The sequence below is a fragment of the Hemitrygon akajei genome, chromosome 13 (assembly GCF_048418815.1).
Source record: "Hemitrygon akajei chromosome 13, sHemAka1.3, whole genome shotgun sequence".
NCBI lineage: Eukaryota > Metazoa > Chordata > Chondrichthyes > Myliobatiformes > Dasyatidae > Hemitrygon > Hemitrygon akajei.
The window spans coordinates 4,010,027-4,586,742 of NC_133136.1; the positions used below are offsets into that span (position 1 = coordinate 4,010,027).

The 576,716-nt window shown below is 43.9% G+C and overlaps 2 protein-coding genes and 1 pseudogene across 5 annotated transcripts in view; 1 reads left to right on the forward strand and 2 right to left on the reverse strand.

The window, feature by feature from the left end:
• Window positions 1-94,861, reverse strand: part of zbtb7c (zinc finger and BTB domain containing 7C) — a 320,643-nt gene extending 225,782 nt beyond the window's left edge. The window contains exon 1 of the mRNA XM_073064055.1: window positions 94,611-94,861. The gene's annotated coding sequence lies outside the window, so the exon portion shown is untranslated. The remainder of the gene's footprint in view (window positions 1-94,610) is intronic.
• Window positions 94,862-179,356: 84,495 nt separating this feature from the next.
• LOC140737461 (large ribosomal subunit protein eL33-like) lies at window positions 179,357-179,755 on the reverse strand (annotated as a pseudogene).
• A 10,631-nt stretch (window positions 179,756-190,386) lies between these two features.
• ctif (CBP80/20-dependent translation initiation factor) lies at window positions 190,387-426,002 on the forward strand. Of its 4 annotated transcripts, XM_073064057.1 has the most exons (14): window positions 190,387-190,549; window positions 261,410-261,606; window positions 268,787-268,867; window positions 299,105-299,178; window positions 327,433-327,540; window positions 335,146-335,221; window positions 363,143-363,157; window positions 372,941-373,017; window positions 379,209-379,659; window positions 396,026-396,082; window positions 397,694-397,993; window positions 412,197-412,352; window positions 417,030-417,083; window positions 423,270-426,002. In XM_073064057.1, exons 2-14 carry the CDS (start codon window positions 261,430-261,432, stop codon window positions 423,483-423,485), a joined length of 1,842 nt encoding a protein of 613 aa, XP_072920158.1. In that variant the 5' UTR covers window positions 190,387-190,549; window positions 261,410-261,429; the 3' UTR covers window positions 423,486-426,002. The 4 variants fall into 4 exon arrangements, with proteins under 4 accessions (XP_072920158.1, XP_072920159.1, XP_072920160.1 ...); XM_073064058.1 differs by lacking the exon at window positions 363,143-363,157; XM_073064059.1 differs by lacking the exons at window positions 363,143-363,157; window positions 396,026-396,082.
• Window positions 426,003-576,716: the final 150,714 nt, after the last annotated feature.

Genomic DNA, 576,716 nt, shown 5'->3' on the forward strand with positions numbered 1-576,716 from the left:
CATCCGTGGAGTGTACGAGGGGATCAAGAATGCCATCGGTCCAACCCAGAGCCTGCCTGTCATGGAGGAACTGGATGCTTTTCCGACTGCCGAAGAGCTGAGTAAAGCCATCGACAGCCTGCCCACTGGGAAGGCACCGGGATTGGATGGCATTCCACCAGAGGCCATCAAGTGCGCAAAGAGTGTCCTGCTGAAAACCTGCACCTGCACTATAATCAGATCCAATAGACTGGAATGACGGCATTTACCCACTATGTCCCTACAATGAGAACCCCTGTTTGCGTGATCCATGGGAGACTCATCTCTTACACCACCACTACCTCGGAAGAAGCACTGGAGATGAGGGAGAAGGGCTGGCATCCTGGTGAGGCTGAGACAGCGTGCTAATCGGCTGCCACTCCTTAGCATACTCCTGGCTGAGCGGAGCGAACTGAGAGCCAGAATCTCCTACCAGCAGGAAACAAAGGAATGCAATGTTCTCTGCTTCGTGGAGACCTGGCTGATGGAGGAGATACCGGACCACGCTATTGAACCCTCTGGGTTCTCCCTGTTCCGGGCGGACAGGTCAAAAAACCTCTCTGGGAGGAGTAAAGGAAAAGAGGTATGCTTCATGGTCAATAATACTTGGTGCGACCACCGGAATGTGCATGCCCTCAGATCCTTTTGTGCCCCAGACCTGGAAAGTCTGGTGCTGCTGTGCAGACCCTACTGGCTGCTCACGGCTGTTATCATCACAGTGGTGTACATTCTGCTGCAGGCTGATACTGACCGGGCTCTCAAGGAACTGAACGAGACCATCAACAATCTGGAGAATGCACACCGGGAGGCTTCCTTCATCGTCGCCAGTGACCTTAATCGAGTGTCACTGACGAAAGTATCTTGGTAGTTTTGTCAGCACATCCAGGTGAACACTCATGGAGATAACACACTTGACCACTGTTACACTCCCTTCTGCAACGCTTACAAAGCTCTCCTTCGCCCAGCTTCTGGAAAATCAGATCGCTCTGTGATCCTGCTTTTGCCGACATACAGGAAGAAGCTGAAATAAGAGGCGGCCATAGTTGAAACCGTTCTTTATTGATCTGACCAATCGGTCTCCATGCAGCAGGATTGCTTCGATGACGTCGACTGGAATGTCTTCCAGGATGAGGATGTCTCTGAATTCACAGATGGAGTCACGTGCTTCATCTGGAAGTGCATCAATGATGTCATTCCCCAGAAGTCGGTCAGGGTCTCCCTGAACCAGAATCTCTGGATCAATAGTTCCGTGTGAGCAGCACTTACCGCGCGACATAGAGTTTACACTGTCAGCAATCAGCAGAAGCTCATGAAAAGCAGCTACGATCTGTGCAAAGCTATCAAGGCTACGAAACAATACAGGGACAAGATTGAGTCAAGATTCACAACAAATAACACACGTGACTTGTGGCGAGGGTTGCATACCATCACAGACTTCAAGCCAAACGTGGTGCCACCAACTTCGCCACCTCTCTCCCACATGAGCTCAATCGGTTTTACACTCGGTTCGATGTCACTAACTCTGAGCCTCCGAGGAAAACCTCTGCTACAACCTGCAACCTGGTCATCTCTGAGGCTGAGGTATGCAGATGTTTCCAACAAGTGGACAGTCGCAAGGCTGCAGGATCAGACGGCATCCCAGGGCGAGTACTCAGGATGTGCACAACTGGCAGCTGTGTTTACAGACATTTTTAATCTCTCCCTCTCCCAGTGTAGAGTGCCCTCCTGCTTCAAAACATCCACCATAGTCCCTGTATCTAAAAAGACCAAGGTAACATGCCTGAATGACTGGCGTCCTGTCACACTCACCTCAATAATAAGCAAATGCTTTGAGAGGCTGGTCAAGGGCTACATCTGCAGCTTGCTACCACCCAAACTGGACCCCCTACAATTTGCCTACTGACACAACCGATCTACCGACGACGCAATAACCACAGCTCTACACATCGTCCTTACACATCTGGAGAAGGATGCTGATGTGAGAATGCTGTTCTTGGACGACAGTTCAGCATTCAACACCATAATTCCCTCCAGGCTCAACAGGAAGCTCAGACATCTTGACCTTGACCCAATTGTGCAGCCGGATCCTGGACTTCCTGTCAGATCACCAGCAGGTGGTAAGAGTGGGCTCCCTCACCTCCACCCCTCTCTCAACACAGGAGCCCCTCAGGGCTCTGTACTAAGTCCCCTCCTTTACTCCCTGTATACCCATGACTGTGTCATCACCCACAGCTCTAATCTGCTAATTAACTTTGCTGACGACACCACATTGACTGGCCTTATGTCAAACAGTAACAAGGTGGCCTACAGGGAAGAAGACATTTCTCTGATACAGTGGTGTCAAGAAAACAACCTCTCCCTCAATGTCGCAAAAACAAAGGAGCTGATTGTGAATTATGGGAGGAATGGATATGGGTTAATCACTATTGATATCAATGGATCTGGGGTTGAGAGGGTAAACAGCTTTAAGTTCCTCAGCATCCACATCACCGAGGACCTCACGTGGTCTGTACACACCGGCTGTGTGGTGAAAAAGGCACAACAGCACCTCTTTCTCCTCTGACAATGAGGAAGTTTGGTATGGGCCCCCAAATCCTCAGAACTTTCTACAGGGGCAGATTTGATTGCATCCTGACTGGCTACATCACACCTGGCATGGGAATTGTATATCCCTTAATCGCAAGACTCTGCAGAGAGTGGTGCAGACAGCCCAGTGCATCCGTAGTTGTCAGCTTCCCATGATTCAGAATATTTACAAAGACAGGTGTAAAAAAAAGGGCCCGAAGGATCATTGAGGACCCAAGTCACCCTAACGACAAACTGTTCCAGCTGCTCCCATCCAGGAAACGGTAAACGCCAGGATTAACAGGCTCCGGGCCAGCTTCTTCCAACAGGCCAACAGACTGATTAACTCACACTGATTCGAATGCATTTCTATGTTACATTGACTGTTCCATTTATTATAAATTACTATGATTGCACATTGCACATTTAGACAGAGACGTGATGTAAAGATTTGTACTCTTCATATCTAAAGGATGTGAGAAATAAAGTCAATTCAATTCTCTCTCTCTCTCTCTCTCTCTCTCTCTCTATATATATATATATATATATATATATATATATATATACACACGTACACACACACATATACTGTTATTCAGTTTTTCTCTATTATTATGTATTGCATTGTACTGCTATCGCAAAGTTAACAAAATTTAGAAATTACGTTGGTGATATTAAACCTGATGCTGATTCTGTTCTTAAAACTTTGAGTGTTGACACTCCTGTACCTCCTTCCTGACGGTAGTAATGAGAAATGGGCATGTCCTGAGCAGACAATGCAAATGATTCTTTTTAGTAATATCTTTTGAGCAATGGCTTTAGGGCCATTATTTTTGCCCAACCAAAATGAAAAAGATTATGGAGTTGTTTATTGTTGGAAGTGCCTCGAGAAAGAGGGCAAGTTGGGCAGCCTGGAACCTGTCTTATTGCTCAATATCATTCTACAGGCCTTGAAAGATAAGCAACAACAACAAGAAGAGAGAGATAAGACAGCTGCTGTGAGAAAACACACAAATCCACTCAAAAGATTTCGAAGGAGAAGGTATAAATCATACAGCTTATAATGATCTTTAGAGTAGAAATACCATTTGATGAAGATTTTTAATAAAAATCAAATCATCACAAGGACGAGGAAGACTCTGATCACTTTTGATTTTAAACTGTGTACTTTAGAAACAGTTTATTTTGCTTTGTGACATGTTTGAAGATCGGTAAAATTATTACAAGTATTTAAACTCTCCTGGAGTCTATTTTTTTTTAAAGAATCCAGAAAAGTGATAATGCATTTAGCCTTGGTATGTTGAAAACAAGAACACTGTTTCAGCCTGGGAAGTTCTTTTGTTGTCTAATCCCAATAATCAGCTGTTATACTGCAGGTTTGTAGGCTGCTGCATTCAAACCAATGTTAGAGGCAATGAGACAATTTCCACTCTTTGGGACAGGGTGCTTTCTAATCACTCCGGTGAACAAGACAACTTTTTGAGGTGAAGAGATTTCTCTCAAAATAACTGGTAGAGGATTAAATTAAGTCCACAACCTCATGGTTTTTGATCTTTCTGTGCCAACCTGTTTTTCTGCCTTGCCCTATCTACCTACACAAACATGAGAAGATCTGCAGATGCTGGAGATCCAGAGCAACACACACAAAATGCTGGAGAAACTCAGCAGGCCAGACAGCATCTATGGAAAAAAGAAAACAGTCACCATTTTGGGCCAAGACCCTTCATCAGGACTGGGGAAAAAAGGATGTGTTTGGGAGAGTTAAAGTGTTGGAGGAGTTACATACCGGGGATGGTGAAGGAGAGGGGAGGGGAAAATTACCAGACGTTAGACCCCAGCCCTCCATACCCCTCTTAACCAAGTACTTAGTCAAATTTCTCTTCAATGTTGCAACTGAAACTGCACCACCATTTCTGCTGGCAGCTTGTTCCACACTCACAATACCCTCTGAGTGAAGAAATTCCCCCTCAGATTCCCCTTAAATAAACCTATCATTTCTAGTTCTAGTCTCACCCAAAAGCCTGTATGTATTTACCCTGTTTATAATTTTGGCATACTTTGTATACCTCAGAAGATCACCCCTCATTTTCCTGTGCTCCATGGGATAAAGTCCTAACCTATTCAACCCTTCTCTATAACTCAGGTATACAAGTCCCAGAAACATACTTGTAAATTTTCTCTGTATTCTTTTCAAGCTTATTGATATCTTTCCTGTAGGTAGGTGACCAGAACTGCATACAATATTCCAAATTAGACCTTCTTATACAACTTCAACATAATATCCCAACACCTGTCTGCAGTACTTTGATTAATGAAGACCAGTGTGTCAAAAGTTTTTTCATGTCCCTTTCTACGTGTGGCACCACTTTTAAGGAATTATGGATCCGTAGTCTGCAAAAGAGACACCCTGATGGTATGTTGCCTCCCAGGTGCCAGGGTCAGAGATGTCTTGGAATGGGTCCATGGCATTCTCAAGGGGAGGGTAAGCAGCCAGAAGTTTTGGCATATATTTGTACCAGCAACATAGGTAGATGAGGTGAGGAGGTCTTGAAGAGGGATTTTAGGGATCTAGGTGGAAACCAGGACCTCAGGGGAGTGATTTCTGGATTGCTGTCTGTACCACATGCCAGTGAGGGTAAGATTAGGATGATTTGGCAGGGGAATGTGTGGCTGAGGAACTGGTGCAGGGAGCAGGTGTTCAGATTTATGGATCATTGGGATCTCTTCTGGGGAAGGTATGGCCTGTGCAAAAGTGATAGGTACACCTGAACCCAAGGGGGTCCAATATCCTTGTGGGCAGATTGGCTAGAATTGTTCGGGAGGGTTTAAACTAATTTGGCAGGGGTATGGGAACTGGAGTGATAGTGTCAGGATGAGCTAGTTGGTTTACAAACAGAGGCAATGTGTGGTGAGACTCCTAGCAAGGAAAGACTGACGACAGAGCAAAATTGCAGTCAACAGCTTGAGTTGCAATGTAAAAGGTGAACAGATTCAAAAAGGGTGAACACAGGACTGAAGGTGCTCTATCTGAATCTGCACAGTACACAGAATAAGGTAGATGAACTCGTAGCACAGTTACAGAATGGCATGTATGATGTTGTAGGCTCACTGAATCCTGGCTGAAAAGATTATAGCTGGAAGCTTAATGTCCAAGGATACACATTGTATTGAAAGGACAGGCAGGCAGGAAGGAAGAGGGGTGATGTTGCTCTGTTGGTAAAAATGAAATCAAAACATCAGAAGGAGGTGACATAGGGCTGGAAGGTATTGAATTGTTGTGGGTAGAGCCAAGGAACTGCAAGGGTAAAAAGACCCTGATGGAAGTTATACACAGACCCCATAACAGCGGCAAGGATGTGTTCTACAAATTACAACAGGAGATAGAAAATGGAAGCCAAAAGGGCAATGTTACAATAGTCATGTGTTAGATGGGGAAATTCAGGTTGTTGCTGGATTCCAAGAAGGGAGAATTTCTAGAATGCCTACAAGATGGCTTTTTAGAGCAGCTTGTGGTTGAGCCCACTAGGGAATCAGCCATTTTGGACTGTGTGCTGTGTAATGAATTGGAGTTGATTAGAGATTAAGGTAAAAGAACCCTTAGGGGCAAGTTGTCATAGTGTGATTGAATTCACTCTGAAATTTGAGGAGAAGCTATAGACAGATGTATCAGTATGACAGTGGATTAAAGGGAATTACAGGGGCATGAGAGGGGAGTGGTAAGAATTGACTGAAAACGAACACTGGCAAGGATGACAGCAGAGCAGCAATGGCTGGGATTTCTGGCAGCAATTCAGAAGGCTCAGGATATATACATCCCAAAGAGGAAGAAGTATTCTCAAGGAAAGATGATACAACCGTGGCTAACAAGAGAAGTCAAAGCCAACATAAAAGCCAAAGAGAGGGAAAATAATAGAGTAAAAATTGGAGGGAAGTTAGAGGATTGGGAAGCTTTTAAAAACCAACAGAAGGCAACTAAAAAAAGTAATTAAGAAGGAAAAGATGGAATACAAAAGTAAGCTAGCCATTAATATTAAAGAGGATACAAAAAGTTTCTTCAGATACATAAAGTGTAAAAGAGAGCCAAGAGTGGATATTGGACCACTAGAAGACCATGCTGCAGAGATAGTAATGGGGACAAGGAAATGGCAAATGAACTGAATAAGTATTTTGCATCAGTCTTCACTGTGGAAGACACAAGCAGTATGGTGGAAGTTCCAGAATGTCAGGGGTCAGAAGTGTGAAGTTGACAATCCTAGGGAGAAGGTTCTTGGGAAACTAAAAGGTCCAAAGGTAGATAAGTCACCGGGACCAGATTGTGTACACTCCAGGGTCCTGAAAGAGGTGAAAAGATTGTGGAGGCATTAGTAATGATCCTTCAAGAATCAATTGATTCTGGAATGGTTCTGGAAGATTAGAAATTTGCAAATGTCACTCCATTCTTCAAACAGGGTGTGAGACAGAAAAAAGGAAACTATAGGCCACTTAGTCTGACCTCATGGTCAGGGAGATGTTGGAGCTAATTGTTAAGGATGCAGCTTTAGGGTACTTGGAGACACATGACAAAATAGGCTGTAGTTAGCATGGTTTCCTCAGGGGAAAATCTTGCCTGACAAATTCAGGATTCTTTGAGGAAATTATTAGCAGAATAGATAAAAAGAGAATCAGATGAACTTGGATTTTCAGAAAGTCTTTGACAAGGTGCCACACATGAGGCTGCTGAACAAGTTAAGAACCCATGGTATTGCAGGAAAGACACTAGTATGGATAAAGCAGTGGCTAATTGGCAGGAGGCAAAGAGTGGGAATAAAAGGAGCTTTTTCTGGTTGGCTGCTGGTGATTAGTGGGGGTCTGTATTGGAACCACCTTTATTACATTATATGTCAGTGACTTTGATGATGGAATTGATAGCTTTGTTGCAATGTTACCAAAGATTGGTGGAGGGATGGGTAGCTTTTAGGAAGTAGAGAGGCTACAGAAGGACATTAGACAGACTAGGACAATGGGCAAAGAAATGGCAGATGGAATACCGTGTCCGGAAGTGTATGGCCATGCACTTTGGTAAGAAATCAAAGGGTTGACTACCTTCTTAAGGGAGAGAAAATTCAAAAATCTGAGGCATGAAGAGACTTGGAGGCCCTGGTGCAGGATTCCTTGAATGTTAATTTGCAGGTTGAGTATGTGGTAAGAAAGGCAAATGTGATGTTAGCATTCATTTCAAGAGGATTAGATATAAAAACAAGGAAGTAATGTTAACACTTGTGTGGCCTCACTGGGAATACTGTGAGCAGTTTTCAAGTCAAGTTTGTTGTATTTAACTATATACATGTATATAACCATATAACGTATATAGAAATGAGACAACGTTTCTCTGAACCAGGGTGTAAAGCAGAGTAGTACACAGAACACACAATAACTTATCAAGGTAAGGATAAAATCTACAGATGAATCACACATAAATAACAAACTAAAAGGCATCAATGTTAAATATTGTAAGGTACGGAACAGATTAACCAGCGACACTTAGAATACGATGTGGCAGGGAGTTTATAAGCCTAATGGCCTGGGGGAAGAAACTGTTTCTCACCCTGTCCATTCCTGTTTTCATGCATTGTAGTCCCCTGCCTGATCGTGGAAAGTCGAAGAGAATGCTAGATGCATAGGTGGGATCCCTAGAAAGACTAAGGGCCCTGCCTATGCAGTGCTCCAGTGGATGGTAGAGAGACCTCTATGGTCCTCTCAGCTGTTCTCACAGTCCTTTGTAGGGTTGCACGATTTCTCCCATACCAGATGGAGAGGCAACACGTCAGGACGCTCTCAAAGGTGGGGAGCCGTGCTTGCCTTAATCTTCAAGTGAGACACTGTTGTGCCTTCTTGTTCAGAGAGATGATATTAAGAGACCAGGCAAGATCACCCATAACATGCTCTCTCAGAAACTGGGTGCACTCAACTCTTTCTATGGTGGAGCGAGGTATTCGTAGCCCCTTATCTTAGAAAGGATGTGCTGACACTGGAGAAGATTCAACAGAGGTTCACGAAAATGAATACAGGATTAAACAGCTTGTCAAATGAAGAGTGTTTGATGGCTCTCAGAGTCTAAAACCACAGCCTCAGAATAGAAGGATGTCCTTTTAGAATGGAGATAAGAAGCCAGATCGTGGTGAATCTGTGGAATTTGTTGCCACAGGCAACAAATTTCATGACCAATGCCAGTAGTAATAAACTTGATTCTGAAGGTGAGAACAATATCATTCAGATTAGTTCATTGTCACATATAGAGAGAGAGAGAGAGAGGGAGAGGGAGAGGGAGAGGGAGAGGGAGAGAGAGAGAGAGAGGGAGAGAGAGAGAGAGAGAGAGAGAGAGAGAGAGAGAGAGAGAGAGAGAGAGAGAGAGAGAGAGAGAGAGAGAGAGAGAGAGAGAGAGAGAAGGATGGTGCTGGTGATGCATTGGGTAGTTTTGACTATCTGTTGTAGAGGCTTCCTGTCCATCACAGTGCAGTTTCCATACAACTTGTTGGGATGCTCTCTACTGTGCGTCTGCAGAATGACGTGAGTATAGATGTACATAGTCCAGCTCTATTCAGCCTCCCCAGGAAGTAGAGGTGTTAGTGAACTTTCCTGATTGTGCAGAAACTTGTGTACTGCAAATGTCATTAAACAATCTACAATGTTGAAACTACTCCCAAGATATGATATTCCCAAGCCTGACTAGGTCTGTGACCAGCTCGGTAGATAGTCCCCTGAATAAGGAACGCACCTAGCATTTCTCTTGTAAGGATTTCATGACTAATGTTGGTGTAGGGCAGAGAGGGACTGGGGTCTCCCTGACTTGTGGTGAATTTTCAAGGAGGGAGGATATTTGGCAGTTCTCCAAACCTCCATTTTGTGGAGAAGAAAGTTAATGTTTTAAGGGTAGGGACTATGGGCAAAGGATCATAGCAGAAATTGATTGGAGAGGGATTATTGCCTCAGTGTAGGCATAAGTGGAGTATTGTAATTATTCAATAGTGCAGAGCTATAGATTTAGATGAGAACTTCAGTTACTTGCAAGGGCCCCAGGTCAGTACTTCAGCAGTGGTGAAAAATGAGCCATTAATTGTCATTGTTATGTTCCACTTGTGCTCAGTTTAATTTTCAATAGAATAATTCTGAAAATTACAGCACCAGGCCATTGAGTTACTAGGCAAAATTCCCAAAGAGTTTGGTGATTGCTTTGTGGAGCATCAATATTGAGTCTGCAGGAGCGTCCATGGGCATTTGGCTTTTTCTGGCAAGCCAACTGAATCATGATTCATTCACAAGGGAGTGGTCACAGTTGGAGAGGACCAGTGTTAAGAGTGGAGAAGCTTTGGCTCAACAGGCTTGGACAAGGTAAGATTCTTCTTCATTTTTTGTCTGTTAGTGCAGTGAGAATAGCTCCAGGAGCTGTGTTGTGTTCTTTGTGTGAGATGTGGGAATTCTGGGGGTCCTCCAACCTCTCTGATAACTATATCTGCACCAGGTGCACTGAGCTGCAGCTCCTCAGAGAATGTTATAAGAACTGGAGCTACAGCTCAATGACCTTCGACTCATACAGGAGAATAAGGAAGTGGTAGATAGGAGCTACAGGGAGGTAGTCACCCCGAAGTTGCAGAAGGCAGGAGAAGGAGGGTAAATGCACAGCTAGTACAGAATACACATGGCCATTCCCTTCAATAATAAGGGAATAAGGGTAGCACTTTGGATACTGTTGAGGGGGGAATTCAACCCACCTGGGTGGAGGGGGAGCCACAGTGAACAGATCTCTTTAGCTGTGGCCCAACTCGTGTATAAGGACTGAGTCCAGAAGGCTGCAACATGTCCAATATCAAATACCCCAAGTGTCGAATGTACTTTTTTCTATAGATGCTGCCTGGCCTGCTGAGGGTGGTTGGGGGTGTGGAGGTGTTGATCAGCCTTACTGCTTGGGGAAAGTAACTGTTTTTGAGTTTGATGGTCCTGGCGTGAATGCTATGTGGCCTCCTCCCTGTTGGGAGTGGGACAAACATTTCATGAGCAGGGTGGGTGGGATCCTTCATTATGTTACTGACCCTTTTCCAGCACCTTTCCGTACTTATGTCCTTGATGGTGGGTAGGCTGCTGATGGTGATACTTTGGGCAGTTTTAACTACCCATTGTAGAGCTCTCTCCAAAAATATTACTATAAATTACGTACATACACAAACAAACAAACAAAGAAAAAGTGGATTGGCAAGGTCGAGCTTCTGCTATAAGCCTGTGCTATTGGCTCATTTATTACCCTTCAACCATCAGGCTCTTGAACCAGCCTTCACTCAACCCATCACTGAACTGTTCCCTCAATCAATGGACTCACTTTCAAGGCCTCTGCATCTCAAGTTCATGATATTTATTGCTTATTTATTTATTATTATTTTTTCTCTTTTGTATTTGCACAGTTTGTTGTCTTTTGTAAACTGGTTGGTTGTCCATCCTGTTGGCTCTGGTCTTTCATTGATTCTATTACAGTTCTTGGATTTGCTAAATATGCCCACAAGAAAATGAATCTCAGAGTTTTATATGGTGACATGTATATACTTTGATAATAAATTTACTTTGTACTTGTTCTCTCCATTAATATTGAATTTCAATAGACAATAGACAGTAGGTGCAGGAGTAGGCCATTTGGCCCTTCTAGCCAGTACCGCCGTTCACTGTGATCATGGCTGATCATACACAATCAGTACCCCGTTCCTGTCCTCTCCCCATATCCTTTGACCCCACTATCTATAAGAGCTCTATCTATTTCCTGTTGGAAATGTCCTACGGCTCTGCTTTTGGCAGCACATTACATTAGATTTTGTCTAATTATCACTCTCTAACTGCCCATTAAACCACTTAACTGGAAGACATTTTACAACTCAAACCCATGGAATAGTAGGCCTAATCCTTTCATAGATATTCCTTTAGTTCCACGTTTCCGTCAGCCATCTTCCCTGAAATTTAAATCTACCTATTTTTCTCTTTCCCAGTTCTAGTGAAGGGAACTTGACCTGAAAATTAGTTCTGTTTCTCTTTCCACAGATGCCCCCTGACCTATTGAGCATTTCCAGTAGGTTCTGTTTATAACTCCAAAACAATTCTGGAACTGGAGGGAGGGGGGAATTAGTTAATTACAATTTAATAGTCAAAGTGATTCTGCTGCAAGGTTCATTTCTTTTGTCATTTCGTTGCTAGACATTTAAATCTCAGTTTTCGGCATCAACAGGTCAAATTAGTGAGCAAATGGAGAATGAGTAGGAAGCCGTTCCAGCAATAAGCAGTGCCAGCTGATTTCGGAGAGCTTTTTCTCAAAATTAGATATTCTTCATTTCACTGACTTCTTGACCAAACTTGTATTTTTTGTAGATGATACTGAACTCAGAATGGGCATTTCAGTCAAGGAAGATTCATCAGTGGGCTACATCTGTTAGAATAATATTGGATGTTTTTTTTCATAAATCAGGATCAAGAAAGTCGAGGGTCACATTAACCACCACCCCTTTAGTGACTCAGAGGATGAGGAAAATATTCAGCAACACACACAAAATGCTGGAGGAAAATATTGAGTTATTCTATAGTGCTTGTTAGAACAGCTCTCTCCTTTCCTGCTTTGTAAAATCTGTAATCAAAGACATAACTTCTGGAGATTTATCAATTTCCCCTCCTCCTGCTTGACCCCTGATTTCTAGTTATGTCTTTAAACCTGTAATTTTATCTTAGCTAAATACAGAGAATGGAAGCTCGGATGAGCGGCCTATTTCTCACACAGCAAGACTTCAAAGAGGGTGTTGTCACTTTTAATATCCTCCTTTCTAACCACTGCATTTGAAAATACAGTGATTGTGCACAATTTGGCGTCCCACCCTCAGCTCAAAACCAGTTTGTCTCGATTGTGTCTGCAGTTTGGTGGTCCAAGCCCAAAAGCATAACAAAACATGAAACAAGTTTTCTCAGAACAGGGAGGGAAGAGGAGATTGAGAGGATTTTTTTCTCGCTTATCCTGCAAAATGGTCCCAGTGATCTCCCCTTGGGTGAAATCAGCCTTTCGCTGTGGATATTTCTGATGAGCTTCCAAATTGCCATATAGCCAGCACGTCCACAAACGTGGTAAAATCTAGTACTAACCCTACCATTGCATTGACTATGTGCACGAATCAAGTCCATGTAAGAGAGCTTGGTCTCCAGTGGTTTGGGACCTCCATCCATTAGATCAGGCCCACTCCTCTATTAGTATAGACCAGTACAGCCCCTTCAGCTCACAATGTTGTCCTGACCTTTTATTTTACTCTAAGATCAATCTAACCTTTCCTTCCTACATAGCTCTCCATTTCTCTACCATGCAAGTGTCTACCTAATATATGCACCTCTACCAGCACTCCTGGCATGTGAAAGATAATGCGCAACCTTTGGTTTATGTAAAAAAGAATTTATAAACAGGTACTTTTCACTTCTCAAAGATGAAGCAGAAGTGGGTCAGGCTTGGTCCACAGGGACTGGCTCAGAACATCATTCGAGCATCTCTGCTTGTAATGGTTGCTAAACATAACAGCAAGATGTAGGTAACACAATTTACGATCCAAGCAGACTAAATTTTGAATCAGTGAAATTAGTTTAACCATTGAAAGATCAGCTAATTGCATCAAAATTATGTTGGCCCAGAATTTAAATTGTATAATTGGGATGAAATTGCATAAGTCGCACAGGAGTGAGATAGATAGGCTGGTTGAATGGTGTTGCAAAAACAACCTTGCACTCAACATCAGAAGGATCAAAGAATTGTTTGCGGACTTTAGGAAGTGGAAGTCGAGGAACACACACCAGTTCTCATTGAGGGGTCAGCAGTGAAAAGGGTGAGCAGCTTCAAATTCTCAGATGTCAACAGCTCAGAGGAGCTATTCTAGCCAGGCACATTGACGCAATCATGAAGGCGGCACACCAGTGGCTCCACTTCATTAGGCGTTTGAAGAAACCAAAGACTCTTGCAAATGTCCACAGATGTGTCATGAGAACATTCTTACTGGTTGCATCACCATCTGCTATGAGGGGGCAGGGCAATGCACAGGATTGAAAGAACACTCAGAGGGTTGTAGACTCAGACTAGCACAAGGCTCCCCATCATCAAGGACATCTTCCAGAGGCAATGCCTCAAGAAGGCAAGATCCATCATTAAGGGCTCCCAACATCCAGGACATGCCCACTGCTCATTACTACTATCAGGGAGGAGGTAAAGGAGCCTGAAGCAACACACTCAATTTTTTAGGAATAGCTTCTTCTCCTCCACCATCAGATTTTTGAACAGTTTATGAACTCATGAACACTATCTCACTATTTCTTTTTGCACTAGTGTAAAGTTCAATGTTCAAAGTAAAGTTATTATCTACCTGCGTAAACTACCTGCGTCTCAATGTCACCAAGACCAAGGAGATGGTGGTGGACTTTAGGAGATCTAGGCCTCATATGGAGCCAGTGATCATTAATGGAGAATGTGTGGAGCAGGTTAAGACCTACAAGTATCTGGGAGTACAGTTGGACGAGAAGCTAGACTGGACTGCCAACACAGATGCCTTGTGCAGGAAGGCACAGAGTCGACTGTACTTCCTTAGAAGGTTGGCGTCATTCAATGTCTGCAGTGAGATGCTGAAGATGTTCTATAGGTCAGTTGTTGAGAGCGCCCTCTTCTTTGTGGTGGCGTGTTGGGGAGGAAGCATTAAGAAGAAGGACGCCTCACGTCTTAATAAGCTGATAAGGAAGGCGGGCTCTGTCGTGGGCAAAGTACTGGAGAGTTTAACATCGGTAGCTGAGCGAAGGGCGCTGAGTAGGCTACGGTCAATTATGGAAAACCCTGAACATCCTCTACATAGCACCATCCAGAGACAGAGAAGCAGTTTCAGCGACAGGTTACTGTCGATGCAATGCTCCTCAGACAGGATGAAGAGGTCAATACTCCCCAATGCCATTAGGCTTTACAATTCAACTGCCAGGACTTAAGAACTTTTTTTTAAAGCTATTATTAATGCTTTTTGAGTTAGTGATTTAGTTGCATATCATATTATTACTGAGTTAAGTATTGTATGTAATGAGTTTTTGCTACAACAAGTGTATGGGACATTGGAAAAAATGTTGAATTTCCCCATGGGGATGAATAAAGTATCTATCTATCTATCTATCTATCTATCTATCGAACTACAAGTATATATGTCACCATATACAAACATGAGATTCATTTTCTTACTCAGCAAGTCTAATAACCATTACAGAATCAATGAAAAGCTGCACCAAATGAATGTACAACCAGTGTGCAAATGACAATAATGTACAAGAACAATTAAATAATAAATAAATAAATAACAAATATCAACAACATGATATGAAGAATCTTGAAAGTGAGTCCTTGGGTTGTGGGAATAGTTCAATGCTGGAGTAAATGAAATTGAGTGAGGTTATCCCCTCTTGTTCAAGAGCCTGATGGTTGATAATTACTGTTCTTGAACATGGTGGTGTGAGTCCTGAGGCTCCTGTACCTTCTTCTGATGGCAGCAGTGAGAAGAGAGCGTGACATGGGTGGTCCCTGATGATGAAGGCTGCTTTCTTGTGATAATGCTCCATGTAGAGGTTCTCAATGGTGAGGAGGGCTTTACTGGTGATGGACTGGGCTGTATCCATTATTTTTAGTTGGACTTTTCTGTTCAAGGGCATTGGTGTTTCCATCCCGGGCTGTGATGCAGCCAATCGATATACTCTCCACCACACATCTTTAGAAGTTTGTTGAAGTTCTAGATGCTCTGCTGAATCTTCGCAAATTCGGGAGGAAGTAGAGGTGCTGCCATGCTTTCTTTGTAACTGCATTTACGTGCTGGGTCCAGGAATTTAAAGCTGCTAACCATTTCTATCTCTAAATATTCTTATGAGAACTGATCCATGGACCTCTGGTTTCCTCCTGAAGACACTGAATAAGGGATTGTTGATTACTGTTGTTGTGGCACCACTCAGCCAGATTGTCAAGCAACTTCCTATATCCTGATTTGTCACCACCTTTGATTCAATTCAGCCAATGACAGAGGTGTTTTCAGCAAACTTGACTATGGCTTTGGAGCTGTGCTTAGCCACACAGTCATAAATGCAAAGTGAGTAGAGCAGGGCACTAAACACACAGCCCTGTGGTGCAACCGTGCTGATGGAGATCATGGAGGAGTTTTTATTTGAAAAGGTGTATTTGGAAAGTGGGAAGCCTTCAAAAATGAAATTTGAGAGTAAAAGCTTGTGTGTACCTGTCAGAATAAAAGATAAAGATAACAAGTGTAGGAAACCTTAGTTTTCAAGAGATATTGTGACCCTGGTTAAGAGGGGGAAAAAAGAGTAGTTATAGACAAGTAGGAAAAAATGATGTGTTTATGAAGTACAAGAAATGCAAGGGAACACTTGAGAAAGAACTCAGAAAGGCTAAAAGAAAACATGAAGTTGCTCCAGCGACAAGGTGAAGAAAAATCTGAAAGGATTCTACAGATACGTTAAGAGCAAAACAATTGCAAGGGTCAAAATTGGTCCTCTAGAAGACAAGGATAGTAATCCTTGTGTAGAGCCAAAAACAGATAGGGAGATCTTAAATTAATTCTTTGTATTTGTGTTTACATTTCCAAGGAAGTTACCAGGAAAGAGGACAAAGTCAAAGCCATGGGTGTTGCTACATGGACTTTAGTAACACATCTGACAAAGTCCCGCATGAGAGGCTGGTCAAGAAGATTTGGTTACTCGGCATTCAATATAAGGTAGTAAATTGGATTAGATCTTGGCTTTGTGGGAGAAGCCAGAGAGAGGTAGTAGAAGGTTGTCCCTCTAACTGGAGGCTTGTGACTAGTGATAAGCCACAGGGATCGGAGCAGAGAGCTTTGTTGTTTGTGAACTATGATCCATGAACTAGATGATAATGTGGTTAACTGGATCAGCACATTTGTGGATGACACCAAGATTGGAGTGTAGTGGACAGTGCGGAAGGCAATCATGGCTTGAAGAGGGATTTGCACCAGTTGGAAAAATGGACTGAAAAATGGCATATGGAATTTAATGCAGACAAGTGCAAGGTTTTGGACTTTGTTAGGACCAACCAGGGTAGATCTTATACACATGATGGAAGGGCACTGAGAAGTGTGGTAGAGCAAAGGGATCTGGGAATACAGATAATAATTTGTTGAAAGTAGCGTCACAGGTAGGTTGGGTTGTAAAGAAAGCTTTTGCCACATTGACCTTGATAAATCAATGTACTGAGTAAAGGAGATGAGATTTTATGTTGAAGTTATGTAAGATGTTGGTGAGGCCTAATTTGTGTATTGTGTGCAGTTTTGATTACCTCCTTACACCAGAAGAGTATAAGGTATTCCAAATGTACTCTAACAAATGCTTGTTACATAGTTTCCCTACTTATAGTTTTATTTCTCAAATTAAGCAGTAGTGCATGTTTTATTTTGTGGCCATACTAACCTATGCTGCAAGTTTGCAGCTTGTGCTTCTCAAAGTCGAGAATTTCTACTCCAAAATTCTCCATGTTTAGTTCCACTCTCAAATCGTTCTCCACTCCAATCTTACATGCCATCTGTAAGGAATTGGCAGCATATCAACGGGAATCTGGTGACATATTGACTGATAACATAATGGGATTGGGAATGGGACCAGCAGCAGTTTTAGGGAATTCAGAGCAGAAACGATCGAAAGGCCATAAGACCGTAAGACATAGGAACAGAATTAGACCATCTGGCCCATCAAGTCTGCTCCATCATGAATGGAAGATCATCAAGTCAAAACATCAAATTCTTACTAAACGTTTATTCAGATTTACTAAACAACAAACTTATTTTCAGAATAAACTTTGGAAAAAGGGAGGGAAGCAGAAGAAAGGAAATTATCGGAGTGGTTGGGACGATGTTGGAGTCGATTGTTAAGGATGAGAGTGTAAGGTACTTGGAGGTACATGATCAAATAGGCCAAAGTCAACAAAGTTTCCTCAAGGGAAAATATTGCCCGTGGAAATAACAAGCAGGATAGACAAACGAAAATCTGTCAGAGTTGTGTACTTGGATTTTCAGAAAGCCTTTGACAGCGTGCTGCACGTGAGGCTGCTTAACAGTATTACAGGAAAGATCCTAGTATGGATACAGCACTGACTGACTGGCAGTAGGCAAAGAGTGGGAATAAAGGGAGACTTTTCTGATTGGTTGTCAGTGACTAGTGGTGTTCCACATGGGTTGGTGTTGGGACTGCTTCTTTTTATAACATGTCAATGATTTGGATGATGGAATTGATAGTTTTGTGGCTAAGTTTGCAAATGATATGAAAATTGGTGCAGGGGCAGATGGTGCTGAGGAAGTAGAGAGACTGCAGAAGGACCTGGGCAGATGAGGAGAATGGGCAGAGAAGTGGTATTTGGAATATAGTGTCTGGAAGTGTACGGTAATGTACCTTGGTAGAAGGAACAAAAGTGAAGGCTACTTTCTAAACAGAGAGGAAATTCAAAAATCCATTCTGCAAAGTGTCTTGGGAGTCCTTGTGCAGGATTCCCCAAAGGGTAACTTGCAGATTGTGTCGTTGGTGAGGAAGGCAAATGCAATGTTAGCGTTAATTTTGAGGACTAGAATATAAAAACAAGGATGTAATGTTGAGGTTATAGAAGGCACTGGTGGGGCCTCACTTGGAGTACTGTGAGCAGTTTTGGGTCCCTTATCTAAGAAAGGATGTACTGAAGTTAGAGAGGGCCCAAAGGAGGTTCACAAAATTGGTTTCAGGAATGAAAAACATCATATGAGGAATGTTTGATGACTCTGGGCCTCTACTTGCTACAATTTAGAAGAAAGAAGGAGGACCTTATTGAACCCTATTGAATATTGACAGAGTGGATGTGGACAGGATGCTTCTTATAATGGGGGAGTCTAGGACCTGAGGGCACAACCTCAGAATAGAGGGACGTCCTTTTAGAACAGAGATTCGGGTTTTAGATGTTTCAGAAAGGACAGGAAGGGAGGCAAAAGTGCAGGCACGGCACTGTTGATCAGAGATAGTGTCACGGCTGCAGAAAAAGTGGACGTCATGGAGGGATTGTCTACGGAGTCTCTGTGGGTGGAGGTTAGGAACAGGAAGGGGTCAATAACTCTACTGGGTGTTTTTTATAGGCCGCCCAATAGTAACAGGAATATCGAAGAGCAGATAGGGAAACAGATCATGGAAAGGTGTAATAATAACAGAGTTGTCGTGATTTTAATTTTCCAAATATCGATTGGCTTCTCCCTAGAGCGAGGGGTTTAGATGGAGTGGAGTTTGTTAGGCGTGTTCAGGGAGGTTTCTTGACACAATATGTAGATAAGCCTAAAAGAGGAGAGACTGTACTTGATTTGATATTGGGAAATTAATCTGGTCAGGTGTCAGATCTCACAGTGGGAAAGCATTTTGGAGATAGTGATCATAATTCTATCTCCTTTACAATAGCATTGGAGAGAGATAGGAACAGACAAGTTAGAAAAGTGTTTAATTGGAGTAAGGAGAATTATGAGGCTATCAGGCAGGAAATTGGAAGCTTAAATTAGGAACAGATGTTCTCAGGGAAAAGTACGGAAGAAATGTGGCAAATGTTCAGGGGATATTTATGTGGAGTTCTGCATAGGTATGTTCCAATGAGACGGGGAAGTTATGGTAGGGTACAAAGGCTGTAATAAACCTAGTCAAGAAGAAAAGAAAAGTTTACAAAAGGTTCAGAGAGCTAGGTAATGTTAGGGATCTAGAAGGTTATAAGGCTAACAGGAAGGAGTTAAATAAAGAAATTAGGAGAGCCAGAAGGGGCCATAAGAAAGCCTTGGCAGGCAGGATTAATGAAAACCCCAAGGCATTCTACAAGTATGTGAAGAGCAAGAGGATAAGACATGAAAGAATTGGACCTATCAAGTGTGTATGGAACCGGAGGAAATAGCAGGGAGCAGGGATACTTAATGAATACTTTACTTCAGTATTCACTACGGAAAAGGATCTTGGTGATTGTAGTGCAGACTTGCAGCAGACTGAAAAGCTTGAGCATGTAGATATTAAGAAAGAGGATGTACTGGAGCTTTTGGAAAGCATCAAGTCGGATAAGTCACGGGCTACTGTGGGAGGTGAGGGAGGAGATTGTTGAGCCTCTGGCGATGATCTTTGAATCATTGATACGGACGGGAGAGATTCCAGAGGATTGGAGGGTTGCAGATGTTGTTCCTTTATTCAAAAAAGGGAGTAGAGATAGCCCAAGAAATTACAGAGCAGTGAGTCTTACTTCAGTGGTTGGCAAGTTAATGGAGAAGATCCTGAGAGGCAGGATTTATGAACATTTGGAGAGGTATAATATGAATAGGAATAGTCAGCATGGCTTTGTCAAGGGCAGGTTGTGCCTTACGAGCCTGATTGAATTTTTTGAGGATGTGACTAAACACATTGATGAAGGAAGAGCAGTAGATGTAATGTATATGGATTTCAGCAAGGCATTTGATAAGGTACCCCATGCAAGGCTTATTGAGAAAGTAAGGAGGCATGGGATCCAAGGAGACATTGCTTTGTGGATCCAGAACTGGTTTGCCCACAGGAAGGCAAAGAGTGGCTGTAGACGGGTCATATTCTGAATGGAGTTCGGTGACCAGTGGGATGCCTCAGGATCTGTTCTGGGACCCCTACTCTTTGTGATTTTTATAAATGACCTGAATGAGGAAGTGGAGGAATGGGTTAGTAAGTTTGCTGATGACACAAAGGTTGGGGGTGTTGTGGATAGTGTGGAGGGTTGTCAGAGGTTATAGCGGGACATTGATAGGATGCAAAACTGGGCTGAGAAGTGGCAGATGGAGTTCAACCCAGATAAGTGTGAAGTGGTTCATTTTGGTAGGTCAAATATGATGGCAGAATGTAGAATTAATGTTAAGACTCCTGGCAGTGTGGAGGATCAGAGGGATCTTGGGGTCCGAGGTTGACTCTGTGTTAAGAAGGCGTATGGTGTATTGGCCTTCATCAATCGTGGAATTGAATTTAGGAGCCAAGAAGTAATGTTGCAGCTATATAGGACCCTGGACAGACCCCACTTGGAGCACTGTGCTCAGTTCTGGTCGCCACACTACAGAAAGGATGTGGAAGCCATAGAAAGGGTGCAGAGGAGATTTACAAGGATGTTGCCTGGATTGGGGAGCATGCCTTATGAAAACAGGTTGAGCGAACTCGGCCTTTTCTCCTTGGAGTGATGGAGGATGAGAGGTGACCTGGTAGAGGTGTATAAGATGATGAGAGGCATTGATTGCCTGGATATTCAGAGTCTTTTTCCCAGGGTTGAAATGGTTGCCACAAGAGGACACAGGTTTAAGATGCTGGGGAGTAGGTACAGAGGAGATGTCAGGGGTAAGTTTTTTACTCAGAGAGTGGTGAGCGCGTGGAATGGGCTGCTGGCAATGGTGGTGGAGGTGGATACGATAGGGTCTTTTAAGAGACTTTTGGATAGGTACATGGAGCTCAGAAAAATAGAGGGCTATGGGTAGGCCTAGTATTTTCTGGGGTAGGGACATGTTCGGCACAACTTTGTGCCGAAGGGCCTGTATTGTGCTGTAGGTTTTCTATGTTTCTATGTAACAGAGATGGTAGTGAATCTGTGGAAGTCATTGCCATAGGGTCATTGGGTGTATTTAAGGCAGAGGTTGATAGATTCTTGAAAGTCAGAGCGCAAAAGGCTATGAGGATAGATAAGCCATGATGAATTGGCAGAGCAGACTAATGGGTGAAATGGCTCAATTCTGTTCCAATGTCTTATCGTCTCACATTCTCATGCCTTCTCTCCATAACCTTTGACACCCTGACTAATCAAGAACCAATCAACTTCCACTTTAAATATACCCAATGACTTGAATAATGATTTTGATAGTCCAAAATTCTAAGTAAACTTTTAATGATGTGCTTAGAAAAGTGAATACTGATGCTAGTGCAATAAGTTTCTTACCATTTTAAAAGTATAGGAACATCAAATTCTTATGAAAGGTTTATTAAAATTTATTAAACAACTTGAACTTTCTTTCAGGAAAACTTTGGAAAAATATCTTATATGCTAATTTTTGGCAGAAAACCTTTTAGATGTTTCGTATTTTTATGGCCTTTGAAACCCAGATCCTATGAAGGTTCACAGAGTGGCCCTATTTGGAGTATTGTGCGCAGTTCTGGTCACCTACTACAGGAAAGATGTCAGTAAGTTTGAAAGAGTACAGAAAAACATATAAGGATGTTGCCAGTTCTTGAGGACCAGAGTGATAGGGAAAGGCTGAGTAGGTTAGGAGTTTATGCCCTGGAGCAGGAGAATGATGGAAAATTTAATAAAATTATGAGTTATATAGATAGGGTAAATGCAAGATGGCTTTTTCCACTGAGGTTGGATGAGACTAGAGCTAGAGGTTATGGGTTAAGGGAGAAAGGTGAAATATTTAAGGGGAAGATGAGGGTGAGCTTTGTCACTCAGGGGGTTGTGAGAGAGTGGAGTGAGCTGCCAGCAGAATTAGTGTACATGGGTTCAACACTGAAGGGGGTTTGGATAAGTACATAGATGGGAGGGATATGGAGGGCTACGGTCAAGGTGTGGATCGATGGGACTAGGTAGAGTAACAGTTTAGGATGGACTGGATTCAAAGTTCATAGTCAATTTCAGATTATTTAAATGATTCAATTTAATATTAGAGAATGTACGCAGTATACAAACTGAAATTCTTACTCTTCACAGACATCCATGAAACAAGAAACCCAATAGAATGAAAGATAGAAATATCAGAACCCCAAAGACCCTCCCCCTCCCACCGCAATATTAGTAGCAGAAACATCAACAGCACCTCCCAAGTACCAACACCCCCAACCTCACCCCCGCCATGCAAGCATTGCAAAGCACCCAGGGAGATGTTGACCCCGAGAGCATGAAAACTACAATCCATAAACCAGCACTTCGGTATCTTAGACAGGCTCTCGCCAGGCAGGGAAAGAGAAGTCACTCCTGCAATAATGAGAACAGAGACCAGCAACTTGCTGTTTCGATGTTACAATCTTCCATGTCACTTTCCAAGCTCCCGATTCGAGGACAGACAGGCTCTCACTCACCATTAAAGTATGTATATGTCACCATATACTACCCTGAGATTCATTTTCTTGCAGGCATTCACAGTGGATACAAAGAAATATAGTAGAATCAATGAAACACTACACACAGAGAGGACAAACAACTTGTGTGCAGAAGAATACAAACTGTGCAAATGCAAATACTAATACTACATACTAATAACAATAATAATAATAAACAAGGAATGAATAGTATTGAGAACACAAGTTGTCGATGGGCCAAGGGCTTGTTTCTGTGGTGTAATGCTCTATCACCTATGAATGATGAAGCTCAATGTTACACAAACCAAACTGAGGAATGGCTTCCAGTTATTACATATTCCAAAACAGGGATTTGCTGGATTTGAATAACTACATTCATAACTAAATAACTGTAGCAGACAATCTTAACAAATTACTTTTTCAATTACTGACATTTGTTTTGTATTACACTGTGACGTAGCTTTTGAACATGTTAAGCCTCCTCTTCTGCTACAACGAGGCCACTCATGTAGACCTGAGACACTGTGGGATCTTTTCTGGTTTCCCTGTAGATTTGCATTAGGGAGAATATGTCAAGCAGAGTGTCCTCTTTTTTAAATTTTTCAATTACTTCCTTTTCAAAGGGTAAGGAAACAATCCATCAGTATTTCCATGATTAGTTGTCCTCTCGAGTTCTATCTTGTGCTCCAAGAAAGAAAGCCCATCTCTGCATTCGTGCTGCTGCTGTTAGTGGAAATCCCCTCTGTGGATTGAAAATGGACACTAGCAGGTGATGATCAATCATTAGTGTAAATTCTCTCCCATGCAAGTACTGGTTGAAACGTTTTACACCCCAAACCAGATGACTCAAGGCTTTACTATTCAATTTGTGTGTAATTTTTCTCTGTAGCAGTAAGGGAACGTAAGGCAAAGGCTAAGGGGGCATTCACTTCCATTACTCATAACGTGTGACATGACTGCACCTATACCACAGGGCAAAGTGTAACAAGCAAGCTTCACCAGATGAAGTGGATCATACTGTGAGCACAGTGTCTGACATCACCATCTCCTTTATCTTTTGGAAAGCCATGTCTTCCCAATCTGTAGTCATGAGTTGAAGGGATGGAGCACACTAGCCAGATTTGGCACGAATCTATTACAGTAATCGACAAATCCTAAAAAGAACCATAACTGTGACACATCCTTTGGACTTGGGGCACCCACCACACATGTTCTCAGTTTACTTGTGTAATCCTTGTGAGTCAATGGTGAGTTAGTGATACTTGATTTGAAGAATTCACACTCTTTTTGTTGTGTTCTGAGCCCATAATCTAATCGTTTTAACTCTGCCTTGAGATTTTGGAGATGTCCCTTGTCATCCTCACTGGTAACAATGATGTCATTCAGGTAACAATGAGTGCCTGGGCAGCCTTGTAGTAGCTGGTCCATAGCTTTCTGTCAGAGTGCAGGGGCAGATACTACTCCAAAAATAAGCTTATTATAGTGATCATTCCATTTGTGAGTGTTTATGGTGAGAGACAGTTTGGACTCTTCTTCCATCTTCATCTGTAGATAGGCTTCAGCTGTCCACTTTGATGAAGTGTTTGCCTCCAGAAAGGTTTGCAAAAATATCCTCTATCCTGGGTAGAGGGTATTGATCTACTTTGATGGTAACCTTAAAATCATCACAGGTCCTGATAGACCCATTCTTCTGGGCAACTGGGACCACTGGAATTGCCCATCAGCTCCACTCAACCTTGGAAAGAATTCCTTCAGTTTCCATGCAATCTCACTGGCTATTTTTTCATGGATGGAATAAGGAAGCGGACCAGATTTGTAAAACTTGGGTGTGGCATTTCCATTTAACACTATTTTACCCTTGATATGTTTGAGTTTTCCAATGCCATCCTTGAACACTGCCGTGGCATCATCCAGTTCCTTCCTAAGTTCACTGTCAGTTCACTCTATTGCAGGGTATGTGGCATGCAATTGGTGGATGGATCTCCAATCAAGTTGTAGTTGTCTCAGCCAATCACGTCCTCACAAAGCTGGCCCTCCTGATTTCACCACATACAAGCTCAATGTGGCTCGTTGGTTGTTGTATTTCACTGTTGTGAATGTCATTCCCACAGGAGTTAACTTTTCTCCGGTATAAGTTCTGAATTGGATATCTACAGGCTTCAGTTCAGTATCTTTAAAATGGCATTCAAACTCATTTTCTGGAATGACTGAAACCGCTGAGCCAGTGTCCAATTCCATTTTAATTAATTTGCCATTCACTTCTGGTGTAAACCATAATGCTTGCCTCCTGTCACTTTTCACATTTCAATCTCAAAGCGACCCAGTCCTGTGTCACTCTCATCATTATCAGAGTTTTCATCAACAGCATGCAGATAAGTGCTCTTTGTAAAGTTTACCTTGTCTTTATATTTTTATCTCTTCCCTGTGCAGCCTATTTATTTTTGTCCGCATGTGACCGACTTTGTTGCATTTCCTGCGAGTTTCATCTTTAAACTGGCATTGGCCTGGTGTGTGTGAGCCCCATCCACAATGGTAACACAATCTGGTTCGCCAGGCCGGTTTCTGTTTAGATGTTCCAATCTTGTTCACACTCACTTTAATTCCCGATTGTAACTCAGTTGTTTCTCTGGCTTTGATTTCTATTGGTACAGCAATTTTAACTGCCCTTTTAATTGTGAGTTGTGCTTCAGTTAGGAGCCCATTTTTGATGCTTTCTTGTAAGATTCCATAAATTAAATGATCTCCTAGTGCATCATTAAGCCCATTAACAAACTGACAATGCTCAAACAATCTCTTCAATTCAGTCACATACACGGAAATGGACTCCACTTCCTTTTGATTCCACTTAAGAAACCAGCAATGGTTTCAGTTCTGAATGTACCTGCATTACTCTTACAACATCAGCAAAGTTCACTTTGCTGGTTTAGCTGGAACAGTTAAATTTCTAAGCAAGCTTTTCCACCAATTCCACTCAAGAAAATTGCCAGTCATTTCTTATTGGTTATTTCATTTCCTTTAAAATACTGCTTAATTCACTCAGTATACATCAGCCAGTTATCTTTTGTGGAAATGAATGCATTTAACTTTCCAACGCAACCATCCATTTCTGCTTCTGATTAATTAATTTATTATTGCTATCACCCGGTACTCACTGTTCATGAACCCATGAACTTCATCCGTTTCCAGTCTTTTATTTTACTCGACTGCCCCGTTCCTTCCCAAAGAACCAAGTGCTATACATTTTTTTAAAACACAAACTTCTAGTTGCGCATTTTTTAAACTCGAACTTTTCGCTATACTTCACCAGGTAGGTAGTTGTCTCAGGTTCATTTAAAACTTCCCCATGGGCACTGTTATCTTTTATAACTCTAAAACATAAAACTAATTGAAAGAAAAACACAGTGCCGAGAGATTATACGCATCTACTTTAGTTTCATCTTTACTTTATAAGACCATAAGATATAGGAGCAGAAGTAGGCTATTTGGCCCATTGAGTCTGCTCCGTCATTCAATCATGGGCTGTTCCAATTCTTCCAGTCATCCCCACTCCCCTGCCCTCACCCCATACTCGATGCCCTAGCCAATCAAGAACCCGTCTATCTCTGCCTTAAATACATCCAATGATTTGGCCTCTACAGCCACTCGTGGCAACAAATTCCACAGATTCTCTGCATCTCAGTTCTAAATGGACGTCCTTCAATCCTGAAGTTGTGCTCTTTTGTCCTAGAATCCCCTACCATGGGAATTAACTTTGCCATATCTAATCTGTTCAGGCCTTTTTAACATTTGGAATATTTCTATGAATAACCCCCTCATTCTCCTGAACTCCAGGGATTACAGCCCAAGAGCTGCCAGACGTTTCTCATATAGTAACCCTTTTATTCCTAAAATCATTCTTGTGAATCTTCTCTGAACCCTCAGAATATATCCTTTCTAAAATAAGGAGTCCAAAACTACACACAATACTCCTAGTGTGGTCTCATGAGTGCCTTATAGAGCCTCAACATCACATCCCTGCTCTTATATTCTGTACCTCTAGAAATGAATGCCAACATTACATTTGTCTTCATCACAACCAACTTATCCTGGAGGTTAACCTTTAGGTTATCTTGCACAAGGACTCCCCAGTCCCTTTGCATCTCTGCATTTTGAATTCTCTCCCCATCTAAATAATAGTCTGCCCATTTACCTCTTCCATCAAAGTGCATGTCCATATACTTTCCAACATTGTATTTCATTTGCCACTTCTTTGCCCATTCCCCTAAACTACCTAAGTCTCTCTGTTTCCTCAACACTTCCCGCTCCTCCACCTATCTTTGTATCATCAGCAAATTTAGCAACAAATCCATTAATCCCATAGTCCAAATCATTGACATACATTGTAAAAAGCAACAGTCCCAACACCGACCCCTGTGAAACTCCACTGGTAACTGGCAGCCAGCCAGAATAGGATCCCTTTATTTCCGCTCTCTGTGTTCTGTCGATCAGCCAATGCTCCACCCATGCTAGTAACTTCCCTGTAATTCCTGGCTCTTAACTTGCTAAGCAGTCTCATGCGGCACTTTGTCAAAGGCCTTCTGAAAATCCAAGTACACCACATCTACTGCATCTCCTTTGTCTACCCTGCTTGGAATTTCCTCAAAAAATTGCAGTAGGTTAATCAGGCAGGATTTTCCTTTCAGGAAACTATGTTGGCTTTGGCCTACCTTGTCATGTGCCTGCAGGTACTCCGTAATCTCATCCCTAACAATCGATTCCAACAACTTTCCAACCACTGATGTCAGGCAAATAGGTCTATTGTTTCCTTTCTGCTGCCTCCCACCCTTTTTAAATAGCAGAGTAACATTTGCAATTTTCCAGTCATCTGGTATAATGCCAGAATCTATTGATTCTTGAACAATCATTGTTAATGCCTCCACAATCTCTCCAGCTACTTCCTTCAGAACCCGAGGCTGCATTCCATCAGGCCCAGGAGATTTATCCACCCTCAGACCATTAAGCTTCCAGAGCACTTTCTCAGTCGTAATTTTCACTGCACATACTTCACTTCCCTGACACTCTTGAATGTCCGGTATACTACAGATGTCTTCCACTGTGAAGACCGATGCAAAATACTCATTCAGTTCCTCTGCCATCTCTGCATCTCTCATTACAATATCTCCAGTGTCATTTTGTATTGGTCCTATATCTACCCTCAACTCTCTTTTACCCTTTATATACTTAAAAAAAACTTTTAGTGGTAACTTCTTTGATATTAGTCTCCAGCTTCCTTTCATAATTCATCTTTTCCTTCCCAATGACCTTCTTAGTTTCCTTCTGCAAGTTTTTAAAAGCTTCCCAATCCTCTATCTTCACACTAGCTTTGGTTTCCTTGTATGCTCTTTCTTTTGTTTTTACTTTGGCTCTGACTTCACTTGTCAGCCATGGTAGTACCCTTCTTCCCTTTGAAAATTTCTTCTTATTTGGAATATATCTGTCTTGTACTCCCCTCATTTTTCACAGAAACTCCAGCTATTGCTGCTCTGCTGTCCTTCCTGCTGGTGTCCCTTTCCAGTCAACTTTGGCCAGTTCCCCTCTCATGCCACTGTAATTTCCTTTATTCCACTGAATACTGACACATTGGATTTTATTTTTTCCCTCTCAAATTTCAATGTGAACTCGATCATTAGTAAGACGTGCACAAATTACATGATGGCGTAATGATGTATGCCATTTATGTACTTTTATCAATAACCTACGATGAATTATTTAAACAAAGAATGTTTAATTAAACAATATAGTTGCAATATTACTCAAATATTGCTGAAATATTAAATACACAGGACTCCTCACCTGCCTATCAACTCCCACTCGTACCCCTCTTCCTTCCCTGTCTCCCATGGTCCACTCTGCTCACCTATCAGACTTCTTCTCCAGCCCTTTGACTTTTCCATGTATCACCCCCCAGCTTCTTACTTCATCCCCCTCCCTCACCCACCTGGCTTTACCTATCACCTTCCAGCTTCTTACTTCATCCCCCTCCCTCACCCACCTGGCTTTACCTATCACCTTCCAGCTTCTTACTTCATCCCCCTCCCTCACCCACCTGGCTTTACCTATCACCTTCCAGCTTCTTACTTCATCCCCCTCCCTCACCCACCAGGCTTTACCTATCACCTTCCAGCTTCTTACTTCATCCCCCTCCCTCACCCACCTGGTTTTACCTATCACCTTCCAGCTTCTTACTTCATCCCCCTCCCTCACCCACCTGGCTTTACCTATCACCTTCCAGCTTCTTACTTCATCCCCCTCCCTCACCCACCTGGCTTTACCTATCACCTTCCAGCTTCTTACTTCATCCCCCTCCCTCACCCACCTGGCTTTACCTATCACCTTCCAGCTTTTTACTTCATCCCCCTCCCTCACCCACCTGGCTTTACCTATCACCTTCCAGCTTCTTACTTCATCCCCCTCCCTCACCCACCTGGCTTTACCTATCACCTTCCAGCTTCTTACTTCATCCCCCTCCCTCACCCACCTGGCTTTACCTATCACCTTCCAGCTTCTTACTTCATCCCCCTCCCTCACCCACCTGGCTTTACCTATCACCTTCCAGCTTCTTACTTCATCCCCCTCCCTCACCCACCTGGCTTTACCTATCACCTTCCAGCTTCTTACTTCATCCCCCTCCCTCACCCACCTGGCTTTACCTATCACCTTCCAGCTTCTTACTTCATCCCCCTCCCTCACCCACCTGGCTTTACCTATCACCTTCCAGCTTTTTACTTCATCCCCCTCCCTCACCCACCTGGCTTTACCTATCACCTTCCAGCTTCTTACTTCATCCCCCTCCCTCACCCACCTGGCTTTACCTATCACCTTCCAGCTTCTTACTTCATCCCCCTCCCTCACCCACCTGGCTTTACCAGCTTGCACTCCTTCCCCTTTCCCCCACCTTCTTACTCTGGCAGCTTCCCCCTTCCTCTCCAATCCTGAGGAAGGGTCTCGGCCTGAAACATTGACTGCTTATTCACCGCCTTAGATGCTGCCTGACATACTGAGTTCCTCCAGCATTTTGTGTGCGTTGCTCTGGATTTCCAACATGTGCAGAATCTTTTATGTTTACGGCTGCTAAACATTATTGCTTAGAAGCTGCACTTCAGCAGGGTGCCAAAATGATTCAGGTCATTGTCTTTTAACAGTGTCATCTTGACATCAGCAAGCCTTCCTGAAAAGGAGCAGCTTGGTCCAGAACTCTAGATTAGATTAGTATATCCAGCATCTGCAGGATCTCTTGCATTTGTGTCAAGATTATATTTTCCAATTCTCACTTAAAAAAAAAACGAGGTTCTGACACCAATAGTGATTTCCTTCCCCTTGCCCTAATCTTTCCTTTCCCTTTTAAATTTTGTCATCCCTCAGCAGGAAGGGCAGGTCAGTTCCAAAACCACACACTTCTAAAGCACCACCCATGGTTTCCTGTTTGGAAGTTGCCATTCCCCCGACTATAAACAACAGTTTTTAGATTTGTCATCATCTGAAATACTTTTTTCATCATCCATAAATTGTACTTTTAAGTGTCTGGTAATAGACAAGTTCAGTTTTTAGCATCAGTGCTCTTAACCAACAGAAGCACATCAATGGAAACAAGATCCAAAACAGAAAAGTAGCATTGCATCCTACCTGACTAAATATTAGCAAAGAGACTAATTACGGTTTATCCAAACCGATAGCTACAATTCAGTTACCACACATACGTAACCTGATAATTAAAGAGTACATCACTCACAAATGCTGGAGGAACTCAGCAGGTCAAGCAGTCGAACATTGACTCTTCATTCATTTTCACAGATGCTGCCTGATCTGCTGAGTTCCTCCAGCATTTTGTTCAAGTTCAGTTTATTGTAATTTAACCGCACATGTATACCACCAAATGAAATAATGTCCTCTGGACCAAGGTGCACAATACAGTACATGTAACTTACATACAAAACCCTATTATCACTAGTGAATTCACAAATAATAAGGTGCATTTAAGGCACAAGTTAAAAAGTAAACAGTGTAACACTACTGGTGCTTCATACATGATGAGATCTGGATGCTGACAGGGAGCTCAGCAGTCTTACAGCCTGGGAGAAGAAGTCATTTCCCATCCTAACTATCCTTGTCCTAATGCTGTGGTACCTCCTGTCTGATGGGAGAAGGATCAAAGAGATTGTGGGACAGATGGGAGTGATCACTGAAAATTCTAAAGGCCCTGCATACACAGCGTTTCTGATAAATATATCTTATGCATGGAAGAGATACCCTGATGATCCTCTCAGCAGTCCTTGCAATCTTTGCTCTGGAGCTCTAGCATCTGCAGAATCTTTTGTGATAATATATAAAAAGCACATGTCATCTCAGGACATAGTCATTCATCTCGCAAGTTGATGCTCGGTTTTGGCGGTGAGTAAGACAGGCACACCTGATGGGTCATCTTAAACAAGAAGCAATTTTACCACATAAATTGCAGAAGTTGAAGAAGACAGCTCACTGCCATCTGATAAAAAGAAACCTCACCTAGGCTGGCCACTCAGACATATCAGCACTTTGTTCTGCAGCAGTGCAATTTCAAGGACCATCCCGCCCCACCTTCGACTTTTTGCTATGCTGCACTACAGTCCTTGTCTTTCTAAAGTTCAATCAAATTCATTGCCGAGACTTCTACCAACTTATGTCGTGTATTTAATATTAATGTTTGCATAATATTGGAAATATATTGGTTGATTAAGCATTATTGTTTGATTAAATAATTCATTATGGATTATATGTACAGAGTATGTGAATAGCATACGTTGTTACGCCACCATGTCATATGAGTGTGCCTCACTAAAAGAAAAACAAAACACACACATTCCCGCCTTTTTCTATAAATTAGGTTTACGTTTAAGTTTTGGAGTTCCAATCTGTTGAAGCACAGCAAGATGAAAAAATAAATGCAGCACATGCTTCTTCAGAAGGGGATAAGCTTTGGATTTGTTTAAAAAAGTAGAACATGGACAAAATTTATGTGTTCATAACCATAAATAAAAAAAAGCAGAAATGACTGGCTCCATTGGAAAGATACACACATTTAGTCACTCCTTCTCAAATTTCAAAGTGAACTAGATCATATTGTAATCAATGTTCCTTAAGGGTTCCTTAACCTTAAGCTCTCTTATCACCTCCGGATCATTGACAACACCCAATCCAGCACAGCTGATCCCCTAGTGGGCTCAACAACAAGCTGTTCTAAAAAGCCATCCCTTAGACATTCTACAAATTCCCTCTCTTGAGTTCCAGTACTGGCCTGGTTTTCCCAATCCACTTTCATGTTAAAATCCCCAATGATTATCATGACATTGCCCTTCTGACACACCTTTTCTATCTCCTGCTGTAATTTGTAATCCACATCCTGGCTGCTGTTTGAAGGCCTGTATACAACTGCCATTAGGGTTCTTTTACCCTTTCCATTTACGAGACTCTACGCCTTCCATTCCTATGTCATCCCTTTCTAATGATTTAATATTATTTCTTATACACAGAGCCGGACCACCCCCTCTACCTACTAACATTTCTTTCTGATACACCGTATATCCTCAGATGTTCAGCTCCCAATGGCAGCCATCCTTTAGCCAAGTTTCAGAGATGGCCACAACGTCATACTTGCCAAACTATAGCTGAATTTCAAGATAGTCCATTTTATTTCTTATGCATTCAAATCTAAAATTTTCAGTCCAGTATTTGTTGTTTTCTGTTTTAACTCATCCCACTGGCTGTGATTATGCCTCATCTCCTAACTGTCCCTTCTATCATTTCTGTTTTCCCCTTCCTCAGCCCTATTACTCTGGTTCCCATCCCCCTGCCAAATTAGTTTAAACCCTCCCGAACAGCTCTATTAAACCTGCCTGCTAGGATATTGGACCCCTTTAGGTTCAGGTGTAACCTGTCCACTTTGTACAGGTCGTACCTCCCCCAGAAGAGGTCCCAATAATCCAGGAACCCGAAGCCCTGCCCCCTTCACCAGCCTCTCAGCCACAGATTAATATGCCTGATCAGGCTATTCTTGCACTCGTTAGCACGTGGCACAGGCAGCAATCCTGAGATTACTACCCTGGAGGTCCTGCTTTTCAGCTTCCTACCCAACTCCCTGAATTCTCTCTTCAGGGCCTTTTCCCTTTTTTCTACCCATGTCATTGGTATCAACATATAGCAAGACTTTGCTGTTCACTCTCTCCCTTCAGAATACTCTGCACCTGATCCGAGAGATCCCGTACCCTGGCACCTGGGAGGCAACACACCATGCGGGTATCTCTATCAGGCTGACAGAACCTCCTGTCTGTTCCCCTCACTATGGAATCCCCTATGACTACCAAGTTCCTCATCTTCCTCTTTCTCTTCTGCACCACGGAACCAGGCTCAGTTCCAGAGACCCACTCACCATGGTCGTCCTCTGTCAGGTCACCTCCCTCAACCGCATCCAAAATGATTACTGAGGGGGATGGGATGGCCACAGGGGTGCTCTCTACTATCTGAGCTCTTCCTTTCCCTTTCCTGACAGTCACTCACTTATCTAACTCCTGCATCCTCAGGGTGACTAACTCCCTGTAGCTCCTCTCTATCTCCTGCTCACTGTCCCGAATAAGCTGTAGGTCATCAAGCCTCAGCTCCAGATCCCTAACACGGCCTCTCAGAAGCTGCATCTTGGTGCACCTGGTGCAGATGTGGCCATCTGGGAGACTGGAAGATTCCCACATCTGACACCTAGAGCCAAGTACTAACCCTACAGACATGTTCTTTATTCCTCAAAAAAAATGCAAGGGAGAAAAACGAAGCACACTTGCCCACTTACCTCACCAAAGCCCTACCACTCTGAGCCCTATTCCCGTCTAATGTTTAGTCCTTGGACAACAAGCTATGCGGACTGAGAGCCAGAATCTCCTATCAGTGGGAAACAAAGGAATGTAATGTTCTGTGCTTCGTGGAGACCGGCTGACGGAGGAGATACCGGACCACGCTATCGAACCCTCTGGGTTCTCCCTGTTCCGGGCGGATAGGTCAAAAAACCTCTCCGGGAAGAGTAAAGGAAAAGGGGTATGCTTCATGGTCAATGATGCTTGGTGCGACCACCGGAACATCCATGCCCTCAGATCCTTTTGTGCCCCAGACCTGGAAAGTCTGGTGCTGCTGTGCAGACCCTACTGGCTGCTCACGGCTGTTATCATCACAGTGGTGTACATTCCACTGCAGGCTGATACTGACCGGGCTCTCAAAGAACTGAACGAGACCATCAACAATCTGGAGACTGCACACCGGGAGGCTTCCTTCATCGTCGCCGGTGACGTTAATCGAGTGTCACTGACGAAAGTATCTTTGTAGTTTTGTCAGCATATCCAGGTGAGCACTCATGGAGATAACATACTTGACCACTGTTACACTCCCTTCCGCAACGCTTACAAAGCTCTCCTTCGCCCAGCTTCTAGAAAATCAATCACTCTTCGATCCTGCTCTTGCCGACGTACAGGCAGAAGCTGAAACAAGAGGTGGCCATGGTTAAAACTGTCCACTATTGATCTGACCAATCGGTCTCCATGCAGCAGGACTGCTTCGATGACGTTGACTGGAATGTCTTCCAGGATGAGGATGTCTCTGAGTTCACAGATGGAGTCACGTGCTTCATTCGGAAGTGCATCAACGACGTCGTCCCTCAGAAGTCGGTCAGGGTCTCCCTGAACCAGAATCTCTGGATCAATAGTTCCGTGTGAGCAGCACTTACCGCGCGACATAGAGTTTACACTGTCAGCAATCAGCAGGAGCTCATGAAAAGCAGCTACGATCTGTGCAAAGCTATCAAGGCTGTGAAAAAATACAGGGACAAGAATGAGTCAAGATTCACAACAAAAAGCACACGTGACTTGTGGCGAGGGCTGCACACCATCACAGACTTCAAGCCAAACGTGATGCCACCAACTTCGCCACCTCTCTCCCACATGAGCTCAATCGGTTTTACACTCGGTTCGATGTCACTAACTCTGAGCCTCCGAGGAAAACCTCTGCTACAACTTGCAACCTGGTCATCTCTGAGGCTGAGGTATGCAGATGTTTCCAACAAGTGGACAGTCACAAGGCTGCGGGATCAGACGGCATCCCAGGGCGAGTACTCAGGATGTGCACAACTGGCAGCTGTGTTTACAGACATTTTTAATCTCTCCCTCTCCCAGTGTAGAGTGCCCTCCTGCTTCAAAACATCCACCATAGTCCCTGTATCTAAAAAGACCAAGGTAACATGCCTGAACGACTGGCATCCTGTCACCCTCACCTCAATAGTAAGCAAATACTTTGAGAGGCTGGTCAAGGATTACATCTGCAGCATGCTACCACCCAAACTGGACCCCTACAATTCGCCTACCGACACAACCGATCTACCGACGACGCAATAGCCACAGCTCTACACACCGTCCTTACTCATCTGGAGAAGAAGGATGCTTATTGAGCATAGAACATAGAAACCCTACAGCACAATACAGCCCCTTCAGCCCACAAAGTTGTGCCGAACATGTCCCTACCTTAGAAATTACTCGGCTTAGTTATAGCCCTCTATTTTTCTAAGCTCCATGTACCTATCCAAAAGTCTCTTAAAAGACCCTAGCATATCCACCTCCACCACCGTTGACAGCAGCCCATTCCACACACTCACCACTCTCTGAGTAAAAAACTTACCCCTGACATCTCCTCTGTACCCGCTCCCCAGCACCTTAAACCTGTGTCCTCTTGTGGCAGCCATTTCAGCCCTGGGAAAAAGCCTCTGACTATCCACTTGATCAATGCCTCTCATCTTATGTGAGAATGCTGTTCTTGGGCTATAGTACAGCACTCAACACCATAATTCCCCCCAGGCTCAACAAGAAGCTCAGAGACCTCGACCTTCACCCTGCCTTGTGCAGCTGGATCCTGGACTTCCTGTCAGATCGTCAGCAGGTGGTAAGAGTGGGCTCCCTCACCTCCACCCCTCTGACTGTCAACACAGGAACCCCTCAGGCTGTGTACTAAGTCCCCTCCTTTACTCTCTGTATACCCATGACTGTGTCATCACCCACAGCTCTAATCTGCTAATTAACTTTGCCGATGACACTACATTGATTGGCCTCATCTCAAACAATAACGAGATGGCCTACAGAGAAGAAGTCATCTCTCTGACACAGTGGTGTCAAGAAAACAACCTCTCCCTCAACGTCACAAAAACAAAGGAGCTGGTTGTGAATTACGGGAGGAATGGAGATGGGCTGACCCCTATTAACATCAATGATCTGGGGTTGAGAGGGAAAACATCACTGTGGATCTCACGTGGTCTGTACACACCAGCTGTGTGGTGAAAAAGGCACAACAGCGCCTCTTTCACATCAGATGGTTGAGGAAGTTTGGTGTGGGCCCCCAAAGAACTTACTATAGGGGCACAATTGAGAGAATCCTGACTGGCTGCATCACTGCCTGGTATGGGAACTGTATCTCAAGTCAAGTCAAGTCAACTTTTATTGTCATTTTGACCATAACTGCTGGTACAGTGCATATAAAAATAAGCCAACGTTTTTCAGGACCATGGTGTTACATGACACAGTACAAAAACTAGACTGAACTACGTAAAAAAAACAACACAGAGAAAGCTATACTATACTAGACTACAGACCTACACTGGACTACATAAAGTGCACAAAAACAGAGCAGGCATTACAATAAATAATAAACAGGACAATAGTAAGGTGTCAGTCCAGGCTGCGGGTATTGAGGAGTCTGATGGCTTGGGGGAAGAAACTGTTACATAGTCTGGTCGTGAGAGTCCGAATGCTTCGGTGCCTTTTCCCAGATGGCAGGAGGGAGAAGAGTTTGTATGAGGGGTGCGTGGGGTCCTTCATAATGCTGTTTGCTTTGCGGATGCAGCGTGTAGTGTAAATGTCCGTGATGGTGGGAAGACAGACCCCGATGATCTTCTCAGCTGACCTCACTATCTGCTGCAGGGTCTTGCGATCCAAGATGGTGCAATTTCCGAACCAGGCAGTGATGCAGCTGCTTGGGATGGTCTCAATACAACCCCTGTAGAATGTGATCATTAATCACAGGGTTCTGCAGAGAGTGGTGCGGACAACCCAGCACGTCTGTAGTTGTGAACTTCCCATGATACAGGACATTTACAAAGTCAGGTCTGAAAAAGGGCCCAAAGGATCACTGGGGACCCGAGTCACCCCAACCACAGTCTATTCCAGTGCTACCATCTGGGAAATGGTACTGCAGCATAAAAGCCAGGATCAACAGTCTCTGGGACAGCTTCTTCCACCAGACCATCAGACTGATTAACTCACGCTGGTTTCAGTGTATTTCTATGTTACATTGACTGTTCTATTTATTATAAATTATTATAATTTACTCTGATTGCACATTGCACATTTAGACGGAGATGTAACGTAAAGATTTTTACTCCTCATGTATGTGAAGGATGTAAGAAATCAAGTTAGTTCAGTTCAATAAAAATCACTAAATTACAACTAATTAAATAAAGAATGTTGCAGGATCAGGCGATGTGCTGTAGCTGAATGATGTGGGAGCTGGTGACCACATCTGGAGCAAGTGTTGGCTGCTCGAGGAACTCAGGCTCAAAGTTGACGACCTGGAATCTGAGCTTCAAACACTGTGGCACATCAGGGAGGGGGAGAGTTACCTGGATTCTCTGTTTCAGGAGGTAGTCACACCCATTAGATTAGCTGCCTCAAATTCGGTCTGTGGTCAGGAACAAGAGGATGTGACTGAGTGAGGTGGGTAGTGGGATCCAAGAGACGGTGTTGGAGGAGCCTCTGTCCTTGAGCTTGTCCAACGGGTCTGAGATTCTTGCTCCCTGGGTGGATGAGAGTGGGGGCTGTAGGAAGGATGAGCAACCTAACTGTGGCACCGTAGTTCAGGGAGTCATTCAAGAGGAGGGAAAGAAGAGAAATGTAGTGGCAATTGGGGCTAGTATAGTCAGGGGAATAGACAGAGCATCCCGAAGGCTGCATTACCTGCCTGGTGCCCAGGTTGGGGACATCTCATCTGACCTGCAGAGGAATTTGCAGTGGGAGTGGAAAGATCCACTGGTCGTGGTCAATGTGATTACCAATGACATAGGTAGAACGAGGAAAGAAGTTCTGCTGAGGGAATTTGAGCAGTGAGGGACTAAATTAAAGAGTAGAACCAAAAAGGTAGTAATCTCTGGATTACTGTCTGAGCCATGTGCAAATTGGCACAGGGTCAAGAAGATTAGAGAGTTACATGTGTGGCTCAAGGATTGGGGTGGGAGAAGTGGGTTTGAATTCATGGGAAACTGGCACCAGTATTGGAGAAGGAGGGAGTTGTAGCAATGGGACGGGCTCCACCTGAACCGTGATGGGACCTGGATCCTAGCGAATCACATAACTAGGGCTGTGGATAGGACTTTAAACAAAATAGCAGAGGGGTGGGTTCAACAGATTGGAGAAGCGTGGATAAAGTAAAAAATGAAAAGTGTGGATAAAGATAAAGAAAAACAAAAGATAAAGAAGAGAAAAGTAAGAGTACAGTGAAGAGAAGTCGTGCAAGTGAGTAAAAGTTCACAAGATTTTAAAAGCACAATGAGTCTAAGGGGATTTTATCTGAACGCCCGTAGTATTCGAAACAAGGTCAGTGAACTTGTGTCTCAAGTCAGTACAAAGAGATATGATTTAGTGTTACAGAGACATGGTTGCAGGATGGAGAGAATTGGGAATTAAATATCCAAGGTTGTCAGGTAATACGGAAGGATAGGCAGGAAGGTAAGGGAGGTGGGGTAGCGCTCTTAATTAAAGATGAGATCAGGGCGATAGTGAGAGATGATAGAAGATCTCAGGAACAGAATGTTGAATCCATCTGGGTAGAGATTAGGAGTAGTAAAGGAAAAAAATCACTGGTGGGAGTTGTCTATCGGCCATCAAGTAATAACATTACAGTGGCACAGGCAATACACAGAGAAATATCTGAGGATGTAAGAATGGAACAGCAGTTATCATCGGGGACTTTAACTTGTACATAGATTGGGTGAATCAAGTTCGTCAAGGCAGTCTTGAGGAGGACTTCATAGAATGCATCCATGATGGTTTTCTTGTACAGCATGTCACTGAATCTACAAGGAAATGTGCTGTTTTCGATCTGGTCCTGTGCAGTGAGACTGGTAAAATTAGTGATCTTGCAGTTAGGGATCCTCTTGGAAAGTGTGAGCACAGTATGACTGAATTTCTCACATAAATGGAGGGTGCAATAATTCAATCTAAAACCATTGTATTATGCCTAAACAATGGACATTACAATGGGATGAGGAGGATTTGGCTAGCGTTGACTGGGAACACATTATTGTGGGACAGTTGAGGAACAGTGGAAGACTTTCATAGAGATTTTTCACAGAGCTCAACAAAAGTTTTTTCCACTTAAAAGCAAGGGCAGTAAGGGTGGGGAGAGCCAGCTTGGATAAATAAGGAAATGAAAGAAGACGTCAAACTAAAACCTCATACGTACAATGTCACCAAGAGTAATGGGAAGCTGGAAGATTGGGAGGACAGGGAAGGAGGCGAAAAGAAATGGGGACGTGGCACTGTTGATCAGAGATAGCGTCACAGCTGCAGAAAAGAAGGAAGTCATGGAGGGATTGTCTACTGAGTCTCTGTGGGTGGAAATTAGGAACAGAAAGGAGTCAAAAACTCGACTGGGTGTTTTTTATAGACCACCCAATAATAACGGGGACATTAAGGAGTGGTTAGGGAGGCAGATTCTGGAAAGGTGTAATAATAACAGGGTTGTCGTGGTGGGAGATTTTAATTTCCCCAATATTGAATGGCATCTTCCTAGAGAAAGGGGTTTAGATGGGGTGGAGTTTGTTAGGTGTGTTCAGGAAGGTTCCCTGACACAATGTGTCAATAATCCTACAAGAGGAGAGACTGTGCTTGATCTGGTATTGGGAAATGAACCTGGTCAGGTGTCAGGTCTCTCAGTGGGAGAGCATTTTGGAGATAGTGATCACAATTCTATCTCCTTTCCCATAGCATTGGAGAGGGATAGGAACAGACAAGTTAGGAAAGCATTTAATTGGAGTAAAGGGAAATATGAAACTATCAGGCAGGAATTTGGAAGCGTAAATTGGGAACAAATGTTCTCAGGGAAATGTACAGCAGAAATGTGGCAAATGTTCAGGGGATATGTGCATGACATTCTGCATAAATATGTTCCAATGAGACAAGGAAAGGATGATACAGTACAGGAACCGTGGTGTACAAAAGCTGTTGAAAATCAAGTCAAGAAGAAAAGAAAAGCTTTCAAAAGGTTCAAAAAATATGTAATGATAGAGATCTAAATAATTATGAGATTAGCAGCAAGGAGTTTAAGAATGAAATTAGGAGAGCCAGAAGGGGCCATGAGAAGGGCTTGGCGAGTAGCATTAAGGAAAACCCCAAAGCATTCTATAAGTATTTGAAGAGCAAGAGGATAAGATGTGAGAGAATAGTACAAAATCAAGTGTATCAGTGGAAAAGTGTGCATGGAACTGGAGAAGATAGCGGAGATACTTAATAAATCCTCTTTTATTTTATTCACTATGGAAAAGGACCTCGGTGATTGTAGGGATGACTTACAGCGGACTGAAAAGCTTGGGCATGTAGAAATTAAGAAAGAGGATGTACTAGAGCTTTTGGAAAGCATCAAGTTGGATAAGTCGCTGGGACCAGATGAGCTGTACCCCAGGCTACTGTGGGAGGCGAGGGAGGAGATTGCTGAGCATCTGGCGATGATCTTTGCATCGTCAATGGGGACAGGAGAGGTTCTGGAGGATTGGAGGGTAGCAGATGTTGTTCCCTTAGCCCAGGAAATAATAGACCAGTGAGTCTTACTTCAGTGGTTGGTAAGTTGATGGAGAAGATCCTGAGAGGCAGGATTTATGAACATTTGGAGAGGCATAATATGATTAGGAATAGACAGCATTGCTTTGTCAAAGGCCTTTTCGAATTTTTTGAGGATGTGACTAAAAACATTGATGAAGGTAGAGCAGTAGATGTAGTTTATATGGGTTTCAGCAAGGCATTTGATAAGGTACCCCATGCAAGGCTTATTGAGAAAGTAAGGAGGCATGGGATCCAAGGGGACCTTGCTTTGTGGATCCAGAATTGGCTTGCCCACAGAAGGCAAAGAGTTGTTGTAGACAGGTCATATTCTGCATGGAGGTCGGTGACCAGTGGTGTGCCTCAGGGATCTGTTCTAAGACCCCTCCCTTAATGATTTTTATAAATGACCTGGATGAGGAAGTGGAGGGATGGGTTAGTAAATTTGCTGATGACACAAAGGTTGGGGGTGTTGTGGATAGTGTGGAGGGCTGTCAGAGGGTACAGTGGGACATTGATAGGATGCAAAACTGGACTGAGAAGTGGCAGATGGAATCCAACCCAAATAAGTGTGAGGCAGTTCATTTTGGTAGGTCAAATATAATGGCAGAATATAGTATTAATGGTAAGGCTCTTGGCAGTGTGGAGGATCAGAGGGATCTTGGAGTCCGAGTCCATAGGAAACTCAAAGCTGCTGTGTAGGTTGACTCTGTGGTTAAGAAGGCATATGGTGCATTGGCCTTCATGAACCATGTGATTGAGTTTAAGAGCCGAGAGGTAATGTTACAAATATAAGGGACCCTGATTGGTCCCCACTTGGAGTACTGTGCTCAGTTCTGGTCACCTCACTATAGGAAGGATGTGGAAACTATAGAGAGAGTGCAGAGGAGATTTACAAGGATGTTGCCTGGATTGGGGAGCATGCCTTATGAGAATAGGTTGAGTGAACTTGGCCTTTTCTCCTTGGAGCGATGAAGGATGAGAGCTGACCTGATAGAGGTGTAAAGAGGATGAGAGGCATTGATCGAGTGGATAGCTAGAGGCTTTTTCCCAGGGCTGAAATGGCTAACACGAGAGTGCACAGGTTTCAGGTGCTTGGAAGAAGGTACAGAGGAGATGTCAGGGGTAAGTTTTTTACGCAGAGTGGTGAGTGCGTGAAATGGGCTGCTGGCAACGGTGGTGGAGGCAGATACGATAGGCTCTTTTAAGAGACTCCTGGATAGGTACATGGAGCTTAGAAAAATAGAGGACTATGGGTAACCCCGGGTAATTTCTAAAGTAAGTACATGTTCGGCAAAGCATTGTGGGTCGAAGGGTCCGTATTGTGCTGTAGGTTTTCTATGTTTCTCTGAAAACTTTAAAAAGCAGAAAAGTACCACTAAGTGAGCAATAAAGAAAGGGAAGCTGGATTATGAAAATAAATTAGCACAAAATATAAAAAAGGATATTAAAAGTTTTTATAATTACATAAAGCAGAAAAGGGTGGCTACAGTGAATGTAGGTCCCTTGGAGGATGAGAAGGGGGAATTGATATTGGGTAATGAGGAAATGGCAGAGGCTTTGAATGGCTATTTTGTGTCGGTCTTCACTGTGGGGGACATACCTAACATGCCAAAGAGAGATGTTATGGATGCGATGGGAGGTGAGGACCTCAATACGATAGAGATCACTAAAGAGGTAGTGCTGAGCAAACTTGTGGACCTGAAGATAGAAAAGTCCCCTGGTCCTGAAGATAGAAAAGTCCCCTGGTCCTGAAGATAGGTAAGTCCCCTGGTCCTGAAGATAGATAAGTCCCCTGGTCCTGAAGATAGATAAGTCCCCTGGTCCTGATGGAATGCATCCCAGGAAACTGAAATAAATGGCACAAGTTATAGTAGACACTTTGGTGATGATTTACCAAAATTCTCTGGACTCTGGGCAGGTCCCAGCAGATTGGAAGACTGCAGATGTCATGCTACTGTTCAAAAAGGATGAAAGCAAAGGCAGGTTACTATAGGCCAGATAGTTTGAAGCTATCAATAAAGAAGAAATAGCGAGTCATCTGGAAAGAAATGGATCCACCAGGCAGACGCAGCATGGATTCAGGAAAGGTAGGAGCTGTTTGACAAACTTACTGGAGTTCTTTGAGGATGTAATGAGTGCATTGGATAGAGGGGAACAGATGGACGTTACTTGTTTGGATTTCCAGAAGGCATTTGATAAGGTGCCACATAAAAGACTTATCCGTAAGATAAGGATGTATAGAGTTGGGGGTAATGTATTAGCATGGATAGAGGATTGGTTAACTAATAGAAAGCAGAGAGTTGGGATACATGGGTGTTTCTCTGGTTGACAATCAGTGATGAGTGTTGTGCCGCAGGGGTCGGTTCTGGGCCCACAACTGTTCACGATATACATTAACGATCTGGAAGAGGGGACCGAGTATAGTGTATCTAAGTTTGCTAACAATACTAAATTGAGAAATTGAGTGGAAAAGCAAATTGTGCAAAAGATACAGAGAGTCTGCAGAGAGCTATAGATAGGTTAAGTGAATGGGAAGGGTCTGGCAGATGGAATGCAATGTTGGAAAATGTGAGGTAATCCACTTTGGAAGGAAAAATGGAACATTAGATTATTATTTAAATGGCAAAAATTGCAGCATGCTGCTGTGCAGAGGGACTTGGGAGTGATTGTGCATGAATCACAAAAGGTTGGTTTACAGGTGCAGCAGGCTGTCAAGAAGGCAAATGGAATATTGGCCTTCATTGCTCGAGGGATTGAATTCAAGAGCAGGGAGGTTATGCTGCAACTCTACAGGGTACTAGTGAGGCCACATCTGGAGTACTGCGTGCAGTTCTGGTCTCCTTAATTGAGGAAGGATATACTGGCTTTGGAGGTGGTGCAGAGGAGGTTCATCAGGTTGATTCCAGAGATGAGGGGGTTAGACTATGAGGAGAGACTGAATTGCCTGGGATAGTACTTTCTGGAATTCAGAAGAATGGGAGGAGATCTTATAGAAACATATAAAATTATGAAAGGAATAGATCAGAGAGAGGAAGGAAAATTGTTTGCACTGGTAGGTGAGACTGGAACTAAGGGACATAGTCTCAAGATTCACGGGAGTAGATTTAGGACAGAGATAAGGAGGAACTGATTTTCCCAGAGAGTGCTGAATCTCTGGAATTCTATGGCCAATGAAGCAATGAAGGCTACCTCAGTAAATATATTTAAGAGAATGTTGGATAAATTTTTGCACAGTAGGGGAATTAAGGGTTATGGGGAAAAGGCAGGTAAGTGGAGATGAGTTATGGCCAGATCAGCCATGATCTTACTGAATGGTGGGGCAGGCTCAACGGGCCAGATGGCCGACTCCTGCTCCTATTTCTTATGATATGTTCTTACGTTATAAGACTTGGAAATATCATCACACTCAGATGTAGAAGGGTTCTTTATTGTTTTTTCCATAACAATTTTGTTTGACCAGTCAGGTTGTTAGCCCTGAGATGAACCCCCAGACCTGGTGACCAGTGGACCACTCTTAGTCTGTCCTCTACCCTTTGGTCTGTTTGGCCAGGGTGACCCTACCAAGAGCTAAAGCATAAATCCCCGACTCCAGACATGATACTGCTCTGCAAGTCTCCAAACCACATCAAGGTTGTGGTCTTCTTGGAAGTTATGGGCTTATGGTTTTATAATAAACTGCATCAGCATCATTCCTCGATCTCAGATGTCCAATCACCAAAACAACTAACCATCGCCTCATAATACCAAGACAATTTTGGAGCCCATTCGTTATTCTGCCTAACCTTTTGGATCAGTTTCCCATGCGGGACCTTTCCAATGACGACATCAGCTGAACTGTCCTCATCAATGGATTCTGTTACCTCTTAAAAAATCAAAATGGCCTCACAGAAACTCTGTAAAACAATGGCATAATGACTGCCTTTGATTACTCCCCAGCTTTTCAAGTCGAGATTAATTTTGTTCCTTGGATTTTTTTTCTAATAAGTTCCCTTTCACTGATATTAGACTTACAGCCTATAATTACCTGGCTTATCTCAGCAGCTGTTCTTGAATAAGGTTATTCAGGCCTAAAACAGTAATTTCAACTGTACCATATTTTTTAAAAATACAATATCTTGCAACTAATCATCAAGCACCTTTCCTGATTACCATTTACATTTGGACAAAAATACTAAGAGATATTCATGTAATGGCCAAGTAGATATTTTGAGTTTTGCAACCAAAATCTACATTTCCCCAATAAGATGAACAGCAGAGAAGAGTGAAGGTGTATTAGCACCATGGATTTCTGAAAAGCATCTTGAGAAATCATAGACCCAGAATTTCTGTAGTGAAATAATCTTGTTTATAACATAGCTGGCTCAGTTATTGGGCAAGACTTGTTCCCTTGTACTATGTGCAATTAAATAGCAATCCCATTCTTCATAAAATTCAACAAAAATCACAGAATCTAATACTTGTATCATTTGAATTGAATATTAATTTGCTGACACAGTAACATAATCTGTTTAACTGTGGTTAAATGCCAACATTATTGAGCAGCATGGTAGCAGAGGCTAACACAATACTTTACAATGCCAATGATCAGGTTCACTTCCTATTGCTATCTGTAAGATGTTTGTACATTCTCCCCAAGACTGTGTTCCTGTCTCCTCCCACACTCCAAAGTCATACAGTTAAGGTCAGTGAGCTGTACGCATGCTATGCTGGAAGCATGGCAATGTTTGCGGGCTGCCCCAGCACATCCTCTGACTGTGTTGGTCATTGACGCAAATGATGTATTTCACTGCATACCGTAAGTCAATGTACATATGATAGATAAAGATAATTTTAATCTTTAAAACTGAACAAAGGAATATAATCAGTCAGTTGAAACACTGGAATCAAACACAATTAGTTATTTTGGCTCCAACACCAGTATGAGAAAAGGATTTGAATTCCAAACCAGGAATGGTGGTTCAGTGTGGCCATTGGCCAAAACAAGGTTAAGAAAATGAGTGAGAGAGAATGAGAACACAGAAAGGTTTGTGTGTGTGAGAGAGAAATAGAAACTTTTCATAAGCTTGCTAAACAACTCCAAAGTTAATATAAAATTTTCCACATTAAATTTAAATGTTCCATTTAATATCATAGAATGTATACAACCTGAAATTCTTATTCTTCACAGACATCCATGAAAACAGAAGAAAACCCCAAAGAATGAATGACAGAAAAGGTTAGAACCCCAAAGACCCCTCCCTTTCTCACGCACAAGCAGCAGCAAAGCCCCCAGACAGAGGCCATGATCTGCAGTGTAACAAAACCATTGTTCACCCAGCATGTCACAAGCTCTCTCTCTCTCTCTCTCTCTCTCTCTCTCTCTCTCTCTCTCTCTCTCTCTCTCTCTCTCACACACACACACACACACACACACACACACACACTCTCACTAACAATGAGGGAGAGGAGTCACCCTTTCACAGTGAGAGAGAAGACGAACAGAACACTCTTTCGATGTTACTGTTTGAAGTGATGCTTCACACTCACCCAACCTGAAAACCAGCAGTAATTGGGACAGTAATGAGAAATATCTTGGGACATGCTAGTCTAGTCTAAGTGGAAATGGCATTTAGTGCTATTGTCAGAAAAATCAAGGTTTACTGGGACTACTGAACCTTCAAAGAAGTCAGGCCATACATAGCATAAGAAAAAACCAAAGGTCCTAGAAATAAATTCTCGTGTAGAGCATCAACTATAGGCCAGTAGTGCTTGTGATACCATCAAAACAATGTGCAAAATGGCTTGCCTTGCATCAGATATAATTCCCTACTGAACCATTAAATCATCCTCCCCTCCTTGCTTCACTGTTACAGCTTGGCATTAACTCTTCGTCTATTTTGGCTATCAAGTGTGCAGATGCATGGAAATTGGTAAAGTTGTGGATAGTGAAGAGTTTGCTTAAGCTTACAGCAGGATAAAGATCAGTTGAAAAGTTGGGTGGAGCATTGGCAAATGACATTTAATACTGACGCATTTTTGCAAGTTAAGGGTAGGACATATACAGTAAATAGTGGAGGCCTAAGGAATGTAGATGAACAGGGAGACTTTGCTGTACAAGTCCAGAGTTCTCCCAAAGCAATAATACAGATAGAAGGGTGGTGAAGTCATATATACCACCAGCTTTAATCAACCAAGACATAGAAATATAAGAAAAAAATGTTGCAACTCACAAAGCACTAATTAGGATACAGTTGGAGTGTTGTGTGCATTTCTGGTGGGATCTATGGGTAGGATGTGATTATGCTGGAGAAGGTGCAGACGTTGCCTGGATTGGAGGATTTCAGCTGTGCAGTAAGATTGGATAGGTTGAGCTTGTTATCCCAAGTGCAAAAAAATCCCTGAAAGCCGGCAGTACAGAGCAATACAAAAGAGACGCCGATAGGTACTTTTCCATGGTAGGAGTATTAAACAGCACTGGGAATGGTTAAGAGAGAGAAGATTTAAAGAGGTTCTGAGAGGAACATTTTTCTACAGAGAACAGTTGTTATCAGAAATACACTGCCAGAGGAGATAGTGAAATCAGATGTAATTACTGTTTCAGAGGTACTTGGACATGTGCTTGAATAGACAAGGCATAGTACGAAATAGACCTAATGCAGGCAAATGATATCAGCGTAGATAAACTTCAATGTTCAAATTTTAAAGGAAATTTACTATCAAAGTACATAAATATCACCATATAAACCATGAGATTCATTTTCTCATGGACATTCACCGTAAATACAAAGAAACACAATAGAATCAAGGAAAGACTGTGCACAACAAGATGGACAAACAATTAGTGCGCAAAAGAGAAAAAACAACTGTGTAAATACAGAAAGAAAACTAATAACGATGATGAATAAATAAGTAATATCAAGAACATGAGATAAAACATCCTTGAAAGTGAGTTTTAAAGGTTGTGGGGTCAGTGAAGTAGACTGAAGTTATCCCCTCTGGTTCAAGAAACTGATGGTTGAGGGGTAATAACTGTTCGTGAACGTAGTGGTGTGGGTTAAATGGACATAGGCCTGTTTCGATGTTGCATGTCTATATGATAGCTGAAGCAGAGAATATTAGAGTAAAAATGTAATTTTGCAAATTTACATCTCCATTTAGAGGTGGCATCCCACAATTCCCTTCCCTTCTTCTCTTGCCTGATATCTGGCTTTCTTCAATTGGTCTGGCATCTTGAAATATTAAAGATTCAAAAAATACATTTATCTTTAAGTTAAATGCTTTGTTAGGTTTATCTAACTGATAGACATTTTTCTGAGAAAATTGAGACTTATTGGAGCTTAAAATAATATTAATTAGTTCTGACGAAAGTTCATTGAGCTGAAACGTTAACTCTGTTACACTTTTGACACTGCTGCTTGACGTGGTGAATAGTTTTGCCAGATTTTGATTATATTTTACAGATGAGTGTATGCACAAACACAAACACACATAGTGGGCAGGCAATGTGTAAGACACATTAAACAGCAAACAACACACACAAAACTCTGGAGGAGCTCTGCAAGTCAGGCAGCTTCTATGGGAGGAAATAAACAGTTGATGTTTTGGGCTGAGACCCTTCAAGTTTTATTACTGTGCCACCTAGAGGTACTAAAAATTGTGTGGCTGAGACCATTAGACCATAGGGCCATAATACGTAGTAGCAGAATTGGGCCATTTGGCCTATCATGTCTGTGCTACAATTCCATCATGGCTGATTTATTACTCCTCTCAACCCCATTCTCCTGCTTTCTCCTCATAACCTTTGACACTCTCATTAATCAAGAAAATATCAACCTCTGCTTTAAATATACACAACCACAGATTCACCACCCTCTGGAAAAAGAAATTCCTCCACATCTCTGTTCTAAATGAATATCCCTCTATTCTGAGGCTGTGCCCTCTGGTCCTAGACCCCCCCACTATAGGAAACATCCTCTCCACATCCACTCTATCTGTGTCCTCTGGTCCTAGACTCCCCCACTATAGGAAACATCCTCTCCACATCCACTCTATCTGTGTCCTCTGGTCCTAGACTCCCCCACTATAGGAAACATCCTCTCCACATCCACTCTATCCAGACTCTTCAATATTCAATATGTTTCAATGAGATCATCCCCCCTCATTCATCTCACAAACAAGAAAAAATCTGCAGATGCTGCAAGTCCAAGCAACACACACTCAAAATGCTGGAGGAACTCAGCAGGCCAGGCAGCATCTGCGGGAAAAAGTACAGTCGATGTTTCAGGCCGAGACCTTTCGGCAGGACTGGAGAGAAAAAAATGAGCAGTAGATTTAAAAGGTGGGAGAGAGAAGAGAGAAACACAAGGTGATAGGTGAAATTAGGAGGGGGAGGGATGAAGTAAGAGCTGGGAAGTTGATTTTTGAAAGAGATACAGGGCCGGAGAAGGGGGAGTCTGATAGGAGAGGAGAGAAGGCCATGGAAGGAAGGGAAGGGGGAGGAGTACCAGAGGGAGGCGATGGGCAGGCAAGGAGATAAGGTGAGAGAAGGCAAAAAGGTGGGGAATGGTAAAGGAGAAGTTTGCCTTCAACATAACGGCACAAACATCAATTTCTCAAACTTCTGGTAATGCCCCCCACCCCCCTTCACCAAGAGTGGAGTGACATTTGCAATTTTCCAGTCCCCTGGCGACATGCCAGAGTCCAGTGATTCTTGAAACATCATTACCAATCTCTACCGCTACCTCTTTCAGAACCCTAGGGTGCTGTTCATCAGGTCTGGGCAACTTATGTACCCTTAGGTCCTTCAGCTTTTTAACTACCTTCTCCCTTGTAATAGTAACCACACTCACTTCTCTTGCCTCACACCCTTCAACACCTGGCACACTGCTAGTGTCTTCCACAGTGAAGACTGATGCAAAATACTCATTTAGTTCATCTACCATCTCCTTGTCCCCGTTATTATTTCTCTGGCCTCATTTTCTATTGATCCTATATTCACTCTCATATCTCTTTTATTTTTTTACATACTTGAAAAAGCTTTTATTATCTACTTTGATATTGTTTGCAAGCTTGTTTTCACATTTCAGCTTTTCCTTCTTGAAGATTCTTCTAGTTGCTTTCTGTAGCTTCCCAATCCTCTATCTTCCCGTTAATGTTTGCTTTGTTGTTGTATGCCCTCTCTTTTGTTTTTACATTAGTTTTGACTTCCCTTGTCAGCCACGGTTGTTCTACTTGCCCTAATGAGTATTTCTTCATTTTCAGAATACATCTATCCTGCATCTTCCTCATTTTTCCCAGAAACACACGCCATTGCTGCTCTGCTGACATCCCTGCCAGCAGCTCCTTCCAATTTACTTTGGTAACTACTCTCTCATACCACTGTAATTTCCCTTACTCCACTGAAATGCTGCTATGTCAGACTTTATTTTCTCCCTGTCAGATGTCAAGTTGAACACAATCATATTGTGATCACTGTCTCCTAAAGGTTCTTTTACCTTAAGCTCCCTAATCACCTCCGGTTCATTACATAACACCCAATCCAGTATAGCTGATCCCCTAGTAGACTCAACGACAAGCTGCTTTAAAAAACCATCACATATCATTCAACAAACCCACGCTCTCGAGATCCATGACCAACCTGATTTTCCCAATCGACCTGTATGTTGAAATCTCCCATGACTATCATAACATTGCCCTTTTGATGTGCCGTTTCTATTTCCCATTGTAATCTGTGGTTCACATTCCAGCTACTGTTGGGAGGCCTATATATAACTACCATCAATGTCCTTTTACCCTTGCAGTTTCTTAACTCAACCTACAAGGATTCAACATCTTCCAACATCTTTCTACTGATTTGATATCATTCTTTACCAGCAGAGCCACGCCAATCCTCTGCCTACCTTCCGATCCCTCAGATATGACATGTAACTATCCTTCAGCCACAATTCAGTAATGGCCACAACATCATACCTGACAATATATAATAGTGCAAAAGATTATCCACCTTATTTCTTATACTTCATGCATGGTGATATAACACTTTGAGTGCAGTATTTGATTCTGCATCCCTCTTGCACTGGTACTCACCCTGGCTGCAATTATCTGCCTGCCCTTACTGACAGTCTGACTGCATGCTGTCTTTGCTTTTTTACCATCTGTCCTATCCTGAGCCCTTTCACTCTGGTTCCCAACACCTATCAAATTACTTTAAACCCTCCCCAACAGCTCTACTGAACCTGCCCACGAGAATATTGGTCCCCCTCAGGCTCAGGTGCAACCTGTCTTTTCTGTACAGTAATGCCGCCCCCAGAAGAGATCCCAATGATCCAAGAACCTGAAGCCCCGCCCCCTGCACCGGCTCCTCAGCCACACATTAATCTGCCAAATCATCCTGTTTCTACCCTCACTGGCGCCTAGCATAGGCAGCAATCCAGAAATTACTACGCGGGAGGTCCTGCTTCTCAGCTTTCTACCTAGCTCTCTAAATTCTCTTTTCAGGACCTCTTTGCTTTTCCTTCCTACGTCAATGGTACCGATATGTACCACGACATCTGGCTGTTCTCCTTCCCCTTCAAAATGCTGTGGATGCAATCTTGACCCTCACACCTGGGAAGCAACATACCATTGGTGTGTCCCGTTCACATCCACAGGATCTCCTCTCTGTTCCCCTAACTACTGAGTCCCCTACCACTACCACTCCTCTCTTCTCCCTCTTTCCCTTCAGCACCATGAGCCCATGCTCATTGCCAGTAACCTGGACTCCCTGGCATCCCCCTAGGTCGTCATTCCCCACAACAGTATCCAAATTAGTATACTTATTATTGAGGGGAATGGCCACAGGGGTGCTCTGCTCTAACTGCATATTCATGTTTCCATTTCTCCTGACAGTCACCCAGCTGCCCGCTTCCTGCAACTTCGGGGTGACTACTTCCCTGTGACTCTGATCGATGATCTCCTCACTCTCCCGTACAAGCCGAAGATCCCCAACACGGTCTTCAAGGAGCTGCAGCTGGATGCACTTCACACAGATGTAGTTCCCAGGTTGACTCTGGGTCTCCCAGTACTCCAACATCCAGCATGAAGAACACACAACGGCCATTTAGTACACGAGGTACAGTAAAAGAAAAAGCCTCCTTTGAACCAAAGCCTGATACTCCTGCTCTTGCCACTGGCCTACTCCCAACAATGGCCGCCTGCTTCTCACTTTTGTACTTTTAAACGAGCATCATCTACATACGAGAAACCTCGTCACAGTGACTTGCTTCTGTCACTGATTGGGCCGCTGGAATGAGCCCGAATGCCCATGAGTATCGCCATGGCATCGCCAACCTGTGGGAAACCTCATCGCTGAGGCCTGTTTCTGCTACTGATTGGGCCGCCGGAATCCAGCCGCACACCCGGGCCAGCTGAACAAGCATCAGAACTTCTCTGCCTTGGCCCCAGCTTCTTTCAGCGCCAAAAGTGCTCCAGCCTCGCACCCAGGCCAGCTGTACGGGCATCGGATCTCCATCCGCGACAATTCTGCAGCACCCCACAAACTCATTATGACATCGCTCACCCCTTCACTGTTTGTGGTAATAATTTAACATACCTAACCATAGAAAAAGTATTTTCCATTATGTTTTTAGTTGGATTTCATATCTTTTTATCAACCAGAATCTGTTGCACACATTAAGTCACACTACCTTAAACGGAACGGGCTTTGTTATGATCACTGTCTCCTAAGGGTTCCTTATCTTAAACTCCCTCATCAAATTTGGTTGCTTGACAACACCCAATCAATAATTGCCTTTCTCTTGCTGGGGTCAACCATAAACTGCTCTAAATAGTCATCTTTGACCATAGTATCATACAACATATGAGCAGAATTAGGCTATTCAGCCCATCAAGTCTGCTCCGACAATCCACCATGGCTGATCCCGGATCCGACTCAACTCCATACACCTGCCTTCTTGTCATAACCTTTAATACACTGATTAATCAGGAAACTATCAACTTCCACTTTAAATATACCCACGGACTTGGCCTCCACTGCAATCTGTGGCAGAGCATTCCACAGATTCACTACTCTCTGGCTAAAGAATTCCTCCTTATCTATTTTCTAAAAGGTCATCCTCAATTTTTAGGCTGTGTCCTCTACTTCTGGATAACCGCATCATAGGAAACATCCTCTCCACATCCACACTATCTAGACCTTTCAACATTCGATAGTTTTCAATGAGATCACCCCCACATTCTTCTAAATTCCAGTGAGTACAGGCCTGAAGCTGCCAAACACCTGTTAAGCCCTTCATTCCCTGGAATCATCCTCATGAACCTCCTCTGGACTCTCTCCAATGACAACACATTCTCTCTGACATTGGGGCCCAAAACTGTGGACAATATTCCCAAGTGCAGCCTGACTAGTGTCTTATCAAGTGCCAGCAATATCTCCTTGATTTTAAATTCTATTCCCCTTAAAATAAATGCCAACATTGCATTTGCCTTCTTTACCACAGACTCAACCTGTGAATTAACTTTCTGGGAGTCCTGCACGATGACTCCTAAGTCCCTCTGCACCTCTGATGTTTGAATTCTCTTGTCACTTAGATAATAGTCTGCACTATTGTTCCTCTTACATTATCAGACATTTCCCAACACTGTATTCCATCTGCAACTTTTTGCCCATTCTTCCAATTTGTCTAAGGCCTGCTGTAATTGTATTGCTTCCTCAGCCATACCTACCTCTCTATCTGTCTTTGAATCATCCAAAAACTTTACCACAAAGCCATCAATTCCATTATCCAAATCATTCACAAACAATGAGAAAAACAGTAGTCCCAATACTGACCCCTGAGGAACACCACCAGTTACTGGCAGCCAACCAGAAAAGGCCCCCTTTATCCCCGCTCTCTGCCTCCTGCCTGTCAGCCATTCCTCTATCCATGCCTGTATCTTTCCTGTAATGCCGTGGGATCTTATCTTGTTATTCAGCCTCATGTGTGGCATCTTATCAAACGCCTTCTGAAAATCCAAGTAAATGACATTCACTGCCTCTCTTTTATCCACCCTGCTTGTTACTTCTTTGAAGAACTCTAACAGATCATGACCAATCATCTGCTATCTCTTCCGCAACTTCTCTCAGGATTCTGGGATGTAGTCCATCTGGCCTAGGTGACTTATCCACGTTCAGACCTTTCTGTTTGCCTGACACTCGTTCCTTTGTAATAGCAATGGCACTCAGTCCTGCTCCCTGACACTCACGGACCTCTGGCACATTGCTAGTGTCTTCCACGGTGAAGTCAGATGCAAAGTACCTATGAAGTTCATCTGCCAGTTCTTTGTCGCCTATTACTACCTCACCAGCATCATTTTCCAGTGATCCAATATCAACTCTCACCTCCATTTTACTCTTAATATAACTGAAAAAATGTTGGCATCCTGCTTTCTATTATTGGCTAGTCTGCCCTCATATTTCATCTTTTCCCTTCTTTTAGCTTTTTTAGTTTCCTTTTGTTGGATTTTAAAAGCTTCATACTGCATACATTCACAGAAAACTCCTTCAATCTTGTATTCCATAAGACCATAAGATATACAGTGGCATGCAAAAGTTTGGGCACCCCTGGTCAAAATTTCTGTTACTGTGAACAGCTAAGCGAGAAAAAGATGACCTGATTTCCAAAAGGCATAAAGTTAAAGATGACACGTTTCTTTAACATTTTAAGCAAGATTACCTTTTTTATTTCCATCTTTTACAGTTTCAAAATAACAAAAAAGGAAAAGGGCCCGAAGCAAAGGTTTGGGCACCCTGCATGGTCATTACTTAGTAACATCCCCTTTGGCAAGTATCACAGCTTGTAAATGCTTTCTGTAGCCAGCTAAGAGTCTTTCAATTCTTTCCCATTTTCGCCCATTCTTCCTTGCAAAAGGCTTCTAGCTCTGTGAGATTCTTGGGATGTCTTGCATGCACTGCTCTTTTGAGGTTTATCCACAGATTTTTGATGATGTTTAGGTTGGGGACTGTGAGGGCCATGGCAAAACCTTCAGCTTGTGCCTCTTGAGGTAGTCCATTATGGATTTTGAGGTGTGTTTAGGATCATTATCCTGTTGTAGAAGCCATCCTCTTTTCATCTTCAGCTTTTTTACAGACAGTGTGATGTTTGCTTCCAGAATTTGCTGGTATTTAATTGAATTCATTCTTCCCTCTACCAGTGAAATGTTCCCCGTGCCACTGGCTGCAACACAAGCCCAAAGCATGATCGATCCACCCCGTGCTTAACAGTTGGAGAGGTGTTCTTTTGATGAAATTCTGCACCCTTTTTTCTCCAAACATACTTTTGCTCATTGTGGCCAAAAACTTCTATTTTAACTTCATCAGTCCACAGGACTTGTTTCCAAAATGCATCAGGCTTGTTTAGATGTTCCATTGCAAACTTCTAATGTAGAATTTTGTGGTGAGGATGCAGGAAAGGTTTTCTTCTGATGACTCTTCCATGAAGGTCATATTTCTGCAGGTGTCGCTGCACAGTAGAACAGTGCACCACCACTCCAGAGTCTGCTAAATCTTCCTGAAGGTCTTTTGCAGTCAAACGGGGGTTTTGATTTGCTTTTCTAGCAATCCTACGAGCAGTTCTCTCGGAAAGTTTTCTTGGTCTTCCTGACCTCAACTTGACTTTCACTGTTTCTGTTAACTGCCATTTCTTAATTACATTACCAACTGAGGAAATGGCTACCTGAAAACGCTTTGCTATCTTCTTATAGCCTTCTCCTGCTTTGTGGGCATCATTTATTTTAATTTTCAGAGGCTTTTTTTTCTGTGTTGTTTTCACGTAATTCAGTGTAGTTTTTGTGCTGTTTCATGTAGCACCATGGTCCTGAAAAACGTTGTCTCGTTTTTACTGTACCAGCAGTTATGGTTGAAATGACAATAAAAAGTGACTTGACTTGACTTGACTTGAAGGAATTTTCAAATAAATGCAAGCACCATGCGTTCAACGTATTTATTTTTTTATAGATTTCTTGATTTGGTTGTGCTGCAGGTAACCAACATGACTAAAAGTGATCCCATATAAAGTGAAAGAAACTGATGTTTTCGACTTCATAGACAACTGTTTATTGTAACTTGTAAGTGCAACAAAGAACATCGAAGCTACGAAATATCATGAAATATTGTGTAAAAAAATACTGAATTCATTTGAAATTTACCACGTCTTCAAATGCATCTTCAGATTGAATTTAAATTTTGGAAAATCATTTCCTTCACCTGCCATGCCTATATCCTTCATCAGTCACAAATCTGTCACATTCCTGGAACAAAATAATTTTCTTTTTAATTTAAATTTCTAAAGAACAAAATTCTTGTTCACGATAACGTCTATGGGAAAAATGCTCTAAGAGTTCTAAGATAAACGTATACAAATATGACAAATGACAGGTTTATGGCCACCTCCCCCTTTAAGAGCATAGCATGTGGTTTGGTCATACATTCGTCCCCTTTCCCATGCCCTATAATGCCCCAAGCAGTCTCAAGATATTTTCAATCAGAAGCCAATCAAAACAGAAAGAGCTGCTCCTTCCAATGCAAACAAACTATCTTCCAAGATATATTATTTTATTTTTAAGATACAATATTCTCCTTTGAATTGCTGGCTAACCTAAGCTTCAACAATACCAGTAAACTGTTGGCCTTGCTTAATACTTCAAAGTTCAAAGTAAAGTTTATTATCAGAGTATATACATGTCACCATGTGACAACCCTGAGATTCTTATTCTGTGGGCACATTTAGCAAATCTATTCAACTGTAAATGAATTGAACAACAAACTGTGCCAATGCAGGTATAAATAAATATCAAAAGTAACTCATTCACTTTAAAGCAATTTATGATTATTAATTCAGTTTAAACATTTGGAGTCACAGAACAGCTCAGCACAGGAATAGGCCTTTTGGCCCATCTAGTCAATGCCAAACTATTCACCTTCCTAATCCCATTGTCCTGCACCTGGACCATAGCCCTCCACATCCCTCTCATCCATTTGAACTTTGCAAAAGATTTTATTTTATTCCATAGAGACCTCCTTAGCAATACACTGGGAGCCAAATATAACAGCCAAAAATCAGTGCAGGGACATCTGCCAACATCCTTGTTTTGTGGCTCACTGACTAGGCACAATAACAGCAAACCAATATCATCAACTTCAAATTCTAGTTAATGCTTACGTTTTAAGAGGCGAGTTGTAATATTGTTGGAACGGATGTAGTAGCTGTGCAGAAAATAAATCTGGCCTGGGAATGATACAGATAGGGTGCCAGCTGCATAGAGAGATTGGCAGAGAAGGTGAAAAATAGGATTGATGATTTGTATCTACAGAGGCAGAGAGAAGCCTTAATGCACATGGTTGCAAGGCAGTGGGGGAAGACAATCAGGCCAGAAGCACGTGGGAATTCAATAACCCCTCTCAAGATCAATTGTGTATCTCCCAACGTCATTTCATCTAACTGAATTTCTAAGACAATGCTCAATACACTTATCAATCTCTATCAACTAACACCTGGAATAGGCTTGCCATCCAAAAAGATTGAGTGTGCATTATTCACAGTCACTGACAGATTCCCTTCCTGCTGAAGGACATGACTGTGCCTAACCAGAAGATGTAAGAAGCTAACTGGAAGAGACGTGGCACCTGTATGCCCTAATACCCATGTAGTGTTCTAAACACTTTTGAGGGTCTGATCAACAGTGGAGTTGAAGCCACTAGAAATAATGCTCTCCTCATACTTAATTCCATTTGCAGGGGAGATTTGCAAGGATGTTGCCTGGTCAGAAGGACTATAGCTCTGGGAAGAGATTGAATAGGTTAGGCTTGTTTCCCTGGAGCGAAGCTGTGAGCTAATAAAGTATACAGAATTTAGACAGACATACACAAGGTCGATAGTCAAATTCAATTTCACATGGTAGGAACATCAAAAACAAGACAGCATAGGTTTAGGACATACAAAGTGCTGGAGGGATGCATCTATGGAGGGAAATGAACAGTAAAAAGGTAAGAAAAGTTTTGTGCTAAAGAGGACCTGAGGGATCATGTTTTGTTTTATCACATCTATATGAAATGCTGTCACAAGAAAGCAGTATCCATCATCAAGGACCCCCACCACCCTGGGCATGCTCTCTTCTTGCTGGTGCCATCAGGAAGGAATACAGGAGCCTCAGGATGCACACTTGGCTTGGGAACAGTTACTACCCCTCAACCATCAGGCGCTTGAACCAGAGGGGATAGCTTCACTCAATTTCACTCACTCCAACACTGAACTGTTCTCACAACCTATTGACTCACTTTCAAGGACTCTTCATCTCATGTTCTCAATATTTATTTATTTATTATTATTATTATTATTATTGTTATTATTATTATATTCCTCATTTTGCATTTCAACAGTTTGTTGTCTTTTGCACATTGGTTGTTTGCCCACCTTGCTGTCCACGGTCCTTCAGTGTTTCTTTGTATTTACAGTGAATGCGCACGAGAAAATGAATCTCAGTGTTGTTTATGGTGACACATATGTACTGTAATAATAAATTTACTCTGAACTTTGAGAGACACTGATATTTGAAACAGGCTGCATGGTGCATGGTGCTTTGGATTTCCAGCATCTGCAGAACTTCTTGTGTTTATGATTTGCCACGAGAAGTGGTGGGATCAGATACAATTGCTGCATTTCGGAGCCATTTAGCCAGACATTAAAACAGGCAAGACACAGAAGAATATAGTCCTAAATAGGCAAATAGAATTAGTATGGATAGGCAAAAAGATCAACATGAACAGGTGGGCCGAATGCCCAAGCAGCGCACTGTATAACTGTGCCTTCCAGAAGACCAGAAGACCATAAGACAGGAGCAAGATTAGCCCATCTGGCCCATTAAGTCTGCTCCACCATCCAATCATGGCTGATCCTTTTTTTTTCTCCTCCTCAACCCCATTTCCCAGCCTTCTTCCTGTAACCTTTGATGCCATGTCCAGTCAAGAATCTATCAATCTCTGCCTTAAACACACCCATCAACCTGGCCTCCACAGCTGTATGTGGGAACAAATTCCACAAATTCACTACCCTCTGGCTAAAGAAATTTCTCCGCATCTCTATTCTGAAAGGGCGGCGCCTCTCTCTTGAGGCTGTGCCCTCTCGTCCTAGACTCTCCCACCATGGGAAACATCCTTTCCACATTGAAACATCTACTTCAATGATGTAAGCATGTCACAAAGTGCAAGGCCCCTTTCAGATCAGATTACCAAGAACTGCAATGTAACCTAGCAGCAGTCCCACACTAATTCCATGGTTTATTTTAAAGTTAACATAAAGTCAGATTTGTGTAAGCCGACACATCAGTCAAAAAGGCCCTTAGAGCTGTAATGGGACAGTACAAGGAAAACTGGAGTTCAGGGAAATAAACGTAGCCTCCTCACCGGGCTCAAATGCAATCTTGGCCCATTAGCCGGCTCTGCTAACAGCCACATGACTCAGCAGTGGGAAGGCCACCGTTCTAAACAATATACATCCAGGGTCGGTATGATTTGGGGTTCAGCCAAACAGGAAAGTCGTGATGTTCCGATTAAAGAAACCTCAATTTGAGCGAATGCAGTGTACATATTGCCCATACACATGAAGTAACGGATTGTACACAGCATTAAATTATAAAGAAATTATATTTGCAAATGTCAGCTTTATGGAACAGTTAGTAGGAAGAAGAAAAGAAAAAAATAGAAAAGACACATGTCTAAATTGGAGCTCGTCTTGAAGATGTCCCTTTACTCATGTGCTGGACCCCAGTCTGTGTGAAAGCACACACCATATTCCAAACTTCACTCAAACTCATCTTGAACAAACTGGCTCTCTCTCAGGAGCATTGGTCCTTCCTCCTTGGAGTCATTCATCTGCACAAAGCTCTTTGTGCAATAGAGTTGCTCCTTCCCACGGCATTCTCAGCCATCTTCCCTCCTGTCTTCTCTGTAGCTCCCACCAAAAAGACCACAAACCCACCAGTGTCCATCACAAATCTTACCCTTCCAAGCTCTCTCTAGAACATTCTCCCAATTCCACCATCCTGAATGGCTGACACAATGTTCCAAACTGAACATCATAGCCCTATCTTTAGCCAAAACCAAATAATTCACCAGCAAGACACACTGCTTTTATAGTAAGCTACTAAAGAAACACCCTACAACATTAGCAGTAAAAATCTTAACCAAAGCATTACATAAGATGGATTGTCGAAACTGCCCAATGAATCACCAGCACCAGCCCACTCACCATCAAGGACATATATACAGAAAAGGGACAGTAAGACCCTGCTCATGTATGTTTGTCCCACTCCAATCAGGGAGGAGACTACGTAGCATCCACACCAGGACCACCAGACTCAAAAAGAGTTATTTCCCCCAAGCAGTAAGACTGATCAACACCTCCACCCACTAACCCACCCCTTCACACCCCCAACCACCACTACTTTATCATTTCCCATCAGTCACCTTATGTGCCTAGTGTCAACCTACGGACATACAATCAATCTATGTATATAAGCTATCTTATGTATTTGTACTTATTGTATTTTTACTATTATTGTGTTCTTTATCTTCCTATAATTTTGTGTACAGCATTGGATATGGAGTAACAATTATTTTGTTCCCCTTCATTCTTGTGAATAGGAAATGACATTAAACAATCTTGAATTTTGAATGATTCCTCTTGTGAAAGAATTCAGACCTCAGGGGCCATTGTATAAAAACAATAGGGTACCATGATTTCTGCCTCAGGGCCTGAGGAAAGAACAAATGCTGTGTGCTTCAGGGGGCAGTGAAAGTAAATACACAAAAACGCAACCATCATCAATGGAAATACAACAAATTAATATATCATGACAATGGAAAAGGTTAGGGATACAATATCACCTTGTGTACAGATAGTCCTGTACCTAGCGTCACTTCATGTACATACAATCAGTCCAAGTATATAAGCTCATCTACAGTACTGTACAAAAGTCTTAGGCACCCTAGCTATATATAAGTGCCTAAGACATTTGCATAGTACTGTAGTAATTTTATGTATTGCTCTGTACTGCTGCTGCTGTAAAAAAGAAACAAATTTCACAAAATGCAGCATCTATAAAAAGCATTCAACCCCCTTGTAAGTAGTCATGTTTTACTGTTTTACAACATTGAATCACAGTGAATTTAATTTGGCTTTTTTAACACTGCTCGACAGAAAAAGACTCTTTTGTGTCAAAGTGAAAACAGATCTCCAGAAAGTGATTTAAATTAATTACAAATGCAAAACACAAAATAATTGTTGCATAAGTATTTACCCCACCCCCCACATTAATATGACACACCAAATCATCATTGATGCAACCAATTGGTTTTAGATGTCACATAATTAGTTGAATGGAGATCACCTGTGTGTAGTCAAGGTGCTTCAATTGATTGTGGTGAAAATACACCTGTGTTTGGAAGGTCCCACTGCTAGCTTGGGTGTGGATTGGGGACAGAAGATAAGTTTTAGGAGGTGGAATTTTGGTAAAGCAAATTGGGAGATGTTTAAGGTTTTATGTAATGAATGTCTGTCAGGGCTGAATGTTGAGGATGCTGTGGATTTCTGCAATGAAAGGTTATGTCACATTATTCATCAAACTGTGGTGGAAGTCATTCCTATTAAAAATGGCATTAATAGAAGAAAGGATGTACCATGGTGGACTGAGGAATGTGCAGAGGCAATTAGAGAGAGAAATAAGGTGTCCAGGAAAGTTAAGAAGTATCACTCTCTGAGTGACCTTATTAAGTATAAAAGGGCCAGGCTGTGGTGAGGAAAGCAGTGAAGGTTGTGGAAAAAGGTTTACTGTAGTAGAGGTCATATTGTGATAGGATTGGAAGGGATATTAAACTTGGAGATGTTTGGGGAATGATTTAAAAAATGAGGGGGGTGGAATTCATAGGGCTAATAACATTCCAGTATTGAAGGAGGTAATATGATTGTTACTGAAATAGAGAAGGTTGAGTTACTGGCTTAGTCATTTGCTGCAGTTAAGATATTAAGATATCAAGATAGTAAGTGAAGAGGCTAAACAATGTAGGGGTAAGGTTCTAAGTGAATAACCTGATGTGTTGAAAGCTAGCTGTAGCAATGATAGAATTAGTCATGTATAGTTTTCTGTTTTGGTGTGAATTTAAGAAATAGTTCAGGTCAGATGGCTCCAGAAAAGGAGTTATTGTAAGTTTAACCATATGGCTGATGACTCTCAAGATAATACATTTTTTGAATCAAATTTGGAATTTAAGCCATCTTCCCTCCTCATGGAAAATGGCAGTAGCAGTGCCTATTCCAAAACCTGGAAAACCCCTGCTGGATCCTTCTAGTTATAGACCAATATCATTAGCGTCCCATTTGTGTAAACTTGTGGAACATATGGTAATAGTGGTTGATTTATTCTTTCGAAAAAAGAGGTGATATAGGTTTTATCAGAGTGGAAATTTCCAAGTCACTGAATATCCTTTGTCGATTATCATCTTGGCCATACTCCAATCGGAAAGGGATGTTTCAGATGGGGTCCACAACATTTTGGAGAGGGAGGGGGAGCAGCCAGATGTCTTGGTAGATATTGATACCAATGACATAGGAAGGAAAAGCAGAGGTCCTGAAAAGAGATTTTAGGGAGCTAGGTAGAAAGCTGATCAACAGGGCCTCCAGGGTAGTAATTTCTGGATTGCTGCCTGTGCCAAGCGCCAGTGAAACAGGATGATTTGGCAGATAAGTGCGAGGCTGAGAAGCTGGTGCAGGGGCCAGGGCTTCAGATTTTTGGATCATTGGGATCTTTTCTGGGGAAGGTGTGACCTGTTCAAAAGTGATGGGTTACACCTGAACCTGAGGGGGGACCAATATTATCACGGGCAGATTTGTTAGAGCTTTTTGGGAGGGTTTAAGCTAATCTGGCAGGGGGTTGGGTACCGGAGTGACGGGACTTAGAATAAGACGGATGGTAAAAAAGTAAAGATAGCGTGCAGTCAGGCTGTCAGTAAGGGTGGGCAGGTGATGGGACAAAGTCACAGCCAACAGGCTGAGTATTAAAACATTAGGGATGCAAAATCAAAAAGGGTAGCAGATACGGTACTCAAGGTGTTGTATCTCAATACACAGAGTATAAGAAATAAGGTGGATGATCTTGTTGCACTATTACAGATTGTCCAGTATGATGTTGTGGCCATCACTGAATCGTGGCTGAAGGATGGTTGTAGTTGAGAGCTGAATGTCCAAGGTTACACATTATATTGGAGGGATGGGAAGGTAGGCAGAGGGGGAGGCGTGCTCTACTGGTGAAGAATAGGATCAAGTACGTAGAAAGATGTGACATATGGTTGAAAAATGTTGTATCCTTGCGGGTTGAGTTAAGAAACTGTAAGGGTAAAAGAACCCTGATGGCAATTATATACAGGACCCCCAACAGTGGCTGTTATTGGGTGTTATGTAATGAACGAGAGGTGATTAGAAAGCTTAAGGTAAAAGAACCCTTAGGAACCAATGATCACGATGATTGAGTTCAAACTGAAATTTGATAGGGAGAAAGTATAGTCTTACGTAGCAGTATTTCAGTGGAGTAAGGGAAATTACAGTAATATGAGAGAGGAATTGGCCAAAGTAAATTGGAAGGAGATGCTGGCAGGGATGTCAGCAGAGCAGCAATGGTACGAGTTTCTGGGGGAAAATGAAGAAGATGCAGGATAGATGTATTCCAAAAATGAAGAAATACTCAAATGGCAAAATAGTACAACTATGGCTGACGAGGGAGGTCAAAGCTAATGTAAAAACAAAAGAATGGTCATACAACAAAGCAAAAATTAGTGGGAAGATAGAGGATTAGGAAGTTTTTAAGACAGTAAAAGCTTTTTCAAGTATGTATATATAAATAAATTAAACGAGATATGAGAGAGGATATAAGACCGCTGGAAAATGAGGCAGGAGAAATAATAGTGGGGGATAAGGAGATGGCAGATGAACTAAATGAGTGTTTTGCCTCAGTCTTCACTGTGGAAGATGCTAGCAGTGTGCCAGATGTTGTAGTGTGTGAAGGAAGAGAAGTGGGTGCAGTTACTATTACAAGGGAGAAGGTGCTCAAAAAGCTAAAAGACCTAAAATTACACAAGTCACCTGGACCAGATGAATTGCACCCTGGGATTCTGAAAGAGGTAGCATTAGAGATTGCGGTGGCATTAGAAATGATCTTTCAGAAATCATTGGACTATGGCATGGTGCCAGAGGACTGGAAAATTGCAAATGTCTCTCCATTCTTTAAGAAAGGAGGATGGCAGCAGAAAGGACCTCAGTGGCTGGGAACATGTTATAGTCAATTGTTAAGGACAAGGTGATGGAGTACTTGGTGACACAGGACAAGATAGGACAAAGTCATCATGGTTTCTTTCAGGGAAAATCCTGCCTGATGAACCTGTTGGAATTCTTTGAGGAGATTACAAGTAGGATAGATAAAAGTGATGCAGTAGATGTTGTATATTTGGATTTTCAGGAGACCTTTGACAAAGTGCCATGTGCCGACTATTTTCTAAACGGGGAGAAAATCCAAAAATCTGAGATGCAGAGGGACTTGGGAGTCCTTGTGCAGAACACCCTAAAGGTAAACTTGCAGGTTGAGTCGGTGGTGAGGAAGGCAAATGCCATGTTAGCATTCATTTCAAGAGGTCTAGAACACAAGAGCAGGGATGTGATGCTGAGGCTTTATAAGGCACTGGTGAGGCCTCACCTTGAGTATTGTGAATAGTTTTGGTCTCCTCATCTTAGAAAAGATGTGCTGGCATTGGAGAGAGTCCAAAGGATGTACACAAGGATGATTTCTGGAATGAAAGGGTTATCCATATGAAGAATGTTTGATGGCTCTGGGTCTGTAGTCGCTGGAATTTAGAAGGATGGGGGGGGGGAATCTCATTGAAACCTTTAAAATGTTGAAAGGCCTATACAGAGTAGATGTGGAAAGGATGTTTCCAATGGTGGGAGAGTCTAGGACAAGAGGGCACAGCCTCAGGATAGAGGGGTGTCCATTCAAAATAGAGATGCGATGAAATAACTTTAGCCAGAGGGTAGTAAATTTGTTGCCACATGCAGCTGTGGAGGCCCAGGTCATTGGGTGTATTTAAGGCAGAGATTGACAGGTTCTTGATTGGACATGGCATCAAAGGTTACGGGGAGAAGGCCGGGAACCGGGGTTGAGGAGGATTTTTTTTTTAAAAAGGATCAGCCATGATTGAATGGCGGAGCAGACTCAATGGGCCAGATGACCTGATTCTGCTCCTATGTCTTATGGCAGAGCTGTAAATCTACCTAGAGAAGACAGACCTCAAAGTGAGTGACTGTGCAAGAAGGGGACTAGTATGAGAGGCCCCCAAGAGACTTATGACAACTCTAGAGGAGCTGCAAGCTTCAGTGGCTGAGGTGGGAGAAACTGCATACCACAGTTGCCCAGGTGCTTCACCAGTCACAAGTTTATGGAACAGTGGCAAAGAGAAAGCCACATGAAATCTCAGCTAGAGTTTGCCAAGAGGCATGTGGGAGACTCTGAAGTCAGCTGGAAGAAGGTTCTATGGTTTGATTAAACCAAAGTTGAGTTTTTAGACCATCATATTAAATGCTATGTTTGTAACATCACACATCATCAAAAATACGCCATCCCTACCATGAAGCATGGTGGTGACTGCATCATGCTGTGGGGATGTTTCACTGCAGCAGGTCCTGGAAGGCTTGTGAAGGTAGAGGGTAAAATGAATGCAGCAAAATACTGGGAAATCCTGGAGGAAAACCTGATGCAGTCTGTAAGAGAACTGCGACTTGGGAGAAGATTTGTTTTCTACCTAGACAATGACCCCAAGCATAAAGCCAAAGCTACACAGGAATGGGTTAAAAACAACAAAGTTAATGTCCTGGAGTGGCCAAGTCAGAGTCCAGACCTGAATCCAACTGAGAATTTGTGGCTGGACTTGAAAAGGGCTGTTCAGTCATTATCCCCATGCAATCTGACAGAGCTTGAACAGTTTTGTATAGAAGAATGGGGAAAAATTGCAGTGTCCAGATGTGCAAAGCTGATAGAGACCTATCTACACAAAATTGATTATTGTCAAAGGTACATCTGCTAAATAGTGACTTGGAGGGAGTAAATACTTGTGCAATCAATTATTTGGTGTTTTCTATTTGTAATTAATTTAGATCACTTTTCAGTGACCTGTTTTCACTTTGACGTAAGAGTCTTTTTACATTGATCAGTGTCAAAAAAAGCTAAATCAAATCCACTGTGATTTAATGTTGTAAAACAATAAAACATGAAAACATCCAGCGGCAGAGGGAGAATTAGTACTTTTTATAGGCACCATATGTGGGGGGAGGGAAGCACCAGCGAGACATTCTGTAATGATCAATAAACCTACTGTTTAGAATCAAATGACCTTGCCTGGTGTCTCAGGGCTGGGTGTGTCTGCACCTGCGCCACCTCATACCCTTGGCATTCCTTCTCTGCCACCTGTCCCACACCACTCCCACAGCACTCCACCCTCACCCTCACGATATCCTTTTCTCCCAACAGACTTAGCTCACTCTCTGCTCCACTTTGACAAATGCAGTATTGTGTAAGAAGTGTCAGGCACCATAGCTATATACTGTATATGTGCATAAGGCTTTTAGACCTTTTAGCTCCATATATTAGCTTATATACATAGACAATAAGAGCAGAATTAGGCTATTCGGCCCAACAAATCTGCTCTGTCATTCCATCATGGCTGATTTATTATCCTTCTCAAACCCATTCTCTTGCTTACTACCTGTAATTTTTGATATCCTGATTAATCAAGAACCTATCAACCTACAGCTTAAATATAGCCAATGACTTGGCCAGCACAGCTGTCTGTGGCAATGAATTCCACAGGTTCACCACCCTTTGGCTAAATACACTTTTTTCTTTCTAAATGTTTATCCCTCAATTCTGAGGCTGTGCCCTCTGGTCCTAAACTCCCCCACTATATGAAAGATCCTCTCAATATTTACCCTATCTAGGCCTTTCAATATTCGATAGGTTCCAATGAGATCCTCCCTCAATCTTCTAAATTACAGTAAGTACAAGTCCGGAGTCATAAAATTCTCTTTATATGTTAACCCTTCCATTCCTGGGCTCATTCCTGTGAACACCCTCTGGACCCTTTCCAATGCAGCACATCATTTCTTAGATAACAGGCCCAAAACCGCTCATCATACTGCAAGTACAGTCTGACCAATGCATTAGAGAAGCTCAGCATTACATCCTTTCTTTTGTATTCAAGTTCTCTTGAAATGAATGCTAACATTGCATTTCCCTTCCTTACCAATGACTCAACCTGCACATTAACCTTTAGGGAATCCTGCACAAGGATTCCCAAGTCCCTTTGCACCCCTGAGTTTTGAATTTTCTCTCGATTTAAAAAATAGTTTACGTCTTTATTTCTTCTACCAAAGTGCATGATCGTACACTTCCTGACACTGTATTCCATCTGACACTTCTTTGCCCATTCTCCTAATTTGTTTAATTTCTTCTGTAGCCTCTCTGCATCCTCAGAACTACCTGCCCCTCCACCTATCGTTGTATCATCTGCAAACTTGGCCACAAAGGCATCAATTCTGTCATCCAAATCATTGCATAAAACGTGAAAGGAATCAGTCCCAACACTGACCCCTGCAGCACACCACTAGTCACTGACAGCCAACCATAAAAGGCTCCCTTTATTCTCACCCTTTGCCTTCTGACAGTCAGCCAATCTTCTATCCATGCTGGTGCCTTTTCTGTAATACCAGGGGCTCTAACATTGTTAAGCAATTCCTGTGGCACCTTGCAAAAGGCCTTCTGAAAATCTAAATAAACAATGTCAATTGACTCTCCTTTCTCTATCCTGCCTGTTATTTTAAATGATATTTAAATTTTTTTTTAAAGCTATTATTAATGCTTTTTGAGTTAGTGATTTAGATGCATATCATATTATTACTGAGTTAAGTATTGTATGTAATGAGTTTTTGCTACAACAAGTGTATGGGACATTGGAAAAAATGTTGAATTTCCCCATGGGGATGAATAAAGTATCTATCTATCTATCTATCTATCTATTTCTTCAAAGAATTCCAACAGATTTGTCAGGCAAGATTTCCCCTTTAGCAAACCATGCTGACTATGGCCTATTTTATCAGGTGCTCCAGGTACCCTGAAATCTCATTCTTATTAATCAACTCCAGCATCTTCCAACCACTGGCCTATAATTTCCTTTCCTCTGCCTCTCTCCCTCTTGAAGAGTGGAGTAGCATTTGTAATTTTCCAGTCCTCCAGAACCATTCCAGAATCTAGTGACTCTTCAAAGATCATTACTAATGCCTCCACAATCACGTCAGCTACCTCATTCAGAACCCTGGGATGTAGTGACTCATCTACCTTCAGACTTTTCAACTTCCTAATCACATTGGTAATAACAATGATACTCACTTCTGCCTCCTGACATTCTCAAATTTCTGGCATACTGCTAGTGTCTTCCACAGTGGAGACTGATGTAAAGTACTTCCTCAGTTCATCTGCAGTTTCATTGTCCCCCATCACTACCTTGCCAGAGTCATTTTCCAGCGCTCTAATATCCACTCCCATTTCTCTTTTACTCTTCATATATCTGAGAACACATGGCATCCTCTTTGATATTATTGGTTTGCTTCCCTTCATATATCATCTTTTCTTTCTTTATGGGTTTTTTAGTTGCCTTCTGTTGGTTTTTAAAAGCTTTCCAATCCTTTAACTTCCCACTAGTTTTTGCTCTATTCTATGTCCTTCCTCTCTTTGCCTTTTATGTAGGTTTTGACTTCTCTTATCACCCACTGTTTTCTCATAATCCCTTTAGAATATTTATTCCCTGATTTATTTATTCCCCCTTTTTTTTCTCCCTGCCCATCACTCTTTGCCTGTTTTCCATCTCCTTCTGGTGCTTCCCTCCCCCTTTCTTTCTCCCTAGGCCTCCCGTCCCAGGATCCTTTCCCTTCTCCAGCTCTGTATCCGTTTTGACAATCACCTTTCCAGCTCTTAGCTTCACCTCACCCTCTCCTGTCTATCATTTCGGATTTACCCCTCCCCATCTACTTTCAAATCTCTTACTATCTCTTCTTTCAGTTAGTCCTGACAAAGGGTCTCGGCCCGAAACGTCGACAGTGCTCCTTCCTATAGATGCTGCCTGGCCTGCTGCATTCCACCAGCATTTTGTGTGTGTTGCTAACAACCATTTTGTTCCTCTTTACACTTGTGTACTAATGAATTACAATAAACAATCTTGAATCTTGTATCATTGATAAGGTCTAACTGGTTCCCTCCCACAAATGCTGCATGGCATATTTCCATTATTTTTTATTTTTTTTAATAGAAACATAGAAAACCCAAAGCACAATACAGGCTCTTCGGCCCACAAAGTTGTGCCAAACATGTCCTTACCTTAGAAATTATCTAGGGTTACCTATAGCCCTCTATTTTTCTGAGCTCCATGTACCTGTCCAGGAGTCTCTTAAAAGACCCAATCCAGGCAACATCCTTGTAAATTTCCTCTGCACCCCTTCTATGGCTTCCACATCCTTCCTGTAGTGAGGCGACCAGAACTAAGCACAGTACTCCAAGTGGAGTCTGACCAGGGTCCTATATAGCTGCAACATTACCTCTCGGCTCTTAAACTCAATCCCATGATTGATGAAGGCCAATGCACCATATGCTTTCTTAACCACAGAGTCAATCTGCACAGCAGCTTTGAGTGTCCTACGGACTCGGACCCCAAGATCCCCCTGATCCTCCACACTGCCAAGAGTCTTACTTGTAGCTCAACATCATTGTAATGAAATATACTGTATGACAGAAAGCCCCAGTTTACTTGAAAAGAACATGAAGCACTAATATGTGTTGTAGCATCCAATCAGACTGGAGGAACTCAGCAGGTCAGGCAGCATTGGGCTGAGACCCTGAGGTCAGACACTCAGGGTCTCAGCCTGAAGTATTGACTACTTTTTTTTTTGCATGGATGCTGCATGACCTGCTGAGTTCCTCCAGCATTTTGTGCGTGTTGTTTTGAATTTCCAGCATCTGCAGATTTGCTTGTGTTCATGATTGAGTACTATCATACAAGGTCTGCTTCCTTGTTAGCAAGCTGGCACTGTCTAGAATCATGACCATAGATCATGTGCAAAGGACCATACAGGGTGTTGTAATTGTGAACTAAGTCACCTGCAAGACACCGAAGCTGGTGATATAGAAGTCTTTATTCAGCACTGCAAGCAGGCATTCTTCTGGACATGCTCACAAACTCAAAGTACATCATCTCTTTTATACTCTGAACATCAATGATAACAGCAAGTGATTCAACACAGTTTTAATAGCTACAATGACATCATTTACTGTAATACTTTAGGTTGAGAATGCTTCCATTGAATTGCATATCTACAGTGGGAGACACCTCTGAATGTTCAAACACCTTAGCAACATACAAAATGCTGGAGGAACTCCGCAGGCCGGGCTGCATCTATTGAAAAGAGTAAACAGTCTATGATTTGGCCCAAGACTCTTCATCAAAACTGGAAAGAAAGATGAGAAGTCAAAATAAGAAGGTGGAGCGGGGGAAGGGGAGGAAAAAGTACAATGTGGCAGATGATGGGTGGAACAGGGAGAGGGGTAAAGAGCTGGAAAGTTGATTGGTGAAAGATAAAGGGCTGGAGAAGGGGGAATCTGACAGGAAAGGATAGAAGATCATGGAAGAAAGGGAAGTGGTAGGAACACCAGAGGGAGGTGAGAGGGGGAAAAGGGAATGGGGAGTGGTGAAGAGGGGAGGGCAATTGCTGGAAGTTAGAGAAATCATTAGGTTGGAACTTACCCAGATGGAATACAAGGTGTTGCTCCTCCACCCTGAGTGTGGCTTCATCACGGCAGTAGAAGGGGCCATGAACCCACATGTCAGAATGGGAATGAGAGGTAGAATTGAAATGGGTGGCTCATATTTGTGATTCAAATACCCTGCCCGGGGCACTTCCCCGAACTAATGCACAGGTGCAAATCCCATAGTTGATGCAGGGCAATTAACTCAACCCATTGTCTAATGTGTGGCATATACATACACAATATCTTAATCTGTGGGCTTTTAACTTCAAATTGCTGCTTGCAAATTACACTAAAAACTGAAGATTGGTTCTTGTTTGAATTAATATTCAGAATTGAATCATTTCTGGTTCTTAATTGAATTTTTTCTATGACTCTAATATCTGTTCTATTGACATAACTCCAGACTACTCCTGATACACCATCAATAACTTTAGGAGACTGGAAGTAAATGATTGGTTTTTATTAACAGCAAAAAGGGAGCACAACATCTCGAAGACTGAGGGAGGAGCAGTGCCCCAATCGCCTTTATACAGGGGTCTGTGGGAGGAGCCACAGAACCAGTCAGCAGAGGGGCGTGTCCAGACAGGTATACATAGTTTACCACAATTCCCTAACACAGGACATCACACAAATCCAAGTTTCTCACTAGAACAGACGAGGCAGCACTGTACAGAAAATTTGGTCACATCTCGAGAGAGCACAAACTGTACACTCTTTACCATTTCACAAGTCTACTCAAACTACTAAGGCACTTTATGGCAGTAGAGCCTGAAGTCACCCCTTCTAATACCAGAGCTGCTGAAGGTCACTTTCCAAATCCATCTGCATTTCCCCCAATAACAGCAGGAGCTCTCACCAGGGACACTGCAGCCAGCAAGATAGCATGCAAAATCAATAGTAAGGGAATGCAAACAACTACTTATTGGCTTTTGTGTAACTGCTGGCATAAGACCAAAAGATATAGGAGCCAAATTAGGCCAATTGGCCTATCAAGTGTGCTGCCATTTCATCATGGCCGATCCATTTTCCCTCTCAGCCCCAATCTCCTGCTTTATCCCTTCTTGCTCTGACTAATCAAGAATCTATCAGCCTCTGCCTTAAATATACCCAATGACCTGACTTTCACAGCCACCTGTGCAAATGAATTCCACAGATTCACACTCTCTGGCTAAAGAAATTCTTCATAGAACATAGAATAATACAGCACATTACAGGCCCTTTGGCCCACAATGTTGTGCCAACCCTTAAACCCTGCCTCCCATATAAACCCACACCTTAAATTCCTCCATATACCTGTCTAGTAGTCTCTTAAACTTCACTAGTGTATCCGCCTCCACCACTGACTCAGGCAGTGCATTCCACACACCAACCACTCTCTGAGTAAAAAACCTTCCTCTAATATCCCCCTTGAACTTCCCACCCCTTACCTTAAAGCCATGTCCTCTTGTACTGAGCAGTGGTGCCCTGGGGAAGAGGTGCTGGCTGTCCACTCTGTCTATTCATCATCTCCATTCTAAAGGGTCACCCCTCTATTCTGAGACATTGTTCTCTGGTTCCAGAAATCCCCACGATAGGAAACATCCTCTCTACATCTACTCTACCAAGGCCTTTCAACATTTCAATTAGGTCACCCCTCATTCTTCGGAATTCCAGTGAATACAGGCCCCGAGCCATCAAATGCTCCTCATATGACAAACCTTTCAATCCTGGGTTCATTTTCATGACCCTCCTTTGAACCCTGTCCACTTTCAGCACACCTTTTATTAGATAAGGGGCCCAAAATTCCTCACAATACTCCAAGTGAGGCCTCACCAGTGCTTCATAAAGCCTCAATACCTTTGCTTTTATATTCTAGTCCTCTGAAAACCACTAATTCAACCTGTAGATTAGTGAATCCTGCACGAGAACTCCAAGTCTCTTTGCACCTCAGACTTTTGAATTGTCTCCATTTAGAAAATAGTCTACACTTTTATTTCTTAGACCACAAGACATAGGAGCATAATTGGCCATTCAGCTCATTGAGTCTGCTCCACCTTTCCATCATGGCTGATCTCAGACGCACGAACCCCATACACCTGCCTTGCCACTATAACCTTTGATACCCAGACCAATCAGGAAACTATCAACTTCTGTCTTCAATATACCCACGGATTTGGCTTCCACCACAATCTGTGGCAGAGCGTTCCACAGATTCACTACTCTCTGGCTAAACAAATTCCTCCTTACTTCTGTTCTAAAGGATCACCCCTTAACTTTAAGGCTGTGCCCTCTAGTTCTGGACACCCCCACCATAGGAAACATCCTCTCAACATCTACCTTATCTAGTCCTTTCAACATTCGGTAGTTTTCAATGAGATTCCCCTGCATTCTTCTAAGTTCCAGTGAGTGCAGGCCCAAAGCTGCCAAACTGTCCTCATATGTTAACTCCTTCATTCCCAGAATTATCCTCGTGAACCTCCTCTGGACTCTCTCCAATGATAACACATCCTTTCTGAGATATGGGACCCAAAACAGTTGACAATACTTCAAGTGCAGCCTGACTAGTGTCTTATAAAGGCTCAGCATTATCTCCTTGATTTTATATTCTGCTGAACGGTTTCAGCCTGAAATGTTGACTGTACTTTTTTCCATAGATGCTGCCTGGCCTGCTGAGTTCCTCCAGCATTTTGTGTGCATTCCATTGCCTCTCCGTTGTCCACCCTGCTTGTTACTTCCTTGACGAATTCTAACAGATTTGTTAGGCAAAACTTCCCTTCATAGAAACCATGTTGCCTTTAACTTATTTTATCATTAGTCTCCAAGTACCTCAAAACCTCATCCTTAATGATGGACTCCAACACTTTCCCAGCCACTGAGGTTAAGCTAACTGGCCTACAATTTCCTTTCTTTTGCTCTCCTCCCTTTTTAAAGAGTGGAGTGATATTTGCCATTTCCCAGTCCTCTAGGACCATCCCAGAATCAAGTGATTCTTGGAAGATTATAACCAAAGCATCTTCAGCAACCTCTCTCTGGACTCTGGGATGTAGTCCAACTGGTCCAGGTGATTTATCCACATTAAGACCTTTCAGTGTGCTTAACATTTTTTCCTTTGTAATAACAATGGCACTCACTCCTGCTCCCTGATACTCGCAGACCTCTGGCACCCTGCTAGTGTCTTCCACAGTGAAGACTGATGCAAAGTACTTATTAAGTTCATCTGCCACTTCTTTGTCCCCCATTACTACCTCACCAGCAACATTTTCCAGTGGTCCAATATCAATTCTCACCTCCCTTTTTATATAACTGAAAAAGCTTGTAGTATCCTGTTCATATTATCGGCTAGTTTGCCACTTCTACCAAAGTGGCAAAGTACCATACACTTCCCAACACTGAGCTGAATTGAATTTATTAAATGTATGAGGAGTAAAAATCTTTGTTACATCTCCATCTAAATGTGCAATCATAGTAATTTATAATAATTTATAATAAATAGAACAGTCAATGTAATATAGAGTACATTCAAATCAGCATGAGTTAATCAGTCTGATGGCCTGGTGGAAGAAGCTGTCCCGGAGACTGTTGATGCTGGCTTTTATGCTGTGGTACTGTTTCCCGGAAGGTAGCAGTTGAAATAGATTATGGTTGGGGTGACTCGGGTCCCCAATGATCCTTTTTACACACCTGTCCTTGTAAATGTCCTGAATCATGGGAAATTCACAACTACAGATGTGCTGGGCTGTCTGCACCACTCTCTGCAAAGTCCTGCGATTAAGGGAGGTACAGTTCCCATACTGGGCAGTGATGCAGCCAGGTAGGATGCTCTCAGTTGTGCCCCTGTAGAAAGTTCTTAGGATTTGGGGGCCCACACCAAACTTCCTCAACCGTCTAAGAGGCGCTGTTGTGCCTTTTTCACCACACAGCCGGTGTGTACAGACCACGTGAGATCCTCTGTGATGTGTATACCGAGGATCTTAAATCTATTTACCCTCTCAACCCCAGATCCATTGATGTCAATAGGGGTTAGCCCATCACCATTCCTCCTGTAATCCACAACCAGCTCCTTTGTTTTGCGACATTGAGGGAGAGGTTGTTTTCTTGACACCACTGTGTCAGAGAAATGACTTCTTCTCTGTAGGCCACCTCATTATTGTTTGAGATAAGGCCAATCAATGTAGTGTCGTCGGCAAATTTAATTAGCAGATTGGAGCTGTGGGTGGCGACACAGTCATGGGTATACAGGGAGTAAAGGAGGGGACTCAGTACACAGCCCTGAGGGGCTCCTGTGTTGAGAGTCAGAGGGGTGGAGGTGAGGGAGCCCACTCTTACCACCTGCCGGCGATCTGACAGGAAGTCCAGGATCCAGCTGCACAAGGCTGAGGTCCCTGAGCTTCTTGTCGAGCATGGATGGAACTATGCTGCATTCTATCTGCAACTTCTTTGCCCATTCTCCTAATCTATCTAAGTCCTTCTGCAACCTCTCTACTTCCTCAAAACTACCTGCCCCTCCACCTATTTCCGTATCATTCGCTAACTTGGCCATAAAGCTATCAATTTGATCATCCAAGTCATTGACATATAAAGTAAGAAGCATTCCCAACACAGAATCCTGTGGAACACTACTAGTCACAAGCAGTCAACCAGAAAAAGCTCCCTTTATTCCCACTCTTAGCCTCCTGCCAATAAGCCACTAGTATCTTTCCTGTTATACCATGGGCTTGTAGCTTGTTAAGCAGTCTTATGTGTAGCACCTTGTCAAAGGTCTTCTGAAAATCCAAGTACAGTACACAACATCCACCAATTCTCCATTGTCTATCCTGCTTTTTATTTCTTCAAATAATTCCAACAAATCTGTCAGGCAGAATTTCACCTTGAGGAAACCATATGGCCTATCCTATCATTTGCTTCCCAAGTACCCCAAGACCACATCCTTAACAATTGACTCCAACATCTTCCCAACTACTGAGGTCACACTAACTGGCCTATAATTTCCTTTCTTCTACCTCTTTCCCTTCTTGGATCGACACCTGTAATTTTCCATTCTTCTGGAACCACGCCCAAATCAACTGATTCTTGAAAAATCATTATTAGTGTCTTCACAATGTCTCCAGCCACCTCTTTCAGAACCCAAGGGTGTATACTGCCTGATCCAGGTGACATCTTTCTTCAGACCTTTAGGTTGCCCAAGGATCTTCTTCCTAGTAATGGCAACATTACACACTTCTGCCCTCTGACAGCCTCAAATTTCTGGCATGCAGCTAGTGTCTTCCACAGTGAAGACTGATGATAAATACTTACTCAGTTCATCTGCCAGTTCCTTGTCCTGCATTACTACCTCTCCAGCATTATTTTCCAGCAGTCCGATGTCCACTCTTGCCTCTCTTCTACACTTTATGTATCTGACTAAACTTTGGTCTTGTTTAATATTATTGGCTAGCTTACCTTCATATTCCACTCTTTCCTTCTTTAGTTGCCTTCTGTTGATCTTTAAAAGCCTCCCAATCCTCTAACTTCCCACTAATTTTTGCTCTATCATATGCTCTCTCTTTGGCTTCTATGTTGGCTTTGACTTCTCTTATCAGCCATGGTCGTGTCATCCTAACTATAGAGTAGTTCTCCTCTTTGGATGTACATATTCTGTGCCTTCAGAATTGCCCCCAGATACTGCTCTGCCATTATTCCTGCCAATGTCCTTTTCCAATCAATTTTGGCCAGTTCCTCTTTCATGCCTCTGTACTTACCTTTAATCCACTGTAACATTGATATGTCTTCCTTTAGCTTCCCCCTCTCAAATTGCAGGGTGAATTCGATATTATGATCACTGGCCCCTTAAGCTCTCCAATCAATTTTGTCTCATTGTACAGCACCCAATCCAGAATAGCTGATCCCATAGTGGTCTCAAGCACAAAATACTCTGAAAGGTTACCTCGTAGATATTCTAGAAATTCTCCCTCTTGGGATCCAGCACCAACCAGATTTTCCCAATCTACCTGCATATTGAAATACCTGTGAAAGGAAGTGGTAATTTCTGGTATCAGACAGATGAATAGAATAGAATCTTGAATCTAGCACTCGTGGACCATTCAGAAATATGATGACAGAGGGGAAGAAGCTGCTCCTATAATGTTGCAAGACCCTCCCTGGGTGGCTTTTGGTTAGATATATGCTTCCCTCGTGTGTGAACCGTGTGTTGGAATTATCAGTCATGTACTCAGTAGTCATAATTCAGAAGTCATCCTCTGATTTGCCCTGGGTTAGCTGTGTAGAATGAAGGGGACATGACAGATGCTATTAAACTGCATTATTTGCCATTTAGACTATGGACCATCTAGGTGATGGAGGCACTGTTAGTTTCACTACATAGAAAAGTTAACAAGCACCAGGTGTGCACCATCAATTGCACTCAATTGAGGAAGCTTACATATCTGGTTTCTGGAAAGACAAAATGAAATATAGACAGGTCCCCATTCAGAGCACTTCAGTGATTTCCATAATATTAGATGGTAAGTTGTGAGATATTGCAATTACTTTCAGCTTGGAAGAAGTTAAATGTAAAACAGGCCAAGGTTGTTAAAGAATATGGGGAGAAGGCAGGAGAATGGGAGTGAGTGGGATAACAAATCAGCCAGGAAGGTATCTCATCAGGGATATTTATCAGGAGCTTAGTATTGTCAATGATCCCTCCTAGACATCCAACAATCTCTTTGACCCCCTACCATCAGGCAGCAGATACTGTAGCATTAGTACAAGAACTGTTAGGATGGGAAACAGCTTCTTCCCCCAGACAGTAAGACGATGGAACTCCCTGCCACCACTCAGGTCATATCACATATAAATCACCAGTAGCATTATACTGTTTACTTTTTAAACTTGTATTGTAAACATGGATGAAACAAATATCTAACGAGGATGTCATGAACAGAGCAAGCACAAAAAGAGAAATGATGTATGAGATCATGAAAAGGCAACGTAACTTCATTGGACATGTGATTAGGAAAGAGGAGTTAGAATGCACGGTATTTCTGGGAAAGATTGAAGGGAAGAAAGCAAGAGGAAGGCAGAGACAAATGATGATGGAGACAGCAGCCAGAGAACTGGAAATGAATACCAATGAATTGATCCTCTTGATCTGAAACAGGAATGTGTGGGCCATGGCAGTCAAAGCTCAAACTGGGCATGGCACCTGATGATCATCATCATATATGCACCTTATTTGTTAATTTATTTGTGGTAATATTATTCTATGTAATTGTGTGTGAGTTATATGCACTGTGTTGTGCACCTTGGTCTGGAGGAACGTTGTTTCATTTAGCAGTGTACATGAGTACAACTGAATGACAATAAACTGAACTTGAACGGTGGAGCAGACTCGATGGGATGAATGGCCTAATTCTGTTTCTATGTCTTATGGTCATTGCCAGTGGCCCTCAGCTTAATCTGTGCAATGCATGCTCACCCTGCTCTGTAATTACAGCAAGTGTTGGATTTTAGAGAGGCAGTCATACAGAGTTGCTGCCATGCAACAGATTAGTCCATGCTGATGTTTAATGAAGACAATTCTTCTCTGTACAAATACTGCGAGCCATCTACCTCTGCATCCTTGGAAGTTAATCCACTCATTCTCAAGTCAGGCTGCAAAAGGTACTCCAGTGCTTCCCTGTCCACACCACTCCCTTTAAAATGACCACAGAAAGCATCATACAGTGGTACAATGAACATTTACAAAATGAATGAGAACTTACCATTATCTACCATTCAGTCAACTTGCAGTTGACCTTTTAGCCCAGCGCTAACTTCCTGAAGTAATTCAATTATTGACGACAACTAAATTAAGTAAACCAGTAATTAACCCAAATGTACTTGGTGACCCCTTTAAATAGCACTGGTGGGGACGCCTTCCTGTTATTGAATCTACGTTCAGCTTTGAGGTTAAAAGTAGGAGTTGCTGGGACTACAGAACTCCAAAATTGCAGAGTGCTTGAATTAATTGATACCACAACCTACGTACTTACTTTTACAACTCATGTTCACAATATTTAGTGCTTATTTATTTATTATGGTTTTATTTATTTTTGTATTTACACCGTTTGTTGTCTTTTGCACACGTGTGGTTTTTCAGTGATTGTTACGCTACTTTGTATTTACTGTGAATGGCTCCAAGAAAACGAGTCTCACGGTAGTATATGGTGACATACACAGTATGCTCTTTGATGATAAATTTACTTGAACTTTATTCTGCATACACCAGGTGGATTTTCACAGGCCTAGGCAGTGACATGCAGGCAATCTGGAGTTCAATTTCCATAAGCACTGTGGACAATATGCTGGGTACAGTAAAAACAGACAAAAACATAGTCTAACTCATCTGAACATCTTTTCCACCAACGAAGCTAAGATTACACTAAATGTACTTCAACATATCAAAAATGAGAGAAAATCTACAGATGCTGGAAATCCAAGCAACACACACAAAATGTTTGAGGAGCTCAGCAGGCCAGGCAGCATCTATGGAAAAGAGTACAGTTGACATTTCCGGCCGAGACCCTTCAGCAGGACTGGAGAGAAAAGGATGCCTCATGTTTTTTTCCTCCAGTCCTGTCGAAGAGTCTCGGCCTGAAACATTGACTGTACTCTTTTCCATAGGTGCTGCCTGGCCTGCTGAGCTCCTCAAACATTTTGTGTGCTTTGTTTCGACATATCAAATTCAACGGAGCTTCGTCGAACTGGTGGTCCTCAATCCAAGTTCAAGTTTATTGTCATTCAACCATATACACATATACTGCCAAACAAACAATGCCCCTCCATACCAAAGTGCTTAACACAGTCCATATAATTCACATACAACAAAAATTAATATTACCACAAATTTTAAAATATACTCCAAAAGATTGACATTTAGCATAAGGTGCATTTACAACAAGTTAAAAAGTAAACAGTATAATACGACTGGGGCTTCATACATGATGAGACCTGGGTGGTTGCAGGGCAAGGCCTGGGGAAGAAACTGCTTTCCATCCTAACAATTCTTGTCCTAATGCCATTGTACCTTTGCCTCAGTAAAGCGTCAAAGAAATTCTTAGACAGATGGGAGGGATCAGTATAAATGCTAAGGGCCTTGCATGTGCATTGTTTTTGATAAGTATCTCAGATGGGTGGAAGAGAGACCCTGATGATCTTCTCAGCAGTCCTTTCTACGGTCCTTGAATCTCATCAGGAAGTGGAGACACTGCTGTGCTTTCTTGACTAAAGAGGTGCTGTTGAGGGAACAGGTGAGATTGTCACCATGTACACTCTCATAAACTTTGTGCACATAACTCTCTCCACAGAGGACTGGGTATGTGCAGTGAAGAGTGATCAGCCCACACCTTCCCAAAGTCCACAGTCATCTCTTTGGTCCTGTCCAAGTTGAGAATGGTGCAAGCACAACTACCTCCCCTCTGCATGTCACCTCACTGTCATTGTTGAAAAGGACAACCTCTGTTGTGTCACCGGCAAACTTGATGACTCAGTCTGAGCTCGATCTAGCCCTGGGGGGCACTGGTGCTGCGTGATGGAGCTGAAGATGGTGCTGTGAGACGGAGTTGAAGATGGAGTTGAAGATGGTGCTCTGAGATGGAGTTGAACATGGTGCTGTGAGATGGAGTTGAAGATGGTGCTGCGTGATGGAGCTGAAGATGGTGCTGTGAGATGGAGCTGAAGATGGTGCTGTGAGATGGAGCTGAAGATGGTGCTGTGAGATGGAGTTGAAGATGGTGCTGTGTGATGGAGTTGAAGATGGTGCTGTGAGATGGAGTTGAAGATGGTGCTGTGAGACGGAGTTGAAGATGGTGCTGTGAGATGGAGTTGAAGATGGTGCTGTGAGATGGAGTTGAAGATGGTGCTGTGAGACGGAGTTGAAGATGGTGCTGTGAGATGGAGTTGAAGATGGTGCTGTGAGACAGAGCTGAAGATGGTGCTGTGAGATGGAGCTGAAGATGGTGCTGTGAGATGGAGTTGAAGATGGTGCTGTGAGACGGAGTTGAAGATGGAGTTGAAGATGGTGCTGTGAGATGGAGTTGAAGATGGCGCTGTGAGATGGAGTTGAAGATGGTGCTGTGAGATGGAGCTGAAGATGGTGCTGTGAGACGGAGTTGAAGATGGTGCTGTGAGATGGAGCTGAAGATGGTGCTGTGAGATGGAGTTGAAGATGGTGCTGTGAGACGGAGTTGAAGATGGTGCTGTGTGATGGAGTTGAACATGGTGCTGTGAGATGGAGTTGAAGATGGTGCTGCGTGATGGAGCTGAAGATGGTGCTGTGAGATGGAGCTGAAGATGGTGCTGTGAGATGGAGCTGAAGATGGTGCTGTGAGATGGAGTTGAAGATGGTGCTGTGTGATGGAGTTGAAGATGGTGCTGTGAGATGGAGTTGAAGATGGTGCTGTGAGACGGAGTTGAAGATGGTGCTGTGAGATGGAGTTGAAGATGGTGCTGTGAGATGGAGTTGAAGATGGTGCTGTGAGACGGAGTTGAAGATGGTGCTGTGAGATGGAGTTGAAGATGGTGCTGTGAGACAGAGCTGAAGATGGTGCTGTGAGATGGAGCTGAAGATGGTGCTGTGAGATGGAGTTGAAGATGGTGCTGTGAGACGGAGTTGAAGATGGAGTTGAAGATGGTGCTGTGAGATGGAGTTGAAGATGGCGCTGTGAGATGGAGTTGAAGATGGTGCTGTGAGATGGAGCTGAAGATGGTGCTGTGAGACGGAGTTGAAGATGGTGCTGTGAGATGGAGCTGAAGATGGTGCTGTGAGATGGAGTTGAAGATGGTGCTGTGAGACGGAGTTGAAGATGGTGCTGTGTGATGGAGTTGAAGATGGTGCTGTGAGATGGAGTTGAAGATGGTGCTGTGAGACGGAGCTGAAGATGGTGCTGTGAGATGGAGTTGAAGATGGTGCTGTGAGATGGAGCTGAAGATGGTGCTGTGAGATGGAGTTGAAGTTGGTGCTGTGTGATGGAGTTGAAGATGGTGCTGCGAGATGGAGTTGAAGATGGTGCTGCGTGATGGAGCTGAAGATGGTGCTGTGAGATGGAGTTGAAGATGGTGCTGTGAGATGGAGTTGAAGATGGTGCTGCGTGATGGAGCTGAAGATGGTGCTGTGAGATGGAGTTGAAGATGGTGCTGTGAGACGGAGTTGAAGATGGTGCTGTGAGACGGAGCTGAAGATGGTGCTGTGAGATGGAGTTGAAGATGGTGCTGTGAGATGGAGTTGAAGATGGTGCTGTGAGATGGAGCTGAAGATGGTGCTGTGAGATGGAGTTGAAGATGGAGTTGAAGATGGTGCTGTGAGATGGAGTTGAAGATGGCGCTGTGAGATGGAGTTGAAGATGGTGCTGTGAGATGGAGTTGAAGATGGTGCTGTGAGATGGAGTTGAAGATGGTGCTGCGTGATGGAGCTGAAGATGGTGCTGTGAGACGGAGTTGAAGATGGTGCTGTGAGATGGAGTTGAAGATGGTGCTGTGAGATGGAGCTGAAGATGGTGCTGTGAGATGGAGTTGAAGATGGTGCTGTGAGACGGAGCTGAAGATGGTGCTGTGAGACGGAGTTGAAGATGGTGCTGTGAGACGGAGCTGAAGATGGTGCTGTGAGATGGAGTTGAAGATGGTGCTGTGAGATGGAGTTGAAGGTGGTGCTGCGTGATGGAGCTGAAGATGGTGCTGTGAGACGGAGCTGAAGATGGTGCTGTGAGACGGAGTTGAAGATGGTGCTGTGAGACGGAGCTGAAGATGGTGCTGTGAGACGGAGCTGAAGATGGTGCTGTGAGATGGAGTTGAAGATGGTGCTGTGAGATGGAGTTGAAGATGGTGCTGTGAGACGGAGCTGAAGATGGTGCTGTGAGACGGAGTTGAAGATGGTGCTGTGAGATGGAGTTGAAGATGGTGCTGTGAGACGGAGCTGAAGATGGTGCTGTGAGATGGAGCTGAAGATGGTGCTGTGAGACGGAGTTGAAGATGGTGCTGTGAGACGGAGCTGAAGATGGTGCTGTGAGACGGAGTTGAAGATGGTGCTGTGAGGGAGTTGAAGATGGTGCTGTGAGACGGAGCTGAAGATGGTGCTGTGAGACGGAGTTGAAGATGGTGCTGTGAGATGGAGCTGAAGATGGTGCTGTGAGACGGAGTTGAAGATGGAGCTGCAGATGGTGCTGTGAGACGGAGCTGAAGATGGTGCTGTGAGATGGAGTTGAAGATGGTGCTGTGAGATGGAGCTGAAGATGGTGCTGTGAGACGGAGTTGAAGATGGAGCTGCAGATGGTGCTGTGAGACGGAGCTGAAGATGGTGCTGTGTGATGGAGTTGAAGATGGTGCTGTGAGACGGAGCTGAAGATGGTGCTGTGAGATGGAGCTGAAGATGGAGCTGTGAGATGGAGTTGAAGATGGTGCTGTGAGATGGAGCTGAAGATGGTGCTGTGAGATGGAGTTGAAGATGGTGCTGTGAGATGGAGCTGAAGATGGTGCTGTGAGACGGAGCTGAAGATGGTGCTGTGAGATGGAGTTGAAGATGGTGCTGTGAGACGGAGCTGCAGATGGTGCTGTGAGATGGAGTTGAAGATGGTGCTGTGAGACGGAGCTGCAGATGGTGCTGTGAGATGGAGTTGAAGATGGTGCTGTGAGACGGAGCTGCAGATGGTGCTGTGAGATGGAGCTGAAGATGGTGCTGTGAGATGGAGTTGAAGATGGTGCTGTGAGACGGAGTTGAAGATGGAGTTGAAGATGGTGCTGTGAGATGGAGTTGAAGATGGTGCTGTGAGACGGAGCTGAAGATGGTGCTGTGAGACGGAGCTGAAGATGGTGCTGTGAGATGGAGCTGAAGATGGTGCTGTGAGATGGAGCTGAAGATGGTGCTGTGAGACGGAGCTGCAGATGGTGCTGTGAGACGGAGCTGAAGATGGTGCTCTGAGATGGAGTTGAACATGGTGCTGTGAGACGGAGTTGAAGATGGTGCTGTGAGACGGAGTTGAAGATGGTGCTGTGAGATGGAGCTGAAGATGGTGCTGTGAGATGGAGCTGAAGATGGTGCTGTGAGACGGAGCTGCAGATGGTGCTGTGAGATGGAGCTGAAGATGGTGCTGTGAGATGGAGTTGAAGATGGTGCTGTGAGACGGAGTTGAAGATGGTGCTGTGAGACGGAGCTGAAGATGGTGCTGTGAGACGGAGCTGAAGATGGTGCTCTGAGATGGAGTTGAACATGGTGCTGTGAGACGGAGTTGAAGATGGTGCTGTGAGACGGAGTTGAAGATGGTGCTGTGAGACGGAGCTGAAGATGGTGCTGTGTGATGGAGTTGAAGATGGTGCTGTGAGACGGAGCTGAAGATGGTGCTGTGAGACGGAGTTGAAGATGGTGCTGTGTGATGGAGTTGAAGATGGTGCTGTGAGACGGAGTTGAAGATGGTGCTGTGAGATGGAGTTGAAGATGGTGCTGTGAGACGGAGTTGAAGATGGTGCTGTGTGATGGAGTTGAAGATGGTGCTGTGAGACGGAGTTGAAGATGGTGCTGTGTGATGGAGTTGAAGATGGTGCTGTGAGACGGAGCTGAAGATGGTGCTGTGAGACGGAGTTGAAGATGGTGCTGTGAGATGGAGTTGAAGATGGTGCTGTGAGACGGAGCTGAAGATGGTGCTGTGAGATGGAGTAGAAGATGGCGCTGTGAGACGGAGTTGAAGATGGTGCTGTGAGACGGAGTTGAAGATGGTGCTGTGAGATGGAGTTGAAGATGGTGCTGTGAGACGGAGTTGAAGATGGAGTTGAAGATGGTGCTGTGAGATGGAGTTGAAGATGGTGCTGTGAGACGGAGCTGAAGATGGTGCTGTGAGACGGAGCTGAAGATGGTGCTGTGAGACGGAGTTGAAGATGGTGCTGCGTGTTGGAGCTGAAGATGGTGCTGTGAGATGGAGCTGAAGATGGTGCTGTGAGATGGTGTTGAAGATGGTGCTGTGAGATGGAGCTGAAGATGGTGCTGTGAGATGGAGCTGAAGATGGTGCTGTGAGATGGAGCTGAAGATGGTGCTGTGAGATGGAGCTGAAGATGGTGCTGTGAGACGGAGTTGAAGACGGAGTTGAAGATGGTGCTGTGAGATGGAGCTGAAGATGGTGCTGTGAGATGGAGCTGAAGAGGGTGCTGTGAGATGGAGCTGAAGATGGTGCTGTGTGATGGAGCTGAAGAGGGTGCTGTGAGATGGAGCTGAAGATGGTGCTGTGAGACGGAGCTGAAGATGGTGCTGTGAGACGGAGTTGAAGATGGTGCTGTGAGATGGAGCTGAAGATGGTGCTGTGAGATGGAGTTGAAGATGGTGCTGTGAGATGGAGTTGAAGATGGTGCTGTGAGACGGAGCTGAAGATGGTGCTGTGTGATGGAGTTGAAGATGGTGCTGTGAGACGGAGCTGAAGATGGTGCTGTGAGACGGAGTTGAAGATGGAGCTGAAGATGGTGCTGTGAGACGGAGCTGAAGATGGTGCTGTGAGACGGAGTTGAAGATGGTGCTGTGTGATGGAGTTGAAGATGGTGCTGTGAGACGGAGCTGAAGATGGTGCTGTGTGATGGAGTTGAAGATGGTGCTGTGAGACGGAGCTGAAGATGGTGCTGTGAGATGGAGTTGAAGATGGTGCTGTGAGATGGAGTTGAAGATGGTGCTGTGAGACGGAGTTGAAGATGGTGCTGTGAGACAGAGCTGAAGATGGTGCTGTGAGATGGAGTTGAAGATGGTGCTGTGAGATGGAGTTGAAGATGGTGCTGTGAGACGGAGCTGAAGATGGTGCTGTGAGACGGAGTTGAAGATGGTGCTGTGAGACGGAGCTGAAGATGGTGCTGTGAGATGGAGTTGAAGATGGTGCTGTGAGACGGAGTTGAAGATGGAGTTGAAGATGGTGCTGTGAGATGGAGTTGAAGATGGTGCTGTGTGATGGAGCTGAAGATGGTGCTGTGAGATGGAGTTGAAGATGGTGCTGTGAGACGGAGCTGAAGATGGTGCTGCGTGATGGAGTTGAAGATGGTGCTGTGAGATGGAGCTGAAGATGGTGCTGTGAGACGGAGCTGAAGATGGTGCTGTGAGATGGAGTTGAAGATGGTGCTGTGAGACGGAGTTGAAGATGGTGCTGTGAGATGGAGCTGAAGATGGTGCTGTGAGACGGAGCTGAAGATGGTACTGTGTGATGGAGCTGAAGATGGTGCTGTGAGATGGAGTTGAAGATGGTGCTGTGAGATGGAGTTGAAGATGGTGCTGTGAGATGGAGCTGAAGATGGTGCTGTGAGATGGTGTTGAAGATGGTGCTGTGAGATGGAGTTGAAGATGGTGCTGTGAGATGGAGCTGAAGATGGTGCTGTGAGATGGAGCTGAAGATGGTGCTGTGAGATGGTGTTGAAGATGGTGCTGTGTGATGGAGTTGAAGATGGTGCTGTGAGATGGAGCTGAAGATGGTGCTGTGAGATGGAGCTGAAGATGGTGCTGTGAGATGGTGTTGAAGATGGTGCTGTGTGATGGAGTTGAAGATGGTGCTGTGAGATGGAGCTGAAGATGGTGCTGTGAGATGGAGCTGAAGATGGTGCTGTGAGATGGTGTTGAAGATGGTGCTGTGAGACGGAGTTGAAGATGGTGCTGTGAGATGGAGTTGAAGATGGTGCTGTGAGACGGAGCTGAAGATGGTGCTGTGAGATGGTGTTGAAGATGGTGCTGTGTGATGGAGTTGAAGATGGTGCTGTGTGATGGAGTTGAAGATGGTGCTGTGTGATGGAGCTGAAGATGGTGCTGTGAGATGGAGTTGAAGATGGTGCTGTGAGATGGTGTTGAAGATGGTGCTGTGTGATGGAGCTGAAGATGGTGCTGTGAGATGGAGTTGAAGATGGTGCTGTGTGATGGAGTTGAAGATGGTGCTGTGAGATGGAGTTGAAGATGGTGCTGTGTGATGGAGTTGAAGATGGTGCTGTGTGATGAAGTTGAAGATGGTGCTGTGAGATGGAGCTGAAGATGGTGCTGTGAGACAGAGCTGAAGATGGTGCTGTGAGATGGAGCTGAAGATGGTGCTGTGAGACAGAGTTGAAGATGGTGCTGTGTGATGGAGTTGAAGATGGTGCTGTGTGATGAAGTTGAAGATGGTGCTGTGAGATGGAGCTGAAGATGGTGCTGTGAGACAGAGCTGAAGATGGTGCTGTGAGATGGAGCTGAAGATGGTGCTGTGAGACAGAGCTGAAGATGGTGCTGTGAGACGGAGTTGAAGATGGTACTGTGAGATGGAGCTGAGGATCGAGCTGCCAACATGAACTGACTGTGCTTTTTTTGTCAAGAAGTCCACGATCACAGAGAGAGGTGCTGAGATCCATCAAGGACAGTTTCTGAGAGATGTTTGTATCTCTGAGCTGAAGTAAATACTCCATCAGTTCACCCTCATTGCAAAGTTGAAACCCCATTCAAGAGGGGTTGGGAATAACAAATTAGGGAGGAATAGGAGAAGATAAGTAACCTATAATTATTGCGTCTCAGTTTTGGATTTAATTATTAAGTGCAATCATGTGTTTTAATTAACTTCATTTTTCAAAACTACTATAATGGCTGGCAAATTCACAGCTGGCAACCCTCAGTATTCGCCCAACTGTTTTGACAGCTGTCAGGGCGTCTCTGCATTATGATGCCTGTAGTTTACTCAACGTCCAGGTAACACCACCAAGCCCCAGTGATGGAAGGCCTGTAGAATAAACCTCCTAAGGTGGGCCCAGGGTAAGTGTGGGGGACAGCAGTGTGGTGATTCAAGGCAGCTGTCTTGACTCAGTAAGACCAAACTTGTAGAACTAATTCCAACTATGCAAAGACTGTTTATTTTCATAACTGATGCATTTTTTTCTCCATTCCTTTCATATCAGCTAGTCCCATTGCACAGTTCCTCCTTCCATTTCAAATTCAAATTTATTTATCACGTGTACATCGAAAAATAATGAAATGTATTGACTGTGCCAGAGTGTAATCGACCTAGGCAAGTATCCTCCCACAGTCCAATGACGTCATTGTAACTTGTCCCGTCATTAGGTTTACCCTTAAATTGGGGTTGTCGGGGGGGGGAGGGGGTTGCTGGGCCCTTGACACAGTAGGAGATGCCAAACACAGACGAAATATCAATATAACACAAGTAAGGGCAATTGCTTTACTAACTTCAGAGTATCATCTGGTGTCAGCTTGTAGTCTCTATTGACTTCTACTGTGAATGGCAATTGAGCTTGCAAATAGGGAATTCAAACGTACACTGTTTACCAAATCGTCAATATCCGTAACTGATAAGCCAATTCTGTATATAAATTGCATTTTTCTGTCCTGGCTTCAGAACTGTGTGGTGATGCTGTTCTCCTTGCACACAAGTAAAATAAACAGTGTGCAAGTTGTAAGAGTGCACATGTTCTGAGTCTAGTCATGAATGATGTTAATAACCAACAGACCAAGGCAGTGCTAGGGGCAGCCCACAAGTGTCACCACATGTTCTGGAGCCAAAATAGCATGTTCACAGTGCTCAGGAGAGAGACACAGAACACAACAAGCAACAAAACAACATCAGGAAAATAAGCCCTGTACCTCCCACCCACAGGCAGACACACGCGAACATCTCCAACTCCAAGATAGGCCTCAAATATGGAAGCCACGGTGGTGCAGAGGCTTGTGCTTTGCTATTACAGCTCAGGGCATTCCAGAGTTCACAGCTGAGAGTTCAATCCCGGCATCCTCTGTCCTCCCTGTGGAATGCGTGGGTTTCCTCCGGATACTCCAGTTTCCTCCCACAGTCCAAAGAAGTAGCAGTTAGAAGGTTAATTGATCTTTGTGAATTGTCCTACGACTAGGCTAGGGTTCAATGGGGGTTGCTGGCGATTGGGCTAGAGTTAAATGGGGGTTGCTGGCGATTGGGCTAGGGTTAAATGGGGGTTGCTGGCGATTGGGCTAGAGTTAAATGGGGGTTGCTGGCGATTGGGCTAGGGTTAAATGGGGGTTGCTGGCGATTGGGCTAGGGTTAAATGGGAGTTGCTGGCGATTGGGCTAGAGTTAAATGGGGGTTGCTGGCGATTGGGCTAGCGTTAAATGGGGGTTGCTGGAGTTTGGGTTAGGGTTAAATGGGAGTTGCTGGCGATTAGGCTAGGGTTAAATGGGGGTTGCTGGCGATTAGGCTAGGGTTAAATGGGGGTTGCTGGCGATTGGGCTAGGGTTAAATGGGGGTTGCTGGCGATTGGGCTAGCGTTAAATGGGGGTTGCTGGCGATTGGGCTAGAGTTAAATGGGGGTTTCTGGCGATTGGGCTAGGGTTAAATGGGAGTTGCTGGCGATTGGGCTAGCATTAAATGGGGGTTGCTGGCGATTGGGCTAGCGTTAAATGGGGGTTGCTGGCGATTAGGCTAGGGTTAAATGGGGGTTGCTGGCGATTAGGCTAGGGTTAAATGGGGGTTGCTGGCGATTGGGCTAGGGTTCAATGGGGGTTGCTGGCGATTGGGCTAGCGTTAAATGGGGGTTGCTGGAGTTTGGGCTAGGGTTCAATGGGGGTTGCTGGAGTTTGGGTTAGAGTTAAATGGGGGTTGCTGGCGATTGGGCTAGAGTTAAATGGGGGTTGCTGGCGATTGGGCTAGGGTTAAATGGGGGTTGCTGGAGTTTGGGCTAGAGTTAAATGGGAGTTGCTGGCGATTGGGCTGGAGTTAAATGGGGGTTGCTGGCGATTGGGCTAGAGTTAAATGGGGGTTGCTGGCGATTGGGCTAGAGTTAAATGGGGGTTGCTGGAGTTTGGGCTAGGGTTCAATGGGGGTTGCTGGAGTTTGGGTTAGAGTTAAATGGGGGTTGCTGGCGATTGGGCTAGAGTTAAATGGGGGTTGCTGGCGATTGGGCTAGGGTTAAATGGGGGTTGCTGGCGATTGGGCTAGAGTTAAATGGGGGTTGCTGGCGATTGGGCTAGGGTTAAATGGGGGTTGCTGGCGATTGGGCTAGAGTTAAATGGGGGTTGCTGGCGATTGGGCTAGAGTTAAATGGGGGTTGCTGGCGATTGGGCTAGGGTTAAATGGGGGTTGCTGGCGATTGGGCTAGGGTTAAATGGGGGTTGCTGGCGATTAGGCTAGAGTTAAATGGGGGTTGCTGGCGATTGGGCTAGGGTTAAATGGGGGTTGCTGGCGATTGGGCTAGAGTTAAATGGGAGTTGCTGGCGATTGGGCTAGAGTTAAATGGGGGTTGCTGGAGTTTGGGTTAGGGTTAAATGGGGGTTGCTGGCGATTGGGCTAGAGTTAAATGGGGGTTGCTGGCGATTGGGCTAGGGTTAAATGGGGGTTGCTGGAGTTTGGGTTAGGGTTAAATGGGGGTTGCTGGAGTTTGGGCTAGGGTTAAATGGGGGTTGCTGGAGTTTGGGCTAGGGTTAAATGGGGGTTGCTGGAGTTTGGGTTAGGGTTAAATGGGGGTTGCTAGCGATTGGGCTAGAGTTAAATGGGGGTTGCTGGCGATTGGGCTAGAGTTAAATGGGAGTTGCTGGCGATTGGGTTAGGGTTAAATGGGGGTTGCTGGCGATTGGGCTAGGGTTAAATGGGGGTTGCTGGAGTTTGGGTTAGGGTTAAATGGGGGTTGCTGGAGTTTGGGTTAGGGTTAAATGGGGGTTGCTAGCGATTGGGCTGGGTTAAATGGGGGTTGCTGGCGATTGGGCTAGAGTTAAATGGGGGTTGCTGGAGTTTGGGCTAGCGTTAAATGGGGGTTGCTGGCGATTGGGCTAGCGTTAAATGGGGGTTGCTGGCGATTGGGCTAGCGTTAAATGGGGGTTGCTGGAGTTTGGGCTAGCGTTAAATGGGGGTTGCTGGCGATTGGGCTAGCGTTAAATGGGGGTTGCTGGAGTTTGGGTTAGAGTTAAATGGGCGTTGCTGGCGATTGGGCTAGAGTTAAATGAGGGTTGCTGGAGTTTGGGTTAGAGTTAAATGGGGGTTGCTGGCGATTGGGCTAGAGTTAAATGAGGGTTGCTGGAGTTTGGGTTAGAGTTAAATGGGGGTTGCTGGCGATTGGGCTGGGTTAAATGGGGGTTGCTGGCGATTGGGCTAGGGTTAAATGGGGGTTGCTGGAGTTTGGGTTAGAGTTAAATGGGAGTTGCTGGCGATTGGGCTAGAGTTAAATGGGGGTTGCTGGCGATTGGGCTAGGGTTAAATGGGGTTGTTGGCGATTGGGCTAGAGTTAAATGGGGGTTGCTGGCGATTGGGCTAGAGTTAAATGGGGGTTGCTGGCGATTGGGCTGGGTTAAATGGGGGTTGCTGGCGATTGGGCTAGAGTTAAATGGGGGTTGCTGGCGATTGGGCTGGGTTAAATGGGGGTTGCTGGCGATTGGGCTGGGTTAAATGGGGGTTGCTGGCGATTGGGTTAGGGTTAAATGGGGGTTGCTGGCGATTGGGCTAGAGTTAAATGGGGGTTGCTGGCGATTGGGCTAGGGTTAAATGGGGGTTGCTGGCGATTGGGCTAGGGTTAAATGGGGTTGCTGGCGATTGGGTTAGGGTTAAATGGGGGTTGCTGGCGATTGGGCTAGAGTTAAATGGGGGTTGCTGGCGATTGGGCTAGGGTTAAATGGGGGTTGCTGGCGATTGGGCTAGGGTTAAATGGGGTTGCTGGCGATTGGGCTAGGGTTAAATGGGGTTGCTGGCGATTGGGCTAGAGTTAAATGGGGGTTGCTGGCGATTGGGCTAGAGTTAAATGGGGGTTGCTGGCGATTGGGCTAGGGTTAAATGGGGGTTGCTGGCGATTGGGCTAGGGTTAAATGGGGGTTGCTGGCGATTGGGCTAGGGTTAAATGGGGTTGCTGGCGATTGGGCTAGAGTTAAATGGGGGTTGCTGGCGATTGGGCTAGGGTTAAATGGGGGTTGCTGGCGATTGGGCTAGGGTTAAATGGGGGTTGCTGGCGATTGGGCTAGGGTTAAATGGGGTTGCTGGCGATTGGGTTAGGGTTAAATGGGGGTTGCTGGCGATTGGGCTAGAGTTAAATGGGGGTTGCTGGCGATTGGGCTAGGGTTAAATGGGGGGTTGCTAGCAGTTGTGCAGCTCAAAGGGCTAGAAGGGCCTATTCCATGCTGTATCACTAAATAAAAATAAAAATCAAACTCCAGGACAGGCCAGAATTTCCATAATGTCAGATTTGCAGAAACTGTGCTGTTTTGTATCTCACCGTTACAATGCAATTTGCTTCTTCTCTCTACAGCTGTCATTCGTCTCCCTCTTACACCGCCTGCAATTAAAAAAGCCTTCACCACCCTCTTTCAGCCAGAACCAGTTTAGCTATCAATTTTACAAGCAATATGGGTGATACACTTAATATATGCAGTAAGTTTATGACTATCTACTATCATTCAGTCCTTCTGCAACGATTGAATATAACAGACAAAGCACATGTTGCTGGATGTCAACATTTGAGAGGAGCTATCTGGGCCCAACACGTTGATGCAATCACAGTGAAGGCAAGCCAGTGATTGGTACTTTATTTGGAGTACGATGAGATTTCATATGCCACCAAGAACTCTAGCACATTTTTACAGAAAGGAGTCTGACTGGTTGCATCATAAAAAAGGCTTCAGAAGGTTGTAGACTTAGCCAGCTCCATAAGGAACACTAGGCACTCCACCATTGAGGACATCTTCACAAAGCAATGACTCTAAAATGGGCATCCATCACTAAGAGCCCTCACCATCAGGTACGTGCCCTCTCCTCAGTACTACCATCAGAGAGGAGTTACAAGAGCCCGAGGACCGACACTCAATGCTTCAGTGACAGTTTCTTCCCCTCTGTGATCAGATTTCGGAATGGTTCATGAACACGGGCTCACTATTCTGCTTTTGCATTCTTTACTTATTTATTTTATTGTAATTTGCTGTGCCTGCACTGTACCACAGTGCCACAAAACAACAAGCTTCACAACTTATGACAGTAACAACAAACCTGATTCTGACATATTTATGCAAATTTCATTCTTTTTAAATCCAGCAATTTCAAGTGGTAGACAAAAGAAAGTGCAGGTGCTAGAATCTGGAGCAACAAACAACCTGCTGGAGAAACTCACAGATCGAGCAGCATCTGTGATGGTGGGGATTGTTAGCATTTCAGGTCAAGGCTCTGCATCAGCATGCAGTGGACTATGAACTTCAAGTGACTTCATTATAATGAGAACCTTTCCATGCACTGCAGTCAAATTCACCTGTCCCTCCTCAATATCCAGAAAGGAGATTGATGTTATTCACTCCCTTACCCTGGGACTGCCTCTTTTTGATTGAGACCACTTTCTCCTGTTGACATAGAATAATTACTCTGTGCTTAAATGGGTCATCTTCTTACATTCTTCCATAGGACTCAACTCTGGTGTTTTCAACCACGTTATACATACAGTCCGAGGCCACTTTATTATGTACATCTGCCCATTAAAAGAAAATACCCAAGCTAATCATTGGCCGCAACTCAATGCACAGAAGCATGCAGACATGGTCAAGACATTCAGACCAAACATCAAAATGGGGAAGAAATGTGATCAAAGTGACTTTGACCATGGAATGACTGTTGGTGCCAGATGGGGTGGTCTGAGTATCTTAGAAACTGCTGATGTCCTGAGATTTTCACACACAACAGTCTCTAAAGTTTACAGGGAAAGGTTCAAAAAACTAGAACAAAACATACAATGAGCAGCAGTTCTGTGGGCAAAAACACCTTGTTAATGAGGGAGGTCAGAGAAGATTGACCAGACTGGTTCAAGCTGACAGTAACTCAGATAACTATGCATTGTATCCATTGTGTGCAGAAGAGCATCTCTGAATGCTCATCATGTCAAACCTCCAAGTGGGTGGGCTACAGCCGTAGAAAACCACTATCTCATACACTCAGTGGCTACTTTCTTAGGTTCAGGAGGTAACTAATAAAGTGGACACTAAGTATACTTTAGCAAATAGTCATAAGAAAGTAGAGAATATATATTAAAAGTTAATAACAATTTTTTATAAAACGTTAAAAAAAACACAGGCTCATGCTGAAAACAGTGTCCATTTCTCACTTACCAAACAGAATATATCTGGATCTCCAAATGATCAATACTTATATTGGACAACCTTGATATATCTGATTATTACCATATCCAGTTAACTCAACAAACTTGAAAAATCTTTTTACCAGAACCCCAAAGAAAATAAATAGTTGCACTTTAATAGATGGTAAAAATAAACCAATCTCTTGGCTCACCCCTTTCACAACTCCCTTTATGTATAATGCAGTCTCAGGATAACCTTATGAAATATAATCAACTTCTCAAAACTGCCCAACACTTAACCATTCAGTTGACTAATAAAATTCCTGATGTTCCTCCAAATCTTTGCAATTAATCCCTGACAAAGTGCCAACATCACGTTATCCATCATGTACTATAAGATGCTGGAGAAGTTATTTCTGTTTGCAAGGTGATGAAATGGGGCACTGACAATACTGCAACTCAAGGTTACAAAAAGAGAGAAAGACATTTTTTCCTTGAAGGTGGTCAATGCAATTAATGAGATAGTGAGGGCTTTGAAGACTGGTGGATCCCACTACCAGCAAGCAGTGAGAGCAAAGAAGCTTAGCTCTCAGAAAAATGCAACTAATGAAATAAAGGCGCTATTTAGATTCTTAAATCAAATATTTCGCGTAGAATGTTTCCACATCTATATTACTGAAGAGTCCGATGACACACCCAGACCCGTGAATCTACCCCAATACCACCTCTGACCAGTTTATCCCACAAATCAAGATGGTCCATATCTAACATACTTAACACTGACAAACTCGTTTCCTCTGGATTAGCTGCTGAATTTACAATACATTTCCTATTTAGATGGAAAGTATAATGCGGGGCAAACTCCCTCAATCCTTTCTCAGATCACTGAGTGTCGTTTTCCTTGTGTGTGTTTTCCCCCGATACGCATGCCCTACTAAGAAGCCCCGGGAAAGAGTTCCTCCACCTCCAAATCATACCATTGAAAACCTCCCTGCACGCTTCGCTTTAATCTACCAAAAATAAAACCCTTTCCATCCTGACAAGAGAACTTTATCAACAAATAAAGCAGCAATTCTCGTACAGAAGAAGCACACACACAGATATGCAGACAGTACCTGTTGTGTCTTCTCCAGCCAGTGTTAACTACTGTTATTTATTTTTCCCTTCAGATTTTTGTTTAATTTCTCTTCCCTCCATCAGTCCACAATCGCTGTCAGTGGATCAGGAGCCCGGATGGATGTGTGTGCCTCCACTCCTCTCCTCTCCCCTCCCATCTCCCGCAATTATAAAAGATGTGGTTGCTAAGGGAGGTGGGAAGGACATCACCCAACCTTACAAAAAAAAGGAAAAAAATACATATATTGTCCTTCCACTCACGTAACAGCCTAACTTCACAGACAGAGGGGAGAGGGAGGCGGGCAGCAGTCTGGGGGCGTTATTGATTGTCAGCAATTACAGCCAATTACTGAGAGGCAGCGCCCTGGGCCGCCCTGTCACCAACCTTCTTCGGGAGGGTGGAGAGGTTTCAACCAATTGGAAAGAAGCATTCATGGCATCGCTGAAGTGATTGGCCATCCCCGCGCTCCCGAGTGTCGAATGAAGGCGGGATTTTAGTGTCATCCTGGACTCCATTGGACAATATGCCACTTTGATAGACACTGTCGATAACGAATGAAGCAAAGGAATGCAACCGCCCAAGCTCGTCGAGCATGAGCCAATGAGTGGGTGCGATGGTACTGTGATGTCGTGACCTGGTTGTCGGAGTCGCCTTTAGAATAAGGTCTGAAGAAATAGGTAACGGAAAATATAAACATCAGAAACAAAATGCTGGAAATCCTAATTAACAACAAAAATACCAGAAAACACTTGCGAAAAAATAGGTAGGATATGTACAAGATTTGTAGTTAAACTTTCTGGTCAGTGACTATCCATTACAACCGGGCACCGTTAGAGATTTAGTTTTTTCAAAGTAATAGGGTAATATTATAGTAGAGAAGAATCAAAAAGCAAGAGTCAGTGAAGACTGAAGGCACGTGTTATAAAATTATGATACAATATTGATGACATATTCAGCAGAATTTAATAGCCCAAGACACTTAAATAAAACAAAATGTGACCCCTTCCCCGATCCTGTGCATTGCCCTCCCCTATACCAGCCGGTGATGCATGAGGTTAGAATGCTCTCCACAGTACATCTGTAGAAATTTGCTAGGGTACAGTAAGAATATAGTGTTACAGGAACAGGGAAAGTGCAGTGCAGGTAGACAATAAAGTACAAGACCATGACAAAAAAAGAATGTGAGCTCAAGTCCATCTCATCATACACGATGCCTGTTCAGTAATTTTCTAACAACAGGATGGAAGCTGTCCTTGAGCCTGGTGGTCTATGCTTTTAGGATTTCATATTTTCTGCCTAACAGAAGGGAGGAATGAAGGGAGAGTGTATATGTTGGAAAGAGTCTTTGATTATGTTGGCTTAAAATGATCTGATCATAATTTGATTTGAGATTAAAGTTGGAGGAGTGCAAACATCTCAGGAGTTAGCAGACAGAGAAGACTGGAAAGAAAAAGAAGTAATTCCAAGGAGGGATTTGAAATTATTTTTTTAGATGAAGCTTTGGGTAGGGGTGACACAGTAGTGTTGCAGTAACGCTGCTGTTTCACAGCTCTGGCAACTCTGATCTCTGATACTATATGTGAGTTTATGTAGAATGTTACAGCACAGTACAGGTCCTTCAGCCCACGATGGTGTGCCGATCTTTTAACCTATTCAAAGATCAATCTAGCCCTTCCTTCCTGCATGCCCCTTCATTTTTCTATCATCCATGTGCCTATCTAAGTGACTGTTAAATGTCCCTAATATACCCTACTGTATCACGCAGCCAGCACTCTCTGTGTAAAGAACATTCTCCCTATACTTTCCTCCAATCAACTTCAAGTTTTGTCTCCTCGTATGAGCCACTTCCACCCTGGGAAAAAGTCTCTGGCTATCCACTCAATCTGTGCCTCTTATAATCTTCTCCATTCTTCCTTGGCCATGTGGGTTTCCTCCGCGTGTTCCAGTTTACTGGGTGTGTGAGTACTCATGGATTCTTGTTACTTAGCCAATTATCTATCCATGCTACTATGGCTCCTTTTATGACATGACCCCTCAGTCTTCAAGACAAGCCAATTTTGTAACACATAACTGGTGCCATTTGCAAGTTCACATCAATCACAACTTCCTCATTGACCTGCTCTGTAGAGGAGGTCAAATCACTAAACAGATTCAAGAAGTTCAAAGTAAATGTATTTATTATCAAAGCACATATATGTTCCATATTCTACCCCAAGATTCATTTTCTTCCAGACATTCACAGTGTTACGTACCCGTGACACGTGACAGTGGTACCCTTGTCACGTGACTGGGGTTGAAGTTATACTGGACTTGAGGTAATGGTCTTGTGATGGTGGAGTGACGTCATTTTCCCGCCAGTAGAGGTCATGTGACAGGTTTTTTTTACAGGTATAAAAGGAAGACCCACCCTGTCAGGTGGGGCAGTTCGTGGCGGGATTTGCCAAGCTGACTTCATGTCCCTGCGTGATTTAATGTGATGACGCAGTTTAGTTGAGAAATGAAGTTTTATATAATGCCTAAAGTTTAAAAGGTCACTGCCAGCGGTTTCTTTGCTGGTGGAGAGTGAAGATAAAAGTTTGGAAGATAAAAATCGAGGAGAATCGATTTTCGACGGTGGATTGGTTACGACCTTATTTGATCCTCATTCGGAAGGATTTCGTTGACTGTTCTCGTGTTAATCTCCGCTGGGATAGCGGGAGATTGAGGACAGAGTGTGGAAGAAGAGGTTAGTGCCATTAAACCATTACGTTTTATAAAATTCTTCGTGGGAAAGTTCGACACCGGGGAATCGAAGGACATCGACGTGGAAGAGAATTTAAATCGCTTTAAAAAGTCTCTCCTTTTAAAAGGACTGTGAGCTTTTGAACTTTCGGCATACCGCTTTAAAGAACTGTTTTTTTTCAATACCGCTTTAAGAACTGTTTGAACTGCAACGCTATTAAGAAGTGTGAATCTGCCGCACAGCAGCTGAATTCCGGTTGAGCTAGTGTTTGTTTACTTTTGGGGGGTTTGTTTTCAGTGTTTAATAAACGTGTTATTTGTTATAAAAACCCTTGCCTAACTCATATATATTTATTGTTGCCTGAATACGTACCCTAATTATGGGGGCTCGTCCGGGATTTGGATCGTTTGAGTTTAAAATGCTTTTTGAATTTTGAGTTGGTGTTTTGGTAACGGGGAATACTCAATTCTTTTGTTTGATTGGCTTGTGAGTGGTATTCGGCAACGATGAATATTGATGAGTTTCTGGATTCGCCAGCCGCGGATTTGTTAGCGAAGGCGAAAAAAACTGAAGTATCTGAGATTGCTAATAGATTGCAACTTAAAGGTATTTTGGCGACTACATCAAAAGCTGTAATACAGAGAAAAATCGCATCACATTTTGTGGCTTCGGGTGATTTTGATGAATCGATTTTAGAATCGTTTCCAATAAGTAATCTGGAGATGCAGTTGCAAATCGAACAAATGACGTTAGAGCGGTGTAAATTGGAAATTGAACAGAAGCAGAGAGATTTTGAATATGCAATGGCGAAATTAAGGTCTGGGAATCAGTCTTCTGATTCTAAAAAACCGTTTGTTGCTAGCCAAGAAATTAAATTGGTCCCTCCATTTAGTGAAACAGAAGTGGAAAGATATTTTCAACATTTTGAAACTATTGCTCGGATGTCAGACTGGCCGAAAGATAAATGGTCAGTGTTGTTACAGAGTGTGATTAAAGGCAAGGCACAGCAGGTTTACACAGCTTTAACTGCTGCGCAAGCATTAGATTATGATATTGTGAAAACAAATATTCTCAAATCATATGAATTGGTCCCAGAAGCATATAGGGAAAGATTCAGAAGTTTGAAAAACTCTGTGGAAAAGACTTATGTGGAATTTGCCTATGATAAAGCTATGTGTTTTGAAAGATGGGTTTCTTCTAAAAATGTAAATGAGGACTATGATACATTGAAAGAGCTGATTTTAATGGAGGAATTTAAAAGAAGCATTCCTGTTGAAGTAAGGACCTACTTAAATGAGAGGGATACTGATAAATTGCAGGACTGTGCTAGATTAGCTGATGAGTATGTTTTAATCCATAAGAATAAATTTCCTCAGGGTAGAATTTTTAAGAGGAAAAATAATATGGAGACTCTAGGTAAATCAGAAATTAAATCAGAGGTTAATGAGAGAGGTAAGGCGGAAGGAAAACCTGTGAAGGAAAGACAGTTTGGTCTTATTTGTAACTATTGTAAGAAGCCTGGCCATGTAATAGCTAACTGTTTCAAATTGAAAAAGAAAGAGAAGGAAGCAGTTCCAGATGCTTGTGTGCAACATACTGAAGCACTTGTAAAGTTACAGGGTTTGGTAAACACAAATGAGGATTTGTTAGAGTCTGACAAAGTTAGAAAGGGATATGATCATTTTATAACTGAAGGGTTTGTATCCTTGAAAGAAGGATCTACTTTGGTGCCAATAAAAATTCTTAGGGATACTGGAGCTTCTCAATCACTGATGTTAGATAGTGTGTTGAAGTTTAATGAAGAGAGTGATACTGGGGAGGTAAATTACATAAGAGGTGTTGGAAGTGATTTTATGCCTGTACATTTACATGAAGTAAATTTAAAGTCAGGGTTAGTTACAGGATTTGTTAAAGTAGGATTACAGCATAGCTTACCTGTGAAGGGTATTTCTTTATTGTTAGGTAATGACTTGGCAGGTGGACAAGTTTTTCCTGAAGTGCATTTGACAATGGAGTCAGAGGAACCAGAGGTGAATTCTAACACAGATTCTTCTTGTGTTGTGACTAGAGCTATGGCTAAAAAAATTGATGTGCAGAATGAGGTTGTTACTCATGACTGTTCAACTCAGGATTTGAGTTTTGAGGATGTGTCAGAGACTTTCCTACCTTCGTTGTTTGAACAAGGTTCTGGGAGTAAGTCTGACTATGAAGATTTATCTCTGTCTCGGAAGGAGATGATAGCAGAGCAGAATAGAGATCCTGAGATTATAAAATTACGGGAACAAGCTTTACTAGGTAGTGAAATTGAGAAGGTGTCAGTAGGATATTACTTGGAAAAAGGAGTGTTGATGAGGAAGTGGAGGTCGCCTACAATTCCTGCAAGTGAGGAATGGAATGTTGTTTATCAGGTAGTTGTTCCTAAAGTTTATCGGAATGAGATTTTGACTTTAGCTCATAGTGTGCCTTTAGGTGGACATCAAGGGGTAAGGAAAACTGTGGACAAGATTTTAAAACATTTTTCCTGGCCTGGTCTAAGAAAAGATGTGGCGATATTTTGTAAGACGTGCCATACTTGTCAAATTGTGGGTAAACCAAATCAGGTTACACCAGTAGCTCCATTACAACCTATTCCAGCATTCGGTGAACCGTTTTCTAAAGTTATTGTAGATTGTGTTGGTCCATTACCAAAGACAAAAAGTGGTTATCAGTATTTGTTGACTATCATGTGTACTTCGTCTAGGTTTCCAGAGGCAGTACCACTTAGGAATATAAAAGCTAAAACTGTGACGAAGGCTCTTATAAAATTCTTTACTTATTTTGGATTGCCTAAGGAAATACAAACTGATCAAGGCAGTAATTTTATGTCTGGATTGTTTCAACAGATAGTTTATAAATTGGGAGCTAAGCAAATCTCTTCATCTGCATACCATCCAGAATCGCAAGGTGCCTTGGAGAGGTTTCATTCTACTCTCAAGAATATGATTAGGACATATTGTGTGGAAAATGAAAGTGACTGGGATGAGAGTATAAACTTACTTTTATTTGCAGTAAGGGAATCGGTACAGGAATCTTTAGGTTTTAGTCCATTTGAACTTGTGTTTGGGCATAGAGTTAGAGGACCTTTAGCTTTATTGAAGGAACAGTGGATTAGTAAGGAAGTACACACTAATTTGTTGGACTATGTTTTGAAATTTAAGGACAGGTTACATAAAGCTTGTAGTTTAGCCAAGGAAAATTTAAAGTTGGTTCAGGAGAAAATGAAAACTTGGTATGATAAGGAAGCTAGGATGAGGATGTTTAAGCCTGGAGATAAGGTGTTGGTTCTTCTCCCAGTGCAGCCAAATCCTTTACAAGCTAGATTTCATGGTCCTTATGAAATTGTGTCTAGAATCAATGATGTGGATTACGTAATAAAAACTCCAGATCGCAGAAGGTCAACACAACTTTGCCACATAAATATGATTAAACCATATTTTGAGAAACAATCTGATACTGTGACTGTTGTGGTTAGTGAGAATGAGTTTGATTTAACTGGGAACATGATAGATGATTCATCTGACTTTCATTCTAAATCTAACATTGTTTCTGTTAGGTTACCTAATTCGACCATTCTGGAAAATATGGATGAGAAATTAGCACATTTACAGCTAGAGCAGAAACAACAGATGAAGGAATTGATTTTTAAATATAAGGATTTGTTTCCAGATGTTCCGAGAAGGACTACTATAGCTTCACATGATGTAGATGTTGGAGATGCCAAACCTATTAAACAACATCCATATAGGATGAACATGGAAAAATGTGAACTTGCTGAGAAAGAAATTGGATACATGTTAGAGAATGATATTATTAGACATTCTAACTTGAATTGGAGTTCGCCATGTGTTATGGTGCCAAAACCTGATGGTAGTATTAGGTTTTGTACGGACTACAGGAAGGTGAATGCTGTAACGAAAACAGATGCATATCCAATTCCTAGAGTAGATGATTGTGTAGATAAGGTTGGAAAAGCAAAGTTCCTTACAAAGATTGATTTATTGAAAGGGTATTGGTGTGTTCCATTAACGGACAGAGGTAGAGAGATTTCTGCATTTGTAACTCCATCTGGGTTATATGAGTATAATGTTCTTCCATTTGGGATGAAGAATGCCCCAGGTACTTTCCAGAGGATGATTAATTCTGTGATTCAGGAATTGAAAGATACTGATGCTTATATTGATGATTTAGTGACAGGAAATGATACTTGGGAAGCACACATAATTGCAGTGGAGAAATTGTTTGAAAAGCTTTCAAAAGCTAACTTGACTATTAATTTAGCCAAGAGTGAATATGGACATGCCACTGTGACTTACCTTGGTTATGTTGTAGGTCAAGGTAAGGTAGCACCTGTTCAGGCAAAAGTTCAGGCAATTTTAGAGATTCCCACTCCGACGGGGAAAAAAACTCTCAGAAGATTTTTGGGAATGGTAGGATATTATCGAAAATTTTGTAAGAATTTTGCTAATGTTGCCCTTCCATTAACTAACCTTCTGCAGAAGAATGTGAAGTTTGTGTGGACAGTGCCTTGTCAGGAAGCATTTGAAAAATTGAAAACAATGATATGTCAACAACCTGTGCTTAAGGCACCTGACTTTGAAAAACCTTTTTCATTAGCTGTAGATGCTAGTGATGAAGCTGCGGGAGCAGTATTGATGCAAAGGAATGAGGGTGATGAGGTTGATCATCCAGTAGCATACTTTTCTAAGAAATTTAATAAGCATCAAAGAAACTATTCAACAATAGAGAAAGAATTGTTATCTCTTGTTTTAGCTTTGGAATATTTTGAGGTATATGTTGGTACAACTCAAAAACCACTTATTGTTTACACTGATCATAATCCGTTAGTTTTTCTGAGTAAGATGAAAAACAAAAACAGAAGATTATTAAATTGGAGTTTGATGTTACAAGAGTACAATATTGTGATAACTCATATTAAAGGTAAAGATAATGTGGTTGCTGATTGTCTATCTCGATGTTGAATGTACAATGTAATTCTTTTTTGGAGTGGTTAGTTTTTTTTTAAATTGTAACACTCCTACTGTATTGTATGTTGTAAGATGTTATATGTTGGTATTGTATATTGTGTATGTTATATAATTTATACATTTGTTTTTCTTGTAAGTAATTGTTAAAATTTTTGTTCTTGTCAGACCAAAAATGTTTTTTTTGGAGGGAGGTGTTACGTACCCGTGACACGTGACCTTGTCACGTGACTGGGGTTGAAGCTATACTGGACTTGAGGTAATGGTCTTGTGATGGTGGAGTGACGTCATTTTCCCGCCAGTAGAGGTCATGTGACAGGTTTTTTTTACAGGTATAAAAGGAAGACCCACCCTGTCAGGTGGGGCAGTTCGTGGCGGGATTTGCCAAGCTGACTTCATGTCCCTGCGTAATTTAATGTGATGACGCAGTTTAGTTGAGAAATGAAGTTTTATATAATGCCTAAAGTTTAAAAGGTCACTGCCAGCGGTTTCTTTGCTGGTGGAGAGTGAAGATAAAAGTTTGGAAGATAAAAATCGAGGAGAATCGATTTTCGACGGTGGATTGGTTACGACCTTATTTGATCCTCATTCGGAAGGATTTCGTTGACTGTTCTCGTGTTAATCTCCGCTGGGATAGCGGGAGATTGAGGACAGAGTGTGGAAGAAGAGGTTAGTGCCATTAAACCATTACGTTTTATAAAATTCTTCGTGGGAAAGTTCGACGCTGGGGAATCGAAGGACATCGACGTGGAAGAGAATTTAAATCGCTTTAAAAAGTCTCTCCTTTTAAAAGGACTGTGAGCTTTTGAACTTTCGGCATACCGCTTTAAAGAACTGTTTTTTTTTCAATACCGCTTTAAGAACTGTTTGAACTGCAACGCTATTGAGAAGTGTGAATCTGCCGCACAGCAGCTGAATTCCAGTTGAGCTCGTGTTTGTTTACTTTTGGGGGGGTTTGTTTTCAGTGTTTAATAAACGTGTTATTTGTTATAAAAACCCTTGCCTAACTCATATATATTTATTGTTGCCTGAATACGTAACAACAGTAAATAAAAAGCACAATAGAATCATTGAAAAAACTGCACACAAAACTAAGACAATGAATGTGCAAATACATAAGACAACAAATTCTGCAAAAGCATAAAGAAAAAAACATGACTTGTAGAGTCCTTGAAAGTCAATCTATGTAATGTAGAAGCAGTTCAGTGTTGTGGTGAGTGAAGTTATCCACTCTGGTTCAAGAGTTTGATGGCCGAGGGTTACTAACTGTCCTGAACCTGGTGCTGTGGGACCTGAGGCTCCTGTACCTTCTACCCGATGGCAGCAGCAAGAAGAGAGCATAGCCTGAATGGTGGGGGCCCTTGATGAGTGCTGCTTTCCTGCAACAGCACTCCTTGTTAAAGTAATCAAGGTGCATGGTGAAAAAGCAGGAGCAGGTTACTCGAGTGGACGGTCGGCCATGATCATCTACAGAATGGCATCTTGCTCGTTCTATATTTCTCTGACACACATTAACAACATTCAAACAATTTAAGATGAAGATAAAGCAAAGATAAAGGAAATTAGTAGATCAGTCACCAAAAATACAATAAATAGCACAACAATCTATTAGTCTTTTTGACTTTGCAAAACAACAGTCTGTTCCATTCAGTTAGTCCATGCTGATACTTATAACCCATGATCCTCAATCGATTTTAATGATCTCTTCTCAACCCATCACTTTCAAGGACTCTACAACTCAGATTCCCAATATTTATTTTATATTCGCACAGTTTGTCTTGTTTTGTACATTGGTTGTTTGTCAGTCTTTGTTTATGTATAGTTTTTCATAAATTCTGTTGTATTTCTTTATATAGAACATAGAACAGTACAGCACAGTACAGTACAGGCCCTTTGGCCCACAATGTTGTGCCAAGCCTTAAACCCTGCCTCCTATATAACCCTCCACCTTAAATTCCTCCATATACCTGTCTAGTAGTCTCTTAAATTTCACTAGTGTATCTGCCTCCACCACTGACTCAGGCAGTGCATTCCACGCACCAACCACTCTCTGAGTAAAAAACCTTCCTCTAATATCCCCCTTGAACTTCCCACCCCTTACCTTAAAGCCATGTCCTCTTGTACTGAGCAGTGGTGCCCTGGGGAAGAGGTGCTGGCTGTCCACTCTATCGATTCCTGTTAATATTTTGTATACTTCTATCATGTCTCCTCTCATTCTCCTTCTTTCCAGAGAGTAAAGCCCTAGATCCCTTAATCTCTGATCATAATGCATACTCTCTAAACCAGGCAGCATCCTAGCAAATCTCCTCTGTACCCTTTCCAATGCTTCCACATCCTTCCTATAGTGAGACGACCAGAAATGGACAGTACTCCAAGTGTGGCCTAACCAGAGTTTTATAGAGCTGCATCATCACCCTGCGACTCTTAAACTCTATCCCTCAACTTACGAAAGCTAACACTCCATAAGCTTTCTTAACTACCCTATCTACCTGTGAGGCAACTTTCAGGGATCTGTGGACATGTACCCCCAGATCCCTCTGCTCCTCCACACTCCCGAGTATCCTGCCATTTAATTTGTACTCTGCCTTGGAGTTTGTCCTTCCAAAGTGTACCACCTCACACATCTCTGGGTTGAACTCCATCTGCCACTTCTCAGCCCACTTCTGTATCCTATCAATGTCTCTCTGCAACCTTTGACAATCCTCAACACTATCCACAACACCACCAATCTCAGAAAGTAGAGGTCCCAGAACCGATCCTTGTGGGATATCACTAGTCACAACCCTCCAATCCGAATGTACTCCCTCCACCATGACCCTTTGCTTTCTGCAGGCAAGCCAATTCTGAATCCACCTGGCCAAACTTCCCTGGATCCCATGCCTTCTGACTTTCTGAATAAGCCTGCTGTAAATATTCCTGTAAATGCCAGCAGGAAAAGGAACCTTGAGGTAGTATGTGGTGCCATACACTCAGCCGCCACCCTGTTAGGTACACTTGCTCGTTATTGTAAATAGATAATCAGCCAATTGTGTGGCAGCAAGATGTTCAGTTAGAAACATAGAAAACCTACAGCACAATACAGGCCCTTCAGCCCACAAAGCTGTGCCAAACATGTCCTTACTTTAGAAATTACCTAGGGTTACCCATAGCCCTCTATTTTTCTAAGCTCCATGTACCTGACCAGGAGTCCCTTAAAGACCCTATTGTATCCACCTCCACCACCATCGCTGGCAGCCCATTCCACGCACTCACCACTCTCTGCGTAAGAAACTTACTCCTGACATCTCCTCTGTACCTACTTCTAAGCACCATAAAACTGTGCCCGCTCATGTTAGCCATTTCAGCCCTGGGAAAAAGCCTCTGACTATCCACACGATCAATGCCTCTCATCATCTTATACACCTCTATCAGGTCACCTCTCATCCTCTGTCGCTCTAAGGAGAAAAGGCCGAGTTCACTCAACCTATTCTCATAAGGCATGCTCCCCAATCCAGGCAACATCCTCGTAAATCTCCTCTGCACCCTTTCTATAGTTTCCACATCCTTCCTGTAGTGAGGTGACCAGAACTGAACATAGTACTCCAAGTGGGGTCTGACCAGGGTCCTATATAGCTGCAACATTACCTCTCAGCTCCTGAACTCAATCCCACAGTTGATGAAGGCCAATGCACCGAATGCCTTCTTAACCACAGAGTCAACCTGCATAGCAGCTTTGAGTGTCCTATGGACTCGGACCCCAGGATCCCTCTGATCCTCCACACTGCCAAGAGTCTTACCATTAATACTATATTCTGCCATTATGTTTGACCTAACTAAATGAACCAGCTCACACTTATCTGGGTTGAACTTCATCTGCCTCTTCTCAGCCCAGTTTTGCATCCTATCGATGTCCTGCTGTAACCTGACAGCACTCCACACTATCCACAACACCCCCAAGTTGTTGTTCAGAATGGGAAAGAAATGTGATCTAAGTGACTTTGACCATGGAATGATTGTTGGTGCCAGAAACTCAGAAATTGCTGATCTCCAGGAATTTTTACACACAATGGTCTCCGGGGTTCACAGAGAATGGTGTGAAAACCAAAAAAAAAAAAAAAATCCAATGAGTGGCAGTTCTGTGACCAAAAATGTCTTGTTACTGGGAGAGGTCAGAGGAGAATGGCCAGACTAGTTCAAGCTGACAGGAAGGCAGCATTAACTCAGATAACCACACGTTACAACAGTGGTGTGCACAAGAGCATTTCTGAATGCACAACACGTCAAAGCTTGAGGCGGATGAGCTACAACTGTAGAAGACTACACCAGGTGCCACTCTTGTACCTAATAAAGTGGCCATTGACTGTATACATACTTTTAAAATAAATTTACTTTGACTTCGTCCACTTATCCTCTAACTTGTTTTTCTTATATAAGCATGAAGTGTGCCTGTAAATACAACACTGCCTGTTTCAACCATGAAAATTGGTAGAGAATTCCACAATATGTTGCATATATGTTCTAAATTATATTCTTGAATATCTTATATTTAGAAACCGTTGTTCAGTTTCTCCTCTATTACTCCATTGAGCCCAAATCAATGTCTTGAAAAATTCTGTTGTATTTTTCAAAAGAAAATAAACTGAATTTAATCAAAATATCCCATGGTATCTTTACAAACCTCTCCTGTATATTTTTAAGTTTTTATAACCCTTTTGAAGGATTTTGAGCATGAATATCTTTCTACACATAACAATTCAAAACCATTGCCTCCTTCCTTCCTTCTCAAAGATATGAACTTCAATGTTTTGTTTATTCTCTTCAAGGTCTCACCAAAATAAGCTGCTATTTTCTGAAGATATTTGCTCCTACACTCTATTCAGTTCAAGAAATGTGACATTCTCATTCAACCAATGGAATATCCCCATCTTTTCTCTTTTTCTGCTTGTTACAAAAGGAAAGCAGCAGACAGTTAGTCATTGGGGTTAAACTATACTTATATTAATTTCCAATATTAATCATTAAGAAACAAGGGATATTCAAGAAAGCAGCTGAAAATGAAGAAGACATTGGTATTTTATGAGGCAAAAGCATCAATATTTTCCCCTCATAACTGATGCTTGAGAGCAGATTAATTTAGAGACATATACAATTGTCAATGCTTTTAAAACTCAGACCTGACAGATGTTTTTTATGCATAATTGCATTATGAATTTGTAAGTAGCTTTCTTCAGGGGCAAAGTTGGGGAGGTCAAAAACTGACAGCTGGGTATATATGACAAAGGAGATGGGGAAGTAAGCAGGGAGGTTGCCCTGCTGGAGAATTCTCGAGATCACACGTGAAGGTCATGGATTGCAGCTACACTGTATAGTGCATTCTTATAAGTCTATTCTTGTTAGAGAGTTAAAATAGTCAGGAATCAGAATCAGATTTAATGTCACTGTGAAATATGTTGTTTTGCAGCAGCATTACTTTGCAATACATAATAAAAATGATAAGTTACAATAAGAAATGTATATTTCTAATATATATATACATACATACAAAAGTTTCTATATTTAAATTAAATAACTAATGCAAAATGAGACCAAAAACAGAAGAAATAATAATAATAATAATGTGTACAATCACAAACTAAAGCAAATCTGCAGATGCTGGAAATCCAAGCAAGACACACAGGATGCTGGAGGAACTCAGCAGGCCAGGCAGCTTCTATGGAAAAGGGTATAGTTGACATTTTGGGCCAAAATCCTTCATCAGGACTGGAGAAAAATAGATGAGGAGTCAGTGTTACAGTGTTAGAAGGTGGGGAGAGGGGAGGGAGAAACGCGAGGTGATAAGTGAAACCGGGGTGGGTGGAGGAGGGGTGAAGTAAAGAGCTGGGAGGTTGATTGGTGAAAGAGATACAGGGCCGGAGAAGGGAGAGTCTGATGGGAGAGGACAGAAGGCCATGAAAGAAAGAGAAGGGGGAGGAGCACCAGAGGGAGGTGATGGGCAGGTAAGGAGATAAAGTGAGAAAGGGTATGAGGAATGGTGAAGGAGGGGTGCGTTACTGGGCTTCAAGAGATCGATGTTCATGCCATCAGGTTGGAGGTCACCCAGATGGGATATAATGTGTTGCACCTCCAACCTGAGTGTGGCCTCATCATGACAGTAGAGAAGGCCATGGACTGATATGTCGGAATGGGAATGGTGAGTGGAATTAAAATGGGTGGCCACTGGGAGATTACACTTTATCTAGCATTTGAGAAATCGATGTTCACTCCAGCAAAGCAGGACCTCCCTGTAGCTACTCATTTTAATTCCACTCACCATTCCCATTCCGACATGTCAGTCCAGGGCCTCCTCTATTGTCATGATGAGACCACCCTCAGGCTGAGGAGCAACATATGTCTGTTGGTCATTTTGAAAGCTGGGTTTATGAATAATTTCTCAGTGTCTGCATTCGAGCTTATTGTTTATGTATGTAGACATTAATGTTCTTTTGTAAGTCCAAAGGAATGTTGTGTCCAAAACATTGGTGGACTAGTGGATGAGGAGTGATCATTACAATATCTAATTGAATTATGAGTGTAGGGGGTATGTTGAACACTGTGTAATGGACACAGGATGTGTTTGATAAAAGACAGGCTGTGTTGAGACAAAAGATCAAAGAGTTTGTCTGTCTCATGGTTGCCCTGTGCTTGTGAAACTTCTATTTATTGGGATACCTTTCCCGGTTTCATTGGACTTCAACTCAGGGCCAGAAATCACGATCAGTGCCAGGGACTAAGGGGTGGATTCACGACTGAGTCAGATTTTGCAGTTCTCTCAGCAACAGCAACAACCTGTCGGAGTATGGAGGGGCCAGGGTGCCGGAGGAGGACCCAAATGCAGGACACAAACTCGTTTCGTAAGGTTAACTAAATAGAGTTTATTACTATTTACAAGGAGAGCCGTGACGCAAGGATAGAACAGAGAGAAATCAAGGAGAGCAAAGAGGAAGTGGGAATAGGCATAATGGACGAGGACTCAGGCCCAGGACAAGGCTGGGACTCAGGGTCTGGGGGCTAGGACTTGGAGCTCGGGGATCAGAGCCAGGGCTCGGAACACGGACTTTGGAGCTTGATACTTGATACGTGGAACACCGGAGCCAGGACTTGACACTTGGAATGCTAGAGCTGAGGGAGAGACAGGAACATGGAACACCGAGCCAGGACCCTTCTTTGGATACAGGACGTAGGGCTAGGACTCATTACACAGAACACAGAACCAGGACCCCTCCTTGGATACAGGACGTAGGGCCGGGACTCATTACACAGTACGCTGAACATGATGAGACAGATCCCAATGCTAGGTAGTGGCAAAACGGCTGGACCTACCTAGCGAAGGCGTGGACACGGACAGACAGTTGCAAACAGGGTGAGACTCCAGACACAGGTAAGACGAGGCAAGGCACCAGGCAGAGGCAGGGCGAGGCAAGGCTCCTGCTAGATGACTTGGGCTCGCACTGGCTTCAGTGACTTCGTTAACGCTCCATAACGCTCTCGCCCCGAACAGCTAAAGCCGGAGACTTATAAACTGCCAGTTCAGTTGAGAGTAAATTGCCTTTAATCACCAAGCCTGAGGGACACGGGAAAACTGGGAATTAAAGGGAAACAAAGAGTCAACGGTCCGGATCGTAACACAACCTAGGTAAATTTAAAGGGAACCCAATCCGGTCCATGACAGTACCCCCTTCCAATATATAGCATTTCCTTCTTTGAGGTATTCTCTGCCTCATGTAAGGTGATTTTTTATGACTGCATTGTGGTAGTTGAACTTTGAAACAGCTGAACTCTGAAGGAAATAAGTGACTGCAGCACGAGTTGTCCTTTGAGTTCTCAGATCATTCTTCGGTGACACATCGTACTAAATGCTCTGAGCCACACAGACTCCTGTTGCTGATGGGAGTATCTAGCATGATGATGATTCAGATGGGGAGGAAAACAATGTACCTATTACCCTTTGGTGGTCAGATGGCAATAAGCAGCAGCGTATTGCCCTGGTGGACACTGGGGCTGTGAGGTTACCCTATTACATAGGAATCGGGATCTATATACAGGGAAACAAGTGTATATTCAGGGATATGAGAATTGGTTATGGATGCTGTATGAACAAAAGGAGATGAGCATAGATATCTCCTCGGTCTGTCCCTATGCTTATCTCTCAGGTACTTGAAAACACTTTGGGAATTGATTTCTTAATGGGAACTTCTATCTCAACATCTTTTGGCAAATGTATTTCTGGTGTTAGGAAAGTATCTATTCTGGTTGGAAAGGCAAAATGGGACCAGGAGGGCATAAAGAAATTGATGAGACAATCTAGTACCTTTTACACCTGGGGCATTTTCGTCCTGCCTCATTCCCTCATAATAGCCCAGTTTGGCCAGTTTGGAAACTCGATGGTTCATGCCGTATGACCATTGATTACACCAGTTATATCTGTCTGCCCATCAGCTGGCCACAGCTCTTCCACATGTTGTGATCCTGAATGAGGATCTTTCTAGGGGTTCTGACAGTTATTATGCTGTTATTGATTTGGCTAATGCTTTCTTCTCTATCCCTATTGCTGAGCAGTCCCAAGATCAGTTTACTTTCACATGGAACAGCCTTCAGTACATCTTTATACAGCTTCCACAGGGATACGTCCATAGTCTTACTATTTGCCATAGTGTACTGAAGGCTGGTCCATCTCAATGTGTCCTATCCCCCAGCTTTAAAATAGCTCACGATATAGATAATGTGTTATTGTGGAGATCCCATAAGCAGCAGGTTTCTGAAGCCTTTAATACTTTGATTGATTACATGCAATCAAGAGGATGGGAAATTAACCCCAATAAAGTACAGCTGTGACTGTTGCAGCCTTAGCCCTGTCTCCTCATTGAGAGGACCTACCCTTTGAACTGTTAAAGATAATGTGGCAGTCTGAACTCTGTGACAGGAGAATGGTGGAAGGAATATGCCTCTGGGTTTGCGGTCCCAAAAGCTTCCTGATGCTGCCGCCAGATACACTGCAACTGAGAAACAGCTTTTTGCCTATTACTAGGCTTTGATACTGAAACACAGATGGAATATTTTCTAGCCTCTCTCCACTCTGATCTTCCTATTATAAGAGCATAGGACTATGAGACAGAGGAGCAGCATTAGGCCATCTGGCCCATCGAGTCTGCTCTGCCATTCAGTCTTGGCTGATCCTTTTTTTTACCTCTTCAGCCTCAGTCCCTGGCCTTCTCCCTGTAATCTTTGATGTTATGTCCAATCAAGAATGTATCAAGCTCTGCCTTAAATACACCCAACAACCTGGCCTCCACAGATGCCTGTGGTAACAAATTCCACAAATTCACCACCCTCTGGTTAAAGGCATTCTCTGCATCTCTGTGTTAAATGGATGTCCCTCCATCCTGAGGCTGTGCCCTCTTGTCCTAGACGCCACAACCATGGGAAACAACTTTTCCATTTCTACTCTGTCTAGGCCTTTCAACATTCAAAAGGTTTTGATGAGACCCCTGCCCCCCATCCTTCTAAATTTCAGCAAGTACAGACCCTGAGCCATCAAATATTCCTTGTATGATAACACTTTAATTCTTGGAATCATCCTTGTGAATCTCCTCTGAATCCTTTCCAATACCAACACATCTTTTCTAAGATGAGGAGCCCAAAACTGTTCACAATACTCAAGGTGAGGCCTCACTAGTTCCCTATAAAGCCTCAGCATCACATCCCTGTCTTTGTATTCTGGACCTTTTTAATTGAATGCTAGCATTGCATTTGCCTTCCTCACCACCGTCATAACCTACAAGTTAACCTCTGGGGTGTTCTGTACAAGGACTCCCAAGTCCCTTTGCATCTCAGATTTTTGGATTTTCTCCCTGTTTAGAAAATAGTCTGCACATTTATTTCTTCTACCAAAGTGCATGACCATGCATTTTCCAACATTGTATTCATTTGCCATTTTCTTGCCCATTCTTCTATTCTGTCAAAGTCCTTCTGCAGCCTACCTGTTCCATCAACAGTACCTTCCTCTCCACCAACCTTCATATCATCTGCAAACTTGGCAACAAAGCCATCCATTCCATTATCTAAATCATTGATAAACAGCATAAAAAGAAGTTCCAATGCCAACCCTTGAGGAACACCACTAGTCACTGGCAGCCAACCACTCACTGCCTCTTGCCAATTAGCCAATGCTAAAACCATGCCAATAATTTCTCTATAATACAATGGGCTCTTAATTTGGTAAACAACCTGATGTGTGGTACTTTGTCAAAGGTCTTCTGGAAGTCCAAATATACAACATCCACTACATCCCCTTTATCTATCCTATTTGTAATCTCCTCAAAGAATTCCAACAGATTCATCAGACTGGATTTTCCCTTAAGGAAACCATGCTGACTTTGTCCTATCTTGTCCTGTGTCACTGAGTACTCCATAACTTCATCCATATCAATTGACTCCAACATCTTCCCAACTACTGAGGTCAGGCTAACTGGTCAATAATTTCCTTTCTGTGAAGGGTGAAGGGGGGAAAGTTTAAAGGGAACATTAGGAGGCTTCTTCACACAGAGAATGGTGAGAGTGTGGAATGAGCTGTCAGTTGAAGTGGTAAATGTGGGCTCACTTTTAACATTTAAGAAAAACTTGGACAGGTACATGGATGAGAGGTGTATGGAGGGATATGGTCCAGCTGTAGGTCAGTGGGACTAGGCAGAAAAATGTTTCGGCACAGCCAAGAAGGGCCAAAAGGCCTGTTTCTGCGCTGTAATGTTCTATGGTTCTATGTTGCCTTCCTCTTTGCCTAAAGAATGGAGTGCTATTTGCAATTTTCCAGCCCTCCGGCACCATGCCAGAGTCCAGTGATTTTTGAAAAATCTTTACTAATGCCTTCACAGTCTCTATTGTTACCACTTTCAGAACTCTAGGATGCAGTTCATTTGGTCCAGATGACCTATGTAGCCTTACGTCTTTCAGCTTTTTGAACACATCCTCTCTTGTAATGTAACTGCATTCATTTCTCTTCCCTCACACCTTTCAACATCTGGCACACTGCTAGTGTCTTCCACAGTGAAGACTGATGCAAAATATGTAGTTCATCTTCCATCTCTTTGTCCCCCGTTATTATTTTTCTGGCCTCATTTTCTAGGGAGCCTAATTTTGGTTTTGTTGTATGCCCTCTCTTTTGCTTTTACATTAGCTTTGCCTTCCCTTGTCAGCCATGGTTGTACTATTTTGCCATATAAGTATTTCTTTGTTTTTGAATACATCTATCCTGCACCTTCCTCATTTTTCCCAGAAACTCATACCATTGCTGCTCTGCTGTCATCCCTGCCAGCATCTCCTTCTTATTTAGTTTGGCTAATTCCTCTCTCATACCACTGTAATTTCCTCTACTTCATAGAAATACTGCTATGTCAGACTTTACTTTCTCCCTTTCAAATTTCGAGTTGAATTCAATCATATTGTGTTCACTGCCTCCTAAGGGTTCTTTTACCTTAAGCTCCTTAATTGCCTCATTCTTTACATAACACCCAATCCAGTATAGCTGAACCCCAAGTGGGCTCAATGACAAACTACTCTAAAGAGCAGACATTCATAGGCATTCAACAAACTCAGTCACTTGTGATCCATTTCCAACCTGATTTTCCCAATCGATCTCCATGTTAAAATCTCTCAGGACTATCATAAAATTGAACTTTTGACATGCCTTTGGGCAATGTTATGATAGTGATGGGAGATTTTAACATGCAGGTCACTTGGGAAAATTAGGTTGGTAATGGATCTGAAGAGAGAGATTATCGGATGGGTACTCTCTGACACATTCACCCATAACGTAGGATGTGCACAACAGAGTTCAATTGTTAAATGGAAGTGGTATACTGTATTTCTGAATGAGTATCAAAGGGGCCAGATGTAATTAATAAAATAAATGAACTGGTTGCTAAGTCCCCTCAGGTTATGTCACCCATACCTGAAGTTACTCCAGTTGAAGTCTCACCTGTTGTGTGGGGCATTCCCTTTGATCTTCTGACTCCTCCTCAGCAGCAGCACATCTTTCTAATGGCTCTGCAATATGGAAGAATGCTCACTGGAAAGCGACTACTAATCCTCTCACCCAACAAATTTTGAAGAAGGAAGGCTCTGGTGTTGTTGAGTCATGTGTAGAGCTTGTAGAAGTGAATGAAACTGAGGAACCCCATATTGATATCAATTCTTAGGCTGTTGCTAATGGACTTGCTATTTGGATGCCCTGGTGGAGCCAGGAGTCTTATGCTGCCATGGGGTGTCCCTTATGGGGAGCGGAGTTTTGGAAGAAAATTTCGAGCCGATCATCACATGGGGTTTTATCATTGCAGTTTACCATGTTGACGCCCATTGGAAAGATGATTCACCAATGACAAGAACAATAATGCTGACAAACTCGTTTGTGTTAACACAGTGACATCTAGCCCCAGCCTCACATTCCATTACTGCCACTTGCTCAGTGAACCCGTGAATCTTCTGGTCATCTGGGGTACAGAGTTCTAGGCAGCAGGGATTATTCCTTCCCACTGATATAGATCATATAATGGTAGGGAATTGTGGGCTATGTTTGAAGTTAAGGACCGACAGCTTTTAAAACAACTCTTGGCTGCAATTCGCCATGGGTGTGCCCCTGCTTAAATCTGGCAAATAGATTATGTCAATCTTCTTCCTTTACCAAAGGATGCTGTTAACGCCCTTTAGGGATGTCATAAGAATGCTGAGGTTAATCATTGAATTTGTATAATTTTTTTCATTTCAAGAATCATGATAATATTAGTTTCATTCATCTAGGGGATAGTAATAAGTATTCTTCATTTTACGTAGAAGAAAGAGTTCTATTTGTCTTTCAACTGCCAGATATCCAAAGGGTAAATTGTGTCGTATTACATTTGGTAAAACATCGGATGAGTGTCTGGAGGGTGGAAATGATGATTTAGCTCTTTCTGATCTTGTAGCATGTGGGGTCTATTTGTACAGCGGTTACTTAAAAGCAAACCAAAACCACTGAGAGACGGAGTACGGGAATAGACTCAGTATGACGAGCTTCCAAATAACTGAGTTCCAAGTCAAAAAAAGTACATTCGATCCTTTATTATGAAACCAGCAAAGATAAGTAATCTTATAGTGATAAAAAACTAACAAAACTAAAAGTAGTGATACAGCAGAATAAGAGTAAATAGCGTTGAAATTAGCGTAATACTGGTCAACAAAAAAATATTATTCCCAGCTCACTTCCATACAACTAAACTAAACTAACTAACTAGGACAAAGCATGAATTTGCTGACAGCACTACATTGATTGGCCTTATCTCAAACAGTGACAAGGTGGCCTCCAGAGAAGAAGTCAGCTCTCTGACACAGTGGTGTCAAGAAAACAACCTCTCTCTCAATGTCGCAAAAACAAAGGACCTGGTTGTGGATTACAGGAGGAATGGAGACGGACTAACCCCTATTGACATCAATAGATCTGGGGTTGAGAGAGTGAACAGCTTTAAGTTCCTCGGCATTCATATCACCGAGGACCTCACGTGGTCTGTACGTACTGGCTGTGTGGTGAAAAAGGCATAACACTGCCTCTTTCACCTCAGACGGTTGAGGAAGTTTGGCGTGGGCCCCAAAATCCTAAGAACTTTCTACAGAGGCACAATTGAGAGCATCCTGATCGGCTGCATCACTGCCTGGTATGGGAACTGTACCTCCCTCAATCGCAGGACTTTTACTCATCATGGATGTGAAAGACGTAAGAAATTGTCAATTCAATTCAATTCAACCCATGTGAATTTTCTAGAGCTGCAGTTTCTCAAACCTCTGCCTCCTGTAGAAGACAGATCTTAGTTATGGGCCTGTCCAACAGCTGGTCTTGGTCTTGTTGTGCACAAATCCTCTTGTCTGAAAAGATTTGAATGAGTCTTTCCGTGATCCATGAATTTTGAGGCACCAAGTCGTCAACTATAAACATAATGCCTCCTGGGTGGAAGTTGTGTTTTGTACCTGATTTGGATGTCTCTTACACCTACAATTTCTAAAACAAGTTTGACATGTGTTGGACCTGTTTCCATCTAGGATGAGCATAAGTATCCTGTTTTTGGAACTCTACTGGTGGTAAGGATGTGAGTTCTTCAGAAACAATTGCTTCAGTATCATTGGGATCAGTGGATCGTTTAGTAATTACATGACCACTGATAATAGCCTCTACTTCGCAAAGGACTCTTCGTCAAGATTCTCTACATTCATGGTGGAATTCTAGTTTAAGATGGTACTGGTGAATCTCAGTGACTTTTAGTTGGTGGCTAATGAAACAAGGAAAACAACTAAATACTTTGTTAATCACTTTTTCTGGTAAACAATCATCTCAAGCAGTAGCCTGTTACCTCCCTTGGACTTGGAGGCAATTCGATAAGGCAGAAACGAGGCAAGGCAGTGGCCTGTCTCTGAGAGAGAGGAAGACCCGAGGTGTGATCGATTTAAGCGCTGGGATGAATGGGAAAAGTTGGGTATAGGCCAAATTGAGGCAGCAGGGTCCAGGCCCCAGGGTGTATTTAAGCAACTGAACCCGATATTCAGATGACGATTTAGGCGTCGGGTCAAATATAAAAGGTCAGGGTGTCAGGGCCCGAGGTGAGTTTCAGCTCACTGCTCCACATATACTCTGCTCTACGCCAAATTAAGGGTCTGGAGACAGAATCTTTGTGGACTTCAGTTCAGAACACTACTTGCTTGCATGATTTTTTTCTGTACATTGGGTGTTCGATGATTGTTTTTTATGGTTTTTTTTGTTTCATGGCTGCCTGTTTGGAGATGAATCTCAAGGTAGTATACTATACATACTTTGATAATTAGACTTTGAACTTTGAATTGAACTTGAAAGTACAGTATGACTATTCCATTTCACATTTTCTCCCTTTTGTAAACTTGAGAATTCATCTGGAAATCTTTCTTTAGAAAAATCTAGTGATCTCCATTTCAGCCTTCTGAGCTCTTCCATTGAGAGACACCGTTAGCTGATCTGACCTATGGCCTCAATCTCCCTCTCCAAAGAATTCCTTGTTATTTTCCATCCAAGTCAGACTGAGCTTGAGTGATATTCTATTGCTTCCTCTTCTAAGAAACAAGAGAAGTTTTTTTAAATCCAGGCCACTGTCTTTCTGGAATGTATTCAAGATGATAAGTGATGGATGATACAGGTGTCATGTCCACCTCATCTACGATCTGCATGGCATTCTTTGTAACACTCCTCTTAACTTATGGATCATCTAGCAAAAGTTCTCCAGAACAACTAGAATTCAAAGGCCATTTGCTTTCAGGCTGAAGAATATACTGAGGCCCTGACACCCATGTCTCATTCTTCAAGAATGCTTTCTGCTTCAACCCTCTAGAGATCACATCTGGCAGATTCTTTTAAGTGTTTACACACACAGAGACACACACAGAATGCTCAGCAGGGCCAGGCAGCATCTGTGGAAAAGAGTAGACAGTCAACTTTTCGGGCAGTGACCCATCTTGAGCCCTGAAGAATGGTCTTGGCACGAAACGTCTACTACAGGGGTGGGCAAACTTTTTGACTGTGGGCCACAAAGGGTTCTAAAATTTGTCAGGGGGGCCGGACCAGGAGCAGATGGACGGAGTGTTTTGGTAATACACCTCATAAGAGAAAATAAAATATCATGGGATATGTAGAAAACATGTGCTTTAATTTCAATTGAAAATGAACAAATGCATTACAACAAAATATCTGTCTTTGAAGTCCCATGGTATTTAGCTATTTATTGAAATGACTTTTAAAACACTGAAAATTAAATGAATAAAATACAGCTTTTTTTAATAGTAACAGTTATTATTTTAAAGCACTGAAAATTTTGTTATCCTTCAAGATATTATCATCATCACTCTCCTCCTGACTGTCTTTATTTCAAAAATGGTAGGAGATGCAGGTCTTCTTGTCCTGCTCCTTCTTATTCAATTGTCCCCTGTGCCAAAACTCAACAATGACCAGCACAAGGACAGAACAGTGACAGCGCGCCAGTATGCGGAGCGCGTTATTTGATCTGGAGCGCATTTTTTATTTTGAGAACGTACGTGCACCTGCGCACTACTCATGTCCATCACTTAACAGAAATGACATGTAACATGTAAGGCTTATTGAAAAAAATATTTTCAAATGCATTTTTTACATAACACAACGAAGAAACTTATTTTTAATTTCAGTGGGAACAGTGTTGTTGGTCTCCCTTTTTAGCCAGCGCATCAAAGTCTGGATTTAGTTTTGTTGTGGCGATTCTCAGGATGGATCTGAGGTGTTGGTCAGTTAACCTGGATCTGTGGCTGGCTTTGTTGATGTTCATGACGCTGAACGCCTGTTCACACAAATAGGTCGAGCCGAACAACGCCAGCATCTTCTGTGCCGTCCTCCGGAGGTTTGGAAACACCTCTTTACCAAGTGAAGCATAAAAGTCATTCAGTTTAAGAGAGTTGAACTTCTCTTTTAAGACGGGGTCAGACTGAAGGTAAATCAGTTCCAGCTGTAGCTCCTCTGGTGCTGTTTCAGGATCTTGTGACAGGGGACAGGCCACCAACTGAAGTGACTTGTCAATTTTTTCAAAATCAGAAAAGCGACGGCAGAATTCTCTGTGCAGCGCATCCAGTGACTCGCTGTATTTTTTCACATTTGTGCCGGCCTCTTCCAGCATGGCTAGTGTGGGAAAATGAGTGAATAACTTATTCAAAATTTGCCTGGAGAAAAAAGTCAGCTTGGATTTAAAGGCTTTCACGTTTGTGTACATGTCATGCACAAACTGATCCTTCCCCTGTAGCTTCACGTTCAGTTCATTCATGTGTGAAAATATATCCACAGCAAACGCAAAGTCACAAAGCCAGCTCTTGTTGCTCAGCTCAGGAAATTCGCCGGCCTTCCTCAGTAACTCCAAAAATGCACCGATCTCCTCTTTGAGCTCCCATACTCGTTGAAACACTTTGCCCAAACTTAACCAGCGGACACGGGAGTGATAAAGTAGGTCCTGGTGATCCGCATCAGTTTCCTCCAGGAACGTGATGAACTGACGGTGCTGAAGTCCCCTTGCACGTATAAAGTTGACAAGTTTTACGACAGGATTCACAACATGATTCAGCTGTAATACCGATTTACATAGAGATTCCTGGTGGATGATGCAGTGAAGGAAAATAACATCCTGGTCAGGATTTTCATCTTTCACTTTATTCTGTATTCTCCTCAGCAAGCCGACATTTTTCCTTGTCAAATTAGGAGATCCATCTGTGGTGACGTTGATAAGTTTACTCCAAGGGAGCTTCATATTTTCGATGACAGCAGACACCCGGTCATACAAGTCCTCTCCCCGTGTTTTTCCTTTCAGAGACTCCATTGTCAAAAACTCCTCTGTTATTTCAAAAGTATTGTTAATTCCTCGGATAAAAATGAGGAGCTGAGCAGTGTCTTTTACATCGTTGCTTTCATCCAGTGCTAATGAATATAACGTGAATGACTCTGCCTTTTTATTTAAGTCGCTGGTTATATCTTCATCTATCAGTTCCACACGGCAAGTCACTGTCCTGCGTGATAAACTGATTTTTTCAAATTTGTCTTTGCTCTCCAGACACAATACACCTGCTGTCTCCACCATACATTCTTTTAAAAACTCGCCTTCAGACAGAGGCTTGCTGGCCTTTGCTAATTTGAATGACAGCATAAAACTCGCCTTGGTACTTGACTCATGAATGGCAGTTTGACGGTGAAAAAAATTTTGTTGAGCCTGTAAATTAGCTGCCAACCTCTGAGCATTAGCTTCCCGTTCTTTCGTTGACTGGTTGCTAGCATAGTTGGCATGTTTTGTGGCAAAGTGACGGCTGATATTATATTCTTTAAAAACCGCCACAGTCTCTTGGCATATCAGGCATACAGCAGTTGATCGGTGTTCGGTAAAAAGATAATTAGTTGTCCACTCCTTATTAAACACCCAACATTCTCTATCCACTTTTCTTTTCTTAGCTCCACTCATCTTTACAGAAGGGGTGAGAGGTCAAAGAGTAAAGCGCAAATGTGGAATAATACGCTGCACCTCAACAAAGGTCAATGTATATAGAGTGCGTCATCTATTGGGAAAACGCCAGAATTGCGGGGAAAAAACGTTAACAAGGTTTATTAATATAATTTCATCAAGTTCTGCGGGCCGGATTAAAAAGTTTAACTGGCCGCATATGGCCCCCGGGCCGTAGTTTGCCCATGCCTGGTCTACTATGTACTCTTTTCCATTGGATTTCCAGTATCTGCAGATTTTCTCGTGTTCATGCCCACTAGTTACTGGTAGCCAACCAGCAAAGGTTCCCTTTATAACAACACACACAAAATGCTGGAAGAACTCAGCAGGCCAGGCAACATCTATGGAAAAGAATAAACAATCAACATTTTGGGCCAAGACCCTTCTTTCAAAGGTTTCAAAGGTACATTTAATGTCAGAGAAATGTATACAATATGCATCCTGAAATGCTTTTTCTTCACAACATCCACAAAAAACAGAGGAATGACCCCGAAGAATAAATGACAGTTAAATGTTAGAACCGCAAACCCCACCAGCTCCCAAGCGTCAGCAAGCAACGATTCCCCCCTCCCCCCACCGGCAAAAAAAAGCATCAGCACCCGTCACCGAGCACTCAAGCACGAACAAAGACACAGACTTGGAGTACTCCAAAGTCTACTTGTTCACTCAGTATTCAACATACCACAGGCTCTCTCTCTCCCTAATAAGGGAGAAAGGGGTATCTCCGTTTCACAGCGAGAGGGGAGACATAATAAACAACTCGCTGGTTTACGATGTTAGAAGTCCATTGCGTCGCTTTTACTGAGCTCTGTGCTCAAAAATCTCGGGTCTCTGGTCACACAGCCTTAGATCTTACATCTCCCACAACACACCGATCTCCTGCCCGGACACCGACCTCCGATCCCCCATCTCCAGAGCCACGAAATCTTGGACCTCCTAAGGCAAGCGACATGACTAGGCCATGGACTGACATGCGTGCTGAATAATGACCAGTCATGAAACCCCGAGAGCGGGTCCCATTCAAACAAAGAATTACAGTCAGTGTGTGACTCCAGGTCAGGGTCTTCAAAAGAGCCCTGAAAGGGAAAGGTGGAGATATTAAAGATGGAAATAGAGCAGTTTTCAAAGATGCAAGCAAAGGAGTCGCCGTTAGGTACCATTAATCCTCCTAAGCTGTTCCTTCAGTCCTGAATAATTCTAAATCAATTGTGCTTCAGACCTGCCACCCCACTGGCCTCCGCTATCTCCAACAGGATCCCCCTTTCAAGCACATTTTTCCCTATCCCCCCCCCCCCACACTTATTGCTTTCCACAAGGATCGCTTCCTAAACAACTCCCTTGTCCACTTGTCCCTCCCCACTGATCTCTCTCCTGGCAATAATCCTTGCAAATGGAACAAGTCCATACCTACCCCTACACCTCCTCCCTCACTACCATTCAGGGCCCCAAACAGTCCTTTCAGATGAAGTGACACTTCACCTGTGAGTCTGTTGGGGTCATCTCCCAGTGTGGCCTCCTGTATATAGGTGAGACCAGGTGCTTCAAGTCCACCACCATCGTCCCTGTGCCAAAGAAGTCTTCAGTGTCCTGCCTAAATGACTACCGTCCCGTTGTACTCACATCCATCATCATGAAGTGTTTCGAGAGGCTCGTCATGAGGCATATCAAGACCCTGCTGCCCCCCTCACTGGACCCCTGCAGCTTGCGTACCATCCCAACCGCTCAACAGATGACGCCATTGCCACCACCCTCCACCTGGCCCTAACCCACCTGGACAAAAAAGACACGTACGTTTGAATGCTGTTCAGTTCAGCATTTAACACAATCATCCCTCAGAAACTGATTGGAAAGCTGGGCCTACTGGGCCTGAACACCTCCCTCTGCAACTGGATTCTAGACTTCCTGACTGGGAGACACCTCAGTTGGTCCGGATCACACTGAGCACGGGAGACCCCCCAGGGCTGTGTGCTCAGTCCACTGCTGTTCACTCTGCTGACCCACGACTGTGCAGCAACACACAGCTGGAACCACATCATCAAGTTCGCTGATGACACAGCCGTGGTGGGTCTCATCAGCAAGAACGACGAGTCAGTTTACAGAGAGGAGGTGCAGTGGCTAACGGACTGGTGCAGAGCCAACAACCTGTCTCTGAATGTGAACAAAACAAAAGAGATGGTTGTTGACTTCAGGAGGGCACAGAGCGACCACTCCCCGCTGAACATCGACAGCTCCTCGGTAGCGATCATTAAGAGCACCAAATTTCTTGGTGTTCACCTGGCAGAGAATCTCACCTGGTCCCTCAACACCAGCTCCATAGCAAAGAAAGCCCAGCAGCGTCTCTACTTTCTGCGAAGGCTGAGGAAAGTCCATCTCCCACCCCCATCCTCATCACATTCTACAGGGGTTGTATTGAGAGCATCCTGAGCAGCTGCATCACTGCCTGGTTCAGAAATTGCACCATCTCGGATCGCAAGACCCTGCAGCAGATTGTGAGGTCAGCTGAGAAGATCATCAGGGTCTCTCTTCCTGCCATCACGGACATTTACACTACACACTGCATCCGCAAAGGAAACAGCATTATGAAGAACCCCATGCACCCCTCATACTATCTCTTCTACCTCCTGCTGTCTGGGGAAAGGCTCCAAAACATTCGGGCTCTCACAACCAGACTATATAACAGTTTCTTCCTCCAAGCTATCAGACTCCTCAATACCCAGAGCCTGGACTGACACCTTGCCCTACTGTCCTGTTTATTATTTATTGTAATGCCTGCACTGTTTTGTGCACTTTATGCAGTCCAGTGTAGGTCTGTGGTCTAGTGTAGCTTTCTCTGTGTTGTTTTTTTACGTAGTTCAGTCTAGTTTTTGTACTGTGTCATGTAACACTATGGTCCTGAAAAATGTTGTCTCATTTTTACTATGCACTGTACCAGCAGTTATGGTCGAAATTACAATAAAAGTGACTTGACTTGACTTGAGACCTGATGTAGATTTGGATTGAAAGCAGGATTTCCCAATGGCCACCCATTTCAAATCTACTTCATATTCGGACATACCAGTCCATGGCCTCCTCTACAGCCAGGTTGTGGCTACAATCAGGGTAGAGGAGCAAAGCCTCATGTTCCATCTGGGTAGCTTCAAACCTGATAGTATGAACATCGATTTCTCAAACTTCTGGTATTTTCTTACCTGCCCATCAACTCCCCCTTCTCTTTCTTCCATGGTCTTCTGTCCTCTCCTATCAGATTCCCCCTTCTCCAGCCTTGTTCTTTTTCACCAATCAACTTCCCAGCTCTCTACTTCATCTCCTCCCCCTCTCAGTTTCACCTATCGCCTGCCATCTTGTACTTCTTCCTCCCTTCCCCCAACTTTCTTACTCTGACTTCTCATCTTTTTTTTTCCACTCCTGATGAAGGGTCTCGGCCTGATATGTTGACTGTTTACACTTTTCCATAGATGCTGCCTGACCTCCAGCATTTTGTGTGTGTTGTTTTGGATTTCCATCATCTGCAGATTTTCTTATGTTTGTGTACCTCCATTGAGATGCCAGTGAGACTTTAAGAATTTCTTAATCTCTGTTTGCAATGAAGCAACCTGAAAGTTTCATTCTTAATATGTTTCAATTGGGAAGTACTGTCAGTCCAAATAACCAAATCATGAATCTGCATGTCCCACTCTTCCTCCACAATGGGCCCATATGGCTCGCCATCGTAACAGCGATGAACACCAAGTGAGGGATGGAAATTGACGTCAACGAAGCTACCCTAGATTTTCCCACAGCAAAAGCCCTGTGCACCTGGGAATGCGTGCTATGCAATAATAAGTAGGCCACTGCTCCATAGCCATCTTCACTTGCATCTGTAAAGTGGTGTAATTGTGCAGCAGTAACTTCTCTAAAATACAAGGCTTTCAAACATCCAACACCTTGAAGTCTTCCAACTGGCAGAGTTCTTCCAGCCAGCTTGTCCACTCATGAGCAACTAATGTTGGTTTAGTTCATCCTAGCCAAGGTCTTTCTTACATAGATCTTGTGGGACTCTGTATTTTAAAAAAAGACAATATGACTCCTTTAAATGCTTTGCCTTTTACCTGAAAGCTCTCCCCTTTAGTATCTGATATTTTTACCCTGGGAAAAAGATTCTGTTTGTCTATCTGTCTGGCTCATAATTCTAGAAACTTCTGTCAGGTCTCCAGTGTTCCGGAGTTAACAATCCAATTTTGACCAACCTCTCCCTGTAGCTAAAATCCTCTAACCCTGGCGACATCCTGGTCTGGCAAATCTCTTCTGAATCTCTTCCAAACTTTTCACATCCTTCTTGCACTGGGGGCTACCACACACATGCAATACTAATCAATGTTTTATGCAACTGCAACATGACTTCCTGCCCCTAGTGACGAAGACAATCATGTTATACACCTTTACCATGCTTTGCTACTTTCAGGGAAATATGGAATGAATAATAGATAATAATACTACTTCCTACTAATGAAATATGTTTCCAAATTCTTAATTTGTTTTTTTAAATTTTCTTTCCAACTAAAAGAGGGATATCCTATTTACTCGCCTCTCTAAATATATCTTACTGACTTCTTCCAATTTGACATCTAAGCTAAAGTGATTACCAAAAACTTGTGGATTGAAGTAACCTCTCCTGCTTTTCTGCTTTAACTTTGTCTTCTTTGCAACCAAATGAGTTATGCCATTTATCATCTCTTAAAGATTCTTGCTGACTTCCTATAATATGCCGAACAAACAGGTACTGACCACTCTCTGTGTATTGCAACACCAAATTTGTGTCACCCATGTCAACCATGTCTTGGGCTTGAGTAAAGCCAGATTTACTACTGGAGCAGTTTCAGCTATGAAATATCCCTCTGTAATTGTATTGAAACCTCTTGCCGTCTTCCCAAGAATGATTTGGAATTTTAGTGAAGAGATACTTGCTAGTGAATCTCTGTTCGATTCACACTGAGGTGCGAGGAATGAAAGCATAAAGTACGAGTTCAGTAAATGAGTCCACTTTATGAAGAAGAGAGCATCACCTCCTTGGTGTAGGATAGATTTGGATCTAGGCTACAAGACTAAAAGATAGTAATCAAACCATGGCCTCTCACAGCCACTTTCACCAGTAATTATCCATGCTTATGATAAACCATAGAACATTACAGCACATAAACAGGCCTTTTGGCCATTCTTGGCTGTGCTGAACCATTTTTCTGCCTAGTCCCACTGACCTGCACCTGGACCACATCCCTCCATACACCTCCCATCCATGTACCTGTCCAAGATTTTCTTAAATGTTAAAAGTGAGCCCACATTTACCACTTCATCTGGCAGCTCATTCCACACTCCCACCGTTCTCTGTGTGAAGAAGCCACCCCCCCCCCAATGTTCCCTTTAAACTTTTCCCCCTTCACCCTTAACCCATGTCCTCTGGTTTTTTTTCTCCCCTAGCCTCAGTGGAAAAAGCCTGCTATCATTCACTCTATCTATACCCATCATAATTTTATACACCTCTATCAAATCTCCCCTCATTCTTCTACGCTCCAGGGAATAAATCCATCCTTTCTCTGTAAATGTAACTCTGTAACTCAGTTTCTCAAGTCCCAGCAACATCCTTGTAAACCTTCTCTGCAAACCCCTGTAAACCTTAGATATGAACAGCCATTTCTTTTTGCCATTAAGTGGAGCTAAGGTCCCATGAGTTCAAAGTTGTGGAATAGTTGAAATAATATTTTTGCAATAAAACCAGCAACTACGTCTATGGAGAACAAAGTAATCCAGACTATTACTGAGCCATGCATGACGCCTGGGGAAATCCCAGCAGTTCATTTGCTACAGGTATGTTGTGCATACGAACACACCTATGTGACCTCTAACAGGATGTATCAGATCACACATATTCAAAACATAAAATGCAGGAGATGTTAGGCATCTATGGCAAGAGAAACAGAGTTTCTGCTTTGAAATCCAGGACTAGGACAAGAGGGCATGACTTCAGGATTGAAGGACATCCATTTAGATCAGAGATGCAAAGAAATTTCTTTAGTCATAGGGTGGTAAATATGTGGAATTTTTTGCCATGAGCAGCTGTGGAGGCCAAGTCATTGGGTGCATTTAAGGCAGAAATATATGGGTTCCTGATTAGCCAGGGCATCAAAGGATATGGGGAGAAGGCAGGGGAGTGGGGATGACTGGAAGAATTGGATCAGCCCATGATTGAATGGTGTGGCAGACTCGATGGGCCAAATGGCCTACTTCTGCTCCTATATCTTATGGTCTTATGGATCTTTGTAGCAGATAGCACCACCAGACTTGAGATTCGTAAAGGATCACAGTTGGAATTAACTGTGGAGAGCATACCCCTTCCAGTGAGGGGTCTATCTTTGTCTGTGATCTTAAACTTGAAAGTATCAAACTGAATGCACCATTGTAGACCCAGTACTCTCTCCACCAAAGGTATATCTTGATCCAAATCCAAATCCTTCATGTAATTTGCTATTTGCTCTTCTGTTATCGCAGCTAGTACACTATATCTGTTGCTTATCTACTTTTGTGATTTAAAAGCCACCTTAACAAATGGATGCAACACACACAAAATGCTCCCTGACCTGCTGAGTTCCTCCAGCATTTTGTGAGTGTTGCTTGGATTTCCAGCATCTGCAGATTTTCTCTTGTTTGTGATTGGATTAGCAAATGGATGTAAGGTCATGATATAGAGGCACCACTTCTTCCTCGGAAGACTTTGACACAAAGCAGTAATCAACATAGAAGCAATGCAAAGCCTTATCCACTGTCTTGCTGCTGAACTGTTTATTATTTTCTGCCCATTTCCTAGGAGTGTAGTTGTCACAGCTAGGTGATGAAATTACTCCAAAGTGATGTACCACCATTCTAAAGTCCATCATATCTTGGCTGAGGTCACCATCAGACCAGCAGAGAAAGCTCAGCAGATCTGCATCTTCTGCCGGTACTTTAGCAGGTAAAACATTGATTCAATATATGCCATGATCACCTCTGGTTCTTTTCTAAATCTGGTTATGACTCCAATCAGTGAGCTAGTAAGATCTTGTCCCTGTAAAAGTTGAGCATTAAGTGATATTTCCTGAAATGTCGCTGCATAGTCAAAGACAACACAAAATTTCCCTTTTCTGAGGTGATAAACACCATGATGTGGAATATACCGGATTTTTTCATCACTGTTTTCCAGATCCTCTGTTGGCACTCTTTCAGCATGACCGTTGGAGATTGCATCCATTGAAAGCTGTGTAGTCAGTGTGAAATGATATATCCTTCTTAAACCTCTTCTGTAGACTTAGAGCACGCTGTTCAGCAATCTTCCTATTATTTGGCATGTTATCCTTCTTTCTCAAGAGTAAACTAATCTGGTAGTGGCGATCCACCAGTTTTGTACAATTTGTACCATCTCCATGAGAGTGTAGTCCAACAAGGTTCATTATTAGAAACATAGGAACATAGAAAACCTACAACACAATAAAGGCCCTTTGGCCCACAATGCTATGCCGAACATGTACTTAAATTTAGAAATTACCCAGGGTTACCCACAGCCCTCTAGTTTTCTAATCTCCACCTACCTACCCAGGAGCCTCTTAAAAGACCCTATCCACAACACCCCCAACATTTGTGTCATCCCCAAATTTACTAACCCATCCCTCCACTTCCTCATCCAGGTCATTAATAAAAATCATGACGAGAAGGGGTCCCAGATCAGATCCCTGAGGCATACCACTGGTCACCGACCTCCATGCAGAATATAACCGGTCTACAACCATTCTTTGCCTTCTGTGGGCAAGCCAGTTCTGGATCCACAAAGCAAGGTCTGCTTGGATCCTCTTTAATAACTTCTTTAATATTGCTCAGACAACATAGGTCAGGCTAGCTAACCTGTAAATTTTAAGACATCCAGAACTTGCTGTCTACCTGCTAATGCAAACCAATTCTTGTCCATTCATCACACCTGTATCAATTAGTTAAAAGTAAATTACGTTTAACCTTATAATCTTTTAAAGATTCACCACCCTGAGTGTGAAGACACATATGCTGAAGTCTGTCCTAAATGCATTTGGGTTCTGGTGCCAACATGGTATGCCCACAGCTGGTTAACCCTAACCTGTTCGTCTTTGGAATGTGGGGGAAATCCGAGGTCCCGGAGGAAACCCAGGCAGTCAAGGGGAGAACATTTAAACTCCTTCCAGACTGCATTGGTAATTGAATCTCAATTGGTGATCGCTGTTGCTGTGGTAGTGTTACGGTACTTGCAATGCTGCCATGCCAAAGTTGCTTTTAGGCTTTTTTATCTTCTGCCCAATAAGAAAGCTGAGGCATGGGAAGACGGAATGTCTGGACTGCATGGTGTCATTGATTCTGCTGGCTGTTTTACTCCGGCAGCAAGGAGTATAAACAAAGTCTGTGTAGAGGACTCTGGTTTCCGTGATTGCTGAGCTGTGTCCACAACATTCTGCAGTTTCTTATGGTCACATGCAGAGCAGTTGCCCTTCGAGCCATTGTGCATCCACATAGGATGCTTTCTGTGGTGTATCAATAAACAATTATCATCGTAAAGCCCTTCAGGAAGTCAAAGCAAAGGAGAAAATATACAGTCAATTGTAGACACCATTTATTGTCAAATTTAACAGTATTTTGCTAATTGTTGAATGTTGTTTTTTGTAGCAGCAAATTCCTAATAGATGTAAATAAATGTATATGGCGAATGAAGTAGTGGGATGCCTGGGTCCAGGTCCATAGTGCACTGAAAGTGGCTATCCAAGTGGCAAAGGTGGTAAGGAAGACATGTGGCATGCCCGCCTTCATTGCAAGTCAGGGTGCAACCATAGAAACCCCAATACATTAGCGATCCCTTTGCCTCCACAGTTATTGCCCGACATGTTGAGTTCAAACACCAGCTTTTTTTTGCTCCAGGTTCCAGCATTTTATTTTTATTTTATTTAGAGATACAGCACAGAAAAGGCCTTTCTGACTCAATGAACCACAGCGCCCAGAAACCCATTGATTTAACCCTAGTCTAATCACAGGACAATTTACAATGACCAATTAACCTACTAACTGGTATATCTTTGGGACATGGGAGGTAACCGGAGCACCAGGAGGAAACCTGGTGTGGATGATTGTGGTGTGAACTGAAATCTGGGGTATAGGACGGTTATGGTGTGAACTGAAATCTCGGGTATAGGACGGTTATGGTGTGAACTGAAATCTCAGGTATAGGACGGTTGTGGTGTGAACTGAAATCTCGGGTATAGGACGGTTATGGTGTGAACTGAAATCTGGGGTATAGGACGGTTATGGTGTGAACTGAAATCTCGGGTAAAGGACGGTTATGGTGTGAACTGAAATCTCGGGTATAGGACCATTATAGTGTGAACTGAAATCTTGGGTAAAGGACGGTTGTGGTGTGAACTGAAATCTCGGGTATAGGACGGCTATGGTGTGAACTGAAATCTCGGGTATATGACGGTTATGGTGTGAACTGAAATCTCGGGTAAAGGACGGTTGTGGTGTGAACTGAAATCTGGGCTATAGGACGGTTATGGTGTGAACTGAAATCTCGGGTATAGGACGGTTATGGTGTGAACTGAAATCTCGGGTATAGGACCGTTATAGCGTGAACTGAAATCTCGGGTAAAGGACGGTTGTGGTGTGAACTGAAATCTCGGGTATAGGACGGCTATGGTGTGAACTGAAATCTCGGGTAAAGGACGGTTGTGGTGTGAACTGAAATCTGGGCTATAGGGCGGTTATGGTGTGAACTGAAATCTCGGGTATAGGACGGCTATGGTGTGAACTGAAATCTCGGGTATATGACGGTTATGGTGTGAACTGAAATCTCGGGTATAGGACCATTATAGTGTGAACTGAAATCTTGGGTAAAGGACGGTTGTGGTGTGAACTGAAATCTGGGCTATAGGACGGTTATGGTGTGAACTGAAATCTCGGGTATAGGACGGTTATGGTGTGAACTGAAATCTCGGGTATAGGACGGTTATGGTGTGAACTGAAATCTCGGGTATAGGACCGTTATAGTGTGAACTGAAATCTCGGGTAAAGGACGGTTGTGGTGTGAACTGAAATCTCGGGTATAGGACGGCTATGGTGTGAACTGAAATCTCGGGTAAAGGACGGTTGTGGTGTGAACTGAAATCTGGGCTATAGGACGGTTATGGTGTGAACTGAAATCTCGGGTATAGGACGGCTATGGTGTGAACTGAAATCTCGGGTATATGACGGTTATGGTGTGAACTGAAATCTCGGGTAATGGACGGTTGTGGTGTGAACTGAAATCTGGGCTATAGGACGGTTATGGTGTGAACTGAAATCTCGGGTATAGGACGGTTATGGTGTGAACTGAAATCTTGGGTATAGGACCGTTATAGTGTGAACTGAAATCTCGGGTAAAGGACGGTTGTGATGTGAACTGAAATCTCGGGTATAGGATGGTTGTGGTGTGAACTGAAATCTCGGGTATAGGATAGTTATGGTGTGAACTAAGGAGAAGGATATTGAATTGTGTAAGGTAAGGGAAACAAGTAGGGAAGTTGTGGGAAGTATGACGATTAAAGAGGAGGAAGTACTGGCACTTTTAAGGAATATAAAAGTGGATAAATCTCCAGGTCCTGACAGGATATTCCCTAGGACCTTGAGGGAAGTTGGTGTAGAAATAGCAGGGGCTCTGACAGAAATATTTCAAATGTCATTCGAAACGGGGATGGTGCCGGAGGATATTGCTCATGTGGTTCCATTGTTTAAAAAGGGTTCTAAGAATAAACCTAACAATTATAGGCCTGTTAGTTTGACGTCAGAGGTGGGTAAATTAATGGAAAGTATTTTTAGAGATGGTATATATAATTATCTGGATAGACAGGGTCTGATTAGGAATAGTCCGCATGGATTTGTGCGTGGAAGGTCATGTTTGACAAATTTTATTGAATTTTTTTGAAGAGGTTACGAGGAAAGTTGACAAGCGTAAAGCAATGGATGTTGTCTATATGGACTTCAGTAAGGCTTTTGACAAGGTTCCGTGCAGAAGTTTAGTTAGGAAGGTTCAATCGTTAGGTATTAATATTGAAGTAGTAAAATGGATTCAACAGTGGCTGGATGGGAGATGCCAGAGAGTAGTGGTGGATAACTGTTTGTCAGGTTGGAGGCCGGTGACTAGTGGTGTGCCTCAGGGATCTGTATTGAGTCCAATGTTGTTTGTCATATACATTAATGATCTGGATGATGGGGTGGTAAATTGGATTAGTAAGTATGCAGATGATACTAAGGTAGTTGGCATTGTGGATAATGAAGTAGGTTTTCAAAGCTTGCAGAGAGATTTAGGCCAGTTAGAAGAATGGGCTGAAAGATGGCAGATGGAGTTTAATGCTGATAAGTGTGAGCTGCTACATTTTGGTAGGACTAATCAAAATAGGACATACATGGTAAATGGTAGGGCATTAAGAAATGCAGTAGAACAGAGTGATCTAGGAATAATGGTGCATCGTTCCCTGAAGGTGGAATTTCATGTGGATAGGGTGGTGAAGAAAGCTTTTGGTATGCTGGCCTTTGTAAATCAGAGCATTGAGTATAGGAGTTGGAATGTAATGTTAAAATTGTACAAGGCATTGGTAAGGCTGAATTTGGAGTATTGTGTACAGTTCTGGTCACCGAACTATAGGAAAGATATCAACAAAATAGAGAGAGTACAGAGAAGATTTACTAGAATGTTACCTGGGTTTCAGCACCTAAGTTACAGGGAAAGGCTGAACAAGTTAGTTCTTTATTCTTTGGAGCGTAGATGATTGAGTGGGGACTTGAAAGAGGTATTTAAAATAATGAGGGGGATAGATCGATTGACGTGGATAGGCTTTTTCCATTGAGAGTAGGGGAGATTCAAACAAAAGGACATGATTTGAGAGTTAGGGGGCAAAAGTTTAAGGGTAACACGAGGGGGAATTTCTTTACTCAGAGAGTGGTAGCTATGTGGAATGAGCTTCCAGTAGAAGTGGTAGAGGCAGGTTCGGTATTGTCATTTAAAGTAAAATTGGAAAGGTATATGGACAGGAAAGGAATGGAGGGTTATGGGCTGAGTGCGGGTCAGTGGGATTAGGTGAGTGTAAGCGTCAGCACGGATTAGAAGGGCTGAAATAGCCCGTTTCCGTGCTGTAATTGTTATATGGTTATATGAACTAAAATCTCGGGCATAGGATGGTAATGGTGTGAACTGAAATCTCGGGTATAGGACCATTATGGTGTGAACTGAAATCTCGGGTAAAGGACGGTTATGGTGTGAACTGAAATCTCGGGTATAGGACGGTTATGGTGTGAACTGAAATCTCGGGTAAAGGACGGTTATGGTGTGAACTGAAATCTCAGGTATAGGACGGTTATGGTGTGAACTGAAATCTCGGGTATAGGATGGTTATGGTGTGAACTGAAATCTCGGGTATAGGACGGTTATGGTGTGAACTGAAATTTCGGGTATAGGACCATTGTGGTGTGAACTGAAATCTCAGGTATAGGACGGTTATGGTGTGAACTGAAATCTCGGGTATAGGACGGTTATGGTGTGAACTGAAATCTCAGGTATATGACGGTTGTGATGTGAACTGAAATCTCGGGTATAGGACAGTTGTGTGAACTGAAATCTCGAGTATAGGACGGTTGTGGTGTGAACTGAAATCTCGGGTATAGGACGGTTATGGTGTGAACTGAAATCTTGGGTATATGACGGTTATGGTGTGAACTGAAATTTCGGGTATAGGACGGTTATGGTGTGAACTGAAATCTCAGGTATAGGACAGTTGTGGTGTGAACTGAAATCTCGGGTATATGACGGTTGTGATGTGAACTGAAATCTCGGGTATAGGACAGTTGTGGTGTGAACTGAAATCTCGAGTATAGGACGGTTGTGGTGTGAACTGAAATCTCGGGTATAGGACCATTGTGGTGTGAACTGAAATCTCGGGTGTAGGACGGTTATGGTGTGAACTGAAATCTCGGGTATAGGACAGTTATGGTGTGAACTGAAATCTCGGGTATAGGACGGTTGTGGTGTGAACTGAAATCTCGGGTATAGGACGGTTGTGATGTGAACTGAAATCTCAGAGGTGTAGGACGGTTGTGGCATGGTGTACTAAGGCTGCATCAAGGCAGCGAGGCTTGGGCCCAGGCCTGAGGGTGGGGATTGAGCCAGTATTTAGCCATTGCTGGAGCAGACTTGGAAGCAGAAGAACTGAGGCAAAGAATCAAGGCAGCAGGGCCCAGGCCTAAGAGTGTGGAACAATCCTAGGAATGAAAGTGTTGACATCTGAGGTGTGTTTGATGGCTCTGGGTTTGTACTCACTGGTGTTTAGAAGAATGAGGGGGATCTCATTGAAACAATGAATATTGAAAGGCCGGGATAGAATGGATGTAGAGACGATGTTTCCTATAGTGGGAGAGTTTCGGACCAGAGAGCACAGCCTCAGAATAGAGGAATGTTCCTTTAGAACAGAGATAAGGCAAATTTCTTTAGCCAGAGGGAATTCATTGTCACAGACCGTTGTGGAGGTCAAGTCATTGGGTATATTTAAAGCAGAGTTTGATAGGTTCTTGATTAGTCAGGAAGTCGAAGGTTACAGGGAGAAGGCAGGAGAATGGGATTGAAAGAATCAGAATTAGGTTTAATATCACTGACATGCAGTGGAGCTAGAATGTTGGAGAACCCTGTAGAATTTTCTCTATTTCTACATAAATTTGACCTAGAATGTGATCAGGTCTTCAACAAGTCCTAAAACTAGATAAAGAGAACCCAGTTCAATAAATAACACAAAAGCATTACACTTGTAAATTTATTTATGACAGAACTGATCCAATATTACATTTATTTGTTGGAAAAAGTATGTGAACCTTTGCTTTCAGTAACTGGTGTGACCCCCTTGTACAGCAATAACTTCAACCAAACATTTCCAGTAACCATTGATCAGTCCCACACTTCTGCTTGGAGGAATTTTAGGCCATTCCTCTTGACAAAACGGCTTCATCTCCAGGATGTTGGTCGGCTTCTGTGCATTAACTGCTTACATCAGTATAACATTTCTATAGGATTATAGTCAGGACTTTGACTTGGTCATTTCAAAACACAAGTTTTCTTTTGAAACCATTTTGTTGTTGATTTACTCTTGTCTTTCAGATCATTGTTTTGTTGTATTATAAGACCATAAGACATAGGAGCAGAATTGAGCCATTTGGCCCATCGAGTCTGCTCCACCATTCAATCATGGCTAATCCTTTTCTTCCCTCCTCAGCCCCACTCCCTGTCCTTCTTCCCATAACCTTTGAAGCCATGTCCAACTAGATACCTAAATCTCTGCCTTAAATACACCTAATGACCTGGCCTCTACTGCTTCCTGTGGTAACAAATTCCACAAATTCACCACCTTCTCACTAAAAAATTTTTTCTACATCTCTTTTAAATGGGCACCTCTCTATCCCGAAGCTGTGCTCTCTTGTCCTAGACTCCCCCACAATGGGAAATATCCTTTCTACATCTACAAAAGTTTTAATGAAATCCCCACTCTTTCTTCTAAATTCTAGTGAGTACAGATGACCCAGAGCTATCAAACGTTCCTCGTATGATAACCCTTTCATTCCCTGAATCATTCTTGGGAACTTCCTTGGAACCCTCTCCAATGCAAGCACATCTTTTCTAAGATGAGAAGTCCAGAACTGTTTACAATACTCAAGGTGAGGCTTCACCTATGTTTTATAAAGCCTCAGCATCACATCCCTGCACTTGTATTCAAGGCCTCTCGAAATGAATGCTGACATTGGATTTGCCTTCCTCAACACTGATTCAACCTGCAAGTTAACCTTTAGCGTGTTCTGCACAAGGACTCCCAAGTCCCTTTGCATCTCAGATTTTTGGATTTTCTCCCCATTTAGAAAATAGTCTGCACATTTATGTCTCCTACCAAAGTGCATGACTGTGCATTTTTCCAACATTGCATTTCATTTGCCACTTCTTGCCCATTCTCCTAATCTTTAAGTCCTTCTTCATCCTTCTTGTTTCCTCACCACTACCTGCCCCTCCACCAATCTTCTTATCATCTGCAAATTTGGCAATAAAGCCATCTATTTCATCATCTAAATCATTGATATACAGTATAAAAAGAAGCGGTTCCAACACCAAACCCTGCGGAACACCACTAGTCACTGGCAGCCAACCAGAAAAAGATCCTTTTATTCCCACTTGCTGCCTCCTACCGATCAGCCAATGCTCTAACCATGCTAGTAACTTTCCTGTAATATCATGGGCTCTTAACTTGGTAAGCGGACTCATCTGAAAATCCAAATATACAACATCCACTGCATCCTCTTTATCTATTCTACTTGTAATCTCCTCAAGGAATTCCGAGAGGTTCATCAGGCAAGATTTTCCCAACCACTGAGGTCAGGCTAACAGGTCAATAATTTCTTTTCTGCTGCCTTCCTCCTTTCTTAAAGAATGGAGAGGCACTTGCAATTTTCCAGTCCTCTGGCACCTTGCCAGAGTCCAATGATTTTTGAAGGATCATTGCTAATGCCTCCACAATCTCTAACACTATCTCTTTCAGAACCCTAGGGTGCTGCTCATTTCATCTGGATGACCTATGTACCCTTAGGTCTTTCAGCTTTTTAAGCACCTTCTCTCTTGTAATAGTAACTGCACTCCCTTCTCTTCCTTCACACATTATAACATCTGGCACATTATTAGTGTCTTCCACAGTGAAAGCTGACACAAAATGCTCATTTAGTTCATCTGTCATCTCTTTGTCCCCCATTATTATTTCTCCAGCCACATTTTCTAATGGTCCTATCTCCACTCTTTTCTCTCTTTTATTTTTTACATATTTGAAAAAGCTTTTACTATCCCTTTTGATATTGTTTGCTAGCTTGCTTACGTATTTCATCTTATCCCTTCTAATAATTCTTTTAGCTGCCCACTGTAGATTTTTTAAAAGCTTCCCTTTCCTCTATCTTCTCACTAATTTCTACATTGTTGTATGTCCTCTCTTTTGTTTTTACATTAGCTTTGACTTCTCTTGTCAGCTACAGTTGTACTATTTTGCCATTTGAACATTTCTTCAAATTTCAAATACATCTGTCCTTCATCTTCCTCAATTTTCCTAGAAACGCATGCCATTTCTGCTCTGATGACATTCCTGCCAGCAGCTCCTTCCAATTTACTCTGGTCAACTCTTCTCTCATACACTATAATTTTCTTTACTCCACTGAAATGCAGCTACATCAGACTTTACTTTCTCCTTATCAAATTTGAAGTTGAACTCAATCATATTGTGATCACTGGCTCCTAAGGGCTCTTTTACCTTAAGCTCCCTAATTGCCTCTGATTCATTACACAACACCCAGTCCAGTATAGCTGATCCCCTAGTAGGTTCAATGACAAACTGCTCTAAAAAGCCATCTTGTATTATCTCATATTAACTTCTATTAAGCTTCAGGTGATGGACTTCATCAGATAGCTTAATAGCACCCAGCCATTCTCCTGTAAAATGTCTTGATACAATTTTGAATTCTTTATTCCCTCAATGATTGCAAGCTCTTCAGGCCCTGAGGCAGCAAAGCAGCCCCAAACCATGATGTTCTTTCCACCATGCTTCACAGTTGGGATGAGGTTTTGGTATTGGTGTGCTGAGCCCTTTTCCCTCCAAACATAGCAATGTGCATTTCTACCAAAAAGTTCAACTTTTGTCTCATCTGTCCACAGAACTTTGTCTCAGAAGCATTGTAGAACATCCAGATGGTCTTTTGCAAATTTAAGACATGCAGCAATCTTTTTTTTTGAAGAGCTGTGGTTTCCTCTATGGTGTCCTTCCATGAGCACCATTCTTGTTCAGTGTTTTTCTTATAGTGGACACAAGAACACAGACTTTAGCAAGTTCCAGAGATTTCTGCAGGTCTTTTGCTGTTACCCTGGGTTCTTTTTCTCTTCTTCCAGCATTGCATGTTGTGCTCTTGCTGTGATCTTTGCAGGACACTCACTCCTATGAAGGGTATTTTCTGTATTTTCAAATCTCTTTGTTTTACGGTACTCCTCAGTGCCTTACCACTGATCAACCAGCCCTGGTTGGTCCTCCCAAACTGCAACACCTTGCCCTTGTCTGCTTTAAATTCCCTCTGCCCATTTCACCAGCTGGTCCAGATCCCACTGCAAGCTTTGATAGCCTTCCTCAGCATCACACACAAAATGTAGGAGGAACTCAGCAGGTCAGGCAGCATCTGCGGAAATGAATCAACAGTTAACATTAGAACAAACAGGTCCTGAAAAGGGTCTTGGTATGAAGCAGTGACTGTTTTTGCCCTGCAATTTGCCTATCACCACAATAGGTTGACGGCAGGTATAATCTCAATGGCTCTTCACACGGCCTGTGATCACTTGGACAACACAAACACCCGTGTCAGGATGCTGTTCATTGACTACACCTCAGCGTTTAACACCATCGTTCCCACATTCCTTTTCGATAAGCTACAGAACGTGGACCTCAGTACCTCCCTCTGCAATTGGATCCTTAATTTCCTAATTCAAAGACCACAACCTGTGTGGATTGGTGATAACTGGCGCGCCTCAGAGGTCTGTGCTTAGCCCACTGCGCTACTCTCTCTATACCCATGACTGTGTGGCTAGGTACAGCCAAATACTATCTGTGAATTTGCTGATGATACAACCATTGTTGGTAGAATCTCAGATGGCGATGAGAGGGCATACGGGAGTGAGATATACCAGCTAGTTGTGTGGTGATAGGGATCAACCTTGCACTCAATGTTAGCAAGACGAAAAAGCTTATTATTGACTTCAGGAAGAGTTGGACAAGGGAACACGAACCATTCCTCAGAAGGATCAAAAGTGGAGAGAATGAGCAATTTCAAGTTCCTGGGTGTCAAGATCTCTGAGGATCTAACCTGGTCCCAACATATCGATGCAGTTATAAAGAAGGCAAGACAGCGGCTATACTTTATTAGGAGTCTGAGAGACTTGACTTGTCAACTAAAACACTCAGAAACCTCTATAGATGTACCGTGGAGAGCATTCTGACAGGCTGCATCACTGTCTGGTATGGGGGGGGGCTACTGCACAGCACCGAAAAAAGAAGAAAAATTAGTCAGCTCCATCTTGGGTACTAACTTCTGTGATATAAACCATATAACAATTACAGCATGGAAACAGGCCATCTCGGCCCTTCTAGTCCGTACTGAACGCTTACTCTCACCTAGTCCTACCGACCTACACTCAGCCCATAACCCTCCATTCCTTTCCTGTCCATATACCTATCCAATTTTTTTTTAACGACAAAATCGAACCTGCCTCGACCACTTCTACTGGAAGCTCGTTCCACACAGCTACCACTCTCTGAGTAAAGAAGTTCCTCCTTGTGTTACCCTTAAACTTTTGCCCCCTAACTCTCAACTCATGTCCTCTTTTTTGAATCTCCCCTACTCTCAATGAAAAAAGTCTATCCACGTCAACTCTATCTATCCCCCTCATAATTTTAAATACCTCTATCAAGTCCCCCTTCAGCCTCCTATGCTCCAAAGAATAAAGACCTAACTTGTTCAACCTTTCTCTGTAACTTAGGTGCTGAAACCCAGGTAACATTCTAGTAAATCTCCTCTGTACTCTCTCTATTTTGTTGACATCTTTCCTATAATTCGGTGACCAGAACTGTACACAATACACCAAATTTGGCCTCACCAATGTCTTGTACAATTTTAACATTACATCCCAACTCCTATACTCAATGCCCTGATTTATAAAGGCCAGCATAGCAAAAGCTTTCTTCACCACCCTATCCACATGAGATTCCACCTTCAGGGAACTATGCACCATTATTCCTAGATCACTCTGTTCTATTGCATTCCTCAATGCCCTACCAATTACCATGTATGTCCTATTTTGATTAGTCCTACCAAAATGTAGCACCTCACACTTATTAGCATTAAACTCCATCTGCCATCTTTCAGCCCATTCTTCTAGCTGGCCTCTCTGCATTCAAGATCCAAGACATCTTCAAGGAGCGGTGCCTCAGAAAGGCGATTTCCATTATTAAGCACCCCCATCACCAAGGGCATGCCCTCTTCTCACTGTTACCATCAGGCAGGAGGTACAGAGCCTGAAGGCACACACTCAGTGATTCAGGGACAGATTCTTCCCCTCTACCATACGATTCCTAAATGGTCATTGAACCCATGAACACCATTTCACTTTTGTTAAAAGAAATATATTATTTCTGTTTCTGCATTATTTTTAATCTATTCAATATACATATATATATTTACTGTAATCGATTTACATATTTATTTTTTTCGTTCTATATTATCATTGTACTGCTGCTGCTAAGTTAACAGATTTCACGACACATGCTGGTGACAATAAACCTGATTCTGATTCTGTTTATTTCTTTGTGTTCTCTTGCGTATCTTATACTCAAATACCTCATTTGTTTCTGCCTGCCTAGACCTGCACCCCCCTGTTCATAACCAGAGCCTCAATATCTCTCAAACACCAAGGTTCTCCAAACCTGTTATCCTTTCCTTTTATTCTGACGGGAACGTGCAAACTCTGTACTCACAAATTTTCACTTTTGAAGGCCTCCCACTTGTCAAGTACACCTCTGCCAGAAAACTAATTTGGCAGGGGGATCAGAACTGGAGTTTAGTGCTCAGGATGAGGTAGCTGGTTTACAAACAAAGGCAATGTGTAGTGAGACACCTAGCAAGGAAAGGCTGACAATAGGGCAGAATTGCAGTCAGCAGTTACTTTGCAATGTAAAATCGAAAAGGATGAATACAGGACTGAAGGTGAATGTGAGCAGTATACAGAATAAGGTAAATTAACTTGTAGCACAATTACAAACTAGCATATATTATTTTTAGGCATCACTGAATCAGTGCTGAAAGAAAATGACAGCTGGGACCTTAATGTTCAAGGATACATATTGTATCAAAAGGACAAGCAGGAAGTTAGAGGGGCAGCTTTGCGTTGTTAGTAAAAATTGAAGTCAAATCTTCAGAAAGAGGTGTTGAATCATTGTGGGTAGAGCTAAGGAACTAGAAGGGTAAAAAGACCCTGATGGGAGTTGTATACAGACCCCCAAACAGTAGTAAGGACACGGTCTACAAATTACAACGGGAGATAGAAAATGCATGCCAAAAGGACAATGTTACAATACTTATGGGGGATTTCAATAGGCAGGTATACTGGGAAAATCAGATTGGTGCTTGATCTCAAGAGGGGGAATTTCTCAAATGCCTATCAGATAGCATTTTAGAACAGCTCATGGTTGAGACCAGTAGGGGATCAACTCTTCTGGATTGGGTGTTGTGCAATAATGTAGAATTCACCCTGCAATTTGAGAAGGAGCAACTAAAGTCAGATGTGTCAGTATTACAGTGGATTAAAGGGAATTATAGAGGCATGAGAGAGGAGTAGGCCAGAATTGATCGGGAAAGAACACTGACAGGGATGATGGCAGAGACACAGTGGCTGAAATTTCTGGGGACAATTTGGAAGGCACAAGATATATACATACCAATAAAGAAGTATTCTAAAGGCAAAATAACACAACCATGGCTAACAAGAGAAGTCAAAGCCAACATAAAAGCCAAAGAGAGGGCACATAATAGAGCAAAAACTAGTGGGAAGTTTTTAAAACCTGCAGAAGGCAACTAAAATAGTCATTAAGAAGGAAAAGATGGAATATAAAAATCAGCTCACCAATAATATTAAAGAAGATACCAAAAGTGTCTTCAGATACATAAAGTGTAAAAGAGAGGTGAGAGTGGATAATGGACTGCTGGAAAACAATGCTGGTGAGGTAGTAATGGAGGGTAATGAAATGGCAGACAAACTAAATAAGATGGTGTATGCCTCAGAGTTCTGATATAGCTGGCCGAGGAGATTGTGGCGGTGTTAGTAATGATCTTTCAAGCATCACTAGATTCTGGAATTGTTCTGGAAGACTGAAAAATTGCAAATGTCACTCCACTCTTCAAGAAGGGAGAGATAGAAGTGAAGAAACTATAGGCCAGTTAGTCTGACTTCAGTGGTTGGGAAGATGTTGGAATCGATTATTAAGGATGAGATCTCAGGGTACTTGGAGGCACATGATAAAATAGGCCATAGTCAGCATGGTTTCCTCAAGGGAAAATATTGCCTAACAAACCTGTTGGAATTCTTTGAAGAAGTAACAAGCAGGATAGGCAAAGGAGAATTGGTTGATGTTGTGCACTTGGATGTTTAGAAGAATCTTGACAAAGTGCCATGCATTAGACTGCTTCACAAGTTTAAGAGCCCGTGGTTTTATTGGAAAGATACTAGCATGGATAAAGCAATGACTGATTGGCAGGAGGCAAAGAGTGGGAATAAAGGGAACCTTGTGTGGTTGGCTGGAGGTGAGTAGTGGTGTTCCACAAGGATCTGTGTTAGGATTGCTTCTTTTTACATTATATGTCAATGACTTGGAAGACAGAATTGATGGCTTTGTTGCAAAGTTTGCAGACAATACAAAGATAGGTGGAGAAGCAGATAGTTTTGAGAAAGTGGAGAGGCTATAGAAGGACCTAGAAAACTTAGGAGATTGGGCAAAGAAGTGGCAGATGGAATACAGTGTCGGGAAGTGTATGGTCATTCACTTTGGTAGAAGAAATGAAAGGGTTGACTATTTTCTAAGTGGAGAGAAAATACAAAAAACTGAGACACAAAAGGATTTGGGAGTCTTTGTGCAGGATTTCCTTAATTTATAGGTTGAGTCGGTGGCGAGGAAGTCAAATGCGATGTTAGTATTCATTTTAAGAGGACTAGAATATAAAAGGAAGGATGTAATTTTGAGACTAAAGCACTGGTGAGGCCTCATTTGGAGTATTGTGAGCAGTTTTGAGCCTCTTATCTACAAAAGCATGTGTTGACATTGGAGAGCGTTCAAAGGAGACTCACAAAAATGATTTCAAGATTGAAAGGCTTGTCATATGAGTAGCCTTCGATGGCTATTGGCCTGTATTCACTGGAATTCAGAAGAATGAGGGTGACTTCATTGAAACCTATCAAATGGTGAAAGACCTCGATAGAGTGGATGTGGAGAATATATTTCCTAAGACCAAAGGACACAGCCTCAGGTTAGAGGTGCGTCCTTTTAGAACAGAGATGAGGAGGAATTTCTTTAGCCAGGGAATAGTGAATCTGTGGAATCCATTACCTCAGGCAACTGTGGAGGCCAAGTCTTTGGGTATATTTAAGCAGAGGTTGATAAATTTTTGGTTGGTCAGAGCATGAAAGGATATGGGGAGAAGGCAGGAGATTGGGGCTGAGAGGGAAATGGATCAGCCATGAATAAATGTTGGAGCAGACTCGATGGGCCAAATGGCCTAATTGTGCTCCTATATCTTATGGCCATCTGGTCTTGACTATCTGCATGCTTTTATGCATTGAGCTGCTGTCACAGGATTGGCTCATTGGATAATTGTGTCAATGGACAGTTGTTCATATCAAAGTGGCTGCACATTTTATGATTTGAAGATGCACACAAAATGCAAGAGGTACATTTCTTACAGTATACAAAACTGTGCATAATAGTGAGATGAGATCAGCTGCTACTGAGATTTGAATCCAGGAACCAAAGCATGAACAGCCTACAATATCAAATAAAAATTCATTACTGGAAGCCAATGCAATCTTCTTTTGTTTGGTAAAATTTTGTTAATTTTCTTTCAATTATGATGGGAAAGGCAAGTTTCAATTTCTATACATCTGTGTTCCACTATTATAATTGGCTTGCCAGATGGTGAAGACACATTTAATCAAATTTCACCCACTGTTTGTCCCATTTCCATCAGGAAGGAGCATTCATGCCAGAACTATCAGACTCAAACAGTTCCTTTCCCCAAGCAGTAAGGCTGATCAACACCTCCACCCACTAACCCACCCCTCCACACCCCCAACTACCACTACTTTACCGTTGGGCTCCATGTGGTGTAATTACCATCATTGATAGAGATGGGAATATTTTGGTTTAATGTGTATTGTCTATTTGTAATGGAGTAATTGTGTTGGTCACTGTTTTATATGTACTGTATAGCACCAAAATTGTAATAAAGAAAATTTTGTATTATAAAAACCACCACTACTTTATCATTTGCTGTCAAAGTCACCTTATGTACAGACACTCTGGTGCCTAGTGTCACTTTATGGACATGCAATCAATGTATACAAGCTATCTGACATTTATATTTATAGTGGGTTTTGTAATTGTGCAATTTATATTATTACATGTTTTTGTGCTGCATCAGATCCAGAGCAACAATTATTTTGTTCTCTTTACAGTTGTGTACTAGAAATAGCATTAAACAATCTTGAATCTGTATCCCTTTGTAACCATAACCACAACCATCTTGAACTTGTTTCTGGTTGCAGTTTGCTTCAGTTTCATTTATTTCTCACCATGAAATGTGTGTAGTTTGCATTAACAACCAATACAATGTAAGGATGTGATGGGTGCTGCCCGCAAATGTGACAACACATTCATAGCATAGCATGTCCACAATGTTCTGCAGAGTAAATCAAGCAACAACACCACCAACACAAAAACAGCAACAAAAACAAAACAAAACAAGCCTTTTTTCCTTCCCACTCATGCACACGAACACAACAGGCGTCCAACCTCAGACCTACCAACTCTGGGGTTCCCACCCTCACAATGGACTCTCAGATTTACACACATCAGGCCTCACTTTCTATAACTAATTTAGCATGCCTCTAGTTAGGGTGATCGCCAGCATGGATAAACGATCAGTTCTGGAAATTATCCGTGCACGCAATTGTAAGGTGCTGGATCCTGATGCTTTTGAAATCCAAATATTCATTGGAAGTCATGAATGAAGCACAAAATTTATTGTGAGCAATTTTTTAAAAAATGCTACAAAAACAAAACAAAAGAAAGAGAATCTGAGAGAACAAAGATAAAACGAAGGAAAATCCAGTTGTGGTAGTCTGACTGGAGATGACAAAAAAATCCAGTGATAATAACCTATAAAATCACCTATAAAAGTGGTGTGACATCTGCTGCTGAAAACTAATGAGCTTCTAGAAAAGTACAGAAGCAACTGTAGCGTTATTACTGGGAAATTCTACAATCAAGTATATCAGAAGCACTGTCAAAGGAAAGCAACATCCATCATCAGGGACACCTACCACCCAGGTCATGCTCTCTTCTTACTGCTACCATCACGAAGAAAGTACAGGAGCCTCAGGATGCATAGCACCAGGTTCAGGAACAGCTATTACCTCTCAACAAGCAGGCTCTTGATCCAAAGGAGAAAAATTCACTCAACTTTATTTCTCCCATCACTGAACTGTTCCCAAAAGTGAGAGACATGCTTCAAGAACTCTTCATATCATGTTCTTGATACTTATTGTTTATTTAATTACATTATGAAGTTATTTTTTGCTTTTGAACATTTTGTTGCCTGTTCCACAATGGTTATTTGTTCATCTTCATGTGTGCAGTCTTTCATTGATTCTGTTGTGTTCCTTGGTATTTATTGTGAATGCCTGCACAAGAATGGATTTCAGGATTGCACGTGGTGACATATATATCCACTGATAATACCTTTACTTTCAACTTTGACATTTGACTTTTCTAAAAATTACAAATACTGCATAAAGGTGAGTATCTAAAAATGACAGCAAGCAGACAAGAGTTGAACAACAAGAAAAATGAGAAAGTTAACAATTCTGCACAATGATCTGACAGTGCTAAAGAAATACAATAAAATGACGATTCCACACCCCAATCCAACGATGGTGTAGAATACAATATAATGACGATTCCATACCCGGATCTGGCGCCAGCGACGGAATACAGTATAACGATGATTCCTCGCTCTGATCCAACACCGAAATACTACATAATGACGATTACACGTCCCGATCCGACGCCAGTGACAGAATACAGTATAACGACGATTCCATGTCCCGATCCAATATCGGAATACAATATAATGATGATTCCACTTCCTGATCCAATGCCGGCAATGGAATACAATATAACGACGATTCCACATCCCGATCCGACGCCGGCAACGGAATACAATATAACGACGATTCCACATCCTGATCCGGCGATGAAATACAATATAATGATTCCACATCCCGATCCGGCGATGAAATACAATATAATGATTCCACATCCCGATCCGGCGATGAAATACAATATAATGATTCCACATCCCGATCCGGCGATGAAATACAATATAACGACGATTCCACATCCTGATCCGGCGATGAAATACAATATAACGACGATTCCACATCCCGATCCGGCGATGAAATACAATATAATGATTCCACATCCCGATCCGGCGATGAAATACAATATAATGATTCCACATCCCGATCCGGCGATGAAATACAATATAACGACGATTCCACATCCTGATCCGGCGATGAAATACAATATAATGATTCCACATCCCGATCCGGCGATGAAATACAATATAATGATTCCACATCCCGATCCGGCGATGAAATACAATATAATGATTCCACATCCCGATCCGGCGATGAAATACAATATAATGATTCCACATCCCGATCCGGCGATGAAATACAATATAACGACGATTCCACATCCCGATCCGGCGATGAAATACAATATAATGATTCCACATCCCGATCCGGCGATGAAATACAATATAATGATTCCACATCCCGATCCGGCGATGAAATACAATATAACGACGATTCCACATCCCGATCCGGCGATGAAATACAATATAATGATTCCACATCCCGATCCGGCGATGAAATACAATATAATGATTCCACATCCTGATCCGGCGATGAAATACAATATAACGACGATTCCACATCCTGATCCGGCGATGAAATACAATATAATGATTCCACATCCCGATCCGGCGATGAAATACAATATAATGATTCCACATCCCGATCCGGCGATGAAATACAATATAATGATTCCACATCCCGATCCGGCGATGAAATACAATATAATGATTCCACATCCCGATCCGGCGATGAAATACAATATAACGACGATTCCACATCCCGATCCGGCGATGAAATACAATATAATGATTCCACATCCCGATCCGGCGATGAAATACAATATAATGATTCCACATCCTGATCCGGCGATGAAATACAATATAACGACGATTCCACATCCCGATCCGGCGATGAAATACAATATAATGATTCCACATCCCGATCCGGCGATGAAATACAATATAATGATTCCACATCCCGATCCGGCGATGAAATACAATATAACGACGATTCCACATCCCGATCCGGCGATGAAATACAATATAATGATTCCACATCCCGATCCGGCGATGAAATACAATATAATGATTCCACATCCTGATCCGGCGATGAAATACAATATAATGATTCCACATCCTGATCCGGCGATGAAATACAATATAACGACGATTCCACATCCCGATCCGGCGATGAAATACAATATAATGATTCCACATCCCGATCCGGCGATGAAATACAATATAATGATTCCACATCCCGATCCGGCGATGAAATACAATATAATGATTCCACATCCCGATCCGGCAACGGAATACAATATAATGATTCCACATCCCGATCCGGCGATGAAATACAATATAACGACGATTCCACATCCTGATCCGGCGACAGAATACAATATAACGACGATTCCACATCCCGATCCGGCGATGAAATACAATATAATGATTCCACATCCCGATCCGGCGATGAAATACAATATAATGATTCCACATCCTGATCCGGCGATGAAATACAATATAACGACGATTCCACATCCCGATCCGGCGATGAAATACAATATAACGACGATTCCACATCCCGATCCGGCGATGAAATACAATATAACGACGATTCCACATCCCGATCCGGCGATGAAATACAATATAATGATTCCACATCCTGATCCGGCGATGAAATACAATATAATGATTCCACATCCCGATCCGGCGATGAAATACAATATAATGATTCCACATCCCGATCCGGCGATGAAATACAATATAATGATTCCACATCCCGATCCGGCAACGGAATACAATATAACGACGATTCCACATCCTGATCCGGCGATGAAATACAATATAATGATTCCACATCCCGATCCGGCGATGAAATACAATATAATGATTCCACATCCCGATCCGGCGATGAAATACAATATAATGATTCCACATCCTGATCCGGCGATGAAATACAATATAATGATTCCACATCCTGATCCGGCGATGAAATACAATATAACGACGATTCCACATCCCGATCCGGCGATGAAATACAATATAATGATTCCACATCCTGATCCGGCGATGAAATACAATATAACGACGATTCCACATCCCGATCCGGCGATGAAATACAATATAATGATTCCACATCCTGATCCGGCGATGAAATACAATATAATGATTCCACATCCTGATCCGGCGATGAAATACAATATAATGATTCCACATCCCGATCCGGCGATGAAATACAATATAATGATTCCACATCCCGATCCGGCGATGAAATACAATATAACGACGATTCCACATCCCGATCCGGCGATGAAATACAATATAATGATTCCACATCCTGATCCGGCGATGAAATACAATATAATGATTCCACATCCCGATCCGGCAACGGAATACAATATAACGACGATTCCACATCCTGATCCGGCGACGGAATACAATATAACGACGATTCCACATCCCGATCCGGCGATGAAATACAATATAATGATTCCACATCCCGATCCGGCGATGAAATACAATATAATGATTCCACATCCCGATCCGGCGATGAAATACAATATAATGATTCCACATCCCGATCCGGCAACGGAATACAATATAACGACGATTCCACATCCCGATCCGGCGACGGAATACAATATAACGACGATTCCACATCCTGATCCGGCGACGGAATACAATATAACGACGATTCCACATCCCGATCCGTCGACAGAATACAATATAATGATTCCACATCCCGATCCGGCAACGGAATACAATATAACGACGATTCCACATCCCGATCCGGCGACGGAATACAATATAACGACGATTCCACCTCCTGATCCGGCGACGGAATACAATATAACGACGATTCCACATCCCGATCCGTCGACAGAATACAATATAATGATTCCACATCCCGATCCGGCAACGGAATACAATATAACGACGATTCCACATCCCGATCCGGCGACGGAATACAATATAACGACGATTCCACATCCCGATCCGGCGATGAAATACAATATAATGATTCCACATCCCGATCCGGCGATGAAATACAATATAATGATTCCACATCCCGATCCGGCGATGAAATACAATATAATGATTCCACATCCCGATCCGGCAACGGAATACAATATAACGACGATTCCACATCCCGATCCGGCGACGGAATACAATATAACGACGATTCCACATCCTGATCCGGCGACGGAATACAATATAACGACGATTCCACATCCCGATCCGTCGACAGAATACAATATAACGACGATTCCACATCCCGATCCGGCGACAGAATACAATATAACGACGATTCCACATCCCGATCCGGCGACAGAATACAATATAATGATTCCACATCCCGATCCGGCGACAGAATACAATATAATGATTCCACATCCCGATCCGGCGATGAAATACAATATAATGATTCCACATCCCGATCCGGCGATGAAATACAATATAATGATTCCACATCCCGATCCGGCGACGGAATACAATATAACGATGATTCCACATCCCGATCCGGCGACGGAATACAATATAACGACGATTCCACATACTGATCCGGCGATGAAATACAATATAACGATGATTCCACATCCCGATCCGGCGACGGAATACAATATAATGATTCCACATCCCTATCCGGCGACAGAATACAATATAACAACGATTCCACATCCCGATCCGTCGACAGAATACAATATAACAACGATTCCACATCCCGATCCGGCGACAGAATACAATATAATGATTCCACATCCCGATCCGGCAACGGAATACAATATAACAACGATTCCACATCCCGATCCGGCGACGGAATACAATATAACGACGATTCCACATCCCGATCCGTCGACAGAATACAATATAATGATTCCACATCCTGATCCAGCGACGGAATACAATATAATGATTTCACATCCTGATCCGGTGACGGAATACAATATAATGATTTCACATCCTGATCCGGCGACGGAATACAATATAACGACGATTCCACATCCCGATCCGGCGACAGAATACAATATAACGACGATTCCACATCCTGATCCGGTGACGGAATACAATATAACGACGATTCCACATCCCGATCCGGCGACGGAATACAATATAATGATTCCACATCCTGATCCGGCGACGGAATACAATATAACGACGATTCCACATCCCGATCTGGCGCCGGTGACGGAATACAATATAACGACGATTCCACATCCCGATCCGGCGACGGAATACAATATAATGATTCCACATCCCGATCCGGCAACGGAATACAATATAACGACGATTCCACATCCTGATCCGGCGATGAAATACAATATAATGATTCCACATCCCGATCCGGCGATGAAATACAATATAATGATTCCACATCCCGATCCGGCGATGAAATACAATATAATGATTCCACATCCTGATCCGGCGATGAAATACAATATAATGATTCCACATCCTGATCCGGCGATGAAATACAATATAACGACGATTCCACATCCCGATCCGGCGATGAAATACAATATAATGATTCCACATCCTGATCCGGCGATGAAATACAATATAACGACGATTCCACATCCCGATCCGGCGATGAAATACAATATAATGATTCCACATCCTGATCCGGCGATGAAATACAATATAATGATTCCACATCCCGATCCGGCGATGAAATACAATATAATGATTCCACATCCCGATCCGGCGATGAAATACAATATAACGACGATTCCACATCCCGATCCGGCGATGAAATACAATATAATGATTCCACATCCTGATCCGGCGATGAAATACAATATAATGATTCCACATCCCGATCCGGCAACGGAATACAATATAACGACGATTCCACATCCTGATCCGGCGACGGAATACAATATAACGACGATTCCACATCCCGATCCGGCGATGAAATACAATATAATGATTCCACATCCCGATCCGGCGATGAAATACAATATAATGATTCCACATCCCGATCCGGCGATGAAATACAATATAATGATTCCACATCCCGATCCGGCAACGGAATACAATATAACGACGATTCCACATCCCGATCCGGCGACGGAATACAATATAACGACGATTCCACATCCTGATCCGGCGACGGAATACAATATAACGACGATTCCACATCCCGATCCGTCGACAGAATACAATATAATGATTCCACATCCCGATCCGGCAACGGAATACAATATAACGACGATTCCACATCCCGATCCGGCGACGGAATACAATATAACGACGATTCCACCTCCTGATCCGGCGACGGAATACAATATAACGACGATTCCACATCCCGATCCGTCGACAGAATACAATATAATGATTCCACATCCCGATCCGGCAACGGAATACAATATAACGACGATTCCACATCCCGATCCGGCGACGGAATACAATATAACGACGATTCCACATCCCGATCCGGCGATGAAATACAATATAATGATTCCACATCCCGATCCGGCGATGAAATACAATATAATGATTCCACATCCCGATCCGGCGATGAAATACAATATAATGATTCCACATCCCGATCCGGCAACGGAATACAATATAACGACGATTCCACATCCCGATCCGGCGACGGAATACAATATAACGACGATTCCACATCCTGATCCGGCGACGGAATACAATATAACGACGATTCCACATCCCGATCCGTCGACAGAATACAATATAACGACGATTCCACATCCCGATCCGGCGACAGAATACAATATAACGACGATTCCACATCCCGATCCGGCGACAGAATACAATATAATGATTCCACATCCCGATCCGGCGACAGAATACAATATAATGATTCCACATCCCGATCCGGCGATGAAATACAATATAATGATTCCACATCCCGATCCGGCGATGAAATACAATATAATGATTCCACATCCCGATCCGGCGACGGAATACAATATAACGATGATTCCACATCCCGATCCGGCGACGGAATACAATATAACGACGATTCCACATACTGATCCGGCGATGAAATACAATATAACGATGATTCCACATCCCGATCCGGCGACGGAATACAATATAATGATTCCACATCCCTATCCGGCGACAGAATACAATATAACAACGATTCCACATCCCGATCCGTCGACAGAATACAATATAACAACGATTCCACATCCCGATCCGGCGACAGAATACAATATAATGATTCCACATCCCGATCCGGCAACGGAATACAATATAACAACGATTCCACATCCCGATCCGGCGACGGAATACAATATAACGACGATTCCACATCCCGATCCGTCGACAGAATACAATATAATGATTCCACATCCTGATCCAGCGACGGAATACAATATAATGATTTCACATCCTGATCCGGTGACGGAATACAATATAATGATTTCACATCCTGATCCGGCGACGGAATACAATATAACGACGATTCCACATCCCGATCCGGCGACAGAATACAATATAACGACGATTCCACATCCTGATCCGGTGACGGAATACAATATAACGACGATTCCACATCCCGATCCGGCGACGGAATACAATATAATGATTCCACATCCTGATCCGGCGACGGAATACAATATAACGACGATTCCACATCCCGATCTGGCGCCGGTGACGGAATACAATATAACGACGATTCCACATCCTGATCCGGCGACAGAATACAATATAACGACGATTCCACATCCCGATCCGGCGACAGAATACAATATAACGACGATTCCACATCCTGATCCGGCGACGGAATACAATATAACGACGATTCCACATCCCGATCCGGCGACGGAATACAATATAATGATTCCACATCCTGATCCGGCGACGGAATACAATATAACGACGATTCCACATCCTGATCCGGCGATGAAATACAATATAATGATTCCACATCCCGATCCGGCGATGAAATACAATATAATGATTCCACATCCCGATCCGGCAACGGAATACAATATAACGACGATTCCACATCCTGATCCGGCGATGAAATACAATATAATGATTCCACATCCCGATCCGGCGATGAAATACAATATAATGATTCCACATCCCGATCCGGCGATGAAATACAATATAATGATTCCACATCCCGATCCGGCAACGGAATACAATATAACGACGATTCCACATCCTGATCCGGCGATGAAATACAATATAATGATTCCACATCCCGATCCGGCGATGAAATACAATATAATGATTCCACATCCCGATCCGGCAACGGAATACAATATAACGACGATTCCACATCCTGATCCGGCGATGAAATACAATATAATGATTCCACATCCCGATCCGGCGATGAAATACAATATAATGATTCCACATCCCGATCCGGCAACGGAATACAATATAACGACGATTCCACATCTCGATCCGACACCGGCAACGGAATACAATATAACGACGATTCCACATCCCGATCCGACACCGGCAACGGAATACAATATAACGACGATTCCACATCCCGATCCGGTGACGGAATACAATATAACGACGATTCCACATCCTGATCCGGCGACAGAATACAATATAACGACGATTCCACATCCCGATCCGGCGACAGAATACAATATAACGACGATTCCACATCCTGATCCGGCGACGGAATACAATATAACGACGATTCCACATCCCGATCCGGCGACGGAATACAATATAATGATTCCACATCCTGATCCAGCGACGGAATACAATATAACGACGATTCCACATCCCGATCCGGCGATGAAATACAATATAATGATTCCACATCCCGATCCGGCGATGAAATACAATATAATGATTCCACATCCCGATCCGGCAACGGAATACAATATAACGACGATTCCACATCTCGATCCGACACCGGCAACGGAATACAATATAACGACGATTCCACATCCGGATCCGACACCGGCAACGGAATACAATATAACGACGATTCCACATCCCGATCCAACACCGGCAACGGAATACAATATAACGACGATTCCACATCCCGATCCGGCGACGGAATACAATATAACGACGATTCCACATCCCGATCCGGCGACGGAATACAATATAACGACGATTCCACATCCCGATCCGGCGACGGAATACAATATAATGATTCCACATCCCGATCCGGCGATGAAGTACAATATAATGATTCCACATCCCGATCCGGCGACGGAATACAATATAACGACGATTCCACATCCCGATCTGGCGCCGGTGACGGAATACAGATGTTGTCTGGTGGTGCCCAAAATTCATAGTCTGTTTCAACACTTAACTATTGCACTCTCCAGTGGGTAGGTCTGCATTTGTGGCCAAGTCACTGCCCATCAGCTCCTGACTTCCAGCTCAACTCCTCTCGCCTGCTCCATATCCACTCAGAGGCTCTCTCTGCCTCCTCTCCCATCCTGTGAGCTGCTTGGATCTTGCTCTTTTCATCAAGGCCCAGTGCAGACAGCAATCTCCATGCCGACCTTGCCTGGAACCTTATACAGCCGATCTCCATGGGGAATAGCCATGTCTGTCATCATTTGTCCCTGCAGTCCTGGACTAAGGACTGGTACTTCAGGGCCTTCCTCTCATGAGCCTCCTCACATCCTTCCTCCCATGGTACTGTGAGCTCCACCAGGATGACCTTCTTGTCTTCGATGGACGATGTCTGGTTGAAGTGTGGTTTGCACCACTTCTGGGAACTGCAGCTTTCTCCCCACATCAACCCTCAGCTCCCATGTTTTGACAGCTTGCAGCAGATTGGATTTAGGCCTGTTTGATATGACTGATGTGGCCCTCTCCTTGATGAAAATGACTGCACTGTTTGTATCTCTGCCAGCTGGTCTCTTTTCACACCTCTCCCAATCCTGTGTGTCAGTATGGGACTGCAGGATCTTGTCGTGGAGCCACCTATCCCGTCCTTGAGTTAAAGCCGTTTTGCCTCCATGCACGTGGCTGTGATGGTGTAGGGAGAGCATCATCATGGGCCGCAGGAGCAAAGAAATGCGGAAGGGCTCCAGTTTCCAAAGCTCTGTCCAGGTGATCTTGTGCTTGGGAAGATCCCATTTTGTTCAGATGCCCTGTGATCCCAACTCCACTGCCTTTTGTCTTCACGGTTCTGAACCTCTGCCTGGACCATGTCACGCCTATCCCTTGCACTTGCTCTCCCCCATCATTGGAAGTTTGCAGAGCCGAGGCCTTGCCGACCCAGGCATGAGTTGTTGATGATGTCTCCCATTTGCAGGGAGCTCACTGAATTGATGGCCCGATCTTGTGATCTCTACTTGACTCATTAGATTGTCATGAGAGCACCTCAGTATTAACACAATTCTACACTTTGCCACCTTGAACTCCTCCACTGCTGATGACAACGGGAGCTGTAGCTGGCCTGATTTTATGTAGAGCTCCACTGAAGAAAACCTTCGGGGGGATCCCCAGCCACATCCACAGGTGTTTGTTGACTTTTCTCTCCATGCCTTCTACAGTTGTCATGGGGAACTCATACACCATTAAAAGCCAGAGCAGTCTTCATAGAGGACCATGTTGATACAGTCTTAAATTTACCAGGGAATCCAGTTTTGTCGATTTTCTTCGGCCACTCTTCAGTCTGCTTTACAGTGTCAGTGATGATGGTGCTGTCTGTCATTGCTGCATTAATCTACTTTCCAAGACACTTTACTGGGCTGTCCTCTATGGATAGAATGACTTCTCCCTGTACTTGAAGACTGGACTTGCTAGTAACCTTGCCCTTTTTGATCACCATGCATCTGGACTTTGTGGCCTTGAAGGTCATCCTAGCCCAGGTTATCCAGGCTTTCCAATACTCATCTTGCTTGGACATGGGTTCCAGTCATTACTGTGGTGTCATCCATGAACCCCCATTTTGCAGGTTGTTGGATGCCGGACTCCAACAACGGGCCTCAGGTTACGTCTGCTGCTGCTGATTTGAGGAGGTTCATACCCATGACAAGCAAGATGGGGGAGATGGTACAGATGGTTGGAATCCCTTTTTGGAGGTCTTGCAACCTGGTTGTAAGGTGGGCTGAAGTGAAGCGTAGCTTGGTTCCTCCTAGGTAGCTGGTGATCATGCCTCGCGATACTGGCAAGATATGGTAGTGGTCCAAGCCAGCCTGGATGGGGACATATGGAACTGATCCGTAGCTGTTAGTTACATCTAACCAGACGAATGTTAGGCTGCCTTTCTTTTGCCTGGCCTCGCGGATAAATTAGCTGATTTTTGAGGTGTGTTCAAAGCACCCAGAAAAACCCGGGAGGCCACCTTTCTGGATGGATGTGTGATATAGTGCTTCTCCAATAAGTAATAGGTCAGCCTTCTCGCAAGCACCAAGACAGATATCTTGCACTCCACGCTAAGGAGAGAGGTTGTCCAAAACTGGATGATTGTAGAGGAATCTTCTTCCTTGGGAATAAAGCATCCTTCAGCCATTTTCCAGCTTGGTGGGATAGAGCCTTTGGTCCAAATCTTCCTCATTATCTTCCATAACCTCTGGAGGAGTTTGGGCATTTCTTATATACCTTGTAGGCTACACCACTTGGTCCTGGGGCGGCCGATGTCTTTGCTGTCTTGATGATAGCTTGGATCTCCTACCATGTGGGCTCTGTCACATCTTCAGTTGCTGGGAGTCTTGATTGGGGGACTTTTGGACTGAATTCTTGTACCCAATTCCTGCGGGGATCACTGCGTGATTCCTGCAGAAATTCTTCCACCTCCTGCTTTAAGCTGGTTAAGGTGCCAGATTTTTGCTGATTGAACCACTAGATTCTCGAATGGTCCGGAAGACTGGAAAATTTCAATTGTCAAATATAACACCTTTAGTCTTGTATTCATTTGTTTCAATTTTGTCCACCTCTGACATTACAACTCATGCTGCTGACTGCAATTTTGCCCTATCAACAGCTTCTCCTTGCTTGGAGTCTCAGTACACCTTGTCTCTGTTTGTGAACCAGCTACCTCATCTTCAGTACTATCACTCTGGTTCCCATCCCCCTGCGAAATTAGTTTAAACTCACCCAAACAACTGTAGCCAAACTGCCCGTAAGGATATTGGACTATTTTGTACAGATTGTACCTTCCCCAGAAGAGATCCCAATGATCCATAAATCTGAACCCCTGCCCACTGCACCAGTTCCTTGGCCATACATTCACCTGCCAAATCATCCTATTCTTAGTGGCACGTGGCACAGCCAACAATCCAGAAGTTACTACCCTGGAGGTCCTGTTTCTCAGCTTTCTACCCAACTCCCTAAACTCTCTCTTCAGGACCTCGTCACTTTGTCTGCTTATGTCATTGGTGCCAATATGTACTGAGACCTCTGGCTGCTCAACTTCACCCTTGAGAATGCCATGGACACAATCAGAGACATCTCTGATCCTGGCACCAGGGAGGCAACACACCATCTGGATGTCTCTATTGCTAGCAGTCACTGTGGCTCCCCCCAGTAGGTCATCTCCTTCAATAGTGAGGTGGGGACCTCCTTCGGTCAGAGTTGGCCAAGGATATTGCGTCCTAGCTGTCTAGATAGGCAAGCCTGAGCAGTACAATGTGAGAACAAGCTGTTTCCCATGGAGCAAGCTCCCCTCTCCACACATCTCATGAAACCAAAGGAATGGCAGAGACCAATACAGTTTGGTACCAGCAGCATCACAGGAGTTGCCAGTCTGCACTGGACTCAATCTAGGATTACCTTAGGGACACCAGCTCTGGACTTTTCCCTCGGGGTTTAAAGCTGCAAAGCAGCGGAGGTTTGAGATCAGAGTTTTCCTTCTCCTGGATGAGCTGACAACCATGGTTAACGAGCCCCCTCTGCCTGGAGCAACTGGTTTTAAGGCACCAGTAACCTGCCTTTGCCCCTTCTCCTGTCAGTAGAAGTGGTTCCACCAAGCTTGGTAGTTAAGTCATGCATGAAGGCCAGGAGCTGGACTTGGCTATCAGAGGCTTTTTGTGGCACACGCTATATTGGGAGCATTTAATAGGTAGTGGGAGCTTGTCCCCATTACCACTCCCCATCTGGCTATAACAACCACAATAGTATCTAAGGTTATATACTTATTATTGAGGGGAATAGCCACAGGTGTACTCTGCATTTGCTGTGCATTTCCCCTCCTTCTCCAGACAGTCACCTGTCTCTTGCAACGTAGGGTTGACCACCTCCTTGTTGCTCCTGTCCAGCACCTACTCATTCTCCCATATGAGTCAAAGGTCATCAAGCTGCAGCTCCAGTTCCTTACTACGACCTCTCAGGACCTGTAGCTCACTACAATTGGTGCAAATATATTAATCTGGGAGACTGGACATCTCCCAGACTGCCCACATCCCACAAAGACAATAAAATTCTACCCTTGCAGCCATTCTCACTGTACTATGCACTAATAGATGAGGAATGAGCAAATAAAAACACAGCGAGAGCAACTTAGAAGACAGTCCACCTCACCCAAGCCATCTAACGACTGGCACACTTCAAAACAATGGTCATCAAAGAATGGCAGCTCCTTTTGCACCTGTGCTATTTTTATTTGCCCTTTCTAATGAATTACTCTTGTTGATTGGTCACTCCTCAATTCAGAGAAACTGCCACAAAACCCTCCCTTTGAAATCTCAAAAGCCGCCCTGATTAAAAAATAGCTCTTTTCACGCACCTCTGGTGTGGAGTATCCAACTCAGGAAACTAGCTTGAAGCTCTGCTTCTTAAATCTTGGACGTGGACCTGACTGAAAGGTAGCTCTTTTTACATGATACTTCTTGCTGATTGGTTGCTCTTCAACTCAGAGAAACTGGGTGAAGCTCTGCCTTTGAAAGCACGATAACCATTCTGATTACTGAGTAGCTCTTTTCTCGTAGCCCTGGTGTGGATTGTCCAACAGAAATCATCGTGGCAGTGAGGTGGGAACAGCACAAAAGCGAGAGTCTACAGTGGTGGAGATTCAGTGTGGAAAGGGCTGATGATACAAGAGAAAAGAAGATGGCAGAATCAGAATAGGAATAAAAATGATCAGAAGGATTGGTGTGTGAAACTGGGGCTCTGACGTTTTGAAGTTCAGTATTCATTAATGACTTGATCAATAATTTGCTTCATTTTCTTCTTTCATTATAAATGATTTTCCACAACTTGCCTGCTTTGCTTCTGTACTTCAGACCAATCTATCTTTTGTGCTACTCATCAGCCCAACCGATCATGACTTCCTTCTATTTCTTGTATGTTTGAAGCTATTTTTCAAATTTCAGAGAAACTCTTAGATAGGCACGTGGGTGAAAGAAAACCAGAGGGCCATGAGGGAGGAAAGGGTAGACTGATCACAGCACAATAACATGGGCCTGTGCGATGCTGTGATGTTCTATGTTCATGAAAAAATGCTGCTTTTTTTTGTCCAGGCTTTGGGTACTTCATCAGTAAAAGGACAGGTATTAATCCCTTGCAGTTCTTTGGGAAAGTGCCAGTGACACGGTATGATGGATGGGGGATGGAAGAATGTCCCAGGAAGCTGTGAAAGGAGGGTTTCTTTCAAAATGCTGAAAGCAAGGGAAAGTACATGTCTGTTGGTGGAATCGCAAGGAGGATTCAAGTCGGATGGGCAAATGACAGTGAACTCACCAGCAAATAAGTCAGGAGACTGGAATCTTTAGGACAACTCTACAAACAAGCAGACTCACTGTGCAGAATAGTTACCTTCTATATTGTGTATGTAAAATAGGAAATAAATTAATTTAGCATATTCTCTTAGATGAAATCATCATATAGGTTGCATGTAGTGAAGCATGTTTATCCATAGGATATCCCAGTACTTTTGTTTCAAACTGTTAGACCACTTTGACCTTTTACTTTCCTATTTGCCACATACACAGCGTTTAACTTGTGATCTCGGAATCAGAATCAGCTTTGTTATCATTGCCTTGTATACATTTTGCAGCAGCAGTATAGTGCAAAAACACAAAACTACTATAAATTACAAAATAAATTTGTAGTTTAAAAAAAGGAATATTGAGTTCATGGACCATTCAAAAATCTAATAGCGGAGGTGAAGAAACTGTCTCTGAATCATTGAGTTAGGGTATTCTGGCTCCTGTACCCCCTTCCTGATGGTAGTAACAAGATGAGGGCATGCCCGGTTGGTGAGGGTCCTTAATGATGGATGACATTGCCTTTTGAAGATTGCCTCACTGGTGGGAAGGGTTATGCCTGTGATGGAGTGGGCTGAGTCAGCAGCCCTTCCATACCAGACAGTGATGCAACCAGTCAAAATGTTCTCCAAAGTACGCCTGTAGAAATTTGCTAGAGCCTTTGGTGACATACCCCCAACTTCTGACACCCTTACTAATCAAGAACCTATCAACCTCCACTTTAATTATACCTAATGGACTGGCTTCCACAGCTGACTATAGCAATGAAATCCACAGATTCACCACCCTTTGGCTAAAGAAATTCCTCTATAGCTGTTCTAAACAGACATCCCTTTACTTTGAAGCTGTCCCCTCTGGTCCTAGACTCCCCACAATGAGAAATACGATTAGCAAACAAGAAATAGCCTACCCTGACACCTTTCAAGTAATTGTTGGGGACTTCAATCAGGCTTATTTGAAGAAAACTCTGTCCAATTATCATCAACAAATAACCTGCAGCACCAGGGGTCCCAACACACTCAGCCATTGTTACACTACGATTAGGAATGCCTACCATGCAATGCCTAGAGCATGTTTCAGGAAATCCGATCGCTTGGCTATCTTTCTCCTACCTGCAGACAGGCAGAGGCTAAAGAGCAAGGCTCGAGAGGTAAGGAAAACAATGAGATTGTTGGAGGAGGTTGAGGAGCAGCTATGGGATCACTTCGAGTCAATAGACCAGGGTGTGTTCAAGAAATCAGAGGATCTGAACGAATACACCATGCTTGCCACAAACTTTATAAAAATAGTGTTAGATGAATGTATCCCCACAGCATCATTCAGAGTCTACCTAAACCAGAAGTCCAGGATGAACCATCAAATTAATAATCTGCTGGGGGCCAGATCAGTTACATTTGGATCTGGCTAACAAGTTAAGTACAACTGGTCTGGGTATGCTCTCCAGAAGGCCGTCTCACGTGTGAAGTGGCAACTCCAGGTCGAACTTGAATCACTGAAGAATGCTCGACAGCTACGGTGGGGCTTGAGTGCTATCATCTGAGTTATAATTGAAGATTTAAAAGTTTAAGACTGTATTCTTTAGAATGTAGAAGTTTGAGATGAGATTTAATAGAGGTAGACAAAATTATGAGGGGTATAGGTGGGGTAAATGCAAACGGGCTTTTTCCACAGAGGTTGGGTGGAACTACAACTAGAAGACAAAGGGGAACACAAGGGGAAATTTCTTCTCTCAGAGGGTCATGAATGTGTGGAATGAACTGCCAGCACATGGTGTTGATTTCAACGTTTAAAAGATACTGATTTACGGTACATTGATACTAGGGATATGGAGGGCTTTAGTCCCGGTGCAGGTCGTTGGAAGTAGGCAGTTTAAATGGTTTCAGCATGGACTAGATGGGCTGAATGGCCTGTTTCTGTGGTGTACTTCTCAATTACACTATGACCTCCTACAGAATGAAACCAAATGAAATAGGTGATAACAAGGCTTCTCTCCCAGATGGGCTCAATGCCTTTTATACTCACTATGACCATCAAAACATGGAGACACCTTCACAAACTCCCACAGCCCCCAGTAATCCTGTGACATGAGAGCACCCTCCAGGAGGGTGAAGTTACAGAAAACATTGTGCCCAGACGGGTTACCTGGACGAATAGTGAAGACCTGTGCTGATCAACCGTTTGGGCGTACACTGATACCTTTAACCTCTCATTTCGGTGGTCTGAGGACCCACCTGCTTCATGTAGGTTTCTTTTATACCACATTCTTCAGAATTATACCATGTGCCTCAGAAGCATTTAGTAACCTGCCTCGGTGACCATCGTCCAGTCTCATTTACATCCATTCCAATCTGCCTTCAGTCACAACTGGTCAACAGCAGATGCCATCTCATCGGCTCTTCACTCAACTCTGAAACATCTGGACAGCAAAAATGTTACATCAGGATGTTTTTCATTAACCACAGCTTAGCATTCAATACTGTCTTCCCCTCAAAACTAATCAATGAGATTCAAGTCCTAGACTTCAGTACCTCCTTGTGCAAATGGATACTCCACTTCCTCACTTGCAGACCCCAGTCAGCTCAGATTGGCAATAACATCTCCACCACAACCTCCCTCAGCACTGGTGCTCCACAAGGCTGTGTGTTTAGCACCCTGCTCTATTTGCTTATGACTGTATGGCTAAGCACAGCTCCAATGCCAGCTTACTTCAACACCACTGTTATTAACTAAATCAAGGGTGGTGATGAATCAGCATATGGGAGGGAGATTGGAAATCTGGCTGAGATCATTGCCAGCAAGACCAGAGAGATGATTGTTGACTTCAGAAGGAGGAAACTAGAGGTCCATGAGCCAATCCTCACTGGAGGATCAGAGGTGGAAAGGGCCAGCAACTTTAAGTTCCTCGGCGTTATCTTTTCAGAAGATCTGTCCTGGGACCAGCACGTAAGTACAACTAGGAAGAAAGCATGACGGTGCCTCTAATTTTTTTGGTATTCTGGTTGTTTGTCCATCCTGTTGGGTTCAGTTCTCCATTGATTCTGTGATGTTTCTTGTATTTACTGTGATGGTCCACAAGAAAGGGAATCTCAGGGTTGTATCTGGAGACATATATGTACTTTGATAATGAATTTGCTTTGAACTTTGATATTTAACTCCCTTTGATCTTTCACTCATTCTGTATTTATTTGTTGACATACAGCCCTTCCAGCCCTTTGAGTCACACCACTCAGCAGCCCGTCGAGACATGGGACAATATACAATGATCAAATAACTTTAGACTGTGGGAGGAAACTGGAGCACCCAGAGGAAACCCATGTGCGTGGTCCTGGGCAGAATGATCAAGCTCCTCACAGGCAGCAATGGAAATTGAACCCGGGTCACTAGTACTGTAAAGCATTGTGCTAACCACTACATTACTGTGCTGCCCATTATGTCGATGGGCAACAGGATGTTAATCAATACTTCACAATACTGACACCCAGCGTGCTGGATGCTCCAGTTAGCTGTTCACATTTTGGTAGATCCATTTGGAAAATCAAGTTTTCATCTGGTGACTCATTCCTCATTACATGAGCAAAAGCAGAGATGGAGATGGATGGTACTGGAAAGGGCATGTCAGAGGGGATGAAACGTCTTAGATGGGTGGAATTATTGCATTTTGTGTCTTTCACTGTTGCTGGAGCAACAGGAGGAAGGTTGAACGTGTTGGCACATAATCAAAGGCCACTGCAGATTTCAGGCTGATTGGAATCCAAATCAAACATGAGAATAGAATGATTTGACAAGCATTTGTAATGATTTCTCCTTCCTCACACACTCACCTCTCACCGCTCACTCAGTGTCAGCAAAACCAAACAGCTGATTATTGACTACAGGAGGAAAAAATTGGGGTTTAGTGAGCTAGTGCTCATTAGGGGATCAAAGGTGGAAAGGGTTAGTAACTTTAAATTCCCAGGCGTTTTCATATTAAACAAACTGTCCTGGGTCCAGCACATAAATGCCATTTCAAAGAAAGCATGGCAGCCCTTCTACTTTCTCAGAAGTTTGTTCAGATTCCGTATGTCATCTAAAGCTTTGACTAACTTCTATAGATGCATATTGAAGAGTATCCTGACTAGTTGCATCAAACACCAGTGCTCAAGAATGGAAAAGCCTTCAAAAAGTGGTGGAAACTGCCCAGGTCATTACAAGAAAAGTCATAAGACCATAAGACATGGGAGCAGAATTACGCCATTTGGCCCATTGAGCCTGCTGCACCATTCAGTCATGGATGATCCTTTTTTCCCCTCCTCTGCCTCCTCTCCCTGTAACCTTCTCTCTGGAACCTTTGGTGCTATGTCCAATCAAGAAGCTATCAAGCTCTGCCTTAGATACACCCAACGACCTGGCCTCCATAGCCCCCTACTGCAACAAATTCCACAAACTCACCACCCTCTGGCTAAAAGAATTTCCCCGTATCTGTTTTAAATGGACACCCTTCTATCGTGAGACTGTACCCTCTTGTCCTAGAGTCCCGCACCACGGGAAACATCCTTTCCACATCTACTCTGTCTAGGCCTTTCAACATTCGAAAGGTTTCAATGAGATCCCCCCTCAGGCTTCTAAATTCCAGCAAGTATAGACCCAGAGCTATCAAACGTTCCTGGTATGATAACCTCTTCATTCCCGGTATCAGCCTTCTGAACCTCCTCTAACCCTCTCCAATGCTAACCCTCTCCAGTTTTGAGCTCAAAACTGCTCACTGTACTCAAGGTGAGGCCTCACCAGAGCCTTATAAAGCCTCAGCATCACATCCCTCCTCTCACCACACAGAGCATACCTACAAAGAATGCTGCCACAAAAAAAGCAGCATTGTTCATCACAGATCCGCACCGTCAATTCAAGGCCACACTCTCTTCTTGTTGCTGCCATTGGGCAGGAGGTACAGGGGCCTCAGAACTCACACCACCAGGTTCTGGAACAGTTATTATCCTTCAACCATTAGGCTCTTGAACCAACATGCACATCTTCACTTACTACAACACTGAACAGAACCTATGGAAACACCTTCAGTTTCTCAGTATTGTTTATTTACTCATTTATTATTTTTATTATTATTATTATTATCTGTTTCTTTTTTATATTTGCACAATCTGTTAGTCTTTGTTTGTGTGTAGTTTTCCAATAATACTATTGTGCTTGGAAGTAGGTACAGAGGAGATGTCAGGGGTAAGTTTTTTTTAAAAAACGCAGAGGGTGGTGAGTGCGTGGAATGGGCTGCCGATGGCGGTGGTAGAGGCGGATACGATAGGGTCTTTTAAGAGACTCCTGGATAGGTACGCGGAGCTTAGAAAAATAGAGGGCTATAGGTAAGCCTAGGTAATTTCTAAGGACATGTTCGGCACAACTTTGTGGGCCGAAGGGCCTGTATTATGCTGTAGGTTTCCTATGTTTCTATGTTCTATGTACTACTTTGTTCTACTGTGAAAGCCTGCAAGCAAATGAATCTCAAGAGAGTACTTGGTGATATATACAGACTTGGATGAAACTTTACTTTGAACTTTGATTTGACATCATATGCTGCATGCACATGTGTTGATGTGCACTAAGTTTAGCATCTTTGATGAGATATGTGATACTTCATCCCAGTTCAACAATGTTCTTAAGCTGAGTAGCAATTTGAGAGAGGCCGTAAGAGAGATGTTATGAAAGAAAGAAGGGGGGAAGAAATGTAAGCAGGAGTTCTGATTACCTCTTTAAAACTTACCTGCACCACAAGCCAGAACAATACATCCTAGCTCATATATCAGTGGCAAATCTTCCCCTGTGTAAAAACTGGTTAAACACACCATGTCCAAAACCAAAAGAATGCTAGCTGAGAGTATCTTAGTTGCTAGAAGAAGAATCTGTGGTCTATCTCTCCCTCTGCTGACAAAACTAAGATTGAACAACAAAAAATATGCAGAAAAAGCTTAGAAAGAAGCACTGGGATTGGAGTATAGGAAGGAGATAGAGAGCTTAGTGACATGGCACAACCTTTCCCTCAACGTTAACAAAAAGAAAGAGCTGGCCATTGACTTCAGGGAGGGGGCAGTGTATATGATCCTGTCCACATCAATGGAGCTTAAATTACCAATGAGTGAATATTACCAGTAGCCTGCCGAGGTCCAACCACATTGATATCACAGTCGAGAAAGCTCACCAGCACCTCTACTTCCTTAGGAGGCTAAAGAAATTCAGCATGTCCCCATCGACTCTTACCAATTTTCATCAATGCACTATAGAAAGCATTTTGGATGCAAAACACCTTGGTATGTCCACAGAACCATAGAACCACAGAACACTAAAGCACAGTACAGGCTCTTCAGCCCTCCATGTTGTGCCGACCGATATAATCCTTAAAAAAAAGTACTAAACCCACACTACCCCATAACCCTCCATTTTTCTTTCATCCATGTGCCTGTCCAAGAGGCTCTTAAATACCCCTAATGTTTTAGCCTCCACCTCCATTCCTGGCAAGTCATTCCAGGCACTCACAACCCTCTGTGTAAAAAACTTACCCCTGATGTCTCCCCTAAACTTCCCTCCCTTAATTTTGTACATATGCCCTCTAGCGTTTGCTATTGGTGCCCTGGGAAACAGGTACTGACTATCCACCCTATCTATGCCTCTCATAATCTTGTAGACCTCTATCAAGTCCCCTCTCATTCTTCTACACTCCAAAGAGAAAAGTCCCAGCTCTGCTAACCTTGCTTCATATGACTTGTTCTCCAAACCAGGCAACATCCTGGTAAATCTCCTCTGCATCCTATCCATAGCTTCCACATCCTTCCTATAATGAGGTGACCAGAATTGAACACAATACTCTAAGTGTGGTCTCACCAGAGATTTGTAGAGTTGCAACATGACCTCTCTGCTCTTGAACTCAATCCCCCTGTTAATGAAGCCTAGCATCCCATAGGCCTTCTTAACTACCCTATCAACCTGCGCAGCGACCTTGAGGGATGTATGGATTTGAACTCCAAGGTCCCTTTGTTCATCCACACTCTTATATAATTGACCATTAATCCTGTACTCAGTCTTCTGGTTTGTCCTTCCAAAATGCATCACCTCACACTTGTCCAGATTAAACTCCATCTGCTATTTTTCTGCCCAACTCTGCAGCCTGTCTATATCCTCTTGTAACCTTCGACAACCTACAGCTCCATCCACAACTCCTCCAATCTTCGTGTCATCCACAAACTTACTCACCCATCCTTCCGCCTCTACATCCAGGTCATTTATAAAAATCACAAATAGCAGGGGTCCCAGGACAGATCCCTGCAGCACTCCACTAGTCACCGACCTCCAGGCAGAATACTTTCCTTCCACAACTACCCTCTGCTTTCTTCCTTTAAGCCAATTTTTTATCCAAACAGCCAAGGTTCCACTTATCCCATGCCTCATGACTTTCTGGATGAGTCTCTCTTGAGGGACCTTGTCAAATGTTTTGCTAAAGTCCATGTAGACCACATCTACTGCCCTACCCTCATCAATTTCTTTTGTTACTTCTTCAAAAAACTCAATCAGGCTCGTGAGGCACGATCTTCCCTTCACAAAGCCATGTTGACTATCCATGAGTAGACTATACTTCTCCAAATGCTCATAGATCCTATCCTTAAGAATCCAACTGTCAATGTCAACTGATCTGTCTGTGACCACAAACAACTGTAGAGAATCGTGGACAAAGCTCAGCACATCACAGAAACCAGCCTCCCCTTCGTGGACTCTATCCGTACTTCTCGCTGCCTCAGTAAAGCATAATAAAGACCCCACCCACCCTGAAAATTCTCTCTTCTCCCCTCTCACATCAGGCAGAAGATACAAAAACCTAAAAGCGCGTACCACCAGTTTCCATTCTACTGTTGTGAGACTCTTGAACAGACTTCTTGGACCATAAGATGAACTCCTGACCTGACAATCTAATTAATTATGATCTTGCACCGTACTGTCTATCTGCACTGCACTTTCTCTGTAGCTGTTACACTTTATATGTTATTGTTATTCATTCTGTTACTGTTTTACTTTGTTCAGCCTCAATGTGCTGGGTAATGATTGGTATGAACAGTATGAACAGTATGCGTGAAAAGATCTTCACTGCATCCTGGTACAAGTGACAATAACAAACCAATTCCAAAGCTAAGAAATCTGTGGAAACAAGGATAGCAAGGGCTATGGGGAGTGAGGGGAAATGGCAAGGCAGTAAAAGGATCTCACTGAAGGGTTCCCCATGGGATCTAATGGCCTACTCCTATATCCTTGTGGCTCCAGGCTGCTGGGAGTGAGGTTTGGTGGAATGTGGAACTTGCAGAATGTGGAATGTAGAACTAGTTTCTGTTGAGTGACATTTGAGAAAGGATTTTCTGAGCCGCTGAGAAGGTTCTGGGAAAAAGCGGGGACACTGGCTAGTGGAGTGGTTGTCAGAGTAGCATGAGTCAGAGTAGTGTGGCTTTGGTTCATCGGGGCTTCAGCAAAGACAGGCCTAGGTGAGGTAAGGAGGTAAGTTACTTTCATATCTCTTTTTTCTTCTAATTTAAGAATAGTGGGTATGAATGCAAGGCCAGTTTCCTGCCCTGGTGTCAGAAGTGGGATATCCAGGAGACTTCCAGCCTCCCTGATGGCCACATCTGCACCAGGTGCATCGAGCTGCATCTCCTTAGAATCTGAGTTAGGGATCTGGAAATGCAGCTCGATGACCTTTGGCTTATTAGGGATAGTGAGGAGCTGATTGATAGGAGCTACAGGCAGGTAGTCACCCCGGGGCCACAGGAGACTGTCAAGGCAAGTGGGTGACTGTCAGGAGAGGGAAGGGAGAGTGTTAGGTAGTGGAGAGCACTCCTGTGGCCGTCCCCATTAACAATAGGTACTCCATTTTGAGTAGTTGGTGGGGAGGGGGGGGTGAAATAACCCACCTGCGGAAAATAACAGTGGCCGTGCCTCTGGCACAGTGTCTGGCCCTGTGGCTGAAAAGGGTAGGGAATGGAAAAGGATGGCAGCAATTAGGGGACTCTATAGTTAGGGTGTCAGATAGGTGATTCTGTAGGTGCAATAAAGAAATATGGATAGTAGTTTTCCTCCCAGGTGCCAGGGCTCATGATCTTTCTGAACACGTCCGCCATATCCTGAAAAAGGAAAGTGAGCAGCTAGAGGTCGTGGAACATATTGGTACCAGCAACATAGGTAGAAAAAGGGAGGAGGTCCTGAAAGCAGAATACAGGGATTTGGGAAGAAAGCTGAAATTTTAAGGGACTGCTGTCTGTGCCACATGACAGTGAGTATAGGAATAGAATGAGGTAAAGGATAAATGTGTGGCTGAAGGATTGGAGCAGGGAGCAAGAATTCATATTTCTGGATCATTGGGACCCCTTCTAGGGCAGGAGTAACCTATACAACAAGGACGGGTTGCACTTGAATTCGAAGCTGACCAATGTCCTGGCAGAGAGGTTTGCTAAAGCTATTGGGGAGGGTTTAAACTAGATTTGCAGGGGGGTGGGAACCAAACTGAAGAGGCAGAGGATGGGGTTGGTGCACAAGTAGAGACAGCTTGTAGGGAGTTTGTGAGGAAGGATAGGCAGATGTTAGAGGAAAGATGCACTCAGCCAGATGGTGTGCAATGTGTCTATTTTAATATAGGGAATATCATGAGCAAGGCAGATGAACTTAGAGTGTGGATCAATACATGGAAATATGATGTTGTGGACATTACAGAGAGTTGGATGACTGGGGCAGGACAAGGAGGGAGGCAAAAGAGGTGGGGCCGTGACATTTCTAATCAGGGATAGTATCACAGCTGCAAAAAAAGGAGGAAGTCATGAAGGGATTTTAGGAACAGGAAGGGGTCAATAACTCTACTGGCAGTTTTTATAGACCCGTTCCCCCATAGTAACAAGGACATCGAGGAGCAGACAGGGAGGCAGATTCTGGAATGCTGCAATAATAATAGGGTTGTTGTGATGGGAGATTTTAACTTTCCTAATATTGACTGGCATCTCCTTAGAGCAAGGGGTTTAGATGGGATGGAGTTTGTTAGGTGTGTTCAGGACACGTTATCTGGATAAGCCAACTAGAGGAGAGGCTGTACCTGACCTGGTATTGGGAAATGAACCTGGTCAGGTGTCAGATCTCTCAGTGGGAGAACATTTTAGATGTAGTAATCACAACTTTATCTCCTTTACCATAGCACTATGAGCAGATAATTTTGGAAGACATTTAATGTAAGGGGAAATAATATGCTATCAGGCAGGAACTTGGGAGCATAAATTGGGAGCAGATGTTCTCAGGGAAATGCACAGCAGAAATGTGGTAAATGTTCAGGGAACATTTGCATGGTGTTCTGCAAAGGTATGTTCCATTAAGGATGATAGGGTAAAAGGATCATGGTGTACAAATGATGTAGAAAATCTAGTTAAGAAGAAAAGAAAAGCTTATGAAAGGTTTAAGAAACTAGGGACTATTAGAGCTCTAGAAAATTACAAGATTGCCAGGAAGGAGTTTAAGAATGAAATTAGGAGAGCTTGAAGGGGCCATGAGAAGGCCTTGGTGAGCAGGATTAAGGAAAACCCTAAGGCATTCTACAAGTATGTGAAGAGCAAGAGGATGAGCCGTGTGAGAATTGAGCCAATCAGGTGTGATAGTAGAAATGTGTACGTGGAGTCAGAGGAGGTAGCGGAGGTACTTAATGAATATTTTGCTTCAGTATTCACCTGGAAAAAGCACCTTGTCAATTGTGGGGAAAATTTACAGCAGACTGAAATGCTTGAGCATTTTTACATTAATAAAGAGGATGTGCCTAATTCTGCTCCTAAGTAGTGCAAAAACAGAAATTAAAAAAGAATGTAGTGAGGTAGTGTTCATGGCTTCAGTGTCCATTTAGAAATCAGTTGACGGGGGGAAGAAGCTGTTCCTGAATCACTGAGTGTGTGCCTACAGGCTTCTGTACTTCCTTCCTGATGGTAACAATGGAAATAGGGCATGTCCTGAGTGGTGGGGGTCCTTGATAATCAAAGTCACTTTTCTGAGGCACTGCTGCTTGAAGATATTTTGGATACTATGGAGCTGACTGATTTAATAGCTCTCTACAGTAGACTTGCCCCCCCCCCCCCCCCCCATACCGGACGGTATTGGAACCAGTCAGAATGCTCTGCACGGTACATCTGCAGAGGTTTTCAAGTCTCCTCAAACTCCTGATAAATTATACGTACTGTCTTGCCTTCTTTATAGCTTCATCAATCTGTTGGGACCAGGTTAGATCCTCAGAGATATTGACACCCAGGAATTTGAAGCTGCTCACTCTCTGCACTTTTGATCCCTCTATAAGGATTGGTTTGTGTTCGCTCCTCTTAACCATGCTGAAGTCGAGAATCAGCTGTTTGGTCTTGCTGACATTGAGTGCAAGAGAAATGATCAACTTTAACCCTATTGAATGGTGAAGCCTGTGGGAATGGTTGAATTCAGCCAATTCTTCTCGGAATGGATCTACATAATTGTCCTATATCTTGTGGTGTTTATGGGACAACAGCAAAGGACCAATGAATGACTTTAGTTGAAGCAGATTCGTTATAATACCTAGAATTATTTTCATTATGAGAAATTCTGCAGATGCTAGAAATCCAAAACAACACACACAAAATGCTGGAGGAACTGAACAGGTCAGGCAGCATCCATGGACGTAAACAGTTGACTTTCCGGGCTGAGACCCTTCTTCAGGATTATCTAGCAGTCCAAGAATTAAACCTTCCTTTCAAACTCTAGCCTACAAGGATCAATTTTTCAATGTTTTAAAGCACACACCTCTCAATAAAGTAAAATAGAATGCATCCACTCAAATCATTTAGAAATATCCATTCATAGACAGCGACTGAAGTAATAACTGGGCTGAAAGAGGAAATGCTAAAATAAACTGCAATCTATTCAGCTAGTGCAGTTCATGGGTGCCGCCATGTGGCTATTCAACTTACATTCAGCATCAGGTTTACTATCACAGGCATATTTATCCATACCTCTCTCCCCCACCCTTCGAGCCACACCACCTTGCAAACCCCCAACGTATCCTAGCCTAATCACAGGACAATTTACAATGGTCAATTAACCTGCCAACTGGTACATCTTTGGACTGTGGGTGGAAACCAAAACACCAGAAGAAAATCACAGTCACGGGGAGAACATACAATCTTACAGACAGTGGGGGAATGAACCCCAGTCACTGGTATTTAAAGCATTGTGCTAACCACTATGCTACTGTGTCATTGTTGTGAAATTCATTGCTTTGCAGTATCAGTACAGTGTGATGCATAAAAAATTGCTATAAATGACAAAAAGAAATATATGTTAAAAATAATAAATAAGTTGTTTAAAACTTGTGAGATGGTATTCATGGGTTCATTGTCTGTTCAGAAATCTGATGATGAAGGGGAAGAAGCTGTTATAAAACATTGAGTGTGTTTCTTCAGGCTCCTGTACCTGCTCCTTAATAGTGGCAATGAGAAGAGGTCTTGCCCTGGGTGAAGAGGGTCCTTAATGATGCATGTCACCTTTTGAAGGTGTTCTGGATGCTGGGGAGGCTGGAGCCCATGGTGGAGCTGCCTGAATTTATAATCTTCTGTACTTTTTCTGATCCTGTAAGTGGTCCCTCCATACCAGAAGGTTATGCACCCAGTTAGAATGTTCTTCATGGTACATCTGTAGAAATTGGCTAGAGTATCTGGTGACATACCAACTCTCCTCGAACTCCTAATGCAATATAGCTGCTGTTGTGCCTTCTTCATAACTGCATCAATGTGTTGTGCCCAGGATAGATCCTCCAAGATGATGTCACACAGTAAGTTGAAACTACTCACTGTTTCCACTGCTGATCCCTCGATGAGTTCCTTCAACTTCCCCTTCATGAAGTCCACAGTTGGCCTTACAGATATTGAGTGAAAAGTTGTTGTTGCAACACTATTCAACCAGACGATCTACCTCACTACTGTACACCTCTTCATCATCATCTCAGGTTCTGCTGATAACAGTTGTGTTATTGTCGTGTTTATAGATGCTGCTTATGCTGCCCCTAGCGATGCAGTCATGGTTATAGGGGTGAGGCATATCTTCTTAATGTTTTTCCCATATGATCTACAACTCCACAGACATCAAAAGAACAGTTGTAACTCTTTTGGAAGAAAATTTATAAATCAAGACCTCAGATCCAGAGCAGATCTCTGCCCTCGTAAGTGCTAATGAGATTTAGATTACCTACAGTAGGCAACTCACAGTAATGAATAGAGCTACCTTAGATGCTGTCTCAGAAATCCTCCAAATTCATGGCAGAGTGCCAATCTCAGCCTCCTCCAAAACATCATCCCAATATTAAGGTCTTAAATTATTTTACTATCATCATTAGAGCATTGGCTGATTGGTAGGAGGCAGCGAGTGGAAATAAAAGGATCCTTTTCTGGTTGGCTGCTGGTGACTAGTGGTGTTCTGCAGGGGTCGGTGTTGGGACCACTTCTTTTTATGGGGTATATCAATGATTTAGATGATGGAATAGATGGCTTTGTTGCCAAGTTTGCAGATGATATGAAGATTGGTGGAGGGGCAGGTAGTGTTGAGGAAACAGGTAGGCTGCAGAAGGACAGACAGATTAGGAGAATGGGCAAGAAAGTAGAAAATGAAATACAGTGTTAGAAAATACATGATCATTCATTTTGGTAGTAGAAATAAATATGCGGACTATTTTCTAAATGGTCCCAATGAATTGGCTTCCACAGCCCTCTGCGGCAATAAATTCCACGGATTCACTACCCCCGGCGAAAGAAATTCCTCCTCACCTCTGTTCTAAATGGGTGTCACTTTATTCTGAGGTTGTGCCCTTTAGTCCTAGACCCCCCCCACTGTTAGAAACATCCTCTCCCTACCTACTCTATCTTGGCCTTTCAAAACTCAATATGTTTCAATGAGATCACTCTCATTCTTCTAAACTCCAGCAAGTACAGGCCCAGGGCCATCAAGTACTACTCATATGTTAATCCTTTCATTCTCAGAATCATTCTCATGAACCTCCTCTGGACCCTCTCCAATGATAGGAAGTCTTTTCTTTGATAAGGGCCCCAAAATTGCTCACAATACTCCAAGTGAGGCCTCCCCAATGCTGTTTAATGCCTTAGCATTCGTCCTTGCTTTTTTATACTAATCCACTTGAAATGAATGCTAACATTGCATTTGCCTTCCTCACCACAGACTCAACCTGTAAGTCAACCTTCAGGGTGTTCTGCACAGGGCTCCTGTTCCTTTGCACCTCTGAATTTTGAATTATCTGCCCATTTAACAGTAGTTTATAGCTTTATTCCATCTCCCAAGGTGCATCACCGATCATTTCCCGACACTATATTCCATCTGCTATTTCTTTGCTCATTCTCCATTATTGTCTAAGTCCTTCTGCAATTTCCTGTTTCCTCAACACTACCTGCCCCTCCACTTTTCTTCATATCATCTGCAACTTGGCCACAAAGCCATCAATTCAATCATCCATATCCATAATGTAAAAAGAAGTGAGCCCAACAGAGATCCTGGGAACACCACTAGCGCTGGACAACAAAGTTTTTGCTTCCTGATTACCTTCATGTGTGTCTTATGGATTTTGGGCTGATGATCATGAAAATCAACATGGAATTTCCCTATCGGGCACCATTTTTAAAAAAATCACCAACATTTGTTATTTCAATTCATAATTCAATTTAGAATAATCAATGCAAAGATTAAGGAAGGCATTTTTGTTGGTCCACAAATCAAACAAGTCATCAATGACAGGCAATACAAAGAATTTCTACTGGTACCAGAGAAAATCGCATGGAAAGCATTCAAGGATGTTGTTGAAAATTTTCTTGGCAACTACAGAGCACCAAACTACGTGCAAATGGGTGGCAACATGCTCCAAGCATACAAAAGCATGAAGTACAACATGTCAGTAATGATTCATTTTCTCCACAAATCTTGGCACTGTCAGTGATGAGCATGGTGAAAAGGTTCACTGGGACATTGCAGTCATGGAGAAACTGTGTCAGGGCAACTGGAATCCATCAATACTGGCTGATTATTGCTGGACACTTAAGCAAGAAGCCTCAGACACTGAATACAAATGAAAATCATCAGCAAAACATTTTTAGCTTAGTTGAACTATTGCAAAACCTTAGCACCATTATGCAATTTAACACATTATATTCAATAAAAGTTAATTTCTTGTTTCTCCAAATTACTACATAATACAAGTAATCTGAACTTATATTTGTGTTCAGTTTCATCCGGTCTAACATAAGCAAAAGAAAATATTCTGAGGAAGCAACAATTCTGTAGTTACCAGCAGCCAACCAGATTACCACTTTATTTCCTACCAGTCAGCTAATTCTCTATCCATGCTAGTATCTTTCCTGTAATACCACGAGCTCGTATCTTGTTAAGCAGCCTTGTGCGGCACCTTGTCAAAGGCCTTCTGAAAATCCTTTCTTTTTCAATCTTTTTATTAATATCAACATGATAAGATTAGTACATAGATAATGGGATTACAAACTTACAAAATTAAAATGAACATAAAAGGATACACAAGCAATAAGTACATGATAGTTCAGTCTTCCCAAATCACGAATGATACAAATGTCATATAAACGAAACAAAAAAACTAAGTAATTCATGTTGAAAAAAAACAGAAAAGAGAAAAAGAAAAAAAAATTAATACCCTAAGAAAAACTAAATTAACGAACTAACCACTAACTATTAAGAAAAAAGGAAAGGAAAAAAAAGGGCTGTTTATAGTATCTATAAAAAAAATTACAAAGTCATCAGTGTCCCCAACTCCGATCCTCTCAACATATATGTCCAAGGATAAATTGGCTCATTTTTATTCCCATATAAATCCTATATGTGACAGATGTCATTCTGAGATAGCTTCTTTAACTCATATGTTTTGGTCATGTCCGCTTTAGAAAAAATATTGGAAAGACATTTTTGATATTATTTCCATGGTATTGTACATTGATTTACAACCACATCCTATTACTGTAATCTTTGGTTTACCAATGATGGGGTCAATCCGTTTATCTTCTTCTGATTGTCGGATGATTGCATTTCTTACATTAATGGCTAGAAGATCTATTTTGTTGAATTGGAAAGAAGTTAATCCCCCTACCGTATTTTATTGGTTTTCTCAAACTATGTTATGTTTAAATTTGGAGAAAATTAGAAGTGTCGTATATGACCCTTCTATTAAATTTGAAAAGACTTGGAGGCCATTTATTCAATATTTTCACATGATGTAATTTGACCCTGTTCCAATCCTGTTTGTTTTTCCGGCCTTCTGAAAATCCAAGAACACAATATCCACCAAATGTCCTTTATCTATCATGCATTTTATTTCCTCAATGAATTCCAACAGGTTGGTCAGGTTGGATTTCACATAAGGAAACCATGCTGACTTTGGCCTATTTTGTCATGTACCCCCAAGTACCCCAAAACCCCATCCTTAATAGTGTATTCCAAACTACTGAAGCCAGGCTAACTGGCAGATTATTTCCTTTCTTCTGCCTCCCTCCCTTCTTAAAGGGTAGTGTGACATTGACAATTTTCCAGTCCTCTGGAAGCATTCCAACATCTGTTGACTCTTGAAATTTCATTGCTAATACCTCCAAAAATTCTTCAGCCACCTCTTTCAGAACCCTGGGTGTCGTCCATCTGGTCCAGGTGACTTATCTACCTTCTGACCTTTCAGTGTCCCAAGCACCTCCTCTTTAATAATTGCAAAAACAGTCATTTCTGCCCCCAACAGTCTCAAATTTTTGGCATATTGCTCGTCTTCCATAGTGAAGATTGACACAAAATACTTAATAAATTTGTCCTGCAAATCTGCAGGAGTCATCTATTGTGTCCGGTGTTCCCGATGCAGCCGCTTCTACATTGGTGAGACTCATCGTAAATTTCGAAACTGCTTCACTGTGTACCTCCACTCCATCCACTGTTAGATCTTTGTTTAGTTTCTGATCCTTAAGGTTCTTCCAAGAGTCAGGAATGATGAGTAGTCTTAATTCTAACAATAGTTTATTTTACAGTGCAAAGAATTCCAACAGGTTCATCAGGCAAGATTTTCCCTTTAGGAATTATTGCTGACTTTGTCCTATCTTGTCCTATCTTGTCCTGTGACACCAAGTACTCCATAACCTCATCCTTGGGCCGCTTCTTTTTACATTGTATATCAACGATTTGGATTATGGAATAGATGGCTTTGTGGCTAAGTTTGCTGATGATACAAAGATAGGTGGAGCGGCCAGTAGTGCTGAGGAAACAGAGTCTGCAGAGAGACTTGGATAGATTGGGGGAATGGGCAAAGAAGTGGCAAATGAATTACAATGTCAGAAAGTGTACGGTCATGCACTTTGGTAGAAGAAATAAATGGGCAGACTATTATTTAAATAGGGAGAAAATTCAAAGTTCTGAGATGCAACGGGACTTGGGAGTCCTCATGCAGGATACCCTTAAGGTTAACCTCCGGGTTGAGTCGGTGGTGAAGAAGGCAAATGCAATGTTGGCATTCATTTCTAGAGGAATAGAATATAGGAACAGGGATGTGATGTTGAGGCTCTATAAGGCACTGGTAAGACCTCACTTGGAGTACTGTGTGCAGTTTTGGGCTCCTTATTTAAGAAAGGATGTGCTGACATTGGAGAGGGTTCAGAGAAGATTCACTAGAATGATTCCGGGAATGAGAGGGTTAACATATGAGGAACGTTTGACCGCTCTTGGACTGTACTCCTTGGAGTTTAGAAGAATGAGGAGGGACCTCATAGAAACATTTCAAATGTTGAAAGGCATGGACAGAGTGAATGTGGCAAAGTTGTTTCCCATGGTGGGGGAGTCTAGTACGAGAGGACATGACTTGAGGATTGCAGGGCACCCATTCAGAACAGAGATGCGAAAAAAAAATTTTAGCCAGAGGGTGGTGAATCTATGAAATTTGTTGCCACGGGCAGCAGTGGAGGCCAAGTCATTGGGTGTATTTAAGGCAGAGACTGATAGGTATCTGAGTAGTCAGGGCATCAAAGGTTATGGTGAGAAGGGGGGGGGGGGCGAATGGGACTAAAGGGAAGATTGGATCAGCTCATGATGAAATGGCGGAGCAGACTCGATGGGCCGAATGGCCGACTTCCGCTCCTATGTCTTATGGTCTTATGGTCTTAACAACTGACTCAAAGATCTTTCCAACCACTGAGGTCACACTTACTGGTCTATAATTTCCTTTCTGCTGTCACCCTCCTTCTTGAAGAGTGGAGTGACATTTGCAATTTTCCAGTCCTCTGGCACCATGCCAGGGTCCAGAGATTTTTGAAAGATTATTACTAATGCCTCTACAACCTCTAACGCTAACTCTTTCAGAACGCTAGGGTGCAGTTCATCTAGTCCGGGTGACTTATGTACCTTTAGATCTTTCAGCTTTTTGAGCACCCTCTCCGTTATAATAGAAACTGCACTCATTTCCTCCACACACTACAACATCAGGCATACTGCTAGTGTCTTCCACAGTGAAGACTGAAGGAAAATATTCATTTAGTTCATCTACTATCTCCTTGTCCCTAGTTGTTATTTGTCCTGGCTCATTTGCTAGTAGACCTATATCCATTCTCATCTCTCTTTTATTTTTTACATAGACCAGTTACCCTGTCCTCAGTGGTTGGGAAGATGTTTGAGTCAATTGTTAAGGATGAAGTGATGGAGTACTTGGTGACACAGGACAAGATCGGACAAAGTCAGCATGGTTTCCTTAAAGGAAAATCCTGCCTGATGAACCTATTGGAATTCTTTGAGGAAATTACAAGTAAGGTAGATAAAGGGGATGCAGTGGATGCTGTGTATTTGGACTTTAAGAAGGCCTTTAACAAGGTGTCACACATAAAACACAGAAACATAGAAAACCTATAGCACAATACAGGCCTTTCAACTCACAGAGCTGTGCAGAACATGTCCTTACCTTAGAAATTACCTAGGGTTATCCATAGCCCTCTGTTTTTCTGAGCTCCATGTACCTGTCCAGGAGTCTCTTAAAAGACCCTATCGTATCCGCCTCCACCACCATTGCCAGCAGCCCGTTCCATGCACTCACTACTCGCTGTAAAAAAAAACTTACCCCGATATCTCCTCTGTACTTACTTCCAAACACATTAAAACTATGCCCTCTCATGCTAGCCTTTCGAATGTTGAAAGGCTAAACAGAGTAGATGAGGAAAGGATGTTTCTCATGGTGGGAGAGTCTAGGACAAGAGGGCACAGCCTTAGGATAGAGGGGTGTCCATTCATAACAGAGATGCGGAGAAAATTCTTTAGCCAGAGGGTAGTGAAATTGTGGAATTTGTTGCCACGTGCAGCTGTGGAGGCCAGGTCGTTGGGTGTATTTAAGGCAGAGATTGATAGGTTCTTGATTGGACATGGCATCAAAGGTTACAGGAAGAAGGCCAGGAAATGGGGTTGAGGAGGAGAAAAAAAAAGGATCAGCCGTGATTGAACAGCGGAGCAGACTCAATGGGCAAAATGGCCTAATTCTGCACCTATGTCTTATGGTCTTTACCATAATTTCAAGCTTTACATACTTGAAAAAGCTTTTACTATCCACTTTGATATTGTTTGCTAGCTTGCTTGTAGATTCCATCTTTTCCCTTTTAATTATTCTTTTAGTTCTTCTCTTTAGGTTCTTAGTTGCTGATCAACACACACAAAATGCTGGAGGAACTCAGCAGGTCAGGCAGCATCTGTGGAAAAAAGAACAGTTGATATTTCGGGTGAGACCCTTCGGCAGGACACAGTATAGCCAACTCCCCAGTAGGCTCAATGGCAAACTGCTCTAAAAACCCACCTTGTAAGCATACAATAAATTCACTCTCTGGACATCCATTACTAACCTGATTTTCCCAATCGACCTGCCTGTTGAAATTTCCCATGACTATCCCTTTTTTTTTAACCAGACAATTTAAACCACTTGGCTATTTATTTTCAATTTATGTACAGCTCTGTTTTAAGTTCTTGATGGATACAGCATCACCCGAATCCTGTGCCCAATAGCTTTTGCAGGTAGGTTACTTTTGAATTTAGCACGGACCATGCCACTGTTACCATGAGAATGAGTCACTTTACCCCAAATAACGTGAGTTTTATTTGGTTTACCACCAGGAGTGACAGTATTGTTCTTTGCCTTGTATACATAGGCACATCTTTTGCCCAGGTAAAATTCGGTTTCATCACGGGAGTAAACACCCTCGATCTTCAGCAGAGCTGTATGCTCCCTTTGGTTTCGAAGGCCTCGTTTATAGCTGGTTAAAAACAGCTTTGCACCACAATCTTCCAGGCATTGTGAGTGCGCGCCAGGCAGCTGGACCCTGTAAAACAGCGAGAGGCGTTTCATGACTATCCCTTTTGACACGTCTTTTCTATTTCCCATTGTAATCTGTGGTCCACATCCCAGCTACTGTTGGGAGGCCTGTATATCTAGCTGACATCAGAGTCCTCCAACCCTTGCAGTTTCTTAACTCAACCCACAAGGATTCAAAATCTTCTGATCCTATGTCACATCTTTCTACTGATTTGACGCCATTTTTTATCAGCAGAGTCACGCCCCCCCCCCCCCCCGCCCACTGCCTACCTCCTATCCCTCGAATACCTTGGACATTCAGCTCCCAAATACAGCCGTCCTTCAGCCACGATTCAGTGATGGCCACAACATCATACCTGACAATTTGTAATAGTGCAACAATATCATCCACCTTATTTCTTATAATCTGTGCATTGTGATATAACACTTTGAGTTCTGTGTTTGCTGCCCGTTTTGATACTGCATCCCTAATGCACTGATACTCACCCTGCTGGCTCTTGTCCTATCATCTGCCTGCCCTTCCTGACTGCAAGCTATCTTTGCTTTTTTACCATCTGTCCTATGCTGAGTCCCTTCACTCCAGTTCCCAACCCCTTGCCAAATTAGTTTAAACCTTCCCCAACAGCTCTAACAAACCTGCCCACGAGAATATTGGTCCCCCTTGGGTTTAGGTGCAACCCATCACTTTTATACAGGTCATACCTCCCCCAGAAGATATCTCAATGATCCAAGGACCTGAAGCCCTGCCCCCTGAACCAGCTTCTCAGCCATGCATTAATCTGCCAAATCATCCTGTTTCTACCTTCACTGGCATGTGGCACAGGCAGCAATCCAGAAATTACTACCCTGGAGGTCCTGCTTCTCAGCTTTCTACTTAGCTCTCTAAATTCTCTTTTCAGAACCTCTTTGCTTTTCCTTTTTGTGTCATGGTTACCAATATGTACCAAGACATCTAGCTGTTCTCCCACCTCCTCCAAAATGTTGTGGACGTGATGTGAGGCATCCCTGACTCTGACACCAGGGAGGCAACATACCATTTGTGTACGCCGTTCATGTCCACAGAATCTCCTATCTGTTCCTCTGACTATTGAGTTCCCTATCACAACCACTTCCCTCTTGTCCCTCTTTACCTTCTGCACCATGGACCCATGCTCAGTGCCAGTAACCCGGTCTCCGTGGCATTCTACTGGGAGGTCATCCCACAGCAATATCCAAAGTGGTATACTTACTGTTCCTCCTTCCAGTTTACACGCCCTGTCTCAAACAACATCAAGTCATGTGCAACACTTAATTTAGTACAACAACCCAAGGCATATAAACAAAATTTGACACCAAGGTACAAAAAACATATTTTAATTCAGACAAGCTGTAGAGACCAATTCTAACCAAACCAATTGCCACTGCTGGGTGATCCCCACAGATTTGATATACTTGTGTGATGCACCCTTAGCTCCAATAACTATTGTTCCAAATGTTGAACATATGTATTCAATCCTTTATTAGCAGTTGGAAAACATACAATCTTGAAGCGATGAAATTTAAGAGTACTTAATTGTAACTAAGCGAAATTAAGCATAATTGAGCAGTCAGCAAAAGATATGATATCCGTCGGCACCCAGCTGCAAACTGCACCGAAGAAAGCACAAATACATAACTTATTCCCTTCACTTTCTCCACACCACCATTCATATGATTAGTTACCATAATAAAAACACAATGCAAGATACAATGCAGGTAGAGAATCGATGAACGGCTCCTACACAAGCGAAGACGTAGGTTTTAAGGGATGTCTTTAAGAAAGGAAGTTTTAGGAAGTGAATGTGGAGGGTGGGAATTCTAGTCTTGAACACATAGCCATGAACAATAAATCATTAAAACGGGGGAAGCCAAAACTGGATGAGCACAAACATCTTATAACATTTTAAGGCTGCAAGAGATTACAAGATGCTGCTGAGAATACACGGAGTTTTGCATGTAGTTCCCGTCGCCGAACTATAGAAACTAGAAAGGATGCAGAAAAGATTCACAATGATGTTACTGGGACTAGAGGTCTAGGAGAACATAGAAGGAGAGACTAGATGGACTGCAGCCTTTTCCCAGGAGTCTGAGGGCTGCCCTTATGGAGGTATAAAAATCATGAGGTGATTTTTGAGGTTAATCAAAGTGAATGATTACCAGGGTAGGGGACTCTAAACCCAGAGGGCAGAGTTTGAGGTGAGAGGTGAAAGAATGAAAGGTGACCTGAGGAGGAAGTTTTTCGTAGAGAGGGTGATGAATATAGAATGAACTGCTACAGGAAGTGGAAGAGGCAGGTACAACTACAAAGATTAAAAGACATTTGGACAAGTAGGTGGGTAGGAAACAATTAGAAGCATATGGTCAGACACGGAGGGCAAATGACATCGTGGGAAAAATTTGAAAACCAGTCAATCTAGTTGTAGAGATGTTCTTCAGAGTGATTATTTATTGCTAAGTGAAACAGTTCAACAAGTTTATTTATCTGTTTGTGAGATCTTGCTATCTGCTGCTGTCCCTCTTTTACAACTGTACCTCTGAAGAAATTGGAGCAGGAATGTACAGAAACAAGGCTTTTGACAAGATCTTATGCCACAGGCTGATCCAGAAAGTTGAAGCACATTGGATCCATACTGATTTGGCAAAATGGATCGCATTTTGGTGACAGGAAGCAGGGGAAGCAGTGTAGGCTTGTTTCTTTTTTGACCAAAAGTCTGTAACTACCATTTGGGAGAAGGCAGGAGAATGGGATTGAGACAGATGGGAAATCAGCCATGATGAAATGGTGGAACAGACTCAATAGGATGAATGGCTTAATTCTGCTCCTATGTCTTATGGTTGTACTGCAGGAGTTGGTGTCGGCACCTTTACTTTTTGTCAGGTAAATGACTGGATGAGAATGTGTGTGGTCTGATAAGTAAGTTTGCTGACAACACGAAGATTAATGGAGTACAGTTGACATTTCGGGTAAAATAAGATAGTGTCCATGGGTTCAATGTCTATTTAGAAATTGGATGGCAGAGGGGAAGAAGCTGTTCCTGAATCATTGAGTGAGTGTCTTCAGGCTCCTGTACCTCCTCTCTGATGGTAGCAATGAGAAGCGGGCATGTCCTGGGTGATGGGTGTCCCTAATGATGATGCCATCTTCTTGAGCCATCAGCATGCGAAAATGTCCTTGATGCTGGCAAGCCTAGTGTCCTCATGATGGAGCTGGCTGAGTTTACAACTCCTAATTAAACCCTTGACCTCATGCTGAAAATCTGTGCGATTACTGTATTTATATTCCCACTGTGAATCTGAGTTAAAGTACTGTATTGTTGGGTCAGGAATCATATATGAACACGTAATCCAGACTTTCCGTGCAGTATTGAAAGAAAACCGCTCGGGCAAAATGCCATTATTTAGATGATATTAATTGAAGTTTACACTCAGCTGAACATGAAGGATCCCAGAACTATCCAAACAGAACAAAACGAGTCTTCCCTGGCTAATAATTAATACTTATTTACTTTTATTTATTAAGATATACAGTGCAGAACAAGCACTTACGGCCTAATGAGCCATTCTGCTCAGCACCCCCCCATTTAACCCTAGCCTAATAACAGGACAATTTATAATCACCCATTAACCTACTAACTGGTAAGTCTTTGGACTGTGGGAGGAAACCGGAGCACCTGGAGGAAACCCATGCACACACTGGAAGAACCTACAAACTTTCTCACAGAGGATGCCAGAATTGAACTTCTGACTCTGATGCTCCGAGCTATGATAGTGTTGAGCTAACCACTACAATACAGTGATGTCCTATTCCGTAACCAAAGTCATTAGACTGGCCATCTTACGCTGTGGTAATGTACAAGTTGTGTACATTGGGCAACACTGTAATGTAGTGGTTAGCATAGTGCTTTACCACTCCAGCTATAAGATCAGGATTCAATTTCCACCACTGTCTGTGAGTAAATTGTACATTCTTTCTATGACTGCATAGGTTTCCTCTGGTTCTCCAGTTCCCTTCCACCTTCCAGCCCAGTGCCCCTCCTTCCTTATCTCCCATGGTCCACTCTCCTCTCCTTGCAGATTCCTTCTTCTCCAACCCTTCATGTCCTCCACCTGTCACCTCCCAGCTTCTTACTTCATTCCACCCACCTAGTTTCATCTATCACCTTCTAGCTTGTACTCCTTCTCACAGCTTCTTACTCTAGCTTCTTCCCCCTTCCTTTCCAGTCTTGATAAAGGGTTTCAGCCCAAAAAGTCAACTACTTATTCATTTCCATAGATTCTGTCTGACTTGTTGAGTTCCTCCACCTTTTGTCTGTGAACAGGAAAAAAAAAGGATTGGAAAGGGAAAAGAAATATGTCTATGAAGGTTTGAGTCATCCAGGTCATTGTATATCAAGCAGTAGTAAATCAGCCAACTGGACTGGTTGTGTTGTCTAGAAGATGTTTCACTACTCATCCAAGTTCTTCAGTTTGAATCCATGGGGGGTAGGTTTTCAGTTTATAAACTCTGAGTTGTTTAAAGGTCTAGCAATCACATGAGGGTCATTAAGATTCATAGAGGTAATGAGAGGGGTCATTAGTCTTATCTTTGCATGAATGGAAGTGGGAACTGTTGTGGAGATGCCAGGTAGAGATGTTTGAAAGAAGGGTTAAAGAAGCCATTTGTCAAAGAGGAAACCCATCCCTGAACAGACGGGGTGGGGGTACCCCACTTATCAGCTACTTACAAGGCAGTCCTAACATCTCTACCACTTCTGCAGAAGGGTCTGTGCCCAAAATGTCAACTGTACTCTTTTCCATACATGCTGTCTGGCCTGCTGAGTTCCTCCAGCATTTTGTGTGTGTTACCTCACAAGTTTTGCTCTTTTTGCACTAACTTATTTATTTTTCTTTAGAGATAAAGTGTCAAACAGACCCTTCCAGCCCAACGAACCACTCCGCCCAGCTACCCACTTATTTAACACTACCCTTATCAAAGGACTATTTACAATGACTTTTAAATGGTATGTGTGGTAAACTATGTATACCTGTCTGGACACGCCCCTCTGCTGACTGCTCCTGTGGCTCCTCCCACAGACCCCTGTATAAAGGCGATTGTGAAACACTGCTCCCCACCTCAGTCTCCGAGATGTCGTGCTCCTTTTGCTGCTAATAACAGCCTATCATTCACTTCCAGTCTCCAAGAGTTATTGATGGTGCATCAATATGCCTTTGGATTGTGGGAAACTTGCGCAGTCTTGGGGAGAAGGTACAAACTCCTTACAAATGGTACCGGCATTGAACTCCAAAACATAACAGCAAAAGGCTGGCAGTGATGCTACCATTGTGCCACTCATGTATTAATCCTCTGCTCTTCCAGGGCTAAAGAATACTCTTTGGTCTGATATCTGTGGAATCATGTACAAGGACTCATGTAAAGGCTGTCTCCCGGGATTGAAGGTGACTCTCTTCTTCATCAGATCTGTGAATTCTGAGATGGCCATATAGTCCACGTGGGACCTGCGCATTTTGTCGCAAATGATGGGGGTTGCATTCCTTTGGCTGTTTATCATGGGCTTCTGTGTGCTCCTGATGATTCTCTGCATCACACTGAATGTTCCTTCTCCACTTCAAGAGGTTATAGACCAGATAGAGACCATTTCCTCCCATCCTCCGTTTTTCATTCCCCATTCTAGTTACCTTCTCCTCGCCTGCCCATCAACTCCCCCTGGATCTCCTTCCTTTTTTCATGGTTCACTCTCCTCTCCTATTGGATTCTTTATTCTTCTGCCTTTTTCTTTTTACACCTATCCCTTTTCACCCCCTCCACCCACCCAGCCCTCTTCCCCCTCACCAAATGGCAGAATAGTACAACAGTGTAAATTGGAAACAGATGTTCAAAGGGGAAAGCACAGAAGTAATGTGGGAGAAGTTTAGGGATCACTTGAGCTGGGTTCAGGATAGGTTTGTCCCACTGAGGCAAGGAAAAATTGGTAGGAAAAGGGAACTGTGGCAGACGAAACATGTGAGACAACTCGTCAAGAGGAAAAAGGAAGCATATGTTAGATATAAGAAACAGGAAGTAGGAGGGGCTCATGAGAAATATAGGGTAGCCAGGAAGGAGCTAAAGAAAGGACTTAGGAGAGCTCGAAGGGGGCATGAGAAGGCCTTGGCACGTAGGATTAAGGAGAACCCCAAGGCATTCTATGCATATGTGAAGAATAGGAGGATAACGAGAACAAAGGTGGGATCGCTAAAGGATAAAGAGGGCAACATGTGCTTGGAAGCGGAGGAGGTTGGGGAGGTCCTAAATGAATACTTTGCTTCAGTATTCACAAGTGAAAAGGATCTTGATCAGGATGAGGTCGAAGTAGAGCGGGCTTGTGTGCTGGACAATGTGGAGATTAAGGAAGAAGAAGTGCTGGATCTTCTTAAAAACATTAAGATTGATAAATCCCCGGGGCCAGATATGATACACCCCAGGTTGTTGTGGGAATTGAGAGAGGAGATGGCAGGAGCATTAGTTGTGATCTTTGAATCCTCTTTGTCTGCAGGGGAAGTGCCAGAGGACTGGAGAATGGCAAATGTAGTTCCCTTGTTTAAAAAAGGTAATGGGGAGAAACCTGGGAACTATAGACTGGTGAGTCTTACATCGGTGGTATGCAAACTACTGGAAAGGATTCTTAAGGATAGGATCTACGAGCATTTGGAGAAGTACAGTCTACTCATGGATAGTCAACATGGCTTTGTGAAGGGAAGATCGTGCCTCACGAGCCTGATTGAGTTTTTTGAAGAGGTAACAAAAAAAATTGATGAGGGTAGGGCAGTGGATGTGGTCTACATGGACTTTAGCAAAGCATTTGACAAGGTCCCTCAAGAGAGACTCATCCAGAAAGTCATGAGGCATGGGATAAATGGAACCTTGGCTGTTTGGATTAAAAATTGGCTTAAAGGAAGAAAGCAGAGGGTAGTTGTGGAAGGAAAGTATTCTGCCTGGAGGTCGGTGACTAGTGGAGTGCCGCAGGGATCTGTCCTGGGACCCCTGCTATTTGTGATTTTTTATAAATGACCTAGATGTAGAGGCGGAAGGATGGGTGAGTAAGTTTGCGGATGACACTAAGATTGGAGGAGTTGTGGATGGAGCTGTAGGTGGTTGAAGGTTACAAGAGGATATAGACAGGCTGCAGAGTTAGCAGAAAAATGGCAGATGGAGTTCAATCCAGACAAGTGTGAGGTGATGCATTTTGGAAGGACAAACCAGAAGACTGAGTACAGGATTAATGGTCAATTATATAAGAGTGTGGATGAACAAAGGGACCTTGGAGTTCAAATCCATACATCCCTCAAGGTCGCTGCGCAGGTTGATAGGGTAGTTAAGAAGGGATGCTAGGCTTCATTAACAGGGGGATTGAGTTCAAGAGTAGAGAGGTCATGTTGCAACTCTACAAATCTCTGGTGAGACCACACTTAGAGTATTGTGTTCAGTTCTGGTTACCTCATTATAGGAAGGATGTGGAAGCTATGGAGAGGGTGCAGAGGAGATTTACCAGGATGTTGCCTGGTTTGGAGAACAAGTCATATGAAGCAAGGTTAGCAGAGCTGGGACTTTTCTCTTTAGAGCGTAGAAAAATGAGGGGGGTCTTGATAGAGGTCTACAAGATTATGGGAAGCATAAATAGGGTGGATAGTCAGTACCTGTTTCCCAGGGCACCAATAGCAAACACCAGAGGGCGTATGTACAAAATTAAGGGAGGGAAGTTTAGGGGAGATATTAGGGGTAAGTTTTTTACACAGAGGGTTGTGAGTGCCTGGAATGACTTGCCAGGGATGGTGGTGGAGGCTAAAACATTAGGGGTATTTAAGAGCCTCTTGGACAGGCACATGGATGAAAGAAAAATGGAGAGTTATGGGGTAGTGTGGGTTTAGTACTTTTTTAAAGAATTATATGGGTCAGCACAACATGGAGGGCTGAAGGGCCTGTACTGTGCCGTAGTGTTCTGTAGTTCTATGGTTCTATAGTGGCTGACAAGGGAAGTCAAATCTAATGTAAAAGCAAAAGAGAGGGAATACAACAAAGCAAAAATTAGCAGGAAGATAGGGAAGCTTTTAAAAACCTACAGAAAGTAACTAAACAAATCATTAGGAGAGAAAAGATGGAAGCTAGCAAACAGTATCAATGTGGATAGAAAAAGCTTTATCAAGTATTTACAAAACAAAAGGGGATGAGAGTGGATATAGGACCACTAGAAAATGAGCCCAGAAAAATAATAATGGAGGGACAAGGAGATGGCAGATGAACTAAATGAGAATTTTGCATCAGTCTTCACTGTAGAAAACTCTAGTACTCTTTCAACACCAGGTGTTGAAGCATGTGAGGGAAGAGAAGTGAGTAGAGTTACATAAACATAGAACAATACAGCACAGTACAGGCCCTTCGGCCCACAATGTTGTGCCGACCCTCAAGCCCTGCCTCCCATGTAACCCCCCCACATTAAATTCCTCCATATACCTGTCTAGTAGTCTCTTAAATTTCACTATTGTATCTGCCTCCACCACTGACTCAGGCAGTGCATTCCACGCACCAACCACTCTCTGAGTGAAAAACCTTCCTCTAATATCCCCCTTGAACTTTCCACCCCTTACCTTAAAGCCATGTCCTCTTGTACTGAGCAGTGGTGCCCTGGGGAAGAGGCGCTGGCTGTCCACTCTGTCTGTTCCTCTTAATATCTTGTACACCTCTATCATGTCTCCTCTCATCCTCCTTCTCTCCAGAGAGTAAAGCCCTAGCTCCCTTACTATTACAAGGGAGAAGGTGCTCAAAAAGCTGAAAGACCTAAAGGTACATACCACCTGGACCAGATGAACTGCACCCTAGGGTTCTGAAAGAGGTAGCAGAAGGGATTGTGGAGACATTAGTAATGATCTTTCAAGAATCAATGGATTCTGGCATGGTTCAGAGGACTGGAAAGTTGCTAATGTCACTCCACTCTTTAAGAAAGGAATGAGGTAGCAAATGGAATATAAGGTGTTGTTCCTTATAGGGAAAGAGGCCATGGATGAACATAACGGAATGGGAATGGGGAAAGGAATTAAAATGGGTGACATTTCAGCCTCCAGCCTGATGGAATGAACATTGATTTCTCAAACTTCCAATAATACCTCCACCCCTCCCCCTTCACCATTCCCCAACCCCTAGTCCCTCGTCTCATGTTATCTCCTTGCCTGCCCATCACCACCCTCTGGTGCTCCTCCTCCCCCCCCCCCCCCTTCTTCTTTCTTCCATGGCCTTCTGTTTCTTTCACCAATCAATTTCCTAGCTCCTTGCTTCATCCCTCCCTCTCCAAGTTTTACCTATTGCTTGGCATTTCTCTCCCCCCCACCCTGCTCCACCTTTCAAATCTACTCCTCAGCTATTTTTCCCCAGTCCTGCCAAAGGGTTTCGGCCCAGAACATTGACTGTACTTTTTTTTCATCTTGTGTGTGTGTGTGTTGTTCTGGTTCTGAAGAAGTTTTGTTGATTAGGCTACACCCTGTTTTAGGACAGTGACGTGGTACTACCTGTTCAATAGATTAACTTGGGCAAGTCCTGGCAAGCTCCTGTCCTGTCCCACACAATCAGACAGGTGGATCTCCCTTTCAGTCCCTCATTTGCTAATTTATCATTCCTTCCACATCGTTGTGCCCCACCAGTGTGTCACATAATTTCAGTAAGGCATATTCACTCTCGTATTTATATCTTCTGTTAAAAGTAATTTTTTTTCTGTCCTAAAAGCTTGCTGAGGGGTTTACTAAGGGAGTACTAGAGCTTTGAGTTTTGATGGTTTATTGATATAGGTTATTGTAAAACATTAATTGTCATTCCAGAGGATCTGTCCTGCATCCAGCATGTAAATGCCAATACAAAGAAAGCACAGCAGCACCTCTACTTCCTTAGAGGTTTGTGTAGATCTGGCAAGTCATCTAAAACTATGGGTGTGTGCTGGAGTAACACTGGCTGGTTTGCAAACATCACTCCCCTTGTACGGAAAAGCCTACAAAAACTAGAGGATACGGTCCAGGTTAAGCCCTCCCCACCATTGTGCACATCTACATGGAGTGCTGTTACAGGAAAGCAGCATCCAATCCATCAATAAGAACTGTTTACCAGCCAGGCTATGCTTTCGTCTCGCTGCTGTATCAGGACCCACACCAATAGGTTCAGGAATAGTTATTACCCCTCAACCATCAGGCTCTTGAACCAGAGGGGATAACTTCACTCACCCCATCTCTGAACTGTTCCCACAACCTATGAATTCACTTCCAGTGACTCTTCATCTCATGTTCTTGGCATTTTTTGCTTATTTATTGTTGTTATTATTATTATTGTTGTTTTTGTATTTGCAGTTCGTTGTCTTTTGCGCATTGGTTGTTTGTCCATCTTGTGCACTGTCTTTTGTTGATTCTATTGAGTTTCTTAGTATTTAATGTGAATACCCACAATAAAATGGTGACATATATGTATTTTGATGATAAATTTCCTTTGAACTTTAACTAATTGGGCGTTTGACTATGAGTCAATGTCTGCATTGGACTACAAGTCCCAGAATGCCTGACTGCAGCAATGTCCGGGTCTACAAGAGAGTGCCGGGTCTGCGTCACATTCCCGCATCGTTGTGGCACCAGCCTCTCGGTGATAAACCCCTGAGCCCGGGCTTCAAGGAGGCTGGCACATTCCCTGCCAGTGTGGGGGGCAAAGAGAACGGATCGGCTCGGGCAGAAACCCAGCAAAGCCGCCTCGGAGGTTCGGTAACCATTCCTTGTGTTTTAAAGTTTTGGTGGTGTGACTCATATTGTCATTGTGGGAATGCTAAATACTGTACTTTCGATTTGTTAACGCAGGATTTAATTTGTTGCAGAAGTCGAGCAGGTTCTTCTATTTATTGTGATGTGTGTGTGTGTGTGCTGGGGGGTGGGGGTTGTACTTGCTGCCATGGGTGTCGTTATTCACAGTCCCAAATGAGCAGGCTCTGCCAATCCGGGCTACGTTGTTTGTCATTGCTACAATGGACGGGACTGTTGGCTGTTGAAACGCAGCAATTTCGGACAGCTGTACATCGCGTTAATGCAGTGATTTTTTTTTTGTAGTGTACCCATGCGTTTTAATACTGTCTTTGTAATTTCTAATTAATGGCACATTGTCTCAGCTTAACGCCCCGTTTTGACTGCATGTGTTTTGTTCAATTATAATGGTTTGAGAGCATCTACGACAAAGGAAATCCACCTCGTTGTTTATTAATACAATAGGTGGGTAAAAAAAGTCAGCTATCAGTAATATTTGTTTTGATTTCTCGATAGCAATCTTTGGGAAAGGTAGTAACGGCAGTGATGCAAGAAACTAGTGTCCTCGTTAAATGCACCGCTGACTAACTGTTACTGTCGACATATTGCATTCCCAGAATTTCCATAAAGATTGCTTCGCATCGGTCATTTTGTAAATAAGACTTGTTAGTGTGTTGTCGATGTATCTGTCGTTGTTGCAGTAATTTAAATTTAACATTACGATCCGCAATGACGAACGGCCCTTAAAAGGATTGGGCGCGGCTGTCTGTCTGAGCCTTTCACCCGGTCCACCTCCTCTCTCCCTATCCCCCCTCCCTTCCTCCCCCGAAATGATCGAGCCAGACAAGGGCTTCCTACGCCTTCTGCTTCCTTTGTCGGCCCGAGGAAGCCTGCGGATTGCGGACGGTCGGAGCTGGCCAAGGACAAACTGGGATCCGAGTGGCGTCTGGCTTCTTGACCAGTGGCAGCCACGTGATACCGTCTCATCCTTAAAGCCAGACCTTCCTTCCCCACGGTTCCGCAGCGCATTGAACACCGCCAGACTTGGATTGGTTGAGATTTGTTGACCACTTCGTCAGTAACCTTTTGGAGCGAAATTTAAACTAGAGTGGTTTCAGCGGGGTTTGTGTGTTGGAAAGGGCATTAAGCCTTAATTGCTTATGTGAGAATTGAGGGAATTACAGCTGAGTTTGTCTGTTTTCTCGTCCATTATTAGCACCTAGCTATTAGCCTGAAGACACACAACATTTTAGGGACAGCTTCTACCCTCGCCGTCCGATTTCTCAGTGGACAATGAAGCCATTAATGCCACCTCCCTGTTTTGATCTCCTTTTGCACCACATTTAATTCTTGTATATATTTCTTATTGTAATTTATAGTACATTTGTGTATGGCACTGCTGTCACATGTCGTTAATAATAAACCTGATTCTGATTCCTAGACGTGGCTCTGTAAGAACATGAGAGTAATGTTTGTTTATTGTGCCGTGGGCAATCATGATATTTCCAGGACCATGATTGTTCTTGGAAAAACTTTGGTTTGCGTTTGCCTTCTGGGCAGTGTCCTTACGAGATGGGTGACCCCAGCCGTTGTCAATACTCTTCAGAGATTGTCTGCCTGGTGTCAGTGGTCTCATAACCAGGACTTGTGATACTCACCAGCTGCTCATACAACCATCTGCCACCTGCTCCCCTGGTTTCATGTGACCCAGATCGGGGGATAAGCAGGTATTATACCTTGTCCAAGGGTGACCTGCAGGCTAGCTTAGAGACATATCTTCACCCCGACACCCTAGGAGCAATATTACTGGACATGTAGTCAAGCAAACTGGACTACAGATGCAGAGACTACAATTCAAATCTTGTTTAGTATTAACATTTTTATAGTTCTAATTCTATGATCTACCTAATTAAATCTGAAATAAACAGTCTTCTAGAAGCTGCTGGACTCCTGTGGGGTCCATTATATTACACACACTAATGTAATGTCTGATGAAGCCCGGACTCTGTCATGTGGTTGACTTCTAGCTCCCATCTCTAACAGTCCAGCAAGCTTTGTAATTGTAATGAATCACATCAAAAGCAATCAGAATAGCCGGCATCGAGCAGATCATTTGGCCAAGTAAGATAAAGCATTTCCCTTCAGCCCATCAACTCCATGGTGCCCACCCAGCTAGTCTCAATTTCCTTGGTTCAGTCCATATCCCGCTAAGCCCTGCCCTCCAACTACCTCTCCAAGGGCTTCTTGAGTGATACTATTGTACCTGCCTCAACCACTTCCTCTGGCAGCTCATTCCATATACTTGCCATCCTGTGTGCTGAGAATCCCCCACTCCCCAGTCTACTCTAGACCTTTCCCTCTCACTGTGAATCTATGTCTCCCCTACTCAGGGGAAAAGACCTTTGCCATCTAATCAATACCTCTCGTGATTTTAAGCAATTCTATAAGGTCACTACCCATTCTCTGATGTTCCAACAAGTAAGGACCTAGCCTGGCCAGCCTCAACCTATAACTCGGGCACTTTAGTTCTGTCAATCTTGTCTGCACTTTCCTACCTCACCTATAACACAGTGCTCTGAGTGTGTCTCAACCAGCAAATGCACCATCCCCCTATACTCTGTCCTCACTGATGAAGACCAGCGTGCTAACACCGTTTTCACCATCTTGTCTACCTTCAACTTGTTCTCACTACTCACTACCGTCAGGAAGGAGGTACAGGAGCATCAGGATGAGGACTGCCAGGCTGGGTAACAGCTTCTTCCCTCAGGCTGAGACCCCAATGAATAGCCTGCCACCACCAAGTTCTCAACCAGGACAGTCAGCTGATTACTGGTTACCTGTTTGTGCACTTCACGTGCATTATATTTTATTAACTTGATTGTGATATTTTCTTCTACTTGTGTGTGATATACGTACTGTCCTACAGACCAGTTGACCACTGGAAAGTGACATGAATGAGATTTCATCTTTCAGGCCAAGTCACCACACAAAAATCAGAGGAGCTGGTTGTGGATTACAGGAGGAATGGAGACGGGCTAATCCCTATTGACATCAATGGATCTGGGTTGAGAGGGTGAACAGCTTCAAGTTCCTCGGCATCCACATCACCGAGGATCTCACGTGGTCTGTACATACCGGCTGTGTGGTGAGAAAGGCACAACAACGCCTCTTTCACCTCAGATGGTTGAGGAAGTTTGGTGTGGGCCCCCAAATCCTAAGAGCTTTCTACCAAGCCACAATTGAGAGCATCCTAACTGGCTGCATCACTGCCTGGTATGGGAACTGTACCTCCCTTATCTGCAGGACTCTGCAGAGAGTGGTGCGGACAGCCCAGCTCATCAGTAGTTGTGAACTTCCCACTATTCAGGACACTTACAAAGATGTGTGTAAGAAGTGCCTGAAGGATCATTGGGGACCCGAGTCACCCCGACCACAAACTGTTCCAGCAGGGAAACGGTACCGCAGCATAAAAGCCAGGACCAACAGGCTCCGGGACAGCTTCTTCCACTGGGCCATCAGACTGATTAACTCATGCTGGTTTGAGTGTATTTCTATGTTACAATGATTGCACATTTAGACAGAGACATAACGTAAAGATTTTTACTCCTCATGTATGCGAAGGATGCAAGAAATAAAGGCAATTCAATTCAGATTGTGAATGTGGTCGGAAGTGACAGCACAGTGGTATTCAGTGACTGGGCTCAGTCCCCACCAGACAGTGATGGTATTAACAGAAGTGACCATGGTGTGGTTCCGTGTGAAGGAAGCAACAGTTTTTACTTGGGGACATCTTCCATCACATTGTGTGTAAATCTGTTTAAAATCTTAAGCTAGGTATGGAAGGGATGCTGTGGAGCAGCAGTACGGAGGGCCCGACCTGTCTGAGACCTCACTTTGCCATTACTGTCTTTTCCTGGTCTGGTGAGATGTTGAAGAGCAGCATCCGACCGATGGGAAGAGTGAAATGGCACTGTTATAACAGTTATATTTTCCCTTTCCCCTCTCAGCCCTTCTCTTATCACAGTCATGTAGTGGTTAGCACAGTGCTTTACAGCACCAGCAAACCGGGCTCAATTCCTGCTGCTGGCTGTACTTTCATCCTGTGATGACGAGGGTTTCCTCCCACTGTCCAAAGACGTACTGGTTAATTGGTCATTGTAAATTGTCCCGTGATTAGGCTAGGGTTAAATCAGTGTTTGCTGGGCATGGCTGGAACGGCCTACTCTGTGCTGTGTCCTAATAAATAAGCAGATCACCTCCTGGTGCCCCCCTCCTTTCTCCCATGGTCCACTCTTCTCTCTCATCAGATTCACTCTTCTTCAGCCTCTTACCCTTTTTACCTATCACCTCCCAGTTCCCCCTACCGCCCCCACCAACTTGGTCTTACTGTCATCCTCTAGCTTTTCCCCCTTTTTCAGTTCTGATGAAGGGTCTCAGCCTGAACCATTGGCTGTTTATCCCTTTTGTAGATGACCTGCTGAGTTCCTCCAGCATTTTGTGTGCATTGTTCTAGATTTCCAGCGACTGTGGCATCTCTTGTGTTACAGAATTCTATAATGTGCTCTTCAACAAAGGATGAAAAAATTGTGCAGCCCAGTTGTTTAAAGGAGCTTTAAATTCCTGGTATCACTATCTCAGAGGACCTGTCCTGGACCCATCATATAAATATAATTGCAATGAAAGGACAACAGTGCCTCTACTTCCTCAAGAGCCTGCAGAGATTCGCATGTCATCAAAAACCTTGACAAACATTTATAGACGTGTGGTGGAAAGTGTTCTGACTAGCTGCATTACGACCTGGTATTGGAATGCCTTTGAGCAAAAATCCTACAAGAAGTGGTGGATTTGGCCCAGTACATCACAGGTAAAACCCTTGCAACCATTGAGCACATCTACATGAAATATTGCTGCAGAATAGCAGCAACCAATCATCAGAGATCCTCACCACCCAGGCCACTGCTGCCATCCGGTAGAAGGTACAGGTGCCTCAGGACTCGCACCACCAGGTTCAGGAACAGTTACTGTACCTCAGCCATCAGGCTCATGGACAAAAGGGGATAACTGCTCATTTGATGGCTCTGTTGTTATTTCATGCTGTTTAGTTATATCTGCATTTGCAGTTTGTTTACAGTTAACAGTTTGTGATATTTACAGATACTGTTCTATAGATTTGCTAATTATACCTACAGAAAGAAGAACCTCAGGGTTGTATGTGTGAAATGTATGTACTCTGATAAATCTTTACTCTGAACATCACCATTAACACAATAAACTCATGGCAAAGGAGAAGTTTCTGTGACTTTGACTATTTGTTTTGTTTAACTTTTCAGTTTACTATTTCTTAATAAAGATGGAGGCCTTATCACTTGCTTCTTGGCTAGGATGAAGAAGAGTGTCTGTTCTTATCAGTTTTAACACCTGATCACTCCCCTACTGGGGATCTTGTGTTGAATTACAAATAAGAGAACCTGCAGAAGCTGGAAATCCGAGCAATGCACACAAAATGCTGGAGGAACTCAGCAGGCCAGGCAGCATCCATGGAAAAGAGTACAGTCGAAGCTTTGGGCTGAGACCATCATCAGGACTGTTGTGTTGAATTGGTTTTGGAGATGAGGAGCTGGAGAGAAGCTTGTCCCGTCAGCTCTGTGCATTGGCCTACTAATTGCAGTGTCTCCAGGAGGGTCACGTGAGTGCCAGCATTGCCATAGATGTGTAGGAATGGATTAGAACCGTATAGAAAGCATTGGCTTGAATGTGTATGGCAAGAATGAAAAAACTTCGGTGCATTCTTGTAAATGTTTTTATTAATGAAGTTTGAAAATAGATATACCCATCACAATTTGCATGGGAGATACCTGCAGATATCTCCTGATATGGTTACCCCATACCCATTTTTAATGGTTTTGAATGATTGATAATGAAGCAAAAACATTTTCTGGATTAACTTTTAATTGCTAGCCTTGAGTTATCAAAAGCAATATCCTATACTTTCTGTGCAGAAATAATAACATTGTATGTGGATGTTGTAATTGCTTTGTAGGTTAATTCAATTGTTCAAATGAAAGTAAGTTGCAATGCACATTACCGATTGTTAATGATACTGGATAAGAAGGACAGGCAGAGGAGAAATTCTCTATCTTTTTTTTTAAAAAAATCCCAAAAACTACTGGAACTATTCAGTCAACAAGCAAAGAGGAGCCAGATCTGATTGGCTGCCAGTAACTAGTGGTGTTCCACAGGGGCCGGTGTTGGGACAGCTTCATTTTACGTTGTGTGTTAATGATTTGGATGATGGAGTTGATAGCTTTGAGGCCAAGTTTGCAGACAATACGAAAATAGGTTGAGGAGCAGGTAGTGTTGAGGAGCAGGGTGTCTTTGGAAGGACTTGGATTGGGAGAATGGGCAAAGAAGTGGCAGACGGAATATAGTGTCAGGAAGTGTATTGTCATGCTATAAGGAATAAAGGTGTAGATTATTTTCTGAATGGGGAATAAATTCAGAAATTGGAGGTGCAAAAGAACATGCGATTCCTCATGCCGGATTCCCTAAAGTTTGAGTCGGTGGTGAGGAAAGAAAATGCAATGTTGGCATTCATTTTGAGAGGACTGGAATATAAAAGCAACAGTGAAATGCTGAGGCTCTGTAAGGTAGTGGTCAGGCTGAACTTGGAGTATTGTGAGCAGATTTAGACCCCTTATCTCAGAGAGGATGGGCTGGCATTCAAGAGGGGTGTGAGGAGAAAATGATCCTGCATATGAAAGGGTAAACTTCAGAGTTTTTGATGGTTTTAGGTCTTTGCTCACTGAAGTTTAGTAGAATGGGGGCTGGGAGGGGGAGGTCTTATTGAAAGTGGATGTTTCCTATTGTGTGTCAGTCTAGGATGAGAGGACCCAGCCTTAGAATAGAGGGATGTCCAGTTTGAACAGATGAGAAGGGATTTCTTTAGCAAGAGAGTGGTGACTGTGGAGGCCAAGTCATGGGCTATATCTATAGTGCAGGTTGATAGGCTCTTGATTAATCAGGACATCAGGGTTACAGGGAGAAGGCAGGAGAATAATGTTGAGAGGGGTAGTAAATCAGCCATTCTGGAATAGTGAAACATACTTGATGGGCTGACTGACCTGATTCTGTCCCTATGTCTTGTGGTTCAATGACATGTAAACATTCCTAAATTTTCACTTTGATCAAACCCTAAAATTGTACAGACATCAGATGCAGATCATCTCTGGCACAGTGCCGTGCTGTGGCAGTAAGCCCTGAGACCTCCATTCAGTCTTGGTCATGGGTGCTGTCTGTGGAGAGTTTGCATGTTCTCTGACTACACGGGTTTCCTTCCAAGTGTTCCTCTTGCCTTATACATCACAATATGTCATAGTCAAAGAACACTACAGCACAGAAACAGGCCCTTCAGCCCATCTATTCCATGCCAAACTGTTCATGACTAGTCCCACCAACCTGCATCCAGACCATACCCCTCCCATCCATGTACCCGTCCAGTTTCTCTTCATTGTTATAATTGAACCTGCATCCACATCTTCCACTGACAGTTCGTTTCACTCTCCATCCTCTGCATGAAGATGCTCCCCTCATGTTCTCCTTAAACATTGAACTTTCACCCTAACCTATGATCTCTAGTTGTAGTTTCACCCAAGCTCAGTGGAAAAGCCTGCTTGCGTTTACCCTATCTATACCCCTCATAATTTTGTATACCTCTATCAAATCTCCACTCATTCTCCTAAGCTCCAAAAAGTCCTGACCTATTCAACCTTTCCCTATAACTCGGGTCCTCAAGTCCTGGGTTGGGTCAATGTGTGTGCTGTTTGCTTAGTTGATTACTGTAAATTGGATTGACAGTGTAGGTAAGGGGAAGAATGTGTACGGGGGGGGGGGAATAGAAGGGGTGAAATAATCTCTCCATGACTCTTGACTCAAAGACTTGGGTTATAGCTGCTTAACAAGTCAACCCATTAATGGTTCAAGTGCATTCTTGCAATAAATTTCAAGAATGAATTAAATTAAAGAATTTGCTAATATTACATTGATATGAGAGAGGAGTTGGCCAAAGTAAATTGGAAGGAGCTGTTGGCAGGGATGTCAGCAGAGCAGCAATGGCGTGTGTTTCTGGGAAAAATAAGGAAGGTGCAGGACGTGTATTCCAAAAATGAAGAAATACTCTAGTGGTTAAGATAGTACAAACGTGGCTGACAAGGAACGTCAAAGCTAATGTAAAAATAAGAGAGGGCATACAACAAAGTTTTAAAAATTAGTGGGAAGGTAGAGGATTGGGAAGTTTTTAAAAATCTACAGGCAGCAATTAAAAGAATCATTAGAAGGGGAAAATATGAAAGCAAGCTAGCAAATAATATCAAAGTGGATAGTAAAAGCTTCAAGTATGTTTTTTAAAAAAAACAGATGAGAGTGGAAATAGGACTACTAGAAAATGAGCCAGGAAAAATAATAACGGGGGACAAAGAGATGGCTGATGAACTAAATGAGTAATTTGCATCAGTCTTTATTGTGGAAGACAGTAGCAATATGCCTGATGTTGTAGTGTGTGAAGGAAGAGAAGTGGGTGCAATTACTATTACAAGGGAGAAGGTGCTCAAAGCTGAAAGGCCTAGAGGTACACAAGTCACCTGGACCAGATGAACTGCACCCTAGGGTTCTGGAAGAGGTAGTGTTAGATTGTGTTGGCATTAGAAATGGTCTTTCAAAAATCATTGGACTCTGGTATGGTGCGAGAGGACTGGAAAATTGCAAATGTCACTCCACTCTTTAAGAAAGGAGGAGGGCAGTGGAAAGGAAACTATAGACCAGTTAGCCTGACCTCAGTGGTTGGAAAGGGGTTGGAGTCAATTGTTGAGGATGAGGTGATGGAGTACTTGGTAACACAGGACAAGATAGGACAAAGTCAGCATGGTTTTCTTCAAGGAAAATCTTGACTGATAAACCTGTTGGAATTCTTTGAGGAGATTACAAGTAGGATAGATAAGTGGGATGCATTGGATGTTGTATATTTGTACTTTCAGAAGACCTTTGACAAGGTGCCACACATGAGGCTGCTTACCAAGTTAAGAGCCCCTTGTATTACAGGAAAGTTACTAACGTGGTTAGAGCATTGGCTGATTGGTAGGAGGCAGCGAGTGGGAATAAAAGGATCCTTGTTTGGTTGGCTGCCAGTGACTAGTGGTCTGCAGCGGTCGGTGTTGGGAATGTTTCTTTTTATGCTGTAAATAAATGATTTAGATAATGGAATAGATGGCTTTGTTGCCAAGTTTGCAGATGATATGAAGATTGGTGGAGGGGCAGGTAGTGTTGAGGAAACAGGTGCAATGCAGAAGGACTTAAACAGATTAGGAGAATGGGCAAGAAAGTGGCAAATGAAATACAGTGTTGGAAAATACATGGTCATGCACTTTGGATGTAGAAATAAATGTGCAGACAATTTTCTAAACGGGGAGAAAACCCAAAAATCTGAGATGCAGAGGGACCTTGGAGGCCTCGTGCCGAACACCCTAAAGGTAGTGAGGAAGGCAAATGCCATGTTAGCATTCATTTCAAAAGGTCTAGAATACAAGAGCAGGGATGTGATGCTGAGGCTTTATAAGGCACTGGTGAGGCCTCACTTTGAGTATTGTGAACAGTTTTGGGCCCCTGATCTTAGAAAAGATGTGCTGACATTGGAGAGGGTCCAGAGGAGGTTCACAAGGATGATTCTGGGAATGAAAGTGTTAACAAATGAGGAATGTTTGATGGCTCTGGGTCTGTACTCGCTGGAATTTAGAAGGATGAGGGGGGATCTCATTGAAACCTTTCGAATGTTGAAAGGCCTAGACAGAGTAGATGTGGAAAGGATGTTTCCAATGGTGGGAGAGTCTAGGACAAGAGGGCACAGCCTCAGGATAGAGGGGCGTCCATTCAAAACAGAGATGCGGAGTAATTTCTTTAGTGGGGGGTGGTGAATTTGTGGAATTTGTAGTTATGTGCAGCTGTGGAGGCCAGGTTGTTGGTTGTATTTAAGGCAGAGATTGATAGGTTGTTGATTGGACGTGGCATCAAGGGTTCCAGGGAGAAGGCCGGGAGCTGAGTTTGAGGAGGGGGAGAAAAAAGGATCAGCCATGATCGAATGGCAGAGCAAACTCGATGGGCTAAATGGTCTAATTCAGCTCCTATATCTTATGGTCTTGTGCTATTGTGAGCTTCGTGGTACAGTAAACCTAGCTTCAACACACGTGTCACATTTTCTGATACTCTCCTTTTGTCCTGGAAATGAGGTCCAAAACTTTGCTTTGGCCTCTCTATTTTCTAACTTGTTCATGATGCAGCCATTCCTTACTTTAATGCTTTCTTCTCATGGCTGCACTGAGGAAGGAGTTAAGGAGCCTTAAGATCCACAGCACTAAATTTGATTCTGAGCCTAATATCACTGGCACTTGTTGTGAAATTTGTTAACTTTACAGAAGCAGTACAGTGAAATGCATGACAAATAATAGTGTTAAAAAAACTGAATTGCATTAAGTATATGTCTATTAAAAGTTAAGTTAAAATAAGTAGTGCAAAAATAATAGAAATAAAAAAAGGAACAGTTATTACCCCTCAACCATCAGTTTCTTGAACCATGGGGGATAACTTCAGTCAACACTTAATTGATTCCACAACTTATTGACCTATTTTTAGGACTCTACAACTTGTACTTTCAATTTATTTCTTCATTATTATTATTGTTATTATCATTTTCCTTTTGTATTTGCCCAGTTTATTTTCTTTTGCTCATTGGTAGTTTGTCTCTGTGGTTTTTCATTGATTCTATTGTTTCTTTCTATTGACTATGAATGCCCACAGTAAAATGAATCTCAGTGTAGTATTTATGGTGACATAATAAATGGACTTTGAACTTTTCTTGCATCTTTTAGTTCTTTTTCCTATATCACTCCTTATTGTTAAGTTTCTCATGGCCTGGCCATTTCTTCCAATATAACAATTCTTAACCTTCCAATCCCAGAGTCACTCTGCTTGTCTTCATTTCTGGCACTTTGGGTACTCCGTATTTGAATTGTTTACTATTCCTGATCTTGCCATTGCCTGTCTACATCCTCATTGGCTAAAAAATTACTTTGAAACAACATTTTGATCACCATACTTAAACCTTTTTAACTAAAGGATCAGTACATCATGGCCCCAAAGGTCTGTACTGTGCAATGTGGCTATGATCAATTTTTTTTGTGAAAATTCTTTTCAGGTGGTATATGAATTGATTTGAACATGAAATGTACTGGCATGTTATCCGATTGATATCCTAACATCAATCATCTGTTTCCACACTGATCTAATTGACAAAAGTAACGCAGAGCTCTGATTTATCATCCTTTGGAGTGATTTTGGAACCAGAACTCGGGTTATTTTCACTGATGTGCATGAAATATGTTCTTTTGTGACAGCAGTAAAGTGGAAGACAAAAGTTTGCTCTAAGTTACAATCAATAAATAGTGCAAAAGAGGATTAAGGAAATGGTGCTGTGGACCGTTCCGAAATGTGATGGCAGAGATAAAGAAACAATTGCTGAAATGTTGAGCTGGAGAAACTTTGTAAATGAGATCACTTAAGAAATCTTTTACGGTAACTAAAAGGCATCCTCCAACTATCTTCCATTTTAATGTAACCCGAAGAAATGTCCAATTTCAGTTAGTGATTCAATTACACTGACAAGATAGGATCGTGTTAGGCTGAAGACATTTGAAAAATGTTTGAATACACTGGCTACTGCTGTTAATTAGCTCCTGCAATTGGTCAGCACAACACAAGCAAATGCCTGGCATGGAACAGAAATGTACCAGAGGAATGAAGTATACAGTTAGTGGACAGCCAACGTGATACAATTGTCAGGAATGCGATGTCAGATCTGGCTGTTTGTGATGGTTTATCCTCACATCATTTCTTTGCTTTGTATTCCTATCCCCCATTACAATTCAAGAAGGATTTATTTCAATGATATTTCTTATCTCTTGAATATTTCAACATTTAGAAAGTACTGTACTTCATAGTTTATAACAAAACGTGTTCTGAAAATTAAAACTGGAAAGGTAACTTATTCATATGCTTGGGAGTTTTAAATTCAATTTTGGTTATGTTAATCAAGCTGTTTGAATTGTCATCTTTAAGTTTGTCAAAAATGAGTTTCATTTGAGATCTGGGCTGGTGAAGGGTGGTGAGAAATGTTTTGGAGTGATCTAGCACAGAAACCAACCTTTGCCCCAACTTACCTCTCTATGCAGAGTTGATGGATGCATTCTTAATTTGTGTCAAATATCAAATGTTCTCATTTTAAACGGTGTCCCTTTGCAAAGGCTATCTGCTGGGGTGGTTACAACAGGAGCAGGGTGTTGGCTTCACAGTGGTACGGATGATTATTGCAGTTTGCCAACATTCACTGTTTCTGTTTACACATGAAAAATGTCCATTTGAAGGAACTACCGTCGTGCTTGCCAACCTTCAGATATTTGGCAGGCTTCTGTTGTGTGAAGCCATGAGCTTTTACTGCAAAAGTTACATGCTTCAGTCATTTTCACCTTCCCAGAAATGAGGGAATGCGAGAGTAGCAGAGCTAATCGGATGGTTAAGGTAGCCAAGGACTTGATTAAAATTAAAGGTGTTTCGTATTTGTAGCGTCTTCACTGACACTGTTTCACTGGACAACAATTTATCCATGCAATTTTCTCCAGTCCGACTGGAAGCCCTTCAAATTACCTGTTGCTGATGATCTGTTTGAATTTGTAGACCCACCAAAAATGCCTTCCATAAACTTAACATCAGTTATTCTGACTTGCGTTGTGAATTGAAATAAGAAATAGAGATGATTTCAAAATGCGGTGCATGATAGGGAAATTTCACAGTGATTTTCATTATCATCAGACCAAAATCCATAAGGTACACCTAAAGGTAATCGGGAAGCAAGATCTTTGTCCAGTGTTATCTCTGCTTTTTTTTTCTCAGACAAGAGAATCTGTAGATGCTAGAAATTCAATCAACACACACAAAATGCTTTAGGAACTCAGCAGGTCAGGCAGCATCTATGGAAAAGAGTAAACAGTTGATGTTTCTGGCCAAGACCCTTCATCGGGAGCCTTCCTGCCTACAATCTGATGTCCCGATGAAAGATCTCGGCTGTTTACTCTTTTCCATAGATGTCGCCTAGCCTGCTGAGCTTGTGCTTTTTTCTGTAAACTTTATAATAATTAATTAATCTAAGGTCACTCATTTTGGAACAGACAGTTGTAGGGCTAGGGTGTTCGCTCTCTGGAGCGAAGGAGGATGAGAGGAGATTTGATAAAGGTGTAGAAAGTGATAAGAGGCATAGATCGAGTGGGTAGCCAGAGACTTTCTCCCAGGGGCATAGTTTTAAGAAGACTGGAGGAAGGCTCTTTATACAGAGAGTAATGGGTGCCTTGTGGCGCATCGGCTAACATTCTTTTACCATTCCCTTAAGCATTTTTTTACAAGGCCAAGTTGCTAGCTTGACTCTCAGTCTAGCATGGATGGAAAGCATGCAAGGACCATTGGCCTGGAACTCCGATGCTGATGGCACTACAGCAACGGCCAGTTAAATTCGTCTTATTAAACTCAGTTAAAACTTCTGCTGGTACAGTGAGACTTCTCAGGCTACTATAGGACTGAAGTCAATGTAATACTTTGTAGAAATTTGGTTTGTCATTCCATTTGGACTTGCTCCTCTTTTGCTTCAACTTCTCATCAGATGAAACTTTTTGTAAACTGGATGAGCCTGGGTCCAGCTATGGGGGGGTGGGAGGGGCTACTCAGTGTTTGAACAATTTAAACGCCGGGACAGATGGGCTGAAACGGCAGGGTGTCAGGACTGGAGGCGAGAGTTGGGGCAGGTTCTGCTCCAGGACGTTTTCTTTGCTCTCCTTGGCCCTGTGACTATGTCCTGCTCCGGGCTTGCAGCAATTTGCCCTGCTGTGGGATGAACTGAGACCAAGGCTGTGGGCCTGCTCTAGGCTTCAGCTCTGTGGACTCATTTTCATTCTGAATGCTGTTGCTTGCTTTTCTTGTTTGCATCATTAACATTTTCTCTTTCTCTGCGCACTGGGTGTTGGTCTTTGTTCAAATTGTGTTCTTTTGTGGCTGCCTGTAAATAGACAAATCCCAAGGTTGTATAATTTATACACACTTTGTTAATAAATGTACTTCAAATTTTTGATGACACCACGATTTGGGGCGTAGTGGACAGCAAGGAAGGCTATTAACGCTTGTAGTGGGGTCTGGACCAGCTGGAAAAATGGTAGTAGAAAGAATTTAATGCAGACAAGTGTGAGGTGTTGTACTTTGAGAAGACAGACCAGGTAAGGACATACACAGTGAGCAATAGGGCACTGAGGAGTGTGGTAGAACAAATGGATCTGAGAACACTGATCCTTAATTCCTTAAAAGTGGTGTCACCGGTAGATGGGGTAGTAAAGAAAGCTTTTGGCACATTGGCCACGATAAATCAACACTGAGTACAGGAGTTGGGATGTTATGTTGAAGTTATACAAGGCATTGGTGAGGCCTAACTTGAATTATTACTTGTAATTCTGGTCACCTACCTACAGAAAAGATGTCAATAAAATTGAAAGAGTTCAGAGGAAACTTACAAGGACGCTGCCAGGACTTGGGGCTTGAGTTATAGGGAAAGGCAGAATAGGTGAGGGCTTTATTCCCTGTAGCAGAGGAGAATGAGGGGAGATTTGATAGAGGTATACAAAATCACGACTATAGATAGGGTAAATGCAAACAGGCATTTTTTCAATGAGGTTTGGTGAGACGATCTGGAGGTCATGGGTTGAGGGTGGAAGGTGAAATGTTTAAGGGGAACTTGGGGGGGAACTTCACTCGGTGGTGTGAGTGTGGAACAAGTGGAAGTGGCAGATGTGGGTTTGATTTTAACATTTGAGAGAGGGGCAGTTGTGGTGCAAATCGATGGAACCAGACAGATTAATAAGTTCATGGACTAGATGTGCTGAAGAGCTTGATTCTGTGCTGTATTGTTCTGTGACTCCAAATATGTTTGAATGCTACATATCCTTTGTGTCCTCTATGTCCAGTCTTAAAAACTGGTCCTGAGGTAGTTATAACGAGAAGTGTTTGCTGCTAAACCAGGTATGATTTGAGGAGGGCTATTTCAAGGGCAAAGAGACAATTTCGAAAGAGGTTGGAGATGACATCGGATGTACAGCGTATCTGGCAGGGTTTGCAAGACGTTACTTCCTACAAAGCAAAACCCAATAGCATGAATGGCAGCGTTGCTTCACTACCAGATGAATTCAACGCCTTCTATGCCCGCTTTGAAAGGGAGAACACAACTCCAGTTGTGAAGATGCCTGCTGCACCTGATGACCCTGTGATCTCTGTCTGAGGCCGATGTTGGGCTGTCTTTAAAGAGAGTGAACCCTCACAAGGCGGAAGGTCCTGATGGAGTACCTGGTAAGACTCTGAAAACCTGTGCCAACCAACTGGCGTGAGTATTCATGGACATTTTCAACCTCTTACTGCTACGGGCAGAAGTCCCCACTTGCTTCAAAAAGGCAACAGTTATACCAGTGCATAAGAAGAATAATAAGGTGCCTTAACGACTATCGCCTGAGAAAACTCACATCGACAGTAATGAAATGCTTTGAGAGGTTGGTCATGACTAGACTGAACTCCTGCCTCAGCAAGGACCTGGACCCATTGCAATTTGCCTATCGCCACAATAGGTCAATGGCAGACGCAATCTCAATGGCTCTTCACACGACTTTAGACCACCCGGACAATACAAACACCTACGTCAGGATGCTGTTCATTGACCATAGCTCAGTATTTAACACCAGCATTCCCATAATCCTGGTTGAGAAGTTACAGAACCTGGGCCTCTGTACCTCCCTCTGCAATTGGATCCTCGACTTCCCAACCGGAAGACCACAGTCTGCACTGATTGGTGATAACATATCCTCCTCGCTGACGGTCAACACTGGCGCACCTTGGGTGTGTTCTTAGCCCACTGCTCTACTCTCTGTATACGCATGACTGTGTGGCTAGGCATAGCTCAAATACAATCTATAAATTTGCTGATACAACCATTGTTGGTAGAATCTCAGGTGGTGATGAGAGGGCGTATAGGAGTGAGATATGCCAACTAGTGGAGTGGTGCCACAGCAACAACCTTGCACTCAACGTCAGTAAGACGAAAGAGCTGATTGTGGACTTCAGGAAGGGTAAGACGGAAAAACACATACCAATCCTCGTAGAGGGATCAGAAGTGGAGAGAATGAGCAGTTTCAAGTTCCTGAGTGTCAAGATCTCTGAGGACCTAACTTGATCCCAAGATATCAATGTAGTTATAAAGAAGGCAAAAAAGCGACTGTACAGGTTTCCCCCACAATCCGAAGGTGGAGCGTTCCTATGAAACTGTTTGTAAACCGAAATGTCGTAAAGCAAAGAAGCAATTACCATTAATTTATATGGGAAAAATTTTTGAGAGTTCCCAGACCCAAAAAATAACCTACCAAATCCATACCAAGTAACACATAAAACCTAAAATAACACTTGGATATAGTAGAAGGAATGATATGATAAATATACACCCTATATAAAGTAGAAATATTGTAGATTCGGTGTAGTTTCACTTATCAAAATCAGGAAGACAGCGAGCCAAAATCGATTTGGAGAAGAAAAAAAATCGGCACATACACGCATACATAAGCACATGCGTACGCACGTACACGCATGCGCAAACAACTGCCCGCACAAGGCTTCACGGTCATTGTAGTCTTTCTTGGGGTAAACACATGTATAAAGCGGGCATCTTTTTTTCGTAAAAGCGAAAATCCTCTTTGGTTAGCGAAAACAGGTACTAATGTAGGTCTTTCGTAACAGCGAGTTGTCGTAAAACGAACGTTCGAAAAGCGGGGGACACCTGTACTTGATTAGGAATTTGAAGAGATTTGGCATGTCAACAAATAGACTCAAAAAAACTTCTATAGATGTACCATGGAAAGCATTCTGACAGGCTGCATCACTGTCTGGTATGGAGGGGCTACTGCACAGGATCGAAAGATGCCGCAGAAGGTTGTAAATTTAGTCGGCTCCATCTTGGGCACTAGCCTACAAAGTATCCAGGACATCTTCAGCGAGCAGTGTCTCAGAAAGGCAGCGTCCATTATTAAGGACCTCCAGCACCCAGGGCATGCCCTTTTCTCACTGTTACCATCAGGTAGGAGGTACAGAAGCCTGAAGGCACACACTCAGCGATTCAGGAACAGCTTCTTCCCCTCTGCCATCCAATTCCTAAATGGACATTGAACCCATGGACACTACCTCACTTTTTTAATATATATTGTTTCTGTTTTTTGCACGGTTCTTAATCTATTCAATATACGTATATGATAATTAATTTATTATTTTGTTTTTTCTCCTATATTATGTATTGCATTGAACTGCTGCTGCTAAGTTAACAAATTGTGCATCACATGCCAGTGATAATAAACCTGATTCTGATTCTAAATGTTCATATACTTGGTGATCTCCAGTTACCTTTCTTTTCCCATCACTAAATAATACAATAAAACTAGCTCAGATGCTTTATTGAAGGTTCAGTTATTAAATATCCACATCAGTAAGTATGCCAGATATGTTTGGCATTGGTGAGCTTTGTTGACCTTGATAGAAGTGGTTGGTCTGGACACTCATTCCTGATGTTTGGGCCAGTGAACATTTCTGTGTTCACGTGGGCTAATGGTTGCTAATTGGAAGCAGAATCAGGTTTAATATTACTGACATATGTTATGAAATTCGTTGTTTTGTGGAAGCAGTATAGTGCAATGCATAAAATTACTGTAAATTACAATAAATCATCAAAAACAAATAGTGCCAAAGAAGAGCAAAATGTGTTCATGAATCATTCAAAAAGCTGATGGTGGCAGGGAGAAGCTAAGACTTTGTGGGTGTTTTCATGCCTCTGTACCTCCTGTCCAATGGTAATAATGAGAAGAGGGCATGTCACCACTGCCTTCTTGAGGCATCAGCTTTTGAACATGTCCTTGATGTGAACTGTATTGGTGAACGCAGCCTCTGAACTCTGTTTGTACTGAAGGGACAGCTACTACACTGAAACACCAGTGCAGGGTTCTGCTTAACCACTTGTCACATGTGACACCTTTCATAGCTCCAGGTTGGCAGAAAGCTCTTGTGAAGTGTAGGAAAGCCAAGAACAGAAAGACCAGTTGGCACAGGAAGGGACCATGTTGTGCAGTGTTCAGCACAGTTCCCTCTAATCTGTGTGGGTGCACAGCCGTGCAGTAACTGAAATGCTCCCACACACATAATCTTTGTTGCCATGCAGCTGGAATTTCCTTTATATAATGTTACATTTTCAAGTTGTTAATAAATTTTGAAATTGTGCTAAAACAGGTGTAATTTTGAAATCTGTGTTAATAGATTAATTAATATAATCCATAACTTTTCTAAATAATAAACTTATCACAACCTTTGAAACATTTTAGAGCTTCAAGGTATTTACATTGTCAGTGTTTCAAGTTACAACGTTGTTATAAATTGTAACAATAAACACAGAAGGGAAGTTGGTAGGTCATTGTTAATAATGTACTGACCCCCCTGAGCACTGCTGTCATGTGCCTATTACAAAAAACATGTAAAGTGCCACACCATCTTCAGGCAGTGCTAAAATTTCCCACTCAGAGCAATGGTTGGTCCGTGCAGTTGTAAATTAAATTGGAGAGAACTTTGGCGGTTAGCACAATCACTTTACAGCATCAGTGAGCAACAGTTGGGGTTTAAAATGCATTGCTGTCTATACAGAGCTTGTACGTTCTCCCCGTGAATGCATGGGTTTCCTGTACTTGCTCAGATCTCCTCCTACATTGATACCAGAAGCATGGCGACACTTGTGGGCTGCCCCCAACATCTCCTTGCTGATTTTGATTTGACACAAACTACACATTTCACTGTATGTTTTGTTGTGCGGTATATGTAACATATAACGCTTGTCTTTCTCTATAGAATTTAAGAGACATTTTTAATAAAGATTCTAATTATTGTACTAATAGTCTAGAAACATACTGGAGAGGCTTTACAATATATCTATATTCTACATTATTTAAATATGTAGCACTGTGCATGATGTACTAGGCCAGTTTTTTAAATATATTCAATTCCCATTCCGTTATCAATCCAGGCCATGCCTCTCGTGGCACAGACAAAAGCCAGCCCAAAGTTTAAAGTTCAAAGTACATTCAGAATTGGGTTTAATATCACAGGCATATGCTATGAAATTTGTTTTGCTGCAGCAGAACACTGCAAAACATAGTAATATAAGCTCCTGTACCACTTCCTCAACAGTATCCATGAGAAGAGGGCATGTCCTGGGTAAAGGGGATCCTTAATGATGGATGCCACTTTTTGAGGCATCACCTTTTGAAAGGATGCTGGATGCTGGGGAGGTTGGTGCCCATGACGGAGCTGGTGGAGTTTACAACTTTCTGCAGCTCTCTCTGATCCTGTGCAATGGCCCCTCCACACCAGACAGTGATGTAACCAGTTAGAATGCTCTCATCAGAGTACACGTGTGATACCATATACAACCCTGAGATTCATTTTCTTGTGGACATTCCCAGTAAATACAGAAACAAAAAGAAACCTCCCAAAATAATAATTTAAAAATGCAATAAACATTGAGAACATGAGATGAATTGCCCTTGAAAGTGAGTCCATAGGTTGTGGGAGCATTTCAGTGATGGGGTGAGTGAAGTTATTCTCTCTGGTTCAGAAACCTGATGGTTGAGGGGTAATAGCATTTCCTGAACCTGGTGGTGTGGGTCCTGAGGCTCCTGTACCTCCTTCCTGATGGCAGAAGTGAGAAGAGAGCTTAGCCTGGATGGGGTTGGGGGCCCTTGTGATGGATGCTGATTTCATCCATAGTGCATGGAGCTTAGAAAAATAGAGGGCTATTACCCTGGGTAATTTCTAAAGTACATGTTGGGCACAGCATTGTGGGCTGAAGGGCCTGTGTGGTGCTGTAGGTTTTCTGTGTTTCATGTGACAGTGCTTCAGGAAGCACTCCTGACATCCAGTGCCTCGTAAAAGTATTCAGCCCCCAACACTTCGTTCATATAAATGAGTTATGGAGAATTATGCACTGGATGCAGAGGGTGCAGGTGAGGACAAGAGGAACCCTATCCCTGGTAGGGTGGCGGGAGGATGACATGAGCAGACGTGCGTGAAATGGAGGAGATGCGGTTGAGGGCGGCCTTGATGGTGGAGGAAGGGAAGCCCCTCTCTTTGAAGGAGGAGGATATCTCCTTCATTCTGGAATGAAAAGTCTCATCCTGAGAGCACATGTGGTGGAGACAGAGGAATGGGGATGGCATTTTTACAAGTAACAGGGTGGTAAGAGGTATAGTCCAGGTAGTTGTGAGAGTCCATGGGTTTTAATAGACATCAGTAGATAAACTGTCTCCAGAGATAGAGACAGTGAGATCACGGAAGGGGAGGGAGGTGTCGGAAATAGACCAGGTAAACGAGGGCAGGGTGGAAATGGAGGCAAAGTTGATGAGTTCAGCATGGGTGCAGGAAGCAGCACCATGGCAGTCATCGATATAGCGTAGGCTTGGAATGTAGACTGTTCCACGTAGTTGACAAACAGGTAGGCAGATGCTCATGGCTACCCCTTTTGTTTGAAGAAAGTGGGAGGTGCCAAAGAAGAAATTATTGAGAGTGAGGGCAAGTTCTGCTAGGCGAGTGGTGGCAGAGAAGAACTGGTTGGGTCTGATGTCCAGAAAAAGAACGGGGAGCTTTGAGGCCTTCCTGGTGGGAGATGGAGGTGTATAGGGACTGGACATCCATAGTGAAAATAAGGTAATGGCATCCAGGGAACCTGAAATCATTGAAATCCATCCAAGTGAGCCTCTTCTCCACTCTTACTAATGCAGGGAACTTGAAATCATTGACTACAACCAGGACCCTAAACAGTCCCACCAGGTGAGGGGACACTTCACCTGTGAGTCAGTTGGGGTCATATATGGTGTCTGGTGCTCCCAGTGTGGCATCCTGTGTCCAGCTTATGGCAAGGTCTGCACTCCATCGCAGACTCAAAGCTAAACTCAGTGGTGTTTCCAACATCGCTGCCTCTCGCCCAGATGAGCTAAATATTTTTTACGCTGGATTCGATGGTCACCAGTACTGAGCCTGAGGAGACCTGCAGATGATGTGACTGGCAGCTTGGTCATCGCTGAAGCCAAAGTACGCAAGTGTTTCCAACAGGTGGACAGTCGCAAAGCTGTGGGACTGCACGGCATCCCAGGGCGGGTACTCAGGATGTGCACGGCACAACTGGCAGGTGTGTTTACAGACATTTTTTTTATCTGTCCCTCGGTGTAGAGTGCCCTCCTGCTTCTAAACATCCACCATTGTCCCTGTACCTAAAAAGACCAAGGTAACATGCCTGAACAACTGGTGTCCTGTCACACTCACCTGAATAATAAGCAAATGCTTTGAGAGGGTGGTCATGGAGGAACCATCACAAACTCCCACAGCCCCGATGATCCTGTGATTTCAGTCTCTGAGGCTGACATGAGGAGGCTGAACCCACGAAAGCACCCAACTTACAAAGTAGATGGAGAACCTAGCCAAGTACTAAATATCTTTGCTGAACAACTGGCTGCAGTGTTCACTGAGATCTTCAACCTCTCGCTTTGGCAGTCTGAGGTACCCACCTGTTTCAAGCAGGTTCGAAGAAAATTGTGGTAATCTGCCTCCATAACTATCGTCCACTAACTCTTAGATCCACAGTAATGAAGTGTTTTGAGAAGTTGGTGATGAAACATCAACTCCTGTCTGAGAAGCAACTTGGATCCGCTCCAATTTAGCTAACGACACAACAGGTCAACAGCAGATGCTATTTCATCGGTTCTTCACACAACACTGGAGCATCTGGACAGCAAAGATGCCTACATCAGGATGTTCTTTATCAGCAACAACTTGGCATTCAATGCCATCATCCCCTCAGAACTAATCAATAAAATTCAAGACCTTGGCCTCAATACCCCGTTGTTCAATTGGATCCTCTATTTCTTGTAAATCCCAGTCAGTTTGGATTAGCAACAACATCTCCTCCAGAGGCCAAAAAAATTACACTAGTCTCATTTGACCACAAGACCTTTTCCACATCTTTGCAGTATCTTCTACGTGATGCTTTCCAAAGTCTTTACAGGAAAGGATATGCCTTTGTTTAGGTAGGGCTTCTTCCTTGCCACTCTTCCATAATGTCATTCTTCTGCAAGGGTTTAGAGATTGTGGAGCCATGAACTTCATCTCCACTTGCAGCCACTGACTTCTCCAGCTCACTTGGTTACTGTTGGCATCATAGTAGCTTCTCCAGTGACCTGGGGAATGTGGTTGTGGTTTCATATTTTTTCCATTTTTTTCTCGTAATGGACTGCACTAAACTCCGAGATATGTTTAGTGCCTTAGAGATGGCCCCTGAAGTACCCTATTTCAGATTTGTGCTTCTCTATTATCATTTCCCTCACTTGTCTTGAAAGCTCTTTTGTCTTCATTTTGGTTTGGACTGTTTAAAAATCTATTATTCTCTTGGACCTTGCAGAGAGAGGGGTTAATTATTCCCTGTGAATAGGTTGAAAAGAATGTGATCCTCCAATTTTCTACATCAACAAATTGGGTGAGTTGGCATGTTGTTGCAACTGAGATGGCATAGTAATTGCAAAGGGGATGAATACTTTTTCAGCCTCGATTTTGGTTTTTAATTTTTAGTAAAGTGCTGATGGGTTCTGGAAGTTTTCTTTTGATTTGACATGATGCACAATATTTTGTAGATTAGCTCAAAAATATCCTACTTCAGTATATTTAGAATTTAGAAAATGAGACAGTAAAATGTGATAATAGTTGTGGGGGCTGAGTAATTTTTCAAGGCACAGTAGAGTGAAGTAACCACAAGTAAATAATTTTTTTTCAAATCTACTAATCAGCAAGAACTTCCACTTGGCAAACGTGCATGTGAGTTCATAACCTGATGAAGGGTCGCGGCCCAAAACATCAACTGTACTCTTTTCCATGGATACTGGCTGGCCTTCTGATTTCTTCCAGCATTTTGTGTGTGTTGATATGTAAGGAAAGACTTTTTTTTAAATCTGTGAACAATAACCTTTGTGCAGGAAAAGAGTTGTAAATTTGCAGCTTTGATTGGTTCATGTGGGTAACTGGATGTTTCGTTTCATTTGCATGTGAAGTGAACAATTACACCTGCATGAATTGTGCTATTTGCATCTGACTTGATGACGTGCAGGTTTTCTTGCTCCCAGAGAGAATGCAACATGTGTCAAGAGATTCTGCAGATGCTGGAAATCCAGAGCAACGCACACAAAATGCTGGAGGAGTTCAGCAGGTCAGGCAGCATCTATGGAAATGAATAAACAGTCAGCATTTCAATCTGACATGCTTCATCAGGACTGGCAAGGAAGGGAGAAGAAGCCAGAATAGAAGGTGGAAAGGATGTAACTAATAGAGTGGATAGGGGAGAGCCAGTGGATGTGGTATATTTAGATTTTCAAAAGGCTTTTGACAAGGTCCCACACAGGAGATTAGTGTGCAAACTTAAAGCACACGGTATTGGGGGTATGGTATTGATGTGGATAGAGAATTGGTTGGCAGACAGGAAACAAAGAGTGGGAGTAAACGGGACCTTTTCAGAATGGCAGGCGGTGACTAGTGGGGTACCGCAAGGCTCAGTGCTGGGACCCCAGTTGTTTACAATATATATTACTGATTTAGACGAGGGAATTAAATGCAGCATCTACAAGTTTGCAGATGACACGAACTTGGGCGGTGGTGTTAGCTATGAGGAGGATGTTAAGAGGATGCAGGGTGACTTGGATAGGTTAGGTGAGTGGGCAAATTCATGGCAGATGCAATTTAATGTGGATAAATGTGACGTTATCCACTTTGGTTGCAAGAACAGGAAAACAGATTATTATCTGAACGGTGGCCGATTAGAAAAAGGGGAGATGCAACGAGACCTGGGTGTCGTTGTACACCAGTCATTGAAGGTGGGCATGCAGGTACAGCAGGCGGTGAAAAAGGCAAATGGTATGTTGGCATTCATAGCAAAAGGATTTGAGTACAGGAGCAGGGAGGTTCTACTACAGTTGTACAAGGCCTTGGTGAGACTGGACCTAGAATATTGTGTGCAGTTTTGGTCCCCTAATCTGAGGAAAGACATTCTTGCCATAGAGGGAGTACAGAGAAGGTTCACCAGATTGATTCCTGGGATGGCAGGACTTTCATATGAAGAAAGACTGGATCGACTAGGCTTATACTCACTGCAATTTAGGAAATTGAGGGGGGATCTTATTGAAACGTATAAAATTCTAAAGGGATTGGACAGGCTAGATGCAGGAAGATTGTTTCCGATGTTGGGGAAGTCCAGAATGAGGGGTCACAGTTTAAGGATAAAGGGGAAGCCTTTTAAGACCGAGATGAGGAAAATCATCTTCACACAGAGAGTGGAGAATCTGTGGAATTCTCTGCCACAGGAAACAGTTGAGGCCAGTTCATTGGCTATATTTAAGAGGAAGATATGGACCTTGTGGCTAAAGGGATCGGGGATATGGAGAGAAAGCAGATACAGGGTTCTGAGTTGGATGATCAGCCATGATCATACTGAATGGCGGTGCAGGCTCGAAAGGCCGAATGGCCTACTCCTGCACCTATTTTCTATGTTAAGGAGGAGGGGTACAAGCTGGAAGGTTAGGTGGATGGGGGAAAGGGATGACGTGAGAAGCTGGGAGGTGATTGGTGGAAAAGGTGAAGGGCTGAAGAAGAAGGAACCTGACAGGAGAGGAGAGTGGATCATGGGAGAAAGGGAAGGAGGAGAAGCTCCAGAGGGAAGTCACCCAGAATGTTGCCATTTCGGTGCCACCCCTCCTCCACCCTGGATAGCAGATAGTTTTTCCCTGCTTCAGGTTCCAGCATCTAGTAATTACTTAGGAGATGGACACAGAAGAGAGGCAAAGCAACATTAACTTCATGGAGTTTATAAAGATTATGGAGGAGGAGGAGAAGGTGTTTGCTGTCTTGAGACAAATTAGGGTGGATAATCTTCGAGGGTCTGCCAAGGTGTTCCTTTGGGCCTTGCAAGTACAGAAATTGCCAGGGCCCCAGCAGAAATATTTAAAACATCCTTTGCAACAGGAGAAGTGCCAGAGGATTGGATGATAGCCAGTGTTGTTCCACTGTTTAAGAAAGGCTCTAAAAATATAAACCAGGAAATTTTAAGCTGGTCACCCTGACATCTGTAGTGTGAAAGTTATTAGAAGGTATTCTAAGGGATGGGAAATGTGAGTATTTAGATAGATGTGGACTGATCAGGGATAGTCAGCATGGTTTTGTGTGTGCTGGGTCATGTCTAACCAATCTTGTACAGTTTTTCAAGGAAGTTACCAGGGAAGTTGATGAAGGCAAGGCAATGGATGTTGCCTACATGGACTTCACCAAGGCATTTGACAGTGCCCGCATGTGAGGTTGATGCACCATCACTAACTCTCGGAGACAGGAAGTGAACGATAGGCTTTTATTAGCAGCAAAAAGGGAGCACGACATCTCAGAGACTGAGGGAGGAGCAGTGCCCCAATTGCTTTTATACAGGGGTCTGTGGGAGGAGCCACAGGAGCAGTCAGCAGAGGGGCATGGCCAGACAGTTATACATAGTTTACCACAGGGGTTAGGAAGGTTCAGTCGCTCATATTCAGGAGAAGGTAGACAGACAGACAGACATACTTTATTGACCCCGAGGGAAATTGGGTTTCATTACAGTCGCAAATTTGATTAGACACTGGCTTTGTGGCAGAAGCCATAGTGTGGTAGTAGAGGGTTCTCTCTGACTGGAGGCCTGTGACTAGTAAAATGCCGCAGGGATCGATACGGAGTTCTTTGTAGTTTGTCACCTACAGGGTGTTAGAAAGTTTGTGAACCCTGTAGAATCTTCTCTATTTTTGTACACTTTGTGTGTCTTTATAGGGAAAGCATCTCTACAACCCATACCTCCAATCTGACTCCAAATAGCTTTTGTAGAAGGCATTATCCCAGAGGTTCACATACTTCTTCCAATAAATACATGTACTATTGGATACTTTTTCTCAATAAATGAACAAGTATAATTTTTGTTTATTTAATTGGGTTCCTTATCGAGTTTTAGGACTTGCATGAAAATCTGATCATGTTTTAGGTAATATATGTAAAGACTTGGCCTCCACAGCTGCCTGTGACAAAGAATTCCACAGATTCACCACTCTCTGGCTAAAAAAAAATTCCTCAACTCCATTCTAAAAAGATGCCCCTGTATTCTGAGGTTGTCCTCTGCTCTTAAACTCTCTCACTGTAGGAAACATCCTCTTCAATTCCTTTCACCATTCGATAGGTTTCAATGAGGTCACCCCTCATTCTTTTGAATTCTAGTGAATACAGGCCCAGAGACACCAAATACTCTTACAACAAACCATTCAATCCTGGAATCATTTTTGTGAACTGCCTATGAACTCTCTCCCAGTTTCAGCACATCCTTTCTAAGATAAGCGGCCCAAACCTGCTCACAATACTCCAGATGAGGCCTCACCAGAGCTTTATAAACTCTCAACGTTACATCCTTTTATATTCTAGTCCTCTTGAAATGAATGTTAATATTGCATTTGCCTTCCTCACCACAGACTCAACCTGCAAATTAACCTTTTGGGAATCTTGCACAGGGACTCCCAAGTCCCTTTGTGCCTCAGATATTTGTCCAGGTGCAGGTTGATGGGATTAGACAGTTTAAATGGTTCAGCATGGACTAGATGGGCCAAAGGGCCTGTTTCTGTGCTATACTTTTCTATGACTCTATCTTCACTCTGTAATGTCTCCGTGTCCTCTATATGTTCATGGAGTTGTTAAATTCTGGCACCTAGCTAATTTATTTGACACTGCAATTTGGCTGCTGATGTAACTGATATAAGTTGCATTAATATAGCATTGAATACACAGAATCTCTCCTAAAGATTTTGTACACGCAAAGTGAACAGTAGTTTGGATAAATGGGAAAATTAAATTTTGTTGGAGTTGGTCGGTAGAAGAGGCATCTGACCACAAGACTCTACAAAGTATTGCAAGGACTGCTGAGGGGATCATCAGGGAGGTGTGTACGCAGGTCCGTTAACATTGTCAATGATCCCTCCCATCCGTACAACGATCTCTTTGACCCTCTACCATCAGGCAGGGGGTACCGCAGCATTAGGACAAGAAATGCTAGGATGCACAACTGCTTCTGCTCCAGGCTGTAAGACTGCTGAACTCCCTGTCACCACCCAGGTCTCGACACATATGAAGCACCAGTAGTGTTATACTGTTTACTTGTGTCATGAATTGTGGTGTGAAGGTAGGAGAATGGGATTGACAGGGATAATAAATTGGCCATGATAGAATGACAGAGCAGATTTGATGGCCACATGGCCTAAGTCTGCTCCTGTGCCTTATGCCGATAAGACACAGGAGCAGAATTTAGACCATAAGATGTTGTGACTGTGGTCGCATCTTCCGGGGCGCCTGGGCGCGACTGGAGTAGCAGCAGTACTCTCAATGGATATGATAAAATAATTCTGTTTCAGCCTGATACCGCTTAAAAAGCACAACTGTTTCCAAAGTCAGTACAGTCAGCAAAGATGTCTTAATGCGTTTAAGTGAACTATCGCTGTTTAAAACCAATGGAAACAACACTGATTGTGGTCGGAAGTGCCCAAGGAGGACACCTTGGACGAAGTGCAGGTGTAGATCACGGTTATAAGTGCGGTTAAAGAAATGGGGTTTTAAACTCCCTGTACCGACGACAGTATCTTGCTGGCGAGTGTGCAGTCTCTGGTGAATAAAATCAATGATCTCAGAGCCAGGGTGTTAAATCAGAGGGACATTAGAAACCCGTGTGTCCTTTGTTTCACGGAATCCTGGTTAACCCCTTCCATAATGATTCAGATCGACAGGTTTACTATATACTGTCAGGATAGATCTATAGAGTCTCTAAAAAGCAGAGGTGGAGGAGTATGCCTCATGATCAGCCCTTCTTGGTGCACAAATATATCAGCGCTGTCCCAATTCTACTCACCAGACCTGGAATATATCAACAAATACACTCAAAAACTTGTATAGTTGTACCGTGGAGAATATTCTGACCGGCTGCATCAGTGTCTGGTAAGGCAGGGCTACTGCACAAGACCATAAAAGGTTGTAAATCTAGTCGGCTCCATCTTGGACACTAGCCTACAAAGTACCCAGGACATCTTTAGGGAGCAGTGTCTCAGAAAGGCAGCGTTCATTATCAAGGACTTTCAGCACCCAGGGCATGCCCTTTTCTCACTGTTACCATCAGGTAGGAAGTACAGAAGCCCGAAGGCACACACTCAGCGATTCAGGAACAGCTTCTTCCCCTCTGCCATCCGATTCCTAAATGGACATTGAAACTTTGGACACTACCTCGCATTTTTTTTAAACATGCGGTATTTCTGTTTTTGCACTTTTTTAAAAATCTATTCAGTTTCCATAATTGATTTGTTTGTTTATTGTTACTTTATTATTTTTCTCACTGCTAGATTATGTATTGTATTGAACTGCTGCTGCTAAGTTAACAAATTTCTTGTCACATGCCGGTGATAATAACCCTGATTCTGATTCTGAAGTCCCCGGAGACACACTGAAGCTGGTGATCTTTATTCATCACAACAGGCAGGAATCGTTCTCGCGATGCTCTCGGTAGAGGCTCAGACCCAAAAGTCCATCACATTATTATACCCTTAAAGATAAAAGGTATCAGCAGGTGATTCAATACAATCTCACTAGTTACAGTGACAGTGTTTACTTCAAAACTTTGGGTTGACAAGTGGTTCCTTTCCGATACACAGTGGAAGCACATTGTAATTGATAAGACCATAAGACAAAGGAACAGAAGTCGGCCATTTGGCCCATTGAGTCTGCTCCGCCACTTCATCATGAGCTGATCCAATCTCCCCTTTAGTCCCATTCCCCCGCTTTCTCACTATAACCTTTGATGCCCTGACTACTCAGATACCTATCAATCTCTGCCTTAAATACACCCAATGACTTGACCTCCACTGCTGCCCGTGGCAACAAATTCCACAGATTCACCACTCTCTGGCTAAAAAATTTTTTTGCATTTCTGTTCTGAATGGGCGCCCTGCAATCCTCAAGTCATGTCCTCTGGTACTAGACTCCCCCACCATGGGAAACAACTTTGCCACATCCACTCTGTCCATGCCTTTCAACATTCAAAATGTTTCTATGAGGTCCCCCCTCGTTCTTCTAAACTCCAAGGAGTACAGTCCAAGAGCAGTCAAATGTTCCTCATATGTTAACACTCTCATTCCTGGAATCATTCTAGTGAATCTTCTCTGAACCCACTCCAATGTCAGCACATCCTTTCTTAAATAAGGAGCCCAAAACTGCACACAGTATTCCAAGTGAAGTCTTACCAGTGCCTTATAGAGCCTCAACATCACATCCCTGCTCCTATACTCTATTCCTCTAGAAATGAATGCCAACATTGCATTCGCCTTCTTCACCACCGACTCAACCTGGAAGTTAACCTTAAGGGTATCCTGCACGAGGACTCCCAAGTCCTGTTGCATCTCAGAACTTTGAATTCTCTCTCCATTTAAATAATAGTCTGCCCGTTTATTTCTTCTACCAAAGTGCATGACCGTATACTTTCCAACATTGTAATTCATTTGCCACTTCTTTGCCTATTCCCCCAATCTATCCAAGTCTCTCTGCGGACTCTGTTTCCTCAGCACTACCGACCCCTCCACCTATCTTTGTATCATCAGCAAACTTAGCCACAAAGCCATCTATTCTATAATCCAAATCATCAATATACAACGTAAAAAGAAGCGACCCCAACACGGACCCCTGTGGAACACCACTGGTAACCGGCAGCCAACCAGAATGGGATCCCTTTATTCCTACTCTCTGTTTTCTGCCAGTCAACCAACGCTCTATCCACGTATGTAACTTTCCCGTAATTCCATGGGCTCTTGTCTTGTTTAGCAGCCTCATATGTGGCACCTTGTCAAAGGCCTTCTGAAAATCCAAATACACAACATCCACTGCATCTCCCTTGTCTAGCCTACTTGTAATTTCCTCAAAAAATTGCAATAGGTTTGTCAGGCAGGATTTTCCTTTAAGGAAACCATGCTGAGTTCTGCCTATCTTGTCATATGCCTCCAGGTACTCTGTAACCTCATCCTTGACAATCGACTCCCAACGACTTCACAACCACCAATGTCAAGCTAACAGGTCTATAATTTCCTTTTTGCTTCCTTGCCCCCTTCTTAAATAGTGGAGTGACATTTGCAATCTTCCAGTCCTCTGGAACCAGGCCAGAATCTATTGACTTTTGAAAGATCATTGCTAATGCCTCCGCAATCTCCACTGCTACTTCCTTCAGAACACGAGGGTGCATTCCATCTGGTCCAGGAGATTTATCTACTCATACACTATTCAGCTTCTTGAGTACTTTATCTGTCGTAATTGTGACCGTGCATTTTTCTCTTCCCTGACACCCTTGAATGTCCGGTATACTGCTGATGTCTTCCTCAGTGAAGACTGATGCAAAATACTCATTCAGTTTCTCCCCCATCTCCTTATCTCCCATTACAATTTCTCCAGCATCATTTTCTATTGGTCCTATATCTACTCTCACCTGTCTTTTACTCTTAATATACTTGAAAAAGCTTTTAGTATCCTCTTTGATATTATTTGCTAGCTTCCTTTCATAGTTCATCTTTTCCCTCTTAATGACCTCCTTAGTTTCCTTTTGTAAGCTTTTTAAAAACCCCTCTGTCTTCCCACTAGTTTTTGCTTCCTTGTATGCCCTCTGCTTTGCTTTTACTTTGGCTTTGACTTCTCTTGTCAGCCACGGTTGCATCCTTTTTCCATTCGAAAATCTCTTCTTCTTTGGAATATATCTGTCTTGCACCTTCCTCATTTCTCACATAAACTCCAGCTACTGCTGCTCTGCTATCCTTCCCGCTAGTGTCCTTTTCCAGTCAACCTTAGCCAGTTTCTCTCTCATGTCACTGTAATTTCCTTTACTCCACTGAAATACCGACACATCGGATTTCGGCTTCTCTTTCTCAAATTTCACAGTGAACTCAATCATGTTGTGATCACTGCTTCCTAAGGGTTCCTTCACCTCAATCTCTCTAATCACCTTTGGTTTATTACACAATACCCAGTCTAGTACAGCTGATCCCCTAGTGGGCTCAACACCAAGCTGTTCTAAAAAGCCATCTCGTAGACATTCTACAAAGTCTCTCTCTTGAGATCCAGTGCTGACCTGATCTTCCCAATCCACTCGCATGTTAAAATCCCCTACAATTATCATAACACTGCCCTTCTGGCAAGCCTTTTCTATTTCCTGTTGTAATCAGGACGTACAGGTTAGGGTTAGTCAGTTGTGGGCACACTATATTGGGGCCAGGAGTGGGGCAACACTTGTGGGCTGCCCAGCACAATCCTCACTGATTGGATTTGATGCAAACGATGCATTTTATTGTATGTTTCACTGTATAAGTGAGAATTAGAATCAGATTTTAATATCAATGGTTTCATTTAATATCAGGGAATGTATACTATCTGAAATTCTTACTGTCTGCAGACATCCAAAGAATGAATGAGAGAAAAAACATAGAAGAACCCCAAAGCCCCCTGCCACCTCCCCATGCACAATCAGCAGCATCAAACCTCCCTCCCACAACCCCTGCCAATCATCACCAGCATATGTCATGAAGTTTGTTGTCTTGGTGGCAACAGTACAGCTCAGTATGTAATAATACAGAAGAATTCAAGTACAGTAGTGGGCTTCATGGGTTCATTGTCCATTCAGAAATCAGGTGGCAGTGTGGATGAAGCTGTTCCTGAATCGCTGAGTGTGTATCTTCGGGCTTCTGTACCTCCCACCTGATGGTAACAATGAGAAGAGGGCATGTCTGGAGGCCTGTGACCAGTGGAGTGCCACGCAGATCAGTGCTGTGTTTGTTGTTTATCATCCAGTTCGTTGATGTAGATGACATTGTGGTTAGCTGGATCAGCAAATTTGCAGAAGAGTACAGAGAAAATTCACAAGGATGTTGCTGGGCCTGGAGGACCTGAGTTATAAGGAAAGATTGAATAGGTTAGGACTGTATTCCTTAGAACATAGAAGATTGAGAGGAGATTTGATAGAGGTATACATAACTATGAGGGGTATAGATAGAGTAAATGCAAGCAGGCTTTTTTCCACTGAGGTTGGGCAGGATGATGACTGAAGGTCATAGGTTAAGGGTGATAGGTGAGGAGTTCAAGGTGAACATGAGGGGAAACTTCACTCAGAGGGTTGTGAGAGTGCGGAACAAGCTGCCAACGCAAGTGGTTGGTGGCTGATAGAGATATGGAGTGCTATTGTCGCGGTGCAGGTCGATGAGGGGGCTGTTAAATGGTTTGGCATGGTCTAGATGGGCCAAAAGGTCTGTTTTTGTGCTGTAGTTTTCTATGACTTTTACATATACAATCTTAGTTTGTGGAGCGGCCTGTGCTTTTAATTTCAATTTACTGATTTCATTTTTCAAAAAAAATAAAGGCTAATTGTAAGTTTCCTGAAGAAGCTTGGTTCTTGTGTCAATCAAATAATTCCAGAATGTTCCCTGATAGACTTGACATATACACACACGCATTACTTTATATGCAGTGTGATGTGCACTTTGACCAGGAGGATGTTGTTTCACTTGGCGGTATACATGTTTATGGTTGAATGTTAATGAATTGACGTGATTAAAAGGACAGGTTTCATGGAGGGATAGAGAAGCTGAAAAGGAAGTTCTGAGGGCAAGTAGTTTTGGAGGAAGATGACCGAAACTGGACATAAATGGGACTTGTGTCAGTTTACATGAAGGTGTGAATCATCAGTGGTTCACTCAGGAGATCAGAGGCTGCTGGCTGTGGGCCTTTCTGGTGTTTCAGAAACATGCCCAAGAGATTTGCAATTGGACTTGCGATAGTATGTCAGAGCAGAGATGGTTATGTGAATTTTGTGAGGGGAAATGAAAACAGCTTATGTTTTCTGATTATTGTATTTTAAAATGAGTATGTTATTTTAACATGTTTCAAAGTAAATGTGATAAATGAAGCTAATCTTCAATTTAAAAACAGTCCATAAGTCCAAATGGAAATTCCTTTCTGCTGAGTTGAAGGCTTGATTAGGTGGTGTATGCAAAAGTAACAAAAGGGGGTCTCTATTGTTGTTGTGGATGGCCTCCCTCTGGAGTTATGTAGAAAGTGGATGGGAAACATCATGTATTTCACAAACAGTGAAACTGAAATTAGAAACAAAGTGTTTGTTTTGGATTCTGGTCTGATGAATATACTGAAGGATTTACAGCATATTTTGAGAGTTCTGGTTGCCCACACCCCTGTTGGGGAAAATGCCATCTTTCCATTTATTTTCTTAACCTGCTGTGAATTTTGTATGCTTCAATGAAAGTTTGTCATTCTTATAATTTGCAACGTAATTCCAGTCTGTTTAATCTCTTTTTAACAGATAATTTCACCATCCTAGGAATCTATCTGTAGTGAGAGCAAATTATTTGAATGTGTATACAAGTTTCCAGGTGTCATCTAGAGATGTGGTTTATTATCACATACATAACAGTTTGTTGTGAAGTCATTATGTGGCAGCAGTACAGTGTAAGACGGGTAAAATACTATAATTGCAATAGAACGACAAATAGAGTGAAAGAGGAATACTGAGCAAGTGTTCATAAACCGTTTAGAAATCTGATGCTCCTATAATGCTGAGTGTGGGGCTCCGGGCTCCTACCCGCATACCGTTTCTGTACTCCCATACTGAAATACTCTGGCACTGAAGACCAACACACTGTTGCTGTCCGACTTATTGTTCCACCTGCATGTCAACTTCCGATGATTAATTAGGGTGGGTATCCAGTCCCTTTGAACAATTTGGATAAGTACGAGGTTCAAGACGGCATATGAGGTGAGATATTCACAGTGAACGGTAGGGTCCTGGGGCGTGTTGAAGAAGAGAGGGAGCTACAAGTACATGGTGCTACGAGTAGACAAGGATGTTGAGCGGGTTGGAGCTTCATTCATTGGAGTGGAGCAGAATGAGGGATTAGCATTAAAGCTATTTAAAATAATAAGGGGCATAAATAGGGTCAGTAAATGTATGTTGTATTTTTAAGTGGAGAAATATACTAGGAGTCTGAGGGAGAACCTTTTCATCCAGAGAGTGATCAGTATATGGAATGATCTACCAGAGGAAGTGGGTTGATGTAAGTACATTAATAGTCAGTGACATGGATGGGAAAGGATAAGAGCAGGAGTTCTGAAGTGACTTGCAGACCAGTTTTGAAAATCACAATGGCCAACTATTCCTGTATTATTGCCAAGAAGCAAAGCTAAGTTATTCAGCAAAACCATAAACACAAACGATTCTCGTAAGATAATAAATCAGCCAGGATGGAATGGCAGAGCAGCGTCAATGGGCTGAATGGCCTAATTCTGCTCCTATCTCTAATGGTCTTGTAGATTCTGCGGATGCTGGGAATATTGAGCCACTCACTCACCAGGTCTGACAGCTGAAAGACTTTATTAGGCTCTCGCCCCGATGAAGGTTCTCGGTCTGGAATATCGACCATTTATTCCTCTCCATTGAAAAGATTGTTTATTGCAGGGATTAACTGACAGATGATAATTAAAATAGATGATAGTTTCAACATTCCTACATTCAGACCTTAATCTATTTGGTGTGTGCACTGTGGTCTGGAGGAACGTTGTTTCATTTGGTTTTATCTAGGTACGTGTTGGCGCGTGGCCTAGTGGGCAAGGTATCGGTCTAGTGATCTGAAGGTCATTGGTTCGAGCCTCAGCTGAGGCAGCGTGTTTGTGTCCTTGAGCAAGGCACTTAACAACACATTGCTCAGCGACGTCACCGGTGCCAAGCTGCATGGGTCCTAGTGCCCTTCCCTTGGACAACATCGGTGGCGTGGAGAGGGGAAGGCCTGCAGCTTGGGCAACTGCCGGTCTCCCATACAACCCTGCCCAGGCCTGCACCCTGGAAACTCCAGGCGCAGATCCATGGCCTCTCGAGACTGATGGATGCCACCTGATCTAGATACAGTCAGATGACAATAAACTTGAAAAACATTTCAAACTGCATCAAACCAGCTTGGCAATCCATCGTTAAAATTCAAACAAGTGATGGGTGCACAGCTGCAGCAGTGAATCAAGCAAAGAGGTTGGGGGGGTTAGGAGAGATGGTTAGGAGAACACTAACAAAAATAAATTAGTTAAAGGTGCTAGTACTGGAGATTCTGCAGATGCTGGAAATCCAGAGCAAACACACAAAATGCTGGCGGAACTTGACAGGCCAAGCAGCGTCGATGGAGAGGAGTAAACAGTTGATGTTGGGGCACCATCGAGGGTTATTGGCTGATGGACTTGGTTGAATTACCAAGTATCAAATGTGGTTTGAGCTTCTGGCATGTTGCTTCTGGCTGGTGAATCGTCACTTAAATTGTCTTAAAATGAGTGTGGTCGTCATGGATCTAATTATACAGATAGATGTGGTTATTTAATCTTATAATTAATAACAAATTGATTTACAAGGGAAACTATTTTTATTCTGTTTATCCTTGAGATGGGAAGCTTTTGCTTTTGAAAATATTTTTTAAACCATGATAATTAGATTTCACCCCGGGGATTGTGTGCCTGTTCAGAATATTCCTTTGGGCTGATGTAACATTTGACTTGTTCCTATGAAGGCAAGTGCTCTGGAAATAATTTTGAGATTATTATAGCACCGTTTTTCTCTTCTGGAGGAAGTGTGTGTGTGTGAACACAACTTGATCTCAGCCTCCACTTTGCTCTTGCAATAGCAATAACTGGTAAGGAAAGTTAGTGCCAATGAAATACAAAGTTCAAAGTAAATTTGTTATGAAAATACATATGTCACCATATCCAACACTGAGATTTGTTTTTCCTGCCGGCATTCACAGCAAATAGAAAGAAATAATAGAATCAATGAAAAATGCACACAGCAAAGGTGGAAAAAACAACCAATGTGCAAAAGACAACAAACTACAAGTGAAAAAAATAGAAATAAAATCTGAATAATATATTTTTGTCAGGATGGCCAATCTGTAGAGTTCATTTTCACAAATAGCTGTGGAACCCAGGTTACTGAGTATATTTAAAGCAGAGATTGATAGATTCTTTGATTAGTCATGATGCCAAAGATTACTGGGAAAAGGCAGGAGAGTGGGGTTGAGAGTGATTATAAATCAGCCATGATGGAATGGCAGAGCAGACTCAATAAGACATGGGAGGAGAATTAGGCCATTCAGCCCATTGAATCTGCTCGACCATTCCATTATGGTTGAACCCAGATCCCACTCAACTCCATACACCTGCTTTCTCGCCATATCCTTTGAAGTCCTGACCAATCAAGAAATGGCCAACTTCCACCTTAAATATATCCATGGATTTGGCCTGCACTGCAGTCTAAGGCAAAGCATTCTCTGATTTAAAAAAATTCCTCCTTACCTCTGTTCTAAAAGGTCACCCCTTAATTTTGAGACTGTGCCCTCTAGTTCTGAATACCCCCATCATGCGAAACATCCTCTCTATATCCACCCTATCTAGTTCTTTTAACATTCTGTAGGTTTCAATGAGATTCCACCCCCCAGCGTTCTTCTAGAGAGCACAGGCCCAAAGCTGCCAAACGCTTTCCTCAAATGTTAATCCCTTCTTTCCCAGAATCATCCCTGTAAAGCTCCTCTGGACTCTCTCCAATGACAACACATCCTTTCTGAGACATGGGGCCCAAAACTGTTGACAATACTCCAAGTGCAGCCAGATTAGTGTCTTATAAAGACAGCATATCTCCTTGCTTTTATCTTCTTGAAATAAATGTCAACATTGCATACGCCTTCTTTACCACAGACTTGTATGTAAATTAACCTTCAGGACGCCTTGTACGAGTCCTTCTGCACCTCTGATGCTTGAACCTTCTCCCTGTTTAGATAATGGTCCACACTATTGTTCCTTTTACCAAAACACATTATCATACATTTCCCAACACTGTATTCCATCTGCCACTTTTCTGCCCATTCTTCCAATTTGTCTTAAGTTCTGCTGCATCGGATTGCTTCCTCAGCACTACCTACCCCTCCACCTATCTTTGTATCATCCGCAAACTTTGCCACATAACTATCAATTCTATTATCCAAATTATTGACAAACAGTGTGAAAAGTAGCAGTCCCAATACAGACCCCTGAGGAACATCACTAGTCACCGGCAGCCAACCAGAAAAGGACCCCTTTTGTTCTCACTTGCTGCCTCCTGCCTGTCGGTCATTCATCTACCTGTAACGTCATAGGATTTTATCTTGTTAAGCAGCCTCATGTGTGGCATCTTGCCAAGTGCCTTCTGAAAAACAAGTAAATGACATCCACTGCCCCTCCTTTGTCCACTCTGCTTGTTACTCCTCGAAGAACTGTAACAGATTTGTCAGGCAAGGTTTCCCTTTACAGAAACCCATGCTGACTTTGACTTATTTATTATTGGTCTCCAAGTACCCCGAAACCTCATCCTTAGTAATAGACTCCAACACTTTCCCAACCACTGAGGTCAGGCTAACTGGCCTATAATTTCTTTTATTTTCCTGCCTTCTTAAAGAGTGGAGTGACATTTGAGATCTTCCAGTCTTCTGGGACCATGACAGAATCAAGTGATTCTTGAAAGATCATGACCAATTCATCCATTATCTCATCAGCAACCTCTCTCAGGACTCTGGGATGTAGTCCATCTGGTCCAGGTGACTTATCCACCTTAAGACTGAGTTTGCCTGGCACGTTTTCCTTTGCAATAGCAATGGCACTCCTGCTCCCTGACACTCACATTCGACTGGCACACTGCTAGTGTCTTCCACAGTGAAGACAGATACGAAGTACCCATTAAGTTCATCTGCTATTCCTTTGTTCCCCATTACTATCTCAGCATCGTCATTTTCCAGTGGTCCAATATCAACTCTCACTTCCCTTTTACTGTTATATAACTGGAAAAACTTTTGATGTCCTGCTTTATATTATTGGCTAGTCTGCCCTCCTATTTCATCTTTTCCCTTATAGCTTTTTCAGTTGCCGTTTGTTGGATTTTAAAAGTTTCCCAATCATCCAACTTCCCACTCACTTTTGCTACCTTTATATGCCCTTTCCTTGGCTTTTCTGCAGTCCTTAACTTGTCAGCCACAGTTGCCCCTGCTGTTTGAGAGCTTCTTTCTCTGTGTAACATATCTATCCTGTGCCTTGTAAACTATTCCTAGAAACTTCAGCCACCTCTGACTTGATGGGCTGAATGGCTCCTATATCTTAAGATCTTATAAATAAGCAATAACTATTGAGGACATGACATGAGCCCTTGAAAGTGGGTCTATAGGTTGTGGGAACAGTTCAGTGATGGGGTGAGTGAAGTTATCCCCTCCGGTTCAAGAGTCTGATGGTTGAGGGGTAATAACTGTTCCTGAACCTGGTGGTGTGTGTCCTGAGGCTCCTGTACCTCCTTCCTGATGGGTGAGGGGTAATAACTGTTCCTGAACCTGGTGGTGTGTGTCCTGAGGCTCCTGTACCTCCTCCCTGCTGGCAGCCATGAGAAGAGAGCATGTCCTGGGTGGTAGGAGTCCTTGGTGATGGGTGCTGCTTTCCTGCGACAGTGCTGTGCGTAGATGCACTCAGTGGTGGGGAGGGCTTTACCTGTGATGAACTGGGCCATATCCACTACTTTTTGTAGGATTTTTCCCATTCAAGGCAATATACTCTCCACCACACATCTTTAGAAGTTTGTCAAAGTTTTAGACATGCGGAATCTTCACAAGCTGCTGAGAAAGTACTTTCACTGATTTCACGGGTGCTCTGCAGAAATGTTTTCCATTTTTTATTTGAAAATGAGCACCGTTTTCCTTTGTTGTTCTTCTCTTTGGAGGGGGGGAATGGGTGCTTATCTTTTATCTGAAAAACCCCAAGATAACAATGCAATTGTAGAGCCTCCACCAGGAAATGATCTTGTTACTCTATCATATAGAAAACAGTTGAAGCAAGCATCCATTTAGTTTTTGGGCTGGCAATGACTCATACTTTTAGGTGTGGAGGGCTATTTTTGGGACACCAGTGAAGAAAATCGACTGAAATTATGTCTGGAATTTCCATGTCTGTAAACACAGTGGTTTTGTAACTACCGTAGATTCCGGATTATAAGCCGCTACTTTTTTCCCACATTTTGAACAGCTTTGAACTCTGCGGCCTATAATCCAAAGCGGCTAATACATGTTTTTTTTTCATGCCGCCTCGTAAACATTTTGCCTCGTAACAGTAGACCAATAAAATTGATGAGTAGTTCACAGAGGTCCAATGAAATTGTACGATAAATCAAGCGCACTTTCACAATTAAATTATTGTAAATCAGTCATTTGTACTCGCCCTCATCAACATGGAAAATACTCGAAGAAAAGCAAGACCCGAGTGCGTCAGACCCGATTAGACCCGATCGCATTGCGCAAGCGCGTCAGACCTGATTAGACCCGATCGCATTGCGCAAGCGCGTCAGACCCGATTAGACCCGATCGCAATGCGCAAGCGCGTCAGACCCGATTAGACCCGATCGCATTGCGCAAGCGCGTCAGACCCGATTAGACCCGATCGCATTGCGCAAGCGCGTCAGACCCGATTAGACCCGAGCGAAAACGCTGCTTTTAAGTTAAAGTCGATCAATAACTTTTCCTGGTAGGCTGCAGTATATATATTTTTACCAGTCGCTAGGAGATATTGGAATGTTGTTCGTGCTGTTCAGTAAAAAAGTATATGCAACGTAATTTGTGTTACCGATACGTATGTATATTTAAAAGTAGCGGTGCGGCCTAAAATCCGGTGCGGCCTTTACAATTAAAAAATTGATTTTATTTCTAAAATTAGAGCCTGCGGCTTTTAATCAGGTGCGCTCTGTAGTCCGGAATCTACGGTAGGTGCTGTAAGCTGTCTCTCTGACCTTGCCTGCAGATCTACTTTGCGTGCAAGGCCTCTGAAAGCACTTGGAGCAAGTCGAACCCACACAGCTATGCTTTTATGTGAATTGCAGTTATGTTTTCCTTTGCTGTTGGAGAATCAGAGTGATTTATCTTCAAGTAGAACAAAATATTACAGAACCGTACAGGCCATTTGGCCCACAATATTGTGCAAACCCCTTAATCTACTCCAAGGTCAATCTAACCCTTCCCTATCATATAGCCCTCCATTTTTCTATAATCTATGTGCCTACCTGCGTCTCTTAAATGTCCCTAATGTATCATCTCGAGCACTACTGCCAGTGCTTTCCATACACTCATCACTTTGAATTGAACAAAAGCTCCTATCTCTGACATTCCCCCCCCCCCCCCCATTCCAACATACTTTCCATCAATCACCTTAAAATCATACCCCTTGTATTAGCCATTTCCACCCTGGGAAAAGTCTCTGGCTGTCCACTCGATTTATGCCTCTTATCATCTTGTACACCTCTATCAAGTCACCTCTCAGTTACTGGCAACATTTAATTTTTGCATTCTTTGTAGTTTTACTCTGCCATCACCTCCATCAAATGCTGAAATAAATGCCTCTTGAACCCCATCCGATCTGCAAGATCCTTTCCTCATTTGAGAGATTTTTCCTTTCTTCCTCCTACATAGCGCCACGTTGCTCCTTCCAATATAATACCTACATCTGTCAATCATAGTTGGGTCTCAAAAGTCGAAATCTACTAATCATCTACAGTAGTTCTGGTAGGGTTAACGTCAAGTGTATAAAGTGGAAGGGGTGAGCAATTTCAAGTTCCTGCATGTCAACATCTCTGAGGTTCTAACGTGGGTCCAGCATGTCAAAGAAGGCACAACAGTGTCTATATTTCAGTAGCAGTTTGAGGAGATTTGGTGTGTCACCAAAGACCTTCTACAGATGTACTGTGGAGAGCATCCTAACTGGCTGCATCATCGTCTGGTTTGGGGGTGGGGTGCTGTAAGATGCAGAGAGTTGCAAACTCAGTCACCTCCATCGTGAGCACTAGCTTCAAGGAGTGATGCCTGAAAGAGCTGGCATCCATCATTAAGGACCCCATCATCCAGGACATGCTCTGTTCTCATTGTTACCATCAGGAAGGAGGTACCGAAGCCTGAAGACACACAGTCAATGATTCAGGAACAGCTTCATCCCCTCTGTCAACCGATTTCTGAATAGACATTGAAACCATGAACACTACCTCCCTAACATGAGGAAATCTGCAGATGCTGGAAATTCAAGCAACACACTCAAAATGCTGGTGGAACGCAGCAGGCCAGGCAGCATCTATAGGAAGAAGCACTGTCGACATTTCAGGCCGAGACCCTTCGTCAGGACTGACTGAAAGAAAAGACAGTAAGAGATAGGAAGGGGAGGGGGAAATCCGAAATGATAGAAGACCGGAGGGGGTGGGGTGAAGCTAAGAGCTGGAAAGGTGATTGGCAAAAGGGATACAGAGCTGGAGAAGAGAAAGGATCATGGGACGGGAGGCCTCAGGAGAAAGAAAGTGGGAGGCGAGCACCAGAGGGAGATGGAGAACAGGCAAGGAGTGATGGGCAGAGAGAGGGGGAAAAATAGGAGGGGAAGGGGGGAATAAATAAGGGATGGGCTAAGAAGGGGAGGAGGGGCATTAACGGAAGTTGGAGCAGTCAATGTTCATGCCATCAGGTTGGAGGCTACCCAGACAGAATATAAGGTGTTGTTCCTCCAATCTGAGTGTGGCTTCATCTTGACAGTAGAGGAGGCCATGGATAGACATATCAGAATGGGAATGGGACGTGGAATTAAAATGAGTGGCCACTGGGAGATCCTGCTTTCTCTGGCAGACAGAGCGTAGGTGTTCAGCGAAATGGTCTCCCAGTCTGCGTCGGGTCTCACCAATATATAAAAGGCTGCACCGGGAGCACCGGACACAGTATGCCACACTAGCCGACTCACAGGTGAAGTGTCGCCTCACCTGGAAGGACTGTCTAGGGCCCTGAATGGTGTTGAGGGAGGAAGTGTAAGGGCAGGTTTAGCACTTGTTCTGCTTACAAGGGTAAGTGCTGGGAGGGAGATTGGTGGGAAGGGATGGGGGGGACGAGTGGACAAGGGAGTCGCGTAAGGAGCGATCCCTGCGGAAAGCAGAAAGGTGGGGAGGGAAAGATATGCTTGGTAGTGGGATCCCGTTGGAGGTAGCGGAAGTTACAGAGAATTATACGTTGGACCTGGAGGCTAGTGGGTGGTAGGTGAGGACAAGGGGAACTCTACCCCCAGTGGGTGGCGGGAGGATGGGGTGAGAGCAGATGTGCGGGAAATGGGAGAGATGTGTTTGAGAGGAGAGTTGATGGTGGAGGAAGGGACTACTTGATTTTTGTTTTCTGTATTATTGTGTATTGTACTTCTGCCATTAAGATGACAAATTTCATGACCTATGCTGGTGATGGTGGCGGGGGGGGGGTGCGAGGGTTGATGCTGCTGTTTGTGCATGGGGAGGGGCAGGGGGCTTTGGGGTTCTTGTACTTTTTTAAAATTATTTTTTCTTTGGATGCCTGCGGAGAGTAAGAATTTCAGGTTGTACAAACCCCATTTCCAGAAGTTCTAAATTTGTGTATATTTACAAAATACAATTAAGTTGATCAGTAAAACTATTGAAAATCTTTTCTTTGTACTTTTGTCAGTTAAATAAGGGTTCACATAAATTAACATATCACAGATTTTTGTTTTTATTACATTTTGGAAAATATCCCAACTTTTCTGGAAATGGGGTTTGTATATTGTATACATTCTCTGATTTTAAATGGAACCATTGAACCGCTGATATTAAACTGATTCTAATTCTGTGTGTAATCTGAAGCCACATACCTATAATGTTGCCGTAAGCAATGTTTACACTGTACCTGTACCTCACTATAGTTATGCTTATGACAATAAACCTGAGGGTTGGGAATTGTACTTGTGCGAGTACGGAGCGATATTGCTGTGTAACCTCGTCCATCAGTGGTCGAGCTGCGGTTATTGCTCTGTGATTCTGCACATTTAAGTAATTCCAAGTTGATTTTGTTATTTATAATGTGTGAGGTTATCAAATGTGATAAGATGTGGTAAACCGTACTGATAAAGATGCATTGTGTTCAGGCATATTCAGTGTATCAGTGCATTATTTAAGCTGTAGGCAATCAAGGGTGGCGATAAGTGTCCATCAAATTATGGGTAAGGTGCTCCTTCCCTCCCCTCCAGTAGCCTGAAGGTCCCCCTTTTAGGGAGCAGGTGCTGGATGGTCCTATGAGCAGCTGGTGCATATCACAAGTCCTGGTTATGGGACTACTGATGCCAGACAGACGATCTCTGAAGAGTGTTGATAATGGCTGGGGTCACCTGTCTTGTACAGACACTGACCAGAAGAAGGGCGTGGCAAACCACTTCTTTGGAAAAATTTGCCAAGGACATCGATGGTCTTGGGATCATGATGGCCCAGGTCATGTGACATGGCACATAATGGAAATGATGGTGTGTACAATCAGGATTTTGTTTAAGGTAACAGCTGTTAGTATTTACTGGGGTACCAAGGAAATCACTGCCTACAAGTAGCATAAAGACTGTAGACATAGAACACCACAGCACAGTACAGGCCCTTCGGCCCATAATGTTATGCTGACCTTTTAACCTACTCTAAGATTGGTCTAACACTTCCCTCCCCCATAGCCCTCAATTTCTCTATCATCCATCTGCCTGTCTAAGAGTCTGTTAAATGTCCCCAATGTATCTGCCACTAACCACCATCCCCGACAGGGCGTTCCATGCACCCGTCTTGATTATTCACAACATATCTCAATGCTTTCTAAGTCCAAGTAAAATTTATTATCAAACTATGTATACATTATTTATTGAGGTACAGCGCGGAATGGGCCATTCCAGCCCTTCAAATTGCGTAACCTAGCGATTTCCCCTGATTTTAATCCTAGCCTACTCACGGGGCAATTTACAGTGCCCAATTAACCTACCAACTGGTATGTCTTTGGACTGTGGCCATATAGCACCTTGAGATTCATGTTCTTGCAGACACTTAAGTAGGGAATTCCATCTCCAGACCTGACACGTGACTGGGGTGGAATGGAAGCAACGAGGAACACTGAAAAATGCTCCGTTGGGTGAGTGGGCAAAACCTTGGTTCGTTGCAGTCCAATGTGCTGATTTATCCACCTTGATTTTAGAAGCAAGTGCTGATCATTACTGGAGTGGTGATAGATCAAGGAGAAGGAAGGTGTATTCTTGTACAGCAGTCACTTAAAAATGAGTGTTCAGGTGCAGCTGGAAAATTTGAGTGTGTGCAATTGTGAAAGGCATTGGTGAGAAGCTGGGCTAGAGTTTTATTGGCAGTCTCAATGTCCTTGTTTGAAGAAGGCTTTTTTTGTAGTGGAGGGAGTATATCAGATGGATATTTGAGGGTAGATTAGGGCATTTAGACTTCACTGATTCTCATAGAAATCTGTAAAGTTCTACCAAAACTAGACATTTCAGGAAGCTGGGAGTGAGTCCAGGGTCACAAGCCTTGAGTACTCAATCAATGGGTGGTGAATCTGTGAAATTCACCATATTAGGCAATAAAGGCCAAGTTATTAAATCTATTAAAGGAGGAGGTAAATATTCCTCAAGGCATTCAGTAAGGTGCAGCATAAAAGACTTACCCAAAAGAGAAGGATGCATGGAATTGGGGTAATGTATTAACATGGATGGAGGATTAGTTAACCAATAGAAGGCAGAGAGTCTGGATAAATTAATGTTTTAATGGTTGCAATCAGCAGTGAACAGAGGCCTGTAGGAGCTATTGCTGGACCTGCAAATTAATCACAACATACAATAATGATTTTGAGACAGTAGTGTATCTAAATTTGCTGATGGAGTAGAAAGGCAAATTGTGCAAAGGATACAGACAGTCTGCAGAGAGAGCAAAGGGCTGGCAGGTAGAGTACTGTGTTGGTACCTGTGAGGTCATCCACTTTGGAAGGAAAACTAGAAGATCAGATTATATTCAAATATGAAAGGTTACAGCATGCTGTTGTACAAAGGACTTGGGAGTCCTTATGCATGAATCACAAAAGGTTGGTTTGCATATAAGACCATATGATAGAATCCGACCACTCGGCCCATCGAGTCTGCTCCACCATTCCATCATGGCTGATTTATTATCCCTCTCAATCCCATTCACCTATCTTCTCCCCATAATCTTTGACACTCTTACTAATCAAGAACCTATCAACCTCTGCTTCAAATATACTTAATAACTTGGCTTCCACAGCCATATGTGAATTCCAAATTCACACCATCTTCCGCCCAAAGAAATTCCTCCTCATTTCTATTCTAATGGATGCCCCTCTCACTCCCCCACTATAGGAAACATCGCCTCCACATCCACTCTGTCTGTGGCTTTCAATATGGTAAGTTGCAGCAGGTTATCAAAAAGTCAAATGGAATATTGGCCTTCATTGCTAGAGAGAATGAATTTAAGAGTAGGGAGGTTATACTGCAACTGTATGAGGTACTGGTGAGGCCGCACCTGGAATATTGCATACAGTTCTGGTCTCCTTACTTGAGGAAGGAAATTGTGGCTTTGGAAGCGATGCAGAGAAGGTTTGAGGGGATTAACCTGGGAGGAAAGACTGAGTCACTGGGGATGATAGTTGCTGGAATTCGGAGGAATAAATGTGGATCTTTTACAAACATAGAAAATAATTAAAAGGATGGATAAGATGCAGGCAAGGAAGTTGTTTCCACCGGCAGGTGAGGCTGAACAAGCTGACAGAGCCTCGAGATTTGGGGAATAGATTTAGAATGGAGATGGGGGGAGAAACTGTTTTTCCCAGAGTGGTACATCTGTGGAATTCTCTGCCAGGGAAATAGGAGAGGCCTCCTTATTAAATAGATTTAATATTTTTGCATAGCAGGGGAATTGAGGATTATGGGGAAAAGGCAGGTAGGAGGAGCTGAGCCTGGTCAGATCAGCCATGATGGTCCAGATTGGCCGATTCCTGCTCCTATTTTTACATGCTTGTATATTCTTAAAATGGTTTCTGGATGCAGAACATAGTGTTACAGTTACAGAGAAAGTTCAGTGCAGGCAGACTGTGAGGTTTAAGGTCGTGATGAGATTGAGGTTGAAAGTTCATTGTATTGTACAAGAAGTCTATATGGGAATGGGATGAAGAATCAACCTGATAATGCAGCTCAAAGCTGAGCCACCTTTGCAGTGGTTCTCAGTGACTGGAGGAGCCAAGTTGAGAGGATGATGTGTTTGATGTTGCAATCAAGTTGAACAGGGTGGGGGGAAATGGCTAGAAAGGGGAAGACAGGGAGAAGCTTGCAGGGGCATGAGAAATAGGGGATGACAGCAGTGTGGTACGCACGGGTTTCAGAGTTTTGCCGACCGCAGCAAAGGGGAGTCCACGACTGAGTGAAAATGAGAGCCTGCTGGAAAATCTAGTTTTGAATACGTTATCATCTGAAGAGGTGAAAGAATTGGGTATAGATTCCTTGTGGAAGTAATGTGCTAAGATGTGTAGTCAGGGTAGCTATAGAAGGCTGCAGATTTGGAGGTAGTTGTATTGTCTCCAAAATTATTATTCAAAAGTCAAAGAAGCAAAGGTGAATGCACCATGGAATAAATGTGGGAAGGACATTGGTATCCAAGTATTAAAGCTTGCAGTTTTTAACTGAAAACTATTTAGTCTTTTGTGGGAATAAGCTGACTACTTACCGGATAAATATTGAAACATAAGGCAACACGAGTGATGCTGGAAATAAATAAAAACACATGAAATGCTGGCAGAACTCAGCAGGCCAGACAGCATCTATGGGAGGAGGTAATAATGACGTTTCGGGCCGAAACCCTTCATCAGGAGGGTTGAAACATGCCTGTTCTAGCATGTGAAGTTGGCTCCAGCGGACTGGGTAGAGGAGGTCAATGGTCAGATCCAACGACCAGGAAAGCAGTGCTGGAATGCTTTGTGGAGAGCAAAGACATGACGAGGCACAGGTGAAGTATTGGTCATCCACTGGCTCCTGAGATTGAGAGAGCAGAAGTGCTTTTCCACTTTTTAAAGACTTCCGCACAGGTCTCCTGTCGTTGTCGGATATGACGGCCAATCAAGTGTACCATATACAAACCCGTCAGTTTTCACCTGATGGTGAAAACTGTTTATTTCTCAATTCACTGATCTCCAGTTTTACACATGGCCTGCAGGAAACCACAAGTTCTTCATTTGAGCACTTTGTGAGTCATATTGAAGCAATCTGAAAATACTTTACCACATCACTCACATTGTTCAAAAACACCACAATCTGCCAACAAGCACTTGCTTTACAAGCACAAATCAAAGCTGCCCAATGCGCAGACAGTTTTACCCATTTCACCAGAGTGATTTCATTCAGACTCATTTAAGCATCGTATTTCATTGGATTGATTTTTAATTGATACAATCCAATTTTTATTTCTATTAGACACTGAGTTGCTGAAAGGGAAAGGACTTGTTCTGTACCTTACCTCTATCATATGTTTTGGCTAAGCTAAGAAAAGCCTAACTAAAAGGCTTTTGACAAGGTCCCACACAGGAAATTAGAAACTTAAAGCACACGGTATTGGGGGTATGGTATTGATGTGAATAGAGAATTGGTTGGCAGACAGGAAGCAAAGAGTGGGAGTAAACGGGACCTTTTCAGAATGGCAGGCAGTGACTAGTGAGGTACCACAAGGCTCAGTGCTGGGACCCCAGTTGTTTACAATATATATTAATGATTTAGACGAGGGAATTAAATGCAGCATCTCCAAATTTGCGGATGACACGAAGCTGGGCGGCGGTGTTAGCTGTGAGGGGGATGCTAAGAGGATGCAGGGTGACTTGGATAGGTTAGGTGAGTGGGCAAATTCATGGCAGATGCAATTTAATGTGGATAAATGTGACGTTATCCACTTTGGTTGCAAGAACAGGAAAACAGATTATTATCTGAACGGTGGCCGATTAGGAAAAGGGGAGGTGCAACGAGATCTGGGTGTCGTTGTACACCAGTCATTGAAGGTGGGCATGCAGGTACAGCAGGCGGTGAAAAAGGCAAATGGTATGTTGGCATTCATAGCAAAAGGATTTGAGTACAGGAGCAGGGAGGTTCTACTGCAGTTGTACAAGGCCTTGGTGAGACTGCACCTAGAATATTGTATGCAGTTTTGGTCCCCTAATCTGAGGAAAGACATTCTTGCCATAGAGGGAGTACAGAGAAGGTTCACCAGATTGATTCCTGGGATGGCAGGACTTTCATATGAAGAAAGACTGGATCGACTAGGCTTATACTCACTGGAATTTAGAAGATTGAGCGGGGATCTTATTGAAACGTATAAAATTCTAAAGGGATTGGACAGGCTAGATGCAGGAAGATTGTTTCCGATGTTGGGCAAGTCCAGAACGAGGGGTCACAGTTTAAGGATAAAGGGGAAGCCTTTTAGGACCGAGATGAGGAAAAACTTCTTCACACAGAGAGTGGTGAATCTGTGGAATTCTCTGCCACAGGAAACAGTTGAGGCCAGTTCATTGGCTATATTTAAGAGGAAGATATGGCCCTTGTGGCTAAAGGGATCGGGGTATGGAGAGAAAGCAGGTACAGTGTTCTGAGTTGGGTGATCAGCCATGATCATACTGAATGGCGGTGCAGGCTCGAAGGGCCGAATGGCCTACTCCTGCACCTAATTTCTATGTTTCTATAAATACAGTGGATTCCAGTTAATTTGGACACATCGGGATCAATACATTTTGGCCTAATTAAGTGGCTACCCCAATTAGCTGAAGTTTCATAGAAATAGTTTTTAAAAAAAGATTTAAAAAAGATAAACTACTGTTTAACTGACTAACAAATTAGGTGTTTAAATGAGATACAAAACAAATTAGAATACTATCAATACTACAGCAGTACCATAAAACTATAGTTATTAATGGTTTTTGATTAAGAAATTCATCCATAGCGCACCTAGTGCAGATAATAGCATTGTATGAAGGCTGTCTATAAAATCTTCATTTTCATTGTAACGTTCAAGATGATTATCGATACCTTCAAATTCTTTGAGGTTCCTAATTTGTTGAAGTAGAGAGATCACTTCACTTTTACTCCGAACCTGAAGGTTTGAAACTGAGGTGAGCAAAACAGTTCTGAATTGTTATTTCTCACCAATTATCAGTGCTAAATGTCGCTGCTTTATGAACACAAACACATGCAACTGAAGCTATTTTAAAACCTGTCGGCTTTAAGCATGGTGTAGTGTCTAACGCTACACAAATGCACCTGTCTGACACTAGTTAGAAAATGTTCAGCAACAGGTTTCTGCTCCAGTGTCCCAAATAAATGAAGGGAATCCCAGCAATTTTCTTGATTAGTTTTTGTTCTTTAATGGCTCTCCAAAATAAGCAGCTGCCCTGATTTAAATGATGGTTCAATTAACCAGAATCCACTATACAATCTAATTTTTATTTGTATTAGTTGAAAGTTGATGAAAGAGAAAGCACTTGCTCTCAGAAACACTACCAAAATACTAAGCTTTTGGACAGGACTGCAAGATCTTTTAATTTCCTCGCTGAGTTTGGGAACTGGGCTCAGTGACATTGTACAGTTGACCGATGCAACATTCTATTGTAGGGGTTGCTTGGAAACCATTGCGACAGGACAATGGATAAACTGTAACGGGGTTTGAAAGTCTGCTGTGTTGGGAACCAAAGACCATTTTGAAAGAGGCTTCCGGGCAGTGATGGACTAATATGCGAGAAGCCTGTGGTGTTGAGGCTGGTAGAATTGGCCTTCCATAAGGAAACTTGCTCTCCGTGGTAAGCTTGGCAAGTGAATGATTTGGATGCAGAACCAAATCAGAAGAAATGATTAGGTGGACTGGGTGGGAAAAGAGGATGACGTGCTGTGGACAGTTTGTGGGGGGAGTGACTAGGGTAAGGAGGCTGTTTGTGATAATGAGTGGATTACAAAAGTAGGGGAGGTCTGTTGAAGGGGTTTAGCCTGAAATTCGACTGTTTATTCCCATCCATCGATGCTACCTGACCAGCTGAGCTCCTCCAGCACATTGTGTGTGTTGCTCTAGATTTCTAGCATCTGCAGTATCCCTTTCTCTATGAGGTCTGTTGAATATTTTGTAAATTGCTGGTTATGATAGTCTGTTGAGCCCATGTCACAGGAATACAGCATCAATCATCAAGGAACCCCACCATCCAGGCCATGCTGTCTTCTTGCTGCTGCCATCAGGAAGGAGATACAGGGAACCTGAGGTCCCACACCACCAGGTTCAGGAACAGTTATTACCCTTCAACCATCAGGCTCTTGAACCAGAGGGAATAACTGGACAGCACAGTACCGCAACCTGGGTTCAATTACCACTGCTGCCTGTAAAGAGTTTATATGTCCTCCTCATGACCATGTGGGTTTCCTGTGGGTGCTCTGGTTTCCTCTCACAGTCCAAAGACATACCAGTTGCTAGGTCAGTTGGTCATTGGAAATTGTCCTAAGATTAGGCTAGAATTAAATCTGGGGATTGTTGGGTGGTGCAGCCCAAAGGGCTGGAAGGGCCTGTTTACTCTTCATGTGTGTGAAGGATGTAAGAAATAAAGTCAATTCAATACACACTGTACCTCAGTACATAACTTCACTCACCCCATCATTGAACCATTCCCACAACCTATGGACTCGCTTCCAAGGACTTTCATCTCATGTTGTGGATATTTATTGCTTGATTATTTATTTATTTATCTATTTATTCATTCATTCTTCCTTTTTGTTTCATTGCTAGAGGGATTGAATTTAAGAGCAGGGAGGTCATGCTGCAACTGTACAGGCTCTGGTGAGGCCGCACCTGGAGTACTGCATGCCGTTCTGGTCTCCTGACTTGAGGAGGGATATACTGGCTTTGGAGGCAGTACAGAGGAGGTTCACCAGGTTGATTCTAGGGATGAAGGGGTTAGATTATGAGGAACAATTGAGTCGTCTGAGACTGTACTTGCTGGAATTCAGAAGAATCAGAGGAGATCTTACAGTTACATAAAATTATGGAAGGGTTAGACCATAAGACAAAGGAGTAGAAGTCGGCCATTTGGCCCATCGAGTCTGCTCTGCTATTTTATCATGAGCTGATCCAATCTCCCCTTTAGTCCCACTCCCCCTCCTTCTCACCATAACCTTTGATGCCCTGACTACTCAGATACCTATCAGTCTCTGCCTTAAATACACCCAATGACTTGGCCTCCACCGCCGCCCGTGGCAACAAATTCCATAGATTCACCACCCTCTGGCTAAAAAAAATTTCTTCGCATCTCTGTTCTGAATGGGCGCCCTGCAATCCTCAAGTCATGTCCTCTGGTACTAGACTCCCCCACCATGGGAAACAGCTTTGCCCCATCCACTCTGTCCATGCCTTTCAACATTCGATTAGATATGTTTTTCAACATTAGATAAGATAGAGGCAGGGAAGTTGTTTCCACTGGGAGCTGAGACTAGAACAGGGACATAGGGACATAGTCTTAAGATTCAGGGGAGTAGATTTAGGATGGAGATGATGAAGAATTGCTTTTCCCAGACTGGTGAATCTTAAATATATTTAAGACAAGGTTGGATAGATTTTTGTATGGTAGGGGAATTAAGGGTTATGGGGAAAAGGCAGGTAGATGGAGATGAGTCCATGGCCAGATCAGCCATGATCTTATTGAATGGCGGAACAGGCTCGACCGGCCGGATGGCCTACTCCTGCTCCGATTTCTCGTGTTCTTATTTGCACAGCTTGTTGTTTTTTGCATTTGCTGTGAATGTGCACAAAAAATGAATCGTAAGGTTGTTTACTGTGACAGTTATGTACTTTATCCATTTACTGTGAGCTTTGAATCGTGTGTATGCTCCTGGACTGATGTAGAGGAGGTTGACTGGCAATGCTGAGCTGTTTTACATTGGCTGTTTAAAGTTGGTGTTCTGAAGGAGTAGAAGTGGTTGAAGGGGGTTTTGTGGGATGTAACCATCGATAGGAGCAGCTTCTCTTTGCGGACTGTATTAACTCCTGTTAGCTGATACTCCTAAGGTAAGGGGAACACACTGAAGGCTTTTTGCTTCTTGAAGTAAATTTGTTATGTGTTGGATACTGATGTTTTTGATCCAGGGTTCTTCAGAAGTCAAGAATGAGCCATAAAACTTTCTTACGATCACTTATTAAGCTGTTAGAGAGCAGATTGAGTGGGAAAGGAGAGTGGCAAGAACAGAGTCTAGTAGCGAGGTAAAGGGTGGAAAGATGTGGTCTGGCCTTGTACCAATTTGCCAGAGAGCAGTAAATTCCATTTGAATTCTGCTGCTTGAATCAACCAATGAATAGCCCCCAGTCAAATAATGTGGCATGCAAGAAGCTTCCGGAAAGATACAGAGAAACTGTAAGAAAATTCAAGTCCAAGGAAAATAACAGTTGTACAGTCTGATCCAACGTGTCATGAATGACAACGCCGGTGATAAAGACTGCCAGTAATTTAAAGGAGATCTGATGGGCTTCATCAACAGGAATAAACTGCAGGATCACAGGGATGGAACAGTTTACCAGGATGCTACTGTGAATTAATGGATTCAAAGGACCACGCATTAGGGCATATCTTTATGGCTAATGTTTTTGTTTGTTTAGGCTCATTTGCCTGTTTTTGATCTTGTAAGTCAAGTCACTTTTTATTGTCATTTTGACCATAACTGCTGGTACAGTACACAGTAAAAACGAGACAGTGTTTTTCAGGACCATGGTGCTACATGAAACAATACAAAAACTACACTGAACTACATGAAAACAACGCAGAAAAAAAGAAACTACACTAGACTACAGACCTACCCAGGACTGCATAAAGTGCACAAAACAGTGCAGGCATTACAATAAATAATAAACAAAGACAATAGGCACATTAGAGGGCAATAAGTTGGTGTCAGTCCAGGCTCTGGGTATTGAGGAGTCTGATGGCTTTGGGGAAGAAACTGTTACACAGTCTGGTTGTGAGAGCCTGAATGCTTCGGAGCCTTTTCCCAGATGGCAGGAGGGAGAAGAGTTTGTATGAGGGGTGTGTGGGATCCTTCATAATGCTGGTTGCTTTGCAGATGCAGCGTGTAGTGTAAATGTCCGTGATGGCAGGAAGAGAGACCCCGATGATCTTCTCAGCTGACCTCACTATCCGCTGCAGGGTCTTGCGATCTGAGATGGTGCAATTTCCGAACCAGGCAGTGATGCAGCTGCTCAGGATGCTCTCAATACAACCCCTGTAGAATGTGATAAGAATGGGGGGGGCGGTGTGGGAGATGGACTTTGCTTAGCCTTCACAGACAGTAGAGACGCTGCTGGGCTTTCTTTGTTATGGAGCTGGTGTTGAGGGACCAGGTGAGATCCTCCGCCAGGTGAACACCAAGAGATTTGGTGCTCTTAACGATCTCTACCAAGGAGCCGTTGATGTTCAGCAGGGAGTGGTCGCTCTTTGCCCTCCTGAAGTCAACAACCGTCTCTTTTGTTTTGTTCACATTCAGAGGCAGGTTGTTGGCTCTGCACCAGTCTGTTAGCCGCTGCACCTCCTCTCTGTAAGCTGACTCGTCGTTCTTGCTGATGAGACCCACCATGGTCGTGTCATTGGCGAACTTGATGATGTGGTTTGAGCTGTGTGTTGCTGCACAGTCGTGGGTCAGCAGAGTAAACAGCAGTGGACTGAGCACACAGCCCTGGGGGCCCCCGTGCTCAGTGTGATGGTGTTGGAGATGCTGCTCCTGATCCGGACTGACTGAGGTCTCCCAGTCAGGAAGTCTAGGATCCAGTTGCAGAGGGAGGTGTTCAGGCCCAGTAGTCTCAGCTTTCCAATCAGTTTCTGAGGGACAATTGTGTTGAATGCTGAACTGAAGTTTATGAACAGCATCTGAATTGTACGTGTAGCACTTATTGCTCTTTTTAGATGACTTGGAACAGGTTATTATGTTAAACCCACTATTGATAAGTACAGACAGTCATTGTCTTGATAGCTGGCCTTGCTTGGTTCCACTGTGCACCATGGTAGCATAGTGGCTAACATGACACGATTACAGCTCGGACTGTTCCAAAGTTCAATCCCAGCGACCTTTGTGAGGAGTGTCTGTACGTCCTCCGTGTGGAATGTGTGGGTTTTCCCAGGGTGCTCTGGTTTCCTCCCACAGTCCAAAGACCTACCGGGTGGATTAATTGGTCATAGTAAATTGTCCTGTGATTAGGTTAGGGTTAATCAGGGTTGTTGGGAAGGTGTGGCTCAAAGGGCTGGACTGGCCCACTCCACACTGTATCTCCAAATAAAAACTATTTTTACTGACTACACATCCATTGCCGTTTCCATCCAGAGAAAGCTTTATTTTATTCATTTTTAATTTTTTTGATTTCCTACAATACAATTACAGATATGGCCCTGGATATGACCCAGGTGCAGGTCCGTGGGACTAGGCAGAAAAATGGTTCGGCACAGCCAAGAAGGGCCAAAAGGCCTGTTTCTGTGCTGTAATGTTCTATGGTTCTATAACAATAAGGAAAAAGCACCCAAAATAAAATCATATAAGGTTAGTGTCCTCTCCACCCTCCCACTAGAAAACTCTAGGCCAACCATTACAATATGTAAAAGAAAAATTAATCGGAGTGTAAATATATAGAAAAGAGAATATAATGCAATTCACATTAAAACAAACCGTAAAACTTGCAAGAAAAAAGCTGAAAATAGGGATTATAGTACAAAAAAAGGATAAACTTAATCTAAAGAGGAGTTAGGAAAGTATTCAAGAAAAGGTCCCCACACCTTATGAAACTTTATGTCCGAACTGAGAAGTGAATAATGAATCTTTTCAAGGTCTAAACAGGACATAATATCACTAAGCCATTGAGCATGAGTGGGGGGACAACATCTCTCCACCTGAGAAGAACTAACCGTCCAGCCAAAAGAGAGGCAAAAAATAATGTTCGACGTTTAGTCAGAGTCAAATGCGTGTCTACTTCAGCCAAGGTGCCAAAAAGAGCAATCAGATGGTTAGGTTCTAAGTGGCAATTAAGAATATGGGATAAAGCTTTAAAAAGAGAGAAAGCCTTAAAAAAAAAGGATGCTGTGAACTTGGTCAATGAGTTTGTTTTTGTTTGATCGCAGTTTCAGCAAAATTTGTGATGACATTTAGGGCAAATGCTTGACTCCATAGTTGGTTTGCATTCTGTATCTCAGACCTTCTGAGTACCAGACGGTTTTTCTGTCTTCTACACGAGAGTCTACAGATGCTTGAGATCCAGACCAACACAATACAAAATGCTGGAGGAATTCAGCAGGTCAGGCAGCATTTATGGAAACAATAAAACAGTCAACGTTTTGGGCCGAGAGCCTTCATCGGGTCTCAGGTTATTATAACAGCTCATGACACTTTCCCCCTCATGCCTCCCTCTCCCTGTCTGTCACATATGTGTTTACAGAGGTGAAAATATTGCACATAATTTTCATGAGCCTGAGGTACCACTGATGTTGTGATTGCCGGTGCTTTGTGTGAAAACTGTCGTTCCACTGCAAGGCTGAAGCTGAAGGAATTTCAGTAACTCCCAGTGCAGTTTCCTCAAGTGTCTATTGTTCTGGATTTCCCCCACCCCAAGCATTGCACCCTGCATTTCAGCAGAAAGGAAGAGTAATTATGACACTTGTACAAAAAAAGAAAAAAAACTGATGCAGTTTGTCACCTCACCTCCTGATGAGTTTTCTTCTTGCCCCATTGCCCCAACTGGGGCAAAGGCCTCTAGCAGCAGCTCGCCAGAGCCCTCTGTCCTGGGCCGGTCTTTCACGTAGCCCCATCTTTGAAGATCCCTCCTGTCCCAGGTGTGAGGCCTCTGAAGCTTCTGTAGCTCTGGGTTTTTATGGGATGGCGTTGCTGGCCTCGTGCACAACCTCCTCCTTTCACAGCTGGGCTTGGGATTGTCCATACTGGAGATCGGTCAGGAGCACAAGTAGAATAAACCTGTGACAAAGGATTTAAAAGGAAGCTCCAAGCTCAAGGACACTACAGAGTATTTAATGTAAGTTTAATATCAAAGTAGTTAGATACATATACTGTGACATTTGCTTTCTTGCAGGCACTTACAGAAAAATATAGTACAATAGAATTCATAAACTATACATAAAGATGAACAAACCAATGTGCAAAAAAGACTTTGAACAAATAATAGAAAAAGTAAATAAGGAATCTGAAGCTTGGTATTATTTGAAAGTGACTACGTAGGTTGTAGTGTCACTTCAGCGTTGAGGTGAGTGAAGTCATCTACATTGGTTCAGGTGCCTTTTCCAAAGGCCTCTCATTTTAACATGTTAAATTTGGAAATTGCTATTGTTGCAATTTAATCTATATGCGCAGTTTTGGGCCCCTTATCTAAGGAAAGATTGGAGAGGATCCAGAGCAGATTTAAAAGGATGATCCCAGGAATTAAAGGGTTAACATATGAGAAGTGTTTGACGGCTGTGGGCCTGTACTCACTGGAGTTTAGAAGAATGAAGGGGAGCTCATTGAAACCTGTCAAATATTGAAAGACCTAGATAGAGTGGATATAGGGAGAATGTTTCCTATTGTGGGGGTGTCTAGGACCTGACGGCAGAGCCTCAGAATAGAGGGACGTCCATTTAGAACAGCGTTGAGAAGGAAATTCTGTAGCCAGAGAGTGGTGAATCTGTGGAATTCGTTGTCACAGACGGCTGTGGGGGCCGTCTTGATTAGTCTGGGCATCAAAGGTTAAAGGGAGAAGGCAGGAGTATGGGTTTGAGAGGGATAATAAATCAGCCATGATAGAATGGTGGAGGCAACTCAAGAGCTGAGTGGCCTCATTCTGCTCCAATGTCTCATGGTCTTGTGTGACCTAGTAAGGCGGATGTAACAATTAAATAATTAGTGAGGGTTCTGTCAGCGATGCAGTGATCGGCATCAGATTGAATCAGTGAGAATAATCAGATATTCCAGAACAAAGCAAATAATTTTCACAAAACTTGGTACAAATCCTTTTAATACTCTGAAATGGCAGCGGTTAGCACACCACTATTAGAGCTTGGGGCGTTCTGGAGTTCCAAGCTCAATTCCGGCATCATTTGTAAGGAGTTTGTATGTCCTTCCCATGAATGTGGGGATTTCCTCCCACAGACCAAAGATGTCTGAGTTAGTAGGTAAATTGCCCTGGGGTTAAATTGGTGTGTTGCTGGGTTATAGGCCCTGATTCCTGCTGTATCTTTAAATAAATAAAACTCGGAATGTCAAATTCCAGATCAACCCAAGACATTTACTTGGATTCTTTGTCATCAGCGTCAGGGAATCCCTTTGTCCACCATGCCATCTGGGGAGCTGATCACATCTATAAACTCTGCCAAATTTTCAGTTTCTGTTATAGGATTCAAATGTTTGTTCTTCTGGAAAATTAACATTTCAATAGGTAACATGAGATTCTACAGATTCTGGAAATCTGGAGTAACACGTGCATAATGCTGAAGGAACTCAGACTGTCCATAGACACTTCCTGACCTGCTGAGTTCCTCCAGCATTTTGTATGTGTTACTTTGCAAAATCAATACTTATTGAAATAGAGAGCAAGTTTCTAGGTTTAAGATTTAAAAACTTAAGAAGTTAACTTTTTAATTAATTGCACCATTTCTCCCTGTTTCTATTTGGCCAACATTCTGGCCGATCCGCAACTTTCTGCTAGTAGAGACCTGTAGTTGGAGTGGTTGGAAAAATATTCTGGAAATCCAACATGGCAGGAGCTACGATTGGGTGAGGATTAGTGGTGTTTATCATGTGATACTCCACCGCTGCCCTTGCGTGCAAAGTGATGTATGTGCTAATTGATTTTGTCGTCGGCTCACCGTCCCTTGAATAGCTATAACTGGTGGGATTAGCTGGAGCTTTGTGAGCACAAGGAGCCGGCTTCAGCGCAGAAACAGAAACAAAAGCTTCTCTTTCCAGAAGGGCCTCTCCTTTTGTTTAAAGGTGCTGCATGTTTGCCAAGATCATTTCACAAAGAACTCAGCCCAACGAGTGTGTTAAATCTTCCTCGAGCTGTTTCTTAAAGTGGGTGATCCTGATGTTGAAAAGGGCACATTAATTGAAAATTGATGTCAGTGATAATCCTTTGCTTCATATCTTCAGTGAAAGGTGGAGGAACAACACCTTATTCCATCTAGGTAGCCTCCAATCTGATGCCTCCTCCTTAATTTCTCTTTCCGGTAATCTTTAATTTTCTTTTTTTCTTTTCCCCTCACCCTTCCCTTTTCTTCTGTTACCCACTTTGGCCTCTTTATCTCTTCTCCTCACCTGCCTATCACACCGCCTTGGTGCCCTTCTTCCTTTTCTCCTGTTGTCCATTCTCCTTTCCTATCACATTCCTTCTCCAGCCCTTTACCTTTCTTACCCACCTGGCTTCACCTATCACCTTCTAACTTGTTCTCTTCCCCTTCCACCACCTCTTTTATTCTGGCAACTTCCCCCTTCCTTTCCAGTCCTGATGAAGGGTCTCGGTTCAAAACATCGACTGTCGACGCTGCCTGACCTGTTGGTTTCCTCCAGCATTTTGTGAGTGTTTTCCCCCTGTATCTACCATTCGTCCACATACAGTGGCCTGCACGCCCACCTTGTCACAGAGAACCTGCAGACTCACTGTCAAGGACAATACAACTCGTATTCTCTACTGTTAACACAAGAGATTCTGCAGATGTTGGAAATCCAGAGAAACACACACACAATGCTGGAGGAACTCAGCAGGTCAGACAACATCTACAGAGAGGAATAAAGAGCCAACACTTTGGGCAGAGACCCTTCATCAGTCTCATTTATTTATTTGCTTGATTTGTTATCTTTTGCACATTGTCAATTATTGTAACTATACACTATTGTGTATAGTGATAGCAATACAGTGCAATACATAAAAATACTATAAGTTACAATAAGAAATATATATTAAATAAGCAGCGCAAAAAGAGAGCAAAAGTAATGAGGTTCATGGGTTCATTGTCCATTCAGAAATCTGATGGTGGAGGGGAAGAAGCTGTTCTTGAAATGTTGAGTGTGTGTGTTCAGGCTCCCGTACCTCCTCCTGATTGTAACAATGAGAAGAGGGCATGCCCTTGGTGATGGGATCCTTAATGATGGATGCCACTTTTTTGAGGCATCTCCTTTTGAAGACGTCCTGGATGTTGGGGAAGCTCGTGCCCATGATGGAGCTGGCTGAGTTTGCAGCTTTTTCCTGATCCTGTGGAGTGGCCCCTCCATACCAGACGGTGATGTTAGAGTGCTCACCATGGTATTTGTCGTGGTTTATTTATTGTTAGTGAATTTTATGTCTCGCACTCTACTGCGGCTATGAAACAGTAAATTTCATGACATACATCAGTGACAATAAACGTGATTGTGGATTGGGCAGGATAAGTAGCATCTGTGGGAGGGGATGAATTGTCAATGCCAGTGTCCGGGCTCTGTTTGTTATGGTGCAGGCATCTTCAATAACACTGCTGGCAAGCACTCTCCTGAGTATCGTGTGACAAAAATGGATTCAGAGCAGTTCAAAATCATCTTTGTGTTAATGAAGAGGATCAGTTTGACAGACCTCATTCCAAAAACAAACTGGTAATCTTGTTTGTCCTGGATAATAAATCAATCTGAACGTGTACTAATCCACTGAACATGCCCAGGTGAAATGGTGTTTGCTTCCATTTGCATTTTCTCCAGTCTGTTAGAGTTGGTTTAAGTTCCTTAGAATTTGCTAAAAGGTGTAAATTCATTCTCTTGACTTTCCTCATAATTCATCTATCTTGGTTCATTAGTGTACATTTGATTTATTTACTCTGACCCATGAGGATAATTGTAGATTCTGACCTGGGTGATAGTTTGTACTGTTCTGCTGGTAGTCTGCTATGTTGATCTGCTGAGGTAATAGTCAATTACTAAGTCTCTCTAAAGGTTTGTACTTGGCTGTAGTTTACAGTAAAGCAACTTTCTTTCCATCGAAAGATTTCCGACTCAGATTGACTAACATGATGTGAAATTTGTTGCTTTGCAGCAGCAATACAGTGCCAAAACAAAGAATAACAAGTAGTGTTCATAAAGCCATTCAGAAATTACCGTAGATTTTGCACTACAGAGCGCACCTGATTAAAAGCCGCTGGCTCTAATTTTAGAAATAAAATCAATTTTTTAATTGTAAAGGCCGCACCGGATTTTAGGCCGCACCGGATTTTCGACCGCAGGTGTCCCACGTTGTAATATGAGATATTTACACAGAAAGATATTACACGTGAGGATTTTTTAACTTTTAATTAAATCCATATGGTAACATAAACAAATACATATTGCAAATGCTTTTTTTCGAACCGTGCCTGTAACGCGGCTACTTTTAAATATACATACGTATCGGTGACACAAATTACGTTGCGTATACTTTTTTACTGAATAACATTCCAATATCTCCTAACGACTGGTAAAAAATATATATACTGCAGCCTACCAGGAAAAGTTATTGATCGCCTTTAACTTAAAAGCAGCGTTCGCTCAGATCTAATGCCGCTCGCCCCCACCTTCCCGTTTATCGCAAACCGGTATTTCCCACAAGACGCGGCGAAACCGGGTGTGACGTCATAGCATCCCGGGATGTAGTACAGAAAACAAATATAGTTAAAACACTTCTAACTTTAACTAGAAATTACTAACAAATGAATTACTAAGCGAAAATATTATAAACTAAATAACTGCCATAAAGGCAGCACAATGCTTTTCTTCGAGTGTTTTCCATGTTGATGAGGGTGAGTACAAATGACTGATTTACAATAATTTAATTGTGAAAGTGCGCTTGATTTATCGTACAATTTCATTGGACCTCTGTGAACTACTCATCAATTTTATTGGTCTACTGTTACGAGGCAAAATGTTTTTGGCGGCATGAAAAAAAATCATGCATTAGCCGCACCGTAGTAAAGGCCGCAGTGTTCAAAGCTGTTCAAAATGTGGGAAAAAAGTAGCGGCTTATAATCAGACATCTACAGTAGATGGTAGAGGGAATGTAGCTGTTACTAAATCATTGAGGGTGGATTTTCAGGCTCCTATACCTCCTCCCTGATGGTAGTACTGAGAAGAGGGATGGGGAAGATCCTTCACGATGGACGTCATCTTCCTGTGGTTACATCCTCTTGAAGATGCACAGGGGTGCCGGAGGCTGCAGAGAGTTGTCCATGATGGAACTGACTGAGTCTGCACTCTCCTGCCGCTTATTTGAATATTGTGCTTTGAAGCCTCAGTACTAGACGGTGATGCCACCAGTCAGAAAGCACATCGATGGAAATTTGCAAGTGCCTTTGACATTGAGAATCTCTCCAAACTTCTATTGAAGTATAGCTGCTAGTGTGCATTCTTTGTGATTGTATCAATATGCTAGGCCCAGAGTAGACCTTCAGAGATGTTGATACCCAGGTACTTGAACCTGTTCACCATTTCCACTGCTGACCCCATGTTGAGGACTGGTGTGCTCTCTCCCGACTTTCCCCTTCCTAAAGTCCACAATCAATTCCTTGGTCTTGCAAGGTTGTTGTTGCAGATCTATTACCCTCCTGAATGACTCCTCGTCACCATCTGTCAATAGCAGTAAAGGTCATTGACAAATGTCTAGATGGCGTTTGAGCTGTGCTTAGCGACACACTCATTGAGTGTGGGCAGAGTGGACTAAGTACACATCCCTGTGCCGATTGTCAGTGAGGAGATGTTGTGACTGACGGACTGACTGCTGTCTCCTAGTAAGGAAGTCGAGGATTCAGTGGCAGAGGGCAGTACAGAGGTCCGGGTTTTGAAGCTTGGTGATTAACATTGAGGGAGTGATGATGTTGAACGCTGAGCTGTAAATGATAAACAGCAGCCTGATGCATGTTTGTTGTTGCCTAGGTTCTCTAAAGCAGAGTGTAGAGCCAGTGACATTGCATCTGCTGTAAACCTACACCTGCTTGGTGAATTGCAGTGGGTCCGGGTCTTTCCTCAGGCAGGAGTTAATTCTAACCATGACCAACCTAGTGAAGACCTCTGCTCGATTTTCTTTCAGACTAATCACCCTGCTCTTCTTTAGCACAGGTACTTTTGCTGCCATTTTGAAGAAGGTGGGAACCGCAGTCTGCAGGAGTGAGAGATTGGATATGCCAGCCAATTGGTTGGCATGTTTGTAAAGTGCTCTACCAAAAATACACCACTGTGGCCTCTCACCTTGCACACATTCACCCTCGTAAAGGATGTTCTGACGTTGGCCTCCCAAGACGGAGCCCACAGGGTCATCAGATACTGTGGGAATTCACACGGGTGTAGTGTTATTCTCCCTTTCAGAACCTGCATAAAAAGATTGGAGCTCATCAGTGACTGGGGCATCGCTGCCACTTATGCAGTTAGGTTTTGCCTTGGTGGAAAGTAATGGCATATAAACTCTGTCATGTACCTTTGCCTCTAATTTCACATGGAATAGCCTTGTCCCTCTCTCAGTGACCTTCCATAAGTTGTACCTGGAATTCTTGTAGGATTCTAGATTGCCAGTCTTGAATGCCAGAGATCTGGCCCTCAGCAGGGTAGAAATTTCTCTGCATCTCTGTTTTAAATGGACGTCCATTTACACAGAGGCTGTACCCTCTTGTTCTAGGCTTTCCAATCATGGGAAATATCCTTTCCACATCTACCCTGTCTAGGCCTTTCAACATTTGAAAGGTTTCAATGAGACCCCTCCCCATCCTTCTAAATTCCAGCAAGTACAGACTCAGAGCCATCAAATGTTCCTCATATGATAACTCTTTCATTCCCAGAATCATTCTTGTGAACCTCCACTGAACCCTGTCCAGTACCAGCTCATCTCCTCTTAGATGAGGAGCCCAAAATTGTTCACAATACTCAAGATGAGGCCTCCCAGTGTCTTATAAAGCCTCAGCATCACATCCTTGCTCTTGTATTCTAGACCTCTTGAAATGAATGCTAACATGGCATTTGCCCTCCTCACCACTGACCCAACCTGCAAGTTAACCTTTAGGGTGTTCTGCACAAAGACTCCAAAATCCCTTTGCATCTTAGATTTTTAGATTTTCTTCATGTTTAGAAAATAGTCTGCACATTTATTTCTTCTACCTAAGTGCATTTTCCAGTATTGTATTTCATTTGCCACTTTCTTGCCCATTCACCTAATCTGGCTAAGTCTTTCTTCAACCTTCCTGTTTCCTCAACACTACCTGTCCTTCCACCAGTCTTTCGTATCATCTGCAAATTTGGCAACAAAGCCATCTATTCCATCATCTAAATCATTGATATACCCCATAAAAAGAAGTGGTCCCAACACCAACCCCTGCGGAACACCACTAGTCACTGGCAGCCAACTAGACAAGGATCCTTTTATTCCCACTTGCTGCCTCCTACCAATCAGCCAATGCTCTAACCATGCTGGTAACTTTCCTGCAATACTATAGGCTCTGAACTTGGTAAGCAGCCTCATGTGTGGCACATTGTCAAAGGCCTTCTGAAAATCCAAATATACAACATCCATTGCATCCCTTTCATCAATCCTACTTGAAACCTCAAAAAGTTCTAACATGAAACCATGCTGACTTTGTCCTATCTTGTCTTGCGTCACCAAGTATTCCATAACCACATCCTTAACAATTGACTCCAACATCTTCCCAACTACTGAGGTCAGGCTAACTGGTCTATAAGTTCCTTCCTGATACCTTCCTCCTTTCTCAAAGAGTGGAGTGGCATTTGCAATTTTCCTGTCCTCTGGCACCATGCCGGAGTCCAGTGATTCTTGAAAGATCATTATTAATGCCTCTGCAATCTTTAATGCTCACTCTTTCAGAAACCTGCAGTGCAGTTCATCTGGTCCGGGTGACTTATGTACCTTTTAGGTCTTTCAGCTTTTTGAGCACCTTCTCCCTTGTAATGGTAACTGCACTCATTTCTCTTCCCTCACACCCTTCAACAACTGGCACACTGCTAGTGTCTTCCACAGTGAAGACTGATGCAAAATACTCATTTAGTTCATCAGCCATCTCCTTGTCCCCTGTTATTATTTCTCTGGCTTCACTTTCTAGCGGACATATCTCCACTCTCATCTCTCTTTTATTTTTTACATACTCGAAAAGCTTTTTTTTATCCACTTTTCTGCTCCTCTTTCTGCTTTCTGCAGTGATTGCTCCCTACGCAACTCTCTTGTTCATTCGTCCCCCATCCCTTCCCACTGATCTCCCTCCTGACACTTATCCTTGTAAGCGGAACAAGTGCTACACCTGCCCTTACACTTCCTCCCTCACCACCATTCAGGACCCCAGACAGTCCTTCCAGGTGAGGCGACACTTCACCTGTGAGTCGGCTGGTGTGGTATACTGCGTCCGGTGCTCCCGGTGTGGCCTTTTATATATTGGTGAGACCCGACACAGACTGGGAGACCGTTTCGCGGAACACCTACGCTCTGTTCACCAGAGAAAGCAGGATCTCCTAGTGGCCACACATTTTAATTCCATGTCCCATTCCCATTCTGATATGTCTATCCATGGCCTCCTCTACTGTCAAGATGAAGCTACACTCAGGTTGGAGGAACAACACCTTATCCGTCTGGGTAGCCTCCAACCTGATGGCATGAACATTGACTTCTCTAACTTCCATCAATGCCCCTCCTCCCCTTCTTACCCCATCCCTGATATATTTAATTTTCTCCCCCTCCCCGTTTTTCCTCTCTCTGCCCATCACTCTGCCTGTTCTCCATCTCCGTCTGGTGCTCCCCTCCCCCTTAGGCCTCCCACCCCATGATCCTTTCCCTTCTCCAGCTCTGTATCACTTTCGCCAATCACCTTTCCAGCTCTTAGCTTCATCTCACCCCCTCCGGTCTTCTCCTATCATTTTGCATTTCCTCCTCCCCCTCCTACTTTCAAATCTCTTACTATCTTTCCTTTCAGTTAGTCTTGACAAAGGGTCTCAGCCTGAAACATCGACAGTACTTCTTCCTATAGATGCTGCCTGGTCTGCTGCATTCCACCAGCATTTTTGTGTGTGTTGCTTGAATTTCCAGCATCTGCAGATTTCCTTGAGTTTATTTCTATCCACTTTTATATTGTTAGCTAGCTTGCTTTCATTTTTTTGCTTCTAATGATTTTTTAGTTATTTCTGTAGGTTTTTAAAAGCTTCCCAATCTTATATCTTCTTGCTAATTTTTGCTTTGTTGTATGCCCTCTCTTTCACTTTTACGTTAGATTTGCCTTCCCTTGTCAGCTACAGTTGCCAGTACTAGAGGGTGTGAATTATGGAGAGAGGTGTCAGGCTCGGACTTTTATTCCTTGGCATGTAAGAGAAAGAAATGTTTAAAATTTGAGAGGCATCTATATAATGAATGGCAACAGTCTTTTCCTCAGGATAGGGGAGTCTAAAACTAGGGGTTTAGGTTTACAGTGAGAAGGCAAAGATTTATAGCAGACTTGAGGGTGGGGCAACTTCTTCACGTAGACGGTGTGAGTATGTGGAACAAGTTGTCAGAGAAAGTGGTGAGGCAGGTACGTGGGGGGTGGGCCCTGGAGAGATGTGTGCTGATCATGGTAAATTGGGTCTAGCTGGGTGGGCACCATGCCTGGCGTGTACTGCTTGGGTGAAAGTTTGCTCTATGACTTTGTAGTTTACATGGACCAGAGTAAGGCCTTGGATGCAGTCCCAAATGGAGGATTGGTTCAAAACGTTAGGGCCCATAGGGTCCAGGACAAGTTGTGCTTCAGAACAACCCTTGCTGTTTCTAATCAACGTGAATTATATCAGATTTATCATCACTGATTGATGCATGCTGTGAAAATTGTTTTACAGCAGCAGTACAGTGTAAGATGCAATTGCTATAAACTATAAAAAATTAATAATAGTTAAAAAGATGAATAACAATGTAGTGATCATGGGTTCATTCAGTAGACCATTCAAAAACCTGATGGCAGAGGGGAAGAAGCTGTTCCTGAACCAGTGAGTGTGGGTCTTCAGGCTCCTGTCCACCTCGTCAATGAGAAGAGGACATGTCCTGGGTGATGGGGTCCTTAATGATGGATACTGCCTTCCTGAGGCATCGCCTCTTGGTTATTTTCTTTATGGCCAGAGGGACATGATTAGCAAGTTGGCAGATTACTGGAAGATGGGTGATTTGTTGACAGTATGGAGAGTAGTCTCGAACTGCAATAATATCTTGGAGTGTTGGTAAATGGGCTGAGACCTTGGCAGATGGACTTTAACCAAAGTAAATGTGAAATGATTCATTTTAGGAAATAGGTTGCCAGCCTTCTTTATGTCATGGACCAATACCATTAAGCAAGGGGTCTGTGGACCTCAGGTTGGGCCCAGCGAGGCTGAATGGTGGGTTACATGGGAATATTGAAGAACTGGAGGACTTTGCAGTGCAAATTCAAAGATCCTTGAAGGTGAGAATGTTGGTAGCCAACTTGGCTAAGGAGGCACCTGGAATACTGAACTTCATTATTTGGGGCATTGAGTACAAGAGCTGGGTGGTTATGATCTGACATCTGGAGTATTGCACACAGTTCTGGTTGCCACATTATAGGAATCTGATGGCAGAGAGGTTGAAGCTGTTTTTAAAACTGTTTTCAGCCTCTCGCATACCTCCTTTCTGATCAGAATCATGCATGGTGAGGGTCCTTCGTGATGGAAATGCGTTTGAAGATGTCCTCAATTGGGGAGGTTTGTATCCATGATGGAGCTGGCTGAGTCTACCTTCATAACAGATAGTGGTGCAGCCAGTCAGGATGCTGTCCATTGTACATATGCAGAAATTTGCTGGAGTGTTTGGTGTCAAACCAAATCTCCTCAATCTCCATCAACAACATTGTTAATTTTTATCATTTGCAAACTTAATAATCATACTGTATCCAAGTTGTTAGAAGTTTGGTGTCAGGGTGGGTGGGTCCCAGGAGAACAAGACCAATTCAATGTCTATTTCTGAAAAAAATTGGGTCCTGGTTTCCTGACGTGTTGTTGTCCCCATATTCCTGATGTGAAAGTCCTGGAAGTGGCCATCATTTTAGCACAGTCAATTAAAATTGTTCAGATGCACAAAACCTACATCCGGCTGCTTTTTGTTGATTACAGCTCAATGTTCCATGTCATTATAGCCTCAATACTAATCAACAAGCTCCAAAACCTGGGCCTCTGTACCTCCCTCTACAACTGGACCCTTGACTTCCTCACTGGGGGTCCACAGTTAGTACAGATCGGAAATACCATCTCCTTGCTAACGATCAGCAGTGGCACACCTCAAGGATGCGTGCTTAGCCCACAAATCTGCTCTCTGTACACTCATGACTGTATGGCTAGGCACAACTCAAATGTTATCTATGAATTTGTCAATGATACAACTTTATCTGACAGAACGTCTTCCTGGGCCCAATATATTGATGCAATTACCAAGAAGACGCAACAGTGGCTTTATTTCTTTAGGAGTTTGAGGTGTTACGAATGTGCCACAACTCTGAGGGGCCGAAGGGTACAACGTTAGCCCCCTCCTTTTTGAGAATCGCAAGATCACTATTAAGTCAGTTCAGGAGACCCAGGAAATGAGAGAAAGACATGCAGAATCCACAAAGAGTTTGGAATGTGTCCTGGCCTCCGAAAGGCGGAACCATTGATAACGGCCATTGTCTCTTGGAGACGGACTTGTGTATTGAATCCTGTACGATGCATCGAAGCCCCCAGGCAATGAACCGAGGGGGGGGGGTTTGGTGGAGGGATTGCATCATCCCACCCTGATTGACATCTGAGACCCTGTGAGTCAGGATAAAAGAGGGTCTGAGGAACAGCCCCTTCAGACGCACCAGAAGAAATGCTAGAACTCCTGTAACAGCGTAACAGCGAAAGCCAGTGGAACCAGCCCACGTGCGTCCTTTTCCATTTGCCTCAGAATTGGTGGGTCTTGCCACGGAAGCACGGCTTTAGCTAACCTCGAAGGGGAAATCAGTCCCCCAACGACTCTCGAAGGATTGACATCATAAAAGGAATGGGCAAGTTAAACCTCCGTCTTTCTCTCCAACCAAAAAGGCTGCAGCCTACAGCTTGACTGAACTAAAGTGACTTTTATATTTCCATCGGACAATACATTATCCCCTAGACAACGATAGAGCTATTTCTTATTGATTATTATTATACCCGCGCTTTTAGATTTAGTATTGACGACATATATTATCTGTATGTTTGCATTGATATTATTTTTGTGTATTTCTATCAATAAATACTGTTTAAAAATAGTACCATCAGACTTCAACGGACCTCTCTATCTTTGCTGGTAAGTGACCCAGTTATGGGGTACGTAACAGAGGAGAATTGATATTGACACCAAAGGCTCTTTGCAGATTTCTACAGATGTACAGGGGACAACGTTCTAACTGGTTGCATCACCATCTGGTATAGAAGGGCCAATGCACAGGATTAGAAAACTAGCTGCAGAACGTTGTAAACCCAGGAAGTTTCATCATGGGCACTAACCTCCCCGGCCTCAAAAAGGCAGCAGCATCCATCATTAAGACCCCTAACACTCAGGACCCATCCTCATCTGATTGCCTGAGATGCAGGAGCCTGAAGATACACTCAATATTTCAGGAGCAGCTGCTTCCCCTCCATCAGCCTTCTGAGTGGACACTGAACCCATGGACACTACCTCACTATTTGTTTGCACTCTTTTTGCACTACATAATTCTTTAAATATATACTTATTGTAATTTAGTATAGTGCATTGTAATGTACTGCTGCTGGTAAACAACAAATTCCATGGCACATGCCAGTGATATTAAACCCGATTCTGACAGTCAATAAAAATTTGATATGAAGTTGCAGATTGTTGAAGGTGGAGTTGCCAGTCCTGATGAAGGGTCTCAGCCTGAAACATTGACAGTTTACTCATTTCCATAGATGCTGCCTGACCTGCTGAGTTCCTGCAGCATTTTGTGTGTTGCTCAAGATTCCCAGCATCTGCAGAATCTCTTGGGTGTATGATTGACTTCAATGGCCATTTATGATGGAATGGCAGAGTTAGGTTGATGGGCAGAATGGCCTATTGCTAACAAGAGAAAATCTGTAGATGTTCAAACTCTAGAGCAACACACACAAAATGCTGAAAGGACTCAGCAGGCCAGGCAGCATCTATGGAAATGAGTAAACTGTCAATGTTTCAGGCACCATCTCTCAGGATCTGAAGTGGGAGCAGAACATCAGCTCCATCCTGAAGAAGGCCAGCAGCGGATGTATTTCCTGCGGCTCTTGAGGAAATACGGTCTGTCTCAGGAATTGCTGCTGCAGTTCTACACTGCAGTCATTGAGTCTGTCCTGTGCACCTGCATCATTGAGTGGTTTGGAGCCGCCACCAAGCAGGATAGAACCAGACTACAGCGCACAGTGAGGACTGCCGAGCGCATCATTGGAGCCACCCTGCCCTCTATTGTGGACCTGTACTCTTCCAGGTTGAAGAAGAGGGTGGGGAACATCATAAAGGACTCCTCCCATCCTGCGCACGGACTGTTTGATCTGCTTCCGTCCGGTAGGCACTTCAGATCCCTCCAGACTAAGACTAATAGGCACTGGAGAAGTTTTTTCCCTACTGCGGTCACTTTGCTGAACAGTTAACTGCCGGTTAACTGTTGGCTAACTATTATTTGGATTGCACTACCTGTATGTATAATCTATATTTTCATTTATATTTATCATTATTATTGTTATGAGCAGAGAGACAACATCTGCAGGAAGTAAATTCCTTGTATGTGCATAGGTACTTGGGGATTAAAGTCTGATTCTGATTCTGATCAGTGGAAATGATTTGGGCCAGAACCCTGCTTCTATGGTGTTGTGGTCTTAATTATTGTCGATTTAGTGTTGACATACTCCCCCTACTGTTCTATGTTTGGAATTGCACTATTAAGTGACCTAACTTGCAGAATATTTTGAGAGAATAGAAATCTTTAGGCAGGACAATAAAATTTAATCCTGATAAACATGGGGTGATGAATTTGAAGGGTCTAATAAGGGCTGGACATATAGCAGAAATGATAGAGTGCTCGGGAATATTATGACTAAAAAGGGAAATGTGGTTACATTGAAGTTCATGTACTCAAATTTCAGAAGTGTGGTTTGATGCCAGTAGACTGTGCAATTAGCACTTGCCACAAAAGATGAACTTTTATATTTATTCATTACTTGTTTGGGATGTTGATATTTATTGTCTCTCCCTCATTGCCCTTAAGACCATAAGACAGGCCACTCAGTCCATTGAGTCTGCTCCACCATTCCATCATGGCTGACTAATTCTCTCTCTCAACCCCATTCTCCAGCTTTCTCCCCATTACTGCAATTCATCTAAAAGCTAATTATATTGTGAGTCTGGGCTTGTGTGTACATCAGACCGGGTAATGATGGTAGCATTGTTTTCAAACCATGGGCTTTTGCAATAATTTGATGTTTCCAGAACTGAATTTTATTTCCCCAGTTTTGGTTGGCAGGATCTGTGAGCATTATTTAAATGACCACTTTGTTCTTTCCACAGAAACGTAACAGTAGACAAGCATGGAGAACTCCTCAGTAGCCTCAGCTTCCTCGGAAGCTGGAAGTAACCGATCTCAGGAAATAGAGGAGCTGGAAAGGTTCATTGATAGCTACGTCCTCGAATACCAGGTTCAGGGGTTGCTCACAGACAGACCTGAAAATGACGTAGATGGTGAAAAGACACCACCAAACTCACAGGTACGCAATGGCTTCTCAGCTAGGTTATTGTGGTTCTATTAGAGCAGGCCTGTATTAATACTCTGGATAACTGGGGAGAAAAATGCTTTGTCATAGAGTGAGAGTTACGGAGCATAGAAACAAGCTTTTTGAACCAACTCATCAATGGTGACCAAGATGTCTTCTTGAGCTGATCCAATTTGCTTGTCTTTGACCCCTATCCCTCCAAACCTTTCTTATTCAGGTCCTGCACAAATGCCTTTCAAGGATTGTCATATTTCCACCCCAACCTTTTTTCCTGTTCTGGCTCTCCTCTTACTCCTCTTTTTCCCTGGTTCCCCTTCTCCTTCCCTTTCTCAGATAGTCCACTGTCAACTCCCGTCAGATTCCTTCTTCTTCAGCCCTTTCCCTCTCCCTCCCCTCCCCTCGCAGTGTCTTGCTTCTTCCCCACCCACCTTCCCCCTCACCTGGTTTCACCCATCACCTGCCAGCTTGTACTCCTTCCCTCCCTACCCCGCCCACCCTCCATCTTGCCCCCTCCCTTTCCAGTCCTGTGAAGGTCTTGATCTGAAACGTTGACTATTTATTCACCTCCATGGATGCTGCCTGCCCTGTTGAGTTCCTCCAGCATTTTGTATGCGTTGTCGTCGTACCGGCTTCTGGCAGCTTGATCCATGTACCTGCCCACCTCTGTGTGCAGAAACCTGCCTCTCAGTTTAATTCATTCCCCCTTTCACCTTAAGCCACACTTCATAGTTCCCTTCTACCTTCACGTTCACCCTCACATTCAGGGTCAGATTTATTGATCACGTGTACATTGCAACATGCAGTGAACTATGTCGTTTGTTTTAAGACCGACACACCCAGTGATATGCTGGGGGCAACGTGCAAGTCTGGCGCCAACACAGCATGCCCACCACCTTCAGCAGAACAGCCCAGAACACAACAATTAGAACACGTCAAGTCACAAAGCAACAACAGCAAAACAGGCCCAGAAAAGATCAACAGTCTATTTTATCTGTGCCTCTCATGAGACCATAGTGCAATAGGAGGAGAATTAGGCCATTCAGCCAATCGGGTGTGCTCTGGCACTTCATCATGGCTGGTTTATTATTCCTCTCAACCACTAATAAATTCACCCTTCACTCTCCTTCGCTGCAGGGAAAACTGTCCCAACCTGTCCTGTCTCCCTTTGTATAATTCAAGTCTTCCAGTCCAGGCAACGTCATTGTGAATCTTTGTGGCACACCTCTCCACCTGGTCATTTCCTTCCTATTGCTAAGCAACCAGAAGTGTACACACTATTCCATGTACGGTCTCACCAACTTCCTGCACTGTTCAAACACGAAGTGCAACTCACTACCCTCTCTGACGAAGGCAAGCATGCCTCATCCTCCTCCTCCACCTTTTCAACACTTCGAAGGAACCTCGGCCTCTCTGCCTGATGAGATTCTTCATTCACTGTGTATGTCTTTCGCTGGCTTAACACCCACGTACGCTGCAGTACTTCAGCCTGTCTGAATTAAATTTCAGATGTCGTTCCTTGGCCCACTTCCCCAGCTGATCTAAATCCTGGAGCAACTTTCTTCATTGTCCACCACACCATCACTTTTGAGAACGAGCTGGGAAGACGGACGCACTAACTAATACCAGTGTACTGGACGATCCCAAACCCATCCTTCACTCCCAAATGAAGCACAGTCAGTGAGCAAAGGAAACACTTCGAAGATAACATCAAAATTAGCCTGAACAAATCCAACATTGCATATTTTGATAACAGAGCTGAAGAGGAATTTTTTTAGCCAGAGGGTAGTGAACCTGTGGAATTCATCGCCACAGGTGACTCAGGAGGCCAAGTCTTTGGGATTATTTAAAGCAGGGCATCAAAGGTGACCGGGAGATGACAGGAAAATGGGATTGAGAGGGATAATAAATCAGCCATGATAAAATGGCAAAGCAGACTCGATGGGCCAAATGGCCTAATGTGCTCTTGTGTCTTATGGTCTTGTAAATGACTGACAACAAGAGACCTAGCGTAAGGATATCCTGCTGGTCACCAAGAATTCTGGGTTTATAATTGTCACATGTAGCAGAATAGTGAAAATCTTGTCTTGTGTTGTTTTCCCTTGTACGTTATGGACGGTTTGTGAAGCAGATCTGGCTTTGTACCTAGGGACGTGAGACAGAAATATACAGGTTTACAAATTTACCTGTTTGTTTTAACTTCCTCACCTAATGAACTGCAGCACTGTGTGGCAGACCCCTGCCAGACTAGTTTAAACCATCCTGTGTAGCACAGGCAAACCTCCCTATGAGGACCTGGCTCCCTCTGCAGTTCAGATCCAGCATTTGCCTGTCAATGATCTCTCCCATCCATCTTTGACAGCCCCTACCACAGGCAGGAGGGACTGTAGCATTAGGACAGTAACTTTTAGGGTGGGAAACAGCTTCTTTCCCCGAACGTAGGACTACTGAGCATCCTGTCACGTGTACGTAGAGGCACTAAAACTTAGTGAAATGCGTCGTTTGCATCAACGGCCGTCAGAGTCTGAGGACGTGCTGCGGGGGCAGCCTGGGGCCATCATATTCAATGACCCTGACCTGTACATCTCTGGAATGTGGGAGGAAGCCCCCAGTGGAAACCTACACAGTCACGGGGAGAGCATACAGGCTCCTTACAAACAGTGGCAGGGAATGAACCACTATGACTGGCATTGCGCAAAGTTCACTGTGGGATAGTTCTCTCGGATCTCCGGCATTTCACAGGAGAAGCAAATCACTCGACTGACTGGCATTTGTATCTCTGAAGTGAGTCATAAGCAGGCCCTTCAGTCCACCTAGTCTCTGCTGAACTGTTACACTACCTACTCCCATCAACTTGCACTGGGAGCATAGCCCTCCATTCCCCTCCCATCCATGTACTTATCCAAATTTCTCCTAAATGTTGCAATTGAACCCACATTGTGCTGGCAGCTCATTCCACACTCTCACCACCCTCATGTGAAGACGTTCCCCTGAAACACTTCCCCTTTCTCTATTGGGTTAAAAGCAAGGACCAGGAGAGTGACTACCAGAAAGAGCTTTGACCAGTGGCCAGTCCGGACACTGAAAGTTTTGAGGAGAGGGGACTTCAATCTGGTCCACTGCCCATGTACAAAAGGCAGCAGCGGGTTGCTACACTGAAAAAGAGCTTTGATCAGTGACCAATTGGCATTTGGGACTGATTAGCAAGGGCAAATTAAAGGAAGGCAGCAGCAAGCACAGTGGTCATCGTCCGAGTGGAGTTAGTGGTGATCTTGAGGTTTTAGCGGAGAGAGAAAGAAAGAAAGAAATGAAAAGCTCTTAGCTAAGTTGTTCTTTTTTACCAGCAGTGTCCTTGATGACTACAACTGCGAGAAGTGCATCCAGCTGCAGCTTCCAACAGTGCGCATTAAGGAGTTGGAGCAGGAAATGAATAAACTCTGGATCATTCGGGAGGCTGAGGGGGTGATAGGACATGTAGAGAGGTAGTTACACCCAAGGTGTGTGACACTGGGTGACAGGCAGGAAGGGAAAGGGGTTAAGGAACCTGTGCAGAGTACCACTGTGCCATCCTCCTCAACAACAGGTACATCACTTTAGATATTATTGGGGGGGGGGGGTGCTGGGTGATGACCTAACAGGAAAGTCACAGTGATAGGGTCTCTGGCACTGAGTCTGCCTCTGAGACTCGGAAGGGAAGGGGGAAAAAGAGGCACACTGTGGTGATAGGAGACTCATTAGTTGGAGGAACAGACAGGAGGTTCTGTAGGTGAGAATGAGATTCCTGGATGGTATGTTGTCTCCCGGGCGCAAAGGTCCAAGATATCTTGGATTGAGTCCTCAGCATTCTTCAGTGGGAGTGTGAACAGTGAGAAATCATGGTCCATGTAGGTACCAATGACATGGGTAGGATGAGTGACAAGGTTCTGCGAGGGGAGTTGGGTACTAAGTTAAAGGGCAGGACTTCCAGGGTTGTGATCTCAGGCCAGAACTAAGAAGGTTATGCAGTTTAACATGTGGCTAAGGAGTTAGGGTAGGAGGGAGGGCGTAAGATTTTTGGATCATTGAGCTCTCTTCCAGGGAAGGTGGGACCTGTACAGAAGAGATGGTTTGCACTTGAACCGGAGGGGGACTAATATCCTAGCGGGAAGGTGGGGTTTAAACTGGAGATGCTGGGAGATGGGAGTTGACTCTACTCTTTTTTTTCAGTCCAGTCCTGCTGAAGAGACTCGGCCTGAAACATTGACTATAATCTTTTCTATAGATGCTGCCCAGCCTGCTGAGATCCTCCAGCAGTTTGGGTGTGTTGCTGAAGATGCGGTAGGCAATGTATAGTGAGGTGAGGCTATTGATAGGACAAAATTGCAGTCAATAGGATGATTTGCAGTGTAAAAGGTAGACAAAATCGAAAAGGGTGAATACAGGACTGAAGGTGTTGTATCTGAATGTGCACAGTATACAGAATAAGGTAGATGAACTTGCAGCACAGTTACAGATTGGCATGTCTGATGTTGTAGATGTCATGTAATCCTGGCTTAAAGATTATAGCTGGGAGCTTAATGTCCAAGGATACACATTGTATTGAAAGGATGGGCAGGAAGGCAGAAGGGGTGGTGTTACTTTGTTTGGGGGAAAAAAATGAAATCAAGTCATTAGAAAGGGGTGACGTAGGGTTGGAAGGTGTTGAATCATTGTGGATAGAGCCAAGGAACTGCAAGGATAAAAGGACCCTGATGGGAGTGTATACAGACCCCCAAACAGTAGTAAGAATGTGATCTACAAATTACAATGGGTGATAGAAAATGCATGCCAGAAGGGCAGTAGTCACAAGGAAGAGGATGTCTTCTAAAGACAAGATGAGAAGACTGTGACTAACAAGACAAGTCAAAGCCAACATAAAAGCCAAAGGGAGGGCATATAATCGAGCAAAAATTAGTGGGAAGTTAGAGGACTGGGAAGCTTTTTAAAAACCAACAGAAGGCAACTTTAAAAAGTCATGAAGAAGGTAAAGATGAATACAAAAGTAAGCTAACCAATAATATTCGAGAATACCAATTAGTTTCTTCAGATGCGTGAAGTGTAAAAGAGCAGTGAGAGTGAATATTGGCCCACAGGAAAACGATGTTGGAGACATGGGGACAAAGAAATGGCAGATGAACTGAATAAGTATTTTGCAACAGTCTTCTCTGTGGAAGACACTGGCAGTAAGTTAGAAGTTCCAGGTGTCAGGGGTAATGAAGTGAATGAAGTTACCATTACTAGGGCGAAGGTTCTTGGGAAACTGAAAGGTCTGAAAGTAGATCTGTCACCAGGACCAGATGGTCTACACGTCAGGGTTCTGAAAGAGGTGGCTGAAGAGATCATGGAGGCATTAGTAATGATTTTTCAGGAATCAGTAGTTTCTAGAATGATTCCAGAAGACTGGACAATTGGAAACGTCATTCCACTCTTTTGGGGGGGTGGGGGGGGAGTCAGAAGAAAGGAAACTATAAGCTAGTTAATCTGACTCAGTGGTTGGGAAGATGTTGGAGTTGATTATTAAGGATGAGGTGTCAGGGTACTTGGAGGTCCATGACAACATAGGTTGTAGTCAGCATGGTTTCCTCAAGGAAAAATCTTGCCTGACAAATCTGTTGGAATTCTTTGAGGAAATAACAAGCAGGATGGACAATGAAGAATCAGTTGGCGTTCTGTACTTGGATGATCAGAAGGCCTTTGACCAGGTGCCACAGATGAGGTTGGAATATAAAAGCAAGGATATAATATTGAGAATTTATAAAGCACTGGTGAGGCCTCACTTGGAGTATTGTAAGCATTTTTGACCCCTTATTTTAGAAAGGATGTGCTGAAACGGGAGAGGTTCAAAGGAGGTTCACGAAAGTGATTCCAGGATTGAATGGTTTGTCATTTGATGACCGTTTGATGGCTCTGGGCTTGTATTCACTAGAATTCAGAAGACTGAGGGGTGATCTCATTGAAACCTATTGAATGGTGAAAGGCCTTGATCAACTGGATGTGGAGAGGATGTTTCCTGTGGTGGGAGAGTCTAAGACCAGGGGACACGTCCTCAGGGTGTCCTTTTAGAACTGAGATGAGGAGGAATTTCTTTAGCCTGAAAGTGATGAATCTGTGAAATTTTGTCACAGGCAGCTATGGAGAACCAAGTATTTATGTATATTTAAGGTGGAGGTTGATACATTTTTAATTGGTCAGGGCATGAAGGGATTAGGGGAGAAGGTAGGAGATTCGGACTTGGAGGGAAAATGGATCAGCCATGATGAAGTGGTGGAGTAGACTCAATGGACCAAATGGCCTAATTCTGTGCCTATATCTTGTGGTCTTATACCTTGTCACCATTCATCTTCACTCATCAAAATCTGAGACCTTAAGAAAATACTTTGCCCTCAAAGCAGCCCTTCTCAAATTCTGCTAGCGGTTGCTCCATTTTTAACCACAAGAGATTCTGCAGATGCTGGAAATCCAGAGCAACACACACAAAATGCTTGAAGAACTCAGCAGGTCAGGCAGCTTCTGTGGAGAGGAATAAATAGTCGATGCTTCAGGCTGAGACCCTTCCTCAGGACTGGAAAGGAAGGCGTTGGATTCTGAAGTTTTTAATCCAAGGTTATTTCAGAAGGCTTCATGATTGTTTTATTTAGTGTTAATAGAACAATGAGAGAGTTGAAAATGATAGAGGTCTACTAATTGAAGAGAGGGAGAGTCGAAAGACAATAGATGGCGCCCAATGTGGAATAGCTGTTTTTGCACCCACATAGATGAGAAAAAATCCATTCAGCTTTGTAGATAAGTGCCAACCAACCAGAAAGTTTTAATTCAAATAATGCAATAGCAAGAGAAGTCTCCAGAGCTTTCCAGAATCGCACAAGTGTAATCATTAGGGGATGTACTAAACAGCTACATATACATACTGCGACTAATAGGAAACATACGAAGCAGTTACATTATATAAGTAGTTACATGAAATATAAACTAATTCTTAGATTAGACTGTTAATTTCTTTGCAGTTTAAAGTCTAATTGTTTGTTTGTATTTCATGCAACTACTTGTAACAGTCCAATCCAGCAGAGGGAATGCTGGACCTTGCTCTCCACACCTATCATAAGGAAAAGGTTCATCTGCATAGAGTCTTATGTTGAATTGTGCTGTGTTTTCTCTGCAGTGGAATGAGGATTTCACTGACACGCTAGGTGTACACTGGTCATCTCCGAAAGAGAAGAACTCCTGCAAACAAACAAACCAGGTAAATGTCCTATTGAGTACAGATACTTGTGTCCAATCGCTTTGAGGAAATGCTAATCAAAGTAGCAACTGGATATTGTGTGTAAAGTAATAAGAACAAAGTAACAAAATGAGGAAGAATAGTTAAAAGAAGTAGGTTACAATGTATTTATTGTGAGTCTACGTGTGAACTGGTGGGGCAGCTTTAAAATCACAGAGATACCGTGTGTCTATATAGAAAGGTGTTGGAAAAGGGTCAGTAACATCATGAAGGATCCCACCCCTCCTGCTCATGGACTGTTTGTCCCACTCCCACCAGGGAGGAGGCTACGTAGCATCCACACCAGGACCACCAGACTCAAAAACACTTACTTTCCCCAAGCAGTGAGGCTGATCAACACCTCCTCCCACTAACCCACCCCTCCACACCCCCAACCACCACTACTTTATCATTTCCTGTTAGTCGCCTTGTGTACAGACACTCCGGAGCCAAGAGTCACTTTATGGATGTACAGTCAATCTATGGTATATAAGCTGTCTTATGTATTTATATTTACTGTGTTTTTATTACTGTGTTATTTATCTTATTGCTTTGTTGTCTGGTGCATTGGATCTGGAGTAACAGTTATTTTGTTCTCCTTTACACTTGTGTACTGGAATAATCTTGAATCCTGAGATCAGATTTACATGAAAGGAGAAGCTTACAGTGACAACCTGAAATGTTGACTGTTTAGTCCTCTCCATAGATGCTGCCTGACCTGCTGTGTTCCTCCAGCATTTCGTGTGTGTTACTCTAGATTTCCAGCATCTCTTGTATTTGGGAAACAGTTTTTTAATTCATTTTCTTTGGGACTCTTAAATTGGGTATTTATGTTCATCCTGTATTGTCTGAGGATGTGTTGGTGAGTGTTGAACTGCTCCCAATCTGTTGCTGAGCAGCATGTCCCAGTATTTAGACCCAGCAACTATGAAGGGGCAAAATCTGTTCTCAGGTCACATTTGGCTGGTTAGAGGCCCTCTGTTAGTCTGGTCGACCACGGATGTAGCAGCCTATTATCCTTGCATGATATGCACGCTGTAGCAGTACAATGTGGTAAGCAAGCTGTCCCCATGTACGCAGCAGGCTCCCCTTCTCCACACAGCTGATGAACCCAAATGAACAGCAGAGACCCATGCAGTTTGGCACCAGCAGCATCACAGGATTTGCCAGTCAGCATTCAACTCAGCATAGGACTACCTTAAAGAATCAAACTCCAGATTTTTCCTCAGGGTTTACTCCCCTTGAGTGGTATAGTCGCAAGGCAGCGGAGGTTTGAAAATCAGCTGCCAGCCTTGGCTGATAAGCCGCATCTGCCCAAAGTGATTCATTGTAAGATGCCAGTAACCTGCCTTTGCCCTTCTCTTGTCAATAGAGACGGTTCTGTCCAGCTTAGGAGATGGACTTGGTTGTTAGAGGCTATTTGAGATGTATGCCATTGGGAGCATTTAACAGATAGTACGAACTCATCCCCACCCACCCCTTTTTAAAAAAACAGCAGGTAGTGTTTCCATATACCTGCTGCACTGTTGGACCATAGAACAGTACCGTAAGGAATAGGCTCCTTGGACAGTCTCTGAGCTAACCCTGATGCCAATTTAAACTGCTCAGCTGCTTCCCTCATTTCCCTTTGTCTTCCGGTGCCTGTCTGATATAGTTCGTGATTCATAATTCATAGCTCAAGTTTAACAGTCGTTCAATTATACATGAATACAACCAAACGAAGCTGTGTTACTCCAGGGCCAAAGTACAAAACACAAGAAATTTTCTAATCAGCCTTCGGATCAGTGAGCTGTCCTCCAGCTCACTGATCCGATTTAAATCACTGATTTAAGCCAAAGAAGAGGTGGTGGTGGTCTTGAGGCACAGAATGGTGGATTTATCCCTGGGGCTGATCAAAAGCAAGTTAAGTATGGAAAGATACTATAGAGACTCTGGTATCATTGTTACTAAACAATGAGGTTATTTGAAGCATGAATGCTGGCTAATATTATGCCTTTATGTCAGAAGAGCTCCAAGGACAAGCTGGTGAACCTAACATCAGTGGTAGGAAGGGGTTCTGAGAGCGGGGCAGTTGGGATATCCAGCAGGCTTGAGGTTACTCTTGTGCTGAATGAGCATGAGATTTTAAAAGTGAGTTAGTGGTTATAGGTTAAGGGTGAAAGGTGAATTATTTCAGGGCAACCTAACAGGAAGTTTCTTCTCTCAGAGAGTGGTAATTGTGTGCAAGTGATGGACGTGAGTTTGATTGCAACATTTAAGAGAAGTTTGGGTTGGTATGTGAATGGTAGGGGTATGGAGGGCTATGATCTGGGTGCAGGTCAATGGGACTAGGCAGAATAATAGTTCAGCACAGACTAGATGGGCCAAAGGGCCTGTTTCTGTGCTGTAGTGTTCTATAATTAGGGAGTCTGAGGGCCTATGATCAGGAGGTTGATAGGTTCTTGTTTAGAAAAATCAAAGATTATGGGAAGAGGAGAATGGGGTTGAGAGAAATGGCGGAGCAGACTCAATGGGCTGAATGGCCTAATTCTGATTCTTTGCCTCATGTTTTATAGAGTCATCATGTCTTTGTGCTCAAGGAAATCATGAATTTGATTGTTTTTTTTTGAAGAGTTGATCAAGATGATTGATGAGAGTAAGGCAGCAGATATTGTCTACATGAAGTTTAGCAAGGTTCTTGATGAGATTCCACATGGTAGACTAGTCTGGAAGGTAGGATCACATGGGATCCATTGTGAGCTAGTTAGCTTGACGGTAGGAACCAGAGTGTTGTGGTGGAGGGTGTTTTTCAGATTGGTGATCTGTAAGCTCTGCTACAGCACAGCCTGTTGGAGCTGAGCACCGTGTTGTTCGTCATGTTGAGATTTAGATCAACTGGGAAAATTGGCCTAAGCATGACAGCTGGGATTTATTTTTATTTTGGAGGTACAACTCGGTCAGAGGTCCTTCTAGCCCAGTGAACCCATTTAGACCCAGGTGTCCAATTAACCTACTAACCGGTACGTTTTTGGAATGTGGGAGGAAAACAAAGGATCTGGAGGAAACCCACATGGTCATGTGTCGAATATACAGACGGCGGTAGGAATTGAATCCAGGTCGCTGGCGCTGTGATACTGTTATGCTAATCATGCACAGTAATGGGGATAGCGTATAAACTCCTTACAGACAGTGGCGGGAATTGAACCGGGGACACTGGTGTTGTAATAGTGTTACGCTAACGACTGCGTTACCATATAACTCGGGCAGCTTTCAAATGTTGCATTTTGCCAGGAAGGACTTGTACCGCAAATGACGGGGCCTTGGGAAGTGTAGAACAGGGAGAATGAGAGGTTCCCTGAAAGTGGTGACACACTGAGGTGTACATTATGCTTGACTTCATTGGATGGACATTGAGTACGAGAGTTGGACATGTCACAGCTGTATAAGATGTTGGTGAGGCCACGCTGTGCAGTTCTGTTCACTGTACAGTAGGACAAATGTAATTATGCTTGGGAGGCTACAGAAAAGACTCATGAAGATATTAAACACAAGGGATTCTGCAGATCGATAACAACTGTTGCTGAACCTGGCGGTGTAGGACCTAAGGCTCCTGTACCTCATTCCCAACGTCAGCAGCGAGAGCGCACGGCCTAGAGGGTGGGGTCCTTGATGGGAGTGGCAGAGCTCCTCGTCGATATGCTCAATAGTGGGGACGACTTTTCCTTTTATTTGGACTGGGCTGCATCCACTACTTTTTGAAGACTTTTACATTAATCACCATTGGTGTTTCCATACCAGGGCATGATGCAACTAACCAGGATAATCCCCACTACATCTATACAAGACCGTCAAAGTTTTAGGTGACGTGCCAGTAGAGGCACCATCATGCCTTCTTTGTAATGGCACTGTATGCTGGCCCCAGGGCAGATCCTCTGAAATGCCAAGAACTTTAAAGTTAATGACCCTCTTCACCTCCAACCCCCCCCCCCCCCCAGTGGGGGCTGGCTCTTTGGTTTCGCTGATGTTGAGCGAGAGAGTGGTGTTGTGGTACCACTCAGCCAGATTTTCACTCTCCCTCCTCGATGCTGATTGTCACCACTTTTGATTCGGCCTGCGACAGTACTGTTGTCAGTGAACTTGAATATGGCATTGGAGCTGTACTTAGCCTCACAGTCATCAGTATAAAGCAAGTAGAGACATTTAAGGAACATCTGGACGTGTCCATGAATCGGATAGGGGTTCCCACCTGGCGTCCCAAGCATCCCTCGGTTAATGGTAGGAGTCTATGCTGGAACTGCACAACGCCAGAAAATTGGCTCTGGAAACTTCCTGCCCAGATTTGCGTTTAGCATCCATGAAGCCATATTTTGGGAGGAGAAGGGAAGTAATTTGAGGAGGAAACAAATGTGTTGGTGCTTTGTCTTAACACATCTGCTATGAAAACACTGAGAAGAGTGTAACAATATTGGGCATGCTTGGAATTCAGTTTGATGCCAGGCAGCCATGGTATTTAACTTTATCTGAAACAGACATCAATAACTTGAGGCTGTTCTTCTGACTGTAAGTAGTGTTGAGAGATGAGAAAAATGATTTGAATTCTTCTAGTAATCTCATAGAATGGAATCAGCTTCCTAATCAGATTGTACCGAAATAGACGTCAAGAATGTTTGTCATTTGTTATCCAGCTGGAAAGAGTACCGAGTAACGAAGGTCTCACATGGTGCTTGTCAAACTTTAGTTTCTGCCTTGAAACCTGTCAGGAAAAATTGATTAAAAAATAAATGGGCATTTGTTCATTAATTGATGGATCTTGTAGGAAATTCTGAGGTATTTCTATTTCTGGGTCACAGTTTCATTGTGTTGTTTTCTTTAAAAACAGAATCAGCATCAGGTTTATTATCACTGACGTAATGTTGTGAAATCTTGTTTTGTTGCAGCAGAACAGGACCGTACATAAAAATTGCTATGAAGTACAATAAGAAATTATATATTTTAAAAAGTGCACAAGGAGAAGAGCAAGGACTGTCATCATTTTCTCAGTCACTGTATTGACTCTCAGTAGAGGATGTTTCCTTTATTTTTAAACTTTCTGACCTTGGTAACATAGTGGTTGGCACAGCGCAATTACAGTTCTGTGCATCAAAGGTCAGAATTCAGTTCTGGCACTGTCTGTAAAGAATTTGTATATTCTCCCTGTGACAGTGTGGGTTTCCTTTGGGTGCTCCGGTTCCCTCCCACGTTCCAAAGTAAGTCAGTTGGCTCGTCAAGCCAGATGGTCCTACTTCAAAGTTCAAGGTACATTTATTATCAAAGCATGTATGTAGTATACAGTCCAGAAATCCATCTTCCCCACAGAGAGCCCAGAAAAAAGAACCATGGAAGCAACCTCATCCAAGAAAAACATCACAACCCACAACCCCCCACCTACACATAAAGAAATGCACAATTTGCAACAAAAGAATTAAAAGCCCGGACTATATAACGCAAAGTCACATTTCAGTTCAGCTCAGTGTTCATTATCTGCAGGCTGCCCAATTCAAAAGTAGTCCAATACTAGTAGCAGAAAAAGATCAACTAGGTCTAGAACACATCATAAAAACCAAATTAGTCTGCTGTATCGCTAAATAAATAAAATGAAAGCACTGAATAGAATGAAGCAAGTTTCAGCAAGTTCAGAATTTTAGAAAAGTTTTCGATGCAATTTCACGATAAAGGGGGATGTACCATATTTGGATTTTCGGAAGGCTGTGTCCCACAGAGAAGATTGGGCAACAAGATTAGAGCTCATGGACTGGGGTAATGTGTTTGTTAGGCAGAAAGCAGTGTTTGAATAAATCTGATTACTCTCTAGTAATGAATCGTACTTGAGCTACAGCTAAGTGTTGTATTTCCACGTTTCTTTATGGTACAAAACTACATGCGACTGAGTAGGGAGGAGGATGTAAGGGGAAATAGTTGAGTGACAGGTCAAAGTCAAAAGTAATTTTATTATCAAAGTACGCATATGTCACCATGTACAACCCTGACATTCATTTTCTTGTGGGCATACTCTGTAAATCTAATAAGCATAATAGAATCAGTAGAAGACGACGCCAACAGGGTGGACAGCCAGTGTGCAAAAGACAACAGAACACAAATGCAAAAAGAAAAGAAATAATAATAAATATTGAGAACATGACATGAAGCGTCCATGAAAGTGAGTCCATACTCTGTGGGAAAGTGTGCAAGTAAAAAAAATAACACTGAGGGTGTGAGTTGCAAAGAGTCCCTAAAAGTCTGTAAGTCATAGAATCAGTTCAAGTGAAGTTCCTCCAGCCGGTTCAGAAACCTGTTGGTTGAAGGGTAATAACTTCTGCTGAATTTGGTGGTGTGGGTCCTAAGGCTCCTGCACCTCCTGCCCAACGGTAGTAGGGAGACGAGAGTGTGACGTGGATGTGGGGGGGCTCCTTGATGATGGGTGCTGCTGTCCTGTGGCAGCACTCCCTGTAGATGTGGTGGGCAGGGTTTTGCCTGTGATGGACTGGGCTGTATCCATCACTCTCTGTGGCCGCCTCTGTATTTTCGTACCAGGCCATGATGCAGCCGGTTACAATGCATTACCACTGTGATGGACTGGGCTGTATCCATCACTCTCTATGGCCGCCTCTGTATTTTCGTACCAGGCCATGATGCAGCCGGTTACAATGCATACCACTATGATGGACTGGGCTGTATCCATCACTCTCTGTGGCCGCCTCTGTATTTCCGTACCAGGCCATGATGCAGCCGGTTACAATGCATTACCACTGTGATGGACTGGGCTGTATCCATCACTCTCTGTGGCCGCCTCTGTATTTCCGTACCAGGCCATGATGCAGCCGGTTACAATGCATTACCACTGTGATGGACTGGGCTGTATCCATCACTCTCTGTGGCCGCCTCTGTATTTCCGTACCAGGCCATGATGCAGCCGGTTACAATGCATACCACTATGATGGACTGGGCTGTATCCATCACTCTCTGTGGCCGCCTCTGTATTTTCGTACCAGGCCGTGATGCAGCCAGTTACAATGCATTACCACTGTGATGGACTGGGCTGTATCCATCACTCTCTGTGGCTGCCTCTGTTCTTGGGCGTTGATGCAGCCAGTTACAATGCATTACCACTGTGATGGACTGGGCTGTATCCACCTCTGTCTGTAGCCGCCTCTGTTCTTGGGCGTTGATGCAGCCAGTTACAATGCATACCACTGTGCATGTTTAGAAGTTTGTCCAGTTTTTGACGACATGCAAATCTATGCACAACTTCTAAGTAGAGGTGCTGTCGTGCCTTCTTTGTAACGACACTTGCGTTCTGGACTCAGCACGTATCCCTCTGATAGGTTAACACCCAAGACATTTAAAATTACCGATTGGAATGTGATGTGGAAAAAATGAGGAGTTATCCACTTTGGGGCACTAAACAGAAAAATAGCATTTTACTAAATAGTGAGAGATTGAACATCTGTGTTATCCAAAGCATCCTGGTTGTGCTTTACCGGACGGAGCTTGCCGAAACCAGCATGCAGGTACAACAGGCAAATGATATGCTGACCTTTTTTATGAGAGGGTTGAAGTACAAAAAAAATGTCTTGCTCTGAATCTAGAATATTGTGTATGCTTTTCATCTATGCCTGAAGAAGAACATATTTGCCAAAGAGGGTGTGTAGTAAAGATTCTTTAGACTAGTTTGACAGGTTTTTGTATGAGGAGAGAAGCCTGGATAGTCTAGATTTTGGAAAAATAAAAGCAGATTTCATTGAAACTTTACATTCTCCTCAAGTTCCCCCTATCTGATGCATCTAGAACTAGGCATCATTTCAGAATGGGGGAAGGCTACGTAGGGCTGAGATGGGGAATTAGCTTTAAGTCTTTATGGTCTTCTACTCTGCCCATTGAGATTCAACGGCAAAGTCAAGTTTATTGTTGGGTGCAATGAAAAAACTTACTTGCAGCCACAACATAACATAACATCATATAAGCAGCATTCACCAGAGAAATGTAAATTAAGCATAAATTATCAATGTTGTAGAGCACTAGATAGATAGATAGATAGATACTTTATTCATCCCCATGGGGAAATTCAACTTTTTTTCCAATGTCCCATACACTTGTTGTAGCAAAACTAATTACATACAATACTTAACTCAGTAAAAAATATGATATGCATCTAAATCACTATCTCAAAAAATATGATATGCATCTAAATCACTATCTCAAAAAGCATTAATAATAGCTTTTAAAAAGTTCTTAAGTCCTGGCGGTTGAATTGTAAAGCCTAATGGCATTGGGGAGTATTGACCTCTTCATCCTGTCTGAGGAGCATTGCATCGATAGTAACCTGTCGCTGAAACTGCTTCTCTGTCTCTGGATGGTGCTATGTAGAGGATGTTCAGAGTTATCCATAATTGACCGTAGCCTACTCAGCGCCCTTCGCTCAGCTACCGAAGTTAAACTCTCCAGTACTTTGCCCACGACAGAGCCCGCCTTCCTTACCAGCTTATTAAGACATGAGGCGTCCCTCTTCTTAATGCTTCCTCCCCAACACGCCACCACAAAGAAGAGGGCGCTCTCCACAACTGACCTATAGAACATCTTCAGCATCTCACTACAGACATTGAATGACGCCAACCTTCTAAGGAAGTACAGTCGACTCTGTGCCTTCCTGCACAGAAGGAGACACTTTGGTTCATCTGATCATTGCAGACTCTCCACCAACAACACACGCAGCTTATGGCAAGGTCCTCACACCATCACAGACTTCAAAGCTAAATGTAGTGGAGTTTCTAACATCACTGCCTCTCTCCCAGATGAGCGAAATCTTTTTTTTTTAAATGCTCGATTCGATGTTGCCAACACTGAGTCCCTGAGGAGAGCTGCCGAAGCGACCTGCAACTTGGTCATCTCTGAGGCTGAGGTACGCAGGTGTTTCCAATGGGTGGACAGTTGCAAGACTGTGGGACCAGACAACCTCCCAGGGCGGGTACTCGGAGTCCTTGCAAACAACTAACAGGTGTGTTTACAGACATTTTTAATCTCTCCCTCTCCCAGTGTAGAGTGCCCTCCTGCTTCAAAACATCCACCAATGTTCCTGTACCAAAAAAGACCAAGGTAACATGTCCGAACAACTGGCATCCTGTCGCACTCACCTCAATAATAAGCAAATGCTTTGAGAGGCTGGTCAAGGACTACCTCTGCAGCTTGCTACCACCCACACTGGAACCTCTACAATTCGCCTATCGGCACAACCAATCGACAGATAATGCAGTAGCCACTGGTCTACATACCTTACACATCTGGAGAAGAAGGATGCTTATGTGAGAATGCTGTTCTTGGACTACAGTTCAGCATTCAACACCATAATTCCCTCCAGGCTCAACAGGAAGCTCAGAGACCTTGGCCTTCATCCTGCCTTGTGCAGCTGGATCCTGGACTTCCTGGCGGATCACCAGCAGGTGGTAGGAGTGAGCTCCCTCACCTCTGCCTGTCTGACCCTCAACACAGGTGCCCCTCAGGGCTGTGTACTAAACCCCTTCCTTTACTCCCTGTATACCCATGACTGTGTCGCCACCCAGAACTCCAATCTGCTAATTAAATTTGCTGATGACACTACACTGATTGACCTAATCTCAAATAATAATGAGGGAGCCTATGAGGAGCCTTTAGGTCGGCTTGTGGCACAGCAACATCAACACTGGACTCCGGAATGGAGCTTCCCGGGTTTGAATCCAGTCGGACTGTTCCTGAGTACGCTTTCCATCTGTGCCGGGTTGAGTGTTGAGCTCGCAGCTCGACCTCGTAAAATAAAGAAAAATACCGCAAAATGTCTGTGTGTGGAGTGGCGTGCCACACAGTCTTTCGTTCTGCATCTTGTAAGGCATAAAAATGCCTGACACTGGCCTCTCAGTCCTGAGTTGACGTCATCATCATCAGCCTACAGGGAAGAAGTCATCACCCTGACACAGTGGTGTCAAGAAAACAACCTCCTTCTCAATGGCGCAAAATTTAACGAGCTGGTTGTGGACTACAGGAGGAATGGAGACAGGCTAACTCCTATTGACATCAATGGATCTGGGGTTGCGAGGGTGAATATTTTTAGGTTCCTCGGCATACACTTCACCGAGGATCTCACGTGGTCTGTACATACCAGCTGTGTGGTGAAAAAGGCACAACAATGCCTCTTTTACCTCAAGACGGTTGAGGAAGTTTGGTATGGGTCCCCAAATCCTGAGAACTTTCTACAGGGGCACAATTGAGAGCACCCTGACTGGCTGAATCACTGCCTGGTATGGGAACTGTACCTCCCTTAATCGCAGGACTCTGCAGAGAGTGGTGCGGACAGCCCAGCTCATCTGTAGATGTGAAGTTTTCACTATTCAGGACTTTTACAAAGACAGGTGTGTAAAAAGGGCCCATAGGATCATTGGGACCCGAGTCACCCCGATCACAAACTGTTCCAGCTGCTACCATCCGGGAAACGGTACCACAGCATAAAAGCCAGGACCAACAGTCTCTGGGACAACTTCTCCCAACAAGCTATCAGACTGATAAAATCATGCTGATACAGTTGTATTTTTATGTTACATTACCTGTCCTGTTGTACATACTATTTATTATAAATTACTATAAATTGTACATTTAGATGGAGATGTAATGTAAAGATTTTTTACTCGTGTATATAAAGGATGTAAGTAATAAAGTTAATGCAGTACTGACTTGTTTTTTGCCTATTCCCATCGACCCGTACTCAGACCATAGACGTCCAAAACCCTCCCGTTCACATACCTATCCAAACCTGCATCCACCACTGCGTTGGCAACAGTCACACCGCCCTCTAAGTCAAGAAGCTCCCCCTCTAATCTCCTTAAATATTTCATTTTTCATCCTAAACCCATGACCTCTAGTTCAAGTCTTGTATGACCACAGGGGAGAAAGTGCATGTATGTGCCCTATCTATACCCCTCCTTATTTTGTATAAGCCTGTTTCTTACAGACTTTTCTATAAGTCTTTTTGTGTCCTCATGTCCCAGCAACATCAATGTAAAACTCCTGGTAATTTAACACATTTTACCAAAAAAAAAAGCACAATTAAAACAAAACAAAACCGTAGATTTTTGTTCAGAGTGGTCATTGTGCTGATTAACTGTAGAGATTCGGGTTTTGTCGGTTGGTTCAAGACCACATGATTGAAGAGAAGTAGCTGTTTTTGAATTTGGCAATGTGGGATTTCAGGCTTATGTGTCTTCTGTCGGATGATAGCTGTGGCACGATGGCGTGGCCTGGGTGGTGGGGATCTTCGGTAAATATTGCCTTCTTGCCTTCAGTCATTGAAATCAATTTTCAGTGTCTCAAGGTTATGAGTGCCTTTTGAAATTGGGGCGCCGTGGTAGGGTAGCAGTTAGTGAGTGAGTCCTCTGTTTATACGGTCTTCCCCGGGTGCGCGTAGGCTTCCCCGGGTGCGCGTGGTCTTCCCCGGGTGCGTGTAGGCTTCCTTTGGGTGCCACAGTGTAAAGACGCACTCGTTGGTAAGTTAATTGGTCATTGTAAACTGGCCTGATGTGAGGTTAGGGTTAAATCGGTGGGTTTCTGGGCAGTGGGGTCCGTTGGGCCGGAAGGGCCTGCTCCGTGCTGTATCTCTAAATAAACAAATAAGATGGACTGCAACTGATGACCGGCAGAAGATGATCAAAAGGCCCACTCCTCTCTTCTTGGTATTCAGTGATTGGTTATAAGATATCAGAATTCTCTTTTGTGTGGTTTTCTGAAATCTATCCATTTTCCAACTATCCAATATTCAGTTTTGCCTCTCTTTTACACTTGATATACCTCTGTTATTTCTGACCAGCTTCCCTTCATATTTCATCTTTTACACTTGATATACCTCCTTGTTATTTCATCTTTTCTCTCCTTATGGTTTGTTTTTTTTAAGTTGCCTTCTGTTGGTTTTTAAAAGCTTCCCAGTCCTCTTAATTTCCCACTAATTTCTGCTTTATTCTGTGCCCTCTTTTTGCTTTTTTGATGTCTTTGACTTTCTTTATCACCCACAGTTGCCTCCTCCTCCCTTTAGAATACTTCATCTTTGGGATGTATCTATCCTGCATCTTCCGAAATTGCCCCCAAGAAACTCCAGACATTGCTGTCATCCCTGTTAGTGTCCCCTTCTAATCAACATTGGCCAGCTCCTCTCTCCCTGTACACTATAATACTGATACATCTGACTTTATCTTCTCCCCCTCAAACTGGAGGGTGATTTCTATCATAGGATCACTGTCTCGAGAGGGTTCCTTTACCTTAAGCTCCCTAATCAAATCTGGTCATTACACAATGCTCAATCCAGTGTAGTTGATCCCCTAGTGAGATCAAACACCAACATGATGTTCTCAATCTTCCTGCATTTCGAAATCCCCCATGACTGTTGTAATGTATCCCTTTTGGAATGCGTTTTCTATCACCCATTGTAATTTGTAGCCCACATCCTGGCTACTGTTAAGAGATCTGTATGTAACTCCTGTTAGGATCTTTTTACCTGAATGGGTTTCTTAACTCTACCCACAAGGATCCTACATCCTCCGATCCTATGTCACCTCTTTTCTAAGGATTTGATTTCATTTTTTAGCAACAGAGCCACACCACTCGCTCTGCCTACCTGCCTGTCCTATTGATACAATGTGAATGTTAAACTTCTAACTATAAACTTCTTTCTGCTACAACTCAGTGATGCCCACAGTCATACCTGCTGCCAATCTCTGACCGGCAATATTATACCTGCTGCCAATCTCTAACCGGCAATATTATACCTGCTGCCAATCTCTAACCGGCAATATTATACCTGCCGATCTCTAACCGGCAATATTATACCTGCTGCCGATCTCTGACCGGCAATATTATACCTGCCGCCAATCTCTAACCGGCAATATTATACCTGCCGATCTCTAACCGGCAATATTATACCTGCTGCTGATCTCTAACCGGCAATATTACACCTGCTGATCTCTAACCGGCAATATTATACCTGCCGATCATCTACCTTATGCCATATGCTGTGTGCATTCAAATATAACACCCTCAGTCCTGTATTCATCACCCTTTGCAATTTTGTCCCCCTGTTACACTGCAGCTTATCCCACTGACTGCAATTTTGTCCTAACATCTGCCTGTCCCTCCTGACAGTCTGACTCCACACTTCCTCTGCTTGTTTAACCAACTGCCCCATCCTTGGCCTCATCACTGTGGCTACCGTCCCCCTACCAACTTAGTTTAAACCCTTTTCAAAAGTTCTAGCAAACCTGCCCACATACAATACCGTTCTTATCTGCCTTTGATTGTATTTGTTCAAATAGAAATAATGCTTCTGTAATATTAACAAAATACAGTTACTCCCACCTTGGTTTTGAAATGTGAACATTGTCATTCAAAGAGTAGTTCACTTGACCAGCATCTGAGTTATACGGCTTATTAGCTTCCATGGCTCTGATATGTCGGCAGGTGCAGCAGAAGTTCCACAGCATCCATTAAAAACATCAGGAACACCAATGACAAAGTTCAAATTAAAGTGTGTATATACTACCCTGAGGTTCATTTTCTTGCAAGCCTTGAGAGGAAAACAAAGACATACCAGTGAGAAGCTACACACAACGACTGACAACCAATGTGCAAACAGAGGCAAACTGTGCAAATAAAATAAATAATTACTATAACTAATACTGAAAAATGCGATGACGAGTCCTTGAAAGTGAGTCGATAGGTTGTCAGAACAGTTCAGTGTCAAGGTAAGTGAAGTGATCCCCCTGGTCCAGTAGCCTGATGGTTGAGGGGTAATAATTGTGCCTGAACCTGGTGATGTGGGTCCTGCTGCTGTACCCTCTTCCTGATGGCAGCTCAGAATGCCTTCAGAGTGCTGTGATTTTTTTTTTAAATTTCAACTCCAAGCCACATATTATTATGAGTGTTTAATCTCTTATCATTGCTGGCTTAGAATGCAAAACTTTTCTCCCAGCACTATCAAGGAAATTAGTGATTAGCACAGTCACTTTATAGTGTCATCTGTAAAATTAGGGGTTGATTCCTGCCACTGTGTATACTCCCCATGACCAGGTGAGCTTCCTCTGGCTGCTGCAGTTTCTTCCCATGTTCCGAACATGTACAGGTTAGGGTTGGTGAGCTGTGAGCAGGTCGTGTTGGCTGCAGAAGTGTGGTGATACTTGTGGGCTGCCCGGCACAATCCTCACTGATTTGATTTGACACAACTGGCACATTTCACTGTACATGTGACAAATAAACTTAATCTGGTTTAGACATTTGAACACATCTACAAGGATGGAGCTTTATCACAGGAAAGCAGCGTCTGTCATCAGAGACCCCCACCATCCAGGTCATACTCTTCTTGCTGTTGCCATAAGGAAGGAGGTACAGGATTCACACCACCAGCTTCAGGAATAGTTATTGCCCCTCAACTATCTGGCTTCTGAACCAGAGAGGATAACTTCGCTCAACTTCACTCACCCCAACACTAAGCTGTTCCCACAACCAATGGACTCACTTTCAAAGACTCTTCATCTAATTTCCTCAATATTTATTGCTTGCTTGCTTATTTATTTAATTTAGTATTTTCAGTTTGTTGTTCGTTGCACGTTGGTTGTTTGTCCTGTTGGGTTGGGTCTTTCATTGATGCTGTTGTGGTTCTTGTATTTACTGTGAATGCCAGCAAGAAACAATTAATGCTGGCCTTATTGGCACTTTTGATGTCCCAAGTAGTTTTTTTAAGTTGCAGAACCTAGATGTTGCATTTTCAATGTGATTTAATGAAAGCTGGAGGTTTCCATGGTGGCAAACCAAGCCACAGCTGGAATGTCAGGATTATTTTACACTTGACTCAAAAATCACATTCTTCACAACATTCTTTCAGTCAACAACAATGTTTTTTGAAAGGAACAGCTGATAGGAAATATCTTACCGGTAGTTAAAAGATGTGAACTAGGTTGTGGTTATCTGATCAGTGCAGATGAAATACATTCTAGCTGTTTATACCAGTCCAACGTAAAGGCAAAGTTTCAATGGGCAGTAAGTAGGCGGCATTGGCGTCATCAGTGAAGAAACAAAAATAAAAAGAATTGTAATTTAGCCTTTAATAGCATCAACATAATTATTAAGGCAGTGGGCTCGTACGCAAGTGCTGGTAGGCCCTTGAAGGACTAGAGGAAACTAGAAGTAGAGGACACAGCCTCAGAATTGTGGGATGTCCCTTCAGAACAGAGATGGAGGAATTTCTTTAGCCAGAGAGTGGTGAATCTGTGAAATTCATTGCCACAAGCAGCTGTGGAGGCCATGTCATTGAGTATATTTAAAGCAGAGGTTGATAGGTTCTTGATTAGTCAGGGTGTTAAGGTTATGAGGAGAAGGCAGAAGAATGGGGTTGAGATGGATCATAAGTCAGCCATGATTGAACTGGGGAGCAGACTCGATGGGCCGAATGGCCGGATTCTGTTCCTCTGTCACATGGAAACAGGGAGCCGAGGGGATGCCCACAGGACAGTCACTTTACTGGATTAGTCAATCCAAGGACTGCACTGATGATTTGTGGATGTAAATTGAAGTTGAATCATAGCAGCTGGGGAATTTAAATGTAGCTAAATAAATAATCTGAAATAAAATACTAGAATCTGACAATAAACTGAAAATTAATTTATTAATCTTCAAGAGGGATGTACAGAAGTCTGAAGGCACGCTCTCAGTGTTTCCCCTCTGCCATCAGAGTTCTGGATGGACAATAAACCAACTACCTCAGTTTTTGCACTGCTTTTTATTTATTTTTTATTGCACCATGACATATTTCATTTATTGCATACTGCCACAAAATAACAATTTTTATGACATTCAGTTGTAATAAACCCATTCTGATTCAGCTATGCTGAACATAGATGTCAGTACCTTGTCTAATTCTTTGGCATTTAAACCTACATTGAAGGGTCTGAATAATTGATCACACAACTACTGAAACTTCTCAAAATCAAAGTATGTATACTATATACAACCTTAATTTGTTTACTTGTAGGCAGCCACAAAACAAAGAAACTCAATAGAAACCACTTTTAAAAAGGCAGTAAAACCCAAATTTGCAAAAAGTAAGCAAATTGTGCAAAGAATAAAAGCAACCAGACAACTGAGGTTCACAAAAGTCCCTGAAGCCAGTCATCACTGCGATCGGCCGTTAGCTACAGTCCACAGCTTCATTCCAGCGCAAAAACTGTGCAGAGCAGCAAGCTGAACAATCCCATCCCTCACCTCCAGTCTAGATATCCCAACCTTTTCAATTTGGCCCAGCGTAAAAATCGTTCCTTTCCTTTCTTCAAGCACTGACTCATTTATTTAATACTCATTCAGAGCCTCACTGCTTTTTAAAAGATATTTTATTGTAGTTCTACTTCCAACTCTCTGCTATGGCCATTTTCAGTCATTCGAGAACACGATGGTGAAGTGACTCTGAACTGAAGGGCCAATAGGTCCTCGATTCTGGGGAGGCTCGTGCCCATGATGGAGCTGACTGAGTTTACAACTTTCCGTAGCTTTTTCAGCAAAGATGTGAAATTTGTCTGTAGAGTTTGGTGACATGTCCAGGGAAGGAGGGTGGTGAAACCACTGCTCCCCACAACTAGTTATTATTTTTGTATATCACACTGAGAATCGGTGTTATTATGTATAAATCACAAATTAATTAGTAAGCAGATCCAGCAAGTGGTTAAGAAGCCAAATAGCAGATTGGCTTTTATTTCAAAGAGGTTCAAGTTTAGAAATAGGAAGGTTTTGTTTTAATTGTACAGGGTGTTAGTGAAGACACATCTGGACTATGTGCACTTAGAGAGGAGATAATGGCATTGGAAGCAGTCCAAGGAAATTCACTGTGCTAATTCCTAGCATGAGAGGGCGATCCTATTTAATGATGCTAAACAATTTCAATTGATATTCTTTGGAGCTGAGAGGACTAAGGGTGGTCTTATCACATAGGCCCTAAGGGGGCATGACAAGGGAAGAGCTCGTTCTAAAGTAAGTGTTTGTGCAAAGGAGTGATCTTGGGGGTGTTGGAAGAGGATGGGTAACTCTGGGAGTTAATGAATATGGGGTTAGTGCAGGAAAGTAGCATCATGGAAAATGTCAGCAGTGATTTTTGCTTTGAGTGAATGGTGTAGAATGGCCCACTCTTGCTTTCACTTGTTCTGAAATGTGTTGTGGTGAAGACCGATCTTCTAACAACATGGAAGAAGCTTCTAGCCAAATGCTTGAATTGCCACAAGCTTGGAAAGCTATACGCAAGACTAGTAAAGGGGATTAGTGTGAGAGCTAGAAAGTTTGTGAACCCTGTAGTATTTTCTCTATTTCTGCATAAATATGACCTAAAATATGATCAGATCTTCTTGTGTCCTAAAACTACATAAAGAGGACCCAATTAAATAAATAACACAAAAATAACAATTTTTCTATTGAGAAAAATGATCCAATATTACATGTATTTATTAGAAAAAGTATGTGAACCTTTCAGGTAATGCCTTTTACAAAAGCTATTTGGGGTCAGGTGTTCCAATCAATGAGAGGAGATTGGAGGTGTGGGTTATAGAGGTACCCTGCCCGATAAAAGAAAGACACAGAAAGTCAGGTTACTGACAGAATCTGCTCTTCTCAAGAAAGATCTGTTTATGTGCACCATGCCTCGATCAAAACAACTTTCAAAGGATCTTAGAAGAAGAATTGTAGAGATGCATGAGGCTGGGAAAGGCTACAAAAGCATTGAGTGTTCATCAGGCCACAGCAAGAGAGACTGTCTAGAAATGGAGGAAATTCGGTACTGTTGCTACTCTCCCTCGGAGTGGGCATCCTGCAAGGATCTCACAAAGAGCACTATGTGAAAAAGCACCCAAGGGTAACAGCAAAAGACCTGCAGGGGTCTCCAGAATTTGCTAAAGTCTCTGTTCATGTGTCCACTAAAGGAAAAGCACTGAACAAGAATGGTGTTCAGGGAGGAAACCACTGCTCTCCTTTTTGACTGAAACAGGAGGCTGTTTGTCCGTAGAAGAGCTGGGGAGTGCCAAGTGAAACACTGCAGAAGTTTCCTATAGTCTGGGTCTGCATTTCTGCAAATACAGTTGGTGATCTGGTCAGAATTAATGGGATCCTCAATGTTGACAAGTACAAGCAGATTCTCATCCACCATGGAATACCATCAGGGAGGCATCTGATTGGTCCCAACTTCATTCTGCAGAAGAACAATGAGCCCAAACATATGGCCAAGGTCACAAAGAACTATCTTCACCAAAAAGAAGAACAAGGAGTTTTACAGCAGATAGCTTGGCCTCCACAGAGCCACAAATCTCAGCATCGTCCAGGCTGAGCGACACACAAAAGTGCTGGAGGAACTCAGCAGGCCAGGGAACATCTACAGAAAAAGTACACTCAACGTTTCAGGTCAAAACCTTTAGCAGGACTGGAGGAAAATAGCTGAGGAGTCAATTTAAAAGGTGGGGGGAGGGGAGCAAGAAACACAAGGGGACGGGTGAAACCTGGAGGGGGAGGTGGTGAAGTAAAGGGCTGGGAAGTTGATTGGTGAAAGAGATAGAAGGCCATGGAAGAAAGGGAAAAAGGGTGGGAGGAATACCATAGGGAGTCGATGGGCAAGCAAGGGGATGAGGTGAGGGAGGGATAAGGGATGGGAAATAGTGAAGGAGGAGAGTGGAGAGCATTACCGGAAGCTTGAGAAATCAATGTTCATGCCGCCAGGTTGAAGGCTGCCCAAAAGGAAGATAAGGTGTTGGTCTTCCAACCTGAGTGTCACCCCATCACATCAGTAGAGGAGACCATGGATGGACATATGGGAATGGGAAGTGGAATTAAAATGGGTGGCCACTGGGAGATCCTGCTTGTCTGGTGGATGGAGCGTAGGTGCTCGGTGAAGCGGTCTTGGATAATTATGTGCTGGACGTGTGGTGGTAGGTGAGGACAAGAGAACCCTATCCCTGGTAGGGTGGGGGGAGGAAGGGGTAAGAGCAGACGTGCGTGAAATGGAAGAGATGCGGTTGAGGGCAGCCTTGATAGTGGAGGAAGGGAATCTCCTTCATTCTGGAATGAAAAGCCTCATCCTGAGAGCAGATGCGGCGGAGACGGAGGAATTGAGAGAAGATTCCTCTTGCCCTCACCTGCCACCCACCAGCCTCCACGGCTAGCACATAATTCTCTGAAACCTCCGCCACCTCCAATGGGTTCCCACAACCATACACATCTTTCCCTCCCCCCATCTTTCTGCTTCTAAGTCTCTGCTGCCTCTCACCCTTCTTAAATAGTAGAGTAACATTTCTGGACTCCCTTGTACATTCATTAGACCACAAGAAAAAGCAGCAGAAGTAGGCCATTTGGCCCATTGAGTCCGCTCCACCATTCAATCATGGACTGATACAATTCTTCATCCCCACTCCCCTGCCTTCTCCCCATATTCTTTGATGTCCTGGTTAATCAACAACCTATCTATCTTTGCCTTAAATACACCAAATGACTTGGCCTCCACAGTCGCTCGTGGCAAAAAATTCCACAGATTTACCATGCTCTGATTAAAGTAATTTCACCACATCTCAGTTCTAAATGGACGTCCTTCAATCCTGAAGTCATGCCCTCTGGTCCTAGACTCCCCTACCATGGGAAATAACTTCATCATATCTAATCTGATCAGGCCTTTTAACATCAGAATGTTTCTATAAGATCACCCCTCATTCTCCTGAACTCCAGGGAATACAGCCCAAGAGCTGCCAGACATTCCTCATACGGTAACCCTTTCATTCCTGGAATCAGTCTTGTGAATCTTCTCTGAACCCTCTCCAATGTCAGTGTATCCTTTCTAAAATAAGGAACCCAAAACTGCACACAATACTCCAAGTGTGGTCTCACGAGTGCCTTATAGAGCCTCAACATCACATCCCTGCTGTTATATTCTATACCTCTAGAAATGAATGCCAACATTGCATTTGCCTTCTTCACCACTGACTCAACCTGCAGGTTAACCTTTAGGGTATCCTGCACAAGGACTCCCAAGTCCCTTTGCATCTCTGCATTTTGAATTCTCTCCCCATCTAAATAATAGTCTGCCTGTTTATTTCTTCCACCAAAGTGCATGACCATACACTTTCCAACATAGTATTTCATTTGCCAGTTCTTTGTCCATTCCCCTAAACTATGTAAGTCTCTGCTGCCTCTCACCCTTCTTAAATAGTAGAGTAACATTTGCAATTTTCTAGTCATCGGGTACAATGCCAGAATTTATCGATTCTTGAAGGATTATTGTTAATGCCTCCACAATCTCTCCAGCTACTTCTTTTACAGCCCGAGGGTACATTCCATCAGGTCCAGGAGATTTATCCATCCTCAGACCATTAAGCTTCCTGAGCACCCACTCAGTCATAATTTTCACTGCACATTCTTCACTTCCCTGACACTTTTGAACATCCAGTATACTGCAGTTGTCTTTTTCGTCCCATTTCAACGCTTGAACTCGAATCATTTCTCCAGTAACAATGTATCCTGACGATCGCTGGTGATTCACCCACTCTAAAACTTTTTCTTCCAGTTCTGGCCACTGGCATGTTTTCCTGTGGTTTGCACATTTCGTCTTTGGCATTTCTCTCAGCGTGTCCTCTGCCTTTCTCCACTCTCTCACTCTCTCACGTTTACACTAAACTTCTTAGCAGCTGCAGAATTATTCATTCCTTTAGCAAAATCAACAACCTTCGGCTTGAAGCCAGCATCATATTGCATTTGTTTTAATCTTTTGTACATGGTGGTCGCAAACTCAATACTGAGTACACGTACTGATCCTGCCACCCTGTGTTATGTTTTAACGAGATTATGATGGGTATTAAATGGTTTCACCGGGGTTACATTTCAGAGGATTCTTTTCCATTGGAAACCTAATTGAAAATTTCTCTCCCTGATTTATTTATTAAGAATTCGCTTATAATGTGTAGGCCTGTTTTCTTAGCAGGTACTGGTTCACAAAATTTCCATGGTCCGGATCCGGCAAAGCTGAGTACCGGCACTTGAGATCTTGTGATCTTTTCTGGTTAAATCAAAAATCTCTACAAAAGGGGTCAGCTTATACAAAGGTAACATGAAAAAGTTACTTTTTTAACCTTGAAAATGGGGGTTGGCTTATACTCCGGAATATATGGTAAATCTCCTGGACCTGATGGAATGCACCCTCGGGTTCTGAAGGAAGTAGCTGGAGAGATTGCGGAGGTATTAACGATGATCTTTCAAGAATTGATAGATTTTGGCATTGTACCAGATGACTGGAAAATTACTCCACTATTTAAGAAGGGTGGGAGGCAGCAGAAAGGAAACTATAGACCTGTTAGCCTGACATCAGTGGTTGGGAAGTTGTTAGAATCAATTGTTAAGGATGAGATTACGGAGTATCTGGAGACACATGACAAGATAGGCCAAAGCCAGCGTGGTTTCCTGAAAGGAAAATCCTGCCTGACAAACCTACTGCAATTCTTTGAGGAAATTACAAGCAGGGTAGACAAAGGAGATGCAGTAGGTGTGGTGTACTTGGATTTTCAGAAGGCCCTTGACAAGGTTCTGCACATGAGGCTGCTTAGCAAAATAAGAGCCCGTGGAATTACAGGGGAGTTACTAGCATGGGCCGGAGCATTGGCTGATTAGCAAAAAACAGAGAGTGGGAATAAAGGGATCCTATTCTGGCTGGCTGCTGGTTACCAGTGAAGTTTGGTGGGGTTGGTGTTGGGACCGCTGCTTTTTACGAAATATGTCAATGATGTGGACTATGGGATTAATGAATTTGTGGCTAAGTTTACCAATGATACAAAGATAGGTGGAGGAGCAGGTAGTGTTGAGGAAACAGAGAGCCTGCAGATAGACTTAGATAGTTTAGGGGAATGGGCAAAGAAGTGGCAAATGAAATACAATGTTGGAAAGTGTATTGTCATGCACTTCTGTGGAAGAAATAAACAGGCAGACTATTATTTAGATGGGAAGAGAATACAAAATGCAGAGATGCAAAGGGACTTGGGAGTCCTTGTGCAGGATACCCTAAAGGTTAACCTGCAGGTTGAGTTGGTTAACCTCCAGGTTGAGAAGGTGAATGCAATGTTGGCATTCATTTCTAATGCAGGGATGTGATATTGAGGCTCTGTAAGGCACTTGTGAGACCACACTTGGAGTATTGTGTGCAGTTTTGGGCTCCTTATTTTAGAAAGGATATACTGATATTGTAGAGGGTTCAGAGAAGATTCACAAGAATGAAAGGGTTACTATATGAGGAATGTCTGGCAGCTCTTGGGCTGTATTCCCTGGAGTTCAGGAGAGTGAGGGGGGAATCTCATAGAAACATTCCGAATGTTAAAAGGCCTGAACAGAATATATATGGCAAAGTTATTTCCCATGGTAGGGATGTCTAGGACAAGAGGGTACGACTTAGGATTGAAGGACGTCCTTTTAGAACAGAGCTGCGGAGAAATTTCTTTAGTCAGAGGGTGGTAAATCTGTGGAACTTTTTGCCACAAGCGGCTGTGAAGGTCAAGTCATTGGGTGTATTTAAGGCAGAGATTGATTGGTTCTTGATTAACCAGGGCAACAAAGGGTATGGGGAGGAAGGCAGAGGGAGTGGGGATGACTGGAAGAATTGGATCAGCCCACGATTGAATGGCGGAGCAGACTCGATGGGCTGAATGGCCTACTTCTTCTCCTATATCTTATGGTCTTATTAAATGACAAATGCCTCAATTTTACCACTGTCCAGTAACCATAGCAGCTAAATGGATGGCAGGTTAAAAAAAATGAAAAGTTTTAATCTGAAAGTTGTAAAATATTACTCTCTAGAAGGTCCATCATATCCATGCTAACCAAAAGTCAAGTTCAAGTTTATTGTTAATCGACTACATATTTATAACCGACCAAAACATCAAACTTTACCATAAAATGTCAATAAAGTGTCATTCAAAATGCATGTAGTACATATTGAGCTTTGGTGTAATCCTGTTTCCCACATAGCGTCGCAGTTAGCGTGATGCTGTTACAGCTTGGGGTGTTCGGGAGTGTGGCACCATTTGTAAAGAGTTAGTATGTTCTCCCCATGACTACTTGGGTTTTCTCCAGGTGCTCCAGTTTCCTCCCACAGTCCAAAGACATACTGGTTAGTAGGTCAATTGGTCATCGTAAATAGGTGGGTTGCTGGGTGTGCGGCCCTTTGGGTCAGAAGGGCTCGTTCTGAGCTGAATACATAAATAAATGAATCAATCTAGGCCTATATCCTTGCAGGTTCGGAGTCTTCAAGTTAGCATCCAGGTGCTTTTTCATTGGATTGAAGGATTTCTGTTTCCATTCTCCCTATAGACTGAGTCCCAGATACTTACTACTTGAAAAGTGAAACAATATTTCTTCATTTTCCTTTTAGCAATTAACTTAAATTTAACCCCCAACATATTGGCTACTCTGCCAAGAGTTATAGGCCTCTTCCTGTTCATCCTTTTCGAACCGTCCAAAGAAAACCAGCCCTTTTTAGCCTCCTTCTCCTCCCCAACTACAACTTTCCATAGTTTTCCTCTACAGACTCTGGTACCTGGACAACACAGTTCTGAGTTTAGGAATGTGGAACTATATACCAAAATCCAGTCAAGAAGAAAAGAGCTTACAAAAGGTTCAAAAAAACTAGCTAATGATAGGGATCGAGAAGATTATAAGGCTGGCAGAAAGAAGCTTAAGAAGGGACCATGAGAAGTCCTTGACGGACAGGATTAAGGAAAACCCCAAGGCATTCTACAAGTATGTATAAGAGGATAAGACATGAGAGAATAGGACCAATCAGGTGTGACATTGGAAAAGTGTGTATGGAACTAGAGGAGATGGCAGAAGTGCTTAATGAATACTTTACTTCAGTATTCACTACAGAAAAGGATCTTAGCAATTGTAGGGATGACTTGCAGCAGACTGAAAAGCTTGAGTATGTAGATATTAAGGAAGAGGATGTGCTGAAGCTTTTGGAAAGCGTCAAGTTGGATAAGTCACCAGAACTGGACGGGATGTACCCCAGGCTACTGTGGGAAGCAAGGGAAGAGATCACTGAGCCTCTGACGATGATCTTTGCATCACCAATGAGGATGGGAGAGGTTCTGGAGGATTGGAGGGTTGTGGATGTTGTTGAAAGGGAGTAGAGATAGCCCAGGAAATTATAGACCAGTGAGTCTTACTTAAGTGGTTGGTAAATTGATGGAGAAGATCCTGAGAGGCAGGATTTATGAACATTTGGAGAGGCATAATATGATTAGGAATAGTCAGCATGGCTTTGTCAAAGGCAGGTCATGCTTTGCAAGCTTGATTGAATTTTTTCAGGATGTGACTAAACACATTGATGAAGGTAGAGCCATAGATATAGCATATATGTCAAACTCAAGGCCCACGGGCCAAATCCGGCCCGCGGTGGAATTATCTTTGGCCCGCGAGATAATATCTAATTACTATTAAAGCTGGCCCCAGTAATCGAAGCGCCTATGGCATATGATATGGCTAATGCTGAGTTTATTCAGGTACCAGGTTTTCAGGGTTTTTAGTGTTTATTCGGCAGTCTTGCTTGGTAGTCTTCTTCATAAGAAACGGAATTTGTAAAGTGAAACACTTTGTAGTTATAGCAGAGACTGAGACACATGAGAGCAGGCTGAAAAAATGGAGGCAACGAAAGCTGCGTTCGCACGCGTCCGACTGATCCGGCCCGCATGAAGCTGCATTTTGCTCAATCCAGCCCGTGACCTAAAATGAGTTTGACACCCCTGAGATATAGTGTACAATTGAAGTCAGAGGTTTACATACATCTTAGCCAAATACGTTTAACCTCAGTTTTTCACAATTCCTGACATTTAATCCTAGAAAACATTCCCTGTCTTAGGTCAGTTAGGATCACTACCTGATTTTAAGAATGTGAAGTGTCAGAATAATAGTAGAGAGAATGATTTATTTCAGCTTTTATTTCTTTCATCACATTCCCAGTGGGTCAGAAGTTTACATACACTTTGTTAGTATTTGGTAGCATTGCCTTTAAATTGTTTAACTTGGGGTCAAACGTTCTGGATAGCCTTCCACAAATTTCTCACAATAAGTTGCTGGAATTTTGTTCCATTCCTCCAGACAGAACTGGTATAACTGAGTCAGGTTTGTAGGCCTCCTTGCTCGCACACGCTTTTTCAGTTCTGCCCACGAATTTTCTATCGGATTGAGGTCAGGGCTTTGTGATGGCCACTCCAATACCGTGACTTTGTTGTCCTTAAGCAATTTTGCCACAGCTTTGGAGGTCATCGTCGATTTGGAAGACCCATTTGCGACCGAGCTTTAACTTCCTGGCTGATGTCTTGATATGTTGCTTCAATATATCCACATAATTTTCCTTCCTCATGATGCCATCTATTTTGTGAAGTGCACCAGTCCCTCCTGCAGCAAAGCACCCCCACAACATGACGCTGCCACCCCCATGCTACATTGTTGGGATGGTGTTCTTCAGCTTGCAAGCCTCATCCTTTTTCCTCCAAATGTAACGATGGTCATTATGGCCAAACAGTTCAATTTTTGTTTCATCAGACCAGAGGACATTTCTCCAAAAAGTAAGATCTTTGTCCCCACGTGCACTTGCAAACTGTAGTCTGGCTTTTTTATGGCGGTTTTGTAGCAGTGGCTTCTTCCTTGCTGAGAAGCCTTTCAGGTTATGTCGATATAGCATCTTCACAAGGTCCTTTGCTGTTGTTCTGGGATTGATTTGGACTTTTTGCACAAAAGTACGTTCATCTCTAGGTGACAGAATGCGTCTCCTTCCTGAGCGGTATGACGTCTGCATGGTCCCATGGTGTTTATACTTGCGTACGATTGTTTGTACAGATGAACGTGGTACCTTCAGGCGTTTGGAAATTGCTCCCAAGGATGAACCAGACTTGTGGATGTCCACTTTTTTTTTCTGAGGTCTCGGCTGATTTCTTTTGATTTTGTTTGTAATCTTCTGACCCACTGGAATTGTGATATAGTCAATTAAAAGTGAAATAATCTGTAAACAATTGTTGGAAAAATTACTCGTGTCATGCACAAAGTAGATGTCCTCAACATCTTGCCAAAACTATAGTTTGCTAATATGAAATCTGTGGAGTTGTTGAACAATGAGTTTTAATTACTTCAACCTAGGTCTATGTTATCTTCTGACTTCAACTGTATATGGATTTTAGCAAGGCATTTGATAAGGTACCCCATGCAAGGCTTATTGAGAAAGTAAGAAGGCATGGGATCCAAGGGGACATTGCTTTGTGGATCCAGAACTGGCTTGCCCACAGAAGGCAAAGAATGGTTGTAGACAGGTCATGTTCTGCATGGAGGTCGGTCATCAGTGGAGTGCCTCAGGGAACTGTTCTGGGGCCTCTAGTGATTTTTATAAATGACCTGGATGAGGAAGTGGAGGGATGGGTTAGTAAGTTTGCTGATGACACAAAGGTTGGAGGTGTTGTGGATAGTGTAGAGGGCTGTCAGAGCATACAGCGGGACATTGATAGGATGCAAAACTGGGCTGAGAAGTGGCAGATGGAGTTCAACCCAGATAAGTGAGAGGTGGTTCATTTTGGTAGGTCAAATATGATGGCAGAATATAGCATTAATGGTAAGACTCTTGGCAGTGTGGAGGGTCAGAGGGATCTTGGGGTTCGAGTCCATAGGACTCTCAAAGCTGCTACACAGGTTGACTCCGTGGCTAAGAAGGCATACGGTGCAATTGTGTGATTGAGTTTAAGAGCCAAGAGGTAATGTTGCAGCTATATAGGACCCTGGTCAGACGCCATTTGGAGTACTGCGCTCAGTTCTGGTCGCCTCACTACAGGAAGGACGTGGAAACCATAGAAAGGGTGTAGAGGAGATTTACAAGGATGTTGCCTGGATTAGGGAGCATGCTTTATGAGAATAGGTTGAGTGAACTCGGCCTTTTCTCCTTGGAGCGACAGAGGATAAGAGGTGACCTGACAGAGGTATACAAGATAATGAGAGGCATTGATTGTGTGGATAGTCAGAGGTTTTTTCCCAGGGCTGAAATGGCTAGCATGAGAGGGCATAGTTTTAAGGTGCTTGGAAGTAGGTACAGAGGAGATGTCAGGGGTAAGCTTTTTACTCAGAGAGTGGTGAGTGCGTGGAATGGGCTGCCGGCAGTTGTTGTGGAGGCGGAATCAATAGGGTCTTTTAAGAGACTCCTGGATGGATACTTGGAGCTTAGAAAAATAGAGGGCTAAGGGTAAGCCTAGGTAGTTCTAAGTTAAAGGCATGTTCAGTACAGCTTTCTGGGCTGAAGGGCTTGTATTGTACTGTAGGTTTTCTGTTTCTATCAGATCATAAATGGCAGGAGTAGAATGAGGCCATTTGGCCCATTGAGGCTGTGCTGACATTTCATCATGGCTGATCCATTTTCTATTTCAGCTGCTTTCCCTGTCTTTACTCAGTAACCTTTCACACCCTGACCAGTCAAGATCCTCTCAAGCTCTGCTTTAAATATACTCAGTGACTTGGCTCCCATAGCCACCTATGGCAATGAATTCCACAGATTCATCAGCCTCTCTAATGTCCTTGCGTAGATAAGGGGCCCACAGCTGCTCGCAGTACTGCATGAAATCTCTTTGCATCTCAGATTTTTGAATTTTCTGCTGGTTTAGAAAATAGTCTACACTTTTATTCCTTCTCCCAAAGTGCATGGCCATACACTTGCCAACATTATATTGCATCTGCCACTTCTTTGCTCATTCTATTAATCTGTCTAGCCCCTTCTGCAACATCCCTGCTTCCTCAGTATTACCTTCCCCTCCACCATTCTTCGTATTGTCCGCAAATGTGGCCACAAAACCATCAATTCCATCATCCAAATCATTGACATGTAATGTAAAATGAAATGGTCCCAACACAGACACCTGTGGAACACCAGTAGTCACCAGCACCCATCAAGAATAGGCTCCCTTGATTCCTTCTTTGCCTCCTGCCAATTAGTCAATGCTCTGTCCATGCCAGTATCTTTCCCGTAATACCATGGGCTTTTATCTTGTTAAGCAGCCTCATGTGCAGCTCATTGTCAAAGACCTTCTGAAAATCCAAGTACACAGCATCCACTGATTCTCCCTTGTCTATCCTGCTAGTTATTTCTTCAAAGAATTCCAACAGATTTGTCAGGCAAGATTTCCCCTTGGGGATACCATGCTGACTACGGCCGATTTTATCCTGTGCTTTTAAGAACCTTGAGATCTCATCCTTAACAATCAGCTCCAACATCTTCCGAATCATGAAGTCGGACTAACTGGCCTATAGTTTCCCTTCTTCTGCCTCTCTCCCTTCTTTAGAGCGGAGTGACGTTTGCAATTTTCCAGTCTTCCCGAACCATGCTAGAATCTAGTGTTCTTGAAAGATTATTTCTAAATCCTCCACATCTCTTCAGCCAGCTCTTTCAGTACCCTGGGGTGTAGTCCATCTGATCCAGCTGATTTATTTAGCTTCAGACTTTACAGCTTCCCAAGCACCTTCTCCCTAGTAATAGCAACTACACTCACTTTGCCTCCAACAGTCTTGAACTTGTGCCCTGTGCGAAAATATGTTCAAAGTAAATTTATTATCAAAGTATGTATATGTCACCATATACCACCTTGAGATTCATTTTCTTGTGGGCATTCAGAGTAGAACAAAGAGATACCATAGAAAAATGAAAAACTACACACACAGACAAACCGTCAACATCCAAAACAAGACAATCTAGCAACTATACTGTAAATAGAAACAAATAAATAGTTAATATTGAGAACATGGATTGTGGAGTCCTTGAACTGAGTTCATAGATTGTGGAATCATTTCAGTGCTGAGCTGAGTGAAATTAGTCACACGGTTCAGGAGCCTGATGATATTAAAAGTTCTAATAACGAAGGTCCCATTTTCAGACTTTTCTATTTGAGTAGAAAAATCATGCAAAGGTAATGCATAAAATGTATTTTAAAAGTTTCTACAGAGAAGTGAAGAATTATTAAGGAGTATTTACCCACATAGAGACCCCACTAAGCGTTATGTCAGAGATTAAATGAGACTGTTCTAACTCTGGTCTCATTCACAAACAAAAAAAACTGTAAAGCCGCAGAAATCTTTCTTGCTGTTCGATCGATTGTTTGTTTAAGCGCCATATCTCAAGAACTACACCTGATAAAAATGGTCAGATTTCAGTTTGAAATGTATATGAAGCACTCTGTTTCTGTCGCTGTGTAAAACAATCTCCAGCCCCGCCAAACGTGTGAGATTGAGATGTGAAACCCCCGTTTGTGTGGGTGCTCTGTGATCTGTTACCGTTACAAATGAGTACCACGAAATAACAGGCAGTACACCATATGCAATTAAACAATTTAGCTTTATGATTTTTAATTTGACTACAGGGTTAATGAAGAAAAAACAAAAAAGGAAAATGGCTCTTTTTAATGAAACAGTCTAATGTGCACAAGTTGGAGTTCACAGTTTCCCCTCTGCCGATCCTCCTTCAATTTCCCCGGGCTTCTTCGGATCATGGCTCTGCTCCGGGTCGAGTCCTACAATCTCTTCTCTCTCCATTTCCCGCTGAACAAAAGACCCAGATCACCCCGGTCGGTGTCAGGCACGCGGCACAAAAACACACTCCCTTCATTGGACAGCTCACATTCCAAAGCCCCCGTTATCTCTAACATAACCCAAACACGGCTTCTACAGAGAGACCATCACAATAGCAGTGAAAACTTTCCCAGGGTGTTACAGGTAATTAACATAGCGTTTTCTCACTGCTGTGCCAACCAAGATGATACGGTCAGGTCTTTGGTGTGCAATTTGATTCTGTGACTTTCTGTCACCACTGCATGAAACCTAGCATATGGATGACAGAAAACAATGGAGGGCTATGTGGGTGGGAAGGGTTAAAGGATTGGTACAACATTGTAGGCTGAAGGGCTTGTAGTGTGCTGTAACATAACGTTGCATGAAATGTGTAATAAACACAAGAGATTCTGCAGGTGTTGGATTTCGACAGCAAAATTCACCAAATGCTGGAGCATCTGTGGGGAGGAATAATCAGTTGATGTGTCAGGCCGAGACTCTTCATCAGATTATTATATAATAAACATCCAGAGTTTGTACTAATGCTGATTCTCTGCATCTCGTTTCTCTTGTTTCCAGATCTGTAACCAAGAAACATCTTATGACATTCTGGGGACAGACATCTGGGCAGTTAACTCCTTTGAAAACATTAGGTAGGTTCTTTTTCTTCTCCATGCATACTGTTAAGTGGTTATGTCCTTTCTCTGCAGCTTGCAGGACTTTCCACTGCCCACTTCCTTCCAAGATATTGGGGGACTGCAATATTACTTAACCTTTCTCTTCTCAGTGCTTTGATTATTTGAAACCTCGTGTGGTAGAGACACCAAGATAGATATTTCTGTGTCAGCCTGGTATAAATTGGGGCCTGTGTAATGAAGCTTTGGGATTAGCACGTACATTACAGATTCAAGGCTGACGAGCAGTGGGGGGGTCACTGATAAGGATACAGTGTTAGATAGATAGATAGATACTTTATTCATCCCCATGGGGAAATTCAACATTTTTTCCAATGTCCCATACACTTATTGTAGCAAAACTAATTACATACAATACTTAACTCAGTATAAATATGATATGCATCTAAAATCACCCTCTCAAAAAGCATTACTAAATAGCTTTTAAAAAGTTCTTAAATAGTTTACTAAAATACATTGAATGGTAACTTAAGCTCAGTCCTAACCCCGGCACTTTAACATATCTTGCCCCTGGCGGTTGAATTGTAAAGCCGAATGGCATTGGGGAGTAATGATCTCTTCATCCTGTCTGAGGAGCATTGCATCGATAGCAACCTGTCGCTGAAACTGCTTCTCTGTCTCTGGATGGTGCTATGTAGAGGATGTTCAGGGTTTTCCATAATTGACCGTAGCCTACTCAGCGCCCTTCGCTCTGCTACCGATGTCATACTCTCCAGTTCTGTGCCCACGACAGAGCCCGCCTTCCTTACCAGCTTATTAAGACGTGAGGCGTCCCTCTTCTTAATGCTGCCTCCCCAACACGCCACCACAAAGAAGAGGGCGCTCTCCACAACTGACCTATAGAACATCTTCAGCATCTCACTACAGACATTGAATGACGCCAACCTTCTAAGGAAGTACAGTCGACTCTGTGCCTTCCTGCACAATGCATCTGTGTTGGCAGTCCAGTCTAGCTTCTCATCTAACTGCACTCCCAGATACTTGTAGGTCTTAACCTGCTCCACACATTCTCCATTAATGATCACTGGCTCCATATGAGGCCTAGATCTCCTAAAGTCCACCACCATCTCCTTGGTCTTGGTGATATTGAGACGCAGGTAATTTGAGTTGCACCATATCACAAAGTCCTGTATCAGTTTCCTGTATCAGTGTTATAGGAGTGGAACGTACTCTATGTAATGCTTGGGTGGGGGGGTCACTGATAAGGATACAGTGTTATAGGAGTGGAATGTACTCTATGTAATGCTTGGGTGGGGGAGTCATTGATAAGGATACAGTGTTATAGGAGTGGAACGTATTCTATGTAATGCTTGGGTGCGCGGTCATTGATAAGGATACAGTGTTATAGGAGTGGAACATACTCTGTAATGCTTGGGTGGGGGGTTCATTGATAAGGATACATTGTTATAGGAGTGGAACGTATTCTATGTAATGTTTGGGTGGGGGGTCACTGATAAGGATACAGTGTTATAGGAGTGGAACGTATTCTATGTAATGCTTGGGTAGGGGGTCACTGATAAGGATACAGTGTTATAGGAGTGGAACGTACTCTATGTAATGCTTGGGTGGGGGGTTCATTGATAAGGATACAGTGTTATAGGAGTGGAACGTACTCTATGTAATGCTTGGGTGGGGGGGTCACTGATAAGGATACAGTGTTATAGGAGTGGAATGTATGTAATGCTTGGGTGGGGGTCACTGATAAGGATACAGTGTTATAGGCGTGGAATGTATGTAATGCTTGGGTGGGTGGTCACTGATAAGGATACAGTGTTATAGGAGTGGAACGTATTCAATGTAATGCTTGGGTGGGGGGGTCACTGATAAGGATACAGTGTTATAGGAGTGGAATGTACTCTATGTAATGCTTGGGTGGGGGGTCACTGATAAGGATACAGTGTTATAGGCGTGGAATGTATGTAATGCTTGGGTGGGGGGTTCATTGATAAGGATACAGTGTTATAGGAGTGGAATGTATGTAATGCTTGGGTGGGGGGTCATTGATAAGGATACAGTGTTATAGGAGTGGAACGTATTCTATGTAATGCTTGGGTGGGGGGTCATTGATAAGGATACAGTGTTATAGGAGTGGAATGTATGTAATGCTTGGGTAGGGGGTCACTGATAAGGATACAGTGTTATAGGAGTGGAATGTATGTAATGCTTGGGTGGGGGAGTCATTGATAAGGATACAGTGTTATTGGAGTGGAACGTATTCTATGTAATGCTTGGGTGGGGGGGTCACTGATAAGGATACAGTGTTATAGGAGTGGAATGTACTCTATGTAATGCTTGGGTGGGGGGTCATTGATAAGGATACAGTGTTATAGGCGTGGAATGTATGTAATGCTTGGGTGGGGGGTTCATTGATAAGGATACAGTGTTATAGGAGTGGAATGTATGTAATGCTTGGGTGGGGGGTCATTGATAAGGATACAGTGTTATAGGAGTGGAACTTATTCTATGTAATGCTTGGGTGGTGGGTCATTGATAAGGATACAGTGTTATAGGCGTGGAATGTATGTAATGCTTGGGTGGGGGGTCACTGATAAAGATACAGTGTTATAGGCGTGGAATGTATGTAATGCTTGGGTAGGGGGTCACTGATAAGGATACAGTGTTATAGGAGTGGAATGTACTCTATGTAATGCTTGGGTGGGGAGTCATTGATAAGGATACAGTGTTATAGGTGTGGAATGTATGTAATGCTTGGGTGGGGGGTCACTGATAAGGATACAGTGTTATAGGAGTGGAATGTATGTAATGCTTGGGTGGGGGGTCACTGATAAGGATACAGTGTTATAGGAGTGGAATGTACTCTATGTAATGCTTGGGTGGGGGGTCATTGATAAGGATACAGTGTTATAGGAGTGGAATGTATGTAATGCTTGGGTGGGGGGTCACTGATAAGGATACAGTGTTATAGGTGTGGAATGTATGTAATGCTTGGGTGGGGGGTCACTGATAAGGATACAGTGTTATAGGAGTGGAATGTATGTAATGCTTGGGTGGGGGGTCACTGATAAGGATACAGTGTTATAGGAGTGGAACGTATTCTATGTAATGCTTGGGTGGGGGGTCACTGATAAGGATACAGTGTTATAGGAGTGGAACGTATTCTATGTAATGCTTGGGTGGGGGGTCATTGATAATGATACAGTGTTATAGGCGTGGAATGTATGTAATGCTTGGGTGGGGGGTCACTGATAAGGATACAGTGTTATAGGAGTGCAATGTACTCTATGTAATGCTTGGGTGGGGGGTCATTGATAAGGATACAGTGTTATAGGAGTGGAATGTATGTAATGCTTGGGTGGGGGGTCACTGATAAGGATACAGTGTTATAGGAGTGGAACGTATTCTATGTAATGCTTGGGTGGGGGGGTCACTGATAAGGATACAGTGTTATAGGAGTGGAATGTACTCTATGTAATGCTTGGGTGGGGGGTCACTGATAAGGATACAGTGTTATAGGAGTGGAATGTATGTAATGCTTGGGTGGGGGGTCACTGATAAGGATACAGTGTTATAGGAGTGGAATGTATGTAATGCTTGGGTGGGGGGGTCACTGATAAGGATACAGTGTTATAGGAGTGGAATGTATGTAATGCTTGGATGGGGGGTCACTGATAAGGATACAGTGTTATAGGTGTGGAATGTATGTAATGCTTGGGTGGGGGGTCACTGATAAGGATACAGTGTTATAGGAGTGGAATGTATGTAATGCTTGTGTGGGGGGGTCACTGATAAGGATACAGTGTTATAGGAGTGGAACGTATTCTATGTAATGCTTGGGTGGGGGGTCACTGATAAGGATACAGTGTTATAGGAGTGGAATGTATATGTAATGCTTGGGTGGGGGGTCATTGATAAGGATACAGTGTTATAGGAGTGGAATGTATGTAATGCTTGGGTGGGGGGTCACTGATAAGGATACAGTGTTATAGGAGTGGAACGTATTCTATGTAATGCTTGGGTGGGGGGGTCACTGATAAGGATACAGTGTTATAGGAGTGGAATGTACTCTATGTAATGCTTGGGTGGGGGGTCACTGATAAGGATACAGTGTTATAGGAGTGGAACGTATTCTATGTAATGCTTGGGTGGGGGGTCACTGATAAGGATACAGTGTTATAGGAGCGGAATGTATGTAATGCTTGGGTGGGGGGGTCACTGATAAAGATACAGTGTTATAGGAGTGGAATGTACTCTATGTAATGCTTGGGTGGGGGGTCACTGATAAGGATACAGTGTTATAGGAGTGGAATGTATGTAATGCTTGGGTGGGGGGTTCATTGATAAGGATACAGTGTTATAGGAGTGGAATGTATGTAATGCTTGGGTGGGTGGTCATTGATAAGGATACAGTGTTATAGGAGTGGAACGTATTCTATGTAATGCTTGGGTGGGGGGTCATTGATAAGGATACAGTGTTATAGGCGTGGAATGTATGTAATGCTTGGGTAGGGGGTCACTGATAAGGATACAGTGTTATAGGAGTGGAATGTACTCTATGTAATGCTTGGGTGGGGAGTCATTGATAAGGATACAGTGTTATAGGAGTGGAACGTATTCTATGTAATGCTTGGGTGGGGGGGTCACTGATAAGGATACAGTGTTATAGGAGTGGAATGTATGTAATGCTTGGGTGGGTGGTCATTGATAAGGATACAGTGTTATAGGAGTGGAACGTATTCTATGTAATGCTTGGGTGGGGGGTCACTGATAAGGATACAGTGTTATAGGCGTGGAATGTATGTAATGCTTGGGTAGGGGGTCACTGATAAGGATACAGTGTTATAGGAGTGGAATGTACTCTATGTAATGCTTGGGTGGGGAGTCATTGATAAGGATACAGTGTTATAGGAGTGGAATGTACTCTATGTAATGCTTGGGTGGGGGGTCACTGATAAGGATACAGTGTTATAGGCGTGGAATGTATGTAATGCTTGGGTGGGGGGTCACTGATAAAGATACAGTGTTATAGGAGTGGAATGTATGTAATGCTTGGGTAGGGGGTCACTGATAAGGATACAGTGTTATAGGAGTGGAATGTACTCTATGTAATGCTTGGGTGGGGGGTCACTGATAAGGATACAGTGTTATAGGAGTGGAATGTATGTAATGCTTGGGTGGGGGGTCACTGATAAGGATACAGTGTTATAGGAGTGGAATGTATGTAATGCTTGGGTGGGGGGTCACTGATAAGGATACAGTGTTATAGGAGTGGAATGTACTCTATGTAATGCTTGGGTGGGGGGTCACTGATAAGGATACAGTGTTATAGGAGTGGAATGTACTCTATGTAATGCTTGGGTGGGGGGGGTCACTGATAAGGATACAGTGTTATAGGAGTGGAATGTACTCTATGTAATGCTTGGGTGGGGAGTCATTGATAAGGATACAGTGTTATAGGTGTGGAATGTATGTAATGCTTGGGTGGGGGGTCACTGATAAGGATACAGTGTTATAGGAGTGGAATGTATGTAATGCTTGGGTGGGGGGTCACTGATAAGGATACAGTGTTATAGGAGTGGAATGTACTCTATGTAATGCTTGGGTGGGGGGTCACTGATAAGGATACAATGTTATAGGAGTGGAATGTATGTAATGCTTGGGTGGGGGGTCACTGATAAGGATACAGTGTTATAGGAGTGGAATGTATGTAATGCTTGGGTGGGGGGTCACTGATAAGGATACAGTGTTATAGGAGTGGAATGTATGTAATGCTTGGGTGGGGGGTCACTGATAAGGATACAGTGTTATAGGAGTGGAATGTACTCTATGTAATGCTTGGGTGGGGGGACACTGATAAGGATACAGTGTTATAGGAGTGGAATGTACTCTATGTAATGCTTGGGTGGGGGGTCACTGATAAGGATACAGTGTTATAGGAGTGGAATGTACTCTATGTAATGCTTGGGTGGGGGGTCACTGATAAGGATACAGTGTTATAGGAGTGGAATGTACTCTATGTAATGCTTGGGTGGGGGGTCACTGATAAGGATACAGTGTTATAGGCGTGGAATGTATGTAATGCTTGGGTGGGGGGTCACTGATAAAGATACAGTGTTATAGGCGTGGAATGTACTCTATGTAATGCTTGGGTGGGGGGTCACTGATAAGGATACAGTGTTATAGGAGTGGAATGTATGTAATGCTTGGGTGGGGGGTCACTGATAAGGATACAGTGTTATAGGTGAGGAATGTATGTAATGCTTGGGTGGGGGGTCACTGATAAAGATACAGTGTTATAGGCGTGGAATGTATGTAATGCTTGGGTGGGGGGTCACTGATAAAGATACAGTGTTATAGGAGTGGAATGTACTCTATGTAATGCTTGGGTGGGGGGTCACTGATAAGGATACAGTGTTATAGGCGTGGAATGTATGTAATGCTTGGGTGGGGGGTCACTGATAAAGATACAGTGTTATAGGAGTGGAATGTACTCTATGTAATGCTTGGGTGGGGGGTCACTGATAAGGATACAGTGTTATAGGAGTGGAATGTATGTAATGCTTGGGTGGGGGGGTCACTGATAAGGATACAATGTTATAGGAGTGGAATGTATGTAATGCTTGGGTGGGGGGTCACTGATAAGGATACAGTGTTATAGGAGTGGAATGTATGTAATGCTTGGGTGGGGGGGGTCACTGATAAAGATACAGTGTTATAGGAGTGGAATGTACTCTATGTAATGCTTGGGTGGGGGGTCACTGATAAGGATACAGTGTTATAGGAGCGGAATGTATGTAATGCTTGGGTGGGGGGGTCACTGATAAAGATACAGTGTTATAGGAGTGGAATGTACTCTATGTAATGTTTGGGTGGGGGGTCACTGATAAAGATACAGTGTTATAGGAGTGGAATGTACTCTATGTAATGCTTGGGTGGGGGGTTCATTGATAAGGATACAGTGTTATAGGTGTGGAATGTATGTAATGCTTGGGTGGGGGGTCACTGATAAGGATACAGTGTTATAGGAGTGGAATGTATGTAATGCTTGGGTGGGGGGTCACTGATAAGGATACAGTGTTATAGGAGCGGAATGTATGTAATGCTTGGGTGGGGGGGTCACTGATAAAGATACAGTGTTATAGGAGTGGAATGTACTCTATGTAATGCTTGGGTGGGGGGTCACTGATAAGGATACAGTGTTATAGGAGTGGAACGTACTCTATGTAATGCTTGGGTGGGGGGTTCATTGATAAGGATACAGTGTTATAGGAGCGGAATGTATGTAATGCTTGGGTGGGGGGTCACTGATAAGGATACAGTGTTATAGGAGTGGAATGTATGTAATGCTTGGGTGGGGGGTTACTGATAAAGATACAGTGTTATAGGCGTGGAATGTACTCTATGTAATGCTTGGGTGGGGGGTCACTGATAAGGATACAGTGTTATAGGCGTGGAATGTATGTAATGCTTGGGTGGGGGGTCACTGATAAGGATACAGTGTTATAGGAGTGGAATGTACTCTATGTAATGCTTGGGTGGGGGGGTCATTGATAAGGATACAGTGTTATAGGCGTGGAATGTATGTAATGCTTGGTTGGGGGGGTCACTGATAAAGATACAGTGTTATAGGCGTGGAATGTATGTAATGCTTGGGTGGGGGGGTCACTGATAAAGATACAGTGTTATAGGCGTGGAATGTATGTAATGCTTGGGTGGGGGGTCACTGATAAGGATACAGTGTTATAGGAGTGGAACGTATTCTATGTAATGCTTGGGTGGGGGGGTCACTGATAAGGATACAGTGTTATAGGAGTGGAATGTATGTAATGCTTGGGTGGGTGGGTCACTGATAAGGATACAGTGTTATAGGAGTGGAATGTATGTAATGCTTGGGTGGGGGGTCACTGATAAAGATACAGTGTTATAGGAGTGGAATGTACTCTATGTAATGCTTGGGTGGGGGGTCATTGATAAGGATACAGTGTTATAGGAGTGGAACGTATTCTATGTAATGCTTGGGTGGGGGGGTCACTGATAAGGATACAGTGTTATAGGAGTGGAATGTACTCTATGTAATGCTTGGGTGGGGGGTCATTGATAAGGATACAGTGTTATAGGAGTGGAATGTATGTAATGCTTGGGTGGGGGGTCATTGATAAGGATACAGTGTTATAGGCGTGGAATGTATGTAATGCTTGGGTGGGGGGGGTCACTGATAAGGATACAGTGTTATAGGAGTGGAATGTATGTAATGCTTGGGTGGGGGGTCATTTATAAGGATACAGTGTTATAGGCGTGGAATGTATGTAATGCTTGGGTGGGGGGGGTCACTGATAAGGATACAGTGTTATAGGTGTGGAATGTATGTAATGCTTGGGTGGGGGGTCATTGATAAGGATACAGTGTTATAGGCGTGGAATGTATGTAATGCTTGGGTGGGGGGTCACTGATAAAGATACAGTGTTATAGGCGTGGAATGTACTCTATGTAATGCTTGGGTGGGGGGTCACTGATAAGGATACAGTGTTATAGGAGTGGAATGTATGTAATGCTTGGGTGGGGGGTTCATTGATAAGGATACAGTGTTATAGGAGTGGAATGTATGTAATGCTTGGGTGGGGGGTCATTGATAAGGATACAGTGTTATAGGAGTGGAACGTATTCTATGTAATGCTTGGGTGGGGGGTCATTGATAAGGATACAGTGTTATAGGAGTGGAATGTATGTAATGCTTGGGTAGGGGGTCACTGATAAGGATACAGTGTTATAGGAGTGGAATGTATGTAATGCTTGGGTGGGGGAGTCATTGATAAGGATACAGTGTTGGAGTGGAACGTATTCTATGTAATGCTTGGGTGGGGGGGTCACTGATAAGGATACAGTGTTATAGGAGTGGAATGTACTCTATGTAATGCTTGGGTGGGGGGTCATTGATAAGGATACAGTGTTATAGGCGTGGAATGTATGTAATGCTTGGGTGGGGGGTTCATTGATAAGGATACAGTGTTATAGGAGTGGAATGTATGTAATGCTTGGGTGGGGGGTCATTGATAAGGATACAGTGTTATAGGAGTGGAACTTATTCTATGTAATGCTTGGGTGGTGGGTCATTGATAAGGATACAGTGTTATAGGCGTGGAATGTATGTAATGCTTGGGTGGGGGGTCACTGATAAAGATACAGTGTTATAGGCGTGGAATGTATGTAATGCTTGGGTAGGGGGTCACTGATAAGGATACAGTGTTATAGGAGTGGAATGTACTCTATGTAATGCTTGGGTGGGGAGTCATTGATAAGGATACAGTGTTATAGGTGTGGAATGTATGTAATGCTTGGGTGGGGGGTCACTGATAAGGATACAGTGTTATAGGAGTGGAATGTATGTAATGCTTGGGTGGGGGGTCACTGATAAGGATACAGTGTTATAGGAGTGGAATGTACTCTATGTAATGCTTGGGTGGGGGGTCATTGATAAGGATACAGTGTTATAGGAGTGGAATGTATGTAATGCTTGGGTGGGGGGTCACTGATAAGGATACAGTGTTATAGGTGTGGAATGTATGTAATGCTTGGGTGGGGGGTCACTGATAAGGATACAGTGTTATAGGAGTGGAATGTATGTAATGCTTGGGTGGGGGGTCACTGATAAGGATACAGTGTTATAGGAGTGGAACGTATTCTATGTAATGCTTGGGTGGGGGGTCACTGATAAGGATACAGTGTTATAGGAGTGGAACGTATTCTATGTAATGCTTGGGTGGGGGGTCATTGATAATGATACAGTGTTATAGGCGTGGAATGTATGTAATGCTTGGGTGGGGGGTCACTGATAAGGATACAGTGTTATAGGAGTGCAATGTACTCTATGTAATGCTTGGGTGGGGGGTCATTGATAAGGATACAGTGTTATAGGAGTGGAATGTATGTAATGCTTGGGTGGGGGGTCACTGATAAGGATACAGTGTTATAGGAGTGGAACGTATTCTATGTAATGCTTGGGTGGGGGGGTCACTGATAAGGATACAGTGTTATAGGAGTGGAATGTACTCTATGTAATGCTTGGGTGGGGGGTCACTGATAAGGATACAGTGTTATAGGAGTGGAATGTATGTAATGCTTGGGTGGGGGGTCACTGATAAGGATACAGTGTTATAGGAGTGGAATGTATGTAATGCTTGGGTGGGGGGGTCACTGATAAGGATACAGTGTTATAGGAGTGGAATGTATGTAATGCTTGGATGGGGGGTCACTGATAAGGATACAGTGTTATAGGTGTGGAATGTATGTAATGCTTGGGTGGGGGGTCACTGATAAGGATACAGTGTTATAGGAGTGGAATGTATGTAATGCTTGTGTGGGGGGGTCACTGATAAGGATACAGTGTTATAGGAGTGGAACGTATTCTATGTAATGCTTGGGTGGGGGGTCACTGATAAGGATACAGTGTTATAGGAGTGGAATGTATATGTAATGCTTGGGTGGGGGGTCATTGATAAGGATACAGTGTTATAGGAGTGGAATGTATGTAATGCTTGGGTGGGGGGTCACTGATAAGGATACAGTGTTATAGGAGTGGAACGTATTCTATGTAATGCTTGGGTGGGGGGGTCACTGATAAGGATACAGTGTTATAGGAGTGGAATGTACTCTATGTAATGCTTGGGTGGGGGGTCACTGATAAGGATACAGTGTTATAGGAGTGGAACGTATTCTATGTAATGCTTGGGTGGGGGGTCACTGATAAGGATACAGTGTTATAGGAGCGGAATGTATGTAATGCTTGGGTGGGGGGGTCACTGATAAAGATACAGTGTTATAGGAGTGGAATGTACTCTATGTAATGCTTGGGTGGGGGGTCACTGATAAGGATACAGTGTTATAGGAGTGGAATGTATGTAATGCTTGGGTGGGGGGTTCATTGATAAGGATACAGTGTTATAGGAGTGGAATGTATGTAATGCTTGGGTGGGTGGTCATTGATAAGGATACAGTGTTATAGGAGTGGAACGTATTCTATGTAATGCTTGGGTGGGGGGTCATTGATAAGGATACAGTGTTATAGGCGTGGAATGTATGTAATGCTTGGGTAGGGGGTCACTGATAAGGATACAGTGTTATAGGAGTGGAATGTACTCTATGTAATGCTTGGGTGGGGAGTCATTGATAAGGATACAGTGTTATAGGAGTGGAACGTATTCTATGTAATGCTTGGGTGGGGGGGTCACTGATAAGGATACAGTGTTATAGGAGTGGAATGTATGTAATGCTTGGGTGGGGGGTTCATTGATAAGGATACAGTGTTATAGGAGTGGAATGTATGTAATGCTTGGGTGGGTGGTCATTGATAAGGATACAGTGTTATAGGAGTGGAACGTATTCTATGTAATGCTTGGGTGGGGGGTCACTGATAAGGATACAGTGTTATAGGCGTGGAATGTATGTAATGCTTGGGTAGGGGGTCACTGATAAGGATACAGTGTTATAGGAGTGGAATGTACTCTATGTAATGCTTGGGTGGGGAGTCATTGATAAGGATACAGTGTTATAGGAGTGGAATGTACTCTATGTAATGCTTGGGTGGGGGGTCACTGATAAGGATACAGTGTTATAGGCGTGGAATGTATGTAATGCTTGGGTGGGGGGTCACTGATAAAGATACAGTGTTATAGGAGTGGAATGTATGTAATGCTTGGGTAGGGGGTCACTGATAAGGATACAGTGTTATAGGAGTGGAATGTACTCTATGTAATGCTTGGGTGGGGGGTCACTGATAAGGATACAGTATTATAGGAGTGGAATGTATGTAATGCTTGGGTGGGGGGTCACTGATAAGGATACAGTGTTATAGGAGTGGAATGTATGTAATGCTTGGGTGGGGGGTCACTGATAAGGATACAGTGTTATAGGAGTGGAATGTACTCTATGTAATGCTTGGGTGGGGGGTCACTGATAAGGATACAGTGTTATAGGAGTGGAATGTACTCTATGTAATGCTTGGGTGGGGAGTCATTGATAAGGATACAGTGTTATAGGTGTGGAATGTATGTAATGCTTGGGTGGGGGGTCACTGATAAGGATACAGTGTTATAGGAGTGGAATGTATGTAATGCTTGGGTGGGGGGTCACTGATAAGGATACAGTGTTATAGGAGTGGAATGTACTCTATGTAATGCTTGGGTGGGGGGTCACTGATAAGGATACAATGTTATAGGAGTGGAATGTATGTAATGCTTGGGTGGGGGGTCACTGATAAGGATACAGTGTTATAGGAGTGGAATGTATGTAATGCTTGGGTGGGGGGTCACTGATAAGGATACAGTGTTATAGGAGTGGAATGTATGTAATGCTTGGGTGGGGGGTCACTGATAAGGATAGTGTTATAGGAGTGGAATGTACTCTATGTAATGCTTGGGTGGGGGGTCACTGATAAGGATACAGTGTTATAGGAGTGGAATGTACTCTATGTAATGCTTGGGTGGGGGGTCACTGATAAGGATACAGTGTTATAGGAGTGGAATGTACTCTATGTAATGCTTGGGTGGGGGGTCACTGATAAGGATACAGTGTTATAGGAGTGGAATGTACTCTATGTAATGCTTGGGTGGGGGGTCACTGATAAGGATACAGTGTTATAGGCGTGGAATGTATGTAATGCTTGGGTGGGGGGTCACTGATAAGGATACAGTGTTATAGGAGTGGAATGTACTCTATGTAATGCTTGGGTGGGGGGTCACTGATAAGGATACAGTGTTATAGGAGTGGAATGTATGTAATGCTTGGGTGGGGGGTCACTGATAAGGATACAGTGTTATAGGTGAGGAATGTATGTAATGCTTGGGTGGGGGGTCACTGATAAAGATACAGTGTTATAGGCGTGGAATGTATGTAATGCTTGGGTGGGGGGTCACTGATAAAGATACAGTGTTATAGGAGTGGAATGTACTCTATGTAATGCTTGGGTGGGGGGTCACTGATAAGGATACAGTGTTATAGGCGTGGAATGTATGTAATGCTTGGGTGGGGGGTCACTGATAAAGATACAGTGTTATAGGAGTGGAATGTACTCTATGTAATGCTTGGGTGGGGGGTCACTGATAAGGATACAGTGTTATAGGAGTGGAATGTACTCTATGTAATGCTTGGGTGGGGGGTTCATTGATAAGGATACAGTGTTATAGGTGTGGAATGTATGTAATGCTTGGGTGGGGGGTCACTGATAAGGATACAGTGTTATAGGAGTGGAATGTATGTAATGCTTGGGTGGGGGGTCACTGATAAGGATACAGTGTTATAGGAGTGGAATGTACTCTATGTAATGCTTGGGTGGGGGGTCACTGATAAGGATACAGTGTTATAGGAGCGGAATGTATGTAATGCTTGGGTGGGGGGGTCACTGATAAAGATACAGTGTTATAGGAGTGGAATGTACTCTATGTAATGCTTGGGTGGGGGGTCACTGATAAGGATACAGTGTTATAGGAGTGGAACGTACTCTATGTAATGCTTGGGTGGGGGGTTCATTGATAAGGATACAGTGTTATAGGAGCGGAATGTATGTAATGCTTGGGTGGGGGGTCACTGATAAGGATACAGTGTTATAGGAGTGGAATGTATGTAATGCTTGGGTGGGGGGTTACTGATAAAGATACAGTGTTATAGGCGTGGAATGTACTCTATGTAATGCTTGGGTGGGGGGTCACTGATAAGGATACAGTGTTATAGGCGTGGAATGTATGTAATGCTTGGGTGGGGGGTCACTGATAAGGATACAGTGTTATAGGAGTGGAATGTACTCTATGTAATGCTTGGGTGGGGGGTCATTGATAAGGATACAGTGTTATAGGCGTGGAATGTATGTAATGCTTGGGTGGGGGGTCACTGATAAGGATACAGTGTTATAGGAGTGGAATGTACTCTATGTAATGCTTGGGTGGGGGGGTCATTGATAAGGATACAGTGTTATAGGCGTGGAATGTATGTAATGCTTGGTTGGGGGGGTCACTGATAAAGATACAGTGTTATAGGCGTGGAATGTATGTAATGCTTGGGTGGGGGGGTCACTGATAAAGATACAGTGTTATAGGCGTGGAATGTATGTAATGCTTGGGTGGGGGGTCACTGATAAGGATACAGTGTTATAGGAGTGGAACGTATTCTATGTAATGCTTGGGTGGGGGGGTCACTGATAAGGATACAGTGTTATAGGAGTGGAATGTATGTAATGCTTGGGTGGGTGGGTCACTGATAAGGATACAGTGTTATAGGAGTGGAATGTATGTAATGCTTGGGTGGGGGGTCACTGATAAAGATACAGTGTTATAGGAGTGGAATGTACTCTATGTAATGCTTGGGTGGGGGGTCATTGATAAGGATACAGTGTTATAGGAGTGGAACGTATTCTATGTAATGCTTGGGTGGGGGGGTCACTGATAAGGATACAGTGTTATAGGAGTGGAATGTACTCTATGTAATGCTTGGGTGGGGGGTCATTGATAAGGATACAGTGTTATAGGAGTGAATGTATGTAATGCTTGGGTGGGGGGGGTCACTGATAAGGATACAGTGTTATAGGAGTGGAATGTATGTAATGCTTGGGTGGGGGGTCATTGATAAGGATACAGTGTTATAGGCGTGGAACTTATTCTATGTAATGCTTGGGTGGGGGGTCACTGATAAGGATACAGTGTTATAGGAGTGGAATGTATGTAATGCTTGGGTGGGGGGTCACTGATAAAGATACAGTGTTATAGGAGTGGAATGTACTCTATGTAATGCTTGGGTGGGGGGTCATTGATAAGGATACAGTGTTATAGGAGTGGAACGTATTCTATGTAATGCTTGGGTGGGGGGGTCACTGATAAGGATACAGTGTTATAGGAGTGGAATGTACTCTATGTAATGCTTGGGTGGGGGGTCATTGATAAGGATACAGTGTTATAGGAGTGGAATGTATGTAATGCTTGGGTGGGGGGGGTCACTGATAAGGATACAGTGTTATAGGAGTGGAATGTATGTAATGCTTGGGTGGGGGGTCATTGATAAGGATACAGTGTTATAGGCGTGGAATGTATGTAATGCTTGGGTGGGGGGGGTCACTGATAAGGATACAGTGTTATAGGTGTGGAATGTATGTAATGCTTGGGTGGGGGGTCATTGATAAGGATACAGTGTTATAGGCGTGGAATGTATGTAATGCTTGGGTGGGGGGTCACTGATAAAGATACAGTGTTATAGGCGTGGAATGTACTCTATGTAATGCTTGGGTGGGGGGTCACTGATAAGGATACAGTGTTATAGGAGTGGAATGTATGTAATGCTTGGGTGGGGGGTCACTGATAAGGATACAGTGTTATAGGCGTGGAATGTACTCTATGTAATGTTTGGGTGGGGGGTCACTGATAAAGATATAGTGTTATAGGAGTGGAATGTATGTAATGCTTGGGTGGGGGGTCACTGATAAGGATACAGTGTTATAGGCGTGGAATGTATGTAATGCTTGGGTGGGGGGTCACTGATAAGGATACAGTGTTATAGGCGTGGAATGTATGTAATGCTTGGGTGGGGGGTCACTGATAAGGATACAGTGTTATAGGAGTGGAATGTACTCTATGTAATGCTTGGGTGGGGGGTCACTGATAAGGATACAGTGTTATAGGAGTGGAATGTACTCTATGTAATGCTTGGGTGGGGGGGGTCACTGATAAGGATACAGTGTTATAGGTGTGGAATGTATGTAATGCTTGGGTGGGGGGGGTCACTGATAAGGATACAGTGTTATAGGAGTGGAATGTACTCTATGTAATGCTTGGGTGGGGGGTCACTGATAAGGATACAGTGTTATAGGAGTGGAATGTATGTAATGCTTGGGTGGGGGGTCATTGATAAGGATACAGTGTTATAGGAGTGGAATGTATGTAATGCTTGGGTGGGGGGTCACAGATAAGGATACAGTGTTATAGGCGTGGAATGTACTCTATGTAATGCTTGGGTGGGGGGTCACTGATAAAGATACAGTGTTATAGGAGTGGAATGTATGTAATGCTTGGGTGGGGGGTCACTGATAAGGATACAGTGTTATAGGAGTGGAATGTACTCTATGTAATGCTTGGGTGGGGGGTCACTGATAAGGATACAGTGTTATAGGAGTGGAACGTATTCTATGTAATGCTTGGGTGGGGGGTCACAGATAAGGATACAGTGTTATAGGCGTGGAATGTACTCTATGTAATGCTTGGGTGGGGGGTCACTGATAAGGATACAGTGTTATAGGAGTGGAATGTATGTAATGCTTGGGTGGGGGGTCACAGATAAGGATACAGTGTTATAGGCGTGGAATGTACTCTATGTAATGCTTGGATGGGGGGTCACTGATAAGGATACAGTGTTATAGGAGTGGAATGTACTCTATGTAATGCTTGGATGGGGGGTCACTGATAAGGATACAGTGTTATAGGAGCGGAATGTATGTAATGCTTGGGTGGGGGGTCATTGATAAGGATACAGTGTTATAGGAGTGGAATGTATGTAATGCTTGGGTGGGGGGTCACAGATAAGGATACAGTGTTATAGGCGTGGAATGTACTCTATGTAATGCTTGGGTGGGGGGTCACTGATAAAGATACAGTGTTATAGGAGTGGAATGTATGTAATGCTTGGGTGGGGGGTCACTGATAAGGATACAGTGTTATAGGAGTGGAATGTACTCTATGTAATGCTTGGGTGGGGGGTCACTGATAAGGATACAGTGTTATAGGAGTGGAACGTATTCTATGTAATGCTTGGGTGGGGGGTCACAGATAAGGATACAGTGTTATAGGCGTGGAATGTACTCTATGTAATGCTTGGGTGGGGGGTCACTGATAAGGATACAGTGTTATAGGAGTGGAATGTATGTAATGCTTGGGTGGGGGGTCACAGATAAGGATACAGTGTTATAGGCGTGGAATGTACTCTATGTAATGCTTGGATGGGGGGTCACTGATAAGGATACAGTGTTATAGGAGTGGAATGTACTCTATGTAATGCTTGGATGGGGGGTCACTGATAAAGATACAGTGTTATAGGAGTGGAACGTACTCTATGTAATGCTTGGGTGGGGGGTCACTGATAAGGATACAGTGTTATAGGAGTGGAACGTACTCTATGTAATGCTTGGGTGGGGGGTCACTGATAAGGATACAGTGTTATAGGAGTGGAACGTACTCTATGTAATGCTTGGGTGGGGGGTCATTGATAAGGATACAGTGTTATAGGAGTGGAACGTACTCTATGTAATGCTTGGGTGGGGGGGTCACTGATAAGTGCAGCTGGAGAAACTGAATGCAAAAATAAACCGATTGTACACCTACTGAATAAAAGACTTGAATTTCAAAAGAAGTTGCAGAGAGCTTGATTTCTCATTTGTCACATGGGTGCAGGGTAGCGGAACAGTATGACTGCGTCAGTGACCTGGGTTCAATTCCCACTGCAGTCTATAAGGAGTCTGTATGTTCTCTCCGTGACCCTTGGGTCTCCTCCGGGCACTCCAGCTGTTTCCCTCATTGCAAAGACATACGGGTTGGTCGGTTATTTCATCACAGCGCTGGCTCATGGGTTCCGACGGGCCTGTTACGGTGCTGTGTATCTCTAAAGAGAATAGGAACTGTTGTGATTTCCTGCATTCAGAACGTGGAATGCTTGGGAGGGGGTTCCAACATCCCCAGGGAACTCATTGCTTCCTAGGTTAGCTGGTTCTTAAAATAACTTCAGCTCCCCGAAATAAAGTCCCCTGATCCTTTAGGAATAGGAGATGAATTGAATGTCATTTTGCTTATGGTGTGTTATTTATTTAGAGGCTGTTCTGTATTTACTGTATGGAACCAGTTAATTGGATGAGTAAAGAAATGCTCTCCTGGATCCATGCTTGAGGAAATGGAGACATAACTCTGGGTTATTGAACCTCCTGGGATTTCTTGTTCTTCTTTTCATTCTCTCCACTCTCTTCTCTACTGCCAATGCATCCTGTGTGCTGTTAGCTTTGGGTGTCATTTTTTGATATTGGCGTATTGCAATCTGTAATGTAGCTCTGTTCCTCTGCCAATTCCTCTTTGTTCATAACTTCCGCTGTCTCTTCTGTCTGTCGTCAGTGCCAAATGTAGCAAGAACACTTGGCTAAGAATCGATGGTAGTGCAGGTGATGGGGAGCAGATTCTATCTTCTACCAGTTCATTCTCTTCCATTTTCTCTTTTTAGAATTTTGTGTCTTAAATACTTTGTGAAGATGGGGAGTAACACAGTAAACTGAACATCTTGTTGGTGGAAATACAATGAATTCTGGTTAATAGGAACTCATTGGGACCATTACATTTTGGCCCAATTAAGCAGCTGCTCCATTTAACCGAAGTTTCATGGAAGTTGTTGAAAAGGTATTTAAAAAAAGGCAGAGTATTTAAATGAAATACAGAACAAATTAGAGGACTACCAATATCACAACAATACTATAAAACTGAGTACTAGTTCATAATCATTACCAATGAAGGAATTAATCCAGTGTATTCTTTGATTGACTGTAAATAACAAAATCATTGCAGACTCTGAGTGCAGATAATGGACTGACTTTATTGAGATAACTGTCATTGCCTAGGTGAAGTAGCGTGGTTCAGAACACACACACTCTTACAACTCGAGCATTCTCTTTCTTTTTGTTTGTTTGTGCTCAAGGAGAACAGCATGGGCCGCTGTCACCCACACTCTTCTGAAGTCTGAACAGAAAACTGCCATTCTTGTACAGAATTAGAACATAGAAACATAGAAAACCTACAGCACAATACAGGCCCTTTGGCCCACAATGTTGTGCCGAACATGTCCCTACCTTAGAAATTACCTAGGCCTACCCGTAGCCCTCTATTTTTTTTGAGCTCCACGTACCTATCCAAAAGTCTCTTAAAAAACCCTATCGTACCCGCCTACACCACCTTTGCTGGCAGCCCATTCCATGCACTCACCACTCTCTGAATAAAAAACATACCCCTGACATCTCCTTTGTACCTACTCCCCAGCACCTTAAACCTGTGTCCTCTTGTGACAACCATTTCAGCCCTGGGAAAAATTTTGCCTCTGACTATCCACACGATCAATGCCTCTCGTCATCTTATACCCCTCTATCAGGTCACCTCTCATCCTCCGTTGCTCCAAAGAGAAAAGGCCGTGTTCACTCAACCTGTTTTCATAAGGCATGCTCCCCAATCCAGGCAACATCTTTGTAAGTCTCCTTTGCACCCTTTCTATGGCTTCCGCATCCTTTCTATAGTGAGGCGACCAGAACTGAGCACAGTACTCCAAGTGGGGTCTGTCCAGGGTCCTATATAGCTGCAACATTACTTTTTGGCTCCTAAATTCAATTCCACGATTGATGAAGGCTAATACACCGTACGCCTTCTTAACCACAGAGTCAACCTGCGCAGCTGCTTTGAGCGTCCTATGGACTCGGATCCCAAGATCCCTCTGATCCTCCACACTGCCAAGAGTCTTACCATTAATACTATATTCTGCCATCATATTTGACCTACCAAAATGAACCACTTCACACGTATCTGGGTTGAACTCCATCTGCCACTTCTCAGCCCAGTTTTGCATCCTGTCAATATCCCGCTGTAACCTGTGACAGCCCTCCACACTATCCACAACACCTCCAACCTTTGTGTTATCAGCAGACTTGCTAACCCATCCCTCCACTTCCTCATCCAGGTCATTTATAAAAATCACGAAGAGTAGGGGTCCCAGAACAGATCCCTGAGGCACTCCACCGGTCACTGACCTCCATGCAGAGCATGACCCATCTACAACCACTCTTTGCCTTCTGTGAGCAAACCAGTTCTGGATCCACAAAGCAATGTCCCCTTGGATCCCATGCCTCCTTACTTTCTCAATAAGCCTTGCATGGGGTAACTTATCAAATGCCTTGCTGAAATCCATATACACTACACCTACTGCTCTCCCTTCGTCAATGTATTTAGTCACATCCTCAAAAAATTCAATCAGGCTCGTAAGGCAGGACTTGCCCCTGACAGAGCCATGCTGACTATTCCTAATCATATTATACCTCTCCAAATATTTATAAATCTTGCCTCTCAGGAACTTCTCCATCAACTTACCAACCACTGAGGTAAGACTCACTGGTCTATAATTTCCTGGGCTATTTCTACTCCCTTTCTTGAATAAAGGAACAACATTTGCAACCTTCCAATCCTCCGGAACCTCTCCTATCCCCATTGATGATGCAAAAATCATCACCGGAGGGTCAGCAATCTCCTCCCTCGTCTCCCACAGTAGCTTGGGGTACATCTCATCCCGTCCCGGCGACTTATCCAACTTGATGCTTTCCAAAAGCTCCAGCACATCCTCTTTCTTAATACCTACATGCTCAAGCTTTTCAGTCTGCTGCAAGTCATCACTACTATTACCAAGATCCTTTTCCATAGTGAATACTGAAGTAAAGTATTCATTAAGTAGCTCTGCTGTTTTCTCCGGTTCCATACACACTTTCCCACTGTCACACTTGATAGGTCCTATTCTTTCACGTCTTATCCTCTTGCTCTTCACATACTTGTAGAATGCCTTAGGGTTTTCCTTAATCCTGCCCGCCAAGGCCTTCTCATGGCCCCTTCTGGCTCTCCTAATTTCCTTCTTGAGCTCCTTCCTGTTAGCCTTATAATCTTCTAGATCTCTTGCATTACCTAGCTCTCTGAACCTTTTGTAAGCTTTTCTTTTCTTCTTGACTAGACTTATTACAGCCTTTGTACACCATGGTTCTTGTACCCTACCATAACTTCCCTGTCTCATTGGAATGTACCTGTGCAGAACTCCACACATGTATCCCATATAACCATATAACAATTACAGCATGGAAACAGGCCATCTTGGCCCTTCTAGTCCGTGCTGAACGCTTACTCTCACCTAGTCCCACCGACTTGCACTCAGCCCATAACCCTCCATTCCTTTCCTGTCCATATACCTATCCAATTTTTTTTTTTAATGACAAAATCGAACCTGCCTCTACCACTTCTACTGGAAGCTCATTCCACACAGCTACCACTCTCTGAGTGTTACCCCTAAACTTTTGCCCCTTAACTCTCAACTCATGTCCTCTTGTTTGAATCTCCCCTACTCTCAATGGAAAAAGCCTATCCACATCAACTCTATCTATCCCCCTCCTAATTTTAAGTACCTCTATCAAGTCCCCCCTCAACCTTCTATGCTCCAAAAATAAAGGCCTAACTTGTTCAACCTTTCTCTGTAACTTAGGTGCTGAAACCCAGGTAACATTCTAGTAAATCTCCTCTGTACTCTCTCTAATCTGTTGACATCTTTCCTATAATTTGGTGACCAGAACTGTACACAATACTCCAAATTTGGCCTCACCAATACCTTGAACAATTTTAACATTACATCCCAACTCCTATACTCAATGCTCTGATTTATAAAGGCCAGCATACCAAAAGCTTTCTTCACCACCCTATCCACATGAGATTCCACCTTCAGAGAACTATGCACCATTATTCCTAGATCACTCTGTTCTACTGCATTCCTCAATGCCCTACCATTTACCATGTATGTCCTATTTTGATTATTCCTACCAAAATGTAGTACCTCACACTTAACAGCATTAAACTCCATCTGCCATCTTTCAGCCCACTCTTCTAACTGGCCTAAATCTCTCTGCAAGCTTTGAAAACCTACTTCATTATCCACAATGCAACCTACCTTAGTATCATCTGCATACTTACTAATCCAATTTACCACTCCATCATCCAGATCATTAATGTATATGACAAACAACATTGGACCCAGTACAGATCCCTGAGGCTCACCGCTAGTCACCGGTCTCCAACCTGATAAACAGTTATCCACCACTACTCTCTGGCATCTCCCATCCAGCCACTGTTGAATCCATTTTACTACTTCAATATTAATACCTAATGATTGAACCTCCCTAACTAACCTTCTGTGTGGAACCTTGTCAAAGGCCTTACTGAAGCCCATGAAGACAACATCCACTGCTTTACCCTCGTCAACTTTCCTAGTAACCTCTTCAAAAAATTCAATAAGATTTGTCAAACATGACCTTCCACACACAAATCCATGCTGACTGCTCCTGGTCAGACCCAGTCTATCCAGATAATTATATATACCATCTCTAAGAATACTTTCCATTAATTTACCCACCACTGACGTCAAACTTACGGGCCGATAATTGCTAGGTTTACTCTTAGAACCCTTTTTAAACAATCGAACTACATGAGCAATACGCCAATCCTTCGGCACCATCCCCGTTTCTAATGACATTTGAAATATTTCTATCAGAGCCCTTGCTATTTCTACACTAACTTCCCTCAAGGTCCTAGGGAATATCCTGACAGGACCTGGAGATTTATCCACTTTTATATTCCTTAAAAGCGCCAGTACTTCCTCTTCTTTAATCATCATAGTTTCCATAACTACCCTACTTGTTTACCTTACCTTACACAATTCAATATCCTTCTCCTTAGTGAATACCGATGAAAAGAAATTGTTCAAAATCTCCCCCATCTCTTTTGGCTCCACACATAGCTGTCCACTCTGATTCTCTAAGGGACCAATTTTATCCATCACTATCCTTTTGTTATTAATATAACTGTAGAAACCCTTTGGATTTATTTTCACCTTACTTGCCAAAGCAACCTCATATCTTCTTTTAGCTTTTCTAATATCTTTCTTAAGATTCTTTTTACATTCTTTATACTCCTCGAGCACCTCATTTACTCCATGCTGCCTATATTTATTGTAGATATCTCTCTTTTTCCAAACCGTTTCCAATATCCCTGAAAACCATGGCTCTCTCAAACTTCTAACCTTTCCTTTCAACCTAACAGGAACATAAAGATTCTGTACCCTCAAAATTTCACCTTTAAATGACCTCCATTTCTCTATTACATCCTTCTCATAAAACAAATTGTCCCAATCCACTCCTTCTAAATCCTTTTGCATCTCCTCAAAGTTAGCCTTTCTCCAATCAAAAATCTCAACCCTGGGTCCAGTCCTATCCTTCTCCATAATTGTATTGAAACTAATGGCATTGTGATCACTGGACCCGAAGTGCTCCCCAACACATACCTCCGTCACCTGACCTATTTTATTCCCTAACAGAAGATCCAACACTGCCCCTTCTCTAGTTGGTACCTCTATGTATTGCTGCAAGAAACTATCCTGCACACATTTTACAAACTCCAAACCATCCAGCCCTTTTACAGAATGGACTTCCCAGTCTATGTGTGGAAAATTAAAATCTCCCACAATCACAACCCTGTGCTTACTACAAATATCTACTAACTCCTTACAAATTTGCTCCTCCAATTCTCGCTCCCCATTAGGTGGTCTATAATACACCCCTATAAGTGTTACTACACCTTTCTCATTCCTCAATTCCACCCAAATAGTCTCCCTAGACGAGCCCTCTAATCTATCCTGCCAAAGCACCGCTGTAATATTTTTTCGGACAAGCAATGCAACACCTCTCCCTCTTGCCCCTCTGATTCTATCACACCTGAAGCAACGAAATCCAGGAATATTTAGTTACCAATCGCACCCCTCCTGCAACCATGTTTATAGCTATAACATCATATTTCCAGGTATCAATCCATGCTCTAAGCTCATCCACCTTTCTTACAATACTAGCATTGAAATAGATGCATTTAAGAAACTCTCCACCTCTTTCTCTCTGTTTATCCCTAACGGTACAAACAACTTTATTATCTTTTTCTTCCTTCTCCCCTACATCTTCGATCTGAGCGCTCCCCTTCTCTGTCACCTGCCTATCCTCCCTCACACACTGTTTATTAGCTTTCTCTATTTGTGAACTAACCTTCTCTCTCCTAGTCTCTTCAAATTGATTCCCACCACCCAAACAGTCTAGTTTAAAGTCTCCCCAGTAACCTTAGCAAATCTCCCCGCTAGGATATTGGTCCCCCTAGGATTCAAGTGTAACCTGTCCTTTTTGTACAGGTCACATCTGCCCCAAAAGAGGTCCCAATGATCCAGAAACTTGAATCCCTGCCCCCTGCTCCAATCCCTCAGCCACGCATTTATCCTCCACCTCATTCCATTATCCCCTGAACATATGCCACATTTCTTCCGTACTTTTCCCTGAGAACATCCGTTTCCAATTTAAGCAATTAAAGATTGGCTTATCCTTACGGATATTGATCATTGTATATATTTGAATTATTTACTCACAAGATCAATCGGCATTCACAATAGAGGTGTTAAAGTCAATTGAAACTTGAGGCGGACAGCTGACGCTATTTTGAAGTTCGTGAAGACAACAGAAGCTTAGTTTTTGAGTTTGTTTCACAACCTTCTGTTATCTTGTTGCCTCTGGCACCACCTATTGGTAAAGGGACACTATGGTTTAGGAAGACCTTTCTAGAAAAATCTCAGTACAAAGGCCTCACTCGTCTGGTTTAAGAACACATTGTCATCGTCTACCTGGTCTGTAGTAAGCAGAGGTGTCTCCAGCAGTCTCACCTCAAAGATCTTGCTTGACTACTACTACCCCAGGCTGTCCTTGGTTTAACCACAACTTCAACATGTTCATACAATGCTTTTGACAATTGCATCCTCCAAACTTTCATTTTCATTGTAACATTCAAAATGATTGTTGAAGCCTTCAAATTCTTCGTAGTTCCCAACCTGTTGAAGTAGTGAAATAGTTTCATTTTCACTCCCAGCACTTTCTGGCATCTCCAAGCCTGAATGCTTGAAACTGTGGTGAGCAAGAGAGTTCCAAGTTGTCTTGCTGCTTATTTCTTGCCAACTACCAGTGATAACAGTAACTAACACGCATGCGCGCGCACACACACACACACACACACACACACTCACGCACACACACACACACCTATTTAAAGACTGTTTGCACTAAGCACAGTGTAGTGTCTAATGGCCACACAAGTACACACAACTGATGCCAGTTAGAAACTGTTCAGCAACATAGTGTCCCAGATAAACAAGGAAATCCTGGCTATTTTCTTGATTAGTTTTGTTTTTTAAGAGTTGTTCCAAGTAAATGGCTGTCCTGATTCACCAATGGCCAAGTTAGACGGAATCCACATTACTTTGTGAAATAAATGTGTGCGTGTACGTATCAAGTCCGGGGTGGGGGTGGGGGTGGTTGGTGGGAAGATATTACATTATTGTACATCGTGGAGCTTGTAGCTGAACCTGGGAGAATGTCATCGATTCTTTCAGTCTGCTGTGGGGACTAAATGATATGATTCACATGTCACAATATTTTGATATATGTGTAATAGATAAATAAGTTAAAGCTGAATCTGCTGCAAAAAAAGAAGCAGATTAAAATCCTAAATCAGAAGGATGCAATGTTATCTCTCCCGTCGCCCCTATTGGGACATAGGCCGCTGAGAACAGCTCGTCAGAGTCCTCTGCCTTCAAGAATGAGGTCTTAGGACCTTATGTTAGAGTTTCTGAAGCTCTGAGTTTTTACGAGATGGGGTTGCTAGCCCCACGCCCAATCCTCCTCCTTTCACAGTCGGCCTTGGGTCTGTCCATGGTGGAGTTGTATATAACAGGAACATTAGAAATGTGGAACAGAGATATAAGAGAAGGCTTCAGTCTCTCAGCTCACTTTGCTGTTCAGTAAGTTTATAGTTGATTTCTCTTCTATCTTAATTTCCAAAGATTTATCAGTCTCAGCCTTGAATAAACACTGTAGATGAGGACAGAGCCCTTTTTGGAGAATTCCAAGTACTCATAATGCACTGATTTTAAATACTGTTTCCTCTGCTGGGTCCTGACTGGTAGCTGTTGTCTTCTGGCTCAGCACTCCCCACACGTCAGCAAGAGGAAGCTGTCTCTCAGCATCAAGCCTTTCACTTTTTCTCCAAATACTATAAGGTAACTTTTCTTTCAAGTCAAGTTCAAGTTTATTGTCATCTGACTGTACATCTAGGAGGCCCTCCATTGGTTGGGGTTGACCATGAAGGTTGCGCCCGAGCTGTTGCACGCAAGCCAGGGCAGTACAATATGGAGAGCCCCATGCAACAGGCATGCAGCTGATAAATCCCAAATAACGACAGAGACTGATACAGTTTGGCACCAGTGGAATCGCAAGAGTTGTCAGTCAGCATTGACCTCAACATAGGGACTCCAGCTCCATATTTTTCCTTGGGGTTTACTCCCGAAGCCTTCCTGTATGAGTGAGACAGCGGAGCTTTGAAATCAGTTTACCTTCTCCTAGCTGAGCTGCCCACCACAGCTGACGAGCCCCATCTGCCCAAAGCCACTGCTTTGAAGTTGCCAGTAACCCACCTTTGCCCATTTCTTCTGTCAATAGAAACAGTTCCACCTGACTTAGTACCTAAGCCACACATGAAAGCCAGGAGCTGGACTTGGTTGTCAGAGGCTTTTGAAATGTAGGCCATTGGGAGCTTATAAACCCAATTGGGTTCTCTTTATCTAGTTTTAAGACTTGTGTGAAGATCTGATCACATTTTAGGTCATATTTATTCAGAAATGGAGAAAATTCTAAAGCGTTCACCAACTCTCTAGCACCACTGTAGGCTTTTCCTGCATGACTTTCTTTCAGTCGCTAACTTTCTAATTTCAGCAGTGTACTAGATTCTCAGTGGACATCTCTGGGGGATGAATGGCCTTTCTTGGGTAATGGGGTTAAAACTGCACGTCATTCGAGTTACAGACTTGGCCAAGTACTGTATTGTTTCAGCAAAAAATGTTCTCAAAAGTATAAACAATACTCAATACTCTTGCCCTCCCCCCCCCCCCCACCTTCTTATTCCAGCTTCTTACCCCTTCCTTTCCTGTCCTGTCCTGGTGGAGGGTCTCGGCCTCAACTGTTTATCATTTGCATAGATGCTTGTCTGATCTGCTGAGTTCCTCCAGCATTTTGTGTGTGTTGCTCTGGATTTCCAGCATCTGCAGAATCTTTGTGTTTCTGGTCAGTTAACTTGGTTTTTGGATGAAATACAGCTGCTGAAAATGATTACCCTCCTGCTGTAATAATGACCAATCTACTTTTGTCTTCCCAATTGCTCATTGTACACAAATGTTAAATGTTTGTGTTCTAGGCCCCTCTGAACACCAACATTTCTTGCATATTGTATTTTCTTGCTAATGGGAATAACCTGAAATGCTGACTATTTACTTTTTTCCATAGATGCTGCCTGACCTGGGTTCCCCCAGCATTTTGAGTGTGTTGCTCTGATTTCCAGCACTTTCTTGGGTGCCTGTCCTTTATTCCTTTGCTTGACTAGCAATGTTCTATTTGTAGCCTTTCTTCCTAGCAGCTGTGTTCCAGAAACCTGCAAGTTTTTGAAAATTACTGCAGATGTATCTGCTCTCTGTCCAGCCTTTCTAGAACCCAACGATATTGGCCAGTTTCTCTAGCACTTGCTCTTCATTAGTACTGTCTGGTGTTTCTCACACTGTCATTAGTTCCCTTGTCGCCTGCATTTCCACTTAGATACTTCAATGAGGAAGAAGGAAGCAAAACTACTTGTTTGGACCATAAGACACAGGAGCTGAATTAGGCCATTCGGTTCATCGAGTCTGCTCTGCCATTTCATCATGGCTGAGTTATTATCCCTCTAAACTCATTTCTCCTGCCTTCTCCCTGTATTATTTGATCCCCTGACTATCAAGAACCTATCAACTTTTGCTTTCAATATACCTAGGGACTTGGCTTCCACAGTCATCTGTGGAAATGAATCCCACCACCCTCTAACTAAAGAAATTCCCCTTCATCTCTGTTCTAAAGGAACATTCCTTTATTCTGAGGCTGTGTCCTCTCATCCTAGACTCTCCCACATCTAAACATTCACTCTATCTAGGCTTTTCAATATTCAATAGATTTCAGTAAGATCCTGCCTCATTCTTTTAAACTCCAGTGAGTATAGGCCCAGGGCCATCAAATGCTCCTCATATATTAACCCTTTCATTCTTGGGATCATTCTCATGAACCTTCTCTGGACCCTCTCCATAATATCTTAGTCAATTCCTTACTCTTCTGCATCTTTCTCCTGAGAGGCACAGATTTTGCCGCTATATCATTTTGCACACCCCTGGGATATACGAACCCATTCTGAAAAGCAGAGTGAATAATGGAATTTCTCATGTCTAGGCCATTTCCTTTTGGATCCAGAGACAGCCAGACGCTGCTCTGTTTCCCGGTGGGTTATAATGTTTGCGGGTTTTCTCTTGCAGTGGAGCCACATGGGATCTACAACCTGAGAAATTACATTTCACCAGCTCGTTTCATCGAAGGCATTGCCAAAACGCTTCCAAGTCCCTCCCTCACATTGAGCGAGAAGGGTAAGTATCACTTCTCCACATGTGAAAAGGGGGATTATTGACATTTTTTCCAGTTGGACAACCTTCGCCTTGCCTCTTGGAAGGTATAAGTTGTGCATGGCTGAGGGAGCAGTCATGCAGACTGTGGTGGACCAGTCCCTTGACTCTTGGCAGTTCCCAGTGTCCCAGCACAAATGGGAGGTGCTACTGCCTGTGGTAAGTTCCAGCCTATGTTTATTCATTCTTGGATGTCAGGTTAGCTGGAGCGACCAGGGTTCAGAGGTACATGACAACGATTCCGGGAACAAAAGGGTTAACTTGAGCAGCAGTTGATGGCTCTGGGACCTGTATTCATTGGAGTTTAGAAGGGGAATCTCATTGAAACTTACTGAATATTGAAAGTCCTCGACAGAGTGGATCTGGAGAGGATGTTTCCTATAGTGGGGGAGTGTGGGACCAGAGGGCACTGTTGTTGAATAGAAGGATGTTGCAAGTCTTATGGACTATTTTTAAAAATCGTTATGCTGGTGATCTTGAGATGGTTGCCCATCAGTAACTGATAGATTTTGATGTCAGAGAGCAGCACTCTGGGCCATTTCTAAGGACTGATTCGTTCACAGGACTACCCCTCTTCTGATCTCCATCCTTTATCTACAGGAATTGGATTCAAATTTAACACAGGCACAGTTTGCTAACATTGAAGAAGGATTTGGTTGAATCCTTCAAGGATTTGAAGAAGGATTAGGCAGAGGTTGGGATCTGATGCATTCCCAGGATAGAGTCATAGGGCACAGAGACAACTCATCCACTGAACACCCGGACGTGCCCGCTTCTCATGGCTACTACCAAGGAGGAGGTACAGGAGCCTGAAGACACACACTCAACGTGTCAGGAACAGCTGCTTCTTCCATCAGATTTCTGCCAGTGATACTAAACTTGATTTTGATTCAAGTTGTCTTCCCGAGTCAGTCCATTTGCCGATATTTGGTCATATTACCCCCCCCCCCCCCCCCCCCGAACCCTGAATGAATCCATGTACCTGTCCAGGTGCCTTTTAAATGTTGCAGTGGTGCTTGTTTCTCTGGTTTCTTCTGGCAGCTTGCTCCACATATCCCCCCTCTAAATTGCCACATATCCTCTTTAAATTGCCCTCCCCTTTACTTATCCATCCAGTTTTAGACTCCCCCCACCTTAGGGAAAAGACTGTATATGTGGTGGGTGTATGGAACACCCTACAGAGATGCAGATACATTAGGGATATTTAAGAGACCCTTAGTCACATGGATGACAGAAAAATGGAGGGCTGTGTAGGAGGGAAGGGTTAGATTAATCTTACAGTAGGTTAAGGGGTCAGCTTATTCCATTTTAATATGTAAAATAAACATGATTTTGTGATCACTAAATATGTAGTAGTCTTACTCTGGGAGCTATACCGATCTCTCTGATATAGTTAATCATCCTCTGTGCTCGGAATTTTCAGTGAAGAAAATGGCATTCTATCCCTAATCTGATCATACTGAATGAACAGCTTTATTTCTGCGGCCCAGTAATACATTACCTGTTTGTTAATAAAAACTAATGGAGTGTGATGACCCACACAGATGCCGTCTCCCTTTTATCTACACAACTCTGTTGTGTCAAGCTTCTGTTTCTTCATGTCACCAGTTCTCTTCCTCGTGTTGGTATGCGCACAGGTACTCTTTCCAGTCGTGTAATGTTGTACATGCTGCAGTAAACCCATATGTAGGAAGAGAAGTTCTGCTCCATGTATATGGAGCACTACTGTCTGGTATGGAGAGACTACTGCGCAGGATCGAAAATAGCAGCAGAAAGTTGTAAGCTCTGCCTGCTCCATCATGGGAACTAGTCCAAGCCCGGCTGTGAAAGGAGGAGGGTTGGGCAATGGGCAGGCAAACCTGATCCCATAAAAACCCAGAGCTACCGAGAAAATAACGTGAACTCCAAAGTCCTCATCCCTGGCACCCCAGCTCTATCATCAGCACTAACCTCCTCAGCATCCAGAGCATCTTCAAACGATGATGCCTCAAAAAGGTGACTCCCATCACCCAGGACATGCCCTCTCACATTCCTACCATCAGAGATCAGATACACAGACACACAATTTCACACGCACACGCACAGACACACACACACACAATCACACACATGCACATACACACGCACACAATCACACACACACAATGACTCAGGAGCAACTTCTTTCTCACTAGTTTTTTGGTTTCATTCCTTACCCACACACACACACACACACACACACACACACACACACACACACACATATATATATATATATAGATATAGATATAATATAGATATATATATATATATATATGTAGTTACTATTGTGTATTGTAATGTACTGCTGCAGCAAAATAACATATTTCACAAATTATGTCGGTGATATTAAACCTGGTTCTGATTCAGCTGCTTTAGAGCAGGGGTCCCCAACCTGTTTTATGCCTTGGACCAACCAATACCATTAAGTAAGGGGTCTGCAGAGCCCAAGTTGGGAAGCCCTGCTTTAGACCATTGTACTGTACTTCCCAATCCACATTCAGCGATCTTCAATATAAGGAAGTGTTTACACTTTACAGTCTGGCCCTATACGTTACACTGAAAATGCTTTCAATTCCTAGACAAGTACAATGTGCTCACAGTGGTCACATTATTAGGTACAAGAATGGAACCTGGTGTGATCTTCTGCTGATGTGTGCTCAGAGATGTTCTGCTCACCACTGTTGTAAGGCATGGTTATTTGAGTTACTGTTACCTTTCTGTCAACTTGAACCAACCTGACCATTCTCTGACCTTATCAGTAACGAGGCATTTTCACCCACGGAACTGCTGCTCATTGAATGCTTTTTGTTTCTCATGCCATTCTCTGTAAACTCTAGAGACTATTGTGTGAAAATCCCAGAAGATCAGCAGTTTCTGAGATACTCAAACCACCCCGTCTGGCACCAACAATCATTCCACAGTCAAACTCACTCAGATCACATTTCTTCCCCAATCTGATGTTTGGTCTGAACAACAACTGAACCTCTTGACCACATCTGCATGCTTTTAGGCAATGAGTTGCTGCAACATGATTGGCTGATGATATTTGTAATAATGAGCAGGTGTGCTGGTGTACCTAATAAAGTGGTCACTGAGTGTATGTTTTGTTTTAATCTGGTGGAATTGAATATTAAAGGTGGCATCCATCAGTAAGGAGCCCCACCATACCAGACACCCCATTCTCATCATTATTACCATCTGGGAGGATTCAGATTCTGATTCATTCTCACACACAGTGAAATGTGTCATTTACATTAACAGCCAACACAACCTAAGGATGTGCTGGGGGCATGCCGCAAGTATGACCAACAGAGCATGTCCACATCACTCAGGAGAGCAACAAGCAACAAAACCAGCCTGTCTCCTCTCCCACCCACACACGGACATGCTTCCAAATCCACATAAAGACCGCTGGGCCAGCAGGCTTTGGCCTTCGAGGTGCAGGAGCTTGAAGAAAACTTGTAAACTCAGCCAGCACCATTGTGGCCACTAGGCTCTCAAGCATCAAGGAATTCTTCAAAAGGCGATGCCACAAGAAGGTGGCATTCATCATTAAGGACCCCCTTCACCCAGGATGTGCCCTCTTCTCATTGCTACCATCAGGGAGAAGGTACAGGAGCCTGAAGACCCACAATCAACTTTCTTTCCCACCGCCATCAGACAATGAACACATGACACTACCTCACTATTTTGCTTTCTATTTTTACGACTTAATCTTTTCTATATATATTATATTGTAATTCATAGTAATTATTTTGTATTGCACCGTACTGCTGTAAAACAACAAATTTCAGGACATGTGTCAGTGCTAATAAACCTGGTTCCGACTCTGATTGACAGGTTGCTGTGTAAGCGGGTTTGGAGGAGGAACTGTTGCTAAAGAAACATTTTGTAACAACTCAAATCGGTCACTACTTCTGATGTATATTGAAAGATTGCCTTCCAGTTTAGAAAACAGTTCCTGCCTGACACTCCTATTGGACAGCCCTATAGTCTACAGCTCCGCAGAGACCAAGCCAGAATTAAACATAATTGTCCATTTCCTAGAGTGTCAGTCAGATGTCCTGATACACTGCAGCAATGGAACTGAATAAACAGTGGAAGAAGGAATTAAATTGCAGAAGTTGAGGGAATTAAATGTGAGACAGTAGTATGGTGGATTCCTGTTAATGGGGGCACATTGGGATTGGTAGTTTGGCCTAATTAAATGGCTGCCCAGTCAGACCAAGTTTTATGGAAATAGTAAAAAGGTATACAAGGAAAGCTGCTATACGACTATAAAACCGGGTATTACTTCCTCATGTTTATTGACAGAGGAATTCATCGATTGTACACTGCCATGTTCTTTTGATTGACTGATGAACAAAATCAGTGCAGATAATAAATTGCCTTCATACCTTTTGTTTTATGATTGCATCTGCCAAACCTTCAAGATGATTGTCAATACCTTCAAATTCTTTGTAGTTCCTAACATTTTGAAGTAGTGAAATGGTTTAATTTTCACTCTGGCCATTTCTGGCATCTCCAAGCCTCAGAGAGCAAAACAGTTCTGAATTGTCTAACTGCTTATTTCTCGCCAACTTTGCCGTGTCACGTACTCCGAATTGGCATTGTGGATTTCTGCTTCTCTCTCTACTTCTTTCTGAACTTCTTATACAACAAGCTGAAAGTCACATCAGATATGATCGATTGACTCTTTTGAACATTGGAAAGGCCGCATTCAGTCATAATGTGCTGCCTTTCTACCACTGGGACCTCTGCTCGCATGAATGAGGGGGGGTTCATTCACCACACCGACGTTACCGAGGAAGAGCCGGCATGATTAGGTTAAGACGGTGCGCAAATCGGCCGCTGTTCCCTAGCAAACTTCTGGCCAACATACAGTCCCTGGACAACAAGCTGAGAGCCAGAATCTCCTACCAACGAGAAACAAAGCACTGTAACATCTTATGCTTTACCAAAACCTGGTTGTTGGAGGAGATACCAGACCAAGCATTGAACCCATCGGATTCTCTGTGTCCGGAGCAGACAAGTCTAAAGACCCCGCTGGGAGAAGTAAAGGTTCATGGTGAACAATGGTTGGTGCGACCCTGGTAGTGCGCGCACCCTCAAATCCCTTTGCTCCCTGGATCTGGAGTACCTTGTGCTGCTCTGTTGACCTTTTTGGCTGCCTAGAGAATTCACCTCTGTTATTATTACAGCTGTGTACATCCCACCACGGGCTGATACCAAACAAGCTGTAAATGAATTTTGCGAAACCATCGATATCCATGTAACCACACACCCAGAGGCTGCTTTCATCATGGCTGGAGACTTTAACCAAGCATTGCAGACCAGAGTTTACCTGACGTTCTGCCAACACATCGAGGTGAGCACACGGGGAAGAAGTGTACTCGACCACTGCTACTCTCCCTTCCATAACGCCTACAAAGCACTTCCTCGCCCACTGTTTGGAAAGTCTGACCATTCCTCCATCCTGCTGCTGCCTGCCTACAGGCAGAAATTGAAGCAAGAAGCGGCCATAGTGAAAACTATCCACTGCTGGTCCAACCAATCAGACTCAATGTTACAAGACTGCTTTGATAGCATCACTTGGGAGGTCACCTGGGGATAAAGCCTTTGCCTCCGGAGACCAACAGGAGGTCAAGAGATCCCACTATGACTTACGTAGAGCCATCAAGGTGGCAAATCAGCAACGTGGGTAAAATCCAGTCACAACTCTGCAACAATGACACATGCAGCGTGTGGCAAGGACTGCACACCATCGAGGGCTTCAAGAGGAAACGCAACAGTACAGCCAACATTGCCGCATCGCTCCCGGACAAGCTAAGTGTTTTTACGCTCAGTTCGAGCTTGATAAGACTGAATCCCCGAAGGGAATCGCCAATGAGACCTGCACCCTGGTCATCTCCGAGGCTGAGGTACGCAGAACGTTCCAAAGTGTCAACTCAGCCACAAGGCAGCGGGGCCGGACAGCATCCCAGGGTGCGTCCTCAAATTGTGTGCTGAACAGCTGCCTGGTGTTTTTACAGACATTTTTAATCTATCTTCACCAAGCGGGTAGTGCCCTCCTGTTTCAAATCACCCATCATTGTCCCTGTACCTAAGAAAACCAAGGTAGCATGCCTGAACGATCGGCACCCTGTCACACTCAACTCAACTGTAAACAAGTGCTTTGAGAAGCTGGTTAAAGGCTACATCTTTAGCATCCTACCACCCACACTGGGCCTCCTACAATTCACCTACTGACAGAACTGATGATGCCAAAGCCACAGCACTACACACCGTCCTCTCTCACCTGGAGAAGAGGGATGCATATGTTAGAATGCTGTTCCTGGACTACAGTTCAGCATTCAACATCATCATTCCCTCCAGACTCGACAGGAAACTCAGACCTCGGCCTGCACCCTGCCCTGTGCAGCTGGATCCTGGAATTCCTATTGGATCGATGACTGGTGGTAAGGACGGGCTCCCTCACCTCGGACCCTCAACACAGGTGCCCCCCAGGGTTGTGTCCTGAGTCCCCTCCTCTACTCCCTTTGCATCCATGACTATATTGCCACACACAGCTCCAATCTGCTGATCAAATTCACAGATGACATTACTTTGATCAGCCTTATTTCTAACAGTGACGAGACTGCCTACAGAGGAGAGATTGACACCCTGACACTGTGGTGTCACAACAGCAGCTCTTACACCTCAGGTGACTGAAGAAGTTTGGCGTGAGCCCCCAAATCATCAAGACCTTCTACAGAGGCACCATTGAGAGCATCCTGAATGGCTGTATCACTGTCTGTACGGGAACTGCACCAACTTGACTGCTGGGCACTGCAGAGAGTGGTGTGGACAGCCCAGCACATCTGTGGATATGAACTTCCCTCCATTGAGGACGTTTATAGCAGCAGGTGCAGAAGGAAGGTCTGAAAGATCATCGGGACCACCAGTCACCCCAACCATAAACTGTTTCAGCTGCTTCCATCTGGCAAATGGTGCCACAGCATTAAAGCCAGGACCAGCGGGCTACGGGACACCTTCTCTCTACAAACCACTAGACTTTTAAATTCACATGTCTGTACATTGCAATGGAGTCATAATGCAAAGAATTTTACTGCCTCATTGTGGGATGGATGTAAAATTTAAATAAATTCTAAACAGAAATCACTGCTTTTTGAACACAAATAAACACAACTGACACTATTAAAAAATTGTTTGGTCTAAGCATGGTGTAGTGTCTGGCAGCCACACAAGTGCACATGACCAAAGCTATTCAGCATAGAGTGCCAAGTAAACAAAGGGAATCCTGGCTATTTTTTGATTAGTTTCTGTTCTTTAAAAGTTGTCCCAAATAAGCAACTGACCCATTGGCCCAGTTGACTGAATCCACTGTATATCCTAGTGAGCAAACTTGGAGAGTTGTTTTGTTGTCAGTGTTGGGGTCTGCTAATCACCAGGTGAATACAGAGATGCACAGTCTTTTTCCTTGAATATTAGGCTTACCCTTGTACAGTGATGCTGCCTAATGCTGTTATTTATCTTTTATTTGTGCAGAATGGTAAGAGGGAAGTTTGAAGAGGAACGAAACATCACTTTGAATGATCTGGACAAAGTGCTTCCCGTGAGGACGGTAGGTTCTCAGTTCCTGGCTGCAAAACTGCTTTGCATTCGTCATTTCTGCTTTTGATTCAAGATTTCATGTACACAGAAACAAAACTAAATGGGTACTGGGGGCGGGGGGGGGGGAACTTCCAATCTTAAAGCGTTTTGTCACCTTCAGTAATTCCAAAACACTGCACACAGCCAGTGAAGGACCTTTAAAGGTCACTGTTATAATGGCAGAAATGCAGCTTCACACAGCCGGATATACTTCAGTTGTAGATAGAACGGAGAAATGGCTGATGGAGTTTAACCCGGCCAAATGTAAAGAGATAGTACAGTGTTAAGGGCAAGACCCTTAGGTGTTGATGAACAGAGGGATTTTGGAGTCCAAGCTCATATCCCTGAAAGGGACTACACCGGTTGGTAGGATGGTTAATGCATATGGCATGCTTGCCTTTATTTGTCGAGGTTTTGGGTTCAAGTGTCAGGAAGTTAAGTTGCAACTTTATAAAACTCTAGATTGGCTGCATCTGGAGCATCGCTTACAATTCTGGGGTTGCCCCAATATAGGAAAGTATTGAGGCTTTGGAGAGGGTGCAGAAGAGGTTTAAACATAGAAACAGAGTGAATATCATTGTGCTATATGGGAAGATGTCTAATATGCTAGTACTAAAAGGCGAAAAGTAATTTCACATTTTCCAGGGAGTCCCTCCAAGTCCAGGATAACTCACTTCCACCCTAGTTCAGTGGAGTGAAAAATGTTTGTGCATCGTGGTAACACTGTGTTAGCCCATTGCTTGCGGTGTTGGAGTTCAAACCCTGCATCTTCTGGAAGGTGTCTGTACATCCTCCCTGGGTGCTCGGGTTCCCTCCCACATTCCAAAGTGTACCAGGTGGTCATTGTCAATTGTCCCGTGACTGTGTTTGGGTGGCACGGTTCAAAGGGCCTGTCTGTAGAGACCGCACACAGGAACACACACAGAAGCCGCAAGCCTATGGTATTTTCATTGTCGAGCAGAGCGATCTGGGAACACAGATCCAAGTGGTGTCACGTGTAGATAGGGTCATAAAGAAAGCTTTTGCATTTTGGCCTTCAAAGATCAAAGTATTGAGTGCAAGAGTTGGGGATGTAAAAGTTGTGAAAAACGTTGTATAAAATGAGGCCTTATGGAGTATTATGTGCAGTTCTGGTCGATATGAAAGGGTGTGAAGACTTGAGGAACTGAGTTCTAGAGAAAGGTTGAATAGGTTAGCACTGGAGCGTCGGAGAATGAGGGGAATTTGATAAGAGGTGTACAGAAAGGATAAATACAAGCAGGCTATTTCTGCGGAGGTTAGGTGAGACTAGAACAAGAGGTCATAGATTAAGGGTGAAAGGAGAAATGTTTAAGGGGAACCTGAGGGGGAACTTCACTCAGGGGTGGTGAGAGTGGACAAGCTGCCAGCACAAGTGGTGGATGTGGGTTTGATTTATCAGAAATTTGGATCGGTACATGGATGGGAGCAGTATGGAGGGGCATGGTTTGGTTGCAGGTCGATGTGACTCGGCAGATCAGTAATTCAGCAAGGACTAGATGGGCCGAGGGGCCTGTTTCTATGCTGTAGTGTTCTATGACTCTATGATTCCTGATCTCTCCCATAAATCTCACCTGACAAACCTTTTCCCTCTCCCTGCACCTCCTCATCACTCAATCTCACTTTCACCTCTGTTTGCTGTCTCTCTTTCCCTTCATCCCACCCCTCTTACCCACGTTGGCATTCTCCCTGATCCTGTATCTCACGGGTTTATAATCATTCCAACCCTCTGTCCTGCATCTGCACTCTCCTGGAGTGCTTCTGTGAACCAGCTGAGCGTCACCGACACTTGCAGAGCAAACGTGATGCTGTGATAAGCGTTATGGATATGGGAACTGCCTTCAAGAAAGCTGATCCTCAGGAGGTCGTTAGTTTGAGAAGAGCTATAGAGATTGACACAGATATTGGTCAGTTTACAATTGCCTGCTCGCTCTCCTCACTTGCCCACTACCTGAGAGAATATCTCACTGCCTTGATTCACCTTATTCAGCTCCTAAATCCAACCCAATTCAACCCGCCATTTCCCTCGGCTGGTTGTTTCATGATGCAGATATTTCTTTGCCTCTGGATGGCAGTGTTGTGCTGTGGATATGACTGCTTATGACCTTTTTATTCATTTTATCCACAGAATCACAATCAGGTTTACTATCACTGGCATGTGTCTTGAAGTTTGTTAACTTATCAACAGCAGTACAATGCAATACATGAAAATATAGAAAGAAAAAATAAATAAGTAATCAAATTGAGTAGCTATATGTATGTTAAATAGATTAAAAATAGTGCAAAAACTGAAATGATATATATTTTAAAGAAGTAGTGTTCATGGGGTTCAATGTCCAATTAGTAATCAGATGGTAGAAGGGAAAAAGCTGTTCCTGAATCGCTGAGTGTGTGTCTTCAGGCTTCTGTACCTCCTTCCTGACGATAACAACGAGAAGAGGGTCCTTAATAATGAACGGCACCTTTCTCAGGCACGGCTCTTTGAAGGTGTCTTGGAAACTCCAGAGGCTCGTGCCCAAGATGGAGCTGACTAATTTTACAACTTTCTGTAGTTTATTTCGATCCTGTGCAGTAGCCCCCCACCCCGCCCCCGTTCTCCATACCAGACAGTGATGCAGCCTGTCAGAATGCTCTCCACGGTACATCTCTAGTAGTTTTTGAGTGTTTTAGGTGACAAACCAAATCTCGTCAAACTCCTAATAAAATATAGCTGCTGTCTTGCCTTCTTTATAGCTGCATCGATATGTTGGGACCAGGTTAGATCTTCAGAGATCTTGACACCCAGGAACTTGAAGCTGCTCACTCTCTCCACTTCTGTTGAGGATTGGTTCGTGTTCCCTCGTCCTACCCTTCCTGACGTCCACAATCAGCTCTTTGGTCTTACTGATGCTGAGTGCAAGGCTGCTGCTGTGACACCACCCAACTAGCTGGTATATTTCACTCCTGTACGCCCCCCCATCTGAGGTTCTACCACCAGTGGCTGTATCATCAGCAAATTTATAGACGGCAGAGAATGCTTTGCCTCTTTTTTATCATCATACAGCACAGAAACAGGCCCTTCAGCCCCTCTAGTTTGTGAGCAACTGTTACTCTGCATGGTCCCATCGACCATAGAAGTCCATAGCAGTATCGTTCATGTACTTCTGCAAGCTTCTTTTAAATGTTGAAATCAAGCCCACATCAAGAGTTTGGTAGTAGAGGAGACCGTGGACAGACATGTATGTGTGGGAATGGAAGTCGCATTAAATTGGCTATTTCCATAGCTGCTGAGTTGCTCCAGTGTTGAGTGTTTGCAACTCCAGCAGAATCTCTTGTAGCACTCATCACCATTTGTGCTGTGGCTTCAGGATGGCACTTTCTGGATAAGTTGCTTTCTGTAGGATTTTGTAGATTCTGGGTGGGCTAATGAAGTGACCGTGGGGACTACAGATTTTTCTATGGTTGGCAAAGAGGTTCCTGACAATCAATCGTTTCTGGTTGTCTTGTGCTTCTGTAAAGGGGGGGGGGGGGGGGTTCTTCTTTTTCTTTGTTACTGCATATGTTAATCAAAATGGCTTCTTTGTTTTGTTAAAAGTAGGAATGCTTCTTTGTTGCGAGAGAGTGCTGGAAGCTTGTTTGGGTTAAAATTTACTGATAATGAGAATTGTATTCCTTTGTAAACCAATTGGGATTAATGTTGTTCTTTCTTCTGAGTCTGTAAGCTATTGTTGGCGGGCTTTTGGGGAGATCGGCGCGAGGGGGTGAGAGAGAGAGGACGCAATGCTGTAAACTGGGCGAGGAACAGACCCCAAGCGGGGGTCCCAGGCCAGGAGGTACCCCGAGGAGAGGAGACGAAGATAGATGTGCTTGGTTGACCACTTCGGGTGGTCCTGAGCTGCGAGTCGAGGAGTTCGGAGGGTATCGAATGGTGGCTGTTGGTGCCCTGGAGGGCGTTGTTCGAGTTCCGACTAGCGTTGACGACATGGTGGTGGGGCCATGGGTTGTCCATGCTGTTAAGGGAGCAGGGAAGGACTGGTGGGTATGTTCCAGCTATGGTGGGCTCCGCCCGGTTGTGGGAATAATGTCCAGCCCTAAAGGGGCGGAGGCGTGGGTGGAGCGGACCTCTCAGTTGTTGGGTGAGTGGCAGTGCTTGGCTGAGGGAAAGCGACAGGGATTGGTTGTAAGTTTGAGTAGGCGGGCTGGTAGCGTTGTTAGAACTGTCGGGTACAATTACCTCGAAGTGACAGCTGCCAGTTCTGGGAAAGTGTGGGAAAATGCGTGTGGTTCGACTGGAAGTCAAATGCCGCAGCCGGGGGGCTTATCATATCCGTGGCAGGAGATTGGTGGAAAGTTTTTAGGGTATCCCTTTTGGCTAGAGGGGGAAGATAAATTGCTTGCAGTGCCAGGGGGATCTGTCAAGGGGATCAGCTCCTCCCTCAGTTGTTCAGTTGATCCGAGAGCTGTCGGGAAACTTAGAGGAGGCCCAGTGGGGGAACGGCTTGGGGTCTCTGGGGGAGCACGTTCCCAGCAATGTACCAAGGAACTCCCAAAAGGAACAGACCCTACTCCTGAAGGCTTAGAGGGACCAAGCGCACAGGTGTTGTTACGGATGGATGGAAGTCAAGTTAAAGCCATCCTCGGCACCGGGGCGCCGGTTAAGTTGCTGTACAGTTTGTTTTATAACCGTTATTGGAAGCATTTACCCTTGACGACATTGAGGGCACTGGAGATTTGGGGTACCAGTGCCGGTGATTATCCAGACGACGGTTGTTGGTCAGTGAAAATGGAGTTCTTAGAGGCCAATGTGGGGGTGCCTGAGGTTCGTGAATCGTTAATGCTGATGTGTCCGGACACTGTTGAGACGGGCAGCGTTTCGGTTCTGGAGAGAACCAATACCCTGCTGGTGCGCTTGGGGGCCTGCCCGGAGGAGGCGGGTGAGCGCTGTTTGGAGGCATTATCGATGCACCCAGAGTTTCGAGCTGCTTGTGCGGATGTGTGTAGCAGCATTGGGCCGGTACCGAATTCAAACAAGAGCCGGTGGTGGTACGGCCTGGGGGAAGTATCTGAGGGTGAGACCCTCTTAGTGACAAGAGCCGGTGGTGGTACAGCCTGGGGGAAGTATCTGAGGGTGAGACCCTCTTAGTGACAAGAGCCGGTGGTGGTACGGCCTGGGGGAAGTATCTGAGGGTGAGACCCTCTTAGTGACAAGAGCCGGTGGTGGTACGGCCTGGGGGAAGTATCTGAGGGTGAGACCCTCTTAGTGACAAGAGCCGGTGGTGGTACGGCCTGGGGGAAGTATCTGAGGGTGAGACCCTCTTAGTGACAAGAGCCGGTGGTGGTACGGCCTGGGGGAAGTATGTGAGGGTGAGACCCTCTTAGTGTTTTTAAAAAAAAAACCTTTACTCTTCTGAAACCCACCAGCAGGAAGGCAGAAAATTGGCACAGCTCAAGTGATCTGAAGCTGAGCCATCTCAGATTAAAGTTGTGGGCATGTTATGTTGGCATAGGAAGCATGGCAACACTTACAGGCAGACTCCAGCACGTCCTCAGACTATGTCAGTCATTGATGCAAATGGTACATTTCACTGTATTGTGACGTAAGTGTTCAAATTCAAGTTGTTATTCAACCATACATGAACACAACCAAACGGCACAGACTAGAAAGGCCGAGATGGCCTGTTTCCGTGCTGTAATTGTTATATGGAAACTGCATTCCTCCGAGGCCAAGATACAAAACATAGTACCAACAGTCACACACATCACAATTCACATATAGCACATATATGGTGGCAGTATGCATTCAGTCACAGTTAACAGATGTCGGCAAAAACAAGCCCGTAGCAGTCTACAAATGTAGTCCAGCTTGTCTTCCACTGAGCGAACACTGGAGGGCAGCACCAATGCCAGCTGGGACGGGGATCCTTAATGACGGATGCTGCCTTTCTGAGGCATCATCTTTTGAAGGTGTCTTCGATGTTGTGGAGTCTCGTTCCCATGATGAAGCTGATTGAGCTCCAAAAAATAAGAAATGAAATAATAGTACTGGGAACATTTAGATTTGTAGATTCTATAGGTTGTGGTCAGTGTGGTGTTGAGCTGGTACAAAGGCAGCTCCATCGTTAAGGATCCTCGTCATCCAGGTCGTGCCCTCTTCTCATTGCTTCCATCAGGGAGGAGGCACAGGAGCCTGGAGACACACACTCAATGATTCAGGAGCAGCTTCTTCCCCTCCACCATCAGATTTCCAAATTGACATTGAATCCATTAACACTACCTCACTACTTTTCCTCTCTTTTTACACTACTTATTTAATTTAGTTTTAATATGTGCTCATTGTAATTTATAGATTTTATTATTATGTATTACATTGTGCTGCCACAAAACAACAATTTTCATGAGAAATGCCGGTTATGTTAAACCTGATTGTGAACGCACAGAAATAGGAGTAATAGAGTGATTGACTAATGAGGCTTAAAGTTCATGATGAATGCACTGAAGGAAATAAGCCTCAAATAGAATGGTAATTAAGTGCAAGGTTTCTTCTGCGAGTAAGCAGATAATGATGGGGTTACTGCAGGATTTGTTTTTTGCCTGGCCAATTCTTTTATTGATGTTTTTTGTTGAGGTTTCATACCTGTGGAATTTCACTTAAACCCCCCCTCCCCCCCACTGTGCCACTTAGTCACAGGTATTCATGTTGTCTCAGATGTGCTTTTCCCAGGTGGGACCAGTGATCACTTACCAAGGTTTGATGAAGGGAGCTTATCGCTGTGTGTCCTGCTGTAGAAACGGCACCATTCTTTGCAGGGGGTAAATAGGCAAACTTGCTCATATTGACCCAGGTCTCCTTTTCACGATGGAGAAATTGTCAGGTGTTGGCTTTGTGCTGGAAAGGGAAGGGGCGGAGAACATCCGTCCACTCAGTGGCCACTTACTTATAGGAGTGGAACTTGGTGTGGTCTTCTGCTACTGTAGTCCATCTACTTCAACGTTCAACACGTTGTGCATTCAGAGATGCTTTTCCGCACACCACCGTTGCAACACCTGGTTATTTGAGTTACTGTCACCTTTCTGTCAATTTGAACCAGTTTGGCCATTCTCCTCTGATCTCTCAGTAACAAGGTGTTTTCACCCATAGAACTGCCACCCACTGGATGTTTTTTGTTCTACACACCATTCTCTGTAAACTGTAGAGACTGTTATGTGTGAAAATCCCAGGAGATCAGCAGTTTCTGAGATACTCAAACCACCCCATCTGGCACCAGCAATCATTCCACAGTCAAAGTCATTTAGATCACATTTCTTCCCCATTCTGATGTTTGGTCTGAACAACAACTGAACCTCTTGACCATGTCTGCATGTTTTTACACATTGAGTTGCTGCCACATGATTGGCTGTTTAGATATTTGCATTAACAAGCAAGTGTACTGGTGTATTTAATAAAGAGGCCATTTCACAGCTTTTACATAAGAACTGATGGTAGTTAGTGATTTTGCTGTATTCAGTCCCTGTTTGTTGAATAACCTGATAAACACAGCTCACTGTCTGTAAAACTTATTGTCCCTTTTAATTCACACAAATCTGTAAAACATTTTGACAAGAATTTTTCTGTTGATATAATTTATTTGGTACCAGGAATTGGGATGTTCAGGAACAGTTATTATCCCTCAACCATCAGGCTCCAGAACCAGAGTGGATTTGCTTTCAAAGACTCGACAACTCATGTTCTCAGTATTATTTATTTACCTATTTATTATTATTTGTTTGTCTTCTGCATGTTTGTTGTTTGTCAGTCTTTGTTAGTGTGTAGTTATTCATTGATTCTGTATTATTTCTTTATTCTACTGCAAGAAAATGAATCTGGGTAGTGTATGGTGTCACGTACAGCACGTACTTTGACAATCATTTCCTTTGAACGTTATCTGAAGACGTTTTTAAAATGTAAACTCCTTCCTGGGCTGATGGAGGTACCTCAAGCAGCACCTCCACACTGCAACACCAGCTTTGCAAACCACCAGTCTAGTCATTGCTATGCTTCAACGTGGCACAGCTTGGAAAATAGTGATGGCCAATAATGAATGAAATTGTCAGGTCACTCTCTAAATTACAATGATTTTGTGTTATGTGTTTATGGCCACCTGTAATTGATTTGTTCTCGTAAGACATCGGAGCTGAACGAGGCCGTTCCGCCTATTGAGACCACTCTGCCATTCTATCATGACTGATTTCCTTCTCAGCCCTATTCTCCTGTCTTCTCCCCGTAACCTTTGACACACTGACTAATCAAGAACCTATCAACTTGCACTTTAGATATACTCAATGACTTGACCTCCACAGCTGTCTGTGGCAATGAATTCTCCAGATTCACCAGCTTCTGGCTAAAGAAATCCATCATTTCTGTCCTAAATGAACACCCCTCTATTCTGAGTCTATGCCCTCCAGTCCTAGACTGGCCCACTGTAGAAAAAATCCTCTCCATATCCACTCTTCATAGGCTTCTCAATATTTGGTAGGTTTCACTCACCTCCCATTCTTCTGAACTCCAGCCAGTACAGGCCCAGAGCCATCAAACGTTAACCTTTCCATTCCTGAGATCATTCTTGGAAAACCTCCTATTGTGGAGATCACTCATCTATCTCGTTGGCCTGGACCCAGTGGAGATGAGCAACCAGTGCAGCAGCCAACGAATCACACCATCATAAACGCCAACACCTGGCGGAAGCAACACTCGATTAAGTACCACAGTGATGTCACCTCAACTGGTGCCGACCTAATCTCCCAGCTCAGCGAACAGCCCTACGAATGTATCTTCCTCTACCACCACTCCAGGCTCCTGTCTTTGAGTAAAGAAAACTTGTCTCTTACATCTCCATTGAAATTGGCTCCTCTTGCCTTAACTGCATGCTCTCAGGTATTAGGTGTTTTCGAGATGTTTGACTAAAATATTTTCAGAAATTTGTTTTCTATAAATAAACAAGAGTATGTTTTATAAGTGAAAGCTTGACTATTCTCTAAATGGAGAGAATACGAAAAGCTGAGGTGCAAGGGGACTTGGGAGTCCTTGTGCAGGATTCCATAAAGGTTAATTTGCTGCTGAGGAAGGCCAAACTGTACCAAACTATATGATCATTCACTTCCTGACAATGCATTCCATCTGCCATTTCTTTGCGCATTCACCTAATCTGTCCTTCTGTAACCATTCCACTTCCTCAAAACTCTCTGCCCCTCCACCTATTTTCATATCATCTGTAAACTTTGCAACAAAGTGTTACGTTCCCCAGTAACCGGGTAATTTACCTGCAAAGATAGATGGGTCCGCTGAGCCTGGTGCTACTATTTTCAAACGTTTTATTTATAAAGGGGCACAAACGTATGGTTAATACAAAACATTCAGATCATATACATCGTCAAAACTCAATCTAAAGCATAGGTGTAGTAATAATCAATCAAAAATGAGCTCTATCGTTGTCTAGGGGTTGAACGATTTGTCCAATTGAAATATAAAAGTCTCGCCAGTTCATGGAGGCTTTTTGCCGCTTGAGGGACCGCTGCGTGTTCACGGGTTGGAGAGAGAAAATAAACTTGCCAGCCTTCTGGACTCAAAGCGTGAGATCGAGAATGGGAGTTCCTCGTTGTCAGTCCGAAATCCTTTTCAGGGTTATTAGCCACTCGATTCCCTAGCTAGGGGATCCAAATCACACGTGGCTTCCGAGCAGCTTCCCGTTATTACGAGAGGAATGAGCGATGGTGTCTCCGTCTGGTGCGTCGCTGGAGTACCGCCTCCAGCAGTCTCCTTTTTATCATGGCTGGCAGATTTGTAAATGTCAATCAAGGTAGGGTGAGGCCATCCCCACACCACATTGCCCGAGGGTGTCCATGTCCCTGATATCTGGCAACTATAGAGTTGCAATTCACACAGGTGCCTCTAAGAACAATGGTCAACTCCGTGGCATTGTCTCTCATTTCCTGGGTCCAAGACCCGAATTAATAGCAATCTTGCGATTCTCTTGAAGGGAGGGGGCTGAGGTCATGACAAAAGCTAAAAATTCCTATCATCCAAATCATTGACTTGTAACATAAAAAGAATAATTCCCAACACAGACCCCTATGTCACTACTAGTCACCGGCAGCCAGCCAGAAAAAAGCTCCCTTTGTACTGTTCGCCTCCTGCCAATCAGCCACTGCTTTATCCATGCTGTATATTCTGTCTTGTAACTTGTAGCTTGCAAAGCAGCCTCAAGTATGGCACCTTATTAAAGGTCTTCTGAAAATCCTAATACAAAGCATCAACCAATTCTTTGTCTATCTTGCTTGTTCTTTCTTCAAAGGATCCTAACGGATCTGTCAAGCAAGATTTTCCCTTGAGGAAACAATGCTGACTATGGCCTATTTTATGTGCCTCGAAGTACCGTGAGATGTCATCCTTAATAATTGACTCCACCATCTTCCCAGCTGCTGATGTCAAACTAACTGGCCTATAGTTTCCTTTCTTCTGCCTCTCTCCCTTCTTGAAGAGTGGAATGACATTTGCAATTTTCCAGTCTTCCAGAACCATTTCAGAATCTAGTGCTTCTTGAAAGATCATTACTAATGGCTCCACAACCTCTTAAGTAACTTCTTTCAGAACCCTGGGGTGTACACCTTCTGGTCCAGGTGACTTATCTACCTTCAGACCTTACAGCCTCCCAAAAACCTCCCTAGTTATGGTAACCACACACTTCATGCCCCCTGACACCTGGAACTTCCACCACACTGCTAGTGTCTTCTATAGTGAAGACTGATGCAAAATACTTACTTAGTCCATCTGCTATTTCCTTGTCCCCCATTACTACCTCACCAGGTTTTCCATTGTATTCCAGTGCTCCAATATCTACTCTCGCCTCTCTTTTACACTTTATCTATCTGAAGAAACTTTTGGATCCTCTTTAATCTTATTGGCTAACTTGCTTTCATATTCCATCTTTACCTTAAAGACTTTTTTTTAGTTGCCTTCTGTTGGTTTTGAAAGGTTTTCCCATCCTCTAACTTCCCACTATTATATGTCCTCTCTTTGGCTTTTATGTTAGCTCTGACTTCTCTTGTTAGCCGCGGTTGTGTCATCTTGCCTTTAGGATATGTCTTCCTCTTTGGGATGTATATATATATTGTGCCTTCTGAATTGCTTCCAGAAATTCCAGCCATTGCTACTCTGCTGTCATCACTGTCAGTGTTCTTTTTCAATCAATTCTGGCCAACTCCTCTCTCATGCCTCTGAAATTCCCTTTACTCTATTGTAGTACTGATATATACGACTTTAGCTTCTCCTCATATTTCAGTGTGAATTTGATCATATGATCACTTTCACCTAGGGGTTCATTTACCTAAAGCTCTCTGATCAATTCTGGTTCACTGTATGTCTCAATGTACATGTGACAGGCAAGACTAATCTTTAAAAAGTCGGGGTTTGTCATTTTTGAGGAGGATGCAAAGATTCTGCAAGGAGAGAGCTGACTCACGGGACTGAATAGATGGATCCCAATTCATATAAGATTTTTTAAATTGTTTGAAGTTCAGATCAGCTATAACTGAAGTGATTTGCAGACCAGTTTTGAAAAGCACAACGGCCAACTATTCCTGTATTATTGCCAAGAATCAAAGCTAAGTTATTCAGCAAAATCATAAACACAAGAGATTTTCATAAGGTAATAAATCAGCCAGGATGGAATAGCAGAGAGTTGATGAGCTGAATGGCCTAATTCTACTCCTATCTCTAATGGTCTTGTAGATTCTGCCGATGCTGGAAATCTTGAGCAACACACACACACATAATGCTAGAGGAACTCAGCAATGGAAATTGATTTCCAGTCAATTCTAGGCAACTCCTCTCGTGGCTCTGTAATTCCCCTTACTCCATTGTTATACTGATGCTTCTGACTCAGCTTCTCCCCAAATTTCAGGATGAATTCTATCATATTATGACCACTCTCCCCTAAGGGTTCTTTTACCTTAAGCTCTCTAATCAATTCTGGTTCATTGCACAACACCCAATCCAGAATAGCTGATTCCCTAGTGGACTCAACCATGAGCTGCTCTAAGAAGCCATCACATCGGCACTGTAGAAACTCCCCCTCTTGGAATCCAGCAACAACCTTATTTTCCCAATCTAACAGCATATTGAAACCCCCCATGACTATTGTAACATTGCCCTTTTGGCATGCATTTTCCGTCTCCCGTTGTAATTTGTAGACCACTTCCTTACTGCTGTTTGGGGGTCTGTATACAACTCCCATAGAGGTCTTTTTACCCTTGCAGTTACTTAGCTTTAGAAACATAGAAAACCTACAGCACAATACAGGCCCTTCGGCACACAAAGTTGTGTCAAACATGTCCCGACCTTCTGAAGGACAGAAGCTTTTTGAAGAATGCCATTGCAGTGCAGTAGCCGAGAGATGTAGTACAGAAGACACCCACTTAATGTTTTAGGAACAGCTTCTTCCCCTCTGCCATGAAATTTCTGAATGGACCATGGACACCACCTCACTGTTTTGCTCTCTTTTTGCATTGGAGGAACAGTGCCTGATGTTCCATATAGGTAGCTGATGGCATGAACATTGATTTCTCGAATTTCCAGTAGTGGCGCTCCCCCTTCATTCCCCATTCCCTTTTCCCTTTCTTACCTTATCTCGTTGCCTGCCCATCACCTCCCTCTGGTGCTCCTCCACCCTTACCTTTCTTCCATGGCCTTCTGTCCTCTCCTATCAGACCATCCCTTCTCCAGCCCAGTATCTCTTTCACCAATCAACCTGCCAGCTCTTTACTTCATCTCTGCCCCTCCTGGCTTCACCTATCACCTTGTGTTTCTCCCTCCCCTCTCCCACCTTTTACCTCTATTGCTTGTCTTTTTTTCTCCAGGCCTGCTGAAGGGTCTTGGCCCGAAACATCAGCTGTACCCTTTTCCATAGACGCTTCCTGACCTGCAGAGTTCCTCCAGCATTCTGTGTGTGTCACTCAGATTTCCAGCATCGGCAGATTTTCTCTTGTTTGTTAATTTTTTTAAATATATTTCTTATTGTAAATGAGATTACAGTACAGCACAGAAACAGGCCCTTTGGTCCACAATGTTGTGCTGACCCAGTTAAATTAGTAATCAAATAGACAGCTTAACTAATCCCCTCTGCCTCCACAGTGTCCCTGTCCTGTGTTCCTCTCATCTACAAGATGTAGGAGCAGAATTAGGCCACTCAGCCTATGGAGTCTTCTCCACCATTCTGTTACGGCTGGTTAGTTATCACTCTCAACCCCAAAACATCTCTTAAACCTCGTGTGTCTATCTGAATGTATCTGCCTCTACCACCATCCCAGGCATCCACCACTTTCTATGTGTAAAAACAAAACAGCCCTTCACATCTCCTTTGAAATTACCCCCTCTCTCCTTAAATACATGCCCTCTGGTATTAGACATTTAAACTCCAGGAAAAAGGTACTGTCTGTGTACTCACTCCATTTATGCTTCTCATAATCTTATAAACCTCAATGACATCTCCCCTCAGCCTCCACTGCTGCAGCGAAAACAACCCAAGTTTGTCCAACCTCTTGTGATAGCACAGCCCCTCTAATCCAGGCAACGTCCTCGTAAACCTCTTCTGCATCCTCGACATCCTCCCTATAGTGAGGTGACTAAAACTGTGCAATACTCCAGATGTGGCCTAACCAGAGTTTTATAAAATTGCAGCTTAATGTATCGTACTATACTGCTGCTGCAAAACAGTAAGTTTCACAACCTACAGCACTGATAATAAATCTGATTGTGACTCTGAACTGTGAAATTTCAAATGGGCTAACTACTTGATTAGCTGAGTTACCTGAGTGGGGAGTGTGTGGAACAAGTTTTAGAGGTAGATACATTTTAGGCACATGGATGATAGAAAAACAGATAAAAAACAATTTCTGTTTTTATTAAAGGTTACATACCTGAAGCTCCCAGCATGTAGATTGCCATGTGACTTGTAACTCAGAATCCTTTGCTACCCGGCCATGCATTATGCAAGGGAAAAAAATTGACCACATGCCCAAGTTCATTTTTGCATGATTTATTTTTGTAATTTATGGATTTTGATGTCTTTCCACTGTGTTGCTGCCACAAAACAGCAAATTTCACATCTTATGTCGGTGATAATAAATAAAACTGAAAAAGTTCATGTTTCTAGAGTTGACCTAAGTCAATGCATGAGCAAACAAAATGCACCAAGTGCGAGATGTACTGGGCACCATTTCTGAACAAGGTAGACTCAGATTTTTTTTTCAAATACAAAGATTTTCAAATATTTTGATGTTTGTATTTGGACTTCTTTACTGAATTGATCAGTGTAGCAATAAGACATGTTTTCTATTATGCATCCCACAATATGGTTTCTCTTGAACCCAAACTCCTGAATTCCCGAGTACCTAAATACCTTTCTTTCCCTGAACTCTGGGAGTTAGTGGGGGGAGGAGAGAAATATTTGGGGTGAGAACCTCAATAGACAATAAGACAGGAGCAGAATTAGGCCATTCGGCCCATTGAGCCTGCTCCACCATTCCATCATGGCTGATTTATTATCCCTCTCAACCCCAGTCTCCTGTCTTCTCCCCGTAACCTTTGACACCCTGACTAATCAAGAATCTACCAACCTCTGATTTAAATACACCCAATGAATGGGTCTTCACAGCCATCTGTGGCAATGAGTTCCACAGATTCACCACCCTCTGGCTAAAGAAATTGATTCTCATCTTTGTTCTAAATGGATGTTCCTCTATTCTGAGATTGTGCCCTCTGGTCCTAGACTCGCCCACCATAGGAAACATCCTCTCCACATCCACTCTATACCTATGCCTTTCAATATGGGATAGGAATCAATGAGATCCCCCTTCATTCGTCTAAACTCCAGTGAGTACAGGCCATTAAACGTTCCTCCTGTGTTGCTCTTTTCCTTTCCAGAATTGTTCTCGTGAACCTCTTTTGGACCCTTGTCCTATGCCAGCTCTTTTTTTTTTGGCTAAAGGGGCCCAAAACTGTTGACAATACATCAAATGCAGTCTGACTGATGCTTTATAAAGCCCCAGCATCACATTCCTGCTTCTACACCGATAAACCTAATCATTGAATCAACTAACAGAAGTTGATGTAAGATCTGCTGAGACAATAACAGTTAACACCTCTGACGGTGACCTTTCAGATTTCCATCCCGTGAATAAATGACTCTTTTGAACAAAACTATTTAAATGTTCATATTCTGAACCACACAGTAAAATTAGGCATCTTCAGTCTTCCAATTCCTATTCCCTCACCCAACCCCACCCCATTTTCTTTCATTTAAAAAATATTGATTTAAAATTCTCTGTTTATTTTTGGGCTTTGAAAGTCTGACTAGAGTCAGACTGTGCTTCAGTGATTGCCTACGTGCAATGCCACAGGTAACTGTAAGTGAAGCCGCTTTCCCTGACTCTCTGTCTGCACACAACATGACACGGTCACTTAAGTGAGTCAAAAAAAAATTGTTAATGAAATAATTCTTGGCTGGAAGCATACTATTCTCTTGCCAAGCAACAATATAAAGGGTCAGCACACCGCAGCGCTCCTCCCACGCCCTCTTCCTTCCATTGTGAAAGGGATGTAGGCTGAGGTGCGTCACAGCCTCAGGCTCCACTAGCATTCCAAATGAACTCCACCGGGGTCATCCATCAGAGACAATGTTGTTCTTTCCCTTGGCATTCAGACCAGCCATTAACAACTGGCTTCTATGACTTGGAGAATTTGATTTGATTTGCCAATTTTATATTTGTTGAAAATGCTGTGTCTGGAGTTTTAGTGGAGCTTTACCCATATTTATTTATGTTTAACAAATGCAATATTTTGGAAAGGCAGCATTGGTCATTAAGGACCCCCATCACCCAGGACAAGCCCTCTTCTCATTGCCACCATCAAGGAGGAGATTCAGGAGCCTGAAGATTCAATAACAGCTTAGAAACATAGAAAACCTACAGCACAATACAGGCCCTTCGGCCTGTGGTGCTATGCCGGACATGTACTTAATTTAGAAATTACCTGAGGTTACCCATAGCCCTCTATATTTCTGAGCTCCATGTACCTATCCAGGAGCCTCTTAAAAGACCCTATCGTATCCGCCTCCACCATCGTTGCCAGCAGCTCATTCCACACACTCACCACTCTCTGAGTAAAAAACTTACCCCTGACATCTCCTCTGTACCTACTCCCCAGCACCTTAAAACTGTGCCCTCTTGTGTTGGCATTTCAGCCCTGGGAAAAAGCCTCTGACTATCCACACGATCAATGCCTCTCATCATCTTATACCCCTCTATCAGGTCACCTCTCATCCTCCATCACTCCAAGGAGAAAAGACGGAGTTCACTCAACCTATTCTCATAAGGCATGCTCCCCAATCCCGGCAACATCCTTGTAAATCACCTCTGCACCCTTTCTATGGTTTCCACATCCTTCCTGTAGTGAGGCGACCAGAACTGAGCACAGTACTCCAAGTGGGGTCTGACCAGGGTCCTATGTAGCTGCAACATTACCTCTTGACTCCTAAATTCAATCCCATGATTGATGAAGGCCAATATACCATATGCCTTCTTAACCACAGAGTCAATCTGCTCAGCTGCTTCCCCTCTGCCATCAGATTTCTGAATGGACAGTGATCCCATGTACACTACTGCAATATATCATAGTTTTTTATTATTACGTATTGCAATGTACTGCTGCCACAAAACAACTTATTTTACAACATATGCCAGTGACATTAAACCAGATTCTAGAAACTTGTCAATTAAATTGAACAGGTTAGGACTTTATTCCTTGGAATATAGAATTTTGAGGGGTTTTTTCATAGAGGCATAAAGAATTATGAGGGTTATAGATAGGGAAAATGCAAGCAGGCTTTTTCCACTGAGGTTGGGTGGGACTACAAACAGGTCATGGGTTAAGGGTGAAAGGTGAAAAGTTTAAGGGGAACACGAGGGGAAAGTTTTTCACTCAGAGGGTTGTGAGGGTGTGGAACAAGCTGCCAGCCCAAATGGTGCATATGAGCTCAATTTCAACGTTCAAGAGAAGTTTGGATGGGACATGGATGGTGCAGGTCAATGGGAGTAGGCAGTTTAAATGATTCAGCATGGACTAGATGGGCTGAATGGCTTGCTTCTGTGCTGTACTCTATGATTGTGTGACTAATTAACATATCTCTAGAATATGTGACTTCAATCTGTGGAGAATGAGAGCTTGGTATTATTAGAAGATCCTAATAAATAGTTGGGGAATGACTATACTGGCATTTAATCAACAAATTCAGATCTCTTGAAAATAATGATTGCCCCTGTTAAACCCTCATATTTGTCCTTTATTCATTAATATTAAACAAAAATAACAACAACCCATGTTAAACTTTCGCATTTGCTCTTAATTTCATTGATATTATTTTAAACAAAAATGACAGAATAGAAGCAGATACAAAGATGGTGAGAATGATTAGAAAGGAGTAGGAGGACTGTGCCTCTAACCATTTAACCTGAGCGGGTACGGTCCGTTTACACATCCCTAAAGAATGAGGAAGAACAGAATGTTGGCATTGCAGCCAAGTCTGGCTTTGTCCTCATCTGATGTCTACATAAAGAATTCCCTGCTGGATCTCTGGAAAATGATCAAACCTCTCTCTAGTTTTCCAATTGTAAAAGCAATTGTCAAGAGTATGACATTCTGAATTCCTAATGTATGAGCCATTATTTCATAGAAATCTCTGAATTCAGTCTGGCTATTGTTATTTTCACGGCACTGGGGATGCTGGCTCTTGTCATTCAGGTTCCAGAAGCCGAGTTAAAGGCTTGAGCTCCTCCTCATTCATAGAGTCATAGAGCACCACAGCACCAACAGGCCCTTCGCCCCATCTAGTCTATGTCAGTCTGGTTTTCTGCCTAGTCCCATCGACCTGCCCTCCATACTGCTCCCATTCAAGTACCTATCCAAACTTCTCTTCAGTTGAACTCACATTCACCACTTCTGCTGGCAGCTCATTCCACTCTCTCACCACCCTCTGAGTGAAGAAAATCCCCCTCAAATTCTCCTTAAATATGTCACCTTTCACCTTTAACTTATGACCTCTAGATGTAGTCCCACCCTACCACCCTGCCTGCTTGCATTTACCCGATCTATACCCCTCATAATTTTGTATACCTCTATCAAATCTCCCCTCATTCTCCTAAACTCGAGAATAAAGCCCTAACCTATTCAACCTTTCCCTATAACTCACATCCTCAAGTCCCAGCACCAGTCGGGGTTGTTCTGATCTTTATAAGATTTTGTTTTTGTTTCTTTATAAGGAGATGCTATCTATGATAGACAGCATTCTATAATTCATTGTAATAACCTGTCTGATTGTCTTCCTGTAATGTACTTACAAACCACACAGTACTCTTCATTGTAAAGATAGGCCTACTTGTTGTCTTTTGAATTGATATTTACTGATAGAATCTGAGAATTCAGTTAGTTATTTTTACTTGGAGAAGTGTAGGGTCATCATTTAATGTCTTATGAATATTATTCTCCATATCTTTGTTTTACACTATACCAAGTCCACATCCATTTTAAATATAATTATATCTACAAATAAAATATCATTAATTTCATTGAATTACTCCTATGATTTCTTAATCTATTTTTCTTATCTTATGAGAGGTGAAAAATAGTTTTTTAAGCTAGTTTATTTACCACTTTTTGCTTTGGATTAGAACTACCTTGGGATATCCATCTCAAAGTTCAAAGTAAATGTTATTATCATGTCACCGTATACCACCCTGAGATTCATTTTCTTGTGGACATTCAAAGTAAATATAAAGAAAAATAATAATAAATAAGCAATAAAATTTGAGGATATGAGATGAAGAGCCCTTCAATGAAAAACCGCACCAACTTGGGTGTTCAACCAGTGTGCAAAAGACAACAAACTGAAAATACAGCAAAGTAATAAATATCGAGAACATGAGATGAAGAGTCCTTGAAAGTGAGTCCACTGGTTGTGGGAACAGTTCAGTGTTGGGGTCAGTGATGTTATCCCCTCTGGTTCAAGAACCTGATGGTTGAGGGGTAATAACTGTTCCTGAACCCAGTGGTGTGAGTCCTGAGGCTCCTGTATCTTCTTCCTGATGACAGCAGCAAGAAGAGAGCATGTCCTGGGTGGTGGAGTCCCTGATGATGGACCTTAATTTTACTGTTATGAATGTAGATTGTTTGCTGTACCTTTCTTGATATTTGTTGAATTTTCTTCAACCCTGATGGTCCTTGAACTGTTTTTCATATTCTCGATTGCTTCATTTTATCACTGAGATGTATCTCTGATTGTACCACAGAGATGAGGAATTTCTTTCGCCAGAGGATATTGAATCTATGGAATTCATTGCTACCAGACAGTTGTGGAAGCCAGTTTAAAGCAAGGTTGACAGTTTCTTGATTAGTAAGGGTATCAAAGGTTACAGGGAGAAGGCAGGAGAATGGGATTGAGAGGGATAGTAAATCAGCCATGATGGAATGGCATGGCAGACTTGATGGGCTGAATGGCCTGTTTTTGCTCCTATGCTTTATGGTCTTAAATATAATTATATCTTCAAATAAAATATTAATTTCACTGAATTACTCTTATGATCTCTGATCTTATTTACCTACTTTCCAATGCCCACCATCCCCAGTTGTGATCTTCAGTATCTAAATCCTCACTCCTGACCCTTTGACAGCATGATTTCATTCCCCAGATCTGCAGACACGAAATGTAGAAAGTGGGAGCAGAATTGGGCCATTTGGCCCTTCTGTGCCGTTCAGTGTGATTGTGACTGATCATCCAGCGCGACGCTCTCTCCCCATATCTACTCCCTTCCTTGCTATACCTGCAGGTAAAGAAATTTTGCCTCATCCCAGTCATAAATGGCATGCCCACCATCAGAACAGCCGTCCTATTGTTGAGGGAGATAGCAGGAAGACAGTCTCTTGCCCACATCAAGTCTGTGCGAGACATCAACCACCCATTTTCACTAATTCTGCACTTCACTAATTTATTGACGTACAGGCAGAAATACCCTTTGAGTCACACCACCCAGTCATACACAGTTTATAGGATAACTTAAAACAGCCAATTAACTTCTCAGCCAGAACTGTGGGAGGCAACCAGAGCACCCATGCAGGAGTTGCTTTTCATTCGCAGTTCAGAATCAGGTTTCTTATCGCTATCTGATACGACATGCAACCTGTTGCCTGCTGGTAGCGGTACATAAAGCAAAATTGGGCCGCCACTTTAGCGCGACAGTTTTACAGCTTGGGGTGTTCGGTGTTCAATTCCGGCAGCGTTCTGTAAGGAGCCTCTTTATGTTCTCCCAGCGAATGTGAGGGTTCTCCCCAGGTCCTCCGGTTTCCTTCCGCAGCCCAAAGACATACCGGGTAGGTTCATTGCAAATTGTCCCGTGATTAGGTTAGGGTTAATCAGAGGCTGCTGTGGCGGTGTGGCTCAAAGGGCCAGAGGGTCTGCTCCACCATGTATTGTTAAATAAATAAAGTGTACAATATATAATATAATACGATATACCTAATATTATATAGTATGTTATATCTAATTTTGGAATACGTGAAATGTCCTGGGTGATGGGGGTCTTTAACGAGGAATGCTACCTTTTTGAGGCAGTGCCTTTTGAAGGTGTCCTGGATAATGGTGAGGCAGCTGGCTGAGTTTACAATTCTGACATTGTTTTAAATTCTAGCAGATCTCGGCCAATTGCCAAATTCTCTCTCCTTACACTTGTTGCCATCCCAGGAATCAGTCCAGTGCATTCCACAGCAAGGACATTCTCCCCTGACGAGACTAAAAGGTATCCACTGTTAAAATTGTAATCTCCCCAACTCCCGCTACACTTGCTGTAAGACATCTCTACTGTTGCATTCAATTGCTGTCATTATCAAAGGCAACATATTAATTACTCTGTTAACACCTGCCCTAGCCCATAATAAATTAGCCTCAAGTCACTGAAACACCTTGACTCTCCTTAGCGCTCCAATATTTTGAATAATTGTACAGCCCCTTCAGATAACCATGGCTTCACACCTCTGTTTCAGTGGCTCTATGTAAGAATCTGGTGTGTTGATTTCAAGGGCCCTCTAACCAAAAATGCTGGAAATAATTTGTCTTATCAGGCACCAACTATGTGGGATGGAAATGTGGAAAGAATTCCAGTTAATGGCCCGTCCCACCACTGTCACGTGCGTTCCCTGCAAGCACTCCAGCTCCCTCCCACATTCCACATGGACAGCTGACAGTTGTGCACATGATTTGTTGGTGCCGGAAACATGGTGACACTTGTGGGCTGCCCCCAGTGTGTGGGTTGTTGACACAAACAGCACATTTCACTGTTTCAGTGTGTCCAAGTACGTGTGACAGGTTCTCTGTAACCTTACTTTGATCTCACGAGAACTAAGAACAGTCACAAATCCAGCATTTTCCATTTCAGAGGAGGGGATTGGTGCGGAAGAGGCAAATGAGGTCAGTTCAAGGGGGATGCAAATCGTGGTGGTGCCATTCTAAACTGTTGAGATGGAGTATTTGTAACCGGGCAAAATGGTTAACTTCTACGCAACAAATTAAGCTGTGGCTTTGAGTCTCTGTGAAATGACATCGCCATCTGCTGGTGTCTGGTGCATTTCATCATTGCATGATAGATATCTTACAATTTTACAGTTCAAAGTAAATGTATTATCAAAGCACATTCTCTATATGTCACCATACACTACCCCGAGACTCATCTTCGTGCGGGCATTCACAGTAAATATAAAAGAAACACAATCGAATCAATGAAAGACTGCACAGAGCAAGACAGACAGACAACCAGTTTTCAAAGTACCACAAACTGTGAAAATACAAAAACAATAAATTAATAACATAATGAATATTGAGAAGATGAGATGAAGAGTCCTTGAAAGTGAGTCCATAGGTTGTGGGAACAGTTCAATGACAGGGTGAGTGAAGTTATCCCTACTGGTTCAAGATGGTTGAGGGGTAATAACTGTTCAAAGACCCGGTGTTGTGGGACTTAAGACTCCTGTATCCCCTTTCTGATGTCAGCAGCGAGAAGAAAGCATGTCTTGGGTGGTGGAGGTCTTTGACGGTGGATGCTGCTTTCCAGCGACAGCGCTTCATGTACATGTGTTCAGTGGTGGGGAGGCCTTTACCCGTGATGAACTGGACAGTATCGACTGCTTTTTGTGGGATTTTCCATTCAAAGCCATTGGTGTTTCCATATCAGGTTGTGATGCAGCCAGTCAATATGCTCTCCACTACACAACAACAGTTTGTCAAAATTTTAGATGACGCGCCAAATCTTCACAGTGTTCACTGCCGTGCTTTCTTTATAATAGCACTTACATGCTGGTCCCAAAGAATCAGATCCTCAGAAATGGTAACACTGATGAATTTAAAATTTAAATGTTAAGATTTAAAGATTTTGAGATTTGGAGCAATTAATCTGAAATCCAAAAATTATGATGTGTAAATAGCCTTGTATTCAGTAATTTTGTTTCATCCGGAAAGTAACTTAAAATAATTAATACTTTGGCTTTCCCACAATGATAAATGCATCTTCTCATTAAAATTAGTCAAATGAGTGAGTATATTTTTAGCATGTCTGATCTAGTATAATTTGAACTCAATTTATAAATATATTCTGTGAGAACTCTGTCCTGTTAGCAAAAAGGATTTGCAAGGATATTGTTGGGAGTTCAGGACAAAAGTTATAGGGAAAGGATTAATAGGTTAGGACTTTATTCCCTGGAGTTTAGGAGAATGCGGGGAGATTTGATAGCGTATATACAAAATTATGAGGTAAAATTATACATATATATACAGTGAGTGTGTATGTGTGTGTGTGTATATATATATATATATATATATATACGCACACGCACACATATACATACATGCACACACACACACACACACACACACACACACACATACATACACACACACACGCAGGCTTTTTCTCACTGAGGTTGGGTGAGACTAGAACTAAAGGTCATGGGTTAAGGGTGAAAGTTTAAGGGGAACCTGTGGGGGGAATCATCCTAATTCAGAGGGTGGTGAGAGTGTTTAACAAGGTGTCAGTAGCAGTGGTTTAATTTCAACATTTGGACTGGTATGTGGATGGGAGGGGTATGGAGGGCTTTGGTCCAGGTGAAGGTCGATGGGACTAGACAGAATGACAGTCAGCATGGACCGGATGAGCCAAAGGGCCTGTTTCTGTGCTGTAGTGCTCTCTGACCCTAAAAGTCCTTGAAGCATCATGAACGATGAGTAAACTTGAGCTGTAAAGACTGCAGGCATATTTGCTCATTTTTCCCAACTCTGAGTTATCTGTCTGTCATCTTCCAATGAGGGTTTATATACAGTGAAAAGACAACCTTGTGAATTATGTCATCATCACTAGCAATCCTTCAGTTGAGTTACCTTTATATTTCATTACATTTCCTGATGTGTGCCATGTTGTGGAAATCATTTCTCATGTTTCAAAGAAATAACACAATAAGTTTGTTTGCATTTGTTTTTGGAATTCAATGCAATTGAGCGGTGGCAATTACCCCCAAACTTTCCGTAAGAGTTAAAGGAAGGCTGATTGCAGAAACAGTTCCTTCACAGCAACAATACAATTTCCTTAATAATGTGTGTGTGTGTGTGTGTGTTCCAGCAATGTCCTTTGTGAAGGAAACTAAGCTAATTTTAGAGCCTTCGTCTAAAAGCCAAGAGTCCGGAATTGCTGGAATTGAGATTTACTTGTTCTTTTCTCATAGTCTAATTGTGGGGTGTTCATCTGCGTTCTTACCATGATCATTCCACTTCAAACTTTGTCAACCCCTCGTTTCATTTGCTTCTTTCCTCAATCTCTCTTCCCCACCTTCCCTCAGTCACACGCCCCTATGTACCCCCTCTCTGTCTCTCCCTCCCTCGCTCTCATCCTGTGTTACTCCAGACACCATTACCTGCAAACTTGCGTCTCCAGCTAGCTACTGAACGGATACTACAAGCTGGGGTGGCAGTGTAGCAGCTAGCCTGACCTTTTACAGTGCCAACAGTCAGAAAACTGAGGTTTAGAATCACTGGCATACTGTATGTTGGGGCATTGCAATACATAATAATTTTTAAAATTACAATACTGAGTACAGTATGTATAAAAATTAAATTAGTGCAAAAAGAGAAATGGTGAGGTGGTGTCCATGGATTCATTGTCCATTCAGAAATCTGATGGCAGACGGGTCCTGATGCGTTGAGTGTGTGCCTTCAAGCTTCTGTACCTCCTCCTGATGGAAGCAATGAGGAGGGTGTGTCCTGGGTGACAGGGACGGATGTTGCCTTTTCAAGGCATCACCTTATGAAGGTGTCCAGAAAGCTGGGAGGTATCCCTGACACAAGGAGTTTGTACATTCTCCCTGTAAATGCGAAGATTTCCCTCCACATTCCAATGATGTGTGGCTTAGGGTTAGTAAATTATGGGCACCAGATGTGTGGTGACACTTGCCCTCGACACATCCCTGGACTGCGTTGGCGTTGATGCAAACGATGCATTTCACTGCGTGTTTCGATGTACATGCGACAAATAAAGCATTTCTTTTTTTGTTCATTAAACACTCCATCCCAGGTGACATCATGGTGAGTCTCCCTCTGCTCTGTCTCAGGTGCAGTCTTGTCTTCCCTTGCATGGTAACCAGAACTCCAGTTGTTTTCTCAAGTTGTACCTGAACCTCCCTGTTCTTGTATTCTGTGCCGTGGCTAATCAAGGCTAGTATTCCTGAAGTCCTGGTGAAGGGTCCTGGCCCGAATCATAGACTGGTTTATTCATTTCCATGACCTGTTGAATTCCTGCGGCACTTTGTGTGTGTTACTCCAGTATTCCATGTAGCTTTTTTTAAAATGCTACCATCTTCAGGGTTGCTAAACTCCCCTCTTCCTCGATACTCCAGAGGGCCCTATTGTGATGGGTTTTTACTCTCCAGAGCCTGAAGGGTTTATTGCCAAGCTCAGCTTTCTTGCACAGCATCATGACCTTTCCAAAGAGTCAGAGTTGTTTTTGACAAAGTTAAACTTCTAACCAGTCTTCCTTGTTCAGCGTCTTGTTGTAATCAAGTAAACAGAGATGTCTTGTAGGCCCTTGTTTAATCAGTGTAAAACAACGGGGTTATGTTAATTGCCTGCATCAAACCAGACAACACTGGCTAAGTTCTTCTCGGGCTTCCTGCTGGATGGAGATATTGATTGTTAAAATTTGACATAGTTCTCACTCTATAAGGACTGGAATTCAATTGTAAACAAGGTGGGAGAGCAGAAACCTGATTCAGTGAGGTAGGATGGACTACAGGGGTATAAATACCACCAGACTAGACATGCCCAGGCATTATTCCTGAAGAAGATGGCAGAGTTTTTCGTTGTAACGTTGGATATAGTCGATACCTACATCCAGCTGGAAGCCTGAGATTACGCCGGGAAAGCACTAGGTCCTTTTTCTCTGGCTAAGTTATTTGCATCGTTGTGAATGAGTTCAAGGAAGTTTTCAGACCAGTCTGATTTTGTCACTTAGCACATCAAACATGGTCACAACAATAGTTGCTCAATCTATAGTTGGGATATTTGAGCAGTCAGAGCCAGCCCTCACTACATTAATTTTGGGTGTCTGGGATCTCTGCCCCCAGAAGCTTTTAGACCATCTGTGTGAATCATTTTGTCCCAGCAAAGGTTTCTGAAAAACCTCAGTCACAGATAATGTCAACTTGTAACAGAAGAGTACAAATGTTAGAAAGCTTTGGGGATTGTCAGGAATGACAAGGAGAAGGGCAGAAAGATGGGGTGACAGAAAGAAGAACTGGAATTTATTCTTCAACCTTTGGTCTATTCAATGGACGACTTGTTCCTCTGCAGCTAATTGGTATGTTCTCTTAGTTCATAAGAATTGTACTTATGCTTGAAAATCCATTGTAGTTTGTAAATCTTTTACAAATCAGAAATCCTCTGTGAGTGTTAAATACCTGTTAAGAGTAATTTGTCTGAATTTAAACATACATCATTAAAACTAAAAATAAACTCTGTTTAAATGACTTTGTTAGCTAGAAGTATCTCTCCTTGATAGGGAAGGGGAACCCACCAGTCAAGCAGAAGGTATTGGCAGCTGGACCTTGCCGCAGAGACTAGACAGGCAAGTAAGTTAGTCTTTAAGGAGTAGATGGATACAGTATAGCCTCCCTGGAGCGAAGGTACCTGGGAATATCTATATCAGACAGGGCTTAAAATCTCCTTTACAGCTTTATGAACGGTGAACCCAATACCATCACACTATTATTCACTTGTTTCTCTGTTCCTCTCTTCCTCTGCCCCCTCTGCTCATTGTTTCCCCACATCAGTGTTTCTTTACCCTTTTTCATTGATTACCTGCTGTTCTTTCGTTGCTCATCTGCTTACTCCCCCTTTCTCAGACAATTTCAAGTTTAATTGTCATTCAACCATACATCCAAACGAAACAGTGTTCTTCTGAGGCTAAGGTGCAAGACGTAGAACCAACAGTCACATAGAGTTACGATGGCAGAAAAACAGTCTAGCCAAGTCCCTGAGTGTCGTGACCTGTGCAGCCACAGAGAGCACAATCCAGCCCATCTTCCACCGAGTAGACACTTGAGGGCAGCACCAACGGGAGGAGCCGGCCTCCAGCCAGGTGTGGGCTCCAGCGGTCTCCCACTCCGGCTCCAGCATCTCTTCCCTGGGCGGCTGCCTGATTGCTTAATGCTGTCAATTCATTATTAACCCACTTCAATTGAAGTTCAGTAGAAACTCAAGCTAGAGTTTCCAAGTTTCAACCTGGCATATTGCAATCATCACATTAGATTTGTGTTGCAGTAGCCTTACAATGAATTTATTATTCCCATTTATTCCCACTTTTGACCTTTCATTTATTTCCTTGCTTGTTCCATTGCTGTGCTTTTCTCCTCACACTTATGTACACAGAACAAAGAACTTAGACCAGTACAGCACAGGAACAGGACCTACAGCCCGCAATGTTGTGCCAAACCAATTAAATTGGTAATCAAATGGCCAATTAATCTCCTCTGATCTCCTCTGCCTACACAATGCCCATGTCCTTCCATTTTCCTCACATTCATGTGCCTATCTAAAAGTCGCTAAAAACTCCCTGTCTCTACCACCACCCCAGTCATTGCATTCCAGGCTCCCACTACTCTCTCTGTAAAAAAACTTGCCCCTCACATCTTTGAAATTGTCCCCTCTCACCTTAAATGTATGCCCTCTCGTATTAGACATTTCAACCCTGGGAAAAAGATACAGTACTGTCTGTGCACTTTATCTATGCCTCTCATAACTTAGTAAACCTCTAAAAGATCTCGTTCAGCCTCCACTGCTCCACAGAAAACAACCCAATTTTGCCCAGCCTCTCATTATAGTGCATGCCCTTTAATCCAGGCAGCATCCTAGTAACCTCGTCAGTACCCTCTCCAAAGCCTAAACATCTTTCCTATAGTGGGGTAACCAGAACTGTATGTAATACTCCAGACGTGGCCTCACCAGAGATTTATAAAACTACAACCTAACTTCCTGACTTTCAAACTTAGTTGCTCGACTAATAAAGGCAAACATTCCATATGCCTTCTTAACCATCCTATCAATCAGTGTAGCTGTCTTCAGGGAGTTATCAATTTAATTATTTCCACTATCTTCCTCATCACAAGTGATACCTGTTCATGCCTGCCTCCTCTGCATCGTAAACCGTTTTATCTTTGATTTTTTTTCCAATTCTAATGAATGCTCACTGCCCTGAAAGTTTAATTCTGTTTCTCTTTCCACAGATGCTGCCTGACCTGGTGAGTATTTCCAGCATCTTCTGTTCTTATGCAACACCACCATCACATTTTCAATTTATATCTTAATACAGTTTTTGGGAGAAGTATTTACAGATCTCTGACTAGATTAATTGAACATACTTTCTGAGCAATAATGGATTCTGCCAGAGATTATTAATAAAATGGTGAAAAAGGTAAAATGGTGACAGAATGAAGATCAATGTTGTTGAATATTAACTTGCTCAGTTTGGTTAAAATATCAGTGATATTTTTACTTGGATTGGAATAGATTGGGAAGGAATGCAAAAGTATAGCATTGGGTTTACTAATGACATACACCCAGTGGCCACTTTATTAGGTACACTTGTGCATCTGCTTATTAGTGCAGTTATCTATTCAGCCAATCATGTGGCAGCAACTCAATGCATAAAAGGTCAAGAGGTTCAGTTGTTCAGACTAAGCATCAGAATGGGGAAGAAATGTGATCGAAGTGACTTTGAATGTGGAATGATTGTTGGTGCCATATGGGGTGATTTGAGTATCTCAGAAACTGCTGATCTCCTGGGATTGTCACGCACAACAGTCTCTAGAGTTTACAGAGAATTGTGCGAGAAACAAAAACACATCCAGTGAGCGGCAGTTCTGTGGGCAAAATCGCCTCGTTAATGAGAGAGAATGGCCTTAGTCTAATCACAGGTCAGTTACAATGATCAATTAACCTACTAACCGGTATGTATTTGAACTGTGGGAGAAAACTAGAGGACCCAGAAGAAGCCCACACATTCATGGGGAGGAACGTACAAACTCCTTAGAGATGGCAACAGAATCGAATTCCAAACTTCCAACACCCTGAGCTGTAATAGTATGGCACTAAACGCCACTCTACCGTAGAGGTAGCTAATCAAGTGCACACTGAATATGTAGGCAAGGGTAATGATGCAAAGACAAGATTCTCTGCCCTATCACAGTGACTGGTAAATTTAAATTTGCCTAAATAAATTAATCAGAATGAAAAACATTCATGAGTAGAAGTGAACAAAAAGCGTCAGTTGTTTCAATAATGTTGATTGTGGAAGGAAATCTGTTGCTCTAGGGATGGGAATGAAATCCTGACCTTGCCAGTGAAGTCCAGATCCTGTGTATAAATAAAGGTTGGAAAAGCTGAAACGTTTCAGGATTCACAATTGTTTAATGTCATTTCCAGTACACAAATGTAAAGAAGAATGAAATTATTGTTACTCCAGATCTGATGCAGCACAAAAAATACTTGATAAGGAACACAGTAATTTAAATTCAATATAAATACATTAGATTGCTTATCTATTTTACCAGATAAATTTCAGATTGACACAGAAGATTAAAAGTAGCTCTTCAAGTTGAAATCGTAGAAACACAGCTGTGCCGAACATGGCCCTACCTTAGAACTACTTAGGCTTACCCATAGCCCTCCATTTTTCTAAGCTCCATGTAGCCATCCAGGAGTCTTTTAAAAGACCCTATCGTTTCTGCCTCCACCACCACCACCGGCAGTCCATTCCACACAGACACTACTCTCTGTGTAAAAAAACTTACCCCTGACATCTCCTCTGTGCCTACTTCCAAGCACCTTAAAACTATGCCCTCTCAGGCTAGCCATTTCAGCCCTGGGAAAAGCCTCTGACTTTCCACACGATCGATGCCTCTCATCATCTTATACACCTCTATCAGGTCACCTCTCATCTTCTGTCACTCCAAGGAGAAAAGGCCGAGTTCACTCAACCTATTCTCATAAACCAGGGAAGGTAGTGCACCCGTGGCTGACAAGGGAAATTAGGGATAGTATCAATTCCAAAGAAGAAACATACAAATTAGCCAGAAAAAGCAGCACACCTGAGGACTGGGAGAAATTCAGAGTCCAGCAGAGGAGGACAAAGGGCTTAATTAGGAAAGGGAAAAAAGATTATGAGAGAAAGCTGGCAGGGAACATAAAAACTGACTGCAAAAGCTTTTATAGATACGTGAAAAGAAAAAGATTGGTCAAGACAAATGTAGGTCCTTTACAGTCAGAAACAGGTGAATTGATCATAGGGAACAAAGACATGGCAGACCAATTGAATAACCACTTTGGTTCTGTCTTCACTAAGGAGGACATAAATAATCTTACGGAAATAGTAAGGGACCGAGGGTCCAGTGAGATGGAGGAACAGAGGGAAATACATGTTAGTAGGGAAGTGGTGTTAGGTAAATTGAAGGGATTAAAGGCAGATAAATCCCCAGGGCCAGATGGTCCGCATCCCAGAGTGCTTAAGGAAGTAGCCCAAGAAATAGTGGATGCATTAGTGATAATTTTTCAAAACTCCTTAGATTCTGGATTAGTTCCTGAGGATTGGTGGTTGGCTAATGTAACCCCACTTTTTAAAAAAGGAGGGAGAGAGAAACCGGGGAATTATAGACCAGTTAGTCTGACATCGATGGTGGGGAAAATGCTAGAGTCGGTTATCAAAGATGTGATAACAGCACATTTGGAAAGAGGTGAAATCATCGGACAAAGTCAGCATGGATTTGTGAAAGGAAAATCATGTCTGACGAATCTTATAGAATTTTTTGAAGATGTAACTAGTAGAGTGGATAGGGGAGAGCCAGTGGATGTGGTATATTTAGATTTTCAAAAGGCTTTTGACAAGGTCCCACACAGGAGATTAGTGTGCAAACTTAAGGCACACGGTATTGGGGGTATGGTATTGATGTGGATAGAGAATTGGTTGGCAGACAGGAAGCAAAGAGTGGGAGTAAACGGGACCTTTTCAGAATGGCAGGCAGTGACTAGTGGGGTACCGCAAGGCTCAGTGCTGGGACCCCAGTTGTTTACAATATATATTAATGATTTAGACGAGGGAATTAAATGCAGCATCTCCAAGTTTGCGGATGACACGAAGCTGGGCGGCGGTGTTAGCTGTGAGGGGGATGCTAAGAGGATGCAGGGTGACTTGGATAAGTTAGGTGAGTGGGCAAATTCATGGCAGATGCAATTTAATGTGGATAAATGTGAGGTTATCCACTTTGGCTGCAAGAATAGGAAAACAGATTATTATCTGAACGGTGGCCGATTAGGAAAAGGGGAGATGCAACGAGACCTGGGTGTCATTGTACACCAGTCATTGAAGCTGGGCATGCAGGTACAGCAGGCGGTGAAAAAGGCAAATGGTATGTTGGCATTCATAGCAAAAGGATTTGAGTACAGGAGCAGGGAGGTTCTACTGCAGTTGTACAAGGCCTTGGTGAGACTGGACCTAGAATATTGTGTGCAGTTTTGGTCCCCTAATCTGAGGAAAGACATTCTTGCCATAGAGGGAGTACAGAGAAGTTCACCAGATTGATTCCTGGGATGGCAGGACTTTCATATAAAGAAAGACTGGATCGTCTAGGCTTATACTCACTGGAATTTAGAAGATTGAGGGGGGATCTTATTGAAACGTATAAAATTCTAAAGGGATTGGACAGGCTAGATGCAGGAAGATTGTTTCCGATGTTGGGGAAGTCCAGATCGAGGGGTCACAATTTAAGGATAAAGGGGAAGCCTTTTAGGACCGAGATGAGGAAAAACTTCTTCACACAGAGAGTGGTGAATCTGTGGAATTCTCTGCCACAGGAAACAGTTGAGGCCGGTTCATTGGCTATATTTAAGAGGAAGTTAGATATGGTCCTTGTGGCTAAAGGGATCGGGGGTATGGAGAGAAAGCAGGTACAGGATTCTGAGTTGGATGATCAGCCATGATCATACTGAATGACGGTGCAGGCTCGAAGGGCCGAATGGCCTACTCCTGCACCTATTTTCTATGTTTCTATGTTTCTATAAGGCATGCTCCCCAATCCAGGCACCATCCTTGTAAATCTCCTCTGCACCCTTTCTATGGTTTCCATATCCCAGAATTGAGCACAGTACTCCAAATGGGGTCTGACCAGGGTCCTATATAGCTGTAACATTACCTCTTGGCTTTTGAACTCAATCCCATGGTTGATGAAAGCCAATGCACCGTATGCCTTCTTAATCACAGAGTCAACCTGTGCGCCAGCTTTGAGCATCCTATGGACTCGGACCCCAAGATCCCTCTGATCTTCCATACTGCCGAGAGTCTTACCATTAATACTATATTCTACCATCATATTTGACCTACCAAATTGAACCACCTCACACTATTTCTGGTTTGAACTCCATCTGCCACTTCTCAGCCCAGTTTTGCATCCTATCAATGTCCCGTTGTAACCTCTAACAGCCCTCTACACTATTCACAACACCCCCAACCTTTGCGTCATCAGCAAATTTACTAACCCATCCCTCCACTTCCTCATCCAGGTCATTTATAAAAATCACAAAGAGTAGGGGTCCCAGAACAGATCCCTGAGGCACTCCACTGGTGACCAACCTCCATGCAGAATATGACCTGTCTACAACCATTCTTTGCCTTCTGTGGACAAGCCAGTTCTGGATCCACAAAGCAATGTCCCCTCGGATCCCATGCCTCCTTACTCTCGCAATAAGCCTTGCATGGGGTACCTTATCAAGTGCCTTGCTGAAATCCATATACACTACATCTACTGCTCTACCTTCATCAATGTGAATCATAAGCAGTTGATTTACAATCCAATGACAACACGAGCAGGAGGTGTAAGAACAGAAGAAATAGGAGCAGGAGTAGGCCATCTGGCCCATCGAGTCTGCTTTGCTGTTCAATAAGATCATGGCTGATCTGACCATGGACTCTTCTCCACCTACCTGCCTTTTTCTCATAACCCTTAATTCCAATACTATGCAAAAATCTATCCAATCTTATGTATATTTACTGAGGTAACCTCCACTGCTTCATTGGGCAGAGAATTCCACAGATTCACCACTCTCTGGGAAAAGCAGCTCCTCCTCATCTCTGTAAAACAGCTTGTCTGGGAAAAACTTTAGCAGAATGCTTCTTCTGTGGAGGCTGCTGATTCAGACAGGGCCGAGCAATGAAACTCAAGTTGCCGGGAAGTGTAGAATATGCATGCAAGTGTAAACCTTGGATTGGCAGTGTTGGTTTATCTTGCAGTAAATATTATGTAAACAGGAATTGAGTTAGAAAGCTACTCAGCAGTCCATTTATAGCAAAGCGTGAGCTGCAAGTTGCCATGAATCTTTCCCCACATTCTTCTTCACCATCAGATGCTCGTTTTCATGTGGATGAAGTGGTTATTCCAATCTACAAGTAGTCCATGTTAGCAGCAGATTTAACTAAAGAGTGGGATGTTCGTTGATTCATGACTCTGGCCTCATTGTAGAACATATACCTGTCCCTTCCAGCAGAACTCATTAGATAACATCGAAATTAGACAGTGGATTATTGGAGGTTTAATGCAACTCTGTTCCAAGATCTCTTTAGCCATTAAAACTGTATCTAACTCCTTCTCCAATATCCAGTATTTGTTGATTTGCTATTAAATGGAATCTGTCATCTTTTCCTGTTACCTTTATACTGTAGCTTCTCCCTGTGTTACAGAGTTCCAGCGTGCAGTTCCTCTAGTTCCTGTGTTGCCTATCAGTTAGCACACTCACTTCGCTGCAATCACCAATCAGGGTTCAGTTCTACCGCTGTTTGTAAGGAGTTTGTACATTCTCACCACAGCCCTGTAGGTTTCCTTCCGATGCTCTGGTTTGCTCCCACATTCCAAAGGCGTACAGTTTAGGGTTACTGAGTTGTGGCCATGCTGTGTTGGCATGGTGACTCTTGCGGGCTGCCCCAGCACATCCCCGCTGATTTAATTTGATGCAAATAGAGCATTTCACAGTGTGTGTTGATGTACATTGTGACAAATAAAACTGATCTTTATATGGTAGAGAATTCCATAAGTTCAACGCCTTTTGGGTGAAGAAATTTCTTCTCAACACGGTCATAAATAGAATGCCCTATGACCTTTAGCCTATGACCCCTCATTCCTGGCTTACAAATGGGTTTAAATAGGATTTCTTAATGGTTAGTAGGAGTAACATTTTCTTTTATCTTGATTTAATTAGTATCTTATTTCCTTGGCTGCCAAATTTGAAATTTAAACTAACGTTTCTGGATCATTCTGTAGTGTAGCCCCACCTGGAAGTACTGTTTGGAGCCCTGAATGGCTCTTCCAGGTGAGATGACACTTCACCTGTGAGTCTGTTAGTGTCACGTACTAATTTTGGTGCTCCCAGTGTGGCCTCCTGTATGTCGGTGAGACCCGATGTAGATTAGGAGACCACTTCACCAAACACCTACGCTCCATCTGCCAGTGGCCACCCATTTTAATTCCACTTCCCATTCTCATTCCAACGTGTCAGTCCTTGGTCTCCTCTACTGCAGCAATGAGGCCACACTCAGGTTATATTCTGTCTAGGTAGCCTCCAACCTGATGGCATGAACATCGATTTCTCGAGCTTCTGGTAATGGCCTCCCCCCCGCCACCTTCACCATTCCTCATTTCCATTTCCCTCTCACGTTATCTCCTTGCCTGTCCATCACCTCAGCTCCTCCCCCTTCCCATTCTTACTTGGTTCTTACTTGACCTACTGTCCTGTCCTATCAGATTCCCCCTTCTCCAGCCCTGTATCTCTCACCAATCAACTCCCCAGCTCCATGCTTCACCCCTCCCTTTCCCAGTTTCACCTATCACCTTGTGTTTCTCCCACCTTCTAACACTGACTCCTCACCTTTTTTTCTCCAGTCCTGATGAAGGGTTTTGACCCAAAACATCGACTGTACTCTTTTCCATAGATGCTGCCTGGCCTGCTGAGTTCCTCCAGCATTTTGTGTATGTGCCTGAACTGGTCTACGTTTGATTTTAAAAAGTATTTGAAAAGATAAGAGAAGGCCAGATAATTACAAATCAGAATCAGGTTTAATGTCACTGGCAGATGTCATGAAATGTGTCGTTTCAGAATCAGAATAAGGGAGAATATATGATGGAGCGATTTGAAAATGAGTTTGGGACAAGGCATAAGCACCGGAATAAGCACATTGAGCCTGTTGCTGAGCTGTAGACTCTATGAAGAAAGATCATTCAAAATATAGGACCTGGTCTCAAAGTAACTGGATCACAACACAGGAGCCCGCTGAAAGGAACCTTCCAAGAAAGCTCAATGCAAAATTATTAACTCGCTTATGTTCGGAAGGAAATATTTTGTGGACTTGTTTCCTCTAATTGTTCTGGGTGGTTCCGCAGCATGTGAATTGTCTCCACAAAGTTTTCTCTTGATATTTATGCAATTTAGGCTGCAGGACGTAAATCTGAAGACATTTGGGAATCATGACCTTACTCCCAAACAATTCCAAGTGTCGGTTTTGATGCTGCGTATGAGCGAGCTCGCATGTTGGATGGGAAAGTACTGTTGTCAATATTCCTGAAACATCAACCTGGGTGATAATTACTTTGTACTTGTATTCTTAAAAGGCTGAACTAGAATTGACTTAATGATTACAGTGCACAACATTAAAATTCCTAAGCAACTATTTCATACACACAAGTTAATGTAAGAATTTAAAATATAGTATTTAACAAAACTTAGAACATCACAGCACAAAAACAGGCTCTTTGACCCACAATGTTGTGCTGAACCATTTAAATTAGTAATCAAATGGCCAACTAAACTAATCACTTCTGCCTATACCATGTCTGTATCCTTCCATTTTCCTCACATTCATGTGTCTAAGTGTCTCTTAAAAGTTCTAATGTATCTGCCTCTACCACCACCCCAAGCAGCCCATTCCAGTCACCCACCACTCCCTGTGTAAAAAACCTTCCCCTCACATCTCCATTGAAATTATCCCCTCTCACCTTAAGTGCATGCCTCTAGTACAGTATTAGACATTTCAACCCTGGGAAAAAGAGACCATATGCACCTCATAATCTTATAAAGCTCAAGCAGATCTCTCCTCAGCCTCTGTTGTTCCAGAGAAAACAAGCAAAGTTTGTCCAATCTCTTGTTATAGCACATGTCCTCTAAATCTCTTCTGCACCCTCTCCAAAGATCCACATCCTTCCTTAATGGGTCAGCCAGAACAATAAGCTGTAGAGTCTTATAAATCTGCAACATAACTTGCTGTCTTTTGAACTCAGTGCCTTGACTAATGAAGGCAAGCAAGCCACATGCCTTCTTACCCACCCTATCAACCTGTGTAATCACTGTCAGAGAGCTATGAACTTGTACCCCAAGATCCCTCTGTCAATTAAAGCTGTTAAAATGATCTTTTGAGGGTACGGATGTGCCACAAGTGTTGTAGATAGCAAGACTCTGAGCATGCAAGTTCATATCTTTTAGTAGCTTATGAATTATTATCTCTACAGTTTCTTAATCTTAATTAGGAGAGTATTTGCACGCTTATTTTTGCTGGTCTTCATTAAGTGCTTAGAGGAACTTTACATATTCTCCACACTCTACCGAAACCTAAGCATCACAGTGCACAAGGGGTATTAATCTATATCCAGTTGGTACTGTATGTGAATGCTTCACACAGGTACAGAACATAGAACAGTACAGCCTACGATGTTGCAACTGATCCTTTAACCTACTCTACGATCAATCTAACCCTTCCCTCCTACATGTCCCTCAATGTTTCCATCATCCATTTGCCTATCTTAAGAGTCTCTTAAATGTCCCTAATGTATCTGCCTCCACCATATTGTACTTTATCTAAAGCCACCTACCTCCATTGTACCTAATCTAAAGACATCCAACCTGTGCTGCTGATATTGGGTGGAAAACCAACAATAATTTTCCCTTTCCAGCAGTGCCCTTCCACCCAGAAGCATCGTGGAATCTGTTAGCCTGTGAACAACAGCAAAGCTTGATGTATGAGTAATATCAAGCAAAATTTGACACACTGTCCTCTAAGGTGATGACAGAGTACATGGCCAAACACGTGGCCAGTATTGTAGTTATGTTGGAGTATCATAAGGAAGGAAAGAGATGTTTTTGAGGGAATTCCGGATCTTTGGATCCCAGCCGAATGCATGGATGTCAGAGGTAGAATGAGTACATCTGTAGACCATGGGCTTCTGAGGATACTTGTGCTTATTTAATCTTGAATGTTAAACACACCATTTGGCATACAGAGCCTGCTTAGGAGCTGAGTGAGCTGATGGTGTGATAGACTCAGCTGTTGATAACAGAGCTTTGGAAATAGTATTTGTGGTTCAGTAGAAGCTAACTCAATTTCAATTGTCATTCAACCATACACATGAATAGAGCCAAATGGTCCGTTTAATATCAGAGAATGTACACAACTTACAACCCAAAATTTTTATTTTTTGCAGACATCCACAAAGAGAGAAGAGAACCCCAAACAATGAACAACAGAAAACCGTTAGAACCCCAACGCACTCTCTCCTCCCTCGCATGCATAAACTGCAGCAAAGCATCAACTTCCCCCTCTCCCCACCCATTCAGCAGAAAACATCGGCGACCAGCTCCTACTGCCCACCCAGCAAAGCCCCCAAGAGATATCATGATCTACAGTCCAACAAAAACCATTGTTTACCCAACAGTTCAGCAGGCCACAGGCTCGCTCTCTCCCTCACAGTGTTCCTCCAGAACCAAGGTACAAAAGATAGCACCCACAGTCACACACAGCACGTATAGCTTTGACAGCAGAAAAACACTGCCACAAGAGAACTGTCATGGCCAGTAGAGTGATGATGCAGCAATCATCGTGCACCAGTGCAGCCGCAGATGGACGCAACCTAACTCGTCTTCCACGGAGCCAGCACTGTAATATGTCTACATTCTCAGGACAACATTTTAACAGGCAGCCTGTTCATTTCTTCCAGGTCTATCAACCATTATCGAATGAAGCTGAAGTTGCACAAACCAAGAAATTATTCCGGAGACGAAGGAATGATCGGAGGTGAGTCAGACTACTGGTCACCATAGATAAACCTCGCTCAACTTCTAGCTTTAATAGTTCTGGTTGAAAACAAAAGGAATGTTCATAAACACAAGAGATTCTGCAAATGCTGGAAATTCAGAGTAACACGCACACACACACAAAACTCTGGAGGAACTCAACAGGTCAGGCAGCACCTATGGATGGGAATAAACTGTCGGCATTTCAGGCCTAGACTTTTCCTCTGGATTGAGTCCTGATGAAGGGTCTCGTTCCAAAACTTCAACTCTTCATTCCTGTCCATAGATGCTCCCTGACCTGCTGAGTTCCTCCAACTGTCTCTGTGTGTTACTCTTTAAAAAAGTATGTTGGTTAAACTAAAAAGATTGTTATTCACAACTTGTTCACGCTGGTATTTAAAATTATTCTTCAGTGAGTTTTGTTTCTCCCTAGGTTTTTGTTTTCTAACTTTGTCTTTATTTTCTTCTGTGCTCAACTGTGTGCCTGATTTTAGTGTAGATAAATTCAGCATCGTCTAATCAGGGCAGTGAATAAATTAGATGTCCCAGTATTCTGAAGAAGTGGGAGGAGGTTTTCCAAACCTGATTCACATAGGATCCCATTTCAAAGCAGGATGAGGAGTTCCACAGTGCCACTGTAACTGAAGAGGAGGAGGAAGTGGAGGAAGCAAGGGTGTATGGCCACCTCCTTCCAATCATCCCCAGATCGGGCCCTGCAGAAGGGAGCTCTTATCTTGTGACTTACTTCATTATTTTCTTTCCCATCCAGTATTCTTGCTGCAATGCACCATCAATGGTGGAGAGGGCAGTCTGTGCACTTGCTCCTAGGCCTCTTCCAAAACTGGTCTGAAAGCAGCTGCTGGAAGGTGAGTGAGGGTGTTCTTGGGGCGACTTCCTCTGGTTTCTTCCTCCTCCTCTGCTCCTCCGTAGGAAGTATCCCCAGCCTCCCTGTGTGCCTTCCCATGCTGTCAAGGTTAATATCATATGTCACCTGTAAGTGAACTCCAATGTGTACAAGATTCCTGTAAGTGAGCTCAATGCAAAGCATCCCCCTTTGTCTTATGTGATCTGCAACAGCCAAGAGCATTAACAGGATACAATGTTCAGACAAACTTGCTACTATTAAATATATCCTGTCACCACAATATCTCAGCTTCCCCATTTGTCACAGTATTCCAATATGCATAGTTTCTCTATTTAACATTTTAGTGTAGTGTAACGGTTAGCGCAAATGATTTACAGCTATCAGCCCTATGACTGTCTGTCAGGAGTTTGTTTGTTCTCCCCATGACCTTGTAGGTTTCCTATGGGTGTTTCAGATTCCCCTAGGACAGGGCTTCCCAACCTGGAGTCCACCTACCACTCAGTTGATAGTAGGGGTCATGTACAAAAAAGGTGGGGAACCCCTGTCCTAGAACAATCCTTGCTGATTTGATTTGACACTAACAACACATTTCACAGTATCTTTTCATCTGAATGTGATAAATAAAGCTGATCTAATCTAATTATTACAAGAGGACATCTAGTTCTTAAGGTTAATTGAGAAGAACTGCTGAATTTAGTTTCTTTGGTGGATTGAGCACATCTACATGGAGCACTGTTGCAGGAAAGAAGCATCCATCATCAAGGACCCCAACCATCCAGACTGTGCTGTCTTCTCACTGCTGCCATCAGGAAGGAGGTACAGGAGCCTCAGGGTCCACACCACCAGGTTCAGGAGAGCTATTACCCCTCAACCATCCGGCTCTTGAACCAGAGAAGAGAACTTCACTCACCCCAACACTGAAATGTTCCCACAACTTCTCGACTCCATCCTATTGGGTGCAGTCTTTCATTGATTCTATTGTTTTTCTTTGTATCAACAATGAAAATGAATCTCAGAGTTGTATATGGTGATATATATGTACTTTTGTAATAAATTTACTTTGAACTTTGGATTCATAATGGAATATCTCATTGTAAACAACAAGATTTATTGTGTTTCTTCCTACATGACATTCTGTACTCATTGTTCATTTACAAAATTATGGTAGGACTTTGCGTCAACAGCAGCCTGGACTTATGGCTGGAGAATGTCAACAAAAGAGATTGCTGTAATCTGTTCCTTTAAAGGTCCTCCAGGCCAAAGCAGTGAGTCTGTCAATCTAACCATAAGACATAGGAGTAGAATTAGGCTATTTGGCCCATCGAATCTGTTCTGCCATTGCATCATGGCTGATATATTATCTCTCTTAACTCCATTCTCCTCGCCAAAACCTTTGACACCCTGACTAATCAAGAACCTATTAATCTCTGCTTTAAAAGGACACAATCACTTGGCCTCCATAGCCATCTGTGGCAATAAATTCCACTGATCCACCACACCCTGGCTAAAGAAATTCCTCCTCATCTCTGTTCTAAATGGACATCTTTCTATTCTGAGGCTGTGCTCTCTGGTCCCAGACTCCCCCAGTACAGGAAATGTAACATATTTGACTGTAGAGCAGCATCCTGAAACGGGACTGCTCATTCATTCCTGTGATCATTCTTGTGAAGCTCCTGTGGACCTTCTCCAATGCCAGCACATCTTCTCTTAGGTAAAGAGGCCCAAAACTGCTCACAATGCTCCAAGTGTGGTCTGACCAGTGCTTTAAAAAGCCTCAACATTACATCCTTGATTTTATATTCTAGTCCTCTTGAAATGAATGCTAACATTGCATTTGCCTTCCTCACCACGGACACAACCTGCAAGTTAACCTTTAGAGAATCCTGCACAATGACTCCCAAATCCTTCGGCACTGCTGATCTCTGTATTTAGAGAATAGTCCATGCCTTTATTCCTTATACCAAAGTGCATGACCATACACTTCCCGGTACTGTATTCCAGATGTATTCGATTCCTGCCGCTGCCTGTAAGGAGTTTGTATGTTCTCCCCATGACGGCGTTGGTTTCCTCTGGGTGCTCTGGTTTCCTCTCACAGTCCAGAGACATACAGTTAGGGTTAGTAAGTTGTGGGCACACATTTCACTGCATGTTTTGATGTACATGTGACAAATAAAGCTAACCTCGCTTTTCAACTTGGTATATTACAAACCTTGGGGTCTAGCACTGTTACACAGCACTGCCATTGGCTGAATCCAAGGTGGAGACGCATTGGCATATTGGAGGGAGATTGAAAATCTGGCTGAGTGATACCCAACAACCTCTCTCTCAATGGCAGCAAAACCAAAGAGCTGATTATGGACTTCAGCAGGAAGAAACTGGAGGTTCATGAGACAGTCCTCATTAGGGGAATGGAGGGTGAGTAACTTTATTTGGCTCTATAATTTCAGTGGATCTGACCTTGAACCAGCATGTAAGTGGCAAAGCAGGCACAGCAATGACTACTGTCTTAGAAGTTTGTGCAGATTCGGCGTGTCATTCTCTAGAAGCACAGTGGAGAATATACTGACCGCTTTTCACGGCCTGGTATGGCCAAGAGCAGAAAAGCCTGCAAGAAGTAGTGGATACAGCCCAGTCCATCACGGGAAAAGCCCTCCCAATCATTGAGCAGATCTACAAGGAGCGCTGCCACAAGAAAGCAGCACCATCATCAAGGACCTCCACCATCCAGGCCATGCTCTCTCCTCATTGCTACCATCAGGAAGGAGGTAAAAGAGCCTCAGGTCCCTCACCACCAGGTGCAAGAACGGCTATTACCCCTCAACCATCAGGCTCCTGAACCAGAGAGGATAACATCACTCAACTTCACTCAGCATAACAATGAACTGATTCTGCAACCTGCGGACTCACTTTTAAGGATTCTACAACTCATGTTCTCAGTATTATTTATTTACTATTTATTTATTAATTGTGTTTGGTTGCATTTGTACAATTTGTCTTCTTTTGCACATTGGTTGTCAGTCTTTGTAGTGTTTCATTTATTCTGTTGTATTTCTTTGTTCTACTGTGAATGTCTGCAAGAAAATGAATCTCAGGGTAGTACACGATGTCAAATACGTAGTTCAATAATAAATTTTCTTTGAATTTTGCATTCATCAATTTCTTGTTAAACAGCCTTGTTAAACAAGACTAACTAGTTCTGATTAAACCGTTTAACATTAACCCTGTTCTATTCTCTTACAGATGCAACCAGTGTTCTATTTTATTTTAGGTTTCCAGCGATTGCAGTATTTTATATTGCTGTTCTAGAATTGTTTGTCTTGCTCTCATCCACCTTATTTAAAATCATCAGTGATTTGCAGCCTTCAGTCAGTCAGGAGCAGCATTGCAGGCCTCTCTTCAGTCCCTGTCTCTATCCTATCACAGGTACTCACTTACCTGTAACTTCAAACATTTGATTTTCAGTTTGTTTCAGTTCTGATTTAGGCCATAGCCTCTTTCTCAACAGGTGAACTGCTGATCTTACATCACTCATGACATTAAGTCTAAGGAATTATCTTAAATGCATTTAATTTAACCTCTGCCAGTTTACCACAGGCTCAACATTAAAACCTGGCCCTGTGGGCCGTTTACATTCTTGGGAATAAGCTCCTCCATTGATTGGTTTAAAAACGTTAATTACAGATAAAATAGCAATATAGAGCAACATACACAGAGTGTTGTTGACTTTCTATTGGCTTTCCTCAGAGAACTAGACACCACAGCACAGCACAGGCCCTTCAGCCCACAATGTTGTGCTGACCTCTTAACCTACTCTAAGATCAATCTAACTCTTCCCTCCCACACAGCCCTCCATATTTCTTTCATGTGTCTATCGAAAATGTCTCCAGTGTGTATCTGCCTGTACTGCCACCCCTGGCAGGGTGTTCCACACACCCACCACTCTCTGTGTAAAAAAAAAAACTACCTCTGACATCCCCCCAAAACTTTCCTTCAATCACCTTAAAGTTATGCCCCCTCACATTAGCTATTTCTGCACTGGGAAAGAGCTTCTGGCTGTCCACTCTATCCATGCCTTTATCATCTTGTACACTTCTATCAAGTCATACCTCATCCTCCTTCATTCAAAAGAGAAAAGTCCGAACTCACTCAACCTATTTTCATAAGACCTGCTCTTTAACCCAGGCAATATCCTAGTAAATCTTATCTGCATCCTCTCTAAAGCTTCCACATCCTTCCTATAATGAGGTGACCAGAACTGAGCACAATACCCCACGTAGTCTAATCAGGGTTTTGTAGAGCTGCACCAGGAATGTGTTCTCCTGTGACTCCATTAATAAACATTAGCAGTATGGACTAACTCACAAATGCTGTAGGATCTCAGCACATCAGACAGGATCTATGGAGGAGAATAAAGAGTCGACATTCTGGGCCAAGACCTTTCATCAGGACTCAGGGTGATTTCCAGCATCTGCAGAATCTCTTTTGTGTATGATTAGCAGTAGAGTTGCCATGTTTAGCAGAGTTTGTTTTAAGATGCTCTAGCTCTTTGAGAAGAAGGTTCGGAATTGTAAGGATACAGTGTGGGCTTGGCTAGTGAGAGATGCAGAAGCTTACACTGAGCTGCTCTCCATTATTTGTTCACTGCTGCCCTCCAGTGTTCACTGACTGCTGCCTCCAGTGTTCACTGACTGCTGCCCTCCAGTGTTTGCTGACTGCTGCCTCCAGTATTCACTGACTGCTGCCTCCAGTGTTCGCTGACTGCTGCCTCCAGTGTTCACTGACTGCTGCCTCCAGTGTTCGCTGACTGCTGCCTCCAGTGTTCGCTGACTGCTGCCTCCAGTGTTCGCTCTCTGGTGTTTGCTCAGTGCTGCTCTCCAGTGTGCGCTTGGTGCTGTCCTGCAGTGGTTGCTGACGGCTGCTCTCCAGTGTTCGCTGACTGCTGCCTCCAGTGTTCGTTGACTGCTGCTCTCCAGTGTTCGCTCGCTGCTGCTCTCCAGTGTGCGCTTGGTGCTGTCCTGCAGTGGTTGCTGATGGCTGCCTCCAGTGTTCACTCAGTGGAAGAACCAACTGAAGCAGGATCATCTACAGTCATGCCACTTGGGTTATATTATTGTTTTTCTCCTTTGTGACTGCATGATTTACTTAAATCGTAGCCATATGTGCTATGTGCCGTGTGCTGTTGAAAATATGTTTTGGACATTGGCCCTGGAGGAAAGCTGTTTCATTTTGTTAGATTCATGTATGTTTAAATGCTAATTAGACTGGAACTGAAATACATTCTACCCCGTGAATGCATCCTGGTTAAAAGACGCTGCCTCTGTTTACAGGAGACAGCAGAGGTCTTCAGGAGGAAACAAAAATCCGCAGCAACAGCACGGGGAGCATCAGCCCAGCAACGCAAAGCATAACCGGGATCACTCCAGACAGTACCAGCCTCCCGCGTCACACACAGGTGGAAAGCAGGGTGTGCCGAACCACGGCTACAGCCAACAGCGCAGATGGCAGCACAACCAGAAACACTCTCCCAACCACAAGGAGTCGAACCGGAATGCCAAAGACAGCAATAATGCTCCGGGGGAGGACCTCTCCAAAGGCTCTGCTCAGACAGCAGAGGAGCTGAACAAGCCCACAGAGCCGCCTAACAGTCCCAGTCCACGGAACCTCCGGAACGCTGAAATCAAACGCAAAGACAGCGTTCCGGATCGGCAGGTGGACCAACCAAAAGTTAATTTATTGGAGTCTTCCAAAGATAGGCTAAAAAGAAGGCTCAAGGAAAAGGTAAAATTTTATATTTCTCTTAAATTGTCTGAATAAAGAATCTCACACAGAGATGTCTGTTTTGACCTCTCCTTGTTAGATTGAAGTATCTTTCATCTGATCAGAATATTGATCTGGAACTGTATGTGAAATCTCAGATGTTTAATTCAGACTCTAATCTGGATAAAGGCCCCAAAAATTTTAAAGCCATTTAAAAGTGAATCAGGGTTGAAAAGATGTTTTAAAAATGTTTTAAAGATGTTTTAAAAATGTGTATTTTTAAGGTGCTGAGAAACATTCAGTGTGCCTGAAAAACAGAGTCATTGGCCGGGGGGGGGGGGGGTGGGGGGGGGGCAAACCTTTATCATGTGACCTCTCATCCATTTGTAGCAACACCTTCCCATGCAGCATCAGGAAGTTCAACACCTTTTTTTTAAACCTCTCCCCTTCCTAGAACCTAAACCCTACATCCAGTGTAAGACCATAAGACAGAGGAACACAATTAAGCCATTTAGACTGTCAAGTCTGCTCTGCCGTTCCATAACGGCTGATTTATTATCCCTCTCAACCCCTGCCATTGCAGGGTGTAACATTTGACATCCTTACCTTTCAACCTCCACTTCAAATATACCCAATGACTTGGATTTCCACACATTCACCACTCTCTGGCTAAAGAAGTTCCTACTCTGCTCTGTTCTAAACAGACATCCCTCTATTCTGAGTCTGTGCCCTTTGGTCCTAGGCTCACCCACTATTAGAAACATCCTCTCCATGTCCACTCTAGCCCTTTCAATATTCTGCCCCCCCCCCCCATTCTTCTGAACTCCATCGAGTTCAGACCCAGAGTCATCAAATGCTCCTCATGTATTTAACCTATCATTCCTGTGAACTTCCTCTGGACCCTCTCCAATGCCAGCACATCTTTTCTTAGATAAGCCGTTCAAAACAGCTCTCCATTCTCCAAGCAACGCACACAAAATGCTGGTGGAACACAGCAGGCCAGGCAGCATCTATAGGGAGAAGCACTGTCGACGTTTCGGGCCGAGACCCTTTGTCAGGACTAACTGAAAGGAAAGATACTAAGAGATTTGAAAGTAGTGGGGGGAGGGGGAAATGCGAAATGATAGGAGAAGACCAGAGAGGGTGGGATGAAGCTAAGAGCTGGAAAGGTGATTGTCAAAAGTGATACAGAGCTGGAGAAGGGAAAGGATCATGGGACGGGAGGCCTCGGGAGAAAGAAAGGGGGAGGGGGGAGCACCAGAGGGAGATGGAGAACAGGCAGGGTGATGGGCAGAGAGAGAGAAAAAAAAACAAACAACTAAATATGTCAGGGATGGGGTAAGAAGGGGAGGAGGGGCATTAACGGAAGTTAGAGAAGTCAGTGTTCATGCCATCAGGTTGGAGGCTACCTAGCCGGTATTTATGGTGTTGTTCCTCCAACCTGAGTGTGGATTCATCTTGACAGTAGAGGAGGCCATGGATAGACATATCAGAATGGGAATGGGATGTGGAATTAAAATGTGTGGCCACTGGGAGATCCTGCTTTCTCTGGCAGACAGAGCGTAGGTGTTCAGCGAAACGGTAACCCAGTCTGCATCGAGTCTCACCAATATATAAAAGGCCACACCGGGAGCACCAGACGCATTATACCACACCAGCCGACTCACAGGTGAAGTGTCACCTCACCTGGAAGGACTGTCTGGGGCCCTGAATGGTGGTGAGGGAGGAAGTGTAAGGGCAGGTGTAGCACTTGTTCCGCTTACAAGGATAAGTGCCAGGAGAAAGATCAGTGGGAAGGGATGGGGGAGACGAGTGGACAAGGGAGTCGCGTAGGGAGCGATCCCTGCGGAAAGCAGAAAGGGGGTGAGGGAAAGATGTGCTTGGTAGTGGGATCCCGTTGGAGGTAGCGGAAGTTACGGAGATTTATACGTTGATCCTAAAGGCTGGTGGGGTGGTAGGTGAGGACAAAGGGAACCCTATCCCGAGTGGGGTGGCAGGCGGATGGGGTGAGGGCAGATGTGCGGGAATTGGGAGAGATGCGTTTGAGAGCAGAGTTGATGGTGGAAGAAGGGAAGCCCCTTTGTAAGGAAGACATCTCCTTCATCCTGGAAAGAAAAGCCTCATCCTGAGAGCAGATGTGGTGGAGACGGAGGAATTGTGAGAAGGGGATAGCATTTTTGCAAGAGACAGGATGGGAAGAGGAATAGTCCAGGTAGCTGTGAGAGTCTGTAGGCTTATAGTAGATATCAGTAGATAGGCCGTCTCCAGAGTTGGAGACAGAAAGATCAAGAAAGGGGAGGGAGGTGTCAGAAATGGACCAGGTAAATTTGAGGGCAGGATGAAAGTTGGAGGCAAAGTTAATGAAGTCAACAAGCTCAGCATGCGTGCAGGAAGCAGCACCAATGCAGTCTACCTCCTACCCAAGATTCTAGGGATCTCCCATCCACTGCCACCAACCACATAGTTCCCACACCCCGCCCTTCCCGTTTCTACCTCCTACCCAAGATCCACAAACCTGCCTGTCCAGGTAGACCTATTGTCTCAGCTTGCTCCTGCCCCACTGAACTCATTTCTGCATACCTTGACACTGTCTTATCCCCCCTTGTTCATCGTTGGCTTCCCTTCCTCCACCATCAACTCTGCTCTCAAACGCATCTCTCCCATTTTCCGCACATCTACCCTCACCCCATCCACCCGCCACCCCACTCGGGATAGGGTTCCCCTTGTCCTCACCTACCACCCCACCAGCCTCCAGGTCCAATGTATAATTCTCCGTAACTTCCACCACCTCCAATGGGATCCCACTACCAAGCACATCTTTCCCTCCCCTCCCTTTCTGCTTTCTGCAGGGATCGCTCCCTACACGACTCCCTTGTCCACTCGTCCCCCCCCCCATCCCTTCCCACCGATCTCCCTCCTGGCACTTATCCTTGTAAGCAGAACAAGTGCTACACCTGCCCTTACACTTCCTCCCTCACCACCATTCAGGGCCCTAAACAGTCCTTCCAGGTGAGGCGACACTTCACCTGCGAGTCGGCTGGTGTGGTATACTGCGTCCGGTGCTCCCGGTGTGGCCTTTTATATATTGGTGAGACCCGACACAGACTGGGAGACCGTTTCACTGAACACCTACACTCGGTCCGCCAGAGAAAGCAGGATCTCCCAGTGGCCACACATTTTAATTCCATGTCCCATTCCCATTCTGATATGTCTATCCATGGCCTCCTCTACTGTCAAAATGAATCCACACTCAGGTGGAGGAACAACACCTTATATACCAGCTGGGTAGCCTCCAACCTGATGGCATGAACATTGACTTCTCTAACTTACGTTAATGCCCCTCCTCCCCTTCTTACCCCATCCCTGACATATTTAGTTGTTTGTTTTTTTTCTCTCCCTCTGGTGCTTCCCCCCTCCCCCTTTCTTTCTCCCGAGGCATCCCATCCCATGATCCTTTTCCTTCTCCAGCTCTGTATCACTTTTGCCAATCACCTTTCCAGCTCTTAGCTTCATCCCACCCTCTCTGATCTTCTCCTGTCATTTCGCATTTCCCCCTCCCCCTACTACTTTCAAATCTCTTAGTATCTCTCAGTTAGTCCTGACGAAGGGTCTCGGCCTGAAACATCAACAGTGCTTCTCCCTGTAGATGCTGCCTGGCCTGCTGTGTTCCACCAGCATTTTGTGTATGTTGTTTAAATTCCCAGCATCTGCAGATTTCCTCGTGTTTGCTCCATTCTCCAAGTGTGGTATTCACTTGGCACTTCATTCAGTGCTCAAGCTGTGCTCTCTTCTACAGTAGGAAAGCCAAACACAGTTTACAGAACACATCAGTTCGGTCAGTGATGGTGATCTTGGCCGTGACTTTGTTTCTCCATCCTACTCCAATTAGGACCTGTCTTTGACCTCTTGCACTCTTCCAAACAAGCTCGAGAAACAATATCTGTTTCCAACATTGAATTCACTACTTGCAAATGCAAGTCAGAACTGGTCTGTTCTGGTGTGAGAGCAGGACCTGCTAGGGATCTTCAGCAGGTCAGACAGTGTCCGTGTGGAGGGGAATCAGTGACCATTCATAACGCAGGGCTGTCAAACGGCAGTTTTAGTCCCGTCTTTCCAGGCGCTGGGTGCATTGTTTCAGATTTCCAACAACTGCAGATTTTTAGTTGCTCTTCATGTTTAAATTTATTGTCACCTGACTATACATATACTGTATGCAACCAAAAGAAATAACATTCCTCCAGACCATGGTGCACCCGTAAAATATATATCACATACAGAACATAAAACAAAAAGATTATCACAAATAATGCCATTCAAAATGCGTGTTGTGCACAGCACAGTAAACTGTAAGCAGCTCGCTGCCCGGGTGATGAGAACTCGATGGTGCCAGGTATTCATTAGACACAGCCTGGAGAAGGAAGCTGTTACCCAGTCTGACAGTCCTTTTCCTGATGCTCCAGTACCTCCCTCCTGGCGGTAGTGGGTCAGAGAGATTGTATGATGGGTGGTAGGGATCCTCAACAATGCTCTAGGCCCTTCGTCTCCTCTCAGTAAATGTCACAAATAGTGCGGAGGGAGACCCTGGTGATCCCTGAGCCTGTTTTTTACATTCTGGCCCATTTCTGATGTAACTAAATTTTTCTTTCTCCACAGACGTAGCCTAACCTGTGAGGTTCTTTTTAACCGACATTTTCCATAATAATCAGCAGCTGTTGTGCTCAATGCTCCCATTTCCAACATATGTGTTATTTCTCTTCCCTCTTCTCCCTCTATTTCTACCGTCTACAACACAGAAACAGGCCCATTGGCCCATCTAGTCTATGCCAAACTGTTATTCTGCCTAGACCCATCGACCTGCCCCCGGACCATAGCCCTCCATACCCCTCCCATCCACGTATCTATCCAAATTTCCCATAAATGTTGCACTGAACCCCCCCCCCCCCCCCCACCATCCACCATTTGCCCTGGCAGTTCGCTCCACACTCTCAGCACTCTCTGAGTGAAGAAATTCCCCCTCATCTTCCTCTTAAATATTTCACCTTTCACCTTTAACCTGTGACCTTTAGTTCTGCGGATAAAGCTTGCTTGCATTTATCTATACCCCTCATAATTCCGTATACTCTCTGTCAAATCTCCACTCTTTCTCCTACTCTCCAGGGAATAAAGTCCTAACTTATTCAACCTTTGCTAGTCACTCAGGTCCTCAAGTCCTGGCAAATCCTTGTAAATTTTCTCTGCACTTTTTCAAGCTTATTGATATCTTTCCTGTAAGGAGGTGACCAGAACTGCAGACATTATTCCAATTGTCTTATATAACTTCAACATGGCATCCCATTTTCTGTAGTCAGTGTCCCTAAATATTTCACTTTTCACCCTTACCCCATGACCTCAAGTTCTAGTCTTGCCCACTCAGTGGAAAAAGCTTGCTTGCTTACCCTCTCTATACTCCTCATAATTTTGTATACCTCGATCAAATCTCCCCTCATTCTCCCCATTTTATGTATTATCTCCCATTACTAAACCTACTACCTCAGCTGACACCTATGTGTTATCTATTTTTCCTTGGTTTTTGTCCTATCATCGGCTTTCCTTTTGACCTTCCTCTTTCACGTTTAAAATGAGCCTATTTTCTAACTGTTAACCAGTTCTGTAGAAAGGACATTAACCTGCTGCTGCCCGAGTTGCTGTCTCCAGCATTTTAAATTTGCAACTACGTATGTAATGTTGTGCTATGGAGATAAATCAAAATGGATTTTTCGTCTTGTCATGCTCTTCATCTTATAACTGTTGTTAATAAATCAGATTAATTAAGTATTTTCAAATGGTATTTGACAACGTCTTGTCCATGGGTGTAGTTGGAAGGTTACGACTCAAAAAAAAGACATGGGATGAAAATTGATTGCTCTCCATATGGATATACAGTCTATGGCCTCTTTAATAGGTATTGGAGTGGAACCAGGGGTGGTCTTCGGCTGGTGTAGCCCACCCACTTCAAGGTTCGACGTGTTGTGCGCTGAGAGATGCTCTTCGGTACACTACTGTTGTATTGCGTGGGTATTTGTGTGGTTATCCTTGGTAAGCTGACACCCATAAACCATGGTGACGTGTTGCAGGCTGCTTACAAATATTCTGAATTTATCTCACTGAACTCTGTAATTTCCCTTTAAGCAACATATTTTGAACCAGAATGAACTAGCAATTTCATCTTGTTCTGGAGGACTCAGTGGACTCAACTCTCAAGCATTCAGGAAAGGCATCTTTAAGTGGCTGAAGGTATATCATCATGGCCGAAAGAGAGGAAGGACTTACACTCCAAGCCAGGCTGAGGTGCAGAGGAATGAAACTCCCTCTACTTGTTAGCAAATGTTCAGTTGCTGGAGAACAAGATTGAGGACCTAAGAGCAAGATTGTTGCATCAGAGAGAAATGGGAAGTTGCTTGTTCCGTGCCTCACGGAGACGTGGCTTACTCCAGACAGGCCAAGTGCATCAGTAAGACCCGAAGGTTTCTTACCCAGGCTAGACCAAACTGCTGATTTGGAGAAGGCAGAAGTGGGGTCTGTATTTCATGATAAACTCTTTGACGGTTTTAGATGTGGCAGTTTTGTTGTGCTCTTATTCCCGACTTGGAACATTGTTGTCGTCATTAGGTCGCATCGGGAATTTCCAGTTGGCGGACGATTTCCCTCCACACCGCTCTGTCCTGACAGTTGTCCACAACATCACTAGTCTTGTCCAGCTTGGTCCAATCCTTGATGTTATCCAGCCACGTTGTTCTTTGCCTTCCTTTTCCTTTCTTTCCCTCCACCCTTCCATACAGCAAGTCTGACAAGATGTTATCTCTCCGCGTAACGTGGCCATAATAAGCAACTTTTACCTTCATGATCTTCTCCAGCAAATTCCATAGTCAATCAACTTTGGACAAAACCCTCTCATTTGAAACTTTCTCTACCCAGCTGATCTTCAACATTCGTCCATAGCACCACATTTCAAAAGCATTCATTCGTTTCATGTCATCCTTCTTCAGGGTCCATGTTTCTGATCCATCTCTCAGCACTGACCATACGTAACACTCAAAGCAGATTCTACTTTGGATACCCACCTTCTGATTGCATAGTAGATCTGTTAGCCTCATGAACTGGGTCTTAGCCATACCTATTCTCCTCCTGATCTCAACTTCACATCGCCCGTCATCTGTCATACAACTGCCAAGATAATCAAACTATCACAGCTGTTCAATGTCTTGTCCATTCACTTGTAACAATACCATCATGAATGAGTCTTTAGTGTTTGTTTTGCTTACCACCATCGATTTTGTTTTCTTAGGGTTGATTTTAAGTCTGTAGTCAAGACTTTTCTCATTCACTTTATTCAGCATAATTTGCAGTTCACATTCGCTGTCAGCTAACAACGCGGTGTCGTCCACATCCTTGATGTTATCCACCTTCCGGCCTCCGATTGGAATACCTGTCTCCTGATGGTCACATTCCTGAAAAATCCATTCTCCGTAAAGATTGAACAAATCTGGCGATCCAACACAGCCTTGCCTTACACCTCATTTAATACACGCCCATAGTGATAGCTCATTTTCTACCCTGACCGCTGCTTTCTGTTTCCAAGTTTCTTATTATCTGCACATTCTCCCATCCCAGATCGTACTTGTTCAGCACCTCTATTACTTACTCGTGTCTTACTTTATCAAAAGCCCTTTCATAGTCAGTAAAGCAAAGTAGATGGTCCTTTGTGCCTCAGTGCATCTCTCCGTGATGTTTCTCATTGCAAATATTCCTTCCCTTGTTCCTTAGCCTTTACGAAAACCAAACTGTGTTTCTCCAGTTTCATTGCTAATAGTACCTTTCATTCTACCGAACACTATTTTCAATAGTAGCTTAACGCAGTGAGACATTATGCTTATCGTCCTGCGTTCGTTACGTTTTATTGTCCTTGGCTGTTCTGGTAAGGCGATAAATACCGATTTGAGAAAGTCCTCGAGAAGATTTCCTGTCACATAAATGTTGTTAAATATCGCTAAAAGGTTCATTTTTCCCTTCAGACCAAATGATTTCACAATTTCAGTGGAAATCTTATCTTCACCAGCTGCTTTTCTGACTTGTAGACTCTGAATTGCACTTTCCATCTCTGACATCAATATTTTAGATTGATTAGTTATTTGATTTAATTCTGGTAAATCTTCAAACCTGCTGTCTTCAAATAATTCCAAGATGTACTCAACCCATCTGTCCATGGAACATCTAACGGTTAATTGCTGACCGTTCTTACTCAGAGAGTTCTCCGACGAGATCCTGACTGCAGTTTTTATACCACCAAAAGCCAATATTAAGCAGGCAGTCGAGATATTGAATGCTGCCATCACTGAACTAAAATAGCCAATCCTGATACCTTTCAAGTCAGAATCGGGGACTTCAATCAGACTTGTCTGAAGAAATTTCTGCCCAGTTATCATCAGCATATAACCTATAGCACCAGGGGACCCAACACGTTCAATCACTGCTGTACTACGATAAGGAACGTTTACCATTCCATGCCCAGACTGCATATCGGGAAATCTGATCATTTGGCTGTCCTTCTCATAACTGCAGAGACTAAAGAGCAAAGCTTCAGCGATAAGGATAACAAGGAGGTGGTTGTGAAAGGCAGAGGAGCGGCTATGGAATTGTTTCAAGTCAGTGGACAGGGCCGTGTTCAAGGACTCATCACAGGATCTGAATGAATACACACGGTTGCCACAGACTTTATAAAAACAGCCATAAACGAGTGTGTCCCCCTAGAATTATTTAGAGTCTTCCCCATGCAGAAGCCCAGGATGAACGACGTGAAGCCAAGTGCCATCGGTGACAGCAAGGCTGTGTTTGCAGATGAGCTCAATGCCTTCTGTGCTCATCTTGATCGTCAAAACTTGGAGGAACCTTCACAAGCTCCCACAGCACCTGATGACCCTGTGCTTTCAGTCTCTGAGGCCGCTATGAGAGCATCTTTCAGGAATGTGAACCCACGGAAAGCATCTGGTCCAGGTGGTATATCTGGCCAAATACTAAAGACCTGTGCTGATCAACTGGCGGAAGCGTTTACCGATATCTTTAAGCTCTCGCTTCAGAAGTCTGAAGTACCCACCTGGTTCAAGCAGTCTTCGCTTATACCAGTGCCTGAGATGAACATGGTAATCTTCCTTAATAACCATTTGTCCAGTAGCATTTACATCACAGTGATGAAGTGCTTTGAGAGCTTGGTGGTGAAACACATTAACTCCTGCCTGAGAAGCGCTTTGGTCCACTCCAGTTTGTCTATCGGCACAAGAAGTCCACAGCAAATGCCATTTCATTAGCTCTTCACTCAACCCTGGAACACCTGGACAACAAATATGCGTACATCAGAATGATCAACATTCAATACCATCATCCCCTCAAAACTAATCAAGAAGCTTTAAGACCTTAGCCTCATTACTTCCTTCTGCAACTGGATTCTCGATTTCCTCACTTGGAGACTCCAGTCAGTTTGGATTGGCAACAATATCTCCTCCATGGTCTCTTAGCACAGGAGCACCACAGGGCTGTGTGCTTAGCTCCCTGCTCCACTCACCTTATGCTTATATCTGTGAGGCTAACCACAACTCTAAAACCATCATTGGCCAAATCAAAGGTGGGGGACAAGTCAGCATATAGGAGGGAGAATGAAAACCCGGCTGAGTGGAGCCACAACCACAACAACTACTCAACGTCAGCAAGACCAAAGAGCTGGTTATTGACCAGAAGGAAACGAAGTCCGTAAGCCAGTCATCATTGGGGGATCAGAGGTGAGGAGGGTCAGCAACTTTAAATTCCTTGGTGTTCTCATTTCAGAGTATCTGTCTTGAGCCCAGCACGTAAATTCAATTATGAAGAAAGCATGATAGCGCCTTCAGAAGTTTGCAATAACTGTGTGCCTTCATATACTGCTGCCAACAACTGCATCATCTAAATCTTCATTTTCATTGAAACATTCAAGATGATTGTCAATACCTTCAAATTCTTCTAATTCCTAACTTGTTGAAGTAGTGAAATGGTTTCATTCTCTCTCCCTGCTGTTTCTGGTATCTCCAAGCTTGAATGCTTGAAACCACAGTGAACAAAACGGTTCTCAATTGTCTTACTGCTTATTTATTGCCAACTATCAATGACAAAAACATATGCTATTTAAAAACCATTTGCTCAAAACCAAGTGTGTGTCTAATGGCCATGCAGCACATGTGACTGATGCTAGTAAGAAATCTCAGCAAGTCTCCTGTCCCAATTAAGCAGCATGGTGTCCCAAATAAATGAATGAATTCCGGCTATTTTCTTGATAAGTTTTTGTTCTTTCAGAGTCCCAAGTAAGTGACTGACCTGCTTAACCGATGGCCCAATTAATCAGAATCCACTAGTAGTGCAAAAAGAGAGAGAAAAGAATAGTGAGGTAGTGTTCATGGGTTAATTGTCCATTCAGAAATCTGATGGTGGAAGGGAAGAAATTATTCCTATAGCATTGAGTGTGTGTCTGTACCTCCTCTGTGATGGTAGCAATGAGAAGAGGACATGTCCTGGGCGATGGGGGTTCTTAAAGATGACGCGACCTTTTTTTGATAAACGGTTTGGATGCGTAATTGAGAATGAAGAGCTGACAAAATTACTAGGGTAAACAAAACATGAGTATTGAGATGTCCAGTCCCTATATACTTCCATCCTCCACCAGGAAGGTCTCAAAGCTCTCTACTTCTTTTTGGATTCCAGACCTAACCAGTCCCCCTCTACCACCACTCTCTTCCGTCTAGCAGGATTAGTTCTTACTCTCAATAATTTCTCCTTTGGCTCCTCCCACTTCTCCAAACCAAAGGTGTAGCCATGGGCACCCGCATGGGTCCCAGCTATGCCTGCCTTTTTGTTGGCTTTGTGGAACAGTCCATGTTCCAAGCCTATACTGGTATCCGTCCCCCACTTTTCCTTCGCTACGTCGGCGACTGCATTGGCGTTGCCTCCTGCACGCATGCTGAGCTCATTGACTTCATTAACTTTGCCTCCAACTTTCACCCTGCCCTCAAATTTACCTGGTCCATTTCCGACACCTCCCTCCCCTTTCTTGATCTTTCAGTCTCCATCTCTGAAGACGGCTTATCTACTGATATCTACTATAAGCCTACAGACTCTCACAGCTACCTGGACTATTCCTCTTCCCACCCTGTCTCTTGCAAAAATGCCATCCCCATCTCTCAATTCCTCCGTCTCCACCACATCTGCTCTCAGGATGAGGCTTTTCATTCCAGGACGAAGGAGATGTCTTCCTTTTTTAAACAAAGGGGCTTCCCTTCTTCCACCATCAACTCTGCTCTCAAACGCATCTCTCCCATTTCATACACATCTGCCCTCACCCCATCCTCCTGCCACCCCACTAGGTATAAGGTTCCCCTTGTCCTCACCTACCATCCCACCAGCCTCCGTGTTCAATGTATAATTCTCCATAACTTCCACCACCTCCAACGGGATCCCACCACCAAGCACATCTTTCCCTCCCCCCCCTTTCTGCTTTCTGCAGGGATCGCTCCCTATGCGACTCCCTTGTCCACACATCCCCCCCATCCCTTCCCACCAATCTCCCTCCTGGCACTTATCCTTGTAAGCAGAACAAGTGCTACACCTGCCCTTACACTTCCTCCCTCATCACCATTCAGGGCCCCAGACAGTCCTTCCAGGTGAGGCGACACTTCACCTGTGAGTCAGCTGGTGTGGTATACTGCGTCCGGTGCTCCCAGTGCGGCCTTTTATATATTGGTGAGACCCGACGCAGACTGGGAGACCGTTTCGCTGAACACCTACGCTCGATCCGCCAGAGAAAGCAGGATCTCCCAGTGGCCACACATTTTAATTCCACGTCCCATTCCCATTCTGATATGTCTATCCATGGCCTCCTCTACTGTCAAGATGAAGCCACACTCAGGTTGGAGGAACAACACCTTATATCCCGTCTGGGTAGCCTCCAACCTGATGGCATGAACATTGATTTCTCTAACTTCCATTAATGTCTCCCTCCCCTTCTTACCCCATCCCTTATTTATTTGTTTTTTTATTATTATTCCCCCCTTTCTTCTTTTCTCTCTCGCTTTTTTTCTCTCTCTGTCCCTCTCGCAATCACTCCATGCCTGCTCTCCATCTCCCTCTGGTGCTCCACTCCCCCTTTCTTTGTCCCGCGGCCTCCCATCCCATGATCCTTTCCCTTCTCCAGCTCTGTATCCCTTTTGTCAATCAACTTTCCAGCTCTTAGCTTCATCCTTACCCCGCTGTCTTCTCCTGTCATCTCGGATCTCCCCCTCCCCCTCCCACTTTCAAATCTCTTACTATCTTTCCTTTCAGTTAGTCCTGACGAAGGGTCTCGGCCCGAAACATCGACTGTACTTCTTCCTATAGATGCTGCCTGGCCTGCTGTGTTCCACCAGCATTTTGTGTGTGTTGCTTATGTTAATTTGAACAACCAGCATACATGGCTGAATTAGCCTCCTTCTGTACAATACATTCCTCACAATGTTAAGACCATAAGACATAGGATAAGAATTAGGCCATTCAGCCCATAGAGTCTGATCCACCATTCAATCATTGTTCAGAGATTTATTTTCTCTGTTAACCTTATTCTCCTGTCTTCTCTCGTAACATTTGACATCCTTGCTAATCAAGAATCTATTATCCTCCATTTTAAATATACACAATGGCTTGGTCTTCACAGCATCTGTGGCAATGAATTCCACAGATTCAGCACCCTCTGGCTAAAGAAATTCCTCCTGATCTCTGTTCTAAAGGGACATCCTTATATTCCGAGGCTATGCTTTCAGGTCCTAGACTCCCCGACTATGAGAAATATTCTCTCCACATCCACTTTGTCAAGACCTTTCAATATTCAATAGGCTTCAGTAAGATTCCCCCCTCATTCTTCAAAACTCCAGCAAGTACAGGCTCAGAGCCATCAAATGCTTCTCATATATTAACCCTTTCATTCCCTGGATCATCCTCATGAATCTCTTCTGTACTCTCTGCAATGCCAGCACATCCTATCTTAGGTAAGCAGGCCCAAAACTACTCATGGTACTCCAAATGTAATAGGTTTATTGAATTGATAGAGCGCTTAACTGTATATTTAGATATATTGATTTGCAGTCAGTGGAATTTAATGCATTAATGAAACAGCAATGTTAAAAATGTGTATGATTGTTCATATTCTGCCAACAGCCAATTACTTAAAGTTAATAATAAGGGAAATGGCATTGTTGTGGAAGTTTATTAGAGTTTTATTGATTTATTTATTATGGTTAATTAAATTCTGTATTATAAAGTCCCTGCTTAGGTTACTATAACTTCATAAAGGATATAGAAATATAATTTGTATACAAAATTATGAGGGATACAGTTAGGGTAAATGCAAGCAGGCTCTTTTCTCTGAAGTTGGTTGAGACTAGAACTATAGGTCATAGGTTAAGGGTGGAAGATGGAAAGTTTATGGGGAACTTCTTCACTCAGAGGGTGGTGAGAGTGTGGAACGAGCTGCCAGCACAGTGTTAGATGTGGGTTTGATTGCAATATGTGAAGAAATTTAGATAGGGACATGGATGGGAGGGTGAGAGAGGGTTATGATCTGGGTACGGGTCGATGGGACTAACAGTTCAGCACAGACTGGGCTGAAGAGTCTTTCTATGCTGTAGTGGTCTATGACTATAGCAATGATTAGGTACAAAATGACTTTGTGAAGAAAAGCTCAAATTAATATATTTTATTTTCAACACTATAAAGAGGTTGGTATTTAAAACTAATTAAAAGTAGAAATAATTTCATGTAAACAACATATGTCATGGGTAATCATAATGATTGAAGGTACTTTGAAGATAAATGTTTAAACCACCTCCACCCACACACTAAACCTGCAAAATATTTTATAAAGAGCTGTTAATTTCTCTGTATTTGTTATTTATATTGGGCACCAGATGAATATCTGTCTCAGGAGTTGCGAACATGTTATAAGGATATTGACAGCAACAGCATTATTTTTCAGTGAAGCTAGCAAGTGTTTATTCCTTAAGTTGACAGACAGCATTGAGCTCTGAGAGATATACCCTCATATCACAAAATAAGTGGACCTGGACTGTTTAGACAAATACTCTTTATCAAGCCCACCTTCCTGCTATTCCCATAATCCTCAATAACCATATCTTGAATATACAGTGGATTCTGGTTCATTGAGACACATCGAGACCAATATATTTTGGCCCAATTAGCCAAAATTTCATAGAAAAAGTTAAAAAGGTATGAAGAAGACAAACTACTGTTTAACTGAGTAACAAATTAACTGAGAACAAATTAGAATACTACTAAAACTACCACAATACTATAACACTGTAGTTCCTGATAGTTATTGACAGAGGAATTCTTTCAGTGTATACTTCCATGCTCTTTTGATTAACTGTAAATAAACAAAAACAGTGCAGACACCTAGTACAAATGATGGACTGCCATCATACAATGTGTTCAATGATTGCATCCTCTAAATCTTTATTTTCACTGTAACATTCAAGATGATTGGTGATATTTCAAGTTCTTAATAGGTCCTAACTTGTTGAAGTAGTGAAATCAATTCATTTTCACTCCCAGCTATTTCTGGCATTTTCATGCCTGAATGCTTGAAACTGCAGTGAACAAAACAGTTCTGAATTGTCTTCCTGCTTATTATCAGTAACAAAGATCACTGCTTTCGTACACAAACTTCAGACACACGACGTGTCCGCCATTGACATTCGTTAGATGCTCGGCAGCAGTTGCTGTCCCAAGAAGCGGCTTTTTGACCCAAGTAAGCAAAGGGAAATCCCAGCAATTTTCTCGATTTGTTTTTGTTGTTTAAGAGTTGTCCGAAATAAACATTTGCCCAGTTCAACTGATGGCCCAATTAACCGGAATCCACTGTACTTTATTAAGCATCCCCAGCTCTCTGAGGTAGACAATTGGAAAGATTCATCTTTTGAGTGAAGGCTCATGTTAATTCAGTTTTAAGTAAATCAATGGGCTAGAAATTCCTTGAAGGGGGCCACATTTCTCACTGCTATACAAAGTGAACTTTATCTAATAATCCAATCACTAAATGCATTTGAGTGTGTTGTGCACAGGTAGAGTGCACTCCTGCAGATTTGACGTGGAGCCTCTATGCATGTGATGCGTAGTATTGTCAAACAATATGCAGTGCATGTTTTGATGTTGCTTTTGCAAGATGCTTCTGTGCATTCAAGGCTCACGAATGATGTAAAAGATATTCAGCACGGAGCTGGGGACTAACTGAAAAATAATAACTTCCCTTATTGTCATAATAAAGAGTATGAGAGCCCAGCCATGTCCCAACTCCCCTCAATTCCTATTGCTTCATTCTCCAATGTCCCTTTCCCTCAACGTTCCATCAGACCACAAGAGACCACATAAAAGTCTGCTCCATCATTCCATCATGGCTGATTTATTATCCCTTTCAATCCCATTCTCCTGACTTCTCCCTGTAATTTTTGATGCCCTGACTAATCAAGAATATATCAATCTCCTCTTTAAGTATACCCAGGGAGTTGGAGTCCACAGCGATCTGTGGCAATGAATTCCCCAGATTCACTACCCTCTGGCTAAAGAAATTCCTCCTCATCTCTGTTCTAAAGAGATGTCCTTCTATTCTGAGGCTGTGGCCTTCAGTCCTAGACTCCCTCACTACTGGAAACATCCCTTCCACATCTACTCTATCTAGACCTCTCAGTATTCGATAGGTTCAATGAGATCTCCCTTCATTCTTCTAAACTCCAGTGAAAATGTTCCTCATAAGTTAACTCTTTCTTTCTCGTGAACCTCCTTTGAACCCTCTCCAATGGCAGCACATCCTTTCTTAAATAAGTGGCCCAAAACTGCTCATAATACTTCATGCCATCTGATCAAAGCCTCAGTACTGTTCCTTGCACTCTGAATTCCCTCCCTGGCCATTCTCTATCCCCGCCCCTGACTCCCACCTCTATTGCGATCTGCTAACTGACCCTGCCAGTTCTATAATTGGAGAAAAGATCTTGCTACCCATGGTTTGTAGGCCTGCAGTACCATGTATGATAGCATTAGAATGTTGTGATGGAACTTCACTGCCTGGGGGCTCTCTCATGAGCCCTCCACCTACCCCTGTGTAAATGCACCTTCTCCAGCACAGAAGCTGTCTTAGTCCTGCAAATTTCAACTTCGTATTCCACAGCCGGGTTACCAGCTTCCCAGCATGCACCCTTCAGAATTTTATGTGTTGCAGTAAAGTCTCTCATCTCTCCTGCTCGCAGTCTCGAGACAGTACAGGCTGATCCTACTCAATCTCTCCTCGTAGGACAACCCCCTCAGCCCAGGACACAATCTAGTGAACCTTTGTTGCACTCCCTCTAAGGCAAGTACATCCTTCCTTGGGTAAGGAGACCAGAACTGTACCTTGTACTCTAGGTGTGATGTCACCAAAACTCTTTGTAGTCATTGCAGTAAGACTTCTTTCCTCTTATTTTTTAATCCTTTTGTAATAATGGCAAAAACATTATTTGGTTTCCTAATTGCTTGCTGAACCTGCATGCTAACTTTGTTATGCTTGTGTAAATTTCTCTATTTTCCTCTGAACGCTGATGTTTCCCATAGTTGCCTGATGTCCACCCTGATGTAATATTGCCTGTCTGTGTACTTTAACGTCCGCTACATTAGAAGCTTTCCCAATCTGCTTTTCTGTTTTGCTGTTCTTCCATTTTTTGTTCCCACAGTTTATGGTTTTCCATTGCTAAGCTTCTAATCTATGTTATAATCACCCACCAGCCCCACGTTTTGCATGTGTAATTTTCATTTCTTAAGGGAAATCACATTCCTTGCAATTTATGAATTATTTAAATATTTGCCATTGCTTATCTACTGTCTTAACTTTTGATCTACCAATTTACATTGGCTAATCTGTACTTTTTGTAACTTGATTTAAGACCCTCATTTTAGACCTCTAAATTACACTTGAACTCTGTACAGAATTCTCTCACATTGTGGACAGATTATTGTTTGATATCATAGAGAGGAAAGACAGCAAATGTCTGCAGTACAAATTAATAGATGGCCTGTTTCAACACCTGTAATATATTCTCCGCAGACACCAAATGTGCCATTTGCTAGGCTGAACATAACCTGCAATTGTAGGCGTTATTCAAAAAAGACCAAAGCTTGTACTTACAAAAATATTTGTCTGAGATCAAAGTTCAAAGTAAAATTTATTATCAAAGTACATGCATATCACCACATACAACTCTGAGATTCTTTTTCCTGCGGGCATACTCAGGAAATCTATAGAATAGTAACTGTAAACAGGATCAATGTATAACTAACTGTGCAAATGTAAATATAAATAAATAGAAATAGATAATGAGAATGGCATAACAAGATAAAGAGTCATTAAAGTGGGAGCACCAGAAGTAGAATGAGATCCCAAGTGATTCAGCTTATTTCCTAATTGGTGATCAATTTAGTTCCTTGCCTGATGAGCAAACAGGAACAATGGTTTCCAGTATATAAAGAGGATGAAATAATTGTTACTCTGAATCTGATGCACCACAAAAACACACAAAAGAAAAAGAGCACAACAATAATAAAAAAAATACATATAAATACATCAGATAGCTTAAATACAGAGATTGACTGTATGTCCATAAAGTGACGCTAGGCTGTACACAAGGTGACTAATGGGAAATAATAAAGTAGTGGTGGAGTTAATCTGTAACCAATCTGAATCACTTCCAGGAACTATTGTTTTAATAGAGCACGACAAAACTAAGCATGGCAAAAACCTTTCTCCTGATTCTGATGTCCCTAGATTAGAATTTATCTCTTTTTATGTTTACTGCATCCTCCTTTGTTCAGTTAAGTTCAGTTTGGATTGTATTTGACTGAAGAATGTATGAATTGATTATTAAATAAATTGAAAGATAAACATGATAATAACTCTTCAACTTGGATTGAACTCTTTTTGAATGCACAGGATGAAATTTCCTTGAACGTGACTAACCCTGAGAAATCCAAAATGGACAAATTGATTGAAATCCTCAATAGCATGAGGAACAACAGTCGCGACGTGGACTCCAACCTCACCTCATTCATGGAGGAGGCTCAGAACTCTACCAACTCTGAGGAGATGCTGAACGAGATAGTTAAAACCATTTATCACAAGGCCGTTACGGACAGGAGCTTTGCTGCAACTGCTGCCAGACTCTGTGATAAAATGTCTCTCTTCATGGTAGAAGGCACTAAATTCCGAAGCTTGCTTCTCAATATGTTACAGGTAAAAATGAGGTTATATTGTGCGTATGTGTGTTCCTGTGTGGCTCTCCACCGTTCCTTTGGATGTTTCAGCTGCGTGGAAAGGGGGAGTTTGCTACATGGGTAACAGCTTACTTTCCATATTGTCATACTGCCCCGGCCTGTTTTGACTGCCGGGACGCAACATTCTTGATTGACCCTAAATATGCGTGTTTCTCCATATTTCTTAATCAGAGGCAGGTTCAATAACACTCATGAAATTTGTTGTTTTGCAGTGTTTCGCAGCAATACAGTGAAATGCATTAAAAAAACTATAAATTACAATATGACCTTGGTATGCAAAATTCTGCAAGGTCTGATTCACGGTTCTATTGGAGAGGGTTCAGATTCACGAGAATGGTTCCAGGAATGAAAGGGTTACCGTATGAGGAACATCTGGCAGCTATTAGGGTGTATTCCGTGGAGTTCAGGAGACTAAGGGGGGATCTCATAGAAACATTCCAATTATTAAAGGCCTGATATAGCAAACTTATTTCCCATGGTAGGGGAGTCTAGGACAAGAGGGCGTGACTTCAGGATTGAAGATGAAAACAGAGATGTGGAGAAATTACTTTAGTCAGAGCTTGATAAATCTGTGGAATTTGTTGCCATGATCAGCTGTAGAGTCCAAGTCATTGGGTGCAGAGATAGATAGGTTCTTGATTAGCCAGGGCATCAAAGGGTATGGGAAGAAGGCAGGGGAGTGGGTATGACTGCAAGAATTGGATCAGCCCATGAATAGCAGAGCAGACTCGATGGGCTGAATGGCCTACTTCTGCTCTATATCTTATGGTCTTATGTATAAAGAGTCAAATTGCAGCATTTAATCCAACGTGGTATTGATGACTACTTGTACTGATTGTATTTACCACTTGCTGATTGGTAGCACAGTTCTACATACCCAATGTATTTAAATGAAAAATTGAAATTTAAAAGTGTACCAGATGATAAGAGGCACAGATCGAGTGGACAACCAGGGACGTTTCCCAGGACGGAAATGGCTAATATCAGAGGGCATAATTTTAATGTGATTGGAGGAGAGTATAGGGGGTAACAGAGGTAGAAGGGTTAGACTGATCTTAGAGTAGGTTAAAGGGCAGCACAACATTATGGACCGAAGGGCCTTTACTGTGTTGAAATGTTCTTTGTTCTAAAACACAGGATATGTATAGAACTGCCTAACACCTGCTATTATTGTAAAGCCAAGTTAGCAAACTATGCATAGGTCAAAGTTCCACGGATGCTGCCCGAGCTGCTGAGTTCCTCCAGCTTGTTGTACGTGTACTTGTATTGTTCTTCTTACCAGTTAACAAAGAAATCTTTCAAACGTTGGTGCAGATAGATAAGCTCAAAATTCAAAGTAAATGTATTATCAAAATGTCACCATATACAGTCCTATGATTCATTTTCTTGTGGGTATTCATGATAAATACACGAAACACAATAGAATCAATGAAAGATTGCATACAACAGGATGGACAGACAACCAATGTGCAAAAGACAAGAGACTGTGTAAATATAAAAATAAAGAAAAAATATAAATAACAGTAATAAATAAATAGAGAATATAAGATGAAGAGCCCTTAGAAATGCGTCCATTGAACAGTTCAGTGTTGGGGTGAGTGAAGTTATCCCCCCCTGTCCCCGGTTCAAGAACCTGTTGGTTGAGGGGTAATAATTGTTCTTGAACTTGGTGGTGTGGGTCCTGAGGCTCCTGTCCCTCCTTCCTGATAGCAGCAATGAGAAGAGAGCATGGCCTGGATGGTAGGTGTCCCTGATGATGGATGCTTTGTCACATAGGTGTGAAAATCACTGGTTTCTCCCTCAGCAGAAGTGGGAGGAAAGGGTTAAATTTGCAGTCTGCAGGAAGCAACCCATTACGTTGTGCCTTTGTGCCTCATTTAATACAGTGCGCAGTGTCAGCGGGACCGTACTGCAGAGACGAGACGAGTCGAGCTGATTGATTCTAATAGTGTCTGTGAAGTTTTGCCAAAGGGAAAAGGTGGATTCGTTGGTTGTCGTGGTTTCCTGGGTGCTTTGCCTTTTTGTGCTTGACCCCATTTTGTACAAATGCTGTACCGATTGCTTACAGATTCGATTAGTGTCTTTTCAGGATCACTGCAAAGACGTTGTCCTGGTTACCACTGTGGTATTGTTCGTACATCCATCTTATTTATTACTTTAACCCTTTCTCATCCTTAATCACAAAGAAAACATTTTGAAATCCCACTGAAAATCTTTGGAATTTCTACCCTTTCCTAAACAAGGAAAGCTTATAGTTTTTCAAGGAAATGTTAATTTTTTGATGCATAAATTACATTTAAAGTGGAGATCCAACAGCTCTGTAATTATGTTAGTGCTGTTTTAACTGGGTGTAGTTATATAGAGCAGTTTGGTTATTTATTCCTTATGTGGCATATAACCAAAGCAACATTTGCTATTTTATGATGGCAAACAGTACGGGCCCCTCAGCCCTCAATGTTGGGCTGACTTTTTAATCTACTTTAAGGTCAATCTTGCTGGCTGGTGGAGTAGTGACATCAGTGCTGGACTTCGGGGCGAGAGTTCCCGAGTTCGAATCCAGCCGGCTCCCTTGCATGCTGTATCCATGCCTGGGTTGAGTATCGAGCTAGCAACTCGACCTCATTAAAAAAAGGTTTCAGATGCCCAAGATGAGCAATCACCAAAAAATCGGTGCAAAAAGCTTGTCATAACGGCGCCCCGAAGACTTTGCCAGGAGTTCAGGGCGCGCACACACACACACACAATCTAACTCTTCCTACATGACCTTCCAGTTTTCTGTAATCAATGTGTCTATCTCAAATGACTTAATACGGGTGTTTAAGATGATAAGAGGCATAGATTGAGTGGAATTTTTGCCCTGAGAGAAAGTCTGTGGCTGCCCACTCAATCATCTTGTACACCTCTGTCGAGTCACTTCTCATCCACCACTTCAAAGAGAAAAGCACTAGCTCGCTCAAGCTATCCTCTTAAGATGTGCTAACTAATTCAGGCAACATCCTGGTAAATTTCCTCTGCACCATCTTCCCTATAAAGAGGCGACCAGAACTAAACATAATATTCCAAGTGTGGTCTAAGCAGGGTTTTATAGAGCTGCAACGTTACCTCACGGCTCTTGAACTCAATCCCCAACCCCTGCCTAATGAAGGAAACACAGCATATACCTTTTTAACCACCAACAACCAGAGGGCATGAATTCAAGGGTGTAAGTTCAGAGGAGATGTCAGGGCTGAGTTATTTTCCATAGAGTGGTAGATGCCTGGAATGTGCTGCCTGGTGTGTTGGTGGAGACAAATACGACAGAGGCATTCAAGAGGCTCTTTTCAAGTTTAATTATCATTCAGTGATACATGAATACCCATGATACAGTCAAACAAAAGACCATTCACCTGGGTGCAAAACACTGTACCAACAGTCACACACATAGCACATATAAGACAGCAGTAGAATATAGTCACACAAAAAATGTATAGTCCAAATCCTTGAGTTCATGAATATTGCAGCAGTCTGCAGTCGAACATAATACATCTTCTGCTGAGCGAACGGGGCAGCACCAACTGCAGCATGAACGTTGCACCACACCACCTCCAGTGAGTGCACCGACTGCGGCGCCTCGCTCCTGGGTGGCTGCAAACAACTGATACCATGGTTTGAGGCCCAGTCCTTGCTACGACCGAGGCCAGGCCATTCCCGCTGTTCACCAATAGAACCGTGAATCAGACCTTGCAGAATTCTGCATACCAATGTCCAACAGTGTCTTGATAGCACAAGAAAATGATTGAGACAATCACTTGCTGTTAGACTGCTCACCACCTTGGAGCACTAATACCTCTTTGACACAATCCACACCGTCCAGCTCCTTGTTTCTCCACTGATGAGTTAGACATGCAGTACTTTAAGAAGTTTATATGTCCTCCTCATGAAAGCGTAGGCTTCTACAGAAAGAGTAAAAAGTTGACGTTTCAGGCTGAGACCCCAAATGTCCTGATGTTCATCAGTTGTTTATTCATTTCCTTTGATGCTGCCTGTCCTGCTGAGTTTCTCCAGCATTTTGTGTACGTAACTTACAATGACCAATTAACCTACTAATCGTTACGTCTTTGGACTGCAGAAGGAAATTGGATAACCCGGAGGAAGCTAACGTGTTCCCAAGGATGACATAAACACCCCTTATAGACAGCATGGGAATTGAACTCTGAACTCCGACCTCCTGAGCTGTAACAGCATTGTGCTAATGCTATGCTACCGTGGGGGCCCTACTAGAACTTTCCTCTCACCCACATCCAGAAAATTAAAAAGAATTTTTGTTGAAAACCTCAACTATTCTCCACACCCATTCATTTTCTCAGTATGTTACAAAGAATGAAGCCTCTTAAGTTTGTGACCTTCATCTTAATCGCAAGAGAAACAGTAGTTGCGCTCATGTTCTGTTTGCTGTGTTGTAGGAATGTTGCATTGATTCCTGAACAATCTTTTATCGGAGGAACTAGCAGTATAAAATTTTCTCCTCATTCTTGACCTTGGCAGGACAATGTAGTAGCACTGGGCACGATGATACAAATTTATTGCTACACTAACCGGTAATAAATTGCTTAATGTCAATTCCTGTACACAGTGTAAAGGAAAACAAAATAATTGTTACTCTGGGTCCAGTGCAGCACAAAAAAAAGATAAAGAACATAATGATATAAAACACACAATAAATATAAATACATAAGATAGCTTATATACATAGATTGATTGCATGTCCATAAAGTGACACGAGACACAGGAGTGTCTGTACATAAGGTGTCCGTCAGCAGATGATAAAGTGGTGGTTGGGGGTGTGGAGGGGTAGCTTAGTTGGTTGAAGGTGTGGATCAGCCTTATTGCTTGGGGAAAGTAACTGTTTTTGAGTCTGGTGGTCCTGGTGTAGGTGCTACGTAGCCTCCTCCCTGATGGGAGTGGGACAAACAGTCCATGAGCAAGATACAAACAAGCTGGAGGAACTCAGCAGGTCGGGCAGCATCCATTGAAATGAGCAGTCAATGTTTCAGGCTGAGACCCTTCATCAGGACTGAAGAAGGAGGGGGCAGGGGCCCCATAAAGAAGGTGGAGGGATGGAAAATCAATCAGAGGAAAGATCGAGGGGTGGGGGAGGGGATAAGCAAGAGAGGTGAAGAAGGAATGTAAGGGGAAAGCACTATGGGTAGTAGAAGAAGGCAGAATCATGAGAGAGGTGATAGGCAACTAGAAGAGGAGACAGAGTGAAGGTGGGATGGGGGAAGGAAGAGGGAGGAAATTACCGGAAGTTGGAGAATTCGATGTTCATACCAAGGGGCTGGAGACTACCCAGACGGTATATGAAGTGTTGCTCCTCTAACCTGAGTTTGGCCTCATCGTGGCAGTAGAGGAGGCCATGTATGGACATATCCGAATGGGAATGTGAGGCAGAGTTGAAATGGGTGGCAACCAGGAGATCCTGTCTGTTGTGGCAGATGGAGCGGAGGTGCTTGACGAGGTGGTCCCCCAATGTGCATCGGGTCTCGCTGATGTAGAGGAGGCCACACCGGGAGCACCGGATGCAATAGATTACCTCAACAGACTCACAAGTGAAGTGTTGCCTCACTTGGAAGGACAGTTTGGGGCCCTGAATGGTGGTAAGAGATGAGGTGTAGGGACAGGTGTAGCACTTACACTTGCAGGGATAAGTGCCAGGTGGGAGACCTGTGGGGAGGGACGTGTGGACCAGGCAGTTGTGGAGGGAACGATCCCTGCGAAAAGCGGAGAGGGGTAGAGAGGGAAAGATGTCCTTAGTGGTGGGGTCCTGTTGAAGGTGGCGGAAGTTGCGGAGGATAATATGCTGGATCCGGAGGCTGGTGGGGTGGTAGGTGAGGACAAGGGGAACACGGTCCCTGTTGTGGTGACGGGAGGATGGGGTGAGGGCCGAAGTGCGGGAAATGGAGGAGATGCGGGTGAGGGCATCATTGATGACAGCAGAAGGGAAACCACGATTCTTAAAGAAAGAGGACATTTGAGATGTCCTGAAACAGAAAGCCTCATCCTGAGAGCAGATGCGGTGGAGAAGGAGGAACAGGGAATAGGGAATAGAATTTTTGCATTTGGCAGGGTGTGAAGAGGTATAGCCGAGGTAGTTATGGGAGTCAATGGGTTTACATGAGCGGGCTGTCTGGGATCCTTATGATGTCACTGGCCCTTTTCCAGCACCTTTTTGTATCTATGTCCTTAATGGTGGATAGGCTGGTACCGGTCATGCTTTGGGCAGTTTTGACTCCCCGTTGTAGAGCTTTTCTGCCCACCACAGTGTAGTTTCCACACCATGGAGGGTACAGCTTGTTAGAATGCTCTCTACTGTGCATCAGTACAATAATAGAAACATAGAAAATCTACAGCACAATACCGGCCCTTCAGGGCACAAAGTTGTGCCGAACATGTCCCTGCCTTAGAAATTACTCGGCTTACCCATAGCCCTCTATTTTTCTAAGCTCCATTGACCTATCCAAAAGTCTCTTAAAAGACCCTATCGTATCCACCTCCACCGCCGTTGCCGGCAGCCCATTCCACGCACTCACCACTCTCTGAGTAAAAAACTTACCCCTGACATCTCCTCTGTACCTACTCCCCAGCACCTTAAACCTGTGTCCTCTTGTGACAACCATTTCAGCCCTGGGAAAAAGACTCTGACTATCCACACAATCAATGCGTCTCATCATCTTATACACCTCTATCAGGTCACCTCTCATCCTCCGTCGCTCCAAATAGAAAAGGCTGAGTTCACTCAACCTGTTTTCATAAGGCATGCTCCCCAATCCAGGCAGCATCTTTGTAAATCTCCTCTGCACCCTTTCTATGGCTTCCACATCCTTCCTGTAGTGAAGTGACCAGAACTGAGCACAGTACTCCAAGCAACACACACAAAATGCTGGTGGAACACAGCAGGCCAGGCATCATCTATAGGAAAAAGCACTGTTGACATTTTGGGCCAAGACCCTTCGTCAGGACAGTATTCCAAGTGGGGTCTGACCAGGGTCCTATATAGCTGCAACATTACCTCTTGGCTCCTAAATTCAATTCCACGATTGATGAAGGCCAATACACCGTACGCCTTCATCACCACAGAGTCAACCTGCGCAGCTGCTTTGAGTGTCCTGTAGACTTGGTTAATGTGGGTATAGTTGTCAGAAGCTGTAGTATCACTCGTGCAGGAAATGCAGCTGGGGATTGCAACCCACCTGACGTCGTTGGTGATTACAAAGGAATCTGGTGAGTTAGCCCAGGGCAGCCTTGTAAAATGTGGCAGAACCAGGTACAACACTTGCAAAGACAGATGAGCTATACAAAATACTTGATTTAATTTTAGTACCGGTCACAATTATGGAGCATTCTGGAGTTATGTGAATAAAACAAATACCACTTCAAATAAGAACAATGTGGATTGTAAATTGCAAGCAGTAAATTGACGTTAAAAGCTCGCCTTTGCACTGTTTATGGTGCACAGGTTGACAGATATGGTTTGTAAAATGATGACCATGAGATGTTAGTATATCCATCAGCCAAACAGTAAGACAATGGGGTTGTGTTAATCGGCCTGTATCAAACCAAGCAACGTGGGCTAAGTTATTTGCACCATTATGACTGGGTCCAAGCCGGCAGACCAGATGGATGTTGTCACTTAGCCTATCAAACATGGTCACGGGTATAGTTGCAATCTATTGTGTACTTCGAGAGTCAGCTCGCACAGACACTAGTCTTGGGCATCTGGCTCTCTGTCTTCCAAAACTTTTAGAATACGCGTGCCATTAGTTTGCCCCAGCAAGGGTATTTGAACATTTAGAGGCGTCTCCCACTGTGTCTCCCACAATTCAAAGGAAGTATTGTCAACCCAAAGTTTTAAAGTAAACACTGTCAGTGTAACTATTGCGATTGTATTGAATCACCTGTTGTTACATTTGATCATAAGGGTATAAAAATGTGATGGACTTTAGGGTCTGTGAGCCTCTACCGAGAGCATCTCCGGAACGATTCCTGCCTGTTGTGATGCATAAAGATCACCAGTATCTGTCCAGTGACTTTGATCACAGTCACAACAGTTACCTCATTATAGGAAGAATGTGGAAGATTCAGAGAGGGTAAAGAGGAGGCTTACCAGGTTTAGAGAGCAGGTCTTATGAAGAGAGGTTGAGTGAGCTCGGGCTTTTCTCTTTGAAGAGAAGGAGCGTGAGAGGTGACTTGACAGAGATGTACGAGGTGATAAGAGGCATAGATAGAGTGGATAGCCAGAGATTTTATCCCAGGCCGAAATGGCTAATATGAGAGGGCACAATTTTCAGATTCAGATTCAGTTTATTGTCATTTAGAAACCACAAATGCAATGCAGTTAAAAAATGAGACAACGTTCCTCCAGAATGATATCATAAAAGCACATGACAAAACAGACTACACCAGAAAATCCACATAACATTTGGCAATCCCCACTCCAGAGTCCGGAGAGGCTGCTGCGTATTAATATCGCGCTACCGTCTTAGCGCGTTCCCCGGAAAGGAGCTCCAAATCCACCAGACAAAACAAGACCAAAAACTAAAGCTACAAGACCTGCACAAAACCACATAGTTACAACATATAGTTACAACAGTGCAAACAATAGCATAATTGATAAAAAAAAACAGACCATGGGCACAGTAAAAATAGGTGATTGGAGAAATGTATATGGCAGATATCAAAGGTAGGTTTTTTCCACAGAGAGTTGTGGGTGTGTGGAACGCCCTTCCGGAAGTGGTGGTAAATAGGGACATTTAAGATACATTTAGATAGATTAGGGACATTTAAGAAACTCCTAAGATAGGCACATGGATGATAGAAAAATGGAGGGCTATGTGGGAGGGAAGAGTTTGATTGATCTTGGAGAAGTTTAAAGCGTTAGCACAACATCATTGGCTGTATGGACAACACTACGCTAAAATGCTCTGTGTTCCTTTGAAATGTTGCATTTCCTAGTTATGGTATACAGTAGCAAAGTGATTCAGTAAATGGACCAGCCCCAGGATCCTGGACCATTGATCCACAGGGTTAACATTTAACATCAGCCTGGCTGTGTTGCTACCCACAGCTCTAATCTGTTAATTAAATTTGCTGACGACACTTCTGATTGGCCTAATCTCAAATAATAATGAAGTTTACAGAGAAGAAGTCAATGCTGCAAAATCAAAGTTGTGGACTACAGGAGAAATGGAGACAGGCTAACCCCTATCAATGGATCTGGGGTTAAGACGGTGAAAGCTTTAAGTTCCTCGGTATAAACCTTACCGAGGACCTCACCTGGTCTATACATACCAGCCGTGTGGTGAAAAAAGCACAAAAGCACCTCTTTCACCTCAGACGGTTGAAGAAGTTTGGCATGAGTCCCCAAATCCCAAGAACTTTCTACAGGGGCACAATTGAGAGCATCCTGACTATCTATATCACTGCCTGGTATGGTGCGGACAGCCCAGCACATCTGTAGATGTGAACTTTCCACTATTCAGGACATTTACACCGACAGCTGTGTAAAAAGGGCCCAAAGGATCACTGGGGACCCAAGTCACCCCAACCACAAACTGTTCCAGCTGCTATCATCCAGGAAACGGTACCGCAGCATAAAAGCCAGGACCAACAGTCTCCGGGACAGCTTCTTCTACCAGGTCATCAGACTGATTAATTCACGCTGATACAGTTGTATTTCTATGTTATATTGGCTGTCCTGTCGTACATACTATTTATTACAAAATTAATATACATTGCACATTTAGATGGAAACATAACGTAAAGATTTTTACTCATGAATGTGAAAGATGTAAGAAATAAAGTCAATTCAATTCATGTCAGTATATAAATCTATATATACTTAGAACAGTAAGTAAATTGGTAGTAAATTGTCACTACAGATTATCATTAAAATACCTACTCGCCTATATGAGATGCCAAACCTGTCCAAGCAGTTGGCTCTTTGCTGTTTTAGCAGTTCAGCAACAAGTAGATTTGGTAACGCAACAACATCCCTTTAGAATGAGGTGAGAGGAACCATTGAGCACATCTGCACAGAGCATTGTCACAGGAAAGTAGCTTCAAGGATATGCTCTCTTCTCGCTGTTGCCATCAGGAAAAGGGTACAGGAGCCTCCGGACCCACACCATCAGGTTCAGGAACAGTTACTACCCCTCAACCATCAGCTTCTTGAACCAGAGGAGATAACTTCTCTCAACTTCACTCAGCCCAATACTGAAATGTTCCCACAACCTATGGACACACTTTCAAGGATTCTTCATCTCACGTTCTCAATATTTATTACTTATTTATTATTACTATTTTGTTGTTTTTTCATTTTTGTACTTGCACAGTTTGTTGTCTTTTGCACACTGGCTGTCGTCCAGCTTATCGTGAGCTGTTTTTCATTGATTCTATTTTGTTTATTTGTATTTACTGTGAATGCCCACAAGAAAATGAATCTCAGGGTTGTATATGGTGACACATATGTACTTTCATAATAAATTTATTTTGAGAGAGAGTGGTAAATTTATGGAATTAATTGCCATAGACAACTGTGGAGTTGAGTATATTTAAATTGAGTGTATTTAAAGCGGGCGTTGATATGTTCTTGTGTCAAAGGTTACAAGCAGAAGGCAGAAGAATGGGGTTGAGAGGGACAATAAATCAGCCATCATAGAATGATGGAGTAGACTCAATGGGCCAGATGGCCTAATTCTGTTCGTACATCTTATGTCTAAAGGACAGCGTTACCAGTGATGTCTGCCTCATCTGTTCAAATAAATAAGACAAGAGGGTAGTGGTCATGGGCTGTGAGCAGTGATATACCACAGGGTCGCTGCAGGTTAGTACATACAGTACATTAACAATTTGATTGTAGGAGGTTTGCAGTTGATGTGGAATATCATGTGAGAAGGGAGAAGAGAAATTTTTCAAACTGCTGATCAAATTATTTGGATTGTTAAGCTGGGCAGAGAAATGGCAAATGGAATTTAATCTTCAAAATGTGAGATTTGGGAAGAGTGATGAAGTTAGGGTATACGCAATGGTAGAAACATAGGAAACACATACTCACTGGAGGAAAGCCCAGGAAGGGGGGTGTCAGGTTCTTTACACAGAGAGTGGTGAGTGTGTGAAACAGTCTGTCAGGGTGGTGGTAGAGGCAGAATTATTAGGGCGAATGAAGCGTGAAGACACACCCTCAATGTTTCTGAACAGCTTCCTCCCTTCCCAATCAGATTTCTGAATCTGATCAGACAATGAATCCATGTACACTGCCTCACTCCTTTTTGCTCTTTTTGCACTAATTATTTAATATACAGTGTGTATATTTCTTATTGTAATTTATTATTTATTTTAATAAGTATTGCAATGTACTGCTGCTGTGAGACAACAAATTTCACGACACGTGCCAGTGATATTAAACCTGATTCTCATTCTCATTTAAGAAACTCTTATGATCTTAGAGTAGATGAAATGAGATCTTAGAGTAGGTGAAAAGGTCAGCACAGCATTGTGGGCTGAAGGGCCTGTTCTGTACTGTACTGTTCTATGTTCTGAAGATCAGAGGCCTTGGTGTGCATATCCAAGGATCCCTAAGGACAGCTTGACAGCATTACAGGTAGAAAAGATGGTTAAGAAGTTACACAGGATGCTGGAGCATAGAAAATAAGCCAGCTGGAAAGCTTATAACCCTGGCTGTGCAGGATGAAGATGGACATACCTTACACCATGCCAGACAGGTCAGTAACATGCTAAATATTTAAACATGCAAATGCAAAAGTATGACTTTGTGCATTCCACTATTATAGTTCTGACCTGATTCTCCCAGGTAGAACTGATATTCCTGCTGAGGAGCAAGCATGCCCCCTTTCACTTCCAGCTCACATCCCTGCCATTTCCCAGTTCCACATTTCACTCCATATTCAACACATCATCTTAGCTCTGTTGGATTCAGAAGGTTTAGATCCGAGGTTCTTTTGTAAGTCAAGAAAGAGGCATCAAACCTGTTACTTTGCTCTGGTCTTATTAAGTGTTAATAAACCAAAGAGCTTTGAAAACTGACATGTTCAGCTCTTTTTACACCATAGTTAAACAATCCATTCAAATTTGTAGATAAGCATTAACCAATCACATGGCTTCTATTCAAATAATATGAAGCTAAATAACATTCCAGAATCAGACAGATTTGTAACCACTGAGGACACACTGAACAATTGTATGTACACAGTATGACCACTAGGGAACATACTAAACAGTTATATCTACATAAGTAGTTCAAAGGTCAAAGTATGTATGCAGTATACAACTCTGAGATTTGTCTTCTCCAGACAGCCATGAAACAAAGAAAAACCATGGAAGCCATTAAAGAAAAACATCAACCCCCTCACATAAAAAACAAATCTTGCAAAAGGCAACACGATCATCAGCTCCCAGCCACGCAGAAAAAGATAGTGCATACGGCAGCAAGAACATCAAACCCTAAACCATCCCCCACCCCATACACAAAAAACTAACAGATCGTATTATTTATTAAAAAAAATTCCAAGCAGAGATTAAAAGTTAAAACTACAAAGAAAATAGCAATTAAATAGTGTGATCCAACAGTCTATTGCGTCTTCTCAGTTCTAGTATAAAGATGCTGTTTGGTAGTATTTGGCTCAATGATGTCTGTGATGGCTTCCATCCTGGATTCTTTGTTCATGCTGATGGTGTGTTTTAGAGGAGGTGGTATCTCCAGTAACTTTTCCAATGTATTCTCATGTACACATGGTACAACTATTTCAATTCCTATCCCCATTCCTGTTGTGACATTTCGGTCTGTGGCCTCCTCTACTAACACAATGAGGCCACTCTAAGGGTGGAGGAGCAACACTTCATATTCCATCTGGGTAGCCTCCAACCTAATGTCATTAACATTGATTTCTCAAACTTATGGTAATTTTCCCTACCCCTTCCTCTCTTTTTCTATTCCTCACTCTGGCCTCTTGCCTCTTCTCCTCATTTGCCTATCACCGCCCCCTGGTGCCCCTCCTCCTTCCCTTTCTCCCATGGTCCGCTCTCCCCCCACCCCACCCGAGCAACCTGGCTTCACATATCACCTTCTAGCTTGTCCTCTTACCCCTCCCTCCAACTTCTTATTCTGGCATCTTCCCCCTTCCTTTCCAGTCCTGAAGGGTCTCAGCCCAAAATGTTGACTGTTTATTCATTTCCATGGATGTTGCCTGACCTGCTGAGTTCCTCCAGCATTTTGTGTGTGTTACTCAGTATCTGCAGAGTCTCTTGTGTGCATGATACAAGTGCCTGGTAGATACAGCGCGCTAGCCATGACGGGGGGAGACTTGTTACTGGTCCAGTGATATTTGTATTTCTTCATTGCAGCAAGAATGATAGCCTGGGTAACCTCAATGTTGTAAGGAGGAGCCTCTTCACCCTGGTCAGCCTTAACAGCACATTGAGTCAGGAAATGAACCATTCGGTCTTCAAAACACAGAAGGACATTGTTATTTAGACATACATCACAGACCTTTCCACTCAGTTACACACATGTGACAAATTAACCAGCTGACCCATACGTCTTTGGAATGTGCCAAGAAAGTGCAGCACCCAGAGAAAACCAACTGGGCACGTTTCTGACAGACAGTGGGGGAATTGAACCTGGGTCCCTGGTTCAGTGATAGCGTTATGCTAACCGCTACGCCGCCATGCCACCCCAATTTTTCTCTAAGGCCATGACTGACTACTAGTTCCATCTTCATTGGCATGTATAATCTGAGGCACAGGTTAGATGTGATTAATTTAATTTGGGTCTAGGACCAGAGGGTAAAACCTTAGAAAAGAAGAACGTCCATTTACAACAGAGATGAGGAGGAATTGCTTTAGCCGGAGGGTAGTGATGTATGGAATTCATTGACACAGATAGCTATGGATACCAAGTCATTGGGTATATTTAAAACAGAGGTTGATAGGTTCTCAATTGGTCAGGGTGATTAAGGTTATGGGGAGAGAGCAGAGGAATGGGGTTAAGATGGATAAAAAGAAATCAGCCATGGAGCAGACTTGATGGGCTGAATGGCCTAATTCTGCTCCTATGTTTTATGATCAAAGTAAGCAGACTTTGAGATACCATTTTTTTGTCGTTTCAGAAAGATTTCACGGTGAGGGATGAGCTGCAGCAAACTGACGTTGAGCACTGGCTGGGATTCATCACCTTCCTCTGCGAAGTGTTTGGAATCATGAGAAGCAATGCAGGAGAGCCTTTCCGGGTGCTCGTCTGCCCGATCTACACTTGTCTCCGTGAGGTAAGTCACCTCCTCCTTAACTCAGGAACAGCTTCTTCCCCTCTGCCGTCCGATTCCTAAATGGACATTGACGCTTTGGACACTACCTCACTTTTTAATATACAGTATTTCTGTTTTTGCACATTTTTTAAAAATCTATTCAATATACGTAATTGATTTAGCTGTTTATTTATTATGTTTTATTTCATATATTATTTTTTTCTCTCTCTGCTAGATTATGTATTGCATTGAACTGCTGCTGCTAAGTTAACAAATTTCACGTTACATGCCGGTGATAATAAACCTGATTCTGATCCCAGTGGGCTGCTGAGAAACAAATTATTATAATAATTGTAGAGGATTTTGGATAACTACATGGATGGGAGGGGTGTAGAGGGCTATGGTCCAGCTGCAGGTCAATGGGACTGTGCAGAATAATAGTTTGTCATGGACTAGGTAGGCTAAAGGGCCTGTTTCTGTGCTGTAGTGTTCTCAGGAGTAGGCCTTTCGGCCCACAATGTTGTACCAAACCAAATAAATTAATAATCAAATGGGCATCTCTTCTGCTTATCCCTCCATTTTCCTCAGATTCGTGAGCCTATCTAAACATTTCTTAAACGTCTCTAATGTATCTGCCTGTACCACCACCCCTGACAGTTCATTCCAGACACCCACCACTCTGTGTAAAAAACTTGCTCCCCACAGCTCCTTTGAATAGGTGTACAAGATGATGAGAGGCATTGATCGTGTGGATAGTCAGAGGCTTTTTCCCAGGGCTGAAATGGCTAACACAAGAGGGCACATTTTTAAGGTGCTTGGAAGTAGGTACAGAGGAGATGTCAGGTGTAAGTTTTTTTACACAGGCAGTGGTGAGTGCGTGGAATGGGCTGCCGGCGATGGTGGTGGAGGTGGATACAATAGGGTCTTTTAAGAGACTCCTGGACAGGTACATGGAGTTTTGAAAAATAGAGAGCTATGGGTTACCCTAGGTAATTTCTAAAGTCAGTATTGTGGGCTGAAGGGCCTGTATTGTGCAGTAGGTTTTCTATGTTTCTACGACTCCCTCTCACTTAAATGCTAGTATTAGACATTTCTACCCTGGGAGAAAAAGATACCGTTAGTCTGCTCTGTATGCCTCTCACAGTCTCATAGACCTCTGTCGGATCTCCCCTCAGCCGCCGCTGCGGCAGGGAGTTTGAGAGCACATGCTCTGCGGCCTGGTAAATCTGCAGCCTTTGCGAAGCCTCGGCATTCTGTGACTCTGATAGTCCCAGAGAGGGGCTTTCACTTCAGAACCAGAGACAGGTTTATTACTACTCTTTCATATGATGTGAAATTTGTTGCTTTGCAAAAGCAATGCAGTGAAAAATATAAAGTCTATCAAATACAAAATAAATAATGCAAAAAGAATAAAATCGAGTGATAGTGTTGCTGGGTTCCTTGTCCGTTCAGAAACCTGATGGCCGAGGGGAATCATTGAGTGTGCATCTTCAGGCTCCTGTACCTCCTCCCTGATGGTAGTAACAATGGATACCACCTTGCCCTTGGAATTATAACTGACCTCAGTGACAAATAAGCTCCAGGTGTATAACACTTTACTGGGCTGCCTTCCAGAAAGCTACAGAAGTCATCCTAAAATGTCACTCCCTTAATTTGCATTTCATGGCCATTTTATTGGTTACTGGATCCTGGACTTCCTGTCAGATCACCGGCAGGTGGTAAGAGTGGGCTCCCTCACCTCTGCCCCTCTGACCCTCAACTCAGGGGCCCCTCAGGGCTGTGTCCTAAGCCCCCTCCTTTACTCTGTATACCCATGACTGTGTTGCCACCCACAGCTCCAATCTGCTAATTAAATTTGCTGACGACACTACACTGATTGGCCGAATCTCAAATAATAATGAGGCAGTCTGCAGAGAAGAAGTCATCTCTCTGACACAGTGGTGTCAAGAAAACAACTTTTCCTCAATGTCACAAAAACAAAGGAGCTGGTTGTGGATTACATGAGGAATGGAGACGGGCTAACCCCTATTGACATCAGTGAATCTGGGTTGAGAGGGTGAACAGCTTTAAGTTCCTCAGCATCCACATCACCGAGGACCTCACGTGGTCTGTACACACCGGCTGTGTGGTGAAAAAGGCACAACAGCACCTCTTTCACCTCAGACGGTTGAGGAAGTTTGGTGTGGGCCCCCAAATCCTGAGAACTTTCTGTAGGGGCACAATTGAGAACATCCTGATTGGCTGAATCACTGCCTGGTATGGGAACTGTACCTCTCTCAAATCACAGGACTCTGCAGAGAGTGATGTGGACAGCCCAGCGCATCTGTATTTGTGAACTTCCCACTATTCAGGACATTTACAAAGACAGGTGTGTAAAAAGGGCCCGAAGGATCATTGGGGACTCAAGTCACCCCAATCACAAACTGTTCCAGCTGCTACCATACAGGAAATGGTACCACAGCATAAAAGCCAGGACCAACAGGCTCCAGGACAGTTTCTTCCACCAGGCCATCAGACTGATTAGTTCATGCTGGCGCAACAGTATTTCTATGTTAACTGTCATTTATTCTTTGGGGTACTTCTCTGTTTTCATGGATGTTTGTGTAACCCCCGGGTCACCTCAGGCTCGCTCAGCTCGATCTCGTCTAGGGGGAGCAGCCTTCGGCCCCGCCAAACTGGGTAATCAGCCGGTGTGGATGCTGTGTGATGTCCCCGCCTCGCCCAAAAAACAGACAGTACACCATATGTGATTAAATGAGTACAATTTATAAAGATTACTATAACCAAGTGATTAATAACGATACAGTATATATGAAGGAAAAACAATAAAGAAAAGGCGCCAAACTTATCAAAGTCCAAACCACTTCGTGCACAACCGTTGGAGCTCAATTACTGAAGTCTTCTGGCCACCATTCGATCCCCTCCGAACTCCTCGACTCGCAGCTTAGGACCACCCAAAGTGGTCAACCAAGCACATCTAGCTTTATCTCCTCTCCTCGAGGTACCTCCTGGCCTTGGACCCCCGCTTGGAGTCCGTTCCTCGCCCAGCTTACAGCATCGCGTCCTCTCTCTCTCAACCCCTCGCGCCGATCTCCCCAAAAGCCCGCCAACAATAGCTTACAGACTCAGAAGAAAGAACAACATTAATCCCAACTGGTTTACAAAGGAATACAATTCTCGTTATCAGTAAATTTTAACCCAAACAAGCTTCCAGCACTCTCTCGCAACAAAGAAGCATTCTTGCTTTTAACAAAACAAAGAAGCCATTTTGATTACATACACAGTAACAAAGAAGAAAGAAGAAACCCCCTTTACATTTGCAAAGAAAAAATATTTCAGGATGTATATTGTATACATTTCTCTGACATTAAATTGGACCTTTGAACCCTTATATTGACTAACCTGTTGTATGTAATATTTATTATAGTTTACTATGAAACTGCACATTGCACATTTAGACAGAGATGTAATGTAATGATTTTTACTCCTCATGTATATGAAGGATGTAAGTAATAAAGTCAATTCAATTCAATTCATTATTTTAAGTTTTCTTAGGAAACTGTGACCATAAGAGAAAGGAACAGAATTAGGCCCATTGCGTCTGCCCTGCTATTCAATCATGGCTGACCTATTCACCCTCTCAACCCCATTCTGCTGCCTTCTCTCCGTAACTTTTGACTCCCTGACTAATCACGATCCTATCAATCTCCACTTTAAATATATCCGGACTTGGCTTCCACAGCTGACTGTGGCAATGAATTCCACAGATTCACCACCCCCTGGCTAAAGAAACTCCCCCTCATCTCTCTTCTAAAGGGACATCATTCTGTTCTGAGCCTGTGCCCTCTGGTCCCAGACACCCCCACTATAGGCTCCTCCATAGGAGATGGTGATGTAATCAGTCAGAATCCTCTGCACGGTTCATCTGTAAGACCCTGATAACATGCAATTACTAATTGGTGAACACCAGGAGTGTTTCTGAGAGTTGGTGCCTGTGAGTTTAATAGGAGGCAATTTCCCTAACAAATACCAGTTTTACACAGCTGCAACTGTAGTCACTCTGTTCACTTTGGGCTTGTAAATTTGTTTTCAAAGTATGTATATGTCACTATATACTACCCTGAGATTAATTTTGTTGTGGGCATTCACAGTAATTACAAAGAAACACTGCAAATGCAAAAGAAAAAATATATTAATAATTAATTAATTAATGACAAATATTGAGAACCTGTGATGAAGAGTCCTTGAAAGTGAGTCCATAGGTTGTGGGAACAGTTCAGTGATGGGGCAAGTGAAGCTGAGTGAAGTTATCCCCTCTGTTCCAAGAGCCTGATGGCTGAGGAGTAATAACTGTTCCTGAACCTGGTGGTGTGAGTCCTTGAGGCTTCTGCACCTTCTTTGTGATGGCAACAGCAACAAGAGAGCATGATCTGGGTGGCGGTGGGGGGTGCTGCTTTCCTGCAACAGTCTCCGTGTCGATGCACTCAATGGTGGGGAAGACTTTACCCGTGATGGACTGGGCCGTATCCACTACTTTTTGTACCACTTGGCCTGTTGTCATCAAGTGACGGAAAGTGATCTTTCTTTAATATCGTGACATTGTACATAAATTGATATATTCTTCCTTTGTATTAATAGTCAAAATTTTCTTTTTTTCTCCCTGAATAATGGACTCTTGCTGCTACAACTCTGTCTCAGCTGTTACTATCACAAGATGTCAAAGAAGATGCCGTCCTCTGTTGCTCAATGGAGGTGGGTTTTAATGCTGTGATTTTACAATAAAATAAGTGTATATAATCTTCCACCAGAGGGTGGTGAATCTGTGAAATTCATTGCCACAGATGGCTATGGAGGTCAAGTTGTTAGATAAGTTTAAAGCGGAGGTTGATAGGTTCTTGATTAGTCAGGGTGTCAAAGGTTATGGGGTAAAGGCAGAAGAATGGGGTTGTGAGGGATAATATATCAGCCATGACTGAATGCTGAAGCAGACTTGATGGGCCGAATGGCCTATTTCTGCTCCTATGGTCTTACATCTGTGTCTGTAAATACAACAATGTTCCACAGTTGAATGTGATTTTTCAGGTTGAATTTGCGCCTTGGCACGGATGTTTCTGTATGAGTGAAACACATTGGGTTTCTGCAGAATGTTGTAGGTCCAAACATCAGAATTACACTAAACTGCATGTTGAGAGTGTTACTTGATTTTCATATTGTTTGCCTTGATCTAAAGTCATGGTCATACATTTAGTATGACAGGAAAGAGCAGATTGACAGATTAGAGGGCATAGGCCAATGAGAGGTTGGACAAACGTGGGTTGTTTTCACAGGAGAGGTGGAGGCTGAGGTGAGATCTGATAGATGTTTTCAAGATTACGAGAGTCATAGATAGAGTAGACAGACAATATATTTTTCCCAGGGTTAAAATATCTAATACCATAGGGCATACATTTATGGTAAGGATGGGGGGGGGGGGGGGGTAATTCCAAAGAAGGTATGAGGGGGAAGTTTTTTTACACTAGAGAGTGGTAGGTTCCTGGAATGGAGGTAGAGGCAGATACATTAGGGACTTTTAAGGGACGTTTAGATAGACACATAAATGTGAGGAAGATAGAAGGATACGGACATGCTGTAGGCAGAAGAGATTAGTTTAATTGGCCATTTGATTTCTAAATGATTTGGTTCAGCGCAACATTGTGGGTCAAAGGGCCTTATCCTGTACTGTATGTTCTATAAATGCATTCAGGAGAACACTCTTATGGACAGAATGTTGCAAGACCAACATGGTAATTATGAATTTAGCGCTGGGCAGATAAAAGGGCTATCAGTAGGAGAGATCTATTTCTAGAAATGATCACAAACTAATCAGATTCAGCAGAGTCGCAGATCAAGACAGAATTAATCTGAAGTAAAGATTGTAAATGGTGATGACGGCAATTTTACTAAAATAGAAAAAGATTTAACAAAAGTGAACTGCAAATAGGCAATGGGAGACACTTAACGATTCATGAGTTCAAAGTACATTTATTATCAAAGTACATATATGTCACCATACACAACCTTGAGATTAATAAGCAAATAATGTGCAAAAGACAACAAACTGTGCAAATAGAAAATAGAATAGAAAAAAGAAAAACAAAAATAATATTAATAAATAAATAAGCAAGAACATGAGATGAAGAGTCCTTGAAGTTGAGGTTGTGGGAATAGTTTGGTTCATTATCTGGGTGAGCAATGGTCCAGTGGGGTAAAAGATTCTGTCACAGTTCATTTTGTCTCTAAATGTTCGAACATCATTGGGTGGCTGCCAGAAATGAGACATCCTGATGTTTTTTTTTCCTCATTTCCCAGTCCATAGCAAGCTGGAATCCATAGTAATGCACCAACCTCAGGCTTACCAAGGACTTTTGCAGAGCAAGCTCGGTGGGCCGGATGGCCTAAATCTGCTCCTATATCTTATGCTCTTATGGTCTTACCTGACACTAGCTTAGACAAGGCCTTTAAACCAGGCCCATTTTATTTTACTTAAGACCACTGTTGGACTATTGTGTTCAGTTCTGGTCACCTCATAATAGGAAGGATGTGGAAGCTTTAGAGAGGGTGCAGAGGAGATTTACCAGGATGCTGCCTGGATTAGAGAGGGTGCAGAGGAGATTTACCAGGATGCTGCCTGGATTAGAGAGGGTGCAGAGGAGATTTACTAGGATGCTGCCTGGATTAGAGAGGGTGCAGAGGAGATTTACCAGGATGCTGCCTGGATTAGAGAGGGTGCAGAGGAGATTCACCAGGATGCTCCTGGATTAGAGAGGGTGCAGAGGAAATTTACTAGGATGCTGCCTGGATTAGAGAGGGTGCAGAGGAGATTTACCAGGATGCTGCCTGGATTAGAGAGGGTGCAGAGGAGATTTACTAGGATGCTGCCTGGATTAGAGAGCCTGTTTTATGATAGGTTGAGTGACCTCAGGCTTTTCTCTTGAGAGCGAAAGAAGGTGAGAGGTGACTTGTTGGAGGTGTATAAGATGATGAGAGGTAAAGATTGAGTGGGTGAGACTATAAGACCATGACATAGGAACAGAATTAGGCCATTCAGCCCATTGAATCTGCTTTCCCAATCCATCATGGCTGATTTATTATCCCTCTCAGCATTATTTTCTTGTCTTCTCCCCATAACCTTTGACGCCCTGGCTAATCAAGAACCTATCAACCCCTAATTTAAATAAACCCAGTAACTTAGCCTCCATAGCAATCTGTGGCAATGGATTTCACAGATTCACTACCGTTTGCCGAGAGAAAATCCTCCTTATCTCTCTTCTATTTGGATGTCTCTCTATTTTGAGACTGTGCCCACTGAAACTAAACTCCCCCACTACCGGAAATGTCCTTCCCGCATCCACTGTATCTTGGCCTTTCAGTGTTTGATAGGTTCCAATGAGATTCCACCCCCACCCCCACCACCTTCTAAACTGTAGCAAGTAAAGCCCTAGAGCCATCAAAAGCGTCTCATGTGTTAACCCTTTCATACCTGGAATCATTTGGGTAAACCTCCTCTGGACACGTTCTGATGCCAGCACATCTGGCATGGTAGAGACATGTTCAGCACAACTTTGTGGACTGAAGGGCCTGTATTGTGCTGTAGGTTTTCTATGTTACTATCTTTTCTTAGATAAGGGGCCCAAAACTGCTTCAAGTGCAGTCTGACCAGTGCCTTATAAAGCCTCAGCATTACATCCTTGCCTTTATATTATTGCTCTAGAAATGAATGCTAACTTTGCCACTGACTCAACGTGAAACTTAATTCTCAGGGAAGCCTGTATAAGGACTCCCAAGTCCCTTTGCCCCTTTGATCTTTGAATTTTCTTCCTGTTTTGAAAACAGTCTACACTTTTATTTCTTCTACCAAAGCACATGGCCATCTTCCACTTCCTTGCCACTTTTCCCAATCAGTCTGTCTTTCTGCATACTGCCTGCGTCCTCAACACTACCTGACCCTCCACCTATCTTCATATCATCTGCAGACTTGTTTACAGAGCCATCAATTCCATCATCCAAATCATTGATATATAGCGTGAAAAGAATCACCCCAACACAGACCCCTGTGGAATACCATTATTCACCAACAGCCAACTAGAATATTTCCCCTTTACTCCTGCTTTTTGTCTCCTACTAATTTGCCAATATTTTATCCATGCCAGTATCCTTCCTGTAATACCATGGGCCTCATGTGTGGCACCTTGTCAAAGGCCTTCTGAAAATCCAAGTAACCAACATCCACCGACTCTGCTTTGTCTATCCTGCCTATTATTTCTTCAAAGAATTCCAACAGATTTGCTGGGCAACATTTCCCCTTAAAGCTGACTTTGGTTTACTTTATCATGTGCCTCCACGTACCTTTAAACCTTATCTTTAATTAAGGAAGAAACCGCGTTCTTAAGGTACAGTCTCCAGAAGGCCATCTCACAAGTGAAGTGACAATTCCAGACTCAACTTGAATCAACGAAGACTACTTGTCAGTTGTGGCAGGGCTTGAATGTTATCACCTCTTATAAAGTGCAGCCAAGTGACATAGCTGGCACAGGGCTTCGCTTCCAGATGAGCTCAGTGTCTTATAAGTTTTGACATGGAGGAGCCATCACAAATCCCCCAATGACCCTGTGATTTCAGTCTCTGAGGCTGATGTGAGAGCAGCCTTCAGGACAGAGAACCCATGGGAAGCGTCTGGCCCAGCTGGTGTACTTGGCCAGTACTAAAGACCTGTGCTAATTAACTGGATGTGGTGTTCACTCAGATCTTTAACCTCTCACTTCAGCTGTCTTAGGTACCTACCTACCTCAGGCAGGCTTCAACCATAATGGTGCCTAAAAGGAACGTAGTGATCTTCCTCAATGACGTATCATCCAGTGGCACTTACATCCACAGTAATGAAGTGTTTTGAGAGGTTGGTGATGAAGCATATCTCCTCCTGCCTGAGAAGTGACTTGGATCTGCTCCAGTTTTGCCAAGCAACACAACAGGTCCACCACAGATGCCATTTCACTCAACTATGGAACATCTGGACAACAATGCCTCATGCATCAGGATGCTCTTGTTGACAGCAGCTTGGCATTCAATACTATCATCCTTTCAGAACCAACCAAACAGCTTCAAGACCTTGGCCTCAGTTTCCTCACTTGGACACCCTAGGCAATTCGGAGTCGCATCATCTCCTCCATAATCTCCATCAGCACAAGTGCACTACAACGCTGTGTGTTTAGCCCCCAGCTCTACTTGCTTTACATTTTAAACTGTGTGGATAAACTCAGCTCGAATGCCATATTTAAGTTAGCTGGTGACACCACTGTCATAGGCCGTATCAAAAGTGGTGATGAATCAGCATATGGGAGTGAAATTTAAAATATGGTTGAGTGGTGTTAGCACAACAATCTCTCACTCAATATCAGCAAGACCAAAGAGTGGATTATTGACCAGGAGAAGGAAACCAGGCATCCATGAGCCAGTCCTCAGTGGGGAATCGAAAGTGAAGAGGGCTAATGACTTTAGCTTGCTCGGTGTTATCATTTCAGAGAATCTGTCCTGGGCCCAGATGTACAATTACGAAGAAAGCATGCAGTGCCTGTACTTCCTTAGAAGTGTGCGAAGATTCAGCATGACATCTAAAACTTTAACAAATTTCTATGGATATGTAATGGAGAGTATATTGACTGGCTGAATCACAGCCTGGCATGGAAACACCAATTCCCTTGAATGGAAAATCCTACAAAAAGTACTGGATACAGCTCAGTCCATCACATGAAGCCCCTCCCTATCATTGAGCACCTGGTTGTCGCAGGAAAGCGGCACCCATCATCAGGGACCCTCACCAACCAGGTCATGCTCTCTTCCCACTGCTGCCATAGAAGAGAGCCTTAGGACCCACACCACCAGGTTCAGGAACAGTTATTACCCCTCAACCATCAGGATCTTGAACCAGAGGCAATAACTTGGTCTATCACTGAACTCTTCACACGATCTGTGGACTCACTTTCAAGGACTCTTCATCTCATGTTCTTGATTTTTATTGTTTATTTATTTATCATTATTATTTTTTTTTCTTTCTTTTTCTATTTGCACAGTCTATTGCCTTTTACACAGTGGTTGTCCACCCAGTTGGTGAGATCTTTCATTGATCATTGGTTATTGGATTTATTGAGCATGCCCGTAAGAAAGTGAATCTCAGAGTTTTGTATATGGTGGCATATATGTACTTCGATAATAAATTTACTTTGAATTTTAATAATGGACTCCAAGATCTTCCCAACCACTGAATTTAGGCTAACTGGCCAATAATTCATTTTCTTCTGCCTCACTCCCTTTTCAAAGACTGGAGTGACATTTGCAATTTTCCAGTCCTCCAGAACCATTCCAGAATCTACTGATTCTTGAAAGATCATTACTAGTGCCTCCACAATCTCTATAGGTATGTCTTTCAGAACCCTGGGGTGTCACCCAACTGGTCCAGTTGACATCTACCTTGAGACCTTTTGCCAAGAACCTTCTCCTTAGTAATAACCACTCTCCTTACTTCTGCCCCCTGCCGATCTTGGCACTCTAGCCAGAGACTTTTTCCCAGGGCGGAAATAGGTAATACGCGGGGTATCATTTTAAGGAGATTGAAGGAAATTATAGGGGGTTTTCAGAGGTAGATTTTATTCACGCAGAGAAAGGTGGGTGCGTGGAACGTTCTGCCTGAGGTGGTGACAGAGACAGATACGTTAGGAACATTAAAGAAACTCTTTGATAGGCACATAGATGAAAGAAAAATGGAGGGTTATGTGGAGGGAAGAGCTACCTTGATCTTAGAGTATATTTAAAGGTCAGCACGACACTGTAGGCCATGGGGCCTGTACTGTATGGAACTGTTGTATGGTTTATGTTTTGACGTGTGCCCATTGGATCATTTGACAGCTGCAGAGCACAGGCAAGTTACTGGAGGAACAGTTGCCAGAGATGATGACAGAGCTGCTGGCCACCGCACGCGACAAGATGCTGGGCCCCTCCGAGTCAGCACTGTCGAGGTCTCTCCTCCTCGAAGTTATCGAGCTGCATGCCAACAACTGGAACCCGCTAACCCCCACCATCACACAGTACTACAACAACACCATCCAGAAACTAACTGCTTAAAAAGCCTGAGAAACAAAAGCAAAAACAGCAGGGGGGAAATAAAAGAGAAGCCAGGAAGGTGGAAGATCAAAATATAGGAAGGTGCTGTCTTTTTTTTAATACACAAAAAAAAAAGACTTTTTATTGGAAAAGAGAGGAATGTATTACATAAACCAGAAAGTCCCAGCATGCTGCAAATCACTTTATGAGTGCATTTTTTTTTTCATTCGAGTGCCAAACCTTCCTTTTCCCTTTCCTGTGTTTTTGATATGTGGTTCATCAGTCCACAACACAGAGACCTGTGGTTTGTATGGACTGAAGCTCGCCTGGTATTGTGTTGGGTGTGTGTATGTGTATGCGCTCTCTCGTGTTCTGTTTGATCTGCCATTCAAACAGCCGTGTTGCTGGCAAACTGGCAGAAGGTAACATTTAGCACGTTCAGTGCCAGGCTCAAATCAATTACTTTGTTCGAGGCTGGTTTTAAATTGACCTACTGTTTTCGTTTTATGCATTCGCTCACTCCTGGAAAAAGGGAAATAGTTAAAACACATTTACAGTAGAACTTTGCCTCTGGATTCTTTTAACAGAAAGCTGAATGTTTTAAGTTCTACGACTTTAGAAACAATATTTTGAAGCTATGCATTGGTTTAGATAATGGGAAGTGCAGGTTTTGAATTAAACTGATTCAAGGCTAAATGCATGAGAAGTCATGCCTCAGCCTTATAAGCTAACATGAATTTTGTGATCCCAAGCTATCTGCCAATATACTAAGGGAGAGACTATCCCACAGACTTAACAGTATTTAGTTTGAATGGCAAGTGTGTGAAACATTTAAAATAACTCTTGGATTGGATTTTCCAACAGTTCAACTGTATTAATGAGTAAAATAGTTCCTCAAATCGTCTCTTGTTCAGTCACACAATGTGCATGTAGGAACTATCTTTATAATAATTGTGCTTACAAAACCAGAAGTGAGACATAATGGGTTATGAACCTGATCTGGTTAATGCAGAGTTGAGATAATGTTAGACAGATTATTTTTTAATAATGTTGCTGATATTGCCATTCTCAAATGACCTTTCGCCGTTCCTTCAATACAACACCTCATCAGTTTCATATGTACTTGTTTGGCTGTAAAGTGCTTTGGGACATCCTGAGAAATAAGACCACTGTTTTAATGCTATTTTTAGTTTAATGGTTACAGAAGATTGAAAGTTCAAATTTATGTTGCTACCAGGGAATTCACTACATACTCTGTTGGTTTGTGTAATAAATATTGTCTGAAATATCTTGCACAATAAGTGCAAATTGTACCATTTGTTGTAATGACCTCAATGAAGATTCAGTGAATTTGTTGTGACGTTTTCGATTGGAAAGGCAAGAATAACACTGTTATCTGCTATGACCACAGCTGACAGAGGACACGGGAGATCTAGCCTCTGATGGTAACTACGTATGTATGTAAGCAGTGATGCTGGATAGCCAGTGTAGGTAACAGGTAATAATTCAAATTGTTCATTGGCTGACCGTGAATTTGGGATTGCTTACATTCTTTGGTGTTTATTACACTATAATAGCCTCTATTAAGGTCTTTGAAGGGACCTTATTGGAGATTGAAACTTTTTTTTTAATAAGACAGTGTGCCAGAATGAATTAGAATGGGTTCTAGAGCACCTGTCTCACGTTCTGCAGGTTAAAGGGTCAGTGGGGTTAGGCTGGACAGGGTCTGCATGTCAGTCTGGTCCAAGGGGAAGTGGCAATGGAGGACCAAGCTTAGCTCAAAGGCACAGTCCTTGTTCACATTGGAAGTGTTAGCAATGGGTTTCCGCTGGGTTTGGTACTCAACTCCCTTGTATTTTGTAATATCAGTGATGTAGGTTTAATGTAGAGTGCATGATAGGAAAGTTTCAGGTGATTCAGAAGTAGTGTATGTAGTTGATAGTGAGGAGTATGCTTTAGAATGTAGACTAATAGACATAATTGAGGCATTTGAGGAGAAAAGTGGTGAATCTGGACAAGGAAAGGATATTTGCAGTAAATGAGAGGATTCTGACTGATGCAAAAGGGCCTTGAACAGAACATAAAGATATCAAGGCAGGTTGCTAATGCAAAGATACTGCAGTGCTTTCTTTGAGCTGAGACATACAATGTAAGCAAAGATTAATGCCTCGACTGTTTGCAACAGTCTACTGATAGAAATGGTATAAAAAGGTGTTGAGGTTTACAAGGATCTTACCAGAACTGGAATAAGACCATAAGGTATTAGATGAGGTTGTTCACTTTGAAACAGAGAAGACACTTACTTGTCCATAAAACTGGGCAACCTACAGGCATAAACTGGAAGAGCCTGTCTTTCTTCACTGAAGGGTTAAAAGCAATGAATCTCTTCTGCAACCTCTATGATGCTGTCACATTCTTCTTGAAGTCTGGTGACTATGAAATGTAGTGTAACCCCAGCTGTGGCCAAGCTCGTGTTATGTATGTTCGAACACAGTTTACCCTCAACCAATAAAGGCGAGTAGCCCATGTGTGTTATAACCACTGTTTCGACCTGTCCTGCAGTCTCGGTGAATGAGTGGGCAGGCACAGCATAGTCCCTCCCTCAACATTTCCATTTATTCTCCAGTCCTTTATCTTGCTCTTCTCTCAGTCCCATTTCACATCTGTGTGCAGTCCCATGCCTGTTTGTTAATTTTTAGTCTGGTTTGTTAGAACTGAGTTCCTGACTGTTTCCAGGATGGGACTTTACTTAATAAAATACTGAATTCTGAATGTATAGAGTAATCAACTTGCAACTGATACAAGAGGACAGATTAGAATTGGACATACAGCCTATTAGACAGAGCTATTGGCCGAGGAACTGTGTAGTGTAGCATGCTCCTGTAATAAAACACTCTTCAGTAAATCAGTCAATGTACCAATCTGTAAGTTTGTCATTTCTGGCTCCTCCATTTGGGTGCAAGAATGTAACTGGACAAACACAGTGGTATCCCAACAACAGGCATTCCATGTTTGGATTCCGCTTGTGTCTGTATCTAACAGGAAGTGATGTTCACATTTAATATTTCAGTATCAGCTTTATTAACACTGAGATATGTCATGAAATTTGTTGTTTTGCAGCAGCAGTACAGTGAATGACATAAAAATAATAGAAGTTACAATAAAAATATAAAAAATGAATAAGTAGTGTGAAACTAGCAGAATAATAAGAAAGTATTCATAGGTTCATGATTCATTCAGAAATCTGATGGCAGAGGGGAGAACACTGTTACTAAATTGTTGAGTGTGACTCTCCAGGCTCCTGTACCTCCTCCTCGATAGTAACAATGAGAAGAAGGCATGGCCTGGGTGATGGGTGTCCTTCATGATGGATACCACCTTCTGAGGCATCACCTATGAAGGTGCACTTTGGTGGAGAGGTTTGTGCCTATGATGGAGCTGACTGAGTTTACAACTCTCAACAAGATGTAAAGGAGGCCTGCCTGCATAAGCCCTAATCCAGTGGAAGATGCCAATGGGAACTGGCTGCCCATTGATACCTTTTTACATTTAAACATTTCCCCCTTACCCTCTTCTTTCTCAGGGGCCTTCTGCATTGTGACCTCAGCTCTGACTTGCCTCCTGGACCCCATCTTTTCCCCCGAATCTACCCTAACTACGTACCTGACACCACAGACCTTGCAGCATCAGGCCCTCACTGGTCCGCAACTCCTCACGTAGCCAGCAACCCCTTCCTGCTGCCAAAGAACTTCTGTGCCATGACATACCTGCAGCCACACAATGCATATAACGCTTAGCCAGCCTGCAAAACACTGCAACCATCGTCCTGTCTTGAAGAGGAAAGGAGTTTTTGTCTTTATGTAATAAATGAATTCTAACTTATTAAATACTAACACATTTCTGTGGATCTCTCCAAATGAGGCACCACACTCCTTTTAACACTGGCTGCACAAAAATAGGTCAAGCATTATAAATGTACATGATGACACTGCACTCGTTCATGGAGATCAGGAGAGCCCTTGTTCAGCTGTGCTGTGCTGAGCTGAGCTGGTTCATTTTGGATGGGAGTCCTGCAGTTAGGACATAGAACAGTACAGCACAGGAACAGGCCATTCAGCCCACAATGGTGTTCTGATCCAATTAAATTGGTAATCCAATGGGCAGCATAACTAATCCCCTCTGCCTAACACAATGTCTGTCTCCTTTCCGCACATTCATGTGCCTAACTGTCTCTTAAAAGTCCCTAATATTTCTGCTTCTACCTCCACCTCAGGAAGCCACCACTCTGGGTGTAAAAGAACTTGCCCCTCACACCTTTGAAATTGCCCCCTCTCACCTTGACCTCTGGTATTAGGCACTTCAGTTGTCCTTAGTGGACTTGAGAAGGAATGCACTGATGACCAGACATCCATTGATCTGTTGATATGCAGATCTAAACGTTTCTCACCCCCGTACTCTAAAAATCAGCGTACCTACTGCCTTTTACCCAAGGCAATGGTATGTATGTGATTTTCCATTGTGCATCATTAAGAACCGTTACTGGGTTTGCATGAAATAACTTTGTTCACGGGGTGTTGTGCAGTCTTAGCAATGCAATGTGATGGCGTGCAGTTAAAGAGGCAAATGCGATGCCCAGTGCCCAACCTGCTGACAGTTGCAAACTCAACTCCATCATGGCCAGTAGCCTCCCTACCATCCAGGACATCTTCAAAAGGGGAGCTACAGGTGCCTGAAGATACACACTCAACATTTCAGGAACAACTTCTCCACCTCCGCCATTAGATTTTGGAATGGACAATACCTCACTCTTTTGGCTCTGCTTTCCACTGTTTATTAATATACACGCCCAAGTACTGATACTGAGAGTGAGAGAGAACAGCAGTACAGAAAAACTAAATTCCAATAAAGAATATTTAAATTATAAATACTTCTTGCAATTTATAGTTTTTGAATGTATTGCAATGTAGTGCTGTTGCAAAACAAATCATTATGTTGTAACTATATGGAGTGGTGTTAACTCTAGACTAGGAGAGGGAGGATTTGAAGAGGCTGTTGATCACTATGCAGGAGAGGATGTTTACTTCACAGAATCCCTTCAGGGCTACAAGCAGTCTCTCTGACAGGGAAACCTCTGTTCAGAGGGAATCTCTTAGATATGCATGTAATTTGGGGAGGACTGCAATGTAGGCATGTCCTCATGTGTGGTCTGTATTCATCCTGTGAACTAAAGGAACAATTACTGCAGTATCAGGCAGCCAACAATCAGGTGTGACACAGATCTACTGCCGAGCTTCGGAATTATCAAGGGACTAGGAAGTTGAGAATAACACCAACCATAAGAACAATCCACGTGCGGGCAGAGGGGTCTACAACCTCACACTTCTTGCTGTAGTGTGGCCTGCGTAAAGATTTCTCATCAGAAATCAAAATAAGAGGCTGTGTCACTGTAAGCGTTCAGTGGATGTGATATATTAGGTGACTGAACATTTCTCTGTCTTTCACCGCACAGTCTCTGAGACCCACGTTCCCAAATCAGCAAGTGAGATGAATGTTGGGTATAAAAGGGAAATGCAGCTGAAGGTAACAGGAAGGCTCAGTTCTGAATGTAAACATTGCTTAAAAAGCAGAAACTGAGGTGGCCTGACAAAGTGTGTAGTTGGTCTGACTCCACTTTTAAAGAGCAATACACACAAAACGCTGGAGGAACTCAGCAGGTCAGGCAGCATCTATGGAAATGAATGAACAGTTGACATTTCGGGCCGAGACCCTTCATCAGGACTGGCCTCAGCCCAAATGTCGACTTTATTCCCCTCCATAGATGCTGCCTGACCTGCTGAGTTTCTCCAGAATTTTGTGTGTGTTGCTCTGCACTTCCAGCATCTGCAGAATCTCTTGTGTTGATAACTCCTCTTTTAAAGACTATGGTATCCAGGAAGTAGAGATAGTATGGATTATTTGTGAATAAGTACAGGCTGTTGTTTACTGCACCAGGGACACAGACATGACATGGTTACTGATGTTATTGTAGGCTCTAGCAGGAACTCTGATGGGATGAAACTTCAATTACTCAGCAATGTATGAGAATGAATTTCTCAGCTTTAACTGGGATTACTTATCAGAACTCAGGCTCCATTGGTATGTTTGTTCATTTATTGAGCTGTGTCTGGTCACCAAGAGGTGACGACAATGCTGGGGTCCCCAATCTTTTATTTTGCCATTAACCAAGGGGTCCACATGCCTCAGACTGGCAGTCCTGTTCTAGTGGATGGGAAATCTATCATGCTTGATGTGAAGAAAAGGTTTTATCATCCATTAGACTGGACCAGTGTTTGTGAGCACACTGTACTGTGCACTAAGCTGTCGGGGGCTAATGCAAAGTTCCACAAAGTACCTGCTCAACTTCACCAGTTATCTGACTGCACCTTAATCGGCTACAGTCAAAGCTTTGTACATCCAAGGGTCAGCGGACTTGGAGAGATGGGCATTACTGGGGAATTCCCTGGGCAGCAGCAGTTTGTTACATCTTGGGAAGACATAGCACCAGACAATGCAAGGCGCTCATGAGCATTCAGTGTATATTGTTATACTGCAATCTCTGGAGTGTGACTTCAACTTAGAACTTCTTAATCAGAGGCAAAACCTCTACTGAAAGAAGCATTGCTTCTGTCATCGTTCTTTGTGCACCAACCCAGAGATTTCAGCAATAGAATTATGTGGCAATTTTTGAGGGGGGGGGATTTCAGGATTCATTTTCCAATATTCCACTTGATTTTCAGTTTCCTCCATTTACTTTTTGAGTCACTAACACGTGCTGTGCACACTTTGAGATGAGTGAGCTGCCTTTCCACCAGCGTATACTCCACCATATAGGCTGGTCTCCCCAAATTGGCCGCTATGTTTCCTGCACTCCAACATTGACCCCATTTCCTGAAATTCTTTAAAAGCCGTAAAGATCTTTAGGGTACCCTGAAAGATGGTATAAATGTAGTCTTTTTACCAAGACATGTGCCGCGTCATCAGTAACTAATGCACATTTTTATCACGCATCTTTTTACCATGTGACATTTGTTAGAGAGTTCTCTATGTTAAATCAGTTCTATTAAATAAATATTCCTTTCCATGATGAACACCAAAATATTTTTTGAAGAGTCTAAGTTTAATTGCAACTTATTTAATATCTACTGATATACGATTTGTGCTGTGTATCTATTGTCATGCTCAGCAAGTTATTTCTGTTGTTTTTGTTTTATTTCCCTTAATTAAATATTACAGCAAATGGAAATGATTAACTAGTCATTGTATTTCAGCTTTTAATCTGTTTCATTTACTTAGAGATACAGCACAACCTTCAAGCCGCACCACCCCAGCAAACTCCGACAAACCCGATTTAAAACTAACCTATTCACAAGACAATTGGCCTGTGGGAGGAAACCAAAGCACCCGGTGGAAACCCACACATTCCACAGTGAGGACGTACAGAGACTCCTTAAGGAGGACTCTGGAATTGAACTCCAAACTCCGACACCCAGAGCTGAAATAGTGTCACATTAATCACTACGCTACCGTGCTGTACCGTATGTTAGTATGCTGCTGGAGAGGACACCGATAATAACTAGCTTTATACTGGTTTAATATCGTTAATGTGTTTACTCCATAAACCAACATTATCAATCACTTACCAGTATTTTATACCTATCCAACTATCATTGTTGGATTCATTTTGTTGAATTTTTTAAATGAAATAGAACATTTTATAATAGAACATTACAGCACAGTACTGGCTATGCAGCTTTCAATTACCTTTTAACCTACTCTAAGATCAATCTAACCCTTCCCTCCCTCAGAGCCCTCCATTTCCTATCATCTATGTGCTTATCTGAGAGTTTCTTAAATGTCCGTGATGTATCTGCCTCCACCACCGCGCCCAGGGCATTCCACGCACCCACCACTATGTAAAGAATATTTCTGACATCACCCTATACTTTCCTCCAATTCCCTTATTAACCCCTAGCATTAACAATTTCTACCATGAGAAAATATCTCTGGCTGTCCAATCTACTTATGCCTCTGATCATGTTGTATGCTTCTATCAAGTCACCTCTCATCCCCTTCACTCCAAAGAGAACAACCCTGGCTCACTCAACCTATCCTCAAAAGACATGCTCTCTGATACAGGCCGATCCTAGTAAATCTCCTCCGCACCCTCTAAAGCTCCCACATCCTTACCTTAATGAAGTGATCAGAAATGAACACAGTGTGGCTAATACCATATAACTTCTCCTTTTCCTCTGTTCCTGTACCTTGCAAATTAATTAACTTGCGTTAAATTTAGCTAAGATTTCTTGAGTGATGTCTCCACTGAACTTGGAGGAGTTCGAACATTTGCCTGTTTTTCTTTTGATGTAGGGTATTATTTGCTAAACTTTCAATGTATGTGAATACATTGAAAAGCAAAAGATATTTGGAATCTGTCGCATAGGGAGTAAGGAAATGGAGTTTGCAAGTTGGCTCGAAGCTAGTGTTCATCCAGTCGACTGTGTGTCCTGGATTCTACATTTGCCACAGTTTTGTCTGTTTGAATCATCGAATAACATTGCTGTGTAAATTTCTGTTTTAGCCTTTATTCATTTTTCAAAGTCAAAGTAAATTTATTATCAAATTACATATATGTCATCATATACAGTGCATTCCGGTTAATTGTGACACATTGGGACCAGTACGTTTTGAGCCAAGTGGCTGCCCCAATTAGCAAAGTTCCATGGAAATAGTTAAAAATATATTAAAAAAGGCAAACTACAGCTTAGTTCGGTAGCAAATTATGTATTTAAATAAAGTACAGAATAAATACTGCCAAGACTACTACAGTACTATAAAACTATTAGTTCCTGATAGTTATTGATGGTGGTTTTCATCTAGTGTACTTTAGATTGCCTAAATGAACAAAATCAGTGCAGACACCTCATGCAGATAATGGTCTGCCTTCATTGCCTTCCTGCATGAAGTGTTATCATATTCCAACAATACATTTCCTGATACAAAATTATGAAAAGTCACTGCTTTTTGAATCACATGTGACTGATGCTATTTGAAAACTTTTCACTCTAAGCGCGGTGTGGTGTCTGATGGCTACACAAGTGCACTCAACTAATGCTGGTTAGAAACTGCTCGGCAACAGTTTCCTGTCCCAGTTAAGTGGCATAGTGGCCCAAATAAATGAAGGGAGTCCCAGCTACTTCCTCAATTCGATTTTGTTCTTTAAGAGTTGTCCCAAATAAGTGGCTACCTCAAATAACCAATGAGCCAATTAATCGGAATCTACTACATTTGAGATTCATTTTTTGCAGGCATTTACAGCAAAATAAAGAAATAGAAGGAAATTTTTGAAAAACTACTGTATTCATAAACAGACTGACAAACAACCAAAGTGCAAAAGAAGACAAATTGTGCAAATAAAAAAATAATACTGAGAATATGATTTGTCAAGTCCTTGAAAGTGAGTCTGTAGGTTGTGGAATCCGTTCAGAATTATCCACGTCTTTGGTATTGCTGGCAAGGCCATTCCTTATCCCTAGTTGCCTTTGCCAAGATGATAGTGAGCCAATTTGAACCACTGCAGTGATAGGGATTTCCACAATACGGACCCAATGACAATTCCAGATCGCACTGGTGTGCAACTTAGAGGGGAACCTGGAGGTGGCGGTGATCTCGTGTATCTAATGTATTTGAGGGGTGAAGTGACAGCCACCTACTGGATAACAAAAGTTGATTGTGTAAATTCCATGCACTACAGTCATTGCTGGCTGCAATATAAGTCATCTGTCGTGGAATGGCATCAAGCTTTTGAGTGTTGTAGTAACCAAATTCTTTTAGGCACGTGGAAATGCGCAGTACCTCGTTGATGTTTGAAAAACCATTGTGTCAGGATTGAATTGCTTTCTGCAGGGTTAAAGCCATAGTGGTTATATGGCCAGTCCACTTGAATTTCTAGTCAATGTGACTTTACTGATGAGGTGGTGGTCTCTTTAATTGAAAATACAGGCCCCTCTGGCACAATGAGCTGCACAGCCCAGCACCCACCAGTTTAATCCTAGCTTAATCATGGGACAATTTACAATGACCAATTAACCTACTAACCAGTAGGTCTTTGGACTGTCAGATGAAGTCCTAGCGCTCATGGGAAGAACATACAGGGGTCGCCAGAATCAAACTCACAACTCTGAAATGCCCTTAGCTATAATAGCATCATGCTAACCACTACACTACAGTGGCACCCCAACATGCTGTCTGGGGTTTTTGCGGCCCAGAAGTCACCTGTCATTTAGCAGCCCATGCCTGTGGGTTGTATTAAGAGTAAACAGCTTCTGTTGCTGAGGAGTTCCAGATAGAATTGAATATTACACAAGCTTCCCTTTATCTGACTGAGATTGAAGGAAGGTCATTGATCCAGCAGGTGAAAAACCATAAGACATAGCAGAATTAGGCCATTCAGTCCATCTAGTCTGCTCCACCTTCTCCCTGTAACTTTTGACACCCTGACTAATCAAGAACCTATCAACCACTTTAAATATACCCAATGATTTGGCCTCCACAGCTGTCTGTGGCAATGAATTCCACAGATTCACCACCCTCTGGTTAGATTAAAGAAATTTCTCATCTCTGTTCTAAATGGATATCTCTCTATATTGAGGCTGCGCCGACTGGTCCTGACTCTCCCGCTACAGGAATTATTCTCTCCACATCCATTCTATCTAGGCCTTTCAATATCCAATAGGCTTCAATGAGATCCCCCCCTCATTCTTTTAAAGTCCAGTGGGTAGAGGCCCAAAGCCATCAAATGTTCCTCATACATTAACCTGTTTATTCCCAGGATCGTTCCTGTGAACCTCCTCTGGACCCTCACCAGTGCCAGCCCATCTTTTATTAGACAAGGAGCCCAGAATTGTTCACATTACTCTGTGCAGTCTGACCAATGCCTTATGAAGCCTCAGTACTCCTACGGACAACTTGAGGGAAAGCCCTGATGTGTGATGACAGCCCTCTGTAAACCAGTTTGGCACCGCGTAGAGAACTGGTTTGTGTTGTCATTTGAAGTTGTTTCAGAGTCAGGTATAGATATGTGACTTTCTATCATAGTAGCTAGATTGGGAATTAATATCACTTTGAAATTCCACTTCAATCTTTTTAGGACAATACTTCTCAAATCCTTCCAGTTGGAATACCCGTACATGAATCTTCCTTTTAGGTATTTGGAAGTCATATGAATAAAACTCATAAACACCCTTACTCTAGCAACCTCTCTAATAAAATATAATGGATTTTTTTGTTCTGAAATTTCCTGTCAATAGACACCAACCGGGCTGACCAGGTTGCCACGGCTCGGTTTGCCCTCGTATCTTCTTAAAGTCAGTGTAGCTTGCAGAGTTTATAATCTGAAGAATCAAATCCTGAAGCAAGAGGGCTTAGAGAATGCTGGAATTGAGGATATCTAGTTTTGATCACTCATCTCTCCTCTATGTTATTATTGTCCTCATCACTATTATTTTGCTAACGTTAATTTTGTGGAAACCCAATGGTAGACTTAAAGTTAGTTTCCTTTGAATATCCAGTAGGTTGTCTTCTGTGAGCAGTTTAGGGCCCCTTATCTAGGAAAGGGTGTGTTGATATTCGAGAAGAGACAAAGGAGATTCATAAAAATGATTGTGGGTTTGGAAGGCTTATCATATGAGAGCATTGGAAGGCTCTGGGCCTGTGCTCGCTGGAATTTAGAAGAATGAGTGAAGATCTCCTTGAAATCTGTTGAAAGTGGAAAGCACTCAGTAGAATTGATGTGGAGAAGATGTTTTTATGGTGGGGGAGTCTAGGACTAGAGGGAACAACCTCAAAATAGAGGGGCATCCATATAGAAGAAAGATGAGGAGGAACTTCTTTAGCCAGAAGTTGGTGAACCTGTGGAATTCGTTGCCACAGGCAGCTGTGGAGGCCAAGTCATTAGGTATATTTAAGGTAAATGTTGATAGTCAGGCTTACAGGGAGAAAGCAGAAGAATGGGGTTGAGAGGGAAATGGATTGAATAGCCTAATCCTGCCCCTGGATCTTATGGTCTTCTTTGTCTACTCAGACAAATAAACTATTTAAAATATCTGTTGGATCCCCATTTTTTCCTAAAGTTAAAATATTTCATTTTGATTTTGATACCTATTCCACCTGTCTTTTTATATTCCCGCTTATTCTCAGTTTTGTCACCTTCTGTTCCTTCCCAATCTATAGGACCTGAGGTGTGACAGCAGTTTGGGTAGAATGTGGAGATGCAGAGTCTCTGCAATATATCTGTTACCTAACCACATTAACCAAGTCTTCTGTAATTCTGTACCCAATTTCCCTTGGGATCAATAAAGTATGTCTGTCTGTCTGTCTGTCTGTCTGTAAATGCCAGTAATCCTGTGAAAGCAAGCAGCATATATCAGCCAGACGCAGTGCAAACCCACATCAAGGAGCACAGGAGGTATATCCATCTGGGTTACCCAGAGAAATCGGCTGTACCAGAACAATGGTCCTTGGAGTGACTTTGATGACACAAAGCTACTGTGCCACACCAATGGCTTTTGGGACCTCCTGGTGAAGGAAGCCATTGAAAAATAATTTTAGCAAAGATGAAGGTCTTACTCTAAGTAAGTACTGCAATTCGATTTTAAAAAAGGTGGGACAGTGGAAATCTGATTGGATGAGGACTAACCAATCAGGAGAGACAGCCTATAGGGGTATAAATACCACTGGCCTAGAAATGCCCAGGCATCATCCCTAATGAAGATGGCAGAATTTGTCATTGAAATGTCGGTAAAAATCAATACCTATACCCAGCTGGAAGCCCAAGAAGAGTTTATTCGTCAGAAGGGATAACTTCACTCACCCCATCGCTGAACTGTTCCCACAACCTATGGACTCACTTTTAAGGACTCATCTCATGTTCTGGTTATTTATTTATTGTTATTACTTCTGGTTATCTGTTGTACTTGCACAGTTTGTTGTCTTGTGCACATTGGTTGTTTGTCCACCCTGTTGGGTGTGCTCTTTCATTGATTCTATTGTGTTTCTTACGATTTATCATGTATGCCCGAAGAAAACTTACCTCGGGGTTGTGTATGTTGACATATATGCACTTCGATAATAAATTTACTTTGAACTTCCGCTGGTAGCTTGTTCCGCACTCTCACCATGCTCAGAGTCAAGAAGTTCTACTTAAATGTTTCACCTTCTATTGTTAACTCATGACCTCTAGTTCTAGTCTCAACCAACCTCAGTAGAAAAACCCTGCTTGCATTTACCTTACCTATACCCTCTTAATTTTGTATACCCCTGTCAAATCTCCCCTCACTCTCCTACACTCCAGGGAATATAGGGCTAACCTATTTAACCGTTCCCTTTAACTCAAGTGCTGAAGTCCCAGTCCCAATTAAATTAGCAATCAAATGGCTAACTAAACTAATCCCTTCTGCCTACACTTTTCCCTCATATTCATGTGCTTATCTAAACATGTCTTAAAGGTCTCTAATGTATCTGCCTCTACCACCATCCCAGTAGCACATTCCAGACACCCACCACTCTGTGTGTAAAAAACTTGCCCCTCACATCTCCTTTGAAATTACACGCTCTCACCTCTGGTATTAGACATTTCAACCCTTGGAAACGATACTCTCTGTCTAATCTATCTATGGCTCACATAGTCCTGTAACCTTCTCTCAGATCTCCCCTCAGCCTCCACTGCTCCAGAGAAAACAGACCAAGTTTGTCCAGCCTAGAGATAGATGTCTTCCCACTTGTAAATGTTGAAGCGTTGTTCATCAGCATCAGAGATCATCCCAGAAAAACCAATGCAGAACAGACCTGATGGGCCAAATGGCCTAAATCTGCTCCTACATCATATGGTTTTATCCTGTTTCCTCTATATATACCACTTATGTGTATGTATGTGTATATCACACACACACACACACACACACACATATATATGGAAGTTTTCATGTTTTATTGTTTTACAACATTGAACACAGTGGATTTAATTTGGCTTTTTTGACACTGATCAACTAAAAACTCGTATCAAAGTGAAAATGAATTTCTACAAAGTGGTCTAAATTAATTACAAACATGAAACACAAAATGATTGCATAAGTATTCACCACACTCCCACCTCACCCACACACACACCAAATCATCAGTGGTACAGCCAATTGGTTTTTAAGTCACATAATTAGTTAAATGGAGATCTGTTTTTGGAGACCTGTGCACAGTCAAGGTGTTTCAACTGATTTTAGTAAAAATACACCTGTATCTGGAAGGTCCAACTGCTGGTGAGTCAGTGTCCTGGCAAAAACTACAGCATGAAGACAAAAGAACACTCCAAGCAACTCTGCGAAAAAGTTATTGAAAAGCACAAGTCAGGAGATGGATACAAGAAAATTTCCAAGTCACTGAATATCCCTTGGAGTGCAGTTAAACCAATCATCAAGAAATGGAAAGAATATGGCACAGCTGTAAATCTGCCAAAAACTGTGTGACTGTGGAAGAGGGGACTAGTGAGGGAGGCCACCAAGAGACCTATGACAACTCTGGAGGAGTTAGAAGCTTCAGTTGCTGAGATGGGAAAGTGTGCATACAACAATTGTTGTCCGGATGTTTCATCAGTCACAGCTTTATGGGAGAGTGACAAAAAGAAAGCCGCTGTTGAAAAAAACTCACATGAAATCTCGGCTAGTGTTTGCCAGAAGGAACGTGGGAAACTCTGAAGTCAGCTGGAAAAAGATTCTATGGTCTGATGAAACCAAAATTGAGCTTTTGGCTATCAGACTAAACAGTATGCTTGGCATAAGCCAAACACTGAACATCATCGAAAACACACCATCCCTATCGTGAAGCATGGTGGTGGCTGCATCATTCTGTGGGGATGCTTCACTGGAGCAGGCCCTGGAAGGCTTGTGAAGGTAGAGGGTAAAATGAATGCAGCAAAATACAGGGGAATTCCAGAGGAAAATCTGATGCAGTCTGCAAGAGAACAGTGACTTGGGAGAAGATTTGTTTTCCAGCAAGACAATGACTCCAAGCATAAAGCCAAAGCTACACAGGAATGGCTTAAAAACAACAAAGTTAATGTCCTGGAGTGGCCAAGTCAGAGTTCAGACCTCAATCCAATTGAGAATTTGTGGCTGGACTTGAAAAGGGCTGTTCACTCACGATCCCTATGCAATCTGACAGAGCTTGAGCAGTTTTGTAAAGAAGAATGGAGCAAAATTGCAGTGTCCAGATGTGCAAAGCTGCTGAATACCTATCAACACAGACTCAAGACTGTAATTGCTGGCAAAGGTGCATCTTCTAAATACTTGAAGGGAACGAGTACTTACCCAATCAATTTGTGTTTTTTATTTGTAATCAATTTAGATCACTTCATAGAGATCTATTTTCACTTTGACACGAAAGTCGTTTTCTGTTCATCAGTGTCAAAAAAGTTAAATTAAATCACTGTTATACAATGTAGAACAATAAAACATGAAAACTTCCAAGGGGGGGCGGGGTTGAATACTTTTTATAGGATATTTATATATCCTGAGATTGAGTGAATAAATACACATACAGCACCCAAAATACACACACACAAGATACAAGATTACTCCCATATAATTATTAAATACACAATAGTATTGGGTAAGTTAATTGGTTATTGTAAATTGTCCTGTCATTAGCCAAGGGTTAGGGCCAGAAGGGCCTATTCCATGCTTTGTCTCTAAATAAAATAAATAAATGGATATTGTGAAAGGATTCACCTCAAGTTGTTAAAGACCCTTCACTCCAGCTCAGTTTTAAAATAAACAGTACTTTTATCATTCTGGGTCTCGTATGCAAATATGCTACAATAATATCTGGCAACCTGGACATTGTTGCAAACACTAATAAGGTGTGGCAAAAGGGAAATGATTCTGTAAGGGCTTTATTTGGATATAATGAAACATCATTGTATCCAGTTTTCAGATTTAATCGTCCTTTTCCTAATGTTAAACTACAGAGCTCGAATTAACACCACAAATAAAAATCGATTGTAATGCTCCTTTGGAAATTTTGGTTTTGCACCATTTTAGTTGCTGTTTAGTTTTGCTTTTAGATTTTTTTATTGTACAGTATGTCTAAAAAAATCACTCTGAAAATACCATTCTGTCATTTTTTACAAAAACAGACACTCGGCCTGAGTTTCACAAAAAGCCTTGCTATTTCTGAACAATTCCGGAAAGAGCAACACAGTTAGTTATTTATTTATAAGACCATAAAATATAGGACAAGAATTAGGCCATTTGGTCCATCAAGTCTGATGCACCATTTTATCGTACCTCATCTTCAGCACTGTCAACTGCCTTTCCTACGATATTTCTTGCTTTGTTAACCCTTTTGTTCCTGGAATCATTCTCATGAACCTCCTCTGAACACTTTGCAATGTCAGTACACCTTTCTGTCGATAAGGGGCCTAAAACTGTTCACGATACTCCAATTGAGGCCTTTATAAAGAATTCAACATTACAGCCTTGCTTTTATTTGGAAACAGCACAGCCAAAGAGCCATGCCACATAGCAACCCACCAACTTAACCCTGGCCAATCATGGGAGAAGTACAATGGCCAATTGACCTACCAACTGGTACGTCTTTGGAACGTGGGAGGAAACCCAGGCGTGCATGAGAAATAATGTACACATTTGCTTTCAGAGGATGCCGGAATTGAACTCTGATTCCCCAAGCTGTAATAGCATCGCGGTGGCCGCTATGCTACTGTCCACCCAGTTTTTTATTTCCCAAGTGGCTATCAAACTCTCCCTAATATTTCACCCAAGTGGCCATTAGAGGGCATCTGAGGCAGCCCCATGTGCCACTCTGTTTTGAATTCTGATTCATTCATTTATCACACGCACATTGAAACCTACAGTGGTCTGGGAACAGAGTCATTTGCGTTTTGTAATCCTGCTCGAGCTCTCAGGTCTTCTTCCGCCGGTCTCTTCAATTTAAACAATCTCCCGTAAAAGATCATTGGCAGCTTAGCTTTTTTTGAACTACACTCCAAACTGTGGAATTCAATACCTAAAATTATAAGGGATACAGACTCAGTCGAAACTTTTAAATGCCAACTCAAAACCGATTCATTTAACTTTGCTTTCAACTGACATCTTCTTGTCTTTTATTTTCATGTTTGCACTTTATCCCGTTGTAAAACACTTTGAACTACATCGTCTGTATGAAATTTGCTCTATAAATATGTTATTATTCTTATTATTATTATTATTATTATTATTATTATTATTATTATTATTATTATTATTATTATTTGCATTAACAACCAACACATTTAAGGATGTGCTGGGGGCAGCCCATATTCTGGTCGCAACATAGAATGCCCACAGTATTCAACAGAACAACATTCAACACAACAACAGCCCCAGACCTCCCTTTCACCAAGCTCCTACCCCAGGACAGGCTGCCTTCAGTCTCCAGTAGACTCACAGCAGCAGAGAAGGGATTGAAATTTGACGGGGGACACCAAGAAGGCTGCAGCACAGCACGGTAAACCCGTGTCGCACCCATTAGACAGACCTTCCTGTACTGAATCCACAAAGATAAAAGGGTCCTTGAAGATAAACTAGATTTTCTCTGGGAACAAACACAAATACTGACGGAACTCAGCAGGTCAGATAGCATCTAAAGAGTTAACATTTTGGAGCAAGTAAGATAGCTGGCTGAGAGAAGTAAAGGGCTGAAGAAGAAGGAATCTGATAAAAGAATACAGTGGACCATGGGAGAAAGGGAAGGCTCCCTCTTTACCCCTTCTCATCTGTCCATCACCTCTCTCTGGCACCCTTCCTCCTTCCCTTTCTCCCATAGTCCATATTCCTCTCCTATCAGATTCATTTACCTTTTCCACCTACCACCTCCCAGTTTCTTCCTTCATCCCCTTCTCTCCCACCCTCTTGGATTCACCTATCACCTTCTAGCTTGTCCTCCTTCCCCTCCCTCATGTTCTTTTCTGGCAGGCAGCCCCTTCTTTTCCAGTCCTGATGAAAGACCTCAGCCTGAAACGTCGACTGTTCATTCCTGACCTGCCAGTTCCTCCAGCATTTTGTGTGTGTTGCTCTGGATTTCCAGTACCTGCAGAATCTCTTATGTCATCTTCTCTGGAGCACCTCAGAAAGACAACAACGTCCTGTGTCTGTGGTGACATTTATTGATGAACTCCTGGGTTCTGGGGGTCTGATGTGGGGGTTAATCGAACTACAGTATCAACAGACCAAATCCTGAGATTTATCATAACCAATTGGTACCAAAATGCTGGGAACTCAGCAGGCCAGGCAGCATCTATGGAAAAGAGTACAGTTGACATTTTCGGTCCAGATCCTTCTGCAGGAATGGAGAAAACAAGATGAGGAGTTGGCGTTAGAATGTGGGGGCAGGGGAGGGAGGGAGGAGGGGTGAAGTAAAGAGCTGGGAGGTTGATTGGTGAAAGAGATACAGGACTGGAGAAGGGGGAGTCTGATAGGAGAGGAAAGAAGGCCATGGAAGAAAGGGAAGAGGGAGGAGCAGCAGAGGGAGGTGATGGGCAGATAAAGAGATAAGGTGAGAGAGGGAAATGGGAATGGGGAATTGTGAAGAAGAGGGGTGGGGATGTTCAAGCCATCAGGCTGGAGGCTACCCAGATGGAATATGAGGTGTTACTGCTTCAGCCTGAGTGTGGCCCCATCGCAACAACTGAGGAGACCATGGACTGACACGTCAGAATGGGAATGGGAAGTGGAATTAAAATGGGTGGCCACTCGGAGATCCCGTTTGTTCTGGTGGGTGAGGTGTAGGTGTTTAGCAAAGCAGTCTCCCAATCTACGTCGGGTCTCACCAGTGTACAGGAGGCCACACCGGGGAGCACCAGACACAGTAGATGACCCCGACAGGTGAAGTGTTGCCTCATCTGGAAGGACTGTTTGGGGCCTTGAATGGTCATGAGGGAGGAGGTGTAGGGGCAACTATTGACACTTGTTGCACTTGCAAGGGTAAGTGCCAGGAGGGAGATCAGTTGAGAGGGACAAATGGACAAGGGAGTCGCAAAGGGAACAATCCCTGTGGAAAGCAGAAAGTGAGGGTGAGGAGGGGGAGGGAAAGATGCGTTTGGTGGTGGGATGCCATTGGAGATGGCAGAAGTTCCAGAGAATTATGTGCTGGATGCGGAGGCTGGTAGGGTGACAGGTGAGGACAAAGCAACTCTATCCCTGGTGGGGTGAGGGCAGATGTGCCAAAATGGAGGAGATGCGGTTCAGGGCATTGATGGTGGAGAAGGGGAAGCCACTTTCTTTGAAGAAGGAGGACATCTGTTTCATTCTGCAATGAAAAACTTCATCCTGAGAGCAGATCTGGCGGAGACAGAGGAATCGAGAGAAGGGGATGGTGTTTTCACAAGGAACAGGGTGGGAGGAGATATAGTCCAGGTAACTGTGAGAATCCGTGGTTTGTAACAGGCATCAGTAGATAAGCTGTCTCCAGAGATAGAGAGAGAGATCGAGAAAGGGGAGGGAGGTGTTGGAAGTAGACCAGGTAAATTTGAGGGCAGGGTGGAAGTTGGAGGCAAAGTTGATGAAGTTAACAAGGTCCACATGGGTGCGGGAAGCAGCACCAATGCAGTCGTCAGTGTAGGAAAGGTTGGGGAGTGATGCCAACATCAATTTCTTGAACTCCTGGTACCACACTCAGATTGGAGGAGCAACACTTTATATTCTGTCTGGGTAGCCTCCAACCTGATAGCATAAACATTGATTTCTTGAACTTCTGGTAATGGCCTCCTCTCACCACCTTCATCATTCCCCATTCCCATTTCCTTCTCTCACCTTACCTTCTTACCTGCCTATCACCTCCCTCTGGTGCTCCTCCCTCTTTTCCCTCCTCCATGGTCTTCTGTCCTCTCCAATCAGATTCTCCCTTCTCCAGCCCTCTATCTCTTTTATCAATCATCTTCCCAGCTCTTCATTTCCCCCTTGCCCGTCCCCCACCAGCTTCACCTATCACCTTGTGTTTCTTCCTCCCCTCACCTTCTTACTCTGACTCCTCATTTTTTTCTGCTGAAGGGCCTCGGCCTGAAACATCGACTGTACTCTTTTCCATAGTTGCTGCCCGGCCTGCTGAGTTCCTCCAACATTTGTGTGGATTTCCAGTGTCTGCAGATTTTCTCTTGTTTGAGATTGGTACCAAAATGCTCCTGATAAATGACAACATTGGTGAGAAAATGCAACAAAAATATTCATTCTCTATAAACCTGGCTCTCTTCCCATAACTCATCTATTACAGAGAAATATTTCATTTTGAGATACAGCACAGAACAGGACTTTCTGGCCCTTCGAGCCATGCCACACCCTGATTTAACCAATGACCATTAATCTACTAATGGGTACATCTTTGGACTGTGGGAGGAAACTGGAGCACCCAGAGGAAACCCACGCATTCCACTGAGAGAGCAAACTCCTTACAGAGGGTGCCAGGATTGAACTCCAAGCTCGGAAGTCTCAAGCTGTAATAACGTCATGGTAATGGCTACACTACCGTGGTGCCTAAATATTTGGGGCTTTGTACTGTCATTGGTATTTCAGTGTTATGTCTAAGCCTCCTAAAATGACATAATAACTTCATTCTTGCCAGAGAATTGTTAAAACTCATGGTATTACAGGAAAAGATACTGGCATGGATAGAACAGTGGCTGACTGGCAGGAGGCAAGGAGTGGGAGTAAAGCGAGCCTTTTCTGGTTGGCTGCTGGTGCCTAGTGGTGTTCTACAGGGGCCTGTGTTGGGATTGGTTCTTATTACATTATATGTCAATGACTTGAATGACAGAATTGATGGCTTTGTCACCAAGTTTGTGGACAATAAGTGGAGTGACAGGTACTGTTGAGGATGCAGGGAGACTGCAGTAAGACAGATTAGGAGAATGGGCAAAGAACTGGCAGATGGAATATAGTGTCGGGAAGTGTATGGTCATGCACTTTGGTAGAAGGAATAAAGGCAGAGACTATTTTCTAAAAAGGATGAAAATTCAGAAAGCAAAGGTCTAAAGGGACTTAAAGTTAATCTGCAGGTTGAGTTGATAGTAAGGAAGGCAAATGCAATGTTAGCATTCATTTCGAGAGGACTAGGATATAAAAGCAAGGATGTAATGTTAAGGTTTTATAAGGCATTGGTCAGACTGCACTTGGAATATTGTGAGTTTTGGGCACCTTATCAGAGGAAAAATGTGCTGGTATTGGAGAGTGTCCAGAGGAGGTTTGCAAAAATGATTCCATGAATGAAAGGGTTAATGTATGCAGAATATTTGATAGCTCTGAGCCTATACTGACTGGAGTTTTTAAAAATGAGAAGGCGTCTCATTGAAACCTATTGAATATTGAAAGGCCTAGATAGAGTGGGCATGGAGATGATGTTTCCAATAGTTGGGGAGTCCAGGACCAGAGGCACAACCTCAGAATAGAAGGACGTCTATTTAGAACAGAGATGAGGAGGAATTTCTTCAGCCAGAGGGTGGTAACTCTGTGGAATTCATTACCACAGACTGCAGGGTGAATTCTATCAAATTATGATTACTGTTTCCCAAAGGTTCCTTTACCTTAAACTCCCTAATCAAATCTGGTTCATTACCCAACATCCAATCCAGAATTGCCTTTTCCCTTGTGGGCTCAACTACTAGCTGCTCAAAGAAGCCATCTCGTAGGCATTCTACAAATTCTCTCTCTTCGGATCCAGGGCCAATCACCCTGCATATTGAAATCCCCCATGATTATTGCAGCACTGTCATTTTTACATGCCTTTTCTATCTCCTGTTGACATTTCTAGCCCATTTCCTGGTTACCGTTCAGGGGCCTGTATATAACTTCCATCAAGGATTTTTTACCCTTATAGCTTCTTAATTCAACCTACACATTCTGATCCTATGTCACCTCTTTCTAAGGATTTGATTTCATTTTTTACCAACAAAACCACAACATTCCCTCTGTCTATCTACCTGTCCTTTTGATACAAGATGTATCCTTGGATGTTAAGCTCCCAACTATGATCTTCTTTCAACCATGATTCAGTGATGCCAACAAAATTACACCTGACAATCTGTAACTGTGCTTCAAGATCATCTACCTTATTCCATATGCTGCATGCATTCAAATATAAGACCTTCAGTCCTGTATTTACCACCCTTTATGATTTTGTCCCACATTACACATCACCTCATCCTACCGACCGCGATTTTGCCCTATCATCTGCCCTCAGAAAAAGAATCTCTGGGTTGTATGTGGTGACATTCATGTACTTTGATAATAAATTTTACTTTGAAATTTGGACTATGAACTGTCCTTCCTCACAATCTCACTACACACTGCATCAACTTGTATACCAACTGCCCCATTCTCAACTCTGTTACTCTGGTTCAAATTCCTCTGCCAGTTTAGTTTGAACCCTCCCGGACAGCTCTAGCACACCTGCCAGCAAGTATATTGGACCCCTCAGATTCCTTTTTGTACAGGTCATACCTTCCCCAGAAGAGATCCCAATGATCCAGAAATCTGAATGCCTGCCCCCTGCACCAATTCCTCAGCTGCTCATTCATCTGTATTATCATCCTATTCCTGTCCTGACTAGCACGAGGTACTGGGAGTTCTGTTCTTCAGCCTTTCCCCTATCTCCCTATACTCACTGCGCAGGACCTCTTCCCCCTTTCTGTCTACAGTTTGTCAGTGTGCGCCACGACCGTCACTCACTCTCCCTCCTGAGGATGTCCTGCAACTGCTCAGAGACATCCTGGACCCTGGTAGCTGTAAGGCAACACACCGTCCTGGCATCTTCATCACAGCCAGCGAATCTGCTGTCCATTCCCCTGACTATCACAACTGCTCCCTTCCCCACTAAGCGTCACAGCCGGCCACAGTGCCACTGGCCCCACCGGCTCATTCCCCCATTCCTCCACCCAGCAGTTTTAAAATGGGTACACGCTGTTGAGAGGAATCACCACAGGGAACCCAGCACTGGCTGTTTACTCCCCTTACTTCTGCTGGTGGCCACCCACCTACTAACTGAAGCCTGCACTGTGGGTGTGGCCACCTCAGCAGGTCTCACCTATGAGGTGTACAGCCTCCCGGCTGATCCTGAGTGCATCCAGCTCCAGCTCCAGTTCCTTGACCTCGTCAGTCAGCAGCTGAAGTTGAGAGCATTTCCTGCAGGTGTGTTCATCAGGGAGATTGTCCGGTACTCTGGAAAGCCACATCTCAAAAGAACATTCCACTGCTCAGTTCTGGTTGCCTCACTACAGGAAGGATATGGAAACCATAGAAAGGGAACAGAGGAGATTTACAAGGATGTTGCCGGGATTGGGGCACATGCCTTATGAGAATGGGTTGAGTGAACTCGGCCTTTTCTCCTTGGAGCGACGGAGGATGAGAGGTGACCTGATAGAGGTGTATAAGATGATGAGAGGCATTGATCGTGTGGATAGTCAGAGGCTTTTTCCCAGGGCTGAAATGGCTAACACTAGAGGGCACAGTTTTAAGGTGCTTGGAAGCAGGTACAGAGGAGATGTCAGGGGTAAGTTTTTCACTCAGAGAGTGGTGAGTGCATGGAATGGGCTGCCAGTGACGGTGGTGGAGGCGGATACAATAGGGTCTTTTAAGAGACTCCTTGACAGGTACATGGAGCTCAGGAAAATAGAGGGCTATGAGTAATACTTGGTAATTTCTAAGGTAAGGACATGTTTGGCAGAGCTTTGTGAGCCGAAGGACCTGTGTTGTGTTGTGTAGGTTTTCTATGTTTCTATGCCAGCAGATCCTTCTTTAGATAAGGGGCCCAAAACTGCTCACAATACTCCAAGTGCGGTCTGACCAATGCCTTATAAAGCCTCAGCTGTGGTTAAGTTTTGTAGGAATGATGATGAGGATGTGGAAGAGAGGAAAGAGACTGGGATGCAAATTGTTCCTAACTCTTGGTAATATCTTGCATTCATGTTTACTGCAAAGTATCAGGTTCACAGGTGAAACCAATTTTGTTTTTTTTCCTAAACAGAACTAGTTCTGCTCTTTTGCCTTATGGTGTTATAGCTTCCTACCTTTTCAGTCACTTTCTTCTGCATTTCCAGCATTTCTCATTAAGTCCCGTTGCATGTGGCCAAAGTAATCAAGGCGGCTGTGAAAGGCTTTTTGACGGCGAGGTGGAGATCTCTGTTTGTCAGCTCTAACCTCTCAACCGCTGCACAGCAGTGGCTTCAGAGGAAGATGAGAGTGAGAAAAATGATTAACTATCATCACCCTTCATTATCAGCATCCATTGGTGACTTTTCTGACAGGTGAGGCCCAGACATTCATGTCTTACCAAGCCTGAGTGTTACCATGGCGACGTGCACTTTCTGTGAAACCCCACCATCAACCTCATAAAGCAGCGACAAGCTGGGAGGTTGTCTAGAATACACCAGCCAATAAATCCTCATGGCAACTTTCCCACGGGAAGTCCATAACAAACTCCACACAAATTCGGACAGAAAAATCATGCCGTCAGTTTTTAATGCAGCCTCTTTAAATCTGAATCAGAATCAGGTTTAATATCACTGGCATGTATCGTGAAGTATATTGTTCTAAGGCAGCAGTACATTGAAGTACTTAATAAACAAATCTATAAATTACAATAAAGAATAAATACATAAGAAAATTAAATTAAGTAGTGCAAAAAGAGAGCAAAAAAAACCAAAAATAGTCTACATGGGTTCATTGTCCATTCAGAAATCTGATGGTGGGGGCTGAAGCTGTTCCTGAAATGGTAAGTGTGTGTCTTCAGGCTCCTGTACCTCCTGTGTCCTTAATGATGGAACACAGGAGACTCTGCAGATGCCGGAAATCCAGGGCAACACACACAAAATGTGCAGGAACTCAGCAGGTCAGGCAGCATCTATGGAGGGGAATAAACAGCTGACGGTTTGGACCGAGACCCTTCATCAGGACTGTTTAAATCAAATCTGCTTTCAGAAGGTCTCATGACTTTTCCATCCAAATGAGAGGCAGGACATTGTCATTAAAAATCAGAAAAATAAAATTAGACAGCTATAAAATAAAGCATGTCTAAATTTAAAGGTCCATTTTTTGGAAATTTATACAAAATTTGATATGAGGCAGAGCTTTAGCAGTTCAATATTTATTTACTTAGAGATAGTACTCCTCCGCCTCCACCCCCAACCTTCTTATTCTGGCTTCTTCCCCCTTCCTTTCCAGTCCTGAGGAAGGGTCTCAGCCAGAAATCTCAACTGTTTATTCCTCTCCATAGATGCTGCCTGACCTGCTGAGTTCCTCCAGCATCTGCAGAATCTCTCTGCCTTGCTTCCACTAACACAGCAACCTAATGTTCCCATGGCCTTGGTTTTGTCGGAGAAGGTACAGGTTTGTAGTGATAATGTAATTCCTCAGGTCGAGTATGATGTTCTAAAGGATTACTCCTCTAATGAAGAATGCCTATACGTGACTTTGTTTAACATGGGGAGATTAATGCACGGGCAGCCATCTCACGGCCTTTGACAGGTCAGTGTCACGGTTGACTGCTGCAGCCTTCCTCCGTCTTCATTCTCATTGTGACGTGTCGTCATCTTCTGCCAGCTCCACCGGAGAGGTCTTGGTTGGATCATTCTTTGTCTAGAAACTGACCCCGACCCTACCAGGAGCCAAGCTCCAGACGGTATCGCTCTCAGGACCTCACAAGCCTCTTCACCATGACAAGGTGATGGTGACCCTACCAGGAGCCAAGCTCCAGACGGTATCGCTCTCAGGATCTCACAAACCTCCTTACCACCATAGTGCCCCTACCAGGAGCTAAGCTCCAGACGGTATTGCTCTTGGGATCTCACAAACCTCCTTACCACCATAGTGCCCCTACCAAGAGCTAAGCTCTGGACGGTATTGCTCTCAGGACCTCACAAGCCTCTTCACCACGACAAGGTGATGGTGCTTGGAGAAGTACAGGTTGGTTGTGTGTGGGTGAGTCGCTGAATCAGGGAGGGGTTAATAAAGGTGTGGGACAGAGAAATGGAATGACAGGACTGGCGTAGAAGGGTGACTGATGGCCAGTGCAGACACAAAGTACAATTATTATTGAACTATGTACACATCTTCCTACAGGCAGCCACAAAACAAAGAACCACAAAGGAATTCACAAAACCCCCTATTCCACAAAGACCATCAAACACCCAGTGTGGGGAAAAGAAAGAACACATTGCACGTGATAAAAAAATGCAATCAAGCATCTACAGAACGTGAACAGCGGAGTCCCCGAAAGTGAGTCCACAGTCACGGACACAGTTCAGCACAGCAGCCGGTCCAGAGCCGATGGCTCAAGTCCACAGTCACGGACACAGTTCAGCACAGCAGCCGGTCCAGAGCCGATGGCTCAAGTCCACAGTCACGGACACAGTTCAGCACAGCAGCCGGTCCAGAGCCGATGGCTCAAGTCCACAGTCACGGACACAGTTCACCACAGCAGCCGGTCCAGAGCCGATGGCTCAAGTCCACAGTCACGGACACAGTTCACCACAGCAGCCGGTCCAGAGCCAATGGCTCAAGTCCACAGCTGCAGTTAGTTCAGTGCTGAGCGGAGTGAAGCCTTATGAAGTAGTGAGACGAACACCAGTCTGTTCTTCGCCCTCGGCCCTGACACATTAATCATTTTAAGCTGGCTCGGCGCTTGAATCAGCCAAGCTTCAGCTAATTTTTCACTCTCAGGCCCGAGTCCTGATGTTCTAATCTGACCCTGAAGTTTCAGTGCACTCCAGGAATGACCACTGCATTCTCGAGAGTCCAGTTTGCCAAATCCACGATGGGCTGGCTGGCACGCGATGATATGTGAAGCTGTGATTCCATCGGCCTCAGTCAGGACACTCGAAGGGGTCGTGCACATGAGATTGGGGAGTTGAAGCCTCACTGGCATCAGGCCGTTTGCTTAAGCTGAATTTTTGCCCCTTACTTTGACCCCACTGTCACAATCTGACAACTGGTAGTAACTTGCTCATTCTAAGGCAGTGTAGTGGCTAGTAGGATGCTAGTACTGCTCAGGGTGTTGGAGTTTGGAGTTCAGTTCCTGCACCCTTTAGAAAGAGTCTCTGAACGTCCTCCATGTGGAACGCACGGGTTTTCCCAGGTGCTCCGGTTTCCTCCCACAATCCAAAGATGTACCAGTTGTAGGTTAATTGGCCATTGTAAATTGTCCCGTGATTAGGCTCGAGGTAATCAGGTTTGTCGGGGGTTCCTGGAGCGGCACTGCTCAAGGGGCAGGAAGGACTGACTCCGCGGTGTGTCACTGAATAAATAAATCAATAATCACAAAATCAACACCAGATTCTGCAGGTGCACAACACACACACAAGAAGCTGGAGGAAGACAGCAGGTCAGGCAGAGCTGGTGAGACTATAAACAGTCAACATTTCAAGTTCAAGTTTATTGTCATCTGACAGTACACTTACACAAGCAAACCGAACAGCATTCCTCCGGACCATGGTGCACCCATAAAACATATAGCACACTCAGCGTATAAAACAAAATGTTTTACTATAGTTAAGTTAATAAAATATCATTCAAGATGCATGTGGTGCACAGCACAGGTAAACAGCTGGCTGTCCTGGTGACAACACCTCGGTGGTGACAGGGTAATCATTGGTCTCACAGCCTGAGGGAAGTAGTTGCTACCCAGTCAGGCAGTCCCAGTCCTGAAGCTCCTGTACCTCGTGATACTCCTGGATCAGAGAGATTGTGGGATGGGTGGTGGGGATCCTCTATAAATCCTTAGGCTGAGACCCTTCATCATCAGGATTGTTCATGTGAAAAAGTTGTGCATCTTCCTCCATACTGCTAAAAATCCTGTCATTAACCCTGCACTCTGCCTTCAAATTCCACCTTCCAAAGTGAATCACTTTTCACTCTTCTGGTTTGAACTCCATCTGCCACTACTCAGCCCAGATCGGCACCCTGTCAACATCCTGTTGACAACCGTAACAGGGTGCTGTGACTGTGAGTGAAGTCCCACTGAAGCTGGTGATATTTATTCAACACAACAAGCAGCATTCTTCTGTAGAGACTCACAAACCCAAAGGTCGATCACATTGTTATACCCTTAAGATCAAACGTTCCGTTGGGGATTGTGGGGATAAGCTCCCACTGCTTAGGAAATGTTCCCAAGGCCATGCCCCTCAAATAGCCTCTGACAAATGAGTCCAGCTCCTGGCTCAGCTACTATGTGTGGCTTAGCTACCATTTCTACTGACAGGAGGAGGGGCAAAGATGGGTTATTGGCACCTTAAAAACCAGTTGCTTCAAGCAGATGCAGCAGCTCATCTAGGAAAAGGAAAACTCTGATCTCAAACCTCCACTGCCTTGTGGCTACACCCACTCCTGGGGAAGGCTTCGGGAGTAAACCCGAAGGGAAAAATCTGGAGCTGGAGCCCCTAAGGCAGTCACACATTGAGTTCAATGCTAACTGGCAACTCCTGGAACGTAAGAACATACGACAGAGAGGCAGAATTAGGCCATTCAGCTCACCGAGTCTGCTCCCCCATTCCATCGTGGCTCATTCAACCCCATACACCTGCCTTCTCGCCATATCCTTTGACGCTGCGACCAATCAGGAAATGATCAACTTCCGCCTTAAATATTGTTCCTGAATTCGAGGGGCACAAATATTCTCATGGGCAGGTTTGTTAGTGTTATTGAGGAGGATTTAAACTAATTTGGCAGGGGGGTGGGAACAGGAGTGAAGGGACTCAGGATGGGACGGATGGTAAAAAAGTAAAGATAGCGTGCAGTCAGACTGTCAGGAAGGGCAGGCAGATGATGGGACTTAGTTACAGCCAGCAGTCTGAGAATCAAATCATTAGGGATGCAGGATCAGAAAGGATAGTAAATACAGTACTCAAGGTGTTGTATTTAAATGTGCGTAGTATAAGAAATAAGGCGGATGATCTTGTTGCAATATTTTAGATTTCCAGGCATGATGTTGTGGCCATCACTGAATCGTGGCTGAAGGATGGTTGTAGTTGGGAGCTGAATGTCCAAGGTTACACGTTGCATCGGAGGGATAGGAAGGTAGGCAGAGGGGGTGGTGTGGCTCTACTGTAAATAATGGCATCAAATCAGTAGAAAGATGTGACATAGGATTGGAAAATGTTGAATCCTTGTGGGTTGAGTTAAGAAACTGCAAGGGTAAAAGGACATTGATGGCAGTTTTATGCAGGCCTCCCAACAGTGGCTGGGAGGTGGACCACAGGTTACAACAGGAAATAGAAAAGGCGAGTCAAAGGGGCAATGTTATGGCAGTCAGAAGCCTTTGTCAAGGTGCCACACATGAGGCTGCTTACCAAGTTAAGAGCCCATGGCATTACAGGGAAGTTACTAACATGGTTAGAGCATTAGCTGATTAGTAGGAGGCAGCGAATGGGGATAAAAGGATCCTTTTCTGGTTGGCTGCCAGTGACTAGTGGTGATCTGCAAGGGTCGGTGTTGGGACCACTTCTTTTTATGCTGTATATAAATCGTTTAGATGATGGAATAGATGGCTTTGTTGTCAAGTTTGCAGATGATATGAAGATTGGTGGAGGGGCAGGTAGTGTTGAGGAAACAGGTAGGCTGCAGAGGGACAGACAGATTAGGAGAATGGCCAAGAAAGTGGCAGATAAAATACAATGTTGGAAAATGCATCGTCATGCACTTTGGTAGTAGAAATAAATGTGTGGACTATTTTCTAAACAGGAAGAAAATCCAAAAATCTGAGATGAAAAGGGACTTGGGTCCTTGTGTAGCTCCCTAAAGGTTAACCTGCAGGTTAAGTCGGTGGTGAGGAAGGCAAATGCAATGTTAGCATTCATTTCAAGAGGTCAAGAATATAAGAGCAGGGATGTGATGCTGAGGCTTTATAAGGCACTGGTGAGGCCTCACCTTGAGTATCGTGAACAGTTTTGGGCCCCTCATCTGAGAAAAGATTGGATTGGCATTGAGAGGGTCCAGAGGAAGTTCTCAAGGATGATTCCAGGAATGAAATGGTTACACAAGGAACGTTTGATGGCTCTGGTCTGCACTCACTGGAATTCAGAAGGATGAGGGGGATCTCACTGAAACCTTTTGAATGTTGAAAGGCCCAGACAGAGTAGATATGGAAAGGATATTTCCCATGGTGGGAGAGTCTAGGACAAGAGGGCACAGCCTCAGGATAGAGTGGTGCCCTTTCAAAACATTGATGTGGAGAAATTTCTTTAGCCAGAAGGTGGTGAACTTGTGGAATTTAATGCCACATGCAGCTGTGGAGGGCAGGTTATTGGGTGTATTTAAGGCAGAGATTGATAGGTTCATGATTGGACATGGCATCAAAGGTTACGGGGAGAAGGCCGTGAATTGAGGTTGAGGAGGAGAAATAAAAAGGATCAGCCGTGATTGAATGGCGGAGCAGACTTGATGGGCCAAATGGCCTAATTCTGCTCCTATGTCTTATGGTGTTCTATACCCATGGACTCAGGTAGAAGGAGCTCGTCAGCCTGGGAAGGCAGTCCATCTAAGAGAGGGAAAACTCTGATTTCAAACCTCCGCTGCCTTGCGGCCATACCCACTCATGGGAAAGGCTTTGGGAGTAAATCCTGAGGACAAATCCGGAGCTGGAGTCCCTAAGGCAGTCCGACGTTGCCTTCAACCTCGCTCTGGCAACTCCTGCAACGTCACTGGTGCCAAGCTGTATCGGCCCTTGCCCTTCCCTTGGACAACATCGGTGCCGTGGAGAGGGGAGACTCGCTGCCGGTCTCCCATACAACCTTGCCCAGGCCTGCATCCTGGAGAGGGTGCAGATCCATGGTCTCGCGAGACTAACGGATGCCACACCCATGGAGTTAGCCTCCATCCTAGTCTGTGGCAGAAAGTTCTACAGATTCAGTACTCTCTGGCTAAAAAGTTCCTCCTTACCTCTATTCTATAGGGTGGCGCCTTAATTCTGAGGCTGTGCCCTCTAGTTCTGGACACATCCTCCCCACATCCACCCTATCTAGTCCTTTCAACATTAAGTAGATTTCAATGAGATCCCCACACATTCTTCTAAATTCCAGTGAGTACAGGCCCAAAGCTGCCAACTGCTCGTCATATGTTAACCCCTTCATTCCCAGAATCATCCTTGTGAGCTTCCTCTGGACTCTCTCTGATGACAAAACATCCTTTCTGAGATATGGGGCCCAAAACTGTTGACTCCAAGTGTGGCCTGACTAGTATCTTATAAAGTTTCAGCACTATTTCCTGCTTTTATATTCTATTCCCCCTGAAATAAGTGCCAACATTGCATTTGCCTTCCTCACCACAGACTCAACCTGTAAATTAACCTTCTGGGAGTTTTGCATGAGGACTCCTAAGTCCCTCTGCACCTCTGATGTTTGAACCTTCTTCCCATTTAGATAATAGTCCATGCTATTGTTCCTTTTACCAAAATGCATTATCGTACATTTCCCAACACTGTATTCCATCTGCCACTTCTTTGCCCATTCTTCCAATTTATCGAAGTCCTGCTGCAATCGCTTTGCTTCCTCAGCAATACCTGCCCATATACATCAGACAAGCCAATCTGTAATTGTGCTACAAGTTCATCTTCCTTATTCCATATACTGCATGCATTCAAATATAACACCTTCAGTCCTGTTTTCATCCTCTTCGATTTTGTTTGCCTTTTACATTGCAACTCATTTTGTTGACTTCAATTCTACCCTATCGGCAGTCTCTTTTTGCTTGGAGTCTCACTACACATTGCCTCTGTTTGTAAATCAACTACTTCATCCTCGGCACTATCACTTTGGTTCCCATCCCCCTGCCAAATTAGCTTAAACCCACCCGATAAACTCTAGTCAACCTGCCTTTAAGGAAGTCGGACCCCCTCAGGTTCAGGTGTAGCCCGTCCCCTTTGTCCAGGTCAGAAAGAGTACCTCACCTAATCCTGATGAGCAATGGCTCACTCCAAAAGAATGGCCATTCAAAGAATAGCCCCTCCGCTTCAGCTTGAATTATTCTCATTGGCCCTTTCCAACAAATCCCTCTTGTTGATTGGTCGCTCCTCAAATCAGAAAAATTGCCGCAAACCTCTGCCTTCAAGACTTCAACCGCCACCCTGATTAAAAAGTAGCCCTTTGAACACACCCCTGCTGTGGACTGTCCAACTCAGAGAAAACTGGCTTGAAGCCCTGCTTTTTAAATGTTGAACCCGGACCTGACCGAAAGGTAGCTCTTTTTACACACGGCTGCTTCCTGAGTGGTCACTCCTCAAATCAGAAAAACTGCCGCAAACTCTACCTTCAGGATCTCAGTCACCGCCCTTTTCACGCACACCTGCCAAATATAACAGATATTAATCCAAACGGGAACTTGTCATGAGCCCTCTGGCCTGCAGGGAGGAGGTCCTGAAAAAGAGATACAGGGAGTTAGCAAGGGAGCTGAGAAGCAGGACCTCAAGGGTAGTAATCTCAGGATTGCTGTCTGTGCCATGTGACAGTGAGGATAGGAATAGAATGAAGTGGAAGATAAATGAGTGGCTGAAGAATTGGAGCAGGGGGCAGGGATTCAGATTTCTGGATCATTGGGACCTCTTCTCAGGCAGGTGGGTCCCGTACAAAAGGGTCAGGTTGCTCTTCAATCCAAGGGGGACCAATGATCTTGCGGGCAGGTTTACTAGAGCTGTTGGGAGTGGTTTAAACTAATATGGCAGGGGATGGGAATCAGTATGATGGAGCTGAGGATAGGCCAATATATATATATTATCTATAAGTAGATAATGGATATAACATGAATGTAAGGAAGGACAAGCCAATGACTGGGTACAAATGCAGACAGAGCAAAAAGTTAAATTGTACCACGGAGACAAAATTCAAAAGGGTGAAGAATGCAGGACTGAAGGTGCTGTATTTAAATGCGCACAGCATACAGAATAAGGTGGACAAACTCATGGTGCAATTAGAGATTGGTTAGTATGTTGTTGTGGGCATCACTGAGTCGTGGCTGAAAGAAGGCCATAAATGGGAACTTAACGTCAAAGGATATACTTTGTATCGAAAGGACAGGCAGGAAGGTATAGGCGGTGGTGTGGCTCTGTTGGTAAGGGATGGAATTACATCTTTAGAAAGAGGTGACATAGGGTCAGAGAATGTTAAATCTTTGTGGGAGGAGTTAAGAAACTGCAAAGGTAAAAGAAAACATTATGGGAATCATATAGGCCTTGAAATAGTAGCCAAGATATGGGGTTGAGATTGCAAAGGGAGCTGGAAAAAGTATTTAAAAAGGGTAATGACACAATTGAGATGGAGGATATGCAAGGGGATTGGGAAAATCAGGTTGGTGTCAGATCACAAGAGGGAATTTGTTGAATGCCTACGAGATGGCTTTTTAGGGCAGTTTTTTGGCTTGAGCCTATTCTGGGAAAGGCTATCTTAGACTGGGTGTTGTGTAATTACCCAGATCTTATTAGGGAGCTTAACGTAAAGGAATCCTTAGGATCATAATATGATTGAATTCATACTGCAGTTTGAGAGAAAGAAGCATAACTGCCTCCTGCCTCAGCAAGGACCTGGACTCATTGCAATTTGTCTATCACCACAATAGGTCAATGGCAGACACAATCTCAATGGCTCTTCACACAGCTTTAGACCACCTGGACAACATAAACACCTATGTCAGGATGTTGTTCATCATCTATAGCTCAGCATTTAATACCATCATTCCCACAATCCTGATTGAGAAGTTACAGAACCTGGGCCTCTGTACCTCCCTCTGCAATTGGATCCTCAACTTCCTAACCGGAAGTCCACAATCTGTGCGGATTGGTGATAACATATCCTCCTCGCTGACGATCAACACTGGCACACCTCAGGGGTGTGTGCTTAGCCCACTACTCTACCCTCTATATATACATGACTGTGTGGCTAGGCATAGCTCAAATACCATCGATAAATTTGCTGATAATACAACCATTGTTGTTAGAATATCAGATAAAGACAAAAGGGTGTATAGGAGTGAGATAAGCCAACTAGTGGAGTGGTGTTGCAGCAACAACCTGGCACTCAACGTCAGTAAGACGAAAGAGCTGATTGTGGACTTCAGGAAGGGTAAGATGAAGGAATACATACCAATCCTCATAGAGGGATCAGAAGTGGAGAGAGTGAGCAGCTTCAAGTTCCTGGGTGTCAAGATCTCTAATATGTTTCCAACATATTGATGCAGCTATAAAGAAGGCAAGACAATGACTATACGTCATTAGGAGCTTGAAGAGATTTGGCATGTCAACACATACTCTCAAAAACTTCTATAGTTGTACCGTGGAGAATATTCTGACAGGCTGCATCGCTGTCTGGTATGGAGGGGCTACAGCACAGGACCGAAAGAAGCTGCAGAGGGTTGTAAATCTAGTCGGCTCCATCTTGGGTACTAGCCTACAAAGTATCCAGGACATCTTTAGGGAGTGGTGTCTCAGAAAGGCAGCGTCCATTATTAAGGACCTCCAACACCCAGGGCATGCCCTTTTCTCACTGTTACCATCAGGTAGGAGGTACAGAAGCCTGAAGGCACACACTCAGCGATTCAGGAACAGCTTCTTCCCCTCTGCCACCCAATTCCTAAATGGACATTGAACCCTTGAATACTACCTCACTTTTAAAATATATATTATTTCTGTTTTCTGCGCTATTTTAAATCTATTCATATATGTATGCCATAATTGATTTACTTATTTATTTATTGTTATTATTATATATTTTTTTCTTCTTCTAGATTATGTATTGCAATGAACTGCTGCTGCAGTTAACAAATTTGACAACAGATGGCAGTAATAATAAACCTGATTCTGATTCTGATAGCAAACACGAGGAAATCTGCAGATGCTGGAAATTCTGATAACTCAGATGTATCAGTATCACAATGGGAAAAAGGGAATTACAGAGGCATGAGAGAGGAGCTTGCCCAGGCGCAGTGAAGGAGGATACTGGCAGGGATGACGGCAGAGCAGAGGTGGCTGAAGTTTCTGGGAATAGTTCGCAAGGCAAGCGATTGATATGTCCCACAGAGGAAGAAGTTCTCAAATGGCAGGGGTAGGCAACCGTGGCTGACAATGAACGTTGAGGCTTGCATAAAAGCCAAGGAAAGAGCACATAGTGTAGCAAAAGTGCATGGGAAGTTGGATGATTCGAAAGCTTTTAAAATCCAACAAAAGGCATATGAAAACAGCTATAAAAAGGGAAAAGTTGAAATATGAGGGCAAACTAATATAAAGTAGGATACCAAAAGTTTTTTCAGTTATATAAAGATTAAAGTGGAGGTGAGAGTTAATATTGGACCACTGGAAAATGATGCTGATGAGGTAGTGATGGGGGACAAAGAAATGGCCGATGAATTTACTGAGTACTTTGCATCAGTCTACACTGTGGAAGACACTAGCAGTGTTCCAGAGGTCTGTTAGCATCAGAGAATAGGAGAGAGTGTTATTGCTATTACAAAGGAAAAAGTCTAGGCAAACTCAAAGGTCTTAAGGTGGATAAGTCACCTGGACCAGATGGACCACATCCCAGAGTCCTGAGAGAGGTTGCTGAAGAGATAACAGATGTATCGGTCATGATCTTTCAAGAATCACTTGATTTCGGCATGGAACCAGAGAACTCAAAAATTGCAAATGTCACTCCACTCTTTAAGAAGGGAGGAAGGCAAAGAAAGGAAATTATAGGGCAGTTAGTCAACTCAGTGGTTGTCCATTATTAAGGATGAGGTTTTAGGTACTTGGAGACTAATGATAAAATAAGTCAAAGCCAGCACAGTGTCTGTAAAGGAAAATCCTGCCTGACAAATCTGATAGAGTCCTTTGAGGGAGTAACAAGCAGAATGGACAAAGGAGAGGCAGTAGATGTCATTTACTTGGATTTTCAGAAGGCATTTGATAAGGTGTCACACATGAGGCTGTTTAACAAGATCAAATCCTATGGTGTTACAGGAAGGATACTGGCATGGATAGAGGAATGGCTGACAGGCAGGAGGCAGTGAGTGGGAATAAAAGGGGCCTTTTCTGATTGGCTGCCAGTGACTAGTGGTGTTCCTCAGCGGTCAGTATTGGGACCACTGCTTTTCACATTGTTTGATGGTTTTGTGGCTAAGTTTGTGGATGATGCAAAGATAAGTGGACGGGTAGGTAGTGCTGAGGAAGCCATGTGATTGCAGCAGGGCTTAGACAAATTGGACAAATGGGCAAAGTGGCAGATGGAATACAGTGTTGGGAAATGTATGATAATGCATTTTGGTAAAAGGAACAATAGTGTGGACTACTATCTAAATGGGGAGAAAATCCAAACAGCAGAGGTGCAGAGGACTTGGGAGTCCTCATGTAAGACTCCCAGGAGGTAAATTTACAGGTTGAGTCTGTGATAAAGAAGGCAAACACAATGTTGGCATTAATTTCAAGGGGAACAAAATATAAAAGCAAGGAGATAATGCTGAGCCTTTATAAGACACTGGTCAGGCTGCACTTGGAGTATTGTCAACAGTTTTGGGCCCTATATCTCAGAAAGGATGTGTTATCATTGGAGAGAGTCCAGAGGAGGTGTACGTGGATGATTCCAGGAACGAAGGGGTTAATGTACGAGGAGCATTTAGCAGCTTTTGGCCTGTGCTCACTGGAATTTAGAAGAATGCCGGTGGGGGGTGGGGGGGGTGGGGGAGGTTCTCATTGAAACTTACTGAATGTTGAAAGGACTAGATAGGGTGGATATGGAGAGGATGTTTCCTGTGGTGAGGGTATCTAGATTGGTGCTGTATTCCAGGCGGGGTGGGGGGGGGGGCAGATTTCTAGAATGCCTATATTTTGGCCTTTTAGAGCATCTCGTGGTTGAATCCACTAGGGGATAAGCTATTCTGGGTGGGGGTATTCAGAATTGATTAGAGAGCTTAAGGTGAAAGAACCCTTATGGGTAAATGTTCATAATATGAGAAGGAGAAGGAGGTGCTGAAGTAAGATGTATCAGTGTTACAGTGGAGTAAAGAGAATTACAGAGGCATGAGAGAAGGACTACCATGAATTGACTGGAAAAGAGCACTGACAGGGATGACGGCAGAGATGCAGTGGCTGAAATTTCCAGAAGCAATTCAGAAAGCAAAGGCTATATACATCCCTAAGAGGAAGAAGTATTCTAAAGGTAAGATTACACAACCATGGCTAACATAAAAACCAAAGAGAGGCATATAATACAGTAAAGATAAGTGGAAAGTGAGAGGATTGAGAAGACTTCAAATACCAACAGAAGGCAACTTAAGAGGTCATTAAGAAGTTAAAGATGGAATACAAAAGTAAGCTAGCCAATAATATTAAAGAGGATACCAAAAGTTTCTTCAGATACATAAAGTGTAAAAGGGAGGTGAGAGTGGATATTAGACCACTGGAAAATGATGCTGGAGAGGTAGTGATGGGGCACAAAGAGATAGTGAATGAACTGAGTAGGCACTTTTCATCAGTCTTCACTGTGGAAGATACTAATAGTACGATGGAAGTTCCAGGTGTCAGGGGGCATGAAGTATGAAGTTGCCAATCCCAGGAAGAAGGTTATTGGGAAACTGAAAGGTCTGAAGGTGGATAAGTCACCTGGACCAGATGGTGAACACCCCAGGGTTCAGAAAGAGGTGGCTGAAGAGATTGTTGAGCCATTAATAATAATCTTTCAAGAATCACTAGATTCTGGAATGGTTCTGGAGGACTGGAAAATTGGCAATGTCACTACACTGTTTAAGAAGGGACAAAGGAAATTAGAGGCCAGTTAGTCTGAGCTCAGTAGTTGAGATGATTGTTAAGGATGTGGTTTCAGGGCACTGGGAGGCACATGGTAAAATAGGCCATAGTCAGCATGGTTTCCTCAAGGGAAAATCTTGCCTGACAAAATCTGTTGGAATTCTTTGAAGAAGTAACAAGCTGCATCAACAAAAGAGAATTAATTAGTTGATGTTGTGTAATTGGATTTACAGAAAGCCTTTGACAAGGTGCCACACAAGGCTGCTTAACAGGCTACGAGCCCATGGTATTACAGGAAAGATTCTAAGATGGATAAAGCAGTGTCTGACTGGCAGGAGGCAAAGAGAGGGAATAAAGGGAGCCTTTTCTGGTTGGCTGCCAGTAACTAGTGGTTTTCCACAGGGGTCAGTATTGGGACTGATTCTTTTTACGTTATATGTCAATGATCTGGATGACGGAATTGATGGCTTTGTTGCAAAGTCTACAGACGATATGACAATAGGTGGAGGGGCAGGTAGTTCTGAGGAAGTTGAGAGGCTACAGAAGGACTTAGACAGATTAGGAGAAAGGAAAAAGAAGTGGCAGATGGAATACAGTGTCGTGAAGTGTATGGTCAGGCACTTTGGTAGAAGAAATGAAAGTGTTGCCTGTTTTCTAAATGGAGAGAAAATACAAAATAACTGAGGCACAAAGGGACTTGGGAATGCTTGTACAGGATTTCCTTAAGATTAATTTGCAGGTTGAGTCTGTGGCGAGGAAGGTAAACGTGATGTTAGCATTCATTTCAAGAGGACTAGAATATAAAAGCAAGGGTGTATTGTTGAGATTTTATCAAGCACTGATGAGGCCTCACTTGGAATACTGTGAGCAGTTTTGGGCCCCTTATCTGAGAAAGGATGTGCTGAAACTGAAGAAGGATTCCATGAGAATGATTCTACGTTAGAATGGCTTGTCATGTGAAGAGTGTTTGTTGGCTCTGGGTGGTCCTGTATTCACTGGAGTTCAGAAGAATGAGGAATGACCTCATTGAAACCTATTGAATGGTAGAAGGCCTTGATAGAGTGGATGTGGAGAGGTTGTTTCCTATGGTGGGAGAGTCTAAGACCAGAGTACCAGCATCAGAATTGAGGGGCTTCCTTTTAGAACAGAGATGAGGAAGAATTTCTTTCACAGAGGGTGGTGAATCTGTGGAATTCTTTGCCATCGGCAGATGTGGAGGCCAAGTCTTTGTGTATATTTAAGGCAGAGGTTGATTGATTCTTGATTGGTCAGGGCATGGAGGGATACGGGGAGAAGGCAGGAGATTGGGGCTGAGAGGAAAAGTGAATCAGCCATGATGAGATGGCAGAGCAAACTCAATGAGTCAAGTGGCCCAATTCTGCCCCTATGTCTTATGGTCTTAAGGTGTTATGGTCTTACCTCCAAAAAACTCCCTATCACAGGAGTTGTCATGGAGGCAGGTACATTAGGGCCATTCAAGAAACTCTTGGATAGCCACATGGATGATAGAATAATGAAAGGCTATGTAGGAGGGAAGGGTTAGATTGACCTTAAAATTGGTTACAAGGTCAGAACAACATCATGGGCTGAAAGGCCTGTACTGTGCTGTAATGTTCTGTATTCTATGTTCAGGCGATGAACATATTCCATGTTCAGGCTGATCTTTACTTTCCTTTTCATACTATGGACACTGGCGAATATTCCTCACTGATTAAATGACACACCGTCAGTTCAGTTATCCTTGCAGTGCGCAATTACCCTTAAGGGCTTTTAAGAGACATTTCATTAGACACATGAATGTGAGAAAAATGTGGACATTATGTAGGCAGAAGGGATTATTTAGGTTGTCCATTTGATTACTAATTTAATTGGACAGGCGCAACATTGTGGGCCAAAGGGCCTGTGTTCTATCTTCAATGTTCTAATAGGTGTATTTTAAAAAAACAGGAGCTACAGAGGGTATTAATTTTTCTAACAAGCAAAGGAGAGGTTCTGTCTTTAGCGAGCCCAAGCCTGAGGCAGACCACACTGGAGTTTAGGTCCTGACGCTCTACAACTGTTGCTTCATTCAAAACAAAAGCAATAATCTAATATTCTCTCAATGTTTTGTGAACCTTCAATGCCCCCTTACTGAAAGTGTTTTTACATTAACAGCCAGATGGTCCATTATTTCTGCCGGCAGATGAACGTCTGCAGCTCGGAGGTATTGTACCTTTCAGCAACCCACCGTCACCCCCCACCCCCACCCGCTCATAAAAGTAGTTCTCACTCCGTGACCTTTTCACCCCAGATTTTGTCAACCTCTGGGTGCCAATTGTTCTTATCAGGCGAGACCATGAAAAAGCCAGAGATGTGAGACGGCACAGTGGAGCCAGAGAGACTTCGATTAGACAGATGGCTGTAATTTCGAGCCCTCCCTCTCCACTGTCTGTGTTCTCCCCCCATCTCTGAAATTATAGCCCTTCTCTGCTAAGGCATGTCTAACCATCATAAATAATCCGAATCGGGTTTGATATCACTGGCATATGTCATGAAATCTGTCGTTTTGCAGCAGAAGTACATTGCAATACATAATAATAAAAACTATAACTTACAGGAAGAAATATATATAAAAATATTAAATTAAATTAACAATGCAAAAAAAGCAAAAGAAAAGTGAGGTAGTATTCAGTGGTTCAATGTCCATTCAGAAATCTGATGGTGATGGGGAATAAGTTGTTCCTGAAACATTGAGTACATTTCTTCAGGCTCCTGTACCTCCTCCTTGATGGTAGAAATGAGGAGAGGGCATGTCCTGAGTAATGGGGGCTCCATAAAGAAAGATTAACTGAAGTAGTCACATTGAGAAGCTAGAAATGTAGTTTCAGAAAATAAGAATCACGCTGTAACGAATCCATGTGGCTCAGTAGGTCAAGATAATTGGCTGTTGTCAATTACCAGTGAATTAAACCACACGAGAAAAATTTCTTCAGAATTTTGGCACTTTGTCGAACATGGAGACAGGGGGTAGCCTATTCAGAGAATTCCAAATAGACTCTCTGCCGCTATGCTGAATAAACAGACCTCAGCTCAACCACCAAGGAATCACACACACAGAGAAAGAAGCCATTTGGTCCATAAGGTTAATGCTAGCTCCTTGTGAAAAAAAGTATTAAAATAGTCTCTCTCTCCAGCAGTTATTTCTACCCATTTAAGATCATAACCAATTCCCTTTTCAACAATGCATTTGTCTATATTTCACCAGATGATGTATATTTTTTTATCATAAATAAGGTACCATTTTCTCCCCCATGTTATGGATTTTCTATCCTTAACCAAGTAGATATGTTACCATCATTTATGACTTTAACTTGCAAATATTGCTGTCAAAGTCAATTTATTATCAAATTACATAAATCTCACCATATATACCCAGAGATACATAGGTCTCACCATATACTACCCAGCGATACATAGATTCTCAATATACTACCCAGCGATACATAGATTCTCAATATACTACCCAGAGATACATAGATCTCACCATATACTACCCAGAGATACATAGATCTCACCATATACTGCCCAGCAATTCATAGATTCACCATATAATACCCAGTGATACATAGTTCTCAGCATATATTACCTTAATATTTGCAGGCATTCAAGAGAAAATATAGCATTACAATAGAATTTATAAAAACTTTACATAAAATAAGACTAGCAAACATCCAAGGTGAAAGGTAAATTGTGGAAATAAATAAATAAATAAATTTGAAAGCAGGTTGATAGGTTGTGGATTCAGTTCAGTGTTGTGAAGGCATCCACACCTCCGACCTGTGTTGAGGTGAGTGAAGTTATCCATGCCAGTGAAGGAGCTAGATGGTTGAGGGGTAATAACTGTCCCTGAGCTTGGCAGTGTGGGTCCTGAGAATCCTGTACCACCTTCCCGGTGGCAGCAGCCTGGATGGGCTTCAAGCGAGGGCTTCAAATTCTTCGATCACTGGGATCTATTTTGGGGGAGGTATGACTTATACAAAAATGATGGGTTACACCTGAACTCAAAGGGTACGAATATCCTGGCGGGATTGTTTAATATAGTTGTTAGGGAGGGTTTAAACTAAGTTGGCAGGGGGAAGGAAACCAGGGTGTTAGGGTCGAGGAAGAGGAAAATAGAAATAAGTCAAAGATACTGAGCAGCAAAGATGGCAAGAAGGACAGGCAGGTGAATAGTCAGGATAATTTGCTGTGCGATAGAAATATAGCAAAATCAGTAACAGATATTGATCTATGTGTTCTATACTTAAATGTGTGCAGCATTAGAAATAAAGTGGATGACTTTGATGTACAGCTATAGGTTAAAAGATCTGACATAGTTGCCATCACCGAATCATGGCTAAATGATGGATGTGATTGGGAGCTGAATGTCCAAGGATACACAGTGTATAGGAAAGATAGGAAGGTAGGTAACAGGGGTGGCATGGCCCTGATGGTAAGCAATGATATCAAATCACTAGAAAGAAGGGACATAGGATCAGAAGAAGTAGAATCCCTATGGGGCGAGTTAAGAAATGGCAAGGGTAAAAAGTCACTAATAGTAGTTATATACAGACTTCCAAACAGCAGCCGGGTTGTGGACTACAAGTTACAGCTGGAAATAGAAAAAGCGTGTCAGAAGGAATATGTCAAGATAATTATGGAGGATTTTAATATGAAAGTGGATTGGGGAAGTCAGGAAGATACTGGATCTCAGGAGAAGGAGTTTGTAGAATGCCTATGGAATGGCTTTTTGGAGCAGCTTGTCCATAAGCCCACCAGGGGATCTGCTGTTTTGGATTGGGTGCTGTGTAATGAACCTGAGGTGATTAGGGAGCTAGAAGTAATGGAACCCCTTGGAAGTAGTGATCATAATATGATCAAGTTCAGTTTCAAATTTGAAAAGGAGAAGCTGGTATCAGGTGTATTGATATTTCAGTGGAACAAAGGAAATTACAGCGGTATGAGAGAGGAACTGGCCCAAGTTGATTGGAAAAGTAAGCTAAATGGAGGGACAATAGAGCAGAATTGGATGAAATTCCTACAAGAAATGAGGAAAGTGCAGGAAAATATATTCCAAGAAAAAAGAAAATCATGAATGGAAAAATGGCATAAATGTGGCTAACAAGAGATGTTAAGGCTGAAGTAAAAGCAAAAGAGACGGCATACAAGGAAGCAAAAATTAGTGGGAAAACTGAGGACTGGACGACTTTTAAAAACTTACAGAAGGAAACTAAGAAAGTCATTAGGAAAGAAAAGATGAATTATGAAAGGAAGTTGGCAATTAACATAAAAAAGGATACTAAGAGTTTTTTAAAAAATATATGAAGAGTAAAAGAGTGACGGGTAGATATAGGACCAATTGAAAATGATGCTGGAGAAATTATAATGGGTAACAAAGAGATGGCAGAGGAACTAAATGAGTATTTTGCATCAGTCTTCACAGTGGAAGACATTAGCAACTGATAGCCAGAGGTCTCAGGGAATAGAATTAGGTACAGTCTAGATTACTAGGGAGAAAGTGCTTGGGAAGCTAAATGGACTAAGGATAGATAAGTCTCCCGGACCAGATGAGGTGCACCCACGAGTTCTGAAGGAGGTGGCTTTGGAGATTGTGGAGACATTGGAAATAATCTTCCAGGAATCAGTCGACTCTGGCACTGTTCTGGAGGACTGGAAGGTTGCAAATGTAGTTCCATTGTTTAAGAAAGGAGGGAGGCAGCAAAAAGAAAATTATAGACCTATTAGTCTGACATCAGTAGTTGGAAAATTATTGGAGTCGATCCTCAAGGATGAGATTATGAATTACCTTGAGGTGCATGACAAAATAGGCCCAAGCCAGCATGGTTTCATGAAGGGAAGATCCTGCCTCACCAACCTATTGGAATTTCTTGAGGTAATCTCAAATAAGATTGACAAGGGAGAGGCTGTGGATGATGTGTATTTGGATTTTCAAAAGGCCTTTGATAAGGTGCTGCATAAGAGGCTGCTTAATAAGATGAGGGCTCATGGAATTACAGGAAAGATATTGGAATGGGTGGAGTATTGCTGATAGGCAGAAAGCAAAGGGTGGGAATAAAGGGATCCTATTCTGGTTGATTGCCGGTTACTAGTGGTGTTCTGCAGGGGTCGGGGTTGGGGCCGCTTCTTTTTACACTGTATATCGATGATTTAGATTATGGATTAAATGGTTTTGTGGCTAAGTTTGCGGATGACACCAAGATAGGTGGAGGAGCAGGAAGTGTTGAGGAAACGGAAAGGTTGCAGAGAAACTTGGTCAGTTTAGGAGAGTGGGCAAAGAAATGGCAGATGAGATACAATGTTGAGAAATGTACAGTTGTACATTTTGGAAAAAGAAATAATCGGGCAGATTATTATTTAGATGGGGAGAAAATTCAAAAATCGGAAGTACAAAGGGACGTGCAGGATACCCTAAAGGTTAGGCACCAGGTTGGATCGGCAGTAAGGAAAGCAAATGCTATGTTGGCATTCATTTCAAGAGGAATAGTGTATAAGAGTAAGGAGGTGTTAATGAGGCTCTATGGGGCACTGGTGAGACCTCAGTTGGAATACTGTGTGCAGTTTTGGGCCCCCTATCTTAGAAGGGATGTACTGATGTTGGAGAGAGTTCAGAGAAGATTTACAAAGTGATTCCTGGAATGCAGGTGCTAACATATGAGGAGCGTTTGTCGGCTCTTGGATTGTATTCATTAGAGGATAGAAGAATTAGAGGGGATCTCATAGAAACGTTTCGAATGTTGAAAGGGTTGGACAGAGTGGGTGTGGAAAGGCTGTTTCCCCTGGTGGGTGAGTTCAGGACAAGAAGCCACAGTCTTAGAATTAGAGGGTACCCATTTAAAACAGAGATGAGGAGAAATTTCTTTCGCCAGAGGGTCGTGGATTTATGGAATTCGTTGCCACATACAGCTATGGAGGCCCGATCATTGAGAGTGTTTAAGGAGGAGATTGATAGGTATCTAATTAGTCAGGGTATCAAGGGATATGGGGAGAAAGCTGGACATTGGAACTAGATGGGAGAATAGTTTAGCTCGTGGTGGAGTGGTGGAGCAGACTCGATGGGCTGAATGACCTACTTCTACTCTTTTGTCTTGTGATGGTGTGGGTCATTGATGATGGAAGCTGCTTTCTTGTGCCGTGTCCTTCCAGATGTGCTCAGTGGGGTGAGTTTTCCTGTGATGGACTGAGCTGTAACCACCATATTCTGTTACCTTTTCTGTTCCTGGGTACTGGTGTTTCCATAGCAGGCTGTGATGCAACCAATTATCATACTCTCCGCTATCCGTCCAGGCTTTAGATGACGTGCTGAATCTGTGCAGACTTCAAAGAAAATACAGGTGTGTTCAACTTCAAGTTCATCATTATCTGATTGTATATTTATACGACCAAACGTAACAACATTCCTCAGACCACAGCACACCCACAAAACAAATATCACACATAGCACATAAAACAAAATATTACCATAAATAAGTTAATAAAATATAATTCAAAATGCATGTAGTGTGCAGCACAAGTCAGCAGTAAACAGCTCGCTGTTCTAGTGATGAGGCCTCAGTGCCGACCGGCTATTCATCAGTCTCACAGCCTGAGGGAAGAAGCTGCTACCCAGTCAGACGTTCCTCGTCCTGAAGCTCCTGTATCTCCTTCCAGACAGGAGTGGGTCAGAGAGATTGAGGGATGGGTGGTAGGGATCCTCAACAATGCTTCAGACCCTTTGCCCATAATGTTCCTAGTAAATGTCCCAAACTGTGGGGAGGGAGACCCGGTGATCCTCTGTAGGGTTCTGCGGTCCGATACCTTGCAGCTTCCGTACTCACAACGATACAGACAGACAGGACACTCGATGGTGCTCCTGTAGAAAGTTGCTAATCGTGCCTTCTTTGTGATGGCAAGTATGTGGACTGATCACTGGGGGCTCTGTGAAACACAGGTTGTAATATCTAGACTGGTAATAATTTTTGGGTTCCTTAAGCATGCCATAGCGGGCGGGGGGAGTGGGGGTGATGTTGGGGATGCGCTCCCACTACTTATTAAATGGCATGCATCTCAAACTCTGACAACCAACTCCAGCTCCTTGCCTTAAGACCATAAGTCATAGGAGCAGGATTAGGCCATTCAGCCCATCGAGTTTACTCCACCATTTCATCATGGCTGTTCTCAGAACCCATTCAACCCATACACCTGCCCTCTCTTGATGCCCTGACCAATTAGCAATCTATCAACTTCCGCTTTGAATATATCCAGGGCTTTGCCTCCCACCACAGCCTGTGGCAGAACATTCCACAGATTCACCACACTTTGGCTAAAATATTCATAGAAACATAGAAAATCTACAGCACATTACAGGCCCTTCAGCTCACGATGTTGTGCCAACCATACAACCTACCCTAGAAACTGCCTAAAGAATTTCCCTATCACATAGCCCTTTATTTTCCTAAGCCCCATATCTAAAAGTCTCTTAAAAGATCCTATTGTATCTGCCTCTACCACCTTCACTGGCAGTGCATTCCACTCACCCGCCAGTCTCTGTGTGTAAAACTTACCCCTGACATCCCCTCTGTACCTACTTCCAAGCACCTTAAAACTACACCCCCTCGTGCTAGCCATTTCAGCTCTGGGAAAAAGCCTCTGACTATCCACATGAACAATGCCTCTCATCATCTTATACACCTCTATCAGGTCACCTCTCATCCTCCGTCGCTCCAAGGAAAAAAGGCCGAGTTCACTCAACCTGTTTTCTTAAGGCATGCTCATCCAATCCAGGCAATGTCCTTGTAAATTTCCTCTGCACTCTCTCGATAATATCAACATGCTTCCTGTAATGAGGTGACCAGAACTGAACACAGTACTCCAAGGGGGTCTAACTAATTCCTCCTTACTTCTGTTCTAGAAGGTCACCCCTCAGTTCTGAGGCTGTGCCCTCCAGTTCTGGATACCCCCACCATAGGAAACATCCTCTCCACATCCACCCTATCCAGTCCTTTCAACATTCGGTAGGTTTCAATGAGATCCTCCCACCCCCCCCCCCCGCCCCCGCATTCTTCTAAATTCCAGTGAGCACAGGCCCAAGACTACCAAATGCTCTTCATGTGTTTACCCTTTCATTCCCAGAACCACCTCTGGACTCTCTCCAATGGCAATACAAAAATACATCATGACAAATAAGAGGGCAAACGACCCAATAATATAAAGCAGGGTACCAAATGTTTTTTTTTCAGTTATATAACGAGTAAAAGGGAGGTGAGAGTTGATACTGGATCACTGGAAAATGTTGCTGGTGAGGTAGTGATGGGGGACAAAGAACTGGCAGATGAACTAAATGGGTACTTTGCATCAGTCTTCACTGTGGAAGACACTAGCAGTGTGCCAGAGGTCCGTGAGTGTCAGGGAGCAGGAGTGAGTGCCAAGGAGATCATGCTGAGCCTTTATAAGACACTAGTCAGGCTGCACTTGGAGTATTGTCAACAGCTTTGGGCCCCATATCTCAGAAAGGATGTGTTGTCATTGGAGAGAGTCCAGAGGAGGTTCACGTGGATGATTCTGGGAATGAAGTGGTTCATATATGAGGGAAGTTTGGCAGCTTTGGGCCTGTACTCACTGGAGTTTAGAAGACTGTGTGGGGATTGCATTGAAATCCACCGAATGCTGAAAGGACTAGATAGGGTGGATCTAGGGAGGATGTTTCCTATGGTGAAAGTATCCAGAAATAGAGGGCACAGCCTCAAAATTAACGGCAGACTTTTTAGAACAGAAGTAAGGAGGAATTTTTTTTAGCCAGAGAGTAGTGAATCTTTGGAATGCTCTGCCACAGACAGCTGCGGTGGAAGCCAAGTTCATCGATATGTTTAAGGCGGAAGTTGCTCGCTTCCTGATCAGTCAGGCCATCAGATATGGCAAGAAGGCAGGTGTATGGGGTTGAGTGGGATCCAGGATCAGCCATGATGGAATGGCAGAGCAAATTTGATGGGCTGAATGGCCTAATTCTGCTCCTATGTCTTATGGTCTTATCCTTTTTGAGATAAAGGGCCCAAAACTGTTAACAATACCCCAAATGTGGCCTAGCTAGAGTCTTACAAAGCTTCAGCATTATCTCCCTGTTTTTATATTCTTTTCCCCTGGAAATAAATGCCAACATTGCATTTACTTTCTTTACCACAGACTCAGCCTGTAAATTAACTGTCTGGGAGTCTTGCACAAAGACCCCTAGGTCCCTCTGCACCTCTAATGTTTGAATTTTCTCCCCATTTAGATAGTAATCTGCATTATTGTTCCTTTTACCAAAATGCATTATCATGCATTTCCCGACACTGTATCCATCTGCCACATTTTTGCCCATTCTTCCAATTTGTCAAAGTCCTTCTGCAATCAGCACTACCTACCCCTTCACCTATCTTCATATAATCAGCAAACTTTGCCTAAAACCATCAATTCCATTATCCAGATCACTGACAAACAATGTGAAAAATAGCGGTCCCAATACTGACCTTGAGGAACACCTCTAGTCACCGGCAGCCAACCAGAAAAGGCCCCCTTTCTTCCCACTCGCTGCCTCCTGCCTGTCAGCCATCCCTCTATCCATGCCAGTATCTTTCCTGTAACACCACAGGATTTTATCTTGTTAAGCAGCCTTATGTGTGGAACCTTATCAAATGCCTTCTGAAAATCCAAGTAAATGATATTCACTGCCTCTCCTTTGTCGACCCTGCTTGTTACTTCCTCAATGAACTCTAACAGATTTGTCAGGGAAGATTTCCCTTTACAGAAACCATGCTGACTTTGACTTATTTTATCATTGGTCTCCAAGTACCCTGACACCTCATCCGTAATAATAGACTCCAACACTTTCCCAGCCACTGAGGTTAGGCTAACTGGCCTATGATTTCCTTTTTGCAATCTTCCAGTCCTACAGAATCATGCCAGAACTGAGTTGATTCTTGAAGGATCATGACTAATGCATCCGTTATCTCTTCAGCAACCTCTCTCAGGACTCTGGGATGTAGTCCATCTGGTCCAGGTGACTGATCCACCTTAAGACCTTTGAGTTTACCTAGCAGCTTTTCTTTTGTGATAGCAATGGCACTCACTCCTGCTCCCTGACACTCACACTGACACACTGGTAGTGTCTTCCACAGTGAAGACAGATACAAAATACTCATTAAATTCACCTGCCATTTCTTTGTCCCCCATTACTACCTCACCAGCATCATTTTCCAGTGGTCCAATATCAACTCTCACCTCCCTTTTACTCTTTATTTAAATGAAAAACTTTTAGTATCTTGTTTTATATTTTTGGCTAGTCTTCCCTCATATTTCATCTTTTCCATTTGTATAACTTTTTTAGTTGCCTTTTGTTGGATTTTAAAAGCTTCCCAATCATCCAACTTCCCACTCACTTTTGCTACCTTATGTGCCCTTTCCTTGGCTTTTATGCAGTCCTTGGTCAGCCACGACTGCCTAGCCCTGCCATTTGGCCTTCATGTGTGGCTTAGCTACTAAGTCCAGCAGAGCCATTTCCATTGACAGGAGGAGGGGCAAAGGCAGTTGCTGTGGGCTGCTCATTCAGGAGAAGCAAAGATCTGCTGCCTTGCAGCTGTACCCATTCGCCGGGAAGGCTTCAGGAGTGAACACAAAGGAAAAATTCAGAGCTGGAATCCCTGCCATTCTACATCTCTGCCGTTTCTTTGGGTTCATCAGCAGCATGGGGTGGGGTGGGGGGAGACTGCTGCACGGGCTCTCCATGTCATTCCATTTCATACTGCCCTGGCTTGCGTATCTCATAAACTGCTGGGCTACAACATCCATGATCGACCCCAGTGATCTTCTTACTGAGGGAAAACACACTCAGAATTCTGGAGGAGCTCAGGAAGGTCAGGCAGAATCTATGATGGGGAATAAACAGTTGAGTTATCAGGTCAAGGCACTTCATCAGGACCAGCTATTGTCACTCACCCTTTTTTGGATCACTTTTGGATGTACCAGCTGTAAAATCATCCACTGGCGGATGTTGCCTTAAGTTCTAAGGATTGACCCTCCATCCAGGATTACAAATACCTGGGGATACGAATTGACAATAAACTGGACTGGTCAAAGAACACTGAGGCTGTCTACAAGAAGAGTCAGAGCCATCCCTAATTCCTGAGGAGACTGAGGTCCTTTAACATCTGCCGGACGATGCTGAGGATGTTCTACGAGTCTGTGGTGGCCAGTGCTATCATGTTTGCTGTTGTGTGCTGGGGCAGCAAGCTGAGGGTAGCAGACACCAACAGAATCAACAAACTCATTTGTAAGGCCAGTGATGTTGTGGGGGTGGAACTGGACTCTCTGACGGTGGTGTCTGAAAAGAGGATGCTGTCCAAGTTGCATGCCATCTTGGACAATGTCTCCCATCCACTCCATAATGTACTGGTTAGGCACAGGAGTACATTCAGCCAGAGACTCATTCCACCGAGATGTAACACTGAGTGTCATAGGAAGTCATTCCTACCTGTGGCCATCAAACTTTACAACTCCTCCCTAGGAGTGTCAGACACCCTGAGCCAATAGGCTGGTCCTGGACTTATTTCCATTTGGCATGATTAACTTATTATTATTTAATTATTTAGGGTTTTATTTTGCTATATTTCTTCACTATTCTTGGTTGGTGCAGCTGTAACGAAACCCAATTTCCTTCAGGATCAATAAAGTATGTCTGTCTGTCTGTCTGTCTCTCCCCTCCCTCAGTGATCAGAAAGGAATGTTTATGGTCCATGAAAATAAGGGAGATCAGGCCCAGGAAAGTGAAAACGCTGAGTCAGACCCAGGTTTAATATCACTGACATCTGCCATGAAATGTTTTCGGTAGCAGTACAGTGCAATACAAAAAAGTATAAAAAAATAAATAAACAGTGCAAAAAAAGGAATAATGAGCAAGCGTCTATGGGTTCATGACCGATTCAGAAATCTGATGGTGAAGGGGAAGAAGCTGTTCTAGAACCGTTGTGTGTGGGTCTTCACTTTCCTGTCAGTAGTAAAGGGAAGATGACATGAACAAGAGAAAATCTGCAGATGCTGGAAATCTGAGCTACACACACAAGGTGCTGGAGGAATTCAACAGGCCAGGCAACATCTGTGGAAGAAAGAACAGTCGGCGTTTTGGGCCAAGACACTTCAGCAGGACTGAAGGAAAAGGATGAGGAGTAGACTTCCCAGCATTTTACTCATCCCCACCCCACCTATCACCTTGTGTTTCTCTCTTCCCTCTCCTCACCTTTTAAACCTACTCCATCTTTTTCAAGCCCCTTTCTCAACCTCCCAGTCACCCACAAGCCTCTTTCTCACCCTCCCAGTCACGCACAAGCACACTGACAGACATTTAACCCCAGGACAGGCCGCATCTGGGCCTATGATCCCAGGCTTCTGACTCTCAGACTCACAGAACCCCGGCCTGGACTCACAGACATCAGGCTTCTAACCTCTGGACATGTTGATCCCTGGATTTTGACCTCCAGACATGCTAGTCCTGGATTTTGGCCTCTGGGGTTTGCCAGTCTCTGGGTATCGATTTCAGGGCTCACCAATCAGGGATCTCTGACCCCGGGAGTCACTAGGCTGGTATGGTCACTGACCCTCATGCTTGGGGTCTGCAGCCCAGGGCCCTTGACCATGGGGATTGCTGGTCTTCATTCCCAGCACCTGCCAACTCAGCCTCCATCCTTAAGTATTACTGGCCTTCGATGGGAGAATGTTCTAACCTGGATCCTGGCCACTGGCTCCTGCCTCTGACCCTTAACTGCCCCTTATCCCTGTCCCCAAGCAGTAAGTCTGATCAACACCTCCACCCACTAACCCACCCCTCCACACCCCAAACACCACTACTTTATCATTTCCTGTCAGTCACCTGACGTACAGACATTCCTATCCCTGGTGTCACTTAATGACATATAATCAATCTGTGTATGTAAGCTATCTTATGTATTTATAGTTATTGTGTTCATTATTATTGTGTTCTTTATCTTATTGTGTTTTGTTATTGGATCCGGAGTAGCAATTATTTCATTCTCCTTTACACTTGTGTACTGGGAATGACATTAAACAGTCTTGAATTTTGACTTTTGATCTAACGTGCCCTGTAACTCCCCTCATTGTCCTCAAAATACCCCAACTAACCTCAAAAAGCAATTGATTCTGAGCTCTGACCTCGATGGATCACTCTCAATGTCAGCTTGCCAAGAAGATTAATCATTTCTCTATTTCCAAGACCTTTCTCAAGTCCAAAATTGTTCAAAGTAAATTTATTATCAAAGTATGTACTGTTTTTGTCATCACATAACAGTTAATACCCTACAACCATCAGACTTAGACCATAAGACCATAAGACATGGGAGGAGAATTAGGCCATTCAGCCCATTGAGTTTTTCCCATCATTCCATCATGGCTTATCCCGGATCCCACTCACCCCCATACACCTGCTTCTCACCATATCCTTCGATGCCCTGACCAATCAGGAAACTATTAACTTTTGCTTTAAATACACCCATGGTCTTGGACTCCATAGCTGTCTGTAGCAGAGTATTCGACAGATTTACTCCCGTACCTCTGTTCTAAAGGGTCACCCCACAAATTTGAGGCTGTGCCCTCTAGTTCTGCACACCCCACCATAGGAAACATCCTCTCCACATCCACCTTATCGAGTCCTTTCAATATTCAAGAGAAACTTGCAGATGCTGGAAATCCGAGCAACACACACAAAATGCTGGAGGAACTCAGCAGGTAAGACAGTGTCTATGGACAGAGTAACACACACAAAGTGCTGGAGGAATTCAGCGGTCAGACAGTGTCTATGGTCAGAGTAACACACACAAAATGCTGGAGGAACTCAGCAGGTCAGGCAGCATCTATGGAAAAAAGTACAGTTGATATTTTGGGCTGAGACTCTCCTGTCCCCTGCCTTTTAATTCCACTCCTCATCCTCTTTCTCTCCAGTCCTGCTGACGGGTCTCAGCTCAAAACTTCAACTGTACGTTTTCTGATAGATGCTGGCTGGCCTGCTGAGTCCTTTCAACATTTGGTAGGCTTCAATGAGATTACCCCACATTCTTCTAAATCCCAGTGAGTACAGGCCCAATCCTGCCAAACACTCCTCATATGTTAACTCCTTCATTTCCAGAATCATCCTCGTGAACCTCCTCTGGACCCTCTCCAATGACAACACATTCTTCCTGATATACATTTCCCAATACTATATTCCATCTGCCACTTTTTTGCCCATTCGTCCGATTTGCCTAAGTCCTGCTGCAATTGCATTGCTCCCTCAGCAATACCAACCCCTCCACCTATCTGTGTATCATCTGCAAACTTTACCACAGAGCCAACAATGTGAAACGTAGCTGTCCCAATACTGACTGACCCCTGAGGAACAGCACCGAGGATCAGCTTGGATAACCTCAACACTCAGCTGATTCCACAAACCACAGACACGTTGTCAATATTATTTACCTGTGTATTATTATTATGTTTTTTTATTTGCACAGTTTATCTTCTTCTGCACATTGTTTGTTAGTCTTTGTGTGTAACTGTTCGTTGATTCTGTTGTAGTTCTTTGTTCTACTGTGAATGCCGGCAGGTAAGTGAATCTCAGGACTGTATATGGTTCATACTTGGCATGAACTTGGATGAGAGGTTTTGATCACTATTCCCCAGACCTCTTATACACTGTTGTTGAAGGGTGTTCATACTGTCTATATCCAACACACAATGTCCAGTCAAGTCAAGTCACTTTTATTGTCTTTTTGACCATAACTGCTGGTACAGTGCATAGTAAAAATGAGACATTTTTTTCAGGACCATGGTATTACATGACACAGTACAAAAACTAGACTGAACTACGTAAAAAACAGCACAGAAAAAAACTACACTAGACTACAGACCTACCCAGGACTGCATAAAGTGCACAAAAACAGTGCAGGCATTACAATAAATAATAAACAGGACAACAGGGCGAGGTGTCAGTCCAGGTTCTGGGTATTGAGTAGTCTGATAGCTTGGGGGAAGAAACTGTCACATAGTCTGGTTGTGAGAGACCGAATCCTTCGATGCCTTTTCCCAGATGGCAGGAGGGAGAAGAGATTGTATGAGGGGTGCATGGGGTCCTTCATAATGCTGGTTGCTTTGCGGATGCAGCGTGTAGTGTAAATGTCCGTGATGGCAGGAAGAGAGACCCTGATGATCTTCTCAGCTGACCTCACTATCCGCTGCAGGGTCTTGCGATCTGAGATGGTGCAATTTCCGAGCCAGGCAGTGATGCAGCTGCTCAGGATGCTCTCAATACAACCCCTGTAGAATGTGATGAGGATGGGGAGTGGGAGATGGACTTTCCTCAGCCTTTGCAGAAAGTAGAGACACTGCTGGGCTTTCTTTGCTATGGAGCTGGTGTTGAGGGACCAGGTGAGATTCTCCGCCAGGTGAACACCAAGAAATTTGGTGCTGTTAACGATCTCTACCGAGGAACCGTCGATGTTCAGCGGGGAGTGGTCGCTCCGTGCCCTCCTGAAGTCAACAACCGTCTCTTTTGTTTTGTTCACGTTCAGAGACAGGTTGTTGGCTCTGCACCAGTCCGTTAGCCACTGCACCTCCTCTCTGTAAGCTGACTCGTTCTTGCTGATGAGACCCACCATGGTCGTGTCATCGGCAAACTTGATGATGTGGTTCGAGCTGTGTGTTGCAGCACAGTCATGGGTCAGCAGAGTGAACAGCAGTGGACTGAGCACACAGCCCTGGGGAGCCCCCGTGCTCAGTGTGATGGTGTTGGAGATGCTGCTCCTGATCCAGACTGACTGAGGTCTCCCAGTCAGGAAGTCTAGGATCCAGTTGCAGAGGGAGGTGTTCAGGCCCAGTAGGCTCAGCTTTCCAATCAGTTTCTGAGGGATGATTGTGTTGAATGCTGAACTGAAGTCTATGAACAGCATCCGAACGTACGTGTCTTTTTTGTCCAGGTGGGTTAGGGCCAGGTGGAGGGTGGTGGCAACGGTGTCGTCTGTTGAGCGGTTGGGACGGTACAGAAACTGCAGGGGGTCCAGTGAGGGGGGCATCAGGGTCTTGATATGCCTCATGACGAACCTCTTGAAACACTTCATGATGATGGATGTGAGTACAACGGGACGATAGTCATTTAGGCAGGACACTGAAGACTTCTTCGGCACGGGGACAATGGTGGCAGCCTTGAAGCACGGTGGAACGATGGCGCTGCTCAGGGAGATGTTGAAGATGTCAGTGAGAACATCTGCTAGCTGGTCTGCACATCCTCTGAGCACTCTACCATGGATGCCCTATCTCCGTCAATGAATCCATCTGTCCTGTTGAAGGGTCTCGGCCCGAAACAGCAACTGTACTCTTCTCCCTAGATGCTGTCTGGCCTGCTGAGTTCCTCCAGCATTTTGTGTGTGTTGCTCGGATTTTCAACATCTGCAGATTTTCTCTTAAACTGATTTATATATCAGAATGAGAATCACCCACACCTGTCGCAATATTTGCGGCATGTTGCAGTACATAATATTAAAAGCTGTAAATTACAGCAAGTATACAGATTTTAAAAGTTACATTAAATAAATAGTGCAAAAAAAAGAGAACAAATTCCACTCTAATCACACCAGTAAAATGCACCTGCATTCACATTCATCACCACTCACCACAGAAACATTTGCTTTCAATGTGCTATTAGTCTTTGGCAGGAACAGCAGATGGAGGTACTGACAGGTGATTAGACACAGTGATGAGTGTTAGGGATATCCTTATTACCATTCAAATTAAAGAGTATTTCAGTAGAATGTGTTCCTCTTAAATTGCTTCCATCCTGTATTTTAATTTAATGCAGCTGCAGTGCGCAGTGCAGAAGTGCAACTTGTTGCCATATAACAGCTCAGGGGTTATCTTCTGCTGTTTACACTGCACTGTGCCAGCAGCTCCTGAGGGTTTGTATCTCTGAGGGTCTATCCTGGGCCCAACATATTGATGCAATCACTAAGAAGGCACGACCGTGGCCTGGTCGAGGGAAGTGCCTGGTGTGAAAAGTGCTAGGCTTTGGCTCGAGAGTCTTCGGCAAGGAGACTACGCCAGGCACAATTGCAGAGGGTGAAGACATGACGGCTAAGCTGATTCAGTGTGCTACGTGCATGATGTGGGAGGTCAGGGACACTGATGGTGCCCCCGGCTGCTACAGCTGTGGAAAGTGTGTCCAGATTCAGCTTCTGAAGGAGCATGTTGCAGCACTGAAGAAAGAACTGGATGACCTCAGGTTTATCCGCGAAAACGAGGGTTTTCTGGACAGGACCTACAGTGAGGTCGTTACACCGAGGATACCGGAAGAGAGAAAGGGGGCAATGATGAGGAAGGAAAGGATGCTTGAAGTACAGGAGAACCCAGGGGATGTACCTCTCGTAAACAGGTTTACCTTCTTGGAAGCTGTCAGGACAGAAGATACTGCCAATCTGAGAGGCGGACAGGTCTGCGAGCCGAAAATTGGTGCAGAAGCAGAGCCGAGGAGTCGGACATCAGGAAGAGCCGTGGTAGTAGGGGACTCCATAGTAAGAGGTACGGAAAGGGGTTTCTGCGGCAACAGGCGAGATTTAAGGATGGTGTGTTGCCTCCCTGGTGCAAGGATCCAGGACATCACGGACCGATTGCAGGGAATCCTCAAGGGTGAAGGTGAACAGCCGGAAGTGGTAGTGCATGTCGGCACAAATGACATCGGGAAGAAGAGGAAGGATATTCTGCAGCGGGACTTCAGAGAACTCGGAAGAAGGCTGAAAAGCAGGACTTCCAGGGTGGTTATCTCTGGTTTGCTTCCAGTTCCTCGTGCTGGAGAGGGCAGGAACAGGGAGATAATGGATCTGAATGTGTAGCTGAGGAACTGGTGCAGGAAGCAAGGATTTTCATTCTTGGACCACTGGGATCTGTTTTGGGGTAGGGATGAATTGTACAAAAGGGACGGGTTGCACCTTAATAGGTGGGGGACCAGCATTCTGGCAGACAGGTTTGCCACTGCAACACGGATGTGTTTAAACTAAGTAGTGGGGGGGGGAGGGGATGAACTGAAAATATAAGGATGGAGTTAAAGGGAAAGTGAAAATAAGAAAAGTTAAAAAGGACAACAGAATCAATGGAGTAGAAAGCTCAAGAAGAGATCATACAGTATGGCCAAGTGAAATAGGAATTGATATGAAAGGAGAGGAGAGTAACAAATTAAAAGTATTATATATGAATGCACGAAGTATAAGGAATAAAGTAGATGAGCTTGAGGCTCAGTTGGAAATTGGCAAGTACGATGTTGTGGGAATAACAGAGACATGGCTTCAAGCGGACAGGGCCTGGGAAATGAATATTCAAGGATATACATCTTATCAAAAGGACAGACTGACTGGCAGAGGGGATGGGGTGGCTCTGTTGGTGAGGAATGATATTCAGTCCCTTGCGAGGGGGGACATAGAATCTGGGGATGTAGAGTCAGTATGGATAGAACTGAGAAATTCTAAGGGTAGAAAGACCCTAATGGGAGTTATCTACAGGCCCCCAAACAGCAGTCTGGATATAGGGTGTAAGTTGAATGAAGAGTTAAAATTGGCATGTCGCAAAGGTAATGATACAGTTGTCATGGGGGATTTCAACATGCAGGTAGACTGGGAGAATCAGAATGGTACTGGACCCCAAGAAAGGGAGTTTGTGGAGTGTCTCCAAGATGGATTCTTAGAACAGCTGGTACTGGAGCCTACCAGGGAGAAGGCAATTCTAGATTTAGTGTTGTGCAATGAACCAGATTTAATCAGGGACCTCGAGGTAAAGGAACCATTAGGAGGTAGTGACCATAATATGATATGTTTTAACCTACAATTTGAGAAGGAAAAGGGAAAATCGGATGTGTCAGTATTACAGTTGAACAAAGGGAACTATGGAGCTATGAGGGAGGAGCTGGCCAAAGTTCAATGGAACAATACCCTAGCAGGGAAGACAGTGGAACAACAATGGCAGGTACTTCTGGGAATAATGCAGAAGGTGCAGGATCGGTTCATTCCAAAGAGGAAGAAAGATCCTAAGGGGAGTAAGGGACGGCCTTGGCTGACGAGGGAAGTAAAGGGCAGTATAAAAATAAAAGAGTATAACATAGCAAAGATGAGCGGGAAACCAGAGGACTGGGAAGCTTTTAAAGAGCAACGGAAGATAACAAAAAAGGCAATACGCCAAGAAAAAATGAGGTACGAAGGTAAACTAGCCAAGAATATGAAGGAGGATAGTAAAAGCTTCTTTAGGTATGTGAATAGCAAAAAAATAGTTAAGACCAAAATTGGGCCATTGAAGACAGAAACGGGTGAATTTATTATGGGGAACAAGGAAATGGCAGATGAGTTGAACAGGTACTTTGTATCTGTCTTCACTAGGGAAGACACAAACAATCTCCCAGATGTAATAGTGGCCAAAGGAACTAGGGTAAAGGATGAACTGAAGGAAATTTATATTAGGCAAGAAACGGTGTTGGATAGACTGTTGTGTCTGAAGGCTAATAAGTCCCCGGGACCTGATGGTCTGCATCCCAGGGTACTTAAAGAGGTGGCTCTAGAAATCGCAGACGCATTGGTAATCATTTTCCAATGTTCTATAGATTCAGGAACAGTTCCTGCTGATTGGAGGGTGGCTAATGTTGTCCCACTTTTCAAGAAAGGAGGGAGAAAGAGAAAACAGGGAATTATAGACCAGTTAGCCTGACGTCAGTGGTGGGAAAGATGCTGGGGTCAATTATAAAAGAGGAAATTACGACACATTTGGATAGCAGTAGAAGGATCAGTCCGAGTCAGCATGGATTTATGAAGGGAAAATCATGCTTGACTAATCTTCTGGAATTTTTTGAGGATGTAGCTATGAAAATGGACAAGGGAGAGCCAGTGGATGTAGTGTACCCGGACTACCAGAAAGCTTTTGATAAAGTCCCACATAGGAGATTAGTGGGCAAAATTAGGGCACATGGTATTGGGGGCAGAGTACTGACATGGATTGAAAATTGGCTGGCTGACAGGAAACAAAGAGTAGCGATTAACGGGTCCCTTTCGGAATGGCAGTCTGTGACCAGTGGGGTACCGCAAGGTTTGGTGCTGGGACCGCAGCTGTTTACAACATACATTAATGATTTAGATGAAGGGATTAAAAGTAACATTAGCAAATTTGCCGATGACACAAAGCTGGGTGGCAGTGTGAAATGCCAGGAGGATGTTATGAGAATGTAGGGTGACTTGGACAGGTTGGGTGAGTGGGCAAATGTATGGCAGATGCAGTTTAATGTGGATAAATGTGAGGTTATCCACTTTGGTGGCAAGAACAGGAAGGCAGATTACTATCTAAATGGAGTCAAGTTAGGAAAAGGGGAAGTACAACGAGATCTAGGTGTTCTTGTACATCAGTCAATGAAAGCAAGCATGCAGGTACAGCAGGCAGTGAAGAAAGCTAATGGCATGCTGGCTTTTATAACAAGAGGAATTGAGTATAGGAGTAAAGAGGTCCTTCTGCAGCTGTACAGGGCCCTGGTGAGACCCCACCTGGAGTACTGTGTGCAGTTTTGGTCTCCAAATTTGAGGAAGGACATTCTTGCTATTGAGGGAGTGCAGCGTAGGTTCACAAGGTTAATTCCCGGAATGGCGGGACTGTCATATGTTGAAAGATTGGAGCGACTGGGCTTGTATACACTGTAATTTAGAAGGATGAGAGGGGATCTGATTGAAACATATAAGATTATTAAGGGATTGGACACGCTGGAGGCAGGAAGCATGTTCCCGCTGATGGGTGAGTCCAGAACTAGAGGCCACAGTTTAAGAATAAGGGGTAGGCCATTTAGAACAGAGATGCGGAAAAACTTTTTCACCCAGAGAGTGGTGGATATGTGGAATGCTCTGCCCCAGAAGGCAGTGGAGGCCAAGTGTCTGGATGCATTCAAGAGAGAGTTAGATAGAGCTCTTATAGATAGCGGGGTCAAGGGATATGGGGAGAGGGCAGGAACAGGGTACTGATTGTGTATGATCAGTCATGATCACAGTGAATGGTGGTGCTGGCTAGAAGGGCCGAATGGCCTACTCCTGCACCTACTGTCTATTGTCTATTGATAGTGGCTATATTTCATTAGGAGTTTGAGGAGGCTCGGTCTGTTACCAAAGGCACTCACAGATTTCTAGAGATGCATTGTGGAGAGCACGCTGACTGGCTGCATCACCGTGTGGCACGGAGGGGCCACTGCACAGCATCGGAAAGTTGTAAACTCAGCCAGTCCATCCTGGGCACTAACCTTCTCAGCATCTCCAAAAGAAGATGCCTCAAAAAGGAAGCATCCATCATTGAGGATTTCGATCACCCTAGACATCCCCTCTTCTCATCATTACAATCAGGGAGGAGGCACAGGAGCCTGAAGACACACACTCAGCATTTGAGGGACTGCTTCTTCCCCTCCACCATCAGATCTCTGAATGGACAATGAACCCATGAACCTCACTACCTCACAATTATTTCCTCTCTTTTGCACTATTTAATTTAATTTTCTTATATCTCCTTAATGTAATTTATATTTTTTATTATTAAGTATTGCAAAGCACTGTTGCTGCAAAACAACACATTCTATGAGAAATGTCAGTGATTCTGTAAGGGTCTGAGCTTGTGCTAATGTTACATCCCCTTTCACCACCTGCAACAGAATATGGTTCCTTCATTAAACTGAAACTTGGCTCTGCTGTGAGGCCACACTAGAAATCATTTTTCTGAATTATGTCATTTTCGGCTGTAATGTTGCTATCCTTGTCACAAGATACCATATAAAAAAAACCCTTATCACAGCACAGGCCCTTCAGCCCACAATATTGTGCTGACCTTTTAACCTACTTTAAGATCAATCTAATTCTTCCTTCCTACATAGCCCTACATTTTTCTGTCGTCCATATGCCTACCTGAGAGTTTCTTGAACATCCTCAATGCATCTGTCTGTACCACCACCCGTGGCAGGATGTTCCACACACCCACCGCTTTGTGTAAGGAACCTACCTCTAACATCCTCCCTAAACTTTCCTCAAATCATCTTCTGCCCTGGTATTAGCCATTTCCACCCAGGGAAAAAGTCTCTGGCTGTCCACTCTGTCTATCTAGTACACCTCTATCAAGTTGCCTCTCGTCCTCCTTCACTCCAGAGAGAAAAGCCCTAGCTCGTTTTACCTATCCTCATGCTCTCTAATCCAGGTGGCATCCTCTGCACCCTCTCTAAACCTTACACGTCCTTCCTATAAACAGAGCATTCAATCAAGAACACTGTTGCTGCTGCTACACCAGCAAACCCTTCCATTAAATGACAGTAGTGTAGGTTAATGTAAATGGGAGAAATGAACATAATTCACAACTACCAACATTGAGTTGGGGTTTCACTTTAAGAAGCTGGTCTGATGTGATGACATAATTATGTAAAGGTTTTTAGTGCATTTTTGCATTTAGGTTTTGGACTTCAATAAAATGTTCTATGGGTTTCATTAAACATAAAATGCCTAACTTTGTTATATTTGCAAAAACCTACATTGGTGACCCGAAGCTCTAGGATGTTTCCAGAGTTATTGAACATGTCAGCCAACACAGTCGCTTTGAAACTGCTGGAGTTTTGGGAACAAAATGCTGATGCTTGGTTTGTACAAACTGAGACCCAGTTCGAGCTGCGAGAAGTCACCGCCAATGACTCCAAGTTCCAATTCATGGTGGTGTTGCTCAGCAATTCCACAGCTGCACGAGTGTGAGTCTGCCTGAACACCTGCCTGAACACAATAAATACCGAGCGCAGAAAACTCACCTTTTATAGACTTTTGGACTATTGGAATGTGACAACAGTTGTTCTCCTTGCTCAGCCTTAGCAATGGTAAGCTCTCGGAGCTAATGGACTACATGCTGTCTCTGCTGGGAACTCACCACCTTTGTTTTATTTTTAAAGAACTCTGCATGCAGCAAATGCCTGATCAAGTTCACATAGCCCTCACTAATGCACCCATGATGGCCGACAGGAGCTTGCTAAAATGGCTGATAGTCTACACTCAGTTAGGCAGTGGTGCGTTGTTTCTCATCCTTTCTCTACCTCAATAAGCCTGATCAGCAAGGCCCCCAACATAAGGACACCCGTGGTTGCAAAGCAGACGATGCTGGGCCTGTGCTTTCACCATGCTTGCTTTGGTACGAACGCTAGGAAGTGCTGGCCACCTTCCAGCGTATCAGGACAGCTGAGGTCTGTGAGCACCATGGGTTCCGGTTGCCACGGTCAGCTTCTGTTCATTACAGACACCCTTTCAGGGCGACACCTCTTGTGTAACACGGGTGCTTGTGTGTGTGCTGCTGGCATCGCCTGTTGATCAGAAAGAAAGGGTGATGAAACCTCGCTGGAGCCTGACAACGGCAACAGGATCCACACCTATGAGACACGACAGGTGATGCTTGCCTCAGTGGCAGACATTACACATGGGACTTTGTCCTGGCTAAAGTGGCTAGACCTCTGCTCGGTGCAGAATTCCTGTGTGCCCACAGTCGACCTTAAGAAATACTAGCTTGTGCATGTTAAGGACTTTGGGTCGTAGCCCTGCTCCCCTAGTAAGTTCCCCACAATAACTCTGTCAAGCGCATGCACCACCACACGTGAATTTACTCGACTGCTGGGCGATTTCCGAACCTCAGCAAGCCCACATTCTCTACTAAAGTCACAAAACATGGGGTCGAGCACTACGTTCCCACATCTGGCCATGCCCACGTGTGCAGACTGGGCAGCCACGAAGGCTGAGTTTGCCAACATGGAAATATTTGGCATTGTACACTGGTCAAGTAGCCCCTGGGCTTCACCCCTCCATATGGTTCTGAAGTCTGATGGTGGTTGCCGCCCACATGGTGATTACCAACGCCATAACGAGATTACCATTCCGATCATTTCCCGGTCCCACACTTCGAAAACTTTTCAATGGACAGGACATATCTGAATGGGAATGTGAAGGAGAGTTGAAGTGAGTGGCAACCGGGAGATCCTGTCTGTTGTGGCGGACAGAGCGTAGGTGCTCAATGAAGCGGTCCCCCAGTCTGCATCAGGTCTCGCCGATGTAGAGGAGGCCACACCGGGAGCACCGGATGCAATAGATGACCCCAACAGACTCACAAGTGAAGTGTTGCCTCACCAGGAAGGACTGTTTGGGGCCCTGAATGGACCACTAAGGACATCTTTCCCTCTTTACCCCTCTCTGCTTTTCGCAGGGATCGTTCCCTCCACGACTGCCTGGTCCACACGTCCCTCCCCACAGATCTCCCACCTGGCACTTATCCCTGCAAGCGTAAGTGCTACACCTGACCCCACACCTCATCTCTTACCACCGTTCAGGGCCCCAAACAGTCCTTCCAGGTGATTCCCATTCGGATATGCCCATACATGGCCTCCTCTACTGCCATGATGAGGCCAAACTTCGGTTGGAGGAACAACACCTCATATACCGTCTGAGTAGTCTCCAGACCCTTGGTATGAACATCAAATTCTCCAACTTCCAGTAATTCCCTCCCTCTCCCTTCCCCCATCCCACCTTCACTCTGTCTCCTCTTCTAGCTGCCTATCACCTCTCATGACCTGCCTTCTTCTGCTACCCATAGTGCTTTCCCCTTACATTCCTTCTTCACCTCTCCTGCCTATCCCCTCCCTGCTTCCCCTCCCTCACCCCTTGATCTGTCCTCTGATTGGTTTTCCACCCTCTCCCCACCTTCTTTATAGGGCCCCTGCCCCCTCCTTCTTTAGTCCTGATGAAGGGTTTCGACCTGAAACGTCGACCGCTTCTTTCAACGGATGCTGCCCGACCTGCTGAGTTCATCCAGCTTGTTTGTACGTCTTGATTTGACCACAGCATCTGCAGTGTACTTCGTGTCTGCAAAACTTTTCAGTACGTTTAGCTGGAAAGTTAATTCTTTCCGAAGTCTATCTAATTAGGGAGCTTCTATCAGGTGCTTGTGTGCTTGAAGGACATTCCCACAATTGCTCTGATAATCCTGTTTGGACTTTTTGAGTTTCTGTGCATGCCATTTGAACTGAAAAATGCATGATAGACTTTCCAATGGCTGATGGCCTCTGTTTTAAAAGAATTAGATTTCCTTCTGTTTGGATCATATACTTGTCACCAGTGACAATAGACAATAGACAATAGGTGCAGAAATAGACCATTCGGCCCTTCGAGCCTGCACCGCCATTCTGAGATCATGGCTGATCATCTACTATCAATACCCGGTTCCTGCCTTGTCCCCATATCCCTTGATTTCCCTATCCATAAGATACCTATCTAGCTCCTTCTTGAAAGCATCCAGAGAATTGCATCCAGATCTGAACACTTCTCATCTCTGCATACTTTCTGAGCACTGAAGCCAACACGGGTTGAATATTAACCCTGCTAAATGCCAGTCTGGCTTATCAACCATTGACTTACTCACCATCACCTCTCTGCAGAAAGTGCAAAACTCCTCCCATCAAATGTAGCAGGTATTACGGATTTCCCACCACCCTGCACGACTGAAAAACTACAGGAGTTATTAGGTATGCTGAATTTCTATCAGTGTTTCATTCTGAACTTACACTCCCCCAGTATAATGTGTTTAAAGACAATGCCCCTAATCGATTGCATAACTGGTCAGCAGACCTGACCAAGGCATTTGATGACACCAAACAAGTTCTTGCTAACACGACCCTACTGGTGCAGGGTACCCGCTCCCCATAGCCATTACTACTGACACTTCAGACTCTGCCGTGCACCCAGACGTTGGCCAGACGTGTGTGGCAGCTGCTGGCCTTCCCCAGCCGGCACCTCCATCTCCCCCCCGGAATGAAGTACAACACGTCTAACCATCAGCCTCTCAGTCTCTATCAGGCTCTCCGCCGTTTTCATTTTCCTTTAGATGGGTTGCCATTTCACAGCGTCGTTGACCACGAACCCTTCGTGCATACGATGGCCAAGATATCAGCCCCTTGGTCTGAATGGCAGCAATGCCACCTGGCCTACATATCTGAGTTCACAACTAATATACCACATTTCAAAGGGAAAAATAATGGCATGGCTGATTGCCTGTCCCAGCCAGCCGATGAGCCATACACATCGGGGTTGACTACGTTGGCATGGCAGCCAACCAAACTACTGACCCAGAGGTCCAGGCTTACAGAGCAGCAGTCACGGACCTGCGGTTGGCTGACACTAAGCTGGGAGAAGCTGCAATTCCTCTCCTGTGCAATATCTCAACTGGCCGCCCTCACCCCATCGTGCCCACAAACTGGAGACATTCTGTTTTTAACTTCATTCCTGGCCTCTCACATCCAGGCCAGAAGGCCTCACAGAAACTGGTTGCAGTAAAGTTTGTGCGGCACGGCCTCAGAAAGGACACGCGTGATTGGAGTGCCAGTGGGCAAAAATTAATCTCCATGTCCAGGTGCCGTGGCACCTTTTGAGGTCCCTGAGCGACGGTTTGACCATGTCAATGTGGACCTTGATTGTCCTCTACCCCTCTCCCATGTTTTCATACACCTCCTTACCAGGTGGGCAGAGGTCATCCAGCCACAGACGTGGCTCGAGCATTCATCAGCACTGGGGTTGCCCAGTTTGGCACCCCGTCTGGTACTTCCTCTGACCACGGTCCCCAATTCATCTCAGACCTCTGGGCTGCATTGGCTCAGAACCTCAGCATTAGGCGATGTCTCATCATGGCATGTCACCCGCACTCCGATGGCCTGTGTGAGTGATCTCACTGCTGCTTGAAGGCTGCTCGGAGGCTTCCGCGATCAATGTGTTGGCATGATTGTCTGCCATGGGTCAATGGCAGAGCTGGTATATGGGCAGCCAGCTGATTTCATTCCCGACCCCACGACACCCTCCTCAGGAAATTCAAATCCTTCTCACCTATTCCTATCTGCCATTGTGGGTTCCTGTTGACCTACATTCCAATTCGTTTGTACTCCAGCGAGTACAGGTCCAGAGCCATCAAACACTCCTCAAAAGATAACCCTTTCGTTCCCAGGTTTATTCTCGAAAACCCCTCCAATGGGGACAGTGTTGGTTGTTAATACAAATGATGCATTTCACAGTGCGTTTCGATGGACGTGTGACAAATGGAGCTCATCCTTCCACTTCCGGAAATGCTGGCGCTTAATTGGTTAATCAAACCACACGGCCTATGTTATTGTACTAATGAGAAAGCGGGTTAATTAGTCGGATAATTTCATTATGATCAGACCAGTCACAGTGGCGTAACGGTTAGTGAACCATTACAGCCTGAGGAGTGGGAATTCGGAGTTCAATCCTCCTCCTCGCAGACTGCGTAGCTTTCCTCCGGGTGCTCCAGTTTCCTCCCACAGTCCAAAAGCGTACCAGTTGGTAGGTTAATTTGCCATTGTGAATTATCCTGTGAGTAGGCTAGGGTTAAACTGGTGGGTTGATGGGCACTGCGGCTTAAAAGGTCTATTCCATGCTGTATCTCTGAATAAAAAAATTAAAGGTATGCCAGCTGAACAAAGGAAGCCACTCCTAGTTTGATGTATTAGGAGACTTCTGGGAATTTTGCATCCACCCCCCCCCGCCCCGCCCCCCCACAACCACGTGGTGCAGTGGGATTTCAATGTCCACAGCGAGACAACGGGATATAATGAAGTGTCTGTCTTAAATCCATTGAAGGAATGCTATTAGCAGCCAGCGTAAAGAGAAGGGCCCAGCCCAATCCCTTTGAACTGCAGAACACACTCGTACAGGGATGTTAAAAGCAACATTCTCAACCATCTGGGTGGAGTTGTAACTTGGCTTTTAATGAAGTGAATGAAAAACACTTTAAGGAGAAGTAAAGATGTTTGGACAGGACAAGCCCTTTAGAAAGCATTCACTGTTTGTTTTGTTAAATGTTTTTAATGTTTCCTTGTTTCTGTGTCGCTCTGGTGAATTGTTATCTTTACTCTAATAGAGGCCCAACGCAGTTCCTTATTATGAGATGATTATTTTCACATGAAGGGGAACTCTACCTTTTTATGTGAGGGACTGTTTATTTATTTTACTTTGGCCCTCACCTCCCACCTCCCCCACCCAAAGAAAAGCTCTGTTTTAGTTTCTAATAAGAAGGAGATTTCTGTTTCTCATTTTGAAAAACTGAGAAAGTAAATACCGCAGATTCTAGAGAATGGAACCTCAGATAAAACAGGAGAGGAGTGAATGTTACAGTTCAAAGTCACATGCTTGTCACCACATACAACCCCGAGATTCCTTTTCTTGCAGGCATACTCAATAAATCTATCGAACAATGAACTTCTGGTAATTGCACCCCCTCACCATTCCCCATTCCCGTTTCCCTCTCTCACCTTACCTCCTTACCTGCCCAACACCTCCCCCTTTCTTTCTTTCTTTTTAAATTTTTTAATTAATTTTTAAACAAACATAAGGAAAGAAGACATCGATTACAAAGAGCTTGAGAGTACATAATTAATAGGCAAGAATACAAATACAAACAATTAATAATTCACATATAATGGTCTCCCAAACTCATAGTAGGTTGCAAAAAATGGAAAAAACAAAAAAAAAACCCAAAAAAAACCTAACCTAACCAACATGGGCTATTGTATCATATCAAGTATACACAGTAGTGTCAATAACTCCGCACCTCTATCCAAATAATTAAAGATGATGACAAAAAGGTTTGGGAAACCTCCCCCTGCTGCTCCTCCTCCTTCCCTTTTTCCCATGGTCTTTCGTCCTCTCCTATCAGACTCCCCCTTCTCCAGCCCTTTATCTCTTTCACCAATCAACTTCCCAGCCCTCCCACTCTCCCGATTTCACCTATCACCTTGTACTTCTTCCTCCCCTCCCCTCACCTTCTTGCACTGACTTTCTCATCTGAGGAAGGGTCTTGACCCGAAACGTTGACCGTATACTTTTCCACAGACGCTGCCTGGCCTGCTGATCTTCTCCAGCATTTTGTGTGCGTTACTTGGAATTCCAGCATCTGCAGATTCCCCCTTCTCCAGCCCTTTATCTCTTTCACCAAACAACTTCTCAGCTCTTTAATTCAGCCCTCTTCCCCTCCCAGTTTCATGTATCACCTACCATCCTGTATTTCTTCCTCCTCTCCCCCTACCTTCTTACGCTGACTTCTCCCCTTCCTTTCAAGAGCACACACAAAATGCTGCAGGCCAGGCAGCATCTCTGGAAAAGAGTACAGATGACATTTTGGGATGAGATCATCCGGCAGGACTGGAGAGAAAAAGATGAGGAGTCAAGTTAAAAGGTGGGGGCCCCCAGTCCTGCTGAAGGGTCTCAGCCCAAAACGACGACTGTTCACTCTTTTCCACAGATGCTGCCTGGCCTGCTGAGTTCCTCCAGCGTTTTGTGTGTGTTGCTTCATATCACTGGCATATGTCGTGAAGTTCCTTGTTTTCCAGCAGCAGTATGTTGCTGTGGAGGCTCTCTGTTAGCTTCATCCTTGCTGTCTAAGTGGTATGCAGGTCCGTACAGTATGATATAGAGAGCGACCTGTTGCCCACAACAGGCTCCCCTTCTCCACGCAGCTGAAGAATCCAAAAGAATGGCAGAGACTGACACGGTCTGCTACCATGGCATCTCAGGAGCTGCCAGCCAGTGTTGGACTCAACTTAAGACTGCCTCAGGGGCTCCAGCTCCAGATTTGCCCTCAGGGTTTACTCACGAAGTCTTCCCCATGAACGAGTATAGTCACAGAACAGCGGAGGTTTGAGATCAGAGGTTTCCTTCTCCTAGATGAGCTGCCAACCGTGGCTGACAAGCCCCACCTGCCCGAAACGACTGGTTTGAAGGCGTCAGTAACCCGCCTTTGCCCCTTCTCCTGTCAGTAGAAACAGTCCTGCTGGGCTTAGTAGCTAAGCCACACGTGAAGGCCAGGAGCTGGACTTGGTTGTTGGAGGCTATTTGAGACTCACACCATTGGGAGCATTTAATAGGTAGTGGGAGCTTATCCCCATTACCACCTCACAGGCATCACAACCTTAAGAAACCTACAGTGCAATACATAATAATAAAGAAACTATAAATTACAATAAGAAATATATATATTGGATACATTAGGGTCTTTTAAGAGACTCTTAGATAGATATAAGGAGCTTAGAAAAATAGAGGGCTATGCAGTAGGGAAATTCCAGACAGTTTCTAGAGTGGGTTACATGGTCAGCACAACATTGTGGGCTGAAGGGCCTGTAATGTGCTGTAGATTTCTATGTTTCTAAATAAGTGGTTCAAAAAGAGCAACAGCAGTGATGGTGGATTTCAGCTGTGGTTGTTCTGAAAAGGGAATATTTCATGACTCCCATTGGAGCTGTATACAAACAGCTGCCACCTTGATCTCCATTAGTGTCTCGGCTCTCCCATGTGGTTTAGTTTTCTTTCTCCTGCTGAATTCAGTCGTACAGATGACGATAAGCTCTCAGGTGATCAGTGTATACACAAAAATCCAGATTCTGTCCTCAGGCTCGTGATACCACTCCAATATTCCACCAACTCCACACACTCATTGACTCCTGAGACTCTGGTCTAATTCAACAGCTACTCTCTGAGCAAACATTAATCATTCTGATAAACCTATCTGACCAGTCCTGATGAAGGGTCTCGGCTCTTGACGTTGACTCGTCATTCGTCTCCATAGATGCTGCCTGACCTGCTGAGTTCCTCCAGCATTGTGTGCATGTTAATCTGACCAATACACATTTCATTGCTTCCTTGGTATCCCTCATCCTTCAGGAGCATTGACAAAACATTTTATTTTGAAAGATAAAGATCAGTTTTATTTGTCATCTATATATATATCAGAACATACAGTGTCAGCCAACACAGTTCGAGGATGTGCTGGGGGCAGCCCACAAGTGTCAACGTGCTTCCTGCACCAGCATAGCATCTCCACAAATTCCTAACCCTAACCGTACTTCTTTGGGATGTGGGAGGAAACCCATGCAGTCACAGGGAGACTGTACAAACTCCTTACAGACAGTGGGGAGGAATTGAACTTAGGTCTCTGTCATTTAAAACTTTGCCGCTATGCCACAAATAGATTCATAGAACAGTACAGCACAGAAACAAGCCCTTCAGCCCATCTAGTCCATGCTGAACTATCTACTTGCCTCGTCCCATCAACCTGCACCCTGACCATAGCCCTCCCATCCTTGTACCTATTCAAATTTCTCATAGGTGTTGAAATTGAACCCGTGTCTACAACTTGTGCTGGCAGCTCGTTCCACACCTCCACCACCCTCTGGGTGAAGAAGCTCCCAACCGCCATGTCCCTCTTAAACATTTCACCTTTCACCCTTAACCCACGACCTCTAGTTCTAATTCTCTAATCTATTTCTAACTTTGGTGTCCAATGGATTGTAATTTTCTGACTGTCCATTCAGTAATCAGCAGGCACAAGAAAACGCCTGGCTCCCTCTCCCAGCCACTGGATAATCATACCTCAGCTAACTGAGAGGCCGCTCATGCTGTTCCTTATGGAACCGTACTTTTGGCTGTGGAGTTTGAAATGAATGTTCTTTAGAGGATGAAAATCCCTCGTGGACTGATTTTTCTCACCATTCTTGTGTCTCTGGTTCATTTGTTGTGATGTCAATAACAAACATCTCGAGCAACACACACAACATGCTGGTGGAACACAGCAGGCCAGGCAGCATCTGGTCGAGACCCTTCGTCAGGACTAACGGAAAGAAAAGACAGTAAGGCATTTTTGCTTGAATTTCCAGCATCTGCAGATTTCCTCGTGTTTGTGTTTTTAAACAAACATCTCAAACTCAGTTTGAATTAAAAATACCAACTATAGAAGAACAAGTTAACTTGCAGGTTGAGTCGGTGGTGAGGAAGGCAAATGCCATGTTAGCCTTCATTTTGAGAGGACTGGAATATAAAAGCAAAGATGGAACGCTGAGACTTTATAAGTCATTGGTCAGACCACACAGAGTATTGGGAGCAGTTTGGCCCCCTTATCTAAGAAAAGATGTGCTGGCATTGGTGAGGGTCATGAGAATTATCCCAGAAATGAAAGGGTTAACATATGGGGAGTCCGTGCTGGTGGTACAGAGTTATCTGCACCAGGCTTCAGTACGAGAGGTCCGGGGTTGGAACCTGGCCAGTTCCTTGCACAAGTTCCACCTGTGCTGTGTTGTAGGTCGAGCTAGAAACTCGGCCTCATAGAACAGACCAAAGCTAAAGAAACGGCAAGATTGCTGCCCAATGCACCAAACTGGTGTGGGGAGAAACTTCAACTTAAAACATATGGGGAGCACTTGATGGTTCTGGGCCTGGACTCACTGGAATTCAGAAGAATGAGGGGAGACCTCATTCAAACCTAGCAAGTATTGAAAGGCCTTGATAGAGTGGACGTGGAGAGGGTGTTTCTTACGGTGAGGAAGTCTAGGACCAGAGAGTACAGCCTCAGAACTGGGAGATGTCTAGTTAGAACAGAGATGAGGAGGAATTTCTTTAGGCAGGGGTTCGTGGATCTGTGGAATTCATTGCCACAAACGGCTGTGGAGGCCGAGTCATTGGGTATATCTAAGGTGCCAATTGATTAGTTCTTGATTAGTCATGACATCAAAGGTTAAGGAGAGAAGGCAGGAGAATGGGGTTGAGAGGGAAAATAAATCAGCCATGATGGAATGGATGAACAGCCTCATTGGGCCAAGTGGCCTAATTCTGCTCCTTTACCTATTGATCTTAACATAGAACATAGAAGATTACATCACAGCACAGGCCTTTCAACCCCCAATGTTGTGCTGGCCTTTTAACCTACTCCAAGATCAATCTAACCCTTCCCTCCTATGCAGCCCCCCCCTCCATTTTTCTCTTAGCTGTCATTAATATATCTGTCTCTGCCACCCTCCCTGACAGTGGGTTCCATGCACCCATCACTCTGTGTAAAAGCTTAACTCTGACGCCTCCCCTGTACTTTCCTCCAATCACCTCACAATTATCCCCTTTGTATTAGCCATTTCTACCCTGGGTAAAAGTCTCTGAATGTCCACTTGATCAATGCCTCTTGTACATCTCTATCATATCACTTCTCATCCTCCTTTGCACCAAAATGAAAAGCCTTAGCTCACCCAACTTATCCTCATAATGGCAAGGATGTAACAATAAGACTTTATAAAGCACTGGCAAGCCCTCACTTGGGGTATTGAGAGCAGGTTTGGGCCCCTTATCTTAGAAAGGATGTGCTGAAACTGGGCAGGGTTCAAAGGAGGCTCACGAAATTGATTCCAGGATTGAACAGTTTGTCATATGAAGAGTATTTGATGGCTCTGGGCCTGTATTCACTCAAATTCAGAAGAATGAGGGTGACAATTGAAACCTATCGAATGGTGAAAGGCCTCAGTAAAGTGGATGTGCAGAAGATGTTTCCCAAGGTGGGATAGTCTAGGACCAGAGAACACAGCCTCAGAATAGAGGGGCATCCTTTCAGAATGGAGATGAGAGGGATTTTCTTTAGCCGATCTGTGGAATCCATTGCCACAGGCAGCTGTGGAAGCCAAGTCTTTACGTATACCTAAGGCAAAGGTTGATAGATTCTTGATTGGTCAGGACATGAAGGGATACGGGGAGAAGGCAGGGTATTGGAGCTGAGAGTCTTGATGAAATGGCAGGGAGAGTCAATGAGCCAAATGGCCTAATTCTTTTCCTATATCTTATAGTTTTATGGTCTGATAGTCATAAGACATGCTCTTTAATCCAGGCAGCATTCTAGTAAATCTCCTCTGCATCCTCTCCAAAGAGTCTGGGCTTTTTTAAAAATCACCAAATTGTTTCAGTTCCATTCTCCACTTCTTCATTTTCTAGAGTCAGTCATAGAACACGCCAGCACCGAAACAGGCCCTTCGACCCATTTAGTTCATGCTGAGCTATTAACCTGCCAAGTCCCATCAACCTGCAGTCAGGCCATAGCTCTCCCGTCATGTATTATTTTTATTCCTGGTTGTTCTCGTGTCAGAATAGGTACAGTTGATAAACGTATATTTTTTTCCTCGGGTTGGGTAACATTTGAAGGAGAGTAATGAGGCCTTGCTGCTTGCAGGAGCATTCGCATCATAAAAAAACTTCTTGTGATGTGCAGCCAATTCCTTCAGCAGATCACATTTTTCCATCTAAGGGCTCTACTCTGCCCAGTTGATCTCCAAAACGGAAACTTTTTGTTTGGGAAAGGAAATTTGCCATCCGTGCCCAGTTTTTGTTTCAGTGTGACTGCAACCTTGTCTGTGGAAAGTGGTGAGAACAGCCCAGTCCATCACGGGAAAAGCCCTCCCCTCCACCGAGCACACCCACATGGGACGCTCCCATGGGAAAGCAGCATCCATCATCAAAGACCTCCACCTTCTAGGCCTGGCTCTCTCCTCTTGGGCCATCAAGGCCTGAGTCCTGAATCAGAATCAGGTTTAATATCACCGGCATATGGCATGAAATTTGCTGCTTTGTGGCTGCTGTACCCTGAGATGCATAATATTAAAAAATGTAAATTATAGAAAGTAATTTACAGTTAAATATAAAAAAGTTAAATTAAGTTAGTAGTGCAAAAAAAGTAGTGAGGTGGTGTCCATGGGGTTAACATGTATTCAGAAATCTGGTGGCAGAGGGAAGCAGCCGTTCCTGAATTGTTGAGTGTGTGTCTTCACGTGATGTTTCATCAGGAGTTTAAGGAGATTTGGTATGTCATCTAAAACACTCAAAAACTTCTGCAGATGCACCAGGGAGAGCACTCTGACCGGCTGGTATGGGGGGGAAGCTACTGAAATAAGCCGCAGAAAGTTGGTCAGCTCCATCATTGGCACTAGTCTCAGTACCATCCAAAACATCTTCAAGGAGCAATCATAAAGGACACCCACAACCCAGGGCGTGCCCTCTTCTCACTGTTACCACCAGGAAGGAGGTACAGAAGCCTGACGGCACACACTCAGCAATTCAGGAACAGCTTCTTCCCGTCTGCCATCCGATTCCTAAATGGACATTGAACCCATGAACATTACCCTACTATTTTTTTAAATTTCTGTTTTTTGCATGACTTATCTTAATTTAACTATTTAATATTGTAACACTCGCTTCGCCTAGAGGCTTAATATAGGGGGTGATAACCGCCTGCCCAGCCAAACTTAAGAATCTCATTTGGGTGGATGCTGCGTGATGGGTCCCCTGTTACATATCAGTACCCCGAAATAACAAACAGTGCACAATATGCGATTAAACGATTAAGCTTTCTAACTCTTACTTTGACTATATGGTTAGTAGAGAAACAAAATATAAAGGATAAAGGGCCCAAATCTTATTAAGCAGTCCGTGCACAAAATTGGAGATCACTCATAGGCCGATCGGTACCCATCCACCTCCTCTGATCGTTGCTACCGTTCGGACCCTCGCTCCAAGTCCACCCCGTCCGGCAGTCTACCAAATCTCTCCATTCACATCTTCTCTCTTCATCTCTTTCTCTCTCTCTCTCCCTCTGGCAAAAGCCCGCGAAATCAACTGCTTCCAGAGTCACAAGACAGGGCAACAAAATCCTGATCGGCTAACATGCATACCACAGTCCTGTTATCTCCAGCCATAACCCAAACATTGCTGCTACAGAGAAACCGTTACTTCAGCTGTGAACATTACAGAGAAGCTATTTCATTAGCGGTGAAACCTTACAGCGCGTTACAGTCTCCCCCCACCAAATTGAGTCATGTCCTCATGACTTTGAGATAATTCGCCATGCCTTCCTGCAAAACACAAAGCCCAATCCAGGTGCCAAAGGCAGTGACATAGCTCCCCAGGACAGTAGAGATCACGCCCTGTTTCCCTGGCGCTACATAGGCCAACCTATCTGGTGGTCTCCTAATTCTCTGAGACTTCCGTACCTCCTCACCTAACTCTTCAGGCTCAGATGCTACTTGGGATACTTCGGGCGCACTTGGCGAATCCTCCCTCGATCTATCACTCGTGACCCCCTGCAACTTGGAGCCCTCTCTCCCGTGTCCAGGCCCCACTCCCTCTCCTTCAGGATCCTACTGTAACCCAGGCTGTCCACAGATAGCACCCCCCCCCCCACTTAATCTGACTCAGTGGGAGAAGGAGTTTCTTCATCAATCAATGGGGGAGCTAGCAAAAGGCAGCATATACCACACATCCAGATCATCATCTTCCAAATCAGTATCCTTCTCATCGGCCCAGTCTCTCCTGCTGTTGACCCCGTGTTTTTGCAGAGTCCTCTTACTAGGTGTAGGCTCCAAGTTGGGCTCTGGGTCAACCTGTACCTCTTGTCCCAGGGGCAACAGGTGGTTCCGATGGAGAATCTTGATAGGCCCATTCTCCTCCTCGGGTTTCACCCGAAAAACTGGTAGGTTTGGCATCTGACTCTCCACCACATAGGGCGTGACCACCCAGTGGTCAGCCAACTTATACTTCCCAGGCAGCCCCAAATTCCTTATGAGGATCCAGTCTCCCAGCAGGAGTTGGGAGAACCTCACTTTTTGATCATACCTCCTCTTATTTCCTCGATTCTGCTTGGCAGCCGCGACCCCAGCCAATTTTAAGCCCTTTACAGCTCTCTCCTCATATCAGACACATACTTCAGATAATGCTTCAGTGGTAAGTCACCCTCGCCAGTCCCAAAACAAAGGTCGATGGGCAGCCTCGCCTTGCGCCCAAACATCAGATAATATGGCGAGTACCCAGTAGCTTCATTTCGTGTACAGTTGTAACAATGAACCAGATGCCCAATATGTTGACTCCACCTGCTCTTCTTGCTGATCTCCAGGGTCCCGAGCATGTCTAGCAAGGTCCGGTTAAACCTCTCTGGCTGGGGATCACCCTGTGGGTGATAGGGTGTGTTCCCCGACTTCTCGACTCCAAGCATGCCCGGTAGCTCATGGATGAGTCTGATCTCGAAATCCCATCCCTGATCACTATGTATCCACCTGGGATGGCCATAATGAATTAAATACTTCTCCCATAACACGTTTGCCACCATAGTCACCCTCTGGTCCTTGGTAGGAGAAGCCTGAGCATATCTGGTGTAGTGGTCCGTGTTGACTAGGACATTTGCCGTGTTGCTGGTGTGGGGTTCTATGGACAGGAAATCCATACACACTAGATTCAAAGGCCTGCACTCTGCAAGTGGGACAAAGGAGCTGCCCGCTATGGTTCTATGGTTCTAACCTTCCAGCAATAACAATTAACCTATAAAATAGCCAGAGAAACTGAGGAACTTCTGGAAAATACTACAATTACTTGAAAAGGTACTGAATACATACTGAACAAATTTACTGAAGCCTTGGTCCCAGGGCACGTTCAGCACAACGAGGAAAGCTTTGCAATGCCTGCACTTTCTGAGGAGGCTGAAGCGAGCTGGACCGTGGATGTCTCCGGATACGCAGTACAGAGCATCCTAACATACTGGATCACCGTGTAGAATGGAAACTGCTCTGCAGTGGATAAGGAGACGAGGCACAGAAGATGTCACGGCCATCCAGTGCAACCAAGGAAGACCCCAACTGTGATGCCAGTTGGTCCCACTGGACCCAGACCTCCAAGGTCGAGAGAGTGGAACTGCCCCAGTACAACGACTTTTAAAACTCTGCTGCACAGGTTTCCTATCATCATTGGACATGATGGACAACACCAGGAACACATGTATATCTCTGCATTCCTACCCTAGCATTATCCTCCCCTTGTGAACTCTAGCAGTCCCACACTATGTCCATTGGGTTAGATCTGTGGACTCAGTAATACGAACCTTGAGCTTCTAATCCATTTGGCCTTGTTACAAGCCAACAGCCATCGGGGACACCCATCTTGGTTATTCATAACTGTTCCATTGCCAGTTTTAAATACCAAAAACACAAGAGATTCTGCAGATGCTGGAAATCCAGAGAGGCCTAGATAGAGTGGATATGGAGAGGAGGTTTCCTATAGTGGGGGTGTTTAGGACCAGAGGACACAGGCTCAGAATAGAGGGACATCATTTAGAACAGAGATGAGGAAGAACTTTTTTAACTGGAGGGTGGAGAAAGAGTGGAATTCATTGCCACAGACAGCTGTGGAGGCCAAGTCATTGAATACATTTAAAGCAGAGGTTGATAAGTTCTTAATTACATGGGTTCAAAGGTTACAGAGAGAAGGCAGGAAAATAGGGTTGAGAGGGATAATAAATCAGCCATGATGAAATGGGGGAACAGACTCAATGGGCCCAATGGCCTAATTCTGCTCCTAGATCTTATGGTCTTACAGCATTTTGTGTGTGTTGCTCTAGTTTTCCAGCATCTGCAGAGTATTTTGCATTTACAGTGGAATATGTTTGAGGCAGTTTTAAAATCAGCAGCATGATCCAAACACAACTGAATGTTTAAATTGTTATTTGCTGTAAAAAAATCACAGCAGACTCAGGCAGCACTCTATATTTCCATCAACCGCTGTATAATATTTGAACTTAGTATACTCGCCCTCCCCTATTAACATTCTTTCTGCATCTTGTTAGAACAGCAAGATGATTAAGAAACTCTTTTTTTATATAATAATGGACCCAGAGTGCTGTGGGCATAAAGTTACAGTACTTACACAACATGTGCGGCCATTTAGGCCATTGAATAACACTTTGATATTAACCAGATGTTGAATACACAAGATATTTCACATCTGTTTGATATCATCTGGGCTGGTACTGCTTTTTTCTTGGGGCACTGGAATAAAATGAGAGAGAACTACGCACCTGCGTGTTCCTTAGCGCCTCTTCCGAACAAATTGTAGCCAGATCACCCACTCTGCCCCCCTGCCAAGTCTGCACGTTTTCCAGAAGCCTCCATCACTTCTTGCTTTCCACAATGACTCCAGCTGCATTGTGGGATTGCCAGTGTTGGATTAGGGTGTAGATTTCTTACTTAACTTGTGCCTCGCTTGTAGTTTACCTTTTATTTTTGTCTATAGAGATACTGCATGGAACAGGCCCTTCTGGCCCTTTGAGCCACGCCGCCCAACAACCCCTGATTTAACCCTACAAGTTACAATCACCAATTAACCTACCAACCAGTACATCCTTGCACTGTGGGAGGAAACTGGAGAACCCAGATGAAACCCATGAGTCACAGGCAGAATGGACAAACTCGTTTTAGACAGTCGTCGTCGTGGCTATCCCTCCAGGTCGAGGATGATGGTCTTCATTCTGTTGATCTATTTATGGGCTCTCAAGTGGCTTATGAGTTCAACCTTGGCTATGAAAGTTCTTCCTCATTCAGGACAGGTAGTTGTCATGGTCCGGGCTGTAAAATCCACATTCCGGTTCACAGTCCAGTCCATGCTCCTTATTCCAGGTTTTCCGGGTTTCCCCAGTTTCTGTTGAGGCAGGTGATTCTTGTTTGGGCTAGCCTCATAAATAGCTTCAGGATTCAGCTGCAGGCTGTTGGGTGGTTCATGTTTAAACCCTCTGTCTGTGTCCCTTCTCTTCACCTTCCTGACCCTTCTTCTACAAGAAGGGGCAGAGTCGTCTCTATTTTCTACAAGAAGGGGCAGAGCCGTCTCTATTTTCTACAAGAAGGGGCAGAGCCGTCTCTATTTTCTACAAGAAGGGGTAGCGCCGTCTCTATTTTCTACAAGAAGGGGCAGAGCCGTCTCTATTTTCTACAAGAAGGGGTAGCGCCGTCTCTATTTTCTACAAGAAGGGGTAGAGCCGTCTCTATTTTCTACAAGAAGGGGTAGAGCCGTCTCTATTTTCTACAAGAAGGGGCAGAGCCGTCTCTATTTTCTACAAGAAGGGGCAGAGCCGTCTCTATTTTCTACAAGAAGGGGCAGCGCCGTCTCTATTTTCTACAAGAAGGGGCAGAGCCGTCTCTATTTTCTACAAGAAGGGGCAGAGCCGTCTCTATTTTCTACAAGAAGGGGTAGCGCCGTCTCTATTTTCTACAAGAAGGGGTAGCGCCGTCTCTATTTTCTACAAGAAGGGGCAGAGCCGTCTCTATTTTCTACAAGAAGGGGCAGAGCCGTCTCTATTTTCTACAAGAAGGGGCAGAGCCGTCTCTATTTTCTACAAGAAGGGGCAGAGCCGTCTCTATTTTCTACAAGAAGGGGCAGCGCCGTCTCTATTTTCTACAAGAAGGGGCAGCGCCGTCTCTATTTTCTACAAGAAGGGGCAGCGCCGTCTCTATTTTCTACAAGAAGGGGCAGAGCCGTCTCTATTTTCTACAAGAAGGGGCAGAGCCGTCTCTATTTTCTACAAGAAGGGGCAGAGCCGTCTCTATTTTCTACAAGAAGGGTCAGAGCCGTCTCTATTTTCTACAAGAAGGGGCAGAGCCGTCTCTATTTTCTACAAGAAGGGGTAGAGCCGTCTCTATTTTCTACAAGAAGGGTCAGAGCCGTCTCTATTTCCTGAGGAGACTGGGGTCCTTTAACATCTGCCGGACAATGCTGAGGATGTTCTACGAGTCTGTGGTGGCCAGTGCTATCATGTTTGCTGTTGTGTGCTGGGGCAGCAGACTGAGGGTAGCAGACACCAACAGAATCAACAAACTCATTCGTAAGGCCAGTGATGTTGTGGGTGTGGAACTGGACTCTCTGACGGTGGTGTCTGAAAAGAGGATGCTGTCCAAGTTGCATGCCATCTTGGACAATGACTCCCATCCACTCCATAATGTATTGGTTAGGCACAGGAGTACATTCAGCCAGAGACTCATTCCACCGAGATATAACACTGAGCGTCATAGGAAGTCATTCCTACCTGTGGCCATCAAACTTTACAACTCCTCCCTCGGAGTGTCAGACACCCTGAGCCAATAGGCTGGTCCTGGACTTATTTCCACGGCATAATTTACTTATTATTATTTAATTATTTATGGTTTTATATTGCTATATTTCTTCACTTTTCTTGTTGGTGCGGCTGTAATGAAACCCAATTTCCCTCTGGATCAATCAAGTATGTCTGTCTGTCTGGTGCCTTGCCTCTGCCTGGAGCTTAGCCTTGCCTCGCCTTTGCCTGGAGCCTCACCCTGTTTGCAACTGTCTGTCTGTGTCCACACCTTTGCTAGGTAAGTCTGGCTATTTTGCCACTACCTAGCATTGGGAACTGTCTTGTAGTGTTCTGTGCTATGAGTCCCAGCCCTATGTACCCAAGGAGGGGTCCTGGCTTTGTGTTATGAGTCTTGGCCCTATGTCCTGTACCCATGGAGGGGTCCTGGCTCGGTGTTCCATGTTCCTGTCTCTCCCTCGACCAGTGCTCTGGGTTCTCGTCACGTCCATGTGCCTCGCCCAGCACAGGAGTACCTTGCCCAGCCCGGTGCTGGGATTCCCTTGTCCTGTCCAGGAGTCTCTTGTCCTCGTCCTGTAACCTCGTCATGTCCTTACCTGGTTCTGGACTTCGAGCCCGAGTCAAGACCCAGATTCTGGGTCCTTGTCCAGTCTCTGGCTTGGAGTCCAAGCCCAGGGTCCTAGTTCCCAGTTCCATGTCCTGGTTCCCTATCCTAGTCAGGTCCTAGCCCAGGTCCGGAGTCCTTGTCTCGTCCGGGGCCGGTGTCACGTCCAGTGTCCTTTCTTCCCCTCTTTCCTTGCTTCCTTTGCATGCCCTGTCCTGTTCCTGGTACTTCAGTGTCTGTGTCCTGCATTTGGGTCTGTTCCCAGTGCCCCCCCTTATGACAGTAGTTCCAGATGACAGATCGGGCTTTGGTTGTTGCTGCCTCTCTTTCCATTTTCTTCTCTTTTCTTCCAATTCTGCACATCTGTCGGCTTCGAAAGTTGCTGTTCCTTCTCGGATGATGGTTTGCCAGAGTTTCCTGTCCTTGGCATCGGTTTCCCAATTGTTGATGTTCCATTTCTTCATGTTGTCTTTTTAGATGTCTTTGAATCCGCCTCTTTTCCGTTTGCCTTTTTAAGCTGGGAGTAGAAGAATTGTTGCGGCAGATGTTCATCTTTCACCCAGACAACGTGGCCGCTCCACCTTAGTTGGTTCTTGATGGACAGTGGCAGGAACTGAATCGGGTCGCTGGTACCGTAAAGTGTGGTGAAAACCACTGTGCTACCCTTTATTGAGATTATTTATTGTCATTCTTCAGTGCATGAGTGTAATAGAGAATGAAATAATTGTTACTCTTTATCCGATAGAGCTCAAAATAAAACATAAGATAAAGAACACAGTAATAATTTTAAAAACCACAATAAATATAAACACATAAGAAAGCTTATACCGATGGATTGATTGTACGTCCATAAAGTGACACTAGGCACAGGAGTGTCTGTGCATAAGGTGACTGACAGGAAATGATAAAGTAGTGGTGGTTGGGGGGTTGGGATAGTGGTTGGAGGTGTTGATCAGCCTTGCTGCTTGGATAAGTAACTGTTTTTGAGGGTTAGGGAGGTCCTGGTGTGGATGCTATATAGCCCCCTCCCTGCTGGGAGTGGGACAAACATACATAAGCAGGGTGCGTGGGTTTCTTTAGAATATTGCTGGCCTTTTTCCAGCACCTTTCTGTGTCCTTGACAGTGGGTAGCCTGGTGCTGATGAGGTGTTGGGCAGTTTTGTGTGCCTGTTATAGATCTTTCCTCCTATTAAGGACAGATACTTCCTTTTATCATTCCATTAGTATAAAAACAAGAATGAATATGATTTGACTGCCGTAACAGCTAATTAACCCCACCAATCCTTTATTGCCAATACTCTCTGCTAGCCTGACTCACTCTATTTTGCAATCTGCAATTAATTAAACTTACAGCAGTGCAAAGACGGGGCACTGGAAAACGTGGCTCTTCTGATGAATTCCTTTGACAATTGTAGACGACATTGTTGGGGAAGGGAGACTAAAGGGATGAGTCGTGGCTGCTTGGAAAAGCCACATAAATGATCAGAAAATCTTGCATTGTAATATTTCAGAAGACTCCAGTCTGGAATTCCCTTCGAATTGTTCCTGTTTGCCGTCGTAAAACCATAGGAACAGAATTAGCCCATTCAGCTCGTCAAATCTGCTCCTCCATTCCATCACAGATGATTTATTATCCCTCTCAACCCCATTCTCCTGCCTTCTCCCCATAACCTTTGACACCCTGACTAATCAAGAACAGAGATTAAGGGAGCTAGGGCTTTACTCTTTGGAGAGAAGGAGGATGAGAGGAGACATGATAGAAGTGTTCAAGATATTAAGACGAATAGATAGAGTGGACAGCCAGCACCTCTTCCCCAGGGCACCACTGCTCAATACAAGAGGACATGGCTATAAGGTAAGGACAGGGAAGTTCAAGGGGGATATTAGGGAAAGATTTTTTTACTCAGAGTGGTTGATGCGTGGAATGCACTGCCTGAGTCAGTGGTGGAGGCAGATACACTAGTGAAATTTAAGAGACTACTAGACAGGTATATGGAGGAATTTAAGGTGGGGGGTTATATGGGAGGCAGGGTTTAAGGGTCGGCACAACATTGTGGGCTGAAGGGCCTGTAATGTGCTGTATCAGCCTCTGCCACAATGACTTGGACATATTTATGCCTCCATAGCCATCTGTGACAATGAATTCCACTGATCCACCACTCTCTGGCTAAAGAAATTCCTCCTCATGTCTGTTCTAAATGGACGTCCCTCTATTCTGAGGCTGTGTCCTCTGGTCCCAGACTTACTCAAAGAAGTTTTCCAGGGGTATGGCAGAAAACCTGATCCAGTGACTGCGCTGGGATGCCTTCTTTTCTTGACAATTAAGTAACTATTTCTGATGTGTGAATTATTTTTAATGAATGCCCACAGCTTTCATGGAGAATCACTACAATGGCTGGGGGGTGTGGGCTCTGCTGGTCAGGGTTGACCACAGATATGCAGTCCCTGCTATCTAGCTGATGAGTCCAAACGAACAGCAGAGACCCATGCAGTTTGGCACCAGCGCCATCACAGGATTTGCCAGTCAGCATTGAACTCCATGTAGGACTGCCTTAGGGACTCCAGCTCCGGACTTTTCCTCAGGGCTTATTCCCAAAGCCTTCCCGTGAGTGGACATAGCCACGAGGCAGTGGAGGTTTGAGATCACAGCCTTCCTTCCCCTAGATGGACAGCCAAACACGTGTGGCCAGGAGCTGGGTTTGGTTGTCCGAGGCTGTTTGAGACACACACCACTGGGAGCACTTAATCAGTAGAGGGAGCTTATCCCTGTTATCCCCGGCTATAACAACCTTAACTATAATTACTGGAAAATTCATGAATAATTACACATATATAGGTGCTTATACGAAAATATAAACAAGTGGAGGAGAGTTATCCCCAACCACCCCCCACCCCTCCCTCAGCTACGACGACCTTAAGAAACTTTGCAGCAGCTAACCGTACCATGGCAAGATGGCCGCATGCGCACATATGCACACTGTGTGATACAAGTGTGCACACACACAATCACACTCATGCACAAGCATAATAATCAGAACTGAAGGTTGTTTGTTTTTCATTTCCCAGCGCAGATAGGAGTCAAGATTGTTTAATGTCATTTCCTGCGCACGAGTATAAGGAAGAACAGAATAATTGTTACTCCAGATCTAAGCACCAAAAAACACAATAAATACTGTATAGATATATCAAATAATTTATACTGTTCGAATTATTTGTTGGAATTTATGTCCATAAAGTGACTCTAGGCACAGGAGTCTCTGACAGGAAATGATAACGTAGTGGTGGTTGGAGGTGTGGAGAGGTTGATCACTCGTACTGCTTGGGGAAAGTGACTGTTTCTGAACCTGGTACTCTTGGCGTGGATGCTATGTAGCCTCCTCCCTGATGAGCCCCATCACTGCTGTGTCGTCGGTGAGCCTGATGATGTGATTCCTCGGCTGTCTGGCCGTGTGGTGGTGTGAGAGCGAAGTGGACTCGGCACTCAGCCCTGGGAAGTACCCCTCATGAGGATGAATGGGAGGGGTGAAATTCAGCATTAAAATGTGAGGTCTTCCTTGTCAATTCCACCAAGGGTAAATAATTAAACAAGCTTAATTAATCACAGAACATAGAATGCAGAACACCACAGCACAGTACAGGCCCTTCGGCCCACAATATTGTCCCGAGCTTTTAACCTACTCCAAGATCAATTTAACTCTTCCCTCCCACAAAGCCCTCCATTTTTATATCATCCAGGTGCCTGTGAAAGAGTCTGGTAAGGTGACCTGATAGAGGTGTCTAAGATGATGAGAGGCATTGATCCTGTGGATAGCCAGAGGCTTTTTCCCAGGGCTGAAATGGCTAACATGAGGGGACACAGTTTTAAGGTACAGAGGGGATGTCAGAAGTAAGCCTGTATCCCTTTCCTCCTTTCCCCACCTTCTCATTCTGGCTTCTGCCCCCTGCATTTCCAGTTCTGATGAAGGGTCTCGGCCCAAAACATTGGTTGTTTATTCCCCTCCATAGATGCTGCCTGACCTGCTGGGTTACTACAGCATTTTGTGTTTATTCCTCTGCAGAATTTCTTGTGTTTATAATCTACAGTACTATGCACAAGTCTAAGGCACATATTGTAATAATTTTATATATCACACTGTACTGCTGCCACAAAAAAAAACAAATTTCATGACAGATGTGAGTGATGATAAACCTGATTTTGATATGGGTCTCTATTGTGGACTGAAAATGGGAGGGGGGATGAAGAGGGGAATCATGGTTGGGAAAAGTGGAAGGGAGAGGGGAGGGAGCGGGAAGCACCAGAGAGACATTCTGTAATGATCAATAAACCAATTGTTTGGAATCAAATGATCTTGCCTGGTGTCTCACGGCTGGGTGTGTCTGCACCCCTGGCTCTCCTTCTCTACCGCCTGACCACACCCCTCCTGCAGCACTCCACCCTCACCATTCCCAATGTCCTTTGCTCCCGGCAGACTTACAAGCTTGCTTCCCTCTCTGTGTTGGCAAAAGTCTTAACACCGTAGCTGTACATATTCCACAGTCCTCTGTATTGATGACACGGATGAACTATTTCATGCACTATTGTCCGCTGATGCAAAGGTGCCTCAGTTAAAAAACTGAAGGGGTGTTGTGGGAAGATCTGGAATTATCCACTTTGGAAGGAAGAATAAAAATGTAAATTACTATTCAAAAGATTCAAAATGTTGTGAAATTCCATTATTGGGGGATCGCAGTAATCCACTGTGAGCCTAGATCCAATGCTCAGGTTTTGTGTCCCACCCTCTCATTACATAGTGGAAAACATTAGCACGGTGCTCAGCACAACGCTGTTACAGCCCAGGATGTCAGAGTTCAGAGTTCAAATCCAGTGCTGTCTGTGCGTTCCTGCCCCTCTGTGTGTGGCTTTTCTCCGCGTGCTCTGGTTTCCTCCCACGGTCCAAAGAAGTTCCAGTTAGTAGGTCATTGTAAGTTGTCCTGTGATTAGGCTAGGGTCAAATCGCTGGGTCGCTGGGCGGTGAGTCTCGAAGGGCTGCAAGGGTCTGTTCCACGATCTATCTCTAAATAAAATACACTTACTTGATTCACTGGAAAATTTATTATCTGACTGTGGAACATATATTTTAAAAGTGACTCAACTGAAGGTTGATGTAGTAATGAGAGTAATGTTTCCAGTAGTCAGGAACCATTGAAATCCCTCAAATACAAGAGTTACTATACACGGACCACAGTAGGTACGCATGTATTCAGAGCGTAATGGAATATTGACCTTCATTGCAGGGGATATGTTGTGTAAACATAGAAGCTCTGGTGCAAATTTACAAAACACTCGGGAGACTGCATCTGGATTATTTCATTTACGTTTGGCCTTTCTTATTTCCTGCGTCAGACTGGGCTTGAAGTACTGTGAGCAGCTTTGAGTTCTTTATCTAAGAAAGGATGTGCTGGTATTGGAAAGAGTCCAGAGGAGATTCACGAGAATGATTCTGGGAATGAAAGGGTTATTGTATGAGGAGTAACACACAGAAAATGCTGGAAGAACTCAGTAGGCCAGGCAGCATCTACGGAAAAGTATACAGACGATATTTTGGGCCGAGACCCTTCATTAGTTCAGACCCATTTCATCCTGATGATGGGTCTCCACCCCCAACGTCTTCTGTACTCCTCTCCACAGACGCTGCCTGGTCTGCTGAGTTCCTCCAGCATTTTGTGAGTGTTGCTTGGATTTCCAGCATCTGCAGATTTTCTCTTGTCTGTGGTTGTATTAGGAGCATTCGGTGGTTCTGAACCTGTATTTGTTGGAGCTTAGAAGACTTGACATCTATTGAATATTGAAAGGCCAAAATAGAGTGGATGTGGAGAGAACTTTCCCTAGAGTGAGGAAATCTAGCACCAGAGGCCAAGTCATTAAAGCAGATATTAATAGGTTCTTGATTGGTATGGTTGTCAAAGCTTCTGGGTGAAGAATGGGGTTGAGAGGATTAATAAATCAGCCATGATGGAATGATGGTGCAGACTCAATGGGCCGAATGGCCTAATTCTGCTCCGATGACTTATGGGCTTATTTTAACAAGCATGTGCTTGCATTGAAGACAATGCAGAGATAGTTCATTAGATGAACTCCTGGGATAAAGGTGTTGGTGTCTGAAAAAGGCTGGTGTTTAGACAGATGAGAGATGATCCTATTCAAGCCTATGGGTTGGAGTGGAGACTGACAGTAGATGCTGAGGGGTATCTCCGTCAATGGGTTTACAAGAGAAATCTGGGTAAGTTCATGGTCAGAAGGGGTATGGAGGTGCAGGTCGATGGGGCTAGTTCGGCATGGACTAGGTGAGCCAAAAGACCTGTTTCTGAGCTGTACTGTTCTATGACTCTATCTAGGACTGGGAGGTGCAGTTTCTGAATGAGGAACCACCCCTTTCAGCTGGAGGTGAGGAAAAATTTTATCTCTAAGAGTTATGGATCTTACCTCTTACCACCTAGTGGCTCTGACGTCCAATATCAAGAAGTGTTTAGAGAGGCTGGTTATGGCATGTATCTGCTTCTGGCCTCCTAGACAACCTCGACTCATTGTAATTCGTTTATCGCCCAAACAGGAGTAAGGCAGGAAATCCAGTTAAGATGGTGCTACCTAGACGGTGCGACAGCTTCCTAGTAGTCAAAGAGCTAAGAAAACTGACTAAAAACATTACTAAAAATACCTTTTCCAAGGTAAATTGTGTTGACCAGTGTTGGCAAGGCATGTTCAGGGAATGAATCGATGCTGGTGGAGTTCCAGTTCCTTACAGTCAGCCCAGGAGAGAGGGTGAATCATTCTGGATGCTGTAACGAGAAGTCAGGGCAGAGGAGATTCGATTTTGATGCTCGAACATCTGGCCCGAGTGCGAAGTTGGATCACAGTGGGCACTAAGCTGATTTGACGAGTTTGAGAGTGGCTTCAGGCTGGGCACAAAATCTGGACCCAGAACAAGTTACTGGGCAGCGTGGTGTAGGCCCGGGGCCTTCCGCAGCAGTGGTCCCTGGGTCCTAGTGTCTCTGTTTAGACATTGTTTACACCAGCCCAGATCGGAGGTGAGAGCTCTCACTCGCTCTCCGCAATGTTCACCCCTCTCTCCAGAGCGCTGGAGCCTTTTGCTGTTCCGTTGACAGGTCAATTTAGATGTCAGTCCAGATTGGAGGTGACAGCTGATTTCGCTCATTCTCCGCGATGTTCACTCACTTTTATTGTCATTTTGACCGTAACTGCTGGTACAGTACATAGTAAAAATGAGATGTTTTTTCAGGACCATGATGTTACATGACACAGTACAAAAAACTAGACTGAACTATGTAAAAATCAGGATGAGAGCTGATTTCACTCATTCTCTGTGATGACTATCTTGATGGCACTGAGGCAGTGAAGACTGACCCGGCTGCTGTGCACCATGACCGCTAACATGATGAACTGATAAGTGAGGCTTTGGGCCTACTCCTGTCTGCCATGGGGTTCAGATCTGAGGACTCATTTTTGGCTCAGAATACAGTCGTTCGCTTCAATTGTTTGCATGATTTTAATTTTTTTTTGTTAATTGGGTTCTTTCAGGTTTCTTGCTTTGTGGCTACCCATGAGCAAGCAAATCTCGAGGTTGTATCCTTTATACATTCTTTGATCATAAGTGTATTTGAAATGACACTGACGCCTCCCTGGCCCTGCACTCATTTCTGAAGCATCTGGACAGTAAAGGCCCCTACATTCAATACTATTCTTCCAAGCAAACTCGTAAACCAAAGAATCCACTCTTCCTCAGTAATGATCAGCAGCAATACCTCCACAACCATTATCCTCAAAACTGGTGCCCCACACAGTTGTGTCCTCGGCCTCTTCTCTACTCCCTGTACACACAGGACTGTGAGGCCAGGCTTTGTTCCAACTCAATTTGCATGTTTGCAGATGATACACTGTGGTGGGCCGTATCTCAAATAATGATGAATCAGAGTACAGGATGGAGATAGAGAGCTTAGTGACATGGTGTCTTTCCTCTCAGTGTCTACAAACAAACGAGCTGGTCGCTGACTTTCAGCAGGAGGCGGTGCACATGTTCCTCTCTACATCAACAATGATGAGGTTGAGAGGGTTGAGTGCTTCTCGTTCCTCGGAGTGCTCCATTTGTGCTGGTCCAACCATGTTGCCACCACGGTCAGGAAAGCTCACCAATGCCTCTACTTCCTCAGGAGGCTGAAGGGATTTGGCACGTTCCCTTTGACCCTCGCCAATTTTTATCAATGGATCACAGCTTGGTTTGACGACTCTTCAGCCTGAAACTGCAGCAAGTTGTGGGCGCAGCTGAGTATTTCACAGGAATCAGCCTCATCTCTGCTTACACTGCTCACTGCCTCACTAAAGCAGCAAGCATAATCAAATACTCGGCCCACCACCCCCATCGCGTCAAAGATACCATAGCCTGAAGATCTGTACCACCAAGCTCAAGGAAGCTTCTTTTCCAGTGCTTTAAGTAAAATGGATGGGTCCTTAGTATGATAAAATTCATAGTTGACCTCACAGTCCTCCTCATTTTGATCTTGCACCTTATTGTCTACCTTCACTACACCTTCTCTATAGTTGTTACACTTTCTTCTGTATTCTGTTATTGTTTTACCTTGTTCTACTTCAATGCACTGAGTATAAGAAATAAGGTGGATAATCTTGTTGTACTAACACAGATTGTCAGCTGTGATGTTGTGGCCATCACTGAATTGGGGCTGAAGGATGGTTGTAGTAGGAGCTGAATGTCCAAGGTTACATGTTGTATCGGAGGGATGGGAAGGTAGGCAGAGGGGGTGGTGTGGCTCTACTGTAAAGAATGCCATCAAATCAGTAGAAAGAGGTGATATAGGATCGGAAGGTGTTGAATCCTTGTGGGTTGAGTTAAGAGACTGCAAGGGTAAAAGGACATTGATGGTAGTTATATATAGGCCTCCCAACAGTAGCTGGAATGTGAACCACAGATTACAATGGGAAATAGAAACGGCACATCAAAAGGGCAATGTTATGATAGTCATGGGAGATTTTAACATGCAGGTTGATTGGGAAAATCAGGTTGGTAACAGATCTCGAGAGTGAGTTTGTTGAATACCTACAAGATGGCTTTTTAGAGCAGTTTGTCATTGACTTACCGGGGATCAGCTATACTGGATCGGGTGTTATGTAATGAACTGGAGGTGATTAGGGAGCTTAAAGTAAAAGAACCCTTAGGAGCCAGTGACCACAATATGATTGTGTTCAACTTGAAATTTGACAGGGAGAAAATAAAGTCTGATGTAGCAGTATTTCAGTGGAGTAAAGGAAATTACAATGGCATGAGAGAAGAATTGCCAAAGTAAATTGGAAGGAGCTGCTGGCAGGGATGTCAGCAGAGCAGCAATGGTGTGAGTTTCTGGGAAAAATGAGCAAGGTGCAGGATAGATGTATTCAAAAACAAAGAAATACTTAAATGGCAAAATAGTACAACCGTGGCTGACAAGGGAAGTCAAAGCTATTGTAAAATAAAAGAGAAGGCATATAACAAAGCAAAAATTAGCAGGAAGATAGAGGATTGGGAAGCTTTAAAAAAACCTATATAGAGCAACTAAAAGAATTATTAGGAGGGAAAAGATGAAATATGAAAGCAAGTTAGCAAACAATATCAAAGTGGATAGTAAAAACATTTTCAAGTATGTTAAAAATAAAAGATGAGAGTGGATATAGGACTGTTAGAAAATGAGGCCGGAGGGAAAATAATGGAGGACAAGGAGATGGAAGATGAACCAAATGAGTATTTTGAATCAGTCTTCACTGAGGAAGACACTAGCAGTGTGCCAGTTGTTGAAGGGTGTGAAGGAAGAGAAGTGGGTGCAGTTACTATTACAAGGGAGAAGGTGCTCAAAAAGCTGAAAGACCTAAAGGTGCAAAAGTCACCTGGATCAGATGAACTGCACCCTATGGTTCTGAAAGAGGTAGTGGTAGAGACTGTAGAGGTATTAGTAATGATCTTTCAAAAATCACTGGACTTTGGCATGGTGCCAGAGGACTGGAAAATTGAAAATGTCACTCCGCTCTTTAAGAAAGGAGGAAGGTAGCAGAAAGGAAACTATAGACCAGTTTGTCTGACCTCAGTGGTTGGGAAGATGTTAATTGTTAAGGATGAGGTGATAGAGTACTTGGTGAGACAGAACAAGATAGGACAAAGTCAGCATGGTTTCCTTAAGAGAAAATCCTGCCTGATGAACCTGTTAGAATTCTTTGAGGAGATTACAAGTAGGATAGATAAAGGGGATGTTGTATATTTGGATTTTTAGAAGGCCTTTGACAAGGTGCCACACATGAGGCTGCTTACCAAGTTAACAGCCTATGGTATTACAGGAAAGTCACTAACATGGTTAGAGCATTGGCTGATTGGTAGGAGGCAGTGAGTGGGAATAAAACGATCCTTTTCTACTTAGCTGCCAGTGACTTGTGGTGTTCCGCAGGGGTCGGTGTTGGGACCACTTCTTTTTATGCTGTACATCAATGATTTAGATGATGGAATAGATGGCTTTGTTGCCACATTTGCAGATGATATGAAAATTGGTGGAGGGGCAGATAGTGTTGAGGAAACAGGTAGGGTGCAGAAGGACTTAGACAGATTAGGAGAAAGGGCAAGAAAGTGGCAAATAAAATACAATGTTGGAAAATTCATGGTCATGCACTTTGGCAGAAAAAATAAATGTGCAGACTATTTTTTAAACAGGGAGAAAATCCAAAAAATCTGAGATGCAAAGTGACTTTGGAATCCTTGTGTAGAACACTCTAAAGGTTAATTTGCAGGTTGAGTCGGAGGCGAGGAAGGCAAATGCAATGTTAGCATTCATTTCAAGAGGTCTAGAATGTAAGAGGGATGTGATGCTGAGGCTTTATAAGGCACTGGTGAGGCCTCACCTTGAGTATTGTGAACAGTTCTGGGCTCATCTTAGAAAAGATGTGCTGACATTGGAGAGAGTCCAGAGGAGGTTCACAAGGGTGATTCCAGGAGTGAAAGGATTATCACACGAGGAACATTTGATGGCTCTGGGTCTGTACTCGCTGGAATTCAGAAGGATGAGGGGGATCTCATTGAAACCTTTTGAATGTTGGAAGGCCTAGACAGAGTAGATGTGGAAAAGATGTTTCCCATGCTGGGGGAGTCTAGGACAAGAGGGCACAGTCTCAGGATTGAGGTGTGTCCATTTAAAACAGATGTGGAAAAATTTCCTTAGCCAGAATTTGTGGAATCTATTACCACAGGCCACTGTGGAAACCAGGTCATTGGGTGTATTTAAGGCAAAGCTTGATAGGTTCTTGATTGAACATGGCATAAAAGGTTACGGGGAGAAGGCCGGGGAGTGGGGCCATGATTGAATGCCAGAGCAGACTCGATGGACCAGATGGCTTACTTCTGCTCCTATGTCTTATGGTAATGAATTGATCTGTATGAATGATACACAAGACAGGTTTTTCACTCTATCTTGGTACCTGTGACAATCATCAGTCAATTTACTTCTTCAGCTCTCCAAGGGTCTGTATGTAGCCAAGCTCATGAGGGACAGATGTTCAACTACAAGGGAGTTGTTGAGTATGAAATGAGAGTGGCTAATATTAGGTCAGCTGTTACCATGGAGTCATTGTGTCATCAAACACCACAGCACAAAAACAGGCCCTTCCACCTGCTGACCAGGGATTCCCAACCTGGGGTCGACAGTCCCCTTGCTTAATGGAATTGGTCCATGGCATAAAAAAAGTTGCGAACCCTCGGACTGCGCCCATCTACCTGCACCAGACCGAAGCCTTCCATACCCTCCTATCCAAACTATCCAAACTATCCAAACTTCTCCTAAATGTTGAAATCAAACCCACATCTTCCACTTGCACCTGCAGCTCATTCCACACTCTCACCACCCTCTGAGTGAAGAAATTAACCCTCAGGTTCCAATTAAAAATTTCACCTTTCACTTTTAACCCATGACCTCTAGTTGTAGTCCCGCCCAACCTCAGTGGAAAAAGCCTGCTTGCGTTTGCCCTATCTATACCGCTCATAATTTTGTACACTTTGATCAAATCCTCCCTCATTCTCCTATGCTGTAAGGAATAAAGTCCTAACCGATTAATCCTTCCCTGTAACTCAGTTCCTCAAGATCTGGCAACATCCCTGTAAAATATGTCTGTGCTCTTTCAGTCTCATTGATATCCTACTGAATGCTGGAGCAGGTCTGAGGTGCCAGCAGGCAGATTGCTGCTTCAGGTTCCTGTGTCCTTGCCATATTTGTTGGCATTGTTGAACATGTGTTACTGGATGTCTGTAATTATGATGTCTGCAGAGCTCTGTGGGATAGGAATATTTCCTCATTAATAACATGTTGAAGAATGTCTAAATGTACACTCAATGGCCACCTTATTAGGCACCTCCTGTATGTAATAGAGGCCATGAGTGTATGTCCGTGATCTTCTGCTGCTGTAGCCCATCCACTTCAAAGTTTGACATGTTATGTGTTCAGAGATGCTCTTCTGCACACCACTGGTGTAACGTGTGTTTATTTGAGTTACTGTCACCTTCCTGTCAACTTGAACCAGTCTGGCCATTCTCCTCAGACCTCCCTCATTAATGAGGCATTTTCACCCACAGAAATGCCACTCACTGGATTTTTTTGTTCGTTTTTCACACCATTCTCTGTAAACTCGAGACTGTTGTGTGTGAAAATCCCAGGAGATCAACTGTTTCTGGGATACTCAAACTGCCCAGTTGGGCACCAACAATCATTCCATGGTCAAAGTCACTTAGATCACATTTCTTCCTCATTCTGATATTTGGTTTGAACAACAACTGAACGTCTTGAACGTGACTACATGTTTTTATGCATTGAGATGCTGCCACTTGATTAGCTGATTAGATATTTGCATTAACAAGCAAGTGTAGAGGTGTACCTAATAACATGGCCAATGTGTGTAAATTTTATTAGAGCCATCCAACAGAACATCACCAATGAATGGTTAAGTACTGAAGAGTGTGGTAGAACAAAGGGATCTTGCAATGCAGGTCCATAATTCTTTGAAAGTGGTGTCACAGGTTGACAGGGTCATTAAGAAAGCTTTTGGCACGTTGGCCTTCATAAATCAACAGGAGTACAGCTGCTGGGATGTTATGTTGAAGTTGTATAAGATATTGGTGAGGCCTAACTGTGTGCAGTTTGGTCACCTACCTACAGGAGAGATGTAAACAAGGTTGAAAGAGTACAGAGAAGATTTACAAGGATGGATTATAAGGAAAGATTGAACAGGTTAGGATTTTATTCTTTAGAATGTAGAAGATTGAGAGGAGATTTGATAGAGGTAGACAAAATTATGAAGGGTACAGATAGGTTAAATGCTTTTTCTGGGTGAGACTACAACTAGAAGTCATGGGTTAAGGGTGAAATGTGAAAAGTCTAAGAGGAACAGGATGGGAAACTGCTTTACTCGGAGGGCCATGAGAGCGTGAAACAAGTGGAGCATGCAAGATTGATTTCAATGTTTATGAGAAGTTTGTACAGGTACATGGATGGTAGGGATATGGAAGGCTATGGTCTTAATGAAGGTTGCTGGGAGTAGGTGGATTAAATGGGCTGAAGGGCCTGTTTCTGTGCTGTACTTTTCTATAACATTGCATGACCATACAATTGTTGTGTTGAGATTACCTGTAGACTAGAGACTCTGCTCCTGATCACTATCTCGTCAGCTCTTTCACATCTAAATACCAGATGTGGGAAGGGTCAGATTTAATTACATTGACTCATCCACGAATGTGTCACCTCCTACTTGATCAATTCAGATGTGAAGGCGAACCAAGATTTTGCAGAATTGGTAAATTGATTTATTTATTGTCACATGTATCATGGTACAGTGAAAAACTTGTTTTGCGTGCCATCCACACAGATCAGATCATTACAAGGGTGCAAGTACAAGGGGAAACTATGCAGGAGAGGCTTTTCAATGAATCAAGATTAAAGATACTTCAATGTCATTTCCAGGACACAAATGTAAAGAAGAATGAAATAATTGTTACTCCAGATCCGATGCAACACAAAAAATTCAGTAAGATAAAGAACTCAGCAATAAATATAAGTAGATAAGATAGCTTATATACGTAGATTGATTGTATGTCCATGAAGTGACGCTAGGCACAGGAGTGTCTGTACATAAGGTGACTGACAGGAAATGATAAAGTAGTGGTGGTTGAGGGTGGAGAGGGGTAGGTTAGTGGGTGGAGGTGTTGATCAACCTGACTGATTGGGGAAACTAACCGTCTGATAGTCCTGGTGTGGATGCTACGTAGCCTCCTCCCTGATGGGAATGGGACAAACAGTCCATGAGCAGGGTGTGTGAGATCCTTCATGATGTTGCTGGCCCTTTTCTGGCACTACTCTGTGTATATGTCCTTGATGGCAGGTAGGCTGGTGCCAAAGATTGCTGGCCATCTTACTTGCCACAGAAGACTTCTGTGATCATTTTGGTAGTGGTGTCCATTCCACCTCAAGCCAATGTCAAACAGGCTTTAGACGATCTGAGTGATGAGACCAACAGGCATGAAACAGTGCATCCTAATGCCTTTGCCATCATTATGGAGGATTTTAACCAGGCCAGCTTGAAAAAGTCTCCAAATAACTATTATCAACAATCACTTACAGTAGCAGTGTAACCAATACACTGGACCATTGCTACACCACCATCAAGAATGCCTACCGTGCTGTTCCACACCCTCACTTGGGAAGTCTGATCATCTGGCTGTACTTCTACTCCCTGAGTATAGGCTGAGACTGAAGACTGCAGCTCCAGCAGTGAGGACCAAGAAGGCATGGAAAAGGGAAGCACTGGAGCGCCTACAGGACTGCTTTGAATCGGTGGACTGGACTGTATTCAGGGATTCAACTTTGAATCTGGATGAGTATGCTGCAGTTGTTACCGAGTTCATTAAAACCTGTGTGGATGAGTGTGTGCCCACAAAAACCTACTGAATATTCCAAAACCACAAGCCGTGGATGAACCAGGAGATATGTCATCTGTTGAGGGCTAGGTCTGTGGAATTTGAGTCTGGTGGCCCAGGTCTGTACCAGAAAACCAGGTAGGGCTTGCGGAGGACTGTTTCAGGAGCAAAGAGACATCTCGAGTGAGGCTGGAGGCGACACCAGATGCACATTAACTTCGGCAGTGTTTGCAGGCTATTACTTCCCACAGAGCGAAACCCAACGTGAATGGCAGCAATGCTTCACTATCAGACGAGGTCAACACGTGCTTTGAAAATTACAGCTATGACGATTCCTGCAACACCCTGTGGTCTCTGTCTTGGAGACGGACGTCTGTCTTTCAGGAGGGTAAACCCTCGCAGGGCAGCACCCCAGTGGAGCACCTATAAGGCTCTGAAATGCTGTGCCAACCAACTGGCAGGAGTGTTCAAAGACATTTTCAATCTCTCTGCTAGAGCCAGAAGTTCTCACCTGCTTCAGAAAGGGCAACAAATATACCAGTGCCCAAGAAGAGCAGCGTAAGCTGCCTCAATGACTATCGCCCGGTAGCACTCACATCGACAGTGATGAAATGCTTTGAGAGGTTGGTCACGGCTAGAATGAACTCCTGCCTCAGCAAGGACCTGGACCCCCTGCAATTTGCCTATCGCCACAATAGGTCAACGGCAGACACAATCTCAATGGCTCTTCACACAGGCTTAGATCACCTGGACAATACAAACACATATGTCAGGATGCTGTTCATCGACTATAGCTCAGTGTGCAACACCATCATTCCCACAGTCCTGATTGATAAGCTAGAGAACCTGGGCCTCTGTTATTATTATCGTGTATTGCATTGTACTGCAGCCACAAAGTTAACAAATTTCATGACATATCCCAGAGAAGGACCAGATGGAGTACCTGGTAAAGCTCTGAAAACCTGTACCAACCAACTGGCAGAGTATTCAAGGACACTTTCAACCTCTCACTGCTACAGACGGAAGTTCCCACTTGCTTCAAAAAGGCAACAGTTATACCAGTGCCTAGGAAGAATAATGGGGACTGCTTTAATGACTATCATTAGGTAGCACTCACATCGACAGTGATGAAATGCTTTGAGAGGTTGGTCATGACTAGACTGAACTCCTGCCTCAGCAAGGACCTGGACTCATTGCAATTTGCCTATCGCCACAATAGGTCAACGGCAGACACAATCTCAATGGCTCTTCACACGGCTCTAGACCACCCGGACAACACAAACACCTACGTCAGGATTCTGTTCATCGACAATAGCTCAGCATTTAGTACCATCATTCCACAATCCTGATTGAGAAGTTACAGAAACTGGGCCTCTGTACCTCCCTCTACAATTGGATCCTTGACTTCCTAACCGGAAAACCACAATCTGCATGGATTAGTGATGATATCTCCTCCTCACTGATGATCAACACTGGCGCATCTCAAGGGTATGTGCTTAGCCCACTGCTCTACTCTCTCTATACACATGACTGTGTGGCTAGGCATAGCTCAAATACCATCTATAAATTTGCTGACGATACAACCATTGTTGGTAGAATCTCAGGTGGTGACGAGAGGGCGTACAGGAGTGAGATATGCCAACTAGTGGAATGGTGCCACAGCAACAACCTGGCACTCAATGTCAGTAAGACGAAAGAGCTGATTGTGGACTTCAGGAAGGGTAAGATGAAGGAATATCCACCAATCCTCATAGAGGGATCAGAAGTGGAGAGAGTGAGTAGTTTCAAGTTCCTGGGTGTCAAGATCTCTGAGGACCTAACCTGGTCCCAACATATCGATGTAGTTATAAAGAAGGCAAGGCAGCATCTATACTTTATTAGGAGTTTGAAGAGATTTGGCATGTCAACAAATACACTCAAAAACTTCTGTAATTGTACTATAGAGAGCATTCTGACAGGCTGCATCACTGTCTGGTATGGAGGGGCTACTGCACAGGACCGAAAGAAGCTGTCGAAGGTTGTAAATGTAGTCGGCTCCATCTTGGATACTGGCCTACGAAGTACCCAGGACATCTTCAGGGAGCGGTGTCTCAGAAAGGCAGCGTCCATTATTAAGTATGTCCAGCACCCAGGACATGCCCTTTTCTCACTGTTACCATCAGGTAGGAGGTACAGAAGCCTGAAGACACACACTCAGCGATTCAGGAACAGCTTCTTCCTCTCTGCTATCCAATTCCTAAATGGACATTGAAGCTTTAGACACTACCTCACTTTTTTAAAAATATAGCATTTCTGTTTTTGCATGTTTTTTAAAATCTATTCAATATATATAATTGATTTACTTGTTAATTTATTATTTTATTTTATTATTTTTTTCTTCTATATTATGTATTGCATTGAACAGCTGCTGCTAAGTTAACAAATTTCACATCACATGCCGGTGATAATAAACCTGATTCTGATTCTGAGAGAGTGAGGTGGCTCCTATTGAACTGCATTGCTTTATGACACATCCCAGAGCTGCCACTTTCTTCGCACCCTCTCTAAAGCTTCTACACTCGTTCTATGATGAGGTGACCAGAACTGAACACAATATTCCAACCAGGTCTAACCAGTGTTTCGTAGAGCTGAACATGAACTCAGTTTATTGTCCATCCTGACTTCCACCTGCACTGGACCTTTTCCAGTTCGCTTATTCCAGTCAATCCACTGATGTCATAGTCTCTGTCCTGTCCTGTCTCACCTGAAAAATAGGATCTCACATGCCAGGCTGCTTTGTCATTTAACACCATCATACCCCAGAAACTGGTGGGAAACTGTCCTCGCTGGACCTCAACACCTCCATCTGCAACTGGATCCTGGACTGCTTAACAGTAAGGCCACAGTCAGTCAGTGTGGGCGGCAGTGTCTCTAGTCCCAGTACGTTGAGCACTGGCTCTCCCCAGGACTATGTGCTCAGCCGGCTGCTGACAACACCGCTGATGCATGGCTGTGTCACAGGATCCAGCTCAAACTGTGTCATCAGGTTTGCAGATGACACAGCAGTGGTTGGCTTATCAACGATGATGACGAGACGGAGTATAGACAGGAAGTGGTGGATTGGTGTGAGAAGATCAGCCTAAGTCTGAATGTGGACAAGACAAAAGAGATCTTTGTGAACTTTGGGAAAGTGCAGATGGTCCACAACCCTTCCACAAATACTTGGCTCCTCCATTGAGAGAGTTAAGTTCACCAAGTTCCAGGGGGTTCACATCATGAAAGACCTCACCTGATCCCTTAATATTACCTCCCTGAACAAGAAGGCACAGCAGCATCTCCACTTCCTCAGGAGATTGAGGAAAGCGAGGCTCCCCCCATCTTGACTGCATTTTACAGGAGCTCCATAGACTGTCCTAACTATTGCATCTCCATCTGGTATGGGAGCAACCAAGCATTGGACTGGAAGTCCGTACAAAGGACTGTGAGAACCTACCGTCTATCAGGGACACTTATCAGAGCGCTGCGTATGCGAGGTCTTTAGTATTATGATGATCCCAGTCATCCATCCAGCATCCTCTTTGACTTTCTACCATCAGGCAGGAGACTCCGATGCATAAAAACAAGAATGGTCAGGAAGAGAAACAGCTTCTGCCTCAGGCCGCTAGGCTTCTGAACACCCTGGCGCATTGCATACAAAATGTCACTGGCCGACTTGTTCTGAACCTTACAATATTTAATTTCTGCAGTTTGGTTTATTTAAGTGTAGATTTCATCCTTACTTTCATAAGTTATTGTGTGTAATAAGTGTGTCATGGGTACAGCTGTGGTTTGGAGAAATGTTGTCTCATTTGACAGTATACATGTATATAGTTAAATGACAATAAACTTGACTTGATCTTACACAGATAGTGAGGCTGTCTTCCGGAACCCTGTCCTGCCGAAGGGTTTTGGCCTGAAACGTCAACTGTACTCTTTTCCACAGACGCTGCCTGACCTGCTGAGTTCCTCCAGCATTTTGTGTGTGTTGCTCTGGATTTCCAGCATCTGCAGATTTCCTCTTGTTCTGGAACCATGTGTTCCTATTTGCAGTTCCTCTGGTTCCTTAAGGTTGTCGTAGCTGGAGGGAGGAGGCTCGTGGGGATAAGCTCCCACTATCTATTAAATGCTCCCAATTGAGCTGCTACTGGTTATCAGCTCTCAGTCCTGGCTGCTGTCGTGTTTTTGGAGCGACCTCAAAGATATAATTGTGCCAGTGGATGGATGAAAAGTGTTCCTTCCTTTTCAACGCACACAAAATGCTGGAGGAACTCAGCAGGTCAGACAGCATCTATGGTGAACTAATAAACAATCAACGTTTTGTGCCGAGATCTTTCATCAGGAACTTGTGCCCGACTTGTTCCTTGCAGATGGCGGCAGGCTTTGCGACTTCAGAGTGCAAGTATGAAAAACCTTTCTGTGTTAATAATTAAGAAAATGTTTTCAGCAGTCGAGATTACATATTGAAAGTGAAGGAAGGGAAAGTAGGGACAGCCAGTGTAAACACAGCAGATGCTGGAAATCCAGAGCAAAGCCCACAAAATACTGGAGGAACTCAGCAGGTCAGGCAGCATCTTTGGAAGTGAATAAAAAACTGGTGTTTCAGGCTGAGACCCTTCCAGGTCCAGAGTTCCTTCAGCAAACCCTTCCTGAGGTTTTTCCATTCTGATGAAAGGACTGGGCCCAAAATGTTGATTCTTGATTCCCCTCCATAGCAGGTCGAGCAACATGTAAGTGTCTCCAGTGTTTTGTGGTGGGTGCGGGTTCAATTGCAACATCTAAGGTAGATTTGGATAGGTACGTGGATGAGAGGGATATGAGTGTTATGGTCTGGGTGTAGATCAATGGGTCTGGACAGCATGGACTAGATGGGCCAAAGACCCGGTCTGTGCTATAGTGTTCTATGATGCATGCTCAGCTTTTTTATCAGTACTTTATGAAATAAAGAATGTCTTTATGGAAATTCATTTGGTAACTTTAATTTCAAGCCCATGAATGGAAAACCCGTCAAAAATTGGAGTATACAGCCCAGTCTATCACAGGAAAACCCTTCTCCACCATTGAACACATCTACAAGGAGCACTTCCACAAGAAAGCAGCTTCTATCATGGGGGATCCCCACCATCCAGGCCACTGCTGCCATCAGGAAGGAGGTTCAGGAGCCTCAGGACCCACACCACCAGGTTCAGGAACAGTTATTACCCCTCAACCATCAGGAAGGTGGTACAGGAACATCAACACCCACACCAGTGGGTTCAGGGACATTATTACCCCTCAAGCATTAGGCTTTTGAACCCGAATAGATAACTTCACTTACCCCCACACTGAACTGTCTCCACAACCTATGGATTCACTCTCAGTACTCTACAACTCTTGATCTAAATATTATTTATGGCTTATCTATTTATTAGCTGTTTTATTTACACAGTTTGCTTTCTGCATATTGATTGTCAGTCTGTGATTGTGTAATTTTTAATGTATTCTATTTCTTTGTATCTACTGTGAATGCCTGCAAGAAAATGAATTTCAGGATAGTAGATGGTGACACAGACATTTTTGCCCCACTTAATTTAATGTTTATATACATTTCTCACTGTAGTTTATAGTTTTTATCATTATGTATTGCAATGTACTGCTGTCGCGAAACAACGAATTTCACAACATGTGCCGGGGACATTAAACCTGATTCTGATACATACGTACTTTGATAATTTGTTTAAAACATTGAAGATCCAAAAGGAATTCATGATAACAGCAAGCACAATTAACCCCAAACAACATTTCTTTCTCTGTAATTTAGTTCGCTTTCCTGCAGGCACTGTCTCACGCTGAGCTGCAACCCATTGGTGTTGACAGCTCTCAGTACCTCACCTCACTCGAGTGCTCAATTATTACGTGTGAGCGTAGACAGCGAGTACTGGCAGGCTGTTCTGCCGTGTGTGGCAAAAGGCATGACAGCCCATTCAGGCCTGTCCTCACTCCATGCTGATCAGGGGATGGAACGTTAGCTGTTTTTTCCACTCCCAAGCGCAGACACATGCAGGCAAACCAGGTACCCGCAGCGTTACACTGACCTGGGCAGCGAGGCAGGCCCCAAGCTTAGAACCTGATTCAGAACTCGGCTTAATATCACCAGCATATGTCATCAAATTTGTTGTTCTGTAGATAGATAGATAGATAGATAGATAGATCTATATATATCTACAGAATAGATATATAAAATAAATTAACAAAGTAGTACAAAAAGAGAGGGGAAATATAGTGAGGTAGTTGTCCGAGGGTTCATCGTCCATTCAGAAATCTAAGGGCGGAGGGGAAGAATTTGTGCCTGAAACATTGAGTGTGTGTCTTCAGGCTCCTGTACCTCTGCCTTGAAGGTGGTAATGAGAAGAGGGTCCTTAATGATGGATGTCAACTTTTTGAGGCATTACCTTTCGAAGATGGTCTCGATGCTGGGGAGGTGACTGCCCGTGACAGAGCTGGTGGAGTTTACAACTTACTGCATCTTTTTCTGATCCTGTGCAGTGGCCCCTCCGTACCAGACAGCGATGCAACTGTTATAGTGCCATGTAAGACAGAAAACATAGAAATCTACAGCACATTACAGGCCCTTCGGCCCATAATATTGTGCCAACCAAATAATCTATTCTAGAAACTGCTTAAAATGCATAACCCTCTATTTTTCTAAGCTCCATGTACCTATCCAAGAGTCTCTTAAAAGACCCTATCATTTCTGCCTCTACCAACGCTACCGGCAGCCCATTCCACGCACTCGCCACTCTCTATGTGAAAAACTTACACCTGACATCCCCTTTGTACCTATTTCCATGCATCTTAAAACTGTGCCCTCTCATGTTAGCCATTTCCGCCCTGGGAAAAAGCCTCTGACTATCCACACAATCAATGCCTCTCATCATCTTGTACACCTCTATCAGGTCACCTCTCATCCTCCGCAGCTCCAAGGAGAAAAGGCCAAGTTCACTCAGCCTATTCTCATAAAGCACGCTCTCCAATCCAGGCAATATCCTTGTAAATCTCCTCTGCACTCTCTCTATAGTATCTACATCCTTCCTGTAATGAGGTGATAAGAACTGAACACAGTACTCCAAGTGGGGTCTAACCAAGGTCTTAAATAGCTGTAATACTACCTCACGGCTCTTGAACTCCATCCCACGGTTGATGAGTGCCAACACACCATACGCCTTCTTAACAACACTGTCAACCTGCACAGCAGCTTTGGGTGTCCTATGGACACTGATCCTCCACACTGCCAAGAGTCTTACCATTAATACTATATCCTGTCTTCAAATTGGACCGACCAAATGAACTGCCTCACACTTATTGGGGGTGAAGTCCCAGCCCAGTTCTGCATCCTATGAATGTCCCACTGTAACCTCTGACAACCCTCCACACTATCCACAACACGCCCAACCTTTGTGTCATCAGCAAACTTACTAACTTACTAATTCCTCATCCAGTTCATTTATAAAATCACAAAGAGGAGGGGTCCCAGAGCAGATCCCTGTGGAACACCAATGGTCACCGACCTCCATGCAGAATACAAACCATCAACAACCACCCTTTGCCTTCTGTGGGCAAGACAATTCTGGATCCATGAAGCAAGAGCTCCTTGAATCCCATGCCTCCTCACTTTCTGAATGAGCCTCGCATGGGGAACCTTATCAAATGCCTTGCTGAAATCCATATACACTACATCCAATGTTCTACCTTCATCAGTGTGTTTTGTTACATCCTCAAAATATCCAATCAGATTTGTAAGGCATGACTTGGCCTTGACAAAGCCATGCTGACTATCCCTAATCAGATTATGTTTCTCCAAATGCTCATAAATCCTACCTCTCCGGATCTTCTCCAACAACTTGCCCACCACTGGAGTAAGACTCACTGGTCTGTAATTTCCTGGGTTATCTCTCCTCCCTTTCTTGAACAAGGGAATAATGTTTCTAACCCTTCAATCCTCTGGTACTTCCCCCATCCCTATTGATGATGCAAAGATCATCGCCAGAGATTCAGCAATCTCCTCCCTCACTTCCCGTAGTAGCCTGGGGTACATTTCGTCTGGTCCCAGCAATGACACCACATACAACCCTGAGATTCATTTTCTTGCAGGCATTTACAAGAGAAAAAAGGAATACAATAGAATTTAGGAAATATTATACATGAATTACAAACAACTAATGTGCAAAAGAAGACAAATTGTGGAAATCATTTTTTAAGTAAATAAATAATACCGAGAACACGAGATGTAAAGTCCTTCAAAGTGAGTCCATGAGTTATGGAATCAGTTCAGTGTTGGGGTTAGTGAAATTATCCAGAATGTGTAGCATTTGATAGAATGTATTTCTAGATAGAACAGAGAACAGTACATTATAGGAACAGGCCTTTTAACCCAATATGTTGTGTTGACTAAATTCAGCTGGAAATTAAATAAGCCTGTACAATGCCCATATCTCTCCATTTTCTTCAGATTCATGTCTCCATCTAACTATCTTTTAAAAGTCTCTAATATATCTGCCAGGCAGCTCGTTTCAGGCACCCACCGCTCTGTGTGTAAAAAAAACTTGCCCCACACATAACACACACAAACTGCTGGTGGAACACAGCAGGCCAGGCAGCATCTATAGGGAGAAGCACTGTCGACGTTTCAGGCCGAGACCCTTCGTCAGGACTAACTGAAAGGAAAGATAGTAAGAGATTTGAAAGTAGTGAGGGGAGGGGGAAATGCGAAATGATAGGAGAAGACCGGAGGGGGTGGGATGAAGCTAAGAGCTGGAAAGGTGATTGGCGAAAATGATACAGAGCTGGAGAAGGGAAAGGATCATGGGACGGGAGGCCTCGGGAGAAAGGTAGGGGGAGGGGGGAGCACCAGAGGGAGATGGAGAACAGGCAGAGTGATGGGCAGAGAGAGAGAAAAAAACAAACAACTAAATATGTCAGGGATGGGGTAAGAAGGGGAGGAGGGGCATTAAGTTAAGTTAGAGAAGTCAATGTTCATGCCATCAGGTTGGAGGCTACCCAGCCGGTATATAAGGTGTTGTTCCTCCAACCTGAGTGTGGCTTCATCTTGACAGTAGAGGAGGCCATGTATCCTTACTTATCCTTATGAGCGGAACAAGTGCTACACCTGCCCTTACACTTCCTCCCTCACCACCATTCAGGGCCCCAGACTCACCCCAGGGTGAGGCGACACTTCACCTGTGAGTCAGCTGGTGTGACATACTGTGTCTGGTGCTCCCGGTGTGGCCTTTTATATATTGGTGAGACCTGACGCAGACTGGGAGACCATTTCGCTGAACACCTACGCTCGGTCCGCCAGAGAAAGCAGGATCTCCCAGTGGCCACACATTTTAATTCCACGTCCCATTCCCATTCTGATATGTCTATCCATGGCCTCCTCTAAATTTCGTTAATGCCCCTCCTCCCCTTCTTACCCCATCCCTTATTTTGGAGGAACCAAAACTGTAAGCAAAACAGATGTGGCCGAACTAGAGTTTTATAAAGCTGCAGCATAACTTCCTGAATTTTCAACACAATACCTCAGCTATATGCCTTCTTAACCATCGTATCAACCTGTGTAGCCGGTTTCAGGGAACTATGAATTTAGACCCGAAGATCCTCGGCTCATCAGCACTGTTAAGGAAGGGTCTTGCTGTTAACACTGTACTGTCTGTTTGCATTTGACATACCCGAAGTGCAACACCTCACTGCTTGACTAAAATATTTTCAGGGATTTTTTTTCAAGCAATTTGTTTTCTATAAATAATCTGGAGTGTGTATTGTAAATGCTTGAATGTGTTGTTAAATCAAAAATGCCCTGGGTTAAACATTGTATTGTGGTCAGTTAGTGAAGCCAGCCAAAACATAAGAAGATAAGAAATAGGAACAGGAGTCAGCCATCTGGCCTGTCGAGCCTGCTCCGCCATTCAATAAGATCATGACTGATCTGGCCATGGACTCATCTCCATCTACCTGCCTTTTCCCCATAACCCTTAATTCCCCTACTATGCAAAAACCTATCCAACCTTGTTTTAAATATATTTACTGAGGTAGCCTCCACTGCTTCATCGGGCAGAGAATTCCACAGATTCACCATGCTCTGGGAAAAGCAGTTCCTTCTCATCTCCATCCTAAATCTACTCCCCCGAATCTTGAGGCTATGTCCCCTAGTTCTAGTCTCACCTACCAATTGAAACAACTTTCCTGCTCTGTGCTATCTATCCCTTTCATAATTTTATATGTTTCTATAAGATCTCCTCTCATTCTTCTGAATTCCAGCGAGTACAGTCCCAGGCAATTCAGTCTCTCCTCATAGTCTAACCCCCTCATCTCTGGAATCAACCTGGTGAACCTCCTCTGCACTGCCTCCAAAGCCAGTATATCCTTCCTCGAGTATGGAGACCAGAACTGCACTCAGTACTCCAGGTGTGACCTCACCAGTACCCTGTATAGTTGCAGCATAACCTCCATACTCTTAAATTCAATCCCTCGAGCAATGAAGGCCAACATTCCATTTGCCTTCTTGATAGCCTGCTGCACGTGCAAACCATCTTCTTGTTATTCATGCACAATCACTCCCAAGTCCCTCTGCACAGCAGCATGCTGTAATTTAACATTTAAATAACATAGAACATAGAATAGTACAGCACATTACAGACCCTTCGGCCCACAATGTTGTGCCGACCCTCAAACCCTGCCTCCCATATAATCCCCCACCTTAAATTCCTCCATATATCTGTATAGTAGTCTCTTAAACTTCACTAGTGTATCTGCCTCCACCACTGACTCAGGCAGTGCATTCCACGCACCAACCACTCTCTGAGTGAAAAACCTTCCTCTAATATCCCCCTTGAACTTCCCACCCCTTACCTTAAAGCCATGTCCTCTTCTACTGAGCAGTGGTGCCCTGGGGAAGAGGCGCTGGCTGTCCACTCTGTCTATTCCTCTTAATATCTTGTACACCTCTACCATGTCTCCTCTCAGCCTCCTTCTCTCCAAAGAGTAAAGCCCTAGCTCCCTTAATCTCTGATCATAATCCATACTCTCTAAACCAGGCAGCATCCTGGTAAATCTCCTCTGTACCCTTTCCAATCCTTCCTATATGCTTCCACATCCTTCCTATAGTGAGGCAACCAGAACTGGACACAGTACTCCAAGTGTGGCCTAACTAGAGTTTTATAGAGCTGCATCATTACATCACGTCTCTTAAACTCTATCCCTCGACTTATGAAAGCTAACACCCCATAAGCTTTCTTAACTACCCTATCTTCCTGTGAGGCAACTTTCAGGGATCTGTGGACATGTACCCCCAGATCCCTCTGCTCCTCCACACTACCAAGTATCCTGCCATTTACTTTGTACTCTGCCTTGGAGTTTGTCCTTCCAAAGTGTACCACCTCACACTTCTCCGGGTTGAACTCCATCTGCCACTTCTCAGCCCACTTCTGCATCCTATCAATGTCTCTCTGCAATCTTCGACAATCCTCTACACTATCTACAACACCACCAACCTTTGTGTCATCTGCAAACTTGCCAACCCACCCTTCTACCCCCACATCCAGGTCGTTAATAAAAATCACAAAAAGTAGAGGTCCCAAAACAGATCCTTGTGGGACACCACTAGTCACAACCCTCCAATCTGAATGTACTCCCTCCACCACGACCCTCTACCTTCTGTAGGCAAGCCAATTCTGAATCCACCTGGCCAAACTTCCCTGGATCCCATGCCTTCTGACTTTCTGAATAAGCCTACTATGTGGAACCTTGTCAAATGCCTTACTAAAATCCATGTAGATCACATCTACTGCACTACCCTCATCTATATGCCTGGTCACCTCTTCAAAGAACTCTATCAGGCTTGTTAGGTGTGATCTGCCCTTCACAAAGCCATGCTGACTGTCCCTGATCAGACCACGATTCTCTAAATGCCCATAGATCCTAACTCCAAGAATCTTTTCCAACAGCTTTCCCACCACAGACGTAAGGCTCACTGGTCTGTAATTACCTGGACTATCCCTACTACCTTTTTTGAACAAGGGGACAACATTCGCCTCCCTCCAATCCTCCGGTACCATTCCCGTGGATAACGAGGACATAAAGATCCTAGCCAGAGGTTCAGCAATCTCTTCCCTTGCCTCGTGGAGCAGCCTGGGGAATATCCGTCAGGCCCCAGGGACTTATCCGTCCTAATGTATTTTAACAACTCCAACAACTCCTCTCCCTTACTATCAACATGCTCCAGAACATCAACCTCACTCATATTGTCCTCACCGTCATCAAGTTCCCTCTCAGTGGTGAATACCAAAGAGAAGTATTCATTGAGGACCTCGCTCACTTCCACAGCCTCCAGGCACATCTTCCCACTTTTTATCTCTAATCGGTCCTACCTTCACTCCTGTCATCCTTTTGTTCTTCACATAATTGAAGAATGCCTTGGGGTTTTCCTTTACCCTACTCGCCAAGGCCTTCTCATGCCCCCTTCTTGCTCTTCTCAGCCCCTTCTTAAGCTCCTTTCTTGCTACCCTATATTCCTCAATAGACCCATCTGATCCTTGCTTCCTAAACTTCATGTATGCTGCCTTCTTCCACCTGACTAGATTTTCCACTTCACTTGTCACCCATGGTTCCTTCACCCTACCATTCTTTATCTTCCTCACCGGGACAAATTTATCACTTACATCCTGCAAGAGATCCTTAAACATCAACCACATGTCCATAGTACATTTCCTTGCAAAAATATCATCCCAATTCACACCCGCAAGTTCTAGCCTTATAGCCTCATAATTTGCCCTTCCCCAATTAAAAATTTTCCTGTCCTCTCTGATTCTATCTTTTTTTCCATGATAATGCTAAAGGTCAGGGAGCGGTGATCACTGTCCCCCAGATGCTCACCCACTGACAGATCTGTGACCTGACCCGGTTCGTTACCTAATACTAGATCTAGTATGGCATTCCCCCTAGTCGGCCTGTCAACATACTGTGACAGGAATCCATCCTGGACACACTTGACAAACTCTGCCCCATCTAAACCCTTGGAACTAATCAAGTGCCAATCAATATTAGGGAAGTTAAAGTCACCCATGATAACAACCCTATTATTTTTGCACCTTTCCAAAATCTGCCTCCCAATCTGCTCCTCGGTATCTCTGCTGCTAGCGGGGGGGGGGGGCATAGAATACCCCCAGTAGAGTAACTGCTCCCTTCCTGTTCCTGACTTCCACCCATATTGACTCAAAAGAGGATCCTGCTACATTACCCACCCTTTCTGCAGCTGTAATAGTATCCCTGACCAGTAATGTCACCCTTCCTCCCCTTTTCCCCCTCTCCATCCCTTTTAAAGCACTGAAATAATAATCTTCTCTTTCATTTTCCCTTCCAGAGTGGATGACCTCACATTTACCAGCATTGTACTCCATCTGCCAGACCCTCGCCCACTCACTTAACCTATCTATATCTCTCTGCAGACTCTCCGTATCTTCTGCACAATTTGCTTTTCCACTCAATTTAGTATCGTCAGCAAACTTAGATACACTACACTCAGTCCCTCTTCCAGATTGTGAACAGTTGTGGGCCCAACACCGAACCCACCATTCACCACTGATTGCCAACCAGAGTAACACCTATGTAGAACATCCATCCGTTCCTCTCTATCCACCACGCTTGTTATATCCTCAAAGAACTCCAGTAAGTTTGTGTTGGCAGTGTTGGTGTGCTGACTACATATCACACAACCTCTCATTGTGCCAGAACACTTCCTACACATGAGGAAAGCTGACTGATGCCTCTACTTTCTGAGGAGGCTGAGGAGAGCTGGACTATACTCATGTTCTACGGAGCATCCCCACAAGTTGCATCACTACATGGTACAGACACTGCAGTGTGATGGACAGCAAGACTCTGCAATGGGCAGTCAGAACTGCCCAAAGCATCACCAGCACCAGCCTACCCACCATCAAGGATAAAGATACAGAAAGATGTTGGAAAAGGGCCAGTAACATCATTAAGGATCCCACCCACCCTGCTCTTGGACTGTTTGTCCCACTCCCATCAGGGAGGAGGCTACATAACATCCACACCAGGACTATCAGACTCAAAAACAGTTACTTTCCCCAAGCAGCAAGGCTGATCAACACCTCCACCCACTAACCCACCCCTCCACACCCCCAACCACCACTACCTTATCATTTCCTGTCAGTCACCTTATGCACAGACAATCCTGTGCCTAGCATCACTTTATGGGCACACAATCATTCTATGTATATAAGCTATCTTATGTATTTATAGTTATTGTGTTTATTGTGCTGTATCAGGTCTGGAGAAACAATTATTTTGTTCTCCTTTACACTTACTTTAAGCAATCTTGAATCTTTACAGCAGGAAAGGGGAGCAAGGTGGTAAGAGGGTGGGGTAATCCAGTCACTTGCTACAGAGAGCATGTCTGGCAAGGCAGGTGAAGCCAGGGTCAGTCTGACAGGAATACACCAGGAAATAGCTAATGACGTTCAGAGCTGAATCAGAATCAGGTTTAATATCACTGGAATATGTCATGAAATTTGTTTTGTGGCAGCAGTACATTGCATTACATAATTTAACAATCTACAAATTACAATAAGCAATATATACAGTAGATTCCAGTGAATTCGACACATCAGGACCAGTACACTTTGGCCCAATTAAGCAGCTTCCCCAGTTAGATGAAGTTTCATGCAAATAGTTACAAAGGTATAAAAAAGACAAATTACTGTGTAACCACTTATGTATTTAAATGAAATACAGAACAACTTAGAACACTATTAATACTACTACAGTACCATAAAACTGTGTATTAGTTCCTAATACTTATCGACAGAGGAATTCATCCAGTGTACACTGCCATGTTCTTTTGATTGACTGTTACTGAACATGATCAGTGCAGACACCTAAGGTAATTTTTTTTCAGCTCATGTCAAATCTTTTCGTGGCATTGTGGCAAGGTCTGATTTTTTTTTAAGGGCAAAATAAAAACCAAAATGCTCAAAAATAATGGCTCTTTGAATCAGCGTCCCAAAATCGACAAAACACAAGCACATACAAATGACATTATTTATTAAACTGTTTGCTCTAAGCACAGAGTAATGTCTAATGGCCACACAAGTGCACACGACTGACGCTGGGTAGGAACTGTTCAGCATCAGTTTCCTGTCCCAATTAAACGACATAGTGTCCCAAATAAACAAAGGGAATCCCAACTTTACTTTATTGTCACCAAACAATTGATACTAGAGCCTACAATCATCACAGCGATATTTGATTCTGCGCATCACGCTCCCTGAAGTACAAATCGAAGTAAATATAATAAAAATTTAAATTATAATCATAATTAGAAAATAGAAAAGGGAAAGTATGGTAGTGCAAGTCAGGTCCAGATGTTTGGAAGGAACGGCCCAGATCCGGGTCAGGATCCGTTCAGCAGTCTTATCACAGTTGGAAAGAAGCTGTTCCCAAATCTGGCTGTACGAGTCTTCAAGCTCCTGAACCTTCTCCCAGAGGGAAGAGGGACAAAAAGTGTGTTGGCTGGGTGGGTCGTGTCCTTGATTATCTGGGCAGCACTGCTCTGACAGCGTGCAGTGTAAAGTGAGTCCAAGGATGAAAGAACTATTTACTCTATATGAACTATTTACTCCATTAGTTTTTGTTCTTTAGGAGTTGTCCCAAATAAGCAGCTTCCCTGATTAACTGAAGGCCCAATTAACTAGAATCAACCGTATATTAAAAGATTAAATAAATTAAGTAGTACAAAAAGAGCAAAAAATATAAAAAATAAATAGTGAGGTAGTGCACATGGGTTCACTTGTCCATTCAGAAATCTGACACTGATAGGGAAAAGTATTGAGTGTGTGTCTTCAGGCTCCTGTACCTCCTCCTCGATAGTAGCAATGAGAAGAGGGCATGTCCTAGGTGGTGGGGATCCTTGATGATGGATGCCACCACTATGAGGCATCATCTTTTGAAGATGTCCTTGATGCTGGGGAGGATAGTGCCCATGATGGAGCTGGCTGAGAAGGTGATGTTGACAGCTAATCATACAGATAATGTTGGAAATATAACTTGGAGGTGCAAGAAGGAAGCCAAGACTTATCATCTATGTTATCCATTTGTGAGTTCCCAAACATTGTGAGGGAGAAATGGAAACATTGTTCCTTAATGATCTAATTGAAACAAGGCTGAAAGACTGGAAAAAAACAAACTCAAAGCCACGTTTAATCAAAGTGTATGCTAAATTTGAAAATGTGCCAAGATAGTGAATTACCAAAAAACCATCCCACACACAATACCTAATAGCTACATTAAAACTGAGTGAGATAATTTACTGACTTACATCTTCTGACCTCTTCTCCTCACCAGCCTGTCACCTCCCCTGGTGCCCCTCTTGCTTTCTTTTCTCCCATGGTCCACTCTTCAGTCCAATCAGATTCCTTCTTCTCCAGCCCTCTACCTTTTCCACCTATCAGCTCCCAACTTCTTTCTTCATCCCTCTCCCCACCCACCTGGTTTCACCTATCAACTTCTAGCTTGCCCTTCTACCCCTCCCCACACCTTTTTTATCCTGGTGCCTTCCCCCTTTCTTTCCAGTCCTGATGAAGGAAAACGGCCTGAAACGTTGACTGTTTATCCATTTCCATAGATGCTGCCTGACCTGCTGAGTTCCTCCAGCATTTAGTGTGAGTTGCTCTGGATTTCCAGAGCCTGCAGGATCTCTCATGTTGAAGATTTTCTGCAGAGGCTTTGATCGGTTGCCAAACACAGACTACTAACAATGGCAGGTACTTCCAAGGAGTTGTCGAATCAGAGAAGTTTTTTCTGTCAGCGTGGGTGAGGCCTAGCTCATGCTCACTTTGTTTTCATGGTTTGTTCAGGCATTCATCCGGTGAAGGCTGGATTTATTCTCCTGACTGTGCCCGAAAGGTACAAATACCTGACAGTTTCATTAATTAAATAGTATACTACTTCACCCTTATACCTTGGGTTTCGCCAAGCCTTCGTTTCAGGCCAATGTCCTGGGTGTGTACTGAGATTTTGGTGGATAGTGACTGTCCACTGTGTCTGACGATGTCAGGAGACCTGTGGGAAAGTTTTTAAAGAGAAAAAGCCATTACACTGGGGGAATTCCACCCTCTCAAGCTCAGAAGGCCAGGTCCAGTGGTACCCGTAGTCATTACAGATTGGGGTCTTCCTTGGTTGCAGTGGGTGACCATGATGTCTTCTGGCCTCATCATGTCCTTCACTGACCACAGCTGATGAGCCCCGTCTGCCCAGAGTGACTGGGTTTAATGTGCCAGTAATCCACCTTTGGTCCTTCTCCTGTCAGTAGAAACAGTTCCACCAAGCATAGCAGCTAGGGCACACATGAAGACCAGGAGCTGGACTTGGTTCAATCTATTCAGAAATAGCAATAACCTCTTCTCTTTACTAAACCCTCATGAATCTCAGCTCCAGGTTGGAGCCACTAAGTAGATGGCTAGGACATGTCAGGTGAATACCCTCTGGCCAAATCCTGAAAGACCTGCTGTAAGGGCAGTTGGCAAAAAGGACACACCCAGCTGGTCACCTATAGCTTTGCTTCAAGGATGACCGCAGAAAGGATCTGAAGCTGGGAAGACAGAGTAGACGGTGGGCCGCCTGGAATCTGGCAGTTCAAAAAGCGTGCAATACACCCACATTGACAAGCTGGCTGCCAAGAGAGTTCGATGCAAGGAGAGGGGCTCAAACCAGAGGCCCATCTTCCTTCACCTGCAGCCAGTGGAAGAGATTGTCACTCCAGAGCGGGACTCCTCATCCACTCTAGGAAGTGCACCACCGCCAGCTGACTTTTCCTATGTGTTACCCACCACCTTTCAAGACAAAAGGATGCCTACAACAGCAACAGGTCTCCTCCGCCATCCCATCATGGCTGATCTATTATCCCTCTCAACCCCTTTCTCCTGCCTTCTCCCTGTGACCTTTAATACCCAGATTAATCAAGAGCTTTTCAACCTTCGCTTGAAATATACTCAATGACTTGTCCTCCACAGCTGCCTGTGGCAATGAATTCCACAGATTCACCATCGTTTGGCTAAAGACATTCCTCCTCATCTCTGTTCTAAATGGATGTTCCTCTATTCTGAGGCTGTGCCTTCTGGTCATAGAATCTCCCACTTTAGGAAACATCCTCTCCACATCTATTCTCTCTAGGCCTTTCAACATTTGATAGGTTTCAATGAGATCCCCCTCGTTCTTCTACACTCCAGCAAGTACAGGCCTAGAGCCATCAAATGCTCCCTGCATGTTAGCTGCAGCTGCGGCCTGCAACCACTGGTACTCATCTCGTTGCTGAATTGACTCTGTGACTACAACCTGCATCCATTAGGCCTCCATTACTCACTTCAGTGTCTACCTGCCTGTCCTTTTGATACAAGGTGTATCCTTGGATGTTAAATTCCCAAATATAAACTTTCAGCCATGACTCAGTGATGCCCACAATGTTACACCTGCCAATCTCTAACTGTGCTACAAGATCATTGGCCCTATTCCTTATACTGCATGCATTCAGATATAACACCTTCAGTTCTGTATTTATCACCCCTTTTTGACTTAGCCCCCAAGTTACACAAACTCTAATTTTACCCTATCATCTACATACCAGTCCATCTACATACCGATGAAGACCCTGGAGAGACTTGTTCTAGAGCAGCTCCGGCCTATGGTTAGGCCACACTTAGACCCCCTCCAGTTCGCCTACCAGCCCCGACTAGGAGTTGAGGATGCCATCGTCTACCTGCTGAACCGTGTCTACGCCCACCTGGACAAGCCGGTGAGCACTGTGAGGGTCATGTTTTTTGACTTCTCCAATGCGTTCAACACCATCCGCCCTGCTCTGCTGGGTGAGAAGCTGACAGTGATGCAGGTGGATGCTTCCCTGGTGTCATGGATTATTGATTACCTGACTGGCAGACCACAGTATGTGAGCTTGCAACACTGTGGGTCAGACAGAGTGGTCAGCAGCACTGGGGCTCTACAGGGGACTGTCCTGTCTCCCTTTCTCTTCACCATCTACACCTCGCACTTCAACTACTGCTCAGAGTCTTGCCATCTTCAGAAGTTTTCTGATGACTCTGCCACAGTTGGATGCATCAGCAAGGGAGATGAGGCGGAGTACAAAGCTACGGTAGGAAACTTTGTCACATGGTGCGAGCAGAATCCTCTGCAGCTTAATGTGAAAAAGACTAAGGAGCTGGTGGTGGGCATGAGGAGGGCTAAGGCACTGGTGACCCCTGTTTCCATCCAAGGGGACAGTGTGGACATAGTGGAGGATTATAAATACCTGGGGATACGAATTGACAATAAACTGGACTGGTCAAAGAACACTGAGGCTGTCTACAAGAAGGGTCAGAGCCATCTCTATTTCCTGAGGAGACTGAGGTCCTTTAACATCTGCCAGACGATGCTGAGGATGTTCTACGAGGCTGTGGTGGCCAGTGCTATCATGTTTGCTGTTGTGTGCTGGGGCAGCAAACTGAGGGTAGCAGACACCAACAGAATCAACAAACTCATTCGTAAGGCCAGTGATGTTGTGGGGGTGGAACTGGACTCTCTGATGGTGGTGTCTGAAAAGAGGATGCTGTCCAAGTTGCATGCCATCTTGGACAATGACTCCCATCCACTCCATAATGTATTGGTTAGGCACAGGAGTACGTTCAGCCAAGACTCATTCCACCGAGATGTAACACTGAGCGTCATAGGAAGTCATTCCTGCCTGTGGCCATCAAACTTTACAACTCCTCCCTCGGAGTGTCAGACACCCTGAGCCAATAGGCTGGTCCTGGACTTATTTCCACTTGGCATGATTAACTTATTATTATTTAATTATTTATGGTTTTATATTGCTATATTTCTTCATTATTCTTGGTTGGTGAGGCTGTAACGAAACCCAATTTCCCTCGGGATCAATCAAGTATGTCTGTCTGTCTGTCTGTCCGTACACATACACATCATCTACATACATGCACATACACATGCCAGTCCATCCTCACATTCTCACTACACACGGCATCAACTTGTGTACCAGCTTCCCCATCCTCTGCCCTATCACTCGGTCTCCTATCCCCCTGCCAATTTAGTTTAAATCCTCCCCAACAGCTCTACCAAACTTGTCCGTAACAAGATTACTCCATTGTGTTCAGGTGTAACCCGTCCCTCTTGTACAGGTACCATGGCAGACTATGTGGTCTCTTTTGATTCAGTCTGGTACCAGGACCCCACCAGCTGAGTCAAGCCCACAGACAGGAAGACAGGGACTTGATGACGCACACCTCAACAATGGCTTCTTCCCCAGTGTCATTGGGTTCCCAAGCTGACCTGAAGAACTCTAACACTAACTTAGAGTATATTTTTGTCTCTTGACCCTTACCAAATTTTATTCATGCTCCATAGAAAACTGTCTAGTTGGATGCAAAACAGCTTAGTATGGCAACTGCTCTGCCCATGACCACAGGAAACTGCTGAGAGTTGTGGACACAGCTCAGCGCATCACGGAAACCATTCTCCCCTCTCTGCACTTCTCACTGTCTCAGCATAATCAAAGACTCTACCAACCCTGGACATTGTTTCTTCTCCCCCTCACATCGGACAGGAGTTACAAAAGCCTGGACGCGCCTACACAAAGCTTGTAGGCACCTTTTACCAACCTCCACCCCACCATCCTTTTCACATCTTTCTGCCAGGCCAATGAACATTTAAAAGGTTTCAATTAAATCCCCCCTCATCCTTCTAAATTCCAGCCAGTACAGACCCAAAGTCATCAAACGTTCCCTGTATGATAACCCTTTCATTCCCAGAATCACCCTTGTGAACCTCCCCTGAACCCTCTCCATTGTTAGTACATCTTTTCTTAGATGAGCCCAAAACTGTTCACAATACTCAAGGTGAGGCCTCACCAGTGCCTTATAAAGCCTCAGCATCACATCCCTGCTCTTATATTCTAGTCCTCTTGAAATGAATACTCACGTTGCATTTGCCTTCCTCACCACCGACACAACCTGCAGGTTAACCTTCAGGGTGTTCTGCACAAGGATTCCCAAGTCCCTCTGCATCTCAGATTCCTGGGTTTTCTCCTCATTTAGAAAATAGTCTGCATATTTATTTCTACTACCAAAGTGCATGACCATGCATTTTCCAACATTGTATTTAATCTGCCACTTTCTTGCCCTTTCTCCTAATCTGTCTAAGTCCTTCTGCATCCTACCTGTTTCCTCAACACTACCTGCCCCTCCACCAGTCTTCATATCATCTGCAAACTTGGCAACAAAGCCATCTATTCCATCATCTAAATCATTGATGTACAGCATAAAAAGAAGTGGTCCCAATACTGATCCCTGTGGAACACCACTAGTCACTGGCAGCTAACCAGAAAAGGATCCTTTTATTCTCACTCTCTGCCTCCTACCAATCAGCCAATGCTCTAACCACACCAGTAACTTTCCTGTATTACCATGGGCTCTTAACTTGGTAAGCAGCCTCATGTGCAGCATCTTGACAAAGGCCTTCTGAAAGTCCAAATATACAGCATCCACTACATCCCCTTTATCTATCCTACTTGTAATCTCCTCAAAGAATTCCAACAGGTTCGTCAAGCAAGATTTTCTCTTAAGGAAAGCATGCTGACTTTGGTAAGCAGCGTCATGTGTGGCACAACATCTAGCCACCCTGCAGGTGGTTGTTCTGCCTCTTGTCTCCTGGTGACCAGAGTTTAAATCCTGTTGTGATGTGTCACAGTGGCCTTGTGATGTCAGGGTTTGCCTCTCCTTGAGTGGTCACATCTCAACATCTTGGTATTTGGTCATTGGTCATTGGCTGAGTTACAAAGACGTGAAGAGAGTGAAAGGAGTAACTGGTTTCCATGGAGACTCTGGGTCTGTGACCTTGGGTATGGTAGAGGTGGGATTGCTCATTCTTCCTGCTCTGTTGTCTGGGTTCACGGAGATTCAGAGCTAAAATGCTGCTTGGGAAGAAGGAAACAGCTGAGACATTGTGCAGAATAATCAGAATTATTCTTCCTGGTTGCATTTAACCTAAAAGAATTGGGAAATAAAATAGAATATTGAAACATAAATGAATCATGAAAGTGACATTTGCAAGGTCTCCTTGTGAAAACTGTCCCACTGGAAAACATACTAATGTTACTGATGAATTTCTGTGGGCATGGGCCCACTCCCCACTGTCCCACTGGAAACGCGGTGATGTTACTGATGAATTTCTGTAGGCATGGGCCCACTCCCCACTGTCCCACTGGAAATGCGGTGATGTTACTGATAATGTTCTGTGGGCACTGTCCCACTCCCTGCTGTCCCACTGGAAACGCGGTGATGTTACTGATGAATTTCTGTGGGCATGGGCCCACTCCCCACTGTCCCACTGGAAACGCGGTGATGTTACTGATGAATTTCTGTGGGCATGGGCCCACTCCCCACTGTCCCACTGGAAATGCGGTGATGTTACTGATAATGTTCTGTGGGCATGGGCCCACTCCCCACTGTCCCACTGGAAACGCGGTGATGTTACTGATAATGTTCTGTGGGCACTGTCCCACTCCCCACTGTCCCACTGGAAACGCGGTGATGTTACTGATAATGTTCTGTGGGCACTGTCCCACTCCCCACTGTCCCACTGGAAACGCGGTGATGTTACTGATAATGTTCTGTGGGCACTGTCCCACTCCCCACTGTCCCACTGGAAACGCGGTGATGTTACTGATGAATTTCTGTGGGCATGGGCCCACTCCCCACTGTCCCACTGGAAACGCGGTGATGTTACTGATAATGTTCTGTGGGCACTGTCCCACTCCCCACTGTCCCACTGGAAACGCGGTGATGTTACTGATAATGTTCTGTGGGCACTGTCCCACTCCCCACTGTCCCACTGGAAACGCGGTGATGTTACTGATAATGTTCTGTGGGCATGGGCCCACTCCCCACTGTCCCACTGGAAACGCGGTGATGTTACTGATGAATTTCTGTGGGCATGGGCCCACTCCCCACTGTCCCACTGGAAACGCGGTGATGTTACTGATAATGTTCTGTGGGCACTGTCCCACTCCCCACTGTCCCACTGGAAACGCGGTGATGTTACTGATAATGTTCTGTGGGCACTGTCCCACTCCCCACTGTCCCACTGGAAACGCGGTGATGTTACTGATGAATTTCTGTGGGCATGGGCCCACTCCCCACTGTCCCACTGGAAACGCGGTGATGTTACTGATAATGTTCTGTGGGCACTGTCCCACTGGAAACGCGGTGATGTTACTGATGAATTTCTGTGGGCATGGGCCCACTCCCCACTGTCCCACTGGAAACGCGGTGATGTTACTGATAATGTTCTGTGGGCACTGTCCCACTCCCCACTGTCCCACTGGAAACGCGGTGATGTTACTGATGAATTTCTGTGGGCATGGGCCCACTCCCCACTGTCCCACTGGAAACGCGGTGATGTTACTGATAATGTTCTGTGGGCACTGTCCCACTCCCCACTGTCCCACTGGAAACGCGGTGATGTTACTGATAATGTTCTGTGGGCACTGTCCCACTCCCCACTGTCCCACTGGAAACGCGGTGATGTTACTGATGAATTTCTGTAGGCATGGGCCCACTCCCCACTGTCCCACTGGAAACGCGGTGATGTTACTGATGAATTTCTGTGGGCATGGGCCCACTCCCCACTGTCCCACTGGAAACGCGGTGATGTTACTGATAATGTTCTGTGGGCACTGTCCCACTGGAAACGCGGTGATGTTACTGATGAATTTCTGTGGGCATGGGCCCACTCCCCACTGTCCCACTGGAAACGCGGTGATGTTACTGATGAATTTCTGTGGGCATGGGCCCACTCCCCACTGTCCCACTGGAAACGCGGTGATGTTACTGATAATGTTCTGTGGGCACTGTCCCACTCCCCACTGTCCCACTGGAAACGCGGTGATGTTACTGATGAATTTCTGTGGGCATGGGCCCACTCCCCACTGTCCCACTGGAAACGCGGTGATGTTACTGATGAATTTCTGTGGGCATGGGCCCACTCCCCACTGTCCCACTGGAAACGCGGTGATGTTACTGATAATGTTCTGTGGGCACTGTCCCACTCCCCACTGTCCCACTGGAAACGCGGTGATGTTACTGATGAATTTCTGTGGGCATGGGCCCACTCCCCACTGTCCCACTGGAAACGCGGTGATGTTACTGATGAATTTCTGTGGGCACTGTCCCACTCCCCACTGTCCCACTCCCCACTGTCCCACTGGAAACGCGGTGATGTTACTGATGAATTTCTGTGGGCACTGTCCCACTCCCCACTGTCCCACTGGAAACGCGGTGATGTTACTGATGAATTTCTGTAGGCATGGGCCCACTCCCCACTGTCCCACTGGAAACGCGGTGATGTTACTGATGAATTTCTGTGGGCACTGTCCCACTCCCCACTGTCCCACTCCCCACTGTCCCACTGGAAACGCGGTGATGTTACTGATGAATTTCTGTGGGCACTGTCCCACTCCCCACTGTCCCACTGGAAACGCGGTGATGTTACTGATAATGTTCTGTGGGCACTGTCCCACTCCCCACTGTCCCACTCCCCACTGTCCCACTCCCCACTGTCCCACTGGAAACGCGGTGATGTTACTGATGAATTTCTGTGGGCATGGGCCCACTCCCCACTGTCCCACTGGAAACGCGGTGATGTTACTGATAATGTTCTGTGGGCACTGTCCCACTCCCCACTGTCCCACTGGAAACGCGGTGATGTTACTGATAATGTTCTGTGGGCACTGTCCCACTCCCCACTGTCCCACTGGAAACGCGGTGATGTTACTGATAATGTTCTGTGGGCATGGGCCCACTCCCCACTGTCCCACTGGAAACGCGGTGATGTTACTGATGAATTTCTGTGGGCATGGGCCCACTCCCCACTGTCCCACTGGAAACGCGGTGATGTTACTGATAATGTTCTGTGGGCACTGTCCCACTCCCCACTGTCCCACTGGAAACGCGGTGATGTTACTGATAATGTTCTGTGGGCACTGTCCCACTCCCCACTGTCCCACTGGAAACGCGGTGATGTTACTGATGAATTTCTGTGGGCATGGGCCCACTCCCCACTGTCCCACTGGAAACGCGGTGATGTTACTGATAATGTTCTGTGGGCACTGTCCCACTGGAAACGCGGTGATGTTACTGATGAATTTCTGTGGGCATGGGCCCACTCCCCACTGTCCCACTGGAAACGCGGTGATGTTACTGATAATGTTCTGTGGGCACTGTCCCACTCCCCACTGTCCCACTGGAAACGCGGTGATGTTACTGATGAATTTCTGTGGGCATGGGCCCACTCCCCACTGTCCCACTGGAAACGCGGTGATGTTACTGATAATGTTCTGTGGGCACTGTCCCACTCCCCACTGTCCCACTGGAAACGCGGTGATGTTACTGATAATGTTCTGTGGGCACTGTCCCACTCCCCACTGTCCCACTGGAAACGCGGTGATGTTACTGATGAATTTCTGTAGGCATGGGCCCACTCCCCACTGTCCCACTGGAAACGCGGTGATGTTACTGATGAATTTCTGTGGGCATGGGCCCACTCCCCACTGTCCCACTGGAAACGCGGTGATGTTACTGATAATGTTCTGTGGGCACTGTCCCACTGGAAACGCGGTGATGTTACTGATGAATTTCTGTGGGCATGGGCCCACTCCCCACTGTCCCACTGGAAACGCGGTGATGTTACTGATGAATTTCTGTGGGCATGGGCCCACTCCCCACTGTCCCACTGGAAACGCGGTGATGTTACTGATAATGTTCTGTGGGCACTGTCCCACTCCCCACTGTCCCACTGGAAACGCGGTGATGTTACTGATGAATTTCTGTGGGCATGGGCCCACTCCCCACTGTCCCACTGGAAACGCGGTGATGTTACTGATGAATTTCTGTGGGCATGGGCCCACTCCCCACTGTCCCACTGGAAACGCGGTGATGTTACTGATAATGTTCTGTGGGCACTGTCCCACTCCCCACTGTCCCACTGGAAACGCGGTGATGTTACTGATGAATTTCTGTGGGCATGGGCCCACTCCCCACTGTCCCACTGGAAACGCGGTGATGTTACTGATGAATTTCTGTGGGCACTGTCCCACTCCCCACTGTCCCACTCCCCACTGTCCCACTGGAAACGCGGTGATGTTACTGATGAATTTCTGTGGGCACTGTCCCACTCCCCACTGTCCCACTGGAAACGCGGTGATGTTACTGATGAATTTCTGTAGGCATGGGCCCACTCCCCACTGTCCCACTGGAAACGCGGTGATGTTACTGATGAATTTCTGTGGGCACTGTCCCACTCCCCACTGTCCCACTCCCCACTGTCCCACTGGAAACGCGGTGATGTTACTGATGAATTTCTGTGGGCACTGTCCCACTCCCCACTGTCCCACTGGAAACGCGGTGATGTTACTGATAATGTTCTGTGGGCACTGTCCCACTCCCCACTGTCCCACTCCCCACTGTCCCACTCCCCACTGTCCCACTGGAAACGCGGTGATGTTACTGATGAATTTCTGTGGGCATGGGCCCACTCCCCACTGTCCCACTGGAAACGCGGTGATGTTACTGATAATGTTCTGTGGGCATGGGCCCACTCCCCACTGTCCCACTCCCCACTGTCCCACTCCCCACTGTCCCACTGGAAACGCGGTGATGTTACTGATGAATTTCTGTGGGCACTGTCCCACTCCCCACTGTCCCACTGGAAACGCGGTGATGTTACTGATAATGTTCTGTGGGCACTGTCCCACTCCCCACTGTCCCACTCCCCACTGTCCCACTCCCCACTGTCCCACTCCCCACTGTCCCACTGGAAACGCGGTGATGTTACTGATAATGTTCTGTGGGCACTGTCCCACTCCCCACTGTCCCACTGGAAACGCGGTGATGTTACTGATAATGTTCTGTGGGCACTGTCCCACTCCCCACTGTCCCACTGGAAACGCGGTGATGTTACTGATAATGTTCTGTGGGCACTGTCCCACTCCCCACTGTCCCACTGGAAACGCGGTGATGTTACTGATAATGTTCTGTGGGCACTGTCCCACTCCCCACTGTCCCACTGGAAACGCGGTGATGTTACTGATAATGTTCTGTGGGCACTGTCCCACTCCCCACTGTCCCACTGGAAACGCGGTGATGTTACTGATAATGTTCTGTGGGCACTGTCCCACTCCCCACTGTCCCACTGGAAACGCGGTGATGTTACTGATAATGTTCTGTGGGCACTGTCCCACTCCCCACTGTCCCACTGGAAACGCGGTGATGTTACTGATAATGTTCTGTGGGCACTGTCCCACTCCCCACTGTCCCACTGGAAACGCGGTGATGTTACTGATAATGTTCTGTGGGCACTGTCCCACTCCCCACTGTCCCACTGGAAACGCGGTGATGTTACTGATAATGTTCTGTGGGCACTGTCCCACTCCCCACTGTCCCACTGGAAACGCGGTGATGTTACTGATAATGTTCTGTGGGCACTGTCCCACTCCCCACTGTCCCACTGGAAACGCGGTGATGTTACTGATAATGTTCTGTGGGCACTGTCCCACTCCCCACTGTCCCACTGGAAACGCGGTGATGTTACTGATAATGTTCTGTGGGCACTGTCCCACTCCCCACTGTCCCACTGGAAACGCGGTGATGTTACTGATAATGTTCTGTGGGCACTGTCCCACTCCCCACTGTCCCACTGGAAACGCGGTGATGTTACTGATGAATTTCTGTGGGCATGGGCCCACTCCCCACTGTCCCACTGGAAACGCGGTGATGTTACTGATAATGTTCTGTGGGCACTGTCCCACTCCCCACTGTCCCACTGGAAACGCGGTGATGTTACTGATAATGTTCTGTGGGCACTGTCCCACTCCCCACTGTCCCACTGGAAACGCGGTGATGTTACTGATAATGTTCTGTGGGCATGGGCCCACTCCCCACTGTCCCACTGGAAACGCGGTGATGTTACTGATGAATTTCTGTGGGCATGGGCCCACTCCCCACTGTCCCACTGGAAACGCGGTGATGTTACTGATAATGTTCTGTGGGCACTGTCCCACTCCCCACTGTCCCACTGGAAACGCGGTGATGTTACTGATAATGTTCTGTGGGCACTGTCCCACTCCCCACTGTCCCACTGGAAACGCGGTGATGTTACTGATGAATTTCTGTGGGCACTGTCCCACTCCCCACTGTCCCACTCCCCACTGTCCCACTGGAAACGCGGTGATGTTACTGATGAATTTCTGTAGGCATGGGCCCACTCCCCACTGTCCCACTGGAAACGCGGTGATGTTACTGATGAATTTCTGTGGGCACTGTCCCACTCCCCACTGTCCCACTCCCCACTGTCCCACTGGAAACGCGGTGATGTTACTGATGAATTTCTGTGGGCACTGTCCCACTCCCCACTGTCCCACTGGAAACGCGGTGATGTTACTGATAATGTTCTGTGGGCACTGTCCCACTCCCCACTGTCCCACTCCCCACTGTCCCACTCCCCACTGTCCCACTGGAAACGCGGTGATGTTACTGATGAATTTCTGTGGGCATGGGCCCACTCCCCACTGTCCCACTGGAAACGCGGTGATGTTACTGATAATGTTCTGTGGGCATGGGCCCACTCCCCACTGTCCCACTCCCCACTGTCCCACTCCCCACTGTCCCACTGGAAACGCGGTGATGTTACTGATGAATTTCTGTGGGCACTGTCCCACTCCCCACTGTCCCACTGGAAACGCGGTGATGTTACTGATAATGTTCTGTGGGCACTGTCCCACTCCCCACTGTCCCACTCCCCACTGTCCCACTCCCCACTGTCCCACTCCCCACTGTCCCACTGGAAACGCGGTGATGTTACTGATAATGTTCTGTGGGCACTGTCCCACTCCCCACTGTCCCACTGGAAACGCGGTGATGTTACTGATAATGTTCTGTGGGCACTGTCCCACTCCCCACTGTCCCACTGGAAACGCGGTGATGTTACTGATAATGTTCTGTGGGCACTGTCCCACTCCCCACTGTCCCACTGGAAACGCGGTGATGTTACTGATAATGTTCTGTGGGCACTGTCCCACTCCCCACTGTCCCACTGGAAACGCGGTGATGTTACTGATAATGTTCTGTGGGCACTGTCCCACTCCCCACTGTCCCACTGGAAACGCGGTGATGTTACTGATAATGTTCTGTGGGCACTGTCCCACTCCCCACTGTCCCACTGGAAACGCGGTGATGTTACTGATAATGTTCTGTGGGCACTGTCCCACTCCCCACTGTCCCACTGGAAACGCGGTGATGTTACTGATAATGTTCTGTGGGCACTGTCCCACTCCCCACTGTCCCACTGGAAACGCGGTGATGTTACTGATAATGTTCTGTGGGCACTGTCCCACTCCCCACTGTCCCACTGGAAACGCGGTGATGTTACTGATAATGTTCTGTGGGCACTGTCCCACTCCCCACTGTCCCACTGGAAACGCGGTGATGTTACTGATAATGTTCTGTGGGCACTGTCCCACTCCCCACTGTCCCACTGGAAACGCGGTGATGTTACTGATAATGTTCTGTGGGCACTGTCCCACTCCCCACTGTCCCACTGGAAACGCGGTGATGTTACTGATAATGTTCTGTGGGCACTGTCCCACTTCCCACTGTCCCACTGGAAACGCGGTGATGTTACTGATAATGTTCTGTGGGCACTGTCCCACTCCCCACTGTCCCACTGGAAACGCGGTGATGTTACTGATAATGTTCTGTGGGCACTGTCCCACTCCCCACTGTCCCACTGGAAACGCGGTGATGTTACTGATAATGTTCTGTGGGCACTGTCCCACTCCCCACTGTCCCACTGGAAACGCGGTGATGTTACTGATAATGTTCTGTGGGCACTGTCCCACTCCCCACTGTCCCACTGGAAACGCGGTGATGTTACTGATAATGTTCTGTGGGCACTGTCCCACTCCCCACTGTCCCACTGGAAACGCGGTGATGTTACTGATAATGTTCTGTGGGCACTGTCCCACTCCCCACTGTCCCACTGGAAACGCGGTGATGTTACTGATGAATTTCTGTGGGCATGGGCCCACTCCCCACTGTCCCACTGGAAACGCGGTGATGTTACTGATAATGTTCTGTGGGCACTGTCCCACTCCCCACTGTCCCACTGGAAACGCGGTGATGTTACTGATAATGTTCTGTGGGCACTGTCCCACTCCCCACTGTCCCACTGGAAACGCGGTGATGTTACTGATAATGTTCTGTGGGCATGGGCCCACTCCCCACTGTCCCACTGGAAACGCGGTGATGTTACTGATGAATTTCTGTGGGCATGGGCCCACTCCCCACTGTCCCACTGGAAACGCGGTGATGTTACTGATAATGTTCTGTGGGCACTGTCCCACTCCCCACTGTCCCACTGGAAACGCGGTGATGTTACTGATAATGTTCTGTGGGCACTGTCCCACTCCCCACTGTCCCACTGGAAACGCGGTGATGTTACTGATGAATTTCTGTGGGCATGGGCCCACTCCCCACTGTCCCACTGGAAACGCGGTGATGTTACTGATAATGTTCTGTGGGCACTGTCCCACTGGAAACGCGGTGATGTTACTGATGAATTTCTGTGGGCATGGGCCCACTCCCCACTGTCCCACTGGAAACGCGGTGATGTTACTGATAATGTTCTGTGGGCACTGTCCCACTCCCCACTGTCCCACTGGAAACGCGGTGATGTTACTGATAATGTTCTGTGGGCACTGTCCCACTCCCCACTGTCCCACTGGAAACGCGGTGATGTTACTGATAATGTTCTGTGGGCACTGTCCCACTCCCCACTGTCCCACTGGAAACGCGGTGATGTTACTGATGAATTTCTGTGGGCATGGGCCCACTCCCCACTGTCCCACTGGAAACGCGGTGATGTTACTGATAATGTTCTGTGGGCACTGTCCCACTCCCCACTGTCCCACTGGAAACGCGGTGATGTTACTGATAATGTTCTGTGGGCACTGTCCCACTCCCCACTGTCCCACTGGAAACGCGGTGATGTTACTGATAATGTTCTGTGGGCATGGGCCCACTCCCCACTGTCCCACTGGAAACGCGGTGATGTTACTGATGAATTTCTGTGGGCATGGGCCCACTCCCCACTGTCCCACTGGAAACGCGGTGATGTTACTGATAATGTTCTGTGGGCACTGTCCCACTCCCCACTGTCCCACTGGAAACGCGGTGATGTTACTGATAATGTTCTGTGGGCACTGTCCCACTCCCCACTGTCCCACTGGAAACGCGGTGATGTTACTGATGAATTTCTGTGGGCATGGGCCCACTCCCCACTGTCCCACTGGAAACGCGGTGATGTTACTGATAATGTTCTGTGGGCACTGTCCCACTGGAAACGCGGTGATGTTACTGATGAATTTCTGTGGGCATGGGCCCACTCCCCACTGTCCCACTGGAAACGCGGTGATGTTACTGATAATGTTCTGTGGGCACTGTCCCACTCCCCACTGTCCCACTGGAAACGCGGTGATGTTACTGATGAATTTCTGTGGACATGGGCCCACTCCCCACTGTCCCACTGGAAACGTGGTGATGTTACTGATAATATTCTGTGGGCACTGTCCCACTCCCCACTGTCCCACTGGAAACGCGGTGATGTTACTGATAATGTTCTGTGGGCACTGTCCCACTCCCCACTGTCCCACTGGAAACGCGGTGATGTTACTGATGAATTTCTGTAGGCATGGGCCCACTCCCCACTGTCCCACTGGAAACGCGGTGATGTTACTGATGAATTTCTGTGGGCATGGGCCCACTCCCCACTGTCCCACTGGAAACGCGGTGATGTTACTGATGAATTTCTGTGGGCATGGGCCCACTCCCCACTGTCCCACTGGAAACGCAGTGATGTTACTGATAATGTTCTGTGGGCACTGTCCCACTCCCCACTGTCCCACTGGAAACGCGGTGATGTTACTGATGAATTTCTGTGGGCATGGGCCCACTCCCCACTGTCCCACTGGAAACGCGGTGATGTTACTGATGAATTTCTGTGGGCATGGGCCCACTCCCCACTGTCCCACTGGAAACGCGGTGATGTTACTGATAATGTTCTGTGGGCACTGTCCCACTCCCCACTGTCCCACTGGAAAAGCGGTGATGTTACTGATGAATTTCTGTGGGCATGGGCCCACTCCCCACTGTCCCACTGGAAACGCGGTGATGTTACTGATGAATTTCTGTGGGCACTGTCCCACTCCCCACTGTCCCACTCCCCACTGTCCCACTGGAAACGCGGTGATGTTACTGATGAATTTCTGTGGGCACTGTCCCACTCCCCACTGTCCCACTGGAAACGCGGTGATGTTACTGATGAATTTCTGTAGGCATGGGCCCACTCCCCACTGTCCCACTGGAAACGCGGTGATGTTACTGATGAATTTCTGTGGGCACTGTCCCACTCCCCACTGTCCCACTCCCCACTGTCCCACTGGAAACGCGGTGATGTTACTGATGAATTTCTGTGGGCACTGTCCCACTCCCCACTGTCCCACTGGAAACGCGGTGATGTTACTGATAATGTTCTGTGGGCACTGTCCCACTCCCCACTGTCCCACTCCCCACTGTCCCACTCCCCACTGTCCCACTGGAAACGCGGTGATGTTACTGATGAATTTCTGTGGGCATGGGCCCACTCCCCACTGTCCCACTGGAAACGCGGTGATGTTACTGATAATGTTCTGTGGGCATGGGCCCACTCCCCACTGTCCCACTCCCCACTGTCCCACTGGAAACGCGGTGATGTTACTGATGAATTTCTGTGGGCACTGTCCCACTCCCCACTGTCCCACTGGAAACGCGGTGATGTTACTGATAATGTTCTGTGGGCACTGTCCCACTCCCCACTGTCCCACTCCCCACTGTCCCACTCCCCACTGTCCCACTCCCCACTGTCCCACTGGAAACGCGGTGATGTTACTGATAATGTTCTGTGGGCACTGTCCCACTCCCCACTGTCCCACTGGAAACGCGGTGATGTTACTGATAATGTTCTGTGGGCACTGTCCCACTCCCCACTGTCCCACTGGAAACGCGGTGATGTTACTGATAATGTTCTGTGGGCACTGTCCCACTCCCCACTGTCCCACTGGAAACGCGGTGATGTTACTGATAATGTTCTGTGGGCACTGTCCCACTCCCCACTGTCCCACTGGAAACGCGGTGATGTTACTGATAATGTTCTGTGGGCACTGTCCCACTCCCCACTGTCCCACTGGAAACGCGGTGATGTTACTGATAATGTTCTGTGGGCACTGTCCCACTCCCCACTGTCCCACTGGAAACGCGGTGATGTTACTGATAATGTTCTGTGGGCACTGTCCCACTCCCCACTGTCCCACTGGAAACGCGGTGATGTTACTGATAATGTTCTGTGGGCACTGTCCCACTCCCCACTGTCCCACTGGAAACGCGGTGATGTTACTGATAATGTTCTGTGGGCACTGTCCCACTCCCCACTGTCCCACTGGAAACGCGGTGATGTTACTGATAATGTTCTGTGGGCACTGTCCCACTCCCCACTGTCCCACTGGAAACGCGGTGATGTTACTGATAATGTTCTGTGGGCACTGTCCCACTCCCCACTGTCCCACTGGAAACGCGGTGATGTTACTGATAATGTTCTGTGGGCACTGTCCCACTCCCCACTGTCCCACTGGAAACGCGGTGATGTTACTGATAATGTTCTGTGGGCACTGTCCCACTCCCCACTGTCCCACTGGAAACGCGGTGATGTTACTGATAATGTTCTGTGGGCACTGTCCCACTCCCCACTGTCCCACTGGAAACGCGGTGATGTTACTGATGAATTTCTGTAGGCATGGGCCCACTCCCCACTGTCCCACTGGAAACGCGGTGATGTTACTGATGAATTTCTGTGGGCATGGGCCCACTCCCCACTGTCCCACTGGAAACGCAGTGATGTTACTGATAATGTTCTGTGGGCACTGTCCCACTCCCCACTGTCCCACTGGAAACGCGGTGATGTTACTGATGAATTTCTGTGGGCATGGGCCCACTCCCCACTGTCCCACTGGAAACGCGGTGATGTTACTGATGAATTTCTGTGGGCATGGGCCCACTCCCCACTGTCCCACTGGAAACGCGGTGATGTTACTGATAATGTTCTGTGGGCACTGTCCCACTCCCCACTGTCCCACTGGAAACGCGGTGATGTTACTGATGAATTTCTGTGGGCATGGGCCCACTCCCCACTGTCCCACTGGAAACGCAGTGATGTTACTGATGAATTTCTGTGGGCACTGTCCCACTCCCCACTGTCCCACTGGAAACGCGGTGATGTTACTGATGAATTTCTGTGGGCACTGTCCCACTCCCCACTGTCCCACTGGAAACGCGGTGATGTTACTGATGAATTTCTGTAGGCATGGGCCCACTCCCCACTGTCCCACTGGAAACGCGGTGATGTTACTGATGAATTTCTGTGGGCACTGTCCCACTCCCCACTGTCCCACTCCCCACTGTCCCACTGGAAATGCGGTGATGTTACTGATGAATTTCTGTGGGCACTGTCCCACTCCCCACTGTCCCACTGGAAACGCGGTGATGTTACTGATAATGTTCTGTGGGCACTGTCCCACTCCCCACTGTCCCACTCCCCACTGTCGCACTCCCCACTGTCCCACTGGAAACGCGGTGATGTTACTGATGAATTTCTGTGGGCATGGGCCCACTCCCCACTGTCCCACTGGAAACGCGGTGATGTTACTGATAATGTTCTGTGGGCATGGGCCCACTCCCCACTGTCCCACTCCCCACTGTCCCACTCCCCACTGTCCCACTCCCCACTGTCCCACTGGAAACGCGGTGATGTTACTGATGAATTTCTGTGGGCACTGTCCCACTCCCCACTGTCCCACTGGAAACGCGGTGATGTTACTGATAATGTTCTGTGGGCACTGTCCCACTCCCCACTGTCCCACTCCCCACTGTCCCACTCCCCACTGTCCCACTCCCCACTGTCCCACTGGAAACGCGGTGATGTTACTGATAATGTTCTGTGGGCACTGTCCCACTCCCCACTGTCCCACTGGAAACGCGGTGATGTTACTGATAATGTTCTGTGGGCACTGTCCCACTCCCCACTGTCCCACTGGAAACGCGGTGATGTTACTGATAATGTTCTGTGGGCACTGTCCCACTCCCCACTGTCCCACTGGAAACGCGGTGATGTTACTGATAATGTTCTGTGGGCACTGTCCCACTCCCCACTGTCCCACTGGAAACGCGGTGATGTTACTGATGAATTTCTGTGGGCACTGTCCCACTCCCCACTGTCCCACTGGAAACGCGGTGATGTTACTGATAATGTTCTGTGGGCACTGTCCCACTCCCCACTGTCCCACTCCCCACTGTCCCACTCCCCACTGTCCCACTCCCCACTGTCCCACTGGAAACGCGGTGATGTTACTGATAATGTTCTGTGGGCACTGTCCCACTCCCCACTGTCCCACTGGAAACGCGGTGATGTTACTGATAATGTTCTGTGGGCACTGTCCCACTCCCCACTGTCCCACTGGAAACGCGGTGATGTTACTGATAATGTTCTGTGGGCACTGTCCCACTCCCCACTGTCCCACTGGAAACGCGGTGATGTTACTGATAATGTTCTGTGGGCACTGTCCCACTCCCCACTGTCCCACTGGAAACGCGGTGATGTTACTGATGAATTTCTGTGGGCACTGTCCCACTCCCCACTGTCCCACTGGAAACGCGGTGATGTTACTGATAATGTTCTGTGGGCACTGTCCCACTCCCCACTGTCCCACTCCCCACTGTCCCACTCCCCACTGTCCCACTCCCCACTGTCCCACTGGAAACGCGGTGATGTTACTGATAATGTTCTGTGGGCACTGTCCCACTCCCCACTGTCCCACTGGAAACGCGGTGATGTTACTGATAATGTTCTGTGGGCACTGTCCCACTCCCCACTGTCCCACTGGAAACGCGGTGATGTTACTGATAATGTTCTGTGGGCACTGTCCCACTCCCCACTGTCCCACTGGAAACGCGGTGATGTTACTGATAATGTTCTGTGGGCACTGTCCCACTCCCCACTGTCCCACTGGAAACGCGGTGATGTTACTGATAATGTTCTGTGGGCACTGTCCCACTCCCCACTGTCCCACTGGAAACGCGGTGATGTTACTGATAATGTTCTGTGGGCACTGTCCCACTCCCCACTGTCCCACTGGAAACGCGGTGATGTTACTGATAATGTTCTGTGGGCACTGTCCCACTCCCCACTGTCCCACTGGAAACGCGGTGATGTTACTGATAATGTTCTGTGGGCACTGTCCCACTCCCCACTGTCCCACTGGAAACGCGGTGATGTTACTGATAATGTTCTGTGGGCACTGTCCCACTCCCCACTGTCCCACTGGAAACGCGGTGATGTTACTGATAATGTTCTGTGGGCACTGTCCCACTCCCCACTGTCCCACTGGAAACGCGGTGATGTTACTGATAATGTTCTGTGGGCACTGTCCCACTCCCCACTGTCCCACTGGAAACGCGGTGATGTTACTGATGAATTTCTGTGGGCATGGGCCCACTCCCCACTGTCCCACTGGAAACGCGGTGATGTTACTGATAATGTTCTGTGGGCACTGTCCCACTCCCCACTGTCCCACTGGAAACGCGGTGATGTTACTGATGAATTTCTGTGGGCATGGGCCCACTCCCCACTGTCCCACTGGAAACGCGGTGATGTTACTGATAATGTTCTGTGGGCATGGGCCCACTCCCCACTGTCCCACTCCCCACTGTCCCACTCCCCACTGTCCCACTCCCCCACTGTCCCACTGGAAACGCGGTGATGTTACTGATGAATTTCTGTGGGCACTGTCCCACTCCCCACTGTCCCACTGGAAACGCGGTGATGTTACTGATAATGTTCTGTGGGCACTGTCCCACTCCCCACTGTCCCACTCCCCACTGTCCCACTCCCCACTGTCCCACTGGAAACGCGGTGATGTTACTGATAATGTTCTGTGGGCACTGTCCCACTCCCCACTGTCCCACTGGAAACGCGGTGATGTTACTGATAATGTTCTGTGGGCACTGTCCCACTCCCCACTGTCCCACTGGAAACGCGGTGATGTTACTGATAATGTTCTGTGGGCACTGTCCCACTCCCCACTGTCCCACTGGAAACGCGGTGATGTTACTGATAATGTTCTGTGGGCACTGTCCCACTCCCCACTGTCCCACTGGAAACGCGGTGATGTTACTGATAATGTTCTGTGGGCACTGTCCCACTCCCCACTGTCCCACTGGAAACGCGGTGATGTTACTGATAATGTTCTGTGGGCACTGTCCCACTCCCCACTGTCCCACTGGAAACGCGGTGATGTTACTGATAATGTTCTGTGGGCACTGTCCCACTCCCCACTGTCCCACTGGAAACGCGGTGATGTTACTGATAATGTTCTGTGGGCACTGTCCCACTCCCCACTGTCCCACTGGAAACGCGGTGATGTTACTGATAATGTTCTGTGGGCACTGTCCCACTCCCCACTGTCCCACTGGAAACGCGGTGATGTTACTGATAATGTTCTGTGGGCACTGTCCCACTCCCCACTGTCCCACTGGAAACGCGGTGATGTTACTGATAATGTTCTGTGGGCACTGTCCCACTCCCCACTGTCCCACTGGAAACGCGGTGATGTTACTGATAATGTTCTGTGGGCACTGTCCCACTCCCCACTGTCCCACTGGAAACGCGGTGATGTTACTGATAATGTTCTGTGGGCACTGTCCCACTCCCCACTGTCCCACTGGAAACGCGGTGATGTTACTGATAATGTTCTGTGGGCACTGTCCCACTCCCCACTGTCCCACTGGAAACGCGGTGATGTTACTGATGAATTTCTGTGGGCATGGGCCCACTCCCCACTGTCCCACTGGAAACGCGGTGATGTTACTGATAATGTTCTGTGGGCACTGTCCCACTCCCCACTGTCCCACTGGAAACGCGGTGATGTTACTGATAATGTTCTGTGGGCACTGTCCCACTCCCCACTGTCCCACTGGAAACGCGGTGATGTTACTGATAATGTTCTGTGGGCATGGGCCCACTCCCCACTGTCCCACTGGAAACGCGGTGATGTTACTGATGAATTTCTGTGGGCATGGGCCCACTCCCCACTGTCCCACTGGAAACGCGGTGATGTTACTGATAATGTTCTGTGGGCACTGTCCCACTCCCCACTGTCCCACTGGAAACGCGGTGATGTTACTGATAATGTTCTGTGGGCACTGTCCCACTCCCCACTGTCCCACTGGAAACGCGGTGATGTTACTGATGAATTTCTGTGGGCATGGGCCCACTCCCCACTGTCCCACTGGAAACGCGGTGATGTTACTGATAATGTTCTGTGGGCACTGTCCCACTGGAAACGCGGTGATGTTACTGATGAATTTCTGTGGGCATGGGCCCACTCCCCACTGTCCCACTGGAAACGCGGTGATGTTACTGATAATGTTCTGTGGGCACTGTCCCACTCCCCACTGTCCCACTGGAAACGCGGTGATGTTACTGATGAATTTCTGTGGGCATGGGCCCACTCCCCACTGTCCCACTGGAAACGCGGTGATGTTACTGATAATGTTCTGTGGGCACTGTCCCACTCCCCACTGTCCCACTGGAAACGCGGTGATGTTACTGATAATGTTCTGTGGGCACTGTCCCACTCCCCACTGTCCCACTGGAAACGCGGTGATGTTACTGATGAATTTCTGTGGGCACTGTCCCACTCCCCACTGTCCCACTGGAAACGCGGTGATGTTACTGATAATGTTCTGTGGGCACGGGCCCACTCCCCACTGTCCCACTGGAAACGCGGTGATGTTACTGATGAATTTCTGTAGGCATGGGCCCACTCCCCACTGTCCCACTGGAAACGCGGTGATGTTACTGATGAATTTCTGTGGGCATGTGCCCACTCCCCACTGTCCCACTGGAAACGCGGTGATGTTACTGATGAATTTCTGTGGGCATGGGCCCACTCCCCACTGTCCCACTGGAAACGCGGTGATGTTACTGATAATGTTCTGTGGGCACTGTCCCACTCCCCACTGTCCCACTGGAAACGCGGTGATGTTACTGATGAATTTCTGTGGGCATGGGCCCACTCCCCACTGTCCCACTGGAAACGCGGTGCTGTTACTGATGAATTTCTGTGGGCATGGGCCCACTCCCCACTGTCCCACTGGAAACGCGGTGATGTTACTGATAATGTTCTGTGGGCACTGTCCCACTCCCCACTGTCCCACTGGAAACGCGGTGATGTTACTGATGAATTTCTGTGGGCATGGGCGCACTCCCCACTGTCCCACTGGAAACGCGGTGATGTTACTGATGAATTTCTGTGGGCACTGTCCCACTCCCCACTGTCCCACTCCCCACTGTCCCACTGGAAACGCGGTGATGTTACTGATGAATTTCTGTGGGCACTGTCCCACTCCCCACTGTCCCACTGGAAACGCGGTGATGTTACTGATGAATTTCTGTAGGCATGGGCCCACTCCCCACTGTCCCACTGGAAACGCGGTGATGTTACTGATGAATTTCTGTGGGCACTGTCCCACTCCCCACTGTCCCACTCCCCACTGTCCCACTCCCCACTGTCCCACTGGAAACGCGGTGATGTTACTGATGAATTTCTGTGGGCACTGTCCCACTCCCCACTGTCCCACTGGAAACGCGGTGATGTTACTGATAATGTTCTGTGGGCACTGTCCCACTCCCCACTGTCCCACTCCCCACTGTCCCACTCCCCACTGTCCCACTGGAAACGCGGTGATGTTACTGATGAATTTCTGTGGGCATGGGCCCACTCCCCACTGTCCCACTGGAAACGCGGTGATGTTACTGATAATGTTCTGTGGGCATGGGCCCACTCCCCACTGTCCCACTCCCCACTGTCCCACTGGAAACGCGGTGATGTTACTGATGAATTTCTGTGGGCACTGTCCCACTCCCCACTGTCCCACTGGAAACGCGGTGATGTTACTGATAATGTTCTGTGGGCACTGTCCCACTCCCCACTGTCCCACTCCCCACTGTCCCACTCCCCACTGTCCCACTGGAAACGCGGTGATGTTACTGATAATGTTCTGTGGGCACTGTCCCACTCCCCACTGTCCCACTGGAAACGCGGTGATGTTACTGATAATGTTCTGTGGGCACTGTCCCACTCCCCACTGTCCCACTGGAAACGCGGTGATGTTACTGATAATGTTCCGTGGGCACTGTCCCACTCCCCACTGTCCCACTGGAAACGCGGTGATGTTACTGATAATGTTCTGTGGGCACTGTCCCACTCCCCACTGTCCCACTCCCCACTGTCCCACTCCCCACTGTCCCACTCCCCACTGTCCCACTGGAAACGCGGTGATGTTACTGATAATGTTCTGTGGGCACTGTCCCACTCCCCACTGTCCCACTGGAAACGCGGTGATGTTACTGATAATGTTCTGTGGGCACTGTCCCACTCCCCACTGTCCCACTGGAAACGCGGTGATGTTACTGATAATGTTCTGTGGGCACTGTCCCACTCCCCACTGTCCCACTGGAAACGCGGTGATGTTACTGATAATGTTCTGTGGGCACTGTCCCACTCCCCACTGTCCCACTGGAAACGCGGTGATGTTACTGATAATGTTCTGTGGGCACTGTCCCACTCCCCACTGTCCCACTGGAAATGCGGTGATGTTACTGATAATGTTCTGTGGGCACTGTCCCACTCCCCACTGTCCCACTGGAAACGCGGTGATGTTACTGATAATGTTCTGTGGGCACTGTCCCACTCCCCACTGTCCCACTGGAAACGCGGTGATGTTACTGATAATGTTCTGTGGGCACTGTCCCACTCCCCACTGTCCCACTGGAAACGCGGTGATGTTACTGATAATGTTCTGTGGGCACTGTCCCACTCCCCACTGTCCCACTGGAAACGCGGTGATGTTACTGATAATGTTCTGTGGGCACTGTCCCACTCCCCACTGTCCCACTGGAAACGCGGTGATGTTACTGATAATGTTCTGTGGGCACTGTCCCACTCCCCACTGTCCCACTGGAAACGCGGTGATGTTACTGATAATGTTCTGTGGGCACTGTCCCACTCCCCACTGTCCCACTGGAAACGCGGTGATGTTACTGATGAATTTCTGTGGGCACTGTCCCACTCCCTGCTGATTTCTGGAATACGTTTCCATACTTCAGCCCCCCTGAGCACAACCACATTTTTAGGAGCTTCCTGTGTTCATTGTCCCACACCTGGGATCCTGTCTCAAGCACTCCCACTGACCCATTAACATTTGGGCTAGGGTTAACCTGCATGCGCAGGATTGCTAGAATGTTCCGGCACATGGCTGGGTTAAGATGTGTTTGTTTATTACCGTAAATAAAAGTTCTCTAATTCTACCAGAATATGATTCTTCATTGTTAACCCACCATACGTTTGAACAGAAGTAACAAACAAGAAGTGTATAAGATGATGAGAGGCATTGATCGTGTGGATAGTCAGAGGCTTTTTCCCAGGGCTGAAATGGCTAGCATGAGAGGGCACAGTTTTAAGGTGCTTGGAAGTAGGTACAGAGGAGATATCAGGAGTAAGGTTTTTATGCAGAGAGTGGTGAGTGTGTGGAATGGGCTGCCAGTGACGGTGGTGGAGGTGGATATGATAGGGTCTTTTAAGAGACTCCTGGACAGGTACATGGAGCTCAGAAAAACAGCGGGCTATGGGTAACCCTAGGGAATTTCTCAGGTAAGGACATGTTCAGCACAGCTTTGTGGGCCAAAGGGCCTGTATTGTGTTGTAAGTTTTCTATGCTTCTATGAGATCGAGGTGCAAAACCTCCTGTTTGTGTGGCTGCTGCGTGATGTGTTACCTTGCTACAAATCAGTACCACAAAATAACAGACTGTACAACATATGCAATTAAATAATTTAGCTTTATAATTCTTAATTCGACTAAAAGTTTAATAAAGAAAAGCAAAAAGAAAAGGGCCCATTTTAATGATACAGTCTAATGTGCACACGTTGGAACTCATGGTTTCCCTTCCACTGGTCCTCCATCGATTTCTCCCAGGCTTTGTCGACTCCCGGCCCCACTCCAAGTCCCCTCCTTTCTGCTGTCTACAACCTCTCCATTCTGGCATCTTCTCTCTCCATCTTCCACCGAGCAAAAGACCCAGATCACCTCGGTCTCAGGCACACAATGAGAAAGAAACACTCCCTTCATTGGACAGCGCACATTCCAAAGCCCCCGTTATCTCCAGTCATAACCCAAACACTGCTGCTACAGAGAAACCATTACTCTAGCAGTGAAACCTTTCCCAGGGTGTTACATAAAGAACACAATCAATATAAATACATAAGATAGCTTATATACAGAGATTGATTGCATGTCCATAAATGACACCAGGCTGTACACAAGGAGACTGACAGGAAATAATGAAGTCTTGGTAGAGTTACTGAGTATCACTATTAATTTATTAACCAAGCATCTTCATTCTACAAGAACACACACAGAATTCTGGAGGAACTCAGCAGGTCAGGCAGCATCTATGGAGAGCAATAAACTGTTAATGTTCAGGCCGAGACCCTTCATTAGAATCTGAAACATCGACTGTTTATTCCCCTTCCTGGATAATATCTTACACTCTGAGTTCCTCCAACATTCTATGTGTGTTGCTCCGAATTTCCAGCATCTTTAGATCCCTCAGACTTACATAGAACCATAGAACCACAGAACACTACAGCACAGAAAACAAGCCATTCGGCCCTGCTAGTCTGTGCCAAAATTTTATTCCACTAGTCCCATTGACCTGCACCCAGTCCATAACCCTCCAGACCTCTCCCATCCATGTATCTATCCAATTTATTCTTAAAACTTAAAAGTGAGCCCACATTTACTATGTCAGATGGCAGCTCGTTCCACACTCCCACTTCTTCTCTGAGTGAAGTTCCCCCTAATGTTCCCACTAACCCTTTCCCCTTTCACCCTAAAGCCATGACCTCTCATATTCATTTCTCTTAATCTAAGTGGAAAGAGCCTACTCGCATTTACTTTGTCCATACCCCTCATAATTTTGTAAACCTCTATCAAATTTCCCCTCATTCTTCTACGCTCCAAGGAATAAAGTCCTAACCGGTTCAATCTTTCCCTGTAACTCAACTCCTGAAGACCCAGCAACATCCTAGTAAATCTTCTCTGCACTTTTTCAATATTACTGATATCCTTCCTATAGTTAGGTGACCAGAAATGTACACAATACTCCAAATTTGGCCTGACCAATGTCTTATACAACCTCAGCATAACATCCCAACTCCTCTACTCAGTACGTGGATTTATGAATGCCAGGATGCCAAAAGCCTTCTTCTTTTAGTGCAAGTTGATAGGGTAGTTAACGCAATGTTGTTGTGTGTTGGTCTTCGTCAGTTGGGGCATTTAGTTCAAGAGCCATGAGGTAATGTTGCCCCTCCCTAAAACCCCAGTTATACCACACTTGGAATATTGTGTTCAATTCTGGTTGCCTCCTTATAGGAAGGATAGAAACATAGAAACATAGAAAACCTACAGCACAATACAGGCCCTTCGGCCCCCAAAGTTGTGCTGAACACCTCCCTACCTTAGAAATTACTAGGCTTACCCATAGCCCTCTATTTTTCTAAGCTCCATGTACCTATCCAAAAGTCTCTTAAAAGACCCTATCGTATCCAGTTCCACCACTGTTGCCGGCAGCCCATTCCATGCACTCACCACTCTGAATAAAAAACTTACCCCTGACATCTCCTCTGTACCTACTCCCCAGCACCTTAAACCTGTGTCCTCTTGTGGCAACTATTTCAGCCCTGGGAAAAAGCCTCTGACTATCCACACGATCAATGCCTCTCAACATCTTATACACCTCGATCAGGTCACCTCTCATCCTCCGTTGCTCCAAGGAGAAAAGGCCGAGCTCACTAGATCTATTCTCATAAGGCATACTCCCCAATCCAGGCAACATCCTTGTAAATCTCCTCTGCACCCTTTCTATGGCTTCCACATCCTTCCTGTAGTGAGGCGACCAGAACTGAGCACAGTACTCCAAGTGGGGTCTGACCAGGGTCCTTGACGTGGAAGCTTTAGAGAGGGTGCAGAGGAGATTTACCAGGATGCTGCCTGGATTAGAGAGGGTGCAGAGGAGATTTACCAGGATGCTGCCTGGATTAGAGAGGGTGCAGAGGAGATTTACCAGGATGCTGCCTGGATTAGAGAGGGTGCAGAGGAGATTTACCAGGATGCTGCCTGGATTAGAGAGGGTGCAGAGGAGATTCACCAGGATGCTGCCTGGATTAGAGAGGGTGCAGAGGAGATTCACCAGGATGCTGCCTGGATTAGAGAGGGTGCAGAGGAGATTTACCAGGATGCTGCCTGGGTTAGAGAGGGTGCAGAGGAGATTTACCAGGATGCTGCCTGGATTAGAGAGGGTGCAGAGGAGATTTACCAGGATGCTGCCTGGATTAGAGAGGGTGCAGAGGAGATTTACCAGGATGCTGCCTGGGTTAGAGAGGGTGCAGAGGAGATTTACCAGGATGCTGCCTGGGTTAGAGAGCATGCCTTGTGTTGATAGGTTGAACATGCTAGGGCTTTTCTCTGTGGAGCGAAGGAAGGTAAGAAGTGCCTTGATAAAGGTGTACAATATAATAAGTGAAAAGATCAACAAATTTCTATCGCTGCACAGCAGAGTATCCTGAACACCTCCATCACGGCTTGGTATGGAAACACAAATACCCTTGAACAGAAACTCCCACACAAAGTAGTGGATACTTCCCAGCCCATCATAGGAAAATCCCTGCAATACACACACTAAATGCTGCAGGAACTCAGCAGGCCAGGCAGTATTTATGGAAAAAAGTATAGTCGATGTTTTGGGCCAAGACCTTTTGGCAGGACTGGAGAAAAAAAGATGAGGAGTAGAGTTAAAAGGTGGGGAGAGGGGAGAGAGAACCACCAGGTGATAGGTGAGGGGCAAGGGGGGAATTAAAGAGCTAGGAAGTTGATTGGTGAAAGAAATACAGGGCTGGAGAAGGGAGAGTCTGATAGGAGAAGAGAGAAGGCCATGGAAGAAAGAAAAGGGGGAGGAGCACCAGAGGGAGGTGATGGGCAGGCAAGGCAATAAGCTGAGGGAGGTAAAAGGGGATGGGGAATGGTGAAGTGGGGGGAGGCCATTATCAGAAGTTTGAGAAATCTATGTTCATGCCATCAAGTTGGAGGCTACCCAGACGGAATATAATGTGTTATTCCTCCAACCTGATTGTGGCCTCATTACTACAGTACAGGAGGCCATGGATTAACATATCGGAATGGGAATGGGAAGTGGAATTAAAATGGCCACTGGGAGATCCTGCTTCTTCTGGCAGATGGAGCACAGGTGCTCAGTGAAATGGTCTTCCAATCTACATCGGGTCATGCGGAGAAATTTCTTCAGCCAAAGGGCGGTGAATTTGTGGAATTTGTTACCACAGACAGCTGTGGAGGCCAGGTCATTGGGTGTATTTAAGAAAGAGATTGATCGATTCTTGATTAGACATGGCATCAAAGGTTACAGAAAGAGAAGACCGGTAAGTGAGGCTGAAGTGTGGATAAAGGATCAGCCATCAATGGTGGAGCAGACTTGATGGGCCAAATGGCCTAATTCTACTCCTGTGTCTTATGGTCTTATAGCTTGTCCTCCTTCCCCTCCCCACCTCTCCTCTTATTCTGGCTTCCCCCTTCCTTTCCAGTACAAAAGAGGAGTCTTGGCTCGAAATGCTGACTGTTTATTCCTCTCTGTAGTTGCTGCCTGACCTGCTGAGTTCCTCCATCATTCTGTATGTGTTGCTCTGGATTTCCAGCACCTGCAGAAACTCTTTTGTTTAACACAACCTCCTGACTTTTGAACTCAGTGCCTTGACTAATAAAGGCAAGCAAGCCATATACCTTCTTACCCACTCTATCAGTCTGTGTAGCCACTTCCAGGAAGCTGTGAACTTGGACCCCAAGATCGCTCTGCTCGTCAACACTGTTAAGCATCTTCCCCTTAATAGTGTACTGTCTCTTTAATTTGACCTGCCAAACTGCATCACTTTACATTTGGCCGGTTTTAAACTATATTTGCTATTCCTCTGCCCATGTCTGCACCTGATATAAATCCTGTTGCATTCATTGCCATCCACAACACTACCGATCTTCATATCATCTGCAAACTTACTAACCCACACATTCACATTTGCATCCCGGTCATTTATATCAAAAGCAGCAGAGGTTCCCTGTTGTTTAAAAAGTGATAAGAATTTAACTTTGGAAACAAAATTGAGAAGAAGGGTGGTGAATACATGACCAAGGTAACACCTCAATAATAAGCAAATGCTTTGAGAGGCTGGTCAAGAACGACATCTGCACCCAAACTGAACCTCCTACAATTCACCTATCAACACAACTGATCAACATCATTCATCATTCAACATTCAGCTTTCCATCCAGGCTCGGCAAGAAGCTCAGAGACCTCGACCTTGACCCTGTCTTGTGCAGCTGGATCCTGGACTTCCTGTCAGATCGCCAGCAGGTTGTAAGAGTGGGCTCCCTCACCTCCAACCATCTGACTCTCAATACAGGAGCCCCTCAGGGCTGTGTACTGAGTCCCCTCCTTTACTCCCTGTATACCCATGACTGTGTCGTCACCCACAGCTCTAATCTGCTAATTAACTTTGCTGACGACACTACATTGATTGGCCTAATCTCAACCAATAACGAGGTGGCCTACAGGGAAGAAGTCATTTCTCTGACACAGTGGTGTCAAGAAAGCAACTTCTCCCTCAATGTCGCAAAAACAAAGGAGCTGGTTGTGAATTACGGGAGGAATGGAGATGGGCTAATCCCTATTGACATCAATGATCTGGGGTTGAGAGGGTAAACAGCTTTACGTTCCTCGGCATCCACATCACCGAGGACCTCACGTGGTCTGTACATACCAGCTGTGTGGTGAGAAAGGCACAACAGCGCTCCTTTCACTTCAGACTGTTGAGGAAGTTTGATGTAGGCCCCCCAAATACTAACTTTCTACAAGGGCACAATTGAAAGCATTCTGTCTGGCTGCGTCACTGCCTGGTATGGGAACTGTACCTCCCTTAATCGCAGGACTCTGCAGAGAGTGGTGCGGACAGCCCAGCCCATCTGTAGTTGTGAACTTCCCACTATTCAGGACATTAAAAGGACAGGTGTGTAAAAAAGGGCCCATAGGATCATTGGGGACCTGAGTCACCCCGATCACAAACTGTTCCAACTGCTACCATCTGGGAAACGATACCACAGCATAAAAGCCAGGACCAACAGTCTCCGGGACAGCTTCTTCCACTGGGCCATCAGACTGATTAACTCATGCTGGTCTGAGTGTATTTCTACGTTACATTGACTGTCCTACTTATTAAAAATTATTATAAATTACTAAGATTGCACATTGCACATTTAGACGGAGATGTAACGTAAAGAATTTTACTCCTCATGTATGTGAAGGAAGTAAGAAATAAGGTCAATTTACATCATTTCAATTCAGTTCAATAAAGGTGACCAGACAATGTCACTCCAATGTCAGTACGTCCATTCTAAAAAAAGGAGCCCAAAACTGCTCACAATACTCCAAGTGTGGTCTCATGAGTGCCTTATGGAGCCTCAACATCACATCCCTGCTCTTACATTCTATACCTCTAGAAATGAATTCCAGCATTGCATTTGTCTTTTTCACCACTGACTCAACCTGGAGGTTAACCTTTAGGATATCCTGCACAAGGACTCCCAAGTCCCTTTGCATCTCTGTATTTTGAATTCTCTCCCCATCTAAATAATAGTCTGCCTATTTACTTCTTCCACTTTCATTTGCCACTTCTTTGCCCATTCCCCTAAACTATCTAAGTCTCTCTGCAGGATCTCTGTTTCCTCAACACTACCCGCTCCTCCACCTATCTTTGTATCTTTGTAAAATTTAGCCACAAATCCATTAATCCCATCGTCTCATAGTCCCATATATGGGATAGAGTTTGTCAACTGTTACATCAATGATTTAGATGAAGGCATTGAGAATAACATCAGCAAGTTTGCTGATGATACTAAGCTGGGTGGCAGTGTGACATGTGATGAGGATGTTAGGAGAATTCAGGGTGACTTGGACAGGCTGAGTGAGTGGGCAGATACTTGGCAGATGATGTTTAATGTGAATAAGTGTGAGGTTATCCACTTTGGGAGTAAGAACAGGAAGGCAGATTATTATCTGAACGGTGTAGAGTTAGATAAGGGAGAAATACAAAGATATCTAGGAGTCCTTGTTCATCACTCACTGAAGGTGAATGAGCAAGTGCAGCAGGCAGTGAAGAAGGCTAATGGAATGCCGGCCTTTATTACAAAGGGAATTGAGTACAAGAGCAAGGAAATCCTTTTGCATTTGTACAGGGCCCTGGTGAGACCGCACCTGGAGAATTGTGTACAGTTTTGGTCTCCAGGGTTAAGGAAGGACATCCTGGCTATAGAGGAAGTGCAGCGTAGATTCACGAGGTTAATTCCTGGGATGTCCGGACTGTCTTACGCAGAGAGGTTAGAGAGACTGGGCTTGTACACGCTGGAATTAAGGAGATTGAGAGGGGATCTGATTGCAACATATAAGATTATTAAGGGATTGGACAAGATAGAGGCAGGAAATATGTTCCAGATGCTGGGAGAGTCCAGTACCAGAGGGCATGGTTTGAGAATAAGGGGAAGGTCATTTAGGACAGAGTTAAGGAAAAACTTCTTCTTCCAGAGAGTTGTGGGGGTGTGGAATGCACTGCCTCGGAAGGCAGTGGAGGCCAATTCTCTGGATGCTTTCAAGAAGGAGCTAGATAGGTATCTTATGGATAGGGGAATCAAGGGATATGGGGACAAGGCAGGAACCGGGTATTGATAGTAGATGATCAGCCATGATCTCAGAATGGCGGTGCAGGCTCGAAGGGCCAAATGGTCTACTTCTGCACCTATTGTCTATTGTCTAACTGTGTTCAGGAAAGTTTCCTTCACCAGTACGTAGAAGTCCCACCAAGAGAGTGTGCAATACTCGATCAGCAATGAGGAATGAGACAGGGCAGGTGCCAGAAGTTTGCTTAGGGGAACACTTTGCATCTAGTAACTACAAAGACATTAATTTCAAAGTAAATATGCAAAAAGATAGGTATGGTCATGGGTTGAAATTCAAAATTGAAGAAAGGCCAATTTGATGGTATCAAAAATGATCTGGCAAGTGTGGATTGGAACAGGCTGTTTTCTGGCAAATGTGTACTTGGTAAGTGGGAGGCCTTCGAAAGTGAAATTTTGTGAGTATAAAGATTGCAAATAAAAAGTAAATCAGAATCAGAATCAGGTTTATTATCACCGGCATGTGACGTGAAATTTGTTAACTTAGCAGTAGCGGTTCAATGCAATACATAATCTAGCAGAGAGAAAAAAAATAATAATAATTAAGTAAATCAATTACAGTGTACGTATATTGAATAGATTTTTTTTTAAACGTGCAGAAACAGAAATACTGTATATTAAAAAACAGTGAGGTAGTGTCCAAGGATTCAATGTCCATTTGGGAATCGGATGGCAGAGGGGGAAGAATCTGTTCCTGAATCACTGAGTGTGTGCCTTCAGGCTTCTGTACCTCCTACCTGATGGTAACAGTGAGAAAAAGGCATGCCCTGGGTGCTGGAGGTCCTTAATAATGGACGCTGCCTTTCTGAGACACCGCTTCTTGAAGATGTCCTGGGTACTTTGTAGGCCAGTACCCAAGATGGAGCTGACTACGTTTGCAACCCTCTGCAGCTTATTTTGGTCCTGTGCAGTAGCCCCTCCATACCAGACAGTGATGCAGCCTGTCAGAATACTCTCCACAGTACATCTATAGAAGTTTTTGAGTGACATGCCAAATCTCTTCAAACTCCTAATAAAGTATAGCCGCTGTCTTGCCTTCTTTATAACTACATCGATATGTTGGGACCAGGTTAGATCCTCAGGGATCTTGATATCCAGGAACCTGAAACTGCTCACTCTCTCCACTTCTGATCCCTCTATGAGGATTGGTATGTATTCCTTCATCTTACCCTTCCTGAAGTCCACAATCAGCTCTTTCGTCTTACTGACGTTGAGTGCCAGGTTGTTGCTGTGACACCACTCCACTAGTTGGCATATCTCACTCCTGTCCTCTCATCTCCATCTGAGATTCTACCAACAATGGTTGTATCGTCAGCAAATTTATAGATGGTATTTGAGCTATGCCTAGCCACACAGTCGTGTGTATATAGAGAGTAGAGCAGTGGGCTAAGCACACACCCCTGAGGTGCGCCAGTGTTGATCGTCAGCAAGAAGGCTATGTTATCACCAATGCACACAGATTGTGGTCTTTCGATTAGGAAGTTGAGGATCCAATTGCAGAGGGAGGTACAGAGGCCCAGGTTCTGTAACTTCTCAGTCAGGATTGTAGGAATGATGGTATTAAATGCTGAACAGCATCCTGACGTAGGTGTTTGTGTTGTCCAGGTGGTCTATAGCCATATGGAGAGCCATTGAAATTGCATCTACCGTTGACCTATTGTGGCAATAGGCAAATTGCAATGGATCCAGGTCCTTGCTGAGGCAGGAGTTCAGTCTCGTCATGACCAACCTCTCAAAGCATTTCATCAACAGGTGTAGGGAACCTTGGTTTTCAAGAGATATTGAGGCACTGGTTAAGAGAAAAAAGGAGGTGCATATCAGGTATAGGAAAGTAGGAACAAATGAGGTGCTGATGGAGTGTAAGAAATGCAAGAGGACACAAGAAAGAAATCAGGAGGGCTAAAAGAAGGCATGAAGTTGCCTTCGCAGATAAGATGAAAGACAATCTTAAGGGATTCTACAGATATCCTAAGAGCTAAAGGATTTCAAGGGACAAAATTGGTCCTCTGGAAGGTCGGAATGGTAATCCATGTGTGGAGAGATGGGGGAGAACGTAAATGGATTTTTTGCATTGGAATTTACTCAGGAGACAGATATAGAGTCGTCAGAAGTGAGGCAATGCAGATGTGGACACTGTACAGATTACAGAGGACGAGGTATTTGCTGCCTTGAGGCAAATTACAATGGCAAATCCCCAGGACCCGACAAGTGTTCCCTTGGATGCTACAGGAGTCAAGTGCAGAAATCACCAGGGCCCTAGCAGAGATATTTAAATCATCCTTAGCAACAGTTGAGGTACCAGAGGATTAGATAATAGCTAAAATGTAGTTCTACTGCTTAAGAAAGGTTCTAAATATAAACCAGGAAAGCAGATGCTGGTGAGCCTGACATCAGTTGAGGGGAAGTTATTGGAAGGCATTGCAAGGGATTGGATATCGAGTATTTGGTTAGGCAGCAACTGATTTAAGTACAGTCAGCTTGGCTTTGTGTGTAGTAGGTCATGCTTAACCAATCTTACACAGTTTTTTGAGGAAGTTTCCAGGAACGCTGATGAAGACAAGGCAGTGGATGTTGTCTACATGGACTTTATCAAAGCTGTTGTCAAGCTCCCGCATGGGAGGTTGGTCAAGAAGGTTCAGTCGCTCGGCATTCATGATGATGTATTAAATTGGATTAGACCGGCTTCGAGGGAGAAGCCAGAGAGTGGTAGTAGAGGTCTGACTGGAGGCCTGTGACTAGTGGTGTGCAGCTAGAATCGCTGGGACCTTTGTGGTTTGTCGTCCATATCAATGATCTGGATGGTAGTGTGATTAACTGGATCAGCAAATCCAGGCTGTCATGCCTTGCAGATACAAAATTGGGCTGAAAAGTATCAGATGGAATTTAATGCAGACAAGTGTGAGGTGTTGCATCTCAGTAGGACCAGCCAGGGTCGATCTTACACAGTGAGCGGTAGGGCACTGAGGAGTGTGGTAGAACAAAGGGATCTGGAAACACAGATCCATAATTCATTGAAAGTGGCATCACAGGTAGATAGGGTCGTAAAGAAAGCTTTTGGCACATCGTCCTTCATCAATCAAAACAGTGAGGACAGGAGTACAGGAGGTGGGATGCTATGTTGAAGTTGAATAAGACCTTGGTGAGGCCTAATTTGGAGCATTGTGTGCAGTTTAGCTCACCTACCTAAAGGAAAGATGTAAATAAAGTTGAAAGAGTGCAGAGAAAATTTACAAGAATGTTGCCAGGTCTAGAGGACCTGAGTTACAAGGAAAGATTGAGAAGTTTAGTATTAGTTATTCTTTAGAACGTGGAAGATTGAGAGGCAATTTAATAGAGGTACACAAAATTATGAGGGATATAAATAGGAGACATGCAAGTAGGTTTTTTCCACTGAGGTTGGGTGAGACTACAATCAAAGGGCATGGGTTAGGGTGAATGCTGAAAAGTTTAAGGGGAGCATGAAGGGAATCCTCTCCTCTCAGAGGCTCCAGAGAGTGTGCAATAAGCTGCCAGCATATGGTGCATCCAAATTCGGTTTTAGCACTGGAGAGAAGTTTGGATAAGTACATGAATATGATAGGGTATAGAGGCCTATGGTCCCACTGTAGGCCGATAGGGATAGGCAGTTTAAATGGCTTCGGCATGGATTAGATGGGCCAAAAGGCCTGTTTCTGTGCTTACTTTTCTATGACCTTATAAATAAATAATGAGAATATGAGTTACAGGGTCCCTTGTAAGTGAGTCCATGGGCTGTTTCCTGCCATTCCATCATAGCTGATGTATTATCCTTCTTAATTCCATTCGCCTGCCTTCCCCCTGTCACCTTTGGCATGGTGATAAACTCAATATTGAGAATAGTGAAGCCATCCACATTGGCTTGGGAGCCTGATGCCTGAAAGGTAAAAACTGTTCATAACGCTTAACGAGGAGGAGGGTAAAAAATATGCAAGATAAAACTTGTTGGCAAACGTCACAGAACCAGACCATCGTCGAGGAAATAACAGGGATGAAAGCTCTTGACTAATTCTAATTGATTTATTCGGTCTCTTGATTTACTGCATTCTGATCTACAAGAACAAGAGCCCCATTTACAGGCCGGGACATTCGAACAAAATATTGTTTCTGTCTGCCAGCACCCAGAATTACCATCGACACATAACACGAGGCAGTTTGAGAGGGCCAAGACATTTTGTTAGGGACTAAAGATGAAGGAAGGATGCTGGGTGATGAAATGGAGCAGATCCAAATCACTTGTCAAACCATCAGTAAAGAGGAACAGACTCTCACCTCCTACAATGTATTTAAGGTTCTACAACTCATGCTCTTGATATTTATTTCTTGCTTGCTTATTTATTTGTTTGTTTGTTTGTATATTTATTTATTTATCTATCTGTCTGTCTATCGCTTATTTGTTTACTTATTTATTTTTGCTGTCTTTTGCACACTGGTTGTTTGTTGGTCGTGTGTGCCGTCTTTCATTGATTCTGTTGTGTTTCTTCTATTTACTGTGAATGCCCGCAAGAAAACTAATCTCAGGGTTGTATATGGTGACATAAATGTACTTTGATTATAAATTTAATTTAAACTTTCAACTTTTGAACGGAGAAGCCAATTATCATCCACTCTGGAGCGAGTAATGAATCCAGCTCAAACTGACAAGATGAAATTTGATTTGTCCTTGAGCACTGTGTTGAACTCGCTGAGAACAAACTGAATTTATTTTCCTGTGGTTGACCCACAGCAGTGACTTTGCAGACCCACCCAAAATAATAATGATGCTTGTATGGGAAATAACTCCACCAATCTTCCTTCAAGCCTTGAATTAATCCTGTTCAATAAATTGAATTCAGCTGGTTTTAGTTCAGTTGGGGCCACAGGATAAAAAAAAAACCCTCCAGATTGTTAAGAAATAGTTTTCACAGAGAACTGAACGTCCCTCAGAAGCAACCTTTAAAAAATTATGTTTGGCTTAGTTTATCAGACTTTATGAAGTGTCTCAGCCTGAAACATCGAGTCTTTAGTCCTCTCCATTGATGCTTTCTGATCCGCTGAGTTCCTCCACCATTTTGTGTGTATCGCTCTGGATTTGCAGCATCCGCAGAATCTCTTGTGCTTATCAGTCCATCGTTGGCTTGGGTGCTACATCTCCAGATGCCCAGCCTGATGTCCCTTGGAGGCCAGCAACAATTGGCCTATGGATCAACGAATCGGTTCCTGCATTCTGGGATAGAGTGTGGGGCCTCTGCCAGCTCCAGCTCCAGACTAGCGCGATTGAGGGGACTGGAACGTTAACTCACTGGTTGTTTCGAATCATGTGTGAATGGGGGGTGGGGGGGGAGTTAATGAGGCGAATGAGAACTTAACCCTCCAGAGAGTAAATGTAGCATTGATTTTGCCGTCAAAATTACGGGGGCACGTACAGAAAAACCAGAGGGCCTCCACAGTAGCACAGCAGTTTGAGTAACACAGTTACAGAGCCTGCTGAAAGATCAGAGTTTAATTCAACTGCTGTCTGTATGGAGTTTATATGTTCTCCCCATGACCACATGGGTTTCCTCCAGCTGCACTGGTTTCCTCTCACATTCCAAAGACGTATGGGTTACGGTTATTGAGCTGTAGGCATGCTATGTTCACACCAGATTCATAGCAACAAATGATCTCTGGCCCCACTGCAATTGGATAGAAGATTACTTGAAGGCAAAGAGTGGAAATAAGGGGAGTCTTTTCTGATTTACCAGTGGTGTTCTGCAGAGATCGGTGTTGGAACTGATTCTTTTATGTTATATGTCAGTGATTTGGATGATGGAATGAATGGTTTTGTGGCCATGTTTGTGGGAGATAAGAAGACAGGTGGAGGGGAAGGTGGTGTTGAGGAAGTAGGGAGACTGCAGAAGGACTAGGAGAATGGGCAAGGAAGTAGCGGATGGAATATAGTGTTGGAAGTGCACTTTGGTAGAAGGAATAAAGTTATAGATTTTTGTATAAATGGGGAGAAATTCAGAAATCAGATGTGCAAGGAGACATAAGTGTCAGAGTGCACGCTCACAGGACTGAACCCAAGAACGGCAGACTCTCTCCATCCTTGGCAACGACTCGTCCCAGGAGCAGGAGAACGGCAGATTCTCCATGAAGAAATGGAGACAAGACATCAGAATACCAGTAGAACATCAGAGGCACGACCGAGCAACCTCCCCCTCCCCTGCAAAACAAATCATTCCCCACAAATACACAGTAGGACTTTGCTTACAAGAGCACAATGAGACCCCCTTTAAATAATCATAGAACGTGGGGAAGACGTGCTGATCATAATTAACTAGTCAAGATTAAACCAAAATCACCAGGGCTTACTACTGTAACAATTAGTAAATACAGGTGCTCGAGAAACCCAGAAGACCAAAGCTCTACGACAAGCCACGGGGTTGGTGACAATAAGAGCCCTAGTGCAGGATTGCCTGGAGATCAGCTTACAGTGTGTGGGAATAAAGGGGCCTTCTCTGGTTGACTGCCAGTGACTAGTGGTGTTCCTCAGGGGTCGGTATTGGGACTGCTACTTTTCACATTGTTTGTCAATAATTTAGATAAGTGTAGACTATTACCCAAGTGGGGAGAAAATTCAAACATCAGAGGTACAGAGGGACTTGGGAGTCCTCGTGCAAGACCCCCAGGAGGTTAATTCACAGCTTGAGTCCGTGGTAGAGAAAGCAAATGCAATGTTGGCATTTATTTCAAGGGGAACAGAATATAAAAGCAAGGAGATAATGCTGAGCCTTTATAAGACACTAGTCAGGCCACACTTGGAGTATTGTCAACAGTTTTGTGTCCCTTATCTCAGACAGGGTATATTGTCGTTGAAGAGAGTCCAGAGGAGGTTCATGAAGATGATTCTGGGAATGAAGGGGTTAACATATGAAGGGTGTTTGGCAGCTTTGGGCCTGTATTCACTGGATTTTAGAAGAATGCGTGGGGATCGCATTGAAACCTACCGAAGGTGGATGTGGAGTGGATATTTCCTCTGGTGGGGGTATCCAGGACTAGAGGGTACAGCCTCAAAATTGAGAGGATACCTTTTAGAACAGGAGTAAGGAGGAATTTTTTTAGACAAAGGTGAATCTGTGGAAAGCTCTACCACAAACAGTGGTTGAGGCCAACACCGTGGGTGTATTTAAAGCGGAAGTTGACAGATTCCTGATTGATTGGGGCATCAAGGGATATGCTAAAAGGGCAGGTGTATGGGGTTGAATGGGATCCAGGATCTGCCATTATGAGATGGTGGAGCAGACCCAATGAGCTGAATAGCCTAATTCTGCTCCTATGTCTATGCTCAGTGGTGAGGAAGGCAAATGCAATGTTAGCATTCATTTCAAGAGGTCTAGAATACAAGAGCAGGGATGTGATTCTGAGGCTTTATAAGGCACTGGTGAGGCCTCACCTTGAGTATTGTGAACAGTTTTGGGATCCTCATCTAAGAAAAGTTGTGAAGACATTGGAGAGAGTTCAGAGGAGGTTCACAAGGATGATTCTGGGAATGAAAGGGTTATCATACGAGGAATGTTTGTTAGCTCTGGGCCTGTATTCACTGGAATTTAGAAGGATGGGGGGAATCTCATTGAAACCTTTCAAATATTTAAAGGCCTATACAGAGTAGATGTGGAAAGGATGTTTCTCATGGTGGGAGAGTCTAGGATAAGAGGGCACAGCCTCAAGATAGAGGGGTATCCATTTAAAATAGAAATGGAGAAATTTCTTTAGCCAGGTCATTGGGTATATTAAAAGTAGTGCTTAATAGGTTCTTGATTGGACATGGCATCAAAGATTACGGGGAGAAGTCTGGAGAGTGGGGCTGAGGAGGGGAAAAGAGGATCAGCCATGATTGAATGGCAGAGCAGACTTGATGGGCCAAATGGCCTAAGTCTGCCTTTATGTCTTATGGGCTTATAGCCTAATATATGGGCAACTATGTAATGCTGAGGCTTTATAAGGGATTGGTCAGACCATGCTTGGAATAATGTGAGCAGTTTTGGGCCCCTTATCTGAGAAAGGATGTGCTGGCATTGGAGAGGGTCCAGAGGAGGTTCACGAGAATGATTCTGGGAATGAAAGGGTTATTACATGAGGAGCATTTGATGGTGCTGAGCCTGTATTCACTGGAGTTTAGAAGAATGAGGGGGGGATTTCATTGAAACCTACTGAATATTAAAAGGGTTATATAGAGTGGAAGTAGAGAGGATGTTTCCTGCAGTAGGGAGTCTAGGACCAGAGGACACAGCTTCAGAATAGAGGGACATCCTTTTAGAACAGAGATGAGGAGGAATTTCTTTAGCTAAAGGGTGGAGAATCTGTGGAATTCATTGCCACAGATGGCTATGGAGGCCAAGTCATTGGGTGTATTTAAAGTGAAGATTGATAGTCAAGGTATCAAGGCGTCAAAGGTTACGGGGATAAGGCAGGAGAATGGGATTGAGAGAGATAGTAAATCAGCCACGATGAAATGGTGGAGCAGACTTGATGGGCCGAATGTCCTAAATTTGTTTCTATGTCTTATGATCTTGTGGTCTTTCCCTGGGGATTCCACGTTAGTATTTGCCTGGTGATATTGGAAGTTGGCTTGTGTCCGATCCATCCCCATCTTCCTTTCCTTATTTCTTCTCCGGATGCTCGCTGGTATGTTCTCAGCCGTAGATCAGTGTTGCTGGTAACTTCCGGCCAGTGGATCTGGAGGATTGTTCTCAGACAGTAGTCAAACATCGCAAAGGCTTATGAGGAATTGGGGGAAATTACAACTGAATTTTATGATTGAGTAAACACTGAAATTGAAATTCCTTTTTATAAGTACACAGGTCACAACAGTAGCTTAG

Coding starts and splice junctions, on each gene's coding strand:
- ctif (XM_073064057.1), top strand. CDS start 261,430: ATGGAGAACTCCTCAGTAGCCTCAGCTTCCTCGGAAGCTGGAAGTAAC. Junction 396,083..397,693: donor TTTGTTGCACTCCCTCTAAG/GCAAGTACATCC, acceptor TTGAATGCACAG/GATGAAATTTCCTTGAACGT. Junction 397,994..412,196: donor TGCTTCTCAATATGTTACAG/GTAAAAATGAGG, acceptor TTGTCGTTTCAG/AAAGATTTCACGGTGAGGGA.